The sequence below is a fragment of the Rhyacophila brunnea genome, unplaced genomic scaffold (genome assembly GCF_057557595.1).
Source record: "Rhyacophila brunnea isolate RB1 unplaced genomic scaffold, BYU_Rbru_1.0 scaffold_14, whole genome shotgun sequence".
NCBI classification, from domain to species: domain Eukaryota; kingdom Metazoa; phylum Arthropoda; class Insecta; order Trichoptera; family Rhyacophilidae; genus Rhyacophila; species Rhyacophila brunnea.
The window spans coordinates 32,147,566-32,724,281 of record NW_028232796.1 but is presented as its reverse complement, the minus strand read 5'-3'; the positions used below and the strand labels follow the sequence as shown (position 1 = coordinate 32,724,281).

Here is a 576,716-nt window from a genome sequence, read left to right as displayed (position 1 = left end):
TGTTTCTAGGTGTCTTTATTAGCTTTCAAATCTAGATTAGAAAGATGGTAGATTATATTATTACGTCATCATTTATGGCAATACATCCCTTGGTGGGTGTTGGCCTCTTTCAAAAATTTCACACATTCAAAACCCTGCGTCAAAATTTACTGTATTGGGATATAGCCTATCGGAATTCTATTTATTAAGTCTTTCAGTGCTAAAGACGCGCTAGGCGTGTAACCATTAGTTGGCCATTATATATAATTTGCATGATATTTAAATGTGGTAATTAATTAGTAATTATCTAGTTAGCAGTGAATGTTCTGTGGCGATGGCAGTCTGTTAAGAGTCCCCACTTTGCAACTGTGATTCAGATTATGGAGCACATCGTAGAGTCCTGCAATTTATACGCATACGCTTTCCCAGGAGAGGCTTTTTCATATACTAAACCAAACCGAAGGCTGTTGCAAGGTTTAATGTTTAATGCCAGTTCTGATGTGACTTTTTGTGTGATTTTGTTTTCTGGTGATCTCGGATATTTTTCTTTTCTACTTTGTATAATTACATACTATTGTGTCGCTATCGCCATAATATTAATATATACGTAAAGAATGGACTTGATCTACTTTAGATATCGACACCTCTGTTTATATAATATGTATTTATAATAAAAAAAAAACTAATATAATGTATACACAATGTTACCACGAGACAACCATAAATAATAGAGGAAACTTTTATTAGCATGGTATTATTATACGACACGCGTAGGTCTATTAATGATCCATTCGTCTAGATTTGTATAATAATTCTATATTATAATATCGGTGTCCAACTCGAGTGTCAACTATTTCTATAGAACGTTGTGCAATAATGTTCCATAACACCTTTTTAAGATGGTACGGTCACGTGAATATTAATTTAGTAGCCTGCCAAAATTATAATACAATAACAATAACATAATACCATTGTTAATGGTGAAGATTTTAAGAACTCTTTCTGTCAGAATTATTAACATAATATCATCACACATTATTAAAATGTTTGTCTCGTAAATTTAAAATATTACAAATAATTTATGGAAAATAAATTCGCATTTTTTTAAATCGTACGAAATACTACAAATATATTTTCTGGTGTAGGTATCATTTTGACATTAGGGCTGTCTCAATTTTAATATCGATATTGCTAAGTCAAAAGAACGTAAGAGATTTAGGCAAAAATTTGCAGAGCGTTGGAGCGGAGCTCGAAGCAGGAGCACGGAGCAATGGAGTAATGGGGTTTTATCCGGAGCACCAAAAATGTGTAGTGCTCCACTACCCCGGATGTTTTTTTCATTATTAAATTTTCGTCCTAAAATCGAATGAAAATATTATATTTGGCACTTTAACATTGGGATTATTTTAAATACGGCAACACTGCCGAATGATAAATAAAACCTCATTTTGACAGAAGAGGAAAATAACGAAAGATGATTCGTTGGCGGAAATTTTGTTTAATAGAATTAATAATGAAAATGACGGTTATTTTTAAATGTTTTACGAGGAGCGGAGCAGACCCTGGAGCGGAGCTGGAGCAAGTATCAGGTCCCGAAGCAAAGCAACTAAAAAAGGGTAAGTAAGATCAGCGCCTGCGCAGTAGAACGATAATGTCGAACCTGCCGGTAAAAAAACGAACTACTCATTTGAGGTTAACCAACGCCATCTTTAAATTAATAAAGCTTGAGCATATATTTTTGCACAAGCAACGAGTGGTCCACGGTTCAGCTGTCAAAATCAGATCCCAGATTGCTTGACATATAGATTCGCCCTTTCTCGTTTCAAATTTAATTATAAAAAATACTCAAATCAAATATATTATTAACTATCACTGTTATTTTTATAAATACTACACATTTCTGTTATTCATCAGTTGTCAAAGTCAGACTAGTCATTCACACAAAAACCGGTGGTAATATCGATTTTCAAAAAATATGTAGCATTGATCTATGCATCGCATATTGTATTATTTATCATGTCACTCATCTATCCAAATCAAACCATTCCATGTGTGAACACGACAGACGCGTCATTATGAGCACTCTATAGAACAATGACAGGTCATTTGTAGACTTCAACGGGAAGGGCGGAAAAGGTAAGACCACTCGTTGTGAATGTATCGGCTTTCTACTTGAGTCGGCAATGGGTTAATCGATTTTCAATATCTTGTCAAATAGTAGGTAGTATAAAATGACAACATCGCGTCTCGCTTACTCTTGAAGAATGATATTGGACAGACAGTCAGCACTTTTACGTGAAAACAGTTATTGTCATGAAGAAAGTTGAAAATAACGATTGCCGACAGTAATTCCATGCACGTGTACAGGCGCTATTAGGCTATGCGTACTGTGACACCCCCGTATGGTCCCCATTTGGGGATGTCTTTGTGTATCTGGAGACGCCCGAATCGGTATCAAAGCCAACAAATAATAAAGCGCTGATTACGAAAATAAATAATAATAAAAGAGCCCAGCCGGCAATGCCGTAAATTTTGTTAACCGTTGGAGATTTGCAACGTCGCTTTCTTTTCGACGACGGTTTCGTTGAAAAAAATGACAAGATGGCGCGGAGATCGCGACAAGCAGCAAAATCGCGAACGCGTACATTTCGCCCTCCGTAGAATTAAATTATTAAAAATGTAACCATATAGTATAATAAACGTAAATAAACTCGCCGCTTCCATCACAATTCCGGTGGCTTAATTATCCACCTTCATCCCAAATACAGACGATAAAAAAAGAAAACAAAACACAAAGTGACAGTTGAGAATTTCACATACCAAAATGGAGGGAAGTGATAGTACCTACTCATCAACTACATCTTCTTGGCTACGTGAAGGAAGGCGCTGTTGTCGACTAAATGTGAAGAGCTTGTTAGTTTATAATGGAAATGCGGTTAAAAATGGGAGGAGCATGTTAGTTCACAGTTTTAACACGTAGCCAAGAAGATGTTGTTGATGGGTACTTACGATCATTTCATTTTTATTTTGAGAAATTTTAAATAATAGAATAAACATATTGCCTAATAGAAACTGAAATATAATTATGAAACAATAGAATGTTGGGAACATTTTTAAAGGACCCTGTTTCGGTTTTTTCAAGATTCGGAATTATGGCTTCCGGTTCCGATTCTCGGGTTCGGTTTTTATTTCTAGCTTCGCACACAATTAATTACTTCAGCTATGAAGACGGCAGGAATGCAGGAATCGATGGAGAGATCCAACTAAGATAATTTAAACCGGGCTATGATCCTCAATAGTAAACATGAATAAATATACAAAATATTGTATATACCTGTTGGTTTAAAGATATTACACAATACAAGCCATAAAATGCATGTTCATAAATTAATTTGTAAGTGAATGAATACAATATATTTTTCACGCTTGATTAAAGAGTATTTAAAATTTACGTATTGCCAAAAGATAATCTACTCACAAAATTTTGTAAGCTTTTATATAATATATTATTAAAGCTTTTAAAAGTCAGGAGACATAACTCATGGGATTGCATTGACATGAAAAGTGTAATGTATTGAACGTCTCTAACAGTGGCGGCTCTGGCACTTTTCAGATGGTGGGGTCAGATCTAACAAGTGTTCCATACTACCAATAAATCCCTTGTTAAAAGTAAGTAATAAACTAAAATAATAACAAACTGAATTTGTACCTAATATTAGAAGACAGCTATGTATTATAATGTCATTGATAACATAAAATAATATGTAGGTATACACTTGGGTGCCACGGTTGCCGATGATGGTGGTATTTCTAGTGAGCATGGAATCCGCATGGGTATGGCGGGCTCTGCGTTCAACCAACTTGGAGTCGCATGGAGGTCAAGGCTGTATTCTGTGAGGACCAAATGTCGTTTGTTTAACGCGTGCGTGTTACCTGGGCTCCTGTATGGCTGTGAGACATGGCATCTTACTAAGCTTCAAGAGTCTCGGCTTTTGAGCTTTGAGAATCGATGTCTTCGCCGAATCTTAGGGGTACATTGGTACGACCGCGTTACAAACACCCGAGTTCGTGAGCAGACACAACAGCCTTCGGTGATTGAAGTTATCACAAAGAGACAATTTACGTGGCTGGGACACGTATTCCGGATGCCGCCAAAGAGTGCGGCACTTCGTACCCTTGTGGCACAGCCTGAAGGGTTCCGTCGTCGTGGCCGGCCCTCCCTCATCCTGCAGCGGTGCTAAAAAAGCGACCTACGTGCTGCAGGTCTGACATGGCGGGAGGCGCAGGAGTTGGCGATGGACCGAGGGAAGTGGCGCCAACTTGTGCTTGCCCTATGCCCCAATGTTGGGACGTGACAGGGTGGAAGAAGAAGAAGAATATACTATATAAATGCATTATTATAAAGAAACGCAATCCTTTAGGACACGTAGAATCGGCATTGATACATAAAAATGCCGACAATACTACTACCATGACTCAAACGATGATTTTTGATATCAACTATTATAGGTACATAATATAGCATTGTATAATAATAACACATTCAAACATTTATGCTCCAGATTCGTATGAGAAACGGATGGCTGGTAAAATCACCGCCTCTGACCGTTGATTGTACCTATTAGTAAGGCGCAAGTCCTCCCATCATATTATCATGGACCTTGAGAATCACATATTATTAAGAACCGTTCTAGAGTCAATCGCATATGTTCAGAAGAAGAACCTTTTCAGAGTTATATCAAACCTATTCCCGTATCATCAGCTAAATATAATGCTTCAGGTTCTAAAAAACATTGTGTGCAAGTTTCCCACATGCATCCAAATAAAAAACAATTTTATTTCTAAAAACACTATGTATAGATAGGTATACCATCATAAATCGTCCGGTGTTCACATTTAGAACTAAGCTCATCACACCATAAAAAGTATTGAATGATATCTCAAATGTTAACATAATAATATATGGCGCCTTCACTCAGCGGATAACTTATAATGGTGGATCTATTACCTATGTATTGTATTTTTGTCAATTGAGTAAAATTTTCAAATAAATTATATTTTTTTATAATAAATCATATTATTATGTTACCTAATAATTGATGAAGATTAATATATCATAATAATAATATTGTGTCTCAATAAAATATAATAATTTGAAATATAGGATTTTTTGACTAATGTGAACTTTTTTACTTTACATAATAAATAGATTTTTATGCATACCTATATATAGGTTCATAAATACAATTTTGGAATAAAATATATCTAGACAATATTATGATTGTCCATTATTTTGATATACAAAGTCTATAATTTATCTAAGAATTTATAATAATAAATTTACAATAGTGATCTGACCACAACAACAGCACATGGAATGTTTTTTTCCCACAAAAAATGACTTGACAGGAAAAAGATTTTTTTTCAGAAACAGGTACCTAATATAATATAATATTTTCAAGTGAACGTCCTATAAAAATCATTTTAAAATAATAGTGAAAGATTAATTGTAACAATCATTCAGGGTTTGAAACTTTAAAAATCGATTTACTCAAAATGATACAGATGTGACTTGTAATGTAAAATGATACAGATGTGAATGATATTTGCTTGTGGTCTTCGTTTGTAATACGAAATGTTTATTTTTTCATAATTTTAATTCAATTGTCACCGGGTATCATCCCCTTAAGCACATAAGGTAGAGGCGCCACTGGTTTCAAACATGCTCTTAAAATAATAAAGTAAATTGTGTAACTGTTTTATAATTACCATTGAAAAGGAGTTTGTGAAACTCCGTGAATAATATTTACTTGTGATAATAATTAACTAACATGTATATTGAGACAAAAACAACATACGAATCTGTAACCGAATTCGTAATCCACATGTCAAGTGGTCTTCTGTCGGAGTGGGGATTAATAAATTTAATCTTCTTTTACTCTTTGGTATATTAAATACGTTCTTTTTAGGATAACATAAACATATAACCTAATGACAAATAAGATTTATTCTGAACCATTTATGTTCATTCAAAAGGACGCAACTTCCCCACCCCTGTTTTGATGTAATAATATTTACATTATGTCAAAGATACTAATGATTACAGTATACAAATTAGTAAATGTGAAGCATAGTTTTTGCATAAGTGAAGTGGTCTTAATCACTGCAAAACTAATTTATTTTCTTTTTAATTCTTTAACACACATGCAATCAGTGTAGGAGAGTGTACTGATTGTGCTCTATTAAATTTAGATAAACATCAGTCATCAGAAGTATCACTTTATGTCTCGGCTGTCAAAAATAACACTAATTACCGTACAATTCGAAATAATATTTCATATTGCGTAAAGGCAACATCTTTGACAGGTCATCACTCATTTTCTTTCTCCACAAACGCCCGTCAGGCTGGGCTCACACTGTTTGATAAAATCAAAACAAAATTTTCAGAAAACGTTAATACAATTTTATTGTAACAATTTAAACCTTAACTTGCGCAGATGCGAGTTATTCTGGTGCGCAAGGCAAATTTATTATTGCTGCCGATACTATTTTTTACTGCTTTTACATGAAGCCTATTGCATCGCTTCCCCTCGCTCCAACTACGTTATACAATCCATCAAAACTATCTAAACTAATAGTCCTAGGCCACCGGCTTGGAAAAGCAAATGATTTTTTTGTTCAATTTTGTATAATAAAAGCATGAAGTTTGCCCCAGAATTGTTGAGGATAATCCATCTTCGTTTCCCTGGTTGACAAAAAAATTGAGACCCCTTTCACGTTGATTTTTTAATCCCAACTTCTATGTTTATTCCTCAATAGGTACCAATAATTCATTCTCTTTATAATAGTGTTCTTCTATTGAAATGTTCAATACCTTCATTCAGGCACTCAAACAGTGAAATAAATGATTTTTTTTACCTGGTGTTTGCATACTCAACTACTTTTCATAAGTTTATATGCTGCTTTTATGTTATTGTAAAAATATGCATGTACCGTTTATAAATTAATAATGTATAAACCAAGCGACAAAACACACTGCGTGTGGCCGTTCGATGTGCGCATGGCACGAGAGGCATAAAATGCACTCGCTTTGCGCACAGTACGCAAAGCAAATGCCATAGGCCCCCTATGTCGTGCGCGCATCACACGGATTCTTGCAGTGTGCTCCGCTACCATAGGTTATTTTTTAAGATATTGATCCACTATAGAATTTACGATACAACTGAATACGGACAGATTTCTGAACTGTCATGTGTTTCTTGTATTTACCAAATTGGAAAAGTCACATTTGATGGGAATAGGTGGAGAGTTGTTTAAAGATGCGAAGACTTGCCTCTGCTGGTCGCACTTCTGACGATAATCGTGATACTTTATACATTCATTATGTTATTTTTTTTCTCTTTTATTATTCACTAGTGTGTGCCTACCTTATGTATTATAATCCGTAACATAACACCTATCATTAAGCTAGCCAATTCAATTCATTGTTTCCTCGTATGGAAATATTATATTTTGCAAATCTCGACACTGGCACATTTCGCAAATATCCTGAGTGAGATTCTAACAATTTGTACATCTACGGGTCTTTTGTATAGAACTTCTTACAAATACAATATTGCCATTCAGATTACACCATCATATTTAGGAAAAAGTACATATATTTCTTTAATCTATTATTTGGTAACACAAGGCATACATACATCTGCAATATTCAAATGTTATTATTTACTATAAATAATAAACTATAAATTCTTTTCAGTCAATTTATTATATTTTTTTTCTAAAAGCTAAAAGCAAAGCTGGTAAGTCCACGGTAAGTTATGTTTATTCATGGAACCCCTATAATTTACCGTTGCATACATTATAACGTTAAACAACGATTTTAGTTAGCATTTCTCGCTCTTATTATGAACAACGATAAATATTTTTGTTTAGCATCACAGGGTTAGGACGTTAGAAACCGGAAAATCATAGTTAAATCGTATAAATCGGTTAACAAAATACGTGTGAACTGAAAAAATCTGTCTACGTAATTAAAATTAAGTGACTTGGTGTTAAGCTTGTATGAATAGATTAATGTTTTAAAGCTGACAATAAAAAAATATTATAATAGGTAAGTGGTGGTTTTATTCTTTTCGAAAGATGTTAAGAACGAATCCTTTGTGCCAGTTAAAAGTTCCTGTATTGTTATACTTACACGTATTCCTATCCATCATTGTGAAAAGCTAAAATGAATAAGTACAAAAAAAATATATTTTAAGGCGATTATTTTGAAGTGCCATGTTGTTATGTGTTACATAACAAACACCTTTGTGCTTCCAAACACCTGGACCTTTAGCACGCGCTCGTAAATAATCAATTAGGCATAACTTTTTTTTATGTATCATTTCACATTTTTTTTTACCGTATTCGCCAATCATCAAAGAGCGTAAACGATTTTCTATAATGCTTTTACATAACAAAGATCAGTATGTTAGTTTGAATAATGTATAATCGCAGTGGTTCTCGAACCGTTCATAATTAGAAACAATTTTCAGTATACACATGGATGATAGTCACAGGCGCTGATACCCAAGAATACGGTTGCCACGTACTAGATACTAGTATGCTTTGACTAGAGACTTTATAATTAAAGTGCTCACAGGAGAGAGGAGCATTCATAGCGAACTAACAAAAACAAATAATTCTAATGTTAATTAATATTATATAGTACAGAAAACACAATGGATATACAAAAATATATGAAGAGATCTTCACGCCGCAAATTTTTAAACGTGATAAAATTGGTCTTTGTGGTGACCAGGTCGGACGGCCCGATTTGCCCAACAGCTGGTACATTCTTGGACATTCCCAGAGGGTGTGGTTTGTATCCTGTGGAATTTTAACTCTACAATTTACTGCGAACAGATTACCGTATTAGGGGAGCAAGGGGATATTGGAGCCTACTAAGGAAATTGTTGAAAAAAAGTAACAAAATGTTCTAATCGTTTATTATTAGGACTTGAAATGAGTCCTTTGGTTACATAGTAATAATATTACTGCAATTTACACTCAAAAATTCTATAACTAAGGTACAAAAAAAACGTTTTCCCAAAAAACACATTTGGTTCCAATTACCGCACATGTAGAGTAATGAGAGCCAAAAATTTACCAAATATGTAACGGGAGCTTCATATTTTAATATGACATAGGTACATAGGTACATAGTACATAGGTACAATAAAATGTTAAATATTTACTAATGTAATTCAACAAAAATATGCTCTAGTACTAAAAATATCAAAAGAATCAACACGTCATGTTATGAAACTAAGCAAAAAACACAAATATAATCTTTCTGGTTTCGGAGGGCATTTTCCAACGAAGTCACAGTCCAACCAGTCTTAAAAGTCGTCAGCTTTCTATTTCTGGGCATCTGGAACAATTAAAATCTTTTCTACTAGTAAAAGAGGTGTGAAATTTATATAGGGGTAATGGGAGCCACCTAGGCTCCAATTACCCGAATGTCAACCACTTTGAAGGTTGATAAATAATGCAACCAAACCATTTTAAACCTTGATTCTGAAACTACTAAACAAAAATATATGTATCTGGCTATACAATGGACACAAAATATGATAAAATAAGTAAAATTTTAAGTACTTACGTTGATGTTTATGTATTGTAAATTGATATAAGCACCTAGCCCAAAACACACTTCCACTCGCCACGCGCGTGCACGTGCCACTAAGCAGCCGATAGCGATCGACGGGCTTAGCCGACGATTGACGAAGATGTTTTGGTTATTTCCGAGTCATTTTAGTGTTAGATGGTACCTGTTTTGCAGTCGCTCCCATTACCCCACGCTCCCCTACATTCGAAGATTTACATTTACATTTTGGTAGTATTGACTTGTGAGTCTGTGATAATTATCTTAGAAATTGGGGGCATCCGTTGCTTGTTCTTCCAAGGTGCAGAATTAACCTGCAATTAGTAATGCCAATTGGAAGGCCAATAACTATGTTTAATCAAATCGCTTCGGATATTGATATATTCCACTTACGTGAGTGTGAGTTTAGGTGGTGTTGTTTTATAGGTTTTTAAGATAGGGTCTATTTATCTGCGTGCTTTCATGTACTTTTCTTTTTATTATTTTATTATTTATTCGTATTACTCTGTATTTTAATTTCAATATTATTAACACTTTTATGTCATGTCATGAACGCTTTGAATTTATAATTTGTCTTGTTCATTAAAATGTAAAATAAATTTGATAATAACTAGCACTCCCATCGTAACTCGCTATTAAATGCCCCGGCGTGACTAAAGTTGGTTTTGGGCCACGAATGATGTATGTTATTTAATTAAAAGATTGACGGCCTCTGAATTAAAAAAAATCTTTTCACAATATTCTCAATTAACCAGTCAATCAATAAAAACATTGTTTCTTTCGATTTATTGTGCTTTGATCATTCGTGACCAGGAAATTTTTCGACAATAATAAAAGTATGTCTCAATATTTTGACAAACGTAATGTGTTCCTTCAAATAATCACAACAATGATGCTGTGATGTCGACGGAGCCGAACCTTTGACCCGCGACTTTCTTTTGCATCACTGTTGCCATTATTGCAAACCTTACTAAACGACGAAGGCTGAAGTCAAAAGATGTTTCTGCAAAAGATCTCGTCACCTCAGTTCCACCGTATCATCAACGACATCTTTATTAAAGCTGCCTATTAATTCCATGATTTTTTCTTCTGTTATAGCACGGTTTAACTAGGCTCAGTGACGTCCCGTCGGGGTAGGCAGATTGAGCATCGCTTCGGGGCGGCAGTTACTCGAAGGGCGGAAAATCGAAAAGAATCATTAGGTATATATATAAATAGGTACCTAAACTTAGTAATATCGGAAATATCTTTCCATTAAATAATTCACCTCACTTGGAAACAAAATGTATTAATTAATATAAAAGGTTTAAAAGGATTGTAATTTTCTGTCGTGTTTGCGATGTCTAGTTTACTTCCGTTGTCATTGGACGTAACGTCCTTGATGACCAGCAATGACACATGCAGAATTGCGAATTATATTTGAATTATAGGTAGATACATACTTACCTAATTAATTTATCCGAATATTTTTGCCAGTCACTCGCGAGTTTTGAAAGTTGTCAGGTGTATTTTTTAATGTATCTGAAACCGTGGACTCGTAATATTGTGTATTGAAGTAGAGATGGTATTTAAATTAGATTATTATTTCTTTTTCGACCATGTCCGATCTTAATAGGATCATATTATGGGCCTCCACAGAGTAGAGGTTTGTATTAACAGATTTTGTTTTTTACGAGAAATGGATGTCAGCCACTTGCTCAACCTATTAGGTACATACCCTGACTCACACACAAATTGAAATACAATATATGTACTTACCAGACCCAGGATTCGAACCTGAGACACACGGCATGATAGTCCAACGCTTAAGCCGCGCGTCCACCGTGGGTGTCTTATGTGGTGGGTTTTCGTTTGGTAGATTATTTATTGGTATACATTTTGTTAGTAATGTATCCACACAACACATTTCATAGATATTGGTGTCATGAAAGGATAATAAAAAATACTGTATAAAAAATAGGGTGGCATTTTGGCGCTGCCTAAGGGCGGCATTTTGTCTAATGACGTCACTGACCAGGCTGCTATAATTATCAAAATTAGTAATTAACGACTTTATCTTATGAAAATACTTTATTGGATTAAATTAATTGACAATTATAAAATCAGGTATTTAACATAATTTATCGGTATGACGTCTGAATCAAGAGTCTGCTATATTGGATACAATGCTAAATATATAGCTTGAATACTGAATATAGATTTATTGTATCTGCGATATCTTTCCATGGACATGGGTCAAGGTAAGAATATCTAGCAGTGGCGAAGGGTGGAGATAACCTGATAAGATCCGACGTAAATAGTGCACAATAAACTTTGTCAGTCATTCGTATTTGTTTTTATCGAACTATGACTACAATTTACAGCTGATGGTTTTGATTAGTTTTTAAAAGTCAATTAAACCTTGCCTAAGCCAAACTATTATAAGGTTTGGTATGTTATGGGAGATTCGACAAAACAGGGCATACTTTTACATTCATATGCACTTTTTTTTTTCGTTGAATTAAGAATACATATAACAGATAGTTATGGTTAGATTTTTATAAAATAATTAGGCCCTGCCTAAATCAAGCCATAGTAGATAAAACAAATTATTCTATTTATAAAATATCCAAAATTATGTGTGGTTTAATGGCATAATTTTAGATATTTTAGATAATTATATATATTTTTTGACTATTATCTTATGGCTTAGATTAGGCAGGGTTTAATTGAATTTAAAAACTAACAAACACTATGTACACATTGTAGTCTTCGTTCAATTAAACAAATACATTTGATTGACAAAGTTTAGTATGCACTGTTTATGTCAGATCTTAGAAGCCTACCACTACCCTTCGCCACTGCCTCCCATTGTGTCTTAACCGTAAAGTGTAAAGCGTAAACCAATGTGTTCTACAATCGTTCACGTATGCGTGTGAAACATGGACTCAAACATGGAGTAGCGCAACAATTATTTTTGACCATTCTCTATTATGGCTTGGTTTACGCAGTATTTAATTGAAATTTTAACCTAACCAACTCCATCTGTAAATTGTAGACTTGGCTAGTTCAATGTATAGTGTGCACTATTTATGTCAGATCTCAATTGCCTACCTCCACCCATCGCCACTGACATCTAGCAGTATATATGCAGTATATACAGCATATATTCCACAAAAACATCATAAACTATTGATTTTATGATGAGAACAGTATAGTAGTTCATGATACTATGCTCTACAATATTCTGGGAATACACATAAAATCTTAATCGAGTCTAATCAGTACTTAATCTAAAGGGGGCCTAAAAATTATTCAGTATCTCGAGCCTCTACTAGTACCTCAATCTTTGGCCCTATATTATATTAAATTTCCTGTTTTTATTCTTTTAGATTATTAAATTTTAAATGGCATGCCGTTCTTAAGATAACTGTCTCTTTAGAATAGCCTCTGCAACAAGCCCGAAAAATTGCAGAAAAAAGGAAGAAGAACACACAGTGAAAATCCCAAAATATATTAGAATAATAGGTAACTGTTTTAATACATTTTTCAGCTCTTAGATAGGTACGTTACATATTAATATTATGTAGTATTGTATCTACTACTTCTTGAGGTAAACGAAAAACAATATAAAAGTGACCGTTCGCGTTGTTATAGCATCGAAGCTTTAAAATATTTTTCACATAATGTAAAATGTAAAAGATGTATACATATTAATTTCTTACCTACCAGGGCTCGAAATGGACCGGAGCGCACCGGAGCGCCGTTCCGGTTTGTAAAATATCCAAAATTATCGCTCCGTCTCGTGGAAAAATTTATTTGACCTTTGGGCTACGTAGGCCCGCACGTAGAAAGTGAGCGTAGATGAGCCATATAACAAAAATCGAACACAACCTTTTTTGGAAAATACACATAAAATTAGATAACTATGTTAATATTTTCGTAAATTTATCGAGCGCTCCGGTTCGTACAATGTTCCATTTCGAGCGCTGTTACCTACCATCGATGAACTTTCTGAAATAAAGAAAGCATTGACATTGCAATAAAAAAAATGAAACATGCCGAGGTTGAGATTCGATCCATGTCCGGAATTATAATGGTAATATAATAGATTCATTTTTCTTTAATACAATGGCAATTCGTGATGCAGCACTTTTGTGATTTTTCCTGTTATAAATCCTGTTATATATTATTATGTTGTGTGAAATATTCAAAGATTATTTTTATTACTGTCAATCCTTGATAAAATGCCATATTTGATTTATAAAGAGAACTTTTCAAAATAAATTTTGTAAAGAGGAGAGATCCGGATGTCTTGGATAACGTAAAAACGATCATTGCTTAATTATGATAATGTCTGCAATAGTACAAGACATTGACCAGTTGAGTGTTAACTCTCGTTGATAATAATTAATATCCCAGCGCATATATTCTATACACAAGACACGCATGTTCAATCTTTATACGAAAACAAATAATACATAAGGGTTATTGCTTTGCTAGTATTAAATAAGTCATACGATATTAAAAATGAAGAAGGTTTTAATAACAGATTTTTCTTTCTTTTACTAGAATAGGATGTTAGCCACCCACATGCTCAACCATTACCCACTGAAGAAGCAAGCCGATACATTACACGACTGGTCCTACTTTTCGCCCCTCACGATGACTACGGATGACCTGTCATTGTCTATAGAGTGCTCATACTGACGCGTCTGTCGTGTTCACTTGTCGGAGTATTCTTAGTTTCAGATTTCTTTCAGATTATTTTAACGTATCTTGGAGACCTTGGAGTTCATCTGATTTAGTGGTTATGTGTTATTAATAATTGAAAGTGACGATCAAAGTAAGTAAACTTCTTCTGAGTATAATAATATAATAATACACTAGGACGTTTGTCAATGTGAGAGTCGATTCTAAACGACAATAACTAATAATTTATTTATACTCTTCAGTCTTCAGTCATTATAGAATACCAAACTCTGCCTGCAAGTACGTTATCAATAAATAGTATGGCAGTGGACCACTCGTTGCTTGTGCAAAAAGTTATGCTCAGGCTTTATTAATCTAAAGATGGCGGTGGCTCAACATATTTGGTCTATACTTTGGTACAAATACACATTAAAAAAGTACATGTAAATTTGTCAGACCCGAGATTCACGACATTATAAGCCGACGCGGACGTTTGTTAGCATATTATTTTTGTTTTATATAATTATTATAATATGTTAAAATAGTGAATAAAGTCAGACAGCCTTCACTATGTAGGTATACGTCAAATTTGCACTTTTTATATATGTGTATAAGTATATTATAAAATAAAACATGGTTAATTCAGATATTTTATATGTTTTTGGTAATCTACGACCCAACTGACAACGATCAGCGAGTGAGTGGGATGCTGCACGAGTTATTCTATTTCGGCCACGACACCAGGATGATCGTCACATTTTGTGTCAGACGGGCAGTGCAGAAAATCTGCCAGTGTAATTCGGGCTTAAGTTTTTGTTGATTTTAGAAGGAGGCTATATTTTTAGACGCTCTCTAAATTTGGCCGCCCTCAAGCAATGCAATTTGTATTTGTAGATGAGGTGGGCCTGCCGTTATAAGTTGTGATGACATGTTAGTGTTGTTTTCATTGATGTTGTGATTCTGTAATTTAAATCTTTTTCATTAATGATTTGAGTCGGTGTGAACAGAGTCAATAGATCAATAAATTCTAACCTCGACAGGCGAGAAATAGAGATAAGCTCAGCTTGCGAAAGACTCACTTCGCTAAAAGTTCAAAGATGTTCGTTCGTTCATTTACAAATTACTCTCTTGCAAAATGATGTGACCAACAAAAGAGGATTTAGCAGAAAAGAGAGCACTTAGTGCCGTCTTCTTCGATTGGTGCGAAGTCAATAAATAGAGCAAGACGGGACAAGTCAGTATTGCAAAATGAGTTTACGTACTCAGCCAACGATAGACAGGGTTACCAAAGTGTGTATATCGCAGTAGCAAATACTCCATACTAGGCGATTGCGATTATTGTTTGCAATCCTAACAAAAAAAAAGTACCTAAAGACATTTCAAATGTTCAAAAATACCAAAAAACAGACCCGTCTATCTTTAAGTTTTGAATTTAGCGTTAGCTTATATATAGTACATATATTAAAATATATCGAATCTTCTACTAACACAATATGCAAACAAAGGCTTGGGATAATCCACAAAAAAGTAAGTGAGTACTATATATTATGTTTTATTATATGAAACGACTCCTTCCAAAGACAACGCCTGTATCCCTTTGCACATATTATTGTGTAATAGGTCCAGCGGTCCATGAGAAATTACACGAACCTGGACGTTCAGTAATTTGTTGCAAATTATTAACATATTTATCAATTGTATGGAGGTATATTACATAGAAAAAGTATGTTAAGGCGAATTCTTTGCCTCAATTTACGATCAAATGTGACTTCAACGCCATCTAAAGGCATCTACAGGCATCTACCATGAATTTCTAAAAATGTGTTACTAAAAACTTTCGTCGATCGCAACCAGATGGCAATAAAATATAAAATAAAATATTGTGTGTCGCCACATATTAAAAATCATAAGCTTGATAAAAATGCATTTAAATTTATTATATATTTACTTACCTATGTAAAAATATTTACAATAAATATTTCTCCATAAAATATTTACAATTCTAACATGTCTATTTGATTTAAAGTGTTTATGATTTTTACATTTTGTTTACCGTAGTTTTTTTTACAGTGGCAATACAAGGGTATCCTGTCCAGTCAATGAACCAGATTTTTTTACGTTGTCAATACGAATTAATATAAATATTTTTCTACAGTAAAATTCATTTATAGTAGTAAATGAACATTTAAGTACGAATGTTTATAAGATTGAGTTTAATCTTGTACAATTGACAATTACATCGAATTTCTACTAGAGGTGGAATAAAAGAATGATATGAAATGAATAGCAAAACAAATGCCATTCGAATTATTATTAAACAAAATAAGGAATATACAGTTGTACTTGGTTATTACTAGGAAGGTTGGACCGGCTGAATGTGCTCGTTATAAGCGGTACTCGTTATATCAGAGAATAGGTATTTTTATTGTCGGCGAAAACAACAATTAGACACTTTAGTGTCATAAACGTAATCTGTCCCCGGCGGCATCCTGTCCGATCGGATTTTATTGCTTAGGGTCGAAATGTCTTTAAACGATCAACACATTACCAGTATTTTAGCTCGGTATATCCGATAAGTATCTCGTTATAACAGTGAATAAAAATGTACGGAGAAAATCATATACCAAATGTCAACGACTGTTTCCTCATTACATCCGAGATCTCGCTATGTCCAAGATTGTAATAACCGAGTTCGACTGTAGTTATAATTATGACAATGTCGATATTATATAGACATCCCAATTCATTTCGTTTCAACCATGTCCGATCCTAATGGGTTCATATGGGCCTCCACAGAGTGGACGGTTTGTATTAACTAACTAACTATATCTGAGATAAGAATAAAGTAAGACACGCAACGAATTGAATAAAAAAGAAGTTGGAGGTAAGAAAAAACGTAAATAAACATGCGAACAAATCTTGATAAGCAAACCCAAGGACAAAATAAGTGACAAATTAAAAAAAAAATTGTAAAACGTAAGAAAAAAATTTAGAATTTGAAGTAAGTGCACCACTGATTACATAATATTCTAAGAAAAAGACAGAACGTTATTTCTTTGAAAAAATCTAATGTCGATTTTAAATAACAGTGCAAGATAAAATAAAAGATAGTTTTATTTATTTTACCTATAAATGTGTAAGTGAAATGGATTTGGAGATATAAAAAGAAACCTTATTGGCCCAGTGGTTTCTAGGTGTGGACTTTTGTAATTCCCTGAAGATCTCGAATAAATAATTAAAAATTATCAACACCTATACCATATTCCTAGGTATCTACTATGATTGAAAAGTAGATCTTAATTTTTTGTATTTATGATTGCTTCATAAAAAAACAATATTTACGACTTTATGATGTAGCAGATAAATGAGCAACTAAATAGTGATCCAAATATTATGAAAAGTTCAACTATCAAAGCATCACGGCATAAAATTAGTAATACCACGGTTATACACAATTTATTGTACCTACCTATTGTTTTAATTTTCTTAGTTCATTTAATCGTTTTTAATTTAATTTATTTTCAAATTCACCTCTTATGTGTTCATTCACTGAATTGTTTACCCTATATTTTATGGAGACTAATAATAACTTCTATTTTCTACATACTAAATTATCAACCTCCACTTTTTGACAGGACGGCATACAGTTATATAGGCACGTAGATAATAATTTTAAGGCCGTAGACAGGAATGAACGTTTGATGGCCCAAATATAGTACAATAGTATGTATGTAATTAAAGTTAGGGTACAAGTCGGTTATCCTAGATACAGCGGCAAAGACATTTTGAAAATAGCCTATATACTGGATTATTTGTTAGGATTACCTAATCTAACTTAAACTAACCCAAACTAACAAATAATCCAGTATATCGGCTATTTTCAAAATGTGTTTGCCGCTGTATCCAGGATAAACATATAGAACAAAAGTTAGTGAAGTGGAAGTTTGTCGAGGCTGTTTTGATCGGGTTAATTTGTCTTTGAATAATATTGTGACTAGAAATTTTAACAATTCTTATTATTTTTAACATTCTATATTGTTCATAATTTTCGCGACTACCACGTGAATAGACGATTTTTTTTTTACTTATAACATTTTAAACACTTAACATAAATATGGATAAATTGTACAGTTACTAGACAAAGATTAAATTTGATGTGTGTCAGAAGTATCTTAGGCATTTTCGCTCGTATGCTTTCTTTATATTATTATGAAACTATATTTATTTTAAAATCGCTTTATAAAAGGTAGGTACGTCAAAACAGTAATAAATATCTGAAATAATTACACAACACTATTTCAGAAAGTGGAGGTTGATATATGTAGTCCATTGACATATGCTCCAATATCGCAAACAAAAATTATTGACAGCAGAATTAACACAGTTTTTGTCTTCGTACCTGGCGAACCTTTATTTTCAATGTATGTGTGTGTGTATGTATTTTTTAATCTATGCAAGTACTGTTTAAAAATAGTTCGATTTATTTCCGCGTTAGCAGCATATGTCGATAAAGTCTTGTCAAATATTCATTTTATTTACAATCGATTCGTTAATATACAAAAATACAAGATTAAATTTAAATAACTAGCCTAAAAATTATTAAATAATATTTTTAATAGAAACGCTAAGCGTTTTTTGCGATAAATTACGTCTGAACCGAGATGTTTCGATTTTAATTGCATGCTTTCTAACCTCTAAATCGATGTTTTTTAAATTTGAAAAAAAAGATATAAGGATATAATAAATTCCAATTAACGTTTAGCGTTTCCCTAGGTAATAGATTTACGTACATTTTTATCGTAATTTTGATAATAAATCTTATGTCATTCATTCTTACCACCCGATAGAAATGTACCGAATTTGACACGTATTTTTGGTATATAGAACTCCACGATACATCTTAATGTTTTATTTTATTTTTCTCATTACTTTTGAATATATATTTACCGATTAATAAACTTTTCTAGCTATTTTTCGATAACAACTTTACCTAGAGACATCACCAGCAGAGAACCTAGCGAGAAAATACGAAGCTTGCAATTTGAGAATTTTTTTTTTTTGATAATTTACAATTTCAACTGTATTAATTAATAAATATGTATCTGAAAACATTAAAAAGATTTTTAAATTTTTATTTTAATTTAAAAATAAACTTACAATAATTGTAAAAAAAATGTAATAAAATGTGAATTCGTTGCAGGGTCACATCTTATTATTTCATTATATTTTATGGTCATATTTATTATTAAAATTTAGTTTATTAAGTTTTCAATTTTTCATCTTTTAGATTTTTGACTAATTCATCGTTTTAATATTTTTATATTTATTTTAAAAAGCATCGATTTTTATAAAAATATAAATGTGTATAACTTGAAATCTTTTTTATTTATATCATAATATTATTCTGTTTTTTCATGGAACCAATATTATGTAGATGGTATTTTTATGGTGCTATTGATGGAAGAGTGAGGAGAGATATGGTTGCTTGACTCCAATGAATGAACATATTGGCGTGTGAAATAATATAATCCCCTGAATTTATTTATTCCCTTCTATTAAAATTGATTACAAATTTACAGGTACGTTTAGTATTTATGATTACTGATTCTAAATTATAATAATTGATAATTACGAAGATCGTGCCTTAGATAAATGACGGCTCGACGGACGTTATTGCGTTGCAAGAGATTTGAAATGACTGTATATTGGTAGGTAAAAGTACCTCCGTTTTATATTGTTTAAATATAATGGAAGGGCGCAAGATAAGGCTGAGGTCAGCGCTTTCTTGAACGTACTAGTTTAGCGGTCATTTCTCTCACATTTGCCTGCATATTTTCTTCCAAAGGAATTGCTTACAAATGTGAAATTTGATTTTTTCAGTATTATACATTGATACATTATAACAAGAATTCGCGAATTAAGCGACTTGATAAAAAATATGCAAGCTTGCGTCTGTAGCAAATGTCACTTTGTCTAGATAACGACAAATGTGACTTTTGGCGTATGTGTTAAAACATGATTTTGATAAAGGGTACATAAATGATATGGTTTACATTGTAAGTTCAACTTAATGCTAAGTAGGTAATTACATAAATAAATTAGGCATGTTTGAGATTTACGATGGGCAGCCACAGTGCTTATATTATGTTATTGACTGCATACAAGATCGTGAATAATTAATTGTCCTAATATTGTTAATATTGTAATCATGGCCCCCACATCCTGAACCAGGCCCCCATGCTGGGATCTTTTGCCGGCCCCCCTACCTATCTCTAAGGATAAAGGCAGTGTGATGCTTTACAGTAGGTTTTTCCAAATGGTGTACGCGGTAAAATTAATGTGTATATTTAGTGTTTTGTGTTGTATATTTTAATACATCTATGTGAATTTAGGAGTTGTCGAGTGTCGATACACAATTTCAAATTTTTATCGTACAACCATATAATTTTAAGTAATAGCATTATTGAAGGAAAATAGCGTCGCAGGCGACTTTTTTTTACTATTAAAGCAAATTTGTGTTGTATATTTATCTCACTTATCTGGTCGACTGGCCTCTCCGGGCCCCTCTTGAGCCCAGGCCCCCCGGCTAGATCCCTGTCAGCCCTTCCCCCCCCTTGTGGGGTCCATGCTTGTAATATTGTTATGAAAAATCATTTTAGACGTCTAAAAGCAAAACTGGGAAGTCCACGTTTTGACAAAATCGAAAAAAAATACACGAACACAATATTTAATACGTCTCGTTGGTCAGTGATTAATATTAAGTGGGCCACACCATGGCAATCGGAATAGTAACAACTGCCAGCCCTGGCAACCACTCGGCGTGTGGGCAATGCGAGACAATCAGGAAGATCTCAAGAGTAGTGAAATGACTCCATAACAGCACATTATTGTAATTCTTCGTGATCTGTTCTCCGCAGTGCAGCCAATAGACTCTTTTCATTATTCCAAATACAATCTACGATAATAATTAACACATCAAAAATTTGTATAAAGATAATGATTGATGATTTCTATGGTTTATTTCTTTTAAATAATCTAGGTCAGTAGAAATTTAGAAATTAATATCCAATATTATAAGTAATTAATTTTTCTTGTAACTAGACTTGTTGTGATCGTAAGTCTTTATGTTGGCAAGTACCTAGATTTTTATCAATTTATTATTGACTAGCTATAACAATAATTGACCGTGATATCGTTCTAGATACACACAACCAAAAAATCGAAAGACTAGATTTAAATGTAATTTATTCAGATATATTGACAATGGTTGGATCTAGGACCTTCTACCCGCACCTCACCTCATAATTCCGCCGCTGCTATCCGACCATTTTAGCCATGGCCCCTACAAAGGGGGGGCTGATAGGGCTCTAGCCTGGGGGCCCGGGCTCAGGAGGGGCCCGGCGAGGCGAATCGACCAGATAAGTGAGATAAACATACATCACAAATTTGCTTTAATAGTAAAAAAAAGTCAATTTTTTCAATAATATTATTCAAAGTTATGTGGCTGTACGATACAATTTTTAATTGTGTATCAATACTCGACATCTCCATAATTTGTATGGATGTATTAAAATATACAATAAAACCCTAAATATACAGATTATTTTTACCGCACACATACTGCCTTTATTCTTAGCGATAGGTAAGGGGCCGCCAAAGATCCTAGCCTGGGGGCCCGCTTCATGATGTGGGGCCGATGTGGGGCTATTCATGGCTTAATTGTATTGACGTCTACTCACACCTCACCTCATAACTCTCTTGTGCGTGTGAACGAAACTCTACGAAGTTGGTATTAACAATATAGTCTATAAGCTATGTACGTTTCATCAATATTGGTCGAATTGTTATTAAGTTATAACTGAACAAACAAACAGATAACAATTTAACAAAAAAATATAATATTTGACTGGGTGCCAGTACAACGTAGCGACGACACGCATATGAATGAAAAGCGCGAAGAAATTCGCGTACCCAAAATATGTATGATTAAAACCAATAAGTAAACAAATTCCTAAGTGTAGTATTAATAATAAAGTGAGGTTTCTGGTTATTAGAAAAAACTCGTGTTGATGGTGTGCTTTCACGTTAGCAATAGTACCACACAATCTCGTAATGTATATGTATTTTTTCGCACATTTCATTAATCTGTACGGCACCCAGATGTATGTTGTCCTGTTGGCGGTGCCAAATCTTCCTTGAGTATCCTATAGCCAATTAGCATCTTTCTTGCTGGATCTGACATTTTTTATTACAGGTACATCTAGCTTGCAAAATACGCATCTGGCATATGGTGTTAAATCTAGCGTTTTCGACATCACAAGCAGCTTAAATAAATATTATTTGCTTGAAAATCAACATGTTGGTGTCTTGTACCTTATAATGTCTTACCAATAAATTTAATGTAACGTACGATTTTTTTTAAACAGATGACCTATAAAAATGTTATTCTCGCAAAACATTGTTAAAAATTCCGACTTATTTTTTTAAATTGCAAGTTTTTAGACATTTTTTTATATTCAAATATTTTATTTTGCATATTATGTACAGTATCTCGCATATTATTATTGTCAATGATAGTTGGCAACACTGCCTAGAACTCTTACAAGATGTAGGTACTCAATATACTCAATACTTTCTTTTAATACCTATTTCGATTTGCTGTATGTATTATAATAATATATTATTTACAATACCTAGTTTAATTTATAGATATATACACGTCTCGTTTTTTTTTTTTTTAGAATTATTAATAACCATGTCCTTGCTTTTTCGTACAAGGTGGTTGTTAGTAATTTTGAACAATCACAAACACCCAGGCTTTGAGAAAAACACATAAATGTTTTTGTCATGACCGGGAATCGCACCCAGAACTCTCGGGTGGAAGGCCAGCGCCTTAGCCACTGCACCACAAGAGCCGCCTATACACGTCTCGTTAGGCGGCATAAAAAATAAATAGATTCATCATGCTTTGTCTATTTCAAATAAAGATGGTTGTATATTAATTATTATAAAAGCACAAAAAAGAAAACCATAAACATATACATTATATCAGTCTGTTTCTGCGAAATATGGCTATAAAGTTTTAACTGGACCATAGTCGTGATTAAAAAATCGTGACAGGCAATATAGAAGATATCATTTGCAAGATCGGAGAAAGAATGGAAGACAAACAACAACGTCGTAGCTATACCAATAATTTTGTACTCATCTTGATAAAGCAACATCAGTATACAATCAATCTCGTACTCTATCAACTATAAATAATAATCATGATCGTTTGTTTTATTGTTGTGGGTATTCTTTTTACAGTGCTGGAACAAGGGCACTGCTATTTTGGTATTTGCCGCGAGCGCTTTTCAATGGGGGGTGTCAATGCCAATGTACATTTACATAATCAGAGTTTTAGTAATGCGTCATTTTAGATGAAACATTTTATCGGGCGTGTATTAAGCAATAGATTAAAAATTTAAAGAAATGTGTTTATATAGGTATTATTTTTTTATAATAATAAGATATTGTTATTTTATTCACCGAAGGACTTTAATCAATCATATCTTTTTAAATATTGTTGTTGAAATGAGAATACAAGAAAAGATTAATGGAGGGGTGTCTAATTCGTTTGTTTTCTACCTCCTACTTAGTAATAAAACTTGATTTAAATCTTTACGACTGTCCAACAGTCGCGAAATAATCCGTACCTCCCCAGCGACGTAAATAAATGAATGTAAAAAACAAGATTTAATTAGATCACAGAGTTGTTTAGTCATGTTAATACCAGTTGAACATATTGAGAGACTAGAGATTTTTATTTTCTTTTGATTTCTATTTCATCCAGCCACCGGAATCGTGATCTTCCGACGCGTCATCGACAATGTTCCCCGTATGGTGTGCGAGCGCACACCTACCAAAATGTTTCCGCACGCATGTTTTCATCCCCTCACAGTCCTCACATAAAAAATATTGTAAAAGATGCCAGATTTTAGTCTTGCTCGAATGCACGAAACCATCACGTTATTCTTCGACTCATTTCTCTGAAGGTGAAGGTCAAGTGCGTCAAGTTTATTTACTTCAAAAGTTATCGTTGTTAGTGTTAATAAGTTTAGATAGGTTTTAATGAAAAATTGTATGTGTGTGTTTGTGGAGGGGGAGTGGTGTAAATTTACCGCACCGGGTGACGGCCCTTCACTGACGGGTGACACCAATCCTAGTTACACCACTGCTCAGATGCGTTGATGATCCGCACACACAATAGAAAAATTAGAGGTAACGTTTCAACGCCCCTCTGGATTTGTTGGTTTGACTCATTGCCCCCACAAGGGGGGGGGGCTGACAGGGCTCTAGCCTGGGGGCCCGAGTTCAGGAAGGGCCCGGCGTGGCGAGCCGACCAGATAAGTGAGATAAACACAGATCACAAATTAGCTGTAATAGTAAAAAAAATCAATAAAGAATCGCTAAAAATACACCATTTGGATAACGCTACTGCAGCGCGTCATACTGACTTTACCCTTAGCGATAGGTAGGGGGGCCGCCAAACATCCTTGCCTGGGGGCCCACTTCAGGATATGGGGGCCATGGTTTGACTGATATACTGTATATCTCCCAGTGGAGTATTTGTTTACCGAGCTTGTTGTAGCATATAGACGCCACACGGCTCCTCCAAGAATCTTTCCAGTAATTCCTGGTTAAAATTCTCTTGAGACATCCGCAATACGTGGTCGACCTAGGTCCAATGTCACCTCTTCACTTTCAGCGTGATGAGAGACTGCCCCAAAATGCTGTATATTCGACGCTTTCATTCTGACGGAGCTGCTTTACAGTAATCATCGCACTTTACGAAGACTTCGATCTTTGAGAACAGCTGGTGTCTGTGGCGAATACTGGATAGAAGTGGGGTATAACTTGATGGCTAACGAATAATTAAGAGATCGGACCAAGTTCACAGGTTGAGTGAAGCACGTGGTCCTTTTCACAGCTCTAACCTAACCTACTTAACATAATATTAAATAAAAGGTGCAAATTATTTAATTTATACCTACCAAATTATTTATAATAAAAAAAACTATAACTTGTGCAGTCTTTAATAAAATATTGTTAATCAATGATTCTAATAGTTAAATTAAATAAAACAATGTAGATATGTATAAGTATAATATTATATCTTGTAGGTATATGGTATTATATGGTATTGGTCTGGCAAGTACACATAATTATTGTTTTTCAATTTGTGTGTGAGTCAGGGTATGGACCTAATAGGTTGAGCAAGTGGCTGACATCAATTTCTCGTAAAAACAAAATCTGTTAACACAAACCTCAACTCTGTGGAGGCCCATAATAATAAAATATGATCATATTATTAGGATCGGACATGGTCGAAAAAAAATATATAATCCAATAATAATTATATACGTATCATCCAGGATCGGTTTAATTCACTCAGACAGTCTTGGTCGATATTAAATTACCTGGATTAATTATTACCACCTACTAAATTTGGATTTATATATTAACCTTTTCCACTCGAAATTTTTTTTATAGGTACATACCACCCACTCGAGACTTTTTTCCGTACAAAGCATAATTTCAATATAAAACATTTAATTGGTGAAAAAAGTGTAAAAAAAAAATTTTTTTTTTATTCTGTAAAATAGATTTATAATGAATATACTGTACTTATTTTTAGTTTATTTATAATTCTTCATTGTGTGGTATTTCACAAAGCAATCTCCAATATGTAATCCTGGCTTATCACAGAATCGTAATGAAATAGCGGTATGTAGAGAAGTGGCTATGAGTTATGACTGTAAATATGATACAAATGAATTGCCTTCAAATACACTTGTAATATAAGCGGCTGTCTCGTAAATTTCCTAAATTAGTTTCGGGCTCATAACAACTCATTCCCAGTGCGGTACACATTATCAAAAGATTTCTCAAAAAATAATAAATCGATACGTAATAATTTTCATTTGACTCATTAGAGTATTTCACATTATATAGATTCCGAATCGGCATAATATACTAGTAAGTATTGTCATCAAAAACAGTCTATTCAAATATAAAACTGTAAACTATACGAGACGCCCCTGCGCAAGCGATAACCAATAAAAAATATAAACACACTTCAAAATCATGCGTGACAAACACTTCTCTAGTCTGGGAACGTTCAATAAATAAAATTTATGTGACAAAAAAACATTTCTTGCAAGTGACGACCTACGAATAAAAAAAGAGAAGATTCCGATAAAAATACTATGTTAAAATTACGCACGCAGTATTCTTTTGCCGACTTCTTTCTCAGATAAATGTAATAACCTATTATTATTCATTCTAACTTGATTGAAATCGCATTATAAAAATTTCTGAAAATATTCCAAAAAATGACTTTATAGGCGTGCGAGCGGCACTCGAGTAATGCGGGAAACTTCTAATGCCGCCGATATGGCGGCACTCGAGTGTTAAGGGTTTTAATATATATGTTTTTTGTCAATAATTGATGGGTAGCATCATTCTAAAAAACTGTATAGAATCTTAATTTATGACCATCTTAAGGCGATATCTTCACCTACCAGAGGCACCTAGCGGAAAAAATACGAAGCTTGCAATTTGAAACATTTTTTTGATAATTTAAAATTTCAACTGTATTAAATAATAAATATGTATCTGAAAATATTAAAAAGAAAAATATTTTTTGTTTAAGTCAAAGATAAACAATAATTATTGTAAGCAAATGTGAATTTGTCAAAAGACCCCATCTTATTATTACATTTATTATATTTTATGGTCAATTTTATGTTATTATGTTGTACTAATTTTTAATTTTTATATGTATTATTTTTGTATAAAAAAAAAGTATAAATGTGTATAACTTGAAATCCTTTTAATTTATATGAAATCCCAATTAGGTATGGTCCCAATATTTAAGCTCAATAAAATAGCTATCACTTTATTTATGTGCTCCAAAAAATATCTGTTGACGATTTTATAGATACTCATGTTCCTATTTTTATAAATGTAGGTAAGTATATCCATTTTTTCTCGTGAATTCTGTAATAAATATTTTTAAAAAAATCCCATCTCAATTAATCATTTAATTAATTACTAATCGGCGTGAAAACTTATTTATTTATAATATTATTTAGATTTATATTGTGTCAAATATTGTTATAGTGGCATCTATTTAAATTTTATGTTAAACATTTCAATAATCGACTCTATAATATTATTATAATTAATTTCATTGTAGAAACCACACTTCCTGTACACTTGTACAGAATAACCACAGCTCTACTGATTGCAACACTAATCAATCTATCAACATTAACAATAATTCATAATAATAGTTCGGACACTCCTTTTTGATAAACGTACAAAATTAATTCCGTATGTGTTTTTACTATTTTTGATCAAGTGTATCCCGTACCTAATATATGACGTAGGTCGTAGACATTCGAATATTATATCGAGAGAAAATCGAATAATAATGTCAATTAACAATATCACAGGTGGTCTAACAAAGTTTTTTGATAAACAACGCGAAGAAGTAGCATCAGAGATCGGTTTACCAACAAATGTCGCCCACCACATACACGTCACGCAGAATAATGACACGGGAAAGCTGGAAGGACTCCCGAATTCCTGGCAACGGATTTTGGACACCACGGGGACTAATGAAGAATCAGAAAAGGACGAAACAGATTGCGGAAAGGTCGAAAAGAGTGAAGTGTTTGTGCCGCCGGTGATAGTAGTTGAAGAAATAAGGGACAGTTTTCTAGAAATCAAAGATGAACGGCAAACTCAAGATGGCGAATAATGAGCGAATGTCAATTTTTTAAATATGGACAGTTTAGGCAGGCACACGTTAATGTAATATAGTATTCAGATAATAATATAGGTATACATACATACTTCCACGTAACTGTCACAATACTCGAATCGCGAATTAATAATAATTAATATTAATAACAATTAATTGGTCAAAAACTGACAGTTACGTGATAATTATTGCAGTATTATTAAAAAATATTATTATATACTTACACACCTACTTAGATTTGAAATTTGATATTTAAATATTTACTTAATCAAAGAAAAGCCTTTTGGGAGATTTAATAGTGTGTTCATTTTTATTCTCTGACTTGTCATTTTGGATAAATATTTTTTTCCCGTGAGAAGGTTTAAAAATGGTGCTGGATAAAATAATTCTAAACATAAAAAAAACAAGTGAAGTGTAGGTACAGTAGGTTATATTCGGCAGTAGCGAAGGGTGGAGATAGACTGTTTAGATCCGACATACTAAATGATAGTGCACACTAAACTTTGTCGGTCAAACGTATTTTTTTTCATTGTAGGTACCTACTAATTCTACAATGTGTAGCTGATAGTGTTTGTTGGGTTTTAAACCCCGCCTAATCCACGCCATAGTAGATAATAGTAAAAAAAATATTCGTTTATCTATAAATTAATATCTAAAATTATGTAATTAAACAATACATCATTTTAGGTATTTTATAAATAGAAGATTTTTTTTGTCGATTATAGTTTGGTTTAGGCAGAGTTTAATGAATTTAAAATAAAACTAACAGTATGTACTAACACCATCAAAATTAAACGAAAACACATAAGTATGACTGAAAAAATGTGCACTATTTTTGTCAGATCGCCCATAAACTTTGTCAGTCAAACGTACGAACTAAGCTACAATGTGTACATGTGTTTGTTTGTTTTTAAAATTTAATTAAACCCTGCCTGATCCGAGCCTTAGTAGATAAGTCAAAATATGTTCGTTTATCTATAAAATATCTAAAATTATGCCATTGAACCAGCGCTCGAAATGGAAAAGTTTACGAACCGGAGCGCTTGACAAATTTTCTGAAGATATTTACATAATCATCAAATCGTATGTGTATTTTACGAAAATAAATGTGTCAGATTTTCTATTCTATGGCCTATCTAGCTCAGACGGTCAACATATTTTTTCCACGAGACGGAGAGATAATTTTACAAATTTCACGCTCCGGTGGGTTCCGTTCCATTTCGAGCCCTGCATTGAACCATATATAATTTTAGATATTTTATAGATAGGAGAATATTTTTTATCAATTCACTTACACATCGCCATCTATAAATAATAATATGTATTCTTAATTCAACAAAATCAAATATGTAGACTGAAAAATGTGCACAATTTTTGTCGAATTACCCATAGCATACCTAAACTATTATGGTTTTGTTTAGGCAAGGTTTAATTGTCTTTAAAAAAACTAAGCGGCACCATCTGCAAACTGTATTTTTAGTTTAATGAAACCAAATAAGTATGACTGACAAAGTTTGTTCACTATTTATGTCGAATCTTAACAGCCTACCTCCACTCTTCTCCGCTGGTGTTAGGTTGTACTTTGTATGTGTTAAAGATCATGATCAAAAAATATTTCTAGTAAACTGCATAAATATGTACCTCATTTTGTTTTAGAAGAAATGTTTCTTCCCCCCTATATTAAAATAAATAATTTTGGGCATATTTCTACCTAATAAAATAATACATATCTACAAATTCTATGTTGAAAAAGTTAAAATAAATTCATGTTATTATATTATTTGTCTTTAGATCTATCAATTGGGACAGCACAATATCAATATTATGTTTCGTTTTAAATTATAAAAACTTCTGTGTGCGCGCCCCTAAGTCGTTGATTATAGTTTATATCAAAGAAAAGTGATACATTAATATTTAAGGCCAAAATATGGGATTACCCAGTAAGTTTATCATAAAGATTAATACGTTCCTGAAAGAAAAGCTATAACCTACATGGGTACTTCATTTTGACTATAATTTAGATATTACTTATAAAGTTGAAGAATTAACTGATTCTGCAATAGTCATACTAATTAAGATAATTATTTTATTACATTAGTGGGTAACAGGACAAATGCCCCTAGACAAAATCCACGGATATAAACGCCTGTATATGATAAAAACTCTATAAATAAAATTTTCCTTGACAAAACAAACGGTGGATACAATTTTCATTTAACAAAATTAATATTTTTTAATAATAATTGTTTCTCATATTTTAAATGAATTTTCTCTTTGTTCATTTTTAAGTGTATGTGTATTAGGTTTTTGTACAATTTTATATAATATTATTGAATTTCATTTTATGTAGGTAAGTAGGTAGATGATAAATTTTTCTCCCTCTTCTATCCATATTTTTTGTAATTTTGTCAAATATAGTTTTGTATCAATTGTTTGTTTTGTCAACGAAATTTTATTTGAAGAGCTTTTATTTTTATACTGGGGGCTAATATCCAGGGTGTGTTTTACATTGGGGGGTTTTTAAAAAGGGGGTTAATATTTCCGGGTATTTTTTCCCAGGGAGTAATTATTCTGAAACCCATTAATGAAGAGTTTTTATTGTAAATTATATTTACTTTTATTATTATCAATATTCGTCATAGTTCTACACCGAAATAATATTTAACAAATTATAAGTTATTGATAAAGTAACCTAACAATATGTCAATGAACTAGGTGTACCTTACCTATAATATTACTACAAAATATTTTTGTTATCTGGTACTGTCGCTGTTATCACTATCAGAAGCCGGAAAATAAATTGGAAAAATTTACCTATATAAAGTACTTATTTCATGCTGATAATTATTAATTAATAAAATTATCCTGTTAAAATATTTAATTTGTACCGGAAGTTTAAAAATAAAAATTACCTACACTAAATTCCTAGACATATCAAAAGCATCGCTGATAAATAATGTAAAAATGCAATCAAATTATGCAATACAATATACACAAAAAGTACTGGGTGCGATGCGCAGAAAAATGTGCCATTGACACAAATTGTTTTGCGAAACTGATGTTTATGGGCGTTCAAGATGGCGCGTTTGATTATCAAATTTATTTCCCGCCTTTTTCTGACAGTTGACCCTTTGAAGGTTTACGATGTGTAAAAGTAATATGATAATATTCAATGAATAAAAATGATTCTTTCAACACACATGCGTTTTTCATTTCTTATTATTATAAAATGTCTTTATTATGCCTAGTCCAGACTGAGATACATCTGTCTGTAAACAAGCTGACACAAATATCCGTGCACAATCATTTGTTTGAAACTAATACCCCGTTTACACGATAGTTTAAAATAAGCACTATATTGTAAGTTATAAATTAATATTCTAATGTCGTATTCTTTCTATGTATGTATGTAGGTAGGTACTCGATATTCTAGTAATTAAAGTTTGACAAATAAAAATATTTGTCAAACTATTGTGAGAATATCATATTATTATCATTTGTTTTTTTAAACGAATCGATTAAAATAAACGATTCATTTATTTTCGTGTCGAATTTTTTTTCAAATTTAGAATTTGCATTTACGTGTATTATTTCCTTCACCTTATACCATTTTATACGTCTTTTCCCTGTCTCACTCTTTCCTACACATTTAGATATGTTTTCTCTCATGCGTTACAGATAAATCCAGATATATATTACGTTTGAATAAAGTAATTATGATACAATACTAAATAAGTACTAAATCCTCGAGATAAACATAATGGTATGTTGAAAATTAGTTAGTTTCTATATTCAAATTTAAGTCGTATGTAGGCAGTGACGTCCCTAGACAAAATGCCGTCCCTAGGCGCTCTAAAATGCCACCCCATTTTTTATACAGTATTTTTATTATCCTTTTATGACTCCAATAGGCATCTAAGAAATGTGTTGTATGGATACATTACTAACAAAATATATACCACTAAATCTAATTTAAATGCCATCTCTACTTCAATATACAATATTATTAGTCCGTAGTTTCAAATACAACCATTCAAAAATACACTGACAACTTTGAAAACTCGCGAATGACTGGCAACCTACCTATTATTCAAATATAATTCGCAAATCTGCACGTGTCATTGCTGGTCATCAAGAACATGACGTCTAAGGACAACGGAAGTAAACTTGACATCGCGAACCCGACAAAAAGGCTACAGTCCTGTTAAACCTCTTATGTTAATTAATACATTTTGTTTCCAACCAGTGAGCTGAATTTTTTAATGGAAAGAAATTTCCGTTACTACTAAGTTTAGGTACCTATTTCTATATATTATATATCTACCTAATAATTCTCCTCGTTTTTCCGCCCTTAGAGTAACTGCCGCCCCCAAGCGACGCTCAATCTGCCTACCTCCACGGGACGTCACTGTATGTAGGTATGATTGTAGGTTTTTTTTATCAAGTCGAAAAAAGTGAAATAGGTATCGAATAAAATTTGAATTATGTTGGTTACCATAACGGCATTTCTTTATCTGTCAGCCGATCGTAATTATTATTATTGTCACTTGGAACCTAGGTACTTACTAACTGGTAAGTGAGTGCAAAATGCTGTCGTCATTCTCAAGAAGACAGGGCACTTACAGAGTAATAGACTAATAATATAAATAAAGACGTACCTAGGTACCTGAGTTTTTTTAATATTAATAACCTACTACTCGGCAACAGCTGTAAAAAATAATCTATCAGTTGACATCACAAATTTGATTACGAGCATACCCGGAGTATTACAATATTTTGAGCGAATTTTATTATTGACTTCATACATAAATAATTTTAATACATGGTTTGATGATTTTGTATTAAATTTAATCCCTACCAAATAACTAACGAAATGCTTTGCCGACAATATTTTTATACAATCTTTTGAAATAATTAAATTAACATCAAATCATTCTATACTCAATAATTTTATATCATATTGATAATATGTTTTATTTATGTGGATATAGAAAATACAAAAATGCTTACCGGGCTTGTAAGATTATTAAAATTTTAAATATGAACAACCATTGTTGTCTATTTTTTAAAGTGGAATTAGGAAAACAAATTTATTCCTTGAATAAGGAAATTCTGAATTAATTTTGTGTTAACTCACGTACCTACTATTTTTTCATCAATGACATGTATATCCTCCAAAACTACATAGGTAATAAATTAGTTCTAACATATTATGTTTGCTTAAATTTAAAAAAAGCTGTGACTATTAAATAGTAATAAATTTTATCGTGTATTGAAAAAGGTTTCATGAGTAGGTAATTGTTATAATTATGAAATAAATATTGTTAGGTATATGTACTTAATCTGAAAACCAGCGCTCGAAATGGAAAATTTTACGAACCGGAGCGCTCGATAATTTTATTAAAATATTAACGTTGTTATCTAATTGTATATGTATTTTATAAAAATAAGTCTGTTAGATTTTTTATTAAATGACATATCTAGCTCATACGGTCAAATTAGTTTTTCCACGAGACGGAGCAACAATTTTGGAGATTTTATGAACCGGAACGGCGCTCCGGTGCGTTCCGGTCCATTTCGAGCCCTGCTGAAAACTGAGGTGTCTATATATAAAATAATAAATACGTTTGTATGGTTGGGAATAAACCCATTTTCTGTTTTCATTTTATTCCCAACTCAGCATAATATGTATAATATATAAATCGGGACCTATTTAAGTTGATGTTCATATTTTGACAGCACTACCCATCATTAATGGCTCTACCACAACAAATATACTAGATACCAGCTAGCGGTGCTACAATCGCAAATTTTTAAGACATTGTTGTTCAATATTATGTTAAAAGATTTAACTGAATTTTGATTTGTTCGGTTAGGTTATTTGATACTGGTCCTCAATGTCAAAAAACCTTTTTTCCAAAAGGTACCTACTGATAATTTTGCGGAACACCGTGTACAAGTGTTAAATAATTATATTTATGGACACACTTATTTAGCATCATTCTGACCTTTGAACCAAGGATCCAATCCATTGGAAGGTAGCATCGTTTTCATTACGCAATAAACTTTACTGTGCAACTTGTGTGGCCTGGATTATTCAATAACCAAAAAAGGACAAGATGTTTCAAGCAGGTAATTCTGAGATACATTTTATGATAATTTATTTTGGGTAACGGGAATCGCCTTCAGTTCCCACACACTATTATGTAACTTAGGTCTTCTAGACGCCTTTCATTAAGTATTTACATAATAGTATGTGTATCAATCTGCATAAAGCTGTGCTACCCATTGATATTTTACATCAATGGCTACCTAACTAGAATATTATTAATCCGCCACACATATATAAGTACGCTGAGTGAGGGCGCCTTATGCTAATATTTGACATATCATTCAATACGTTTTATACGGAGATGAGCTTAGTTCTAAATTCGAACACCTGACGATTTATGGTGGTAATATTTAAATCATCATCGAATTATATTTTCTATGTCGATTACGCAGGATTGTAGTACAAAATTAGCATCGATCGAATACATGAGACGCAATTTAATACAATACACTTAGGTAATACTCGTACCTACTGTTAATTTAGTATTAGGTACATTTTAAAGATGTGTTTTTAATCGGAAAGTAATAAAATTTTGTCAGTTAAACGTATTTGTTTTCATTGAGCTCTACTACAATTTGTAGATAGTGTTTGCCAGTTTATAAAATTCAATTAAACCCTGCCTAATCCAAGCCATTGTAGATGGTAATAAAAATATTTTCGTTTATCTATAAAATATCTACAATTATTATGTCATTTAACTCATACATAATTTAGGATATTTTATAGATAAGAATATTATCTATTATGGTTTGGTTACATTGGCAGACGCGCAGACCTAACCCGATCCAAAAACCGCCGTGGCCAACTATTTACAATTACACGCAACGATTACGCGTTGTCCTTGCTTTTGTTTGGTTTAAAATAAACATAGTGTTGTTATTATTAAAAATATAGGTTAACGAAAACTAGATATTTCTTAGATTGGTGGCTACACTAAACGCATTCCCGCGCAATTTTATGTCAAAAAAAAACTGAGCTGTTAAACCTAGCCAGCATTTTTGTTGAAATTTGTGCGGCCGTTTGACATTTATAGAAAGTTTTGTATACTTATTGTTAATTTACATCATGAATAACTGGGCTAGCTTGAATCTCCAAGCCAATCGATTAAGACTAATTGTAGCGAGTATGGCTATATTTCAACTGGCTCAGGCGGTCAGGACTCGCCGTAAACGAAAACACTGGGTCAAAAGTTGGCTAACTGAAGAACAGCGTGATCGCCATGGTTTTGCAAATAACCTTATTAAAGAATTAACACTAAATGATCCGGATAGCTATCGGAGGTACCTATATACACATCTTCCCAATGATTGAACATAAATATACGTAGATAAATTAAATGATATAGGTAGGTAGGTACCTACTGTCTTCATGTTGATGATAATATCTAATCATAATTTTTACTAATTTTAGATGTTTGCGAATGAATACCGAGTCATTTGAGGTGATTTTGAATATGGTGAAACCCAAGCTGCAAAAACAGAATACTGTTATGAGAGAAGCGCTTCTTCCTGAAACAATATTAGCAATTACCCTTAGATTCCTTGCAACCGGTGAAAGTCAGGCATCTTTAGCATTTGCCTTTCGGGTGAGCCAACCATCCATTTCCAAATTAATACCAATTGTGTGCGAGGCAATATTTGATGCGATGAAAAATAAATATATGAAAGTGCCTGACACTGAAGCTAAGTGGGTGGAAATAGCTGAAGAATATGAAAGAAAGTGGAATTATCCAAATCTGTTGGGAGCCTTGGATGGAAAACATGTGGTGATTGAACCACCTCTCAAGTCTGGTTCCACATTTTATAATTACAACAACTCATTTATTATAGTATTAATGGCACTCGTTGACGCCAACTACCGTTTCATCTATACAGATGTTAGCACCAATGGTGATGGTGGTGTGTGGGGGAAATGCACTCTAAAGAAAGCTCTGGACTGCAATGAATTAAACATTCCCAGGGCACGTTCGGTTTCCAACATTGAATTGTCATATGTAGGTAATAGTTGCAGATGACGCTTTTCCTTCAGTCACAAATCTCGTTAAGCCATACCCGAGAGCCGAATTAGTAAAGCGAAATAACAGAAGAATCTGTAACTATCGTATATCTCGTGCTAGAAACACGGTAGAAAATGCATTTGGTATTTTGGCGAATAGGTTTTTAATTTATAGGTCACAGATGCGTGCCGATCCTGTGAGAGCTACAAAATTGTTTATGCCACCATAACTGGCTACGTACATTATGTTTACAAGAAGAGTTTGACAGAGTAGTAGATGGTGTATCAACACGTAGATGGCATGGGGATCCAGATCCTTTAGCATTAGAACCGCTCTCCGCTCACTGGCTTGCTAGTAACCATTCTTCACGAGCAGCCCGTGAAGTAAGAAACCTCACTTGCTACTATTTTAATAATCAAGGAGCTGTGGATTGGCAATAGAGTTGCATTTAACAAAATCTATACACGTAATCAGAATTAAAGTATCTAGCCATGACCTCAGAGAAGGTATATAAGGCTAGTCTGTATTCTATAAACTGGCGTACACGTCACACGGAAAGCATTGTGCCATCGCGTTCAACTGTTGCAAGTTTTCAATGGGAGGGAACGAGATGGATGCTGAAGCGGGGGGAAACCGACACGCCAGCCTATAGAAGACAGACTCTAACTCAGTCTAACGTTTTTGCTTTCATTGAAGTATGAACAAAGTTTCTTCTTCTTATTTTGCCATCCCCTAGCAGAGGTCGGCCACCATCAAGGCGATCTTATCTTTGTCATCTGCTACCAGGAACCCTAATGCCCATTTCGTAAATTTTATTAAATATATCAACGAGAATTTCTAATTGACCTTCTAATATTTTTTTCATTAATTCGTTGTAAATATTATCAGGGCCGACAGCTTTACCATTTTTAGAATTTCGTATTGCGTTTATTATCTCTGCCCTATTTATGCATGGGGCTTGTTCACATTCATTAAACGTATAGCCAATTGGTCCCCTATCATCATTAAACAGATTTTCAATATATGTCTTCCAACGAATCAGTTTCTTTTCTATATCCAATATAATACGCCCATCTTCGTCTTTCAAGATAGTTGATGAGGTTCATTTCGTAATTCCCAATGTTTCCTTTATCTTCTTGTGCATATTAAAGGAATCGTATTTTCGTTGGAGATTTTCAATTTCTTTGCATTGGTCGGACATCCATTCTTCTTTAGGTATACGAATTTTTCTTTTTATGGTATTATGAATTCTACTATATTATTGAGCTTCATTTTTATTTTTCCATTTTCTTCTTTCGTCCATTAAAGATGAGATGTCAGTTCCTGGATAAGTTTTAGTAGATGTTACGCTATTTCTGTAACGATTGCGAATTAATATATAGTATATTTGATTTCTTACAATGTTATTGCCATCATCTTGTGGGGATTTCCATGTATACAATCGCCTTGCTGGAAGTCTGACTAATGCGTTACAAACAACCATACTCTGTTCCTGGAAAAATTGTAGTAATCTTTCTCCTCGATCATTTCTTTGTCCTAGACCAAATTCTCCTACTAATTCTCCACTTTTACCTTTACCAATCTTTGCGTTGAAATCTCCTGAACAAAGTTTAGTGTGTGCTATCTACGTCTAATCTTAACAGCCTACCACCACCCCTCTCCACTGATAAATTGGGCGATTTAGTTTCTTTCGCATTTTTCTAAATGATGTTCCTAGAATTGCCGATTTTATAGATACTCGTAATAGTAAAAAATAGTTAAAATTTACCTATGTGTTTTACTATTGATTTATTCCCATGGTTTCTCGTCCATTAATAAATACTTAACTGTTGTCTTGAGATGTGTTCAAAATATAAATTTCAACTGGGCCGCTCCGGGTTCGAACCCGCTGAGGCTACAATTTATTTTTCATAGTCCCAAAGCCTGGTAGTTTTGTGATTGTTTCTTTGCTATTATTAACTACACATTTTTTAAACTACCATATTTTCAATTGTCAGTTAGTGACTTTGAACCTTTTAAACGTAATAATTATAAAACTTAACGTTAGTTAATCTAAAAGCAGTGAAGTATATATTAAGTGTAACCATAAAAACCACATATTAATGGAAAATACAAATTAATGACACTGTAGAAAAACCAGGCCGAATAACCTCGTTTGACGGTACTCAACGGGAACCAATTTTTTATTGAGCCGTGAGTGAAAAGGGTTGAAAGGTGAGTGAAAGTGGTTTTTTCTATTTTATCCGTGACCGCTGTCCGATTCAAAGTGACATTTTTTAATCAGAGACAATCTGGAAGTTTAATTTGAGTTTTAGTGTCAGGGTAGGTATTAAAAAATAATACAAGTTATTAGACAATTTAAAATTTTTATATAAATAAACAAATAAAAGGCAGGTTGAATAAAACCAACCACACCATCTCTAATATTATGCATTCTTAAGGGGTTAAGGGGGATCATATATGCCTACAGAGAACCTAGCGGAAAAATACGAAGCTTGCAGTTTGAGAATTCTTTTTGATAATTTACAATTTCAACTGTATTAATTAATAAATAGGTATGTACTTATCTGAAAACATTAAAAAGATTTTTTTTAAGTCAAAGATAAACTTACAATTGAATCGTCTAGTTTCAAAAGCCCCTAAAACCACTTTTGACAGTTCTGAGAAAAATGAGAAAAAGTCATATCTATTGAATGCGGGAACTTTGTGTATTTATTATTTGATTTATACACTATAAAGAGTATAATATTTAGTATCCTTTACTCACTTTTTGCATATTTTACTGAAAGAATATATTAAAAATCAAATAATTTTCATTTTAGGGGACTTTGAAACTCAACTACCGTTTTAGGGGCTTTTAAAATTAACATCTATGATTTTAGGGGGTTATGAAACTTACATCATAGAAATGGCGCATGAGGAAATTGCAAAAGGCGTCCTGTGGTTATATTTTTTGGAGAAAAAATAAATATGTTTTGTACAAATTGAAAAAATATTTATTCGAAGTAGGTAACTAAAATTAACAATATAAATAAAATTATGTTAACGATATAGAATTTACTATTGTATACATACATATTATATAATTAAAAATATTACAAATAATAATGAAATAGAACAGTAGTCTATACTTATATATAAAAATGAATGTTTGTTTGTCCCGCATGCGTTCCTATACTATTCATCCGATTGCGATGAAACTTTTGTGAGTTATTATGTGCACACCCGCAAAAGTTTTTAAATTGGAAAAACTATATTTTTCTTCTTCTTCTTCATTCTATCTTATTTTATTCATATGATTACTATACCATTCATCCGATTGCGATGAAACTTTCGTCAGTTGTTGTGCACACACCCGCAAAGGTTTCTAAATTAGAACAATCATCATCATCTTCTTCTTCTTCATTCTATCTTCTCTTATTCGTGTGGTTCCTATACCATTCATCCGATTGCGATGAAACTTTTGTCGGTTATTGTGCGCATACTCACAAATGTGTTTTAATTAGAAAAACCACCTTCTTTTTCTATTCTATCTTCTTCTATTCGTATGCTTTCTTATACCGTTCATCCGATTGCGATGAAACTTTCGTCAGTTGCTGTGCGCACACCCGCGAAGGTTTCTGAATTAGTACAACCATCATCTTCTATTCTATCTTCTTGTATGCGTGTGCGTTCCTATATAACATTTATCCGATTGCGATGAAACTTTCGTCAGTTGCTGTGCGCACACCCGCGAAGGTTTCTAAATTAGTAAAACTATCTTCTTTTTTTTCTTCTTCTTTTATTCTATCTTCTTCTATATGTTAGCGTTCCTATACCATTCATCCGATTAAAGTGAAACTTTGGTGACTTGTTGTGCGGACGCCCGCAAAGGTTTCTGAATGAGTACAACCATCATTCAGAAACTGACGAAAGTTTCATCGCAATCGGATGAATGGTATAGCAATGCATACGAATAGAAGAAGAAGATGGTTGTACTAATTCAAAAATCTTTGCGGGTGTGCGCACTATAACTGACGAAAGTTTCATCGCAATCGGATGAATGGTATGGGAACCATACGAATAAAAGAAAATAGAATGAAGAAGGAGATTTTTCTAATTCAGAAACCTTGGTAGATGTGCACACAATAACTCACCAAAGTTTTATCGTAATCGGATGAATGGTATAGGTATAGTGTATATATAATTATTTATATTCTAGTTAGTGGCTGTCCCTACTTTATATTTTGTTATTATGCATTTTTAAATATTTGTATAGAAAATAATAAGTTGGTAAAACCGGTCCTGATAATTAATAAAATATGTGAAAAAAATATTAAGTCAATAGGTACATAATATTTAACGTTTTCAATGGTAAACTGTAATTATTTTAAATCAAGTAATTTTATAATCAACAATAGGGACAGTATGACGAGACACCACTGTATTATTGGACAAATAACACGCAGACATTGTCAATATTCACTTACCGTTTTTGGCGTTCGATATTGATTTCCCATATTTATTTTCTTTCTAAACGCTTTCTTGACTCATTGGGCTTACGTTTCGACACATTAATCAGTTCAATATTCATTATAAATAATATCGACAAATACTATTAACCTACAGAGCAATCAACACGAAGTCACTTTAATTTTTTTCAGGCAGACATATTATTGAAATACGTATCACATGACCATCAGAGCAGCCGCTGATTGGATTATTCATTTTAGGGGGATTTAAAATACACACGAAAACTGTTTTAGGGGGTTTTGAAATTAAGCCTAATTTTTGATAATAAATATTGACGGTTTTAGGCCTTTTTTGAAACTATAACTTTGTCCAACATATAGTGGACAAAAACATATCTCTAAATATATATTTAACTCAAAATTTTATGAAAACCGTTTTAGGGACTTTTGAAACTAGGGGTTTCAATTATTGTAAAAAAATGTGAATGTGTCACATATGTATTTGGTACATAGGTTACGTTAAAACAACAATACAATGCAGTTCCACCATGAACTGACAGTAAAGTTAACAAAATAAAAGGTTACGTTATTATTACTTTATTTTTATAGTTAGGTATATTTATTATTAAAATTTAGTTTGTTAAGTTTTCAAATTTTCGCCGTAAATTTTTGACTAATTCATAGTTTTAATCATAAAAGACTATATATACATCTAGACGCCACCCGTTGCATTGCTAAATGAAGCTGCGTGCCATGCGTTTGGTTTGTGGGCGAACGAACGCATTCGTCTACAAATGTTCGAGACCATAGACCATTTCGGTAGTGCTCGCCCAAAGTGCTCGCACTAGACGCTCAGAATTAAAATATAATTTTCTATTTTTTTACGTTATATAGTATTTTTAAGCGGTCAAAATGCAACCATTAGGTAAAAATATCCATAATTTTAAGTGATTTTAAAGAAACACTAGGTCACTGATATTAAAATATATAATAATATACAAATAAATTATCACGAACATGTATCAACTTACCTATGAAACGTAATACCATCTTCTTGCGTATCATTACGGCTACCATATTTTAATACAACACACAAAACTATCTTTCCTACTTAATTAACTAAAAATATTTACCACTGACTTTATGTTTAACACAAAAAATAGCAATTTAGCAACACGAGCTATGGCGCTACGTGAAGCGATTCACCACGATTTGTCGGCGATAGTTTTGGAAACTAACTTAAACATATGTAGACCTTTTATCTTACTCTAGCGCGTGTCGCAGAGATTAAAAGGGTGCCGAATACTTTCTCACTCGCACTCATGCATCGTTTTTGTTCAGGCCTTGGTTTTATTATTTTTATATCTATTTTAAAAAACATCGATTTTTATAAAAAATATAAATGTGTATAACTTGAAATCCTTTGTAATTATTCAAGGCTGCCCAAATATATTCAAATAATTGAATTGTATGATAATTACTACATTCAGTAGGTATTTGCATTTAATTGAGGACATGTTAAAAAAATATTTAGATGATTAAATGTTTAAGTATTCAGCATGCTTTTGTATCCCAAGCAAGTCTTAAACTTAAAATGTGATTATGCCTCAGATGCTATAAAAATATTGTGCAATCACACGCGATTGTCACTTGTCAGCTGTTTTCAAACATTTCGAACGATTCAAACTGACAGCACAGCCAGCTGAGTCAGCTAAGGAATTATTCTGAGTCAATGTGCCATGCTTCAATGTGTCATTGAATTGTGTTAGTGTATTTAATAACTAATATAATATCAGAGGAATACTACTAGTAATATCGATTGAATTTGTGTTACGAGTTGGCTGTCGATTTTCATGTAAGTATGTTAATTTTATTGTAAATATGTACAATATATTATCTATAATTGCATCCAGGGCGAAAGGCAGCAAGAACGTTTGACTATTGAAATTTGAATTCCTTACAGCTTGCCTGTTTTCGGAATACTTCCACTTGATAGATAAGACTACACTATGGCGGTTGATGGTGATATTATTGGGGATCACTTACATCTGGATGGAGTGGTTTTGAAATTACCTCCAGTTCCGTCTGAAGTATTGAACATAACCTATAACAACGAGAAAATTCCAGTAAGTTATGAAAGAAATAATGTGTATATACCTATTATAATATTGGTAAATTCATCATCATCACTAGCTTGAATCAACCCATTGCTGGATGAAGGCATCTCCAAACTGATTCCATTCCTCTTGGTATTGTGAATTTGTGTTCCCACATCCTTCCGCAGACCTTAACTAACTTGCTGATCCACCTTTTAGTCGTTTTCTATCTCTGGATGACCAGATTTGTTCTGCGATTGTCTTTTTTTCAGGCTGTGCCCGGCGATTTCCAATTTAGGTTTTTATTAAACTACCTAGGTTGTCTTAATTTTAAAAGTGACCTACCGTTTCGGGTCCATCTACATAAAAAGTAGGTTTTCTTCAACATCTTTGATTAGGTATTAATTCTGTTTTAATAACATATTTTTCATTTTAGGATGACATGATACGAGAGGTTCCAGAAAATTTGACATTGCCCTTTGCATCCAGCTTATTGAAGAATGTGCACATCGTAGATGCAAGATTATTAGCTTGCGATGATGATGTCAAAACAATAATTGAATTATCTTTGGATAACATGGTAAGTATGTACCTAGGGCTCTATGCACCAGTAACGAAGAATGCCTGTGGAAGGAAGGTAGGAGATTGCTGATTGAAAACAAGAGAGCTAGGAATGTCATATACTTACAGGATTTAAAGCTGAATTTTGGTTCATTTACTCAAAGATAACAATATTCTAAGTTAAATTTCTATCCATAGATGTGTGCCATTGATGAAAATATCTTTGCCAGTATTTTCACAGAGTTTAATTCTTGCCATTTTGGGCAAATATTATAATAAGTACATAATTTAACCAATATTCTCAATCACGATTAGTATCACGCAAACACTAGGCAACTTCTATTTTTATATTTTGGATAATGATGATTTTAGTTCCGAATTCGGCCAACAGTCAACTTCTTTTGTTCCATCTAAATCTTAATGGCATTATTGGGTGTGGACAAATTTACCGTGAAATGTATGATTGTAAGTAAACTTTATATTTTGGTTATTTCATAATAATAATATGTAAATAATCTGTTATTTCTAGGAGGCAAAATTTAATTTTAAAGTCGGAGATTCTATCGCAGTTCTCCCAGGGAATGATGATAGCGAGGTAGTCTTCATGCTGCACCGACTTAAACTGTCAGATAAATCCCACTATGGATGTGCGATATCACTGAGAGAACTCAATTCAAAACGAAATAGTACAATTCCAAAGCATCTACCACAGAATGAAAATCTTAAATATATATTAAAACATTGCATTGACATACGAAGTGTTCTGAAAAAGGTAAGAATTTTGATGTTGTCTATGTAACCCTAATACCTTGTTCCCATGTCGATTTTGTTACTCAACTTTATGTTGAATTATAGTAATGTTCCTACATAATATAGTTGAAACGATAGTCACAATCAAGATAGTATCAAGTGAATTCGTTGGTTCGTTAACATTTGTCTGACTACTTTAAAAGTTTTTTTAATGAAGACATATTTAATTAAGAAACTAAAACAACAGAATTCTCAAGGTTCAGCAGTGGCGCGTTTAGGGTGGTAGAGGCCCGATGCACTGATTGATTTTGAGGCCTCCACGATAAAAAGTAAAATGAATTCATAAATTCCAGTTTTTTAATTTTTTGCTTTATTTATTATTAGGCTATACATGTTTACATAATACGTTTTTTTACATCAATTGATTCTCTATGAAATTTTCAAATTTCTGTATATACCTAAATGCAAAGGATTATATTGAATTTAAGAAACAATTATTTTCATGTCACTTCGTATTCTAAGTGACATTATTTGCCATTGTATAGAATTTTTCATAAATTTGAAATTGGAAAAAATTCTCCAAAATTAATTGTAATTTGAAACACAAAGAATGTTTTTTTAATATTTCGATGTTACAGAACTAAAATCTAATTAAGCATAGGTTCGTTATTTCTAAATAGTACATTTAATACCCGCATTTACGTTTTTCTTTCCCGCGATTTACGTCGAAAATATTCAAAATATGCGAGTTACGCGCGCTTGACAATGGTTGGGTCGTGACACTCGAACGGCGTAAGGTGTTAGGAGGGAAAACTCCGTGTCTTTAGAACGGCGCACGGTGATTGGTCAGCAAGCGACGCTGTGATTGGCCCGAGTTCGGCGCATAACAAGGTGATTGGTCCATTGGTCGCCATTTTTTCTTTTGGCATCGTGTTTGTGTTTTATATACACTCCGTCTGTGTCCAACAAAAGAAGAAGCAATGAGGTTCATCGAGGGTTTAAAAACCTACTTTACAAGCTTTGCTGATATCCAAGATGACACTTTTAAATGTTTATATAGTCTTGAAAGAGAATTACATATCAAAAAAACAAAAATGCAACAAACTAATATAAGTACATGATTTTTTTAATAAAAAATAAAAAAAATTTCAATAAAAATTTAAATTGAATGTTGTTTTTTAATAAAACGTTATTTTTTTAGAAACATAAAATTTAAATGTTCTTTTTTCAATACCCTCCTTTTACATTTTCCTTCCAATTAGGTTTTTTTTTCCAGTCCCTTAAAAAACGTAAAATAGGGGTTATACTGTAGTTGATACATTTTTATTTGACTTAATAAAGTAGACACATTTAAGATTTTGGTATAATTTAATAATAATTTATTCTATGTAAAGCTGGCTACTCATTAGCGAGCCGTAACTATAACCGTTCCAGATACTGTAACCAACTTTAGATGCAATATAATTATTATTTATTAGTCTCGCAAACTAATTATTTGGCATCCATACCGGTTACTGTATCTGCAGCCGTCACAGTTATGGCGTTATATGAAACCCACCGCTGAGGTTCACGACACACCACAATACATACATACCAGTGTTTTATAAATTTTGTTCTTTCTGAGATTCATGGATCTCTCCATATCGTGGTAAAACTTACCTAAATAATTATGTATTTTTCAGATTCTCATTTGCGCTCTCAGTAAATATACTATAGACGAAAGTGAACGCAGGCGACTAGAAGAAATTTGCAGTCAGCAAGGCTCGTCGTTATACAATAAACATATCTTAGAAAAACGGGCATCCATTTTGGATTTACTGAGGCAATATCCGTCGTGCGACCCTCCTGTTACATTACTGATGCAGCATCTACCGAGACTTATGCCTAGACCGTACTCCATTTGCAACACCCAACTGGTCGACAAAAATAAAATTAAAATATGTTTTTCAGTTCTGGCGAATGTTAATGAAAGAAAAGGTGTTGCCACCGGATGGATGGAAATTCTAGCAAAAAAAATATTAGCATATAAAAATCAGCATATAAACGGTGATATATCTAATGAATTGGAATCTATAAATGAAAAATTAAATAATCTAGAAATTAATAATGAAATACCCAAAGAATGCGAAAGAAAAAAAAATATTATCCCTGTATACTTACGGAAATCGACAAACTTTACTTTACCTTTTGATTTAAGTCTTCCGATAATCATGATTGGTCCTGGAACCGGAGTTGCTCCGTTTATTGGTTTCTTGGAAGAGAGAAGACAGTTGAAAATTGATAATTCTGGCAAACAGCTAGGGCCAGCATGGTTGTATTTTGGGTGTCGTTACTATGAAAAAGACTTTATTTATAAAAAGGAATTGAATAACTTTATATCAGATGGCACATTAACGAAGTTAAAAGTTGCTCACTCAAGAGAGAAGGATTGTGAAATGAAGTATGTTCAGGTAAGATAACGTAACTGAGTTATAAGTATATATAAATATTCTAAAGCAGGCATATCCAACATCAGGTAGGCTCTGATCTCAGTGGCGAAGGGTGGAGGTAGGCTGTTAAGATCCGGGGTAAATATTGCACATTAAGCGTATAGTCATATGTATTTGTTTTATTGAACCAAAACTACAATCTGCAGATGGAGTTGATTTAAAAAATCAAATAAACCCTGCCTAATCAAACCTTAATAGTTTTGGTATACTTTGGGCGATCCGACAAAATTGTGCACACTTTATCATTCATACATCATTTGTTTTCGTTGAATTTATAATACATAATAATATTACACATGTTGTTGGTAAATTTTTTTTAAAATTCAATAAGCTCTGCTGTAACCAAGCTGACATATAAAAATTATGTGTGATTTAATATCATAATAATTATAGATATTTTTTTTTTTTTTTTATTTAGAGGAGTATTTTTTGACATATTATATTATGCTTAGTTTAAAAACTAACTAACGTCATGTGTAAATTTTTGTAGTCTTAGTTCAATGAAAATAAATATGTGTAACTGACAAAGTTTAGTAGGCACTATTTATATCACATCTTGACAGTCTACCTCCACTTTTCGCCACTATCTGATCTACATAGTTGATTGCCGACCTTTGATATAAGACAGCACCAAAAGAATAAGCGATCTACTATGTATGTATCCAGTATCAAAACCACACTCTCCTATTGTTACTCTTTAACATAAACAAAAACGTAGGACGCGTCTTTTACCATCACAAAGAAATACTCAATTACCCATTCTTCACAAAAAATGTTCATTGTTATACTATTCTCCTGTGCAAATAGTCTACTGCGTGATGGTAAGTGAAAACTTTTATTCAGTTTAAAGTGCGATGATTCATATATTCTCTTTCATACTCACTGCAGTAGGCAGGCGGTGAGTGTATGAACACGAATGGGTAATTTGAGAATGACTTTCATGTAAGTTGGTTAACGATATAAAAATAGGATTGGTCAATGCTTTCCCTTCAAAATCATAATGAAATCATAGTAGGTATATTATTACAACTGAATGTACCAACTTTTTACATTTCCATGACTCGATTCATATGGTGCGATCGCGTTGGACATGCTTGTCCTAAAGGACCTAAAGTAACAAGGACAATGTGTTTACATGAAAATTTTTCGATATCAATACTGATCTGTAATAATTTGTAACAAAAAGAGAATTAAGAAAAAGTTGAACGTTATCTATGTTAGAAGGATGTAATCTTCATCGGGACTAGTACCCAATGTGGGTAATAGCTGCTTTTTGAAAACATCTCCACTCACTTTTGTTTGCCGCAAACCTCCTTCGCGGCCTCAACTTCTGGAATGTTCTCTTTTTCTACTCAGTCCAACCACTCTCCCAACACTGCGATCCATGGCCTCAGTGAAGGGCTTCCCTTCAATTATGCAACCTTAGGTGCAATCGATGATGACATTGTAATAATTTCAATATTTTCTTGATAATGTATGATACTTCTGAAGTAAAAAAAGATCTCGATTTCCACGTTGGCCGCGTGGCTTAAGCGCCGGTCTATAGTGTCGTGGGTCCCAGGTTCGAATCCTGGGTCTGGCGAGTACACAAATTGTTTTTCAATTTGTGTATGAGTCAGAGTATGGACCTAATAGGTTGAGCAAGTGGCTGACATCCATTTCTCGTAAAAATAAAATCTGTTAATACAAACCTCAACTACTTGGAGGCCCATATGATCCTATTAGGATCGGACATGGTCGAAAGAAGATATATTTTTGGTGAACATAAAAATTGTCTAACTGATTCTTTCGATGCCATACATTTATTTCTTATTCCCCAGTATTGCTACAGCAGAATAGAAGCTTGTTTAAAATTTTGAAAAATTCTTTTCTTTCTCATATTAACCGTCAAGAAACTTTTTCACTTTTAACAAATCCTTCATCCGCTAGTAGCCAACAGATAAAACAATACTGTTGGTGTGGAAGTTTCCATCGGTGATAACAACAGCTGCTTTCAACCAAATTGCTTCATATATCAATATATTCCACTTATGTGTGTTAAATTGGATGTATATAATTTTAGTCCACTCATATTAGATCAAAATAATCCCTTATCTGAAAACAATAATGATGCGAATTGATGATAAATCGAGTAAATTTGTTTCACAGGATCACTTGGCTGCCGACGCAAAGGACCTTGTGGCGCTAATAACTGAGCAATCAGCTGTTATTTTTGTCTGCGGGGACTTAATCACGATGGGAAAACAAGTGGAGGAATGCTTCATCCGATGCTTTAAAACTGTCCAAGGAATCGACGAGACGGAAGCTAAAAGTATACTCGCAGAACTGAAGGGCAATCAAAGATACATTGAGGACATATGGACATAAATAAAACAATGTTGAAAATTGCAATTGTATATATTTTGTATCATAATATAGCAAATATAATAATGCACAAAAGCCTACTTTTTCTAGTTTAATATCTACAATTTGGTAATGATTGTAGTCATACAGTAATTTAATATTAAGAATCCTGACACTTCCTATTTATTTCACATATAAGGAATGTCAATTTTAGACACATAATTATAACGCATAGTAAACTCACATCAACGAATAAACCAATAAGATTAAACATAATAGAAATAAATTCTGTTAACGTTCTGTAGATAGTGAATGCATTGATTTAAGCTACTAATATTCGACTCGACGCCAACATAATCTCGACCAAATTGCATTCACTCCCGCCGCGTACACAGATGTCAAAATATTCAAGCCGAATAAATGTCATTAAACGTACAAAAAATATGCAGAAATATTGAGAACATTTACTAATTGAAAATATAACATGTAGTTTCAATAATTGAATTGTTGGAAGGATAATTACATAATTCTTATACTGAAATGACATAATTATTATAATTATCATTTTTGTATGTGATCTGCGTGGTCGTTGCAGCAGTCCCTTGAACTAATTTGAAAAGCGACTACTAAGCGCTGTGAATAGTATGGATTCTGTACACATGATGCCAGTGATTTTTTGAACTACACACTTCAGTGACAATTTGAGTGTTTCCTATGATGTGCATGAGCCAACAGATGTTTATTCCGACGAATTGCAACGTGGGAATATGGGAATAGCAACGATGCTTGACGGGATTTGAACCAATATATCCCCATTGGCATTGCGCCAATTTGCTTTAACCAATTAAGCTACGGGCCTCCTACTTAATTATGATAATTTAAACTAGTAGGTCCTACATGAAATGTGTATCAAATTGTGTTATTGTTAACAATCAGTTTTTGGAATGTTACATTCTCAAATCTTGTGAATTATTCGTTGAATAAAAGAAATTGTTTATTAAAAATATGCAAAAATCATGTCACAACAAAGCTGACGTGTTGCAGTTGTCGAGAATATATGTACGACCCACGTAATCGGTTGATACGACTTTAATTAGCAATATTAATTAATATGATAATGATTCTCATCACTAGAACATGATAAACCATCATTTTCTATACTAAATATGGAACAGGAATAATATTTAGTCAGCAGTAAATTGCGATCAATTTTTAAGTATAACTGATGACAGATTAAATTGGTAGATGTATTCTGAATAAGAAAAGAAACAAAATATTGTACGTACAATCATCCAATTGTCGTTTAGTCCACGCAGAATGGACGTGTTATTTTTACATTATACTCATCAAGGAAATACGCCTACATCTCAATGTATTTCATGTTTACACAAGGCGAGTGGCTTAAACTAGCTGCTAAATGTTACATACAATAAATACATATAGTCGACCCAAACTGACATCAATTAAATAAAACATATTATGTTTTATATATTATTAGCTACTAACACTAAGTCATCTGTAGTGGCTCAATCTACAAATTGTTGACCTAATTAGAACTGCCTCAGGATTGGAAAATGTATGTACTACAATTTAGTCACCCACCAAGGAAAGTACAGGAGTGAAAGAAGAATATCCTCATGGTAATCCAAATAAAATGGTGAAATGAAAACAAGTTTCCTATTCTGGATAGTAGTAATCGCCACGATGATCAACTCAGAGAAGTAGCACGTAAAGAATAATGCTTCAAATGCATTATGATGCACATCGCGTATTGTCATGCTGTCACTTTTGATGTGAGTCGAAAATGTGTAGGCATGTAGAAAATGATAAACAATGTTCATTGAGTCATGCGGGTGTCGATGCAGTGAGGTGACCTCGGCAGATTTTGCTAATTGACAAAGGTTCAAAATGTGTATGGGATGGCAGCATCAGTTTGATAACACCAAGAAAAATGACATTACACACTTTTTTCCCGTAGCGGCGGTTTACTGTGACAGTAATATATTTGAAGCTTCAGTGTCATTTAATTAAGTAGGAAACTGCATTACGTAATAATCTATACAATATATAAAATTATAGATTCAGTTTATATCTGGTGTTCTTTTGTTTGATTTTCACTGCTGTCAGAATTATTTTTATTTTGACATATTGTATACCTAGATTAAACAGTTACATTGATATTGTAGAAAGTAATTATTATTGTTTTGTTAAGTAAGACAAATGTATATCGATCAATAAAGCGACCTCCTGCGAAACCGGCATAAATTAAGCCAGTAGGTAAGTCATTTGAAACAAAATTTTAAAAAGATGCGAGCCACCATGCGTCAGATTATATTAGATTGATACACTGGCAAAAAACTGCGATGCTTTCACACGGCGGTGAACAATTTCTTTGTACAATTAACAACTAACATGTCCGCATTCGTTTTGTACATGCAATGAGCAAAAAAATGAATGGTCACAAATGCTAATCTAATATTTCTCCATATAAAAACCTTGTAAAATGCTTATAAAAATATTTCTAACTAACATTATTGAAGGTTTTTGTTACATACCGTTGAGCGTACATAATATATAGATTATAATATTGTCTGTCTCTTATCCAATAGACAGTAATTAAAATAGAGTCATTGTTATTTAATATTTACTTATGTAATATTTATAAGCAGTATATTATGGAACTAACTATGCATAAAAAAATAATTGGCTGATATGCAATACACATGGAATTAATATAATAATTACTGCCAACGACTTACTGTTCTTGGTGGAATTTTACAACACAACAATGAAAATACAATTTTGCACTCTTTCACTTACACGCATCGTCAGGCACTATTAAAATAGTTAAAAAAATGATATGAATTAAATACCTAGTTAACATGTAATTAAAACACAATTCGCAGGAATTTATTGTTCGCCTGGAACTGTTGTGCCTGGTTCAAATATAATACACAATACACGCTGGTTTGACAATAAAAAATCATAAATACATAACAATGTTTCAAACCATTACAGAGACTTTGTGCATTTCCATGTATATTGATTTTTGCGAACCGGGTTTCGCCTATTCAAACGTTAAGGTGATACATCAGTGAAACGGCAAATAACTTTCAACTATAGGCGCGACGAAATTTTGGACTCGCTGCCATTCGGAGAGAGAACGTCGAGCTGGAAACACTACAATTTGTTTCGTGATGGCAACGGGCGTATTAATTCTTAAATCGTGTAAAGATGACTAAAAACGTTACCCATTTACTTTAAAAAGAAAACATGTCAATGAATATATTATTATTGTTACTGATAGAACAATAAACAGAACATTAAACGGACACATGTTGGATTTATATGACAAATTATATTTCGTTTGACAAGCGTCATTTGCACCCGCGACCCGCAATCCGCGCATCGCCTAGCCACGATATTTTTAGACCGTAACTCAGCTGAGGTATAGCCTTAACACAACTGATGACAGTGGCGAAGGGTGGGGAATGCTGTTATGATCCTACATACAGTAAAACCTCGTTAATACGAATTCCGTGGGACCGAAAATCGAAAAAAAATTCGAATTACGAAATGTATGGGGGAAAAATTTTTTTTTTTTGATTTTCATTAATTTTGTTTCTGATCATAGATGTGCCTACCGAATTGGGTCATAAAATGTCAGGATTATTTTTATTACCATCATAAAATAAGTAATTTTTGATGTTTTAAGAAAAGTCTGTCACAATTTTCAATGACTGGCTCATGAAATAGTGTACTTTATTACGATTTATTGAATATTTTTATATGCCAGGGACTCGGAAATCATTTTGAATTACGAAATTCGAATTAAAGGTGTGGTTTTATATGAAAATAATGTTCAAGGGACTTTTTTTAGGGAAAATTTCGAATTACGGCAAATTTTGAATTATCAGTGTTCTCACTAACGAGGTTTTACTGTAGATAGTGCAAACTCAACTCTGTCTGTCAGTCATATGTGTTAGTTTAATTAAACCCTGCCTAACCAAACTATAATAGTTTTGGTATGCTATGGGCGATCGAAAAAAATAGTGCGCATCTTTTCAGTCATATATGTTTGTTTTCATTAAATTAAGAATACATTTTTAAATTCATTAAACCCTGCCTAACCAAACCAGAATAGATAAACAATATTCTTCAATCTATAAAATATCCAAAATCATATATGATTTAATGGCACAATATTAAATATTTTATAGATAGATGAATATTTTTGGACTATTATCTACTATGGCTTGGTTTACGCACGGTTTAATTTTATTGAAACTAACCAACACTATCCCCTCTTCGCCACTGATGTATACATATACAACCGACAAAAAAACTGATTTACAGTAAATCCCCGTTAATGCGAACATGGAAAATTCAAAATTCGCGGCAAATCGAAATTTTCACGAAAAATCATAAATTTATAGCGATTTCGAACAAATTTTCAAAATTGGAATAAAATAAACTTTTTTTTTGAAGTTACTTGTATTCCTAATTTTATTTTCGATTTTTTGTCCAGTCGACTTCGAAGTAACAGAGTTTTACTGTGTACATGGAAATGAACAATGTTTATATAAGTTTGAATGTAAATTAAATTTTGATCAAATTTGTCAATAATAGTGCATATTAATTTAAAAATAATATGAGTAATACAATATGGTATTTTGACAATTGGACCGCATAACACATACATCAAAGGATCAAGTGATGTTATCACAAAACAGAAGCGTGCCTAGAAAGCTTTGTCTTTTATAATAAATGCAATCAGTACAATAGCACGTTTTTCAACTCACTCTTAAAGGAATATCAATCTGAATTTTTGGCTTCCGAAATAACTATTATTTTATTTAATGATTATACTACAAGTTGGTATTTATAACCCAATTTTGTAGTTTGATTTATTGATACTTAAAAAGGTAAATAATATGTAACCTTTTCGTTCCTAAGTAAAGGTTAAATCAATACCCTTTTTTACAGGATAGTTTTATCCAGACATGCGAACTTGAACTTGCACCCACAGCGTCATTGTCAGGCATCCTGCAGCCACCTCTACTATATAATACCGTGGGAATCAAATCAATGCTTAGCGCGGTCCAATTGTCTAATACAGTAAATCAATCAAAATATAACACAAATTCACTGCACGTTTAAAAGCACCGAATACAAAAAAAAATATATATAAGTATCATAATATCTATCAAAATAACAGTTTGGACGATGATTATTTGAAATATTTGAATTATGTTGACCATAATGAATAATGGTCATAAATACAATGTATAAAACAGAATTTATCATAGGTATTCCAGTGAGTCATTATCCCCTAACTGCGAAAATTTACAACACATCATTTTTTTTTTTATTTAAAAACGAATTAGATATAAAAATTAATCTTTTAGTATGTGTTCTAATCAGAAAAAATATTATATAAACAAAAACATATAAACAAATGTTTAAACTGACATCACAAAAAACAAGGTTACATGTAATTTGTACGTATTATATTTCACCGTAGCACATGCCGTAGCCATGAGCTTTCTTATCGGAAAGAGACGATTGTATACTATGTATATGGTACGGTCACCTCTTTAACACTGCGATGAACAAAATTATGGGTTGTTCGTTGAACATTGCAGACAAAAATGTTCCAATTTTATTAGATTCATTATGAAAATTCAATTTTCATAGCCAATTTTAGGCAAAATTCATGAATTCAAGAATGAAAACCTAACCTAACAAATAATCGGCTATTTTCAAAATTTGTTTGCCGCTGGCTTCCTGTAAATCGACAAAAACCGTGTTTTATTTAAACATGAATTTTATCTCAGTACTATACATTATTTCCACCATATATCATCCCATATATTTCCGATACAACATTAAACTGTGAAGTGTGATACGGCATACGTACAAATTTCAAGACACGAAAAAACCAATACATATCTCAAAACATTTTTATATGTTAGGGCTCTGGAAACAAAAATGGCAGTCTCCATTCTCAGAGTCATTAAAATGTTTTACATCTTTCTTATAAGTATAATTTCTGAAAATAGTATTTTGTATATTATTAATATATAATAATATGTTACAATACTTTTTTCAGAATTTATACATATACGAAAGATGTTGGACATTTTTAATGACTCATTAACGTATTGCGAAAATGGAGATTGCCATTTTTGTTTCCAGAGCCCTCATTGTATATTTGGTGATGTTTACTGAGAAAGAATGAAATAAAATTGCTTTTATATTAAAAAAACATTGTGATGAGAATATGTCATGCAAGTAAGGTGATACATACAATAAATTTTGGTATATAAAAAAAAATCATTAATGTACATTATTTTACTTTCAATAATTAATTCATAAGTCATTCTTAGTCACCATTGTTACTTCTATTAAAATTCGACGGATTTTTGTTAAAATTTTAAGTTAAAAATGGAGACGAAATAAGTAATACATTTCAGAAATATTTCCAATGGCATAGGTTAAATTCTATTAAAAAAAAAAATCTAAAAATCTTAAAAACTAATAATCTACCCAAAGAATTTTGAATGATAATTGTCGATATTCGACAAATAAAAAGAGTTACCATTAAAAACAATAATATTGTCTTTGACAAAAATAATGTAAAATTAATGGATATTATTTAGCCATACGGCCACCAAAAGGGATTGGTGGGTATATTAATTATATGGCTGTTGACATTTTTGGTACAAAAAAATAATATATACACTAAAAGAAAACTACCGATATGGATGTTTACAAACAAATTCGATAATACGGGTTATTACTTATATAGGGGATAGTAAGTTTATTTAAAATTACTAGGATTATACTTATTGGCACTTCAAAATCACTCACAAACACAGCGTCGCTGACCAAGTCAGATAAAATGAAAACAATTAAAAAAATATTTTGCATTTTCCAAAAAATTGGTACAGCCTTACGAGTCTATCTTATTTTAATCCTACGGCAATTAATATTATTTAAAACAATGTCATAAATGCAGTCTTTGTCGTGAAAATTGCGTCAAAAATACGTATTCTCGAAAGCAAAGCAAATCAAAAAAAAATATTTTCGCACCATATTCGCATAGCGTACATAATTTCATTACCGATGACAAAATACATTTACAAATTGCCCTGTCAAAATTTATCAAAATATTTTAACAACCTCGACACCTGCAAACGTGAAACTTCACAGTCATAATCTCTAGCAATCAGCCGGTCATTAATAAATGCCAACTGACTGTCTTTAATTTAAATACTTTTTAAAATACTAAAGTACACTGTGACCATTCTTATAGTCCACTTTCCACCGCAATAGTCGTGGAATCAAAAATTCACTACAGCTTACACAGTGATGATCAGGTTTTTTACTTGTAGCACCGTTACCGGTTAAATCACTGTTAAGGTATATTCACCGACAAAACAGTTTATCTGCCTTCACCGACTGAGTGATCCATTCGTAGACTTGGAAGAATTTTACATTTATTTATCACTGATTAGTATTTACCGCATATAATAAAAATATACAATGCGTGTCATTCATATGGTGAGATTTATCAAATATGAATACCGAAATACATTATTAAAGTATAATATTATGTTGAATCTCTTCAAGAGATTTCAAGATGTATGTTGCTTGATACAACATCAAGTACTGAACTCTATAAGGACAATAATATGAATACGTGTATTAATTAAGGCGCTAAGTACCAAAAAAATAAAAACTGACATTTTTATAGAAAAATGTTCTACATACCAACGCCAATAACTTCAACTATGGTCTAAGTGCCTCAAGCAAGTCAAAAAAATACAGCAAAATATTTAAGCCTGTCGATGTTATAAGTCCGTTGGCGTGTTTTATTTATAATGGTGTAAGTACCACTGCAGTAGTCAATGGCATTCAATATAAAATGCCTGACAATGGTGTGTTGACACTTGCGAGTTCTTAATACCTAAAATTATAGAAGCTGCCGTGATTGCTTCACACTGTGAAACCACATTTTTCAAAAGGTCTGCTTCATGCAATTTTGCTGCAATGACTCGGTATTTTGTAACTACAGGCAATACTACTTTTTGGTACTTAGAGCCTTAATTAATACACGTATTCATATTGTCACTACATAAATATGGGGCATCCAATTCTGAAATCCACCTTATTCTCTTTTGCTCATTTTGAGAAAATCACAAAAACTATTTTTACTATTTTCTTTTACTGAAAGTATATTGTACTAGATCTGCTTATAAGGTTATGGGTCCCGGGTTCGAATTCCAGGTATGGAAAATTTACATATTGTTTTTCAGTGTGTTTGGACCCAGAATATGAACCTTGAGCATGTGGCTAACATCGGTTTCTCATTAAAAAAATCTGTTAATACATCCTCCATTCGTGGGGCCTGTATGATCTTCTTAGGATTGGACATAAAAAAATTTAACTAAACCCAAAAATTTCTAAATTTAAATAGTTAATCAAAATTAGGGTGTACTGTGATTATGATTTAAATTATGTCATCATGGAAATGACTAGTACCAGTTATCAGAAGCATTATGATGGCAAATTTGAAATAGGAAAAACAGTAATACAAATCAGTTTTAATCCGATCACTGTCAAAGCCGAGTTAAATTCGTTAAAGCGTTATATTATGTCATGTCAGGCCATGTACAAGTTAACTTGTGCATTCTTGTAAACGTCATAACATCTGAATAAAATGTATTTAGCATATTTTCTAAACAATATTTATCATTTAGTGTGAAAATATTCACGATGAACATTTTGATTTGGTAAGTGTTCAAAAATATTTATCATTCTGTGCCTATTTCATATTTTTAAGGGTTTATTTTATTCCAAAATTAGCTGGCCTACAAGTAGTGTCTACATAGTAAAAATATTTATAAAATTTAAATTTTATAAATGTTATTTTTTAAACAAAATCAAATTATATTAGTAGTATTATAATGACAGAGGGACCGGAAAGAAATCTATTATTTCTATGCGCTGCTGTTTGAGTTCAGTTGTGACCATAAACTGCAAAGTAAGGTTCTTTTTTTGGTTTATTTGTCATGCAAATTCACTTTGAAGTGCTACAGCTAGGTGAAATGATTAACAATTGGAGAGATTCAGCCAAAAGTCGACAGATAAACAGGATTGGGGTATTTATTTATTCAGCACAGAATCCACACTATCACACTGAGTAATCGGAAGGCAGACTTCAAAATAATTAATCGACTTATCTGGTGAATTTTATAAAAGATAAATATCATGTTATCATCAAATCTACTCTTATAAGATTTGGACTAATGACGTCAATATTGATTATTAATACTTTTTATTTGCTTTATCACCATGACTGTAAATTTTACAAGATCAATGTTAAAATTACAACTGTCAAAATATTATATTAAGTGTGTATCAAAATACTATACAAAAACTATTGCAGTCTCTTGAAGTCGTTTGCAGGTGGGGGGGGGGGTCATTTTAAAATCTTAATCATTGTATAAAGTTCAAAAACATCACAATATTTTAGCATGACAAAAAAATAATTGACACGTTATTCGTAGAATTTATTTCGCCGCTTATTCAAAATTTTTACGTAGAATGGTCTGCGCCGCTTTGATCAATGGCGTCAATGTCTGAAGGTCCATGGCGGTGTCCAAGAAGGGATGCGCGAGGAGCTCCATGGCGGACGACCTTTGAGCCACGTCCACCTGCAGACAGCAGTCCAAAAAGTTTTGAAGATTGGGCGACAGATCGTTCCACCGCGCTACCTTCGGCCGGCCGACTGCGGCTATCAGATACAGAGCTCGGAGAGGCGTCTCTTTCATGTACGGCGGTTCCCCATCGATCATTTCGATAGCCATTATACCCAATGACCAAACGTCGACTTTTTTACCGTACTGTTTCCTCGTGACGACTTCGGGCGCCATCCAATACGGAGTGCCGACCATGGTCTGCCTCTTTTCGTCGCCGATAATATTAGCACAGAAACCAAAATCGGTTACTTTTACTATGCCGGTCATGCCGAGTAAAACATTATCAGATTTGATGTCACGGTGTATGGTTCCTTTCGAGTGTAAGAATTCGATCGCTAGTAATGTCTCCCTGCAGACTGCAGCGATCTGGCCTTCTTTCATAACGACCTCAGTCACGACGTCAGTCAAAGAACCTCCGTCTAAGAGCTCCATTATAACCCACAGATGGTCGTAGCTCATGTAAGCATCGAGGAAGTTGACCAAGTTCTTGTGCTGGAACTCTTTCAGCACGTTTATCTCGTTCAATATTAATTCCTTTCTGGGTTGTTTTGTTAGATCGATATCCTTAATGGCCACTCTTGTGAATTGTTTAAGATCGTTTGCAATGAAAACGGTACCTGAAAAATACAATCAAATAGTCAGTATGTGCATAGAGGATAATATTAGACAACAGATAAGAAAAAACAAACAAATGAAAAATAAAATACATTGTTATATGAATAAGGAGCCTTCTAATTTTTATATTAAGCAATCAGTTGAGATAATCCAATAGATAATACATGATGGATATGTTTGTGGATACAAAAAACTAGTTTAGTTTGGTAATTTTAATTAGATATATATGGAATGAATTGTTATAGCTCTACTAAAAGACCATTAAAGCTTGAAATACATTATCATCACGTTATGTGCTGTTACATGCTGTCTTTTCGTCATTCCGCAGAATATTTTGAATGATCACTATCTCTATAAATTAAATGATGGAGAGTGCCAACTCTGATGTATTCTTATTTTGAATTATTATTCATGGTAATTTCAATTAATTTTAACAGTTTCTACGTGTGCGTACGTTAAAATAACTTGCGATATTGCATCCATAGGTAATATTTTGAACAGAAGCCAATCTACAGACCATAGATAATAGACGTAAACAGCAGACATAGATAATAATTTAATAGAAAATCCACAAAGAAAACCACTACAAACAAGGAACGACGCGAATCAAAAATGTATAGGCCGGCAGATAATAGAAAAATATGTTCACTGACTAGTGCGGTTCATGATGCGTCCGATTTTAGTAGATTTTGCTGCCAATATTCGTTTAAAGGTCCAAAGTGTGCTACAGGATAGGAGCATTAGTCTGATAACATTTTAAATACCAAGAAAACAACATTACAATTTTTTTTTCTGTAGCGGCAGTTTACTGTGACAGCACATAATGTGATGATAATATATTTGAAGCTTAACACTACGTCGGCAGAATACAGAACTATTCAAACTATTACTTAATTTATTTTACAAAAGAGGTTTTTTTATATAGACAATTCATCTATGCATCATATCATTTATCAATTAATGATTCTATAAAAATATGATACATCCATTTATCTATACAAATAATAAATAATTGAAGTTTTAAAAAACTCCCTTGTAAAATATTGCAAATGTGAGTTAGGATAGTTCTGCATTCAGCTGACTACTAGGGAAATAACAGCTGAGAGCCGTATGCAGAGATGTAAAGGCTATGTAAGGCTAACTAATTATGAATCTTATGCATAGTAACAGCTTAGCAAAACAGTAAAATGTGCTACAATTTTTTAAATTATGATTTTTCTTAAATTTTTACAACGGTAAAAGTGTAAAAATTTACACAGTATAATTTAACGATTGCTTCACCAATGGTTAATTTGAATAAATACACGTACTGCCGATACAGTATAGTCACTTATTAGCCCACTATCAACGTAAATATTACTAAGCATAGGACTCAAAGAAGTATGACCTGTGTCAGTGATTCTCAACCTCTTTTGTTTGGTGGAACGCTTCAACCATTTTGTAAAATCTCACTGAACCCCTGCCCAGCTGGCTCAGAGATGTTAGTAATTTACAAAATGTCAGTTATCTTAAACGGATACATGTAAAAAGACAATAATCTTTAAACAATTTTATATACACGTCGGCAAACATCAATAATATTTTAGCGCTGCAGATGAAAAATTTGTCATCTCCACTGAATCTACTTCAAAAACGGTAATGCAATGTATGAATGGAATGCACATTTAATTTTATTTATTAATTGCGCACCTGTAAAATAATTAACCAACAATTTTGAAAAAAGAATTTATTGCCAACACTACGCGAAATACGCATATTTCCAGATTGTAAAAAACCAATGGACAATGTAACGTACGATAGCAAATAGTACAGCAGTACATTAATACTGTGGTGTAACTGTAATGTTAGCAAACATATGTTAATCGCTTTCACAAAAAGGGACCAACAAAAGTTATTCTTTACACAAGAAGGCTATCGACGATAGTTTATTACATTTATGTACTGAGGTGCAAATTGTTACAATAAGTTAACTGTCTAAACCAGTAGTTCTCAAACTGAGAGGCCGTGGAGCTTCCTGCCAGGGAGTGATCACTGGACGATACCTGAGGCAAATCAGTCAAAACCATGAGGTCGAATTTTCAAACGATCAAAATACTTTATCCGATATGGATAAGAATAGTAGAACTTAGTAATGAACTTCGCCTCTTTCTTCCCACTTGAAAAACGGATGTGTTTTCCTTCATATTTGGCGGATTAGTAAGTGAATTGAATCTTTCTCTTCAGGGAAAATGATACACCCCTGTTACAGGCGGGCTTCTCCCGGTGTAAAATAATCATTTAGTAGTCATAAGTCGAAACGTAACCCTGACCTCTAGAAACGGCTTCATAAAACATCTAATCTGATTCCTTGCTCAACTACGTAAGTTTTTTTTTTTTATTCATGAGTAAAGGTCTTTGTCCGGTGCGTGAAAATCACTTACTGGACGGAGGTGTAATTAAGATAGATTTTAAAGTATAAATGATGATGGATGAAAGAGATAATTTTAAGACTAAATATAAGTATTCAAATATAATAAATTTTGCCGCACATGGCGGCAACGTTAAAATCTCCGCGCGCCTGCGCCGAGGTGGTCCTCGTGATTCGTCAAATGAAAAGGATAACGCGATAAAATTTGGCCAATCACGAGAGTCCTTTTTGCTGGTCGGCGTGGGTACGGGAAATTTAAAAAGAAAAAAAGAAAGTTAGTAAGCGTCCCTTTTCCAACATGTACGGACCTACGAAACTTATTGTAAAAACAAAATATATAAACCTGTAAAGAAAATTTAAAATATAAGATAATACCAAGTTACGCACGAGACAGACGTGGTTTCATTTAATTTCTCTTCAATTTAAAAAAATATCTTATTTTGTGAATCCGAGGTTCGATGGGCACCTGAGCTAGCCGCTGGAACCCCGGACATCTCAAAAAGATATCAACATTTTAATTCTGAATATCAATTTTCAAGCTTTTTAAAAAAACTTTCTTCGTGGTCAAAAAGTATTAATCTCAAGGATGCACTGATATGTTTTCATGCTTGAATGAGAGTGTCTTACCACCAATAAAATATCACTCTCGACTTCAATTAAAAGTGTTATACTTGATCACATTGTCGAATCACAACGATTTTTCAAGATATTATATTTCCCAAACTTAAATGAATACCAAAAGTAGAATTGCATAAGAACACTATTTGCTAAATCCTTAAAAGATTATCATATTATGTGGGCAGCTTACGAAGAATTGGTTGATATTAGATCAGATAATTCCCTTGAAGTTGAATTTAATGAAAAAAGTCCTGCAGAATTTTGAATAAGGTGACAGCAAGAATATCCGTCAATCGCAAAAGCAGCATTGTTAATCATAATTCCTTTTGCGACAACATGCCTACCTACGCGAAACAGCACTTTCATCATTAGTGGTAATAAAAAATTAACACAGGTCGTGTCTTTAAGCGGAGACTTTGGAGCAAACCCTGCGAATTAGCATTTCAAACATTGTACCGGATATTGATTTAATATTAAGTAAAAATATGCAATCACCCCCTCTCATTTAATTGTTTTTGTAGGCTAACTGTAATAAATTTAAGTTAATTTTTGCTTTAAAAACAAGTACTTAAATGAAATGTTCTATTATTTAAAAATAATGTAGGTACAAATAATAATAATTAATGTTAAATAAAGTACTATAATAGTACAACGCAGATGTGCACTTATGCTGACGACATAGTAATTACAAGCAGATCCAAACAGAGGATGATCGACTATGTTGGCAGTATGAAAATAAAAGCAGAAAACGCTGGGCTGTAAATAAACCAGTCAAAAACTAAGTATATGGTCAGCACACATGATTAGGTACCGCTGTAGAATATAGACATAGGACAGCATGCATATGAAGGGGTGGACAAGTTCACGTATCTCAGATCCAGCCTAATACCCAAAATAAGACAGCAGAGATAAAAATCCGCCTTATCTTCGACAATAAATGCTGGCATGCCTGCAAGCGACTGGTGGTCGAAAATTCTAGGCCAAAGAAGTAAACTTCTAATATATAAAACAATTATAAGGCCAGTGCTCACTTATGGCTGTGAGACTTGGTGTTTAACTCAAAACGAGGAAAATAAATTAGCTGTCTTCGAGTGCAAAATACTCCGAAAAATGTTTGGACCCACGTTGGAAAATGGGAACTACAGAATAAAAATGAACCATGAGTTGGAAGAGCTGATTGAACAAGAAACAATCATAAGATACTGTAAATCCCAAAGACTACGATGGGCGGACATGTGGAGAGAATGCCTGAAGTTAGAGCGCCAAGGATCATGACGAAGTGGCTACCCCAACAGAAGAGACCCAGAGGCCGACCAAGAAGGAGATGGACTGACGCCGTAGAAGAAGACTGGCTTCATATAGGAAGACCCGGTAACTGGAGAAGTGTGGTGAGAGACCGGAGTGAGTGGAGAGTGGTTGTGGAGGAGGCCAAATCCCACCCCGGGATGTAGCGCCGTGAAAGAAAAAGAAGTTAAATAAAGTAGTGTTGGTCACTAAAGATTAAAAATTTTGGGGGGGGAGCCTTGGATTTATTTTTTCTGATTTAGGGGGCCGTGGTTTGAAAAAGTTTGCGAAATACTGGTCTAAACTGTCAAAAAGTGCTATGATTTAAGAGCCCCTCTCTTGGCTGTGTTAACTTTTAGAGCAAAATAGACAGTTTTGACAGTTAACTTATTGTAAAAATTATACATATGTACATAATATTATGATGTATAATACATAAATATGATAAAGTGATGATATTTATCACTTTATCCGTTGATAGAAGCCTTGTGTATAGAAAGACCCACAGAGCCGTAGTAGGCGACGGTGTGCATTATTAACAATCTAGGTTTTTAATTTTAATATTACATTCTTCGCAGCTACAAAAATTCTCATCCCACGTAAAACTCTCGTTGTCAGGCTGAATTTAAAAAAATAGGGTACCATTACACCACAAGGTTTCAAGTTGTACTTTTTTCGGAACCTGAAATTGTCGCAGAACCCTTGTTGGAAATCACTGACCTATGGTAAAAAAAAATATTAACTTGGATATGTGCATGCAATTTAGGTACAAGTGAAATCCAGCATTACTTGTATTTTCAAAATTACTGATCACAACACTGATGAGAACACAAATTATTGATTGTCGCATTAAACCTTATGTAAAATCCCTTAAATGTTTTAGGTGGTAATTTTTTCAGAACCTTTTACGAATTTTCATGAAACGCTGGTTGGGAATCACTCAGCTAAGCAAAAAAAAATATTAGCTGGGATGGAAGCATGTACGCATACTTGTAATTTCAAAATTAGCTGATGACCACAAGATCATTGATTAAATGCATTATTAAAAACAAACAGCACACAGTTTTGAAATGCGGCCTATCTTGTAATGGTTGCCAGTGACGAAGGGTGGGGGTAGGCTGTTAAGATCCAACATAAATAGCGCACACTAAACTTTGTCAGTCGAACTTATTTGTTTTCATTGAACTAAAAATACAATTTGCAGATGGTGAGGGTTAGTTTTTAAAATTCAATTAAACAATGCCTAACCCAAACCATAATAGTTTAGGTATGCTATGGGTGATTCGACAAAAATAGTGCACATTTTTCAGTCTACATATTTATTTTTGTTGAATTAAGAATACATATTATTAAGTATTACAGATGGTTATGCGTTAGTGAATTGATAAAAAATATTCTCCTATCTATAAAATATCTAAAACTATGTATGGTTCAATGGCATAATTTTAGATATTTTATAGATAAACGAACATATTTTGACTTATCTACTAAGGCTCGGATTAGGCAGGGTTTAATTAAATTTTAAAAACAAACAAACACTATTTACACATTGTAGTCTTAGTTCAATGAAAACAAATACGTTTGACTGACAAAGTTTAGTGTGCACTATTTATGTCGGATCCTAACTGCCTACATCCACCCTTCGCCACCGGTGGTTACAAGTAGTAGAATACGATTTATTAAAAATGCGTTAAATGAATGTAAAATCGAACACGATACATATTATATACATTACGTACATACATTCATATTGATTTCTATCGCGTATAATTACATAATCGCTTGAGCGAACATCTTCTTCTGTCAGTTTGTTTTCCTTTGCAAATGACGTTGTTTTAATAGCATTAGGATGGTCATCACACCGGTAACACTTCAGTGTTTTCATATCTTCCAAAGGGAATAATAAACTAAGTTATTAAAAATAACTTGTACTTGATATGAAGTAAATAAAAAACAAACAAACAAACAAATATAGAATACTGAAATGTCATTTGACATTTCATTTTGATTTCCATAGTAACGCACGTATATATTAATAATTTAGTTGCTAGGACCACCCCCTCTTTCTTTAGTCTTTTACTTTTTACAGATTTTTCTGAAATAACTTTCCATACAAAACAGAATTAACTGAAAATGAATTCAATTCTGCTTAAAGATGGCTAAAATTGTTAAAAGAATGCATTGGCATCGTGTTCTGATATATTATAAAAGTTTCAAATGTCTAGCTAGTCGGGAAGTTAGTTAAAAATCGATTCCAAGATTTGTACTGGACAAACAATCACCGGACAAACAAGAATACGAGCTAATAAAAATAATGTAATAAATTGTAAGTGTAGAAGTGAAATTTCTTTAAAGGCGGTGACATATCTTTTCCTTGATTTTGATAAGTAGGAAAACTGCACAAGATAAATTTAATACAAACAATTCCGCTTAATCGGGCCACTGGTTAATTGGGCCAGCCGCTTATTTGGGCCAAATCTCAAGGAGTGGAAACCAAGCCAAGGAATCAACAGTAATTTAGATACAACATTCCTTTTAATTGGGACAGTAGATTTAAAATCTGTTATATAAGATTGTTTATTAAAAAATAGACCTAAACATATAAACACCTCCGATTTCAATATTTATTCGTAGTTCACAGAGATTGATCAACAATAAAAGAGAATACTTCCAAACGGTACACGGAAATAGATTAACAAGATAAGATGGCTCACTCGGCCCAATGAACAGATGAACTTGCCAAAGGATTAGTTTACTTCAGGTGTGTATCGCATTTGACAACTAGATAACTACACTTAGCACTAGAAATGGATCTCAATAGTGTAAGGACGTGTATAATCAAAAGAATGAAATTTCATTTCGAAACTTTAAATAATTTAATGGTTAAGTTATCAGTGATATTTGAATATAAAATTTTAAAAACAAAATAATAAGTACCAATTTTATTATATTGACGATTAATTGGTTTACGTCTACTAGTTGTGAAGGGTGGAGGTAGGCTGTTAAGATCCGACATAAATAGTGCACACTAAACTTTGTCAGTCATACGTATTTGTTTTCATTGAACTAAGACTACAAATTGGTTAGTTTTTAAAATTCAATTAAACCCTCCGTAAGCCAAGCCATAGTAGATAATATTTATCATAGGTTACTTTGGGCAGGGTTAAAGAATTAAAAAAAACTAACCAACACCGTTTATAATATGTATTCATAATTCAACGAAAACAAATAAGTATGATTGAAAAAGACGTCATCACTACTTTTGTCAGATCGCCCATAGTAAGTATACCTAAACTATCATTGTTTGGTTTAGGCAGAATTCAATTGAATTTTAAAAACTAACCAGCACCATCTGCAATTTGTATTATTAGTTCTATGAAAACAAATAAGTATGACAGAAAAAGTTTAGTGTGCACTGTTTATGTCAGAACAGACTACTTCCACCCCCCACCACTGGCGTTTACAATAATACTTCTTGGGGGTGGTCTGTAAATGAAGCACAAGATTTTCTGTATTTTTCACACTGTCAAATCAGTTTACCCTTCTGTCTAAATAATGACACCTTTCAATCGTCAATTTCAATTTAATGTTTATTTTTTGACGGAATATTTAATTCTCCGAGAAAAATGAGTTCACATTATCTTGGTTTTATGATGTCACATTATCAACAATTAATTAGTGAGGTCGGTGAGCTTGTTGTCCACCATGCTATTTCTCAAATCTTGGAATCAAACTTCACAGCTATTCTCATTCGCCGTTGAGTTTTAAGCAATATTTGTTCTTTATAACAGCCACAAGTTGTCACAAATGGATATGGATTTAAAGAACTTTAGCACTCAACAAAAAATATTCATCTTATATGTATCATATTTTTAAATTCTGTTTCTAGCACTGTTGTAAGACTTTAAGCCTGCTGATGTGAAGTTAGATGGTGATTGGGAACTGGATCCATCTGTACATCTCCATATTACCTTCTTGAAAGTATTTTTGAACTGAGATAGCTGATTTTAAAAATATTTTCATATATCTAGAGAAAAAATAATTTCATTGGAAGTCACAAACTGCTGCAATAAAGAGATACATTTTCTTCCGGCATTGTCATTCACTATGGAACGGCAGCGACTGCGCTGGATTGGCCACATGCATAGAATGTCAGAGGAGTTACAACCAAGGTGGGTAAGACCTCGAAGGCCGTAACTGAGATGGCTGGACTACACCACATGAGGTTTAAGAATGCTTGGCTAAAGCAACTGGAGAGTGTCGGTGATGGATGAAGTTTTTGAAGGAGGCCAAGACGCGCAAAGGGTTGTATTACTATAAATTAAACTTATACCCAAACTATGTTCTGCGAAATGTGAATTGGTATTCCGCAATTTTATCAGAAGAGTACCCCCCCAGTGTGTCAAAACAAGCTATTATTGTTTTACGTCCGTTTACTACAATATATTTATGCTAAGTATGATTTTCTTATTATGCTGCAGCAAAGTCCAAGTCCAGGAACAGGCTCGACGGCACACCAGATATAAGAATTTAACTTTCTAATATTGTGCCTGATATTAAGAGGATATGCAATTCAAGGACCCAGAATCATAGATGTCATTAAGAACTTAATTCACTTATATTTTTATGTGTTGTTTTCAAAATAATTATTGATTATGTATTATTTACCTATCCTATAAAATAAACAAGGTGTTCTGATAAAATTTCAGCATTTGCGAAGTGTTCCACCGCAGAAAAAGTTTGGTAAACCCTGCAGTGTTTGTCATTAATTTTTCTTTTCAATAGTAATATTATTCTTTTTTCACCAACTTCGAAATGTGAATGTTAGTCAAAGATTTCGCATGGTTTGTTCATGTCTTCAATAAGGAAGGAACAGTATGCTGCATTGAATTTGTTTAATGCCTGGAAGTAAACAGCCAGGTACCTACCAAAGAATACAGATTTATCACTGACTGTGTTGTCTTCGATAAGAAAGGAGCAGTATGCTGTATTGAATTTGTTTTAACGACTGATGAAACCAACTACCAAAGCCTACAGATTTTTCAGTGTGGCCGTGTATCTACTCAATGAATTGAAATGGAATAATTCAATTATCAAATTCTTTTGGAATTAGCTGTAGGGCACTGAGGTGTACACCTTGAAAACCTCTGTAATAATATAAGAGTAGTGGGTAATAATAGTGTAGTCATACTTAACAATCACATTAATAACAGTTATTTGATCACGGTTACATGGTAACTGGGGAAAAAAATGGCCCCTTTATCTTAACATAAGAGTGACAAAAATATATTTTATAGAATAATAAAAATAATATGTACCAAAGTATGTATAATATAATACCATGTTCAGAGTTTACTGTGTTTTCTTAATCTTCAGATTATAAAAAAATCATCGATATTACTTAAATAAGTATTTGTTAATTTTGATGTCATGTATACAGATGCTTGTGCAAACATTAGTGCTCTCCATATTATTATATGGTGTCGAGTCAAGGATGGACCCTGAAGGCAAGGGAGCAGAAGGCAATTGATGTCTTTGAGATATACCACTTATTCCGCCTTGAGAGAAGCAAAAGATTGATAGGGATGGAAAGTCTCAGTCACTCAAAGGATGACAATATTGAAAGGTGGTTACGATCCTCAACCATCAGGGTATGACTAAGAGGAGAGTATATACTTAGTGCAAATTTCGTCATAGCAGGAGATGATGGAGATGTTGCCAAACCCTACTTATCAGGAAGTAAGGCACGGGCAATTTTCGTGCCTACGTCGATTTAGCTTTGGCGACCACATTTCACCATCGCCTATACAAACTATGCCTCCAAACCTTATTTATCGGAAGTCAGTACATTGCAGTAGCCTTTGTAGCAAGTGTTATCACGTCCTAGGAGTATTATTTTATCATCAACAGGCCATTTATCAAGTTTTTTTTGACAATATGGAGTACCTACCTACTTTATATTTACAAAAGGTAAAAACCAGTATATATCATAACCCCACAATGAGTGAGTGGCTTACGCGTCGGCTTATAATGTTGTGGGTTCCAGTTCGAATTCTGAACATGGAAAATATGCATATTGTTTTCGGGGTCAGACAGAGTATGGGCCTAATAGGTTGAACAATGGCTAACATTCATTTTTCATAAAAACATAAATATGTTAATACAAACTTCCACACCGTGGACGTCCATATGTTCTATTAGGATCAGACATGGTCAAAAAAAAATGTTAGGTTGGTACTGCAAGTGTCAAGAAACCGGATTATGAAGTCGGTAAATGTGCCGCAGAGGTGGACATGAGATTTTACTACATTCTTTTTAGACCAAACCAAACCTAACCTAATCTAACCTACCCCAACCTATATTACCTCATATAATCTTAGTTTGTGATAATGGTGTATTTAATGTATGAAAATTTCAAATTTTCAATTAATGGTTATTGGATCGAAAAGCCGATGTGTCGACAGAAAAAGGTATTTATTATAATTGTCTACATGGAATAAACTGTTTTCGTAAAAAAAAATTATAAAAGCTAGTGTCCACCTCTGAGGCACAATTACCATGAAGTCATACATTGAATGTCTTTCTACAATCAATTGAACATATGTATTTATAACATTAAAAACTGAGGAAAATTGTTATACCTGAGGCTCCAGCGCCAACGTCCTTCACTCTTTCAAATCTGGAATGAGGATCATCTTTATTGCAGATCTTTCTCAACTCTGTGTAAATCTGATTATCATTAAGCGAGGAATTATAAATTTCCTTCTTCCTAAGAATAGGACTCTCCACCGGATCTACTCCGACCTGCGTCAAGTCTTCTACTACGGCGGCCTTGTCAACACTTGAAAGGAGAGGTGGTTTGATTGTAGGTTTCTTCGGAGGTTTCGCTGGCATGGTTTGTCTAACAGGTAAATCCGTCGCATGTTGAACATCTTCTTCACTACTTTGACTGATGGAAACATCAGAATCTTGACTTCGGTGCGACTTCTTGTTAAGTAGTTTGTCGATTTCTAACGACTCTTCAGTGATAGCTTCTTCCGTCAGTAAGGTTTTAAATGGTTCTATTTGTTCTTTTTTCTTAATGGAGTAATTGTAAAATTTGACAGCTTGATACGCCGCATTAGGGTTTTCATTTTGTTCAGCCTGCGTTATCTGCGTGTTCATCAGCCGTATCCAAGAAGACGGGAGGCCTTCCAGGTTTCCCGTAACCGTATTGTGGCTGACATGAATATGCTGCTGTACATTTGTCGGTAAGCCGATTTCTGAAGCTCTTTCATTTTTGTTGGGTCGTTTCGTGAACAGTTTGGAAAGACTGTGGGTTATTCCGTTTAAACTCATTTTCGGTCGAGTTTTTATCTCACAGCACGGTCATAACTATTTTTAATTATTCAAAGCACTACCCCGCACGTCAGGCACGCGAAAACTAACATAGAGACACTTAACACTATTGTGTTTATCAATAAGGAGTGGCCCCAAATCTGGATATTCGTCTGACAGCTAAATGATTGGGATTTGTCGTGATCCCGAAAATGCAGTTGCCTGCTACATCGATCATTTATTTAGATTTAGCATCACTATAAACAGATGGCATTACGTCAATTCTTTTGGTTTGAATCTGCACTAAAATATGCACGTGTGATATTTATTTTCCACAAAAGACACGAAAGTAGCAGCGAATTTATACAAACTATATTTCAAATATTTTAAAAATTCACAAATACGACGCAACACACTGCGTAAACTAAGAAAACCTGAAGAGAACCTCACCCGACTCGACTAGAATGTAAATAAAATTTCATTTCCAATGAGTAACATCGAGTGACTAATGTTTTCATGTTTTCCACGAAATGTAACATAGCTCACTATGAGGGCCCGCTGAGTATATTCTGGCGCCGAATCGTTTGATAGGTATGAAATGAATATAAAATGATGTCGACTGCATAAACAGATTTCACAATTTTATTATGATTGTATAACAATAAATTGAATTTCGGAATTTCTTGAAAAACGCAGTGACCTTCAGTCTACCTATTACATAATAATAACGATAGAATACGAAGCATTTAAAAACCCAGGAGGTACAACAATTATTATTGAAAATCCACGCCTTACAGTGTCCTGAGCAGGTGTTCGCCAAGGATGATTGCCGTTCGGGTGCCATTCAATAAATAGGTACTTACATATTATTTGCATAAAGTAAAATAATAAAAAAAAAAATTATTCTCATCTAAGTAAATACTTATTTATATTACTTATATGAAAATCATCTCGTATTTTTTTAAAAAGGTACTTACCTAATATTGTTTAATAGCATGAAGAAGAATTGCTATCGGGGGGGTCTATTTTGAAAAAAATATCCAAAATTATTGACAAAGAAGTAATAAGTATTCCATTTACCAAAATAATTTCTAGTTTTTTCGTTCCTGTTGATGGGGCCCGGACTCGAAGCCCAGGCTACTTTTTACTATACATGAAACGAATTCAAAAAAAAATATTCCTTACAAATTAATTTTATAGCTTCGGTATGTTTGTATACAACTGTATTGCATTTATTAGTTGTATATCAAACATTTTAATCTCATATCGGACTACAATAATTATATACTTACTCATTTAAAAATATATTATACTAGCTGAAGTACCCGGCTTCGCACGGGGTCGCTTCGTGGTTATATTTATCTTAGATATTTGAAAAATAATAAGAGGTAATTATTTCTTTAATATTAAAATATCTGTGTAATACAATATGGCAATATGAAAATAATTATAATAGGAGTAAAGGTCAAACATAAGAACACTAAATTAAAATCGAATCCAAAATATGAAAACGTTATTAATGTTATAAATATGTAGTAAAAAAAAAATCAAAATTGGATGGAACAAACAAACAACAAACTTTGTATGTTATATAATAATAATTTAGAAACCGCACACAACTGACAAAAGTTTCATCGCAATCGGATGAATGGTATAGGAACGCATACGAATAGTAGAAGAAGATGATTTTCTAATTCAGAAACCTTCGTGGGCATGCGCATGACAACTCACCAAAGTTTCATTGCAATCGGATTAATGGTATAGGAACGCATACGAATAGAAGAAGAAGAAGATGGTTGTACTAATTCAAAAACCTTCGCGGGCTTGCGCACAACAACTGGTCAAAATTTCATCACAATCGGATGAATGGCATAAGAACGCATACAAATAGAAGAAGAAAAAGATGATTGTAGTAATTCAGAAACCTTTGCGGGCAAGGGCACAACAACTCACCAAAGTTTCATTGCAATCGGATGAATGGTATAGGAACGCATACGAATAGAAGAAGAAGAAGATGGTTGTACTAATTCAGAACTCTTCGCGGGCGTGCTCACAACAACTGGTCAAAATTTCATCGCAATCGGATGAATGGTATAAGAACGCATACAAATAGAAGAAGATAGAATAGAAGAAAAAGAAAATAGTTGTAACAATTCAGAGACCTTTGCGGCGTGAGCACAACAGTTGATCAAAATTTCATTGCAATCAGATGAATGGTATAGGAACGCATACGAATAGAAGATAGAATAGAAGAAGAAGATGGTTGTACCAATTCAGAAACCTTCGCGGGTGTTGGCACAATTACTGACGAAAAATTTGTTGCAATCGGATGAATGGAATAGAAACGCATACGAATAGAAGAATATAGAATAGAAGAAGAAGAAGAAGAAGAAGATAGTTGTACTAATTCAAAAACCATTGCGGGTGTTACCACAACAACTGACGAAGGTTTCATCGCAATCGGATAAATGGTATAGGGACCATACGAATAAAAGAAGATAGAATGAAGAAGAAGAAGAAGATGGTTGTACTAATTCAGAAACCTTCGCGGGTGTAGGCACAATTACTAACGAAAATTTTATTGCAATCGGATGAATGGAATAGGAACGCATACGAATAGAAGAATATAGAATAGAAGAAGAAGAAGAAGAAGAAGAAGAAGAAGATGGTTGTACTAATTAAAAAACCATTGCGGGTGTTACCACAACAACTGATGAAGGTTTCATTGCAATCGGATGAATGGTATAGGGACCATACGAATAAAAGAAGATAGAATGAAGAAGAAGAAGAAGAAGATAGTTGTACTAATTCAAAAACCATTGCGGGTGTTACCACAACAACTGATGAATGTTTCATCGCAATCGGATAAATGGTATAGGGACCATACGAATAAAAGAAGATAGAATGAAGAAGAAGAAGAAGATGATGATTTTTTCTAATTTAGAAACCTTCATGGGTGCGCATACAACCACTTACCAAAATTTCATTGCGATCGGATGAATGGTATAGGAATCATACGAATAAAAGAAAATATAATGAAGAAGAAGAAGGAGATGATGATTTTTCTAATTCAGAAACCTTTATGGGTATGCATACAACCATTTACCAAAATTTCATTGCAATCGGATGAATGGTATAGGAACGCATACGGGACAGACACACAGACAGACAGACATACAGACAGACAGACATTCATTTTTATATATTACTCATATTAGTATAGCCTATACTCTTCCCGCAAGTGCAAGCAATAAGTTTACAAAGTTTTATCGCAATCGGATGAACGGTATGGCTGCGCATTAAATACGAACAAACAAACACACAAATATTAATTTTTATATATTAGAAGATATGTATATTGTCAATTCTTCGATATGGCACTCTTTTGTGATTGCCGCCTTTCGCAGGTATGCAACATAACATTATTATGACGTAGTACCTACTTCAAATATTTCAATGTATGATTCTGTTTTAGTAATTGAATGTAATATATAATATGTTACGCCGAATGTGCGAAATTGACTATTAGATGAAATGGGCAAAATTTTGCCTAAATCATGAAAAATGCAAGCCCATTGCCTTATTCATGAATTAGGCAAAATATCTGTCGAGTGCGTGAATTCGGCAGTATTTTTTCTGCCTAGTTCATGCATTGGGCAAATTAGATAGTAGCGCTACAGTGGTGTTTTTTGCAACTAAACAAAATGTGTCAAATCCTCATGCATTGGTAAAAATAGATGGTCGCGCTCCGGTGGTGTTTTTTGCAACTAATCAAACTAACCAAATGTGTCAAATGTCATTGATTATATAAAAATATACCAATCAATGACTACAATGACGTTCATGTCCTACTATGCCCAAAAAAATCAAGAACTATAATATGATAACGGAAGAATTTTATTAAAAGGTATTTTCGCGATTTGATTCGTGCTTGGGTATCAATCGTGCAATGGTCAATTGTTTGTTTGTGATAGTATGATTTGATAGGTTGTTGACACTTGTTAGCTAATCTCAAAATGGACATTCAGTTGAATTCAGAATTACAAAACCTAACCTAACCTCACCTAACCTAACCTAATAATAATATTATTATATTATGTCCAATTATAACTAATAAAACCATCCGTATTAAATTTACTTTTTCTACTGTCATGTTGATAGTTTAAGAATTCCATACCCTGGCGAATTCACGCACTCAGCAAATAATTTACCTAATTCATGAATTAGGAAAGGGGCTTGACTATTACATGAATTACGCAAAAATTTTCCCATTTTATATAATAGTCAATTTCGCACATTTGGCGTAACATATATATATATATTATATTTAATAATATTCATTATCAAAAAATGTTTTTCCGGGTGGTTCGCCGCCCTCTCAAACCCGCTGTCTAGGTGTTGTGAACCTCCAACACTCCCGCTTCTTACGGTCCTGGTCTTGAGTATTCCGACACATAACAGTTTGTAGATGGACTTAGGTAGGTACCCTTTAATCATTTTTTTCTATATTTTCTTAAAAATAATTATTAACACTATAATATTAATAATATAGTGTTCGAGAAAATATTGTAATGTAAAATAATATGTCACCAAAATATTATTTACTATATATTATTATTAAAATGCAAATGGTTGGCTAGGGCCTCAATGAAATGCACTAATGCCAATAGGTACATTTCTATAAAGTGTTGAGACGCTACTCTACAGATGGCCAACAAATCCTATCTCTAGCCTCCACGCGGCGTCCCCTGGGCAATGCAGATGTGGTGTGTCTTGTGACAGTATAACTCATCTGTCGCTAATAGAGAAGGGTGAAAGGCGAAACTATGGCGCCTTACAACGAGAGACCCCTTGGCTACGGGAAGGAAAACCCAGACAGAAAACCACACACCAACCCGTTTGGACAGCGTGGTGTGTTATGTCCAAATACCCCCATGGAACAAGAACAAAAATCTCGGCCCTTATTCTCCGGAGGCCAACCTAACACTGATCACGGCAGCAATCAGCAAGGGAAGGCAGATGGTGCTAAGAATCCCCGGAAAGACGGTAACGGCTGCCTACCGATGACCATTGCCACCTATAACGCGAGAACATTATCCAGCAACGCCAAACTTCTAGAGCTCGAAGAAGAACTCGAAAAAATTCATTGGGATGTTGTCGGGCTCAGCGAGGTAAGACGACAAGGAGACGATATCGTCAATCTCCATAGCGGACATGTACTCTGTTAGAATGGGACTAAGACCGGACGCACACGCGGTGTCGGATTTTTAATTCACAGACTCTGGAAAGATCGCATAGTTGAATTTGATTTCTCCTCAGATAGAGTAGCAAGCTTAACACTTCAGCTCAGCAAAAGATACCAGATTCTGCTTTTGCAAGTTTATGCGCCCACTCAAAACTCACCTGATGAAGAAGTGGAGGAGGTATATGAAGAAATCAGTACGTTGAAAAATAAACGGAAATGTCATTTCACTATCATCATGGGGGACTTTAATGCACGAATCGGATCTCAACACCAGGATGATGTAGCGGTCGGGCACTTCGGACATGGCACCAGGGATGGCCGAGGAGACATGTTAGTGGAGTTTGCGGAAAACCACAATCTCTACATTCTTCTCATTATTCACTACTCATTCTTCAAAAAGAAGCCTTCCCGAAAATGGACATGGCGAAGCCCAGCAAAACGAACCAGCGAAATCGACTACATCCTCACCGACAAGAAGGATATTTTCATATACATTATGAAAATATGGATAGGTCATTAACAGATTTAATACTGGCAGCGACCACCGAATGGTAAGGTGTAAAGTACGATTTAACATCAAACGTGAGAGATCCAAACTGATGCAGAAGCCCAGAGTCCGCAGAGGTTTGAGAAGCAGAGTCGAATTCCAACAAGAGCTGGAGAACAGGCTAGCGGCTTTCCAGGCTGAAAATGACCCCATCTCCCTACAAAACACCGAAGCAATAACAAAAATCATTATAGAATCTTCGGAAGAGACAGTTGCTGCTGTGGTTGAACGAGTAAGCAAACTTTTAAAGAAAACGTTGGATCTTATGAAGTTGCGTAGGAGTACGAAAAGCGAGCAACAAGTTGCAAATGATCTCGAGTACTCCACGCTGTGCAAAACTCTACGTAAAAACGTACGAGAAGATCTTCGTAAGTTCAATATGAACCTTGTAGAATCAATTGTTGCGTCAGGAAGGAGCTTACATAAGAACAAGCAGCATCTGTCAATAGGGAGACGGCAGATCACGACACTAAAAGCGCAAGATGGAAGTATCGTGCGTAACTGGGATCATCTACTGGACACTGTTGTAGAGTTTTACAGCGCTCTATACAAAGATGACACTGACATCAATTCAGATCTTCCGGTGAACGGAGAATATGGAGATCCTCTTCCCGAGGTTACTACCACAGAGGTGGAATATGCTATAATGTGCATGAAGAGTGGGAAAGCCCCGGGAGAAGATGGGCTGACTATCGATGTTCTCAAACTGGCCGGGAGGACGGTGAGCGAAGTGCTCGCACGTCTGTTCACGTCTTGTCTGCACGAAGAGAACATCCCAGAGTCATGGAAAAATGCCTCCATTATTATTCTCCATAAGAAAGGAGACACTGAAGATCTGAAAAACTATCGACCTATTAGTCTACTGCCAATTCTGTATAAGGTTTTCACGAAAATACTCTCAAACCGTCTCGAAACAATTCTAGACGAGAACCAACCAAGAGAGCAAGCCGGATTCAGAAGAGGCTACAGTACTATGGATCATATACAGGTTGTCAGGGAAATCATAGAGCGCTACCAGGAATACAAACTGCCATTATATCTTGGTTTTATAGACTATGAAAAGGCGTTTGATTCCATCAAAAAATTCTCAATTATAGACGCCCTTAGCAACTAAGGAATTTCCAGACGCTACATAAATATATTGAACAGTATATACAGTGATGTCACAGCATGCGTGAAACTCCACAAACGGTCGTGTAAATTCCCCATTAACAAAGGTGTCCGGCAAGGTGATACCATTTCACCTAAACTATTCACCGCTACTCTTGAGGACTTATTTAGGAAACTTGATTGGGAGGAAAAAGGTGTTCCAATTAACGGAGAGCACCTCAGTCACCTGCGCTTTGCAGATGATATTGTTATACTCTCACAAGACCCGAAAGACCTCCAAGGTAGAATGCAAGAACTCGCGGATGTCAGTCAAACGGTCGGTCTAAAGATAAATGTCTCAAAGACAAAAGTGATGAGGAACTGTTTTTCGGACCCTGCGATTATCTGTATTTCTGGCACCCAACTCGAGCAAGTCAGCAGCTACATCTATCTCGGACAGCAGGTGTCCATAGACGGAAGCATGCACGATGAAATTGCTCGAAGAACAAAGCTGGAATGGAGTGCTTTCGGATGTCTGAATAGTATCTTCAAGAGTGACCTACCATTATGTCTTAAGCGTAGGGTGTTCAACCAATGTGTGCTACCCGTGCTCACGTATGGCTGCGAGACGTGGACCCTCAACACGAGAGATGTCCAAAAGTTAAGAGTCACACAGCGAGGCATGGAGAGGTGCATGTTGGGCATCACGCGAAAGGACCGTAAGAGAAACGATTGGGTTAGGAAGCAGACAAGAGTACGCGATGTAATAGACGTTGCCAAACAGCTGAAATGGAGATGGGCGGGGCACATTGCTCGCCGAAAGGACGGCCGCTGGACAAATGCCGTCATCCAATGGTACCCAAGGGGTACGAAACGGCCACAGGGTCGCCCTAAAAGCCGCTGGATTGACGAACTGGTAAAGTTCGACGGAAATACGTGGCAGCGAACGACACAGGACCGAGAGAGTTGGAGAAAGCTTGGGGAGGCCTTCATCCAGCAGTGGATTGACCCCGGCTGATGATGATGATTATTATAACGACAAAGTACCTAAGTAATTAAATCTATATTTAATTAAATTATTGTATGTTACGGCACGAATTCACGAAATCATGATGTAGGTATGTAATATCACCCACATTTTACCTCGTCTACTAATCTTTATCAATACTCTATCTATATCAGTGTTTTTCAACCGGTGTACCGTGGCACATTAAGCCTAGTCGCACATTGAAAATCGTCTCGACTGGGATTATAGTGTTATAAGCAGAGGGTTGCAGCGGACCCTTTTTTTGAATTGCTCCGCTCCGGGACCGAATACTTGCTCCACCTCCGCTCCAGGGTCTGCTCCGCTCCAGTTAAAAAAGTTTTAATATGTATCATATTATTATGTATACAAATGTTAAAACATAAGTAGTTTTGAAATATGGTTTATTATTCGTCATTTTCATTATTAATTCTATTAAAAAAAATTGCCGGTAGCAAATCCGGGCAAAACCCCATTGCTCTACTGCTCCGTGGTCCTGCTCCGAGCTCCGCTCCAACGCTTTCCTTGTAGTTATAAGTCAAAACTGGATGCAATATTGCATCTTTACTCCGTGCGCATAGACGATGCCATCCCTGCTAACACGGCTTACCAAAATGAGTAACGAAGTGAGAAATTTTACTATTATACCTGTCACATACTATTTCGGATGAAATTTGTTGCCTGCGATACCAGCTGTTTTATTCATCTAAAATATCTCATTCGAGCCGTGTGCGAAGTCCAACAACTAAATAAACATGTACTCTTTTTTGTTACTATCTCGGGCGCTAAAACATCTTTCTACGCCCCTGGTCGAAGTAGATGGGTATTCATAGGCCTGTTCCAGCAGTTGCTTTAATAACCGATAAAGCAGAATTATTGACCACTTGCGTATGTGCAACATTGAGTAAGCAAGAATAATAATTAGCATACACCGTGACCGCTACAACAGTATTATCGAATTTAACCAAAGAGATTGGACTCCTCCCCAATCTCTTTGAATTTAACTAATATTTTAAAATATAATTCTCTATGACCATCATAAAATATGTAATAAGTATAAATTTTTATCAATCCATAGTTTAAAAGACCTGGTATTTTTTATACATTGATTGTATGTATCTAATAATGTATGCATTACCTGCTTTACCAATTTTATCACTTCTTATCATTGTTATTTTTTCACCTTATCATTATTATTATTACATACCAACCATGTTATCGTTGATATGACATACAAAATAAAAAGTACATAAATTATTATAATATGCCTATGATATAATAAAAAAAAATACGTCGGTATAATAGATAATAATGAATTTAGTAAGCATGCACCTAGAATCTTTACAAATAAAATACTATATATACCAATGTTTACTCAGAAAACGATATTCTAGGTACGTACTTACACGCTTTTTATCTTTTGATAAAATTGCAAAAAAATATTCGATATAATATTGTTGTATAGGTATTTACTCGTATGGTATTGACAAGTACTTTCAAAAATATATCTATTAAGTATGTACTTTTATATTATGTGTTTCAGTTTTTTTCCTCTATTTTTCTTATGATTACTACAAATAGTGGGTTTTCTTTTTTAACGATTTTCAATAACACTCCAATTTTATTCATTTCAGTTGTATCTAATATTTGATCTAATTTAATTTGATTTATTATGCTTTTTGTGTCCGCCTGTTATTGGGACCATCACATATTATTTTTCTTTAATATTATAATAATTATTATACTTAATTATACTCTGTGATTGATCATGTTGGTCGACCTAAATTAATAAAAAAAATGCTGCATTGGGGATATCTAGGCAGTGACGTGGAGGCCCGACGCACTGACTGATTTTGAGGCCCCCTACGATAAAAAATGAACAATTTAAATTTCCACATAAATCATTGCATTCAAACAATTTTATTTTATTATTTTTTCTGTTAATTGCTTAATATTTATAGGTGCATTCGTACCAAAATACATACAAGTTAATTGAAAAGAAATCGATATCAAAATCTACAAACTTACATATTGGTGCATTTTTTGTTTTGTTCACAGTTAGTACGAGTATCTACCTATTTATTTAATTAACCTATTTATCTTCTAATCAGGAGCTATTAAAAATTACAACCCCTAATTTTGTGCACGGATTTTGTTATGCTTTAGCCAGGGGTGCCCAACCCAAATCGTTTGATGGGTTAAAAAAAATATTACTGAGCATAGGCGGGCCACACAATAAAACATAAAACAAAGAAATTATTCAAAATATTTTATTACCTTATAATAAATAATTTGACACTCGTTTTTGTATATTGTTTGATATCTTTTTCATATTGACTGGTAATTTAGCCGACACGCATCGCAGTTGATTGGTCAGGTTTTCATCGCGCAACCTGCAGCGACACTTCGTGTTTACATTTAATTTCGAAAAGAATGATTCGCAGCGATATGTAGTCCAAATGCTGCTGTAATGCACATTGACAGTCGTTTTAATTTTGGAAATCTATCTTCGAGGATATACCTATTTCTGATAAAACTAAAGCTTATTCCCTTCGAACATGCACTTTAACTCTATGCTTGATTGCAGTTATATTAGCTCCATTTTTGTAAATTTTTAGGCGCTGATTATTTTGAAAATTTCCTCATATTTTTGCATAAATGCGAATCTCGTAAGTATCGAGTTATTTAATTAATTTTGTGACTTCATTAGAATATTTAAAAAAATCTTTACGTTCACTATTAAGTACGTAATGTGTGGAGCCGGTATAAACATAAAAACAGATACTAGCACGCAGCACGACAAGAAAGTTTTAATTTCACAAAATATAATAGGTATAAATGTGGTTAATTTATGAGATTTTTTTTATTGTATTAATACCTAAAATGCAAAATATAGAAATGTGAAAACTTCAATTGGGCCTTGGGCCGCAAAAAGTCATCATTTGGGCCGCGGGTTGGGCATGGTTGCTTTAGGCAATACCCATTTTCAACTCAGTTTGTGATAAATATGCATCTTTTTTTCAAATTTCAATTTAATTTAATAACTGTGTGGCAGGTTTTACCTCTTCGGAGGTCGCCTTTTAGTGTTTCTTGCGAATCAGTTGCGTCGTGTTGCGTTTGGGAAACGCGCGTCTGTACCTAGTGTAACCAATGAACCATGGTAAAATACCACCCGGTTAGCGGATTTCTTCGATTAATCTAACCGGTTGACCGGTTTAAACTACTTATCAGATTTTTTTTATATTTTGCAAGTTTAAATATATTTGATAGAAACAATACTTAACATCAAAAACATTCTATAAAAATATACTATCTGTATTGTAGGTACCTACTTAATACATCTAAATAATTGCGAGATTGCTCACAGAAACAAAGTGGCATATAACACATTTGGGTGATTTAATAGTATCTTCAAAAGTAACCTCCCATTGTGTCTTAGCCGGCTCTCACATCAAAACTCGTCTCACTTTAAACGCGTCGAATACGTCGATGTGACGTCATCGTTATTCACAAAACTCACATTGCCAATTGGAGCTCCGCAGATTGGTCGAATGCAACTGTTCCGTTTGAAAAAAACATCTGCTGTTGCAATCGACAAGTTGCATGCTTCTCGGGCTCCGAGTCGACGACGCCAAGTCACATACAAACATCTACGAATTGGTCATTCCTATACCAGCTCGCTGGTCGCTGCATTCAAATATCTATACGTTTCGAAGGCTACGCTCGACTGTCGATTGTGCGCGCTCTTCACAAGCAACACTGGATTGCCGTTCTCGGAATGTTTGATTTATTGTTGTGCGGCACACGAGTTTAGATGTGAGAGCCGATGTAAAGTGTTCACGGTTCAAGTGGCATGGAAAGGTGCATGTTATAGGATGGGATAACCACACAATAACCTAATTAATAAGGAGGCAAACAAATGTACGCGATGTGATAGAGTCGCTAAACAGGAGAAAATAACGATATGCTAGACATCTTGTTATGGACGTCTTAAATTTTGTAATTCGTCATGTTCGCTTAAAATTTAAATAAATAAATTTCAATTTGATTGAATTGAATCCAGTTTCTTCTTCTTTAATACTCTACCATAAGCCAAGTACCACAGTTACAGTACTGTAGTCATAGTAACGAAGCAATCACAGAAATACCCATGTTTGAGAAAAATACAAAATATATATTGTGACGTCACCGAGTGTCGTACCAAGAATTTAATTCAGTGCGCTAAGCGCTAAGCATCGAACTACAAACGTCATTGGTAATGCATTCAAATGTACTAAGTTTCGAAATAATTATTATTTAAAAATTGACGACATCACGGTATTATTAAATTTATTATATAATATTCAAGCTAATATTTTATATTATGTAGATAATAATAATATATTATATTAAGGGGGGACATGCTCGTCGAAGGTCAAAATTGAGTTTTTATTGTATTTTCAAACCATGATCCTGGACACTCCTTAAACGTTGTAGATAATCTAATTATATAATTTTGAAGCCTTATTATCCTTTATAGTTATTTTAAACATTTGATGACTGCATAAAGTATTTTTGTTACATAAAATAGTATTCTTTTAAACCTCTAGCTCTAATGTTTTAGAATATAGTCATATTTCGGTACATAACTGTGCAGTGGTGTTAAGATTTTTTACATTTATTAATTTTTAAACACATTTATAAAACCATTAATATAATTTATTATGAGATAATTTTTGTAAAATATTGACGATAAAAAATTATATTGATAATCTCTGTGATCCCAAATTTGACAAGAATTAGGTATTTTATTATTCAAAAAATCGGCAAGATTAACACATTCTAAGATGATTCTAAAGATATTTATTATAAGCTATGTCTTTGACCATTCAAGTGTGATAAACATCTTATGAATAATGATTGCTTTATAATAATTATTGACCAACTATAAATTAAATTGACAAACTATAATTAAAATAGGGAGTAAAATTATGTTAACGCGCGTGTTTGAACATGTACCTAACCGAATTTTTTTTTTTTTTAAACGGTACATGTTCAAACACGCGCGTCAATATCATTTTACTCGCTACTTCAATTATAGTTTGTCAATTTATGGCTACGGCCGTATGTTGTAGCTTAACCACTGGGGAATGACAAAAGAAATGGCGTATTTCAAAAAAACACTACCTTATTCTTAGGTCAATAATTATTATAAAGCAATCATTATTCATAAGATGTTTATCATACTTGAATGGTCAAAGACATAGATTATAATAAACATCTTTAGAATCATCTTTAAATGTGTTAATCTTGCCGATTTTTTGAATAATAAAATGCCTAATTCTTGTAAAATTTGGGATCACAGAGATTATCAATATAATTTTTTATCGTGAATATTTTACAAAAATTATCTCGTAATAAATTATGCTAATGGTTTTATAAATGCGTTTAAAAATTAATAAATGTAAAAAATCTTAACACCACTGCACAGTTATGTACCGAAATATGACTATATTCTAAAACATTAGAGCGAGAGGTTTAAAAGAATACTATTTTATGTAACAAAAATACTTTATGCAGTCATCAAATGTTTAAAATAACTATAAAGGATAATAAGGCTTCAAAATTATATAAATAGATTATCTACAACGTTTAAGGAGTGTCCAGGATCATGGTTTGAAAATACAATAAAAACTCAATTTTGACCTTCGACGAGCATGTCCCCCCTTAATACATTGTCATGTAATCGATTGCTACGATGACGCACAGAATTTACATATAATTAGACAGACTTATTATTGTTAGGAAACTATAAATAAATTACATAATATCGAATTATTATGAATCGATGCAGTCAGCCCAGCTCTTTTCCATTCGTTTCATAAATTCATCACAATGCATGCGTCGACTGCGCATTGTGTGCCTTAAACCGGTTTCAAAATGGTCGTTATTCGTGATGAAAGTGATAGCGCAGGCAGATTTAACACCCTTGGATTTCTGTAACTCTTCAGCAACTGAAAATACGACATGACAGTACTTACTAGGTTTAAGGAACAACAAAAAGTTAAGGAAACATAGCAGTATCAGTTACCACCATTGCAATTTGACAGTAGTCAGTAATATTATATTAAATTTAAATCGCTTTAGCTTAAGTTCATGTAATCAGTATAATATTATTAGTTGACGTTTACAGGGGTGAATCATACAAGAATATGTACCATCATTCATGTAATGCAAAGTACACATATGCTTCAAAATAATACGTTATGTGCTGTCACATGCTGTCGGAAAAATGTGTATGTACATAATGGCGTTTTTTTTTTTTTGATAATATTTAAAATGTTATCAGACTGATGCTCCCATCCCGTAGCACATTTTGAATCTTTAAACGAACATTGTCAGTCACGAAAATCTGCCGAAATTGATAGAGAAACAATAAGGCCACCTCACGCGTATCGCACATTATGAACCGCACTAGTCATTTTTTCTATTTTCTGCAGGCCTACACATTATCGACTCATGTCAAAATCGCGTGTTCTTTGTTTTTAGTGGTTTTCTATGTGGATTTTCTATTAAGTTATTATCTATGTCGGGTGTTTACGTCTATTATCTATGGTCTGCAGGTTGGGTTCTATTCAAAATATTATCCATGGATGCAATATCGATAGTAATTTTAACGTACGCATACATATAAACTCTATAACACATATAAAATTAATTGAAATTAACATGGATAATGAATAATAATTTAAAATACTAATACATTAAAGTTGGCACCCTCCATCATTAAATTTATAGAGATAGGATCATTCAAAATATTCTACGGAATGGCGAAACCATAGACTTCATTTTTCATCGTGTCAATATGTCACAGCACGTGACGTGATCATAATGTAATCGCTGCATTACTTGTATTATCTATGACTTGACCATAGACTAGACTTGACGAAAAGAAAACGTTGATGAACAGTATTGACAGCTGGACGAACGTCTCTGATTGCGGGATGCACAAAACTATTCTGTGTAAAACCAGAATTGAAAAGCTTAAGTGAAAGTGGATGATGAAGTGATTATAATATGTGGACTTTAAGTAAAGTATGCGCCAGTTCGCCCTGGAATTCAGTGACGTTCCGTGGGGATGGGCGTTGCATAGAGGCGGCACACAAAATATATCACAACTTTTAGGAGCAGTGGCGGTTTTCCACGAAGCAAACGACGCTGTTGAAATGGTGTATTTTGTATTATAATAGTGAATCTTATGCCGTATCCACACTGGCAACAGGTTGCCAGTGTGGACCCGGCATTACATTTCACAAATCTTCTATGTATTCAGTAGGTATTGAATAAAAATAAATAATGCTTACTTGATTTAATGAGAAATTATCACGTTTCGTTGAATGTCTTCATATTTTCTGACGTTTTGGTCATTTCAATTTTGACAATGTGCTTTTATATATTTTATATTAAGCTTTACTTTCATAATAATATTCATACTAGGCTCATTTTGTAGAAAAGGTTCTCCTCAAAGTCTTTGAAGGAGGTACTTAATATATGATATAAAACACAAAGTTTGTCCATAATTTTAAAGCAGGCGGGCTCTAGACTCCAGACTCTAGCTCATGGGTGGCCAACCTTTTCAGCAGCCGGGCCAGATTCTAAAAATGAGACTTCCTACCGGACCGCACAACCGATTTTTTTAATTATGCAAAACAAAAAAGAAATAAAACAAAAATGAGAATCCAACATATTTATTAGATAAGACTTTTTTTAAATACTAAAAAATAAACAAAATAATAAATTTTAGTGAGAAGTTTGATTTTGTGTGGCAGAACTAAGTGCATCAATATCTATATTGAGTGAGGTTATTCCTTCATGCAAACAGTTTTCCAAATACACGTCAGTGATTTGTCATCAGTGATCTCACTCGGGATTTGATATGCTTCATCCGAATAAAAAAGCTGTTCACACGTGTAAGTGTTTCCAAATAGCGAAGTCATCATTAGAGCATGTTTGTAAAATGCAGGATATTTCTCCTTGTCCAAATATGTTTTGTAAAACTCTTCCAAACCAACTTGATGAATATTCTCCTTCAATTGTTCATCGCAACATATTATGTCACAATGTTCCATTTGTAAATTTCCCGGTAATAAATTCACGTCTACGAAGAATGGCGTTGCAAATTCAGCAAAAAGCACAAGGTGCTTTTTAAAATATTGAGCCAATATCGAATCTCAATTTGCAAAATTAGCACATCTAGCGGCAGCATTTGATATTATTTTTATTTTCTCACAGCTCCGCGGGCCACAAGTGGACACCCAGTGGGCCGCGGGTTGGCCACCCATGCTCTAGCGAGACCGCTTAAATTTTTACTGAAGAATCCTTAGCTAAAATTTGTTTCAACGCATTTATTTTGAGGTTTTTTTGTGAGAGTGAGTCTATTGTTTGGGCACCGCATCAGTTGAAGACCTTAATATGGTCGAGAGGATTCAGAAGAAATTCTTGAGACTTTTTTACTTGAGGTTGTATGGATACTAACCGTGGTTTTATCCAACTGACTTTCTTTTTAGGTATACTGGAGTCTGCAATTTAGAAGAGATCTTTATTTAGCTACGAATTTTTTTCGACTTATACGAGGTATAAATGAGAACTCTACCATTCTGGGCAGTGTTGAACTGTGTGTCCCTGATAACTATCTTAGAAATGGAGAGCATCGGTTGTTTATTCTACCAAGGTGCAGAACCAACCTGCCACTGGTAATGCCAATTGGGAGGGCGATAACTATGTTCAACCAAATTGCTTCGGGTGTTGATTATATTCCACTTGCGTGAGGGTGAGTTTAGGTTGTCGCTATTTTACAAATTCTTAAAATAGGGTCTCCTTAGCAAACTCGGTGTACTTCTTTAAACTTCTATATATATGTATAATTGTATTTTCACTGCTTTTGTATGTTTATATTTTTTTTTTTTTGTTTTTTTTGTGATTTTACCGAGGCTTTGACTGCGACTCGCTGTCATATCGCCTCTTCTCTTCTAGAAGGGGATCCTTCGATCAGGTCCTCACTCCTATTCTGTTAAATGGCTTTATAATTATTTTGTCTAGCTCTTCCGTCTTCATTCTTTCTTCTTTAGACGCCAGTGTTTTATGCACCAGAATCGCTCTCCTCCGTATCCATCCCTTCTGTATTTTCGATACATCGTGTAATCATTGAATTTCAGATAGTCTAATTCAGACCTCAGCCAAGTCTCTGAGATTAATGCTATTGAAATTTTTTGTCTTATTAAGTGGAGTTCTATATCATCCTTTTTTTGCTTCATACTTCTGGCATTCCATTGTAAAATCCTAATTTGTTTTTTATTATCCATTTTGCTCCAGAACCTCCCCTAGAATTTCCTTTAAGTGTCCTTCTTTGAATTGTTTGCATACCCAGTCCACTGCTTTAATTATTAGTTGTTTAATGATCTGCTGCCAGTCTCCCCCTTTCAGCAAGACTTTCATAATTTCTCCCATCGCGTTAACCTCTGTCTTCCCCTTTGAATTTTTCTTATTTTTTGTAGGCTTTACGCTACTACCTGTAGATATTATTGTTGAGCCTGAAGCTTCTACCACCACTTCTTCTTTCTTTTTGTTTTCCTTAGTTTTTTGAATTGTTTCGCTTTCATCTCTTCCTACGATTTTTTTTTGTTTTAATATGTCAGCATAGCTATTATTTAACATATTTTTTTTTGCTTCCTTGAAAGGTATGTTCATTTTTTTCATTGCTTCTTTGCAATTCTTTTCCTCTTGCCACTTTGGGCATTTTTGGCTGTTTGCCGCGTGGTTACCTTTGCAATTGATGCACGTAATTTCCTCATTTTTTTCGCAGGTTTTGTGGTTTTCACCACACTTAGGGCACGTTTCTACTGTACGTCCGCAATTGTTCGCGATATGCCCATATCGCCAGCATTTGTAGCATTGCATAACCCTGAATACATACGGTTCTACAGCAAAAGAGACTCCATATATGTAAATTGTTCTCGGCAATATTTTCTCCCCAAATTTAATACTGACTGACGAGGTCTTTGTCAGCTCTCCTGTATCACCTTTTCTTGTCAACCTCTTAAGGTTGATTACTTTTGCATCACTTTTGATTTCCATTTGCAGTTCTTGGAGGTCCATATCAATATCGACTTTTCTTATTACTCCATAAGAGCAGGAGTCATTCTCTTTGGTCACAAAACCGAGATCTTTGAGTTCTCCAGCTTGTTTCACTTTATCTGCTTCTTTTTCGTCTTCTACTTGGATGTACGTCTTTAAATTTTTATTGTAAATTTTCTGTACTTTTACTCCTGCCTTATGCAGCATCTGCGCTATTTTCAATTTTAATGGAATTTTACTTCCCGTCGCTATCATGACGATGTTTTGGTTTCCCTTTGGAGTGACCCCAGAGTCTCTTCTGGGTTTTTTTCCAGAGGTCACCGTCTGCCATTCTTCTCCTTTTTCTCCAACCACTTCCTCTTCATCATCGTTTCTTTTCTTCTTCGTTTTTTTGGTTTCATTCACTTTCATCGTGGTGTTTTCCATTTTATTGCTTTTGACGTTCACGCGGTCTTGGAATTCGCGCAACAGTGTGAACAAAAAACAGTGTGGACAACCCCTCGCTTCACAGCGTTTGACGCACTCCCCGCACAAAGTGCACTATCCGTGCAACAATAAATATTTTTCACTTTTTCTCAAGCACTGGCACTGATTGTCAAAATCACATGGGACCACACATGTTGAGTTTATTGTCAAATTCATTTACAAACAATATTATTTTTGTTGTATCCCGTATTTATAACCATTCGCGAGTAACCAGGCGAATAGCGTCCCGAATACGCAAGCGAAGTTGTACAACCTCACTCCACCGCTGTTGGCTTCCGACTGCTGTTTATATTATTATGTTCTCTTTTTATATTTTCATTTTTATCGCTTTTATTATTTTTTTTCTTCTTCTTTATAATAATGTTTCATGTCATGTTGTGAACGTCTTAAACTTATAATTTGTTATCTTCACGATATGTTAAAAAATTAATTAAATATAATAATTGAATGTTTTCATGTTCATTTCAGTTGTCATCCGCGGCAATTTTCAATTTCAATTTCAATTTATTTATTTTTACATATTGTGGACATTACAAATTATAAGTTTAAGACGTTCACAACATGACATAAAAAAGAGATAGATAATATGTTATTAAACAGTAGAAATATGTACATACAAAAATATTAATTATATAGGTACATGGAAATACACCGGATGAGTTAAGCAGACCCTATTTTAAAAATTTATAAAATAACGTCCACCTATACTCATCCTCACGTAGGTGGAATATATCAACACCCGAAGCAATTTCGTTGAACATAGTTATCGCCCTCCCAATTGGCATTACCAGTGGCAGGTTGGTTCTGCACCTTGGGAGAATAAACAACTGATGTTCTCTATTTCTAAGATAGTTATCAGGGACACACAGGTCAACACTGCCCAGAATGGCAGAGTTCTCATTTATACCTCGTATAAGTCGAAAAAAATACATAGCTAAATAAAGATTTCTTCTAAATTGCAAACTGCAGTATGTAAGCATGCCTAAGAGAAAGTCAGTTGGATAAAGCCACGGATAGTATCCGTACAACCTCAAATAAAGGAGTCTCAAGAATTTCTTCTGAACCCTCTCCACCATAAGGCCATACTTCAACTGATGCGGTGCCCAAACAATAGACCCACTCTCAAGTCTGCTTCGAACTAAAGAATTAAATAAAAGTTTTAATACCGTAACATCCGAAAAGACCCGGGAAGTACGCATGACGAAGCCCAACATTTTAAGCGCCTTGTTACAAATGGTAACTATATGGCTAATAAATGTCAGTTTACTCTCAAACGTAATGCCAAGATCCCTTACAGATGATATTCGTGACAGAACTCTGCCATGCATCGAGTATTGGAAAAACAACACTTTTGAGGCTCTGGTAAACGACAAAAGATTGCATTTATCAATATTGAATTCTAGTTTGTTACGCCTGCCCCAATCTAATATATTATCTATATCAAGTTAGAGCTGACGACAATCGTCCAAGGTGACAACTTCCAAAAAGAGTTTCAAGTCATCAGCGAACAACAAAAACATAGCATTTTTTATTACCAATGCTATGTCATTTATAAAAATCGTGAACAGCAACGGCCCTAAGTTTGAGCCCTGAGGGACACCAGAAAATGTGTTAAAGGTCTGTGACTGATAAAGGCCGTACGATACGTATTGTTGACGGTTCCTAAAATAACTCCCGAATACCTTCAAAAATCGATCAGACAATCCAATAAGTTGGAGTTTTTCCATCAGGACATCATGATCGACTTTGTCAAATGCTTTCGAGAAGTCATTGTAAGAACAGTCAACCTGGTGACCTCTATCCAGGGCCGATGACACATAATTGGTAAATACCATCAGGTTAGTTTCCGTTGATCGGCCTGCTCTAAATCCATGCTGTTCATTTATTATAAATGACTCAATTTTTGGAGAAATCATGTTGTGCATGATCATCTCAAGAACTTTTGCTGGTGCAGAGAGAACAGCTACCGGCCTGTAATTTTCCACTGATGACTCTGTACCACTCTTATGGATTGGAGTAACCTTTGACATCTTCCACGTTTCCGGAAAGATACCTGTCTCCATTGTAAGATTATAAATATATGCAAGTGGGCCTTTGACAAAATCAACACACCCCTTTAAAAAAAATGTAGGGACGTTATCAGGTCCCAAAGAGTGAGTATTTTTTAGTTTTTTAATAAATTTTAACACATCACTCTCATCAACTGGAAAAATATCAATGGACTGGGCACCGCATGATGGCTGTCTTGACGCAGAGGCAACATCCAAATAAGGAATACTACTTGCGTAGACAGACCTGAAGTGACCAGCAAATGCTTCTGCCACTCCATGTCCGGTCACCTTTTCGCCTTTCCAACTCATCGAATCGGCATACCCGCCATCCCTTCTTAATGATTTAATATAATCCCAAAACGATTTGGGATTTTCACGAATGCAATCTTCTACCGATTCCATATATGTTCGATAGGCCACTCGAACAGCTTGCCTCACTCTCAAGCGATAAAGGCTAAACATTTCATAGTCGCGTTGACCATGCTCAGCCTTCCAAGCTTTGTGATAGCAATGCTTGATCTGAATGTCCCCAATAATCTCTCGAGAAAACCACCTCGGGTATCGCCTTCCACCACGACATGGCGACTTCCTTGAAAAACATTCATCAAACACATTATATACAGTATTATAAAAGAATTGTACCGCCTCATTTACATCACAAATCCCGAGCAACTCACTCCAATCTACTTCACTCATTAATGAGTAAAGTAACTCGAAGTTTCCACCTTCAAACTTCCATCCCCTGCACCGATCGGTTTCATGTGAGGGTATGTCAGTTCGCAGCGGGCGAATCGACCGAAACCTGAGCACAAAAACCAAAGTAGGATGATAGTCATCCTCCCGTACAAGAGGGGACATGCATCGGGAAACTGACAAATTGATGTTGCTGAATACCCTATCCAGAAGCCCATTACTAGAGTTAGAAATATCATTGTACTGAGAAAATCCAAAAACAGCGCACATAAATTCCAGGTCACTATTGACCCTTTCACCGTTGCGCGCTGAAGTTAAATTAAAGTCTCCCAACACAATAATACTTCTGTCTCCAATCAAGTTGACACTAGATAGCATATTCTCAACAAAACATTTATACACCTCCACGTCACTGGCTGGAGGAAAATATACAACACAAACGTAAATAGTATAGCACAGCCGCCATTGATCAGTAAATTAACAACTTTATATTATTTGATACTGGCTGTGAACGTATTGCACATACAATGAATAGAGATTAAAATAGGTAGGTAGGGACACAGGCGTAATACAATTGACACGTCAGTCTATAGCCGACTTGATCCACCCACTGGATTCTGTGGTCTGCTCAGCATCTATCTGTCAATATAATGTGTTTGCCGGGTGTTTACTAAACTCGCCGATATAAAGTGAGACTTATTTTATAATGGAAAGAAAAAGAAAATCTATTTTTACTCACGTTGTTATTGCTTCAAGCCTTGCATAGTTTTGATGGTAATTCGATACCCTATTTCAATAAGGAAACAACTTAAAAATTTCAAGGTTTTGATAATGCCATTCGATGTAAACAGTCTTCTCTTTCTGAGATTCAATAATTATATAGATACTGAAATGTCTGGGTTCATTCCTTATTAAACTGTAACATTTCATTGTGCATCGCTGAATTCCACTAAACTAATTTAAAAAAAACATAAATATCTTCTTCAAAATCAAGGTTTTAAAATTAAAATGAGAATTCCTGCAAAACATTCAAACGCCATTGTCTTGGAAAACGGTTTTTTGAGTTGTTTCCCTATTGAAATATAGTATCAAACGATGTAGGTACCTACTAAAAAAGCAAACAATCAATTATGATTATTATAAATAAAACACCCTTCAAAATGTTTAGTTATAATTTTATTAGTAGGTATTATATTATACCCAAAACCGATATAATCGTAACAGATATTACTAATTATTGAAAATCGTTATTGAGTGTACCTAATATCTGTACCTCAGAGGCAGACGGATGCAACTCCGTTTTTGGGGAAAATGAGTTTTTTTAAGAATCGTCATGCTAAAGGCTTTATCTATTAGTGGCAGAGAGATGAAAGTCCTAGTCCAAGATATGCATAGCATAAAGATGCAAATGCCATACCTACCTTAGAAGCAGAAGGATGCAAATCCAATAATCCACTAAGATAAAATTCTCTCAAACCGTCTGCAATAATATGTACTAGACGAGAACCAGCCAGGAGAACGAGCTTTAGAGGAGGATACAGCACTATGGACCATATTATCCAAATCATCAGAGAAATCACAGCGGTAACAGAAATACAAGCTGCCGCTATCCATGGGCTGGACTATGAAAAAGCGTTCGATTCCATAAAGAAATTTTCAATACTCGATGCACTCAGAAATCAAGGAATCCCCGGGCGCTATATAAATATTTTCAATAATATATACAGTAGCGCAACAACATCTCCATAAACCATCGCGCATGTCCTATCAGCAAAGGAGTCCGACAAGGTGATACAATCTCACATAAACTATTTACAGCTACATTTGAAGACTTATTTAGATAACTTGACTGGAATGACACGGGTCCCCATAAATGGAGAATACGTGAGTCATCTACGCTTTGCCGATAACAATAAATAGTAGTTTGCAAGACTCAGAAGGCCTCCAAAGCAGAATGCAGTAACTCACTGGAGTAAGCAACAAAGTAGGCTTGAAAATAAATGTATCAAAGAATAAAGTCATGTTCAACTGCTTTGCGGGCCAAAAAGAGATCCTCATCAATGGCATTCAGCTCGAACAGGTGAAAAACTACATCTATCTGGCACAATAAGTGTCTATAGATGGATGTATATTTGATGAAATTGTTCGCAGAGTAATGCTAGGCTGGAGTGCTTTTGGCCGCCTGAATAATTTCTTCGAAAATGCCTAAAGTGCAAAGTGTTCAACCAGTGTGTACTTCCCGTAACCACATGCGTGTGAAACATTGAGCCTAAGTAAAAGAGAGATCCAGAAACCTAGAGTAGCACAACGTGGTATGGAAAGGTGTATGCTGGGCATAACGCAAAAGGACAAAAAAGGAATGAGTGGATAAGGGAACAGACAAGGATTAATGATGTGATAGAGTTTGCTAAAAACCTCAAATGGAAATGGGCTGGAACATGGCTCGAAGAAAGGACAATCGTTGGACAAATTTAGTCATCCAGTGGTATCCAAGAAGTAAAAAACATCCGCAAGGTAGACCTAGAGGCCGCTGGATCGATGAAATGATAAAGTTCTGCGGAAAAACTTAGCATCGCAACGCACAGGAACGAGAGAAGTGGAATCAGCTTGGAGATTAGCGAGGCCTTCATCCAGCAGTGAATAGATTCAGGCTGGTGATGATGATGATGACATAATAAACATTTAAAAAAAAATGTGTTTTGCTTTGTTATATTTATACCTATATTTTTTTTAAATTTACAAATTGTTTTATTTTGGCTAGGTAAATAAGATACAAATCCACATTAACAAAATATCTTTAGAGGCAGAAGGATGCAAATCATTTTATTTTTTTTAGATATAAAATTGTATTATATTTATTCCTTTCTTACATATTCCAGAAGTAATTTAATTGAATTAGAATAAAAAAATAATGATCATTCTATGTATATTTTCTTAGAAGTTATGAGTATTCGTTTAAAATAAAAATTGTTTTTTGGCTCTCCTGAACAATTGGGTATTTGGATTTGCATCCGTCTGCCTCTGAGGTACAGATATATATATTAATAAAATTGTGGAATAAAATAAAATACGAATGAAATTAGGTATAGCTAAAAATTTTGAAGTGTTTTATTATTTCTAATAACATGTCGTTCCATTATGAATAATAATTAACAGTGAAAAATGGTATTTTACATACTTAAATTTTTTTTTATAATGAGAATATTAAACTTTCTATATTCTATCTATTCTAAATAGTTAACACGGCAACACGTTTCCGTTATTTTTGTTGCACCAAAATAGCACAGCAAATATTATATCACTCGGAGCAATTCCATAAATAGGGCGGTAATCTAGAGGCGGCAGGTTATATGAAAGTATGGTGAAGCAGGCAAGAATGGTGAAAAAGTACGGTGAGGCAGGCTGGTAATCAATTTGCGGAAATATGGGTACGTTATAATGACCAAAGTACCTAAATCCTCCGTGAAGCCCTGCATTTTTTATCGCGTCGCTATTTCTCGTAAGTTGTCGGCTATTGTTGGCCTGCTTCATTTAGTTGTATAAGAAAGCCGATTCCTTGCCCCTCTCTTATTTAATACCTCTATGGCGGTAATTTACAATAATTTTTAGCACAGTTAACACGTCTTAATCATGGCAGGCCGTGTCAAAAATTATCACGCCTGATAGTTAACTTTCCAGAATAATTAACTGTCTGAGTACGATAAATCATGTTCATAACTTTTTCGTGAATTTTGGAGTTAGTGATAACGTTAGAATAGCCCTGAGAGATTGTGCTGTATCTGAAATTTACTGATTTAATGGCGTTGATTCGACTCGTTCCATTTATCCGTGTATTATGGTGAACTATTCATATTTGTATCTCCGTTTTAATTATTATCCAACCTATTTTGCCAATAGATAAATAATAATATATCTATTCAGCTGATGAATATCGGCGAGCGGAAGGAGCTGGGCTTGATATTTAATTAAATTATGCAGTAGGTATATAAAGTATTTAAAAAACAAGAATCTTAAATATCTAAAGTAGTAAAAAAGACGACACCTAACCGATTTTGCAACTAATATCGTCATATTTTTACACCTAGAATAATATATTATGAGTATATTGTAGTTCTATTAAAATATACATTTCTTCGACTCTGTTCCAGTTAGTGATACAGGGGAAGATGGAGGGAAAATCAAAGAACAAAAAATAAGGGAAGTGGGTTATCTTCTGGTTGTGGCGTAAGGTTTTTCTTATTCTCTCTGACTTACGACCTAACCAAATACCACGGTTTTTTTTTCAGATTGCTATTCTCCCTCCGGGCTATGTGACCAAATAAATGGAGAGTCTATCTCGAATCTGGAGTTCACTGATTATGGAATCGACGATTCATTATTTACAGCACCACATTTCAATGCCTCTGCCTTTCCCTTACTGTCCAAGACTCAGAGGTATATAACATACGAACTGGGAAGACAAATAATCAATGATCATTCTAGATGCATTTTGGTATTTTGTAGTTGTTTAATTACTATATTAATAAAGTTTTGGATATGTGGATAAATAATAATTGATTAATAAACAGAACTGTATAGTGTTTATAATGGTTATTTTATTGCATGCGTACGCAGTTACATTTGGAGGATGTATAATATAATAGATAATTTTAATTTAGTTATCTATGTAAATTTAATATTTTTTATTAGTTTTATGTCATATTAGAACAAACAGAATATGAAAGGAATGACTAGTTAATTGAGTTTGAGCCTTGAAAGCCTTTGAACCTTGATTAAAAGGTTTGATATCGACTGATTAATATTCGAGTGACAAGTACTTAATTATCGTCTGAGATAGTTAGTTGAATTTTCTGTTGATATATGTAACTATAGTGTTCCTGGTCTTTCAAATTTGTTGAAACTTCGAGATAAGATTTTTTACCATTGATGATATTATCATTTTTTTACAGTTGTATTCCCCATACATACTTTGGAAATACCTCAGTATCCAATCTTGAAAAAACTATGGTAATGGACAGCACTCGAACCTATACCCATCGGATTCTGGCTAATGAGTTTTACCAATAATTTACCTGCATGTATTAAATTTATTTAAATTTAATATTGATATTTTTTCAAGATTTGTTTAAATACCTATGTTTCTTTAGTATTTTCGATGTATGTATGTTCAATAAAGAATGTTATTATTATTCGTTTGAATAAAAAAAATATTTCATTAAATTATTAGCAAGTGCAAGAACGTAATTACTGAAATTTCGAGAGATCCGGACGTTGGTCAGGAATTAAGGTAAGTACCTACCTATTATTGATACCTTATTGATTCAAACTACAAAAGTCAGTCGTTAATATTAGCGATATCTGAGAAACATGTTATGAAGTAGTCAAAACGCTGAACAAAACGAAAGTATTTCGACAATTTAATTATTAGTATAAATTGAAAATAATCGTATGGTAATGAATTGGCATATAGGTACTTATTTATATATAATAGAATAAATAAAGTTGGTATACGTTATTAAAAATATAATGTTTAATTGTTGATCATTGGTTATGTACATTTTTTGCATTCTTTTGATAGGTATATTATTATGATCCAAAACTGGTTTCAGTTGAAAAATGTCTTATTATTCAAAAACTGCATTATTGAATAAAAAAAAAACGTTTTAAAGGTTGCATCCAAACTTTTAATTACGTAACCGATTATTAATAAAAATTTAAAATGTCAAGATTAAAGGATACCGTTTTTGCATATAAGTTATCTATAAATAATTATACTTAATCCTTTTTTTAATAACTGCCTATCAAGATTGATGACTATCTATATTATAAATATCCATTTGCTTTTTTAGTATATTTTCCTTATAGGAGGATATCAATACATGTCTCGTTAGGTAATATTATTCTTTGGTGAGACAGAGGAGAATAAAATTTTAGTACCTATGCTTTATTTTCAGATTTTGCTGTAACAATAAAAAAATCTTCTCAAGTTGACTTGTTTATTCTGCGCGGTCCTACGATCTTTCTTCTTCACAAGTCGACCACTCCTGGTGATCGTAAGGCCCGTTTCAGACGGGACACCGGTGTCGCTCTCGATATAATATATGAGGCCATTGTGTTCGAATAAACGGGCCTTTGTATTATGTTTATGAACGTAACATAATTTCGCGTTATAAATTAGAACATAAAACTGGCTGCGGTTATAAAAAACAAGTGTATCGGCGGCTTGGGAATGTAGCGGCCGACGGAAAAGTGTACCGGACACGCGTTGACCTATTAGCTCTGGGGCATTCATAAACATAATACAAAGGCCTCTTTATTCGAATACAGAGACCTCCTTATTATATACGAGCGCGACACCGGTGTCCCGTCTGAAACGGGCCTAAGTGTATCTGTTGGCCGTCAAGCTATCGACCATGGTCTTCATTTTCTTTCTGGACCATAAAGGACTCCACAGACTAATCCGAAACATTCACAACGCAACCGTTACCGAAAATATTGTATTGCGCTTGAATTTGATGCGAATTCGTGTTTGGCATCATACCAATGCGTCAGTTTCGCAGCCCGACTAAATAGTCACATCGATTAGTGTATTTGGTTTTGAATTTTGAATAACGATTGTTCGAGCTTATAGTCAATTAAATCATCTCTACACTAATGTAGTTTTCTTTTTTTTACGATTTTTAAATAATGCCACAACCTTAAAGTTAAAAAAAAATAATAGAGAACCCTTAATTTTGAATGAAAATTGGCGGAAAATTTTTATGATCCTGGTGGTAAATTTAATGCAAAAGCGTTTATTATTGGCAAGATAAAAGTCAGTAACATCCATGGAGCATTTATTAATAATAATATATTATTTTTTTGACTTATAACAAAATATTGTTTTCTAATAATGAGAATATTTTATGTTATTCTATTTGTCATCTTTTTATACAAAAGAGCCAGAGCTGTTATAACTTCCATTATTTTTAAAGGTTCGGTACAGGTTCTGTTCCAGGTTCTGTTTCGGTGGAAGAATTCGCTTCCATCAACTGAAAAATTCCCGGTTTCAGGGTAAGATTGCTGTTTAAAAAAAAGTATATATTTTAATTTTATCCATTTATATCTACCGAACAATTACATAATACATATATTATTGATATATATTTTAATTTAAAAACTAAAATGCCTACTATTTTTTCAACAAATCTTTACCATTTAGTTAGAGTAGATGACGTACAACACAATTTATAAGTATTCATGCACATTAGTTAAAAACTGTACGTGAAAATACGCTTACAACATAATATGAATTAATATTGTTTATAATGAAGGTACAAGATTTAATTATATTTTAAAAGATTTCCGGTTCCAGTTCGAAGTTTTCAAAAAATGTTTCCGGGTACAACATAAGGGGTCTTTTAGTTTTCCAGGGTTCGGTTCCGGTTTTATATCTAGCTCTGATAAAATCCGGTTTTTTGTTGTAAATATCACAGAATAAATGTTTATGCGAATGGAAATGATTTTAGAACTAGTAACCTCGATGCAATGGAGTGTGATAGATGAATCATTTGTTGTGCGTTTACTATGATTATTATAAAAAATGATCACGTTGAAGTATCCACTAGAATCATTAATATTTTATAGTGATAGGTCAGAAAATTTATTGAAACTATGTTCCAATAGATATTAAATGTTTAAAATTGTCTTTTTATTTCATCAAAAACTGTTTACTTTTTTTAATAGTTTTTAGGAGTAATAATATGTAGTTGTTGTTTTAAATCTAGTCTCATTATTTGATGGACGCAATTGTGTTCTCTCGTGGGTAAATATAGACGCTGATCTAAAATTTGATCGTCGCGTATTTGCAAATGCCGATTCGACCACCAGTCTCAAATTGTCCTCTCCGCGCGGTCCACGCGTAGTTTTCATCATTACATTTAAGTTTTATTTATTTAAATTTTATTATTTGGCGTGCTTCGAAACGAAAAAGTGCGCCATTTTTTTTGTTTTAATTATCGAACGAAACGTAGCCATTGTTGTCGATTTGTGTGTTGTGTGTTCGATTATGCTACGGCTTGAAAACGACGCGTCTTGTGAAGCGATTCAACGAATTATTTTATGAGGATTTATTATTGCTCTCAGCTGTCAAACGCCCTGGAAAATATATAAGGGATACTAGAAAAACTTTTCGCGATTGTGAGCGAAATACGGGATTACCGGTACAGTGTTAAAAGGATATTATCCCGGCGAGCGCATATAAAGGTCAGTACCAATAAATCACATTATAATATTACCTATAGCACTCTAGCTAGATTAATGTATCCCCAAACATATTAAGTAGTCATCCGTTTTGAAGACAGATATTTTTCTTTGTTAATTCTTTTATCGAGGGTGTGTCCAGCCGAGTAATTAACGACCTTCATCAAGACATTGTTTTTTCTTTGATCAATGTCATTTTCTTTTATATCGTTTAACGTAATGATCAAACATATCGTATTTTTCCATGACATTTACCATTTTTTATTACTTATTATTTATATGTATTGTCATCTACTTCTGGTATGCTTATTATGATTTTTTTTGTTCATTGACTTCAAAATAATAATTATTTAAACGTAAAAAGAAGTCTAATGTATATTATTATTATTATATTTTATGGAACCTACTTGGAATAGCATTGTGTAGAGCAGAGTTTTTCAAAGTGTGTATGCGTACTCCCTGGGGTACGGGAAGAGTTTGGTGGGGGTACGCGCTGCACCGGGCTTTGGCTGCATCTGGTGCAACACGCATTTATACGACATCAATACAAAATCCATGCTAGAAGGTTTACCGCATGTGGAAGAAGAGCAATTGTTGGAATTAGCTTCAGACGGATTCTTGAAAAATACATATAAGGAGTATATTTTAACATCATTCTGGTTGCAAATGCAACATGTGTATCCAGTTTTAACAGAGAAAGTCCTGAAATACATCTTGCCTTTTCCAACTTCATATATATGTGAAGTTGCTTTTTCAGCATTTGTAAATATTAAGTCAAAAAAAGTAACAGGCTTTTGGATGTGGAACCGCATCTTAGATTAAAATTAACAACCAGGGAACCAAATTATGATGATGTGTCTCAATACTCTCAATATAAACAATTTTATCCTTCTCATTGGATTATAATGAATGTTATCTATAATATAACTTTTATTTATATTTTATTATGAATGGATTTTATTTTTCGTTTACTATTATTTTGTTTATATAGGTACTAAAAAAGGAAAACATAAATATATTTTGATTGTTGTACAACATATTGTGTGTGGTGTATCGATCAGTGGTGTACAACATATTTGAAAAAAGGGACAATAATTTATCCATTTTCCATGGGCCGTAGTGGTTCAAGATATTGAAAAATAATGATATATTATACTAGATGAGACAAACATTTTATTATTTTAAAATTAATAGTAGCACATCAGCTACTCCAATCACTCTCCACTTTGCATTACGTAATATTTATTTGCACAATATAACTTATTACCATAGGATATGGCATCTTGAAGCGGGCCTCCAGGCCAGGATCTTTGGCGGGCCCATCTACCTATCGCCAAAGTTAAGGGCAGTGTGGTGATCTACAGTAGTGTTTCCCAAATTCTACACGTAAATTATCGTTTAAGTATATCAATAACCAAATTGCAACGCACAGCCATATAATTAACTTTTTTACTGTTAGAGTAAATTTGTGATGAGTGTTAATCACGATGAGCTGGTCGACCCGCTACGCCGGGTCCCTCCTATGCCCAGGCCTCCAGACTTGAGCCCTTTCAACCCCCCTTGTTGTGGCCATGCGGCATAGGAACTTAAAATATTGTCGTATTCAATAAAAAAAAAATGTGATAAAGTAATTGTTATTTTGGGCCGCTGTTTACGCACCGCTGCTTTATAACGTAGCGTATATTTTATACCTAAGAGCTTAAAGTCTGGAAGTCACATATTCAATATTTTGTAGGAGAGCAGCTTTAACATAGTTAATATTGTAATCTAGTTAAAATACAAACTCGCGTTCAGACTAAAACTCTGTATGTTGCACTTTTGCAATTAATCTTTTTGCTATAGCTTAAAGTAAAAATTACTTAAATCGGACATCCACTCTTTCAGCTCTAAAGTATAATAATTGGACTACCGTCGTTTAAGAAGTAAGTATTTTGAGAATCATTATGACATTGGACTCCCAAATTTTCAGAGAACGTGAATACACATTTAATAGGCCATCCATGGACTGAAACCGTATGCGGTTTCGAACCGTGTGGTTCTGGTCATGGAAATATATTTCCACAAAGTATATTATAAGCATCTGATCGTATCCGTTTATACCATACACTTCCACTTACAAATTTTAGTTTAATGAACAAAAATCATAAGTTTAGTATGAAATGGTACACGGATCTAAGCCGCGCCGCATACGGTTTCAGTCCATGGATGACCTCTTAACCTGCATACTTAACTCAAAAATTTATTGTAATGATACAAAACCTTTCAACAGGTGGTTGACCAAATTCAAGTATAGGTACCACACGTTTGTCTGTATTAGGTAACATAAAGTGCTTACAGAACAAAATAAGGAAGTAAAGGATTCACATACAATTGTACAAAGAATTAAAATGAATATTGTTTTGTTGACGTTCGTTATTTCGATTGTCTGAAGTTGTCACGCTAAGCGAAACATACTTATTGAGGTGAATTGATACTGTCATATTTCTATTGATTAGGGTCAAGGTCTCTGATGATTGGAACGGTGATGATGCGTTTGAAACCTCAGCTACACAAATGTACTTAATCAATACTTAATAATGAGAAAATTTAGTTTAAATAGAATTGTTATTTTGACGCTGTTTTCATGAGTAATTATTATTTTATAAAAATATAAACTTTGAAAATGAAGTACGTCAGACCTATGTAGGGACAATAGTGTTTTGAATATACACTATATATTTAAAATAAAAAAAAATAGTAAATATATACAGATGTTTTTCAATCACCGTTATATTTTAATCAACCTTTCAACATTTTCGCATCTCTTTAGTTAAGTTACTAATTTAACTAAAGTAAAATCTTTTGATTAATTACATATTTTTTATTCGGTAAATAAAACACAAGATTTAATAATAACACTTTTTATTTAATTTATTTTATGGTGATAACTATCAATATTCATGGTGAAAATGCTCTACTGCGTAATGCGTGAAAATCTACTTGACAATGTCCCTCTGAGGCGGATTAAATCGGCCCAGCTATTATTTTATAACCGTGGGATAATATAACTTTCTTTATTGAAATGCCATAATTTAAAACCACATCAGAAATATATATTCGAAAAAAAGTCTAGAAAGCTATATCCGCTTGATATGCAATTATATTAGTAGTTTAATCGGCAAATCTCACAGCTCAGAATTCGATGGATATGGGTTTTGTTCCATTCGGTACATTTGTCTAATGATTTTTTTCTTATAAGTTATGTTTTTGAGGTTATTCCAAATTATATGCATAATAAAATCGTTCCATAATATTGAATACATAAAATACAATAGGCACTAAGTAATAAAAAGCTGAATCTGAGATAAAAAAGGTTTTAGTGAATAATTCGTTTATTTTTATAAACGCACTCTTTTATTAGCTTCTCAATAGTTTTAACATACAATCCTACAGTCCCTAGAAGAACAAAAATACAATTTATAACTTATTACACATTTTAAGAAAAACACGTTTGAACAACGATATTTTAGAAAAGCACTACGTCGCAACACTAATTTCTTTAAAAAGGCACTAAGTGCCACGTTTTATATCGAAAATGAAGAACTAAGTCTCATGACACATATTAAACAAACGGCACTTTGTGCCTATTTTAAAAATAATCACGCTGCCTTTTACACCCAAAGCCATCTTTGAATATACATAGAAGTTATAATAATATATTTTTTGGCACTTAGACATGTGTTTCGGATACTGGCAATGGCACATAATATCATTTCTGCATACTCACTTTTTTTGGATGTTCGGGCACTTAGTGACTATTTTATTTCGTGTATTTAATTATTGTCAAATTTAATTGTAGAAGTTCATAATATTAATTTCTCTTTCATAGTCCATACCATACTGTATGGTTATCTATTTCTTAATATAGATTACTAGTAACTAGCATGCATGAATGATGATCGAATGCACCTACCTACGTTTTTTATCTGCAATATTAAGAGTTGGCGTTTGATTGATGTTGCACTTTGCATTGATATTGCACTCGCCTACTTGAATTGCAATATTCATTACATCGTTATAATAATATATTTTGCATGGATTTTATGGCGGTTCAAGGGAAATCAAAATAAAGTTAATGTCTTGAGCGATTACTACATAATCTTATATGTTCACCGCAGTACTTCAAGGTGGGGAAAAGGATTATTAAATGCATAAGTACATTTATAAGTGCAATGGCAAAATAGCGATTGGTGGCAAGAAAACACATCATTAATCGTTGCTGGTGAAGAGAACTCACAGACCTGATATGCCGGGTAGAGGAAGAGAGTCGCAAATACAGCTTTCTTATTAATATTTATATAATAAATATAACCTTGCTATAAATAAAATATGCAATTCCAAATTATTATTACTTGAAACTAATTTAATCACCACCATTAAAAATTTAGTAACTTCTTCCAGATTCACTTTAATTATTAATATATTTAGATTATATATTTGACTTTGTTGCCAGAGACATAGGTTAAGTTAGGTCAGGTCTGTGCAAACTTTTTGGATAAAGGTCCACATTAGGAATATAAAATGAACGGCGGGCACTATTTTTAGACATATTATGTAGGTACATTATTTATTATTAGGTATAAAAAAGGAAATGATTATCTAATAGCCAGCAATTTAACTAGAAAAATGAAACTGTTTTACATTTTTCAACATTTGTTAATTTTCCGGTGATAATTTTGTAAGCAATTGAGATTCATAAAATTGCTTGTAAATGTTCATCGGTGATGCTTGGTCGTAAAGAGTTTTTATTGATTTTCATAATTGAAAATGTTTGTTGATCCAAAAAAAATTACAAGATAAAAAGAACTTTTTATATACAACGTTTTTAAATTCTGTTGAACCATTTATAAACTTGACTAGCTTAAACGATCAAAAAAATCTGTACTTGACATGTCATATTGATTTCCATGGTAACGCACGTATAATTTAATAATTTAGTTGCTAGGACACCAGAGCCCTAGCAACCAATAATGGTGTCGAAATAACTTTTCATACAAACCAGAATTAACTGAAAATGAATTCAACTCTACTTAAAGATGGCTAAAAGTATAAGAAAATGCATTGGCATCGTGTTCTGGTATATTCTAAAAATTTCAAATGTCTAGCTAGTCGGGAAGTTAATTAAAAATCGATTGCAAGATTTTTACCGGAAAAAGAACCACCGGACAAATAAGAATACGAGCTAAGAAAAACGTTGTAATCACCAACATTTTTCGAACAGAAGTTATTTGAATTTGTCCGAATTAAGAGTGTTATAAAATTTGCAGATTTATTTTTGACGGTGCAATTCGTGTATATTCAAATTTTATTTTTAAAAAGGCGTTAAAATGTAGAAACTTATTTTTTAACGTACTTTTTTCAGAAATACTTGGCGGGTCGTAGTTTTCCCAGGCCTGGGTTAGGTGAACATTGAACATTGAATACTCATATTGTTCGAAAGTGCATCAAAATAATTGTGTTCGAAAATATATTCTGTACATTAAATATTATATTCTGAAGCAAATGACTTTGAATTTTAGTTTACTGGCGCAGATGGGAACACTAAAATTAAATAGATACAGTTATGCTTGTTCTGGACTAGGCTTAGGGAATAATACTATGTACAATCTAGACGTAACAATAGTGTTTATTTTATCCAATACATTTGCGATTATGTTGCTCAGCAATTCCTGATTTCTCGAGTCAAATCATTGGAGCGGAAAGTAATTTTACAAGATTTTATTAACCACGCTGTGCCTACAACTGTACGAGAATAATTGTATTCCACGTTGCCTTGGTAACGATGACAGTCGAATTTCTAACAATTAAAAGAAAATACTGCGTCATGTGAAAATTGAGTAAATCTCAATTCGTAGAAGCTTTTCTATTTTTATGTCAACGTAATAATTTGATATTTTAGCGTAAAGTCTCGCATCATGATTTCAAAATATCTCGCCACCAACTGAAGCATTGATTCCACGCTGACGTGATAGACGCTCGTCATTGAAGTCGTTCAAATCACGTGGTACGTTCAAATGCAGCGTCATTCTGATTGATATTCTCTTGGATAAGGAGCTGGAGATTGCTATACTTTTGTCATGTTATAATGTGGCCGAAGTTTTCAAGTGTTATGGTTTTTATACTATACACAACCTCTCGGTTTTTCACATTCAGAAATTTTTCACTCAGTTCGTCCAAGATATTTTGAAGATATGTATATAGTCTAAACAGAAAGAGAATAATACAATTGGGGTCATTGATGTTCTTATTGTCATGACCTGAGATCCGATGTATATAAACCTTTTCAGTAGACGCTTGATAAATCTCGACTGCTTAATCCGCAAAACGGCTAACTTCACTTGCGCAAATTGTTCAGGAATGAGAAAAAACATAATTATTTAACTAGGTATCGAGCGGAAATAAGCAATTCCAAAAAGATTTATTTTTACAAAAAAGCTGCACTATGAATTAATACACTATTTTAGCTTCCCTTTTATATATAAAGTAAATTTATATAAAAAGCGGAGTTGTTCCATTTACGATATTGAACATTTGGCATCTGCAGTTGTCTGTCTTGTGTGAAGAATGATAACGCATTTATTTATAGGTTTAGGAGTTTGAAATTTTGTGTGAGCATAATATAAAACATGCTTTATAACAAAATTTTATTTTTGACCAAAAGTGCAGTTGTCTGGTTTGGAGATTAAGCAGTTAAATTCTGTTTTATAAAACCTACTTATTCGGATCATCATCATCAACTGGGGTCGATTTACTGTTGGGTGAAGGCCTCCTCCAGCTGGTTCTAATCTTCTCGATTCTTCGTTCTTTGTTGTTACGTATATTCACCGAACTTTATAAGTTTGTCTACCTAGCGGGATTTAGTCTCGCTTGGATGCTACTGTATTACGGAATTTATCTAGCGGCTGGCGACTCGCCGAGCTAGATATCCAGCTTAGTGATCTTTCCGAGTTATGCCAAAAATGCACCTTTCCATCCCACGTTGCGCTTCTCGTAATTTTTAGTTTTCTTTTACACTAAAGGTCTATTTCTAATATGTATACATGAGCACTGATTGATTAAAAACTTTACGTTTACGTTACAAAAGTGACATTTCACCTTCGAAGGCTCTATTCAGGCGTCCAAACGTAATCTATACTGGATTAGTTATGTGATCATGATCAATGTCATTATATATACTACCATTATTTGTTACCTAAGATAAACGTAGCTGTGAATCACTTGATTTAAGGGTACTTAAAGAGGATAGCCTTTGCTTCAACAAAGCAGTTTTTCAAATGAGTATTTTCCGACTAAATTTATTCAAAACATGCTCGCGTTTCATTATTTTGGAACTCGTATGTCACTTCTATTCTTAAAGCATTATTCCCTGCTCTCACGTGGTATAGTTTCCAATCCCGATATTTTGGAAATTTTAATTTTTTATGCACCCTTCAATTACATGCGTCGTCGCTGCATGACTATTTTGGGTGAAAGCTGTTTCCTCATGGCAGGCTCACCAGGCACCAATAACGAGTGCTGTGCGGCTGGTCAATGCACTCCCAAGAGATGTAGACATTTTTAGCTATGCATTATGTATTTTGTTTTTAAAATTCTATTTTATTGTTTATATTTTTGAATTATTGTTGTTTTTTTAATTTTATTTCTGTTCTAAAAAAATATTTTTTGCTTTGTTTTTTTCTCTACTAAGTTAATTTACCTGTACTTTTTATTCTATGCAATGTTGTGAACGTCTTGAATTAATAATTTGTTATGTGGTTAATGTGTCGTTTTTAAATAAATTAATAAAATAAATAACATTACTTTTATCGTCGAGATAATTATCTTTAAACATACTTTGCAGCTTTCATTTGCAAGCTCCTGTTATTATGAATATCTTCTGGAATTTACATGTCAGGATATAATTATAGTATGGTATATTATGGTGTTACGTATGCGATTTGACTTATACTGACGTGTCGTAGAAGCGTAGAGAGGCTACGGTCTACGCCACACGTTCTACATTTGAAAATGGAAATAATCACCTAACTACTTATAATCTATGTAGATAATTTGACAAATCGTTGAGTAATTTGTGGTTGACATCTAATACCGAAATTCGAATCGAAAGATACGATTATTACACACTTATACTAAAATTGACATATTGAATTTGACATGTCACATGTTTTTTGTACTATATTATGTTGAAACAGTCACCTGCTTACGATCTAAATGAAACACTTTTGTAATTTAATCAACCATAAATAAAATAGAATCGATATTATTCCGTGATCAATTTTTGAGTCACCTTTGCAAGAAACTCCTACTCAATAACGGAGTTTTTAAGTATATACAGAGTGTTGTGGTTCTGTCGCCCAAACAAAATGTGACACTGTAACGAAATGCTTAGTCATAACATAATATAATAAAACATAGACCATTAAAAAACAGTAATATAATACCTACGTTACTGTTTAATTTCAAAAGGTGTAGTGATTCTCAACCGGGGTTACCTCAAGCGGTATCCTGAGATTAGCGTTGCCAACTTAGGTATTTGGCTTATGGCGTTTTTGATATCATCAACAGCTGTTTTAAACGTGCTGAAAATAAGTTAGATATTTAGTTTATTTATTTTCTTGCACATCAAATTTCTGACCATCAGATAGGAATTTAATGAAAGGAGATCGGTTTATGAGAAATAAAACTACACAATGAAACAATAGGAGCATTCTTAGCGTTATAGTGATGTAATGATATCATATATTATAATTTAATGTGTGCTTAGGCATGTGGCATCGGATTGACGATTATCGGGGATTCCACTCTTTGGTATTACCCATCTAATTATTACTTTATCGTAGTCTGTTAGATATTTTTTTTTTCAATTTAGAAATGAGTTTCTGGGAAAATGTGATGTATACCGTTTTCTGTTCACTTTTTTCGATAGGGAAAAATTTTAGCTTGTTTTCGTACCCCGTCTAGCATATTTTTGTACACAACAGTTGGCAACACAGCCTGAGATTATAAGAAGTTAGCAAAGAAGGTGTTAGTTGAAACCAATAATTATTTAGCAAAATAGTGAATGGAAATTAAGAATATGAAAATAGCAAATGATTTAAAGTGACCTATTTTAAACAATGTAGTATCCATAGAGTTAGGCCCGTATATAATAGGGAGGCCTTTGTATTCGAATAAAGGGCCCTTTGTATTATGTTTATGAATGTTCAAGAGCTAATGAGTCAACGCGTGTCCGGTACACTTTTCCGTCAGCCGCTACATTCTCAAGCCGCCGATACACTTGTTTTTATTACCGCAGCCAATTTTATGTTCTAATTTATAACGCGAAATTATGCGTTGACTCATTAGCTCTAGGGCGTTCATAAACATAATACAAAGGCCCTTTTATTCGAATACAAAGGCTTCTTATATTATATCGAGCACGACACCGGTGTCCCGTCTGAAACGGGCCTTAGTTTAGTTAGATGTCGCATTATAAAGTACCGAAAGTTTGAATTGGAGTGGAAATAGGATTTTAGTAACAAGGACTGGAGGAATACAATAATTAATAAGTCGGTAATGAACGTTGCCACCAGCTGTAACGCACTGTTAGTTACTATGGATTGCTTTAGTTGTGTTTATTAGCCTGCCCAATGTACATGGGTACATTATTTCAAATTCTAAAACCTATGTGTTTGTGATTTCTCTTATATTAATAATTATAACACTACTGCCATTGCGCCCACGGTGGCCGCGCGGCTTAAGCGTTGGACTATCACGCCGTGGGTCCCAGGCTCGAATCCTGGGTCTGGAAAGTACACATATTGTTTTTCAATTTGTGTGTGAGTCAGGGTATGGACCTAATAGGTTGAGCAAGTGGCTGACATCCATTTCTCGTAAAAAAACAAAATCAGTTAATACAAACCTCTACTCTGTGGAGGCCCATATGATCCTATTAGGATCGGAAATGGTTGAAAAAAAACTGTCATTGGGCCTTATGGCCTGTTATAGTGTTAAAAAGATATGGATAAATATTTTTACCCAAGAAATTATTGATTGAAAACACATTACTTGGAATAGAAATATGAAAAATATACTGATTATCTTATATATTTATACTGGGATCAGAACCTTCCTCTATAAACCACGATCCACAGAACCTACGTGATTGGTAAAGCACTCACCCGGCATATAATAGTTGTGACTTCGAATTTCGCTCGGTTCACGGTCGATTCCACTATGAATGTTTCTGAAACTGTTTCAAATTATGTATATTTATTATATATCTACTTACTATTAAAAGAAGAGATTTATTTGTCTCGTTCTATTATTTGTCTAGTATTGAGTTAAAAAAATTATTCTCGATTGATATAATAATATTGTAATTATAATAATATGTTTTATTTGAATAACAATTCTCCACCAAGAATTGACAGGTATAAAACAGCTTCTGTTTTCAATCCGTGGATAATTTGGTATTGTCCCTACTAGCGTCCAGTTGAGTTCAATTTTAAAAGTTGGTAATTATTCTTTACCCACGATGGCCGCATGGCTAAGCGCAGGTCTATGGTGTCGAGAGTCCCAGGTTCGAATCCTGGGTCTGGCAAGAACACATGTTGTTTTTCAATTTTTGTATGTGTCAGAGTATGGACTTAATAGGTTGTGCAAGTGGCTGACATCCATTTCTCGTAAAAACAAACAAAATCTGTTAATACAAACCTCCACTTTGTGGAGGCCCATATGATCCTATTAAGATCAGACATGGTCGAAAGAAGAAAGAAGAAGAATTATTCATTTTACGCTTTAAATATGCTTAATAACTTATTAAGCTGACATTTTCATCCTAACATTAAAGAGACAATATATTATACAAGAGTCAAGTATTTAACGTTCAATTTTGTACTTAACTGGCTTTGTATTTATGCTCATAATATGAACTTTATTAATAGGTATGATTTCTTCTCCACGTGATAATACTATGTAGGCAAATACAGTAAACTCATTTTATAAGCAAATTTATGTGAATAAATTATTATCAATGATTTAATGCTAACCTTATTGCAAGTTGGGTACTTGTTCCATTTCACAACATGCAAATGAAAATTGCGGGGTTAGGTTGAAAGACCTTTTCGTAAAATCATAATCATGTTCAATTACGACAAATAATAGTATCTTGAAGATATTGAAACCATGCGTCGGAAATAACTTGAAAGGTATCCTGTTTATTTAATGAAAAAAGCATGTGCTCTTGCCAATTTCTCCATTCGGCTTAGAAAACATCTGTTAAATATAAAAAAAAAATATATACACATTAATTTGTGTGAAAGTATCTAAAATTACATTTATTTTGTAGCTTATAAAAATAAAACAATATTTAGATGTACAGGTAGTTATCACCATGACCATTCTTTGAATGTTCTTTTTGGTTCTTATTTTTTTGTAATCACGTATTTCTGAAGTCAATTATATATAACGTTTGTGGATACAGCAGGATTTAGGATAACCCTCAAGCATCCATTGGGTACCCACCACTGTATTTAACCAATCCATTTGTATACAGTGTCGGACAATGGCGAAGGCTCCATAGTAGGCGATTATTTAAAGCCTACCTACTAAGAAAAATAGATCTTCAAGCAAATAATTTAAATTTAAAAAAAAATACACTGAAAAATCCAAGATTTTTCCTTCTCCTTTCCTAGATCCTTTGATAGTCATCTATCGTCAAAATTCAGAAGTACATAGGTTTTTTTATAAATAAGTAAGGTTTATAACCATAACTACTGCCGCATGGATTCAACTATGTTATGAAATATTTGATGGGTATTTAGGATGTGGTTTGTATGCGTTTTTAGTCACGTGACGCCACTGACGCCAGTCTCTGTCTGGCTTTTTATTCCAAAATCATAGGCTGTTTAGTTAGCGCTTACATCCGCACATTTATTCAAAATAATTAATAAGAAGATAATTTAAAAAATAATTTCTATGGGATTCAATCACATATAAATATTGATTGTTGTTAAAAATATAAAATAATTTATCTCGCGATTTTTATTTATCAGTTATTTATACCTAAGTCTGTCTTTTAAATATAAAAGTATTTTAAAATGTCTAGCTTTACGGGTTAAATTATAAATTGTTATGGAACATATTATACACAACAACGGATATTTTCAAAGATGGTAGATAATATATTTTGTGCGTATGTTACGTTTATATATGTTTAAGAAAATATATAATTCAATCGAATTGATTATTTATAAACTAATTATATCAAACTAATTGAGATTTTGAAATTTCATAGATTTAGTGTACCTATTCATCAGTAGTAATATAGGGTTATCTTCTTATTTCCCGTAAATATATCTGATAAGCTTGGTTACTCCATAGCCTACCTATTTCCAAAAGTCACTATTCGCCACTGGTGTCGGGTTATGAACGTAGAGGCCAGAAAAATTTGACCGGCTGAGTTTTGACTCCCATTTCGATCCAATTATTTTTTTAATTGTGAATTACATCCTTTACCAAAATAATTACTATAAAGAATGACAGTGACGATACACATTAGTATATTATTAATGGTTTATTATGTATGTCGTACATATCTGTTATGGGCCCATTTTATGTTAGTCGCAGTGATTTTGTAATGCTTTGGGTAATATTTTATAAGTACCTACTCAATTTAGAAGAAATACCAACACATCTTTTAAGGTTTTGGTATAATTTGAACTGTTTCGAGGCCCCCTTTTAAATCTTCTAATGAATCGATTACGTCATCTGAATCAAAAAAAAAATCGCCTTGGTTTGTATAGGGGTTGTTCACGCGCCGAGCGACGTGTTCATATTATCATTACCGTTTCAGCATGTGGTTTTCAAATTCTAATTAATATATCACGTATTTATATGAAGTGAACAATGCATATTATTATAAATTGAAGACGTTCAACCCATGACATGAAAAAATAAAGAACAACTCTTAAAATCATCGTAAACCTCGAGAGACATAAAACCAACTTGTGGAATACATATGCTATTCTTTACTGATCATGTCCGATCCCAATAAAATCATATTATGGGCCCTCCACAGAGTGGAGGTTTGTATTAAGAGATTTATGTTTTTACGAGAAATGGATGTCACCCACTTGCTCAACCTATTAGGTCCATACTCTGAAACCAATACAAATTGAGGCGGTCAGAGCAGAAGTGACTTAACCCACAGAAATGTCTAAACGGATTAATCATTGGAAGAGGTTCCAGAGGCAATAGGGAACCTCTTCCAATGGATAACTCCGTTTACACATTTTTGTGGGTTACGCGACTTCTGCTCTGACCGCCTCAATTGGAAAACAATATGTATATTTGCCAGACCCAGGATTCGAACCTGGGACCCACTACGTTACGTGGGCGTTACTCTATTCTTTAATCAAATTGATCAAAAAGTTCTGACACTATTTATATTAAATTTTATTATATTTTCTAAAAATAGCTTTTACATTAATATCTACCTTCTGTCAATCAAATATTAATTAAGTTACTAGGTCATTGAGAGCTTTAGCCAACTGGACCATGAGACATGTTATCTTCTTAGAAAGCGGTGCATTATTTTTAAGAAATACTACGCACACGTAAACATTCTTTTGGCAAACCGTCAATATCCTGAGCCATTTTCATGCATCATCTAGTTATAGAAAAATCTTTTAGTAGACTCAGAAAGCCGCGAAACTTGACCGTGGTCCGTGGAACTGAATAATAAATTGGCATTTATCCAGAAAAGACAGACTTCGGATTGTGTTTGGGTTAACCGGAATGATGTGCCGGTTGATTTAATCTGAAAAAATAACATATTTATAACACATAACTACAATTTTGCGAAACATTTTTTTTTTTAAATCACGTCATGGTAATAGTAATATGATATATTACCATTTAGATACTTTTCGCAAAAGTATATTATACGTATATTATACTCGAATTCAATATGAGATATATTATAGAAAAAATAAATATATTTCCGCTCTAAGACGGAGCATAATATGTCATTCCAGCAAGTTAAGATCTGTCCTTTCACAGGAAGTTATTACAACATTATTTTTCTAGATGCCTTTATGGATACCTCGCATTTACTATCGAGGTTTATTTAAGGACTTTGGCACGTAAACTACTCTACTTGATGCTAGTCAAATGAAAATTGTGCCGGCTGAGAGAATATGCCTTATTGAAAACTATTCTTCTATCCGCATCGGGTATTGCTAATTTGAATTCGGCCAGGGCCTATGAAACCGCCTTGCAAAAACCTTTGAAAATTCTTTGTAGCGAAAGGCGATGGTGATTCTGATGAATATTTTGTCGTATTCATTGGGAACTGAGGACTGCGATTTGAAGTCGAGTTTTTCCCGTGGTAAAAGAAATGTCGCATAGGACTGTTATCACAACATTAATAATTATACAATAATGACGTGTATGATTTGGTTTTTGGTTTAAATAAATTAAGTATATGTATTTCAGTGGCGAATGGTGGAGGTAGGCTGTGGAGATTTGACATAAAGCCATAGTAGATAATAGTCAAAAAATATTCGTCTATCTATAAAATATCTAAAATTTTTATAATATTTAAAATATCTATATTTTAGATATTTTATAGATAGAAGAATATTTTTATCGATTATGGTTTGATATAGATAGGGATTAATGTATTTTAAAAAACAAACCAACACCACTTGTAATATGTATTCTTAATTCAACGAAAATAAAATAACTAAGTGTGACTGAAAAAATGTGCACTATTTTTGTTGGATCTCCCATAGCATACCTGAATTATTATGGTTTAGTTTAGGCAAGGTTTAATTTTATTGAATTTTAAAAATTGACCAGCACCATCTGCAAATTGTATTCTTAGTTCAATGAAAACAAGTAAGTTTGACTGACAAAGTTTCGTATGCCCTATTTATGTCAAATCTTAACAACCTACATCCAACCCTCACCACTGATGTATTTGGATGCATTTCTATGTAGAATATTTGGTGTGGTCTACCCTTTCATATACTACAATTCCATTATAATAGGTAACTTAGCTACATTGGCATACATAAATGGAATGTTTTAGTTCCGCTACAAGTCGAGCATATTTTATGATCGAAATAGCCAATGTTTGTAGTATTTTATCAATAAAACAATACGTACTATCTGAGTTTCGGTAACGATGCGGGTAGTATTAATTTAATGTTTACTTCACATAAATGTACAATGCGAAATGACTTAGCTAATTTAATTCTTAGTCTTTGTAGCCATTTTAAGTTTACTTTAATATATTTAGGGTCCATCTATACAGAGATTTCCGACGTTGGCCTCTAGTGCATATACTTTTTTTATAAATACGAAACCGTGGGTTGCAGGTTTGCACGATTTGTTTTTCAATTTGTATTATTTGAAACAGTGCAAGGACCCAATTGGTTGAACAAATGGTTAACAACTATTCATAAAATAGCTTTTAATACAACTTTAATGAAGACCTATATGATAAACTAATTTTTACTTTTTTATCATATCGACAAGGTGTTTTACAACGGGTATTTTGTTCCAACGTACTTTATACCGTGTTCCCATCTGTCAATGTTTGTCGATCAACTATAATGTTGAATGATAATTGAAACTAAATTATTAAAAAATTTAAAGTTAATCAACTTGTTAGTTAAATTGAATAAAATTGAGGTCATTTATGCCTTTAGTCGATTAAACTGTAAATCATCATTCAAATCAATAATCGGCGTGCGAAAACAATTTATTTCGATTTTATTCCAATTGGTTGGGTTACAGGTATCAGAGTACGAAATAATTTTAATCCTTTAATGGAAGACAGCACAACCGTTTGTGCCCTCATTATTTGGCCATTCAATATAATTAGCATGTTATTTAAATGCGGTTATTAAATAGTCATTAAATACTCCGCAGTCAATGAACTAACAAACGAGTAGGTTAAAAACAAAAGGGCTTCGCTTCATTTTTAAAATTCATTATAGTCACTCTCTGAAATATTCTAATAATAAAATATAATTATATAATATATATACTAATAATAAATTAATAACGAAGTTATTTTTAATTTTATCAATCATCGAAGTAGTTTCGTACACTATTTTGGTATAATATAATAGGACTTATAATGTAGCTAAGAACCTCTCAAAACTATCACATTATTTTTATTATGGGGAGAATTTTGCTTTTAACCTACTCAAATTCACTTGATGCCATCTTGATTACAACTATCTACTTAGTTTAAAATAATTTATGGGAATATTCCTACTAAGCATTTGAGACAAAGTTGAACAACAAAAATCAACATGTCGGAATGCGGCATTAGGAAAATCTACTAGCATTCCGAGTTATGATATTTTCCAAGTCGACCGCTGAGGAAAATATTCATAAACGTGACACAACAGATGTTTGAAATACTCCGTTCTGACGATTCAATTCAAAATACTCGTCTGCATAATTTTAACTATCTGTTACTTAATAAAATGACACACATTCATAATTTATAGTTCTGACAAAAGACATTAATTATAATTTTTGAAACGTTTTTTGGGAAGCTCTCAAAAATTAAATGACGACTGTCTGGCAGTTTTGTAGGACGATTTGATAATTATGTTTGTCAAATAGAAATTAATTCTTTACAAATACATACTTAAAGATTTTTTTGTACAGTGTCTACGAAATACTGAATACAAAAAGTCATTTTTAACTCAAATAATATATTTATCCCATTTCAAATGCATTGAAATAAGAATATTAAAAAAGTATTTGCTTTTTTCTTCTTTCACCCTGTCACGACTCAGCATTGGGGCATAGTGCAGGCACAAGTTCGCGCCACTTCCCTCGATCCATCGCTAACTCTTGCCTCCCGCCATCCCAGACCTGCAGCGCGTAGATCGCTTTTGTAGCACCGTTGCATGTTGAGGGAGGGCCGGCCACGACGACGGAACCCTTGAGGCTGTGCCACAAGTGCCTTTGGCCGCATCCGGAACACATGTCCCAGCCACGTAAAACGTCTCTTCGTGATTACTTCAATCACCGAAGGCTGCTGTGTCTGCTCACGAACTCGGGTGTTTGTAACGCGGTCGTACCAATGTACCCCTAAGATTCGGCGGATACATCGATTCTCAAACCTCAAAAGCTGAGACTCTTGAAGCTTAGTAAGATGCCATGTCTCACAGCCATACAGGAGCACAGGTAGCAAGCACGCGTTGAACAAATGAAATATGGTCCTCACAGAATACAGCCTTGACCTCCATGCGACTCCAAGTTGGCTGAATTAATATAATACCTACCTACATAAAAATTGTATGGTGGCATAGGTAAAATTATTCAATATTGGGAGGGGGCTGACAATGCCCTAGCTTGGGCTTCCGGACTCAAGACTCGGTTGCTCCGATGGATGGAGGAGCGAGTTTTATTTGAAGAGTAAACAGTGGGTACAAGAGTATGTTACAGTTGTTATGTCAAAATACTTATGATACTGTTTCGAGGTCCGATCTCGGTAGAATGAGATGTTGTGCGGAGCGATTCCGAGACTGAGATACTAACAGACCGGAAACTTATATTCGAGTGACATATCTAATGAATTATGATCCGCTATTTATTGATGTACTCACAATCAAAATAATATCTTGAAATGAATATTTAAGAAATAATTATAATAATAATTGTCTGCTATTATAATATGGAGTTTGCGTCATCGGATACAGCTGATGATGTGGAAAAATGGATATCGTGGAAACAATCTGCAGTTAGCTATTTACTGAGTTTACAATAATTGGACACTCCGGGAAATGGATATTATTAGAGAATTTGTAATTTCGGTAATATATTTAATATCGCGCATCAATATGGTGACACGGATTGAGGTGTTTATCACCATATATGTATGGCAGTCAGACAAATTGCTTTCTTTATATTGTAACCTTTACAGCAAGTATAGTTAATTAAAATGCATTTCATTTTTGTAGTAAAGAGTATAAAAATAATACACTAATATATAGATACATATTGTACGTTCTTACTTATTAATACAAACTTATCACTGTAATTCTGCATTGATGAAGTGCGAGGTATCATTTTGCATAAATAAAATGAAATTATGAATACATAATAATATCTTAAAGATATCGAAGGAAACATTCTCTTATTAAGATGATGAATAAATAACTACAAGATAAAAAGAACTTTTTAAATTTTCTGTTGAATCATATAAACTTGACTTGACTAGCTTAAGGGGGGACATGCTCAGCATAGGTCAAAATGTAGCTTTTGTTATATTTTCAAAGCATGATCCTGGACATACCTTAAACGTTGTAGACAATCTATTTATATAATTTTGAAGCCTTATTATCCTTTGTATTTATTTTAAACATTTGATGACTGCATAAAGTATTTTTGTTACATAAAATAGTATTCTTTTAAACCTCTCGCTCTAATGTTTTAGAATATAGTCATATTTCGGTACATAACTGCGCAGTGGTGTTAAAATTTTTTACATTTATTAATTTTTAAACGCATTTATAAAACCATTAGTATAATTTATTACGAGATAATTTTTGTAAAATATTCACGATAAAAAATTATATTGATAATCTCTGTGATCCCAAATTTGACAAGAATTAGGCATTTTATTATTCAAAAATTGGGCAAGATTAACACATTTGAAGATAATTCTAAAGATACTTATTATAAGCTATGTCTTTGAGCATTCGAGTGTGATAAACATCCTACCAATAATGATTGCTTTATAATAATTATTGACCTAAGAATAAGGTAGTGTTTTTTTGAAATACGCCATTTCTTTTAGCATTCCCCAGTGGTTAAGCTACAACATACGGCCGTAACATCATTTTACTCCCTACTTCAACGAGTAAAAAAATAAATATGTACCTACGTGGCCAAATATTGAGATCTTCTAGCATTTAAACTACAGTATGTAAGCATACCTAAGAGAAAGTCAGTTGGATAAAGCCACGGATAGTATCCATATAACCTCAAATAAAGGAGTCTCAATTTTTTTATTGTAGGGTGGGCTTAAAATAAGTAAGTGCCTCTTGCATCTACGTCCTTAAGCCTGCCACTACATTTTTTTATATTAAAATAATAAATATGTACGGAAGAATTGTATGGTCTGACATAGTGATAAAAATTCACGTTTTATTTAGTCAAAAATGTAATATTTTTCATTTTATTATTAGAATTCATTAACAAGGTATTGTATTTCGTCATAAAACTTTGCAATAAACATTCAATACGTTTCGAATAAACTTCACGTATTTCTTTGGAGTTTTGAACATTATTTTGCCGGAATGGTGGGTGATGTCCCAAAAATGAAAATGAATAATTTGCCATGTTGGAACGGGCGTGTGGGAGTGACTGGCATATAATTGGGATTTTTTAATGTCGACGTTACGCGGATCGGCCCACGGTATATCTGCTTTGAGGCCAACGGCGCTCTCGATCAATTAGACTGCCATTATAAATGATAAAAATTGGTTAAGTACACTTAAAATCACATTTTTTCAAAAAATAATAATTTGTCAAGATACACAAGAATGTACCCACGTTATAACATGTTTTTTTTTAGGTTTCATACATTAGATTTACTAGTGTGGACACTAAACCATGAACATACAACGGAATAAAGAGTTAATGCTTTCGAGATATGGTAGTATAGTGTAGAGGTTTTGTATATAGCCCTACAGCTGTAATGTTGTTGTCTAATGTCTCTGATAGACCATAGACAATAACGCAAATGGAAATAAAACCGTTGTCTTTCGACCTTCCTATAATGTAGTCGACACGCGCCACTCTTTCGTGTCTCATACCATACCAAAATTCCAAATTAATTTAAACCTTTCAACTCAAACTAAAATCAATGTGATAGTTATTTTTAGTGCCGTGTTAATCCGAAATTTATTACTATAAAATAAAATACCAACTCGTATATTATTCATCGCTGCCCGAACATACTTTGTCACACACACCTCAAGCAACCTTCTAAACTTTAAACAGTTTGTAAGAAAACATCATCGTCATCCCTCGATAATAGCTTTAAATTTAAATATTTATACGCATCGCAAATTAGAAAGGAACAACTGTGTAACATCAAAAATGGAAAACTACACTACATCGATCACTTTATGAGAGGATAAAAATACAGCATTTCCTAGTCATTGTTGTGGAAGAAGGCACTACATTTACTGGATTAAAAAAAAATCGTGATTGTCCTACGAGTGCAGCTTCACGGAATTGTTCTGTGTGGTAGAACATCATCTTGGGGGTGGCCGACGTCGACTTCCAATAAGGGATGGCATAATAATAAGGGTATACTTATATTCATTCCAAGATGCCTCATTCATGCGTGAGAAAATGTGTATTTCATAGTAGAGACATAATTTAGTTAGAGGGTGGCCAAAAATATTTTCGGTTTTCTTTTCATTTCATGCCAAGTATACAGTACTTCTACAGTACCATAACATCATCAATAATATTTTGAAAACAAGTATATTTCGTCCATATATAGAGGTTATGCTCGATAAATATCATAACGTTGGAGCGGACCCTTTTTGAGTTGCTCCGCTCCGGGACCTAATACTTCCTCCGTCTCCGATCCGGGTAAAAAGTTTTAATGAGTATTATATGTTTACAAAATAAATGTTAAAAAAAATAAGTAGTTTTAAAATAATCGTCATTTTCATTATCATAATTCTATTACAAAATTTACCAACAGCAAATCGTCTCTCATTATTTGTCTCTTCTGTCAAAAAAGTGAGGTTATTTATCACTCGGCAGTGTTGTCATATTTCAAATAATTCCAGTGTTGCAAAGTGTCAAAATATACTCTTTTTATTGGATTTTTGGGCCAAAATTTAATAATAAAAAAACATCCGCAGCAGTGGAGTACTACAAATTTTTGGTGCTCTGGCTAAAATTCCATTGCCCCAGTGCTCCCTGCTCCTGCTCCAACGCTCTGATAAATATTATCGTTTCGAGATTTTTCTATAAATCATCTTAAAACTTATATTCCCTTTTCTAAAGATTTTTTAAAGGATATTTCAAAATTCTCATTTCTCCTGCACATAAAACAAAAAAATATATACAACATTAATAAAATTATAAGAGGACAGTTAAACAAACGAGAGCGGTGGCATTAAGAACTAATCAACGTTTACAACAATCTGTGATCACATACGACGCAAATCATTTAGAATTCGTTATTTTTTTTGAGCATTTCCATTTGGCTTTTTGGCTTTTTGGATTTCACACAGGGTTGGCCGAGTCTGTTTGGTTGGGCCTGTTACTGTTAAAGCAGATTATTCGGTTTAATTTATGAAAAAAACCCAGATAAAATAATAAAAATCTTTCTCGTATTTGGACATTAATGGTTTTTACACTGCACATTTCAATTAATGTACTATCTAGAAATTGAACGTTTTCTATGAATTTTAACAAAGTGCCAGCAAATCCAACACGACAGTTTCAAGTTCTAAATGTTGTTTATTGGATTTCGTATTGAGTCCAAATATTTCTCGGTGGTCCACTGGTAGGCACCAGATTCACCTCGATTTTATTGTTATCAATGTTATCATGTATACGGTTTCTTTTGTATCAAATTAAGTAAATCAAATTGATTTATAAAAGTGCTAGTTTCACTTCTGTACATTCATGGTCTTAATTTAATAGTGAACCTATTATTTATTGTTATGACTCTAAATTTGGGTATCTGGGTAAGGAAAGATTTGAGTAATTCGGGAAAGCGTGAGAAATAAAGAATAATGAAAAATGGTAGTTAGTAGAGTTGGAAGCCAAATCCTGTCCTAAGATATAATTGGGCAATAGAACAAGAAATAATTTATTCCATAACTCTTGTAATTGTATTATAGATAATATTATTTGCAATACGAACCAGTTAATATATTATAGTCTACAGATAATATTCTACCTACATAATTACTTAATCTAGCACTTCAGACTATTCATTTCTGTATAACAATCATCCAGAATTGAGCTCTCTCTCTCTTTTCACTCGTTCACATTCAGCTTCTCTGCGCCCCTGTTGAGGTTATCCACCTATCTTCTCCCGGGGAGGTCCAGGGCTGAGTGCCTCCAGAGGTTCCTTCGTAAACTTCATATCTATTGACTATATTGGGCTTAAATTATTCGCATAGCTCAACATTTGCATGAATGTGCTACCGTTGTTTGACAAAAAATGGCTATTCAACCGATGGAAGGTAAAATGGAGCATTTCCTTATTTTACGTTAATCTCACATGCAACAAAAAGAAGTTAAACCTAGATTACAATGATATGCTGCCAAGAATTTTAATTGCTTAAAGTTTAAGCAATTAAAATTCTTTTAAACTACTTATTTCAATATATAAAATGTTGACGGGTGCCAAAGCAGGTATCCGCAAACTGTCGTTTGAACATATTATCTGAACCTACTGAAACATTTTACAGATTATAATATAAAAATAATTTTCAGTTTTGTTGACTATTTTTGGTTTCATAATTTAATACTTATCCAATTATGATGTGTTTATCAATATTTAAAAAATATAATATTACTTCAAATTGGCAATAAAAACAATTAGTCACGTAAATATTTGGAAATCTGTCATGCTGATTTCGCCAAACAATAGGGAAATAATATTTCGTTCGTTAGCAGGTGCGAATCAAATATGGGGGAAAGCAAATATGGAAACGCTAAATTGTTTGGTTTGAGTCCATGACTGTGCGTAGGCTTATTGAAGATGGAGAATATGATATTATTTAACTACCTGTATCTATTAAAATCCCTAAAAGTATGTGAGATGAATCCTGATAATATAATAATATATGTTAATTATATTGACGAAAAGTGAGTCGTAAAGTTTTAAAATATGTTAACTCACAATTTTTAATAGTTTCGAGGAACAGGGAGAAAACAGGCGTTCTTCTTCCTTCAGCTCTATTAAACAATAGTAAGTAAACACTAAATGGTAGGTACTAGTCGGCAGTGGCGCACCCAGGGGGGGGGGGCAAGGGGCTTTGCCCCCCCCCAAAAACATTGAAATTGAAAGCTAATAGATTAGACAAATAAAAACACTGGCAAAAAATGATTTGAAATTCTCCAGCACCCTCTAGAAAAATTTCTTAGATTTTAATTTCTAACACAAAAATTTCAAAACACTAATGTCGGGTTTTTTTGGAAACTCAATCTCTAATGGAAATGACAAAAAATTCTCGGTGTCCACCCGAATTCCCGAGTGGTGTACACCGAGTGCAATAGACATAAGTCCGATAAACGAGAAATTAGGCTGTGTTCTGTTGGGTAGGTTTGTGTACCTATAAGTTAAATGCAATAATACTTTTTTTTTCCCATTTTCAATTAATATTTTGGAACTTCACTATTAAAAAACCCAAAATCAACGATAAAATTTCGGCGAAAAGTACGACTACACCCACCACCATGGGCTGACAGGGCTACAGCCTGGGAGCCCGGGCTTAAGAGGGCCCGGCGTGGCGGCTCGTCTAATTGTGAGATAATGATAGGTAAGGGGGCCCGCCAAACATTCATGATGTGGGGGCCATGCCCACCACAGTCGGTGGTGGCGTAAATTAAAAAAAAAAACATTTTTATCGGTGGAATTCAGCATACATATTGTGGCTCTAGACCAGTGGTTCTTAACCGGTGCACCGCTGGCTTGTTGCAAGTGCACCGCGAAAATAATGATAAAAGCAGAAAAATCCGCGAAATAGCGAAAACCGAAAAAGTCCTTCGTGAAATTATGAAAGCCGATGAAAGATCTAATGTGATTTCGATGTTGCCGAATCGATCGCACGCGTCTACCGTTGGTCTCACAGGTTTTCGTTTCATAAATGAAAACAAAATAGTGGATCAATATCTATGCTGCAAAGAGCTCACCGAGCGTACGACATGACAAGATGTTTTTGATTCTATTTCTTCATATTTAGAACAATCTAAAATATCATGGAGGAATTTGTATGGATGGTGCTCCGTCAATGTTAGGCTCATTTAAAGGATTTGTTACCCTCGCAAAGACAAGAAACCCCAACATTATATCTACGCACTGTTTTATTTACACGGGGAATCTATAGTTTCGAAAACATTACCGCAGTGCTAAAACCTGTACTAGACGAATATGGTAAATTTCATCAAATCCAGACCTTTAAAAACAAGCATTTTTTAAAAAAACTTTGCATTTATTTTCTATGGAAGCTAAGTACGAATGTTTGCTTTTTCACACTGAAGTGAGGTGGTTACAGTGGCGCACCCAGGGGGGAGGGGGTAAGGGGCCCTGACACCCCCCAAACATGAAAATTATCAGAATGATTTTAACCATTGAAATTGGAAGCCAATAAACCTTTGGGCTTAGACAAATAAAAACACTGGCAAAAAATGATTTGTAATTCTCCAGCACCCTTTTTAGAACAATTTCTTAGATTTTATTTTCTAACACAAAAATTTCGAAACACTAATGTCAGGTTTTTTAGAAACCCAATCCCTAATGGAACTATCAAAAAATCCTCAGTGTCCACCCGAATTCCGGAGTGGTGTAGGTCATGGCTGGGGAGGGCTGACAGGGCTCTAGCCTGGGGTCCCGGGATGTGGGGGGCCCGGCGTGTCGGGTTATTGAGATAAGTGAGATAAACACACATCATAAATTAGCTTTAATAGTAAAAAAAGTCGCCTGCGGCGCTATTATGCAGTTCAATTCAATTACTTATATAATTGTGCAATATATTTTTTGATTATTATGTGTCGATACTCGACAGCTCCATTATTAAAGTGGATGTATTGAAAATCGCCAATAATTCACTGTGTAAGTACCCTTAATTTGAACTAAAACACAATTTGAAAAACGTTAATGTATTGTTTCACACTGCCTTTAATCTTAGCAGTAGGTAGAGGGCCCGCCAAATATCCTAGCCTGAGGGCCCGTTTCAGGATGTGGGGACCATGGTGCAGGTACACCGAGTGCAATAGACAACGAGAAATTAGGCCGTGAAGAAGAAAAAGAGCCTATGGGACTAATTTACATTATCCTCCTTGGGCCCCCCCAAATATTAAATCCTGGGTGCGCCACTGCTAGTCGGTTATCCTGGATACAGCGGCAAACACATTTTGAAAATAGCCGATAAACTGGATTATTTGTTAGGATAACCTAACTTAACTTAACCCAACCTAACGTAATTTAACCCAACCTAAACTAACCCAAACTAACAAATAATCCAGTATATCGGCTATTTTCAAAATGTGTTTGCCGCTGTATCCAGGATAAACGTATAGAACCTACTAAATTATTGTCCAACTTCAAGTAAGCTGTGATCTAGTCTGCAATAGCAAATCTGGCAGTGATTTGTCAGGGTGTTTCCCAACCTTTTTACTGATACGGACCTATAAATCGCAGATCGCTAACTGAGAAATAAACATTATTTAAATTGTATAGACATAATAAAATGTCTGAATCCGAATTCCAAAAAACATTATAATATGAATAGAGTCCCTATAAGTAAATAAATTGTTAATAATATATCTTATGGAATTTTGAAAAAACTAATGTATAGGTAAATCGTTTTACAGTGGCACCATGGGTACGGCAAATGCGGCTTGCAGTTGTAGTGATATTGTTTGCTAGCATTGAAACAGGCATTGTCGCAAGCAATTCAATACACGCGCGAATCGCCTATGGTGCCACTGTAGAATGATTTACCTATACCTACCTACAGTTTTTAAAAGAATACTGTGAAATTTGTAGCTGTATATTTCCTCGAATAGTTGGTAACCGTGGCTTCAGTATTGTTTCGAAAAGACTAAGTGCTGCATTTACATCTATCTGGTTTTTCTGTTTCATTTTTATGACAGACTAGAAAAAAAAATTGAATGGGTGCTTAATTTTTTTGAATGACAATTTGCTTGGAATTTTGCTATTATTTGCAGGACGGTGGTTGGGAAAGATTCTATCACATCTATCAATAATTGGTCTTCTTTTGGGCACTAATTTCACTCATTGTCAAATACTCTCCTACGTTGCAAAGAGAACTACGCCTCAGTTTAAAGCACGAGGATTCACATCTTTTCTCTCTCACACACACACTCATGCAGTAGGCCGTGAGTGATGCAATATGAATCAGGTAATGCGGCAAGGTCACGCAGACTTTATCATACATAGCTATATTGAAAACAATTTATATGAAAGCTGATTAGGAAAATAAAAATATGCATGGTTATTGCTCTCCTATCAAAATTTTAATGAAATTATACTATAAAATAACTTAATGTACATGCGTTTTACATGTTCATGACTCAATCGTCAATCATCGCATTCCCCAATCGAATCGTTGCACATGCCTGTTGTGATTGAAAAGCAGCTATTACAAATGTCATCTAAGAGTATTGTAATACCGTTCGCATGCTACTTACTTCTCGCGAGTTACATCACCGTACCCTGTTGCTTTCACAGACACCTGTCCGGCAACCTGTTGCACCCACAAATGTGCGGTGTACGCGGCAGCGATTTTGTCTGCGCGAATTGTTATTTTAGTTTATTTGTAAGTCATTGTTGCGAAAAAATAAAAAAATATCGAATACAAGTTTCAATGATAAAGAGCAGCTATAAAATTCTTTCCGCTGTGTTTGAAAAATTAGCTTCAATTTAATTGTATGTGTGTCCGTGTGAGTGGTGTTAATTAAAGGAAATTAGCAACATTCTGCCGCGCATATGATAGATAACTAGGCATATCCTAATGTATGCGGTTATGACTCAACACCAATAGATGGTATCACCATAATAAAAAATATAATAAACGTGGTAAAATAAATTAAATAACCATAATATTATATTATATATTTTGTAAGGGCTACTTTCCGATATGTTTATATCTTTATAATAATATTATTATGCAACCATTCCAAATTCAAAACGTATTATTTTAATATCCACTCATCTATGCAAAATTAAAAAAAAAGACAAAATAATTACAAGATAAAAAGATTTTTTTATATACAACGTTTTTAAATTTTCTGTTAAATTATATGCTCAAACTTGTACTTGATATGTATATAAAAAATAAACAAAAAATAGAGAATACTGAAATGTCATTTTGAAATTTCATTTTGATTTCCATAAACGCACGCATATATTATTAATAATTTAGTTGCTAGGACCACCCCTTAGCAAACAATAATAGTCTTTTACTTTTTACGGATTTTTCTGCAATAACTTTCCATACAAAACAAAATTAACTGAAAATGAATTCAATTCTGCTTAAAGATGGCTAAAAAGCACTAATTTTATTGAGACTCATAAAAATACAACGTTTAATATCTTACAACGTTTTTAAATTTTCTGTTGAATCATATAAACTTGACTTGACTAGCTTAAACGATCAAACAAATTTGTATTTGATAGAAATAATACTGAAATGTCATTTTCACATGTCATATTGATTTCCATAGTAACGCACGTATATATTAATAATTTAGTTACTGGGACCCCAGACCCCTAGCAACCAATAATGGTGTCGAAATAACTTTTCATACAAAACAGAATTAACTGAAAATGAATTCAATTCTACTTAAAGATGGCTAAAAGTATTAAAAAAATGCATTGGCATCGTGTTCTGATATATTCTAAAAGTTTCAAATGTCTAACTAGTCGCAAAGTTAGTTAAAAATCGATTGCAATATTTGTACCGGACAAAGAACCACCGGACAAACAAGAATACGAGCTAATAAAAACGTTGTCAAAAGTGATAAATACTGTCACTTGCCTACTATTCACCGTGGCTCCCACAGGGGGGGCTGATTGGGCTCTAGCCGGGGGGCCTGGAATCTGGGGGGGGGGGGGGGCGGCGTGACGGGTCGGCCTGATAAGTGAGATAAACATTCATCACAATTTTTTTTATAATGAGAAATAAGTCGCTTACTTGACCAGTTGGTATTAACATTTAAAAATATCTCGTACTGTGATACATTTTTTTATTATTGAATGATGATAATTGACAACTCCATAATTCAAGTGAATTTATTCAACAATTCAAAATAATAGCTAAAAATACACAGAATACCCTTAATTTGACCTGAAACACCATTAGGAAAACGCTTATGTAGAGCACCCCACGGTCTTTAGGCCTAGCGATGGGTAGGGCGGCTCGTCAAAGAACCTGGTCTGGCGGCCCGCTTCGGGATGTGGGGACCATGCTATTCACACATTTTATAGAAGATTAAAAAAAACAAACGAATATTTATTCCATCTTTTGTCGCTTGCAGACAAACTATGTTTATATTATGACAATGTTATTATCTAATGTTAAAAAGTGTCAAAAAAAGGTCAAAGTGAATATTTTAAAATGTATTTCCACAGCTGTTTATGATAAATTTTTATTCATTTTTTTTCGGAGCTTAGTTAGTTAATGTTTAACAGATACCTATATTATATTATTCTGCTTTTATATATCTAATAATAAAACAAAAATTTAAAATTTCCACTGTACCAATTTTATTTCTCACTACCGAATAGTAAATCTCACACCACACCACACTTGCTCCCACGGGAGTATTACCGGTCAACTAGTAATATTATTATTTTGATAAGAGCATTACAAACATAATCGAAAACACTTACTTGAAGTATAATAATTACGACAACATGAATATGATTGTCTATATCTATTATATTATTATGTAGTATTACAAATTTAAATTTCGAATACTTACCTAAGAATATTGTTAGGTAGGTAGGTATGTGTGACAGACAATTTTATATTATTATGTATACAAGACTATTTTGCATTCTAGAAACACTCGCTATTTTTTTTTGGTGTCATCTCAAAACACATTACTCATATTATTATGAATGGCAGTACTGTCTGGTTTTGAAAATGGAAGATGATTCAATCTATGAGAATAGAATTTGGCGTGCATTTATGAATTAATTGTTTAATTAACAAGTTACTTTTATTAGACTAACAGCTGCTTGGTACAGCTACCTATGTGAGCAAATGCGGTGTGGTGTGGGATTTGCTATTTGGTAGGTAGTGAATTACTTATGTAAAAGTGGAATATTATATCACCATCAATAGGTAGGTACTTTTCACAACACATGCAAGCAATAGCCACCTAATAGCAAATTCTACATTCATTTGTTTTAAAAATCGTATGTCATTAAGTATTCAATAGAACTAAGTATTTCAGAATTTGAATTTGACTTTGTATTGTATTTGAATTTGTATTTATTGTATGACCTATTTCAGTGAAAAACATTGAAATGTCTTTAACGATGTGACTATATTTAGTTTCAACCCTAATATATATATATATTTTTTTACTGTATTAGCTAGCTGCTAGATAATAATTATAATGCAGAGAATGTACATATTATATAAACACCCAATTACCACGAACATGAAAAATAAACTATTTAAGTCAGAAATTGACATTTATTTTCAGTGCCTATTGTTTGGCAAATCATCATGGAAAGATACGCAGTTATAAAAATTGTTAAAATTTATTACAACGACAATGAATCTATTTAAGCTAACTTTCGGGCATTACGTGAAATTTGTGGTCAAAATAATCGACCTACAGAGCTTACTATTCGTAATTTAATTGGAAAATTCGAAACTTCGAATGTCGAATCGTTGTTTGTGATGTTAAAAATGCAACCAGTCAAAAACGTAAACATACTGCTGAAAGTGTCGATGTTGTGAATCAAAGTGTAGATGAAAACCCATTGCAATCAATAACACGTCGTTCTCAAGTACTTGGACTTTCTTATGGCACTAAATGTAATATTCTTCATAAATATTTGCATTTGAAGGCGTATAAATTACACTTAATACAAGAACTTAAAGCAAATAACCATTTGCTACGTCAAAATTTTGCTGATTGGGTTTTAGAGCAACTTGAAACAGACCCATTATTTCATGAAAAAATCATCTTCAGCGATGAAGTTCATTTTTGTTTAAATGGCTTGGTAAATAAGCACAATTGTCGCATTTGGAGTAATGAAAATCCACATGCTATTCTTTAAACATAAAAATTACCAGTTTGTTGTGGTTTATGGTCTAGAGTTGTAATCTATGGAAAATGCTACATATTCATGGTTACTGATGTTTTTTGACATGAATGATTGGATTTGGATGATTTTGATTGCGACGATAAGTGGTTCCAATAAGATAGTGCAGCATGCTATATACAGTGCATGACACAATCAATTTATTGAGAAAAGTTCTGTATATCTCTTATTTAATAACACTATATCGATTAAATTTTCTAAAATTGGTTTGATGCCAAAGGAAATAAAGTTTCACATCAAAATAAATTGAATAAAATTAATGTGTTATTGAAAGTTAAAGCTAACATTGTACATATTTTAAAAGCTTCTCATATGTTTAGTCTGGATTTTATTTATCCGAAATGTATTTATATTATCAAAGATATAAGTATTAAAAAATCTGACTCATGATACATTTATGCTGAAAAATAAATATTAAAGATATGACTGAAATTTATTAGAGAAACCATTTTAAAAGGCGATTATTTTTGTTTGAAGTTATTTTAACATGCGCCGTCAAATTTATAGTTTCGTGTTGTACCTACATAAGTATTTATTCTACATAGATAATAAATTATTTTTATAATCATCCTTGTTCAGGTATCTTTATTCAGATTTTTACAAAGTTGAGTCGCAGATATAAATTGTGGCCGGAGTTGTCGTCAACATTCTAATGTAACCAATCTTTACTTACACTAAAATTCTCCGCATAAGTAACTCATCGGTTAGTTATATAGCTAAGTAGTTTTCGTAATAAATTTGTGTACGTCCAACACAATATAGCCAAAGTAAGTAATATTATGTACCTATAATATGGCTTGAATTTGTTCCTTCAAATGCATGACATAGCTAGTAAATTTAAGTGTCCATCGAGGATAATTTCTGTATTGTTATTGTTGAAACGCAGTTGGTCGGTCGACTCCAAATCAAAGCAATCTAACTTATTCATTTTATCAAATAGTTGCATGTGCTTTTATTTAAAAAATGGCGATCTCAAATAACGGTCAAAAATATGTGTAGAGGTTTTACTCAAATCTGCAACTGGCACGATATTATCTATGCTCATGTTTAGAGCATGGACAATGGCGAGTCGGAAATGACAGTTTCCGACTCGCCGACCTAGAGACCTTGAATCTATATTATATAGGTTACCAGGGCGCTCAGCCCTTTTCCAATTTATCAAGTTTAAAGAATCATGTTAAAACTGTACACGTAAAACACAGTTTAATATAACTTCATGCTATCTGCCGTGTAATAACCACTAATGTATTTGTGCATTATAAACGATACAAATACCAACTCGTGTTTTCCTTCAACTCTGCTCATACAATATCACATGTCACAACAAAAGCAACCATCTTAATATAAAATAATAAAGGGGGTAGTTAAAACGATAATATTAACGAAATTAATAACAACTACACCCCTTATTGTATGAAATTTATGCAATACATAAATTAAAAATAAAGATTTTTCTCTCTACTTGAATTGTGTTATTATAAGTTTTTGACGATTCTATTTTTTATTTTATTTATTTTACATCATCTCATGGATAAGTAGTCGACTGTCTGTTTTCTGTAGCCGTGGTTCGTCGTTTCAAATCCCGCATCTGACAAATTCACATGTTGTTTTCTAATGTGTAATTAAATTCACAGATCGTGCCAAATTGTAAGACTATTGTAACCTGTAAAATAAAACGGTTAAAGAATTTCTTCAACAGGCAACACAGATCCATTACGGATTGTAGAGATAGTGAATTTTTTTATATCCTATCGAACATTACCCAACCAAAATAAATATGACCTGTAATAATTAATAGTTATAAATAGTAAATGTAACCTTTAATAATATCGGTACAAACGCCAGAATACGTTGTTTGAAGACTAATATTTTCAGGGGTCGGGAAAATAAATTTATTCATATTTAAAAATAAAGTAATCATTAAATTCCTTGATAACATACACAAACCTTTTTTTTTATAATGCACGGTGTCAGTCTACTGCCACTTGACGAATGTCTGTACTCAGTATGTTCTTCCGGAAGCTGTTAATCACATCCAATCAGCATGTCGGCACCATATCGAAGCTATAAACGGCATATATATTTATACAATTTTACGTGTTGGATGTTTAATTCATCCAGTTCACAGTATGATTGATTATACACAATCATAGTTTATACCCGCTTTTAAAATCTATAAGGTGTGGCAATGAATCGGGCGGTCAAAATCGATTATAATGTTAATTACATGTTATATATCATTATGCTCTTGAACCATCTGCAATGGTTTGAAGATCAATGAATGAAAAAGTAAGTACTTTAATGCCCCTTTTGGTTAAACAAGCAAATAATCTCACATATCTCCGAATCTACGGCTACTTCTTTGAGTGTGTATCTTGATTTCCTGGTAAGCAACCAACAAAAGTGTAATTATTTGTGAACAAATAAAACAGAGTACCATAGCAGAAAATGAGTGCTATAGTGCGAAAACATCTTCTTTTCTACGCGTTAAAACTGTGAACTAACATGCTCCGCCCATTTTTAACCGCACATCCATTATAAACTAACAAGCTTCTACCATTTAGTCGCCAACAGCGCTTCTTTAAGTAGCCAAGAAGATGTTTTCGCACAGTAATTTGGTTCATAAAATTCTTGCCTGATATACAATACTTTGGTCTGATATATATATTCCATATTGAAGTATTGAATGGGGTGAGGTGGTGCGTAGAATATATTATGGCCCTATATTAGAAGGGAATGAATACCATATAGGCGTATACGATATCATCTGGAGCTATCTATAATCTCTTCTAAGAAGAGCCCATATGCCCAGCGTAGGTCAAAATGAATTTTTTATGGTATTTTCAGAGCATATCCCTGGACATTCCTTAAGCGTTGTAGATAATCTATTTATATAATTTTGAAGCCTTATTATCCTTTATATTTATTTTAAACACTTGATGACTGCATAAAGTATTTTTATTACATAACGTAGTATTCTTTTAAACCTCTCGATCTAATGTTTTAGAATATTCACTAGTTTATTTACTTGTATCATTATCATAAGTTATGTATGTATGGGTTACCTACCCCACGTTTATATCAATTGTACCAATTGCGGAGTTTTAATATTGATTTAAATATAAATTTTATCAACATTTTATTAAATAACTTTTATTCTTATTATTTGGTGCGAAATAAATTTTCATATCCCTTAATCCACTGTAAAAAAATTGAATCGTGAGAATTAGCAGATTTCTCTGCATATTATGTTTCTGTGTTATAGCTATGTTTAATTAATTGTATGTTATTTTTGATTTGTTACAGAGCTGCCGACACTGAAAAATAGGAAAATCGGACAAAACCACTTGCGAGTGGTGAAATTAAATAAAAATCGATCGATTCGATTCGAAAAATTGTTAATTATCAGCAGTGAGAAGCAAGTATTTCTGTATTATAGCGTCGAAAAGTAGACCATTGACCGCGGACCATTGAGACTGAAATTATACCATCAAACGAAATAAATAGTTATGGAGATGGCTGCGGCCAACGTAACGACCTCCAACAATGAAGTGCAGACAGAAGTCATCGATCCAGAGGGATCTAGACCCGCGTCGCCAAAAGCTCCCGTACGAAAACATAGAGCTAAACTTGAATGTGTTGAGTTAGCAAAAAAAAGTGACGTGTCTCCAAATAAAAGTGACAATTTACAAACGGTGATTATAATTTCGCGAGTGATTACTGATAACTCCAGAGTAACTGCTGAAATGTCAACAGTAAAACCTGAAAGCTCTCCAGAAACTGCAGAAGCTCCTAAAGTAGAAACACACGCCGCTGTGATTCAAGAGTCTACGCCAGTTATTATTATTGAAGATTTCTCAGTTAATACTGACCAAAAACAAGCAGAGCCAGATGACGACAGAGGCAAAGAAGACACTAAGGAAATTATACCAGTAAAAGTTGATGAAATAAAAACTACATCTCCAAAACTACCACAAAAAACTAAAACTATCCAACCAGATGAAGTTAAAATCACGCCACCAAAAGTAAAAGATGGAAAGAGTCAGGTGAAGGTAATTAATGCTGCAGTTAAAGTATTTAATAAATTAATGCCATCTAAAAAGTCAACTAAGATTAAGCCACATGCAAGTAATGAAAATATAGCTGATACTAAAATTAGTGATGATAAAGAAGTTAATTTAAATGATGAAAAAATAAATGAAGAAATTAAAGCAGATAAAGCAAAGCAAATTGGTTCTGATGAAGTAATCAAAGTTAATGGAGATGTTATATCAGAAGAGTTAAATGGAATTAGTTATTCTGAAGAAATCAAATCTATCGAAGAAATTAAAACTATTGAGCCAACTCAAATTAATTCCGACATAGTTGGTGAAGTACGTGAAGAAATAAAAATACAAGATTTAAGTCAAATAAGTTCTGATGCAAATATTAAAGTCAATGACGAAATTAAAGTAAATGAATCAACGCCGGTTATTAATTCTCAAACAGAAATCAAAATAAATGGAGAAATTAAAGAAAGTACAGAAGTTAATGCTCACGATTTAACCATAATTTGTTCTGATATAGAAATAAAAGTTACAGAAGAAAATAAGACACAGGATTCAATTACAATTAGTCCTGAAACAGAAATTAAAAAAATCGAAGCTAATAACTCAAACCAAATAAGTTGTGAATCGGAAATTACAACAAATGAAGAAATCAAAGCTGAAGCTTCAATAAGTTCTGATATAGAAATCAAAGCAGTTGTAGAAAAGATTAATAATGAAAAAGAAAATGAACAGAATAAAGCTGACGAACTAAATTGTAATAAAGATGTTAAACTTAAAAATGAAACTCTTCAGACTAAAATTCCTCAAGTTAAATCAAAAATAAGTCAACAGGTAAAAACCAATGACACTAAAGTTGAATCAAAAGATATAAGCACCTCCAAAAAAGGACCATCAGTATTTAATCGTTTGGCAAAAGTAGTAGATGATGTAAAAAAACAATATACAAAAGAAGATACTCAGCCATCAAAAATAGCTTCATTAAGTCAAAAGAAGAAATCAGTTGAAGAAAGTAAATCACAGCAAGTGGTGGTAAAAGATGACAAAGTGGCAACTGGGGCTAACAAAATTAATCACCCAAAGGTGGAAAGTGATGCTACACTTGTAAAGAAGTTAAGAATATCAACAGAACAGTTGAACCAGGAGAATGCGTCGCTGAAGAAGGTCCTAGAAAGTGAGCGGAGCGCTTTCAGGGAGCATAAGGCACTGCACGAGGCGGAGATGCGCAAGGAGAGGGCCGAGGCAAAACGGCGGGAAGGTGCCCTCGAGGGACAGTTGAGGTCTGCCTTAAAAGGTTTGCCTCCGCCGTCCCATGGTGATGGATCAGCGCAAGCTGACGCCGCCAAGCTTGTTTCAGCTTTGCAAGCCGTCAAATCTGCGAACAAAAATCTACAAGATAAATTGCAGGTGAGGTTTTTATTGATATACTATACATTATTGTACTCGTAGTTAAACTGGAAAAATATGAGACACCCCTAGAGAACGTACAAGTTAATTAATTTCAGTTATGGATATAGTAGCTTAATCGACAAGATAGTTAAGTAAGTGAGATCAAAACCCAATCGGTATACTTATCTTTTTCTGTGTATGTTTCTATTAAGGCTATACTTCAGCTGAGGCATGGTCTAAAAAGATCGTGACTAGGCGATGCGCGGATTGTGCAAATGACGCGAGCCGAACGAAATATAATTTGTCATAAAAATTCAACATGCATCCATTTAATGCTATGTTTATTATTATATTCGTAATAATAATAGTATATTCATTGACATGTTTTCTTTTTCAAGTACATGCGGAACGTTTTTAGTAATCTTTACACGATTTAAGAATATATTCCTCCGACGCCATCACAAAACAAATTGACATGCGAACAGGTCGACTATCGCTCTCTGACTGGCGACGACTGCGAAATTTCGTTCCACATGCTGTTGAAAATTATTTCCCGTTTCACTTATGTACGCTCTTAACTGTGGGTATTGATAGATATTGAATATTATATTCACCGAATGGCAACACCCGAAATGCCAAAGCCAATCAATAATATTGATTGCGTATTCATTGTATACAATGTATTGAATCTAATAATAATTAAATCTTGTCTTGCCGACCGTCTGGCCTGATTGTCGGCTTCATAAAAATGACAAATGTCAGACAGACTGACGCGAAATAGATAAGTAATATTATTCTTGCCCGACCCGTCTTGATGATTATAGTCAATGACTACCGTAAAAGTGTCACTGTTATCGTATATCACACTGTCTTTGACGTTTGCATTTAATAGTACAGACTTACAAACTTATCTGAAGAATGGGATGGGGGAGCCACTTTTGAAAACTACCCAATCAAGATTCGTAACTGGACAAAATCTGACATTTTCAAAATGGCGTCGTATGGTAGTTCGTAGTTCTATTTTTGGCCATTCTATAGATAAGTTTGTAGGTCTGTAGCTCTAGCGATGTTCTTTATTTGAATAAATAAAACAATCGAAAACAATAATTTACTCCTAATTATTAAACTAATATTTATTTTATTCCACGAATACACAATAAATGTAATAATTACAAGATAAAAAGAACTTTTTATATACCTACCACGTTTTTAAATTTTCTGTTCAATCATATAAACTTGACAATTCTGTGTATTAATAATTTAGGACAAATAAGGCAATTATTGTCAACAAATCATTTTTTTGCTATTTTGCAACAAAAAAACAAATATAGAATACTGAAATGGCATTTTGATTTCCATAATAACGCATGTACATATTAATAATTTAGTTGCTAGGACCACCCCCTTAGCAACCAATAATAGTGGATTAGATTACGGATTTCTTCCGAAATAACTTTTCATACAAAAACAGAATTAACTGAAAATGAATTCAATTCTACTTAAAGATGGCTAAGAGTATTAAAAGAATGCATTGGCATCGTGTTCTGACATATTCTAAAAGTTTCAAATGTCTAACTAGTCGGGAAGTTAGTAAAAAATCGATTGCAAGATTTGTACTGGACAAACAACCACCGGACAAACAAGAATACGAGCTAATAAAAACGTTGTAAAATGTCACATTCGTTCTTGATCATACATACTCGTACTTTGAACTCAGAGTAAAAAGTATTACTTATCTCAAATTCTGTTGATATTTATTTTTATTTTATTTATTTAAAAAGACACATTGAGCACATAACAAATTATTAAATCAAGACGTTAAGTATCTTTTGTGATTTCGAATCGAAGCATATTGACTCCTAAACGGCGTCAGTGTCATTCTAAATTTAACTGCGAGTGCGAAAGCATTCGGCATGTGCGAAAGATTTGTTAGAGTACGATTAAAAGTTAGGTTAGATTAGGTTAGGTTAGTTGTGAAGTTACTAATCGATGTTTGGCTTACCCGTGATAAGCTAAATGGTGCGGTGTGTTTTGATTAGATGATTAACCATGCGCCCTTTTATAAATACGGTTCTGTATTGAAAATAATATTAGTAACCGATCTGAAAAAAAGCCGGAATAATGCTTTAAAGCATGGGTGGCCAACCTTTTCAGCAGCCGGGCCAGATTCTAAATATGAGATTTCTTACCGGGCCGCACAACCGATTTTTTATTATACGAAACAAAAAAGAAATATATTTTATATATATATTAATAAAATAAAACAAAAATGACAATCAAACATATTTATTAGATTAGACTTTTTTAATTTAAAAAAATAAACAAAACAATATAAAAATAATGAATTTTAGTGAGAAGTTTGATTTTGTGTGGCAGAACTAAGTGCATCGATATCGAGTGAGGTTGTTCATACACACAAACAGTTTTCCAAATGCACATCAGTGATTCGTGTTCTCACTCGGGATTTGATATGCTTCATCTGACTAAACAGCTGTTCACACGTGTAAGTGTTTCCAAATCGCGAAGTCATCATTAGAGCATGTTTGTAAACTTAATAAACTAAATTTTAATAATAAATATGACCATAAAATATAATGTAATATCAACGTAAATGTTGACATAAATATGTAACAAATTAACACTTTTTTTTACAATTTTAAGTTTATCTTTGACTTTATTGCTAGGTACCTCGGGTGGCATAAGCATCGCCCTTAAAAACGCTCCGTGAAAATCTATTTAAATGTGACTGTCATGCATGTACAACTAGAACAACTGATGCTTGGCGTGAAAGCAGCTGCTTTCTCTTTTATCCTGATTTTTTTCTGGATTTCTCAGATTATTTAAAATCACTTTAAATTCATGCATTTATTTATCGTTTTATGACATTGACAGAATATAAGAGATCGGATGACTTGACTGGCAAACGCACCCAAAAACATAAATAAATTATTTGTGACAAACCATTTAAACCAAATGCTTGTCCATATTATTACAATGACCATGTGGCCGACTCAAGTACAATATTGTGCAATGAAGAATAGCCAATATTCTCTTGTAAAAAACGCAAATTTATTATATAAAATTGATTTCATTCTTTCGCGTGCAAGCAGAATTACCGTAGGTTTGCCACCACTGTTAGACAATAATTATTTTGATATAGACAACTCATAGTCATTAATAAACAGAATTCCGATAGGCTATACCAAAATATACTACCCTTTGACGCAGGGGTTTGAATGAGTGAGTGTCCTACGAAAATGAACCATTCATTATATACGTGCAATAATGTGAGTTGCAATATTCAAATATACCAATATCGAATGAGCGTCAGTGCATAAACTGAGAGCAGTTGTCAGAACTCTTGACACGTGTTTAAGTTTATTCCATATTCTTCCACACTAGAGATCGGTTGCCTGTTACTCCACACCCGTTAGATATTTCACTTCCCATTTTTTTTGAGTTCCCTGCAGTGCTCGAATTAGGCAATTTTACGAACCGGAGCGCTCGATAATTTTTCGAAAATATTAACACTTACTTAATCTACTTATCTAATTTTATGTATATTTTACAAACAATAAGTGTGTTAGATTTTGGTTATTAAATTATTTGTCAGATGTTCAAATTATTTTTTCCCACGGGACGGAGCGATAATTTTGAGGATTCCACGAACCGGAACGGCGCTCCGGTGCGCTCCTGTTAATTTCGAACCCTTTTTCCCTGAGACAACTGTTCAGCCATTTTACATAATTTCTTTTGCATATATTTTCGTAACGGCATTCTGATATAATTATAAAATACTTCAATAGTGAAAACAATTAAACTTATCAGTAGACCAGCCGACCACATAACAAACACTGAAGTCAAATCAGACATTCCGAATGGTGCGTTGTTTTTCTTCATCTTGGCAATGTAGAATGTTTTCTTCTTCTTCCAAATTAGAATGAACGATATCATTTCCTTCCAATATGATGGAAAACCTGCTTCCCAATACCGAATCCTTGTACGGTCTAACCGTTTAAGATACGGCGAACCAAACGCTACTGTCAAAACAGAAAAGCAAGGAACCGGACAGTCAAGACCAGTGTGGTAAAATGGTCTTTTGTTTTTGAATAAGACGGGTATTCTTGTGATGAACTTCGAGTCTTCCTGTCTCAGCAGATATGCGTATGTAGTGTGTTGTTCGAAAATCTCATCCACTATTGCGTCGGTTCTCCTGGTTAGTATCCTTCCTGATAGTTTTTGACGGATTTCAGGGTCTAGATTCGTGTAGAATATGTCATAGTTTCTGGGCTCCAAGAGGATTTTTTCGTCACCGTCGGCCACGTCGCCTACTCCGTCAATTTCTGGCAAGTATCGGGTTGTTAGCATTGAGCTCGTGAAACCAGCCTGTGGAGAATGAGACCAAACATATTTTTTTAGTACTCCACTAAATACACTACTTATTAAAAAAAAACAGCAGTTTATTTAATTGAACATACCGATGCTCTAATGTCAATACCCCGTATCTGAGCTATATAATGAAAATGACTATTTGATTTTCCTACTACAAACAACAAAAATACTCCCCATGGACTGCGAAATTTCCATATCTGTAGTTATTTTAACAAAAATGGTACAGCCATTTTAGTAATTTCCCGTATCTTGCATAACTAAACCTGTAATAACCCGTAACATGCTTCTAAGCTGTCAAGCGTGTTGCATGACTTGTGCTGAATTCAGCTTCAAAATGTCACCTTGGAATTGTGTAAAAGGTAAAACAGTAAGTAATAATTATAACAAATTTGAATATTTATCTTTATATAATATGTTACATTTTATTGGATGTTATCATTACATATTATATTAGGCGTTATTGTGCTTTACTTTACCACTTTTTACGTTACGCGTTATATTGGCATGCTATGTAGTTACAACATGTGTGAACTATTAACAGTCAGATACGGGATATTAAATATTTAGTTTTTTTAGCTTCCTGAACAATTTGTAAAAAATCACTTACGGCATATTAATATTAGGCCATCGATACACAATTAAAAAACATCTCATGCATATTATACCCACTAGAAAAATATCAATTTTGAACCAATAACCGCTGGATTCGCGTCAGTGTGCTTTTCCAATTAAGCTACGAGTATCCTACTTAATTACGACAATTTTAACTATAGCTAAACAAATTAAGCATGGACTTGTGCAAAAGCACACTTACATTCGTGCGTATATAGTAGCTGTGTTTGTGTGTGAAAAGTCTGTTTTACACGATATAATAGTATATTATTACATTACAATTTACAGTTTTATAATGAATACCCCATCTCGATATCTCTCGGGGTATAACAAAAAACCTTTACAAAGACAAGCACGAAATATTATTGATTTTAGTGTGACCGAATATTTAAAACTGATGAAAAACAGTACAATTTAAAATATAATGTTGTTAAATCGGCAAACGAAGTAACTGGCGTACCTACTAGCACCATTCAGCGAGTAATGCGGGAAGGCGGGAAGGAATCGATGGATATGACGTAACATATAAAAATCGCGAGCACGATATAAAAATTGAAGAGTCTTACAGGGCGAGTGATTTAGGAAAAGACATACATATGGAAAACTCGATAATAAACATTTTTGCAGAGTCGGACGACAGCGATAATTATTATTTTAAGAAGAAACAGTGAATCAGATGAGATGTCGTAGTAATGAGCAATTTTTAAAGTAATTTTAACGATTTTCCACGTGTAATACGGGCTGCCGTTTTCATAACTAACCGAAAACTTTCAAACCCATCCGAACTCCAAAAACGTCATGCTTATGTAAAGTTGTCTAGTTATAGTAGTTCTTATATGAAATGTTTATCAAACTGCGTTAAATAATGCTGGCTGTCGGTTTTGGTATAATATATTAAAATTAATTAAACTCTATTTACATATTATTATAATAAACAAATATGTGTAAATATTAATGCTTTACATTCGTTTTTAAATTTAATACAAATTAATTAGAAAGTTATTGGCAATGTTATTAATTTATCAAATTGCTGTATTTATTATTAAATCTAGATAGGTACAGCGCTCGAAATGGACCGGAACGCACCGGAGCGCAGCTCCTGTTCGTGTATTCCTCGAGATTATCGCTCCGTCTCGTGGAAAAATGAAAAATTGCATCATTTACATATTTAAATATAATTTTTAAAGTTTATACGAAACTGAAAACTTAACTCAATTTTCACCTACCTTTCCGACAACATTATGCCCAAATATTGCATGCCACAAAGTCCCATCAAACCGTCTAATCTTGGAAGGTATATAACAAAAAATTTACTAAGTACATACAATCTTTTTAAATAATCTTACATAAATATTTTAATATTTTCGGAAAATTATCGAGCGCTTCGGATCGTAAAATTGCCCATTTCGAACGCTGGATAGGTAATAAGTATTTTATGGGGTTTGATTACTTTATTGTGTTTATAACTGCAGTCAATTGCGAAGGCGAAAAAAATCTATTGAGTTTAGAAAATGCCTACCATTAGAATCTTTTACAAGCACTTTAGATTCATTTTACTAATTATTTTACACATTTTACATTCCATTAATTATTCACGATTTTACGTTCATTAAAATTTAATTGTAAATATTTTCAATACAGATATAGGGAGATATCTATATATAAATCATTGATGATTTATCGTAATTTCTATGAATTTGTTTGTCGAGATTCGAGAATCTAGATCTGATTTAAGACAGTGCTCGAAATGGACTAGAACTCACCGGATCACAGCTCCGGTTCGTAAAATCCTCGAAACTACCGCACCGTCTCGTGGATGGCGCTCCAGTTTGGAAATTATTACAATGACATTATTATTAATTATCATTGCAATAATTTACATTTTTAATAAAGTTTAATAAGAAATATGGCATTTCCTATACACATATTTTTACAAACAACAATAAGATTTTGTGTTGTTTTGTTAAAAAGTTTTTATGCAATCTTAAATGTTTCTTCTTGAGTTTTGTACCATTCCATAGGATTTTGGGTTTAGTATTCCAGGATTCGTCTTCCGACACCTCCAATATCTGTAGATATTGTATGATATTACTAATTATTTAACATATTAAATGATACAATATTAAGAACAAAGCAGTGAAGTCTCGCAGCGGTAAACAAGCCATGCATTGCTTATGCGGCAGATAAAGTAACGAAAAATAATAATACCATTCTTGACAGCATATTTCATAAAAAAAAGTTTCTGCCCAAATCGTAGTGTGTATTAAGGTATCTAAAGACTGTTATTTCATTTTTCCGTCTATGGTAATTAAGTTGGTATAATATAACAAAATAACTGGCACACTAATACTCTCTTTAAAATTATCGAGCGCTCCGGTTCATAAACTTTTCTATCACGAGCTCTGATTTAGATGTTCAGGTCTCGATACTTTTAAAAACACACACAAGTATGTTATAATAATATATAATGGGTTGGTACTTAGTGGCAACGTTTTATTTTAAAACGATTCAAATGGAATATTAATTATAAGACTTAAATCAATTGAAAGATAAAAGTTGTAAGTATTAAAATATATTTACATCTAATACTCCGTTGACGACAAGCATGTAGAGAAGCACCGTTGCCATAAAACACCTCCATGCACTCCCACCCGAGACATGAAGCGGCTGCCTTATACTATTGGCATAAACCTCCATAAATATGATCGAAAAACTTTTCATCTCTGTGGACTTGTCTTCAGGAAACATTTTGAATTCAGCTTTATGTATACAATACGACACACTCGTCATAAAAAATATTCCGAAAACCATGAAATAAACTAGCGTTGGATCCATCGACGACATAAATGTTGCCAGTTCTATGTCTCTTTTCGCCTTTGGCACCATAAAACATAGATCGTTTCTATTAAGCGGATATCCGGTTTCTAGATAATTCTCGAAGTTTCCCGTCAATATTCTAGAATTGAATGCAATATCTGCTTGTCCGAATGCGATCTTTGCTATATCGCCTGTCAGTGTACCGTTGTTGTAGATTTTACTATTCATATCATCCGTGTTTGTGACGACGTCAAGGGTTGCGTTTATTGTTTTTGCAAATTGCTTTGCGAATATTACATCCAATACGTCAACATTTGTCTCGTTTAATCGAGTGGATAATAGTGATGATATCAGATCAAAATGCAATGTTGCCTTCAAGCTGTGTCCATATAAATTAGCTGTCTTATCATAAAACACTTTCTTCGGATCATATCTTAATAAATCTTGAGTATAATCTCCTAGAAATGGATTAAATGTATACACAGATAAATGTTTATCCCAAAACATTATTATTACATTCAACATTCCATCTTTCCATAACATTTTAAAACATTCTTCGATAGTTTTAATCGCAAGCTGCGTATTCAATACTAATTTTTTCACGATAATTACTACTTTCATGCTTCGTTTCCAGTGTTTTATATTATTTTTCGTGTTTATAAATTCATTCATAGCTTCTTTTGATATTATAGGAATTAAAACTATATAAGAAAGAGATCCACTACGGCTCATATACCGATTAATTTCATGCGCAGATGTTCTTAAGTTAAAGAAAATCACAGCATAAGGCTCATTCTTAACGCTCAACATTTTAACTATATCGTTATCAAATCTATCCGGCTCTGTTGATATAATATACCAATAATTACTGCTCAATCCTTTTTGTATTTTATTTAAATACTTTACAAAACTGTCTATAGTTCTGTGATACACTTCTCTGGATATGATTATGTTAGGATAATCACACATGGCAAACGTTAAAAGTAAAGTCAAACTTATAGAAATATTAAAACGAATGTTGGCCATGTTTCACACTACACAGTTGTTAGCCTACTGAACTAAATAATTTATTTATACAGAAGTCAATGCAAAGCCTTCGTTACAACTAAAGCAATTAATTTTATCGATGGATAAACACAGCAGTCAATTAAAAGAAAATATATAAAAAACAACAAAGTTTAGTTCAGCTACGAGTGCTTTAAAAAAATATAATTATCAACAACAGATTGAGACGTGATTTTCTGTCAATTTGTCAAAAAGTTCTTTTGATTGACGGGGAAAACAATAGAAGTGAAAAACGTACATATAGATAAAAAATGCCAGAAGCAATTTTATACGTGACGATAAAAATGTCAATGTTGTTTATTAAAAATGAAATTTTTATTTGCCCTTTTCAGTGTTAATTTTTTTATTGTTTAGAAAATATTATTTCTTCTTCTATTTATTTTGCAATAAAGAAAGTGACACGAAGTTTCAACATTAAAATCATTATTGACAACGAACGCTTGATGGGATTTTTATTGTCTACTTTTAAAAACTACTTAGAAAAATAATGTTAAGTAAATAATTTTTATCACATGTTTTGTAAAATATAATAAGTATGTATGCTTATATGGATGAATATCTACCTGATATACCTACATAAAGTATCAGTGGCGCGTTTAACGTAGATGCTCGACGCACTGACTGATCAGTGATCAGATAATAAAATATATGATTGTGGTATAATTTAATAATTGTATGACTGGTTTGAACTGTTTCGAGACCCCTTTTTAAATTTTTGACGAATTAATCGCCACTGTAAATTACTAAGTGTCAAAAAATCTAATCGCTATTTTCTTGAATTATTCTACCCATAATGGTTATCCACTCTCGTCCGTGAATAATAATGGAACAAGTGCGCACCACACAGAAAAATGGTTTGGGTGCTCCATTTCGATAAAACCTCCATAATAATTTATTATTGATTTTTTAGGGTGGTGGGAGGGGGCAGGGTGAACGAAATCTAGCCGGAGCCACTTGCGTCCATATTTACCTTCTTCTTCTTATTGTGCCACCCCCTAGCGGAGGTCGGCCACCGTCAAGGCAATCTTATCTTTTTCGTTTGCTACCCGGAACAGTTCAGTGGAGCTGCACTTGTACCGATCACGGAGATTCTTAAGCCACAAAATGCGGCGCCGTCCTCTGCTACGTTTACCGTTGATCTTTCCTTGAATGACAAGTTGGGGAACGCTGTACTTTTGTCCTCTCATAATGTGGCCGAGGTACTAACTGTAGTTTCCTGGTTTTGATACTACGTAGAACTTCTCGGTCCTTCCCCATTCGATTGAGAACTTCAACATTTGTCACCCGGCCAGTCTAAGGAATTTTGAGGATGCGTCTATACAGCCACATCTCGAAAGCTTCAAGTCTCCGTGACATCTCTTGGTTTAGCGTCCATACTTCCATACCATAGAAAAGAATAATTGAGAGAACATAACAACGTACCATACGCAGCCTCAGACCTAGGTAAAGGTCTCGATTGCTAAGGAGGCGTTTCATTTTGAGAAAGGCGCTCCTTGCGATCTCAATTCTAGTTTTTATTTCCTGAGACTGGTACAATTTCTCATTGACCCATGTACATAAATATTTATAATGGGTCACACGTTCGATTGGTTCGCTGTTAATGATAAAATTTGTGTTGGTGTCTGATGTCGCTATTTTTGATACTAGTAATAGTTTTGTTTTCTTTGAGGTTCATTTTTAAACCATAAGAATTACTGACCTCATTAACCTTTTCTACCAGTTGATGTAAACTTTTTAAACTATCAGTAATCAGCACAGTATCATCGGCATATCGTATATTGTTAATATGTTTCCCATTAACCAAAATACCCACCGATTCACCTTGTAAGGCTTCCTTGAAAATAGCTTCTGAGTTACTTACCTTACATACCTATTATTTGTGGCTTTTCCTTGCTTCCACCGCATTCTCCATTTAAGACACTGTTGAGCTTAGCAATAAACACCTGCACACCTCTAAGTTATTGCAACCTGTCACATCCTCAAATGGTTATCGAATGCGCGTGGCCGAATGGTCATAATTATTATTTGGATCGTCAGTGTCCATTTGTGTCGTCCGTATTGTCTGAATATTAAAACAAACATTGGATGCCACAGGTGATTGCACCAATTATTCATGAACGCCATGGGTTTTCCAAATAGCCACAGGCCTTGCGTGACATAGAACATTCGTGCACATTTACTTGAATAATTTGTATATTTTCTGTTCTGGGGGGCCCCAATGTAAATTACATCTCCCGTTCCCCGCCCTTTATTTGCGCGCCTGTAATGAAATTATCATAATAACCAACCAACGTAGTAAAAAAAGTTTTAAAAAAGTCGGGTAAATATGCAGTAGGTAGGTAACTACTTTTTTTTTTTTTTCGACCATGTCCGATCCTGATACGATCATATGGGCCTCCACAGAGTGGAGGTTTGTATTGACAGAATTTTGTTTTTTACGAGAAATGGATGTCAGCCACTTGCTCAACCTATTAGGTCCATACCCTGACACACACAAATTGACAAACAATATTATATATGTGTACTTGCCAGATCCAGGATTCGAACCTGGGACCCACGGCTTTATATTCCAACGCTTATGCCGCGCGGCCACCGTGGGAATGGTATCTACTTACTCCATATTAAAAAAAAAGCTTTTAAAACGAAGACAAATTAATTTAATTGGAGCATATGGATACTACATGGCGCCTCCAAGAATCCATGTCGAACGTCAGTCTTCTTGCATAATCCTAAGTATCTTGCAGCATTTCTATACAGTCTGTGGATGGTATTTAGCGGTCTTCCAGGACGTTGGAATCCGGTTGTCGAATTCAAACCAGCACCAACGTCGCCTCTTCACTATTCACAACTCGATAAGAGGCTGCTTGGTCCGCTCAATTATCTTTTCGTCACTCCTAAAACCGTACATCCCTTAACCGTATCTATAGTCTAAGGTACATCCTGTATCCGCTCTTGAAGTTCCGTACACGGTTGTTCTGAGTTTTTGATACCTTGACTCGCTACCGTAAAGCATCAACCATCGGAACGCAAGCAATAGAAATTTTGGCATTTGATTTTTAAAGATCAACATGAAATACAAATAACATATTGATATATTTTAATTATATACCTACATTGCATAAATTGGTTTGACATTATTTCTATATTTAAAAATGTAATTTTTGGGTTGTTTTTTTACTGTCTCTTTACCCACTATTTTATGAGAGACTGACTGTTATTTTGTTTAAACATAAAATTTTACGAATAAATTTATTTCAATCATGTAGACAGGACTTGAAATGATTGGAGCGTACTGGATCCATTAAATCCCGAAGATTATCGCTCCGCCTCGTGGAAAACTTAATTTGACCGTCTGCGTAAAGTAGGCAATATGATAAAAAATCTAACGTACGAGAGTCAACAAAGTTAACAAAGAGTGCCATAAACCAATTTCATTTCATTTTGGATAGTTTCCACACTTTTTCCCTATTTTGTGAGGAATTTGATTACTACACGGAGCATAAATATTTGACATTTTTAAAATTATCATAGACTAGCGATTTAATAGAACAATCGAGTATATCTAAAAAGGATTACCTAACAATAAAAAAATAATGTTAGCCCCAATACTTGCTACTTTCCGCTAACTTATGGAACTTTCCTCGTAGGTAGGTACTTAATAGTTAAATTATATAGTTATTAAAAAATAGAAAAATATGTTAATATTTTCGGGAAATTATTAAGCGCTCTGGTTGTAAAATTTTCCATTTCAAGCGCTGCGTGTAGGTAAATATCGGTCACACTCCTTCGTAAAATAATATTAAAATTATGTACTTACATAATTAAAAAACCAATTAGCGTAATAATATATAAGTTAAAACACCTATATAGTAGCTTTTTCTTACCTAACAATTCTTTGAGAGTGTGAAAATCTCTGGAAAAATCTGCAAACGTAACATACCATTATAATAACATGGTGTTGATTTACCATCCTGTTTTGATAATAATAGATGTTTATTTTTAAAACATGACTACCTATATATTTATACGTGGAAATTGAACTGACATACGGCGAACATTATTTATGATTTTTATGAATCATCTTTATAATAAAAATAATTTATGTGTAACCTTTAAAAACGGAATCGATTAATTATGTCTATACCGATTGGCGAAAATAAATAATCCTCTATGATCAATCACTCGTTCTAATTTTAAATCGACAACATTTCGTTATAATTTTTTTAATAAAAAGTTTTCGATTTTGTCCGACAGGTGGTGACCGAAGCTGACAAGCGGAAAGTGAGCGAAATTCGCGCCCAGCACGACGCTCATGCGACGCAACTACTACAGATGGAGCGCGAAGCTCGTGCGCAAACCGTCAAATTGGTTAGTATTATAACAATCATTTTATTACTATCACAAAAATATTTTAACATTATCAATAAAATAAATTATTATCCTATCGTTTTGCTTCCTATATGACATGTAAACAATTAATCAAAGGAAGTAAACCAATAGAAAAAATGCATCCACGTATTATTTATTACAAATATTTTATTCTTGGTTTATTTATATCAATTTCAATATTATTTGTGTTTTTCTTATGATTACTACTTATATGTTTCTCTTTTTTAACCATTTTCAATAACTCTCCAACATAATATTCTTTATAACTGCATCCTGTATCTAATATTTAATTAAATTTGATTTAATGTTATGCTTTTTGTGTCCACCTGTTATTGGAACCATATATTATATAATATAATATCTTTATTCTATATTCTTTATTATACGTATTCTCTGTGATTGACCTAAATAAATAGATAGTTTTTAAAAAAAATCATTCAATATATCTTTTCTTGACATCGTGGGGTTAGGCAGGTCGAACGTTGCTTAAGGGCACCAATTGAAGTAAAAAATGCGATCATTACAACGTATGAAAATTAATAATGGTGGTGTTCCATGAAGGGAACGAGCAAAAGTACCGATATTTTAGGCCTCCAAACTTGTCAATGCCTCACTAAATGATACGAATGTATTTACTTGAATTTATCTTTGTAATATAATAAAATGGATACTTTTTTTACTCATATTTATCTAATTTTATTTAAATATTGTTAACACATACTTATTATCATTTAATTTCTTTTATTATGAACTATTCATGATGGAAATGCGTTTTATTCTATAAATATTACCCTTTGTTTTTTATGCTTTGAATTTATAATTTGTCATAATAATGCTTTAATGTAAAATAAATTAATATTCAATTTGAACATGATCGCATTGTATCATCGCTCAAGTGAAGTCACTGCTATTTAAATGTAGGTACACACTAATTCAGTTACGAAAATCGCTTAGGTAAAATCTTAGACTATAGATACATCTAGACGCCACCCGTAGCATTGCTAAATGAAGCCGCGTGCCTTGCGTTTGGTTTGTGGGCGAGCGAACGCATTCGTCTACAAATGTTCGAGACCATAGACCATTTCGCTAGTGCTCGCCCAAAGTGCTCGCACTAGACGCTTAGAATTAAAATATAATTTTCTATTTTTTTACGTTATATAGTATTTTTAAGCGGTCAAAATGCAACCATTAGATAAAGATATCCATAATTTAAGTAATTTTAAAGAAACACTAGGTCACTGATATTAAAATATATAATAAAATACAAATAAATTATCACGAATATGTATCAACTTACCTATGAAACGTAATACCATCTTCTTGCTTATCAGTACGGCTACCACGTTTTAAGACAACACACAGAACCATCTTTTCTACTTAATTATCTAAAAATATTTACACTGACTTTATGTTTAAAACAAAAAATATCAATTTTAGCAACACGAGCTCGCAAGTTATCGACGCTATGTGAAGCGTTTCGCCCCGATTTGATGGCGATACTTTTGGAAACTAGCTCACACATATGCAGACCTTTTATCTTACTCTAGCGCGTGTCGCAGAGATTGTAAGGGTGCCGAATACTTTCTCACTCGCACTCATGCATCATTTTTGTTCAGGCCTTAAATCATCACTTTAGGTCTTAAAGCCTTTTGCCTTAGTACTAATTTCAGGAATATTGACACAATAGAAAAATAATAATATATATATCTATTCAACAATAAAACATTTTATTCAGTGCAAAAATGTATATATTTTATTATCTTTTTACCTTGTGAATAGACTAAACATAGGTTTATAGGTATATATCTGATAGTTAAACATGATCATTTTCAACATAACTATAGTCGATTGTAATACTTATATTATTATTTATACTTACGTATTTAACGTGACAAATATTTTTATAAATTATTTATCTGGTTTCATAACTGTTGTTATAAGTGTAAATATTTGATATGCACTTTTGATAATCTGCAAAAAAAAGTTTTTAATTTAGTGTCAAATAAATTATTATTGAATGTAGGTATATATCGATTTGACGTACACTTCATTAAAAACAATAGTAAATTTAATAATATAGTGATTTTCTCGGTTCTAAGTGAACTTTAATATGGGCGTCCATTTGGCAGGCGCGCAGTCAGAAAAATGGTTTAGGGAGTTTATACTTTTGTACTATTCTATTTTAGTCGTTTTTTGCGACCCGTGTTTCGCCTTTCTGCATCTTCAGGCACTATACTCACCAAAAGGCAAATATACACTAATAATATAATTAGAATATCTACAATTAACTACAACTTATATAACAAATCAATACAATAAAGTAGGTAAAAAATTTATCACCTACCTATTAAGTCAAGGATCACTATAAAAATATATATATAACAAACAAATTGTGAATAGTTGAAGTGTTTGTAAAAGAACCCCTACCTTATCAATAATAATACACTTGATAAGCGTATATAATCGTCAAAACCTAATAATAGATCATTAGTAATTATAAACAATAATAATTACAAGATAAAAAGAACTTTTTATATACAACGTTTTAAAATTTTCTGTTCAATTATTATGCTCAATATGCTCAAACTTGTACTTGATATGAAGTAAATAAAAAACAAACAAATATAGAATACTGAAGTGTCATTTTGATTTCCATAGTAACGCACGTATATATTAGTATATATTAATAATTAAGTTGCTAGGACCACCCACTTAGCAACCAATAATAGTGGATTGGATTACGGATTTCTTCCGAAATAACTTTTCATACAAAAACAGAATTAACTGAAAATGAATTCAATTCTACTTAAAGATGGCTAAGAGTATTAAAAGATTGCATCCGCATCGTGTTCTGATATATTCTAAAAGTTTAAAATTTCTAGCTAATCGGGAAGTTAGTTAAAAATCGATTGCAAGATTTACACTGGATAAACAACCACCGGACAAATAAGAATACGAGCTAATAAAAATGTTGTAAAAATACTACACTCAAGAGGTGTAAAATCGTCCATTCTGGGGTCAATGGTAACGTATTGGGAATTAATAATTGATTTTTTATATGAGTTAGAGTTAATTGTGTTGTTATAAATATACGTTGTCATTGTATATTTGCCCTTTGATGAGTGTACATAGTGCCTAAAATAAATATGCAGAAAGGCGAAACCCGGGTCGCAAAAGACGGTTCAAATGGAATATTTAGTACAAAACTTAAATCCATTAGAATTTAAATTCAAATTCCATCGAGTACCATCGGTTCATAATATTAATAATATAAACAATTTTTTTACGACTAATGGTTATTAGTCATTTCCCGAACCAAACGGGTCCTTGCATTCGATCAAATACATATTGGAGAGGTGTTTATTTAATATAAATGTATACTAACCGAAACAAAAAGCGCATTTGACATAGGGGCGAAGTTACCGGCTGTTAGGTAAAGATTACGTTGAGCTTTCTGTAGGAGGACCGCCAAAAGCCTGGAACAACGACGCGAACCGTAATACCAACGGCAGCTATAGGCGCTAATTGATACCTTTTCAGCCTGAAAATTTGTAAAAAACATCAACATTTAATATTTTAAAACTTATTTCAATGCAAAATTATATTTTTAATTCAATAAGCAATAACTTTTAAATACATGATACATATGTAATATTTAAGTTTAAAGTTATTCATATTCATTAATTAAGTTAGCATTTACTTGGTAGATTTCCATTTTACAAGAAATGAAAATATAATTAATATTAAATTCTACAGGTTTTTAAAAAGGTTTCGTCGATAGCTATTTCGGTCGTAACACCATTAGACCAGATAGTCTTGATAATGGTGTTATGACCGAAGTAGCTATCGACAAAACCTTTTTAAAAACCTGTAGAATTTAATATTAATTATATTTTCATTTCTTATTAATATTCATTTGTACACTACAAAACAAAGATACTATTAAATAATATAGAAATACGTACAGTGACGTCCCGTGGGGGTGGGTAGGTCATGCATTGCATAGGACACATTATAATGGGCGGCGAATGAAGGAACGAATACAAATATTATAACTTTTGAGAGCAGTAACTTGTTTTCAATGAAGCAGATGATGTGGTCGCTTCTTTAGAAAGTAGATTAGATCTTAGATTAAAAAAATTCGAATCATAAAACATCCTAACAACACAACTACTGTTACATTGTAATGGCGGTTTAATTCACAGGTAACGTTTTTACAAGGGTGTCTCTGAGCCAGCGCCACAGATCTCCACAGTTTTGTGTAAATGCTCTAATTTTTGGTGTGTATGTCAATTCAATTTAAAGATTTTTGGTGTATTTGTCAGTTTAATATAGCCGAAAATAAATAATAAACTAGGTAATTAGGTAATAGGTTTGCGAATCAGACAATTTTAAACTAGACATGAAAGCGGATGGCATTCTAAGCCTGCTTGAGGGCGAAACTTTGTATAGGGACGTCACTGAATACGTATTTTTATTCTACGAGTATTAATTTGTTGTTCATTTTTTAAAGCAGTCTTTAATTATATAAGCAGTTATATTTCGATTAACAAGGTCCTATTAACAGCGATAAAAAAATTGTAGTTATCGAGATATCAATGGATATTTTTCAACAAAATAAGCTATACCTACCAAGCCATAGAAAAATCAAAAGAATTGGATAGATAATTTAAACGTTGTATAGAATGATAATAAGAACTATCCACTATTGGATTTGTAAGTATAAATACAAAATGTATATTTAAATAAAATATTGGTATAAAAAGTATTAAATACTGTAAACATACAAGATCATCATTAGTGCACCGTAACAAATGGATAGTTATACTTATATTATAATTATAAAATACATATAAAACACATACCTCTATTGTTATCTCATTGGCACTGTATGTCTGAATGAATAGTTGCCACAGAATAGACATTAGAAAGCCAACGGTATTGAAAAAACGTAGACTGTATATATTTGATACGTCCTGAAAATAAATACTTATTAATTTATTTATAATATGTACATCAATTAAAATGACCCCCAAAGTAGGGTCCGCGTACCTCTTATCGACACATAGACGGTGAGTAAATAATATAATTAATATTCAACTTAGATTAAAAATAATTATTGACAATCCGAGGATTAAAATGAAATCAGTGAATAATGTGTAATTGTAAAAAAAATGTTTAATGTACAATTTTATTATTCTCAAATAATACAGTAAATATTAGTATTTCAATAAAATATATTGATACTCGTATTAGTTTCTGTTTATTAATAAATATTTAGTGTTTGAAACAGGATAAAATATTTAAATTTCGTTGCTATAAATATTTTATAAACATGAGTTCATGGAGTGTAATCAAATTTTAGAAATAAAATGGTTATATTTTATAACTTTTCATACAGAGTATTTACGTGTTCTAATCATATTTTTTCATGTAGGTATAATCGTGGGTTTGCTGCGAAAAGTTGTTTAGTTGATAATTTAGATATTGAGGGTTGTATAAATGTGTATTCTAGAACAAAACTCAAGGTCATCGGATACATTATAGAACATGCACACAAAGCACAAAGAAATTTGTATTAGGTATGTCCGATTTTAGAGGTCATGTCAAACTTCTTGATTTAAAAGAAGACTTTTCTTTATAAGAAAAATAATCACACCGTGAGTGTAAAACTAAGGCATCTATAAAAGACATATTTTGGATATATTAGGGTTTGAAGTCTTCGCTTTGTTAGGAGAAATAGAGTTTCTAAAGAAAATACATAATATTTGGTTTATATCTACATTATATTGCATGTTCTTTCAGTTAATTCACTTTTACATTATCAAGTTCACGAATTTTGCAGTTATTTTGCATTTAATCTTTAATCTCGAAATCACGATGCGAATATGTGTTATGATTGATTACCTGAGCAGTTTGAACCAATATAAGTCCGATCACATAAAAGCTCGAAAGTGTTTGACATAAAAAGGCCTGGTTATAAGCTGTTTGAAGATCATTCGTTATCCTGAAATTGAAAGATAACATAATTATATGTATTTTAAATACCTACTAATAGTAATAAGCTCGTAGACCATATTTACATAATATGTGTCTAAAGGGTAAAAAAGGAATAAGTCAGTAAAATTGAAAAAAATATAAATAGTTTCGCTGAGCTTTTAAAACCTCAGATGTGACAATTTTGTCAAAATGTTTTTTTTTTATCTAATTATTAAGCCTCAATATTGTATAATATAAATCATCAAAACTATAGAAGTCGCCGATGAATCATGTCTCATTTTAATAACTCCAATATACGTATTATATCGAAGCTATTAAAAAAAATCGATGATAACAAGCTCCGATTACGTGTCATTGAAATAAATAAATTTATTTTGAAACTTATTTTTAGGCTTATGACTTTGTGAGACAGTTTTTCTATAAAATTTAAATTTTGTCTCATCGGTGAATTTAATAACTCACTGAAGATATTGTAAATTAATCATACATACCTACATATTTTATTATATGCCAAAATGTTACTAGTAAATTTTACACAGATCATGTAAAGTTGGTCAAAACTCAACACTTAATCCCTTTGCTCTTTATTTTGAATACATATAATGTAAGAATTGAAATCGAAATGAAACCTTACAAATTTGTTAACAACAATTAAATCTATAACCCGTGGAAGTTTTATTAATATTGTGTTAGGTATTATGGTAATAGTCAAAACGCTGATAAAAAGGTAAATAGTTAGAATCCACAGATATACACTTCAATTTATTGTACTAATAATACACACATAATATATATAAACCTAACCTATATATCATCAATTATCATATAAATAACCTGGTATGTCAATAATATGTATAGTGTGTTGTTATTATAGTATAAAATGTCACAACTGTGGGTAAATAACTTCCTAAAGCATTCTTGACAAATGATAACTTTGAGAGAAATTGCTTGTAACACAAATACTTAATAAATGATTTCTTGCATTTTAAGTGTGGGTCTAACAGTTAGTTATAAACAATCACCTGGCGCCTTAATGCAGCGATTTGGCTTAACGTAGGTGGCTAAAAGTATTAATATATTCAAGGTTAGGTGTCAATTTGTTTTAAATCAAACGTAAACAACACAAAGTTACGAAACAACGGAAAGATTATAATATCATTACGTATCGATTCAGTTAGATATGCATCGGTGCATTCTATAATTACTATGGCGTTATGCAGAAAGAAACCATCCCACACCAGCAAAATATTAAGTAGTGTTAACACGCTATAAAGTTTAGCAGAGGCGTATATTATAATCAAACACTAACATTAGGTGGGTAAGGGTTAACATATTAAAATAGCAACTTCGATGGCGAAATCACAATTCGAGGGTTTATTTCTATTGATGATGAAAATCATATTTTTTGAAAAATAACCACTGACTTGGCCATAGTAAAACCATAATTTATTTAAAGTTGATTTTATTATTTATATTTTGTCCTAATTCGATATTTAAATATATTATAGGTATTAAATAATGCTGTTGGTTCTAACGGATGAAAGTTTTGTACTATTCCATTAGAATTTAAATTCAAATTCCACCAAGCACTCTCGGTCGATAATATTTTGATATTTAAAATTTCTTATTGTAATAAATCAATATGACTATGACACAATCATCTTAGTTCGGTGAGGATTTATTTTATTTGACGCAGATGATGCAATTAGTTCGTCATAATAATTAAATGGGGCCTCGAAACAGTTCAAACCAGTCATACAAGTATTAATTATTACGAAATTCTTCAAAAGTATCTTCAAGAGTATTTTTCACGAATAGAGAGAAATATATTATATATATATATATATATCGTCACCTCAATACTACAACTAGATAAGTCTGATTTGGTCATTGTTGGGAAAATAAAATTTAAACTTTACTTGATTAACATAAATCTAGGCTATAATTATTATTTAAAATAAAAATGGAAAATTGTGCTTGTCTAATTGGGAACAATTAAATAATGTTCAACTGTATGAAAAAAAAATGTCGATAGGTATATTATTTTATTTATGTAATGGAAGTATGGTTTTAAAGGTATCTAATATTTTCAAACACAAAATTAATACAGTTCCCATTAACTTCTGACCTTCCTAGTTTTATCATTTTGTAGAGAAAGAAATGTAGAATCATATTCAATAGCTATCTCAAAAACAGTGAAAATCGAGTTATCTAGTTGGAGTATTGAGGAGACGATAATATATATTTTAACCATGTCCGATCCTAAAAAGATCATGTAGGCTTGTGATCAGAAGGTCGTATTAACAGATTTTTCGGTACTGTTCGGTTATGAGGAATACAGCGGAAAACACATTTTGAAAATACCCGATATACTGGATTATTTGTTAGTTTGGGTTAGTTTAGTTTAGGTTAGGTTGGGTTAGGTTAGGTTAGATTAGGTTAGGTTTGGTTAGGGTAAACTAACAAATAGTCCAGTATACCGGCTATTTTAAAAATGTGTTTTCCGCTGTATTCCTTATAACCGAACGGTACCGATTTTTCTGTATGCACCTACATTTAACTCATTCCATGGCAAACTGTGGGTTGGTTACTTTTTGAATAACATGCACACAATTAATAGCATAAGTATTTCGTGTGTGTAACGGGGCATACGTATTAACAGCGTGTTATAATAATTACAGGCTTCGTTTTACAAAAAAAACTTGCATTGTTACGATATCTTCTAAAAATTATCGATGATGCAATTAATATGTCTCTACTTTCTGTATCGAAGAAAACAATGGGTGTCATAACAAAACTCGATTTAATATTACATTATTGACGCTTCTAGCCACCGACACGTTAGCAATGGTTGATCATGTAATGTATTGCACAATATGACAGAACTTTAGAGTCACTTGCCCACATCAAATAGTAAATTAATTATATGGTAATATTCTGATTCTACTTCCTGGCAGTAAAGTAGATGAAATTTTGAATAATACGAATAAAATAAGATCTAGCAGCCTACAACATAAGAAGATTCTTTTCATAAACTCCCTATAGTGAAAATATTAAGTAATAATAATTTTAATTTAAAAAAAATGACACCCTTAGAGATCTATCGACATAGTTATAATTTCACTAAAACATTACCTACAGTATTTCTCAACCGTCGGGTACTGAATATGTTAGGGGAGTAGTAAACTCTGGGAGGGGGTAAAGTCCGAATACAATATTACAATAAATTATGTAATAACCTATTAAAACGATTAAAATAAGACAAAATAAAAACTTGCTAGACTACATCAGTCACAATAATCACACTTCATATTAAATGAAACACCAATATTTACTTCAATTAAAAAAATAATATAACTAAGTACTACCTACATATTCATAAAAAAATATTTTAATTATTTTTATTAAAAATCCGTTTTATAATTTTAAAATTAATGATAATTTTTAGTGTTTTTTTTTAATTCCATTAAGAAACTTTTACGGGGGTGTAGCCACAGAAATTAAAATTAGACTCGAAAGAGGGTTACATGCTAAAAAAAGTTTCAGAAAGATTGAGTCGTAGGACATATTATTATTATTATGAAGATCATTAATTTACTGATATATTATGATGTCAGTTCTGGCACTTATATTTCTAACTTTAGGTGTAATATGGGCGGCTCTCGTGGTGCAGTGCTTAAGGCGCTGACCTTTCATCTTGAAGCTCCGGGTTCGATCCCGGTGTGGACACACTATATTTATGTGATTGTGATCATACGTGCACATTATAGTCATTTGCTGCCTCTGTGTGACAAAGCCGACTACTTATTTTTATATTTAAAAAAATCACATGTATGAAGACCTAAACCCAGAGTATAGACCTAAAATAGTTAACATCCATTTCTCGCAAAAATAAAAATCTGTTTCTACAGCCTCCACTCTGTGGAGATCCATATGATCTTAGGATAGGACTGTTATGTATCCATAACTCCCCTATCTGTCCCCAGTGATAATAAATTGTCTTGTTTAATTCACCAACACCCCAAATAACTAATTATGTACCTAAATAATTATGTATTATGCGGCTCTCGTGGTGTAGTGTGTAAGGCGCACAGTTTCATCCGGGGCTCCAGGTTCGATCACACAATATATTATGTGATTTTCTCAAAGCTTGGATGTTTGTGATTGTTTCACTTGTATTACTAAATACACTACTGTTTAACCACAGTTATGTCTGTCATCGGGCCTCTAGGCATGCTGTAGTCTTAAAAAGAATATATATTAAAATCTGTAAAGAATATATAAAACAATATACTTACTCTATTATGAGCTGATGGTATTCAATCGCTTCTTTCATGCATTCGGTAATGGCAATGTCAAAATCATTATCAGTAAAATAAAACATCAAGCGATCTTTTCTCACTTGGTATTCGTCCTTTTCAATAATCAAATACTCATTTTCCTTGAGAATAAACGATACCTTTTGGCAGCTTCTTTTAATTCGAAGCTTATTCAAATGCAAACTTCTTAGTTTATTTGCGGTAAGCTTTTGCGTTAGAATATCCAAAGCTCTATCGCCGACAGTTTCAACAACCTTTTGCACCATTCGGAATTGACCACTGATATGCGTCATTATCGAAGCAACCATTGTGTCACATATAATGAGTGTAGTGCCAACCCAGAACATTCCTCCGACACAGAAAATAAACCCAGCAACGTACGGCCAATCTTCATCAGTGTTCCAAGGAACATATGCAGTAAACGGAGTATCTCTTCGAAGATGTAAAGTATAATTAGAAAGTCGTATTAAACGTTTTCTTTCAAAATCCACAGTTATACTATGAATTGCCATGCATAGAATGGTTATCTCTCCCATCACTACAAAAAATCCTGTTACTATTTTAGTAAACTTCATAGATTGTGCTAGTATTTTTGGATCACCGTTAAATCTTGCTGAATCTACTTCAAGAACTCTTACAATTTTTTGTATAATTTTATTGTTTTTAATAAGAATTAGTATTTTTATTGACGCAAAAATATGAACGCCAACTAGTGTGAACGCGAAAAATTGTAAGCTAGATTCGCGTTTGTCTATCCATACTTTTATAGCAAACGCCGTTTCAGAACATGTATATCCAATTAGAATTATCACAGTGCATATGAAAGCGTAAGTCATATATTTGGCTGTAGGGTAATTGTCAAAGTTATTCTCATCAGCATAGTGAAATTTTCCAATACCCAAGAGACGTAGAGCTTTATAGTGGAAACCGAAATGTCGAGTCACAGTAATTTTCCCGTTCGTCATTGCGTCACGTTACACTACATGTGATATCTTTCCGAATTGATGTCCAGCTTTTATTTGATAGTAAACCTGTGTTGTTTTGATCTCCGATGCATAATTTATAGAATATTGTACCGCGCCGTGGGAATAACTCATTTTGTCTGACATGTGTGGGCTCGCAGCGTTGGCTTTAAAATATTCATGCCCGGTAATTACGCGGCAAAATTTCGGTTAAATATTTAGAAATCACGGATGAATCGTAAAGTAATCACTGTGGAAGGTGTTATTACTGATGGGGCAGAAAGGATAAACTTTTGCTGGTATTAAAACTTAATGCAGTTGCGAATTCGATTCGATAGGAAGTTTGCAAGAATTGTTCTGCAAAATTATAATTCATAACAGGGCTCAAAATAGACCGGAACGCACCGGAGCGCCGTTCCTGTTCGTGAAATTCTAAAAGATACCGTTCCGGCTCGTGGCTTCTTTGAAAATTGCGTTCCGTTTCATGTTATTGAGATAATATTGCATGTAGGTATGTAGTTTTTAAAGTTGTAAGAACTGATTCGTGGGAAAAAAAATCGTTGACAAAATGTGTATAATATTATTTATTAATGATTAGTCCTGCAAGGTCTATAATATAATATAGGCTGTTCAGACTTCAGATGTGTTTACAAAAAGGGCTAAAGGGGTTACAGGTCCAGGACCTTAAATTAGTAGGTCTCCGGAACCTGAAAAATAATTTGAAATCACAAAAGAACCTTGCAGCGAAAGAATATATAAATGTACGAGCTTCTAGAATTTTGAAGATAAGAACCCAATTCTAAGAAAATTGACAAAAAATAAGTGATTTTGCAGAAATGAGTAGGTACCAATTAAAAAAAAACTACATTTCAATGTTGTATTGGGGGGGGGGGGGTAATGTGTATTAGCGCAGAGCCCTTTCAAGTATAAATGAAACCCTGATTATTAGGCATATCGCCCTTATGATATCCGAAAAATATTTAACATAATTTGATATTTTTGAATGATTATTCAGCGCTCCGGTTCGTAAGATTTTATATTTCGAGCACTGATTCATAATATATCCTACAGTGTGGGTCGGCCACTTGGGGTATTTTTTCGTGTCTGGAAACTTGTATATATGCGAAATGTTGTATCGGAAATATATAGCAGTATATTAAAGACCGTCCAACCTTTTTGGGTCGTATAGTACTGACTAAAATTTATGTCTAAATAAAACACGATTCTTGTCGGTTTACACTTTACAGGAAGCCAGCAGCAAACAAATTTTAAAAATAGCCGATAGTAATACCTACTGGATTATTTGTAGGTTAGGTTAGGTTATGAATTCACGAATTTTAATAAATTTATGAAAATTGAATTAATGTTCATAATGAATTTAATAAAATTGAAGAACGTATAATATACGGTCATCTCTTTCTGGTAAGAAAGCTCACGGTGAACTTATGCTACGGTGAAATGTTTTACGTACAATTTACATGTAACGGATGATTTTATTTATAAAATGTCCCGAAGTTTTGACTGCGAATCGCTATCATATCGCCGTTTCTCGTCTGGTTGAGGTTACATGGTACATCTCTCCTTGCACTTTTGAATGAAGAATTTTACAATTCAACTTATTTTTTCACCGGTCCCAGAGTATATTAAATTTCTATATTCGTGCCTATACTTATAAATAATTCAATGTTAAAATTATATTTTAATATAATATTGGAGTTTTCAATTGACTTGTAATTTTAGAGAAACTGAAATAATTTGCGGCATGTAACTAAGTATTATCAAAACCAGGAAACTGCAGTATCTCGGCCACATTATGAGAGGACAAAAGTACAGCGTTCCCCAACTTGTCATTCAAGGAAAGATAAACGGTAAGCGTAGCAGAGGACGGCGTCGCATTTCGTGGCTTAAGAACCTCCGTGATTGATACGAGTGCAGATCCACTGAACTGTTCCAGGTAGCAGACGACAAAAATAAGATCGCCTTGACGGTAGCCGACCTCCACTAGGGAATGGTACAATAAGAAGATGAACTATTTGTTAGATGCTGACTGCAGTGATACACCTCCTTGCCTGATTACCTCGCATAAAATTAGATCAATTTATGATATTCACTTGTATTAATAAAAGTAGTAATAAATAAATAAATATAATTATAATATATTATGTCTAATGATATGTATATAATATTTTACGCCCACAGTGGCCGCGCGGCTTAAGCGTTGGACTATCAGTTGGGTCCCAGGTTCAAATCCTGGGTCTGGCAAGTACATTTGTTTTTCAATTTGTGTGTGAGTCAGGGTATGGACCTGATAGGTTGAGCAAGTGGCTGACATCCATTTCTCGTAAAAAAACAAAATCTGTTAATACAAACCTCTACGCTGTGGAGGCCCATATGATCCTACTAGGATCAGACATGGTCGAAGAGAAGAGAAGATATTATGTAAAAAAAATATTTTTATCCTAGAGCCGGAGTGCAAAGTTATGAAGCGCATACTCCAACCTTTTTCAAATATTATTACATTCATTTGTGTAAATCCAGATGTCTACAAGTAGGATTGTTCACGAATGTAGTTATTTTGTATTTATGAGTACCTAGCTGAATAAGAATTTTAACATAATTCTTTTTTTAAATCCATTAAATTCATAAAAACAAAAAAACTTATTCATTTACATAACAATTATCATAATGTACGAGATATTTCTGTTTTATAAATAGAAAATTTAACTTTGTTCTGAACAAAGGCTTTGCGACAATGTATGTAGGAACATATTTAATATATTCATACATATAATAGATACGTGCATTTAATGTCAGAGTTAAACTAATAAACAGGTGTGTCAAAAATAAGAAAAAGTTAATAAACACCTGCGGGTGACAACTTCTGAATGCCAAAGAAAATGTAGTTACAACAGGTAGTGAAAGCGATATTCCGGTATTTAAAAATGTTGTGGGTGTAACTTTTGTCACTTACAAGACGTAAGAGAATTACTAAATTTTATATGAATGTCATAAAACTACGCTACGGTGAAATTTGTGATTAATATATTATTATTATAAATAAAAAAGTTGTATGGAAAATTATTCCTAATGTATATACTTACAGATTTAATTATGAATTTTAGAAGACCTTTTAATCACATTGCGTGCGGATGGATATAGTCATAGTTGGTAGAACGAGAAACCTTTTCCATCGCATGCCCATTTATAAATATTTAAGTAATTATCCCTTTTTAACTCTTTCTATACTGTGTCCTTTTTGTGGATGGAATATAATATCTGTAGACAATATGCAGTATAATATCGTATGTCCAGCAATAAGACATTCGGAAAAGTGCAATTAAAAACATTGACGGGTTTGCGGTAAAATGGGTTTGGAAATTTTAGTTTTCTTCATATGAATTGACACAAAAATTGAATAAGCACCGAAAGATATGTTATTCTAGGTACAATTTTTTTACTTATTTAAAATACAGGGGATGTAGTTTAGTTTTAGTTGACTATATAAGGGGATGATTTGGATGCTGGGGGGAGGGGGCGTTGTACGAGGATTAAGGACTATTTTTTTTCCCACCAACACCTATGTACAGCCGTGGATTTGCACGGCCGCCTTCCATGACGCTATAAACGTATCTGATAAAAGTGATTTTAAGTGCTCATTCCGTCCCGAAACGGAACTACACGGGACTGATGCTACAACCATGTACCGTAGTGCTTAAAGAAGGAAGTTAAGGAAGAAAACAAATCTTGTTGGACTGGCTCTGCTGTCCGCTGACGTTAAGTGCCATGTACCTAATATACCTATTTTTTGTATATATATTTATTGTATGGGATATTTTCCTGATTTCAGTTGGAGGAATTAAAGACGAAGGAGAGGCAACTCGAACAGGTGAAGAGGGGGGCAAGAGGGGTTCCTCCCGGTGGAGGACTTCCAAAACTTCCTGTCAAGGTAAGACAATCATTTATTTAATTCTTCAAAATAATATTATAATTAGGATAATTTTCTCGAACGGGTACCTACTTCATAATAAATAGCACAATATCTTAGCAGCGATGCCAGAACTAGTAATTTTCACAAGCGACCTAAAAACGTTGGTTTTTCACGCCGGCCAAGCGATGTGTTTTACGCATGATCTTAAATAAATGATTGTCGAAACAAAACAACAATGGGAAGTGCGTTCGTTACCTTCTGGGTGCAGTTGTAGTGTGGAGAAATATGTAATAAACTATAAAGCTATGTATTTCTCACGTTTCAAAGCCTTGGTATAAGATGGCGACTGGCTTTTGCATTTCCATTTCAATAATATAATATTCTCTTTTCCCCACAAAAACGTTCCCCATTTCAGATTTTTTAACCGATGATTTTTATTCAGAAGAGTTTGTATAAAACGTTTACATACTAATTTCGTGATAATATTTTTTGCGGTAGATGAGGTGGAGGAGATAAATGGTCGTTGTTGCTTTGGATGTTATGAAGGAAGAGTTTACATATCGATACAAGAATAAAGATGACACCGTGATGTTATTAATCGCGGATACTGATGTATTGATGAGATCGATGTGATCGAGAGATTGATTATATTGATAAACTAACAGACTGGACTCGAGTGGAATGACAGTTGCCTATGTCGCGTGAAGGACTCGTGATGATAGTAGTGGATCGCGTGATGGATTCGATGAGTGAGTGAGGATTCATGGATTGTCCTTTTTATTTATACACAAATGCAGTCCATATATTACAAGAGATATTGTCGCAATTAACAAATCATGACAGACCCTACTAATCTAGTTATGATTGAGGAAATGCTGAAATTCATTTTCGCTCCATTGTTTTGTTTTGACAACAAAACATACATAATAAAGTGTATCACACATACAATGCTGACTGGTATGATTGCTGCATATTGTTTTTGGAATGCAAAATTACGTAGGATCTAAAGTCGTAAGTTTGCAACATTCGATCTTCGGTACTGAAAGGGTGACATTTCAAAAATCAAAAGCGTTTTTCAGAATAATTTCCCTGTGTTGAAAATATTACAGTGAACATCATTGTTCTAAGTTTTATTGTACCAAAACTATATTTTATTATCTATCAGTCCTAAAACTAAAATATTCCAGTCTTGCGGTATTATACTATAATATAGACACAATGGATACTAAAACAAGAGATTTCACGGAGAGTTGAAGCTTTCCAGATGTGGCTGTATAGACGCATCCTCAAAATTCCTTGGATTGAACGGGTGACAAATGTTGAAATTCTCAATATAATGGGATAGGACCGAGTAATTCTGCGTAGTATCAAAACCAGGAAACAACAGTACTTCGGCCACAATATTATGAGATAACAAAAGTACAGCATTCCCCAACTTGTCATTCAAGGAAAGATCAAGAGTAAGCGTAACAGAGGACGACGCCGCATTTCGTGGCTTAAGAACCTCCGCGGAGAAGCTCCACTGAACTGTAGCAGATGACAAAGCTAAGATCGCCTTGATGGTGGCCGACCTCCGCTAGGGGATGGCACAATAAGAAGATATACATAATTTTTTTACATTGTTAAATGACCACAATTCCGTATGTATCTAATATTGTAAATGGTGTTCTGTCCAATATATTGTACAATACGAAGAGGAATCCTTATATATTTATCGAATTACATCACTTGTTGGAGATTCTGCAATATTTTTTAGTGATGTTGAATTGGTAGCCACAGATTTTTTCAAATATCGTGGTCCCATTGAAATTTAAGCTTGGTGCCATTTTTGGTGGCTATTTTGACGTAGGTATGTATAATTATATAATATTTTATCGATGTTCGACGTTTATTATGAATGACATATATATTTATTGTGTGTTCATCTAATTATTTTAAATAATAATAATTCTGGTAATTTAGCTGCCTAAAATATAAATACGTAAAATAATTGACACGATCTGTTCTTTCACAGTGGGTAGTTAAGCAGTTTCGGTATAACCTAACAATGTTTCATATTCGAAATATAGAATATTAATAATATCTGTACATTTAATAATATATGTATAGAATTGCTTAGTTAATCTAAAATTTTATTAAAATACTTTTTTGACAGATGCGAGTGATACCTAATATTGTTTGGTTTGCCACAAACGAATCTTCAATGCAAATTGACTTCAACTCCATTAGTCATTGTTTTCAGTTTCATTTTCATCCGCAAACACCAGTGACATATAAAGTGAATAAAAATCGATTTCTAGGTAAGTATGCCAATCGATTGACGAAATCTATACCTACGTAATGAATCACTGAGATTTTTAAAAAAAATTTGTAATACCCCATTTAAAAGTAAAAAAAACCAATGTTGCATTTATTATAAAAATATCCTGTCACTTCAAAGCAACGGTGCGATAACTGAAATAGCCCACCGTTAATAATAATAGACATCAATTATTAATCTTACATACCATTATCATTTATTAATAATTATAAACTGCAGAAAAAAAATAAAATAAACATAATATAGTTAACGATTTTGTATGGCATAAGCATTAAAGTTCAATTATCTCAAAACTAGATTTTTTACTTATCCCACTGTCGTTTTCAGGGAGCTATATATAGTTTCCGTTTTCTAGAAAAGGTTTTATCAAACGTGATAATATATAAATCTGTAGGTATTCTACTTCGGCGGTGGACAGGTGTTGCAGATGAAAGAAGGTTGTAGTTCTTCGTGATGATGGAGGAGGCGAGAATTAATTTACTGTTTCAATAATTACAAGGTACACTCGATACAATAATATAAATATAATGACAATTATTCGGTGCGATGTGTTTTTAACGGGGACCTATAATCGAGTGACATGTCCAATCAATTATGACCCGCTCTTTATTGATCGGCGCACTATGGAATAATATGTTGAAATGATTATACAATAAATTGTGGATCCGCTATCTCACAATATTACGAAATTATATTATATATACTGACTGATTCTTAGTGAAAATGAATATTTAGTCAAGACTATACTTCAGTTGAGGCATTGTCTAAAAAGATCGTGGCTAGGCTATGCGCGGATTGTGCAAATGACGCGTGCCGAACTAAATATAATTTGTCATATAAATCCAACATGCGTACGACCATTTAATGTTCTGTTTGACCTCAGTGCGTTTCTCCGAAAGGGTCACGTATCTGGGACTAATTCTTGATGACAAGCTGTCTTTCGTTCACCACGCCAAGACGGCCGTCTCTAAGGCCAATTAGGCCTATCAGAGAATGGCCTGAATGGCGGGCAGCAATTGGAGACTTAAGCCTAGAGCCCTTAAGGTTGCATACGGCGCAATTTTCATGGGAATTACCGGTTACGCCTCCAGCATTTGGCATTCCCGAGTAAACTCCTTAACTCTCGTGAGACGCGCACTACTAAGCGGGCAGCGACTTGCGCTGATCTCGCTTACCAAAGCCTACCGCACAACTTCTACTGACGCGCTTCCCGTACTCGCGGGGGTGCTACCCCTCGATCTGCAAGTCCAAGTCAGAGGATCGATCAACCTCTTCTTGAGGGGGATCAGCACAATACTTGCCGGTGTCCATCTGACACCACCGCAGAGATCCGAGGACGTTTCTTACAAGAAGACTGTAAGTGACATTGTGTACAAGACCGCATTTGCGGCATGGAAGGCGAGGTGGACCGCCTCCCCCAAGGGGCGGCACACTTACCGTTTTTTTCCAGACGTATTCTGCAGGCACCAAACTAGAAGACTCCAACCTTCACACTGGATTAGCCAGTTCCTCACCGGCCATGGCAACTTCGCCGCCAGACTCCACGAGTTTGGCTTGATAGTAAATGGGCCGGGTTGTACCTGCGGGCATGACCACCAAGATGTTGTGAACACATCCTCTGGGATTGCCCGCTTATGGAATTCAAACGAGCTGAGCTGTTTGCCAGGGTCCGTCCTCACACGGGCCCAATTGGTCATGGAGATCTGGTAGCAACCGAAGCCAACTTTGCTGCATTTGAGAAATTTGCAGCGTCGTATGGGGAGCGGGATAGTCCCGACTCTTCTGTAGACTCATCTATTTCAATTCGTGACACTCAGTATGCGGGTACACAAAGCGCTTAACGTCAGCGGACAGCAGAGCCAGTCCAAAAAACAAAAATTTTCTTTCTTAACTTTCTTCTTTAAGCACTACGGTGCATGGTTGCAGCATCAGTCCTGTGCGGCTCCGTCTCGGGGCGGAATGAGCACTTAAAATCACTTCTTTCAGACACGTTTAAAGCGTCATAGAAAGCGGCCGTGCATATCCACGGTTGTGCATATATGACGGGTGGTGGTGGGCACTTTAACGTATGTTTTATTAGTAACAATAATAATATATTCATTGACATGTTTTCTTTTTCAAGTAAATTGGCAACGTTTTATAGTTATCTTTACACGATTTAAGAATTAATACCCCCGTCGCCATCACGAAACAAATTGACGTGTTCACAGCTCGACGTTCGCTCTCCGATTGCCAGCGAGTCTAAAATTTCGTCGCACCTATAGTTGAAAATTATTTGCCGTTTCACTGAAGTACCGTCGTAATAATATTATATTTGAGATTTTGGTCACAGATAGCCATCCACATCCTTGTATATATAAAAATGGATCGTAAATGAAAATGAAGCTCATTATATCATGATTACTTAGACTAATGTATATATAATCTTATTGGTCCTTTTTCATATAATATTTAAGTGTAATCTCCATTAAAGCAGGATTTCTTCAACATCTTTGACTTGATACATTTAAGAAAAAAAATAACTAAATGTATTAAATCATTATATATTTTATAGAATACAACGTGAGAATTTTTCTTCTCCTACAACTAACTGATCAAAACCGATAGTAAAACAATTCATTGTTCTTGGACTCTTGGCATTTGATAGAAAGAATTTTAATTTATTGGGTTATAATTAAATACTTTAAATTGGAAATAAAATATTTTAGTGATTGTTATTGGTGCCAGAATGAAGGTCTATTTCTTAAGATGAATATGACTCTAATAAATAACTACGAGGTCAGTAATTAATCTAGTGGGTTCTCTGTTCAGTTGCATTATTATTATTGTTATATTAAGAATAATGAAAATAGGTATCCGGAATTACATAATACTAAACAGAGTAATTTATAAACCACATAAATTAATTGTCTTTTTTTAAATGTTCAGGGGGCAGGAAAGACAATAAATAGTTATTTATACGGAGAGTTGTAGAGACAAGACATAGACGATTTTTGTGTTATTATAATATTTTATTAAAATGTTTATGATGTATTTATTATATACCAGGAGAATAATGGTTATTATAGAATGAAAAAAAAATATTTGGCCGCGTTAATTAATGTTGATTGAACTTATTCTAAGATCATAATCGTACCTGATTCATCATCATCAGCCGGGGTCAATCCACTGCTGGATGAAGGCCTCCCCAAGCTTTCTCCAACTCTCTCGGTCCTGTTTCGTTCGCTGCCACGTATTTCCGCCGAACTTTACCAGTTCATCAATCCAGCGGCTTTTAGGGCGACCCTGTGGCCGTTTTGTACCCCTTGGGTACCATTAGATGACGGCATTTGTCCAGCGGCCGTCCTTTCGGCGAGCAATGTGCCCCGCCCATCTCCATTTCAGCTGTTTGGCAACGTCCTGATTAAATCAGTTAAAATACATCTAAAATATACTGTTCTTTTTTTCATTTATAAAATATATTCATAAAATATGTGTTTTGATTTTTTTTAAATAGTTATATGAATACCTACATGATAGTTTAACGAGGAAAAGAGAGAACTACAGAAAGTAAAAGTATCTACAAAATAAATTGTTTTAAAAATGATAAAAGATTACAAAGAAGGTTCTCAGAAATCATTTTGATCAACGTGTGATAGAAGTGCTCTTATGAACCTTTTCAATGGCATTTATTCGCCTCACGTATTTATTGTGTATAGGCAGTGTAAAGCTAAAATAATTTATAGTAGGCATACAGTCTTTCTCAAAGTGGGCAATAACGCACCTTTGTGGGCGCTGGAGGCTTTCAGGGGGCCAGTAGAAGGCTCAAAGAAAATTAAAAGGCATTAAGGAAATCTAGAAGGGCGACGGTAGATAAATTCTATCTATAAAAATCCGACGGAATCTAGACACGACACCACTTTAGATGCGATTTACTACTCGAATGCTTGGAGTCGATCCCATCCCTAACCGAAATTCTTGAGATGCGTTGTTTAATGATGTGAATCTCCAGCTTCAAGGCGACGACTTAAACTTAATTACAACAAAAAATATCGTTGCTGATTTCATAGCCAAACTGCTACTGTTCAAAAGGAATATAGGCAGACGTGAATTTAATAAGTTACGATGTCTTGCTTATTTACTGTCAGCACTTGAAGAACCTCTACGATGATTTTAAGGAACGATTCCAGAACATACCAGACTAGGTGTTGGATCCTTTTTCAAATGTCAATAGTACTGACAGCAAACGAAGAATTAAAAATTAAATTCAAGAATGGCTACCTACCATGAATTTTAGCTGAAGAAGCGAATCTCTCAACTATACTCTGGGTTATGGTCGGTTGTTCAACGATTTATCATAGCATTTCCATCGTCGTATTTGTGTAAACGTGGATTTAGTGCTGTAGCAACTCTGATAACTAAAAAGAGAAATCGGCTGCTTTTAAGTGAATTCGAGCCTGATATTCACAAACTCGTCGAATTGCATCAGATTCATCCTTCACATTAGATAAGTTTTAAATTCAAAGCCTTCTTTTAATGTTAATAAAAAATACTTCTTACTTAAATATGAGTTTTATTTCCTCTCATTGAAATATTCTTTGATCTCTTTGATATGGGTCACACCCTATCTATCCTATCCATATAATAATGCATGTTCAAAAATTATATTTGCAAAAACTGTTTTTAAGATACGCAACAGATGGTAATGTAAAAAGGTAAGTTAAAAATATGGGGGGCACTAGATTTTTTTTTAAATCTCAAAGTGGGCGGTAGTCGAAATAAGTTTAAGAACCTGTGCTCTAGACGGTGATGTTAATGCCACCAAAATACCCTATTAGTCCGTACAATTTAAGATAATTGTAACATTAAATTTCTCTGCAATTATCTGACCCATTTCCATTTCATCTGCTTAGTGACTTCTATCACATCGAGTACTATTGTATGCCTCCTTATTCATTGGTTTATTTTGTGATCTTTACGGGATATGTCCAATACGCACCTTTCCATGCCACGTGAAATAGGAGTATAGTTTTAGAAGTAAAACAAAAACTAACACCCATGCTTTGAGAAAATCATATTTTTATAATTATTTTAACATACATAATATATTGTAACCTCATCGAGCATTGAACTCGGAGTCCCGGATGAAAGGCGAACACCTTTCGACACCCCATTAGATATATGGAGAAGACTAGTCACAATACTAGTCATTTGCGTCGAAATCCGTGCTAATATGAGTTCGAAAAAATAAAATTAATACAATAAATTATGATGGTTTAAAAATATAGAAAAAATTGCAACATAGAAGCAAGAAGAATTGTCTTGTGATTGAGAAATTTTGCAAGTTTTTGAAGACTGTATATTTTCTACCTACTTATAATTCATTGCAACGTTTTGTGGAAGCTGATAAAGACGTATACAGAGAATATCGTTTATCTAAAGAAGTTTGATTTTCCCACCGATAGCACGGGACAGAAAGATGTACTGTATTTTGGGAGCCAACCTTCGATAAAAACCGAAACCTTAAAAAAAAGGTAAAAAATGAGGAAAATGCACTCTTGAATACTAAAATATAAATGTGCCTCACGTGGAAGACATGCTAATATGTGTTACTCTTAAGTCACGACTCGCCGTGACTCAATGCATTGTCTTAAATCTAGGAATTTTAATTCGTAGTATAAAACATGCCGGAATCGTAACTTGTTTTTTTTTTTTTGATAATATCAAAAACACGTAAGTATGCACGATGCCATAAAATAACATGAACTATATAGTTACGGTGTTGGTACTGTCGAAAGGAAATGGTCTATAAATATTTTGTAATAATAGGTTGGTATACACCACTATTACTACTTATTATACAATATAATATCAACATCCTGTATATTAATATTGTGTAAAGAAAGCTTTATGTAATGATAAGACCGACGAAATATATCGATTTATTAGGATGTCAGGCATATCATTAATGTAGTACGAATATTTACTGAAAAGTATGAAAGAAAGGGAGACCGATGTACTAGCTATAAGTTTTAAATTAATTTGGTATTCAATTAAATGCAGTCTCCTATAAATGGGTAAATTACTAACTTAATGGTTTTTTTTCGACCATATCCGATCCTAATAAGATCATATTATATGGGCCTGAACAGATGAAGGTTTGTATTAACAGATTTTTTGTTTTTATGAAAAATGGATATCAGCCACTTGCTCAACCTATTAGGTTCATACTCTGACTCATACACAAATTGAAAAGCAATATGTGAACTCATCAATATCAGACCCCGGATTCAAACCTGGGTAAGGATTAGAGCTTATGATTTCTCGACTTTTTTATTTCTTGAGATTCGAGAATATTTGTTTTCTCGAGAATTCGTGGTTGGTTGTATGATTTTTCAAGAATTCTTGACATTCTCGAGAAATTTTGCAAATTCTGTTCGCCATATGAACTGCTATATTAGTATGTATTATTATATATTATATTATAATATAATACTTAGTGGTCATTCCTTTCTTCACCAAAACTATATCTTCAATCAAAACTATTAATAGGCACTTAATTAACGTCTTGCCAGCGGATGTTTTTATGTTTTGATAATATTTTTATAGCGGAATAAATTATTCAAATTCTACAAGAGAACAAGTCATAGTTTAACAGGTAGACGTTCTTATTGTCTCACCGCAGGTTCGTAACTTCAAAAAATAGCTCTACAGTCTCAGGGCCAACACATTGACCGGCTGAATTGACTGGCTAAAATCATAGAAGCGGGAAATTTGTATTTTGCAATAAGTTTAGTTCATTTTTTCATATATTTTTTTTATCATTTATTAAGCTACGAAGTCTCAACTGAGTCTTATTTAGCTGTACATTTATACACTGTTATCACATTTATATAAGATTAATGATTATAATATAAACAAAAAAAAAATATGTTATTAATGGGAAGGTACCTACATACCACATAATATTACATGTTAGCTTCAACCGTGTGGTATTATACTTTATACTTGCAGGTTAAATTCTCTCAGATATATGTGGATATACAAAACGCTTTGATGTTTGACTGAGCTATACACATCTCAAGATTAGGTGGTAATTATTAATTTTGAAGGAGCATTCGCCTTTTACCATCATAAAAAGGACAACGTGATTTATATCTTCATTGTCGTTTCCGCATTAACATTTAGGATCATTTATTATACCTAAACGAGTTAGGAATGATATAAGATTGTAGTGATCAGCTCCGCAGCGATTAGTTAATACAACATTGTTGCCAAATGTTTTTATTGTAGACAAAGTTTTGGGTAAGAAACCCTAAAATATAATATTTACTTCATAATATTATGCTCATCATCACCAACGATTTTTTTCGGTTTCGTGCGTTTTCTTCAAGACTTTATAATAAATCTTATGTCCTGACTCCTGAGAGTAGGAGATAGGACCAGATTTAGTTATCAAAAAGGCCTGGCTTTAGGAGGCCGAAAAATATCTTATTATCATGTGCTTGTTCATTTTTATTAATACTTTTTGGTTTTTGCTCACAAACGCATTTATTTTCATAGAACTAAATTTTTAACTCTATTGGCATTAATTCGTGTGAATTTAATCGATTATGGTCAATGCTGTTGCAAACATAATTTTTAATTCATGACAATGTGCAAAATGAGTATTCGCCTTGGCAATTAGTTAAAGTCATTTTGAGAAAAATTCTCAAAGCGAATCGAAAATTTGGACAGGTACAATGAATGAATGACACTCTCATTTTCTGGAAATTCATACATTTATGCATTTTGAGATTTCGACGTGCTTTCGAATGAACTCCTAAAATTGTACATTTTACACACTTTATTCACTGTGTTTTTCAAACATATTGTTTTGCGGCACCCGCAAAAGATAAAGGTTCTTTGATAGCTGTCTATTGAAATTAAATACTTTAAAAATACATTGGACACTTCTTGTGCTTAGAATTTTAGATCAAATTAAGCTTTTCTCTTATTCATCTTTCATAAAAACTTATCGACTTCCCCTAAAATATTATTCAAATATTACAAATTCATTTATTTTATTTACAATTTTTTAGCTTTAGCCCAATGGGTAATCAAACCCTGAATAAAAACAATTATACTACCAATATACGTATTATACATCTGTCCGTAAACAAATAATAAATAAGAACTGTTATATAGAAATTATTTGTTTGCATTTAATTTGTAATATTAATTATGTAACATTTAAAATACACATGATTTTTTGTTAACATAGTAATTTGTATAACATGCAATTATTGTGGTAGTGCTTGTCGGAATTTATTGACTAAACCATCAGAAGTAGCGATGCGTGGTCTCGTAGAATGTATTTTTGATTAAACCGCGCCAATTTGTAATTAATGGCGATGTTTACAGATGTGAACATGCACTGAGTTGCATAAAAATGTTTGTGCTCGTGCATTTTATCCTAACGGAGGGTGGCCACCATTGGCCGGTGATTTTTGCTTTATCATTTACTACCCGGAACAGTTCCGTGGAGACTCGTATCAATCATGGAGATTCTTAAGCTATCTAAGAAACACGCAGTACTCTGCAACACTTACCGTTGATCTTTCTTTGGATGACAAATTCGGGATTATTTTGTTCTCTCATAATGTCCCCGAGCTACTGTAATTTTCTGATTTTAATACCATGCAAAACTTCTCGGTCCTGTATCATTCGGTTGAGAATGTCATAGGTGTCACTGAGTCAGTTCACGGAATTTTAAGGATGCGTCTATAAAGCCATATCTCGAATGCCTCAATTATCCGTGACTTCTCTTGAATTAGCGTTCATACCTCTACACCAGTGGCAAAGGGTGAAGGTAGGCTGTTAAGATTCGACATAAATAATAGTGTATACTATATCTTGTCAGTCGTATTTATTTGTTTTCGTTGAACTAAAAATACAATTTGCAGATGGTGCTGGTTAGTTTTTAAAATTCAATTAAACCCTGCCTAAACAAAACCATAATAGTTTAGGTATGCTATGGAAGATCCGATATAAATAGTACACACCTTTTCAGTCGTACTTATTTATTTCCGTTGAATTAAGAATACATATTATTTCAGATGGGGTTGGTTAGTTTTTTTTAATCTATTAAGCCCTCTAACCAAACCATAATAGATAAAAAATATTATTCTATCTACAAAATATTTAAAGTTACTATAGTTAGGATTAGGCAGGGTTTAACTGAATTTTAAAAACTGACAAACACTCTCTACAAATTGTAGTTCAATGAAAACAAATACGTTTGACTGAGATAGTTTATGTAATGCCAATTGGGAGGTCAATAACTATGTTTAATGAAATCGCTTCGGAAATTGATATATTCCACTTACGTAAGGGTAAATTTATGTGGACGCTGTTTTATAAGCATTAAGATAGGGTCTATCAAAGTTCACTCTGTGTGCTTCCATCTACTTTTATTTTGGTTATTTTATTTCTTATTTTATTATTTATTGTATTATTAACTCACATTTCTCTGTAAAAATTGTTAACACTTATTTTATGTCATGTCGTGAACGCTTTAAATTTATATATTGTAATGTTCATTATATGTAAAATAAATAAATAAATTTGATTTGATTTGATTTGATGTCGGAGCGTAACAGCCTACCTCCACCCTTCGCCACTGCTCTACACAATTGAAAAGATTGAGAGAACATAACATTGAACCATACGCAGACTCGATCGCTTGACATTACATCCTGGCTATTCCGTCCATCTGACCATCGCAGCTGAGTCTGCGGACATGGCAAACTTTAAACACGAAAGACCGCTGAACGCGTCAAAAATGAAAACATAACCCGCAGGAAGTGGGTTACGGACGTCGAATGGTTGTATCTCGGACGGAATGGTAGTAATATAATTTATAAGTAGGCATCTTCCACTGGTACCACGAGTAAAGTAAAGTTGTTATCGTTCGGTTAACGGTGATGAATCGCTTCAGGCGACCGCAACATCTCGAGGTGCGCGTAAATAAACTTAGTTACCTGCATAGGACAACATTGACTCACTGGATGAGTCAATGATTAACAATCAGTGCTGTTGTTGTTTAGATGAAGATTTCATGATTTAAGTATTAAAAATCTGTTTCCGTATAAAAATAATTTCTTACGGAAATAGATACCAGTGGCGAAGGCTCCATAGTAGGCGATTATTTGAAGCCTACCTTCTAAGAAAAATAGATAGAAAGTATTAATTCATAATAATCAATAAATTTTAATACTTAGATAAAAAAAATGTGCGGGAACCAATTAAATATATCGTCAGATTAATAATTAATATTAAAAAAAATAAAAATGAGAGCCACTGTCGTCAGAAAATGAAGAATAAATAAATAATAAGTGACAAACCAGCGCCTCTAGCGAGTATTGGATTAATAAATCGATTCACTCGACAATAATTTTCTGAGCTTATCGTATGAACTGCGTTCCAAGGGCACCGGAGCAGTCTGCTTTTATTCATACGAATATAATATAGGCTTATAATGCAAAGCTTATATATTTAGTGTCGAGGACTGTCGCATTGGCGCTTTATTCAAATAGTAATTAAACAAAATAATTTCTATTTGTTCAAACGTCGTGTAAAGATAGAATACTTTTAAAAATAATTAATAATTTTATCTCGTGATTATTATTTATCATTTAATAATTAATAATTTTATTCATTTATTCGTTTAACATTTAATAATTAATAATTAAACAAAATAATTTCTATTTGTTCAAACGTCGCGTAAAGATAGAATACTTTTAAAAATAGTTAATAATTTTATCTCTTGATTATTATTTTTATCATTTAATTCATTCATAGAACATAAATAAGTAAGTATATTATTTTTTTGTTTAGTTGTTTGTCATATTTGGCTGTTGATAATATTTACCGATGATATATTTTTAGGCGTATGTTACGTGTAGGTATAGGAAAATACATAATTTATATTCATTGCTGAATTATATCATCAATGAGCTATTGAAATTTCATCGATTTAGTGTGACGTTGACATTAGTGTGTACATATTTATCAGTAGTAATATCGTATTATCGTCTTATTTCCCGTGAGTATACCTGGCAAGTGTGCTCTTTTTCTTTGATCTCCACAGCCTACCATTTTCCAAAAGTCACCCTTCGCCACTGATAGATACACAATAAAATTGACAAAGATATTTTAGATTTTTTTATGGAAAGATGCTATGGTTTACTAATTAGGTTAGCTGCGAGTGACTTCCATACTTACTAAAGTATTAAAAGAATAACATTCATCGCCTGCGTTAGGTAATAGACAATGTCAAAGTCCAGTATGTAAGGCACTGGCCTTTTATCCGGGGGCTCTGAATTCGATTATCGGTGAGGTCACAATATATTTATGTGATTTTCAAAAAGCCTTAGTGTTTGTGGTTGATTTACCTACATATATTATTATACTACTATTTCACTACACTACTGAGTAGCGCAACGTGGCATAAAAAGATGCACGTTGGGCATAAAGCGTAAAGATCAAAAAAGAAACCAATTTATAAAAAAGAAGACAAGAGTACTCGAAGTTAGGGATTCTAATCCCGGGATCCCAGGATCCCGAGCTATTTTGGATGCCTATGAATCCCGGGATTGATTTTTTTTGGAAAATAGAATAAAAACTAAAATATAACAGAAAAAATACTTTTAATAACAAGTAACTACATTAGAAATAAACTGAGTTTGAAATAAGTTTGATTTATACCCATGTGTAAGTTACCGATTCATTTTATTTTTTTTACATAAATTAATAAAAATGAGAAATATTGGAAACAAGCAATGCTTCGCAAGTAATTCCACCATGATCTCATACGTTTACGGCAATTTAATATTTGGCTGACTTATTAGATTTATGAAGCGGAAAGGCCATGCATAAGTACACCATGATTTGCTTTACTATTTTAAATCTCGCTAACCCATTCATTAAGTCTTTACTATCAAAAACAGCAATCTCACATTAAATTCACATTATTATTTATATTAAAATATTATTTACTCCATTAAACTTATGTATTTCCAAGATTCAACGTATACAAAATTAACAATAAATGTCTTAAATAGTATAAATTATACTAGATTTATTTTTGACCGATTTTATCAATGTTATTTGTAAATATAAAAATTTTATATTAATGGAAAAAATGCCTAACCCGGGATTGTCAAAATAAATTGTTATCCTGAAATCCCGGGATCAGAATTTTGGCTCGGGATTGGATTCCCTTCTCGAAGTGATAGAGGTCGCTAAGGTGATTGTTTCTCTTCTAATAATACATACACCATACACCACTGTTTCAATATTCTACTCTTATTGGGCCTCATGGCCTGTTGTAGTGTTGAAAATAAGAAGAAATGGCATTATATACGTCCTATTTACTAAATTAAACATGCTTTATTCGTTTTGTGCATGCGTTTAAATGTCATAATAGAAATAGTATATAAGACTTAATCTAGATTGTTATTCAAACTAATTAAGGTGGTTCCAGGGGTTGGTTCCGATTCTATTTTCAGCTCTACTGGCTAGTAACAGCATTGTCGTTGACAGCAGATAATACTATTAATATATAAAAAAAACTATACTGTTGTAAAATGTTATTTCAAAAAAACAATGAATTATATGGAGAAGAAATGCTTGAACCAGTAATGTATCTCGAACATAATTCAACTCCAGTAATTGGCTAATAGCACAGCAACTTTCAACAAGATTACAACTACAATCAAAAGACTAACCTGCCGCTAACTGTTTGGGCACATTCATGGTCTTCCTTTCGCCTGAATTGGAGCTAGGGCTACCAGCTGATGATGATTTGTCGGTTGAATATTGATTCGGTCCACTTAACCTATTTCGCTGCAGGGTTGGGCCATATTACACTGAAAGACGTAGGTGACAATAGTTTCTAGTTGTCAAAAATAACAAAGAATACGTAACAACATAGGGTTGATTTTATATTATAGTACTATGAATAGATCAGAATACATATTAATAAAAAAATATTTTATGTCTTCCGCAAAAACATATTATAACTATATTTAACAATAAATAATTACACTTTCTTTTATATAAATCGTGACTTAGAACTTTTCAATTTCAATTTCAATTTATTTATTTTACATATTGTGGACATTACAAATTATAAGTTTAAGACGTTCACAACATGACATTTAGAAACAAAGAAATATTATTAAAACAGTTTTATGTACATAACACAAGAGATAGATCAGTATTAAGTTATTCTACAGTATAAATGTGTAAATACAAAAAAATATTAAGTATATAGGTACAAGGAAGTAGGCACCGGATGAATTAAGCAGATCCTATTTTAAGAATTTAAAAAACAACGTCCACCTAAATTCACCCTCACGTAAATGGAATATATCAATATCCGAAGCGATTTCATTAAACATGGTTATTGCCCTCCCAATTGGCATTACTAATGGCAGGTTAGTTCTGCACCGTGGGAGAACAAACAACGGATGCCCTCGATTCCTAAGGTAATTATCAGAGACACACAAGCCAACACCACCAAGAATGGCAGAGTTCACATTTACGCCACGTATAAGTCTGAAACTATCTCATAGTATCTCATATTTGCACTATTTAACTTCGGTAGACGATTCAAAACTATCATAATTATTCAAATTAAAATTCAATTATTTACATATAAGTAATGAACTTTACAAATTAAAAATTTAAGACGTCGATTGAAATAAATATACCCTATTATAAAAATTTATTACACAACACCCACATATACTCTGCTCACGTAAGTGGGATATATCAACATCCAAAGGGATCGAAACTATCAGGTCCTAAAGTATTTTTTAGTTTTTTTTAACGTACCTAGACACATCGCCTGCATCAATCGGAAGAGCATCAATCGGAAGGACATCAATAGATTCGGCACCTCGTGAAGGGTTTCTTCGCATTGAGGTAACATCCGCCACTTCTGCCACTCACCACTACACCCATCATCCTTTCTTAAAGATTTATCTTACTTCCAACACGATTATAATATCTATGTCTATCATCATCAAGTCGGGTTTTATTAAATAAAATCTTCCGATGTAATATGTACATTTTATTGCATGCTGGGTTCTTGTCATAAACAGTAATTAGTTGACCACGCGCGTTACTATTTACCATTAAGTTCAATAAAAAAATTACCTTTACAGGTGAGGTTTTAATAATTATTGTTGAAAAAATATTTGATTACGGATGAATTTCTAGTCATTTTTTTTGTGATGCGTACATAGACGCGAGTAACTAATTTAGAAATAATTATAGGCGATGAGATACGCGGAAAAATCGTCTATGAATGTTTATTATATTTTTTTGTTTTGTTTCACTAATGAAATAATAAAGGAATTTTATTTAACGGTGATTGATGTTATTAACGCTTCATGCGCCGTGTAATCAATTATTTTACTGTTTAAAATATACGCAAAAAATACATACATCAGTATAAAAAGTTACTTAATTGTAAGACGTAGAGAAAAAGAAAACATTATACCTACTCACTTAAACCTTTTCTAAATCATTAACCTCTAAAATGTAGTGACGTATAAAAAGTAAACTTATAACAATAATTATTGTATGTATGTATTGTTTATAGTAATCACTAATCAGTGGCGGGTTTACTGACATAGAAGCCCGCCGTACCCAATTAATTAAAAACCATAAATCACATCATTTTATTAAACAAATAATATTGAGCAGTTGCTGAAGGGTTGAGGTAGGCTGTGGAGATCCGACATAACTAGTGTACGCTAAACTTTTTCAGTCATTCTTATTCGCTTTCATTGAACTAAAAATACAAATTTTAGGTGGTATTGATTAGGTTTGAAAAATCAATTAAACATTAAATAGACGAAAATAGATAAAATATATTTTCTATAAAATATCTAAAATTTTGTCATTAAATTATACTTATATAATTTTAGATATTTTATAAATAGTAGAAATTTTTTTATCTATTATGCAGGGTATGCAATTTGTATTTCAGAATTTTGAATATTAGTTTAAGTATCAAAATTCTACGAAGGTTACATGAAATCTGCCCCAGCGACGACTCCAGGTACAAGATAAATCCATGGATGGGCGGTAGGGGGCGATGATTGCATATTTGCGTAATTTACCGTTTACCCGAGAGTCGCAGGTAACGTGTCACTTGGCTACCATTTGGTTTGCAGACCGGCTACATTTTTATATACATTAATTACTTTTATTCATAAGTATTGTACTTATATCGTTTCTTCGTGCCACCTTCCAGTTTTGACAAGGTAATAGAAATAAGTTTGGGATTCAAATGTAGAATCTTCACATAGCAGTTTGATGCTCCACCGTCGTCATAACAGCAATCTATATCCCTTTACCCTTCTATTATTTCAAAGTCATAACTTTTTTCTGAATAATAATACTATTAAAAAACGACCATAAATTAATTATTACGACTCAAAATTGTAGGCATGCATCTTCTCGTAAGCCCATATTACAACGTTATTTTTATTACTCGACTGGACGAGATTGACCTCTTTGTTCGAAGATTATCATAGATAACCTCGATTCATAGCACATTTACGGATTTACGTGGGAACTTATTCATTACTATCCAACTATTGATATCGTTTTGTGACCATAAAGGAATCTTCTATTTTTTATTCTAAAATTTTAACACCCACTTACACTTGTGTAAAAATGTAAAACATAATAATTTACTACACGTGTCTTTTTTGTTTGGTTACTTTGTATTGGATACAAAGTTTTATTTCATTTAAAAACATGAGCTTATATTGTTATTACGGATTACATATTATTTAAGACATTCTTAAGATGACATCAAACACAGTTATTTAAAAAAAACAATGTTAAGTATAAAAATAGTACGAAATCAAGAATATTAGTTTTCTTGAGAGTTCGAGATTTCTGGGGAAAACTCGAGAACTCGACATAATTATGAATGGAATATATATTCAGAATCGTCTAGAACTTTTGTAAAATTCTGGTTGTTGTTTTTTCGATTTATCGATATTCTCATTAATTCGAGAACGAGAAATAAGAATTCTCGAAATTTAGAAAAATTTCTCTAGATTCGAGATTGATATTTTTTGATTATTTCTCGAGAATTCCCGATATGATAAATCTCGGTCACAATCTATATCTGACAATGTTAACGAGATTACATAAAGTATGTCTAAAAAGAACATTTTCGGTAAATCGCATTTTAAGAACATTTATTGTGTTATACCTACCCTTAATATTAATGTACATATTTATCTATAATGTAACCCTTAGATTTACGAGTTACGTTCTGCAGGTCAGCCATAATAGCATGAGATGGGATTTCTATTTTAGGTTGAATGGGGTTAAAAAAATACCTAAAACAAAACAATCAAAAAGACGATTTTCAGTTGGTTAATAATACATAGAATTAGAAGAGCTAAGGAGCAAGGTTCAAGAAAAAGGAAAGGGGGCCTCGAAACAGTTCAAACTGGTCATACAATAAAATGAATAAATTGTACTAAGATATTCAACAGGTTCTTCGATTGTGTATAAAAATATTACCCAAAGCTTAAGGCCATGCATTAGTTGAGGCACGGTCTAAAAAGATCGTTGCTAGGCGATGCGCGGATTGCGGGTCGCGGGTACAAATGACGCCTGTCAAACGAAATATTATTTGTCATATAAATCCAACATACGACCATTTTATGTTCTGTTTATTGTTCTATTAGTAACAATAATAATATATTCATTGACATGTTTTCTTTTTAAAGTAAATGGGTAACGTTTTTAGTCATCTTTACACGATTTTAGAATTAATTGACCCGTCGCCATCACGCAGCAAAGTGACGTGTTTCTGGCTCGACATTCTCTCACTGAATGGCAGCAAGTCCAAAATTTCGTCGCGCGTACAGTTGAAAATTATTTGGCGTTTCACTGATGCGTCACCTTAAGAAAATCACTGCAACTAACATCAATAGGGCCTAAGTAGTAGGTATTAAGACAACCACTCAAACGGATACGTACTTTTACACAAAAAATAAACCGCGAATATTTGTGCGTATCCGTGTTGCGTGCGAATCCGTGTTGGATGTCATCGTCACTGTATTTTGTATGGACGATACAATTAAACTTAATCAAGAAAACACCGATCACACTTTAGGTTTATTTTTAATATTTTGACAATCTTGATTTATAAATGCCTTAACGAGTTATACTATAACTCCTGTCAAGTTGTTATTAGTTATTACATTGTCTAAAGGCGAAGCCTAAAACCTTAGCGCATAATATTATTGTCTATGACTGCAACTTTGTCTAAAATAATTTTTAAAAAAAGCATGCCACTTGCCGAAAGGAATGTTATATTATCTCTCGTTTACGATGAGAGTATTAAATTTATAAATAATAAAATACTATATATGCTTTCAAATAATATTATAGTATCCTATTTTTAACACTCATACAATATTAAGTCAAACAATCCATGGAAGTGACAATAACTTGTATTAGCGAAGTGACAAGCTATATTGTGGGTATGTCAGCGCTCAAATTGGAAGATTTTACAAACCGGAGTGATTGATAATTTTCCGAAAATATTTATGTAATAGTTGTATGTATGGGGATGTGAATAAGGAAGAGGCAGCGCTCGAAATGGAAAAGTTTACGAACCGGAGCGCTCGACAGTTTTCTAAAGATATTTACTTAGTTATCAAATTTTATGTGTATTTCTTAAAAATAAGTGTGTTAGATTTTGTATTATATGGCCTATCTAGCTCAGACAGTCAAATTATTTTATCCACGAGACGGAGCGACAATTTTACCGATATCACGAACAGGAACGGCGCTCCGGTGCGCTCCGGTCCATTTCGAGCCCTGGGAAGAGGGTAGGTAAGGTTGCAATGATAAGACTTAGATAGGATATAGGATTTTGAAATTCAATTTACATGAAAAAATGACTTTTTTTTATAATATTATGATATTGCGTTATTACATTATAGTTTATGAGTAATGGTTTTACGCTAGTAGTGGTGATCGGTAGGATATTCACCTTTCACACCGGTTTACAATGCATAAAAAGTTGGTGGTTTACATTTTAAATTTAAATACTTAAGTAAGTTATACTAGAACTAGATGGTAGGGTATCCAACCCCTACATATTATATAATATATGGAAGGGGTTCGTGTGGTCAAAATAAATGGTAACTGTTTTTGTGGCATACAAGTTAAGTGTTTAATGTTGTCAGCGCCGCATACGAAAATTGAGGTTTTCGTCACGTCATATTTCGTTTAAACTTTTAAAAAAATACGTAAAGTAAATTGATTTTATTACTTTTTAATATTTCACGAACTGGAATGCATTTGTATTTTTTTCACGGGACAGGGAGATAATCTCGAAGGTTTTACGAACAGGAGTTGCGCTCCGGTGCGTTCCGATCCACTTCGAGTGCTGGTACTTTAATATATATTACGTACATAATGGTTTTTTTATACAATGCCCATTCAGTCATTATCAGTGATATTGTATAACTTTGGATAAGTATTCATATTTGAAAGCACTTCTTTATGTTAACAAATAATGTTAAAATTACTGAAAAATTCATATTCAGAGAAGATTTTGGAATGATACAAAATTAGCCTAAATTAGATAAAAATGTACACCGTCCTTCAATTAATAGTTTTTTTTGTATCTTCGACGATCAAAAACAACAACAATTTTGGAATTCATCGTTGAATTTTGCGAACTGGTTGATTTCCTTTTGCTAACTACGCCTTCCGTAAAAGACCTTACACAGAATTCATATATTTCATTCGTATAATTATCAATTAATCTACATTAAAAATTACCAATTCAAATACCTACCAACCAAACCAGTCCAATCAAAAAATCTATAACATATCCTTGTGGTAAACGTTTATTTGCATTTATATAAAATAAAGATTTTTATATGGCTAAGTTAGCTTTTAAGTCAAATTGAATTTCAATGTCAAATACGTGATTTTATAGACAAACCAGATAAAACTCAATCTGATAGAAGATTCAACACATTTGGTTCTCTTTCTTTGTCGTTCCCTAATGGCTGTGGATAGTGACCGCCTTGAAATTCTGTCATTTTTTGAGTGACCAAAACTCTTTACCGCTTTCGGTCATCTGCTTTTCTTAAGGTAGAGTGAAGGTTATCGCCAGTAAGCTACTTCATTTAATTGATCCAGCGCTCTTCCTTTACTTCGCCTTCCATGGAGGCTACCCAAAATTACCACTCCCTCCAAGTTATCCGGTCCACCTGTGCATCTCAGATACACTGTCGAGAGCTGTTCCTTTATCTGCAGTCTTAGGATGGTTGGCTGGTTCATCCTGAGCTCTGTCCAATAAATAAGAAACATTCGGCAACAACACCACATTTTGAAGGCATCATTTACCTTTCACTCCCTTGTCTTCAAGGTCCATGGCTAAAATATAGAGAACATTAATATTAATGTTTGCATAAGTACCATTTTCGCGGCAATTAAAATCCCCCTATCCTTTCCTTTGGTAGTAAGACGTGTCATAATATAATTTTTGGCAATCTGTGTGCGCTTACTTATTTTTGCTTCACATCTGCCTTATCCACTAATGATCGATCCCGGTTATACAAAACCGTTCACTGTTTCTAAGTTTTGGAGTATACTGGCTGCTAGAAGAAGGTTAGCTCGATCGACAACTATTAACTTAGTCTTATTCCTATAATTAAGTAGGCTGTATTTGTGACACTACTCCTCTAGCAAATAATGTAAGTTCTCTTTCATTAGCAGCGATTAGTGTGGTATCATCTGCGAATCTTAAGTTGTTTATTTTCTGGCCACCAATTGTGTTTCCACCTTGCGAATGTTCTAGGACATTTGGTTAATTGCATATATACCTAATTGCGACATTGCAGAGGAATTGATGATTTTTCAAAGGTCGGATTAGATCATGGGTGGCCAACCCGCGGCCCACTGGGTGTCAACTTGTGGCCCGTGGAGCAGTGAGAAAATAAAAATAATATCAAATGCTGCCGCTAGATGTGCTAATTTCGCAAATTAAGATTCGATATTAGCTCAAGATTTTAAAAAGCACCGTGTGCTTTTTGCTGCATTTGCAATGCCATTCTCCGAAGACGTAAATTTACTACCGGGAAATTTACAAATGGAACATAGTGAAATATGTTGCGATGAACAGTTAAAGGAGAAATTCCATCAGGTTGGTTTGGAAGAGTTTTACAAAACATATTTGGATAAGGAGAAATTTCCTGCATTTTACAAACATGTTCTAATGATGGATGACTTCGCTATTTGGAAACACTTACACGTGTGAACAGCTTTTTAGTCGGATGAAGCATATCAAATCCCGAGTGAGAACACGAATCACTGATGTGCATTTGGAAAACTGTTTGCGTGTAGGAACAACCTCACTCGATATCGATATTGATGCACTTAGTTCTGCCACTCAAAATCAAACTTCTCATTGAAATTTATTATTTTTATGTTATTTTGTTTATTTTTTATTATTTAAAAAAAGTCTAATCTAATAAATAATATGTTTTATTTTCATTTTTGTTTTATTTTATTAATACATAACATATATTTCTTTATTGTTTCGCATAATAAAAAAAATCGGTTGTGCGGCCCGGTAGGAAATCTCATTTCTAGAATCTGGCCCGGCTGCTGAAAAGGTTTGCTACCCATGGCTTGGATCCTGGTAACCAGCTCTGTGTTGCATTTTTTCATTTGTTTGAAATTTTTTAGCATTAAAACAAAAAAATAACAAAAGGAAACTTCATTTTTTTTGTTTAGAACTTGTATATATGTTACACCGAATGTGCGAAATTGACTATTACATGAAATGGCCAAAATTTTGGCTAATTCATGTAATAGTCAAGCCTGTTGCCTTATTCATGAATCAGGTAAATTTTCTGCTGAGTACATGAATTTGGCAGGGTATGGATGTCAACATGACAGAAGAAAAAGTAAATTTAATACGGATGGTTTTATTAGTTATAATTGGACATAATATAATATTATTATTATTAGGTTAGGTTTTGTAATTCTAAATTAAATTATTAAACTGAATGTCCATTTCGAGGTTAGCTATCAAGTGTCAACAAACTATTACAAACATTCAATCGACCATTGCACGATTGATACTTTGAAAATACTTTTCAATAAAATTCTTCCGTTATCATATTATAGGTCTAGATTTTTTTTGCCCATAGTAAATGGATATGAACGTCATTGTAGTTATCGATTGGTATATGGTATATTTTTATATTATAATCAATGACATTTGACATATTTGTTTAGTTTGATTAGTTGCAAAAAACACCACCAGAGCGCGATCATCTATTTTGACCATAGATAATATATGTACATTTTGACAAATGCATGAGCATTTGATACATTTAGTTTAGTTGCAAAAAATACCACCGTAGCGCTACTATCTAATTTGTCCAATACATGAACTAGGCAGAAAAATTACTGCCGAATTCACGCACTCTTCAGATATTTTGTCTAATTCATGAATAAGGCAACGGGCTTGCATTTTTCATGATTTAGGCAAAATTTTGCCCATTTCATGTAATATTCAATTTCGCACATTCGGCGTAACATATACATTATTTGTATTTTACACATCATGTTATTATAACAAGAAGTTTGTTGTTCCAATCTCACGCAACGTATGTCTATATAATATAGTATAATATTATACATTGGCATACGATTTAAAATCTTTTCTCAAGTGTATGAAAGTTTTAAAAGCTACGCATGTTGTACATAAGTGTTAAATTTTTAAAGTAACAAAATATCAAATTTGAATTTTAGCGGTAAACTATATTACACAGATTAACGCAAAAGATTATCTGATGGTCGTTAATTTGTCGATGTAAAATATATATCGATTAGTTTGTTAGTATTTATATAAAATGTAACGGTAAAATTTTAATGAAATAGGAAATACCTCAATGGATTTATGATAAATGAAACGTCAAAAATTGGCATGTCACAAAACGATAAAAATCCAAAAAAAACTCGACCCGTAAAAAACTTGTTTTCAAATCATAAAATTAAAAAAAAAAACGCTAAAATTCAAAAAAAAATACTGATCAAGCATTTTTATTGCGTATAGTGTCGATAGCCACTAATATTCAAAAATAGTAACGAGTTATTACATATATATATATATATATATAAACGCCCACGGTGGCCGCGCGGCTTAAGCGTTGGACTATAACGCCGTGGGTCCCAGGTTCGATTCCTGGGTCTGGCAAGTATACATATTGTTTTTCAATTTGTGTGTGAGTCAGGGTATGGACCTAATAGGTTGAGCAAGTGGCTGACATCTATTTCTCGTAAAAACAAAATCTGTCAATACAAACCTCCATTCAATGGAGGCCCATATGATTAGGATCGGACATGGTCGGAGATATATATATATATATATATATATATATATATATATATATGTATTATATGTAAAATATACCTATGCTTAAGTTCAAAATATTAATTTACGGAAACACGACAATGAAAATTGTTAACAATAAAATATTGATAGCTACGTAAACATAAATCCATTGGGTCTTTGGCGAAGCCCACTATAGTCAGGCCATGACACGAAATTGTACACTGCGATAGTAGTGCTAGTTATTATTCATACTTTGAATGTCATATTATGGTAAACTGTTTGTACAAAACGATGCAGGTACGCTGCATGTCGAAATACATGGTAATAATTTGAATGACATATACAATCTAGATAATTGAAACCATGTTTAATTGTTTATTATGAATTAATAGCCGTGTCCTTTAAAATACGGTGGTTAAAGTTGTGATTATATTGAGATGCACGTCGCTTACCGACACGCGACGTCACAGTAAGTTGCCGCTATGGGAAAAATAGTAGCCGCGTTGAACCTTTAAACGAACACTGTCAGTTGTTTTTTGTTTTTAGCGGTTGTGCACTATGTATTTTCTATTAGGATGTTGTCTATTATTTATGGTCTGCAGGTTGGGTTCTGTTCAAAATATTATCTATGGTTATAATATCGCAAGTACAGACCTACAAACTTATCTAAAGAATGGATGGGGGAGACACTGTCGAAAACTATCCAATCAAGACTCACAACTGCACAGAATCAGACATTCGAATGAAGTTTTCAAAATGGCGTCCATATGATAGTTCGTAGTTCCATTTTTGACCATTCTTTAGATAAGTTTGTAAGACTGTAATTTTAATGTACGCACACGTAGAAACTGTTAAAATAATTAAAATTAGCATGAATAATGAATAATATTTTAAAATACTAATACATTAGAGGTGGCACTCACCACCATTGAATTTACAGAAGTGGTGATCGTTCAAAATATTCTACAAAATGACCAATAGACTAAATTTGTCGCCGCGAGAGCGTGATAGTACGCGACGTGCATCTCAATAAAATCACAATTTTAGAATAACAAAAAAAAAAAAAAAACGATATTTTACATCCAGCTAATTCACATTTTGCACACATAGGAAGAGCAAAGTAGTTTTGGTGAGGCAAGCAAAAAAATCCATAATGTTTAGTCAATATGCGGCAATTTTATAATATTATTATGTACCATTGTGTTACAGTTAGTAGATACTTGATTGGGAATAAAAAGCATACTTTGTAAATACATACGTTCTGTATCATTGTAATATCAGTTACAATGCTATTAATAATAAAGTAAACTATGCCAAAACCCAAGTTGTGATAATCCATCAGACGCAGTCAGGATGCGTCGCTTGCGTGCAGTTCGAGTTCCTCTATGGCTAGAGTGACTTACAAGAGTACAATATTATATTCTTTGAAAGCCTTATTTGGAATTCAGCGCTCGTCTCGGCGGCTTCCGGAGCAACTGGACGCGCCCTTACACTTCGAACATGCTTTATTCGAACAATAAATCGTTGAAGAGATTCTCAGAAAACCTCAGTTATTGATTATTGAAAACCCTGCATACTAATCTTCAATAAAAGACCAAGCACAAAGTTTTATAAAATTGCTACTTTTCCATGTTTTATAAAATTGCTACTTTTTTCATATTAGATAACTAAATTATAAAACATTTTTTATTTAAAAAGTTTCATAAACAGTATTATTCTTTGTCATTTCAATTTTTTTTTGACATATTGTGGAAATTACAAATTATAAGTTTAAGACGTTCACAACATGACATGAAACATTATTATAAAGAAGAAAAAAAAGTAATAAAAGCGATAAAAATAAAAATATAAAAAAGAGAACATCATATAAACATACAATAGCAGTGATAATACAATTATACATAATAAATAATAGTAGTTCAAAGAAGTACACCGAGTTTGCTAAGGAGACCGTAAGAATTTATAAAATAGCGTCCACCTAACTCACTCACGCAAGTGGAATAATATATCAACACCCGAAACAATTTGGTTGAACATAGTTATTACCAGTGGCAGGTTGGTTGGTTGCACCTTGGGAGAATAAACAACTGAAGACTCTTGATTTCGAGAATTCTCAGCGATCGAGAAGTGAAAAAAGTTTATATTATATTGGTGACAATAGAGAATGAAATAAACAAAACATTAACGTACACTCAAATGTCGAATTACAAAAACCGATGTATTCTCTAACATTATATAACAAAGATTTTACGAGTCTCAATATTAGTGCTTTACTTAAGTTATGTAAAATGATTTAAAAGTAATTAAAAAAAATGTGATAAATAATTATTTAATTTTATACATAATTTGAAAACATCTAAGTTATATATATCTATATATATATATACACACACACACATACATACCAGTGGGTTGTGGTAACTTTAACTTGAAAGGATGCTCTTGAAATATATTGTTTTCCAATTTGTGTTTGGAGTCAGATTATGTACATAATAGGTTAAGCAAGTGGCTAACATCCATTTCTCGTAAAAACAAAAATACAAACCTCCACTCTGTGGGGACCCATATGATCTTCTTAGGATTGGACATGGTCCAAAAAAAAAATATTTAACCTATTAATAACTAAATAATTCACAAGATAGAGAATGTAACATTTATTCCGCAATTTTTCTTAGTGTGACCAGTAATAGTTCTGGTTTCTAGTAGATAGGAAGAATACGGCTAAATGTATACTAATGAGATCAAAATTTAATAAAGTACATAAACATCGAAAGTTAAAGAAAAATTTAAAATTTCGTTCATTGAAATCGTACACGTTTTAATTTAAGTGGCACTTGCTTAATTTAAAAATAACATATAATACGAATGGGCAAAGATTGGATAGTAATGCAGTAGAGGCGGTCTTTTCGCCAATTAAACGGTGCTTAATTGCTATATTAACTACCGATTATATCCATCCAGTTATCTCGGCTAATAATTATTGTGTAGAATCACGCATCCAGACCCAGCGACTGATTAACGTTTGAGATTGAGGTGTGGTTGGCACAGTCAGTGTTGGAAATGTACTTATTACATTTTAACACATCTACATAACGTGTAATGTACCTAACATTTGAAATTTCCACGTTGGTATTTTCTTTCGTTTCTAAAATTTAACAATATAGTACAAGGCTACAAGAAAATAGAGATAAAATAATATTGGTCTACACGAGTGACGCACACACCGTTGCCCAAAATAACAAGAATACAAAAAAAAAACTAATTTCGTATAGGTATATGAAGGCCTCCGACTTCCTGACTAGCTCAGGCACTTGGAAGTGGAGGTTCATTAATGTGGAGGAACAGGCAGGAACCTCATGGACGTGGAGTAACCAAGAAGTCACGGAGCACAAAGTCAATTAAACACCAGATGAAATCTTCAGAACTCGTATTTTATTGTTATTAGAATATGTTTGGCCTTATGGCATTCCTTCATCAAGGATTATAGTCCAAAGGTATCATTCACATTGGTATCGAAAGTCCCAAAGTTTATAATAATTAAAAGAAACTCGATTTATTGTTATTATCCATACACCACAATTAGTAAGGGGAAAAAAAAGTCAAATCAATTAATATTCGAAGTTCACAGTTCGAAGTCTCAATAAACAAGAGTCAACTAATATCCGAAGTCACAAAAATAACCACATTTATTACTGATTAATTAAAAATTAATTCAAATATTATTATTTAATTATTTTAAAATTAACTTGATTATTATTAACTAATTATTTAACATTAACTTAATTATTTCTAATTAGTTATGCAGACGAGATCGTGAGGGTCCCGGGGATACAAGCCGTCGCAGAAGCGACTCCCGGAACCCACAAGTGACAAAACAGACTGCCTTTGGATTTAATAATCTTGCCTTTTTATCTGTTAGGGGTGGTCGTATTTCTTACCAATTCACCGATCACCGATACCGCCATATGCTACACATTTATATAAGGTTGACGGATGTCAGTCTATCAACCAAACATATAGCGATATCGATGTACATAATATGATTAATATTAATATTACTTTAATTACATTAATTCCTTAATTACTATATACCACTAACGCCCATCCATAAGTCCCCCTTTATTACCTCGTTAACCCTTGCATTACATATTAATTTACAATTTACAATACATATTATAATTACAAATGAAATTTTATATTACATCTAATCTAACTTAATTAACCCCTTTATCCAATATATATTTAATTCAAATTTAATCCTATAACCTTATTACCTTATTACCTGGTCTGCGACCGACTTATTCATCCACAGTTCACCCTGAGAAGTCGTGGGACCTGCCAGAGCAAACTGCGGGACTTGTACATATCTAACATATCGTTTGTTTTTGTTCGGCCTTGTCGAGGGTCATCATCATTCCACCGGTGGCACATTGACTACCAGGGTCAGACCGAGCGGCTGGGGGCACTACTCCTTATGGGAGCGCCCCCCACAGGGGCGGAAAAATCAGTGCGTGACATATACCTACTAAGTTCTATCGTGCAAATACATATTATATGCACGTAATGCGGAGTGTGGAGAGTGATTGGAGTAGCTGATATCTTCTTCCACGGCGCTACATCCCGGGGTGGGATTTAGCCTCCTCCACAACCGCTCTCCACTCACTCCGGTCTCTCGCCACACTTCTCCAGTTACCGGGTCTTCCTATATGAAGCCAGTCCACTTCTACAGCGTCAGCCTATCTCCTTCTTGGACGGCTTCTGGGTCTCTTCCGTTGGGGTAGCCACTTCGTCATGATCCTTGGCGCTCTAACTTCAGGCATTCTCTCCACATGTCCCGCCCATCGTAGTCTTTGGGACTTACAGTACCTTATGATTGTTTGCTGTTCAATCAGCTCTTCCAACTCGTAGGAGTAGCTGATATTATGTAACTATTAAATTTAAAATAATAAAATGTATGTCTCGTCTAGTACCTAATATCAACACTTTTACCCACTGTGACCCGTAAAAAAATAGCAAATGGATAAATATGCCCTTCTTTCAAATAGTTTGTGCACCACTGGTTTACACCCTATCACTGATGTTTATTGTCACTCATAAAAACTGCAACTTGAAATCTTTTTCAATCGAATATGTGTAGGTCTTAAATGTATATGTATATACAATGTATAAGTACATACTTTTTAATAGAATATAAAATACATACATATCATATTCTCCATTAGCAATGTTAAGTGGGAGAGAAATAATTATGTTGAATCGAATCGCTTCGGATATTGATATATTCCATTTAAGTGAGGGTGAGTTTACGTGTACGTTGTTTTATAATATAATATAGGGTGGCATTTTTTGTTAACGGAAGTGTGATAATTTCCCATGTATCTTAGTATATTTGTTAATTAATTTCATGCAGATATAAGTTCTTGGAGATTTTACAAAATATTGTAAGGATTCCGCTATGCAGGGTTGGGAATCACTGGTCAACCGTAAAATAAATGAGAATAGATGATTGAATATAAAACGTATAAGGATCTGCACCCACAGCAATTCAATGTGCCAGCTATAGCTTGTAACTGACACTATGCAAGAACTTACCGCTTTCTGACATAGTGTACTGTAAACCACTGGTTTACACGTATTGGTGCTGACTGTCCCGCCAATCTCATTCTTCAAGAGTAACCGAAATGCGATGTTATCATTGTTTGATACTATTTGTGAAAATATGTTAACCTCAAAATGAATCTGCGTGGTGTAGTTCGTTCTTTTACCGGCAGGTTCGCTACTATCGTTTTACTGTGCACGCGCAGATATTACATGGTCCAATTTTTGCGTAATATACGCACAATAGGCTTATTCGATAGTGTGTTGGCGACCCACATATGGTTATTTACTAGTAGGTACTTTACTATAACATTGAATGGAATTTATGACATCTAATTCAAATAATCCTAATTTACGCACTGTGAACTATTTTCGGGAAACCATGGTTGCTAGTGACCAGAAAATGTGGCTGGTTGCCACAACCATGTGCGTGCATTCTGATTTCCTTTATTCTGCCTCGTGGCTGCTGTCATCTTGGTTGCCAAGAAACTAGTCGACGTCAAAGAGAGTTTGATACATAATTATCATGATTTTTTGATGCCTTGAGCAAAAAGATATCTATCTTATAATCAAGAATCACAACATGTAATATGTAAAAGGGTTCAGTTACTTCTAAGTAAGTGCTCTCAATTTCATTTTAATATTGTAACTGCTTTTACCAATTGACTGATATCTTTATTATGATAAATAATATAGATTATAAGTGAAAGATATTGATGTATCATCTATAAAAACACTTTCATATTATTATTATGCAACATTTACTTTAAAAACCACTTAGCTACCTGCTGATAATAGCATTATTTTGTAATTGTTATACTGACTTTTAAATTTAATGTTTTAACAATGATTAATATTTGTACAAAAATAGTTTCTATCTTCAATCTACTCAGTGTATTAATAAAATAACAATATTAATTCTCTTGTTACGGACTGTTCACTTTGAATATACATAAATTATGATGCAAATAATATTTTAAATTATAAAGAAAGTAAGTGAGTGATAAATCACAGTATGCGTTATGTTAATATGGGAATTAGTTAATGTCGTTAAACTTTCATAATTGCTGGATTATATGATGTAAACATTGCATAACTGTAATAACAACATGTTATAATCAGTAGCAGTGGCGCACCCAGGGAGGGGAGGGCAAGGGGCCCTGGCACCCCCCAAACATGAAAATTGTCAGAGTGATTTTAAACATTGAAATTGAAAGCCAATAAACTATACCTTGGGCTTAGACAAAAAAAAACACGGAAAAAAATGATTTTAATTTCTAACACAAAAATTTCGAAACACTAATGTCGGGTTTTTTTGGAAACCCAAGGCCTAATGGAACTGTCAAAAAATTCTCGGTGTCCACCCGAATTCCGGAGTGGTGTAGGTCATGGCTGGGGAGGGCTGACAGGGCTCTAGCCTGGGGGCCCGGGCTGTAGGGGGCCCAGCGTGTCGGGTTGACTAGATAAGTGAGATAAACACAGATCATAAATTAGCTTTAATAGCAAAAAAGTCGCCTGCGGCGCTATTATACTTTATGGCCATGAACATTTTAGATTATATAATTGTGCAATATATTTTCTGATTATTATGTGTCGATAGTTGAGACCTCCATTATTAAAGTAGATGTATTAAAAATCGCCAATAATTCACTGTGTAAGTACCCTTAATTTGAATTAAAACACAATTTGAAAAACGTTAATGTAGTATTTCACACTGCCTTTAATCTTAGCGGTATGTAGGGGGGCCGCCAAATATCCTAGCCTGAGGGCCCGTTTCAGGATGTGGGGGGCATAGTATAGGTACACTGAGTGCAATAGACAAAAGACCGATACACGAGAAATTAGGTTGTGTTGTGTTGAGTTGGTTTGTGTATAAATTAAATGCACTAATACTTTTTTGTCCATTTTCAATTAATATTTTGGAACCTTAATGACTATTTTTTTTACATTCTCCTCCTTGGGCCCCCCAATATTAAATCCTGGGTGCGCCACTGATCAGTAGTGACCAACGCGAATTCTTTAATTAACATTTTAATATGCTATTCTTGCACTGATCAACACACAAATAGTATCTATAGATATTAAAATATTCCTGAATGTGCTCACAGACCACTTACGTTTTAATACAGCCCTGTTTGGAGGTATTTTTTTTTATTTTAACGTTTTAATAATAATTTACCAACGCGGGAGCGCAATATTTATGTAAACGCATAATGTGGGCATGCACGTACCTGAATTTTGTAGCTCATTATTATTTTCCCAATTTTTAGATCGTTTCATTCTGTACAAGAACAGTAAATAATTGAACATTTTATGCGAAAGTTATTATAATAGCTATCTACATACCTACTCATTTTAACCAATTTATAATCTGAAGATTGCATATAATTTTGGCTTTTTTATACAATACGACAATATTTTAAGCATTGGATTTGTGAGAGAAATTACTTTCTTACTGCATTATATTATTACGCAGTTGAATCGGAGCAGGTGCGGCTCTACCTAGGTCCGTAGTGATCATCCCCACATCCATCATGTCAAAAATACACGTCAGATATTTTTATTATTTGACATAATATACCTACTTCATTACATGATTTAACTACCTATTTAATTATTTATTTTGTCCATCTGAACCTGTCGCTATTTTATAGAGATATTTATTATTATTATACAAATAAATAAAGCCATGATTGTAAATTGTGTATTAACATAATGATGATTACGTTTACGTTACGTTAAAATAATTAATTAAATTAAATACGTTCTATTTCACGGCGACACATATGGACAAATTAAGAGAGCTATGGCGTCTATTTTTCGCTGACCGGGGGATAACTCGGATATTATAATTCTTACACATACGACCTACAAATATAACTACTTAAAAATACATAAAATGACACACGCAGGAGAAAAAAACAATTAAATTCGATGTTAGTTATTTTCTTATACAGACATCGCATAACTCTCGAGTTTTCCAGCGTATCCTCAGGTGGGCAATATCCCCTACATTGGCAACCATCTGTCTCGTACTGTACATAATAATAGTATACAGTGGGCAGTGAATAGTAAAAATATTTATAATGTGTTCACGCATATCCAATAAAAAAAATATACATAAAACTTAAATTAATAATTCTTATAAACTTTCATATTATATTAGGTATTATGTATTTACAATAACAAAAAAAACTCATCTGCCGTGAATAAATTAGACTTTCGTTAGTTTAAATAATTAGACCTAATAGCTTTTTGCAGAGTAGACTGAGCCCAGTTTTGCCTGTAGCGATTTCTCACGAATTAACGTTGTATTTTAGAAAATCGTCGATGTAAATATAACTTATTGATGTGTCGGACAGTAAAATTGATTGGACGCAGACATAAAGTATTGTCATGCTGCGGAAATTTTCGAGTAAACATTTAATAGTAAAATAATGCTTTATTGTCTTCGGCTATAGTCATATGACCACTCTATACAATGCGCTATCTCTGATAAACCAGTGGCGTAGCTAAAGATATATAAATATCATTTAATTAATTATTAATATATCACGAAATATCTATATTATTCTTTTATTAATACGAGATGTCATAATTGCTTCACGATCTCCTCCCAATTTGTATATACATGATTAAACATAGATCTCATTTATTAGGTACTTATATTAGTTGAAAATAACGTACGTACATACATTAAATCACAAAATTTTAAACACCTTCTTTCTAGTACTGCAAAATACAGTAGGTAACCTGCTATTTTTATGACATTTTTTCCTATTTATTTTTAAAATATTATACTGGTGTTATATAATATGGTATCTTTTACAAACAATAGAATATTGTGGAAAAAGAGTATAATTTATTAAATACAAACATCAGATTAAAATTTACGGGCCCTTTTGCAGTTTCAGTGCTTAACATATTCTTGTTATTATGCCAAATTATAATATAATCACTTGTTGCACATAATCGAATCTAAAGTTTGCGATCTTTCAACTTTTTTCTTTTTTTCGAAATTCGAGAATTAATTAATTGAAGGTCTTACGCGAGGAAAATATTTGTATTTCCGTTCAGAATAAGTCAGGTCTTTTTCTATATTTTTCAGTACAGTATGTTAGTTTTTTTTCGAAGTTTTCTTTTCATTTTTTTATAACGGGAAGTCGATTGAAAATGTTGTAACTGTTTCCACTGAATAGCAGAGTCATATAATAAAGTTCCTAATGTAAAAGCCTATTCGTAAATAGTAAATCGTTGTGTTTCTGTAGAGAAACACTCCATCTTATTTAACGTAATCTGGGTATTACGTATTTATATTTTATACGTCTCATATATTGATTATTTATTGTGCACATCGAGTGAAAATTTTTAAATAATTTTCTCGGGAAATAAGAATATTGAAATTTCATAAAAAAATTGGAGAAACGCGAATCAACTTACGTTTTTATACCTTGATCATAATTAATGCTTCATCTGAAGATTATTCGTCTCCGTTCTGGCAGAACACACTAACTGGAGAATACTAGTTTTGAGTAATTTGACTTTGAAGTTGTTAAAATGTTTGAAATAATGGTCTATCATGTGAGTTTATTAAGTAATCATAAAAAGGATGACTTTAAAATAAAGACTGTTTATTTATTAAGAAGGTTTCCAGACAGTAAAGTTTGAAATAAGGAACATTTTGGTATAACTAACTCAATATGTCATTTTTTCGAATTAGTGTCTTCTGCCAGAACAGTGACGAATATGAGATTTACTCAGTCACGGGATGCCATAAGAAAATATCATGTATTATTATCTTTTCTTTATGTCTAGATAATTTTGTATTTTTTTGTTTCTGATGTCTAAATACTGTCCATGGAGTATTTGCTGCAAACCTATAGGATGCTGGCAGTAGATGGTATTCATATGCATTACTTAAAAAGCTACCATGGTCAAAGAAGAATATATTCTTTGTCTTATCATGCCATTCCCTAACGGCTTAACCCAACGGAGGTAGTCCACCATCTACTACCCAAACAATTCTACATTTGGACCAATCACAGACGTCATTTAGCTACAAATTTCAGAATTATCTTTTGCTTCGTTTACCATTAATCCTTCCTTGGATACCAAGTTGGTAATGCCGTAATAGTAGGAATGCCGTAATTTCCTCTTATAATATGACCGAGGTACTGTAGTTTTCTGGTTTTGATTATACACAGAACTTCTCGGTCCTTTCTCATTCAACTGAGAACGTCAACATTGTTTGTCACCTGGTCAGATCAAGAAATTTTGAGGATGAGAATAAATATTATTAATTAATTTATACAGGTACTTGCATAACTTTATTTTCAACGCTCGTAGGTAGTTAAGTAGCTAAAATGCAGATCCACGTAATAATATATTGTTTTTTTTAATAGAATACCTACCTATCTTCTTTTGTATAATTAACAACAATCAAAATACTGCTACTTATTTATAATCTTACTTTAATAGACCTATTCGCATACAAGGCTGTGTCTAATAATAGCTAAGTGTTGTAAAAATTACATTGCTGAAAAAATTACTTCATTATTTACCTGCTAACGGCATTGATAATGTTAAGCATAATGATGCGGTATTATTTTATAAAAGCGGTGGGAATTTGCGATTCGCGTGCTGGTTTATAGTGTGAAACATTCTTAAAAAATTTACTGTCGTCTTCAAAAATATGCCGAATGGGGCTAGAACGCAGCTATTACCTACTACTATTAAATAATATGTAAGTTAAAGGCAGCACCAAACGACACCAGCGCATCTACTATATACACAAGACTGTTATCGGCCGCTATCGGCTATTAGCGAGGGTAGTAAGTTTACCATATATTATGAGGTATTAGAATTGTTACAATTTGTTAGCCGTATAAACAGTCAAAACTGTATATCTCACTCTAACAGCCGTATTTATACAGTTTTAAAGCGCGCTCAACGCAGTCAGTGGTTTATCGGCCGAATAAGAAAGGTATACAAAATGAGATGCGCACAGGAATGCGCACGGAAATGAAACATGGCGGCCGTCCACCTCCAGCCTCCTGTCAGTTTGACACATGACGGAGCATACTTATATACATACGTAAAGAGTCGGTAAAAATGAATTCATTACAAGTTTTTCTTGGTTAGAACTGTCATTATACTACAATATATGTAATACATATAATTATAATTGAGAACCCATCAATTTTGTAGATTCGGTAGAGCACATGCAAACTTTAAACAGTGGTAATTGTGCCGTTTAAAAAACGCATCATGAATTTTAATCCATAGTCTAGATACAATGCTCCTGTGGTTCGATTACTCACTAAAGACGTCATAAAAAATGCAGTATTTCCCATGGATAAGATGGATTTACGTAACATTACGATAAAATAGGTACTACATAATAATATGAGCCTACTAGGTAGTTACTGCTTTATTTAAGATATTATATATGCAATTGGAAGCAGTCTGCATTGTTTCAAAATATCACCTAAACTGTAATAAACAAGATTAAAATCTCAAACACACTGGTAAGACTGTCATAGGCTGATTGGTATATGATAATAATTAGATTTTTTTTCATTTTCTGTATGTTACATTAGGACGGATTCTCGCAGTCAATAAATGTCATCTCATAACATAAATGAAGTTAGCTGCGAGACAAAAGTGTGGCCATTCGATTCCTAAATAAATATTTATATTGTTAGAAATATAAAATAAATATGATGTCATAGCTAATAAATTATTTAAAGTACATGATAATTATTCATTTATAATTATTAAATTTATATGGTACCGTTTGCACATTTTTACACCAATTCACATTTCAATATTTTAAATTAATTATCGGGGTATCAAAATTTAAAAATTGGTAACATTATTCTCGGCATGACGCGTATTACGTCAGATATGTGACGTCACTATTCAACAGTCTGTTTAGGTTTATGCATGCAAATTTGCATTAAATAGCTTGAATGTAGTTTGCTGTTCTATGCATACGCCAGTAAAAGTTAGCACAGTCAAGTGAGATAGATGCTGTTAAAATATAGCACGTATTGTAACAATGACAACTAACTTGCTATAAAAATTATAATACTTCAATAGAAAAATATGAAAAACTACTCTCGATAGCCGGCGATGCGCAGCAGGCCTATTAAAACATATTATCACTTAACATTCAAAGAGAGCTAATAATTGTGATAAATATCTATATCATATTTATCAGTTTACGTATTCAGGCGGTCAATTATGTAAATAAGTTAACCGTCTGAATTGTCAAAAAGTGCTATATTTTAACAGCGAGCCGTCAAATATCGAGTGGCTAGTATAATATAGTAGCTAGTAGTAACATAATATTTGTTTTACTGCAGATACATTTTGTGCTGCAATCTCAATGGCGTGACTAATAAAATTGGAGGCTATGTTGATATGTCTAACGTGTCAATACAAAATTCTTGTGTTAGGGCGTATCGGGTTCGGGCGTAACCGCCAGCACAAACACACCTGAATTTGACCGACATGTCTACCAACCAAAATTTTTGCCGTATTACGAATTTACCAATTATTGTAGACAGCTGTCGATAAGATAACCGTCTTGTATATGGAATGCCTTCCGCGTTAATTTGGACCAATGGAAATAACGGAAACGTGGTAAAGTGATAACTGTTAAGAATAGACCGGCAGCTCTTAATTATGTATTTCACGGGACCCTACGTTTGGTTGCATCAGTATTTTTTATAACTGGGAATGTTTCAGGAGCAGTTACTAAAAACTGCCACCCATCACGCTCTCAAGTATGATTTTTCTTCATATACTTTTCCTTGTTACTGAGAATGGCAATCAGTGAATTTACAAGCATATAATATCAGCGCTGATCTTGCTACTTCCGTTATTGTTGATTCTATTGCTTTTTTGGTAGTGTCACTCCATTTAGAGAATGCATGCCCTCGCGACCTCCTACATTCGACGCTACCAGAGATCACACTTCTATCCAGGCTGCTTGGATATTTTCTCATTTCTAGAGCATAGCCAAGAACGCAACGGAAATGACACAGTTGTTATAGAGCGCTCCCAAAATGTCGTCGACACGAGCAGCTTGTCCGTTCCCTTTAATATATATTCCAAAAGTATTATTATAAAACTTAAATACATACTGTCTTTTCATAGCGCCGTGTAATAACAACTAATCTATTGGTAACATAATATAAACGATACAAATACACATGAGACATACACAAGCAACCTTCTGATACGAAATAAAATATATAATAATAACGAGGGTAGGTACATAGTTGAACGAAGCAATTAACAACTACACCCCTAGACGAGAGTTTGATGGCAAACTCTTTCAGTATGCTCTAACTCAGTTTAAAAGATAGTATGCTGCAAATTTTATAAATGCAGTCACACATCACGTTGCCGATCTCTGTAAACGGTCAAATGAATCGTGTGTTGGTAGTAGGTCATCTTTATTAAGAATAGGAACGAATATGTACGACAAAGTATAATAATGAAACTAAAACTTCACTGTTTACAACACGCCTACATACTTACTAACTTTATTATTTTATTTACCAAAAAATACAATTTAATTTTAAAAGTCATAAGAACTAAGTATCTGCCATAACCATTTTATTTTAAATTGTAATAGTGGCCTCAATTCAGTTAGAATTAGTGTAATAAGAGTGAGACAATAATATTATACTTCTGTACCTACTTTACAACTATACCTATCTTCAATTCAATATATTCAGCATGTACCTCAACATTCATGGCGCTATAACCCTTGTGCGTGTCTTGGCCACCTTAAGAGCATACATCAGTGAAACGGCAAATAATTTTCAACAATAGGTGGGACGTAATTTCGCACTCGTTATCAATCGGAGAGCAATAGTCGAGCTGTGAGCACGTCAATTTCTTTTGTGATGGCGTCGGAGGAATATATTCTTAAATCATGTAAAGATGGCACACGTTACGCATTTACTCGAAAAAGAAACATGTCAATGAATATATTATTACTAATATAACAATAAAAATAACATTAAATGGACGCATGTTAAATTTTTATGAAAAATTATGTTGTGTTCGTCGCGCGTCGCATAGTTACGATGTTTTTAGATCATGCCTCAGCTGAAATATAGCCTTAATAAACTTCCTTCATCCTGAACGACCCAGTGTCGAAACTTTCCAGTTGCTTTGACCGAGCGTTCTTACATCTCCTGTGGCCATCCTTACATCTACTGTGCAGTCCAGCTGCCCAGGTCTTGGCTCTTGTCCTCAGAGGTTGCGTACATAGCTCGCCTTGCTGGTAGCTGCTCCGGCAGTATATGCATCGCAGTTGCAGTCTCTGCATTTTCATATGTCAAGTGATCTTTTCACTACCATAAAGTGTGTACAGTTCCTCATTATATCTTGATCTCCAAACGCCATTTTCTTGAATAGCCCCAAAGATTCTTCTCAAAACTCTGCTCTCAAAGATATCCATATTTCTCTTATCCTATTTGCTGAGTACCCATCAGTCTGATCAATAAGTTAATATTGGGCGCAGAAGAGTTTTAAATAAGGTTGTTTTGGTTTTACTTGCGAGTACCTCGTTCTTCAGAAGTCTTTGGAGACCAAAATAGCACCTGTTGGCGAGGGTGTTCCGGCAATTTATTTCGTGTTTGTGACAAGGCCCCTGCATAAACAAATGAACCCCTACATATTTTCATAATATATATCTACCTAATTTCTTGTGTATTGTACTCCGGTGGTTTTATTACATATTTTTTAATTTTTCAATTATACATGAATTTGACTTTGGTTCTGATACAACAGCGCACGGTGAACTGTATTATAGGTATACCTACCGTATATGTACAATTTTTAGAGACAGCGTCATATTATATAATTACGACGAAATTAGCTATAACCTATTCATGTATCTGAAGCGCCTAATATTTTTGTTAATTTTCAATCTCAGTGACAATCGGCTCGTGGTTTGAATCAAGGTACCAATAATGAGTAGGTAGTTACTTTGATTGCTAGCCGACATCAGGATCTCTACACATTCTAGCTTTAACGTACTTGCTAATAATTTAATAAAAATATTTTATGGAAACATGATTTGTTTAGTAGAGAATGTTAAGGGATGATTGGATGAACGTATTAATTATGTATGTATGGAGTAACTAGATTATTCAAAATAAAACACAATGTATAGTTTTGAGATATCAACGTTTGAAGTTACAAATCATTTATATCTGTAATATTGCGGTACCTAAGTTTAAGAACTTGGTATGAGCTTAATATTTTAGTATATCAAATCAAAATAATACACTAATGCACCAACATATGCATCCCATTGATGCATTACCATAGTATATCTTAATAATATAGTAAACCAGTCAACTTCTTAAAATATTTTCAAAATACTTAAGTGAATAATTAACTCAATTACAACGCATTTCATATGTTGTTTGTGTTACTACGTTACAGCAATAAATAAAGCAAAAAATTCCGAATAAAACTGCATTATTAACTACAAAATAATATTTTTTGACTTAATACACTAAAGTACTCATGGTGCGAAGGTACAGTACATTTGAGTTCATGGCTGAATGTGCCGACCTCCAGTTTCTCTATCCCGAATCCACTCTCTCCAGGTTACAATCAGTCATGATTGCCGTAAACTACTGCAATGCAATGCACCAAAATTTAATGAATATTTCTTTTCGTATAGCATAGCTGCAGGGTGCAGAATATCACAAGTCAAACACGCATAGAAACAAAACCACAAATTCCAACACAAAATCACGCTGTCGCTTGATGCGTTTGTAGTTATTACCAGTCAATTTCTATTTTATTTTATGTTATTACGGTTTCATTGTTTATTATTGGCATTTTTTCCCCAAAACCGGGGGATTAATTTATTGTTCAAAATAATTGTTGGCGGGCATTAGTTTAATACTTAACAATCATTCATACATTGATAATGGTGCAATGATATTTACACTTTCTACATAATATTACATAAATCCCAGAAACAAAACACTGTGGACAAAATATGAAAGTATTACAAGAGGGTTGTTTGTTGATAATTGGTTTTATCCATATCAAAAGGGTCGGAGGGTTAATAACGGGAAGAAAAATATTATAAATTAATATCTTTAATCTATCATTGTGCAGTGGTGGTTTTTTTTAATGCAAATAATACAATTGATTCGTTATTAAAATATGGATTTTATGTAATAATTTGGTATAGGGATAAGCTTTTGCTATTAAATATTGTGGTTAACTACACTATGTTAAAACCTTAGATTATAGGTTAAAACTTATGTGTAGGAGTATGATAGAAAAGTATTAAATAAAAACAAAACTGCCAAAAACGTAAAGTTTTAACTATTTAAGAGCATACATAAGTGAAACGGCAAATAATTTTCAACAGTAGGTGGGACGAAATTTTGCAGTCGTCGCCAATCGGAGACCGACAGTCGAGGTGCGAGCACGTAAATTTGTTTTGTGATGGCGTCGGAGGAATATATTCTTAAATCGTGTAAAGATGACTGAAAAACGACTTATGCGTATACTTGAAAAAGAAAACGTGTCAATATACTATTATTATTATATTACTAATATAACAATAAACATAACATAAAATGGACGCATGTTGAATTTTTATGACAAATTATATTTTGTTCGGCAAACGTAATTTGCACAATCCGCGCATCGCCTAGTCACGATCGTTTTAGTTAGGCCATGCCTGAAGTATATCCTTAACTGTTTTATATTCTAGCTTCATTAGAAATTTTTAATAGAATCAGTTTACCATTAAAAGAGATTCAGATAAGTAACTATGTATATTAAATATCTGTATATATTGACTGTTTCTGCAAACCAAGATCACAAGTTTAGTCTCAATTGTTTAAAACACGATGTCTTTTTGATTTGGTAAATGTTTTACTGTTCAAATCCACGCATCAGCGCTTTCTCATGCCCTGATATTGAAAGTCAATTAATTAATCTTGTCTTTACTAACTTTTTCAACTAATATCACACGAACTCACCAGATACTAACAGGCCACGGAGCGGTGCGAGCTTATCTAAAAAGATTTAAATTGAGGGATGATGACTGTTGTCCATGTGACGGCAACACATCTCAAACTGTGTGGCATATCATCAACGACTGCCTTATACTAGAAAGGGAGCGATGGACTCTCAGAACTCGATGTAGACAGCATAATCATGAAATTGACCTCCAAAAGCCTCACGAAATACTAAGCAATAGAAAGATATAAATGGATGAACCTAATTAGCCCCACATCAATGCAACTAACCCACCCAACCACCTTGTACGAAAAAGCAAGGGCATGGTTATTAATATTAAAAAAAAAAAACTAATATACATTGCTACCTATTTTATTAATGTAGGTACCTTATCCTTTATTGATTTCAATATCTTAATTTACTTTAATTTTATTTCCATACCAATTATCTCCCTTTTTTAATAAACTATTTCTTTTATTCAACGAATAAGACACAAGATTTCAAAATGTGACATTCTGTATTCTGAATATACATAATTTGAAAACATCTCATGTATATACATACTAGAAAACATCGTTTTTGTAGAAAAAAAATACGACACTGAATTCGCGCCAGTATATTTTAACAATAATTAAACTACGGGCGCCATAAATAATTACGACGATTTTAACTAGTAGTTGTTACATGAAATGCGTGTTGGTGTCGTATTTTTTTCTACAAAAACATTTTTTTCTAGTGTGTATATACATGAGATGTTTTCAAATTATATGTATATTCAATTTTCTCTCTCCTTACAACACAGGGAAAATTATAAAACATCTTATCATTATTATAATGCGTGTGTTTATAAGGACTTTCGTGATACCCACCATGGGATTTGTAAATGCCTCAGGATCCTTAATATTTGGACACGGTCCTTAAAATTCCAAGCCATTTTATCATTCACCCTAATGACCTAATTGCCATGCGAACGTGTCTCGTGTAAAGGAAGGGCCCGCGTATTAAAATATTTTATCCATCTAAAAAAATGAACATGCAAAAATTCTTCAAAAAACTCGAAGATGAGTCAAAACCACTTGCAGTGTGATACAGAAACTACTTATCTCATATTACAGGGAAAAACGTAACGAAAAAAATATATTTTAACATAGGTACGTGTGTCTTGATTTGAGAGTTTGTATTGATATATGGGTGGCTCACAATAATTATAGATGAAGTCCAATTTTCATAAAATTCGATTTTTTTGTTTGAGTGGCTAGATTGAACAGATTTGAATAATATTGTGAGTTAATATCACAATCGTAGCTCTACAATTTTCCGCATAAATGACAATACTAGTATTGATAAGACATCAAATTGAATGTGAATCATGTCCATTTGACAGTTCCTTCAGCAGTATAAAGAGGTATTTGTTAATAATAATAACGCCTGAATATACTTTATGTTTTGACTATTTATTTAAATTGATCCATGTACTATCAAAATATGGTAAGTATATACAGTGAAAACATTCCTGAATTTTACAAAATGAGTTTTAACTTTAGGTCCAAATATCTCAAGATCCATTTTGATGGACTTGATCCATAATTATTGCAACAAGTATGTCTAATTTTAAATAGGCTGAGATCTATTGTCCAGTATTAAAAAGGGTATTAATCTACCATATTTTTCCATTGTCACATATCAACGTAAAAATGTTGTTTTGGTCTTATTTTGGGCACTCATCGTCAAATTATTATCCTACTGTAGGTGCAAAAAGCCTACTGTGTGACGGAAAGACTCAGCTTAAAGCTCGCGGATTCACACATTTTCTCTCACTTACTCCTGCAGCAGGCCGTGGGTGATGCGATACGAGTCAATTGGCACAACGAGGTCACGCGGACATCATCATTGGTTGATAATTTGAAAACGACTTGCGCGTATAGTTAATGAAATAAAAATAGGAATGATTAATGCTTTCCATGAAAAACCCAATGAAATCGCATTATAATATTAATATAACAACAAAATGTACATGCTTTTTATTTTTTTACGACTCAGTTCCTATGGGCATAGTGTGAGTTAACATTGATTGATATAATACTACGATACTCATTCAAACACATCAATTTAATATTTAAGTGAACACGTTAGCAAAATAAGTCAAAATGTGAAAGAATTCCTGCAATGACTACACTTATTGAAATATAGGTTAATTTACGTAACTAGTGTTTATTTTCAATATGTATCATAATAATATTATGTATTTTTTAGATGAACTTGAATTACAGCCGATGTGCTTTATCAATAATTATTAAGCCACCTGACACTTACATAATTACTAATAAATTAACTAATAGTCATGCAATTGAAGCACTTTATAAATTTCGTTAATATTGGTCGGAATCCGATGAATGGAGAATCGAGTCCTATCTGGCAATTTTCTAATAGGTATACTTCTGAGGTGTTTCCAAATTATGTATGCTCAATAAAGGATGTTACATTCTCAAACCTTGTGAATTAATCGTCTCCCCACCCCTTCCCGTCTAGTATGTCTACTTATGCATCGTCCTAGGTATCGAAAATTTCCCTTATTTACCTTATAATTATGTGTTTTTTTAGCGACCTTAGTGGATACTACGAAAAAGGTGTACGCTGCATAACTTTGCACTCCGGCTCTAGGATGAAAATTATGTAATTTATATTCTAAAAATATTTTGTTTATGTACCTACATATATTATCTATTTATTTATTTATTACTATATATATTAAGACAAGTGAATATTATTTGATCTAATTTTATGCGAGGTAATCAAGCAAAGAGACGTACCAGTGTAGTAAAAAGTGCAATAAAAGTGCAATAAAAGTGCAAAGTTATAAAACGTAATGTACTCTATTACTGCAATTGAATCACTTTCCAAATTTTGTAAATATTGGACGGCATCCGAAAGATGCAGATTCGAGTCCTGTCAGGCAATTTTCTGATGTGTTTCCAAATTATTTCATTCTCAAATCTTGTGAATTATTTATCTTCCTCCCTTCTTTTGCCTTGCATTTCAAAAATGCAATTTTCAATAGGTTTATTTTTGTGTTAAGCATGCTCATTGATTACTGATCTGTGATCAGTGATTACTAATGACGTCTGCCGACCGCTCGATCAGAAGTCACGAATCTTTTCAACGATCAAACTTGACTTTCACTTCGCAGATCGAGTAACTAAATACGTCACGATTTAAATTGTATTTATTTATAGCCGGTAAAGTAAGATGGAACTCATTATACTCAATTGTGTTCCGTAAATACGAAAAACGGACCTTGTATTAGGTAGCTAATGATTTTTTTTAAATGTTTGTGAACGATTTTTTATAATAGTGTGCATCAGTTAGCAGACAGCTGTTAATTGCCATATTAAAATAATCTTGAAAGGACGAACTTAGTGGTAAAAGTACATCGCACAAGACCCCGAATTTTGAAAGGAAGGGAGGCATATACATACATTTTATATAGGTAGGTACATAAATATACGTACTTAATGTTTTTTTATATAAAAAATAATCTACAATTTTTACACCTTATGTATGTATATTCAGTATTGAATAAAATCATTATTTATAAGTAGGTACCTACAATAACGTTTATATTGAAAATGTAGCTAGCTCTAGTGACGTCTATCACTAGTAATAACATTACTTTAATTGATCACAAAGAAGATTGCCTTCTGATTGATATCGTTCAGTTAAAACGTAGATATAAGAAATAATTCGAATGGATCGTAGACGGATCGATAGCATAAAGCACTCACCCGAAAAGTGATTGATGTGAGTACAACTTTTTTTTCAAAATTTATGTTACAATCGTAATATGATTACAGTTTCTTGAAACATGTATTGAGATCAGTGTTGCCAACTGTCGTTGACAAAAAAATGCGAGACGCTGAAACAAGCTATTTATTTGGCAGTAAAAAACGCTAGATTTTGTGAAAATAAAATTTCAATACTTAACATTTTTTGCCTGTCGAAAAAATTGTAAAAAAAATCACACGTCATTTTAATTAACTAATCTAACAACCTACGGTATGTAATTATTAGACAATACCAGAGAGTGGAATCCTCGATAATAGTCAATCCGATGGCACATGGCTAAGCATACATTGAATTATAATATCTGATACCATTATATCACTATAACGCCAAGAATGCTCCTATTGTTTCATTGTGTTGTTTTAATTCTCATGTACCGATCTACCCTGCCCTCATAAGGAAGAAGGCAGCTTTTCGACAAAAATAACAAATTGAGTTAGTGTACAGATAATGCTCTACGTGAAATTTTGAACCATTTGACATAAAGTCAAGAGCGGTATAAAATTTATTTCAATATAATAATGGACATATTATTTTTGGTTTTTTTTCACAAAAACGGTAGTTATTCTAAACAAAAATACATAATAACGAGTTTTATAAGCAAAAACACAGCATCGATTAAAAATATACTGGTTTTTGTTTATACCATAATATATCAAATGATTCATACAAATTATATAAAAATTTATTAAGAAAAGTTGAAAAAATGGTAATGTCTCATTATCTCAAAATGTGACTTTGGCGAAAAGCTGCCTTTTTGCTTATAGGGCAGTACCTTCATTAACTCATTCGCTGCTGACTAGATAATGCTTTTTAATAACCACCTTTAAATGCACGTTAATTACATCGATCGGCCGCCTGGTCATTACGCGCCAGGTGCGTCTTCAGCGTCCAAAGTATTAAATATCTGAATAAATAAACTAAATATCTAGCTTATTTTAATCACATTTAAAGCTGTTGAAGGCTATCAAAAAACGTTAATTAAAACGCCATAAGCTAGATGCCTATCGAAAAATGCTAGATCTGGCAAGAAAAACACTAAGCTGGATTCATGTCCCATTCGGTATAGTTTGCTTTCCTAAATTTATTTCTGGTAAATATTGTATTGCAGAGATTATTTCAAATTATATACCTACCTATGTTCTTTTCACATAATTATTATAACGAATAGGAAGACGTTGTATGTAACCTTTACTGGACTTTTCATCCGTTGAAAATATAATAATCTTCATCCTTACAATAATTATTGCACCATGTGACCTTTATTTACCTGAAAAATATTCGACGTAAAAATACGCACTATAAAAAAATGATAAAATAATATTAGCTGTCAATTATTGTTGCTAGGATACCAAATATACATAAACTGAGTACCTACCTGGCTATTCACAAAGAAGACACGGAAGAAATAATTCAAAATATTCTTAGAATTTGATACCTATTAAATTATATATAGGTAATATTTTATATATATGTCATATACCGTTTAAAAAAATCGGTTAGGTACATGTTCAAACACGCGCGTTAACATTATTTTACTCCTTAATTCAATTATAGTTTGTCAATTTATGGCTACGGTCGTATGTTGTAGCTTAACTACTGGGGAACGCCAAAAGAAATGGCGTATTTCAAAAAAAAAATACCTTATTCTTAGGTCAATCATTATTATAAAGCAATCATTATTCGTAGGATGTTTATCACACTCAAATGGTCAAAGACATAGCTTATAATTAGTATCTTTAGAATTATCTTCAAATGTGTTAATCTTGCCCATTTTTTTAATAAGAAAATGCCTAATTCTTGTCAAATTTGGGATCACAGAGATTATCAATATAATTTTTTATCGTAAATATTTAACTATAATAATGTCAACATAAATTATACTGATGGTTTTATTAATGCGTTTAAAATTTAATAAATGTAAAAAATCTTAACACCACTGCACATTTATGTACTGAAATATGACTATATCCTAAAACATTAGAGCGAGTGGTTTAAAAGAATACTATTTTATGTAATAAAAATACTTTATGCAGTCATCAAATGTTTAAAATAAATATTAAAGATAATAAGGCTTCAAAATTATATAAATAGATTATCTACAACGTTTAAGGTATGTCCAGGATCATGGTTTGAAAATAGAACAAAAGCTCCATTTTGACCCACACTGAGCACGTCCGCCCTTAAATTACGATTTATATATTATATCAACATCATTATCAACCGGTATCAATCTACTGCTGAATGAAAAGCCTTCCCTCGCTGCCACGTACATCCACCAAACTTTATGAGTCCCTACACGCTAAATATATCTATATATTTGAGGCTATTAGTTTCAAAATCCCCCATTTTTAAATATTTTTTTTTCTTGGTTCTGGTTTTCTAAAGATTTTTCCTTTGTATTTATCGATCGGATGTACGATGGGTGTGAGTAAACATAATTTGAGGGAAGAAGTTTATTTTATAATTCATCTACCTAAGACGATATTATACACGACAAGTCATGATGTCAGACTCGGAAGTGGTCGTGATTTTGTACTTCAAGGGCACCGCGTGCACGCCTCGATTTCGTATGGGTAATAATATGAGAGACACATTTTCTTTTGTAATTCGTCTACCTGAGATGATATTATACACGACAAGTTATAGTATCAGCCCTGGAAGTGGTCATGGATCCCATTCCTCACTCTTCCAACTTGGTATTTAATAGGCACAGCATGTCTCCTCACTTCCATACTCGTAATATTATGATGTAAATACGTTGACTTTTGTTATGTGCTAAGTAGACACCTATTATTTTATAACATTATTCTTCTTCGTGACTAACGATCATGACCTGGATAATTTTGTCATCGGACCACAGCCTTATCCGCGGCTCGGTTTTAACCCCTTGATATTCAGAACCTGTGTCAGTGGCAAACCCGCGTGGCACTTTTGATTAATTTGATTCATTCATCTGGCTCTTAATCGTTTTCTTCCACGTCAACCTGATCAAAGTATCATAAGTTTTCCCAGGCTGTTATTCGTCCTGCGTGATATGTGACCAAAAACTCGAGAGTCCAGTGCAGTAACAATGTAGGCACATATTTTTAATTTTGTACAATAGGTAAATATTCATGAGTTTACATCTTACTGATTATTATGGTTATGGTTATTTAAAATATAAAAAAATTAATATACCTGGCTAATATAGTAATTTTTCAATTAATATAAATAACTGTCGAGTAAAAAAATGAGATTCGCCGTCGTATTTAATTGAAATTAATTAGCGGATGCTTTTAAAAAAATGTTTATTTAATGAATCATAAATCATAATAAATGTTGTGTTTGCGATAAAAAATATTGATGCATTTGACAATTGCGCTACTGTTTTTAATACAATTATTATCGTGAGCGCAAAATTCGTTTTTGCTTATCAAACCGATTTTTATCATTCAATATGAAATCAACCAAGCCACAATCACAGTAATTATGTTAGGTAATAATAATAACCTTTACATATTATCATTGGGACTAGGGATTCCAATCCCGGGATCCCGATACCTATGAATCCGGGGATTGATAAACATAATCCCGGGATTACGGGATTGATTTTTTATCAATTTGTATGGAAAATAAAATAAAAGCGAAAATATAACTATCTATAAAAGAAAAAAATACTTTTAGTAAAAAATAACTACATTAGAAATAAACTGAGTTTGAATGAAGTTTGATTTATACCCATGTGTAGGTTGCCGATTCATTTTATTTTTTCACATAAATTATTAAAAATGAGAAAGATTGGAAAAAAACAATGCTTCGCACTATTAACAAAGTAATTCCACCATGATATCATACGTTTTACGGCAGTTTCATATTTGGCTGACTAATTAGATTTATGAAGCGGAAAGGCCATAAGTATGCCATGATTATTTGCTTTACTATTTTAAATCTCGTTAATCCATTTATTATGTCTTTACTATCAGAATATATCTCATATTAAATTCACATTATTATTTATATTACAATATTATTTACTCCATTCAACCTGTGTATGTCCAAGATTGAACGTATACAATATTCACAATAGATGTCTTAAATAGTATAAATTATACTTGATTTATTTTTGACCGATTTTATCAATGTTATTTGTAAATATAATTTTTTTATATTAACAATGGAAAAAAATGCCAATCCCGGGACCAGTCCCGGGATCCCGGGATTGTCAAATTGTAATCCCGAAATCCCGGGATCATAATTTTGGCTCGGGATTGGATTCCCTAATTGGGACAATTATAGATAATAACATTTTTGTGTCTTGGCAGTTTTTCATGATTTTTTAGGATACATATAAGTTGTACGTATGCAGTTCATCGTGGGGCACTTATTTGTGCATTGCAGTACGTGAAACATGAGTTTGTATAACATTTTATCAAATGACGAGTTCTTCGTTGAACATTTCACCGTGGAATTCATTTGTACGTATCTTACAAAATGCAGCGATAATTTGCAAATAGTACTGTTCCAATTAGATTAACCCTAACCTAACCTGACCTAGTAAAGACATATCCACATGTTGTAGCATACGTACAAATATACTCTACGGTGAAATGTTCAACGAAGAACTCGTCATTTGATTAAATGTTACACGAACTCATGTTTCACGTACTGCGGCGCACGAATAAGTGTCCGGCGGTGAACTGCTTACGTACAAATTTCCGGATACGGAATTTTTAAAGATTTTAGATTCAAATTATTTATTTACATAATATATTGTATTTTACAAAGTACAAATTCAAGGTGTTCAAAATATGACATAATATTAATACCTACACAAAGAAATAGAAGCAGTTTAGTACATAAGCAGTAAGTATATAAAAAGTAAATATTAAAAAATATAAATTACGTATATGAAAGTACGATGCATGAGCTATGTAGACCCTATTATAAGAATTCTGTGGTTTCAGGGTAAAAGTGATTAAGTCAGTTTGGTTTCAGCTGAGATAATCAGTTTTGAAATAAATCACAGTTTTCTAAATACTCTTACTTAAAAGTTATTTGGTGTAGGTATATATTTTTATTTCTTTTACATTATTTATGTATAATTAAATGTTTGATATCGTGTTATATTAGAAGTTATTTTACTTTATCGTTAAGAAATGATTTTCTCAATTTAAGCTATTTCTACAAATTAATATATCTATTTATTTTGCGTACATGTGACAAAATTTATGAAACATAAAAAAGAGCACAATCCTGTACACACATTGGCATTAAAATATCAATTTCGTATAAACGCGACCTTGCAACCACAGAATTTATAAAACAACGTTGACTCAAACTAAACTTTTTATAATGTTGGTCCATCGCAAAGGAAAAATAATATTTAATACACCTACTCTAAAACAATTTGATTCTGTAATTAATAAGAAAGACGAGATTGAAATAATTCTTATGTTGTACCTACCTTTTTGCAGGTAGGTACTTAGTAATTATATTTTTGCGACATCGAACATAAAAAAATGTGAGACGTAATTTTATAAAATAATACATGCTAATTATTATTAAGGACAAGGTTATTTTTATTGCAATTAATGTAAAATTCAATAATAATTATTATTATAAATTTTATGAATAAGTGAAAAAATGGATCTGTATACAAAAATAATAATATTGCAAATTTTACATAGTTTTCACTTTATATTCGATGAATACAAAGTAACATAATGAGTAAAAGATTAACACAGTGTGATACAATCTTAATATACCACAGTCGACGGAAGTAGTTATGATGTGTTGAATTTATGTAAGAACTTATTATTTTATCTTGTCAAATAATCGCCCTTTTTAATAACAATCTTTGAATCTCACAGTAATTATTATGAAGTAATGAAGAATAGGTACCTAAGTAGTGCTATAATTATCTATTCTAACATTAAGTGTACACAGGTACGGATTTGCAGAAGTAGGGAAGAAATACAAATCAAAAAATTTATTGCGTAAACAGTTAACACATACTGAAGCAAGGCTCCTTATGTAGGGTCTTCATACGTTAACATTGGTTATGAAATTGGAATAAATAAAGGAATTAATTGAGTCAACAATGGAGCTATTTTGTCATTTGCCTAATATTGATGAGACGGATAAAAATGACAGCATTAAAAATTGGTTGGTTTCTAATCAGAAGATAACAATATAGGTATATCACGTCGACTAAAAAGAAATGTTACCTTTTTATAACATTATTATAATGAATTGCGAATACTCGCACCATTTTCTTATTGTTAAATTTTGTTTGTTTTCCGATCCTAAGAAGATCATAATAATGACCCATAATAATGAGGCTGTAGAAACAGATTTTTATTTTTACGGGGAATAGATTTGATGTTAGATACTTGCTCAACATAATAAGTCCAAACACACATTGACCCATGAATAAAACATGTGAATTTTTATTATATATTATATATTTTGGAACCCGGAAACCAAGAGATTATATGCTCACACGTTACCGCTCAGCCACCGTGGATGTATGGTGGTCCCCAATTATTGGGGTTGAGAGTAGGGGCCCGAAAGTTTAAATTCCTTCATGAGTGTATTGTTATTTATTTCCTTATATTTTTGCTACACTCCGCTATTGACTTTTTGACTTTTCAATAGATATTGCATGTTAAGAAATTAGCTGTTCATAGACATCTCCTCGTCCAAAAGTGCAATCAGATAGATGCTGTGCGGGAGGATGGCTAAACGACATTTAACTTATTTAATGACAGATCAATATTTTGTCATCGGAATATAAAAACATATTCTTTATAAGATCTGGGTCGACTTTGTCGCACGGGGACAGTAAATGACCATAATGTGTTCGTATAACCTTCACATAGTCAGCCACTACACGCAGTTGTATTTTATTAATTATCACTGCTTATAATAATGACTATTGTTTTTTTTCCGTGTAGTTACACCTTTACCTACTTGCTAATTTTCTGTTTCTTTTTTACAGGTAAGACAATTGAGCAACTCAACTTCACTTACCATTTAGAATCCTGGAAATAGTGTAAGTAATAATTGAAATATAATATATCATGCAGTAACTTATATTTAAATAAATATGCATATTGGAAATCCGCAATTTTAGACTTTACAAGTAGTCTGTTATGCTACTCTAATAATATTAACATCTTCACATTTATAATATTAATACTTTCGACCGAAGGTACTTGATGGAATTTGAATTTAAATTCTAATGGATTTAAGCTCTGTACTATTCCATTTAAGTCGTTTTTTGCGACCCGGGTTTCGCCTTTCGGCATCTTCAGGCGTCGTGTACACTCACCAAAGGCAAATACACACTGACAACGAACACCCTTAACTCTACCTTATATAGTAAATCGATACAATAAAGTAGGTAAAAACTCCATTACCTACCTATTTAGTCAGAAATTACAACAAAAATACAATAAACAAATTATGAATAGCTGAAGCAAAAAACCTAATTAGTAAAAACCCTCTCTTATTAATAACAATACACTGGACAGCATATTATTATAATAAATCGTCAAACCTAATAATAGGTCAAAATTCTTTATAACAATAAAAATACTACACTCAAGAGGTGTAAATCGTCAATTCTAAGAAAAAATAATTAATCGAGTTAACTATGAGATATTAGTCTTTAATAATACTCTTACAAGGTACCTACTTTTAAAACATTATTTTTTAACAAAAACAAAATTATACATATAAACTCGCTTAATATAATATATAACTCACCTAATATAATATATATATATATATATTATAATTATACACATATTCATACCTAAATTCTCATCCATAGACTCTCATACAAACATATATAAATTTTGTGTCAATACAATTGACCATATAGTCTCATATGTAATACATCATATAGGATATAACAAAGGGCTACTAGGAAAGCTAAGTTGATCGTTCAGTATAGGTAAGCTTTGCAACTGTGCTCTATTTATTTCTAATATTTCTTGGTAGAATAATTTATAATCACCCGTATGACTGTGAAGTAGTTTTGCACCCTTTTCAATGTCAAACGTGTGTTTTTCATTTAATAAGTGGTTAGCAAACGTTGTAGTATCCTTATCCAATCTTTGGGCTGCTAAATGTTCTGAAATTCTAATATTTAGGCTCCTCGTAGTTTTACCAATGTAAAATTTAGGACAGTTGTTACAGTCTAATTTGTAAATACCGGATTTATTTTTAATCTCTATGGAGTCCTTATTATTTATTAATAATCTACCAACTGTGTTATTTGGAATAGTACAGAGCTTGAATCCATTAGAATTTTAATGTTCACATTTGTATTCGCTTTATAAAATGCCATAATACATTACGTGTAGGTAAATGTTGCCGATTTGATAATGTCTTAATTGGGTGGGGGGGAGTTCGGGTCCAAATTAAATGCATTTAATTCCATTGTGCATTGTCATTATTTATTAAATTTTATTATATTGAAGTTAGCGATCCTTAAAATAGTAACTGACAGAATGCATTAAGTCAGCATTTATATTATAATTACATTTTTTTTAATATAAGAGTACATACAACTTATTGACATCGAACCTTATGTTTTGTATACCTAAAAGGTTATTCTTTAACTTATTATTATCGTTTCTTTTATTTTGTTAACTGTCAATTCATGGTGGAACTGTATTGTATTGTTGTTTTTATTTAATAAAACGCAATTTTTTTTTATAGTACTTATTCCACTTTAATAAAGTGGAATAAGTACTATAAAAAAAATTGCGTTTTATTAAATAAAAACAACAATATTATTATTGTTATTCGTAGAAAAAATATTTTTAAATAATAAAAAAATGTACGTGGGAGAACGCTTTAAAGTCTTTTTTGCGATTATCTCAGATTTTTTTTAATGAATTAGTGATTTCTGTCAGTATACCCTCGAACGTAGAATTAACTGTATTCATTGTTAGTGTGTATTTACCATTGGTGAGTGCGCGTGAGCCTGAAGATGTCGAAATACCAAACCCGGGTCGCAAACAACAACTCAAATGGAATAGTACAAAACGTAAATCAATTAGAATTTAAATTCAAATTCCATCAAGTACCTTCGTTGATAGTATTAATTTTACATAATATTATACCAGTTCAAAAACTAAAAATGATATCAAGCAATTTCAATATGTAATCTAAAAATAATCATCTCATTTGTCAATAAGACCACATTTACAGAATGTTACAATTATGTACAATCTATTATCATATACTTACCTACATATTTGTCGTTTTACTGAATTTGATTATATTATCAATATGGGTACTTTGTTTATTTAATTTTTTATCGCCTTATTACTTAATTACAAACTGAAAGTAAACTTATAATAGTTATAATAATCAGATAAGTAGATATTTATTTTAAAGCTATATAATTCTAAATCACCATGTTTTATAATATTATTAGTTGAGTCATATATACGAGGGGCTTTCCAATTTAAAAATATTTGGCAATTCGGTCAGGAGGTCAGAATAGCATAAATTACCAATATGATAATAAATACTAAAATAAATATCAACATGAATGCATTTATTGCCGGACAAACCATTTAGCATAATATAGGATATTATTAATGGAGACCCCTCCTCTTTTTATATTATGTTTCCTCAATATCTATTAATGACTAATATGTAAACAAAAAGCTAGTCACATAATCAAAATATTGGCGTAATATATTATATTATTATGCTATGAATAGTCAAACTGGTGTATTTAAATATGCCAAATATATACGAGTATATTGGAAACAAAGCATTATTAATCCAAATAAGGCGATGTGTTTAGGACTTGAAAATGTTGACAAAATTTGTCGTCTAGGGTAGAGAATACATTTCACAATTCTCTAGGCGCCGGCTCTAGTATGAAAATGATGTAATATAATTATTACAAAATAAATATTTTTACATATGAACATCATCTATTTATTTATTACAACGTTTTTATTAGGTCGTATTCTTGTTTGTCCGGTGGTTGTTTATCCAGTACAAATCTTGCAATCGATTTTTAACTAACTTCCTGACTAGCTAGACATTTGAAACTTTTAGAATATATCAGAACACGATGCCAATGCATTCTTTTAATACTTTTTGCCATCTTTAAGTAGAATTGAATTCATTTTCAGTTAATTCTGTTTTGTATGAAAAGTTATTTCGGAAGAAATCCGTGTTATTGGTTGCTAGGGTCTGGGGTCCTAGCAACTAAATTATTAATATATACGTGCGTTACTATGGAAATCAATATGAAATGTCAAAATGACATTTCAGTATTCTATATTTATTCAGTATTTCTATCAAGTACACATTTTTTGATCGTTTAAGCTAGTCAAGTCAAATTTATATGATTCAACAGAAAATTTAAAAACGTTGTTTATAAAAAGTTCTTTTTATCTTGTAATTATTTATTAGGTACTACATTATATTAATACAAGTGAATATCATCTAATTTTATGCGAGGAAATCAGGCAAAGAGGTGTATCAGTGAGATCGACGTATTCGACACGTTGCAGACGGACGAGTTTTGATGTGAGAGCCGACTAAGAGTTTCATAGTCCTGACTAAATTCGGATGTGCAATTTTCTTTAGATAATACAATATTTTGTACAATCGAGACTAAGTCTGGATTATGCTATTACTCTTATCAGAATTTTCAAAAGTATTATCTTTTCTTTGAATTGGCTTAAATCATCAGGTAAACATTAGTAGCATTTATATAGGTATATAAACATTCAATCTATATATTTAATGACACAAAAATGTTGGTCAGTCATATGCGTTTGCTCTTACGCAATATTATGATTGATGGCCGATTCCTCAGGTGCAAGTTCAGATCATAAGCCGTTCCATCGATTGCAGAATAGACTAAACAGCAGTTGTCAAATAAATCAAAATGTGCGTGTATCAGACCAATTTTTAAAATTGCTGCGCACGAGGACTATCCATCAAGTCGATGGCCTGTCGCCATTTATACAGTGTTCTGTCGTGACTTGACATACCGTCGCTATAGGATTTGTTTCCCGAATAGACCAAATGTCAATTTTTCAGGAGACGAAAAACAAATTTCATTGTCGTATATTGAAATATCAGTAGATGTATCAATCATTCTTTCTACACTGTATGATTGCAACATTATCTAAGAATAGATTCCAAGAATAATATACTGGTATAAATCAGTAAATGCACAGAAAATGCGTTTTATTTACAAGTACTCGTTGTGGATATTCGGGAAATTTTTAGCGCTCTCTCAGAATAATGGATATTCGGGACAAAACATGGACGTTCGGGACTTAAGACCGTAGCGTATTGCTGCACGGCCCACGGATTACTGAGTGGTTAAAAAGTACGCACCTCAAATGTTATATTTATTTACACGATAATTGGTAATGATTACTTTTACTATTTAAATACCTAATGATCGTAATAACCCAAGTTCGTAGGTAATAATAACATGCGGCATTCGCTTTTTTCGGTTTTTTTCGTAATAAGTAATAAAATAGTTTTTAATAATCTTTTTTTTTATTCAACCAATAATTCACAAGATTTAAGAATGTACCATTCTAATTATTGAACATACATAATTTTGAAAATCACTTCTGAGAAAATATATTAAAACCAATAGAAAAAATCTTTTTGAAAAAAGTAAGACACCCGGCAGGAATCGTCCCTGCATCTCCTGGGTTTACGACCAAGTCCACGAATTATCCACTATGCTACGAGGTGACATACTTATGACGACAAACTTTAACTATTGGCCTGTTAATACCTGCTCATCAGTATTCTTCAAAATCATGCGACTATTGGCGATCGGTTTTTGTTTATTAAATAAAAGTAGGTATCTACTACTTCAATTACTAACCGACGTCACGGATTTCTCCAATATTTTATGATGGTACTTACTCGTACTTGCTAACAATTTTATATTAATTCTTTTTCAAAAAAAAAAAAAACTATGTATATATATCTGTATATTATTAAACCTATATATTTCTATAATTAACAATTAAACTTATTACAAACCACCAAATAAATATTATATATTTACTATTGGAATGACAACACAAAATAATAGCATCTATAAATTAATTACCATTGGCTGCTAATATTAGGTAGGTACCAATATCCTAAGTATATAATATTCACCAAATAAATAGTTACTAACATACATATTAAATTAAATTAACTATCAGCGCATTCAAAAATAAATCATAGCATCGCCTTTATTTTCATAGAAATACCTAGATTAAAAGTAAAATAAAGACAAACAATGTTTGATTAATAATAATTTGAAATAATAATTATTTTTTACGTCATAGTAGTTGCCGGGTCATACTGTAGAATTCATATAACCGTTGGGATTTTGTGTCATTTATCAAAACAAAATGCAGTTATTTAGGTTAAAATACTCACTTCCATAACTTTACTATAAGTTCAGGGCAAACTGGTGATGTATCAGCTATAAACGATCTCTTCAAATTAGATGAATTCACTATTAAAACAATAGTAACTTTAAAAACAATATCAATAAGACGAAATTTGAAAGAGGATTCCAGACGGCCGAAAAATATGAAAGTGGGCGTGATTGTTTTAGAGCTAGACAGCGTGAATGTGGGAGCGAGATGCACGGCGTCAGCGCGGTTTGATTGGCTAAAAGTCATATTCGGGAAATAAAAACTCAGCCAGAGATTTATTTCGACCGAAATTAACTTGGATATTCAGGTACGAATAGTTGGACATTCAGGAGAACAACACGGAGTAATTGTAACTTAACATGGCGTATTCGGGTTTTTCAAAAAAATATCTCTGTTCCTAGATAAAAAAATATTTTTTTTATAAATGATTTCGGTAGAGTTCGATAAAAGAAATTGAACTGCATTAAAATGTCGATTTCGACAAAAATGGATATTCGGGAAACAAATCCTATAGCGACGATACACAGAGCAGAGAAAAATTGGTTTTGTCACGAAGGAAAAATCTGCAAATAATAAAATCACTCGTTAGGTACATATTATTATTATTCAATCATTTTTTTTTTGGACATTCATATTGTAGGCATTCTCTCAACTCTTACACGATTATTATGAATGGTTTTGGTCGTATTATTGGATGCTGGATGAACGCCAACCCTTTCTACTGTTAATTCTCAGTCAGTATTAATACTATCAGCCAAGAGGATTTGATGGAATTTAAATTTAAATTCTAATGTATTTAAGCTTTGTACTATTACATTTGAGTCGTTTTTGCGACCCGGGTTTCGTCTTTCGGCATCTTCAGGCACTACGTGCATTCACCAAAAGGTAAATACACACTGACAACGAATACAGTTAATTCTTCTCAGCCAATAGTTATTCCGCTGAGTTCGTCGATCCAGCGGACTTAATTTCATTCCTACGACCATCTAGTATCCCTTGAGTACCACTAAATTACAGTATTTACTCGGCGGTTTTCTACTCGTCACTGTCCCAGTGACATGTCATGCCCGTAGAAATTTCAAAACCTTGGCGATTTATATCATTTTGTGTGCCTACTCTTGTCTGCCTCATTATGCATTGTTTTTTTTTTGTATTCCTGCGTATGCATATTTCAATATAAATTTATTTATAATCGTATTATAGTCAAAATATTAATTCATTTCCAAAAAACATACAAAAGTTATGTTTTGCTGTGAATTCTACACCGATCTATTGATAATGTTCTTCTTATTTTTCTTGATACTAGTGAAGGCACCATCAAGACAATAATTTTCGTTTTATTGACTCTTATCCGGAATAGTAAAAATATAATTTGGAAAAAATAATATGCATTTGTCACTTCTGCAAAGTTAAGTAAAATAAGATAATGTGCAATGTTTTTTTTTAACCTTTCTATGCCACAATTAGTTAATTGGTAGTAATTAACGTAAGAATTTGTGTAATTACGGCGAATAAGTTCGCTTTCGGCAGTTAACCGTGTTTTATTAACCAGGCCCTTTCTTTTTCATACGAGGTATTTATTATATTAAGCGATGTTATAAATTATGTATGAGTGTTATTTATCATTGATTAGTCTTATTTATTTAATGTTTTTTTTATCTATGCAATGAATTATTATATGAACAAGTGTGTAGAAAATAAAATAAATACAAAATTTGAGTATGCCAGAATTATTCTATATTTTTTTTTGTAATAAACAGATAAATACAGCTGATGAATTTGATGGAAAACTGATCTCTACATGTATTGTAATAACGGTACAATTTCCAAATTGTGTTTATCCTTATACGTCAATAATTAATTATTGTATTGTTACATTAATTTAATTTAGTTTTAATCTATAGGTATGATATTTTATATAAATTGTTATATACCTACGTACATATTGCATGTACTTAAAACTACACTCTGCTTACATTGCAATAACGGTGATTGTTATAAATTTTTGTGGGATGTCAATAACCTTGTTTGTACCTATTTTTCTATAAGATATTGTATGGAATGGTGTATCCTGTTGACAAAAGAAATAACCGCGGAAGAAAAGCACAGTTTTTATTTATTTGTTTACTTCATGGTTGCTGCATTATTCAAGGGCCGATTAAAACAAAAATTCACAGTAAACTCAGTTTATTAAAGACACTCCAAATCGTATGATTAAACGTAATTCGTTGTGAAATAAAGAACTATTACTTTGTAATGTTGTAAAGATTGTTAATTTTCTAAAACAATTTATTGACAATTTTTTGCAAAAGCTAGTGAATCTGCCATCGACTGCACACGTTTGGGCCCTGGTTGTTTTATATAACATTTTTTTTTTTAATTAATTTCTTAAAATAGATATCGTGGGAGAGAGGCTTGAGACATAGTGGCCCACAGTTGCGTTGCGAACAAAACGGTCTCCGGCGATTCTATATTACCCGATAGCGGGACTACAAAAAAGCACCTCGAGTACCTACCTGCAGTTCCACCTCCCCACGCCGCGGAAGCCTGCGGTCGTCTGACAAACTAAAAACTTGCATTGCACGGCCGGCCGTCGAATGTGTACAACGCGCGCATGCGTCGGTTGAAATTTTCTATTTCACTTTTTTGAAAATCGAACGAACTTTTCGAATTTTCCCCCCAGTCGGTCAGTTGTGCGTGTGAACCGTTTTAGCGTACGCATCCCAAATAATACGGGTGCAGCTTTTCTGTCAATAAACCAGCGTGAGTGGACAAGCGAACGAAGTTGTTTTGTTAACGGACATCCGTTCTGTTTTATATTTTGAATTTGGAAAACTGAATTATTTGTTTACATACATAAATAAACTTGTGAAGCGTAGTAGTGTTAGTGTTTTGTGTTCTGTTCTCGTTCTGTATGGATTTCAAAGGCTAACAGGTAAATATTATTGTAACTGTTATTTTAAATATAAATATTTTAACTGTCTTTTCTGATATTATCTTACCATACTGAGTTAGGTTACTATGAAGTTAATGTCAACATAATACACAAATTTAATATGAATTACTTTTATCTTGTTCTTTCCTTCATGGTTGAGGATCGTAACTACTCTTACATCAATCTTTCATCAATCAATAAGTAATATTATGTGTCATGAAATCTTTCTAGCAAACTTAAAAAAATGTATTTTTATAGATTTATAAAATATAATTCAAATTTAGATACACATTTTAAGATGCTATAAATCTTACATAATTCGCGATAAAAATTCATTAATTTTCAATAATTATTTATTGATTATAAATTTTATTTTACGAGGACTGGTTGTTAGCTATTTGCACAACCCTTGCTATATTGTATCTAACATATCTATTGTAAAAAATATCATGCATTTTTTTATATAGCCGAATGATATAAACTGAAATTAAGTTAGGTAAATGGCAATTTTATATATTTCCATGTCATATTACAAAATAAACACATATTATAGTATCTACATACGTAGACACTGACTGTAAGCACAAGAAAACACTATAGGTACTTATGATCTTTAAATTATGTACCTAACTAAACATATTTTATTTCTCTATGTTTGATACTTATGAAACATGTATAAAAATATTACCATGAACAATCAGAAGTAGAGAATTGATAGCTGTTGTATTTTTCTTTGTAAGACGTGTGAAGTCGGTTATTTATGCAGCGATACATGAAGGGGCGGTGTTATACATACGTCCATTATCGGTGGCGGGTTTAGCGACGTGGAGACCAGACGAACTGGCTGGTTTTGAGCCCCCCCCCACGATAACAGCGATGACACAAATAATTTTAGTGGTTTATTTTTTGTGTAGAATGTATCCGTTTGAATTAGGTTTGATTTTATTATGCTTTGGGTACCTAACATTTTAAATTCAATTTTTGAAAAATGTGCATAGGTATTTTAAGAATTTTAAGGTTTGAACTGTTTCGAGGCCTCCTTTTATTCTGAAAAATCGTATGCGTCATCTGCGTCAAAAAAAAAAATAACCACTGTTTCCTTATGACAATGATAATAAAATGAATTTCCCGACTCGTTTTCTTCTGGGTATGCTATCAATGCAATCCCTGTCCATCCGAAGAGTGATTGCTCTTTTAAAGCATTTCTTTTTACTTCTTCGTGGGTTCATTTACAATCCGTATATACTGGCAAATATTTATTTTCATGTTTCCACCAATATCACTCGTAACTCTACGGTCCTCAAAATACCTTGTCGCAGGACAGATGTTATGTTTCATGATGTTGTGTATCGTGCAATTAACTTATTTGATGGCACCATAAAGGTTGATTTGTTTTTTATTAACTATATAATGTTTGTGGATATGTTAAATAGGTTAAATTTTATATATTATCATGTTTCTTTACTGTTTACATAAACACATGCTGTCTTTTCTACTTTCTTGTTATATTAGTTGTTATTTGTAATTCAGATATTTTTTATAACTTTGTATTTATTATGTATTATGGTGCATTGGCCAATCGCTGTCATGCCGTAATACTTTTTTTCTAAATAAATAAATTATTATTATCTATGGTGAATTTGAAAGTGTTTTGAGATACCTATATCTACAATTCTACATCTACCGTTGTTTTTACGATGCATGTTTGATAGTAATATAATAATTAAGATAAGAATATCGTCAAATAGCTTCACAACCACACCCAAAGTAAAGTAAAGAATACATATTTTCTTACTAAAAATAACAGCTATAGAAATTATATTTGTTGTAAGATAAAGCAGATTTTATCTATCTATTATGTGATATAATTATTATCTAAGTTAATTATTATAAAATAATAAAAACAAATAATAGATGACAAATTACTAGTTATGAATGTATAGAGTAGGAAAAGTATCATTTATTTACGACATAATACCAAATATTAGGTACTCCTTGTCAGTATTGCCAACTGTCCTTCAGAAAAATATGGAAAATAGACTTAAAAACTAGGGAATAGGACAACTGGACGCCAGAAAAATTGGGCGCCCCACTGTCGAATAAAATAAATAGATGTTCGTTATGATTTTATATAGAAAGTAGACGAGGAATTTTAATCAGTGTCTGTCTATTACTTAGTAGTTTTAATTAATTTTGTTCTTAACATAATGCTTTTTATTGCAGATTGAGAATTATCATGTTTGAGGCTTTATATAAAAATAAAAGAACTCTCTTCTTGTTGGAACTTAAGCATATTATTCACAATTAAATCATTATTTACGTGTGCATATTTAAATTCTTACAAAGTATTAAATAATAATTTAAATATGAATAATAATATTAAATATATATTTTCAAAGTACCGATTATTCACGAACCTCTATTTATTTTAGAATTTCATTGGATTGTGTGGCGCCCGAATCGTCCTAGACCCAAAAAATATGTTAGATGGCAGAATAAAATAAAATACTAGATTTTTTCAAAATTGGAAAAGTGTCTAGAAACTAGCTTCACAAAAAAAACAAGAACAAAGATCGAAAAAGAATTTAGTATTTTAAACACATACCTACCTAGTCACAAAATTTTAAATGAATGCATGTAAGAAATTTGGTCAACATTTATATGTAAGATTTAGTGTAAATAATTATAAGATGTAGTTAGGTTTATCTGTTCGTCACGCAGCGCAAGACACACACACGTGCACACACATGCTCTATATATCATACAGTGCATCGATAGGAATGTTGACAGGTGGTACTGCGACTTGGTATTTTTTCTTAGTAAGATGTAAGTACGTAAGACCAGTATGTTAATTTTCAAGCAGATCTGATGTAATATTCTATCTTTATTACGAGAAGTTTTAGGCTGTTTGTAGCGTCGATAAACACCAGTTGGAAAATTTTCAAGCAAGTAGTCTATTCAAAAATTATAGATCTGGAAAGAAAACGCTGTTTGGCATCGTTGCTCCTTGCAGATTTCGACCGCCCTAGGGAAAGGTTTAGCCGCGTGCATAATGTATTAGGTCCGTGCTCTAAACACGCATTTAAAAACAACGTAAGAATTTTGAAAGCCCTGTGATTCGAACCCGACATCCCTGATGTGTTACTATACGGATATCGCGGACAATATTTATAATTCATAACAAAATAATAGTAATTATGAAATAACTTTCAAACTGCAGTTTTTTGCAATAATTATTGCATATAATTCGTTTTGTGTTGCACTCTAGAATAATATTGACGAAATTTTCAGTATACACCTAATATATTATTGAAAACAAAGTGTTCTAATTTTTACTGTGTAACGAAATATTTAATTTAGAAACAGAACAATAATAATTGTATTGAAATGTTTTTACGTTGTTCTAACGGCACATATCTAGTACGTATAAATAATGTAGATATTTTAGTTATATTACCTTACCAACTTGTGTGGAGAAAAATGTATATATATATGTAGTTAGGTCTATACATGGTTTAAATTTGTCACCATTGTTACACGCTGTCTTATTATGACGTTATTATTTTAAATATGTATAAATAATAAAAACAACTCATTCTTTTTAAAAACAAATTAATTGCCATACAAATAAATTAGAACTTATATTAGGTACATACCTATCTATAGTTTGTAAAATATTTTTATATTCTACAGTTATTAATTATTTATTTATAATAGCAATATACTTTTTTGCATGAAATTCGTAAATAAAAGTAAATTGATTTGATTTTTCAAAATATCATTGAGAATATTGAGATATAAAGTAGTTGAATCTAAGCATGCAGCTGTTCTACCTCACCTCACCACTCCATCACTGCTATTTGACTAATTTACGCACTCGTGATGAAATGTTGCTAGTGTTACTTCTCGTTGAAACTTAAACATAATATGCACAGTTAATTATTCATTATTTACGTGTGCATATTTAAACTCTCATCAAGTATTAAATAATAATTACTTTTAACTATAATAATTTAAATATGAATAATAACATTTAATGTATATTTCACGAGTATCTATTTATTTTCGGATTTCATTCGATTGCGTGGCGTCCAGTTGTCCCGGCGTCGAATCGTCTTTGACCAGTATTATTCTAATTTTGGAACCTTTTGGGATATCGAAATGAAATTCTAATAAATTGGTATTTTATAATTTGTGCAAGTTTCATCAATATTTATTTGTTTAGTAGTTTTGAGTTATATCGGAACAAATACATGAATAATTTTATTATCACTATAGATTTAATTGAAAAGCTGTTCTAAATCGAGTTGGAGTGGTTTCATAAATTGCATTTCAAAATAACAGTACTACGAATACCTTGCATTGCAGATATCAAATTTACTCAATATGCCTATCAAATATCATGTGCAATATTATTTATTATTAAAAAAGTGAAGTAAACAAAAGGGAAATCTAAAAAAATATCACAAATACCGAGTGGAATCATAACACAAGGTAGGTATGTATTATTTTTAGAAAATTTTAATTTCCATCTATATTTTTCAGTTATAGATACATGGTCAAACTTATAAATCAATCTAAACTCGTCTCAATTGCAACACATCGAATATGTCGACTTGTATTCACAAAATACATCAATACCCTAGTTATATAGGGAAACTTCAAGATTTAAAGGTTTTGAGTTAATAATGCACAGTAAAAAATAATCAAAATTTTCTTAAACGGGTCATAAAATCGAATAACCCTTTCTAGGATTAATCAATAATTCATTAATAAACAGAAATATCTGAGTTGACTATTTATTAAACTGTAAAATTGTATTGTACATTGCTAAGTTCATTTTTGAACTAAATAAAAGATGCACACATTTACTTCAAATATCAAGGCTTTAACATTGAAATGAGAATTTGTGCAAAATATTAGAACAAGGTATTTTGAGTTGTTTCCCTATAGAACTAAGGTATCGAAATGTACTTTTATGTACATCCAAACAGCTCGAATGCGACATTTTAAATGAAAAAAAAGCTGATGTCGCAAGAAACAAATTTCAATGCGACATAGTGCGCAGTATAATACCAAAATGTTACATCGACACATGTGTTGAAGCTGGTTTTTCATTCATGTCGGCTAGCCACGTGACGTCACTGTTTCGGCATATTATTGCTTGTGCGCACGGAAGACAGTTGCAACATTGCAAAATTGCACTCAATTTTGATTATTTATGATCATATCCCAATCGAGACGATTTTCAATGTACGACCAGGCTAAGGGTGAGGTCTTTTAACATAGATTTGCGACTAAATTTCATTGCATCCCTTGCTCTAAGTATCCCCAATGTTGAACTAATTTTTCATGCAGTATCGCCAAGACAATCTCTACCAATATCAGTCAACAAAATTCAAACGGAAACAGTATTTAAGTGTCTTATCGAATTTTTAATTAAAACATGATTACAATGGCACCTTCAGATAATATAAAGATAATACTTACCTGTTTATCAATATTTGATATAAATCATTGGAAATATTCATTTTATAAATTTAATATTTCAGACATTTTTTATCAGCCTATCATATTCATCAGTATGAATATTGCAATTATTTTGCATTCAGATATTGCGATAAGACGTGTGTTGTCATAATCTCATAAGATAATACTATTTACAGTTACACCGATAATAAAATTGAGACACTAAGTAATTAATAACAATTGTTAAGTTATGCTAATATAATAATATGTAATATTTTCATAATGATTGTTGATTTCAACTATAAATATAAATTATACCACACATTAAACAGTATCTATACAATAATAATGTATGCATTGTAATATTATAATAGGTATGTATCGAATATTAAAATATGTTTCCATATTTAAATAATATGACCTGATTATTTAGTGTTGTTATATGCATGAAAAATAGTTGTATGTTTCATTAGAAGTATATGATATTATATTCATACAAGATAAGCAAGCTTAGTGAACCTAATTCACAATTTGAAGAAGATAGTAGGTTTATACTTATAAATGAATGATGTATGGAAAAGTACGATTGAAGGTTGAAACTATAATTGAAGTAGAAAGTAAAATGATTATAGTTTGTCAATTTATGGCTACGGCCGTATGTTGTAGCTTAACCATTGGGGAATGACAAAAGAAATGGCGTATTTCAAAAAAACACTACCTTATTCTTAGGTCAATAATTATTATAAAGCAATCATTATTCATAAGATGTTTATCACACTTGAATGGTCAAAGACATAGCTTATAATAAATATCTTTAGAATCATCTTCAAATGTGTTAATCTTGCCGATTTTTTGAATAATAAAATGCCTAATTCTTGTCAAATTTGGGATCACAGAGATTATCAATTTAATTTTTTATCGTGAATGTTTTACAAAAATTATCTCGTAATAAATTATACTAATGGTTTCATAAATGCGTTTAAAAATTAATAAACGTAAAAAATCTTAACACTACTGCACAGTTATGTACCGAAATATGACTATATTCTAAAACATTAGAGCGAGAGGTTTAAAAGAATACTATTTTATGTAACAAAAATACTTTATGCAGTCATCAAATGTTTAAAATAACTATAAAGGATAATAAGGCTTCAAAATTATATAAATAGATTATCTACAACGTTTAAGGAGTGTCCAGGATCATGGTTTGAAAATACAATAAAAACTCAATTTTGACCTTCGACGAGCATGTCCCCCCTTAATATAAATTTTGAGTAATTATAATAAATATAGGTAGGTACTAAAAAGTTGTATCAAATAAGCATAAGATAGACATTTCTTACTAAATTTATGGCTTACGTGCAATTTTCTGACCTGCATAGTCGTAAGAGGTCATATGAAATATTATGCAATAATTTAATTGCAAGAAATTTCCAAAATATTTTAATAAAGACCGATCAAGGCTCATTAATAAAAATATTCGGAAATGCATTTTACATTCATACATTTTTTTTCTGCTGTCGAATGATTTTAAAACAATAACTGTAACACAGCAACAGCATTCATGGTCAGAAAATTTATAGTAAACCGATCCGATAATGGAAAAACAAAACAATGGCGTAGTGAAACCGAGATAGAGAGCGGCATATTCATTGAAATTCAAATAAGGACGGCCTTCTCGAGTATTATTTTCCATAAAATTAACCACAATTTTGATTTAATAACCGAAAGTCACGTGGGATTCTATATACGTATGCATTATGACTATTACAGAATATGTCAAACCACAGTGTGCATGAACACATGACCAGGATGCAATGGGTATTTATTCGGATAAACACTTACATATTTTTTTCCGATTTATGCGTGGTATAAATAATAAACAGCAGCACAAAATATTAGCTGGCTTAACCTACAGATATCGAGTCTGGAGTAATATGGTATATATTTAAACACATATTAAAGAATATTTTATTTTCAATAGTTATGTCTGTCCGTATTATTTAGCTTGTTTTTGTAATATATTTTTAATTAAATTACTTATCTTTTATGTTAGTTCTCCGTACTTTTCACTCCTATGACACATTTTATTAACCCAAGTCAACTCAAATATTGGTAATATTTGAGAACATTCTGGCAGACTTTGTATTTATTGAGTTTAATGGTCCGATCGTCTGGATATTATGGAAAGTATGGGGACAGGTTTTTGTATTTCTATAAGTATTATTAAACTGTTATGTGGTTGCAAATGTCCGGAAATGGCATTCTTCAGGATTTTTTGTCCGGGCTTTTAAAGATTCTCGAATCCGGGATCTAGGGTTTTAGAAGCTGAAGTTCTACCTACTACTCCACCGAAAGAGTTTATTATTTGACAATAATTTTAAATCTGTTATACTATTGGGAATAAAACCTGCAACTATCCTGTTATATTAGCGAATTATTCCTTACACTCATCGCAATAATATTATGTAAATTTAATAAAATTGATCAACGTTTGATCTAATTCTAATCTAAAATAATCTAAATATATTTACATCAATTATTGATCTATTCTGTGTTCAATATTTGAATTGAGTCTACTTTGTGTTCAACGCTAATTGACATTAAAAATAATCAGTAAGGGCGAAGACACACGGTACTCCGAATAGACGCAGACTGCGGTGCCAAACCGCAGGTCTTACTTGATAAAAAAATGGATACAATAATTGGAACAAGCAATATCAACTACATTTTGCATAAGTTTTCTACAAATTATATTTATTAAAAAAATCCATGCAAGGTAATGCTGTTTTGCACTATAATATATTATAGTATTTTTCCGCAGCTACATGTGGAATGTCTGAATTGCCAAATTGAAATCGAATTTAATTACCCACCATCCAATATTATGAATTTATGTTTGCAAGACTTGTTTAGGCAACATCTGCACATATAATCGTGTGTGTAATTAATTAATTGCGTGAATCTGAAAATATAGTAGATTGCATTAGCAAAGGGCAGAGGTAGGCTGTTAAGATGCGATATAAATAGTGCACACTAAACTTTGTCAGTCAAACATATTTTTGTTTTCATTGAACTAAGACTACAATGTGTAGATAGTGTTTGTTAATTTTTACAATTCAATTAAACCTTGCCTAATCCAAGCCATACAGTGACGCCCCTAGACAAAATGCTGCCCCTGGGCAGCGTCAAAATGCCACTCCATTTATTATACACTATTTTTTATCATCTGTGTGCGTGTCATTTCTGGTCACCAAGGACGTCGAAGGGCAACAGAAGTAAACTAGACATCCCAAACCCGACAAAAAATACATGCCTGTTTAACCTTTTATGTTAATTAATACATTTTGTTACAAAAAAAATATTCATTTATCCATAAAATATCTAAAATTAACCCATTAAATCATATATAATTTGAGATACTTTGTAGATGAAAGAATATTTTTTATCTATTATGGTGTGCTTTAGGCAGGGTTTGATTGGATTTTCAAAACCATCTGCAAATTGTATTCTTAGTTCAATGAAAACAAATAAGTATGACTGTCAATGTTTATTATGCATAATTTATATCAGATCTCAGCAGTTTACCTTTCGCCACTGGTGGAATGTCTTAGTAGAAGTGTGAAGTTACCTTCAAGTAAACCTGCAATGCCGTCACTTGTAGCTAACTTAATCAGTAGACCAGAGGTCCTTTTCTTTGCTTCGACTTCATTAATTTTGGCTACATCTCTATAGTAGAAGACTTATTTCAACACACTCACAAAGTCTTTCATCTAGTCTTCTTGATATATTTGTATACGTGGACGACGTGGATTAACAGGAATGTTAAGGCTTTAACTTCAGTTGTGGCGTGGTCTAAATCTAAAAAGATTGTAACTAGGCGATGCGCGGATTGTGCAAATGATGCGAGCCGAACAAAATATAATTAGTCATAAAAATTCAACATGCGTCGTTTTGATGTTATGTTTATTATTATATTCGCAAAAATAATAGTAGATATATTCATTGACACGTTTTCTTTTTCAAGTACATGCGGAACGTTTTTTAGTCATATTTACACGATTTAAGGATATATTCCTCCGACGCCATCACAAAACAAATTGACATGCTCACACCCCGACTATTAGTCTCCGATTGGCGACGACCTATTGAAAATTATTTGCCGTTTCACTTATGTTTGCCGTTAACTGTATCGAACATTGTCTCATTCATACAGTTTAGTAGTGTAAGGTGGTTTATGTCTGGTCGTGGCCTAAGGATCTTTAATTTTAAATTATGATCACCTGCTGTCTAATACTCAGCAACTATAATTCTGAGGTTAATAATTTGAAATACCTAGTCTAGTTAACCTTTATTTTGAAATAGAGAAAGAGGTTAAAATATAGGGAGGTTTGCCAAATTTCAAGACACGTACTTTTTTATGAATATGTTAACTATTACACACCTGACCTTTTGACAGCCGATCTGGGAATTAGACCCATGACATTTGAAGTTAATTTGATCCTTTATAAACCTCGCCAAAGCTACATTAACAATATAAAATTATTTTTTTATATTATTAACCAATTAATTATTATTTCAATGTATTATAATATATTCAATGCCTTCGTGCTTGTAAGTTTTTCTTTGTATCATTATCTTAGAACTTTTAAAACACGATACCTAGTTTCTCGTTGATATAACAATGAAAGGTCTCTCCATGCAAATTATATATCTAAGTACAAATATTTCATGTAATATAACATTATTGAATACGTATTTGATTAAATGTAAATTCGTATCCATTTTTCTGCAATCAACTTCGAATATTTCGCCTACCGTTATTCATTGTGTTATGCACGTTTGTCTATGAATATTTTTTTTCGTATTCGCGACATAATAGTGAGAAAGAAATACAATATTATACAAGATCTATCGGCTGACATTTTGTTTCTCAATTCATCCGTGCAAAAATAAATATATTAAACATCTCGAAACGAATTGGTAGTATTGTATGACATAGACAAAAAAAAATATTGACTTTTTTATTAATCAGTGTTACCACTGTTACCAGCTAAGAATTTTTAACTCAGTAAGAACGTTCAAGAGTGAGAATTATTTGTTATCATGAAAGTAAAGGAATACTATTCGAAGTGTGTGTAAAAAAATCAACAAAAATACATAGCAGAAATAAAATAGGAATGAAAGAGGATGCTGTTACGTATTCAAGAAGTTTTATAATAAAACCTAACGGTTTGTAAAATAAGCCTAGACATTTTAATGATAAAAAAAATGTTGCCATTGTGAAGACATGTCAATGTATCCACCGATGTGGAAAATAATTTTGAAATACTTATTCACTATCAACACTGAAGTAGGTACATGATATAACTTCAATTCCTGCTACAAATCACAAACTGACTTGATGGTTTTTATTGTATGCGCATTTGCGATTCTAGACAGTAATCAGACATTTTAAGAGTTTGTAAATTCAATTAATAATAGTTATGTAATGACTCATGTTTATTTAAGTAGATGGGTTATAAAAAAAAAATTGAGTAAGTATGTGTACCAAACAAAGTAGAATTATTTATTTAACACTTGCTATCTTAGTACACCGTTATATATTACGTTATTTTATTGAGATGCAGTGTCCCTTGAACACAAGATAATTTAGAATTTAGATGATGCTTGTTGAATGAAGTATTTAATATAATATTATTTAACAGTCTTAACAATACCACCGGCTCTACGACGGCTGAATGATCAAGGAAGATTTCGAGATCGATTCAGTGAGAATTTTTGAATCATGTAATTAATACAATAAAGCATACCGCTTTACCCACCAAATTATTTTAAGATCTATTATTAACATACATATATTTTAAATATGTAAAATTATGCAAATTTCATTGATGATTTGATTGATATATTCAGATGTGTATAATATTTACATAAGTATATGTATATTAGGTACATTACATTTATAACTGACTATACAGATTAATACTTGGGATATTTCACAATATGTGAATGATAATATTCGTCGAGTATCCAGAAAAAGGTCTATCTACACATTATACACTTTACGATACAATATAATGGCGGGTACACACTGGCAACATATCGCGCGACAACCTCGTTAAATTTTACGATAATTATCATAATTGCTTAAGAAATTTTACGATAATTATCATACTTATCGTAAAATTTAATGAGGTTGTCGCGCGACATGTTGCCAGTGTAGACCCGGCATAACGCACTGATGGTCAACAAATTTGGCGCTAAAAGTCAGGTACTTTGATTAAATCATATTTAAATCATTTCTTTCAATATAACCCTATTTATAAAATAAAAAATAATAACCGTTGGATCACTGTGGTAGAATAGTTATATATGTATTATATTCTATATTAATCAACACTGAACAAAATTGCACCGCAGGCGATATTTTAAGTATGTATGAAATGTTAACATTATGATAAAATAATACGTCTTTCTGATTGTGAGAGGAAATTGGATAAAATTCTAATATATACGATATATTGGCACTGGTTGAAAGCGCAGATAAGTTTTCAGGAATACACCTATAACTAAACTTATTAATATCTTACAAAGGCTGCTAGACGGTAAAATCATCCCAACAAAAAATATTCCATTCACCTAATAATTCATTCATCCGAGGACCCCCCGCTTTTATGAACGCACCTGAACAATAGAAAACCGTTGAATATACAAAGATGAGTGGTTTTGTATTAAATAATTACATGATATAGAATACTAGCTGAAGTACCAGGACTCAAACATGGTCGCTTCATATCGAAATACATTATTTTATCTTAATTAACACAACAATAATAATTACATTCTTAAATATTCGAATATCTGAATATCAGTATCTAGGCATACAACATTTTTTGTCAAAATTAGTAAGTATACTAATTCTGACTTCAAATAAAAGAACATCAAATTAAAATCGAATCCAAAATATGTAAATTTTATCTGTCGTGAAAATTCAAAATTAGAATTGGCAGTAAAGGTAATATTTTGAATAAATAAATTTTGGGTCTAGGACGATTCGGCGCCGAGACAACTGGGCGCCCGCAATCGAATAGAATTCGAAAATAAAAAGACGTTCTTGAATAATAATTATATAAACTTTAGAAATATATATTATAATTTATCTAATTGTGCATATTATGTTTAAATTCCAACGAGAAGAGAGCTCTTTTATTTGTATATAAAGCTTCCGATATGACAATTCTCAATCCGCTATAAAAAAACATTATGTTTAGAGCAAAATGAATTAAAAATAATAAGTAGAAGATAGAAATTGATTGAAATTCTTCATCTACTCTCTGTATAAAATCGTAACAAACGTTTATTTGGTCATTTGACAGTGCAGCGCTCATTATTGTCCTAGCGCCTAATTGTCCCATTCCCCAAATTTTGTATTATTTATAAATGTATAAAACTATACATGTCACATATGGTCAAATAGAAAAAGATAATCAAACAAACATATTTTGACTTTTATACCTACTGTAATAAATAATATCTCTTTTGCCATTTTTTTTCGAAATTGATATCAAGTCAATATTGTCAATAACAATACAAGTGATCTGAATTTAATAAGCAATTATTTATCATTATGCTCTATCATTTACTCGCTCGAACAATATTATACTTACTTTTGATTCATTAAGTTTACCTATCTATATTTTCAGAAGCTTTTGAATAGTCATGCACTTAATATACTTCAGTTAATAATAATATACTAAAAGCTCCCAAGTAATCTGCATTCCCATACATCACCTTGCAGGTTTCAAGGGATGGGCATAAACCGCCTGTAAAATCCAGAATTAAGTGGCCTTATGGGCTTGTCATGTCTCATGTTAAATGCAACATGATTTACGACCTGGCCACATCCATAAAGCATGTCTGGGACGTTTTTATTATTTAAAAGTTCCACCTATTACCATAATATTATTATTCTTATAATTTCGTGTTATTGGGCGCGGAACTGCAGTGTCAAAGACTCGAATAACCACGCCATGTAAAGTTTACTAACAATTCGTAGTGTTTACTATGAAATTCGTCTGTTTGAATTGTTTATTTGGTTAGATTGCCTACTTAATTATGTGTCACAGGTGTTTGTATTTTGTCGAATGTGTGTCGTCAAAATAATAGTATAAATAATTACTATACGAGTACAAAAAATACCAGGCTGCAGTGCCACCTATCAACATTCCAAGTCATCTGTCAGACTATTAATAGAGGATCAGCTATCATTTGTTTTTTTCACGACCTGATTAATATAAAAGATTCCGTTATTTGCATGTCAGTTTAATTTTAAAATTTAGAATTTTCATTACACGTGTATGTTTAATCTCACTCCTACCACTTTTAATGTATCGTTTCGCCATCTCGGTCTCCATTTAGATAAAAAAAAATAAGAATATCTTATCGTATAGTTAATATTATATTTATATAGAAATCTGCATGATTCCAAAGTGAGTGCACGTAAAATGCTTCAAGAAGAAAACGTAATTTTTAAAAAATCTCATTGCTATACGCCCATCTCTTTCCGATACAACAGCTCACAATTAATTATACTGTTCGGGGCCATATATTTTATCATTGGAAAATGAGATTTATCTGACGATAATTTCACATTCAACCAAGATGGCCGAGCGGCTTAAGGTTCGAATCCTGGATCTGGCAAATACACATAATGTTTTTCAATTTGTGCTTGGAGTCAGAGTATGGATTGTATTGGTTTAGGTTGAGCAAGTAGCTCATATGCATTTCTCGTAAAAACAAAATTTGTTAATACAACGTCCACTATGTGGCTGTGAAACATATTCTGGCTTGCGACGTGATCATATTTACTTAAGAGCATACGTAAGTGAAACGGAAAATAATTTTCAACAGTAGGTGGGAAGAAATTTCGCACTCGTCGCCAATCGGAGACCGAGAGTAGAGGTGTGAGCATGTCAATTTGTTTTGTGATGGCGTCGGAGGAATATATTCTTAAATCGCGTAAAGATGACTAAAAAACGTTACCCATGTACTTGAAAAAGAAAACATGCCAATGAATATACTAGTATTATTACTAATATAATAATAAACATAACATTAAATGGACGCATGATGAATTTTTATGACAAATTATATATCGTTCGGCTCGCGTCATTTATCGATCATAAATGCGCATCTCCTAGTCACGATCTTTGTAGACCATGCCTCAGCTGAAGTATAGCCTTAATAACTTTATGACATTAGTGATAATTTATTATTATTAAGCTTTGTTTACATTAATTTACCATAATTAAAGCTATTAAACATTCACATCACACAATAATTTTATTACTAGGTACCTATTGTATATTATTAAACGAACTTGTACACGTCAGCCTACTTTTCCCCGTGAGAAAGCAAGTGCAAGCAGCTACTTAACTTTGTACTTGGTACATACTTTGTTGCTTTGTAGAAAACTGGGTTGCACAAATTCACTTGTTGTCGATTCTTTGACGTAGGTACCTGCAGCGGCAGTTTCTCCTTTTCTGAATTATTCAAAGGTTTGCGAGCAGTAATTTTATTGTTTTCCACCTCCCCAATGTAATCATTCGCATATTACTTTGTAATTCTGTAGTAAAATTATAATAAAAGGGAAACGGTTTATACGCCCTGGTATGTAGGTACTAAGAACTTTTACTTTACGCAAATTTTATACATTTACCTTGAGATAAACAGATATTTACTCAGTATTAAATTTCTATACTGAAATTACATATAAAATATCAAATGTGTATCTATTTATTATTGTATTGGTGTATGTTTAAAGATTATTTAGATATACTCGTACATTGTGTAGCAGTGGCGAAGACTCCATACAGGAAATTATTTAAAGCCTATTTAAATTTCATATTGACATCATCATCATCGTCAGGGGCGCGTCAACCCAGTGTGGATCTTGGCCTCCTCCAACAGCTTCCCCCAGCTGTCACTATCCAGTGTGGCCGCTTTCCAATTCGGTATCCCCAGAATACGGCAGTCTTTGGCCTGCCTCTTCTTCTACGCCCTATTGGATTACTGGACATCACTCTCTTTGCCGGTTCATTGTCATTCATACGGTGAACATGACCTAACCATCGCAGACTCCCAATCTTAATCGATTGAACTGCGCTGCAATCTTCGTACAGCCCGTAGAGCTCAGCATTATATCTTCTCCTCCAATTGGTGCCGTCCCTTATCAGTCCATATATACAGCGGAGAAATTTTCTTTCAAAAATGTTCAGGGCTCGTTAATTTCGCAGAGTTAATGTCCAGGGTTCCGATGCGTAGATGAGCACTGGCTTTACAAGTGTCTTGTAAAGAGTGCTTTTCATATTGACGTATTTATAATAATCACATAAATATTATATAAAAATACTTTATTCAATTTTCTAACGATATCTATCGTATAAATATGTAGGAATATACATACATATATAATAAGTACCATTTATGTCGAAATTCAAAAAAATACGCCACATCGCGTCTCTTCAACATTGTATTGTATGGATTATTTTCTGGAGAATCCATGCGTTTTTTTTTTTGTATAGAGTTAATGTCACGTGAGCTCAGGGTGTCTGTTTCAGTTCATGCAAATCAATAGGCTGCTAAAGCTACGCCAAATACATTTGCCCATAATTTGATTATATATGTCTGCACGTTTGTTCAAAATAATAATAAATAATAAGATAATTTTATAGTTTTCAAAAAACACAACTTTATATTTGTATTATTTTTTTGGAACGAAAAAAATGAGCATGATACTCATTATAAAAATATATTTAGATCCAGTTCTACAATAACATGAAAGTGGACCAAACGTAAATATAATATTATCACAGATCTCGTAAACGCTTGCGTACATATTATATTTAACGAAAATTGAGATGAGATTTTCTCTTTTTAATTGTATATATTTTCACTAACACTCTACTTTGGTTAAAATAAGTGCAAAATCACCAACAATTACAAAAATTAACTGTAATTTTAAACACTTATCACGACCTCCGAGTGATATCTTTTCATGCCGAGATTACTGTTAAAATGCTTTCATTTATAACATATCTAATTAAAAGAAGACCTGTTTATCATTTAGTGCAAAACGTGAGCTACATTAAAACCGTGTTTGTGACACATCAGACGAGCTTTGAGTGGAAACTAAATATTCGATTTTAATCAGAGCTGTTTTATTCTTATAATTACATTATTAAAGGTTTAGTGTCAAATTCAATATTGCGAAATTAAAACTTGAAACCTTGCTTCAAAATTTAAAAAATATACGATTGAAGAAATTTGAAAATAACTTCAAAATAAACCAATAATGCGCATTTAGTGTGGGAAAGATTTGTCAGACTTTGCATCAGTGGCGAAAAGTGGAGATAGGCTGTTAATATCCGACATAAATAGTGCACACTAAACCTTTCCAGTCAAACGTATTAATTTTTATTGAACTAAGCCTACAATGTGTAGATAGTGTTCATTAGTTTTTAAAGTTCGATTAAACTATTCATTTATCTATAAAATATCAATTATAATTATGCCATTAAATCATACACAATTTTAATCATTTTATAGATAGAAAAATATTTTTTATCTGTTATGGTTTATAATGAATTTAAAACAAATAACCAACACCACCTATAAGTAATACGTATTCTTAATTCAGCGAAAACAAATAATTATAACTGAAAAAGTATGCACTATTTTTGTTGGATCGATCATAGCATACCTAAACTATCACGGCTTGGTTTAGGCATAATTTAGTTGATTTTTTAAAACTAATTAGCACGATCTGTAAATATCACGATATCTGTAAATAGCACGATCTGTAAAACACAAATAAATATGACTGGCAAATCTTAGCATGCACTATTTATGTCGAATCTTAACAGCCTACCTCTACCCTTCACCATTGCTCTGCATACTAAAGTAGGTATAGTGATACTGCACATACACATATTTACAGGAAGCGGCCTTCAAAGTTTTTCCTTGGACATAGGACTCAGAAAGAACTTCCGAATATTTTGTCAATGACGTGTCTTAGAGTTTAAACAAGAAGAGCTTTTAACTTTATCGTATGACGTGGCACACTAATTAATGACACTACAGACAATGACAGGTGTGCAAAGACCATTCTTATCCGTGCTTTAGAATTAATAAGAACAAATTAAATTCGTCTAATTGTGATAATTCATCTGGTTGTCTCGCTAAGCTCCCTTCCATATCTTTATTATTATTCATTAGAACTATTGAAATTTATTCACAATATAGAAAATTAAATTAAAAAAATAAATAAATAAGTACCTTATTTTTGGATAAACAATAATAGTTTTTTTTATTATTGATTGATTTACAAAATTCAGGACAAGGGTTCCAGTTTTTAGTTCATACAAAATAATTTAAGGTTCTCGGAATTATAGGGTTCGGTTCCGGTTCGGTTCCCAGCTCTGGTAATAAATACTATTTTGACAAATTTCTATTCATTTGAAAAGAAAACGAGAGAAGAATAAAACTGACAGGTGGTCATGTCATTCAGTCATTATATTGTATAGAATTCTGCATTGGTCAGTCATGAACTGTTAGATTAATTATTATCAGTGGTCAATGGTAAAAAAATGTTATATATTATTATGTACGAACAAGTAGGTACCTAATTCAATATATAGTATATAATATTATTATATTATTTTTTTTTAACCATTGATAAAAAATATTTTGCAATTTTATACTTACCGTTAAATACGATTGAAGATTCTGTTATAATTTGAACGCAATAAAAAATAGTAGGTATCTACATACATTTAAACATATAATATATTTAATTAGTTATATTGTTTAGAAGGGAGTACAAAATTAATGGGAAATAGCCATACGCATATAAATGATTTAAGTATGTGAATAGAATAAAACTTCTTCTACTTCATCAAAATCTCATGACTAAAAAAACTCTAAAATCCTTCCCCATTTCTCTCAGCCGTGTCAGTGGAAGACCTGTGACCAGACAACTCAGAAATAATGGGAACTGAAATACCTAACGGGTAAGAAGAAACAGGCAACCGATCTCGAGTAAGGAAGAATACGGGATAAATTTAAACACGTGTCAAGAATACGTCATACGTCGAATACTGACAACTGCTCTCGGTTTATGCATTGACGCTCATTTAATATTGATGTATTACACACACTATTGCACGTCTATAATGCGTGGTTTATTTTCGTATCACACATTCAAAACCCTGCGTCAAAACTTACTGCATTGGCATATAGCCTAACGGAATTCTATTTATTATCTGTTCTGTGCCTGTGACATTCATGAATTGTGCAGCCAGTGCAGACATATTATACTCCGCATAGGAGGAAAAAATCGAAGTTCGCGTTAAAAGATAGGACCCGCCCTGGATTTTTAGGCAACCTACGATAAATTAATTGCATTCATATTAGTAACCAACGCATACTAGGGGGTGTTTTCGGATTCGGGTCAACCACAAGAATGAAATAAATACAATTTTTATACTTAGGTGCATAGAATATTATTTCTTCTTCTTGAGGACTGATTGTAATGACCTAGATGATTTCTCTATCGAATTGCATTCTTAACTGGTTGGCCATTCTGCTCTCAGCATTCTACGACACACAAGGCTTTTGGCCACTACCAGTGGCATCCAATGTTTGCTTTAATATTCTGACGCAGCATGTCTAAAAGACAAGACAGCGCGGATGACATAAACGGACACTCACGATAATAAGGATTATAACTGTCAGGTAACGCAAATTCGATAACCACAACGCATAGTTTTTTTTTATCTCAATGCTATTCGGCAGTGGCGAGGTGTGGAGGTAGGCTGGTAAGATTCGACATAAATAGTGCACACTAAATTTCATTATTTGTGTCGGATCTAAACAGCATACCTCCTCTCCACCTTTCGCCACTGCTATACAGACATATCTTTCCAGTAAGATAGCTTACCTTGAAGTGTGCGAAATTAATACGTACAATTTACATGTAACCCCTTAAACTGGTTCAAGTTAATGTACTTTGAAAATAACATGTTTTTTTGTACCCAACGTACAACGACGCAATTATAAAAGTATACTATTGTATTGCTATAATATTTGCTGATTTTATTGATTCGCGCTAACGTTATCTACAACAGTGTTTAAATTAATAAATAATAAAATGACAGACATTTTATATTAACGTTAAGAGGTTAAAATTCAGTCAACTTGTCACTTGACTTATTTATTGTCAACACTTGCTGTTACCCGGATGCATGTTGTTAAAGTAGGTAGGTAGTTAACACATTTAGTTTTTTTTGACAAAAAATATAAGAATAAAACACGCTTCTGTGAAGTGTTGAGTATTTATACAAGATGATTATGTGACTATAAACGGGGCCACAACATTTTAGTCTCATACACCTATGAAGATTTATTTTTAATTTTTTAAATATACTTATTTTTCACACATATTTTAATTGATAATTCTGAAAAAAATATAGTTACTTATTGGAAAAAATTTAGACAACAATATAGGCCGAGCGGGACTCGAATCTACTGGATTCCGAAAAAAGGGTTCTACCAATTTAGACACCTGCACCTAGAGTTGCGTTTCGGGAATTTCCCGACGGTAATTCTCGATTTTTTTTTTTAGATCAATCCCGAATCTCGAGAATTGAAATTTTTAACATTTCGGGAAATCCCGGATCTCAAGAATCTTTTCTCGGTATTAGGGATTATTTTATTATCAAATATTATTTGAAAAAACGATTTTCTATATGAAAACAAAACGTTCAAAGACTGATCGGGGCATTTAACACAATTAAGGCAAAGTCGACTCAAAGTGAGCGCAATTTTTGCAACATCGGGGAATTTTGTGTCTCAAAAGCGTACGCGATTGTCATACGCAGCGATTGAACGTCTGTGTTTTTTGAAATTCCATTTTAATAAGTAAAGTTTTGAATTATTTTTGTTTTCCTACTTCTATTTTGTTTGACTTACATAAATAAAAAAAAATATATATTTTCGGGATTTTTCTGTTTTAACACTGATTTTAAGATTTTTACAGGTTTTTTTTTAAATTTCCCGAAATCTCAGGAATTCTCGAGAGTTCTTTTCTGGAAATCCCGAATCTCGAGATTGAGATTTTCTCGGAAAATACCCAATTCTACCTGAACCACATCTATTTACGATGAAATTAACTAGTAACCTAGTACAAATTTCAATGTATATCTCTCTCTTAGAGTCACACCGTTTAACTAAAAATAATTACTTACCTATTATTGAAGATGACAATGTTGGTACATAATAAAATAAGTGACTTATTTTATAATACTACGTATCTGTATGTTACTGGCCCTTTGATGTTAGTTATGATTTAGGCTGGACACATAGCTCGAAAAAGGGACAATCGTTGGACAAATTTAGTCATGCAGGTATCCTAGAGGTACAAAAGTCCGCAAGGTAGACATAGAGGCCGCTGGATCAATGAAATAATAAAGTTCTGCTGAAGTACGTGGCAACGCAACGCACAGGATCGAGAGAAATGGAATCAGCTTGGAAAGGCTTTCATCCAGCAGTGGATAGATTCAGGCTGATAATTTGGGTAATATTTTATACTTATACTTAAGGCTATACCTCAGCTGGGGGACGGTCTAAAACGATCGTGACTACGCGACGCGAAGATTGTGCAAACGACGCCTGCAGAACAAAACATAATTTGTCATAAAAATTCAACATGCGTCCATTTAATATTCTGTTTATTGTTCTATTAGTAACAATAACAATATATTCATTGACATGTTTTCTTTTTCAGGTAAATGGGTAACGTTTTTTTGTCATCTTTACACGATTTAAGAATTAATACCCTCGTCGCCATCACGAAACAAATTGACGTGTTCACAGCTCAACTTTTGCTCTCCAATTGCCAGCGAGTCCGAAATTTCGTCGCACCTATGGTTGAAAATTATTTGCCGATTCACTGAAATAAGCTCTTCATCAAATTTTGAGAAATACGCATTTTTTAAATTTAATAATAATTGTATGACTGGTTTGAACTATTTCATGGCCTCTTTTACATCTTCTGACGAATCATTTGCGTCATCTGCGTCGTAAATCGACGGTCATCAAGTTAGTCGCGAGAGGAGACATTCATACATTAGTGGATCGACATTAATTGGTTTTTTAATTCAATCAAATTATAATTTCATTCAAATAAACTCATTCCGTTAATTTAAACAAAATGGCGATTTTTGCATATGCAATACCGCTAATCGCAGTTGAATGAACGGATTATCAATAAAAAGTGAATATACCTACAAGTGCAACGAAATGCCACTTAGCACGCTGCAGTTGAGTTGTGTAATACATTTTATATATCTCACGGAAAAATGCAATAAGTGAGTCATTTTGATGTTTTAAATACCTACGCTCACTGATCGAATACCGTGACATAGTGCGTGCAATTATATTAAAACTAAACCAACCAGTTCATAGATAACTTTTCTAAAAATATTATACTGAAAATACAAAGTAAATTGAATATCAGGAGCAGTGACGTACCTAAGCAAAGTGCCCGCACTTATAAACATAATTAAAATGCTGTCCCCAGGGAACACAGAATAATTGGGAACTGAAATACATAACGGTTGTGTACTCAACCACCGTTTTGCACTACAAAGAATTTTCCAGGGTTTTTGCAAGGGGTCTAGGACGATTTGGCACCGGACAACTGGACGCAACGGAATTCGAAAATAAATAGACGTTAGGTACTTATAGGTACTTTAAAAAAATATTCAATATTATTTAAATGATTATATTATGATGTAATAGTTGGTGAGAATGTAAATATGCAGACGTAAACAATGATTTAATCGTGCATATGTTTAAGTTCCAACGAAAAAAGAGTTTTTTTATTCTATATAAAGCCTTAGGTATGGTAATTCTTAATCCGCGATAAAGAATACATTATGTTAAGAGTAAAATGAATTCAAACTACTAAGTAGTAGATAGAGACTGATTAAAATACCACGTATACGTTCTGTATACGTGTCTACGACAGTGCGGCGTCCAATTTTCCGGAGGCCAGTCGTCCCATTCCCTTTTGCAAGGCGGTTTCATAGGCCCTGGCCGAATTCAAATTCTTCAATTTCAATTCAATTCGAAGCAATTAATACCCGATGCGGGTAGACGAATGGTTTTCAATAAGGCATAATTCTCAGTCGGCATAATTTTCATTTGACTAGCATCAAGTAGTGTATTTTGCGTGCCAAAGTCGTTGAAGAAACCTCAATAGTAAATGCGAGGTATCTCGAAAAAGCATATATAGAAAATGTGTCAAGAATACGTCATTCATTCGTTCTGACAACTGCTCTCGATGCATGCACTGACGCTCATTCAATACTGGTATATTTGAAGGTTTCAACATAAACTATTGCGCGTCTATAATGTGTGGTTCATTTTTGTAGGACACTTAACACATTCAAAACCCTGCTTCAAATGTAGTGTATGGGGTTATAGCCTATCTGAATTATATTTATTAATATGTTCTGTGGCCGTCCCCATATATTTTTAATTTCAAATTATCTGTAAATTTGTCAGGTACCTACTTACCCATTTTCGGCTTTAAATAGATAGATACACAAAAAATCTTTAATTTAACATACGTCACACCGAGAATTTACACATACCTACTCTCATACAGTGTTGACGTTAGGTTCGTAGAAATATGTGGCGCTGACACATTGTCGAGGCACCCTTGTGAAAATGTTGCCTGTGCGATAAACTGCCATTAAAATATTATGTACCTATTACAATGGGTAATACAATACGTCAATAGTTATATTTTCAGGATTTTTAATGCTTTTTATTTCATCTGCTTCATTAAAAACCGCCACTGCTCTCAAAAGTTCTAATATTTGTATTCGTTCCTTCATTCGCCTCCCTTATGCAAAACATGACCTACGTACATTGTCACTGGGGACCAGTGTCGAAGGGTGGTGGTAGGGTGCTAAGATCCTCTATAAATAGTGCATTTGAGTCGCTTAGAATCATAACTCACATATTGCAATTTTGTCGTTTTTTAGTTAAATATGCCAAGTGATTCTAAATGAATTAATCTATATACCGAAAAATAGTTGAGTATTAAAAGTCAATTTAAACCATGTGAAAATCGTTGACAAAGTTCATTGTTGGTGTAATATGTCGTATATTTCAAAGAATAGAGTTTTGTCACCAACGCCTTCCTAACCAATCGGGGAGCTCTATTTCTCATAGTATGCTGTATGTCTGCAACGTTAGGAGTATTAGGTATATATATTAAAAAAAAAAGTTATTCGACTCTCTCACTCATTAATATTCTAGGGAGTTCAATACTGTTCTTCTAATTACAAAAAATAGTGCTCTGTTGGTTTTTAGCGATTATCTCAAAACTTGATTTTTGGAATATGTGAGTTATGATTCTAAGCGACTCATTTGTTTTTATTGAAATAAGTCATTTTACAGGTGGTGTTGGGAAGTTTTTATCAAATTTAATATATGGTTGTATATTAAAGATTATCTGACCTCTTTGGGTCGTATAGTACTGAGATAAAATTCAAGTCTAAATAAAACACGGTTCTTGTCGGTTTACAGGAGAGTGTGGCAAACAAATTTTGAAATAGCCGATATACTGGATTATTTGTTAGGTAAGGTTAGGTTAGGATCTAAGATAATTGGAACATTATTTTCTGCAATGCTCCACGAACAACGCGTATTTTTTCATCTCAGTGCTATAGAGATGACCGTATAGTATACGGTTATCTCTTTCCGATAGAAAGCTCATGGCGAGCTGTGGACTATCGGACACTGTACTTACTACCCCAGCATGGGTCAACAAATGCTAGAATACATTCCAGTTAAATTTGTCTAGAATGCTTGAGTATAGGTATTATGATATGGTGAAATGATTTATGCTGGCGTAGTTATTTTTCGCAAAACTTTCCCAACTGATTACCATAAACATCTTTCTGTTATCGTACATGTTTTACATTATTTGCGTTATGTAATTGCCAAAATAATAAATAACTAACCCAGTTTCAAAATAGCGCACGCGATAATTAAAACACACGCAGTGTTAGATGGAAATTAAATTATAATTTAACTTCTCAGTAAGAGGGTTAACAACCGCTAAATTGCGTTTCGCTATTTTCTTCTAGATGTACGTTTACATTTTTTTTAAAAGTAGATAAATTATTACCATGACCTATTAGTACGTTTTAATAGTAAAACTTCTTTAGGCGTAGTTCCGTAAAATCAACGTAAAGAAAATAAATATGAAACCAAAAATCTATACAAGATCTTATGAAAAACTAACGGGGTAGCCTAGCATAGTAATAATAATATGTGTTCAATTCGATTCAATTCGAATATAGCAAGTCTAACATACTGGGCATGTCACCCGCCCCTACCTATGGGGGCGTAATGTGTATTGCTCGAGGGCGGCCAAAAAATATTTTTTTCCATTTTATATTTAAACAATGATTAGTGAGTGACCCAGGGAACTAAAAAATAATAGAAACTGAAATAGCTAACGGGTGTGGAGAACAGATAACCAATTTCGAGTGTGAAATAATATGGGATAAGCTTAAACACGTGTAAAGAATATGCTTGTCTTTCGTTCTGACAACTGCTCCGGTTTATACGCTGATTCTCATTCAATATTGGTGTATTTTAAGTTTGCAACACACACTATTGGACATCTATATTGTGTGGTTCATTTTGGTAGGATACTCACACATTCAAAAACCTGCGTCAAAATGTAGTGTATTGGGGAATAGCTTATTGGAATTCTATTTATTAATCTGTTTTGTAGTGCCATCCTTTACACAATATATATTTTCCTAGTATAGTAAAAATTAACAAAAACTGTTATTTAATCTGTAAGTGAAAGTAATGCGCTAAATAGTTTATTCATTTACCCCGGTCCGGTCGCACATACATAAAATCTGCAGGCAATGTTGCATCTCTCTTTCGCGCACACATACGGGCCCATGCTTGCCGACACGAATTAAAAATAACATAATATTATGCACATGCACCGGTGCAATATTTTGCTATTCTACCTGCGACCCTTGTCAAATGAAATTTATTACACGCGACAAGCAGATGATTTTTTTCTACCTTATGTGCGCGACTGCCACAGTATTTCCTTGGTCGCAATTCATTATATTTTCAAATTAGGTAGGCACCCACCTACTTTGAAGTCGCCACTCTTGGAATTTCTCAAAATTAACACGACACCTTTCATTTACTTGTAGTTAGGTATAATGTAGACAACTTATCCATCCGGATCTTAAAAAAAGCGCCAAATATAAATTTCAATACGTATTATACCTAAGCTAAATAATAAAAAAATACTCACGAGGTATACCTACCTTGACCTGCTAATGAATATCACGACATATACCTACACAAATACATCAAAGTAATAATTACTTTGTCAGTAACTGAGACGCTTTTTTCTACTATAAAAATTTGATACGTTTGGCCTTTTCCATTTTACGCATTAAATTTATAGGTCATACTGTACTCTTTTCGATGTATATAGATTTACCTACAATAATATAAAAATATGTTATGGTTAGAGTATGTAATATAAATAGATTTATCGCATGGAAAACTCTGTACTATCGACTAATATTTATTTGTATATGATAATGACACTAATTAATATGATAATTAGCTTATTTTACGGTACATAAATTTTGTTAAACACATTAGAAATATATTATATGCGTACGTATTAGAAAAAACATTTTTGAAATGTATGTGAAGGTACCTACCGAGCAGTGTGTCCGGAAGTTTGTACGTATGCAGTTGGCCGTATAACACTGTGGGTTATTATATTGAAAATCGATGGCAGTATAGAATTGAGATCAAATTATTGTCTAAACTCTAAATTAATGTAATACAAACCACTGAAATACAAGGAAAAGACAGAAGAAAATGGGTTGGTAAGTAAATTAGAAATACAATCATATATTATTTATATAACATTTTGAATGATTCAAAAGTGGGTTAGCAAGACGTAGCTGCTCGTCAATATAAGTGGTACCTATATGATAATAATGACAGCATCATTATTAGATATTTCATACGAATCAATATTAAATTAATATTCTTATATTGATTCTAATAAAACTGAGACATTACTCTCTGCAATGCTCTGCCAATACGACAGCTTATGGTGAACTATGATACTGCGAAACGTAATAAAATTTACATATAACCATCAAACAGGGATCGAACCTGCAATCATCGGATTCCGGCTAATACGGTTTACCAATAGTTAAGCCATCTGCAAGTAGGTAGGTACCTACGTTAAAAACTAATATTTGGAGATATCCTGATGTTACCGAAAATTCAGGTAAATACTGTTAAATCAATATTAATGGAGTTAATCGCGAACGCATAGTTATTAGTAAATTTTAGCATAATTTGTATTATTTGACAATGTTTCTACAGTGATATTATAATATTATCATAATATAATATAATAAGTAATTGTTTTCACGGAGTCACGGAGAGTTGAAGCTTGTGGTGAAGATGTGGCTGTATAGACGCAACCTCAAAGTTCATCGGACTGACCGGGTGACAAATGTTGAAGTTCTCAATCGAATGGGAAAGGACCTGCGTAGTATCAAACCCAGAAAACTACAGTACTTTGGCCACATTATGAGAGGACAAAAGTACAGCATTCCCCAACTTGTCATTCAAGGAAAGATAAACGGTAAACGTAGTATATAGGACGACATCGCATTTCGTGGCTTAATAACCTACGTGATTAGTACGAGTATAGCTCCACTGAACTGTTCCGGGTAGCAGATGACAAAGCTAAGATCGATGGTGGCCGACCTCTGGTAGGAGATGGCGCAATAAGAATAAGATAATTATTTTAAATGTAAACCTAAGTTACCTAGTGTAGTAAAACTTAGTATTTTAAATAAAAATCGGAAATTCTAAATACAAAAATTAACCGCTTAAAAAGTCTTGTCAGTGGTGACTCGTGATACGCAGCTATCATTAATGTAAGCAAGTATTATTTATTGTATACATATTCGTTCTTACACTATAAATTCATATTATAATAGGGAGCGGTAAGGTACTCACACCTCTATCGACTAAACTCGTAAAGTTACTTTGGCCACCTGTGAGAGACCCGCGACGTCGCCTTGCCTGACGCCGAACTGTCAGTGGCGTGCGATAGCGAATTAGTTAGCCAGTTTACTTTTATAATTGGTTTAGTTTTAATGTTTCCTGGGCACAGCTGGTAACCATTACGCTAGGGAAAAGCGAAAATACTTTGTGATAGGCAAGGAAATTAAATGACGGAAGGTCGATAGTTTCGCGTTAGATAATGTGTGTGAAACATTTTTTTATAATAAATCATGTAGATACGTTAAGAATATCATAAAAACAGCTTTTGATATTATAATAGTCGTACTTATAACTAAAATGTGGTCTAATTATTGCTAGTTTCAAAAAGGATTTATTATCAAAAACATCTGAACAGAAATGATTGAAACTGAGATTAAACTAAAATATGGGTACAAGAGTTTATAATTAGCAGCTTTACAATGAATGTCATGTTATATAATATACATATAAAAATATAAGTATAATAACTCTGTAGAGTAAAATTGTGAGTTTCAGGTGTCTTTGGGAACGTCGAGGAACTTAAATGTGCCTTAGCTTTGGAATGGCGAAAGAGCTCTGTACAATAAATGTATTATATGGAAGGCCTGATCATTAGATCCTCTCTCAGATGAGAAGAGGCAGGAAACACAGAATTAATGCGAATTGAAATACCTGATAGGTGTGGAGTAATAGGCAACCGATCTCGAATGTGGAAGAATATGGGATATACTTAAAAACGTGTCAATAATACGTCATTCTAAGGTTTTCCTTCTTTCTAACAACTGCTCTCGGCTTATGCACTGACGCTCATTCAATTTTGGTGTATTTGGAGGTTGCAACACACACTATTGCAAGTCTATATTGTGTGTTTCATTTTCGTAGGACACTCACATATTCAAAACCCTGCTTCAAAATGTAGTGTATTGTGGTATAGCCTATCTGAATTCTATTTATTAATATGAGTAGATGTAACATGGGGTGATTCCTATAAATAGATTGTTGAATAATTTTAGTTTATAGCGAATATGAGGGTCGATAGTGTTATAGATGAAAGACGATCGTGGTTATTCGTGATGATGGAGATGTGAGAGTTTATTTATGGTTAAATAAGTTCAAGGGTACAATCAGTACAATAATATTAATAAATCGACAGTAGGTACACTGAGATAGTAACGGACCAGGTACTTAGATTCGAGTAACTTTTTCGATGAATTATTATTCGCTATTTATACAATTAAAAAATATTATTTTAATTGACATAATATGTCAATATAATCGAGTCAGATTGATTGCAATTGAGGTCAACCACTTACCGAGTTTTCTATAATTTGACACTACACTACACAAATAGATATTTAATTTGTAATTCTATATCTCTATATCTTTTTAAATATTCCTTAATAATTCAGAAACCATAAAATAAACAGAAATTTTAAAAAATATAAGATATTTCAGCATGAATTCTTGCCATGTTTTTTAGGATTTTTATTATCGTCTTACGAAAAGTAATCTCATTATTTCGATACAATTTGTTTCATAATTATTTCTCGTACTGACGGCGACATAGAACGCCAATGGCTATTGTATTGTACTCTACAAGCAGCTCTGGTATCTGCGGAGGACAATGAATGAACGGCCAAGCCAAAGGTGTCTGGTCGCGATCGTGGGAACAAATCCCCAAGACAGAATTATTAGTTGTCGCAATAGATCTCCCCTGCGCCCCCTCGTTTCACGCACCGCCATTGAATATTAATCCAATCACAGCGGACAATAGACATTGTTACTTTGTAGTTTTATGAATCCATAAATAATAATATGTATGCATCTTATATCTATTCTATATTATAATTATTATTACGAATCTAGTTTTACGAACATTTTCTCTTACTACATAGAATAAATATTATTATTACATCAAATGTATTACAAAACAATAATTTATTGTTTTAAAATTCATGGCTTATCAGATCTGCCATCTACGACACTGCGCTTGAAATCCATGTTCTATTTTCAAAAACAAAACATTTGTATGTTAATTAGTTGGTTGAATATAAAACATGATTTTGTTGACTCAGCAGAAATCGTAAACTAGAATTTTTATTCACTCTACTAGCGGAATGCTAGAATAAATTTATAAATTCCAAAAAATATCATAACAGCTGATATAACGAGCAAATAGATAAGCCTCATCAGCAACGATGAAGCAGTGTCGTAAACTTTTATAATTTTAGTTAATATTCAAAAATAATTTAGTTGCTAAGAAAATACTTGTACGAAGGAAAATTGTCCGAAACCATAAGGACGATTCACAAAAGGCAAAAAAATATTCAAACCGAATATAATTTTTTTCAAACAACTTTTTACCAACAAGATAATTTGTATAAACATGATATGACATTAATTATTTGAAAACATTAATAGTTGGAAACAAATATTTAATAGTACTTATTTCCATATATTTTATAGTAGAATAACACTTAACCTTGAAATTACGCACGAATTACATGCTTGCATGTCAATTGTACGTATTATATTTCACCGTAGCACAGTTCGCCGTGAGCTTTCTTACCGAAAAGAGATGACCGTATACTATAACGATCTCCAATTTTAGTAGATACAATATGAACATTAATTCAATTTTCAAAGCCGGTTTTGGCAAAATTCATGAATTCAAGAATGAAAACTTAACCTAACCTAATCTAACAAATAATCCAGTATATCGGCTATTTTCAAAATTTGTTTACCGCTGGCTTCCTGTAAACCGGCAAGAGCCATGTTTTATTTAGACCTAAATTTTATCCCAGTACTATACGACTAGAGTTGGGTTTCGGGAATTTCCCGACGGGAATTCTCGAGAAATTTTAGAGATTTTCCATCCCGAATCTCGAGAATTGAAATTTTTAATAATTCTGGAAATCCCGGATCTCGAGAACTTTTTCTTGGGATTCGGGATTTCTTTGTTCTCAAATATTAATTGAAAAAACGATTATCTATATGAAAAAAGTGGACAGAAAACACAAAACGTTATAGGACTGATCGTGGCATTTAACACAATTAAACTAACGTCGACTCAAAATGAGCACAATTTTTGCAACATCAGAAAATTTTGTGTCTCAAAAGCGTACGCGTTTGTCAGACGTAGCGATTGATTGACAGTCTGTGTTTTTTGAAATTCCATTTTAATAAGTAATGTTTTGAATTATTTTTGTTTTCCTACTTTTATTTTGTCTGTCGTTTTACATAAATAAAAAAATCATATCTTTTTGGAATATGTCTGTTTTCACACTGATTTTAAGATTTTTAAAGGTTATTTCAATATCCCGATTTCTCGAAAACTCTCAAGAATTCTTTTCTGAAATCCCGAATCTCGAGCCTGAGATTTTCTCGGGAAATACCCAACTCTATAATACGACCCAAAGAGGTTGGACGGCGAACTGCATACGTACAAATTTCCAGACACGGAATTACACTGTGTAATTTTAATTATTGTTTCCGAAATTATTTCCGGATTACTCTTACATTAAGTCTATTTCTTCGCTTTTTCTAAATCGGCATCACTCTATCTACTTAATATTTTCCTCCAAAACTATCGAAGATGATCTATCTAGATGATGAAGAGATCTATCCAGAATATTTGCGGTATAATGTGTTTATGAGTAATCGAACAATTATTGTAAAGTAATGTAATTGTAATATTAGTAGATAAGTAAAAATCCTCAAATATTTTTAAAATTCGTATAAATTACCGCGTCGATAAAAAGATTTTCTGCGTTTTGCGAATCTGCATTTTCATTAATGCAAATAGTGTGTTTGTACAAATTACCGGAATATTACACAGTCAGCGGAATTCGAACGCGCTAACTTCTGCTTCACGACAAGCAAAATAATTATTGCCATTGTGCTAAAATTATATACTTAACATGATATCTCATTTTTTTTTGTTGCCATTATTTATATTCGATAAGTTTATTATACTTTTAGATTCGTGAATCAAATTGTATATTATAAAAATCCAATGGAATATGTCAAATTTGTTTCTGATGTCATTAAAAAGTATACTAAATGTCACCGGCTAATAGTCAACCTTGATAATAATACAAAATCGTGATTACATTCTTATGAAATAGGTATACTTAATAACAATAATAACAGACCTGGTCATTGAAATTCTTTCGATTCTTTGCTATTGGATTGAATGTGGATCGTGAATATGTTTCTAAAAGACTGTAGTAATATGATTACACAACTACTCTATCAAACACAATTACTATGTAGGTATGTTTAATTTAATATTTCTAAAAACATAATCCGGAAATGTGCACGGATCTTCCAAATTTAATACAATATAATTTTGAAATCGATGATAGCTGAACAGAACAAATGAAAATAGCAGATAACAGATTAATAAATAGAATTGAGATAGGCTATACAATAACACATTACATTTTGAAGGAGGGTTTTGAATATGTGAGTAACCTACGAAAACGAACCACACATTATAGACGTGCAATTAATAGTTGTGTTGCAACCTTAAAATACATCAATATTGAATGAGCGTCAGTGCATAATCGAAAACAGTTGTTTGAGCGAATGAATGACGTATTCTTGACAGGTGTTTAAGTTTATCCATATTCTTCCACACTCGAGATCGATTGCCTGTTACTCTACATCCCTTAGGAATATCATTCCCATTAATTCTGTGTTCTCTGGAAAATAGCCTCACTGTTATTTGCCTTACACACACAAAATTATTTATTAATAGGTATTTGTTTTGATTTATCTGTCTGTCTGTAACGCTCAACTTGTCTTTCTCTGACGAATGTAAATTTACATGCAAAAGAGTTTGCGTCGTTGTTGCACGTATACAACTATACCACATACCTAATATAACATATAAAACTGTGGTATCTGATATAATATATAAGTATCAAGTCACGCCTATCATATGAAGCGCCTAGTTTCAAACGCCCCTAAAACGATTTTAGGTAGTTCTGAGAAAAATGAGAAAAACTATTTTAGGTAGTTTTGAGAAAAATGAGAGAAAATCATATCTATTAAGTCTGTGAACTTTATATATTTATTTTTAAGGAGTATTTTGGCTTTCCATTTTAGGGGTATTGGAAAAGCACACCCAACCATTTTAGCAGGTTTTGAAATTTACCCTAATTTTTGATCATACGTATTGACGGTTTTTGACGTTTCTTAAAGTTCAATCTTTGGCCATCATATAGGTAACAAAAATATCCATCTAAATGCATATATAGCTCAAAATTTTTCAATAATCGTTTTAGGGGTTTTTGAAACTAGGCGCTTCATATATTAAATTAATATTGTTCTTATTGAATCTAATAACATTGAAAGATTACTATCTGCAATTATCCATGAATAACTAATTTTTTCATTTCAATGGTATACGGTCATCAGTTTTCGGTAAGCCAGCTCACCGTGAGCTATTTGGCAAGATGTAATACGTATAGTTTACATGTAACCTATATTTTGACATTTTTTGATGGGTGAGAAGATATTCTAAAAGAATTTTATAGATAATGATAATTTACTATGTATATTAATGATAATAGTATTTTTGTATGCGAATAACGAACATACTACTAGAATAAGGAAAAAAAACAATTTTCTACAATCTATTTCGGATGGCTATATTTTTTTATAAACGACAAAATGCCTATGTCTATTGTTAAAAGTTTATGTCAGACAGACTGCTGAGTGTAGGATTTGACAAAGTATGGCGACCATTTTTTTTATTTATTATTATTTTCATCTCGGCAAGTTGAAAAGAATATTATAACATATTCTAGAATGTTATTTCTTTATTTTATAATAAAATAGGCAATAAAAAAATATTATAAATATTATTCAAGTTTTTTAACCTAGTATGCTTTCTGGGTTACATGTAAGTTGTTTGTATTACATTTCGCCGTAGCATAGTTGACCGTGAGCTATTGTACCGGATAGGGATGGCCATATAGCATTGAGATACAAAATGATACGTTGTTAATGGAGCATTGTACAACAGTAATATTTCAATTGTTTTAGTTTCAATAAGAACATTTATCTAAGCTACTTTTGAATGATTCAGAATTTTATATTATAATATTATTCACAGTATTTTGTCAATGGAGCCTCCAAACCTGTCAGTGCCTCAGGCTGCTACTGCTATTTGTTATATAATATGTTATTTGACCGAAGTTCTTTCTCCTTTACGTATCTCTACTTTAAGGTATTGACGCATTATATTATGTCTGCCACTTTTGTTTGATCCATTACCCATTTATTTATTTTTCAATCCCTGTGCCTTATTCCCAACATGCACCTATCCATACCGCGCTGTATTACGCATGATTTTAGAACCTCTTCAAACCTCACTATAATATTATGTACATTTACGTCCCTAGGTAAAGTGCCGCCCTTTGGCATACTTAGAATGCCATCGCCTTTCATTTTTGGTCTGAAATAGTATGAAAATTTATTGGGGACCTACCGACCTATTTTATTAGTAATTATTTATTGAGGATTAAGCATTTCAACGAAACATATTCTCAAACAGAGGTGATTTAAGGAACGTCTGAGGCACTGACAGGTTAGGAGGCCCCATGGTATTACAATACAACATATGAAAAATAGGATACGTTACCTGGATTTTTATTGCTTACATTATTTTTTAAATGAAGATGTCGGCACTTTATAATGAATCGACCGCATCGTATTCTTCATCAAAAAACGTCATGGTTTTCAAAAGTTGTAATATTCGTCTTCGTTCCCTCATTTGCTGCCGTTTTATATGTGCCGCCCTTAAACAACGAATGACTTGCTTATCCACCACGGGACGTCACTGATTATGTAGTTACTAGCTATACTTAGTATTATTTTAAATTATTATACCTACACCAATAAAAGCTTTCTACACTTTTCATTAAATTATTATATTTGAATTTCGAATTTCCAACAGTGACTACTAAAAATAATTTATTAAGCCGTATTACATTTTGTAAGGATGTCTTCAAATAGATGACGATATAATTATTTTTTATTGCGCAAAAAAACACGTAACGACGATAAAAAATATGCATTTAAATAAATCACGGCGGCAATCATAATCTCTTGATCTCATTTTAGTAGCGAACTGCGCTGACTCAGTTTTTGATTACCTGAGTTTGAGTTTGTTTACCACCCACGCCCATCTCGAAGGCGTGTTCGTGTTTGAATGAATGGGTTAAGTTTCGTAAAGTGAGGCCGGCCAATTTGGCACCATATTGCGATGGATTATCGTGCAATATTAGTATAAAACTTATTTGAAAATCATTTTATAATAAAACCATAAATAACAAGTTATTTTATTTAGATATACGTTATATAATATTATATTGGTATATTCTTCTTCTTCTTCTTCTTTCACCCTGTCACGTCCCAACGTTGGGGCATAGGGCAAGCACAAGTTGGCGCCACTTCCCTCGGTCCATCGCCAACTCCTGTGCCTCCCGCCATGTCAGACCTGCAGCACGTAGGTCGCTTTTGTAGCATCGCTGCAGGGTGAGGGAGGGCCGGCCACGGCGACGGAACCCTTGAGGCTGTGCCACAAGGGTACGAAGTGCCGCACTCTTTGGCGGCATCCGGAATACATGTCCCAGCCACGTGAATCGTCTCTTCGTGACAACTTCAATCACCGAAGGCTGTTGTGTCTGCTCATATTAGTAGGTACTATTGATTTTTTAAACGTCATAGCAGTCATTTTTTTCTGATTCCCACTAATATTGACATTTGTGTGTACTAAATTATTACGGATAAATACACAGTTATACAGTGTTTACAAATTGTTAAAATGTACACATAGAACACATAGGAATAATGAATCTATTCGGGCTGTGTTTCTGGCATTACGAAAAATTTATGACGAAAATAATCGATTTACAGAGCTTAATACTCGAGTCAAATGATAATGATTGTGATGTTATGAATCCAACCCATCAAAAACGTAAACGCACTGCTCAAAATATCGATGTTGTGAATCAAAGTGTAGATGAAAATCCAGAACAATCAATTACATGTCATTCTCAAGAACTTGCACTCTCTTATGACACTACATGGTATATTCTTCACAAAAAATACCTCATTGTCACTAATTTTTATACAAAATTTGACAAGTCAATCTGGAATAATTCAGCGATTTATATAAGGAAACCACAGAAGTTTCAATATGGGAAAAAAACGTATTAAGTAATTGTTTCATACCACAATAAGACAATTAACGTATAAGTCGACGAATGCGGGAATAAAATTGTGAACGAAAACAATAAAAAGATTTCCATTACATATTTTACATTTATAAAAAAATTGCGATTTCGAAAAATACTTCTTGGGTCCAAATTATTTATTATACGACCCTTTATCTGTATACGTAACCAATAAGTACATGTACGTATTCAAATAGTAATAAGGGTGTCTTTACAAGTAATAAATTAAAGCAATATGCGTGCATTTGGACTCGATATAACTTCTAAAGAATCAGGTTTTCGTAATATTATTTAAGGAATGAACCAATTTGCTGCACATGCGTGGAATGTGCGAGGCATAATATATTACCTATATACCTATATATATGTAGGTAACATAATGGACTTGCCGCAGCCAGGAAAATGCATTCTTATTCGTTTTTGTCGGCCTATTGTTCTTTGAGATTTACCTTTCAAACCGAACCGGAATATTGTGAATATTTAATTCTAGCTAAGCTTATGCTATGGTTTTAGATGGCAGATAATAATATCTTGATTTTTCTCTGTGTTGTTTTTAGTTTTTCACCATATTCATCTAGCTCTTTTTGTGGCTGATAAGGATCAATATTATTTTTTTGAAAATGTTGGCTTTTCGCTTTACATAATATTATTACATACCTTCTTGGCAGTAACGTCCCGTGTGGGTAGATAGCTTAAATACGTTTCTTATTGGCGGCAAATTCTGTCGTATCATTATGAATAAGATGAAGATGAAAATATTCTGCCTGCGTCGCTGGCACTCAAATCTTTAGTGGATACGTAGATTGCACCTATTTTAGATAGACACGAACAAAAATATTAAAATGCAGTACATACATACACATTTAGACAATATAAGCTTGGCGATGCCTGTTTGAGTCTGCATAAGAGCGATACTTTGCCTTGTAACATTCCTGCTGCATGAAAATCACACAAGCATCTGAATAATATATTTCTTCCTCTCGATCATGGAATCTATCTTATTTTTCTACATTATTCTTAATTATCTTAATTTATCAACATAAATTGCACATACACAAAGCATTAGTGGTTATATTAAAATCGTTATTAGGTATTAGCTTATCTAACTGCGTTCAGTAAGGCTAGGTATTCTTAATAGTTAACACGGTAACACGTTTCCGTTATTTTTATACACAAAAGTAACATAAATAACACTCGGAGCAATTCCATAAACAAGGCGGCTATTTACAATAATTAACACATCGCTCTTTGGCTTACTTGATTCCAAATGCATCAGATTGGAATCAAGTATGATGTGTTAAAAATATTTTTCAGTACTATTCACGAACATTAAATTTGACAGCTGTTTTAAAACAACACGTCTGGCAGTTAACTTCCAGGGATAATTTAACTACCTATATATTAAGAGATTATGTCAAAACAATCCAATATTTTTACATAATATAAGAGAAAAGGTACCTAGTTTAAAACTGGGGTTCTAACTTCACTAAAACAAAAAACACTGTCTTTTTACTTAGCTGGGCTGTATAATAGCGTCTTTAGTGTAATGTTGACAACAAATCCTGTCTAAATTAAACAATGTGTCGTTTTGTTGCATGCTCTGAATATATAATAAAGATTTAAGAATGTAACATTCTTTTATCGAACATACATACTTTATTATATGATTTATAATTTATATTCCATCACTTGAACCTTGGATTCATGCCCATGTGCACTGCCCACTAAGCTATACGTGTACAATCTAATTTTGACGAAGTTAACTAATGGTTTTTACAATAATCACTGAAACACTTTCTAAAATACTGATTAGAAATCGGATTTTAAATTTTACATCAAAGTATTGAATTACCTTAATTACAAATCGGTGTCAGGATCATTCTAAATGTTTGTTATTATAACGTACTTGCACTTGCTAATAATCTATTCAGAGAATTGACATAATGAATTGAGCGAAAGGCCGACAATTAATAATCCTTGTTAAAAAAGTGTTAAGATCATCACACAAAAGACGGCGAAAGTCCACAATAGATTATAAAGACAATTAAAAAAATGCAATCGATATATTGACTCGCATTATCTATTTTGAATGATGGATTGTCTACCTTAATCGATATAAAATATTTCTCTCATGCTGGATAGAAACGTATTATTTCTTTTATATGCAGATACGCCATTAGCGATAAGCAAAAAAAAAAATAGAAAGCGAATCATATGAACGTATTAATAAGGCATAAACAATACTAGATTTCGACTAAGCCGATAGCTTCATACATATTATGTACTTATCCGCATTGGAAATGAATTAAAAGAAAAAACACGGGTGAGAGCTGGTATTGAACCAGAATCTAATAGCATTTACATTACTAAGTCAAGATCGTTGCCAACTATAGAATAAATTGTGGACCAATGACTTTCACAAACATTTTCACAGAGTATCTACAACTAAGTACAAATATTGTTTCTTATTTTGCTATCGACGTCAATGTGACACAATTTGTAAACTTTCGATAAAGTATTGCAAAGAAAATGATTTTAGCTTTATTGATGCTTTTTTAATTGTGTTTAACAAAGATATTCCCTATTTCTATGAATTCCACTTTCGTGAAGATGTTTAGGTAGACTTTTATGAATTCTTATAATAATTTAAGCATCAGATTTAGCTCATTCGGTGTACTTTATGATTTTTGTAATAAATACTCTTTTTCCCCATGTCATTTTGTGAACGTCTTGAATTTCCGATTTGTAAAGTTCAATATAATGTGAAATAAATAAAATACAATTTATAATTAGATTTTCAATAGATTAGTTAGTGTAATGAAAGTGAAGCTGAAAAAAGATTGCCAAGGCTTATGATTAAATAAACTGCAAGTCATTTCACATTGCAGATAAATTTACAGCAGCCATTGCTTCTTTGTGATTTATTTACTAGGTCTCCTATGCTGGGAGAAAAACGGTTGGTGTCTTCATTCCGTTATAAACATTTTAATGTGATCAATTTACACCAAACTACCTAATCAATTCTTAGATGCAGGGTCCGGCTTGTTAATTTCTTAGATGGCATTATTTTTCTGCCACGATTACACTTTCGTAGAGCTATGGGGCAAACTGTTCCCGTTTCATATTAAGTACGTATAGGTAAATCATTCTACAGTGGCACCATAAGTGATTCGCGCATGTATTGAATTGCTTGCGACAATACCTGTTTCAATGCTAGCAAACAATACCACTACAACTGCAAACCGCATTCGCCGTACCCATGGTGCCACTGTAAAACGATTTACCTTTACCTACTTTTATTTGCTCCTTTACCCATTGGACTTCTTTGTGATTCATTCATGCTAAACCCACACCGTATTGTGTTATATTATAAAACTTTTCTTCTAGGTACCTATTTGTAATAAAATTTATACAATATATACTATTATATTCCCTAAGTTTTCCCTTTCAGCATATTATTAGCTTTATGGTAGCACCTATACATAATTTATAAAATAAGTTTTTCACTTAGGCATTATTCAGCACATATAAAAATTGCTTAACGGCAAATGTATCGCTTACATGGTGAGCTTTATCAAGTACCAATGAGTACGGAAATTGACGTTTGAGTTATGAAATGCTATAATTTTTATTAAAACCTACTGCAGGATGGGAATAAAAAAGGAACAATGGAATTTTAGTAAAGAATAGTTTATTAAATTTACTTTATTTGTTCGATTAATGATTTTGAAATTTCTTTGAAAGTTATTAGGTAGGTATATGGTAAATATCAAGTGAGTAATTCACTCATTTTATAAAATATCATGTATTATTACTAGGTAAAAAGGTACTAAGTAAATGCCGGATCACCTAAAAATAAGTATAATTAATTTATTAATATTCCATCAAGTATCCTCAATCGATAGTATTAATTTATTAAGAATAATTAAGTATATTATTTTATTGTCTAAATTCTATATTATTAAAAGTTTAGGTATATTAGAAAATAAGTATTTAAATGCAAATAATTGTGAAAAACCAATAAATTTCTCATTTTATTAACAAAAATAACGCGAATATTTAAGTTATGATTATTATTATTTTGAATTGTATTTATCCTTAATCTGACGATATGTCCTACAGTTATTATGATTGTTGCAGTGTTTTATCGGGAAAATAGCAACAATGCACCAATTAACAATTCATTACATGCACAATAGCATGGAACCTTTAAATTTTCGCTGAATACATTACTATCGACAATATCCTCTGTATTATACAAAATTCCAAGAAAGACGAGACATCTGAGCACTTCTTTAATATTCAGAATGACCGATGACGACGTATCGGTCGATTGTGATGTTATTATGGTACTGGCTCGTGTGAAAAGCTCGTGAGAGCATCGACCCAGCATACGAGTCGTGATTGTTTTTAGTGAGATTTCCCAACCTGGTTCCTAGGCGCACTGAGCACGATGGTGTGATCGCTGGTCAGCCAGAATTTTGATTTCGGCTTACCTTAATCACGTACAAGAAATTACGTCAGAAACAAATTTTGCTTCAAAATTATATAATAAGTACGCACCTATGTATGTGTCTTTCATTTGCCTTGAGTAGATGGATGGTACCCGCAATCTATTAGTAGTCAAGTGTCGTTTACGAAAGTCCGCTGGTTAATTATTCACATGTGTGTTTACATCTAATACGAGTACATGAACCATGGCCCCCACATCCTGAAGCGGGCACCAAGGCTAAGATCTTTGTCGGGCCCCCTTACCTATCGCTAAGGATACCGGCAGTGTGACGCTCCACAGTAGCATTTTCCAAATAGCGTTCACGGTAAAATTAAGGGTACCTTTAAGTGTATTTTTAATGCTTACATGCACTTGAATTATGAAGTTATCACGTAACGACGCAATTAAAAATTACATCGTACAACCACATATTTCAAAATATAACCATTAACAATGGAAAATAGCGCCGCAGGCGACTTCTTTAACTGTATTAGAGCGAATTTGTGATGTGTGTTTATCTCACTTATTTGGTCGACTCGCCACGCCGGGCCCCCCATGAGCAAGGGCCCCCAGGCTAGAGCCCTGTCAGCCCCCCCCTTGTAAGGGTCATGACATGGACCTAATAGGATGAACTGGTGACCACTCATTTAACGTAAAGAAAACTCTTAATGAGGCAGCTAAGATTCACACCAAATTGGTCAGATGAAAATAAATAAAGATAGAAAATATCTACGTATTGTAAATGATTGAATCCTAAAATTTTGATATATTTTTTATATAATTTTTGACAAAAAAATATTTTCCTTGTAAGTTAAGAAAAATAGTATAGTTCCTAGTAATATTGCGTATCAACAAAATGTATAAATGAACTCAATTATTCTTCTCGATTCTTGGTAGTTGCCTCGTGGCTGAGGAACGTTAGGTACTACTCTTAAATTCAGTCATCTCCAGAAAAACCATGATCCTCCATCCCTCATTTCCTACATGGTAGAGTGATGACTGCCACCATAAAGCACATTTACTTTGTCAAACCAACAGTCTTTCAGTGGCGAAGACACCATACTAAGCGATTATTTAAAGCCTACCTTCGTAAGAAAAATAATTTTTATTTTCATATTGACGTATTTATATAATCACAAATAATAATATATTCAATATGCCCAAAGACATATATATTATAATTGTCCTAATTTTACAATATTTTCCCATATTTCAATAAGCATCATCTATGGCATCTCCCAAAATTTAAAAAAATAAAACACCGCGTTTCGCTTCGCATATTGTATAGGATTATTTTGGCGTGAATCGTCAGGTTTTTCAATATGAAGTTTTTTTCTCATAATTTAAAAATGTCTGGCGTCCCTCACACAAATCTACAAGTTGTTTCGTTAGCGCTTACATCGCTAGAGCACATTTATTCAAAATAATTAATAAGAATATAATTTAAAAAATAATTTCTATGGGATTCAATCACATAAATATGTATTGATTGTTGTTAAAAATATAAAATAATTTATCTCTTTTTTATTTATCTATTAGTTCACTCATTAGATATTTTAAAATCTGATATTGTGCCTACATAAGTCTGTGTTTTAAATATAGAAGTATTTTAAAATGTCTAGTTTTACGGGTTAAATTATGTTTATTTATCTTTTATGGAACATAATATATACACAACAACGGATTCAAAGATGATAGGTATTATATTTTGAGCGTATGTTACGTTTATAAATGTTTAAGAAAATACATAAGTAATTCAAACCAATTGCTTATTTTTATAAACTAATTATAACAAACCAATTAAGCTTTTCAAATTTTATCGATTTAGCGTACTTATTCATCAGTAATATTGGGTTATATTCTTATTTCCCGTAAATATATCTGACAAACATGGTTACTCCCATAGCCTACCTGTTTCAAAAAGTCACCCTTCGCCACTGCAGTCTCTTCAGGTTACCCGGTCCGCGGCGGATGGTATTTTAAAAGAACTGCAGAACCACAAACTTGCCAATTCCCAAGAACTCCACGTACCAAAAACTATCGACGCGTGTAAGAGTACCTAGGTTTCCTAATCCTCAGTAAATAATGTGTGTTTTTTTAGGATGTTTCTTGTATTTGCCTGTGTAATATAGCCGAAAATAAAAAGCTTCTAAGATCGATAGGAACGTAGGTATTCAACAAATTTATTTACAGTTAGATACTAAAAATGAATGAAGATGACATTGTAAGTCTGCTTAAAGGCAGCACTTTGCTTACGGGCGCAGTGTTGCCAACCGTAGTACAATTATAGTGCAATACTATAATTTTGAATCCCCAAAAAATGTAAAATATTATAATTTTACGCAAATATCACAAAAATACTATATTTAAAGGATTCGAGACGAAAAATGTTCCGGTACTATAGTTTTTTTTTTCTGAAATACTAATTTTTACCCTTTTGTACTATAATCAGCATAGAAAAAGATGGCAGCACTGTAGGGCCGTCTCTTTTTTCTCATCTCCTTTCAATGTACCTTGTACCATTTATTTTCAGTATAAATATAACAAATTATTATATCTATAACAAAACAAACTAAACAAGAAAATTACTGAGTAAATTTAACTGTGTTAAGTTAGTAGTAGTAGACATTACTATTATATTACTTAATAAAAATATTTCATTTTATAATACGTTCGTGAGTTCATGAGTGGATTGCAATTTTGAACACACCTAGCGACCTACTTACACTTACAAAATATAATTTTATTTCAAGCATGTTAACAAAAACTAGACGGTAAATTTTAGTACTCATTGTGACATTAACACCTCTATAAATATTTAGGCAGTTTATTTTTTTAAGTAGTTCTCACGAGGATGAACAAATCGAGTTCGCGGGTTTCGTTTTTGTTTGCGTTTCACACGGGCGCGTTGAGGTCTTCAAAAGGTAAGTTACTGAACGCGTTGACTGCATAATATCGAACTACTTAACGAGGTAAATAATCTATGCACTCAAACGAATCGTAAAAGGACAATAAAACCTGAGATTTGTGTGTCGTTATATTACGGATCAAAATTTGACGAAATCAGTTTATACGTGATTATTGGTTTGTTAATATGATGGTATAATGGTATATTTTCATCATACTATTATTAATTAAACGAAAAAAAAATATATGATCTCAGATAAAAGGTTAAGTTAATTTAAGAAAAACCAGTTTTTAAACTATTTCCATGTAGTGATCCATATAACCATGAATTAAATATTGTAGACCCGCCATTTAAAAAAAAATGTATTTGTTTCAATGTATAGTTTCTGTATTATTCAGGAATGAATCAAAGTAAAATCATTGGTATAACTCATACAATTGGTTACTATAAACATACCACACTAGCGTGAAGTTCGGTACTTTTGACAGAAAATAAGCCATAGTCCAATCGAGAGAAAACGATTTAATGGGTTAGACGTAGGTGGGGTCGGAAAGAGAAACCGTAACAATAAACAATTTCACCTTGTGTAATTCATGTCCACTCGAAAAAATTGCATCTGCATAGATTCAAGGTTAAATTATTTCATCATAACTCTAATTATTTAAGATTTTACAAGAGTCAATAATGTCGAAAGAACAATAAAAAAAATCTAATGGAGTTTGATTAAGTTTGTTAGACTGTCCAGGCGCGTACAATTGGATATTTCCCGAGAAAATCTCAATCTTGAGATTCGGAATTTCCCGAAATGATGAAATTTGAATTCTCGAGATTCGGGATTACCAGAAAAGAATTTTCGAGAATTCTCGAGATATCCAGACCAGTGTAAAAACAGACAAATTCCGAAGAAAACAAACAAAATAGAAGTAGAAAAACTTAAATAATTCAAAACATTACTTATTAAAATGGAATTTCAAAAAACACAAACTGTCAATCGCTGCGTCTGACAATAACGTACGCTTTTGAGACACAAAATCCCCTGATGTTGCAAAAATTGCTCTCATTTTGAGTCAACGTTGGCTTAAATAAGCTAAATGCCCCGATCAGTCTTCGAACGTTTTGTGTTTTCTGTCCACTTTTTTCATATAGAAAATCGTTTTTTTATTTAATATTTGATAATACAGAAATCCCGAATCCCGAGAAAAGATTCTCGAGATCCGGGATTTCCCGAATTGTTAAAAATTTCAATTCTCGAGATTCTGGATGGAAAATCTCGAAAATTTCTCGAAAATCCCCGTCGGGAAATTCCCAAAACCCAACTCTACACCCACGCAATTATTCGGATAGCTTCTGAGAGAGAAAAAAAGCTTGCAACAAAGTACAATTTTTCATGTTTTTCCGAAGTGAATAGGTTGAACGTTAAATTTAATAAACCTACTAAGTTTTTCGTCTTTTTAATAAAATAACAACTGTAGCTACAAATAAAAAAAAAAACATTTATAATATTAGCAAAAAATTGTGACAAAATACAAACACATTGTTTCTTTGTAATCAATAAGCTATACGCAAAATATTTTAAGACCAATCAAACTTAATATAATAATACATTTAGATTACTTTAGATTGGTTGATTAAAATCTATTAATAAAAAATGGATAATATAATACTTAAATTTAAAACAAGAAAATGTGTTGGTTATTCAATAAAAAAATAATTTAATTAGCATGTAAATACCACAATTTATTTTCTCGTTATGGTTTAATTTTTTGAAAATGTGAATCTAGCACATATTATACTATAATTTAAACTCCAAACTGTATAATGTTGAACTTTCGGTCTTACCTGTGCTTTCTTATCTCGAGTCAACTTTCAAAGTTCATCTCCCGCACGTCTCCTTTGCATGGCTATATTTAGACTCGAACGTGATTGTCTTGAGAATTACGCGATCCTCGCAAGTATAAAGTAATAAAATACAATTATTTACCTCTCCACACCCACTGCAATAAAAAAAAACGAATCGAGGAGTGTAGCCTCAATGGTTTAATAATTTTGTTCTTCTGCACACGTGATTTGATTCTGAATGCGTGACTTTTAAGGATGAAAGTGATCGGATTTATTTCTCTATACAAGTGAAATGTTCGCGCATGATATTTACATTAATTCCTATATGTTTCCGTAACCGATTTGGAACACTCTCCAATGTTCCAATAGTCTACTTTGTAATCTTAATTATGTATCAACACGTTAAAAAATATCAATATTCTATACTAATAACATATCGTCACTGTTCTGGCAGAAGACACTAATTCGAAAAAAATTACATATTGAGTTAGTTATACCAAAATGTTCCTTATTTCAAACTTTACCGTCTGGAAACCTTCTTAGTAAATAAACAGTCTTTATTTTAAAGTCATCCTTTTTACGATTACTTAATAAACTCTCATGATAGACCATTTGAAACATTTTAACAACTTCAAAGTCAAATTACTCAAAACTAGTATTCTTCAGTTAGTGTGTTCTGCCAGAACAGAGACGATATTATGTGTATAATAAACTATTTTTTTATTCAAGGAATAATTCACAAGATTTTGAGAATGAGACATTCCATATATTGAACATACATAACTTGAAAACACCTCAGAATCATATTTGAAAAAATACGAACCTCAACGGGATTTTAACCATTCCTGTCGCGCCAATCTGTGCATTAACCAATTATGCTACGAGACTCCTGTCTAATTACGATAATTTAAACTAGTAAGTCATAAATGAAATGCTTATAAATTGTGATATTATTGACTATCGGTTTTTTTGTGTTAAATCAAGGAATATTACTTACTAACCAATAATCAATTACCAGTAATAAGTAAATAATAACGCAATATAATAAGGATTTCATGTATGACCTAATAGTTTAAATTTTAAATTATCGTAATTAGATAGGAGTCTCGTAGCATAATTGGTTATTGCACAGATTGGCGCGACACCAATGGTTATACGGTTTCAAATCCCGTCGAGGTTTGTATTTTTTGTCAAATATGTTTTTTTCTAGTGAGCAGGTACATAATATCTGAGGTGTTTTCAGGTTATGTATATAATATTTATGATTTAAAAAAATATTTACATTTCGTTCAGCCTTATCCCTGAGCATTATTTCTTAATTTTATTTATTTAACTGTCTGTTCTATTATAATAGGCGAGCACACAAGATAGGGTTTTCCCTTTCCATCCCCCAAGATCGAAAAAAGTGGCTACAGCATATTTATGTGAATGGAATATTACTTACTTCATTTTCTTCTTCTTTGTCAGGACGTTATGACCGAGGACAGCCTTCATAATGCGTTGCCCCCATTTCTCTTGGCATTCAGACATCGCGGACGATACAAACGAACACTAAGCCTTTTTCGTGAATCGCGATCTTGTGAAAAAACTGTAATAAAATGAGTATCACGGTAACATTATTTTGCGTTACACTCAAATTTGGTACACAGAATTTTATTTTTATGTCACGGCGAGCGGTAAAACATATACATGTTATAAAAAATACTGATTGGCACGTCAATCGGGTAGTACCTAGCTTGATTTAATTGCATGATATTAAATATATGTGTATTCACAATAGGAAATGAACAAAATTATTACAACTCATCGTATATGTAGAGCATAAACCAGGGGAGGGCAAACTGCGGCCCGCGGGCCGCATGTGGCCCGCCGGGTATTTTTTTGCGGCCCGCCATCATTAATTGTACTTCTGATTACGAATAACTTTTTTTATAATGTTTTAAAAAATATTGACAATAGATTAAAATTTGAAGAATTTGTTGTTTCGTAAATGTATTATCTCAGTACGTCTTCCTTGCGTCTCGTCTCACACTATGTAACCACTATTTTCTACGTTGAACATCGATTTCAATAGATATTGATAGTGTACCGACAAAGCTACAACTTGAGATTATTGATCTGCAGTTTGACACTGATTTAAGAGAATTGCATCGTCGTGAAGCAATCTCCAAATTTTGCAATGCCCTTAATTCAGGCAAATTCGACCAACTTAAAGATTATGCAAGAAAAATGTTCGTTATTTTTGGATCAATTTATATATGTGAACAAACATTTTCGATCATGAACCTCAATAAAAATTCTTTACGATCAAATACCTCCGATGCCCATTTACAAGCAGTTTTGAGAATATCAACCACAAAATTAACACCTGAATTTAAAACAGTTTCATTCTTCTCATATTTTTTTTTGAAATGTTTATTTTTCGTGATAATAAATAGTGTATATCTAAAAATGGTATTTTACTTGCGGCCCGCCGCTCATTTTGAATTCTTGAATTTGGCCCTCCATCCAAAAAGTTTGCCCTCCCCTGGCATAAACCATCTTAAGTCAGTAATTAGCTACTTACATGAAATCTTTATAAATAAATTATTGTAGCGAGAACATATTTTTCGTAGTTTTACGACTGTTAGATTTTGCAAGAACCATTAAATGGTTTGAAAGAATGCTATTGCAATATTGCGGACTATTTTACATTCAAACAGCAATACTAATTACTTACGTACAATATTCAATCAATTGCTAGGTAAATCAATTACTGATGCAACATTTTTATGTACCTATAAGAGCAAAATCGCAAAGTAATAAATAAAATGCCAACAGACAATTTAAATATTGTTTTATCGTTTCTAAAGTTCAATAATATAAAGTGATATAATTATCGAAGTACAAAAATCTTTCAGATTAGTTTAGTACAGTGGTATTCAAAGTATTCCAAAATGCCTCGGGCAGTGCTGCCCTTCAGCAGACTTACAATGTCGTCCTCTTTTATGTTTAGTTTCAAATTGTCAGCAAATTGGTTAAATACGTACTTACCTATGTTCGGTTATCTTAAACCTATATTGAAATTATTAAACTGGCGTATACTACTGATAATTAAAGAATATTCACGAAACCTACTCTCAAACAGTCGTGATTTTAGATATGCGGAAAACTGTGGCTTATCACAAGGCATCCTTGTGATAATCCACATATTACAATGCATATTATTAGAGAATAGAGTTCCTATGTTGTCAGGACTTTTTATGTTTTGATTATTAATTATAAAACTAAGATGTCGGTATTTTCTAACGAAGCGATCGCATCGTTTGCTCCTTGAAGCACTGTTGTAATATTTTGTATTGGTTTCTTCATTCGTCGCTCTTTATTATGTGCCATCCCTGTGCAACGTATGCCCTGCAAACCCCTACAAACCCCTACATGATGTCACTGCAAGCAACTCTTGTATAATGTTCGAAAAAAATCTAGAAAATCATTGAGGTGATAGTCCAAACAATGATAAATTCTTATAGTTACATGCTTGCTGTCTTCAGTTTATTGATTTACCCAATTTATAAAGAACAGTAGGTACATGAATTATCTTTCGGTTTCAAGTTAGTGATAAGTTTCTCACTAATAAGCCTACTTTCACTAATACAAATCAGAATTTTGTTTATGACTTAATAACCGTATTGCTAACATTTTTAAATGCGTTAAGTTGGCTTGAATAATCGTGATATTTATATGAAATCATACACAAGTTATTAAAAGTATATTATTTTTTTTTAGGAATTAAATTTTAAAAAACTATTTTAATAATTTGTTTACAAGTCAAAATAAACTTTAAATGATAAATAATCATTTTTGCTATCGAGTCTCTATTACTGGTATGTTTAATATAATCGCTAAATTTTATTAATATATTAATACAAAGTCTTCACCACTGATAACTCTTAGTACCTATATAGTAGCATGATAGAAAATCCTTTGTGTTGTTTCTATGATTGGTAAGTAGTTTGTTGTTTTGCATAGTTTACATTTGTTTTAATTGATTATTGCCACAATTACTATATTTTTGAATATCATCTATGATTTTAAATCAATAGGTCAGGGTTATTTTTCATACTTATCTATATACTCGTATCTGTTTGGAAGAAGCGTTTGGTGATTTACTGAATCTTTCTGAACTTGTAAAGTAAACAAAAAAATAAGGCAAGACGTGACTAAGCCAACTTGTTTTGAAAAAGAAACTTTGTTGTATTGTCTAAATAAGTAAGTCAGAGTCAGTTTCATTCTGTAAAGTGGAAGAGGCAACTTGATACTTGAGTGCATCGAGGAGATCGTAGATCAGTATACTCGTCTCCGGAGAATAAATTGGTAAATTTGATTATTAATTTTACTATGTCGAAAAGTAGTTTTACTATATATACATAGAAACCAAATACAAACAATACAACTCATTGGTATTTTACATTATTTCGTCGCTGTAGATTGGTTTGTCGAATAGACCAAATTTAATGTCAAATGTTCAGGAGACGAAAACAAATTTCACTATCCTATATTTAATTACATGGATGTATTTAAATTGTTATTTTAATAGCATATGAATGCTGCATTTATTACAAAGTAATTTAAAGAAAAGGATGGTTTTGGTCCACTTCGATATAAAAAATCATTCTGCATTCAAAGGTCGATTTCAAAAATAACGGACATTCGACAAACCAATCATATAGCGACGATTTATCTTTTTAAGTATTTTAACTAATCACGCATATATCTAAAAACAAACAAAAATAGAAATTATTATTTATTTTATTCAAAGATGAACTCACCATAAAAAATGGTATAAGTCGGTTTACGGGAAGCCAGGCAGGAACCGCGCTAATTATCTTCGCGAATTTTGACAAAATTCATGAATTCATGAATGAAAACCTAGTGTTTTCAGAATTATGTATTTTCAATATTTATAATAGTACATTCTTCTTTGATTCTTATTATTGACAATACATCATTTTGAAAAACCTCGGAAATATACCTATTACATACTAAAAGTCGTAGAAAAAAGTTAGAATGATTGGGATTCAAACACACATTATTCACTGTCAGAATTAGTATTCTTATCATTTTAGGCTAAATAGTAATCTATCAAATTAAATGTTTTATATAATTTTAAAATAAGAGTGACAGCTATAAATAAAAACGATTTCTATTTTGTAAGTATACTTTTCCCACTACAGGTAACTGTAAGTTTTTAAATAAAGTTTTATTCACACAAAATTGTGGTTTGATGAGCAACGCCATATTGCTTTTATGGTCAAATTCTTATAAGTAGGTTAATGAGATTAAATGTATTTTTATTTTGTATCAAATTCAGGTACATTGGGTTATTAATATAAAATAAAAAATATATTTTATAATTTAAATCTTACTAATGAGCCGATTACGAACCGTTAGCGATTCTGCGAAATGATATTTCTGACTCCGGTGCATTGATGCATTCTCAACAAGCCACCACAACTGCAGCGAACATTTTTTTTTACAAAAAAACTGCTCATCCGTTGTTTTTCAATCCCACGGTCTCAGGTTAGAGTTCCATGCAACACAAATATTTACCGCAGGAGTAAGGAATAGTTTGGTTTTGAATGACATCATAGGGAGATTAGATAATAGTATAATAAATTGCAGATAATATAAATAAATAAAATATTATATTATAACATTCCTAAATTTTTTAATGATTTCCTTATGGTAGGTACAAATAAAACTTTTTATTGGGTATGTTTTGAGGTAGGTTTTATTTCCTTCTATATGATTTATGGGTTCTATAAGAGCTATATACGCTATATAAATATTACATTAATGTCATTGAAATATTATAAATAAAACATACATAATTTTGAAAAACACTTTCTGAGAAAATATATTATACTTAACCAATAGAAAAAATATTTGTTGAAAAAAGTAAGCCACCCGGGCAGGGAATCGAACCTTGCATATCCCGGGCTTACGCCCCATCCGCGCATTACCTCTATGCTACGCGGTGACATACTAATTGCGACAAATTTTAACTATTGGCCACTTTTAATACTCACTCATCAGCGCTCTTCTAAATCAAGCTACTTTGGCAATCGATTTTAGTTTATTTAATCCAAGTAGAATAGAGGTAATGCGCGGATGGGGGGTAAACCCGGGATATGCAAGGTTTGATTCCCTGCCGGGGTGGGGTGGCTTACTTTTTTCAAAAAAAATTCTATTGGTTATAATATTATGTTCTCAGAAAGTGTTTTTCAAAATTATGTATGTTCAATAATTAGAATGCTACATTCTTAAATCTTGTGAATTATTCGTTGAATAAAAGAAATAGTTAATTATTATAATATAAGATTTAATCACGCGAAGATTTGGACGATTCTGAATCATTACAATCATAAATACATAATATATCATGGCATATAAAATACTGGAATGAAGCAATTTATCCAAAATTACGTGACAACTGAAAACTCCAATAGAATGTTTTACCGAATATTTTATAAGTATGTATTAATATTAAGTTAATTAAAAATATAATGGGAGCGTTTTCAACAGAATTGTTTATTTTAACAAACTACGGATAACGCTACTATAACGACGGAAATCTTATGATACGTTTCAATGAAGACATATGAATTATTTAATCTTATATTTTTAGCTTCGATTAAGCTAGCTCGATCAATAAAATTGGACGTAGTAACGCATCTGTTCATCCTTACCTCACCTCACCACTCCTCCGCTATTATCTGACCACTTTACCCCCTCGTGATATATTGTTATATTATGTGCGTTATTTTCGAGAAATTTTATCTTGCAGGTAACTGAGAAACCTTTTAAGCTATCGAGACTAATAATGAACTCTGCTGTTGTTGCTTATTGTCAGTTATAATGGAACAAAAAGAATAGACAGACATAAAAAAATCTAAAAACTTATAAATATTTCTTAATAATTTATATATACAATACTATAAATAATCTCTACTTGATTTATTTGATTTGGAAATATCACTCATTTATTTTATAACAGTATCATTTGCAGGCGTATATGGCTCGCGAACCGTTGTGTGATCGTCCTAAATAGTTGAATGAATCTTCAAACACTATCTCTCGTATATCACCGGTTTGCATCCTGTCAAAACAGGTCCGTAGTACGAAAAAATAAAATACGATTTCATTTAAAATTAATGATTAAATATTATCAATAATATTTTAGATTTCTTCAGGCTTAGTTTACTCTCAGATACTTGCTTCGAGGATCTTAATTCAACAGCACCCCTCATCATTGTCATCCCTGTAGTGATATTTGCATGCTATCGTCCGCATATCGATTGAATATATTATTTTGTACATGTTTATTTGCCAATAAAAGAGTACACATTTCAATATGATAGATAATTATGACAAAATCGTTTTTACATACATGGAACGTATGAAATGAAATGGTAAGCCCATCTTAGTTTATAGTATCCAGAGCTGGATACGAAACAAAAAATCCTGAAACTCCCTAAATTATTTTCAAACCCCGGGACCGGAATTCTTGAATTTCATTATATACCGAACTGGAATGCCCTAATAACATTACATTGTTTTCATCGTTCACTCCTTTTGGGCCAGTTACTTAAAAAAAACAACTAAATAATATTATATTATACTTAAGCGTAATATGACAATGTAATATTTTACTAATGTAGTGAAATACTTACCTAGAAATTGTGGTGACCATAATAAAATTGGTCCACCTGTTATGAATATCGTAAAAAAATAGTATCTACAAGTCATAGGTACCTACTTTTTGACTTTTTTTGAACAGTTCTAAAATATTAATGAAGGATACACATTGATATAATAATAATCCTTTATTGTATACATGTTCAATGATAAGCTTTATTAAATTAAGCAAAAAAAAAAAATAACAAGAAAACGGCATGGAGGTAGACACTAGTATGCTTTATTAATTTAATAATATGATCGTAGTATGCCATTAATGTTAAGCTTTGGCTAGTATTAATACATTATTTTTCAAGTAAGTTGATGAAAATGTATTATGCATATTAGTTCGATTTAAAAATAAATAAACAAACCTTTATAATATGTCCTTAGTGCGGTCCAGTAAACAAGAACCATCTGGAACAATCCGGACGTGTTGGTAACTCAATAGATCTTCGCTTTTTATTTCTTTTCACTCACTACGCACAAAACTAAAACCGCTTTTTAAAGATACTTACATTAGATTTATAAAGCACGAAATTGCGTAAAGTGAACATCGGATGTGAGTATTACTTATTATTAACTAGCTACAAAAAATAAGGGTTAAGGTTATTTCCTGTGATAACTTAATCTGACACTTACGAGTTCACATTTATTAGGAAAATAACTGGCAAATTCTATCTACATATTTATATACTTAATACATAATACAGTAATACCTCGATTTACGCGAACTCTTGAGTTACGCGGTTGAAGTGTCTGACACTTCATACCCAGTTCCACCAGAAAAGCACATGACAATTATTGCATGCTTGACAGAAGGTCTCAGTTCAATTGAAAAGGGTTTAAAAATTTAAGAAAACAGACTCCAAAGAAGAATGCGTTATAACTACAAAGTAAGGAATAAAAATATATTAGCTCGCTACGAAAAAATTCTGCGTGTTTTCGAAATCGATTTTTTTTTTACGTACTTAACTTTTTTATTGATATTTTGCACATATTAACCTTTTCCACTCGAAATTTTTTTTATAGGTACATACCACCCACTCGAGACTTTTTCCCGCACAAAGCATAATTTCAATATAAAACATTTGATTGGTGAAAAAAATGTAAAAAAAATTTTTTTTTTTTTATTCTGTAAAATAAATTTATAATGAATATACTGTACTTATTTTTAGTTTATTTATAATTCTTCATTGTGTGGTATTTCACAAAGCAATCTCCAATATGTAATCCTGGCTTATCACAGAATCGTAATGAAATAGCGGTATGTAGAGAACTGGCTATAAAGTGTAAATCGTCCATTATGACTGTAAATATGATACAAATGAATTGCCTTCAAATACACTTGTAATATAAGCGGCTGTCTCGTAAATTTCCTAAATTAGTTTCGGGCTCATAACAACTCATTCCCAGTGCGGTACACATTATCAAAAGATTTCTCAAAAAATAATAAATCGATACGTAATAATTTTCATTTGACTCATTAGAGTATTTCACATTATATAGGTTCCGAATCGGCATAATATACTAGTAAGTATTGTCATCAAAAACAGTATTCAAATATAAAACTGTAAACTATACGAGACGCCCCTGCGCAAGCGAGAACCAATAAAAAATATAAACACACTTCAAAATCATGCGTGACAAACACTTCACTCTAGTCTGGGAACGTTCAATAAATAAAATTTATGTGACAAAAAAACATTGCTTGCAAGCGACGACCTACGAATAAAAAAAGAGAAGATTCCGATAAAAATACTATGTTGAAATTATTCTTTTGCCGACTTCTTTCTCAGATAAATGTAATAACCTATTATTATTCATTCTAACTTGATTGAAATCGCATTATAAAAATTTCTGAAAATATTACAAAAAATGACTTTATGGGCGGTGCCGCCGCTACGGCGGCACTCGAGTAATACGGGAAACTTCTAATGCCGCCGATATGGCGGCACTCGAGTGTTAAGGGTTAATAATATGCACAAAGAACTAATATTTTTCTTCTAAACTAGTGTTTTTGTTAGTCCTCGGTCACAAACAAAATTTATTATAAAGTTTTACTCTGACTTACGCGAATTTGACTTAAGCAATTTTCGTTAGACCCTATCGCGTAACTTCAGGATTATACACATATTACAATGAAATTATCAAGCTATAACGCATATTGTAAATTAATGGAGTATTGTTATAACAAGAATCTTTGAAATTGTGCGTTGATGCAGGAGTAAATATTAAAGTTAATCATTTATAACACAAAATAATTAAAACATAGTTATTCATTTGATAAAGTGTGATACCTATCTCAGTTATTTTCTCGACTGCAAGTTTATATTTTATTATTTAAATATGTAAGAATGCATATTATAGTTAATTAAATTCCAAAGTCGTAAATATTATACGATTTATTCTCAATCCATACATAATGTCCGATAATTATGATTATTTATTAAAATTATGCAATGATATTATTATAATAATATGTGATCGTAATTTTAATACGGTCATTGAACGCAAAGTGTTTCATGATTCATATAATATATAACTTCTAAGATAATAATTTATGAATTTAATGATGTTAAATTAAAACAGATCGTACCTATTACAATATCATTACAATATACTTATTAAACACTCTGCAACGCTCTCTTTGTTAAGCTAGCTACATTGTTAATAATGATACACAGACCAAACTCTTAAGGTGAGTACACACAAAATCGACGCGATGTCGAAATCAGAAAACCAACAAAATTGCTATCCCGATCTCGCACATAGGTGTAAATTGTTACATTTTTTTTGGTTCCACGAATAAACAGAACATGATATAACACAACACGAAGAAAGAGAACGGCGACACAATGAGATTTCGGGAAAAATGTAATATTTAATATTGAAATTATCTCTATATTATTATATTGTATAGATTTTCTAATCGCTGAAAAGCCTAAATTAAACGGGACTCAACTCGGTGTTGCCGGCAAGCTAATATGTTAAAAATGCTTGGGTGACTAGGTACAACAAAATAATGAGTTATAATTCTGTAGAGCTGTGCATGATTATCAAAATTAAGCAGATAAATTAAAGGTTTTACGCCGAATGGCCAACATACACTGATTTTATAATATATTAACTTACGTTTTATAAGTATCTAAGTATTGAATTAATTACGGCCAATGGGTCTTTCATGTAACACGATGTGTGGGTTTGTTACACTTGCCCTTTTCGTGGGTATTCTTTATTTTATTTCCCATTTGACGACACCACCAAGTTATCGGTTTTATTATGTGATCCCCAAGAGGGTTTACTGCTATACACAGGGAAAACAACAATAATAGAAAAAGGGTTGTCTTCTGGTTGAAGCTTTAACAAGGCTTAACATCTTGACTGTGGAGATATATGAGATAAATTTAAACACGATGTGTTAAAAATATGTTATTTTCATAATAATTAAGCATCATTTACTATAACATCATTGGTATGCATTACAAGCCAACATTATCATCACGTAAAATCACAAAATAGTGGGTAAGATCAAAGCCAAACGTCAACACCAGATAGACATTTTGATTTAGATAAGAGTTACCAAACTTAGAGAATATTAACTTTTTTATTAACCAATATTAGTGATATTGTATGAAAGTAGTCTTGGTATATAATAAAATGTGGAAAAGTGCTACAAATACAAACATTTAATAAATATGAATATTATAAAGTGTGTTATTGTTAATTTTATACGCCGTTCTATCAATAACAGTAAACAATAATTACAAGATAAAAGGAACTTTTTATATACTTACAACGTTTTTAAATTTTATGTTGAATCATATAAACTTGACTTGACTAGCTTAAACGATCAAAAAAAAAATGTACTTGATAGAAATAATACTGAAATGTCATCTTGACATGTCATAATGATTTTCATAGTAACGCACGTATATATTAATAATTTAGTTGCTAGGACTACAGACCCCTAGAAACCAATAATGGTGTCGAAATAACTTTTCATACAAAACAGAATTAACTGAAAATGAATTCAATTCTACTAAAAGATGGCTAAAAGTATTAAAAAAATGCATTGGCATCGTGTTCTGATATATTCTAAAAGTTTGAAATGTACGAAAATTAGTCCCAAAGTTAGTTAAAAATCGATTGCAAGATTTGTACCGGACAAAGAACCACCGGACAAATAAGAATACGAGCTTAGAAAAACGTTGTAAAATATATTATTATTATTTTAATTACCACCATACCAAAATAAAATTATTCTTGAATTTATTACTATCAAACGTTGTAATAAAAAAAACATATGCATCCTTCGTTCAGTTTTACAGTACAAACCAAAAACCAATTGAACTGATAAATTGTACCTATTTTGAATTTAGAATCATCAGAATTACTTTTTATCGTCAGTGTTTTCTGTGTTGCCATAATAATGTTGCAAAAAACCTTTTAAGGATTATTTTAAATAGCAAAACTTTTACATTACATCGCTTAATCTCGTTTATGTGTAGACTTACCTACTTAAATATTTTCAAACATAGCACTTACATAAACATAGAGTAGGTAATCTTTATGGTTACTTTTATAACAGATTTTTATAGGCAATACAAATTGACTATGCGATAATCGTGCACTGAATGCACTCAAGATTGCTCTTGCCGCTTACGATAAGACGTTGTTTATGGTATTTACTGGCCACTTTAAGATACTTTTGTTATTGATGCGTGTATTAACATTATTTTAATGTGTAGCTAATGATTCACGGCCATACAAAATACTGTAATATGATAATAATCGTGAGACCAGAGTGTAATAAATTTCGCAATAGAAAATAATATGTTACGTTTTGAATTTAATTTAATAATAAAACTACGTAGTTAAGATTTAGACAACATTATTATGTTTCTATTCTTACAACGTATCTTTTGAATTATCAATATACCTAAAACTCTCCGCCCAAGATAGAAGAAGAAGACACGACTGGTTGCCAATAGTGGTTGGTGATTGAATTCACAAACTAGTCAGTAACTGATGTTTCGTGCATAGCATTAGTTTTTATTGATTGAAATCATAAACTGTCAAACCGGAACATTCTGCGTGAATTTTATATTTTACAATAAATTATTCACTGATATTAACATTTAAATGGCGTTAAGTTCAGTGTTGCAATGACAAAAATGTTTCAATTATTAGTAGCTGAAGTGTGAATACAGTGACGTTCCTAGACAAGGCGCCACCCATACGCAGACTTAGGAGGACCGCCCTCTTTTATTTTCAGTTTTAAAGTATCTGTAAGTTTGTTAGATGATATATACTTACCTATCTTATTATGTATTTTCGGCTATATTAAAGAGACGAATATACCAAAAAAACTTAATTTTAATACACACCATCTACCGAGAACAATTATTAACACAGGGAGAAACCTACTTTTAAACAGCGGTGAATAATTTAGGTATGTGGATGTCTGTAGCACTGACAGGTTTGGATGCACCCTTGTGAAAATTTTGTTTGTGCGATAAACTTCTAAAGCAATATGTGTAATATTTGTATTCCAATACAGCAATAATTATGCTGTCAGGATTTTTATGCTTCAATTATTTTTTAATCTAATATGTCAATATTTCTAATGAAGCAAGCTCATTATCTGCGTCATGGAAAATCCCCACAAGTCTCAAAAAATTGTAATATTTGTATTCGTTCCTTTATTACGTACCGCTCCTACGCAACGCATGACATGCTTACCCCCACGGGACATCACTGTGTGAATGCGACTACGTTTCGTCTCTAGTGACAAATTGTTACTATTTGGAAACCAGTCTAAATACCGACGTCCGATAATGAATAATGGACAGAAAGTAGAAGTTTTGCATGATAGTATGTCAAATTGTAATAATCTTAAAAAAAAAATAGGGAATATTACTATACGATGATGGCAACACTAAGCATAGTTTTTTGTTAGTTCAAATATGTACAATAATCTCGGGCATTATCATTCGAAATTTGAAATAGAAAATAATGTCTGCCATTCGAAAATATAGCACAAAATGAGTAACACTGAAATAATGTATAACCTTCTTAAAATAATAACAGTGATTGACCTCGTTACCTCAGGAGTATTCCATAAATGCATAATATTCTTTTTTTGATCGTAACTCTGCCAGTAGGTAACCCAACTAGATTTGATCGACTTTCGGACGATTTCGTTACAGCCAAGTTATTCGGAATTATTTCTTACATAACGAGTTATTCAAAACAATCGACACGAGAGGTATTGTAGATAGTTACAAAATCGAATTTATTGTTTCAATTTGGTTTACTCAATGCAATGGCATTTCGAGTTACTATCTGACTTTTACGTTGCAAGTACATAATAAAACATTGTATGTATTCGATTTGTAGTATGATAATTGGTAATAATATTTTTTATTGTTTTATTCGAAGTAAGAAATAAAATGCATTCATGAAATTTCTTGTTAGTCATATTAATACACTACGAATATTATTGATAACAGCATTATAAAAATAGCCAATTACCTACCTATATTGATAAATAAATTAATTTATATAGAATTTTATTTGTTGTATTAAATAATTAAATATTTGAGAAAATCTACATATAAGGGCTTTGGAAACAAAAACGGTAAGTAGTCTCTATTTCTGCAATATGTTGTCGAGTCATTAAAAAATGTCTTACATCTTTCTTATATGTATAATTTTTGAAAGTATAATAAACCACATAGTATAATAAATACATATGCAGAGTAAAGACTTATTTTTAGATGAATAAATACATTCATTGAAGTTTAAAAAAAATATAAACAAAAAATTAACGAAATATTGATTTCCATCCGTAATATTTATTTGTGTAAATTATATTCTTGTACCAATTGACAATGTTCATTTGACCGTACAAAACCGGTACTGATCTTTTTAGCGATAAAAACAACGTCTTTTAATTTAATTACAATACTGACTTTATTTGCATAATGGTTTAGAAATGACACATAGCGCACCATTTGTCTTAACGTATTTATCGGAATATTTACCGAGGAATTCTGATGTTTTTTTTTTGTATGGACTTTGTTATGTTAAATCACCCCAGGATCGCGATGTATGCAATATGTTAGGCTTTGATGGTGAAGCCTAAAATCTTTGCGTGTAATAATATGACTGCAGCTTTGTCCAAAATAAGTAATAATTAGATAATTTAAAAAAATAATTTATATGGCATTCAATCACATATAACACACAACACCCACGGTGGCCGCGCGGCTTAAGCGTTGGACTATAACGCCGTGGGTCCCATTTTCGAATCCTGGGTCTGGAAAGTACACATATTGATTTTCAATTTGTGTCTATCAGGGTATGGACCTTATGGAGTGATCAAGATCTCGTAAAAAAACAAAATCTGTTAATACAAACCTCTACTCTCTGGAGGCCCATATGATCCTATTAGGATCGGACATAATCGAAAGAAAGAATCTATGTACATTGTTTTTAAAAATAAAAAATAATTTTATCTAATGATTTTTGATGTTTACGAAAATACATAATTTAAACTCATTGCTCAATTTTATGTCGTCAGTGAGCTATTGAAATTCCATCGAATTAGTCAAATTAGTGTGTAGGTACTTAACTTATCCATCAGGAGTAATATCGTATTATTTTCATATTTACTGTAAGTATACCTGACAGGTCTTTTTCTATAATCTCCATAACTTACCTCTTTCGAAAAGTCACCCTTCGCCACTGTTATATAGGTATGTGAAATAAGCTATGATCTAAGACATTATTTAATTTGTATGGAAAATAGATAAGTATTAAATTTTTTAAGATTAAAAAAATATATTTTGAGAAAATCATTGTTTTTACTCATTAAAAGTACCTAACCAAAAAGTGCATTATATAAAATATTGAGCTACGTTTGATTACCCCTATTGTATTGAATTCAATTGTACCAAGTAGAGGTCTATTGTTCAAATTCTTTTGGTTGAAAAAATAAACGATTTTTGTAGGTACTATTTAAAAACCTATTTCATATATGTATCTCTCATTTACGTGGCTGGGACATGTATTCCGGATGCCGCCAAATAGTGCGGCACTTCGTACCCTTGTGGCACATACACAAGGGTTCCGTCGCCGTGGCCGGCCCTCCCTCACCCTGCAGCGATGCTACGTGCTGAAGGTCTGACATGGCGGGAGGCGCAGGAGTTGGCAATGGACCGAGGGAAGTGGCGCCAACTTGTGCTTGCCCTATGCCCCAATATTGGGACGTGACAGGGTAGAAGAAGAAGAAGAAGATCTCTCATTTTCATTTCCCTTAAATATTATTATTAAACTGACCGGTCTTCATAAAAAATAATGCTTTTATATTTTTACATTATTCTCTGTTTGGAGTGGAAATGGTGACACAAATCTTGAAGAGTTTACAATACGGTGTCACATAAACATACATTTTGGTAACAATGCAGTCTAATATTTATCCATCATTAATCATCATAAAATAATCTAGAATATGTATGTAGGTACACCGCAAAGTCATGCTTAATGATTCACACCTCAGAATAAACGTATACTGTTAACCGTGCTTAACCGAGTTTTCTTCAGAGAGGTATTGCAGTGCTTCCCAACCTTTCCAGGTCACGCACAATTATTCAAATTATAAAAAAATTGGCCCTATACTGAAGTATACTTATATACCTATCTTACTATTAGGTACTTCTCTGTGTGAATTAATTCTCGATTATTATTGTATAAAACATTACCCAATAAAATGTTTAGATAAATACGTATTGTTTATTAATATATTGTATTAAATTGCATGTAATTTTTAATTCAGTGGATTTTTATTGGACTACTCATACATTAATAATAATGTTAAATTATAATAATATGCAATCATTACGTCCACTTATGAATACAACCGTTTTATGTTTGGGTCGATGCTTAAAAGAGCTAACCATATTTTATAGTCAAAAATTTTTGAAAAATATTATTATCTTGTTGACTTATTTACAATGACTATCGGCGATAATAATGATTCATATGTATATTATTGAAAATAAAATGGAAAAAAGAGTATTTTTTCAGGAACGAAATTACTACAAGGTTAAATGAGCTATAGGCTCAAGTATATAGCCCCCGAATTTATAGTACCTACTGGAGCCTTGAAAATAAAATTTTAAAAATCCATAAAAAAACTTTGAGTACATACCATACAAAAAGACGTTTTGATCTGTTGTGTTTTTGGGTCCCCGATGCTTTTTAGCACAGGGCCTTCAAGTGCATAAGTATCTCATATTTATCTAAATAATTTAATCTCATTTTGCAGTTAATTAAACATTATGCGATTAAATAATTTGGAGGGTTCAATCATTCCACATATCTAGAATCTCTTCTATTTCAATGATAAAAAGATTTACAAGTATATTGTGGCCTCAATCGCTCGCAATCAATTAATTGGGAAGCTCTGACATATTATAAAGTAGACACTACTTATTTTACTACCAACGGGTATTGTTGCCATATAAAGAAATCTAAACAATGGAATGCCGAATACTACTCATCAAAACAATAAATAAATTATACAACGGCTATATAAATCAGAAGGAGCCTCAATTTGTATGCATGCCCATGAGAACTGCCTAAACTGAAACAAAAAATGAGGACAGTGGCCTTTTCAGACGCTCAATGATTATTATTATATTGTTATTATTGAATGGGAAATTATTATTGACGAATGGCAATACTGTCTATTTTAATACAACTTAATTTTGAATTTTGAACGTGATTGGCATTAATTTGACAACTTCGAGGCTTAAAAAATAAAGAACACTAAGCAATGTATTGTCTATATATCTAAAGAAAGTAAAAATAGGTACACTAATATTCACGCGGAATAATGTAACAATAAACTATCTAGATTCTAGACCTAGAAAGAAACTTCTTAATATATGCTACCAACTTTAAATGTACAAAGAAGTTAGTTGCATTCTTAGTAGCTAAAAGGTTTTTTTATAAATTTAATTTTGATATGTATACAATTCTCATATGTTTTACAATAACATAAATGAAATTTGAATTATGGATTTTTGTTGGAGTTGAAAACAAACTGCTTCAGTTTTTGTATTAAATGAGTAAATTTTGACTATCGTCTGAGGTTACTTGATGGAAATTGAATCTTCTAACTATTTCATAAAAAACCGGGTTTCGACTTTTGACAACATCAGTATATTATATTGATCTGTCTATGCTATGAATACGTTAATAAGTATAGTATACGCTTCATAACTTTGCACACTGGCTTTAGGGTGATAATGATGTAATATATTCTAAATATTTTTTTTCATATATTATATATTTATTTTATTATTACTCAGTACATATTATATTAATACAAGTGAATATCATTTGAAGGGGCGAATCAATGTAGTCAAAAGTACAAAAAAAAGTGCAAAGTTATAAAACGTAAGGTCTAGGCAAGGATGTCCGTAACAAAATCAAATTCACTATGAATAGTGCGCACTAGAGTTTCAATTAATTGTTCTAAAATAATGAACTCGTTAATTTTTAACACAAACAGTAATAACATTTTGTTTTGCTCAGATATTTATAGGTAGGTATATATGTATATATGTTACGAGTACTAAAATCGTTTTCTCATTAACAGTACAACAATCTCATTAGATATATACCTAATTATAATTTTATTACATAATTATATTATATTCACTGAAACATGAAAATAAATAACTATATTGTGACGTATTTGCTTTTCAACTCCACCGTCTACAATAAATTATTATCTTTTCAATGAAAACGTTGATAAACTATATTATATTATGTGTACGTCGTTATATAGTTACGATATGAATTTTAATATGCGACAAATCTATATTCAGAGTAATTTAGTCGTTAGAATTTCAAAACGTAAAAGTGTGACACATTTGATTATAGTGCTCCTTAAAAATAATTCAAAAACTTTCTAGAACTACAATAATCATTACAATCGGTCACAGTCCTTTTAAAAACGAAATCGTAACGCGTGATGTCCTCTTTATATAAAAAAATTGGAGTAGGTACACCATGTCTAAAAAGAAACACCAATATTGCGCCACGTCGCCGGAAGATAATAAATATGGAAGCGCGACAATTAATAATTGGGTGAAATTCTTAACAAAAATGGCCGTGGAATTTGAGCGTTGCATTGTCTCTTCTTTTTTGACTTTCGTCACAGACATTATGGCATTTCACAGTAATAACTTCGAACAATTTAGGTTTGACAATATCAACATCACGTTTTATATAACGCTAATATTATTGTTTTACTAGAACGCGAAAAGTTTAACTTGCGCTCGTGTTTTTATCGAAGTATTTTAAGAGTATCGCCAGGATTTGGAGATATTATTTCCCACCTCCTTGAACTTATTTTCCCTAAAAGAGGTCAGCCACTGTCAAAGAGATCTTTGATCTATTATCTGATACCCGGAACAGTTGCACTTATTCTAATCACAAAGGTTCTTAAGCCACGTCTACACGCTTACCGTTGATCTTTTCATCGGTGACAAGTTGGGGGATTCTATACTTATGTCCTCTCATAAAGTAGTTTAGGTGGTTTTTATATTTCGTAGAACTTCTCGGTTCTTTCCCTTTAGATTGAGAATATTTATTTTGTCATCCGGTCAGTTCAAGGATATTTGAGGCTGCGTTTATACAGCCACATCTCGAACGCCTCAACTGTCCGTAACATTTCCTGGTTTAGCGTCCATAACTCCCCTCCATACAATAGAAAACAAACAAAAAAATATAATGGGAGTATGCTTACATACTGTAGTTTAAGTGCTAGAAGATATCAATATTTGGACATGTATTTTTTTCGACTTAAACGTGGTGTGGGTAAGAACTCTGCCATTCTTGGTAGTATTGACTTGTGTACCCCTGATAACTATCTTAGAAATTAGGAGCATCAGTTGTTTGTTCTCCCGAGGAGCAGAACTAACCTGCCATTGGTGATGCCAATTGGGAGGGCAATAACTCTGTTCAACCAAATCGCTTCGGATGTTGATATATTCCATCTACGTGAGGATGAGTATAGGTGGACGTTATTTTATAAATTCTTAAAATAGGGTCTGCTTAACTCATCCGGTGTACTTCCTTGTACCTATATAATTTTTTGTATTTACACATTTATACTGTAGAATCTATGTCTTTTATTATGTACCTAATATTGTTTTGATAATATTTCGTTGTTTCTAAATGTCATGTTGTGAACGTCTTAAACTTATAATTTGTAAGGTCCACAATATGTAAAATAAATGAATTGAATTGAATTGAACTCCATTAAGTGGGGGTATTTTAATTACATCATATATTGTTGGTTGCTTATATAATAAAGACTTTGACGTTAACCATAAAATAGCACATACACTTATTAATAACGTTTTTCTTTTTTTTCACAGGTAAGACTTTCATCTTTTAATGAAACATCCAGAAAATACCGTGAGTAGTCACACCTGCATGTTATCCTCGGTAATATTTTGCATTTTACATAAAACGTCATTATAATTGATTATACATTGATTATCTGTTGAAAATATCCCCCCGTGGCGGATGAAATCGGTTCAGTTATTTGATAAAAATGGAATCAGTACGATAAAATTTCCGATTTTATTAAAATTGACAAAAAAGAGATTATCAAGCATTATATTTTTTCCTTCGCTCTATCAAACATCACACTTTGCTCACTAGATTTGCTTCCACTTTTAAATGAGAAATTTTTACATTGGATTTCATTGTAGGTAGGTACTTCGCTTTAATTTAAAAATTATTGGTACATGTTGAGTGTATTTAATATTGGAATCGGTACGACTTTTATATTATTATATGGAAAAGAACATCAATCAGATCCTTTCGTAAACGTAAATAAAACAGTACATTTTTAACTTATTAATGTAGTATTTATAAATGTGTGCAATAAAAATGTCTTTTTAATTGTTTTTAAAATTCGAACGCATCTTTACACGGTCACTGCTCAAGATAATCGCATGCTTATTTTATTACAATAACCTCGTATGACTTCAATATCCAAAATTCTTCAAAATGCTTACGGTTTTGTCACGGCCTGCTGATTGGCTAATTGACCTGTCGCTCCTGCTAAGGTAGCAGCACTAAAGTCAGGTTATTAGGCCCCCATAGACGGACAGTTCTCGTAGCAGTTTGAACATGGCACAGACAATAACTGTTCAATAACTGTACGTTAGTGGACACACCACAGATCAGTTTAACTACCCCATTTAAAATCTGTCGAACTGTCAACAGACGTGCCCATATACGTACAGTTATTGTCTGTGGCAGATCAAGTGTCAAAAACTATGGAGGTTATGTTCGCCGAGATCATACACAGGGGTGCCATGTGTTAAATTAGTTTTAAGTAGGGTATACTTGAACGAACGATTGATCTACGAATATTTTTACTTTGTTAGATTTATTATGATTACAATTTATTGTTTGTGTAAATATATGTCCAGATTCTTTTATTTTGAATAAATTATTCATAGTATACTTATTGTTGTTTTAATAAAATTTAATTAAGATAAAATACATACGTATTGTTTTATTTAAATCAGGGTTATATACATTAAATTTGTGTAATATGTTTTATTCAATCACCAAAACAATTTACTTATTGGTTTTGAATAATATCTATTAATTTGGTACATATTATAACATTAACTTAATACTAAATTTACGTAAGTACATATTTCTTTTGTCTAGATTTATTTTACATCAAGTTTACATTTTATTTTTTTATTTACATTTAAGTAGTGGAAAATATTGTTTGCGGTACCTAGTTGACACCACAATATTCGTAATTATATAATATGAGTATCTCGCAAAAGAACTAACACGCAACAAAAATAATATACTTCTTACGAACGAACTATGACAGAACTGTCAAAATTTGCCGCCAAATCGCGCCAGCTACTCCTACTTTACGTTACCAGCATCTAACGTCAAACGAGAACTTTCGGCTAGTTGAAATTCCAACAGTTTTACAAAAACACGGGAGTGGGGGGTCGCTGGCAGTTTGAACATGGCACATATCTGAAAGGTCGAAAAGTGTCCGTCTATGGGCGCCGCAGATTATCTACCAAAGATAACTGTATAGTTATTAACTGGCATGTTCAACCTGTTACGAGAACTGTCCGTCTGTGGCCGGCAATTGGAGCAGCAACTTTTTCGTTTAGCAGTCAACAATGGCGTCAATCGAAATAACTTCCGAAACAGATAAAACGTATTGTATCAACTGCACGTGGTGAGAAGTTTAATCGGTTTTATTTGAATTAACGAAGCCATCGAATTAAACAAATATTTACCTGATATTACTTATCAGGGTTGAACTATTAAAGACCGACCATTTATGACACCTTAGATCGCGAGTTCGATCCCACGACTGAGTAAAACATATCTTAATATGTATAATCTGTGAACCAGAATATGAGTAATAAATAACCATGTAAGGAGGGAATCCAATCCCGAGCCAAAAATCTGATCCCGGGATATCGGGATTACAATTTGACAATCCCGGGATCACGGAACTGGTCCCGGGATTGGCATATTTTTCCATTGTTAAAATATTTTTTTTATATTTACAAATAACATTGATAAAATCGGTCAAAAATAAATCTAGTATAATTTCGAGTGCTTAAAGTCAGACAACGTTATCTACAAAAAAGTGTTTTTTTTTTTTTGAGATAAGGTTATTTTACATTTACGGCTACATGATAGTCAAACAACGTTATGTCAATCTTTTTTAATTTATTATTAAATCGTCAGTAAAGTTTAACGCTAACTACATAAGTTACCCTTGTTTTCATATTTTTTTAAAACTATCCCTATAAATTTTAACATCATCATAAGCAAGATAAATGTACAATACACAATAAATTATAAAATATTAACATTAGGTTTTAAATAAACATTTCCCTTGTTGAGTTACAAGAATCTAAAATAACGATTTTTGGCTCTCCTGTAAAGTTGCACTTTTGTAGATAGTGTTGTTTGACACTAAGCCCTCGATTTATACTATTTAAGACATTTATTTTTAATATTGTATACGTTCAATCTGGAAATACATACGTTTAATAGAGTAAATAATATTGTTATATAAATAATAATATGAATTTAATATGAGATTGCTGTTTCTGATAGTAAAGCAAATCATAGTGTACTTATGGCCTTTCCGCTTCATAAATCTAATAGTCATCCAAATATGAAATTGCCGTAAAACGTATGAGATCATGGTGGAATTACTTTGTCAACCGTGTGAAGCATTGTTTTTTTTTCAATCTTTCTCATTTTTATTAATTTATGTGAAAAAATAAAATGAATCGGCAACTTACATGTGGGTATAAATCAAACTTCATTCAAACTCAGTTTATTTCTAATGTAGTTATTTGTTACTAAAAGTATTTTTTCTGTTATGTTTTCGTATTTATTTTATTTTTTATAAAAATTGATAAAAAAAATCAATCCCGAAAGTTTCGGGATTATGTTTATCAATCCCGGGATTCATAGGTATCGAAAATAGCTCGGGATTGGAATCCCTACATGTAAGTATATTAAAATTTTCCGTTAATTTAACCTCAACCATGTAGTCTATAGTATATTATGCTCCTCTATTGAGCGAAAATGATTATGTATTTTTTTAACTTTTAAAGTAGATAAGCCTCATTATGGTGTAGTTGGTAGGGGTGGATATGCCTGCGGGTATAGGATAGCCGTTGGTGTGGGACCAATTCCGTGGCTAACAACAGCGGCATCCTGATTTTGTTCCAATGATTATGCGTATCAAATATCTGAAAATATATCTTACATTTTTCATTTAGTAATGAAAATTGTAATTTATCTTTTTTTAGATATATCGTTAGTACCTTGAGTGTACTTTTTTTCGGTTTCGAAATTTAAACGGAAAACTATGGAAATCAATAATCGAATAATATGGCAGAATTTACATAAACCAAATACTGTCATTTTATTTTATAAACTCAATTTATTCTTCTCGTCTAAATTATTTTTTTTAATCCTAATATCTCTAAAAACGTTCTACTACTTACAACATTTTACATTGAAAAGATATAACTGTATAGAGTCATATGTAACCACGTAGAAAGACGTAAGACGTAAATACTTGAAAAAGTAAAGAAAAAAATGTTGTACTTAACTGAAATTTCATAAAAAAGGAAATAATACGATTATATTTGAAAGAAAAAATGTTTTATAGGCATAATTAAAACAATTCCCGCTTTAAAATAACGCTGTGGTATTAATCGTAACATTAAAATGATTTTACTGAAAAGTTACAATTTTGCAGTTGCGACCTTATACGTGGGAGTTGCCGAAATTTAAATCTAGTTACTTCCACTCCACGTAGTTGGTACTAAACTTCCATTCTTGTTTTCATTTAAACCCTTTTAGATATACCGTTAAAAGTGAAATTAGTTTGAATTTGATTAATCATGAAATCATTATCAGTTAATGGTGTCGTATTTTTTAGATTTTTCTTAAGAGAAATGTGTGTCGATGAGTCACTCGTTCATTCGATTACTTGCGTCCAAATCGAAAGTGCGTGGACAAACAATACGACGACAAAAAATCATTCATTTGTCCAATCTTACGCTCTTAGTAAAATGAATTATTCTTTGTCCGTTGGAATCCACCGTGTAAATTACGTATGTAAAATTTCTAAGAAAAATCGGACACACTGGTGCCGTATTTTAATCTTAGTTAAGCCCATAAGGTACTATGTGAATTCATCATAATAATTATTATTTAAATTCCTCTTTTATGTTTCGTAAATTTAATGACGTATTATATAGACAACTTTCACAACTAAAGTATGTGGTGTAAATAAAAGCAGCCACCTGCGATTCGTAGAAATACATTTTCCTTGTTTGAACTGATTATATATGATTTATCATATAAACAAAGTAGAAAGCTAACATTATGTATAGGAATCTGGAACATGGTAAAGTTGTTAATTTTTTTCTGTATCTGGATTCAGTGACGTCCCGTGGGGGTAGGCAGATTGAGCGTCGCTTGGGGGCGGCAGTTACTCGAAGGGCGGCAAATCGAGGACAATCGATAGGTTTATAATATAGAAATAGCTAATTAAACTTAGTAATAACGGAAATATCCTTTAATTAAAAAATCAGCTCACTGGTTGGAGACAAAATGTATTAATTAGCATACATGATTTAACAGGACTGTATTTTTTTGTTGGGTTCGCGATGTCTAGTTTACTTCCGTTGTCCTTGGAAGTCACGTCCTTGATGACTAGTAATGACACGTGGAGATTTTTGAATTATAGGTAGGTACACACTTGCCTAATTTATATCCAAATATTTTTGCCAGTCACTCGCGAATTTTTGAAGTTGTCAGGTGTATTTTTTAATGTATTTGAAACCGTAGACTCACAATATTTCTATTGGAGCAGAGATGGCATTTAAATTTGATTTAGTAGGTACCTAATTATTTTGTCGGTAATGTATATATACAACACATGTCTTAGATATTTTAGTCATGAAAGGATAATGAAAAATGCTGTATAAAAAATGGGTCGGCATTTTGGCGCTGCCTAGGGGCGGCATTTTGCCTAGGGACGTCACTGTCTGGATTTATAATAATAAGTATTGTTTTATTTGCATTAAAAGTAGTAATATATCAGAGAAATACAAGATACATTTAAATTAAGTGTTACGATGTGTTATTTTAAATATTGACGTCTGTATTACAATACGTACTTAAGTTTGTCACGTAAACGAAACGCGCATTTAATATTAGTAGGTCATCTGTTAAATTATTATGAGAATATCAAATCATTTGTTTTCTTTCACGACCCGTTAAAAAAATAAAGATTCCTCTATTTGTATGTCAGTTTATTTTGAAATTTCTCTCTTACTTTAACCCTTTTAGTATACTATATATTCCCTTTCCTGTCTTTTCTTTTGCGTTACAGATAAATCAAGACAATATTATAACATTTGACGAAATGCACGTGTTTTTTTTTTTTGATTCCTTGCCTTTAATGTCCTGACAGTCATTAAGTCATAAACCAAAACTGCCTTCAAACTAGTGATTGGTGACGACTGGATTTCAAATTTCTATCTTATTAATATGTCCTGTGTACCAACAGTTGGTACACCGCCCGTTTCTCAAGTCATGAATGCAATTAGTTCGATTGATCATCTGGTAAAAAGAATAAGTTGCTTTTTAACGAGCGTTTGATTCACAGTATGAACTATTAAACGTAAGAAAATGTCTTTTAATACAGCCTCCATTTTCTGATTATAATAATAATAATTTAAAAAGCCCTTAAACCATATGTTAATAACCTCATTATGAGTAGTATATATTTGTGTGAATTGTATGGTTTGGAATACAATGTGTAGAAATAATATATATTATTTATATAATATGTAGGTATCATGTTTACCTGAGAAAACAAAGCTTGACTGAGTCTTGAATCGATGGAAAATTAATTTACATTATAATATTATTATATTACATAAAATAGTGTAGAAAATAATGTTGATACAATTAATATTGTATAGCCATTTTCAAATAAACGTGCGTACTATAAATTTTAATAACGATCGTATGGTAAATAAAGCTCAATTATCAGAGAGATGATCCATCAATCCATATTAAAATAAACTATTACCATCTGAAAAGTGAAAGGCGACGTCGACATTTATCATTTACAAATTTAATATGATTGTTATTAGTCCAACACCTTCAGATAAATTCTTGGGATTATTCACATTAGCACGATCGACGGAATAATATTATCGATTAAAAAAATGTATTTCCCATCGCAAAGTCGTGAGAATAAAGTATTCAGCAAAAAATATAATAAGTACTTACCTGTTAAATAGTCATAATCAGGTGTTTTCCTCGAAGAACCTATTAAAGACTAGTAAAAAACTGTAATCGATTTCAAATTTATATCAAAATTTAATAGTTACTTAGTCCTACTATATAATATTATACGTGTAAGGTGTATTTTCCGATATTTATATGCAACCACTTCCGTTTCCGTCATTCCAAATTTAAAATTCATTATTCCAAAATTCTCATTTTATGCAAGCTTAAAAAACAATAGAATGTTCCAACTAATGTCAGTTGTATGCAATCAAATGAGACAATTTATTCCTTAATGACAGAAAGTGTCATTATTAAAAAGTATTTTTGTTAATTGATTGCTACAAATTTTAAAACCTGTCGAACCTACCTGCAAAACCAAAAATTCTACTAGTAGTATTTTGCATTAGACGCCGGTTTTTATGAATATCTCGAAATAAACGCTTATGAATGGATAACTAAACGTTTCATTTTAACAACGTTTTTCTTAGCTCGTATTCTTACTTTTCCGGTGGTTGTTTGTCCGGTACAAATCTTGCAATCGATTTTTAACTAACTTCCCGACTAGCTAGACATTTGAATTTTTTAGAATATATCAGAACACGATGCCAATGCATTTATTATTAAATAATAATCTTTAAGTACTCGTAGAATTGATTTCATTTTCAAGTAATTCTGTTTTGTATGAAAAGTTATTTCGGAAGAAATCTGTAAAAAATAAAACTATTATTGGTTGCTAAGTGGGTCCCAGCAAATAAATTATTAATATTAATTTATACCTGTATTACTATGGAAATCAATATGACATTTCAGTATTATTTCTATCAAGTACAATTTCTTTGATCGTTTAAGCTAGTCAAGTCAAGTTTATATGATACAACAGAAAATTTAAAAACGTTGTATATTGTATATAACGTTCAGGATACCTCGTCGCACGACAGATTTATGTTTCATGATGCTGTGTATCGTGCAATTAGCTTATTTGATGGCACCATAAAGGTTGATTTATTTTTTATTAACTATACAATGTTTGTGGACGTATTAAATAGGCTAAATTTATAATTGTATAAATTATCATTTTTCATTAATATTTACACATGCTGTCTTTTTATTGTTATTTGTAATTAAGATATTTTTATACATTTGTATTTATTAAGTATTATGGCGCATTGGCCAATAGCTGTAATGCCGTAATACTCTTTTTATAAATAAATAAATATATAAATAAATATATATAAAAAGTTATTTTTATCTTGTAATTATTTATCATTGAATTGACTTCATTTAAAAAGTCTATCAATAAAGTTTCAATAAACAGCGTTTATGAAAATGTCATTATAATATGTTATTTCATCGCTTAAGCTTTATACTTACTTCAATATTATGTACTAAATATTATTATTTCAATTTTTTTGGGTTCAATAAAATTATTTTTACCAGTTTTTTTTTTAAGTAGGTTTATCTACGAATCGGTGGCAAGCTCAGTGGTATAGAAGCCTGACATATGGACAGATAACATTTTAGATTTTGGTATAATTTAATCAATGTATGACCGATTTGAACTGTTTAGGGGGCCCTTTTAAATCTTTTGACGAATCCATTGCGTCATCTATGTCAAATAAAACTGCCACCGTTGCTAAAGTGCTAAAATATCTTCTTGACTACGTATTAAAACTGTGAACTAACATGCTCCGCCCATTTTTAACCGCACTTCATTATAAACTAACAAGCCTCCCATTTAGTAGACGATGGCGCCTAGAAGCGTAGCCAACAAGATGTTTTCGCACAGTAATGGATTATATATTATTTGTTATGAATGTTATGATATTGTTTGAATTATTATAGATTATTAATCTTATTTTTGGCTTAAAAATTTAATATTATTATTCTTATCTATATCTACAATGTACAGTAAGTTAATATGTATTTAAAAGTGTATGATTAAAAAAATAAAATCAATATGCATTCTTTATTTCCATATCAGTCCTAGATATTGTTATTTCAATTTAATTCTCGGCATTTTAGTAAGTAGGTATTAAATGAATTAATTTTATTTAAGTATTTATACCGGAATTTCTTAAAATCTAGATTAAATGAAAGAGAGAGTGCACTGATGGAATAGTATTGATAATATGAATAAACAAAAAAAATATTCGTAATAAAATAATTCAATCACATGGTTTTAAATCATGGCTTTTACTATTTTCACAGATATTATCTTTACTAAGTAATTTCTAATGTTAAAAGAAATTTTCATAACATTTTCACATAATATAATATATAGTATAAAATTGATGATTATTAATATTGTTTTATTTGACTATTAAATTATGAACAGAAGATTCGTTATTTTGATAAAGAATGTTCAACATGAAAACAAAATTTAAAAATCCGTGTTTTAAGATAATGGTGTTTGATTTTTTTTACAAAAAAATCATTGTAATTTAAAAATGTGAATTTTTTTTATACAACCCAATACATTGTCTTATGTATTGCATTTTTAGAATCTAGCAATGAATAAACGCAATATACATTTCCGCATACAATTAATATAATGATTAACCCCAACAAAGATTATTTCAACTTATTACACAAATAATTTTTTGACTTATTTCTTTACTGAATTATATAGCTTATCAATATGGAACAGCATCAATTAAATCTTATAATATTGTCTATTTTTAAATAAAAACACCTCCGGTTTTAATAATAATTATTCAGAGCTCACAGAGATTGATCAACAATAAAAGAGAATACTTCAAACTGTAAACGGAAAAGAATTAACAAGATAAGATCACTCGCTCGACCCAATGAGCAGATGAACTTGGCAAATGATGAATTCATTCACTTTAGGTTTGTATCGCTTTTGACAACTAAATAACCACACTCAGCACTAAAAATGGAACTCAATAGCGTAAGATGTTTAGTAAAAACAGACGACATGTATGATCAAAACAGTCAGAGCTAATTAGATTAAGCTGAAGCTGAGAAATTATGAGTGAAGATTACAAAGTGAACATAGGGTTAAATTCTATTCTGTCTGCATAACGCTTGCAATTTCCAGGCAAGTGGGTAGTGTCATATGTGGGTCTCTTTTTGAAGTCATGGCCGCTAAAACCTTGAATTTTTAAGCTGTTTCCGAATCTAGGCAATTTATTCATACGTCAAGTAAAATAAAATAAAACACATTATTTATTTAATATGTAGTATTTATCCCACATTGTTTAATTATCATCAGGATATGTTTAGTCTTCTTCAACGGGTCATCGTCAATCGAAATCAAAATTGAATATACTTAGAAACGCTCAGTTATTTATACAAACACTACAACTTACTACATAAGATGTATTGTTTTTTGTTTTAATCACTTGTCTTATTAACATATTTTTTCACCAAGAATTGAAAGAATACCATTAAAAGACTCATACCTGCATAACTTATTCAAAGTTTATTTGAAATTTAATTTACCTTTGTTATATTATAATGTATATTGAAAATATATAATTTTGAAAAACACTTTCTGAGAGAATATATTATTATAACCAATAGAAAAAATCTTTTTTTGAAAAAAGTAAGCCACCCCGGCGGGGAATCGAACCCTGCATCTCCCTGGTTTACGCCCCATCCATGCATTACCACTTACTCACCTACTCATCAGCGATCTTCCAAATCAAGCTGGAGAAATCCACGACATTGGTTAGTAATCGAAGTAATATGTTTCTACTTTGATTTAAGAAACAAAAATCGATTGCCATAGTAGCTTGATTTGGAAGAGCGCTGATGAGTGGGTATTAAAATTGACCAATAGTTAAAATCTGTCACAATTAGTATGTCACTGCGTAGCATAGTGGTAATGCACGGATGGGGCGTAAGCCCGGGAGATGCAGGGTTCGATACCCCGCCGGGGCGGCTTACTTTTTTCAAAAAAAGTTTTTTTCTATTGTTTATAATATATTCTCTGAGAAAGTGTTTTTCAAAATTATGTATTTTCAATAATTAGAATGATACATTCTTAAATCTTGTGAATTATTCGTTGAATAAAAGAAATAGTTAATTATGTAATGTATATTATTATCGATTACTATTTAAATTATAACACATTTATTAGGATATTAAAGCTTTTCACTTGTCAACATATATACAATATATTTAATAAGTAAATAATTATCATTTTTAATGATTGTATATTTCGAATTACGTAAAGGAGAAATTGAATAAAACAAATAAATAGAGGTTTTGAAAGTTTTCTATTCAATCATTCATCCGTGCGGCAATATATTTTTTAACTATGAATGAGTCACTAATGGTGTGTTCACAAAAGCGGTGACATTTTACGATACAATTATCAGGTAACCGCTAAAACACTGCTTTGAATAATATCAAAGTGATTTTGTGGTCAAAAGCTTTTATCGTTATCTGCAACAGGTACTACAAAATGGCTACCGATCAATAGAAATCACCTGTAAAATTCCATGTCTGAAATTTTTAAGATTCTTCAATAGAGACCGACGACATTGATTGGTTTCGTCAATTACTAAGTTATTTCCTATTGAAAGAAGGAAACTTTGTCCTCTTGTTTGATTAGACTTCAAATGCAATAATGAATCTAAAATAGCGTAACGTGGCACAGGAAAAAAACCAGTCAAATAAGAGCACACGATGTGATAGATCTCACCAAATTGATAACATGATAATAAGATGGACAGAAAGTGGTAGAAAAATTCAATCGTACACCGGTACTCAAAGAGCACTAAACAATGAGAGGGCTGTTCTAAATCCTCTCTGAATCCAACGAAAACTAGAGTTAGACGTGGCAGTGTGTAAATACAATTCAAAGTATTCAAATAATATGAAAATAGTGTTGTTTAGAAAGAATCAATAGAACCAAACAGTTCCATTTGATAAATATGATGGTTCATGGTGAAGATGATTGGTTTTGTTTTGAATGTGTAGTAGTGAAAAAATGTATCGTCGGGTATCTAGGTTGTAGGTACGTACGTTAACCTATATTTTAGACTATAATTGTGGCTATTTAATTAATCTATGTAAGTGATAGTTATAAATTCATTATTACTAATAATTAATAATACTTAGTTATTTCTATTTATAATTGTTAGTTTTCAATTGTCTTCGAGTCACTTTTCTTACGTGAAATAAAAAGTATGATTCATAACTGTTTTTTTAGATACTGGTCGGTATAAGATGATGGAATGATGTATAGAATTAAGCACGAAAGCATGTTGATTATTTTGCATAGTTTTAGTAGGCATGGTTATAATAGGATTACTTTCACCTGCCGATTAGAAGTGCCTATCAAAGTGAAAATTTATTAACTGGGGTCATCTAATCATCATTAGCAGGCGCTACGTTATATTAAGTGCATTCATTTTAGACAGGTGTAAGATGGATCTCTGCCAATCACATAGCTATGGCATTATAACTTTTTTTTTTTAGAGAGTATGTATATTTTATTATAAATTAGGTATATATTATATTATATCGTCACCACAATACTACAACTAGATAACTTGATTTTCACTGTTTTTAAGATAGCTATTAAATTTATGATTCTACATTTTACTCTATACAAAATGGTAAAGCTAGGTAAGTCAGAAGTTAATGTGAACTGTATTAATTTTGTGTTTGAAAATATTAGATAACTTAAAAACCATTGATGGATTAAATAAATAAAATAATATATCTACAATATTTTTTCATACAATTGAACATTATTTAATTGTTCCCTATAATTATAAATTACAGGGAACCCACGGTGGCCGCGCGGCTTAAGTGTTGGACTATCACGCCGTGGGTCCCAGGTTCAAATACTGGGTCTGGCAAGTACACATATTGTTTTTCAATTCGTGTGTGAGTCAGGGTATAGACCTAATAGGTTGAGAAAGTGGCTTACATCCATTTCTCGTAAAAAAAAATCAAAATCTGTGAATACAAACCTCTACTCCTAAGTCGGAAAAATAATTAGATAATCACATTTTACCATTTTTATTTTAAATAATAATTATAGCCTAGATTTATGTTAATCAAGTAAAGCTTAAATTTAATTATCCCAACAATGACCAAATAAGAATTATCTAGTTGTAGTATTAATTGAGGTGTAGATATAATATTGAAAGTACAAAAGTAATATAGAAATCTCTTTTTTCTTGTCGATAATTTCTTCATGACAAAAAGAAAACATCCGTTTCCACTCCACATAATCCTCTCATTGTTTTTAGTGTAGTATAAATTCTATATCATGTCCTCAGTAGGCTTCTTCACTTGATCTCACTTCCTCTACTTGTAAGTGTATCCAAAATCACCAATTACTCCAGTTAACAGCGAGTGTTAATTTTTGAATCTATCTGAGACTGAGAATCTATCAGGACACATCCGATTTCAATCGAGAGATTGTTTGGTATTTATGTAGGACCTGTTAGTTACCTGCTGTCAATCAGCCGCTAAGCTATTAAAATGTCGTTTTGTGTTGTGCAAATACGCAAAAAATAATTGTACCCATAATTGTAAAAAAGGACATAGGATTAGTTACCATGTGAGAGTGCGATACAGACAATATTAATTATTCTATATTTAATTAGATACATAATTCTCTTTTTATGATTTGAAATTTGTCACGAGCCAAGCCCTCCTTTAAATTAAGCTATGATTGGCTAATATTATGAACTGGGCGCATAAACATTTAAATGATGAAGGCTGCGGAATAGCACAGCATCAAGGCAAAAATGAAGGCGGCATCGTATTGTTTCCTGTTCCAATACATGCATTCAGTCCATCTTTATTATATTTAGTCTATGATTGTCGATTACCGTTATTTTATTTTGACTCTCCTCATGATTGATTGATTTATTCTATGCTCTGGCCGAAGAATTATACATACTGAATATACATAATAAAATAATAATCAAGCTTTAAAAATGTGTTAGAATGTGGACCAAATGATGTATATGGAAAATTATATATTTCGAAGGCTTTTCAAAATGATATGTTAAATAAAAATAATGCTTTAGTCTTGAAATTAATTAAGTAGTGTTGAAACATCTCTTTAAAAACTAGAGGTACATAAATTTTATTATAATTTATACAGATAAAAGTAGTTGATTATATATTGTTTTCAAAATGAATGGTTTCGTTAGTTAGAAGCTATTTATAAGTTATGTTACAACCACTTGTGAATTGTGAGTACATCCACGTTCTGCGCACTTCTGAACACTAATAATTATTAATGACAGTCTTTATAGCTTCTAATTCTCAAATGAATGCCTCCTTCCCTTATATGGGCTTGCATAAATTTCAAACAATGCTACAAATTAATTATTATTGTAGTGGTATATTCAACCGTGTCCAATATTTATGTTTTGTAGACCTGAATCATAGACGTGCATTATAAAAATAAATATATTATAATATTATTCTCTGTATTTAAATTAGAATCATCAATACAACTACACAATACCCATCATACTTTAAAAAAAGGTGTTTGATTTATATATATAGATAATTATTTGGAGTAAGAACATAGATTTTGTGAATATAACCCTTTACTTAATCTCTACATACCTACTCTCTGAGAAGAGCTACATACTAAATGTACTAACAAATGAGGCATCTAATTACAAAAACCGTTAATTTCATCTTTATACTTTAGTGGTAAATAACGTTTTTGTACGTCAAACGTACTAAATAATGTAGAACACATGGCCTGAACAAAAACGAACCATAAATGCGAGTGAGTAGGCATTCAGCGCGCTTATATATCCGCAATATGCGTTAGAGCAAGATATAATTTCTATGGCTGAATTAAATATTTTTTGTAAACGTCGCCGGTAAATATGGATTTGACTGATTACATTCATTTAATAACTGCGAGCACGTGTTACTTAAATTTATTGTTTTTGTGTTAAATATAAAGTTAGTGGTAAATATTTTTAGTTATTTTAGTAGATTATATGGCCAGCTATGTTGTGTTTAAATTGGGTAGCCATACTGAGAAGTAAAACGAAGGTATAACGTTTCATATTTAAGTTGATAATGATAAAATCGAGGTTTTACTGTGCGTTATACGCAAGAAACATGGCTTCATTTTTCCGAACAATAGGCGCTCTCTATTTATCATTACTCTGAGTATAGAACCTATTTTTTGTTATTATAATATTATATTTAAATAATTACAAGACAAAAAGAACTTTTTATATACAAGGTTTTTAAATTTTCTGTTGAATCATATAAACTTGACTTGACTAGCTTAAACGATCAAAAAAAAATTACTTGATAGAAATAATACTGAAATGTCGTTTTGATTGATTGAATTTTTATGAATTTGAATGATTTTCATAGTAACGCACGTATATGTTAATAATTTAGTTGCTAGGCCCTAGCAACCAATAATGGTGTCGAAATAACTTTTATACAAAACAGAATTAACTGAAAATGAATTCAATTATACTTAAAAATGGCTAAAAGTATTAAAAAATGCATTGGCATCGTGTTCTGATTTATTCTAAAAGTTTCAAATGTCTAGCTAGTTGGGAAGTTAGTTAAAAATCGATTGCAAGATTTGTACCGGACAAAGAACCACCGGACAAATAAGAATACGAGTTAAGAAAAACGTCTTGAAAGTGACAATGATATTCTAGCTAGGCCGGGGGGATTAAAGCTAATAATTCCATTTTTGGAATAAACATAATATAAAAAATAAAATTAGACATATCAATGTGAGTATTTATCAAACCTCGATGGAGTGACTGATTTTGTCATACCCACGTAATACATATTAATATTATTATTATTATAATCATTGTCATCAGTCAAAATCGATCTATTGCATATGCCTCGTTCTCACGTGACGATTTCAACTCTCTCTCAAATGTTAAATTTTGAACAAGAAATCGAAATCAATGTCTCTATTAATTTAAGTTGAACCGATGTGACCTCCATAACATCTGATATTTAAAGTAACGAACTAAAGAAAATAGTATTGAAAACGCATTAAAAATGTCGTTTATAAACTAAAAAAGTGTCAAAGAATGTGTGCAAACCGTGAGAAATTTGAAGTACCGATGCGAGATTGTTTTTACACTGGTTACATGCCTTGGCAACCAATCAACCATAAGTTTGAACAAATAAAAGTAGGAGGGACCTAAAGCGCAAACCAAATTAAGGTGCATGTCGCGGACTATCACGTGACGTCACATTAAGCTGCCGCTATGGGGAAAAAGTGTGTTAGTATTTAAAATGTTATCAGACTGATGCTCCCATCCCGTAGCACATTTTAAACCTTTGAACGAACATTGTCAGTTGGCAAAATCTGCCAAAATCACCAAAACAACAATGAGGTCACCTGACGTTGAACCGCATTGCATCGACACCTGCATGACGTTTTGAACGATTTTATCATTTTATAGATTTCTACATCTTTTCGAATCATGTCAAAATCACGTTATTGTTTTTTGTGGTTGGAACTATGTATATTCTATAAGAATATTGTCTATTATCTATGGTCTGCAGGTTGGATTCTGTTCAAAATATTATCTATGCATATAATATTGCAAGTAACTTTAACGTACGCATACGTAGAAGCTGAAAATAATTGAAATTAGCATGGATAATGAATATTAATTCAAAATACTAATACATTAGAGTTGACACTCTCTATAATTGAATTTAGAGAGGTAGTGATCGTTCAAAATATTCTGCAAACTAACGAAACCATAGACTAAATTTGTCGCCGTGACAGCGTGACTGTGATGTGATATGCATCTCAATTTCTGTCATGAAAGTCTCCTGTTTATTATATATTATATATTATGTACCGTCACCTCAATACTACAACTAGATAACTTGATTTTCACTGTTTTTGAGTTAGCTATTGAATAATATGATTCTTTCTTTCTCTACAATATGATGAACTAGGTAAGTCAGAAGTTAATTTAATTTTGTGTTAGATACTTTGAAAACTATAAATGCATTAAACAAATAAAATAACGTATCTACATTATTTTTTCATACAATTGAACATTATTTAATTGTTCCCAATTAGACAATCACAATTTTCCATTTTTATTTTAAATCATAATTATAGCCTAGATTTATGTTAATCAAATCAGAGTTATTTAGTTGCAGTATTGAGGTGACAATATTTAGATCCTTTGCTACATAATATTATACATGTAAAATTATTATTTCATCAATAAGGTGTGATCTAGTTATTAATTAATATTTGATTTATACAAATCGTTAAGTAAAATCAACAGTACGCTAATGCAATAAGAAGCTTTTGTTATTAACATCTTTTGTATTGAGACGAAAAAGAAAAAATAATCACGAATTTATCTTGATTCCGCATACAAGTTTCCATATGAGGCGAATCCGAATTGTATTATACAATAAACCTAAAAGGCAACCTGCCTGAATAGAAGTAATGGCCTAACGTTCATCGCATTAGCTTTGTGGTAAGAACCAAAAATTACTAGTACCTACCTACATATTATTGTATAAATTTACTAAGTTAATATTAGATAATAAATTCGAAATATTTTGTTTAATTTACTTATCTTTCATCGATTTCAGTGCTACATCCCAGGGTATGATTTGACTTCATCCACTGAAGTCTGTCTCTTACCAAACATTTACAATTCCACAATAAATGAAAATATAATTAATATTAAATTCGACAGGTTTTTAAAAAGGGTTGTCGATAGTTATTTCGGTTGTAACACCATTAGTAAGACTAGTCTTGACTAGACTTTTTTTTAAAACCTGTAGAATTTAATATTAGTTATATTTTCATTTCTTGTAAAATGGAATTCTACCAAATAAATGCTTGGAACGAAATGAACGAAATGAATGAAATGAACGAAATTATTTTTTTTAAATTAATGGCATATTAGTTCTTCCTCTTCTTCGGGATGTCATGACTGAGGATCTCGGCCCGGATGATTAGGGCATAGGCCTAACAGCATAAAAATTACGTTTAGATCGTTAAAATTTGTTAAATTGTACTTTCAACCAGGGTCAATAAAACTATCAATACATTATAATATTATTTCCTATCGCAACTTAGTGGAGAATCAAATTTCCGTTGCTTTTCTCATAAAATTAACTGATAATACCTGAAATGTCGCCTGCGGCGCAATTTGGTGCAATGTATAAACACACGTATTGTAAAAAACACATACTATATAATACAAACGAATGTCATACTATTTTAAGCCTAATGGGCCCTCCGGTCCAGACGATAATTTTTTTGTGAAAACATACATCCATTTCGGCGCGCCAGCTCGATACCGAAACATTCTCCGTGTCCGAAAACTTGTACGTATGCAGTTCGCCGTATCAGACTTCACCGTAAAATGTTGTATCGGAAATATATGGCCGTACATTAAAGACCGTCTAACCTCTTTGAGTCGTATTATAGTACTGACGTAAAATGCATGTCTAAATAAAACACGGTTCTTGTCGGTTTACACTTTACAGAAAGCCAGCAGCAAACAATTTTTAAAAATTGCCAGTAGAATAAATTTTGGATTATATGTTAGGTTAGGTTAGGTTTTCATTCTTGAATTTTGCCAAAATCATATAATGTATATGATTAATGTTCATATAGCATCTAATAAAATTGGAGACCGTATAGTATCATAGGTCATCTCTTTCCAATAAGAAAGCTCACAGCGAACTGTTCCGCGGTGAAATGTTTTACGTACAATAATTTACATGTCACCAACATAATCGCGGTTTAAACGCCCACCTGCGTCAATAGCATAATTTTCTAACCCGAGTTCGAACGCGGTTGAGTATTACTTTTTTTTTTAAATATTTATTTTATTGCCTGTTATTTTTTTATAAAAAATATTGAATGTTAGATGAAAAAGATTTAAATTCAACTAGGTTTTATAGAATGATATGGCTGTCCTAGGATTTTTCTTTCAGTTATCCACCACAGCCAACCTAACTTCAAAAGATAACCATCGTTCACTAATAAATTTTATAATAATATGAAGTAGATTAATTGTTACTCGTAGTGTATGTGTATTTGTTATAGAAAAGTAAGACACGCTGTTAATAAGGTCTTCTTTTTTTGAAGTCAAGCAGAAAAATAAATATTAGTTTACATAGTAAATAATAATAATCAAAAAGTTTAATATTAATGAGTGTTTAATTGTTTAATACATCGCTCATGTATTGGAAGTTAAGGTTTTATTTTAAAAAGATGTTTATTACAATTAAATTTACCATTTAATAATTGGATAATAGGATTAATAATTGACGTAACGTGGGACTTATGACAATTTTATAGTAATTGCATATTAGATTCATGAATAAATGTTAATCTGACTTATTTGAATTCTGTTCTGATTTTGAAAGTGAATAATAAATAATATTTACTAAGTAATTATATTATATTAATTTACAAGGCTGGAAGAAACTGGTTAACGAAGACAGCCAAGTGTCAGTTGCATTGTTAATTTAATTTTTAGTAACATTTATATGGAACCACATTTTACGCATACATGGAAAACATCAGTATGTATGTATAAAAGTTGAAAAGAAAATACTCATATAAATTATCTAGGTACCTACAACTTAATAATATTTATATAAACTAGGAGCTTGGCTTGTATTGTAACCAGAGCTGGAAATTAATCTGGAAATAAACCCCGGAATTTTGAGAAATATTTAAATATTAAACCGTCACCAGAACCCTGCATTCCAAATCTTGAGTACATCGATCCAAAACCCATTTAAAAACAGGGTTTCGAATGTTCTATTATTATTAATTGTATAATATTTTGTAAATATTCCATTGTTTTTGATCAATAACATTATTATTATTACTTAATTAAATGAAGTGAATTGTATTGGATTTAAGTTTTATACTATTCTTTTTCTTTTTAAGAAATATCTATAAATTTTAATGAAAATTCCCAATACGTTACCATTGTTCCCAGAATGGACGATTTTACACCTCTTGGGTGTAGTATTTTTATTGTTTATAATTACTAATGATCTATTTTTAGGTTTCGATGATTTATACGCTTATCGAGTGTATAATTAAGGTGTAATAATGTAGAGGCTTTTTACAAACATTTTCATAATTTGTTTGTTATATTTTTTATTGTGATCCTTGACTTAATAGTTTTTACCTACTTTATTGTATTAATTTGTTATATAAATTAGAGTTAACTGTGCTCGTTGTCAGTGTGTATTTGCATATTGGTGAGTGCACATAGTACCTGAAGATGCCGAAAGGCAAAACCCGGGTCACAAAAAATGACTCAAATAGAATGGTAAAAAATATAAATATATTGGAATTTAAATTCAAATTCCATCAAGTACCTTCGGTCGATAGTATTAATAATATCTATATAATTTGACACAGCTGTATAATAAGGTTCATCACCCCTGGCATATTGCAATGTAGATATTATTACGTACGAATATATTGTTTGTTACAGACGTTAAATACAAATTGTACATAGTAATTACTAATTACGGTATTTTTAAATAACCAAAGAGTGATTGATTAGATTTTAAGTTATGTACTCCTTTGTTTGACCACACTAATTTGTCTACGTCGACTATTAATAATAAATTAAACTCAGATAATTTATCGTAGGTATGTATGATGGTTACATTCCGTAGCCCCAAAAATTCCTCAAGGCTTTTAACCATTGTTTTGGATATCAGAAACTAAATGTACGTACAGTTTACACCTAGTTAGTTGTTGATTGTTTCACGCCGCATAAAAATTATGCAAAAATATTACATTATCATTATGTACAGTGTTGTACACGTTCTACGATATTGTATTTTCATTTATTTGAATAGGTAACACCGAAATTTTCATATTCATTTTCAGAACATCTACCTAAGTATATTATCAATTATTAAAATAAAACCTTTTTGGCTTAGTGCAAATATATTATTTGTCCAGTTTTTTTCGAAATTAAGTTCACATACAAAAAACATTCATCTGCATCATACCTTTATATTATTGTAAAAATATTGAACGTCTAAATATGATATTTGAGAAGATATTGTATCATTCAAAATTCCATAATAGTATGTTCATTTCTCATGCGTCTCAAATCTTAAAATTTGATTTTCTCAAAACACACAATATCTTTGTACTAAACTAAACCATCGAAAAACACTGTACTTTTACATAAATTGACAGTTTACCAATCACCATATTAAACCAAATAATACCTATGTATATCTTACCTAGAAATAGATAAAAATATTAGACTACGGAGCACTAAACGCCCAAAGGGACGCCCTAAAACCCGATGGATAAACGAAATCGTGAAGTTCGGTAGATTTACATGGCAGCAAAGAACTAGGGATCGAGAAGAGCGAAGGAAGCTAAAGGAGGCGTTCATCCTGTAGTGAATTGATCCCGGCAGATGATGATGCTTATGACAAGAATATACATATAATATTACTAGCAAGATTTTTGTAAATCTAGTAATATTCGAAGCTAATATTTATTGGGTACCTACTGTGATTTTTTTATTAAAACATCCTTCTAGTAGATTACATTAAAAGAAATACTATTGTTATGTACTAATAATATAAAATGGAAGGTAGTAGGTACCGTAATCATTTTTAAATATGTATTTATAATAAACATTGAATTTTATATAATATATTATGTAAGTTCGTATATCACCTAATTAGTATCACCTTGTCTAAGTACTGATCGATGAAAATTCCAGTCGCCTTGAATGCTTTTCTACCATTTGTATTTAGGCAATGCTCCTTCGTACAAGTTGATGTTTTCTTACGAATTACCGGACACGAGATTATTTACTACACCGGTTCGTAAAACGTAAGTGTCAGAAGAAGCAATGTTAATGAGATAATACACGTTCCTTATTAGTATTCAGGATATGTTAATAATGTACTAGACGCAGTATGTATTAATCGTATATATTCATTGTTTCCAAAGTGCATTGTGATGGCAATCGAAGAGTCAAGGCAACGTCTAGACGTATTAGGAAACTGTCAGAATATTGTTAACAGGTTAAAAGAGGGGTATTTTCTGATATAGGTACGTATTTTTATTATATTACGTAACCATTCCAAATTCAAAATGCTTTACTCTTATATTCACTCATTTCATACAATATTAAAACAAACAAAAGAATGACGCAAATACTGTCACTTAGGTACATACTATCAACTTTTTTTATAGAAAATTAAAAAAACAAATACCTATTTGATTTTTTTATTATATTACTGTTATTAAAACGTATTTATTTATTTATCTACATAAAACCACTAATATAAGGTTTTACACTGTCATTTTTAAACCACAGAAACAAATCATGGTGACCAACATTAATTAATTGTTAAAAACTGATATAAACAATAATATACGAAAAATACGATAAGACTAAACTATTTTTGTTTACAAATATTATGATGATAATAGTATATTTTCCTGCTGTCTCGTGATTTTTTTTACATGTAGGTACAGGATTTGCGCGTTATAAAGTCACGCGACAAAATGATGTAAGTAATTAATATTTATTGTGCAACATTTTATTAAAAAGTAGACATCATTGTCAATTTATTTAAAGCGATCTAGTTATTCATAGTTATTCCTGATCCTAGAAATCCAAGATTATCTTAAACAATATTTTTCATGCTATCATAAAAAATGTCCTTAAATTATGTCATTAATACCATAGATTTTTTTAATGTTTGTATTTTAACTAGAATGCTTTATAAATGGCGAAAGATAAGTACGTACCTACCTAGTATGTTTTACCTACTTAACCCTTTTCCAGAAGTTTAAAAACAATCTTCAAACCACAATCCGTATTATTTTAATATATATTTACTATTTGCTACTATTATATTATTTCTTTTTATTCAACGAATAAGACACAAGATTATATGTTAAGATATTACATATATTTAACACCCACGGTGGCCGCGCGGCTTAAGCGTTGGACTGTGACGCCGTGGGTCCCAGGTTCAAATTCTGGGTCTGACAAGTTCACATATGTATTGTTTTTCTATTTGTGTATGAGTCAGAGTATGGATCTAATAGGTTGAGTAAGTGGTTGACATCCATTTCTCGTAAAAACCAAAATCTGTTAACACAAACCTCTACTCTATGGAGGCCCATATGATCCTTGAGAATCGGACATGGTCGAATAATAATAAATAATAATATTATATCCAATATATAGAATGTTACATTCTAAAATCTTGTGTCTTATTAGTTGAATAAAAATAGTTTATTAAATTATTAGCCAGTCTAATTACGGTATAAAAACTAAATAATGGAGTAATCCGCGACGTCGGTTAGTAATTAAGGAATTAATTGATATCTACCTTAATTTGATATATTAAAACTGATAGCCAACATTATAACGCAATTCGATAAGCATTTCATCTAACAACTACTAGTTTAAATCGTTGTAATTGAATACGATGCCCGTAGCTTAATTACTGGCAAAGCATACTGGCACGAATTCAGCAAATATAGGTTCACGTCTCGTCAGGTGTCGTATTTTTTTCTACATTATTTCTAGTGTGTATATGCATGAGATGTTTTCAAATTATATATATTCAATTCCTATCATTATTAAAATAAATCTCTACTAATTTTTAAGTGTACCTAATATAAAGAAAAAAACATTTTGTGAATTGAAATGAAAAAAAATTTGTGATTGCAAATTCTCTTATATAAATTATTTACGCATTTAACGCAATTAATAACATTTCAATCAAACGTCAAACGTTAATACTATAACGCTGATTGCAAATAAATAACTTCCTGTTTATTTCAGTAGATTCATCACTGTATTGTTAGGTAAATTTTCCTGTATATAATAGGTGCTTTTATCATACTTCATAGGAAGGATATTACAATATCGAAGACTCAATACTAGGCTATTATTTAAAGCCTACCTTCTTAAGAAACATATTTTTTAATTATCAATTAATGTATTTTAATAATAACTTCATTTTTAATTTATATTCTAGAAAAATAATTTAATTTGTCAACAACGTCTGTCTGTAAATATGTATTATACATTTTATTGATTGTCCATTACTATAGCACTAATCCAATCAAAGAAAGGCTTGAAATATTTCACTCATACAATACATACATACACGTATTGTAGAAAAACATAGACATAATGTCAAAATTTGTGACATAGTATCGCGTGCCCTGAGGCTGTAGGTATTATAACCTGGCGTGCATACATTGATGTGTTTATACATTAATTTACGCACAGTGGATTGGATGCTAAATAGTCCCTTTGTCAAGACAATTTACTATCGCGACAGTAGAATTATCTAATTAACTAAACGGTTCATAGTACCTGTATTTTTTCGTGAAATACCTATCTATGATAAAAAAGGTAAAATCTACTATTTTTTGTCTAGTAAAATACTGAAGATAAAAAAAATCAAATTCAAGTCTTGTAGATATGGCTGTTCTAGACTTTTTCAGTTATCTACCTAAAACAGCTTCCTACAACATACACCCTTTAAACTGGGATATTGCATACTGCTATGAAATTACAAATAGCAAGAGTTTTAGTAGGTTACGATAATAATTATTATATTATGTAAACTGGGTTATAATTATATTTTGATACAGCATAAATTATTCATAATAACAGCATATCATGTGTGCAACTTTTTGAAACTATGTCGTTGTATTATAAGGTAAATATTTTTATTGTTAATGGCGATACTATTGGTCTGTAAGCTAAACAGATGAAATTATTACACTGTGGAGAACATGTAGCTCGCCGAGTGGATAACCGCTAGACAATTGCCATCACACATTGGTACTCAATGTGCCATATGGACGCCTTAAATCCCGCTGGATAGACGAACTTGTAAAGTTTGATGCATGTAAATGGCAGCAAAGAGCTAGGAAACGAGAAGAGTGGAGGGAGCTAGACCTTCATCCAGCAGTGGATCGACCCTGGCTAATAATCATGATATTAAGTACAAATATTAATAAAAGGATACGCTAAAATTTGCATCCTTTTTCTAATGAGGTTTTACTCTCGCAAAATTTTTGACTGGATACTTTTCATATTATGACCAGAGTGTACTTTGTGTCTTACGTACTATGTAATGGCTGTATGCATAAATTTAGTTTAATAAACCAATGATTATATCGGTTAATAACTCAGTTTGAACATCCGTGAAATCTGTCATCATTTCGTTACCTACATTCCGAATAATCACATAATTACACTGTATGTAAATAAGATCTTGCCAATATTAAAATGCTGGGCGCCTCCTAATAGCTGTGTATGCCCACAAAATGTACACGGCATAGATGCTATTATTCTACGGTGACTGAGATTTCCAAATTAGATAATTCCACGTTCAATAAGTTGTATCTGCTTCGCATGAACGCCAGCTGGATGATCAACTTAATTATGTACCTCAATACCGGTGATTTTTTACCGTCATTTTATTGCGTAAGATAGATTTGAAAAATTGTAACAAACGCAGGGTCTAACTAAAACAATATGATATAATATAACATCAAGGCGTCATCTTCCTTTTATAAGTTGTTTCTCAATGTGCTGTAGTGGGTTTAGGGACGTGAAGGTTCGAAGCATTGAATGCTTTTGAGGCCCACAACGATAAAAAACAATCAAATATATAATTGCTAATTGCATTATTACATATAATTTTATCTTATTGCAATTCTTTTTCGTAAATACGCTACGTGACAATGATGATGACGTATAATAATATTAGTGGTATATTTTTTGGCTTACGCGTCGGGTTATAATGACGTGGCTCCCAGGCTCGAATCTTAGGCGTAAAACCTACTTAACGGAGCGAGTGGGGCTCTTGCACAAAAAAAGTGGCGTGTAAATCATCGAAAATACAACGTAATCAAATACGCCAGCGCACACTGGATTTGACGACGCATTGTGCCCGCCTGCCCCATGAGTCACCGTTGTGTGGCTTTTCAACCGGAAGAATTAACGAAAATACAATGTAGTACATTCATTGAACACGGCAAGCAAAATCACGCTCCTCGAAGCGTCGTCGATAGACGGGCGAGAAGCCATTATTTAAGAACAGTGAACTCTTTGTTTAGTTATTGCGTGTCCGATATTAATTACAAGGCCCGAGAAATTTAATAATATTTTTATTGCTTTGTTATGAGAGACGCTGATAATAATAATTATTTTGTGCTCCTTGAACCCCTTATTATATAAGTGAAGGCTAATGCGCGGGTCGGAGGGGGCCTACTCAGTAGTGAGCGCACCGAACGCTTTTTTGGTGGGCTTTATGCCTGGTCTGGCAAAAATACACATATTATTTTTCAATTTATGTTTGGAGTCAGAGTATGGACCTAATAGATTGAGCAAGTGGCTAACATCCATTTCTCGTAAAATCTGTTAATACTCGTATAAACCTCCAGTCTATGGAGGCCCATATTGATCTTATTAGGATCGGACATGGTCAAAAGAAGAAAAGATTTTTTATGTATCTATTTGAATACATGTATTATGGGATGCATTTGATGCTAGTTGCAGGGATTTTGTTATGCTCTGGGTAATTTGTGAGAAATATGTACCCTTTTAAGAATTTTGTGTAATTAATTAAAAATTATATGACTGGTTTAGACTGTTTTAAGGTTCCTATAAACTATTCCGATGAATTGATTGCATTGTTTGCGTTAAAGAAAATTGTCGCTGTAGATGCGCCATCACAAAAGATGTTACTTTGTTACATATTAATTTTTAAACCACACCAAAAGAAATGTTTCGAATTAATCACCATAAAGTGTTATAAGTTATGTTATAAGTTGTAATAATATAACATGTTCATATTACTAACCCCTCGTTTAGTTATATTCCAAACCTTTCCTTAGAATTATTGACATCTAAAAAAATCAATGGTATTATTTTTTGCCAGCATATTGATAACTTCTGCCAATTATATTCATTGATGAATACGATCTTATTCGGCTGTAACTCATTTTTGTCATTGAGAACTTAATACGTTGTTACTTAACTGTCAAATAGTTATTATTTATTGCCATGTATTGGATTCTGTTGTGTCTTCACCCACGCAACGATTGTATTCGAGCCTGGGACCGTGCCCAAACTGAGCAAGACTTATAATATGTAGATTTGCCTAGTATCATAGTCATGCAATTATTGTAGGCAATGGTATTATTATTTGGAGGGCTAGCCTTAATTATAGTCAAAGGTTTGCTACAATGATTAGAAATATCAATACACAAAAGTTGTTTTAATAGGTACTATGACAGTAATATATACGATCCGATGAATTATTATGATTAGAATTTCATTTGACAAAAAATTTTTAAATTCACATTTTGCGCCATTTTGGACAACATTAGTAAAATACTCGGGCAATTGAGGAAATAACATGATCGAAGGTTTCGAAAACAATTAAGGCTACTTAATTCTTGAGAGAGGTAACAAGGATCACAATAGTAGTATGTATTGACGTGTTTTAGAATAATATTATATATGTATAAGAAGTTTTTTTCAGGGAATATGAGTGATAGACAATATTTCTAACCCGCACTCTGTAATTAAAAAAAAAAGTTTTATATTATATTTCTGTTCAAAATCAAAATTTCTGTCACAATAAATTAATACGTTCAGTAGGTTAGCCTGCCGACCATGCAAATTTTTCACACTTGTCTTATCCCCAAAATTGAAATCTCGCTTTGTGGCTTTCTGTCTATTGGAACACTAAAACATAAATTTATAGTATTTTCTAGGTACATCATGTGAACAAAATCAAACTTATACAATAAGTTTCCGCATAATAGCTGCAAACAAATACATTCGCATTTATCAGTTAACAATTTGTATAATAACGCACATTTGAGCTCAATCTCTCGTTAGTAAAATAGTTATTTGATTGTATATATATATAGTAATTGCGTTTGCAAATATCATTATCAATGAAGGATAGTTCTACATATTGGGAGAGCAAACAATTACTTTTGCTCCCGATTTCTAAGATAATAATCAGAGACAGACGGTTACCTAATAACTAGACAGAATTGTAGAATAGACTGCGAATAACTTGGGAAAAATATATAAGCGTACATATGAAAAAAAAACAGTTAGATAAAGCCATGGATTGTATCAAGTATATATATCAAGTATATATTTTTATTAAATGGAACGATTTTGATGGACAGAAATAAGTGTAGAAAATATTCGCTGATAAAAATTAGGTGGATTAAATTTTGACAGGTATTTTGTATCTATAGCGCAGTGTCTTTCAATTTTATCCTCTTGCCATTTACATTATTATTATATCGACTGACCTAGAAATTCGTGTCTACAAACTAACGATTAAATTAATATTATAATTTCTCGAAGCGATCATCATGGAAAAACCACACGTTTACAAAGTAAATATTACACCGCGCGGTCCATCCGTGAGTCGCCCCCAGCTATTTTTTAAACGCACTAGATCTTCCGGGCGCACCCTAGTTTTAAATTTAATAATATCAGTTTCACTATTTATTTCTCCACAATGGTAGGTTAATAAACGATCCTTCCTACGACTGGAATTATTTTGAAACAAGGTGTGGTTACACAGTGACACAAAGCCCACGCGTTTAAGGTATTTTTAACTGTTTGTATAATACAATTACTAAATAAAGCTTTGAATACATTATTTTAAAAACACTGTTTGAAACACTGAGAGTCCACATCAAATTTATGCATATGGTAATGTAAAACTATAAGACTTATAAGTAGGATTTTATAGTATAAAACTCGACTCGTTATTAAATTTGCCAAATTGCTGAATTGATATAATTTCAGGGTTTGCATTATAAATGTTCAACACTTATAATAGTTAGACAACTATAAATCTAGTTTTAAGGCTGGTGGTGGTTAGTCCAATATATAAGATCTTAGGTGGATAATGGTTTATATTTTACAAATATGCAGATTACAGTTGTAACATATTCAAGTAGATTAATTTAACTAGGAAAGCATTAACATTTTAGTCCAACACCTCCCCGTGTTAGCGACAAGTGACAATATCACTTATTTTCACTCCTTAGCCCTCATCGACAACTTTTTCCTTTACCTAAAGCTGTTTGGAACGGTTCACTGGGAGAAAATTTTGTCTCAGCAGTTAATTAATTAAAATTAAATAAAACTATTGTGAAACTAGAGTGAAGGCTGTCCCTAGTACCTAAGTGGTTACATGTATATTGTACGTATTACATTAATTCACCGTAGCACAGTTCACCGTGAGCTTTCTTATCGGAAAGAGAAGAAAGAGAAAAAATTACGCGTTGTTCTCTATTTTTAATTTAATTACATACATATTTTCTACTGTCTTTCCCTTGTATTTTGGTAGTTTTTATTACGTATTTTGTAAGTGTTTTTAGGTATAAGTCAGTTTACAGGAAGCCAGGCGGGAACCGCGCCAATTTTTATTGTCGATTTTGGCAAAAATTTATGAATTCAAAAATGAAAACCTAACCTAACCTAAAATAACTTAACCTAACCTAATAAATAATCTAGTATATCGAGTATTTTCAAAATTGTTTGCCACTAATTTCATATAAACCGATAAGAACTGTGCTTTATTTAGACATAATGTTTACCTCAGTTCTATACGACCCAAAGAGGTTTGACGGTTTTATTATACGACCATAATTATTATATTTCCGATACAACATTTCACGGGAATGTGTGATACGGCAAACTGCAAACGTGCAAATTTCTGAACATGATGTACGTACCCATGAATGGGGATGTGGTATTAAGATTCAGGTATAATGAGTTGTTCCGTATCTATGTACAAGGATTTTAACCTCGAATAACTGTAGGAAATTCGCTGGGAGGCTCGTCTCGAAATCGTTCGTTTTTTATGATTCACTGATGTTTGCGTTAATGTAAAATGCCAATAATTAAAAACGATTAAAATATAAATTAATTAACTTAGTGTACCAATTAAAAGTAAATGCATTTATATTACCGTTTCAGTATTTGCAAAAAGCACATCGTTTTTTTTATCTTGATAATTAATTTATAAGTCAAGCGTTCAATGATAATAAAAAACATGTTTTAATAATAGGTATAACGTGTTAATTGATTACTTCATCTAGAAATTGAATATTTTTTTATCGTTCTAAATGAGGTTACGAACTGAGCTTTTTTTAATGCATGAAATTAGTAAGTATTATGCAGAAGGTAATGAAAAACACACTAAGTAGAGCACTATTTTTGCAATTCATTTATAAACTCTAAAAACACGTAGCAAAAAGCTGTCCAGTGGAAAACTTTTTATAACAGAATTGATAATATATTAATTACAAGTAAAATACCATTTTTTATTGAATGTAGGTACAATCCAAATCTTGGCTGCTTGGAGGTGTATTGGCAAGTTTTTTTTATGAAAAATTGATGTTAACATTGTCTGGATTCAAATATATATATATGGATAATCAACATATTGTGAATTTGTCAGACCCGAGATTTGAGCCCGGGACTCATGGCATTATAATCGCACATGACTCAATTTAAGTTTCTTTTTGCTGAATGTTTCATCCATCCTGTGTACAAGGCCCAGACGTCTAAGGTAACCCAATTAGATGGAATGTAATAATAAAATGATGTTACCGCATAAGATGTTAATGAGAACCTTCTGCAATAAAGATGAAGCTTAAATGTATGAATGCAAAGGTAATAAGGGTCCTTGGCTTATTCATTTTCACACACACACTGCTAAAAGCTTTTATAATTACTTGTAGTATTTTTTTAGGAGTAATAATATAGAGATAGACTATAGAGTAGCCATATTTGGAGCTTTGAAAATATATGCTTTTCAGGGGATACTGGGTGTAGGCCAATGTAGGGTGGATTTGACTTTAAAAGTAACAATAAGGTAAAAAGCGCACCATGCAGCTTTTTGTCATATCAAAGGTAAAGGTGTAACGATAGGCCTGCAATGCATACATTTTTAACTGATGTCTCAAGCGAGTATCAACCTCGTATGCATTTTTTCTTTGCTAACCGCCAACATGCCAACTGCATTGGGTGTATAGGTACTGTGCAGATACGGGATACTGGCATGGTGCGGTGAGCGACAGGTATTGGAGACACCCCACGTACTATCCACATTCTCTACTTAAAAGGCGGACATATAGAAATAATAATAAGATAGTTATTGATTCCAATCGAGGTAATAAATTACTAAATATACCATACAAAATCTGTTATCAACAGAATTAGGGGAAGAAATATTTAACTGGCGATAGAACGACGCGAAGAATTTTGAAATAATGGAAGAAGTACATTAAGTTACATCTATCCTCGTGTGGCTTAAAGAAAAATATAAACAGTCAGCAACCATCCCTTGATTGCATAGGTGCACCCGAACCAAATACGCACCACCATAGTAAATTTTAATAAAAATAATTAAACCCCATCGAAAGTCAGTGCGTAAAGTACATACATAAATTATGTTTCGCCCCTAAAAGCAAAATACCTATGACAAATATTCACCTAGTATGCTTTTGTTCCTTCCATAAATACCTATATATTTTAATATTTTTTTTTATTAAACGAATAATTAGCAAGATTTTGAGAATGTAACATTCCATATATTGATCATACATAACTTAAAAACACCTCAGGTATATACCCACTAGAAAAAATCATATTTGAAAAAAATACGATGCTCGACGGGATTTGAACCTGAATAACCACTGGTATTGCGCCAACTGTGCATTGACCAATTATGCTATATGCCTCCTATCTAATTGCGACAATTTAAAATAGTAGATACGTAACGCAATAATTTGATAAACATTTCGTGTACGACCTACTAGTTTAAATTGTCGTAATTAGATAAGAGGGTCGTATCATAATTGGCAAATGCACAGTTCGCGCGATACCAGTGGTTAAACGGGTTCAAATCCCGTCGAGCATTGTATTTTTTTTTCAAATATGTTTTTTTCTAGTGGGTATAATATTATATCTGATGTGTTTTCAAGTTATGTATGGTCAGTACCTATATAATATGTTTAATATATTGTGTGAAAAGTAAAATATAACTAATATTCAATTGCCTTGAATCCTTGGTTTAAATTATTAACGACAAAATAAACCGTCTGACAAATACATCCATATCAGTATGTATACATATTAAACAAAAAAAAAACAATGAAAATCTGATCCGAAGTGAATAAAACGTGTTTACGATTGATCTTAATAAGCCGTTAAAATTGCGCATAATGTTGAGGCAAGTTCATGAACAACATTTTAGAAGAATTAGGACAAAGTTCGAAAACAACAATAATTAAAACACAAATCGTGTGAATTTTAGTTTAATGATGTGAATTCAATCCATTTTCGGAGCAAAGTTAGATGTTACCTTGTTGTATTACCACAATAGTCAAATAACCGTTAACCGGCGTTCAATGGCAGTTTTTTCCGCGTTGATTAGCAAGAATGTGCTGTAAAATATTTACCATAGATTTAGTTTATATTATGGTTAATTAATTCGTTCATTCAAAAAAATTTCACACACACTGTGTTAACCTATGATTGTGAATTACATATTATGGCAGAATAGAATATAATGGCGTAATGTAAATATTGTAAAAGGAATAGGATGCCAATCGAATTCAATACCACGAGTTGTTATAGATTTTCACCCTCTCTGAAGAATATTTCACTAAAATATTGGAGGAAAAACAGTGTAGTAAAAATAGTATTTAATTTTACAAAATATGAAAAATAAAATTGGAATCAAAGAAAATTCATTTTATTTTCACATAAAAGTGAAATAATATATACCTAGGTATATGTTAAAAAATATTTTCTTAATAAGTTAACACAATCATTGCTAACCTTTTAATTACCACATTTAAATAACACGTTAATTACATCCAATGGCCAACTGCTCCAAACGCGCCTGTGGCGGTGTTAGCACTAAATGAGTTAATGACGTTTTGCTTGCCCACTTAACAAGCATTTTTGTTTGATGGCATTAGTTAGATCCTCACCGGCCAAACAACTGAATATATATTTATCATAAGTCAACAAAGAAAATACAGTTAAAAATTTCTGAAGGCACCCAAGCTATTTTGCTGAACCAATAATACCATCACGTGCATTCATATTTGAATTTTGAAGTAGTTTGTTTACCTTGCCCACGCTATGCAATTTTGTTATATAAGCAATAATAATTATTAGATCTAACTGAGCTCGAGAAAAACTGAATTTTTAAAAAAATTAGGGTAGGACCCAAGTTTAAAATTCGTAGCGATCAATAAATATCTTTTAAAAATGACACTTTCTGACATTAGAAAATAATTAGTTGTCATAATATACACATGTTTGTATACAAGTGATAGTAGATGAAATAGGTTTATCGTATTCTTTTGTTTTTTTATATAAATCTTCTATAAAACGAGTGACACTGTTTGCGACCTTCTTTAGTCTTTTGTTTAATTATATATAAAATTACTGGTTATCAAAATAATGCATTTTGAATTTGGAATGGGGAAATTCGGAAAAAAATCCATACAAAATATCATAAGATTCATATATAATACAGAACACGTCTTAATTGGTACTGTAAATCTGAATTTGCCAATTATTATTGTAACATTGGACTAGATACTATTCATTCTTAGAGTTATAAAAACAGATATCCTCTTCTTAATAAACTATGGATAATGAATCGATTAAAAATAGGTCGGATATAAATAGTTTTTCTGTTTGTGATTGTGATCATGATAAACCTACTTAAAGCCAACTTAAGTATTTTGCAGTTTAAGTGGCAATAGATTTTTATTGATGGTAATAACTCTAATAATAGTCGCTTGGAAAGAAAGTGCTGAGACAGTTTATAGGTTATGAAATAATACAATGATATATACTTACAAAAAAAAAGTTCATAAAATTCATATGACCTATAAAGAGGCCGTGTTTTGGACCAGGGGTCAGAAACGTTTCTGACTAATAAAAAAACTTTTGATATTATCTTTCAACCTCAATTCTTTTCATGACTAGATTTCATATAAAAAATATTAGCGATATTTTTTAACTCATTAAAAATAATAGGTATATAATAGTAAAATATTGTGACTTTTCCTCAGCGTTACAACCTCGTAAATAAAATACATAAAGAACTGTTTTGAATTTATTTAACAAAAGTTGTAGTTGTGAAATCATCTATATTAATATAAAACAACTGTATATTACCAAGTTTTTTTAAATGACGTTATTTTATAACGTAAAATTATCATGGAACTTGTTCCCAATGTACTTTCATCACATCAATTATTATTAAACTATTCATAATATCATGTATGGAGTGAATATTTTGATAAGTCTAAAAATATTAATTGTCAAGGTAGCTATTTGTAAGGTTGGTTTTATATGATAAATCAAAAACATTTTTAAATTTTAGTTTGTTGAGAGTTTAAAAATATTTTACTTAAATTTAAAAACTTCCAAAAACATATCTAAATCTGATTTAGCACAGAAAGCCAAACGTATAAAATAGCTGCCATGAAAATTGATTTATCAACATATTCACACCATGATACGGAATGAATTTAATTCATGGACATGGTTACCCAACAGATTTTCTGCTTTGTGAATAATAAATCTATTTAAATATTTTGTTCTGGTTCAACGGTAATTATTAGTAATCGCTATTAAAAATTCATAGTGTAATTGCTGTAATTGATGTAAGAATTGTACTTTTCCATTTAAGATGTTTTTTTATGATCCGGGTTTCGTCTTTAGTCATCTTTAGGCACTGTGCAAATTCACCAATAAAAAATATACAACCGACACAAAATATAATAATTACTAACGTTTTCTGTTAAAACACTAAATTAACGTAAGTAAATAACGTCTACGATGGCTGAGCCGACAGTTGAAAATGTCTAGGGTCTCGGGCTTAAGTCCCGGTTCTGGCATAATTCTCCAATTGTTTATCAATTTGTGTTAAGGCACAGAGTTTGGCGCTAATAAGTTGAGCAGTGGCAAATATTCATTTCTCCTGAATACACAAATTTATTGATACAACCTTCACTCTGTGGTGGTTCAAATTATGATATTCTTATGATCGAACATTATGTAAAATAAAAAAGTTCATATATGAATACATTTTCAATTGGTAGATTGCAGTGTTTAAAGATATCGAACCTGGGTCGCAAAATACGATTCAAAAGGAGAATTAGTATAAAAATTATATAAAATAATATTTTATTTCAAACTTCATAATATAATGATTTATTCTTAGAAATCTTGGCTTTATAATATATTAAAGAGACATAATTTTATGATATTAAACTTAAAGAAATGAAATAATAATGTATTTTGTTGTGTGACTCAATAAGCTTGTAAGAAAATAATAATCTTCAAGTGCTCACTTTCTATTTCAAATTGAATTAACTTTTATTAACACAAAGTAATAAAACAGTAATAACACGATGCGTAGGTGTAGGATAGATCTTTTGAAATTGAAATTGAAATAACCTTCTTCAATAGCTATAAAAGCCACGTAGTTTATTACAGAGAGTTAAACGAAAAAAAATGATCCAGCTGATCGTAAAACGTAATGACTTGTCATCAATTTTACTTTCATACAACTGTTGAATCTTTTAACTATATACTTACCAATGTATCAGAAGATAAACTTTATAATATTGTAGTTTCATTTAATTGCTTTCATTATGTAACAGTTTTTTTTATTTATTTTAAAAGCATATTTTCAAAATATATATTTATAACAAACATAATTTTGAAAACACTTCTGAGAAAATATATTAGATATAACCAATAGAAAATTCTTTTTAAAAAAAGTAAGACACTACATGAATCGAGCTTGCATCTCTCGGGTATCACGCTCAAGCACATAAAACCATTATGCTAAAGGAGTCATACTTAATTATGACAAATTTTAACTGATGGCTTTTAATAATCACTGAAGTGCTTTCCAAATTGAGCTACTATTGGCGATCTGTTTTTGTATTTTAAATCAAAGTAGTTAATACTTTAATTACAAACCGACGTCACGGATCACTCCAAGATTTTTTATTGTAACCTACCAAAACTTGCTTATATTTTTTAATGAACTATTTTTTGCATTCAACGAATAATTCACAAGATTTAAGAATGTAAACATTCTAATTATTGAACATACATTATTTTGAAAACACAACATATTATAACTAATAGCATAGTGATTCTATGTGCATGGGCGTGATACCCGAGAGATGCAGGTTCGATCCTGCGGGGTGTCTTACTTTTTTCAAAAAGATTTTTTCAATTGGTAAATTTTCCCAGAAGTGTTTTCAAAATTATGTATTTTCAATAATTAGAATGTTACATTCTTAAATCTTGTGAATTATTCGTTGAATAATAAAAATAGTTAATTAATATAAATATTAATTATATATCACTGTCCCGGAACCAGATCGTAGTATCACAAAACTATGTAGTTTTGAGTCAACTATATAACTATTTAATCCTTTACTAATACAGTCTACACAATGTTAAAACTGTCTTATCTAAATTCATTTTTATTCTGGAGTTACACCTATTTACTAAAATACAATATTCTTATTGCTAATGAAATTATGCGTAATGACTGGAGTAGACTGTAGTATAATACAAACTTACTACAGGATATCCGGGGCTCAAAACTTATCACCTGTTGTATTGAACATAAAAATTTGAAAATACTTCATATTATATAACCACTAGATATTTTTTTTAATGCATCGCCTGACCGGATTCGAACCTAAACCCCTCAGAATTCAAATAATATGTGTCTCACAAGTGTTTTCAAATTATGGATGTTCAATAAAATAATATTACTAGGTATTTAATAAATTATTAGCAAGTGCAAGTGCGTTATAACAAAATTTGGAGTGAACTTGACACCGGTTAGTAATTAAAGTAATTATGATACTTTTATTTATAATATAAGAGTAGAGTATTGTAAAAACCTTAGGACACGTAGAGCTTTGTGTAGCGTCCGTATTATTTTCCATTTATGTGAAAAGCTTCTTCCTTCCATTATTAGATTTACAAGGTATTTATATTTAATACCGACCCGATACTATCACTCCATCCCGCAGAAGGTTGGCCTTGACAATTCTTTGTTTGTCTATTCAACATCTACTATCTTACATTTGAATTTTTTAGGAGAGAGTTCTTTAAACCAACTTGCTGAAAATATTAATTATTTTTATGGATAAACATATGCATCATATTTTAGTAAGGTTATTGATGAATAAAATGGTGCATAACTTTATCTATTTAAATAGTAAGTAACTGAAGTAAACTGTTTCAAAAAACTCGCTTGAAAATATTTCAAATGTGAGTTAGAATAGTTCTGCATTCAGCTGACGAAAATATACCACTTGTAATTTTTAGATCAGTACGTGTTGTACTTAACAGTCGTATTAAGTAATCATAATATGATTGAATAATACATGTACTACAAAACAATTTCATGAGATTCATAAAACATAATTTTCAGTCAGTCATTTGAATTAGTTGCTTATATTGTCTTATATAATCAAACGTGTAGGTAATTATTACGTTAGAATTCTCTTATTTAAGGATTTTCTTAAATACATTACTATTCTAGTGTCAATCTTATCTCAAATTCATCACACGAATCAAAGTTAACAGTACCCACATAATATAACAGTCATAACATAATATAACAGTCATAACATAATATAACGAAATATTAAGCAACAAAAAGTGTGCTTACTTAAAAGAAAGAATTCACTTTAAACTAGATAACAATCTGAATCGCTATGCTTGGCAATAAATGATACTGTTTTTGAAATATCACATAGCCATAATAACAGTTTTTATTAGCATAAAAATTCTTTGATGTTGTAATATTAATTTCGACGAATGCTCATTAACAGTTTTCTTTTAATTAAAGTAATTGGGTGAACAGTATGCTACAGTTTCCCACGTTCTTTTGAATTTTGATGTATTATATTTGTATTCCATTTTACCCTAAAATTGTCTAAAAAACTGGCAGTACGATGTTATGATAACAAGTGTTTTTAATCGTTTGGAATAATATGAAAAGAACATAATCATTAATTTTGATACAATTAATTTATTTGATGGGAATGAGTTAATAATTATGCATGACATGGGAATTGTAGGACGGTAGTCATGTGTTTATATTATACTTTGTTGTTGTACAAAATTATAATACTTTGATGGTTTAATTCATTCCTACTTAAAATAACCGTTTTCATATCACGTAGTAAGTTCACCAATTCACCAAGACAGTGATTTATTTAACATTAAAGAAACGCAACGTTTACTTTAAGATATAGATTAATAATTTAAACATCTACTTTCATATTACAATAATAATGTTATTTTTACCCTGGTAGTTAAATTTAAGTTACACTGGTCCGATCGTCCCAATATAGATACCAGTGGCGAATGGTGGAGGTAGGCTGTTAAGATCCACTATAAATAGTGCAGACTAAATTTTGTCAATCATACGTATTTGTTTTCATTGAACTAAGACTACAATAATTTACTGATAGTATTGATTAGTTTTTAAAATTCAATTGAACCCTGCGAAACCCAAGCCATAATAGATACTAGTCAAAAAATACTCATCTATCTATAAAATATCTAAAATTATGTCATTAAATCATACATAATTTTGCATATTTTATAGATAGAATAATATTTTTTATTTATTATAGTTTGGTTTAGGCAGGGCTTAATGAATTTAAAAAACGAACCAACAATGTGTGTAATACTTAATATGTATTCTTAATGTACTAACCTATGAATGAAAAGGTATCCACAATTTTCTCGTATCGTCCAAAGGATACCAAAACTTTTATGGTTTGGTTTAGGCAGGGCTTAATTAATTTTTTAAAATCTAACTAACGCCATCTGTAAATTGTAGTCTTAGTTCAATAAAAATAAATACGTATGACTAACAAAATTTCATGTGCACTATTTTTATGTCTGATCTTAACAGCCTACCTCCACCCTTCGCTACTTATAGATACCTATTAAACTTTTCATCTGCTAAAGTCTAAAGCTCAACTTTACTCAATAAGTCACATTTTTTTCTTTCATATTAAAACACAGAATAATGCACACATTTACTGGATTTGAAATACTAATACAGAAATTCTTTATTCAAAAATTCTTCCCGGTATTGTAATCTATAAGTATAATATGCATAAAAACGATAGTTTAAACTAACTACCAGGGAACTCAGGTGCTAACTACACTCTGATTTCATTCAATTATATTATTTGTAGATTCGAAAGTGTTTTCATATGCGTTTTAGATTTCTTTTTTATTATTTTGGTTTGCGACACTTGCTGTAGGCAAGTACATGCTACTTAAATAGGTACGTACGCCTTGTTGCCAATTATATTAAAAATATTATGAACTTATTAACTTTCAATAAAAACGTGGGTTAATTATTTATGACTTCGAATAATTTGATTTTTTTTGATAATAATTATTCAAGCTTAACTACTCTACAGCGTATCAGGATATTATGTCAATCTGTATTACAAATTAAAAAAAAACCGAAGCAATACTTTGCCATTTCTTGCAACACCAACACCAACTAGAAAATATTATATCACGTTACTTATAGAATAATGCATATTATAAACATGTAAGTAGGTATATCAGAGAGCCATATTAATTGAATAATTACTTCATGGGCTGGCTTGTCCAACGAAGAGACTTGGCTCGACCAGCTAGGAAGGTTTTTGATACGAAGCCATGTGGTCACGTTACGATTACGTCGTCCAGCAGGCTTATTCTAACGGATCACTTATCATAAAAAAAGAGCTAATTGTGATAAATATATCACATTTATCACTTTACGTATTTCGGCGGTTAATTATGTCTAACTTTCAAAATATGATATCTTTTAACTGCGCCTCTGCTAACGTGAGAACGAGACAGAGTACATCAATTTATACACTGAAAATTGAAATGCAAGATGTTTTGAAAACAAATTAAGTCAACTCTCCGTGTTCGGCTGACATGACTAGCAAAATTGTAGGTTATGTTGACTGTTTTAATGTCTATTGGAAAAACTTCGCCCATTTCGACGTTCGGAAACCAAACCCACAATATGACATGACTAATAAAATTGTAGGTTATGTTGATATGTCAATACAAAATTCTTGTGTTCGGCGCATTACCGATTAGATGGCGCTAGTCCGGCTTTATCCGCTCGTGTTCTGTCGTATCCGGTTGGGTTCAGCCGCACGAACATATCCGAATTTGACCGACATGTCTTCCAACCAATGAGAATAACGAAAAAGTGCTAAAGTGATAACTTACTACTGTTAAGAATAGACCTGCGTGAGCAATCGGTATATTGCATTAGATCAGGATAGCGAAAGATAAACCAGAATGCGTAAGATGACTGGTTGAAGTCAGCTTCTTGTGGGTCCTGACTAGAGAATCCAATCCCGAGCCAAAATTCTGATCCCGGGATTTCGGGATTACAATTTGACAATCCCGGGATCCCGGGACTGGTCCCGAGATTGGCATTATTTTTCATTGTTAATATAAATTTTTTATATTTACAAATAACATTGATAAAAATGGTCAAAAATAAATCTAGTATAATTTATACTATTTAAGACATTTATTGTTAATATTGTATATCTACGTTCGATCTTGGAAATACATCAGTTTAATGAAGTAAATAATATTGTAATATAAATAATAATGTGAATTTAATATGAGATTACTATTTCTGTTAGTAAAGACCTAATGAATGGATTAGCGAGATTTAAAATAGTAAAGCAAATAATCATGGTGTACTTATGGCCTTTCCGCTTCATAAATCTAATTAGTCAGCCAAATATGAAACTGCCGTATAACGTATGAGATCATGGTGGAATTAAAGTGCGAAGCATTGTTTTTTTCCAATCTTTCTCATTTTTATTAATTTATGTGAAAAAATAAAATGAATCGGCAACTTACATATATGGATATAAATCAAATTTCATTCAAACTCAGTTTATTTCTAATGTAGTTATTTGTTATTAAAAGTATTTCTTCTGTTATATTTTCGTTTTTATTTTATTTTCCATAAAAATTGATAAAAAAATCAATCCCGAAAGCTTCGGGATTAGTTTATTAATCCCGGGATTCATAGGTATTGAAAATAGCTCGGGATCCCGGGATTGGAATCCCTAGTCCTGACCATATATAACATACGTCCTGACGTAACCTGAATATGACGCTACAAGTGATATGTGTGTAAACTACTTTATGAATATTATAATATACCAACGTTTATTTTATTTATTTTGCTCAGATTATAGTATATTAATGTATTTTTTTCTCTTTTTGTTACAGGTATGTTACTGAGTTTCATTTACTACATACTACATCTATCTCCAGAAGGAATTTGGTATGGTAAACCTTAATAAATAAATTTTTGTTCAACACGATTTTATAAATAAAAAATATTTACTCAGTTTTAGGTGACAATAAGCAGCTTATATCATACAATATTTCCAATCGTTAGTTCGAGGTTGACTTGATTTTTATCATGAAAATTATTTGTAAAGATAATATTATTAATAATAAGAACATTTCGATATAATGTAATAATTTATTAGACCCAGTTCGTAAATTAACAAATGTATCAAATAATTAATAGATAACTTTAGTAAACTCAAATTTACTATCTTTAAAATAAATGAATAATGTAACTGGGTATTCAATGGCTACAAACTGTCGTTCCAGAATTTGGTAAAGATAATACAATTTTCCTCAGCTTGCTTGGCCTAGAATCTTAGTGAACATGCCTTGCATTAAATTAAATGGTATGTTTCGTGTTACATGCAAACTTTATCATCACTCATCAGAGATCTCTTATTTTATCTCAATTTTCGCCCTACGATTCTCAATCCATGAAGGGATTTCCATGTTCGGTATTTAAGATTGGCCCCGTAAAGGAGAAACTCTGCTGGCTTTAACAATTCTTCAAAATCATCAGATGCTAAATCCGCTTCACATGCGTTACTTAACTTAACTAGTTAATTACTTAGCTTCGCAAAACGACAGTGTACGACATTGTAAATCAAATTACCCATTTTACATAAACGTAATTTTAAGATATCAATTACTTGTAAGTAAACAAATATATAATATAATGTTATTAATAGATAACAAAAAAGAACAGCTATTTATTTAACTATTTATAACAAACTCTTTCGGTTTTTGACATGATTTAAATTAAAATGACTTGAATGATGCATCACAAGTCAATATAGTAAATTTATTATATCAAACAGTTAGATATGTGGACACTGCTATATATTACGTATAATATTCAGTATCGTGCTGTTTTTCACACGTTTCCTGCGAATATAACTGAGTAATTAGTGTCCAAAAATAGTAACAAAATAAATTATTATTCACGCTTAAACTAATTTATGGTCAGATAACTTAAGTATAACATATTATGTTACAGTACATTTATAACGCTTGACCGTATATAAAATTAACAGATAGCAGATAACCCAAATATATGAAAATAATTCTATGTGCTTAAAAATCGTGCAACTGATACTCACACAATAACGTACCTGATGTTATTTTAGATAATAATATAAAATAACACATAGTTAATTTTAACAGTCACTAATATTCTGTAAGTGAAAGGTGAGTTATTATTATTTTTTTACTTACTTAATTCACAAGATTTAAGAATGGATATATGAATTCAATATTCTTTACTGAACATGCACACTTCAGAAGTACCTTAGACATAAATCGTTTAGAAAATATCTTTAAAAAATTTGGTGCCAGATGGGATTCGAACCCACGTACATCGGTCAGTCTTATGTATTTGTTTTCATTGAACTAATAATACATATTGCAGATAGTATTTATTCATTTTTAAAGTTCAATTAAACCCTGCCTAAACTAAACCATACTGGTTTAGGTATACTATGGGCGATTCGACAAAAATACTGCACACCTTTTCAGTACTTATTTGTTTACGTTAAATTCAGAATACATAATATTCCAGACGGTATTGGTAAGTTTTTTTTTATTCATTAAACCCTGCATAAACCAAACCAAAATAGATACAAAAATTATTCTATCTATTAACTATTCAAAATTATGTATGATTAAAAAGCATAATTTTAGATATTTTATAGATTGACGAATATTTTTTTGACCTTTATCTATTATGACTTGATTTACATAGGATTTAATTATTGTAAAAACTAACCAACACTATCTACAAAATATTGTAGTCTTGGTTTAATTACAATAAATACGTATGACTGGCAGTTTAGTGTGTACTATTTATCTCGGATCCTAACAGCTTACTTCAACCCTTCGCCACTCTCGTAAAGCAGCACCGTCAGAACGCAAGCGTCGAATGGTGTAGTAGAGACAAACGATTATTTTTTTCGTTTCTTGACTGTGTATTTTAATGACAGTATTGTCGCTCATCCTTCGTGGGTACATCTACATTTAGGCGATTCTAATCGAAACAATAAATTAGCGAATAAAATTATAACATACTGGCAAACGGCAGGCGTAACCGCAACTCGTATGTTTTAAATACTTAGCTACAAAGCGGTCCAGATTGTTTATTAGCTTTTTTCTACACATATGCAAATAGGCTTTAGGGGGACTTTTACTTTTAATAAACATTGACCGAAATAATAATATTGACAATACGTCTCTTTCGAAATATCGATCACAAAACTAGGTCCTGCTAATAATATCATATTTTTATTTGCAATTGAACTGCAAAGTGTACCAATTTGAGATATTACCAAATGCAAGTTATCAAACTGCCCATGGGAAAGAAATATTGATGCAATGTATCATAGGATTGGTTTAATAGGTCAAATAATTTTATATTGTCGTATTAGTTTGGTGTTTTTTACTTTTTCTACAATTATTAGTATCAAAAATAGCGACAAAAAACACCAACAAAAGTTTTAACAAACCAATTAAATATGTGACCCGTTATAAATATGTAGGTACATGGGTCAATGAGAAATGGGACCAATCTCAGGAAATAGAAACTAGAATACAGATCAATATGAGACGTCGCCTTAGCAATTGAGACCTTAACCTAGGTCTGAGACTGCGTATCATACGCTATTATGTTATCTTAATTCTTTTCTATGGTATGGAAGTATGGATGTTAAACCAAGATATGTCACGGAGAATTAAAGCTTTCGAGATGTGGCTGTATAGATGCATCCCCAAAATTCCTTGTAGTCACCTGGTGACAAATAACATTGAAGTTCTCAAATGAATGGAAAATCACTGAGAAGTTCTGCGTTGTATCAACATCAGAAAAATATAGTCCTCATATTATAAGAGGACAAAAGTACTGTATTCCCAACTTGTCATCCAAGGTAAAAAAGGTCGAGCATAGGACGACGTCGCATTTCGTGGGCCTACGTGATTAATACCGTGTCCGAATTTTTTTACGTATGCAGTTTGCCGTGAGATGTTGTATCGGAAATATATCGTCATATATTTAAGACCGTCCAACCTCTTTGGGTCGTATTATAGTACTAATATAAAATTCATGTCTAAAAAATAGCCGATATACTGAATTATTTTTTAGGTTATGTTAGGTTAAGTTAGGTTTTCATTCTTGAAAGAACATTATTATATGCAATCCTCCACGAACAACGCGTAATTTTTTCATCTCGGTGCTATAAAGATTACCGTATAATGATACGGTCATCTATTCTCTTTCCGACCAAAAAGCTCACGGCGAACTGTGCTACGGTGATACGTAATACGTGCAATTTACATGTAACTAATTAACACTAGTGCAGCTTCACCGAACTCTTTTGGGTAGCCGATGATAAGGTAAATATTATCGCCCTGACAGTGGCAGATCGCCGCTAGGGGGAGGCAAGATGAGAAAAAGATTTAAATTACTGAAAGCATTGCAATACACAACTGACATCAAATGAGCCTACCTATAATATTACATAACTACTCAAATATATTATGAGTACCACAAATAAACAACTAATTTATCAGAGTGTAGCTCTACTGAACTGTTCCGGGTAGCAGACGGCAAAGTTAAATCGCCTTGATAGTGGCCGACCTCCGCTAGGGGATGGCAAAATTATAAGACGAATCATTATAAAACAAATAATGACTATTGAATCTTTCCACCACGTTCGCTGTCGCTAGTCGCGAGTCGCTGTTTTGTGCACTCGCCAGTTGGGAGACTTTGAACAATATTGACATTAAAACAGTGCGAAGGAGATAGCACTTGAATATAGGTATATTTTAATTTATTAGTCTATTGCATTCGAATGTATGAATAATAGATCATACATTTTGTGTCGCAGCACAGTGGTGAGATGACGCACAGGCTTAGGCTTGTTATATGACCGCTCAAAACATGTTTAAAATTTAAAAAAAAATCACTGTTATTCATTTTTGTTAACAAGAATGTTGTAACCTAACAGAAAAACAACTCATAAATTTAAGGTATGTTAAAAATTTTATAATAAATGTGACTTTTTGACAAGCGGAGCTGAGCGTATTTTTAGCGATTCTATTGAAGCCGATACACAGTCTAAGTTAATTGAGCCGATACGTATTTCAAATACTAATATGGAGTTGGTTTTAGTTTCAGTTGAGTATGAAACTTTTGTCGCATACACACGCCAAACGCTCTATATCTATATAGTATTCCAAATACTAGTAAGTATTTTGGAACAAGTTTCTATACTAAGTATTTTTTTATACTGGTAGTAAGTATACTTGGTCTTCAAAATCGACCAGTTTCTCCATCTCTACTGGTGACGCATAATTTTGGTTATTATTATGTATTTTTTGAAAGTTACGTAGGTATTATTATTAGTCGTTAACGCCTCTCTATGACTAAATCATACTTACCCTTTTACACACGTTATAGCTTGCTGTATTAATATATGTATTTAGTAAGCGTTATTTAATAATCAGAACTTTTCTATTATCAGTCAATTTAATATCAGCTGTAATAGAAACCATGTGGTATGATAAAAAACACGATTTGCCAGTTAATATTTGTTAAGTCAGTGGTCTGCAATATTCTGCGACACTAATTATTTCAGACCCAATTTTCCTTATAAGTAAAACCATGCTATTGGAAACTCAAATGATATATATTTCGAAACAATATCACTCCGGTTTATACAGTATGTTTACTTATTCAATATACCAGTATGATTTTTCAATGCTTAATAAAGTAAAATAGACAGGTGAAAATCGTGATGGAAAAATAATTCGAGTCGACAACACAGACAAATAAAAATAAAAGATTGGAAGTACGACGTCGTTATAATATAATTAAATCAAGCCAACTTTTGAAACATGCACAAAGTACCTATGTACCTACACAGTAATTGTAAAACTTTTTCCATTACAAAAGTGCACAAACACAAAAAAATCTGCTTTTTCGTTACGGTATTCAAGATTAATAATGTTCAATAACGAATCCGAATAAGGAAATTATATGGTGGTATTAAGGCTATACTTACTTCAGTTGAGGCATGGTCTAAAAAGATCGTGACTAGGCGATGCGCGGATTGTGCAAATGACGCAAGCCGAACAAAATATAATTTGTCATAAAAATTCAACACGCATCCATTTAATGTTATGTTATTATTATATTAGTAATAATAATAGTATATTCATTGATTTATGTTTTCTTTTTAAAGTAAATTGGTAACGTTTTTTAAGTCATTTTTACACGATTTAAGAATATATTACTCCGACGCCATCACAAAACAAATTGACGTGCTTGCATCTCGACTGTCGGTCTCCGATTGGCGACGAGTGAAAAATTTCGTCCCACCTACTGTTGAAAATTATTTGCCGTTTCACTTACGTATGCTCTTAACAGATTTTGTTTTTACGAGAAATAATAATTGATGTTAGCCACAAGTCCAACCTATGTTCCTATGACCTAAGTCCATGTTCCTAGTCCTAACATACATCGAAAGACAACATGTGAATCTGTTCTGGGATTCGAACATTATAAACCGACACGTTACCACTAAGGCCTTGTCCAGATGGCGCGATTTGACTCGCGCGTATTCCAGGTAAATGTGACTTCATTGACCCATCCACATGTAATCCCCGTGTGTCACTTCGCGCGCGCAATCAAGGTACAGATGACCTCATTGAGCCGTCCACATGCACTCGCGACGTATCGCGGCGAGACACGCGTCATCTGGACAAGCTCTATGCCATCGTTGGTGATATTATGTCACTTTTATTGCGTTGATTTAACACACGTGTATATTATCTTTTATTTAATATTTTCTTTTAATCTATACCTACTGATACTGTACTTCAGTTTTATATTAAACTGTCATAGGTAGGTAAAAATAATATATTCAAAAGTAACATACCTCACCTCACTATTCCACCGCTGTTATCTTACCACTTAACCTATTCATGTTGAATTATTTTAATAGCTTTATTTTGTAAAAGTTTTATGTCGCAGAAACTTTTGAGGTACATATCTATCAAAATGAAACTCAAATAAATTTGTATAATCAATACTATTGGCTATAAGCTGTAAGTCAGTTTCATCGATATTGATCCATTTGCTATTAAGACTTAAATAAAAAAAACTGTTTGTTATGCTTAAGTATCATGTAAATTAGTCGGAACAGTGATCGAAACGAAAATATTCAGAAACTACAAAAATAATTATTTCTATTTTATTGTAAGTATAGATTATACATTCATACCTAACTTCAAACATTAATTTTTGCCAGTGTTAATACGCCAATCTGCCATGTCAGTATCCATGTAAAATACCTTCTCATATTATTATATTCACCTGTAGAAAGTCCCCATTGATACCGTTGATAATTGACAGTCAATTCACAGAAACGTATAAATAGCGAACGCAAATCGCATTTGTAAAATTTGCATTGAATGAGTTTTAAGCCGATTTCATCGATACAGCATTAGTTTTATGTATTCAAAACACAACGACAATTCAGAAACAGTGAAGCTTTTAGTGAGAGAAAGTGATTTATTTACTTGGTGGGCACAGGATTCTATACCTACATGTGCCATGCATCATTAAATCGACATTTTTAACACAATCCTCATTCTGACAAGTCTCATTCGGGACAGTCTCAGGCGACTCTGACAAGGTGGTCTGATAGAAATCTCAAGTATCGGATAGGTTAGATTATATATTATTATGATTTGTTTTAAACCAAAGTTAAAATCGATTTAGAATTTATAAAACATCAAAACCAAGCCGATATCTTTATTGAGATCTTGAAATGTCTGAATCTTTATAAATCCCGATTACGACTCGTGATGTCATAATCACCAAACCCGTAAAAGTATACATAGAAGAAAGTCATATCTCTTAATAATCCTAAGTTAATCACCAATCTACTCACCGTCTTCATCCGAAACCACAATAACAAATAGGTAATAATTATTGGATATTGGAGAACGTATAAATCGTTACAACACCAATGAGGAGAAAGGAAGCCGTTGTATTGTATTCGAATAGTTTTGCTTGAAGTTCTAATTATCGTAGTAATATCTATAAATTTACTAATAAATTTACTGATGGGTACACTAAAGCTCTCTCCTTTAATGTTCAGAGAAAGCTTTTCATTTTCATAATACTGTTGTTTTGCTGCAGTAGCATTATGTAACTTATTGTAGCAAGTAAATAATAATTGTAAAAATTCGGTACGAAAATTTTCAATAAGTGTTTAAAAACTGTTTTTTTTTATTCCGCAACTGAGATGGTAAATAATTACAAGATAAAAAGAACTATTTGTATACCACGGTTTTAAATTTTCTGTTGAATCATATAAACTTGACAATTCTATGTATTTTAGGACAAATAAGCCAATTGTCAACAAAACATTTTTTTTGCTATTTTGCAACAAACAAACAAATATAGAATACTGAAATGTCATTTTGATTTCCATAGTAACGCACGTATATATTAATAATTAAGTTGCTAGGATCACCCCCGTAGCAACCAATAATAGTGGATTGGATTACGAATGTCTTCCGAAATAACTTTTCATACAAAACAGAATTAACTGAAAATGGATTCAATTCTAATTTAATTAATACTAAAAGTATTAAAAGAATGCATTGGCATCATTTTCTGATATATTCTAAAAGTTTCAAATATCTAGCTAGTCGGGAAGTTAGTTAAAAGTCGGTTGCAAGATTTGTACTGGATAAAAAACCACTGGACAAACAAGAAAACGAGGTAAGAAAAACGTGGTAAAATCAATTATCACGCATTAAAAACGTTTTTTTTTGGAGTGCATAATACTTTAATTAATTCTGTTAATCAAAAATTATGATCGAGAAAAAATCTCTTGCAAACATTATAACGAAGACTTTACTACCTCTTAATACCATAAAAACTTTTGCGCATCTATTCTATACACAAAACTGCTATCGGCGGCTATCGAATAAATTTGTTGTAATTGTTACAATAAGTGCTATGTTTTAACAGCTCCTTTCTCGGTTGTGTTAACTTTTAGAGCGAGATAGACGGTTTCGACTGTTTAAAGACGGCTAACTCATTGTAATAATTATTATTATAATACCTCAATATCAACATATGATAATCTTCTCTCGATAACCGCCGATCTAGGCCGATAGCAGTGTTGTGTATAGAATAGATGCACTAAATACAAAAACAGGCCAAGCCACATATGATTTTTTGGCGTCAAACTGCGGCTCGTTGCCAAAATCCCAATTCAAATTTTTACAAAAACTTTTGGAAAATTCACATTTATTTTTTGTCGTTGATTTGTACACTTGTTGTGTTATTATATTATAATGACATTATCGCGAGCCTAATTTTTTTTCCGTGATGTTGATGCAAAAAAGTATGAAAAAATTTTAAAAAGAGTAAATTTTCTCCATTTGATATCGACACGAGCACTTTTGAAATACAATTTTATTGGTAGATTTAACAAGCAGAGAGTTATGGAGCTCCAAATTTGTAGGTCTTGCCACCAGAACTGAGGATTTATAGAGAGAAAAATTAAATTTAAATTTCACAACACAAGTGGAGCGCTCTAAAAGATCTACATAAGATAGATACTTACTACGATTTTTAATACATGGAATAGCTTTCCGAACTCATATTCGAGTCTACATAATATGTATGTGAACAATCATTTCCAAACATGAACAATATAAATAGCATTTAGAGAAGCCAAATAATCGATGAGAATTTGGAGTCGCGCCTGAAATTAAAAACTGCAAGTTACATACCAAACATACAGAAACTCTCCAAAGAAATGAAAAGAAGTTCATTGTTCACATTAGTTTTAAGGAATGCGTGAAAATTGTATCTTATTCATATTCTGTAAAAATTATATTTATAATTTTAACAATAAAAGCATATATTTACGATAGTTTTCGGGAAATCTTCTTCACTTAATAAATAAACAATTATAAAATGTAATTAATTCATTTAAATAAATCATATTTATAAAAATGTGCGTATGGCTTTCGATTTTTTTTAACCGCTGTGCCACTCGTATTTGGCTCCTTTGGTCCAAGAGTTTGCCGACTCCTGGTCTAGTACAATTATAATTTTAAGTATGATTTAAATAATATTTTTAGACATACTTTTAAAATGATTTTATCAAAATTTTATCTTAACTAACAACCCTCGAGGAATACATTTGGAACGTTTTTCTACTAAATCACTCGTTATATTGCGATGAAATATTAGTACAATATATTATAGAGTATATAATATATATAGTTTTTGTAGTGTATGTTTTAATCTAATCAGTAATCAGTGACAAAGTGGCTAACATCTATTCTTTGTCAAAAAATCTACCAAAATAAAAAATTCGTAAGGCGCCGTTGAATAAAATATTGCAATCAATAACTATTTTATCTCACTAAGTTTATTATCATATAAATGTACGCCACTGTGTGTACCATTAAAATAAATTTTATCATTGTAAAGTTTGACAGTAATTTGCATAAAAATCAATCAGAGGAAAGGCTTACACAATAATTTCTACTTACAACTTCCTATTTCACTTAAGTGTTTTTATTATTATGAAAGTTATGTGACGTTTTATAGATCTGATGCAATATAATGGACCATTTAAAATAATAGTCATATTAAAATAAAATATAATAATAACGTATTTGTAATATTTAAGACTCTGTTTTTACTTATGATAATATATATTTAATAAAAACTACTATATATGCGGATTAATATATCAAATTAATAAAGTGACATTTTTGCTCATACTATATATTTGAATACGTTCTTAGAATTACTTAGTTCAAAATTAACACACGTTTTAAATATAAAACGATACATAGATCGTTAATAAAACACCGTTATATTATTATTATTATAATATCGGTTAATTATGAAATACAGTTTTACATACTCTCAATTCTGAATTTATCGTCATCATGTTTTATAGCCCCACAGTTTTGCGCATGCTTTGTATTAATTTTACCATTTTTTTCTTAAATTAATACCAAGTATTAATAAGCAGCATAATTAACATCTGGTAATGCATTTGATAAGGGTTGTTTTATCACTTATTGTTGCACGCATATTTTTATAGTATTATTTGAGTCTGCTTTTCTTATCAAACTAAACGTCTGAGAATGCAATGCATTGATAAAGTTTGTTTTATATAGATTCGTAGCAGCTTCAAATTACTAACAGCTCAATCTTAAAGAAGGAAGCATCAATTGTATTAATAACTGTATCAAATAAGTCTATTAACAAGTTATTCTCTAACACATAATCTAATATATATTATATTACATTCTAATAAAGCCAATTTAAATATACAATATAAAGTTGATCCCCTGTTCCATAGCAATTACGGGAGAAGACTAAATTAATAGGAACTGGCCACTAGGTGTAGTATAACAAGCTACGGATATCGAATGTTGAAAATAATGGGATCAACTTAAACACATGTTAGAACACGAAAATGTAATGTAACTCTAATTTCTTTTATTTTGTTAACTGTCAATTCATGGTGGAACTGCATTGTATTGTTGTTTTTATTTAATAAAACGCAATTTTTTTATAGTACTTATTCCACTTTTAATTAATATATTAGGGCCGGTTTCGTCCGCCTCAGTGGGACTATCAACTATATTTTTCAACTATATTATTTATAATATATATATTCGACTATAAAAAAAATGCGTTTTATTAAATAAAAACAACCATGTAATGTAACTCAATCAATGTTAAAATCAATGTTAAAAAATCAATGTTGAGGATATTGCAATACCGAATGAAAATGTCAATACCGGTTTTACAGTATTTCTTATTGAATACCGGTATTAATATCGGTATTTCTTAAACATTAAAAAAACAGAAGTAGGTGCTTATCAATAAATATAGATATGAAAATCTTTTTAAAATATTATTTTATAGCAAAAACCTACATACCTACATTTATTATGTGGACATTTAAAAATGTGTATTGATGATAATTGTAGAACTAGTGATTTTTTACAAATATATTGATAATTTTAACTAAAGCCCCCAAAAGTTCATCAAGTGCAAATAAAGCAGGAAAAGCTTCTTAAATTCAACGCTTGTGCAGTCATCAATAATAATTATAGAATAATTGAACATTTTTGTCACGGATGTTTTCTATTTCGAAATAATATTATGATAATTCATCACGACTAGGGAATCCAATCCCGAGCCAAAATTCTGATCCCGGGATTTCGGGATTACAATTTGATAATCCCGGGATCCCGGGACTGGTCCCGAGATTGGTATTTTTTCCATAGTTAATACATTTTTTTTATATTTACAAATAACATTAATAAAATCGGTCAAAAATAAATCTAGTATAATTTATACTATTTAAGACATTTTTATACAACGTTTTCATTAGCTCGTATTCTTATTTGTCCGGTGGTTGTTTGTCCGGTATAAATCTTGCAATCGAGTTTTAACTAACTTCCCGGCTAGTTAGACATTTCAAACTTTTAGAATATATCAGAACACGATGCCAATGCATTTTTTTAATACTTTTAGCCATCTTTAAGCAGAATCGAATTCATTTTCAATTAATTCTGTTTTGTATAGAAAGTTATTTCAGAAAAATCCGTAAAAAATTAAAGACTATTATTGGTTACTAAGGCGGTGGTCCTAGCAACTAAATTAATAATATATACGTGCGTTACTATGGAAATCAAAATGAAATGTCAAAATGACATTTCAATATTTTATATTTGCTTGTTTTTTTGTTTTTTATTTAATTCATATCAAGTACAAGTTTGAGCATATTTAGTATAATAATTCAACAGAAAATTTAAAAACGTTGTATATAAAAAGTTATTTTTATCTTGTAATTGTTATTGTTAATTATGTTAATTGTTCAATCTTGAAAATACATAAGTTTAATGGAGTAAATAATATTGTTATATAAATAAAAATGTGAATTTAATATGAAATTGCTGTTTCTGGTAGTAAAGACTTAATGAATGTGTTAGCTAGATTTAAAATAGTAAAGCAAATCGTGGTGTATGGCCTTTCCGCTTCATAAATCTAATTAATCAACCAAATATGAAACTGCCGTAAAACTTATCAGATCATGGTGGAATTACTTTGTTAAAAGTGCGAAGAATTGTTTTTTTCCAATCTTTCTCATTTTTATTGATTTATGTGAAAAAAAATGAATCGGCAACTTACATATGGGTATAAATCAAACTTCATTCAAACTTAGTTTATTTCTAATTTAGTTATTTGTTATTAAAAGTATTTTTTCTGTTATATTTTCGTTTTGATTTTATTTTCCATAAAAATTGATAAAAAAATCAATCCCGAAATCCCGGGATTATGTTTACCAATCCCGGGATTCATATGTATCGAAAATAGCTCGGGATCCCGGGATTGGAATCCCTAATCACGACAATTACTTATATAAATATATTTGATAAAGTTTGTTTTATTATTTTTTCACCTCTATTGGATTCACTCAATATATTTGCATTTTAGCAGCACATAACTTATAATTAATTTTCAAAAACGTAAACAAGTGTGCTTTCTTAATACCGAAAATTCCGGTATTTTGGATTTTTTATTTATTGATAAATACTGGAATACCAGTTTTGAAATACCGGTATTGCAATCCCTAGGTATAGGTACTTGGGTTTTATGGCCTGGCCTGCTTCAAAAGCTTGGTTTATGGCGATTGGTTTTAAATTTATAATAATTAATCTGTTATGGCTATAGTCTTCACCGTAGATGAGAGATAATCATTCAATATTCTATTTAAGAGGCCTTCCATAGACTGAAACCGTATGCGGTTTAAAACCGTGTGTGATACCTACTAAATTTATGATTTCTGTTCATGAAAATATATGTGTGGCTAATTATAATTACTTATTTTAATGACTATGGTTAATAATAATCATTTAAAATGCATTAATTATCACAAAGACATACTTTTATTAAAGTAGTATATAATTATCATTGATTGATATTTCTTACTGACTTGACTGATTATTATCCCACGCAAACCACACACATTTTACAGTTTAAATATCTAGATTAGACATTTTAATAGTAGAAAATGGTAAGATTGTTAACTAATATTTAAAAAATATCTTCTGATGAAGGAAAGTGATATTACAAATTTAATTAACACTGTCGAATATACAATATATTTTAAAGCATAAGTGAAATTATTTAAATTTTAATTGAATCTAACAAAAGATCTAAGCCATCATCATATTATAAGTACATTGTTTTAATTTTTAATTACTTATAGACAACCGTATAATTCTGATTGCTTTCACACTCTTGTCAATCAAGGTGTAAAGATAATAAAACGTACGTTCATTTATCATTATCATGTCTTAAACGTCGAAATTTCCAGATCTAATTGTAAGATTTTTTTAGATAATTATACAGTGCGAAAAAACGTCACTCAATTTTTCACCTTTCCTTTTTTTCTATTTAGCATATTTTTTTTACTATTATCCATTAAATGCCATCAATCTTGCGCGTCGACGTGTCAGGCTAATGTGTTGGTGAAATGGCCAGTGGTTTAAACAGTAATAAGGTTTTACCGTAATCGAATCTTGGCTATAATAGGTCTTTCGAGTTCAATGCTTAATTAATAAATAGGTGTACGTTGTATGTATGTAACACGTACGGCTGACATAGCATTTTACTTTTATATAGTCGACCAGAGAAATATTTATGTATGTATGCGAACGCTTTGACAATATTTAATAAACCATTTCTTTTATTCAATGAAGTATAAGATTTTGAGGGCCGTATGTATGAGATTCCCAAATTCTTTATAAGTTATTTAACCGATTTTCCACCATATAGCGTATAGCACTGTTTGTAACGTAGGCAATCTGATGTCAAACTTTCAAATGCCATTTTAATAATGCATTCATTACAACAAACATTTGCTTGAGGCCCTCGTTTATTTTATAGTTTATTTGCGAACTTTAAAAACAGTTCCTAGTCGTGCTGTTTACAAAATACGTATAATTTTGATCCATTATCAATAATCGAGATAGTAGGATGGTAGATAAATAGATAGTAGGGTAAGACGGATTTACGTAAGAATACGATAAAATACCTCCGCTAAACGACCGCAAAGATTCAATTCAATTCAATATAAATTTATTTTACATATTGTGGACATTACAAATTATAAGTTTAAGACCTTCACAACATGACATTTAGAAACAAATAAATATTATTAAAATAGTATTATATAAGATGTATAATACTGGTATAGTATGTATAAGATAAGTACCTACTGCTGTATCTGTATAATATTATACAGAGATCATTGCATTACATTCTAAACTAAATCCATTTTCAGCTCTGTCATTTCTTATTCCGCTTTGACATCTCATAATATTATAAGTGATTAAAGTAAAGTTAGTCATAATATAAATATGTATTGCCATCAAATGGAAATGCTTACTGGAAATACTTTATCCTTTCGTACAGTAGAATTATAAAATAAATGTGATAAAAATAATTACTGTTCAATTATTTAAAGTTCATAATAATTATTCATTAATGATTATTAAATATATATGGTACCGTTCGCACACTTTCAGACAAATTTACAATTTCAAAATTTTAAATTAATGACCGGGGAATGAAATTTTATAAGTTTGCCATTATACGGACGCCATTACACATTATGACGTCACATCGTGGCGTCGCTAACCAACAGAATACATTTGCACTCATGCATACAAATGAGCAGTATTTAGCCTATAAAGTATTTGGGAATCTCATGCATACGACCCGAGAGTGTAACATTCCATAATACCGTCGCCGTCCCGTCAAATCCCGTCGAGCATCGTATTTTTTTTTCAAATATGATTTTTTCTAGTGGGTATTATATCTGAGGTGTTTTCAAGTTATGTATGTTCAATATTATGGAATGTTATATTTTCAAAAAATTATGAATTATTCGTTGAATGAAAGAAATGGCTAATTATAAATTGTAAGCAAGTTTAAGTAGACGTTATAACTAAAATATTTGGCGAGAGCCGGGCGTCGGTTAGTAAAATTAAGGTAATTAGTATTCCTTGATTTAATACACAAAAACCGATAGTCAATAAAAACGCAATTTGATAAGCATTTTATGTATGACCTACTAGTTTAAATTGTCGCAATTAGATAGGAGGATCATAGCATAATTGGTTAATGCACAGTTGGCGGGATACCAGTGTTTATACTGGTTCAAACCCGTCCATCGTATTTTTTTTCAAATATGATTTTTTCTAGTGGGTATATGTCTGAGGTGTTTTCAAGTTAGGTATATTCAATACTTAGACAATATATACCGCGTGGATAAGTCAGTGTTATTTGGGTGTAACTACGTCATATGAAAATTTTATTTTCTAATGACAGTACATTTAAAAAATAAGGTTTTTTTTATGTAACTGTTGTTACTGTTACAATTATACCAGTGGTAAAGACTGGAGGTAGGCTGTTAAGACCCGACACAAATAGTACACACTAAGCCATGGCAGTGATACTCATTTGTTTTTATTGAACTAAGAATAAGCTAAAAAAACCAATCTATTATAGATAATAATCAAAAAATACTCGTCTATTTATAAAATATCTAAAATTATGCAATTTTATAGATTTAGATATTTTATAATTATATAAAATAATATTTTTTTCTATTATAGTTTGGTTTAGGTAAGGCTTAGTGAATTAAAAAAATGAACTAACAATATGTGTATTAGGTATTCTTAATCCAACGAAATCAAATAAGTATAAATGAAAAAGTATGCACAGTTTTGTAACTAACCAACACCATCTGTAAAAATTGTAGTCTTAGTTCAATAAAAACAAATACGTATGACTAACAAAGTTTAATGTGTACTATTTATGGTGGATCTTAACAGCCCATCTCCACCCTTCGCTACTGATAGTATGTATACCTATATACCAAATGTAGTTAGGTAAATGATACAAGTAATAAATATACACATATAAATAGAAGATGCTGAAAAGACCCATTAGAAGTCTTATAGGATTAAATACATGGGACTTAGTTATCTTTGCTTCCAATAGTTTCAAATGTACGGAATTGTACAACATTTTTATCAGCTAGAATTTAAAACCAATTTCCATTACGTAGGTACCTTCAATCGAAAGTAATGATTTAATAGTTATTTGTTTTATAGTGAAAAGCAAAAAGGATTGTTTGTTTAATAGGCATCTCTAAATTAATAGCATACACTTAACCGTTAAATACAGCACATTTGCATTATTTAGAGAGTGAATTAAATGCATTAAAGTTAACACTGGACATGTATTATAGTTACACACCTCAAAACTTACATAGTATTAGCAAAATTGTAGGTACACGATGCATACTAATCAATGAGCACTTAACCACACATTACCTGAAACTGTGATGCATATCTAATCTGGAGTTAATCGAAAACCGCAATAATTATTGGAAACCGACAAGTGTTTAACAGCGGCCGGGTTCTCTTCAAAGGAAATCGATGGGGATAGTAAACACATGTTGAACTAATTGATTAATGATATTAACCTGATGCCACCAATGTTAGAATGTAAACTATATTTTACGTTTGCATCTTTGTCGAATGAAATAAATAGTTTCATCTATTACTTAGTAGCTTAAATTCATTTTGTTCTTAACGTAGGCAATGTTTTTTTATTGTGGATTGAGAATTATCCTCTGGCTTTATACAAAAATAAAGAACTCTCTTCTCGTTGGAACTAACTCATTCACTGCTGACTAGATAATAATTTTTTAAACCACCTTTAATACTTTGGACGCGGAAGACGCACACGGTGCGTAATGACCAGGCGGCCGATCGATGTAATTAACGTGCATTTTAAAGGGGGCAATTAAAATCTCATTATCTCTTCAGCAGCGAAAGCGTTAAAATGCACGTTAATTACATCGATCGGCCGCCTGGTCATTACGCGCCAGGTGCGTCTTCAGCGTCCAAAGTATTACATATGCACAATGAAATCATTATCTACGTGTGCATATTTAAATTCTCGCCAATTATTAAATAATAATATAATAATTTTATTAAATATATTGTATTTTAAAAGTATGTAAGTACCAATAATTCATGAACGTCTATTTATTTTCGAATTTCATTCGATTGCGCGGCGCCCAGTTGTCCCGGCGCCGAATCGTTCTAGCCCCAATTTGAATGTATAATATGAATAAAACATTCGTCCGTTTGGCCATTCACGAGACTCTCAACATATGCTTTCGGCACCACATTTCAAAAAATCTTTTCTCGGTCGTTCAAGTCTCCATAGAAATTGGCATACATAGAAATTTAACATTCAGTTTTTATAATCGCGTTTTTGTTGCCTTGGTGATGTTTTTTTCGAAATATTCGAATATTTTTTATGATTTGTTTAAAGTTATTAAATTTTAACTGACACGTTATAATGTTAATTATGTAATATGCAATAGTAAATCTATATTATTAAATATTGCACATTATTCATCTAATAAAATAGTTTTATAAAAAATGATTAGCAAAAACAAGATACGTTAAAACTAAAATTTGGAACGATAAATATTTTTTTTTATTAAGAGATAAAATTAGAAATGAAATATTGTAGGTCTAACTATGCCAGTAGAAGGGATGCATAGTAGGAAAGCAAGTTTCTTGAATATAAGCCTGGAACGGCTCATCAAAGTATTGGAAGATATCCTACACTACGTGGTCGGATAATCCCATTGCAGGTCGGATATTATGACGTTTCATGATGCTGTATATCGTGCGATTAACCTATTTGACGGCATCATGAAGATTTATAAATTTTTCTTGAATTATTTAGAAATGTTAAATTTGTGTTAAAATTGTGTTTATTAATTTAATTTTCTATTAGGAACTACATAAGAACTTTTTTTTTGTATAATAATATATTTGTGTTGTAATCGGTAATCAATTGAATATTTTTATATTAAGTTCTTCATGTTTATTTTTCATGTATTAAGGCATATTGGGTAATAATAACTGTAATGCCGTAATGCTAAATATAAAATAAATAAATAACTTTAGAAGACTCGCCGGATTGCATTGAAAGCGGAAGTCATGGAACCTGACGCAATGAAGATACATCGTTGAGGCTTTGACCAGCAGTCAGTAGTATCTGCAGGCAGATGAAGACAACAATAATTAATCACAATTTTTTTTATTCATTGGCTTTACAATTCGTTGTGGATCTTGCCCACTTTACCAAAGGTTTCTTTTTTTTTATCTTGCATATCTAAATAATAAAGAATGTCTGTACTATTTTCAATTAAATAAAGGTCACATAAACAGCGTGTTTTAAAAATGGAACAAAGCACTGAGGTCAGATATTTACTGTTCCATCAAAAGGTTGAATAACTGTGCAGTTGAAACGTTCCGCGTCGATAATGACCTTATAGGCAATTTTATCGAACAATGCAATTTGCAACCAAGTTAACATATAGGTCAATTTTAATTATTTTGTATTTAGAAACGCTTGTTGTTAATCTATCGGCTTTAACAATCGATTAGAAATGTAATTTTCATATGTAATTGGCTTAATCGGTGTAATAAGCAAAATGTATGTAAGCATACGTTTCATGATTATTCACGTATTAGGCAGGTACTAACTATATTTTTTTTCATACTATCAATATCCATAGGTAACTCATTCAGTAGAGCATTCAATAATCAAAATGTGTATCAGTAATTAAAATAAACATCGCATTATTTTTGTAACATATTTTAGGGTTATCGTCGTGTGTTGTTTATCATTCTTTCCTTGACGTTTCGTTACACAAATATATTATGTCAAATGGTTCTAGATTCAGGCCCAGTCTCAGAAAGTGCGAGGCCCGATTGGTATACTTGCATGTGACCCATAAATATGATAAATTCGTCGAAATTTAAATCTGGTATACAGAAGACAGATCATCTAGCGTCCATAGAATGTACCTCTCCTAAGCAGTATGCAACCTGCTGCAGGGTGCTAACTACCTTCAGAACTACTTCTTACTTTACATTCACACCGAATATGAGGAAAATTCATTTTATAACATCTTATATTTTTATTTTTCGGTCATTGATGGTTATCCACAACAGCAAAATATGACCGTTTTCATTGTCCTGAAAATACTACTATTTTTTTAACAACGGTGTCAATTTTTTTCCAGATTTTTTATTGTAGGTGCTGTTAGGTAGGTATTTCGCATTCAGATATTATATGATTTACATAAAAACCCAATTCTAACTTCTAACTTCGATCTTATATTTTAATTAATTTGGGTTTTGTACGTACTATTACATTTGAGTCATTTTTTACAACTCAGGTTTCGCCTTTCGGCATCGTCAGGTAATATATACCTACACCCGCTAATGGCAAATACATATCGACAACGAATATATTAAATTCGTATTTATATACAAATTTAATACAATAAAAGAAGGATATTACCTAAGTAAATGATCAGGTCACAAAAATGACTCAAATGAAATAGTAAAAAGCTCAATAAAATTATAATTTAAATTCAAATTCCATCAAGTAGTCGATAGTACCTATTAATTTTTCTATTTTATAGTTTCATTATATTTGTTTTTTCCTATAATTCCTGAATTCACTGGAGGGGCGAAGCCCCTTAGAGCACGACGATGGTTTAGGATGATTTATAATATTCGTCTTTCACTAAACGTAATTATTATCATTCGATCAAACAGTAAAAAAATATATAGAAAGGCCTTTTAAATTACCTATCTGCTGATTAAAGCCGTTAAATGTATTATTAATTACAATATAATCCACATAATGTGTGTACGGAATCTGAGCTACTTCTTTTCACACTGTACATAATATTATTAATCGCAGTATCAGGTAATGTGAAATCAATTTTGTTTATTTTGAAAATACAGCTCTTTCCCGCGGTAATTAAAATCGACTCACTACTCTGGCAACACTTGCATTTTAGACGCCGGATGTTTACAGTATGCCGTATATTAGATCGGCGCTCACCAGATGTCATAAATGTTGGTACCTAGTCGATTACCGATTATTTCCCGTTACGTGTGCAGTGAGAACGATAATTAATGAACCACAGTAAATAATAATATGTATGGATTGCTTTTATAACTTAGTATTTTTTTAATATTAGAATAAGAAGTAGAAAATACTTAAATATCGACGTTGGTCGATCGCAAATTGGTTAAGTTAAAGTGATATTATATAAATGTTTGAGTCTTTCACGGTTATTTTTTGTCGTTATAGATTTTTGGGGTTTCACCACGTGTTTTTTCTCCTTCATTGCTCGACGTTTGAGGCTCATTGCAAAGGTCGTTTTTTGAGAATGGCATCTGCAAGGATCCCGAAACGCCGAGGAAAGAAAGAGGAAGAACACGATCTGAAAACCCAAAAAATATATTATTATGATGTTTTATAAATATGTGGGGTTCGATTTGAGTTACCATTGTGGTCGACGTGTCATAGGTCATGGTGTTGATTATGATGATAAAGAAGTCGAAGATGGATGCAGGAGCGAGTTTTATTTGTCGGCGTAACGGTCGGCACAATAGTATGTTACAGTAGTTATGTTACTATACTAAACTTATGATACGGCTCCGAGGTCCGCATCTCGGTACAATGAGATATTGTGCGGGACGATACGGAGATTGAGATATTAACGGACCAGGTACTTATATTCGAGTGACCTTTCCGATGAATTATTTTTCGCTATTTATACAATCAAAATAATCTGGCGTTTGCTTCAGTTGATGACCGACTAAGTGAAAAACGGATATGCAGAATATATTATTGCGGTCAGCTCCTTACCGAGTTTTCTATAATATGACACTACGGAAAATCGATATTTAATTTGTAATTATATATTTCTATAAATATATCAATGATACTGAAGATATGCATAATATGTAATCCGTTTCTCCAAACCAAAATTCTCAAGAATTTGATTATCGTAGTAAGACACGAGGTTCACTACCGCTGCACTAGACCTACATTATAAAATCTTTTCAAAATATTTCCAAGTTTTTTTGTATAAATTATTTTCAATCTTGTTATGTAATATAATCGTATAATCCTTTTAATATTGTAGTATCTAAATCCAGATACTACGGTTATATAACGACTGTTTAGATAACTGTTAATATTAATGGCATTTTTTATATGAAATAAAATTCTTAAAACTAAGATTCTGTTAAAAAAAAAATAAGTGTCATATATTTTCTTAGCCAATTAGCACCGGACAAAAAGCGGCATGTGTGGCCACCTATTAAAAATGGCAACATAATATAATTTAACGGTAAAACATTTATATAAGAATAAAATATCCTTTATTTCATCTCGGCCACTCTCGGTCTACTACTACACAAAAGTTTCTCCTTGCTGTTTCCACTTTTCTCTGTGGTTAGTCTTTCGTTGCCAAGTACCTACTTTCGATGAACTTGTACATCTCATTGATCCAACGGGTAATCTATTGGATAGGTACCACTGGGTGATGACTTTGATGATACATCGAATGCCTATCTGCACTTTGAGGTATTTATGATTTTTGTGTATTAAATCAAGGTGGGTAGCAATTAAATGAGTTGATTACTAACCTGTGTTATTAGTCATAACACTCATAATGTACTCATAATTGCTAATAATTTAATAAACTTTTTTTTTCAACCAATAATTAAACGAATATTATAGATGTTATATAGAAGTTTATGAAATCGTGTTATGGAGTAATTGAAATTTGAAGTTTGGCATGCCCTCTAAAATCAGACATCTTCTTCTTCTTCTTTGCCCATATCCGCCCCTTAACTGGAGCATATGGACACCACGCGGCGCCTCCAAGAATCCCTGTCGCTCGCCAGTCTTCTTGCTTCGTTCCAGGTCAAACCAGCATCCCGTAGCTCCGCCGTATACACTCTGTAGATTGTATTTAGCGGCCTTCCAGGACGCCGGAATCCGGTCGGCTTGAAGAACAGGCAAGCCAGGTTAAAGTTCTCTTCTGGCATCCGCAGCACGTGGCCGAGCCAGGTCCAACGTCGCCTCTTCACTTTCAGCGTGATGAGAGGCTGCTTGGTACGTTCTCTTATCTCCTCGTTGCTCCTAAAGTCATACCACCGCACACCCAGTATTCGTCGCAAACATCTATTTTCGAAGCTCAGTATACGGTTGCTCTGAGCCTTCGTAAGGTGCCATGATTCGCTACCGTAAAGCAGCACCGTCAGAATGCAAGCGTCGAATAGGCGGCATTTGGTTTTGACCGAGTACAATCGTGAGTCCCAGACATTTCGCATCGAGTTGAATGTTGCTCCAGCCATTCCCATTCGGATAGCGAGCTCTTTCTGCAAAATGCCATCTCCCGTGATGTGTACCCCCAGGTACTTGAAGCTGTCGACGCTCTCGATGCTCTGTCCATCGCTAATCAGAGGGAAATCTGGATCAGGACAGGTGCTATTGCACAAGACGTTGGTTTTCTTCGCGTTGATTTTCAAACCAACGCGAGAGGAGTTGTTATGCAACCTGTCGATTGTCTCTTGAATGCCCTCGATTGAGTTGTCGAATAGGACAGCATCATCGGCGTATTCCAGGTCGCATAGCTTCACCGTGGGGGTAACAGGTATGCCTCGGTCGGGTGGTATTGACTTCCGTAGTATGAAGTCAAAGAGAATGATAAAGAGAAACGGTGCAAGGACACAACCCTGTCTGACTCCGGTCGTGACCCCGAACCATTCCGTGACAGTGTCTCCAATTCTGACACAGCATTCGCTATTCTCGTGCAGGCTTTTGATTATGGCAATGATCTTGGGAGGGATCCCGTATGCTCCCAGTATCATCCAGAGGGAGGGGCGGTGTGGACTGTCGAAAGCCTTCTCATAATCCACAAAACAGCAGGCCATCGGACTGTTCAACTCATGGCTCTGCTGGAGAAGACATCGAAGGTTGTGGATTTGGTCTGCACACGCTCGACCAGGTAGAAACCCGGCTTGGTTTTTCCTGAGGACGTGCATTATTGGGTCCCTTATTCTCATCAAAATGATGTTTGCCAAAATCTTTCCCGGAACACTGAGTAGCGTAATGCCTCGGTAATTGTCGCAGCTTAGAGGGTCACCTTTTTTAAGAAGTGTGATGATTTCACCGTTCACCCAGTCCCTTGGGCAGCGCTCTTCTTCCCACACCTTTGTCATCAGATGAAACATAGGGTGCAGGATTGCGCTCAAGCTGTACTTGAGGAATTCAGGATGAATCCCGTCTCCCCCCGGTGCCTTTCCGTTCTTGAGCCTTTTCACAGCCGATTTTATCTCGGTGTGCGTGGGCGGGCAATCGGAAATGTCGGTCGCTCGGGGAATGTCCAAAAGTAAAGCTTCCGCAGATATGTCAAAGGGATCCAAGGGGGGTGGGCGGTTCAGCACTCCGCAGAAATGATTCTTCCAAATCTTCTTGACGCATTCTGCGTCAGACTCTATTGCTCCACTGGGACCACGAATGGCTCCGGGAGTCGGTGGTCGCCTGCCGCAGACTTCACGGGTGATTCGGAAGAGTTTCCTGGTGTCATTTCTGCTTGCTGCCTCCTCTGCCGCTTCAATTTGCCGGTTCATAAAATTGCGCTTGTCCAACCGCACGGATCGTTTGACTACCCTGTCTTGGGTCTGGTAGTCAGTCCGGCGGTCCTCGGTTCGGTCGGGGTCTCTCTCCTCGTCTCTCAGGGCTTTCAGCCTGGCTCGTTCACCAATTTCAACCCACGTTTCGTCAGACATCCACTTTGGCTGCTCACTCCTTCTGGTACCAAGGACGGTACGAGCCGACGACACAATCGCACTCTTTATGAGGCTCCAGTCCGCCTCAATGAGGTCAGATTCAGATTTGTGCCGCTCGTAGATACAATCTACACTATCTCGTACAGCAGTTTCGAAGTCGGTCCGAATTCTTCGGCGTCGGAGCTTCTCAACGTCAATTCGTTCGCACTTTGGAGGCCTCGCCTGGCGACTGAGTTTTACTCGGATGTTTCCAATAAGTAACTCATGATCGCTATGGATATCGGCGCCTCTGTAAGTACGCACGTCGAGAAGTTCCTTTCGGTGCTTCAAGCTGTATAAGAAGTGGTCAATCTGCGTCCTCGTGCGTCCATCAGGAGACGTCCACGTATATTTGTGAATGTCTTTGTGGGGAAAAACAGTGCCTCCGATTGCAAGCTCGTTCAGAGTGGCGAATTCTACGAGCCGCTCACCATTATCGTTGGGGTCACCGAGGCCGTGTCGTCCCATCACCGTGGGGCCAAGCACCGGGTCTGCTCCTACTCTCGCATTATAATCCCCCATTACAATCACGCGGTCTCTACGGGGGATGGCGGAGACTGCCGCGTGGAGAGAATCGTAAAAAGCATCCTTTGTCTGCGCGTCGGCATCCTCAGTGGGGGCGTAGCACTGAAAGACGGTCAATGAGCTACCAGGCGTCTTGAAGGAGGCACGTATCAGTCTCTCTGAGATTGGTTCCCATTTCACGAGGCAACGGGCCGCTCTCTTTGACATCAACACTGCCACTCCCTGGCGATGGTATTGCTCCTGACCTGAGTAGACAATAGAGTAACCCTCAATCAACTTTCTCCCGGCTCCTTTCCAGCGCACTTCGCTCAGCCCTAGGATGTCCACACCATAGGTGTGCATGATGCGTGTGGCGTGCAGGTCCTTTCCGGGGGTACGCAGGGTGCGAACATTATATGTCCCAATGCGCATACTCGAGTTGTTAGAGAGGATTACTCTACCTGTTTCATTGTCCATTTCCATGCAAGGTCGTCGTTTTACAGAGCCGGTTGTCGTCCGAGGCTGCTGTGTAGGTGTTATGTTAATCTGTTTCGTTTAAGGAGGCAAGGTGATTAGCTCAGCGCTCCCGAGGCCTGAGCCACGAGGGCCCTGAAGGTCGGCTCGACCAGGTTTTTCTGTCGGGGATTTCCTTCCCTTAGCCAGAAGGCCAGTTTTATGGCGCCGGTCACTCGCCCTTCGCCCCCTGCTGTTAGCTACAGCATACGCTGCATTGCCCGGAGGTCGCCACGGGGAGGCCAGCAGATGGGACTTGCTGGCAGTTTGGCATTTCCCAACTTTTGCTATGAACACATCTACTGGCGTCAATGTGTCCACTTGGGGCCGACCAGCCGTTGACCACCAATCAGACATAGGTAATGTTAATTTTTTGTGTTTTATATGCATGTTCTATAACAGGGGTGGTGAAGTGGCGAACCTATGGCACCCGTGCCACCAGTGGTACGCGAGATGATTTTGCATGGCACGCGTTTGAAGAGAAAAAATACCTATAATAATAAAAAATACAGATTGCATTGTGTACAAAATAGCAGGCAAATACTCTTCAGCAATAAGGATTACGTTTAATGTATAATTGCATAGGTCTGTCCTTACACTTTGTGCGTCACATATAATATTATCACACTAACCTTATCAGGCGGCGGAGGATGCCGCTAATTTTGACCGATTTACGATGCTTGAGACTACTGTAGCGAAAGAATGCCTCATCTGATCGGAGCAATGCTCATGTCAATTTGTTTGATAATAACCAAACTAATTAATACATTAACTCGCGTTATACTATTAACGCGTTTGAGTTACCTGGCCAATCGATATAATTAACGTGTTATTTAAATATGCTAATTAAAAATGAATTAAGAGCTCAATGAATGTATTAACAGACAATTTCATTTCTACCCACAAAAATGACTGCACCAAATAAGAAACAAAAACCTGGTGAAGCTAGTAGTAGTAGTTCTGGCAGACAGTTTCAAAATTGGTGGAACGAAATGTATGGCGTAATTGAAAAAAATGATAAAGCTATACGTGTGGTAGGTATTTTCTATGAGTGGTATCTAGAATTCCATCATTTTTCTAATAGGATTTTTAAAAACTATTTTTTCCTCATGAAAAACTGTTCGGCACGTTAGACAGTTGAAAAATAATATTTAGGAAATTTTGGCACGCGTACATAAAAAGGTTCGCCAACCCTATTCTATAATATATCGGATGACTGATTATTTTTTCTAGCATGTATATGTAGACACATAATCCGTTGTTAACTCTAAATACTTAAACTATCGACATACCAACTTTTAGCAACGATATTGAACATACATAATTTGAAAACATTTGTGACGATTAATGATAAGGAGATAGGATCATTTTCTTCCTGGAAAGTTATAAATCTCTTTTCCAGATCAGTTTCAAATTAATCTCTGTCATAGGTTAGTGCATTTATATTAACATAGGTACCTACTATCACTCCAAGCTTTTTAACAACGTGTATCTGCCGAGAAAAATATTATTGAATCATACCTTACACTAATCCAATCTACGTAATTTAAAATTTTTTGAGACTGAGCTTTATTTTAAAGGCTATATTTGTCATCTGCAAAGTTGCCGATTTTTAAAAACTGTTTATAAAAATGAAAAATGCGTAAAAAAAATTGATACAGTTTATTGAACACGCAGCGTGTCATTTTATTACGATCTAACGCTAACGCTAGCGTTATACTTTTCTGCCGTGGGAACGAATTCTATTTATTTATATAACAATATTATACAACTCACAGATAGAGATTGGTATAATAGATAAAGAAAATAATACTTAATATTTTTATTCCGTTCCATTACTTTTGCGATTTTGTTTGATTTAAAAATGCATTTTATTCTAGAATAATAGCCACCTACCTACATAAAATATTTATTACGTGCTTATAATTATATTATTACTATACACAATATAAGTAGACATGGCCCCCACATCCTGAAGCGGGCCCCCAGGATAGGATCTTTGGTGGGGCCCCCTACCTATCGCATAGGATAAAGGCAGTGTGATGCTCTACAGTAGCGTTTTCCAAATTGTGTAGGTATGCGGTAAAATTAATGTGTACCTACAAGTAGGATTTAGTGTTTTTTAATACTATAAGTACCTATATATATAAGTACCTATATTTTAATACATCCGTTTGAATTAGGTATGAAGTTGTCGAATATTGATACACAATTAAAAATTGTATTGTACAACCACATAATTTTAAATAATAATAGGTATTTAGTATTGAATGAAAATAGCACCATAATATGTGACTTTTTTTTACTAGTGAAGCAAATTTGTGATGCGTGTCTCAGTTATCCGGTCAACTCGGCTTACCGGGCCTCTCCTGAGCCCGGGCCCCCAGGCCAGGGCCCTGTCACCCCCCCCCCTCCTTGTAGGGACCATGGGAGTAGAGTGTTTTTTCGTTTCCTACGTTAATTTTGAATTATTTTTTTTCTGTAAAATAATACAGTTGTGATGAGATTATTGATTTATCAAGTGGTGGAATGTACGGTAGAAAAAAAATCTTATTAATTATTAGAAACTTCATGCTGACATCTATATTTTAGGAACAAGTCTTATGTAAAATAACAGAAAAAGATTGTCTAAAGCTTGAACATAAACTTGGTAAATAATTCCACCATCTTTATTTTTACCATGGCCAAGGAAAATATTTTGCATACCTATATAAAGGTATTATTTGTTTTCTACAATTAATAATTAATTAAGTTTATATAATTATTATAAAGTAAACGGCGCATGGACATAAGAATGGCATTTATAAAGATTAAGATATAAATAAGAATGTTGTATTATATAAACTCAAAAAAAAAAAACAATATTAAAATAATACACTAACCATAATAATAAGAAAATAATGCGATTAGGTGAAATATAAATTATATGTACACCTTTATACCTTAATAAAATACAAGTTATCTTTTGAAATAAAATAATTACAAGATAAAAAGAACTTTTTATATAAGTACTTACAACGTTTTTCAAATTTTCTGTTGAATCATATAAACTTGACTAGCTTAAACGATAAAAAAAATTTGTACTTGATAGAAATAATACTGAAATGTCAGTTTGACATGTCATATTGATTTCCATAGTAACGCACGTATATATTAATAATTTAGTTGCTTGGACCCCAGACCCCTAGCAACCATTAATGGTGTCGAAATAACTAAAACAAGAATAAATAAAACAGAATTTACTGAAAATGAATTCAATTCTACTTAAAGATGGCTAAAAGTATTAAAAAAATGCATTGGCATTGTGTTCTGATATATTCTAAAAGTTTCAAATGTCTAGCTAGTCGGGAAGTTAGTAAAAAATCGATTGCAAGATTTGTACCAGACAAAGAACCACCGGACAAATAAGAATACGAGCTAAGAAAAACGTTGTAAAATCTATAAAATATAAAAAAGAAGTAGAGTGCATAATAAAAAAGTTCATGGATGTATTGAATATTATGTAAATTTTTTCATACAATGTTTTTCTCCAAAATTAGAATTAAAAAAAAATACAAGAAGAGTTTGACGGATAATTAATAAATTATAACATATTATCAACGGACTGTAATAAATAAATTAGTATTTAAATAATATTAATTACATTATAATGAACCATGACTTTTAATAATATTTTTTTAATTAATCATCAGATTCATCATATAATTATTAATTAATAATTACTTTTATTAATTATTTTTTCTACCTTTGTCGGACTCTTGTTTATATTCTTTAAACTGAATTAAAAACTTATTGCTTTGGCGATATAAGCCTTTTTTATATTACCCACCATTATTTAGATACACAACCACCTAACCTAACCTAAGTAATTGGTAAATCAAAGGTGGTCGACATTTTTTAAAATTTACTAAGAAAGAACAATCTATTGCATAGGTCGATCGATAGGAATTGAGTAGTAAAAATTTCAGAAATAAACATTCAGCTGTAATATAAAATGATTTTGTTACGAACTCGAAGGGGAGAATTATTTTTGTTTCCTTAGCAAGTAACGTGGAATGTAGGTACTATAAGAAAACCCTAATAGACTTCATCGTATCGTCGGACTGCCACAGGATTGAGATAATTGAGAATTCCCAAGCTTTAAAGTGACTTTACTGTCGCATAGTAGGTTTTGTGGTTACATGTAAGTTGTACGTATGCAGTTCATCGTGGGACACTTATTCGTGCGCCGCAGTACGTGAAACATGAGTTCGTATAACATTTTATCAAATGACGAGTTCTTCGTTGAACATTTCACCGTGGAATACATTTGTACGTATCTTACAAAATGCGGCAATAGTTGCAAATAGTACTGTTTCAATTAGATTAACCCTAGCATAACCTAACCTAACCTAACCTAGTAAAGACATCTCCACATGTTGTAGCATACGTACAATTAATATACTCCACGGTGAAATGTTCAACGAAGAACTCGTCATTTGATTAAATGTTACACGAACTCATGTTTCACATACTACGGCGCACGAATAAGTGTCCTGCGGTGAAATGTTTACGTAAAAATTTCCGGATACGAGGTTTTGTACGGTAGAACAGTTAAGTAGTTTAACGACGAATGCAATAATTGCATTCAAAATATATATATTATCTTTCTCTCGATGAATGGAAAATCGAGTATTTCTTTGTAATGGTAAAATATAGGTGTTGTGTCCTATTAGATCACTGACAGTTTTAATACTGGGTAGAAAATAACACTCTACGTAAAGTTGGAATAAGTATATTTTATGTTAAGAGAGTATTAGATAAATCTCTTAAAAATAAACAAAGCATTACAACCAATTATCTTACTTTCGTGGAAGCGTTGTTTTATACATAATGCAGTCCAATTATTATTTTAGAGAGTTAAACTTTTTATTTAGTAAAGTTATTATAATCTTCTTTTTAACATAACTGGCTAGCCATTTTAACTTTCTGCAAACGCATCAATCTCTATTATAATACCTACTAATCCAATTATTAGTATCTTCTTACATACACTGTCGATTTGATTTGCTACAGTAACATATATTATTATATTTATATTTTATACTGTTGCGTGATCACAGCTCATCAAACATGATTTAATTCAAACTTAATCCAACCTTGTAAACTGTGATCGTACAACGTGAAGTTTGCCCTCATAACGCTTGGCTAATTTTGACAAGATTTCTTTCGTTTACCCATTAAATAAATTATAAATCAAAGATTATCTTCTGAGAAAAGTAAGGATACCAACATTGGTGAAACGGGAACCCAAGTTTTAAACTACATTTCCTCTTATAGTATGTAAAATTATTGGATTGTTTTGACATAATCTATAAATAGACACTTTAAAACTTGGGTTCTCATTTCACGAAACCCAAACACACTGTCTTTTAGTTAGCAGGGCAGTATACTCTATTCTTTCAAGCAATATAATAAATTGCATAATATTATGTAGACATATAATTGGTTATCAACCTACATATGTTTAGCAACATAATAATACATTACAACGATTTGTATTTAGGATTGTTTTGTCAAAACATATTGGTTATTAAATTTCTTCATTTGTATTTCGCGCCATTTCCTATCACCCGATGAACAGTGCAAAATATTGAACTCCGAAATGGGGCACTTGAGCGAGCAATGTGACACCGTTTTTTAATGACAACTGAACGACTACCGCCATGAATAACTTATATTATAAATTATAATAGTTACACAATATATACAATAATAATATAATCATATATTCACATATCAATCAGTGATCCACCTACATACTGTCAGAAATACAAGAAAACGTTGACAAGGACATACGTGATGCGATGTAGTATATATTATGATTAATTTTGCCAGAATACGCTTGTTTATTTTATTTTTTACATTAACAATATGTTTATCATGTAGGAATATGATAAACAGAAAAAATAACTCCTAAAAGTGGCATACGAGCGAGAAACGTGAAGCATTTTTTTCTGAAAGCAACTGAAAGAATACTGTTACGTTTGTAAAAAGTATAACTTTTAAAGTATAAACAGCGCCATTTTTCTTTCTGGGGTAAGGGAGAACATGATGTTGTACGCATTTTGACGTAATTTCACATTTTAAAATCAATGTGGGTATAACTGTGTAACATCTAAAAAATTTAAATGTGCATTGTTGCAATAACGTGGTCAGTTTCGAACTACCAACCTTTCAGTTGACAAACAAGTACGTCGCCAATTACAATAACATTTTGAAAAAACTTAGTAGACAATTTTATTTTCAATAACAACAAAACAAAAATCACGTAATTTTGTGAGTATGCGGATAATTCTAGTGTAAGTTATGATAGGGTGTATAACAGTAGGTACATTACATTACAAGAATTCCATGCTCCAATCAAATTTGCCATACATTGACAACTGTGTTGAAAATATGAAAAAGAAAGGTTGCACTACCGTTATAAAATATACTAAATTTTTAAATGATGAAATTGATGTTCTTTTGTCGCATGCCCATTATGTTTCATTTGTTTCATCTTTCATTTGTTCCATATTTCATTTGTTCAAAATTAAATCTTTTGTTCTGGACTTGCCATTTGAATTTGCAATCGAAAGTGTCTCCGATATTCAATACGGCCATTAAATCTATAATACAGAGAGAACTTATACTCTTTTTAAAGCAATTCTCACGATAATATCCACACCAATAACGTAGCAGAACGAAACAATGAAAATGCATTCAATTCAATTTCTAACACAACGCGGAATACAATGAAATATTTCCTTATTCTGTTTGATACAATTAATATTGTTTTCACGTTTTTTTGTGTCTATATGTGGATTTATCGTTTGGAATAATATACTCAGTATATTAAGTAAGTAGTGAATACTTTCTAGAATAATGATTAATGATGGCAACACTTTGAAACAATGCCTTAACATAACGAAAGAGTGTTAAAAGTAAACTGTTTGTCACGGTGTTTTACGCTAATTAAGCAAATACATTGGGATATTAATATATAACAGGTACCTAGGTGTTTCTACATTTTTTTTTCTGAATGATATTTTCCACGAGATAAGTTACATTTATTACCAAATAATTCACATACACAGACATTATTATAATATATTATTTGGCTACCTATTTATTTTATTACTTCTTATGTGGGTGTCTTTTTATATAAGATGGACAACTAAACTGCAATACATCGTCATATTGTATTGAAAATGTCATATCAGATCATCAATGGCTGCAACATCATTATCGTATTAAAAATCTTCTTGAAAGGTTAAAGTTAATGGTGAAAGCACATTACAATAATATAAGACCCCGCATTGTTGAAGGGAGAAAGAAGGACGCACAAGGATCCTTTTTAAATATATATATAAATAATCGTATCTAAATATGTACTTACTTATTACATTTTAATTTTTTATGTATTTACATAAATTTGCGTGATTTTCAGTGTCATGTTTCATTTAAAATATGTGTTTTTTTAATAAAGAGTTTAATATTCTTAAAACTAATGAATATTCAGTATTTCATCATTATCAGCCTGAATCTATCCACTGCTGGATGAAGCCCTCTCCAATCTGATTCCACTTTTCTCAGTCCTGCGCGTTGCGTTCCCACATACTTCCGCAGAACTTAACATTTTGATCGATCCAGCGGCCTCTAGATCTACTTTATGAATATTTTGTACCTCGTGGGTATCACTGGGCGACAAGATATGTTCAGCAATTGTCCCTTCTTCGAGCTATATATATATGTTCAGCCAATTTCCATTTGAGATTTTAGCGAACTCTATGACACCGCAAACTCAGTATTTAACAAAAATATATTATTCATAAAATTTGGAAAGCGCCGGAAGTATGTTACGATTAAGTTAGTAATCTCATTACCTTAATTGATCACAAAGCAGATTGCTTCCCGATTTGTGTAATTTGAAGCACCTTAATGAAAACGTAGTTATAAGTGGAGGCGGGATTATATGTAACATAAAAAGCTTGCAATATGCATGAAAAATGTTTTTAATATGCATGAAAAGTGTCAAAATATGCAACATTAAATAATAAAAAATAGTAATTTTTAGTTTTAGTTTTTTTATTTCAATTAGTAAGTATCGACGATAATAAATTAACAATTATTTAACATTTTGTTACTCTTGTAAACGTTTAATAATTAGGTACTTGTTCCAAATATTCAGTTGTAATATTGTGGAAAAGGACCGTTCCACAGACACTGAGGTAACTGGGCAGTATTTGAATACTCGCGAAAATAAATGCTAATCACAGCTATGTTTTTTTATACTAGAATATTTAAATGCTTCCTTTGACTGACAAACTGCCATATTTTATCATATATAGCGAAAATATGCATCAACACTAGATTTTAGGTAAAATATGCAATAACCGATGAGAATAGTCTAAATATGAAAATGCATATAATCCGGTCTCTAGTAAGAACGACATTTATCGTATAATTGTTATAATAATTTTACGATCTTTTCCACTATTTCAATAAGCACCATTTATGGCATGTCTCGAAGTTTTAAAAAAATAAGCGACATCTCGTTTCGCTTTACATATTGTATGGATTACGTTCGCGTGAATCGAAAACTTTTTTTATATGAAGTTTATTTCTCATAATTTCAAGACGTCTGCGGCGGCCCATATAAATTGATAAGCTACGAGGGTGGGTCAATAAGTCCTTAGAAAAGCCGACAGGTGGCGCGACTAGTACTGTAAGCGGTTTGTTTTCATGCAGCGGCACTACCGATTCAGTATGCTGCGAAGTTTCAATCAGATTGGTCGGGTTGTTGTGTGTTTCTCGTACATTTAAAAAAAAAATTTGCTTGTGGAAAATGGAAAAATGGAAAATGGAGAAAATTGAGTTTAGAGCTGTTATTAAACATTTTAATATAAAAGGGTTAACAGCAAAGGAAATAAAAAATGAGTTGGATTTAGTTCACGGCATATCTGCTCCTTCACTTGCAACTATTTATAACTGGTTAAATGAATTTAAACGTGGTCGTACATCAACAAAGGATGAACCACGCTCAGGACGTCCTGTAGAGGTGACTACACCAGAAATGATCAATAAAATCCACGATATGGTGTTAAGTGACCGAAGATAAAAGTTGAGTGAGACAATTGAGGTTACAGGGATCTCAAAAGGTAGCGTCATTTCTATTTTACATGACAAATTGGGCATGAAAAATATTTCTGCAAGATGGGTGCCGCGTTTGCTCACAGTCGACAATAAACGCAATAGGGTGGTGGCCTCTAAAGCCCTGTTGTCGCTCATGCAACGCAATCCGGATGAATTTTTTCGTCGCTTTGTGACTGTAGATGAAACATGGATACACCACTATACTCCCGAGACGAAAGAACAGTCAAAACAGTGGATTGCGAAGGCAAACCATGTCCAAAGAAGGCGAAAACCGTAAAATCAGCTGGTAAGGTTATGGCTACTGTATTTTGGGATGCACGTGAAATTATTTTCGTTGACTATTTGGAAAAAGGAAAAAAAATAACAGGGGATTATTATGCATCTTTATTGGACCAGCTAAAAAACAAAATTGAAGAAAAACGGCCTCATTTAAACAGGAAAAAAATCCTCTTTCATCAGGACAATGCCCGTGTTCACACATGTTTACGATCAATGGCTAAAATTGAAGAATTGAAGTTCGAATTGGTCGACCACCCACCGTATTCGCCAGATTTAGCCCCCAGTGACTTTTTCCTTTTCCCAAACTTAAAAAAATGGCTAAGTGGACAACGTTTTTTTTCAAATGAAGAAGTCATCGATCGGACAAATGCTTATTTTGAGGACCTTCCGAAAACTTATTTTTCTGACGGTTTAAAAAATATTGAGAAACTTTTAACCAAGTGTATTGAGCTCCAAGGAGATTATGTTGAGAAATAAAAAAAAAATACAAAAATAAAAACTGTTTTAATGCTTTTTTCTAAGGAATTATTGACCCACCCTCGTATTTAAGGAGCGCTTACGCTTACATGTTACGTAAGTGCACATTTATTCAAAATAATTTATAAGATTTGAAATCTGATATTGTATCTAAGTCTGTGTTTTAAATATAGAAGTATTTTAAAATGTCTATATACGGGTTTAATTATAAATTGTTATGGAACAGATTCACAACAACGGATATTTTCAATATATTTTGAGCGTATCTTGCGTTTATATTTAAGAAAATACATAATTCAAATTAATTGATTATTTTTATACCATCAGTGAGCTTTTGAAATTTCATCGGTTTTTGTGTACCTACCTATTCATCAGTAGTTATATCAAAGTATCTTCTTATTTCCTATAAATACATCAAACAAGTGTGCTTTCCCCATAGCTTACCTGTTTCCAAAAGTCACCCTTCGCTACTGATGTTTATGTATGTTAATTTAATATGAATTTTTATCGGGACAATAAACGCACACACGTATTAGGCTAATATTATTTAGTTTTTTTTCCTTTCACGTTAATATAACACTCATCATTGTAACTATTAAGTATTACATGTCAAAGTAAACTGTCAAAATTACATAGTAGCAAGCAGTGGTTTGCAAAAATGGCCTACGGGTTTTCTCGGAGCACTGTGTCACCGGAACAGCTAACGGGGTATTCCGCACTTGTCCATGGACCATAATACTCGCGCGAGTTGCTCGCGATTATTGGCAAAGGAATGCCAAACGATTGGCTCAGATAATATAATCACTTGGGTCTTTTTAGTTATTCTTTTATTAATAATCGTATACTCGTACACTTAAAAAAGAAGTCCTAAGTATTAATATCGTATTACAATACTATTCTGTAAAGCGGTTTCATTAGCATACTTAATAAATTACAATTTGCTTATGATTGGTAATGTATTGATTACTAAATTTTACATTGGAATTTGTCGTTATAATTTTTATGAAACGTACATAAATATATCTCCACATACCCATTCTAAAGAAAATAAATGCCTTCGTGCGAAATTTCAAAAAACCTTCCTACATCTTTAAAAATCATTTTTAATTGCCATATAAAACAAACCATTATCTATGAAGGTAAACTATCCATATCAGTGGATACCAGAAAACCTGGACTGGAATGAGGCTATAAAGAAAATGGGCCAAAGTATGTGGATAGATTTTCACCATAGGGCATCATTAAAAAAGGGGAAATGGAGTAAGTCTATTCTACCATCACCACGAGAGATGGTTTGTAGAGTCTTCTTTGACGAGGAATGAGCTTAAGTTAATACTGAGGCTAAGAACAGGGCACACAATGGGCAAAAAAATTTATGTCCTCATGGGTAGAAGCGAATCGCAACTCTGCAATGAATGTCATGTTTTAGAGGACATTGTACATATAGCACTACATTGCCCTAAATATGAACTTCACAGAGTACAGCTGCAAATTGCGGATATCTATGAGAATGTCGACGAATTGAAGGGTGTCCTGGCTGGCGGTGGGTAAGATGGAAGAGCTAGGCAAAATTGTAAAGTTATTTAACAGAATAGGAGTGAGGACCTGATCGACGGATCCCTTTCTAGAAGAGAAGAGGCGATATGACAGCGAGTCGCAGTCAAAGCCTCGTTAAAATCACTAAAAAAAGATAAACTATAAAAACACTGGTTTGTATATATATATTATATAAAATACCAATCGCTCTGTATGTGTGTGAAACCTGGAAAGTAACAGTGAAACAAGAGAAGGTAATCTATGTATAACGATTGTCTTCCACTTATTTTAGTACTCTGCAGTTCTAAGGTCCACGAAAGAATAGAATATTATGCATATAGGGGGGATAGCAGGCAGATAACACTTAGCCAATCAATAACCACTACGCGTTGATACACCACGAGTTATATGTATTTCTTAAATTTAGTATCCACCAATGTTAATCAATTGATTTTAAGAAATTTGAAAAAATAATAACATTTTTTATAGACACCACAAACTCACTGTATAACCTATATAACAATATTCATTATATACACCAGTCTTATAATTGTCTTCAAATATTAGACAATCTTCTATTTTTTGTACGGCTGCATGACACAGATAGACAAAGGACGTATTATTAAAATGTATATTTATTAATACACTGTATGTTTTAAACAATAACCTGTTTTTATTGGCTATTGTACTTAAATAGAGAAAAACCACATTCGTTGCAAGATTATTGATACTTAAGTAGATAGGTGCATTTAAAATCGTGTTTCGATATTTTCAATGTAGGTATGCTTAGATATTTACTTTACCAAGGATTTCAAAACCAGTTACACGTATTATCATGTTATTATTAGCGCAGTGAAATTCATGTAACGTATTTTTTGCGCAGGTGAAATAATCTGTGTCACAACAGGTAGGTACCAACTTACCTGTTATAATATGTAGGTACTGGAACCAGCAAAAAAGCTCTTATAGAGTGCCAAGTCAACTCGAGAGATGCGCAAAGTCCGCGCGCATCTCCGGAGGCTGTGGGTCAACATCCCGCGGATGTACTTTCAACGCATGGACAGACGTAAAACCTGTGCAAACCTATATCAATTAATATTAATACTTAATTCCAGCTTAAAAAGTTAGAGCAGGTGAGAGATTAAAATGATATAGTGTTAGATTGATTAACTTAATTAACCTAAATAAAACTATCGTTTGTCATCGATTTAGTTATAATAATATGTACATATTATTTAAATCCCAGATAAGAAGCGTGAAGAGATCTTTATTTATATTATATTTGTATAATGATCGATTATTAACAATTCACTTAACATAGATCTTAATACACATTTTATTTAAATGAAAACAAAAATTCAAACTCGAGACCCATTGCTTAAGATGTGAACTTTCTAATCCTTGCTGTATGGCAGACTTAATAGTATGACTAAAGAAACTAAACACATAATTATACTAAACGTGCAAGGGGTATTTTCCGATATTAATATGTAACCACTTCCGCTTTCATTATTCCAATTTTAAAAATTATTATTCCGAAAATCGAATACCCACTCATTTTATACAAGCTTTAAAAAACAATAGAACGTTCCACTAATCACTGTCTAACATCTAATTTTATGTTGCAATAATATATTCTCTAATGTTAGAATACGTCATTTTTAAAACGCATTTTATTTATTGATTGCTACGAATTTTACAACCTATCGGACCTACCAGCAGGCATGTGATGGTATTGTAAAATCAACAGAATAATTTTTCTCCATCAGTAAATTTAAAATGTACTTATTTTTATCTTTTCTGTCGATTAATGATAAATAAATTAATAATTGCCAATCCAAAAATAGGCGAGGAGTGGGCAAGGAAAAAAATATTAAATTAATTATTTTATATAAGTAGGTAAGTACCTATTATTAAAATTAAAATTTTAAATTTTCACAATACCAATTTTATTTTTCACTACCAAATAGCAAACCTTCTATCATATTTTCTCGTATAGGGAGTTTTTCGGATAACTACATAGTATGAAGATTATATTATTATTAAGGTTTTTAATCTTTGCAGTTTTTTCTCAGACTCCATCCATTAGTGAGTCAATGGACCAATGGTATACAGTATGTACGGTCGAAGATTGTTTTCCTGTCGGACGTAAAGTGGCAGACACATTGAGACGGTGCGGTTTGTCCATTCACCAAATAATACCAAACAGGTTTAGCCACATCCAATCACCATGAAGTCATACATGAAAGGATTATCGATTCGTTGTGTGCGTATCCACTCAAATGGTGAACAATTTATTTTCCACATGACGTACTATTATGTTATATTTTTACTGCAATTAATTTAAAATCTTTAGTGAAAGGTGCGTATTTAACATCAACAACACACAAACAAACACAACACACACACAAACACAACACACACACAAACAAACCAAACACAATCTTCGATTCGCCCAGTGTACCTTATTAAAAATATTAGCGAAATCAAAAATAATATTATTTTGAACATACATAATTTTGAAAACACTTCTGAGAAAATATATTATAACCAATAGAAAAAATCTTTTATGAAAAAATTAAGACACCCCGCAGGAATGGAACACACATCTCTCATCATAATTATTAGAATGTTACATTCTTAAATCTTGTGAATTATTCGTTGAATAAAAAAAATAGTTCATTACAAATTAATAATATAATGTATTATTTTATTATATTATATTGCATAAGTATACTATCTTTATTATAATTACACTGAATTTCTTGGATAAGACACTAGATTTTAACACTAAACTTTCACTTCGTTTGAGCCACTCCCGTAATCTATTCAATTTGAATCGAGTATATTCCTATAGGAATCGACATTTTCAGAGATATAATATCATTTTGAAAATTGTATTTTCTATCCAACACCATAATATTATCCTTTTTTTTTCGTCAATCTGTCACAAACTAATTTCAATGTCGTTTAATACTTTTTATATACTCGATGTGCTAAAAATAACCGCACTGTAAACATAATATATGTCAAAATACTATTAGAGTATTGTTTATTTTCTTGTGGCACAGCCTCAAGGGTTTCGTCGTCGTGCCTGCAGCGGTGCTACAAAAGCGATGTTCGCACTGCAGGTCTGGAATGGTGGGAGGTGCAAGAGTTGGCGATGGATCGTGGGAAGTGGCGTGAACTTATGCTTGGCCTATGCCCCAATGCTGGATCGTGACAGGGTGAAAGAAAAAGAAGAATTATTTATTTTCTTTCACGACCCGATTAAAATAAATGATTTCACCAATTTTTCAAATTCAGAATTTGCGTTTATACGTTTAATACGTCTTCTCCCTGCCTTGCTCTCTTATACATTTTCATATGTTTTCTCTAATGCGATTTTTCAAGACACATACTATATGGTAATTACGAACAGGCTCAGTTATATAATATTATATTTGAACCATTTAAGAGTGTCGTAGGAAGTGTCTTATAACGTTTCAACGCAAATTTAAATTGTGCGTTTCCGTTTCCTTTGATATGTCACAGAAAAACCATTGAGATGTACCTAACAGGTGACGGATAAAAACAATAATTCTGTTAAACCTTTACATGAATGTTAAAATCCGGTTATGTATACCCGAGATAATATTTTGGCGTTCATTAACATCGCCCGTAGAGTTCATTATCAGAGAATACATTTCGTTTCATTATCAGTTAGTCAGTTGGTCGGCCAAAGTGTTTGTTGTCGGCTTATTGCTATTACAAGATCTCGCACATTTTATACAAATCATACATCGTGATTGAATGGACGCCCTGCGGACAAACACTGATTACTAATTATAATATACTGTAGCCAAGGACTTCAAGTCAACTTATTAAAACATAGCATATAATCAAACGAGATTTCTTCAAGAGGGTAGGATTGATGTATTCAAAAAGTGCATTTACCACGTGGACGCATTTTCAGTTTCGGTCAGTTTACATTTAGGTACAATATTAAACTCGGATATTTATATAATTTGTCACAACGGGCGAATTTGGGCGACGAGGATATTGCCGCTCGGTAGCAAATATTATTCTATTAAGGCACACTGGTTTTGACAAGGCGCTGTGCCCGCCCGCCCCATGGTTCACGCGTTGTTTGGTTTCTCAGCGGGACGAATTAACGAAAATACTACGTTGTCAAATCCCATTGAACACGGCAAGCAAAGGGGGCACGCGCTATTTTATTTTATCCGCTTCTGGACGCGTTGTCGATAGACGGGCGCCTTGGCATTATTTTAATAACAATGCATAGTCATTGTTTAGTAATTTTAGTTGTTGGGTGTGCGATATTTCGCTGTAAGAATTATGTCACCGTGAATATGAATTACAAGCCGCCGAGAAATAAAATATTTTTTTTTTGCTTTGTTATGTTATGAGAGACGCTGATAATAATAATTATTTTGTGCTTCTCGTGCCCCTTATTACATAGGTGAAGGGTAATGCGCGGGTGGGAGGGGGCCTACTTCATAGTAAGCGCCCTGACCCGCCGCTTTTGGTGGGCTTCGTCACTAAGGCTACACCTCAGTTAAGGCATGGTCTAAAAAGATCGTGACTAGGCGATGTGCAGATTGTGCAAGTGACGCGTGCCGAACGAAATATAATTTGTCATATAAATCCAAAATGCATCCATTTAATGTTCTGTTTATTGTTCTATTAGTAACAATAATAATATATTCATTGACATGCTTTCTTTTTCAAGTAAATGGGTAACGTTTTTAGTCATCTTTACACGATTTAAGAATTAATACCCCCGTCGCCATCACGAAACAAATTGACGTATTCACACCTCCATGTTTGCTCTCCGAATGCCAGCGAGTCCAAAACTTAGTTGAAAATTATTTGCCGTTACGCTGAAGTATCGTCTTAATAATAAAATGGCGTGTTCCCGCCCGGTCCCTTCCCGACGCCTCTGTTGGTATGTTTTTGGTTTTTGTCCAGAAAACGCGGGATTTTTGAAATAACCTTAATGTTCAGCTACGGTGAAACAGTTATTTAACCAGTAATGATCAATATAACAGAATATCACAATGGAAACTATACATATTCACATGTTGTATGATTCTATAAATATTCAAATAACGTCCTTAAGCAGGCATTAAATTAAAATGCGGCCCCCTAACAAATGTTTATTAACATGAAACTTTAGCAACTTTTCTTCGCCTACTTTACATGTCGTAGACGCAATCACAATATATTAAATTAAATAAATCACAATATTATATTAGTACTTACTCCACATAACAATCAAGACCGGTTCTTTTCACTTCAATGGGATGATGACAACAATTACAAAATATAAGGTTTTGGAAACAAATTGGCAGTTTCCATTTCTTAAAATATTGGTAAGTCAAAAAAAATATTTAATTTATTTGTTATAAATATAAGTTTAAAACATATTCTAAAACTCTAACGCAATAGAGAAATAAAACAGCTTTATAACAATATCAACATTTAACGAGAATGAAAACTGCCGTTTTTGTTTTCAGAGCCCTCATATTAAATAATATTATAGTTTATTGATTATTTATACTACAGTGTCTTTCCATTAAAAAATGGCAGTTAAAATCATTAATAAAACGACTGCCAAGTACTCAAAATTTGTCATTCTAATACAATGTTCCATAAATATAACAAAAATAACTTATTAAATTAAAAATTGCCAACCTTACATATTCACGCTAAGGTGTGTATGATGAATGTATTTGTTGATTGTTTTACATTTAAAATTGTCGTTGGACCGTAAAATTGGGAAAAAACTTAAAGTATTGGGAGGTCTTCGGGAAAGACAAAATAGAGGAAGAACTTCGACGCGCTGGATTGACTGAGGGAAGGAAAATACTGGAAAAAGCTTTTTCTTTAATTTGAAATAAACAGTAAAGTAAGAGAGTAAAGGGTCATGGTTGCTAAAAAGAGTATTGCATTTCTGAATGGTTATGAGCATCGATCATTTATTAGGCGATGACTGAACTGAGAGAATTATTACCAGTTTCTTTAGTTATTGTGTATCTCTATTGATGAGTCTTGTATTTAAAATCTTGCGTGATGTCTGTGGAGGGTGAAATGATTTTCATTAATAAGTATGTCACGTTGTCAAATATGGTTTTAAAAGAGACGATATTCACAGCATTACTAATAAATATGTATATTTGAATATGTTTTATAACAAGAATGGTTGAGCCGCTAAACTTCTAAACACATTCATGCTTTTACTTAATAAATTGTGTAACGGAAATGGTTATTTTTTATGTCGTTTTAAAAAAAGCTTTCACACTGATAATGTAAAAAGTCAGTATGTGATTTTTTACGGTTGATAGTACAAGCCGAAAAACAGCTATTCATTCAATATGTTATCGGTTTGTTTATTTTTATCAGAAGCGATTTCTATCGTTGAACTTTTCCTTTATTTTCTTCTAACTAAGTTCTAAAAAATCGATAGTCAGCTAGACCTGTATATTCAAAAAGATACTTACCCACAAAATAGGCTGACTAACACAAATTAATATACCTACTCGTATATCTAAAAAAATATCTAAAATTATGCAATTAATTCATTCATAACTTTGGATATTTTATTGATAGAATAATATACTATTATGGTTTGGTTTAGGCAGAGCTTAATAAATTTTAAAAAATAACAACAATATGTGCAATGCGTATTCTTAATCCAATGAAAACAAATAAGTATGAATGAAAAAGTGTGCACAATTTTATAATATTATACAATCACTATTATGGTTTGATTAGGCATAGTTTAATTGATTTTTAAAAAACTAACCAACACTATCTGTAAATTGTAGTATCAGTTAAATAAAAACAAATACGTATGACTAACAAAGTTTAATGTGTACTATTTGTGTCGGATCTTAACAGCCTACCTCCATCCTTCGCCACCGTATGACACCATACCATACTGATCGGTTTCAATAATGATTTTCCATGTTTTTTTTTTACAATCGTTTGCTGTTACTTAAACGAAAATAAGTGTGGGTTGGTAGCTTGCTGCATAAATAGATCTCGTTTTGTATGAGTATTCTTGCGAACGAGTCGATATTAAATTTTCTTTGTAGCCCAAAAAATCAAGTGCGGTTTCGACTGGTCACTAGTGGCAATGAACTGAGTGCATTGGACTTTGGGTGAAAGTTTTTACCGTAGATCTATAAGTGAATCATATAATGAGTGGTAAAATAAATCAGAGTACCTTTACCTGTCGTATCGCATGATTTATAATATTTGACTGTACGTCAGTTTAAGCACTAGCTACAAGCTGTCTGATTTAAATTTTATCAGGTTATAATTAATAGACTAATAATGATGGATTATTTATTACATTTATCTTATTGACAGGTAACTGTCAGTGGGTCAGGTGCATACAAATACTATTTTTTATTATTATTGAAACAATAGCACAATCTTTACTTCTTCTTCTTCTTCTTTTGCCATATCCACCCCTTAACTAGAGCATATGGACACCACGTGGCACCTCCAAGAATCCCTGTCGCTCGCCAGTCTTCTTGCTTCGTTCCAGGTCAAACCACCATCCTGAAGCTCCGCCGTATACACTCTGTAGATTGTATTTAGCGGCCTTCCAGGACGCCGAAATCCAGTCGGCTTGAAGAACAGGCAAGCCAGGATGAAGTTTTCTTCTGGCATCCGCAGCACGTGGCCGAGCCAGGTCCAACGTCGCCTCTTCACTTTCAGCGTAATGAGAGGCTGCTTGGTGCGTTCTCTTATATTCGTCGCAAACATCTGTTTTCGAAGCTCAGCATACGGTTGCTCTGAGCCTTCGTAAGGTGCCATGATTCACTACCGTAAAACAGCACCGTAATAATGCAAGCGTCGAATAGGCGGCATTTGGTTTTGACCGAGTACAATCGTGAGTCCCAGACATTCCGCATCGAGTTGAATGTTGCTCCAGCCATTCCCATTCGGATAGCGAGCTCTTTCTGCAAAATGCCATCTCCCGTGATGTGTACCCCTGGTACTTGAAGCTGTCTACGCTCTCGATGTTTTGTCCGTCGCTAATCAGAGGGACAGGTGCTATTACACAAGACGTTGGTTTTCTTCGCGTTGATTTTCAAACCAACGCGAGAGGAGTTGTTATGCAACCTGTCGATTGTCTCTTGAATGCCCTCGATTGAGTTGTCGAATAGGACAGCGTCATCGGCATATTCCAGATCGCATAGATTCACTGTGGGGGTAACAGGTATGCCTCGGTCGGGTGGTATTGACTTTCGTAGTATGAAGTCAAAGAGAATGATGAAGAGAAGCGGTGAAATCTTTACTTAGAATAATCTTAATAATTTTGTAAATTAATATTTTTTAGAAATGCTATTGTAAAATAAAATTATGTAATCATGCATTCAGTGTTTACTTAGTGGTAATTCATCGTAGCAGTAACACAATAATTAATAAAACTTTAAATTGCTTTCCATGCCATACGATTTTCTCATTTAAAATTTTCACTCCCTTCACTCAATTATGATTTGGAATTATACCAAATATCACTTTAATAAAAAAAACATTACATCTCTTTATACACAGTGTTTACAATAAATAATAAGTAAATAATTACAAGATAAAAAGAACTTTTTAAATACCACGTTTTTAAATTTTCTGTTAAATCGTATAAACTTGACAAGTCTATGTATTAATAAAAACTTTTTATTGTACTTGATAGAAATACTGAATAAATATAGAATACAGAAATGTCATTTTGACATTTCATATAGATTTCCATAGTAACGCATGTATATATTATTAACAATTTAGTTGCTAGGACCTCCTTAGCAACCAACAATAATAACTTTCCATACAAAACAGAATTAACTGAAAATGAATTCAATTCTGCTTAAAAATGGCTTAGGTATTAAAAGAATGCATTGTCGTCGTGTTCTGGTATATTATAAAAGTTTCTAATGTCTAGCTAGTCGGTCGGTGAAGCAACTGAAGAACTTCAGCTCGCTGGAACAGCCGTGCGAAGTTTGCGAGGTCGCGAGATCTGGACGCCCAGAAAAGTGAGACTAACAAAAGCTTAATAAATGAGCGAAATACGTATCGTAGAAACCATATTTACTTATCCCATTATATAAATAAAGATAATGTGGTTTTTAATCAATTTATAATATGTGCAAAACATATTATGTAAAAGAATTTGATCCTTTAATTTATCCCTATATACTAGAGAATGAAAATCTAATAATAAATATATAAGTTAAATTAATAATTAAATACTAGGTATTACTACCTAATTAGTATTTCAATATTTTAGATTGATCAACCGAATGAAAGAGCTCACAAAACTAAATAAAACTTTATACCTCTCTCAAAATTACCATTTTTTTGCATTTATCAAGATCATAGTCTATCATAAAGTCTACTAGCACAAATTATAACAAACACAATTATAATATCAATATTACTTAATATTTTCTAGTATATAACTACAAATTACAAAGAGAGACATTACAAGTAATTAATCTAAAAACATGTTTTCATTCGCTCAACTGAATATTTTATTTTACATCAATTATTTTATGTAGCATTTTGTTTGAAGTTCAGAATGCATATTCATTATCAATGATAAAATCAAACAAAGAATTGAAGTTGTTTATATTTAATATTTAAAACTAATTTAATTTCATGTATCTAGTCAAAAATTTAATATAACTATTTTAATGGAATTTCTTTTATATTCACGGAGTCTCATTATTTTAATACAAATCTATAAATCTTCGACAGTTATTTTTTAATAAAAAATAGTTCGTGTCGGATATCCGTCACAGTCAAGCAGTTGCCTCTTAAAATTGTTATATTACGTAAAAAAGGAAACCATTTAAATGTTTAGTATTCTTCATAATACACTACTGCATTTTTTAAATCTAAAGTGGTTTCGTGTCGTTTAAAAAACGGACAGTTTCTACAAATTGTTACTTTGCTCACTTTAAATGTTGTGTCATATTTTATCCGGCCAATAACAAAATGTTAATAGATCAGAATAACAAATCGGGTATGTGACAGTTTAGAGCAAAAACAAAATGCTAATATCCAACTTTAATAGTGTTAACTGTCAATTCTTTGTGGGAAGACATCCTTCTTAGTCGTAACTTTGTTTTGCCAATGATCGAGATATTTATATGACTGGTTCATATTAAATTTAGCTAAATGGATACAGATTGTTAGAGTATACGTTTTATAACTTTGCACTTTTTTTACACTTTTTACTACACTGATATGCCACTTTGCCTGATTACCTCGCATAAAACTAAATCAAATAATATTGACTTGTATTAATATATAATATGTTACGCCGAATGTGTGAAATTGCGTGTTACATAAAATCGGCAAAATTTTGTATATTTTATGAAAAATGCAAGCCCGTTGCCTTATTCATGAATTAGGCAAAATATCTGCCGAGTGCATGAATTCGGCAGTAGTTTTTCTGCCTAGTTCATGCATTAGGCAAATTAGATAGTAGCGCTACGGTGGTGTTTTTTGCAACTAAACCAAATGTGTCAAATGCTCATGCATTGGTCAAAATAGATAGTCGCGCTCCGGTGGTGTTTTTTGCAACTAATCAAACTAACCAAATGTGTCAAACGTCATTGATTATATAAAAATATACCAATCAATAACTATAATGACGTTCATATCCATTTACTATGCCAAAAAAAAATCTATAACTATAATATGATAACGAAATAATTTTATTAAAAGGTATTTTCGCGATTTGATTCGTGCTTGGGTATCAATCGTGCAATGGTCGATCGTTTGTTTATGATAGTATGATTTGATAGTTTGTTGACACTGGTTAGCTAACCTCAAAATTGACATTCAGTTGAATTCAGAATTAAAAAAACTAACCTAACATAACCCAATAATAATAATATTATATTATGTCCATTATAACTAATAAAACCATCCGTATTAAATTTAATTTTTCTACTGTCATGTTGATAGTTTAAGAATTCCATACCCTGCTAAATTCACGCACTCGGCAAATAAATTGTCTAATTCATGAATAATGCAAGCCCGTTGCCTTATTCATGAATTAGGCAAAATATTGGCGATTTAGTGTAATACGCAATTTCACACATTCGGTGTAACATATATAAGAAAAATATTTTTAGAATATATTACGTCATTTTCATCATAGAGCCGGAGTCCAAAGTTATGAACCAATAATAATCTACCAATGAAGATATTATTGTATTATTGCATTCTTGATTTGATTAGTCCAATATCTTTATTTTCTTCTTTTACCATTTTTGCTGTCAATCATAACTATCATCAAGAAACTGTCACCTCAATTTCTCCCCCTTTGAGTCTGTATATGTGTTTTTATTTAATACTAAATATCTCATGTATATTCTATATCATGGGAATGTTGCTAAAAGTTGGTAAGTCAATAATTTAGGTAGAGTTAACAAAGCATTATGTGTCTATATATCGTTATTAGAAATATGTATGCTAGAAAAAAAATCAAGCTCAAGCGATATACAATATGCACATAAAGCACAAATAAATTAGCATTATGCATAATTTTAGAGGGCATATCAAACTTCAAATTGAAATTACTCCATAACATGATTTCGAAATACTACAACAGGCCATGACACCTAGGCTTTGAGAAAAAAATCATAAATATGAACTCATTGGGAATAAACCCGGAATCCATCGGATGAGAAGTCGGTGCCTTACACACTGGACTACGAGGGCTGCTGTTATAAGGGTGAACTTGTTCATAGGGAATTTTACCTGTGCACATTTGACATAATAATATGAAAAATCTACTCAGTCAGCGCCATCTTTAGATTAATAAAGCCTGAGCATATCTTTTTGCACAAGCAATGAGTGGTCCACTGTTCAGCTGTCAAAATCAGATCCCAGATTGGTCGACATATTGATTCGCCCTTTCTCGTTTAAAATTGAATTATAAAAAAATCTCAAATCAAATAAATAAACAGCTATCAGTGTTATTTATACTTAAATAATATATATTCCTGTTATTCATCAGCTGTCAAAGTCAGACTAGTCCTTCACATAAAAACCGGTGGTAATATCTATTTCCAAAAAATATGTAGCATTGATCTATGCATTACATTATTGTAGAAGGTGTATTAATGCTAGTGTATTATTTATCATGTAACTCATCTATCCAAATCAAACTATTCCCTGTGTGAACACGACAGACGCGTCAGTATGAGCACTCTATAGATTTATATAATAATGACAGGTCATCCATAGACAACAACGGGAGAGGCGGAAAAAGTAGGACCAGTCGTTGTGAATGTATCGGCTTTCTACTTGACTCGGAATTGACTCAGTTCAAAACTATATAAACATGCATTTGAAGGAAAGTAAATAATATGACATTACAAGTTCGATAAAGCTTACCTACACTTTTGCTTGTAAATCAATTTTTTAAGGTCATTTCACTTATCTTTCAAAAAAATAAGCTTTATTCAGAATAAAAAAAATACTATATCATTTTATAACGCCATGTTTCGCCGTAACTAGATAAATATATTTTAAGAAAAGACCAGTAGCTTCCTTTGTTGAGATAAAATAATTTCTCAGTAAACACACGTCGTTAAAACCATCAAAACAATATTAATATCAGGTACCAACTTACACGATAATATTAACACTATCATGTATTAAAAAAAATGATTTATTATTTTTAAAATCTCCAAAATATTTGAGTTTTAAATGAGCAAAGGAATAAGTCATCATTTTTACTCCAGGCATTTTAATAACTAGCTTAAGGTGGCCACCTTTATGTTAAAATGTTCTGTGTTTTTTTTAATAAATCATTAAGTTTTATAGGAACATGAAGATTTATGTTTCATTCTGGGAGTATAAATAAATGCGATTAATTATCCCACGGCGATACATGTTGAGAGTGACAGGTTTATCGGGGTCAAACTGTGGTGTTTTATTATTTATTTATTTTTTGAGAAAATAGTTAAAAATTCCAATCAAAATTTGCATTTTAAAACATTAACAGTTTTACTATTTGCACGATAAATATATTTTTTCGACATATTTACATTCTGATGAATCGTTTACGACTGTGATTTTTATGATTCTAGATTGTAAGACATGATCCTAATGTCAAAATGTGATATGTATAGGGATAGAATTTTATAAATTACATATTCAACGTCTGTGTATACGTTATACTATACCGTATTTACATCAATTTTTATGTAAAACCGTGTACTTATATAATATATTATAATGGTTTTAATCCGTATTATAATACAAAAAAGGTACTGTTCGGTTATACGGAATACAGCGGAAAACACATTTTGAAAATACCCGATGTACTGGATTATTTGTTAGTTTGGGTTAGTTTAGGTTAGGTTAGGTTAGGTTAGGTTTGGTTTGGTTAGGTAAACCTAACAAATAATCCAGTTTATCGGCTATTTTCAAAATGTGTTTTCCGCTGTATTCCGTATAACCGAACAGTACCCAAAAAATAGTATTAAATCACGTGAATATATAAAATTGTGTCGTTATTATTTATAATTAATTTGAGAAACAAATAATAGAACTAAAATACGTACATTCATACCCAATAAACTGGGTACGAAAATGCATAAAAATCGATTAATCAATCTATATCCGAAGTGATTGAACAAATTACCATGTTTGATCTTAAGAGAATCATATGGGCCTACACAGAGTGGGGGTTATATAAATCGATTTTTGTTTTTACGAGAAATGGATACTCCAAATATAGTCCATACTTCCAAATGCATCTTGAAAAATAGCATGTGATTTTGTCAGGCCCGCGATTCGAACATTCGACATTATAAGCGGACACGTTACCGCTCCGCCATCGTGGGCATAGGGCGTAGGGCGTCGGCATCCGAGTTGATTATGAGAAAATAATTATAGTCTTTGTTACTTCAAGTGCTTTACCTAATTTGGTAATTCACACCAATCTTAATGTTGATATACTGACCACGGGGCTAACTTCTGATAAACTTTATTCTAAAAAAAAAAAAAATGACGAAGCGATACCAAAATTATTCTTGTATTTAATCAAACTTCTGGAACATTTTGTAATGAACCAACAAGATTTGTATACGTATTAAATTGTTTTTAAAGTTACACGTCATTATCATATCGACTTTAGAAAGGAAAAAGGGCGTAATCCTCAGTTTTTTCAAAATAGGTTTACTGCATAACAACATTGAAGACAACTAAATACACGTTGTATCCAAAGGATGCAAATGCCAATTTATTATTTTCTTTTATTATGTTAACTGTCAATTCATGATGGAACTGCATTGTATTGTTGTTTTTATTTAATAAAACGCATTTTTGTAGTACTTATTCCACTTTTAATCAATAGATTAGGACCGGTTTCGTCTGCCTTTTCAACTCTGGAAATGTCCCTCTGAGGCTGACGAAACCGGTCCTAATCTATTGATTAAAAGTGGAATAAGTACTACAAAAAAATTGCGTTTTATTAAATAAAAACAATAAACCAATTTATTATCTAACTTCAGTTTTTAGGAGAAGAAGGAAGTGATGTGGGAAAAACGACTGAACCATAATTTTTGTAGATTTTTATTTTTAATTAATCCAATAATTAATAACAGATTAGGGATATAAAAACCAAATTATTAATTATTAAGTACTTTAGGATATGAGTATTTTGTATTTTAACTTTGACCGAAAACCATAACAAAACTTTTTTGTGCCTTTTTGATTATGATTTGTGTGGATTACGCCCATTTTCCTTTCCATAGTTGATATAGACGTTCCTTTTTTTCTATTGTGTCAAAATTCAAATTTAAATAGATGTGTCAGAAAATTAAAAAATATTCCAAATTTAAATGCTTTATTACAAACAAATAATTACGTATTTTATTTAATAAATTACAGCGGAAAATTTCTCCGGTTCAGAAGACAATATACGCCAATTCGCTACCAATAATAACGATTATTGATGTTTGCAAGAGAATAATTGTATCGACGTGGGCCGTTGCACTCACCCGAGATTAATGCTGTGTTTTTTTCTCTCTGTCCTACAGTAATAATAAATTTCAGATCGCCAAATAAATATGAACAAGAAAGTTAGTCGCTCCGGCCGAACCACCTGTGACCGAAGCATACTTTCATTTTTTAACGAATGGGCGCGTCACTCACGACCGCTTAACGACGATTAAAGAGGCACACGCGATGTTTCTTTAATACCTACCATTAAAGATTTGAAGTGAAGCTTAACTTGACATTGTTTTTTTATTTTACACGCAGAATATTTTGGCTACATGTAAATTGTATGTAAAGCATTTCACCGCGGCACAGTTCGCCGTTAGCTTTTTATCGGAAAGAGACGACCGTATACCAGTGGCGAAGGGTGGAGGTAGGCTGTTGTGGTATATTAGACATACAAATAATATGTATTTGTTTTCATTTAACTACGAATACAATTTGCAGATGGTGCTGGTTCGTTTTTAAAATTCAATTAAACCCTGCTTAAACCAAACCATAAAACTTTAGGTATGCTAAGAGCGATCCGACAAAAACAATGCACACTTTTTCAGGTAATACTTATTTGTTTTTGAATAATATAATTTGTTTAAAAATACATATTACAGATGGTGTTGGTTAGTTTTTCAAAATTCATTAAGCCCTGCCGAAGCCAAACCATAATCGATAAAAAAATTCTTCTATCTATAAAATATTTAAAATTATGTATAGTTTAACGGCAAACTTTTAGATATTTTCTAGATAAACGAGTATCTTTTTACTATAATACGATAAGAATATAAGACGATAATAATTATCCATCTGCTTATATTAAGCCAGGGTTTAATTGAATTTTAAAACTTATCAAAAACTATCTACACATTGCAGTCTTGGTTCAATGAACATACGTTTGACTGTGCACTATTTATGTTGGATCTTAACAACCTACCTCCACCCTTCGCCACTGTAATGATTTCATCTTATATAGACGCCGTATTTTATATTATTTTATTTAAAAAAAACCTGATTTAGATTACTAAAACCGTTTTCGAAATGAAACAATATTATGATCTTATACCTAAGTAATATTGCATGGCCGGGAAAAAAAATGATCTCCACTCTGCAGTTTCCTTCTTATAAATAATGTATGCCCGATTGATATAGTATTATATTATAATAATAGTAGGATATACCCGAAGCAAAACAGCTTATTGCTTTTTGATTGAAATACTGTATCTATTAAGTATTGAATGTTACTTACATATCGGTAAACATATTAGAAAATACAACAGGTACAAATCTGATTCGTGTAGTCATTATTTTCACATAATAACCCCTGCCGACTTTCCATCTGGTTAACTAGTCAGTTAGTCAGTAAATCATACGTTTGTTTACAGGTAATGCTGTGATTACACTTAGGGATATCATAAAATGGGTATATTTGATCGGATTTAAACTGATATCGTGACAGAAAATATTCAGATATAAATCACTGGTGAATGTCTAATCTAATACAGTTGTTTATCACTTCAATTAAACTACCAGTATCTAACAATATCGTACAAATCTTATAATTGGAGAAAATGCTGTTACATTAAGATTTACTTCGCTAAAACAACGGAAGTGTACCATTAAAATTAAACGTACATTTTTTATACAAAATTCGGAATACCTCAAAAACGTCTATTGGAAAAAATATTTTCAAAAACTACTTATGCCGGTCGGGACTCTAATGCTAGACACACATTACCATAACGACACTAAGCTCGCGCAATGGAAGAAAAGTGTGTGGAAAGTGTTACTTGGCAGGAATTTAAAGTATTGTCAGACATATCAGAATGACAAGTGTACCATTCAAATTAAACGTACATTTTTTATACAAAATTTGGAATACCTCAAAAACATTTATTGGAAAAAATATTTTCAAAAAATACTTTGCCGGCCGGGACTCTAATGCTAGCTATACACACATTACAATAACGTCACATGGGCTCACAGTAAGCTCGCGCAATGGAAGAGAAGTGTGTGAAAAGTGTTACTTGGCAGGAATTGAAAGTGTTGTCAGACAGATCAGAATGACAAAATAAAAATAGGTAGATAAAGTAAATTAGAAATACAATAATATAATATATATAATTCTGGTAAGTATGTAAGTATCAAATATCTGATAATAATGTCATTTTGTTTGATCTCAATGTTATACGGCTATTTTTTTCCGGTAAGATAACTCACGGTAAACTATGGTACGATTTAATGTAATACCTACGTATAATTTAAACGTAAGCATTAAACAGAATGATACTCCTCAGACGTATACTATGTCAGTTGACAAAATCTGCAAAAATCTATCAGAACCACATTAAGGTCACCTCACGCGCATGACGCCACACTATAATTATGATGCGTGATAGATTTGTAAATTGACACATGTTCATGTCTCGTGATCTCATGTGTTTTTCACATCTTTGATCTTATCTCATCTTTGATATCAGTGGTTTGAAATTTAATGACAAAATTGAACAATGTTTTTGTATAGTAATATATTCTTGGGTTCCCACCGCGTGTACTTCTTCCTTCTTTCCTCGACGTTTCGATCTCATTGCACAGGCCATTAGAGAATGGTAAATGAGGCCATCGAAATCCATAGAAACCCTGAAAATATTAATAGGGATGATAAGTTACGATGTTCTATGGATTCAAGAATCTATTACGATAAAAAAACAACCGTTAAAGTCTCAAACATTATAACATTATGTTTTTGTAGGTTGTCATTTTTTGTTTATTTAAAGTTTTGATGGTTCTATCATAATATGAGTTCACGTGACGTGATGGTAGGCAATACCTTGAGTGTCTTCAAACGAATTCAATTCGTATGGCGTAATATTTTTAATTAAGTTAATTAATTAACAGTAAATACTTCGCTGTTAATTGAATTATTATCATTAGAGCAATCGGTAAGCGTTCATTTACTTAAACTGCTCTGAAGGTTAACTTGTGCAAGCATATTTTTTTGTTACTTTTAGAAAATACTCTTTCTCAATGTTGTTAGTAAATACTTGGCATGCGTATCAAATCGATGCTCTTTGGCATAAGCTCAATCAATATTGTAAAATAAATTGATTACCTCACTAAGCGGCGCTAATTGTTAACAATTATTACTCAAATCATTTCATTTCAGTTCTGTCTGCACTTTTTTATTTAATTAAAGTAGTTTTGGGGTGGGGACGATTTCGAAAAAATATCCATAATATTTTTAATTGATTTTTAAGATGGTGTGAGGGAGCGAGGTTAAGAAAATCTAACAGTTCCTACTTCCTAATTTACCCTGCCCACTAGCAGAATACGGCACCGTATTTCGTGGCTTAAGAACCTCCGTGATTGGTACGAGTGCAGCTCTTCTGAACTGTTCGGGTAGCAGATGACAAATCTAAGATCGCCTTGATGGTGGCCGACCTCCGCTTGGGAGATTACACTACGTATAGTTTCTCGTCGCTTCAACCGTAGAATACCGCACTCTGAGCACACTAGAACTCCGCACTTTGAGTCCAGATATAAACACCTGGTCTGCAGGTATAATTCATTTAAGAGTTATTGTGAGCTATTGTATCCACAAGTGGTTTTCGAATGCGTGTGGCTTAGGCCCGTTTCAGACGGGACACCGGTGTCGCGCTCGTATATAATAAGGAGGCCTTTGTATTCGAATAAAGGGGCCATTGTATTATGTTTATGATCGCCCTAGAGCTAATGAGTCAACGCGTGTCCGGTACACTTTTCCGCCGGCCGCTACATACTCAAGCCGCCGATACACTTGTTTTTATTACCGCAGCCAGTTTTATGTTCTAATTTATAACGCGAAATTATGCGTTGACTCATTAGCTCTGGAGCGTTCATAAACATAATACAAAGATCTCCTATATTACATCGAGCGCGACACCGGTGTCGCGATCGTATATAATAAGGAGGCCTTTGTATTCGAATAAAGGGCTTTTGTATTATGTTTATGAACGCCCCAGAGCTAATGAGTCAAATCGTGTCCGGTACACTTTTCCATCGGCCGCTACATTCTCAAGCCGCCGATACACTTGTTTTTATTACCGCAGCCAGTTTTATGTTCTAAATTATAACGCGAAATTATGCGTTGACTCATCAGCTCTGGGGCGTTCATAAACATAATACAAAGCCCTCCTATATCTGTATACCAGAGGTAAACTATTGTAACTCCAAAAATCGTGAAATGGAGTTATTGTTATATTGTTACTTCATTACTTATCCTGCATACGTGGTAAACAGCTGTAACTCATATTACTCTTATTATAAAAGTTAAAAATTAAAAATGTCATTGTAACTCCATAACTATTAGAGGTAAACAACAGTAAGAAAACATACAATTCTTTTGATGAAGCTTATAATCGAACTACAGCGGTAAAAAAACAAGAAGGTTTTGATAAATAAATAAATTTTATCTTTTTCCATTCACGAATGCCACAAGCTGAAATTTCCAAAAATCACAAATTCGTCTCTCCTGTGAAGTTGTCATTTTGGATTTACCGTAGTTTACCTCTGGTATACAGATATTATATCGAGCGCAACACTGGTATCCCGTCTGAAACGGGCCTTAGAATAGTTAGTGTCCGTGTTGTCATATCTTTTTAGACATGCCGCATCTGAATATTAATACAAACATCGGATGCCCCGGACAATTGTACCAATTTATTAGTAGTATGGGTCTCCTAGTGACCACGGACCTTGCGTGTCGTAGAATACCAAGAAGAGTGTTCTACTATATGTAAATACATCTGTAAGTATAATTTTATTATCATTTAAAATATGCTTTGTAGAATGTATAAATTAAAACTGAAATAAATCCGACCGTAAACGAAGTGCCTGTTCGTTGCCCTCGTTCATAGACTGTCTAGTTTTCTGTCATTACCCGCAAATAGCCTAAGTCGTATTATTATCACAGTGATAACGAAATTTTGTATGATTAAAATGCAAAGTCAAAAATATAAACGTCAAATTCCATTTATCTAACTGCAATATGAAACATTTGCCGTTCAGCTATCATTAATCATTTAAGGGAGGTACTGAAAAAAAATGCTTAAAATTACGACGAGTGTTGTAATCAATTAAATATTTTAGTAAGTGATTAAAAAATCTAACGTATTTATTTACACATAACAATAGTTTAAATTCACGAGCAAAAAGTATTTTCGCATCTCATAATTTTCCGTTTGGCAACATTTTTTTTCAAATGAAGAGTACGTGGTGATGCAATTACTTATGTAGTTAAAAATGGGCATGTCATTCGCACAGCGGATTTCTTTTTCGTAAAATAGACTTTGATTAATTAGTGTAAAACATTTTTACGCATTTGTTATGAATGGCAAAAAAAAACTGACACGGCATGAAACACAACTTTGTAACAAAGATTTTTAAGTTGTGTTACTCGATTATGATTCAAGAATAATAGTATTGATAAAAAATAAACAACTAATCATTATTATAGATAATATATAAACATAGACATATAATAAAATTGTATTTACGTATGTGCATATTCATAATTATATTGTAAGTATTTCTATAGTATAATATACAGAAAGAAATAACCCAAATATACATATATGCCCACACTCGACTTATTGATTGCTGAATGCGTATAAGTGAAAAGAATACCCATGTGAATTAAGATATATGCACCAAAATCATCTTCTTCGGCCCTATATTCGCCTGTCACTCACCAGTCTTCTTGCGTTATTCCATGTCATGGTACTCAGGGGCGGGTCTACTTTAAGGGTTCGTACGGATCATCCCCACATCCATATCATGTCAAAAATATGCAAGAAATATTTTTATAATTAGACAAAATATACCTACCTACATTATTACATAGTTAAATGAACTACTTATTTTATCCATCTAAATCCGTTATTTTATAGAGATATGTATTGTTATTATACAAATAAATAAAGCAATGATTGTAAATTATGTAATAACGTAATGATGATTACGCGGTATTATAATAAGATAACTAATTTAATTAATTACGCTCTATTTCACGGTGAAACCTATGGACAAATTAAGAAAGCTATGGCGTCTATTTTTCGCTGACTGGGGTGACTTGGTCTTATCCCGTCGCCGCCGTACAAATCTCGTTCCACAAATGATGTGAATACATTCGCGTTAATAGACGCATACTGGGGAGCGATTCAAATAACCCCTAGGCGAGTAAAGAAAGCTCGCTGTATGTCTTTCTTCAAAACCGATAATGGTTAGTCTATACTAATTATTATTATTAAAACACGTTTTTTAGATGTGTTTAAGTAATGTCTCAGATAATCATATTATTTATTCTAAAATCATACTCATTTCCCCTTAATAAAGTCATATTATTATAAGTAGCTTTATACATCATGTATAATATGAGAAAGTTGATAGGTATGTATATTCAATAATTAATGATTAGGTTTAGACCCCACCACATAGAAAGACGTCGAGCCGCCACTGCACGGTACCATTCCGTAGCTTCACCATATACACTCTATAGAATAAAGATAGTTTTTAACGGCTTTCAAGGGTGCCAAAATCTAGTTGGTTTGAAGAACAAGCAAGCCAGGTTGGAGTTCTCTTCAGGCAGCCCTAGCGCGCCTTTTCACTCTCCTTGGTTCGTCCCCTTATTTTTTCGTTAGTCCTAAAGTCATACCACCCACACCAAGCATTATTTATCGTCTCAAAGCTCAGTATACAATTGTTCTATTTGTTTGCTGAAAACAACCCTCACTGCCTTCGCCATAATAATATTATGTCTAATTTAACACAGCCCAATAACCTCAGTATATTTTTTCCCGATCCTGTGTTTCTCGCAATAATTTCCTAATGACAAAGAATGTGATGTGTATTATTGATTGCAGAACGTGTTTTCAATCAATAATATTAGTTATGCTTATAATCGTAGGAGTAAAATATGAAATCTGTTACACAAAAAAAATGCCTTATGTAATAAAACATGCATTGTATTATCAATTTATTAACTCCGAAATATTTCCTTAGGCATAATATTTCTTTTTAAAAAAAATAATAATTATTATTTATGTTGGTAAAATGTTTGACATGATAACATTTGATGATAAAATAAATGTTTTTAGAATGTTGTATGAGTGAAATGTGAAGGCTGGTTTATGTGAGAGAAAGAAACTTTGAAATACTTAGTGATTTAGTAGGATATGTTGTTATTATAACTGACAGAATTCACCTTGTTAAAAAAATATTTGAAAAAGACTTTTGAAATTAAAATAATAATGTAATAAGCATCGTGTTATTGATTATAGGGATTATAAAAATTATTAAAAAAAGATGTACATGTTTGTATTAGTTTTAATTGATTGCATGTTATAAAATTTATATTAATATAATTCATTGATAATCTCAAGCGGATATGCATAAGATATATTATGTTATTCAATGTGTAAGGTTAAGTGCATAATATATTATGAATATATTCGTATATATGAATACGTAATGCTAGCTGTATTTAGAGAAAGGATGTCCAATACAATTATGCAAAACCCCAAGGTAATAAAAATATTTTGGAAGTAATTGTAAGCACCCACGAAGCGCCTTTGGTTTGTCTGGAAATTGTACATCTGTTTTCTAACTAGTACTTTCTTCAGCAATTTTATAATAAATCCACTAAGGGCTCCGTCTTTATTATATGAGTGACCCTAGAAAGCTTTAGTGTGTACTATGTTTGTTTTAATTATCGTGGAAAATCGTTTTACGCTGCATATCCATATATTATATATGTTTACTAATTATATCTCGTAAAAATAATAGGTTATAATACTCAAATCCATTATGTGTAAGCTCAAACCTACTTACAGATTTAGCAATAATTTACGTAGATATACTCAATCTCAAGCAAAAATAAAGATTAATTTTAAAATGTCCTTGCGTTTATTTAATATACAGTTTATGATTTCTACAATATGTTAATATCAAATTGCTAATTGTAATATAATATATTATGAGGGGCTTCGAAACAAAAACGGCAGTTTCTATTTTCGTAAAATATTGGCGACTCATTAAAAATATCACATATCTTTCTTATAGATACAATTTATGAAAATAGTATTTTATAAATATTACTTATATACTAATAATAATATATAACATTTTATAACACATTTTTTAGAAATTATAACTATAAAAGAGATACTTATAAGACATTTTTATTGATTTGCCAACATTATTAAAAAATAAGAACTTACGCTTTTGTTTCTAGAGCCCTTATATTGTATATTATAATTGATTTAAGTCTTTTACTAATAAAATTAGCACAATAGATTCATATTACTATATAGACAAGAATTAACTGGAGGTATTTGTCGTCAGTGTGCATAAACGCCCGCGGTGGCCGCGCGGCTTAAGCGCTGGACTATCATGCCGTGTTGTTTACATATTGTTTTTCAATTTGTGTATGAGTCAGGGTATGGACCTAATAGATTGAGCAAGTGGCTGACATCCATTTCTCGTAAAAAACAAAAATCTGTTAATACAAACCTCTACTCTGTGGAGGCCCATATGATTCTATTAGAATCGGACATTGTACATATGTATATATATCTATGTGCATAAACCATTGTTGAAGATGCCGAAAGGCGAAGCATGTGTCGCAAAAAACGTCTCAAATGGAATAGCATACATTTTAAATCAATTAAAATTAAAATTTAAGTTCCATCAAGTACCCTCGTCAATAGTTTATGAAAATTAAACCAGGTATGACGTTTATTCAATTTTGTGGATAAATATAGAACATTTTTACTGTTATTATCTCGAATATTTGATTTATCGTTATTTTAAGTCACAATAAATATTGCAGAACCGTTTATTTATAAACAACCATTATGTTATTGACAGGTGTGAAATGATTGTCAGTCAAATTCCAATCAAAGTTGACAATATATTTAAATGTCTACTGACCCCTATTTTATTCCATCAGGGATGCGAAACCGTCGTTTCTTATCGCAGTATCTTATTAAATAGCATTATTTAAGAATAAGATGTTTATGTGGAAAATATTATTATATTATAATGCGTTGTTGCACTTTTTTACCAATGTTGTCTACTTTCTCGTATATTAACTTTATGCTTGATATATATTTCCATATATTCACTTATTTTTTTGGATATATCCAGAGGCACATTTAAACGTGGCTTAAATATGTAAATATAACGACAATGTGTTACATATATATGGGGAAACCAGATAACAGGGTTCTATTTTTTATTAATGATGATATTTATGTCGTTTTTTGTTATTGGTTCTATAATCCGGTATGTATCTTGGCCGCCTCATATAGAGGTATCTCACAAACACATATTAAAAAAATCACATGTGAATTTTTGCGATACCCTAGATTCGTGCCCGAGACCCTCGACTTACCAAGCTGATTCGTTACCGCTCGGCTACCGCGGTCCCTTGAAAGATTAATGATGGGTTTAATATTGTTTTACATTTTAATATATAGTCTACTGTTGACAGTGGTGAATGGTGAAGGTAGGCTGTTAAGATCCGACATAAATAATGCACACTAAACTTTGTTAGTCATACGTATTGAACTAATCTTACCATATGTAGATAATGTTTGTAAGTTTTATTTTAAATTCAATTAAACCCTGGATTAAATCAAGTAGATAATAGTCAAAAAATAATCCACCATCTGTAAATTGTAGTCTTAGTTCACTAAAAGCAAATACGTATGACTCACATAGTTTAATGTGCACTATTTATGTCGGAACATAACAGCCTACCTCCACCCATTACCACTATCTGATGTATGGTTTAACTCTCTCACATCATCGTACCCATTGACACAAAGAGAAAAGATGTCTCTTAGATAATGTTTCATAGGTGTTAAAAAAAACTTTCTGGTTTTTCGTTCAAAACATTCTTCTTAGCTTCTAGGTAACTTTATGAACTTTCTTCGCCTTAATATAAGTTTTTTTATTTATTTGTTTATTTATTCATTTTAATTAATTATTTTTTTTATTTATTTATTTATTTAAAGAAAATAAAGTCTATATCAGCTCTAGTCTACTACTAGATCAGTAGAGTCTGTTATGATTTGTCTCTTGTAATATATGTACTGCATTTGTATAAATTAGAAGGATAATATATGAATCCTCACTCACTCATCGAGTCTGTCACGCGACGCACTACTATTGTCACGAGTTCTTCACTCGACATAGCCAACCGAACTTTTTTTACAAATATATAAATTAGTCTTTTCATTGTTTTGTTAAATTGGTATTACTCATTAGTTACAATATTATGATATAATCCGATGATTTTAATTTGTTTGTAGCAGAGGTGTCCGACGACTGATACTTATTTTCCTATTACAACGAACACTTTTCTGTTCATTGGAATAATAAAAAAAAAAGTCTCAGGTGCCAATCTAAAGTTTGAATTTTTTGCCGCCATAAGTTCACTAACCTCTGTGTATTCGTGTTTTTGACCACAATAGTACATATTAAAGTGACTTAATTTATTAAAGATGAGCTATGTTTTTTTTTATATTATTAATATAATTCAATAAAATTGATAGAATGATAAAATAACTCAATTAAAATACTTCAATTTCGGATCTATAGTGCATGGTTTTTTTTTTACATTGCTATTTAATATGAAATATTAGCCTAAAAATAAAAGTACGTTCCACTCCCTATATACGGCTTAAATGATAATTAATTATATTTTGTAATAAAACAGCTTCTAAGGTTGTGCATTTCCATCGCTAGATGTCAACTAATACTTTTACTATTTATTAATTTCCATCTGTTATAGGTACCTAACTCATATCTAGGAAAAATTCTGATATTTTATTTAGCTTAAAGAATGGGACAAGAATGAAAAATATACTTTTGGTGGAGAGAGTATATGAAAAATATTGCTCTAGAGATAACAATTATTGTAACCTCTGGTTGGCACACATAATTACGGCGTCCGCCCTCTGCAATGTCTAGTTTGATTCAATCCAATTCATTTTTTTTAAACATTTTGTGGACATTACAAATTATAAGTTGAAGACGTTCACAACATGACATGAAACATTATTATAAAGAAAAAAGTAATAAAAACGATAAAAATAAAAATATTAAAAGAGAACATAATTTAAACATACTTGATACCGCCACACTTCCCCCGTAGGAAGTATATCAACTAACCGGTGGAGACGCAACGTATTATGGTCATTTCGGCGCGCAACTTTAATATTATATTTCTATATTCCTATTCAACGATAATTTTTTTAAATGACTAATTGAATAATATTTATAATGATATTCGAATTACTTTAAAAAAACTGGTGACCTGGGTGATTTGGCTGTCAACCAGTCTTCTACGTGGCTTGGCTACGCTACGACCCTCTCTGTCATTCAGCAACATATTGGACTTATTTTTCCGGATAACCTCCGGTACTCTTGATTTGGCCCCTCCATATGGTGAAAGCTTGTCTTGGTCATCTCCAATATTTGAATTGACAAAATACCACCCCCATAATTATTATCATCTTCCCTGCAAACTATGTGGGCTAAAATTCAAGAGTACAGTGCAGGAATACCGAGGAAAGTCCGTGTCTATCCATACATTTACTGTACTAATTTTTCAAAGGCATACATATACCTATATAAAATAGGAATATCAAGGAACATACTAGATTCATTAATTTCGTTAGTTTCGGTTATTCAATATAATATAGGCTATCTTTGATGGATTGTACTAAGTAATGCAATTCTTTTCCAATAGGTATCTCGATTACATTAAATTTGACGGTGGCCAAATAATTAGGAAGCAATAATTCGCATTCGATTTATTTAAAATATTGCCGTTAGTCGATCTCTTTTTATATTCTTATGAATAGGTACTTACGTATATTATATTATATTCTGTAGCTATATAACAAAATAATATAACACATCTATCAGTGTGCAAATCCTATACATATGTCCAGTTGTTACTGAAATTGAGATAATATACACAATTGTACATCGAAATAAATGCTATTTGCGTATATATTATTATTGTGTCATTCAAACACACCGATCTATATCTTTTGAATTCGATTATCTCAAAAGATAAAACATCTGTGACTAACGTAACGAAATATTCATTCAGAGAGGTTAGTGTTTATGAATAAAACATATTATTATGTGCTACATTTAGTTTCCAAAAATGTTTGTTTTTATGTCATTAATAAAATTAATTAAGCATCTAATACTGAACGAACGCGGTAGTAAAAAAAAATAGCATAAACATCTGTCACATCTGAAATATTGAATGAAAATACTTTTTTGCTATGTACGAGTAATAAAATGATCTAGATTTTTGATGAACCTACTTAACAAATTTAACAGGTAAGAAATATTACTAAAAAATGGTGTTAAATACTTTACTGATATTGCAACTAATACCTTTATATTATAGTAATTTATTATTATTCTGCTGATTGTGCTTTTATATAAAAGCTTCTACGAAATAATTCAAGTAATTAAATAGAATTTGTTATGTATCGCTGAAGCTTTTAATTAAATATCAAAGAAATATTTTAAAGTATTCGCAACTGTCTATCAAATAGTTTGTTGAATTGTATATGGTATTACGAATAATCTAAATTGATTTTTTGTGTTCATTTTGAGTTTTTTATAGAACCCAATCATATACAAATTACATCAGAAAATGATTCAGGACAATTCGTAAAACGCTATTTTTTAAATTAATGATATTAATTATAATATACACAATAGTATGTTCATATCGTAGTAAAAATATAGTATACGACAAAATATATACTTGGTAATTTATTCTCGTAAAAAATCTCACCCACTCATCAGGAAAACCTTTGATTTATGACAAATTAGGTGTGCTGTAATTGTGGTGTTTACCTTTTTTTCATTGCCAAAAGTATAGGTACATTTCTGAATCATCTTTAATATAATATATGATAGTATATATACCTAACTTAATTTATCAGATACTTACTATTATTTCAATTAAATATTTTCATAATTTTATGGATTCGGATAATAGCACTCATGCTAATTATTAACAATAAAATATATACTAAGTATCTGAAATTTCTCAAAGAAATAATAACCAATTTTACGAATCATGTTTAGGGATAGCTTTTTGAAAAATAATTACTAACCTGGACCTTGTAATGTTTTTGTTGCGATTTTTTAAGATCTGTATTCACGAGACAAGAGTATCATATGTCCAAAAATAACACTATCAGAAAATACAATTTAATAATTTTCACGGGCTTAATGTTAATGGACTTACGGGTTTATGGTTTTAGCGATTTCGAAGTTATATTGAATATACTACCGAATGGGCTTAATGTTTTATGATTTTAGAAATTTCGGGTTTTAATTATAGACTTACGACATTATGGTTTTAGTAATACAATATTTCTCATGAGTGTTAATAGACTTACGGCGTTATGGTTTTAGTAATTCAATGTTTCTGTTATGAATCAACAGTGTTACTGGACTTAACACTTTATGGTTTTGGAAATTTTACGTTTTTAAAATCGGACATAAGACACACTGGCTACGAGGTTAAGTACAGTAAAAGATTTAATAAGCACTATTTCAATTCTTAATCATTATTGCATAGTCAATAATTCCAATAGCGATTTTTGGCGAAGTATAATTACAATTACTAAGAGAGGTTCTCACCGATCGCATCTCTCGTCACACCTATCAATCAATATCGAAATAATAAAACGGTTCAAAAGATCGACCCATTGGTACGCCCTCAATACGCAAATAATGTATGTAATTATACAGTGTATACCCATATAGTGTGGCAATACCGGCCATTTGAATAGATTTAAACTGGACATTATAAATAAGAGTGTAACGTAATGGACAGTGTGGTGTAACTGCTTTGCTATAATAACAATGATGAGTATATTGATTCTCATTCATAACATATTATATACACCTAGTCGCCCAGTGATACCCAAGATGTAGAAAATTTTCGAAAAGTAGGTAGTTCTAAAGCTTGCTGAATTGACATGAGAATTAATTTCTGAGTATGAGGTACGTGCCAAAACAACGCACAAAACCGAGGTGGATAGATACTGTTTGGAGGGATCTTAATTCAGCAGTGGATTGGTATTTGATACATATTTATGATGGTGTCTTTAAGTTATAAATATAATGCATAGATACAGGCGTATGTAATATTATCTAGGCCAGATGTAGAAATTGTTATCATGTCACTTGAGATCATATCTAAATGTGTGCTAGAGCCAATAAACGATTTAATGATAAAACTAACTACTGTTTTAATTATATTTCATTTGTAGATTCCAAGCTTTCTAGAAAATATTATGTAATATGTTGATAATCAGGCGATGTATATTATTTTTGACTTTTTAATTAAGCTCTCATTTTTTCATAATAATATAATGAACTAAACTATTATAGACTCATAATAAACCACTTGAAACGGCGTGCGGTGACTTCATATGGTTTTGATATATTCAAATACTAAGTAAAATTCACACCTTGAACTGAATTTTAACTGAAAAATGAAAAAAAAAATATAATCTCTAATAATGGTTTCCAGCCCATGGGTCACGTGATTTCTATAGGGTCGTCAGCTACTATGATGAAAAGTTACATTTTCATACACTTCTAATATAGGTATTCAAAAAATCGTAAAACAGTACTATCTTATTTCACGTATATTAACTATACTGTATATGGGATTCTTCGATGTTTTAATTATGTTATAGTGGCGGCTCTCGTGATGCAGTGCGTAAGGCACTTGACTTCCACCCGAGAGTTCCTGGGTTTGATTTCCGGTCAGGACACACAATATTTATGTGTTTTTTTCTCAAGACCTGGGTACTACCTTGTACGAAAAAGCAAGGACATGGTTATTAATAATTCTAAAAAAATATATATATATATATTATAGTCACCGAGGCTTCGCGGGATATCGGGTGGAAAACTCTATTGTAGAACATCACACTGACCTTAGAAATTCGTTGACGGGGTGCTTACGATCATGTCAGGATATGGAGACAAATGGTCTTGAAAAAGCTAACGACTGACAAAGTAAATTAGTTGATGTTACCACGTTTTTCTTAGCTCGTATTCTTATTTGTCCGGTGGTTGTTTATCCAGTACAAATCTTGCAATCGATTTTTAACTAACTTCCCGACAAGCTAGACATTTAAAACTTTTAGAATATATCAGAACATGGTGCCAATGCATTATTTTAATACTTTTAGCCATCTTTAAGTAGAATTGATTTAATTTTCAGTTAATTCTGTTTTGTATGAAAAGTTATTTCGGAAGAAATTCGTAATCCAATCCACTATTATTGGTTGCTAAGGAGGTGGTCCTAGCAACTAAATTATTAATATATACGTGCGTTACTATGGAAATCAAAATGACATTTCAGTATTCTAGGTTTATTTTTTTGTTTGTTGCAAAATAGAAAAAAAATGATTTGTTGACAATTGCCTTATTTGTCCTAAATTATTAATACATTGAATGGTCAAGTTTATATGATTCAAAAAAAAAATTATAAACGTGGTATACAAAAAGTTATTTTTATCTTGTAATTATTATTATTATCAACATATTACCAAGTATTGTTGTCTCTAGTTCAAATAATAAAATAATATATAAAATAACTTTAAATAGCAATTAAGGGCCATAAACTATTATACGTACGCATGTATTTTTATCGAACCGTTTATTACAGAATGTAGCTACTTGTATACGATTTTATGGTCGTTAATAAGTGGTATGAGTATTAATTTCAATATGGGACCAACTTTCATTTGCATTACAGAAGTAAGTGCTTATAATTTCTAAGTATCTACTTACACTTCCTATTATGTAATAATTGAAGTTTCAAATAAGCAATAATACTACGCGAACATCACTTAAAAAAACAACAAAGATTCCTCTATGGTATGTAATCAATTTTCTTCGCTTTTATAGCTGATAGAAATAACGCAACAGTCATTATGGACGTATTATAAGATAATTCATTTATTTTTGAGTATCATAACGTGGGTATCAATTATTTATGGTTTTTATTTCAATTTCCGTCCGATTGCTTCCACATGGTGTTTTTTTATTATTAATTTACACGACTGATTTGATATATATAATATTTTATTTCCTGCGGTTGGTCCGTGTGCGGTCGAAACAAATTTAACCAAGGAAGAGTTTTGTCCTCTATATAAATTATGATATAATATTACCTTAAATTATTGTAAGCCTCATAATTATTAATATCACATAAGAAAAACATATCGAAAGTAAAAAGCTACTTCCTTAATATGTTATTATGGTTTGTTGACTCGTGAAACCTACTCGAAAGGGTGGGTTTTCTTTGTCCATAAAATTTACACGAAATCAAGCTTTGTACCATGTCAGTCGTAATGATTCAAAGTATGCAGAAAACTCTCTCCAAAATTTTGTATAATAATTGACATTAAATGAACTTTAATTAATGTATGTTTTTTTTCCCTTTTTTATTATTCTCTTTTTTTATTCCATCTTAAATTACTCAAAATATATTTAAATTTCAATAATTTTTAACACACAATATATCTTCTTCATCATCATCAGCCGTGGTCAATCCACTGCTGGATGAAGGCCTCCCCAAGCTTCTTCCAACTCTCTCGGTCCTGTGTCATTCGCTGCCACGTATTTCCGCCGAACTTTACCAGTTCGTCAATCCAGCGGCTTTTAGGGCGACCCTGTGGCCGTTTCGTGCCCCTTGGATACCACTGGATGACGGCATTTATCCAGCGGCCGTCCTTTCGGCGAGCAATGTGCCCCGCCCATACCCATTTCAGCTGTTTGGCAACATCTATTGCATTTACTTATACTTATATATTAAAAAAAAAATGTTTTTTGTCTTTGTTTGTCTGTCTATACTTATTCAATATTCTTTCTCACATTTTATGTAATTTCTTTATTTTCTATGTTTTATCTACTCTCTTACTTTCTATCTTGTTATGCTTAACTATATTATTGTAATTTATATATGGAAACTTTGCTGGTTGCAATATATTTTTTCTATTCTATTTTTATACATATTTGTAATCTATGTAACTGTTTGTTTTCCTTAATAAATAAAAATAAAAATAAATTATTGTCATTTTCTTATCAAGTAAATACGAACTGAGTACGAACTTTCGTCTTTTTGGTTTATAATAGATAACGAATATACACAAAATATTTACTATCTTTGAAATCTCGTATGTAATACTTTATACCCTGTTTACACGTGCATGGATTTACTGCTGACATTGCGTATTATCGCTGCCATAACAAAAAAATGCACGTGTAAACACGTATTATCTTGCAAGTTGATTCGAAAAGTTCAGAAGCTTCTGAATTTTCACGTGGCAATTGTTCTATACAATGTTTGCGCCTGCACGGTAGATTGATTTGAGGTTAACCTATTTTCATGACTTGTCAAATAGTACCAAAAAATGATAACATCGCTTCTCCCTTACTCTTGAAGACTGAGATTGGCGAAACAGTCAGCACTTTTACGTGTTAACAATTACATATTATCGCGATAGTTTAAAATACACACTGTTGATGCAAGTAAATCCATAGATGTATACAGGCGCTAGTATTAGCTACAATTCCACAAAATCGTATTAAACTACACACGTAGGTATTCTGAGGTGCAGAATTATTATATTTTATAAGAAATATCAAAAAATTCTTTTAAATATATTGCTACAATATATTATTCATGTACCGAACCTGAAATCCCTCTTGTATATGTGCCTGCTTTGAATTGTCATCTACACTGTGTTATACGTTAATATATCATGATCCAGATTTCCCTCTGATGATTAGCGACGGACAAAACATCGAGAGCGTCGACAGCTTCAAGTACCTGGGGGTACACATCACGGGAGATGGCATTTTGCAGAAAGAGCTCGCTATCCGAATGGGAATGGCTGGAGCAACACTCAACTCGATGCGGAATGTCTGGGACTCACGATTGTACTCGGTCAAAACCAAATGCCGCCTATTCGACGCTTGCATTCTGACGGTGCTGCTTTACGGTAGCGAATCATGGCACCTTACGAAGGCTCAGAGCAACCGTATACTGAGCTTCGAAAACAGATATTTCGTCGTGTGATGATGTGATGTCGGCCACGTGCTGCGGATGCCAGAAGAGAACTTCAACCTGGCTTGCCTGTTCTTCAAGCCGACCGGATTCTGGCGTCCTGGAAGGCCGCTAAATACAATCTACTGAGTGTATATGGCGGAGCTACGGGATGCTGGTTTCACCTGGAACGAAGCAAGAAAACTGGCGAGCGACAGGGATTCTTGGAGGCGCCGCGTGGTGTTCATATGCTCCAGTTAAGGGGCGGATATGGCAAAAGAAGAAGAAGAATATCAAGCAATATAATTATAAAAAATACTGCATGTGAAATCCTCAACTTTTAAGATTTGTATTTAATAATTTATTGCATTATAACTAACCACAGAACTACAATAGGTACCTAATTATTGTGAATGCAACTCTCGTTTTACTGTAGTATCCGATCAATCTTCCACGTATCCAGTAATTTGTACAAATTACCTTTCATCTCGGAGATCGAACTGTTTTACTGTGACTTTCATTTATAATAATAATCTTTGTGAAATAATACTTTCCACCATATTGCGCTTAGACATTCAATTAATTTAAATCATTAATCACAGGTGTCTTCTATATAGAAACAGATTACTTTTGAGTTATGACGTTTAAATGAAGTAGTCGTAAATTACATCAATTACGTAACATATTAGTAATGCTACGGATACTAGAAAAAAATAAACTTCTTTTTGACTTAGAGGAAATAAAATTCTTATATGTACATTGGTTAAAGTTAATGGACTCACCAAACCACACCTGCCCCGCACCATACCTCGCCGTAATCTGGCGTATCACGGAACCCTACGTTTGATGTGAAGCATCATTTAAATTTTTATAACTGGAAATGTCTCAGGAGCAGTTACCCAAGACTAAGGTCGCCATGCACCAAATATGCCTTGACTGAATTTACATGACTTTAAGTTAAGGTACCCATGAGAGAGATGAGCACGTAGACGCAATATTAAAAATTGTAGTAAGTAACAAATTAATGCGTATACAAAACTGCCGAACATCTTATAATAATATGTATATAAAGAGATGACCGTATACTATACTGTCTCCAATTTTATTAGATTCAATATGGACATTAATTCAATGTTCATAGCTGATTTTTGGCAAAATTCATGAATTCAAGAATGAAAACCTAACCTAACCTCATAAATAGTCCAGTATATCGGCTATTTTCAAAAAATATTTGCTGCTGGCTTCTTGTAAAGTGTAAATCGACAAGAACTGCGTTTTATTTAGGCGTGAATTTTATAACAGTATTATACGACACAAAGAAATTGGACGGTCCTTAATATACGGCCATATATTTCCGATACAATATTTCACGATGAAATGTGATACGGCGAACTGCATACGTAAAAGTTTCCGGACACGGTATTATTTACCTAGCCTCAGCGCTCGAAATGGAAAATTTTACGAACCGGAGCGCTTGACGAAAATATTATAGTTATTTAATTTTATATGTATTTTATAATATAAAAACTGTGTTATTTTTTTATATGGCTTATCTAGCTCAAATGGTCGAATAAATTTTTCTACGAGAAGGAGCGATAGTTTTGGAGATTTTATGAACCGGAACGGCGCTCCAGTGCGTTCCGCTCCATTTCGAGCCCTGCCTAGCCTACAAAATAAACAAGGTGTTCCGTTAAAATTTCAGGATTTGCGAAGTGTCTTAAGAAAAGTTTGGAAAATCCTGAAGTAGTCTTGATTATGGTGTAGTAGTACAACCGAAACTGCTGTTGTCTATTACTAAACCATTAAAGTTAAAAAGGAGCTTTTAAATTTAGACTAGTATTCTTGTGTTGACTGAAGTTTTGAGAGTGTCTTATGCTTTATACTTTTCTGTAAAACTGACTAAACAAATCATTATAAAATGTTTTCCTTACGAATTTAGTCTATTTCCGTCAATTTAAGCGAGTAACATCCGGAAAATTACACCACACGCTCAGAACGTACCTACGTTAGTAAATTCTTGCAATGCTACACAATAATCGTGCACAGTTTTACCAACAAATATTTTGAACAATACTAATTATATTAATTAAAAAATATTTTAAATAAATGTCCACATTGTTTTGCGGAGCACGCGTTATTTTTTAAAACAATGCGACGAAAAATGCTCTAGGTAGTAGGTAGAGTATTTGTACTATTTTAATTAATCAATAGATCAAGTTGCATAGTAAAGTAATGCTCATAATTATATCGGTATTGTAAAACTAACTTCAAAGAATAGTTTCACTAATTAGGCAGGAGTTTATAGTATGACAATGCTGACATGACATGTTTAGCTTTAATTTATTGTGATTTCATGTTTTCCGGATATCTCCACGATTTATGTAACACATTACATTACCTGCAGGCCTATTCTGACATATCACTTTACATAAAAAAAGAGCTAATTGTGATCAATATTTTATCACTTTACGTATTCTGGCGGTAAATTATGTAAAAAAGTAAACCATCTGAACTGTCAAAAGGTGACATCTTTTAACAGCCCCTCGTTAAGCCGTGCTAACTTTGAGAACGAGACAGAGTATGTCAATTTTAGATATTAAGAATTGAGACGCAAGATCCGACTGTTTTACTGCAATCGCAATGACATAACTAATAAAAGTGTTGGTTTAATATATTGATATGTTTGACGTGTCAATACAAAATTCTTGTGTTCGGCTCATTACCGACTAGATAGCGCTGGTTCTGCTTTATCAGCTTGTGTTTGGTCTTATCTGCTTGGGTTCAGCAGTACAAACATATCCAAATTTGACCGACATGTCTACCAACCTAAATTTTTGCCGTATTATGAATTAAAGATAGCGGCCGATAACGTTTATAGAATGCTTTCCGTGCTAATTTTGACAAATAAACATAACGGCAACGTGCTAAAGTGATAAACGTTTAGAATATACCTACTGAGATATTTTGAAACATAATGATAATTTATTATTCTATTTACTACTACACCTTATTATTATTTGACCATGTCCGCCCCTTGGTCGGAACATATTATTATACACACCACATGGTGCCTCTAATAAGAATCCCTATCGCTTACCAGTCGTCCTGTATAGGTATTATAATTTACCTAAATCCTATAAAAAAAGGTAAACCAGGTGGCGTGTTGCCAAATTCTATTTACAGTATAATGCTGTAACTAGGCTGCTTTATCGTATAACTAACAATATAAATATTACAAGGGTGGGTGGAAGGTTTCGGATCCGTAAAAATAAAATCACTTATTTTGATTTCGTGATATATTAATTGAGTCATAAATGCTAAATCAGTTTGTAATACAAATTTTATACTACCTCTATTGAGTTAAATTGTTTTTACACATAAATTAAGGTACTATACGTCGCGAGTATTTAAAACAAAATACCACGTTCTGGGTAGTTTTCGACAGAGCAGCTTCATCCATGTAGGGCTTGGCAAGACGAAACGGATGGGTCTTAAACTCACACTTTTTTTTACTTTCCGGGATTGCAAAGTCAATGATTGAAAGATTAGAAATAATTATCATGAATAATAGACGGAAAAGGCTAGACCACTTACCCGGAAAATAAAATAATAATAGTTAGAATTTTTCTAATCAGTATATTTCAGTGTTTTTTTTTTTAAATTAATTTACCCAAACATGTCAGAAAGTGATACTATATATTTTTTTAATAGAAATCAACTAAGTAATTGTATTTCTTTTATACACCTACATAACTAGATAAATTATGTTGTCACTGTCGAATAAGTAAATAACTTAACTTAATACCTTCTTACTCCCAATATCAACATAATATTACCCAATAGCTCGACTAATTCATTTAAATTTATGTGTAAAAGACGTTTTAGAAAGTGTAATAAAATCACAGATTCACATAATATATAAGCTGCAATAAAATTTGTGCCATAGATGTCACTAAGTCTGCATTTATGAAAATTATCATAAGAGTGTTTTTAATATTAGAAGCAGTCGTAAACATGTACGCTAAGCTTAAAACCTTACGTAATGTCTAAATTATGTATCTACTGTATACTTATTTATATTACAATATACCTACTGTATTTTTCCGTATAACCACGCAGTTGTATATACATGTTATTAATAATTTTCTAGTATTATTATCTATTCAGACTAGTCTATTCATCTACTCAGAGCCAGTGTGTCAAAACTTAAAAAATATCCCTTTAATTTCGTTCTGAAAATCCTCTCTCTTTAAAGCTCTACCACTACATTATCATAATATTGTAGGCACATCCAAAGCATTAATCGAGGGATGGATTTTAGTCGATCGTACTAATAGGATAGGAATTGAGTCGTGAAAATTGAATGAGCGTGTACACTCAGTTGTAATATAATATGATTTCATTGAAATTTTGAAGGGAAAGAATTAACCATTACTATTTAAATTCTATTTACTCAACCAGCATTCGTGGAAGTTCGTGTAAATGGATGGTATCATTTTGATTTGTATTGCAACACCCATTGTCAACCGCAGCAGTGAAAGAAATAAAGGTGTAAACCAAGGCCTGAACAAAAACGATGCATGAGTGCGAGTGAGAAAGTATTCGGCACCCTTACAATCTCTGCGACACGCGCTAGAGTAAGATAAAAGGTCTACTAGCTACAAGCCAGTTTCCAAAAGTATCGCCATCAAATCAGGGCGAAACGCTTCACATAGCGTCGATAACTTGCGAGCTCGTGTTGCTAAAATTGATATTTTTTGTGTTAAACATAAAGTCAGTGGTAAATATTTTTGGTTAATTAAGTTAATTAAGTGGTTCTGTGTGTTGTCTTAAAATGTGGTAGCCGTACTGATAAGCAAGAAGATGGTATTACGTTTCATAAGTAAGTTGATACATGTTCGTGATAATTTATTTGTATTTTATTATATATTTTAATATCAGTGACCTAGTGTTTATTTAAAATAACTTAAATTATGGATATCTTTATCTAATGGTTGCATTTTGACCGCTTAAAATACTATATAACGTAAAAAAAAAAGAAAATTATATTTTAATTCTGAGCGTCTAGTGCGAGCACTTTGGGCGAGCACTAGCAAAATGGTCTATGGTCTCGAACATTTGTAGACGAATGCGTTCGCTCGCTCACAAACCAAACGTAAGGCACGCGGCTTCATTTAGCAATGCAACGGGTGGCGTCTAGATGTATCTATAGTCTAAGGTGTAAACCATCCGCTTTAAACAGAGGCGGATAGACCAACTTTTATACCAAGTCTACGTCATAGTGCTGTTACTTCACTGACACTTTTACGTCACGTGCTATTTGTGTATTTACGTCTTTTCATTGCATATACTATATCTCTGGCACTATTGGGATGAATTAAAAGCTTTCTTTTGTGTTTCTCCTCCTCGTAATACTTCTACATTCGAAAAGGTTTAGGCATTTTAATGTTAATAAAATTCCATGCGATATCGAACACACACTGAATTACGGGCGCGGAGAATGTAGTAGCGATACAAGTAAATGTAGGCGGAGCGTTTTAGTTCCAGAAACGACCGTGGTGACGTAGAAGACTCGATATGAAAGTCGCACTGTAGTTTCATTTACCGACGTCTTTACAGAATATGATACTACTAGTTTGACGATTACTGTAATGACAGTGTTATCATTTCGGTAAAAGACAAGTTTAGTGTTGAGTGTCAGTCAAATATAAAACGTTTATTTGAGTAAGTTGAAGAATGACTATGGGAGAATGCGGTAAATCACTGCCGATTTTGACACTGGATGATAGATCTTAGCCTTGTTGAAGATTTACATGCCTAGTACAATGTATTTATTTTTTATTTTTATGAATCACCTTCAGACAAAATTATTGCTTTCTGGTGTATTGTATTATGATTACACCAGTGACACATTTTCTTCTTTCGACCATGTCCGATTCTAATAGGATCATATTATGGTCTCCACAGAGTGGAAGTTTGTATTAACAGATTTTTATTTTTACGAGAAATGGATGTCAGCCACTTGCCCAACCTATTAGGTCCATACTCTGACTCATACACAAATTGAAAAACAATATGTGTACTTGCCAGACCCAGGATTCGAACCTGGGACCCTCGACACGAGAGGCAGGCGCTCAGGCCACGCGGCCATCGACACATAATTCATTTAAATTAGAGGAGATATTATCATGGGTTGCAACCAATATTTGGGTTGTCGATAATTTAGGTATTTAGAGTTACCAACGGATCGTGTCTATAATTATAAATGTGTATGCTAGAAAAAAAAATAAGGTCGTCCAATATATTATATAACATTCATATTATAAAGCACAACGAAATTAGCATTTTACTTGATTTTAGAGGGCAAGTCAAACTTTCAAATTGCAATTACTACATAACATGATTTCGAGACTTACCAACTTTTAGCAGTAACCCCACGAATATAGGTAAGAATAGTAGTACATGATATTATAATATAACAAAAAATATGGCGTCTATATATCATTATTAAACACGCACAATATAAACATAATATACTTTTTATCGCTTATATGAAACTACCGCGAAATAGTTCAAGGCCTCTCACCATATAATATAAATACGCAATTAGGTAGGTACTAGATATGACGATAACTTCCTAGAAACTATGAGACCAACCCTATGAAAATATATAAATTAAATTGCCACTCCTATATGAAAATGTATGGCACCAATTACCAGTAATTTTCTACAGAATATATTTTACTAGAGTTTTTAAGCATAGATTAGCGACACGCTAACTATTAACATACAATGATTATTCAAAAAATATTTTTTTAAAGTAAGTATATCTTTGTGCAATTTATTCCAGACATGTCGTCACCTCGACTCAAAAATTTTACGTCAGTCTTGAGTTAATTTGAATTAAATCAATAAATATTTAGGCAAAGCCAAATTCTTTGTATCAAAAACTTAAGCTGATTGATTATTAATTAATATGTAAATGATAAAAAATCCTCTTACATCAAACTAAAAATGGGGTGATGTTAATATTATTATTCGATACTAACCTGAGAGCTAGTGTATTTTACGTTCAAAAAGGACGAAAGAAGAGGAAGAAAAAACTGACTTATAATAATATATAATTCAAATACATTTATATTTTACACATATAATGATATTTTGATAATTTCGTAAACCTAAAGATACATCATCAGCAAATAAATATAGGTATTTAATAGTCCACGCCTACAACGGTAACACATTTTTTTATTATGTTGATGTTAATAATAATTTAATAAAGTATTTTTTATTCAAAAAATAATTCACAAAATTTTCAAATATAACAAAGGTACCTACTACAAAGAAACTTTGAAATAATTACAAGATAAAAAGAACTTTTTATATACTTACGTATTTAAAGTATCTGTTGAATCATATAAACTTGACTTGACTAGCTTAAGCGATCAAAAAAAAATTGTACTTGATAGTAATAATACAGAAATGTCATTTTGACATGTCATATTGATTTCCATAGTAACGCACGTATATATTAATAATTTAGTTGCTAGGACCCCAGACATCTGGCAACCAATAATGGTGTCGAAATAACTTTTCATACAAAACAGAATTAACTGAAAATGAATTGAATTCTACTTAAAGATGGCTAAAAGTATTAAACAATGCAGCATCGTATTCTGATATATTCTAAAAGTTTCAAATGTCTAGCTAGTCGAATGTTAGTTAAAAATCGATTGCAAGATTTGTACCGGACAAAGAAACACCGGACGACTAAGAATACGAGCTAAGAAAAACGTTGTAAAATATGACGCCCTAATGCAATTTGTTGCACTTCAAGATGTAAATACTACCAATTAATTTCGTAGTAATTAATTACGTAGCTGATTAGATAGGACTCACTTGGCTCAATTGACAAAGCAAAGGTTCGAGTGCCGCTGGGCTAGTAGGTTTTATATCTGAGGTATTTTCAAATTATATATTATGTTGATACTAATATGAAGGGGTTATTGGAAGACAATGATATGCCACAGAAACATAGTTTGGAGATAATATTATATTGATTGGTTGACTTATCTTATGGTTGTAATAGTTTGTCATTTACTGGTTTTATAAATTATTGATTGCCGTCATATTGTCTGTGAAATAAATTTATTTGTATATTCTTCGAATTGTTTTTTTATTTGTTTTGTTTTCTTGTCTTTTTTAGATGGCAGTAGCCGACCAGCTTCTGGCCATGGAAGACCAGATTTCTCGACTGGAAAATGAGTTAATGCGGAGGGATGACATCATCAGAAGTTTAAGAAACTCTAGGGTAAGCTTATTAACAAATTTAATAGTTTAATGTGGTCATGTACCAGATAAACAAATAGTATTGCAACATCGTACTTATTCAGCAAAATAAATGTGAAAATAAAGACGTTGACACAGGTCTATAGGTTTTTATCATAAATTACTATCATTTATCTATCTATAATAGCGTCTCTACACATGCATGGATTTACTGGCACCAAAAGTGCGTATTTTAAACTATCGCGTTAATAACTGTTTACACATGAAAGTGCTGACTGTCTCGCCAATCTCATTCTTCAAGCGTAAGCGAGATGCGATGTTGTCATTGTATGGTGCCATTTGACCGGTTGTTAGAATTGGTAGACGTCAAAAATGTTTTTTGCGGTGTAGTTGGACGCGATCAAAACCTGAACAAAAACAAACCATAAGTGCGAGTGAGAAAACATTCAACACGTTTAGGTATATCGCAATATGCGTTATAGTAATATAGAATTTCTACGGCTGAATTAAATATTGTTTGTCAACGTCGCCGGTGAATATTAATTTGAATGACTATATTCATTTAAAAACTACGAGCACGTGTTGGTGAAATTTATTGTTCTTGTGTTAAATATAAAGTTAGTGATAATTATTTTTAGTTGATTTAGTGGAAAATATGTTTAACTATGTTGTGTTTAAATTTGGTAGCCGTACTCAGAAGCAACGTAATGGTACATAGTTAAGTTAATAATAATACAATTGAGCCTCTACTATTGTGTGTTTATACACAAGAAACACGGATTAATTTTGCCGAAAAATAGCCACTCTCTTTATATTACTATCAGCAGTAAATCCATGCACGGTAAACGGGATATTATTGAATATGTATATCAAAACCTGCATCAAAAATAAATATCTAAAATACTACCACACCTGCATAATATTCATTAAATTATGCCACAGTTCTTCTTTTGTATGTGTCATATCCGTAAACGGACGATTTTGACTTTATTTCCCCTATTAGTCACTGCTTTAAACAGGGATGGACTACTGACCTCAAACCAGTCTCTTAGATTCTTAACCCAGTATATGAATTCTTCTTCCAAGGCCTCATTTACCGAAATTCTTCCCTTCGATGATAATATGCAGTTGATATCTCTAGGGATGCCGCACGATGAGACCAAAGAACGCAAGTTTTAACATTTTTAATTATTTTATTATTTCTCTGGTATTTACCATCCTCGACATTCATAATTTTGTATTTTCTAGCTGATATGGAGCATTATTATGTACATCTATATTTCGAAAGATTCAAGTGTTCTGAGCATTGTTTCTGTAAGTATTAATGCCTGAATTCGGTATTACTTACTTACTTCACCCTGTCACGCTGCTATGTTGGGGGCATGGGGCAAGCACAAGATCGCACAATTTCCCTATGTCCATCACCTCGTCTCGCGCCTTCCACCATGTAAGACATGCAGCGCGTAGTTCGCTTTGTAGCACCACTGTTTGGTGAGAGAGGTTAGGCCACGGTGACGGAACCCTTGAGGTTGTTCCACAGGGGTATGGAGTGTCGCACTCGCTGGCAACATCTGGAACACATTATTACAACCACGTGCAGCATATCTCTGTGATTACTTCAATCACCGAGGACTGCCGTATTCGCTCACGAACTCAAGTGTTTGTAACGCGGTCGTACAAGACCTTTGAAGCTTTATAAGTTGCCTTGTCTCACAGTCATACAAAAGCACAGTAGCATACACGCGTTGAATAGATTCTGTATAGTAGGACAGAAAAGACATGGTTTTAGGTTGTGCCCACAAAGTATTTTTTTAGTCGTATAAAAACCACCCTGGCTTATTCCAGCTTTACCTGAAAGGGTACAATAAACAATAGTAAATATTCCATTATTATTTCAATACGGAAAAGTGGCAGTTTTGTCTTTAGTTTCGTTCACTTTGTCCTAATACTAATAGCATCTTCAATTAATTAGCTAGTTCATTGAATCGCAGGATGCCCAACTAGAATATCCACTGCGACTTTCCCTACACGACAGGTCAATGGAAGAGCTTCACAAGTCAATCCAGCGGTCTCATTTTGAGCCGGTCAGCCATTTTCTATGTGTATTGTTTCAAAAGAGAAGGTCTCTTAACTATTAGACTTGCGCATAATAGAATTACGTCATAATAATATATATCACGCATGTTTAAGTACACGCCAACAAATGATTTGAGAAGATTCTTTCTGGAATATACCTGTCACAACTATAAAAATGGTATAACTATATCAGTTCTAAAGAGAATCAGACAGAAACTTTTTTGTTTCATAACATTTGATTTTAGAACGATGTTAATGTCGTGACTTTATAACAATTTATATTCTAGACATTTACAGCATTTTTTGTAGTAAAATATTAAAATATCATGGCAGCCTGTTTTGGCGTTTTGCTTTGGTTAATTACTTTCGTACTATATTACTTGAGACTTTCACGGTTAGTTATTGAATGTATTTAGTTTTTCGGCTATAGTCTCTGCAACGAGCCCTACACATATAAGAAATAAAGAAGAAAAACACTAGGTATATATCAATCCCTAAACCAAATACAATAGATTTTTTAATTTTAATAATAATGTATCAAAACCTCTATCATGCCGCGTTTTTACTTGGCGATTTTTGAGGTTCAACTCTCTATTAAAATAAATGTTGAACAAGTAATCGAAAGGAATATTCCCACGTATAGATTTTGACAGTCATAATCAAAATGGTGTTAAGTAAAATAAACAAACTTGTCGTGACGGCGTGTTATCAGTGTTGGTTACGTGTAAATTGCTAGATGACTAGTTGACTCGAACGATGATTCACTGCTGAATTGACGAACGTAAAAAAGACCTTAACTTAATTCAAATAAACTTACAAGTTGATCAACTTAGTTGAAATATGCTTCTAACTTATTAATTGATTTTCAACTATCATTCAATATTAATGCTTCGCTGAATAACTGTCATGTTTTACATCGTGTCTGGAAACTTGTACGTATGCAGTTTGCCGTATCACACTTCACCGTGAAATATTGTATCGGAAATATATGGTCGTATATAAAAGACTGTCCAACCTCTTTGGGTCGTATAATACTGACATAAAATTCATATCTAAATAAACACGGCTCTTTTCGGTTTACACTTTACAGGAAGCCAGCAGCAAACAAATTTTGAAAATAGCCAATATACTGGAATTTTGTTAGGTTAGGTTTTCATTCTTGAATTCATGAATTTTGCCAAAATCAGCTATGAAAATTGAATTGATGTCATTGAATCTAATAAAATTGGAGACCGTATAAAGGTGAACTGTGCCACAGTGAAATTATTGTTTTACATACAATTTACATGTAGCCGTTTTACATCCGCTATTTTTGCTATAAATAAATCTGTATTGCAATATAATTTGTAGCTAATTTCACAATAATTAGCCTTCTATCTCCCATATTAAAATGTTCGTAATAAGTTTTTTTTTGATTTTTGGGAGTACCCCACCTTCGGCATCATAATAACATGCACCTATCCAATTTTTTAAATCGCTAATCATTCATAAAAAATATACATAACAATAATAAGATTTGGAGAGTTTTTTTGACAGTGAAAGTAAAACTAATTTGATTATTTAATTACCTAACGAAAGCTTACTGTCAAAAAAAGTATTATGAAACTTTCTTGCCAACAATATTTAATTACACTGGTAACATTATAACATGGGTTAATAATACGTCGCAAAGCGTATTATTATTTATCGATAGAAAGCATCTTTCTATTAGGCGAATATTGCCAATTAGTGTTTTTTCCGTCAATAATAATTGAATTATTGATCTTACATAAAATGTGAAAATTCAAGTATGTATTGAGAAGCAGGAAATGGACTGCAGAAACGTCTTCTTCTTCTTCTTCTTCTTTGCCCATATCCGCCCCTTAACTGGAGCATATGGACACCACGCGGCGCCTCCAAGAATCCCTGTCGCTCGCCAGTCTTCTTGCTTCGTTCCAGGTCAAACCAGCATCCCGTAGCTCCGCCGTATACACTCTGTAGATTGTATTTAGCGGCCTTCCAGGACGCCGGAATCCGGTCGGCTTGAAGAACAGGCAAGCCAGGTTAAAGTTCTCTTCTGGCAACCGCAGCACGTGGCCGAGCCAGGTCCAACGTCGCCTCTTCACTTTCAGCGTGATGAGAGGCTGCTTGGTACGTTCTCTTATCTCCTCGTTGCTCCTAAAGTCATACCACCGCACACCCAGTATTCGTCGCAAACATCTGTTTTCGAAGCTCAGTATACGGTTGCTCTGAGCCTTCGTAAGGTGCCATGATTCGCTACCGTAAAGCAGCACCGTCAGAATGCAAGCGTCGAATAGGCGGCATTTGGTTTTGACCGAGTACAATCGTGAGTCCCAGACATTTCGCATCGAGTTGAATGTTGCTCCAGCCATTCCCATTCGGATAGCGAGCTCTTTCTGCAAAATGCCATCTCCCGTGATGTGTACCCCCAGGTACTTGAAGCTGTCGACGCTCTCGATGCTCTGTCCATCGCTAATCAGAGGGAAATCTGGATCAGGACAGGTGCTATTGCACAAGACGTTGGTTTTCTTCGCGTTGATTTTCAAACCAACGCGAGAGGAGTTGTTATGCAACCTGTCGATTGTCTCTTGAATGCCCTCGATTGAGTTGTCGAATAGGACAGCATCATCGGCGTATTCCAGGTCGCATAGCTTCACCGTGGGGGTAACAGGTATGCCTCGGTCGGGTGGTATTGACTTCCGTAGTATGAAGTCAAAGAGAATGATAAAGAGAAACGGTGCAAGGACAGAAACGTATTGATCTTTAACTTGTGCATTATAAATGTCATTAGTAACAGTGGCATATGTGAGGTTAATAACCTGTAAAGTATTCATGTAATAATTACGTGTTATAATTAACACTTTTAAAGAAGCAAGAAAGTTTTCCTAGGGTCACGTATTTTGGTCAAATTGTTAGCCTTAAGAGGAGTGTATTACTGCTCTGCTAAGTAAAAGATGGTTTGATGATTGGTTTAAGTAAAATGAGAACTCAAGCTTTAAATTACCCTTTCTCTTATATTATGTAAACACATACTGTCTATTTAAAGGTTATGTTAAAATTTCAGACTAATAATATAAAGAGAGTGGGAATTGTTCGGTAAAATGAAGCCGTGTTTCTTGCGTATAACGCACAGTAGAACCTCAATTTTATTATTATTAACTTAATTGTGAAACGTTATACCCAGGGCTCTAAATGGACCGGAGCGCCGTTCCTGTTCGTAAAATCGGTAAATTTATCGCTCCGTCTCGTGGAAAAAATAATTTGACCGTCTGAGCTAGATAGGCCATATAATAGAAAAACGAACACACTTTTTTTTATAAAATACACATAAAATTTGATAAATAAACTAAATATCTTCAGAAAACTGTCGAGCGCTCCGGTTCGTGAACTTTTCCATTTCGAGCGCTGGTTATACCATCTTGTTGCTTCTCAGTACGGCTACCAAATTTAAACACAACATAGTTAACCATATTTTATACTAAATTAACTAAAAATAATTACCAATAACTTTAAATTTAACACAAAAACAATCAATTTCAGGTAACACCTGTTTGCAGTTTTAAATGAATGTAGTCATTCAAAAACATATTTAATTCAGTCGTAGAAATTCTATAGAATCCAATAATTTTACATAGGTATTATAAGAGAAAGGGTAGTTTAAGTCCTGGGTTCTCATTCCACTAAATTAAAAACACTGTCATTTTACTTAGCAGGGCAGAATACTATTACCAATATCTGGCAATAGAATATTATGAAGCATGCAATTTAATACCATATTATTAACGGCAACATTGCACGGGCAACAGTATAGCATTCCCCAACTTATCTTTCAAGGAAAAGATCAATGGTAAAATTGGCAGAGGATGATGCCGCATTTCGTTTCTTAAAACACAATGGGAGGCAGTGGCGAAGGGTGGAGGTAGGCTGCTAAGATCTGACATAAACAGTCCATACTAAACTTTGTCAATCAAATGTAATTGTTTTCATTGAACTAAGACTACGATGTATACATAGTGTTTGTTAGTTTTTAAAATTCAATTATACCCTGCCTAATCCAAGCCATAAGATAATAGTCAAAAAATATTCAATTATCTATAAAGTATCTAAAATTATAATATATTAGAGTTTAATGGTATAATTTTATATAGTTTATAGATAGAAGAATATGTATGTGTTCTTAATTATTCAACGAAGATAATTAGTAAGTATGACAGAAAAATTGTGTACGATTTTTATTGGATCACCCATACCATACATAAACTATTATGGTTTGGTTAGGTAGGGCTTAATTCAATTTTAGAAACAAAATCACACCATCTGCAAATTGTATTCTGTTCAATGAGAACAAAATAATAAGTATGACTGACAAAGTTTAATATGCAATATTTATATAGAAATAGTCTACCTCCACCCCTGGCCACTGATGGGAGGTCACTTTTAAAGATACTATTTTATTACTCATATCACTTATTGTCACTGTCAGTATTAATCACTTGGATTTCCCTGTGCTTTTTCTCTGAAAATAATCGCATGTGTTTTGCAGCCACGCCACTGAACTACAGTGATTAGGTATGACGTTAGGCATAAATGTCAATGTCCGGGTAATTTGATATTACAATATGGAAGCAAATGACTTCGTCAAAGAAGATTATTTTGTCACTAACTTGTGAACTATTCTGTTCTATTCAATGCACTTTGGTTTCCTTAACAAGATAATAATATTCTTATGGAACTTAATTCCTTCCGTAACGTGGGAGCTCTTGCGATAAAAGGCATAGTGTAACCAGTAAGTAACTTCACTATTATTCAAAGAAAACTATCTCTAAATAATATTGACAGAAAATGCTTACAACTATCATGAATTTCTTTCACAGTTTATAAACTTGATTTCACTTTCGTAAACTTATATTGTATTTATTATGTAAAATTTTGGAGACTTAAGTGAAATACATCTCCCTATTATGAGCTTGTCATAACAGCTTACCATGTTGTTTATTTAATTTATTGCACACATGTATGACGGCAGGATGTCGGTGACAGCATTGAGATAAACATTAACAGAGTGCAAAGGTAGGGTGTTGAGATTCGACATAAATAGTGCACACTAAACTTTGTCAGCCATACTTGTCTTATTTGTTTACATTAAACTAAAAATGCAATTTTCAGATTTCTAAGATTGCTTAAGTCAAACCATAATAGTTTTGGTTTGCTATGGGCGATCGGATAAAAATATTGTACACTTTTTCAGTCGTACTTATTTGTTTTCGTTGAATTGGGAATATACCTATATAACAGATGGTGTTGGTTAGTTTGTTAAAATTGCATAAACCAAACCATAATCGATGAAAAATATTCTTCGATCTATAAAATATCTAAAAGTATGTATGGTATAATGGCATAATTTTAGGTATTTTATACTAAGATAAATGAATATTTGTTGACTATTAATTATCTACTATGGCTTGAATTAGGCAGGGTTTAATTGAATTTTAAAAACTAACAAACACTATTTACAGTCTACACATTGTAGTCTTAGTTCAATGTATACAAAATAAATACACTTGACTGACACAGTTAAGTTGGATCTTAACAGCCTACCTCCACCCTTCGCCATTGAGTAACAGTAACATCAAATCACATTAGCAACAGTAACATAGAGGCACCAATAAAGCGTCAATCTATGCCAGCACGCTTGTCAGCATGTCAGAAACTTTTCTGGAGAAGGTATACAGGGCACAGATCTCATCAATATGCTTAGCTGTTTGGATTTCTCCGCACTCACAGAAAAGAGAGCGTTTTAATATGCACTATTAATTCCCAAGTTATTTTTTTTTTACTAATATCATGTATAAATGGTTATTTATTTAAATAATGCTTAGGTAGTGTTTATTATATCCTGTGAAATAAATATAAAGCTAATTTATTATGTGGAATTTACGCCGCCGACATATTTAATATCATCAGAAAATTCTTCATATTAATTTATGTCGTATAATTTTAGTAATAGCTACTTTTTAAACAGGGCAATAATTTGCATAATTTAACATAATTAAAACAAACATAGATATCTTAATTAATTCATTAATAGTGTTTCGGTGAATATTTATTAAAATATTAATTCATCTGTCATGTTTTTAACGTTAACAATAAACGAATTCATCCAAAATATCGACATTCATTTATTTTCATAATATCTGTCATTTTATTAGATTTGTTCGAAATTCAAAACCATTTTCAAACCACGGTGTATTCAGTTATGCTGCGCAGCCTTTAAAGTGTATGGTAGATAATTCGCACTTGTTCGTTGACAGTGAAAGTGATAATAATAATACTTCGCAAATGGTTATCTCATGTTTAAATGTCAAAGGTAGATCATATTATTATCTATCATACACTCGATACAGAATAATTATTACTTCCACCGATAGAAATCAAATGATAGCCATGTCTTTTAGCACGCAAGGCGTTGTTTGAATTCGTAATGAAAGTGAGATTACTATGAACACTGTAAGAAGTTATCAGAGCAAGGACGTCTTCTTTGATATAATAACAGCGTGGGAGGTGTAGGTATTTAACAACAGTTAAGATGGTCTGATTCATTGAAAGTGGTTTTAGTTCAAAATGTAATACTCACAAATAACTTTAAAATATTATTTTTTTGCTGTTTTTGACGTTTTAAAATTATATAATATAAAAGTAGTAGACAACCGTCTCTATCCCGAGCTCTCTCTCGTCAGTCGGTCTCTCTGCGTCCCTCTTGACGTTATCTGCACATCTCCTCCGGGGGCAGCCCAGGGGCTAAAAACGATTTTTTTTCCGGTTCGGTACATGTTCAAACACGCGCGTTAACATGATCTTACTCCCTACTTCAGTTCTAGTTTGTCCATTTATGGCTACGGCCGTATGTTGTAGCCTAACCACTGAGAAATGTCAATAGAAATGGCGTATTTAAAAAAAAAACCATATTTTTAGGTCAATAATTATTATAAAATAATCATTATTCGTAGGACGTTTTATCATATTTGAATGGTCAAAGACATAGCTTATAATTAGTATCTTTAGAATTATCTTCAAATGTGGTAATTTTGCCCATTTTTCGAATAATATTTTTTTTTATCGTAAATATTTCACTGTACTAATGTCAACATACATTTTACTAATGGTTTTATAAATGCGTTTAAAAAATAATAAATCTAAAAAATCTTAACACCACTGCACATGGATGTACTGAAATATGACTATATTCTAAAACATTAGATCGAGAGGTTTAAAAGAATACTATTTTATGCAATAAAAATAATTTATGCAGCCATCAAATGTTTAAAATAAATATAAAGTGTAATAAGGCTTCAAAATTTTATAAATAGATTAATTGCAACGGTTAAGGAATATTCAGGCTAATGCTTTGAAATACCATAAAATCTCTATTTTGACCTTCGTTGGGCATGTGGGCCGTTAACTAAGATGCCCGAAGCTTAATTGGAAAAGCATAGGTACTCGTACTGGCGCGAATTCAGCAGATAGGTACAGATTCATGTCCCGTCGGGTGTCGTGTGTTTTTTCTACACAATGATTTTTCCTAGTGTGTATATATAATATGCATGGGATGTTTTCAAATTATGTATACCTATTCAATATATTTCAATGTTACATTCTCAAATCTTGTGTCTTATCCGTTGAATAAAAAAAACAGTTTATTATATAGCAGGATGTTGCTTATTCTTCTTCTTCGATGGCGTTACAGCTCAAGTCGAGCCCTGGCCTCCTCCACCGCCGTCCTCCAACCAGAACGGTCCTCCGCACGTCTTTTCCAGTCCACGATTTTTAGCAGCTGGTTGGCGTCTTTTGTAATGTTGTCGAATTTTGCGAACTGTGAAGAGCTGATCCGTTGTAGCCCTTCCTGTCCTGAAGCCAGCTTGGTATTCACTGACTATGTTTTCCGCGTAACCTTCCAGTTTTGTCTTTAGGATCATTGTGAATACCTTATAACTTGTGCTCAGGAGTGATATCCCTCTGAAATTTTCACATCGCAGTCTGTCTGCTTTTTTAGATATTGGACAAATAACGCTGATCTGCCAATCCGCTGGAATGCTTTCGGACTCCCAAATTTTAAGCATTAACTCATGCACTGCTGCTATTAATCGGTGTCCACCATACTTTAGAAGTTCTGCAGGGATGTTATCGGCTCCTGGTGCTTTATGATTCTTTAGTGTCATAATAGCTCTTTCGGTTTCACTACGCGTGGGTGGAGAGATGCATGGTTCGTCGCACTGGTGCTGTAGTCGCGGATCCGGTGGGGTATTTTCATCCTGTAAGTTAGGGTTCAGGAGTTTTTTGAAGAATTCTATCCATCTTTGTTTAATTCCTTCTTCGTCACCTATAATCTCTCCTGTTTTCGTCCAGCATAGGCTGGTGGTGGGTATAAATCACCTAATGATGTTGCTTATAGAAGAAGGTTTTTTTCAACATCATACTAGTAATACAATTAATTATCAGTGCCTACTATTACTATATATTATTTTAATGAGCTTATTGTACTGCGTCTAGCAATTAATGAAATTGTTGTATGTCTACATAGGTACTAAATTTAGTGTGAGAATTGAAATATTATTTTAACTGGTTATTTAATGTGTGATTGCCAAGTGATTTACTGAATAATGGCTGGCTGTTTAAATTAAATATATGCATCCATAAAATGCAATAAAGCCTTTTGTCGAATAAATACTTCAGGTAAAATGCACAAGAATTATAATATAGCAATTTAATTTATTAACAGACTATCCCAAATAAATTCCGAAGAACGGCATTGTATTTTTTCATATTGCAACACTGAGTCAAGTATCTCTATAAGACGAATGATAATAATATAACTTTAATACTAGTATACATTAGTATTGTTACATCATAAGAATCATATATATTATTCTATTTAGTTTTAAAGAAGGTAGACACGGTTTTTGCTAAATCAAATGAGACGTGGAGGAAGGTCATATTCTTCTGGTATTGCAGCCACGATGAAATCACTTTGGAACGGTGTTAGTGTCATTTGAAAAACACGTTACCAACAACTAAATGAGTCGCCAGCACTGCAACAAGAATCTGATGCCATTCTACCCGATATTTAATTTGGTTTAATATTGTTTTTTTTTCGCTGCGCCTATGGACACGCCCTTTCGAGCAAAAACCATATAGTTACTTTCTGGTTTGACTCAGCTAAGCGATATTATCAATAGCGACACCTTATTGGCCGCATGCTACACAATATCTATCAATATGTCAACCAATGAATGGCTCTAAATGTCTTGTGAAATATCATAAACTATGTACGCGTCAAATATATGCTACTTTAGCTAAAAGTCTATACTATACGGTACATCAATTTACGTATAAATATTGTGTGCAGGTAGGTACATGCCTTTAGTATTATAATAATATAGTATACCAGTAGTTCCTTGAAGTGGTGCTACATTAAACGTATGCATGTCACTAATAGGCCATCCATGGACTGAAACGGTATGCGGTTTAGATCCGTGTGCCATACTAAACTTACGATTCATTTTCATTTAGTTCATTTACAATCCGTATATACCTACTGGCAAATATTAATTTTCATGTTCCCACCAATATCACTCGTAACTCTACGGTCTTCAAGATACCTCGTCGCAGGACAGATGTTATGTTTCATGATGCTGTGTATCGTGCGATTAACTTATTTGATGGCACTGTTATAATAAGGCATCACATCTATTTAATTTACAATACTATTTGATTATAGGATAATAAACAACATAATATAATTTAAACATTTATGTACCTACTCGACTGTGTCAAATTAAGAAATGTTCAAAAGGATCTCACAGTATTCAGTTCACAATCTAAAAGCAGTAAATTAACTAAAATAACGTCTTGAACCAAATGCACACCTGCAGTAATAAATAAGATGATATATGTATTTTTTATACATCCATACTGATTTGAACAGATGCATATTCTCACCCTCTTTTAAAATACTGACATGAGTCAAGAAATGCACTTATTGTATTATGGCGCATTGGCCAATCGCTGTAATACTCTTTTCCTAAATAAATAAATAAAAATTATTTTTGTTCATGAAAATATAATATTTTCACTAAATTTGTAAGTGTAAGTGTATGGTATAAACGGATACGATCAGATGCTTATAATATAGTATGTGAAAATATATTTCCATGAACAGAAAAGATAAACTTAGTATCGCACATGGCCTATAAAGTTCATGTAACTGCTGAAGCACCTTCCCTACCCGACACCAAACTGAGAAGACTGATTTGCAACACGACATACATGTGTGCCAAATTTGCAAAACATGGCTTATATCCGGGATATGTAGGTATTATGCATTTATGATAACAACGTAAGTAATACTCATAATGCGAATGTTACATTATGATAGCTTGAATTATTAATTATAAGCTCCCACATGGACTATATTTTGTCATACAGTTGCATCTTGGTGAACTGTGATTATCATGTTGCTTCCCCATAAGAATGACCGCAATTAATGCGACTGTGGTTAATGATACCGTATAAAGCTGTCCGTGTGAGACGCTTTTTTGACTCGTGCAGTCACCGTTATAATATACGTATTAAAAAAGCTACTATAGAAAAGCGTTTTCCAAATTTGAATCTAACGAAACATTTTAAACCAAATAGTTATCAATCATTTTAGAATTACCTATTACGTAAACTTTATTGGTGACATTACAACGTATTATTTTATTTTACTCTGATCATCCATCAAGACAGTGTGCCAGTTCAAAAAATATAATTCTATATAAATGTGTCGACTGCTTACTGACATAATTTTAAATAAATTATTTATTATAAATAATAACCGTCCTCTTATCGTCGATCTTTACTCGTTATTTTTGTTATGGGACTGTATTATTTCGACGATCAATGTTTTTTTAAACCATAGAAAGTATTTTAATAAAAAAAAAAGTTACTGGCCATGACATAATAATGATATTCTATTAATAAGTGAATAATAAATTGAAATTAAAAGATCTATTTATAGTTAAGACGCACAGTCAGATACAGAAAAATGAATTAGATATAATATTATATTACAGATATATAATATACATTTAAGTTTTAGATAATATATAGGTAGTCGGTTTCTATAGTATTATCTTATTTATCTAAAAAATACAAAAAATATAAGTAGGTAAACTTTATAATAGTAGACACGGTTGAAAAAACGTTTTCTTATATAGTTGCAGTAGGTACTCTAATAGTGCAATACATTCAATTTTTTAAATAATCATAAATCGACTACCCGCTGATTTTCTTGTGCTAAACTCAACTAAAGGTTGTGATCACTGAACAGATTAATACATACAGATTAATTCAGATAGGCTATACCCCCAGAAAAGAAATGCCACGCAGAAAATAAATTTTAATGCATGTTACGATATTGACATAAATATTCAAAATAACAATAAGAATATGCTTACTTGTGAAATGTAATGTAATTTTTCATATTTGTATCATTACCACATCTTTTTACTGAGCAGATTGCTATTTTCAATTTTTACTGAACATAAAACCGAGAGCAGTTGTCAGGGCGACGCACAAGTTTAGAATAACGTTTTATTAACACGCGTTTAAGTTTACCTTACTCGAGATCGGTTGCCTGCATAGTCTTACCAGTTGGCTATTATAGTTTCTATTATATTAATACCCCTATTATAGCTATACCCCAATACGCAGGGTCTCGAAGGTGTGGGTGTCCTACCAAAATGAAACAAACATTATAACGTGTAATAGTATGTAGTATTTAACTTTCAAATCCAGCATTATTGAATGTGCATCAGTGCATAACCCGAAAGCAGTTGTCATAATGAAGGACAATATGTTTAGAATTACGTATTCTTGATATATGACAAGTTTACTCCACACCCGTTAGGTATTTCAGTTCCCATTAATTATGTGTTCTCTGGTTGTGGATCGAGAATTCTCGATTACGAGATTACGAGAACCAGAAATTAATTTTCCAAAATTCTCTTTTCTGGAGAGATCATCAATGATATTATCGAGAAATCGTCACTAAACTAAATTGTCAACCTCGACCGACTTTTAATTATTAAAAAGGGGCATCCACTTTGATTCTGAACGGAATCTCTTAAATTTGTCGGTAAACCGGTAAGAGCAAAAAAAATCAAAAAGAGGTAATTTCGTAATAATGTCGATTTTCTGAAAAATCATAAAAGCAATCTCAAATTCTCGAGAAAACATTCATTGTTGATTTGAGAAATGAAAAAGTCGAAAAATTAAGAGCTCTAAATCTCAACTACAAGCTTCAAAAAAGTAAATATTATTATCCTGTTGACGATAATTTATGCATCTATCCATTTTTTTCTTGTGTGTGATACTATTTCAGCAGACTGTACGTTCACTTTCAAGCCATGCCGCTAATAATATTAAAAATCGTGATAAAATAAAAATTGAAATCAGAGGAACGCCGAAAGCATTCATTATTTGATATTATGCAACCAATGATTAATGAACCAACTCCGATCACAATGGGTGTTATAAGTTATAATATAATAGGTACTTTGGAAAAATAAACTTTCAATACATCACCTGTGGATAATAATGTGAATGCGTTTCACTCAAGTGTTCATTGACATACTGAGAAAATATTATCGTAAAACCAACAATAAGATGTAAATGAATGGTATTTTTAAGCATATCATTCAAATAAATGAAACAGACATAAATTTAAAATTCTATTTTGGTGCCTACTTTTTTTTTTAAATATTGCGACATATCAACATATTCGTATAATTAATCTTTTGAGTTGTAATGTTAAGTTCTATTAATCTGTACTGTCGTATTTTGGTGGATTATTGTATGTAACTTTACTGTATGTTTGAGTTGCATAAGCTATTCGTGGAAGCTCCTTGGTTCCACGTTCCTCTTTCTCTAGATTACGGTTTAGTTTGGATTTTTACTCGTTCTATTGATCCTGATATCTCGGGATTAGGTATGTCTTAATTACTTTTAACATGACTTTTATTTGGAATCACATGTAAAATAACTAAAATTGGTGGTGTTTGTAAATATATATGAGTAATATCATGTAGGCCCACGGTGACTGAGCAGTTACGCGTCAGGCTTATGATGTCATGGGTCCCAGGTTTGAATCCTGGGTCTGGCAAAAATGTACAATATGTTGTTTTTAACTGTGTATTTGAACCCAAAGTATGGACCTTATAAGTTAAGTAAGTGGCTAACATCCATTTTACGTAAAAACAAAAATTTGTTAATACAACCTCCACTCTGTGGAGGCCCATACGATCATCTTAGTATCAAACATAGTAAAATTATTTACTAATATAAATATACACAAAAAATATTGTTCGTTGGTAGGTAGTAAATTTTGATATTCGTGAACCTTTCGATATTGCTAGACCGAAAGAAAAATATATTTCAGGCTAAATTCCATTTGCCTTTACTCTTCACCAATCCCGGGATTCAAAATTGTGTTTATGATTGTAATTCCTACTCTGAATCAAACACACATTGAATAAACAATCTTGCAATTATTGCCAGACACTGAATAATTCAAGACCGCGTCCACAGTTACTCTGGCACTACTCAACTTTGGAGTAACTTATCTTTGACGATCTTCTTTGACGCAGATGGCAATCAATCGATTCGTCAATTAATATTTTTTTAAACCAGCATTGCATACAATTAATAAATTATATCAAAATCTTAAAAATATGCATATTTCTCACAAACTGAATAAAAATCAATACCGATCAGGAACGCGTCAAGGGTCGCTGCCTCCCGAGTGCCAATCCGAAATTTTATTGCAGTTTCCCAAAAATGAAAAGTTGAAACAATTATTTTATTATCATCAAAATAGTTAACAAAAATTATGACATGTTTACGTATTAAATAATAAATGTAAAATTTTGCCATTAAATTTTGCATTTTTTAATATATAATAAATTAAACAGTCGATACCTACTTAAAGGTTTAAAAGACTTCAGTAGAGACGTAAAAAATCCCTGGTATTAAAATGAAAAGATTATAAACAGAATGGCGTTACAGAAAAGGGAGTTTTATGGTTTCCTTCGCCGTAGGTATTATAAAATAAAATAGTGTTTGAGCCACTTTATACTCTGAATATTGTAAGTATGGTATTATTAAAAGTATGCGGATTATAAGCAAGAGGTAGGTAATGTTTGCACTTTGCAAGTAACTAATTATTTTACCTAGTAGGAATATATTATTATAATATATTATCTAATCTAATGCCCGCCCTAAATGAATTCGGATGTCGTAATGAAATATAAAAAAATAAACGATAGATTATAATTATCCGATTTTGAATATCGAACTTTTTAAAGCTCGTCATCGAACAGTTGATAAATAAAAGCAGACGTTGTCCAACCACAAGGATGTAAAAAGTAACAAAAATTATTTCTTTATATTATTATTAAATTAGTGTTAAAAATGTATTATATCTCGTAATGTAGTCTACAACAGCAAGTGAACAATAAATTTAACATGAACAGATAAGTATGTGGCCATCCAAAATAGCTGTTGTGTGAAGTAACTTAAAAATTAAATTAAATCATAAACAACAAATTAATAATGGTGACCGCGACATGAAACTACATCAACTATAAAACATTCGAATTGCCGTGCCCCTGTGGTAGAATCATAAAATAATTCTCCGATAATTCTAATAAAACTATTTAGGAACTAAATTGAACAAAAAAGTTTATTTTATGGTGTTAACTGTCATTTTTACAACGTTTTTCTTAGCTCGTATTCTTATTTGTCCGGTACAAATCTTGCAATCGATTTTTAACTAACTTCCCGGCTAGCCAGACATTTGAAACTTTTAGAATATATCAGAACACGATGCCAATGCATTTTTTAAAACTTTTAGCCATATTTAAGTAGAATTGAATTCATTTTCAGTTAATTCTGTTTTGTATGAAAAGTTATTTCGACACCATTATTGGTTGCTAGGAATCTGGGGTCCTCGCAACTAAATTATTAATATATACGTGCGTTATTATGGAAATCAATATGACATATCAAGTACAATTTTTTTTTGATCGTTTAAGCTAGTCGAGTCAAGTTTATATGGTTCAACAGAAAATTTAAAAACGTTGTATATAAAAATTTCTTTTTATCTTGTAATAATTCTTGATACAAATACATTGTATTAATTAAATAAAAACATAATATTTAGTTCAAGTTACAATAATTAGTTTAATAATAGTTAACAGTGACGTAACAAGGGTTGTGTGGGTTAATTCAGCCGCCCTGGGTGCAGCTTTTGATAGGGTGCAGAAGTGGAGTTGGCATTGTTTAAAATGGTGCTTACGCAATACTATATTACATTTTCGATTATCATTTGAATACGTGTATTAATTAAGGCGCTAAGTACCAAAAACATAAAAACTGACATTTTTATAGAAAAATGTTCTACATACCAACGCCAATAACTTCAACTATAGTCTAAGTGCCTCAAGCAAGTCAAAAAAATACAGCAAAATAATTAAACCTGTCGATGTTGTAAGTCCGTTGGCGTGTTTTATTTATAATGGTGTAAGTAGCACTGTAGTGGTCAACGGCATTCAATATAAAATAACTGACGATGGTGTGTTGACACTTGCGAGTTCTTATTACCTAAAATTATAGAAGCTGCCTTGATTGATTCACACTGTAAAACTACATTTTTCAAAATGTCTGCATCATGAAATTTTACTGCAATGACTCGGTATTTTGTAACTACAGGCAATACTACTTTTTGGTACTTAGAGCCTTATTTAATACACGTATTCATTATCAATTTTATTGTTTAGCATTTTTGAATGATTAATTATATTCAATGTTAAAAATTCAATGTTTTTCCATCATTTATAATTTGTACCTATACTAACAAAAAACAGGTATCTCGATTTTTCAATTTAAGGGGTCGTAGATTTTGAAAATAATCATATTAGATATTTTATCCGTATTATTTTAGTCTGTTAATAATACCCGAGCACAGTTGAACTTAGTATGTATATGTTGGTAGTAAGTGTGCATAGGTACGAATTTTTTGTTTCTGTCTCAGACTTTAAAGCATCTTGTTACACCTCTGATAATTAGGACCAGTTTCGTTCGCTTTAAAGAGACATTGTCTAATGCTAAAGAATATTAACTCACGTTTAACTAACAAATTTTAAAACGAGAAAATATTTATTGACGATTCATACAATAATAAATAAAATTCTAATAAATTCTCTGTTCAAAAATAAATCAATTAAATTTGCATAGCTTTTCAGAAAACATCAGTGTAATCGTATTTAGGTGGTTAAGCTGCATAAAGTGAATATTATCATTTTAATAATGGATAGTTACTAGGGATTCAGTAAATTGCTTGATTTAATTGATTTGAAATTCATTAAATTATATTAGTGACAAAATAATGAATTAAGGCGGCACCTTTTTATTACTCTTGGCAAGTCATACGACAAAATAATAAACAGCTGTTCGAAGGTATCAATAATGCTTCCCTTTGGTCAAGTCTTGTTTCGTTGACTCTTTATAGCTCAACTTTCTTTTAAGTGAAGCAGAGTCTAATTAGGGAAATATAATACCATAAAAATTCGATAATGTTTAATATTACTTCCGGGTGGATACATTTTGACGGAAAATATATTTCACATACATAATTCAAGGAGTGGTTAGTCTCTGGCGTAGAACTACTATAACTACCTAGTTAAATAAAACTTATCTAGTTAGTTGCCTTCCAAAATAAATTAACAAGTATAGTTACTCAAAACGTTCGTAGGATTTCCTTTCCTATATTACTTATTTAAATTTATTTTATATATATATATATATATATCAACTTATTATTTTTTGGGATTGATGAACAAATTTATATTTATAAATACCGTCTTCACAATCATCAGTAATCATATAAATTACACAAGTGGCAAGCGCTTATGTAGGGCGTTCATTATATTTTCAATATGAAAGAAAATAATGAAGGCTTTGCAATAAATTTGTACAGAGTAGAGCTTGTAATGAGGTAATGCATGCAAAGTTTCAGCTTAGGCCTCAGTGTGATTTTGACATTCAAATTAAGGGGGGACATGCTCGTCGAAGGTCAAAATTGAGTTTTTATTGTATTTTCAAACCATGATCCTGGACACTCCTTAAACGTTGTAGATAATCTATTTATATAATTTTGAAGCCTTATTATTCTTTATAGTTATTTTTAACATTTGATGACTGCATAAAGTATTTTTGTTAGATTAAAGAGTATTCTTTTAAACCTCTCGCTCTAATGTTTTAGAATATAGTCATATTTCGGTACATAACTGTGCAGTGGTGTTAAGATTTTTTACATTTATTAATTTTTAAACGCATTTATAAAACCATGAGCATAATTTATTACGAGATAATTTTTGTAAAATATTCACGATAAAAAATTATATTGATAATCTCTGTGATCCCAAATTTGACAAGAATTAGGCATTTTAATATTCAAAAAATCGGCAAGATTAACACATTTGAAGATGATTCTAAAGATATTTATTATAAGCTATGTCTTTGACCATTCAAGTGTGGTAAACATCTTATGAATAATGATTGCTTTATAATAATTATTGACCTAAGAATAAGGTAGTGTTTTTTTGAAATACGCCATTTCTTTTGTCATTTCCCAGTGGTTAAGCTACAACCTACGGCCGTAGCCATAAATTGACAAACTATATTTGAAGTAGGGAGTAAAATAATATTAACGTGCGTGTTTGAACATGTACCGTTTAAAAAAGTTTTAAAAAAAAATCGGTTAGGTACATGTTCAAACACGCGCGTTAACATAATTTTACTTCCTACTTTAATTATAGTTTGTAAATTTATGGCTACGGCCGTATGTTGTAGCTTAACCACTAGGGAATGACAAAAGAAATGGCATATTTCAAAAAAACATTACCTTATTCTTAGGTCAATAATTATTATAAAGCAATCATTATTCATAAGATGTTTATCACACTTGAATGATCAAAGACATAGCTTATAATAAGTATCTTTAGAATTATCTTTAAATGTGTTAATCTTGCCGATTTTTTGAATAATAAAATGCCTAATTCTTGTCAAATTTGGGATCACAGAGATTATTAATATAATTTTTTATCGTGAATATTTTACAAAAATTATCTCGTAATAAATTAAGCTAATGGTTTTATAAATGCGTTTAAAAATTAATAAATGTAAAAAATCTTAACACCACTGCACAGTTATGTACCGAAATATGACTATATTCCAAAACATTAGAGCGAGAGGTTTAAAAGAATACTATTTAATGTAACAAAAATACTTTATGCAGTCATCAAATGTTAAAAATAACTATAAAGGATAATAAGGCTTCAAAATTATATAAATAGATTATCTACAACGTTTAAGGAGTGTCCAGGATCATGGTTTGAAAATACAATAAAAACTCAATTTTGACCTTCGACGAGCATGTCCCCCCTTAAGAACATTTCAAGCTGTTCTCTGTATGAACTTACCAACTAAGAAATTGGTTGATTTGTAATACCGTTCAATCTTTAAATGTTTTATCGAGGAATAGAATAGTCTACTATTTCAAACTATCAAGTAAAATTTAACAATTTGTAAAAAGCAGTATACGTAATAAGGCTGGGGAGTTTATTAAAGACAACCCTCACACTGAACGACTTGTAGGTGCAGCAAACTATTGGTTCAATTTAAGTACACATACAATCTTGACCCCTACAGGGGGGGGGGCTGACAGGGCTCCGGCCTAGGGGCCCGGGCTTAGGAAGGGTTCGGCATGCTGGGTCGACCAGATAAGTGAGATAAACGCACATTAAAAATTCTAAAATTAGTTAGTTAGTTAGCATAACTAGTTATGCGATATAATTTTTGGTAATTGTGTGTCAATACTCGACATCTCCATAATTCAAGTAGGTAGGTAAGGTGTTTTCAAAAATACAAAAATCGCTATCTAATAATTTTTCCTCGAACACCATTTGGAAAATGCTTGTATAGTGTCACATTGCCTTTAACCTTAGCGATAGGTAGGGGGGCCGCCAATGATTTCAGCCTGGGGCCCGTTCCAGGATGTGGGGGCCATGCATACGATTGAAGGGTATTTAAGAAGTTTGTAAAATATTGGACATTTCCAAGGCTCCACGAATGGTGAAAGCATTTCCGAAGGACACTAGATGTGAAGCTGCTTAGTGAAGATCCATTATTTGTTATCAATTCGTCACTGAAAATGAATTAATACAGCATTTAGTCAATTTAGTGTATTATTTGCACTCATCTTGGATCCAGCTATTTCATTTTAGCCGTAAAGTATGGATATAGGTATTATGTTCAGTGATTTCCTCATTTTTTCAAATACAATACGAAATTATAATATATTATATGGAGTCCATATAGAGGGTGACACGTCATATATTTATTTCCATCCTTAGTGCGGCCCTGTCAGCATTCACAATAATAAATAAGCGCTACGTGTTTCATCAGCTTCGCATTAAATTCAATAAAAAAAGATTTCTTTTTTATATTTCTCCGACTGAGCTGTCAAAAAATGCATTTTTTTATTATCAATGTTACCGTAAGTTGTACCTACATACGATACCGCGTCGTAATAATTCGTCAAGATGCTTTTCGGTGAAACCGAAATTGAATACCTACCCATAAACAACTTTCTTATGAAAGAGTTATTAATGATAAACATTTAATATCAGATTACGATAAACAAGTTTTAGCTTTTAACTTGTACTTACCTATCGATCATTTTTTACATCTGCCATTTTACTTGTAAGGCGATGTCGAAGCTTGCAATTTGAGATATTTTTTTGATAATTTATAATTTCAACTGTGTAGAACTTGAAATCCTTTTTATTTATATCAAATTTTATTTAGGTATGGTCCTAATGTTGAAGATTGATTTGATATAAATAAAAATCAATGGTTTTAAAATAGATAAGTACCTATAAAAAATATTAAAAATATGAATTAGTCTAAAATCTCTTAGGCGATGCTTAGAAAACTTAATAAACTAAATTTTAATAATAAATATGACCATAAAATATATGTAATAAGTTGGGGTCCAATTCAATAAATTCACATACATTTTTTACAATTATCTTATTTACTTATCTTTGACTTAAAATAAAAAATATTTTTCTTTTTAATATTTTCAGATACATATTTATTAATTAACACAGTTGTAAATAATCAAAAAAATGTCTCAAATTGCAAGCTTCGTATTTTTCCGCTAGGTGCCTCTGATAGGTAAATACATCGCTTTAAGTACATTAAGTTAACACCGATGGCGCCACTATCAACCAACTATTTATATGAGGGATACATATTATATTATTAAATTTCGCCATATCACAATTAACCGTACGCTGTCGTACTGGAAAGAGATGGCCGTATGGAATTGAGATAAAAAAATGACACGTTATTCATGGAGCATTGCAGACAATTTTTTTTAGATTCAATAAGAATATTGATTCGATATTGATTGGTATAACGCTGTCGTTATTAAATTATCAGATATTTGATAGATTACTTGCTAACGTTACCACTTCTGAATCATTCAGAATTTTATATAAATATAGATACATATACAATATGATTATTTCTAATTTACTTACCTACCTATTTTATTGTCTTTTCCTTGTAATTCGATGGTTTTATACGTGTTTTATTTAGACATGAATTTGATCTCAATGCTATACAGACATCGATATCCGATACAACAGCTCATGGTGAACCGTGATATGGTCAACTGCATACGTACAATTTTCCGGATACGCTATAATAATGAGGTATTTTTAGTTCTGGCCATTTCATACTTCAGTGTGTGTGCCATGACACATAAATCGAGACAAATATAATATAATGTAATAATGTATATTTGAAAATAAATTTAAGCCATATTTTTCCACATTCGATATCTATAACCTATTTATTATACCACAATCGGTAAGGTTCACATTAATTTTGTGTTCCTGTGGGTCTATTCCATACACAAGGCGGCTATCGACAGTAGTTTATCATATTATTTATGTATTGAGGTATTATAATAATTGTTACGATAAGTTAGCCGTCTAAACTGTGAAAACTGTCTAAAAGTTAACACAGCCAAGAAACGGGCAGTTAAAACATAGCACTTTTTGACAGTTTAGACCAGGGTTGGCGTGCCAAAATTTCCCAAATATTATTTTTTGACTGCCTCACATGCCGAGCAGTTTTTTGAGTAGTTTGATCAGGAAAACAATGAAAAAATAATTATAAGAATTCTATTAAAAAAGTTCAAAATTTGTAATTAATTGAGTTCTTGAGTTTTTCTATAATACCTACTTAGTTTACTCACAAATTGACGCCAAAATTGCTCGGATCAGATTTGACATCCTCTCCGCGACGCAGCTTCCTCCGCCGCCTTATTAGGTCAGTGCTATATTATTATTATGCATAACACATAAAGCCTAAAGGCCGATCCATGCAATTATGCAATTTAAATTAATTATAATGCTTATTCTTGAAGAGTATCTGCCTGTTATTTTTTATACAATGCGATCAGTCATTTATGCACAAATTTCGTCGTTTCCGTTTGCGCATCGATTGATAAATATTATTGGTAAAAATAATATTAAAAACCGAAGAAAATACGCATTTTTCATAATCATCTCGCATGCCATAGGTTCGCCATCCCAGGTTTAGACGGTTAATTTGTTGTAACAATTAACCGCGTCAATATATAAATATGATAAACTGCCGTCGATAGACGCTGATAGCCGCCTTATGTAAGAATATAACTACTGGCATGTGAACAAAGTTGAACATACGCCTGTTAACCTTTTGACATTGCTTAATATTATGAGACTTTATTGAAAATGTATTTTTCTTTTGTTTTTCAGGGAAAACGACTGCCAATTTCCCGCCGAGCAAGTAAAGAAAATTTGTTGAAGGTAATTATCGTTATATTATTTTCTATATCTTTAGGGGTGAAGGCTTAGAGATGAAAGTCTGATTGGGGTGGCTCAAATGAATCGAGGAGAGAGTTTATTTACTGACAAATAAATAAATACAATGACAAAGTTATGATGGAGTGTACTGGCATAATGATAAAACTGACTATGTTAAAGGGCTGAGATTACTGGACGGACTGAGATAACCCATCAATCATGACTCGTTATTTATATACTTACATGAATATTCAATAAATTGCGAGAGGCATTGTTGATGTAGTTTCCAATTGTGAAATCTGCTGTCTGCCGCATCGTTGCAACTTCGAGGCGTTTTGATGACAAAGCCTGATTGTGCGATAGTTGAATGTATTGCTGATTTTTGTGTTGTCATAATAACGCTGACAAGGCCCGAGGTTGTTGTTCGCTACATACCCTAACTTATTTTCATATTATGTACCTACACACTTTATTTTGACATAGCTTAGTTTTAAGACTTAGTTTTAGTTTATTTCTTACTCAACATTTGTATGGATGTGTTAACAAGAGTTGAGGCCAAGTAATACACAGACGCATTATTTACAAAAAGGATAATTCAACGACATCAACGTATACACATGTTGTCCTCTTTTCGCTATAAGCGCAATAAGTAGGCGTAAGCAAGACAAACGGCTGTTTCTCGTAGACGTTGTGCAATGCCCGTTGCCTCAAAAATGCATTAATACACACAATTTTTCATATCTGTGTTAGCACCTTAGCTGAGAGACCTTATACCTCTAAACATGAATTGTTAAGTTTTAAAATAAATTTGGCATAATATGAGTTTTGACTAAATCGAAAGTCAGGTGTGAATGTTTGCTGTTTTAAAAAAATACAAATGTTATGAATTATAAACGTTTCAGTTAATATTACTTTTACTTAGAAGATACTGACATGTTTTTGTCCGGAGCGTACAAATAGGATGGATCCTTCTGATCATCCACCAAATTATTAAAGATTAACTGTGAATAAAATCTTTACATGTAAATTGTACGTATTACATTTAGCAGTAGCACAGGTCACCGTGAACTATCTTAGCAAAAAGAGATGGCTGTATAGCATTGAGATAAAAAAAAAATCGCGACATTCATCATCACAATGGAGACAGTAATGTTCTAATTTTATTAGATTCAATAATCACAATAATTTTATATTGATTGGTATTAAATTCCTGATTATGGTATTATTGGTATTAAATTCCTGAATGGTGTTATTACACTATTTGATACTTTCTTCACGTTTCTATGATGCAAATGACACAACTGATTCGTCAAAAATTTTAAAAGTCACAAAGTTATTAAATTATATTTAATTTTTAAAAAAGATGTGCATTTGTCACAAACTGAGTTTAAAATATTACCCAAACATTGAAAACTAACTAACTGAAATTGAAAATAGATTGTCATTTTTTATCGTATGTAGCTTCTAAATCAGTCAGTCCATCAGGCTTCTATGTCACTAAATACGCCACTGTGTACCATAATTTTATATAAATATAAATTCGAAATTATTGTATAAGTATCTTATTTATTTAAGTGCTTACGATGAACTGCGATACTGAAAACTGCATACTTACATTCAAATTTCCGGATGGAATAAAATATTTAATAAATTTATTATTTCACATTAGATTATAGTTCACTTTAATATCATTAATATTATTGTAGACGAAATTAATTATTATGGGTTTAGTAATTGCTGTACCTAAATAAAATTAAATATTTTATATATGTATTAAACTTACGAATGCGTAAGTAAATTAAACTAGATTGGAAAAGAATTTATTTTAAACTATTTCATAAGCGTATAATCAAAATAGGTAATTTAATGTATTTTTTTTTCAATTTCCAGGACACAATTTCTGATGTTGACTCGGCCGTGTCATCCGCTCCAAATTCCCTCTCGCCCCAACCTTCACCTGATTTATGGGTTAGTATTGTTACTATAGATATACCATCATAAATCGTCCGGTGTTAGAATTTAGAACTAAGCTCATCACAGTATGAAAAGTATTGAATGATAACATGTAAAATTGTTAGCATGTGGCGCCGTCACTCAACGGATAACTTATACTGGTGATCTGTAAATAATAAACCGCTACTAAGGCCCTATGCGGCTTACTTGGAATGGGAATTATTATGGAATGTTACTGTAACACGTGTTCCAAATCCAAAACGCTATTTTACATGCGGTGACTTTATATCGTGCGATTATATTTTCTGCGTATGAAACATAGGATATTCATAACGCATAAGCCTTATTCTATATCATATAAGTCAGTATCATAGATTATTGTAAAAGATTACTAAAAGTAGTTGTACTTTGTTTCAGTTTCATTCGCAAGAAGCAGCACGAAAAGAAGTGGATGAAAGCCTGTTAGATGTCCAAAGGAGACAGATACACGAATTGGAAAAAGCTTTAAATCTAGTAAGTTTCTCTACTCATTGAGATACTAACCTTTAAATTTTCGTACGCAAATTGAAATGATTCTGGTTGGATCCGACTTTGTTGATTCACTTTGGCCCCAAACAACCATGGATAGTGCGCAAAAGAGATAAGGAGGTATGAAGAGGTGAAAGCACTTGTAATAGACCCCATAATATGCGTCTCCCCTGGGTTATTGGGCAATGACTTGACTCACCACTGTTTTCTGCAAAAAAACAAACATTACATGCTGAAAATTATTTTTAATATCTTTGATTTTAAATAACTAGTTGCTTTTACTAGCATCAACAAACTATTGACAGAACGAAATTGAAATCTTGTATAATATACTGTTTCCCTATAGCAAAAGGTTAAAATAATTTATTTATGAAAGAGCTATGATTTGATTATGTATCATAATATGTCATATCCCTTCAACTATTATGAAGAAAAATGAATTTTTTACAATATTACAAAATTTTATCTTCTAAATTTGAAATAACTACAGCTTAAAAAATAATAATGTTGTCATATAAATAATATTTTTTTCCTTATTAATTATTTATTATTATTAATAATTATTGTTTTCCTATTTTTGATTCAATGTAATCGGATTCGAGAGATCAGAAGTATCTTTTTTTTGTTTAGACACAATCATGCCATTTATACCAAATTGATTAGGGACCTTTTACGGTTTGAGTAAAATAACGATTAATTTCAGTCATCGGTTGGTCAGCGAACGGCTCAACTCCGAGCCACTCAACTGGAGGAACAGCTCCAAGACCTGCGAGAGCATGCCGATCTGCTGGAGTTCCGGTGCCTTGAGCTCGAAGACACGAGTGAAAAGGTAAACATGGCTATGAAGTGCTTGATAGTGACTGAGTTGTAAAGACATTCTTATTCATTAATGCATTTAAGTACCTACTTACCTAACTAGTGTAATAATTGCCTGACATATTTTTTATAAGAAATGATAATAGTTTATTTTCAAAAATAATATAATAGGTACCTAATTCATTTTTGTTTGTAGTGTCCATAAAATATTTACAAAAAAATACATCAAAACAAGTTCCTTAAATCAAGTTCTAGCTAGATTACATTTCTGTTTCAAACAGATTCAAACGCTCATTTCATAAAAATATTACCATTTTTTATTAGGTTAGGTTATTATTTATAATTTTTATAATCTCTAATAATAGAAATTTGTGAAGGTTTGTGTAGTAACATTTATTATGTCACACACAACTGTTTTTAGGTTAGGAAATTTGAATGATCTTCAAAGTTAATAATTTTTTGCTTTTATAATAAAATAAAGACATTGCTAAATTATTAATCATTTGAGATAGGTAAAAAACACGAATAAATGTAACAAAGATCATTTTGATCACAATAATAATATTATTAATGATATATAGATCAGTATAGGATCAGTATTGGATCAGTAGTGGAGCAGTATAGTGTAATTAATATACGATTACATTTTTAGGGATTATATTGTAATATTGAATAATCATTCTACTAGTGCATGTATTAATTAGTGGATAGTGATTAACATTTTACTGTTTTGATAATGATATTATTCATAATAGATTTTTTTTATGTGTAGGATCATACTAATTAGTTTTGAAAATTATAAATATTTTGTAATATTTAATCTTTACATTTACCATATGGTATCATGGGACCATTGTATTATCAAAATTTATTCATGTTTAATAAAAGCCGTACTGCGGCAATGAATCGGAATTTTGCATGGTGTAAATTTAATGATTATACAACCCTTCTTGCTATAAAACCCTGTTTACACGTGCATGGATTTACTGACAGCAGTATGTATAGTATGTATTGTCGCGACCATAACGATAAAATGAAAATATAAAAGCGAATAAAATTATCATCCATGTTGTAAGACTGCGTGCAAAGATCGAAAAAGTTTAGCGGCTTCTGATTTTTCACACGATAGAGTTGCAACTTGCATGACGTATGGTCTCGAACCTGCCAGAAAAAATATGAACTACACCACGCAGAGTATTTCGTCATTTTCACAACCTGTCAAATACCACCATACGATGACAACGCTTACGATTGAAAAATGAGATTGGCAAGACAGTCAGTACTTTTGCGTGTAAATAATTAATAAAATAATACACACTATTGGTCCCAGTAAATCCATGCACGTGTACAGGCGCTATTAAATGATATCATCTCTAAAAACCATAGACAAACTTTCTGAATTTCCTAGGTATACATGGAAATACCAACCCAAAACTAAATTTTGAGCTTATTTATAATATCTAAGAATTCTGCTATACTAATGTATGTGTGATAAGAATCTAAGACAAATATTCATCTAAACGTGATAGAATCGTTGATTACAATGGTAAAAAACTGTGGTAGTCTTATAATACATGTCATGATTCAGTCATTCAAATTTTACTGAAAACAAAACATTAAATGTCATTTGCAATGGCTATTAATATTGTAAAATGTAAACAAATTCTTTACATTTAACAATCAACTTTGCACTATTGGTACAACTTCTTCAGCACAAAGTTACCCCTATATTTAAAAAAAATGATTTATAATCCAGTGATTGAAATGAAATTGTCAATTCGGTTTTTAGAGGTGAGCTTATTGAATTGTGTGGACACGCTTTTATAAAGTTTTTTTTTACTTTTGCACGAAATATTACGCTTGTTTTCCTTTCAATAATATTGAATATTGTTTCTGATATCTATTGGGGTGAAGGACAAAGTAAATAAGGCAATGGGAAACTTTTTAAGAATAAGTAAAGATGGGGAAAAGGACAACGGGTAATGGTTATGAAATAAATTATTATTGAAAGGAATTCATCGAGGCTTTCCAGCATGATTTTATTGCTATCTTATTTTATTACGGTAAGTAAATATAGATATATGTTTTAAGACCATTTAAATATATTGTAACACGACGACACAGAATACAATATTATCCTACACATGTAGAAATTCAAAGCATGTTAACGCATGGTATGTATTAATTAAGTTGAATGAATAAGCGCACATGACAGCTACTAGTAAATCCTTCAAGGAAATTGAAACAGGACTGTTGGGAGAGTTTGAATTAAGTACCATTGTATATAAGTCTTTACTTTATCAACATGTTTGATGACGCAGGCGTATCAAAACTTATGCCAAGATCTAAGTTTGAATAATTTTCTTGTGTGTATGTTTTGCGTACACATCTGTCAAACACAGCGATATTTAAACTTTTGCAGACTGATGCTCGTACTCGCATACTGATAGAGATGCTTTCAAAAAAACGAGCGGATTACAAAGGTTCATTTTGGCTACTCGATAAGCGTATCTAGATCGTTTGTTTTCACAATTTTCACTCCAAATGAAACATATTAGTGAGAAAGGGTACACAGATTTTTACCATAATTTGTTGTTAACCATTAAATGGTTGGAATAAATTTTATTCCAACTGCTTTTCTGTGCCTCATGATATTACTATGGCAGTATCTGACAGGCCGCAGATTTTTAATGACACACATTGAATGTAGAGCGAAGTTCTTAACTACAATCGCTGTAATACCGATAATTTGTGGTTCAGTATTTTATAATTATTCAAACAGATGTCAATGTGTTTAATTTTTTAGATTATGCAAAACAACCGACAGTGGCTAGTAATTTGCGCTTAAAATCGGACGAGATAACTCACGAAGTTTTTATTTGCGGCCTGTAGATCATGGCCTAATAGTGAGATAACTCGCTGAAGGCATTGCACCGGTTAAGGGACAGGGAGAGGGATGAAGGAAGGGTGAACATTACAGATATTCACGCGTTTCTACATGTGTATTTCACCTGTCTAATAAGGAATCCTGTAATACCAAACACTTCCATTAGGTTTAGTCAATTATCACTGATTATGGCTAATAACTCATTGTACGTTCATAATACGGAACATTTTTAAGCATGGGATTGACCAGTTTCACAATTAAATAATTTTGTAGGTACCTACCAATGAGCTGGAAAAAAAAGACTTTAATTCAAAATCAGTATGAAGGTAGAGCTCAATTAAGTACCACATTACATAAATAAACCATAATACATTTGTACAGTTTTATACAAGCACAAAGAATTTTTTTTTTGGTCATGGGTTTACATTGGAATTATGATTTTGCTTATTTCTTCCCTATATACCTATTAAAATAGTAGGTGGAAGCTTTTCATAATTTGCATGTAGGTATAAAATAAAATTATTATATATCACAATATTAATTTATTTCTGCATGTTTATCCCATAATTTTAGATAGAAATCTGGTTTCTGAATACAATATTATATGACTTGTATGATTAATTAATATGAATAAGTCAAAATACAAACCAATTTGCCATTCATACCTGGCCATTTTGATTATTGCAGCGAAACTCTCTGGAAGAGTTGACAGATTCCGACTCAGGATGTACTTCACCGGAAGACCGTTTGAAGAATTCGGTGTCGCCACAGCTGCGGCGTTCCGATTCTGGATACAAATCACCGACGCACCAACCTACTTCGCCCAGTTTAAAAAACCGAAGGATCCTTTCCACTCCTATCGCCAGCTTGTCAGAGAGCGAATCCGCACCGTATACTGGGAAAACGCATTTACAGGTTAACGAACATAACCAGGAAAGTGGACAGCAAAGCGATGACATTCGTGATAGGCTGGAGAGGATGCTTGCGAAGACTCATACTGAAACAGACAGAAACTGCTTAGAGCAAGTTTTACAATTGTTGTGGAATTTACAAGCCCTGAGTAGTAATCTGTCTGATGAAGATTATTCTATGGTAAGACAAATAACTTTAAAATGGGTATAATACATTCAAGTTAATTCACAATATTTATCAAGTTGGTAAACTCCTCAATAGAATTGCCGTAAGCATTGTATTTTCAAGAAAAATAATTGTCCTGAATAAATGAAGCTTTATTTTACGCGCTTGTCAGAAACTTTGTGTAAATGATTTTTTTTATTTTGACATAATTCACGATAAATAATGTCAACTTCAGGCAAACATATCAAAAATATCTTGCCAATAGTATGCACGGAAAGCAGTTTTCAGGTGAAAAACTAGATTGTAACTAATCACATCACAGTTGATTTATAAAGGACAAGTTCAGGGACAAAAACCCCCTGGGCACTAACCCCCCCCCCCCATATCAAAATAAACACTTTTTAAATAAAACTTCATTGAGACATATAATAGTAGATAAAATATTTAATGTTTAAAAAAGAATTTGACATCGTAAAAATTTATTTAACAGGGAAATATATAGATTAAAAATAATTCACATCACTACACTTTTTTTGTTGTAATATGCACATTTTGGAGATAGAGAGAAAATTAATTACTAAAATTTTGAAATTTTTGACAGAAGATGTACTTGTTGGTTTAATAATATTATTTAAAATTATGCTCAGTCAGAAAACATATTTATGAAGAACCTTATTCCCCAGCAGTACTAAAGTACTTGTACCTGTACTGTATAAATACAGTACAGAATTGTATAAACTTAATCGTCTGACTTTTTATATGAGGGATTATTTACATGGGGTGGTTATTTACACGGGGGGTTATTGTAAAGGGGGTAATTGTCCTGTGACCTTGAAAATATATAAATTTGATTTATTATGAACTCTAAAATTATTACAGACGAAGAATAAAAAAACAATAGACAACGATACTGTTAAAAACGATTTTGAACAAACGAAAACAAGCAAAATTATTGCAACTATATCGCCATACTCTCAAACATCCCACCACAAGATTGCAGATGTCACAAAATCTGTTTCGGTTGATGAACCGGATCTGTTAAACATCTTAATCAAGGAGGAATCAAAAAAATTGCTATACGGACTCCAGGAGAGCGGTATATTCGACGAGACAGACTGGGATAATAAAAGCACCCAGACTGACTGGTGCGACTGTGTTTACACCGAGCCCCAAAGCGATCTGGCGACAGAAGTCCAGCGGCTCAATCAGATAAGAGAGCAGCTGGAAAAATCCGGCGCAATACGGAGCAAAAGCTTCAATCATAAAAAGTTAGATGGCGAAATTTTCATGGAATGCAATCAACCAGATTCCAAACAGCACAGAAAGCTGATAGACTTTTATGAAAAACGTAATTCTATATTAGAAAGTAAAATTTCTATTTACGAAAGTTCGGAGGAGGTGAAGGAAAAGAAGCTGGCACAGAGACTTCAAATGGAAATTGATTTACAAGCAAAAGTGGAGGTAAGCTTTATCATACTTGTAACATTATTTACTTTCCTTCAAATTTATGTGTATATAGCTTAGAATTGAGTAGCTTTTTCATATAATTATGTCAAATGTGCACAGTTGTTCAAAGTCCCAATTAACAATTTATTTTCACCCTTATAACAGCAGCCTTTGTAGTCCAGTGTGTAAGGCACTGACTTCTCACCTAATGGGCTCCGGGTTCGATTCCCGATGAAGTCACAATATATTTATGATTTTTTTCTCAAAGCCTGGCTACATATTATTTTCAGCTGTTTATGACTTTACAACAATGTGTATTAATATTTACTATTTTTTTTGTAGTTATTGGAGTCAGATTTGGATGAATTACAAAGGAAATATGTTATATTAGAAGAAGAACGCTGTGAAATTGAAGAGGAAGAAAATGATACCAGATTACACTGTCAAGAGTAAGTACATATTATGTCATTTAGTTCAATGTTCTTCAACCTTTCAACACCTGCGGCTCGGCGAACATACGATAAATATTTCGCGGACCGGTAGATTTCTTAGATCAGTATATTGGCAAAAATATCAGTAGATCTACTGAAATTTCAGTAGACATATCAACGCTGATTCAGCGGCTAGCATTTCATCTAGTGGGAATTCCCCGAATCGTGTAGCGGTGTAGTTAGTTTAAAGCATGACGAAAGCTTTCGCGGACCGGCAATAAATTCTTGCAGACCGGCGGTTGAAGAACACTGATTTAGTTTATTGGGAAAATATATTGGTAAAGCATATTGAATGCACTGTCGAGTAACACTGCTCAGTAACACAAGTTTTCAAAAATAATATTTCAAGTAGAATGACATCTTTGTATTATTCTGTAAGATAGAGGCCAGTCTAAAAAAACTGTATTCAAATAGCTTATAACTTTTGAAGAAAAAATCCATATTATGGTTATACCACTGTGTAAAGGAGTCCTCTGTTGGTAGATATCAAACTTAAACTGGTTAGACCCTCAAGGTCGGCGAGGCAGGTGGGGGGAAAACAAGCCTCGATAATTGCATTCCTGCAGCCGTTTTATTAATATTATACTTTCTTAACCATTCATTCAATTTTTGTACAAAACAAATTCAAAAAACATTTGCCCAAAACCGCTTGTCACTGATAAAATAATGTAGTTCCACAACCATCTCTCCAGATCACTTCTCTAATGATCCAATGAAACTTTTATAATAGGTATGTTTCTGAGGCATTCCAAATTATGTATGAAAAAATATATATTTTGACACCTTGTACTGGTAATATTATTCGATATTGACAATATTTTCTTTTTTTTCACCATGTCCGATCCTAAGAAAATCATGTGGGCTTCCGCATAGTGGAGGTTTGTATTAATAGATTTTTTTAAGGAGAAATGGGTGTTAGCTACTTGCTCAACCTATCATGTCTATACTCTGATTCCAAACACACATTGAAAAATAATATGTGTATTTGCCTGATCCAGGTTTCTAACCTGCGACCTACGACATTATTAGCTGTTGTGTAAGTAGCTGTTGTGCCACTGTAGGCGTATTATATTATACAGCTTATTAAAAATATCGGCCATTCTTAGGACATTGGATCGGTGTGTAGGTAAATTCATTTTGAATGCTTATTAAAAATTCAATGATTAATGAATAATTTCTTAATTGTCAGGTTAGAGGCGGAATTTGAATTACTGTCAGCAAAATTACGAGATATGGATGAGCAGAGGACATGCGCAAAGAACGAGGCTGAATGCTATCGAGAATTGGTTCAGGAGTACGAAGACAAGTCCATATGTATGATGGAGCAGGAAAAAGACTTAAGGGAGAGGCTGCAGATTATGGAGAAGACAGTGCCCGCCCTCATCTTCTGGAATATTTGCAAACTCATTGACCAATATCCAGAGTTTGATTTTAAGGTACATATTTATTTAATTTATACTAAGTATCTTCTTTCATCTTCTACAGTTTACTTGTAACATTAACAACAGTGAATTGATGAACATTGAAAAAGTTTAAATTTTTTTGAAGACAACTTTGTTCTATAAAGATAGCCCAAATAAATGAATTCAACCACATTAAAATTGTTAAGGTTCAAATACATTATGATGCATGTCACGTACTGTCATGCTGTCACGGTGACAAATTTAGTTTATCGTTTCGTCATTCCACAGAAATTTTTTTAACGATCACTATCTCTATAAATTCAATGATGGAGAGTGCCAACTCTAATGTATTAGTATTTTTAATTATTATTCATGCTGATTAAAATTTTTGTTAACAGTTTCGACATGTACGTACGTTAAAATTAGTTGCAATATTGCATCCATAGATAATATTTTGAACAGAACCCAACTTGCAGACCATAGATAATTTAGACAACATTATTATAGAAAATACATAGTGCTAACCTTTAAAATTAAAAAAACGCGATTTTGACGTGAGGTGACCTCATTGTTGTTCTGGTGATTTCAGCAGATTTTGCCAACTGACAAGGTTCATTTAAAGGTTCAAAATGTGCTATGGGATGAGAGCATCAGGCTGATAACATTTTAAACACCAAGAAAAACAATATAACACACTTTTTTCACATAGCGGCAGCTTACCGTGACATCAGGAGATAGCACATAACATGATCATAACATATTTGAATCATTATGGAATCATCATCAATTTTATTTTATTAATATTGTTGTAATATAAAATTCAAGTGAATCCCTTTAGTTATATTCCAAACATTTGAGTCATATAATATTTTATTTGTCTTTTATTATCTGTCGCAGGCCGCTTATCAGGCAAGATTTGGCAAGATGCTGTTAATGAGATGCGAAGGAGGATCAGATAAGAGTCAAGACTCAAAATCTTCACGAATGATCGTCTCTTCAGAACGCAAAGATAAAGACAGCGGATGTGATCCCCTCGCCTGCATCGAGACACAGTTGCAACTGTAAAATATTGATCAATTATATATTTTTCTTTATATTTAGTTACCTATATCTTCTATTGTCAGAATAGATGGCAACCAATTAAATGTAACTGTCAGCAATTTCATTCTGTGCTTCTCAGCCATTGGTATGGATACCACACGGTGGAGTGTGGATAATTCATGCAATTTGTAAATATTAACATTTATATTAATATTTTAAATAGTTTTACATATAAATATCCATAATTAGCTGTAAGGTGTGTAACAAACATTTTACTTTGCCCCATTTTCCAAGAAATCAAGGCACGGATAACGCCCTACACCAGGAATTATTATAGATAGCGCATTCAGACCTTGCCTCTTCCTGCAGTGAGTTGCTTGATTTTAATTCAATAACCGAGATTTTTAATAATGTTTTCAGTATGGACGGTGAGAAGAAGGTAATGCAAAAACGTTGCAAAGAACAAGAAGACATTTTACGTAAACGGATGGCCAAATTGGAACGGATCATCGTAGAAAGCAAAGAAACATGCAAGATACAGGAAGAAGAGGCAAACAATAGAATAAAGTCGTTGGAACGGGAACTCTCCATCGTTAGGGAGAAATCTTCAACTAGCCGCGAAAGAAATGATACTCAAGTAAGTACTGTTTAGTTAGTGTTATCAAAAGTTTTTATAGGAAGGCATGTTATAATTAGAACTTGAACTCGTGTCCAAAACAATCCAGTCACATCAGATCATACTTTCATTTCAAGGCCTGCACGTCTGACGCTGAATGCACGAAAAAATTACAAGCACTGATCGCAAAAGAGAGAGAGCTGAAATATCAGATCGAAGAGCTGCAGAAAAAAGAGGCTGCATACATCAACACGCTTAATCAGGGAGACGAGATGTGGGCCGAGATAGAACAGCACAACAAGTTGAAGATGAAAGAGTACGAAGACAACGAGGCAACTCTCAAGGACAAAATACACAAGTGCGAGAGTGACAGAAACAGGTGGAAGGGAATTTGCGAACTGCTTGAACAAAAGGTAGTTAAAAAAATTTATTAGAAATATGTTTCTTGATAAGAAAATAGTGAATGAATGTGTCATAACTGGTATTGACTTAATAAAGAAGTATGCACACGTAATCAGAGAGTGAGATTTCAATAAATTGAACTCAATGCCAAACAACTAATTTTTCATATGAGGCGTTTAATAACAAAAATCGATAAATCCACAATTTAATATTAATGGAAAATTACATTTTTGTGCGTCAGGCGTTACTAGTTGGTTTAATGTCAGTTTTTTTTTCTATATTATTTTATTTACAAATTAAAACAATATATATACACATTTCTATTAGATTTGCAATACATTCATGAAAAGTAAAATCGGACATGTCAACATCTATATTATATTACTTAATCATCATCATCAGTCTGAATCTATCCACTGCTGGATGAAGGCCTCTCCATGCTCTCGGTCCTGTATGTTGTGTTGCCACGTACTTCCGCAGAACTTAATCATTTCATCGATCCAGCTTTATTACTAAATAGCCGTTTTTTGTGTGATTTTGGGATAGTTTTAGAAGTCATAGACAATTACAATATTAATATTATGTGAAATTGCATTATAGAATATGAACATATCTTTTGTTAGATTTTGACCATATTATGTGTACCTAGGGGCGGTTATATGAAAGTATGGTGAGGCAGGCTGGTAAACAATTTGCGTCAAAATTTCCACGTTGATACACACCATTTCCACATAATGACCAAAGTAAATCCTCCGTGATGCCCTGCATTTTTTTTATCGCGTCGCTATTTCTCGTAAGTTGTCGGCTATTGTTGGCCTGCTTCATTCAGTTGTATGAGAAAGCATATTCCTTGCCCCTCTTTTTATTTAATACTTCTATGATGTGGACTTTTCGGTTTTTGTTATTATGTAGATGCCTCATATAATATCACAGTAACTATGACTTGAATTATTGAAAAGAAATAATTTTATATGTTCAATTATGTTTTGATTTATACAATCCTACAGTATGGTCACAGTCATAATAATGCATCCATTTGATATTATGATTGGATTTATTAATATTAGTAAGGTGATCATTAATTTTTTGTAATATTAATAGTTTCTATTTATTGACTCATTCTGCTTACTTAAAAAAATGATCTGGTTGGTTATGAATTTGTGACTCATAAAGTGAAAAAATAAATAGTCAGGTTAGATTGAGTTCGGATTAATGACCGTGATGACAATAATTACAATTATTTCAAATAATAATAGACTTAAGTTAACAGGACGCCACAGTGGCGAATGGATGTTGGCCATTCACCTGACACATTGTTTCCTTCCACTGAATCAAACACAATATTGTATATTTTTGACAATCATGGGATGGATCCCGCGACCCATGGCTTCAGAAATTAGGTCACTGTAGGTACATAAACAAACATCCAAACTTTATTTAATCCACTATCCAACATGACGTGACTAAAATACTATACTCAATTATTTTAAATGTATTGATTCATCAACATCATCAGCATCAGCCTGAATCTATCCACTGCTGGATGAAGGCCTCTCCAAGCTGATTCCACTTCTCTCGGTCCTGTGCGTTGTGTTGCCACGTACTTCCGTAGAACTTTATAATTTCATCGATCCACTGGTCTCTAGGTCTACCTTGCGGATGTTTTGTACCTCGTGGATACCACTGGATGACTAAATTTGTCCTTTCTTCGTGCTATGTGTCCGGTCCATTTTCATTTGAGGTTTTTAGCAAACTCTATTACATCGAAAACCCTTGTCTGTTCCCTTATCCACTCATTCCTCTTTTTGTTCTTATGCCTTATGCCCAGCATGTACCTCTCCATACCATGTTGTGCTATGTATTGATTATTGAACGTTTAATAATTTATTAATTCACCAGGTGCGGGAATTGGAAGAATCGGAGACGGATCTCGAATCAGGAATTAAAAAACTGCAAGATGAATCTCAAAGCTTGATTACGTTGAATGCGGAACTCTCCAAACATGCGGAGAATCTTAAACTGCAACTGAACCAGTCTAAGGCACAGAGCAAATTCGATTTGGAAGCTCTAAAGGTATGAAGAATGATAATTTATTATTAGTTAGCATATTTTCCCTCTTCTTCTTTCTTTTGCCATATCCGCCCCTTAACTGGAGCATATGGACACCACGCGGCGCCTCCAAGAATCCCTGTCGCTCGCCAGTCTTCTTGCTTCGTTCCAAGTCAAACCAGCATCCCGTAGCTCCGCCGTATACACTCTGTAGATTGTATTTAGCGGCCTTCCAGGACGCCGGAATGTGGTCGGCTTGAAGAACAGGCAAGCCAGGTTGAAGTTCTCTTCTGGCATCCGCAGCACGTGGCCGAGCCAGGTCCAACGTCGCCTCTTCACTTTCAGCGTGATGAGAGGCTGCTTGGTGCGTTCTCTTATCTCCTCGTTGCTCCTAAAGTCATACTACCGCACACCCAGTATTCGTCGCAAACATCTGTTTTTGAAGCTCAGTATACGGTTGCTCTGAGCCTTTGTAAGGTGCCATGATTCGCTACCGTAAAGCAGCACCGTCAGAATGCAAGCGTCGAATAGGCGGCATTTGGTTTTGACCGAGTACAATCGTGAGTCCCAGACATTCCGCATCGAGTTGAATGTTGCTCCAGCCATTCCCATTCGGATAGCGAGCTCTTTCTGCAAAATGCCATCTCCCGTGATGTGTACCCCCAGGTACTTGAAGCTGTCGACGCTCTCGATGTTTTGTCCGTCGCTAATCAGAGGGAAATCTGGATCAGGACAGGTGCTATTACACAAGACATTGGTTTTCTTCGCATTGATTTTCAAACCAACGCGAGAGGAGTTGTTATGCAACCTGTCGATTGTCTCTTGAATGCCCTCGATTGAGTTGTCGAATAGGACAGCGTCATCGGCGTATTCTAGGTCGCATAGCTTCACCGTGGGGGTAACAGGTATGCCTCGGTCGGGTGGTATTGACTTCCGTAGTATGAAGTCAAAGAGAATGATGAAGAGAAACGGTGCAAGGACACAACCCTGTCTGACTCCGGTCGTGACCCCGAACCATTCCGTGACAGTGTCTCCAATTCTGACACAGCATTCGCTATTCTCGTGCAGGCTTTTGATGATGGCAATGATCTTGGGAGGGATCCCGTATGCTCCCAGTATCGTCCAGAGGGAGGGGCGGTGCGGACTGTCGAAAGCCTTCTCATAATCCACAAAGCAGCAGGCCATCGGACTGTTCAGCTCATGGCTCTGCTGGAGAAGACATCGAAGGTTGTGGATTTGGTCTGCACACGCTCGACCAGGTAGAAACCCGGCTTGGTTTTTCCTGAGGACGTGCATTATTGGGTCCCTTATTCTCATCAAGAGGATGTTTGCCAAAATCTTTCCCGGAACACTGAGTAGCGTAATGCCTCGGTAATTGCCGCAGCTTAGAGGGTCACCTTTTTTGTGAAGTGTGATGATTTCACCGTTCACTCAGTCCCTTGGACAGCGCTCTTCTTCCCACACCTTTGTCATCAAATGAAACATAGGGTGCAGGATTACGCTCAGGCTGTACTTGAGGAATTCAGGATGAATCCCGTCTCCCCCCGGTGCCTTTCCGTTCTTGAGCCTTTTCACAGCCGATTTTATCTCGGTGTGCGTGGGCGGGCAATCGGAAATGTCGGTCGCTCGAGGAATGTCCAAAAGTAAAGCTTCCGCAGATATGTCAAAGGGATCCAAAGGGGGTGGGCGGTTCAGCACTCCGCAGAAATGATTCTTCCAAATCTTCTTGACACATTCTGCGTCAGACTCTATTGCTCCACTGGGACCACGAATGGCTCCGGGAGTCGGTGGTCGCCTGCCACAGACTTCACGGGTGATTCGGAAGAGTTTCCTGGTGTCATTTCTGCTTGCTGCCTCCTCTGCGGCTTCAATTTGCCGGTTCATAAAATTGCGCTTGTCCAACCGCACGGATCGTTTGACTACCCTGTCTTGGGTTTGGTAGTCAGTCCGGCGGTCCTCGGTTCGGTCGGGGTCTGTCTCCTCGTCTCTCAGGGCTTTCAGCCTGGCTCGTTTTCCAATTTCAGCCCACGTTTCGTCAGACATCCACTTTGGCTGCTCACACCTTCTGGTACCAAGGACGGTACGGGCGGACGACACAATCGCACTCTTTATGAGGCTCCAGTCCGCCTCAATGAGGTCGGATTCAGATGTGTGCCGCTCGTAGATACGATCTACACTATCTCGTACAGCAGTTTCGAAGTCGATCCGAATTCTGCGGCGTCGGAGCTTCTCAATGTCAATTTGTTCGCGTTTTGGAGGCCTCGCCTGGCGACTGAGTTTTACTCGGATGTTTCCAATGAGTAACTCATGATCGCTATGGATATCGGCGCCTCTGTAAGTACGCACGTCGAGAAGTTCCTTTCGGTGCTTCAAGCTGTACAAGAAGTGGTCAATCTGCGTCCTAGTGCGTCCATCAGGAGACGTCCACGTATATTTGTGAATATCTTTGTGGGGGAAAACAGTGCCTCCGATGGCGAGCTCGTTTAGAGTGGCAAACTCTACGAGCCTCTCACCATTATCGTTGGGGTCACCGAGGCCATGTCGTCCCATCACCGTAGGGCCAAGCACCGGGTCTTCTCCTACTCTCGCATTATAATCCCCCATTACAAGCACGCGGTCTCTTCGGGGGATGGCGGAGACTGCCGCGTGGAGAGAATCGTAGAAGGCATATTTTCCCTACATTAATGAAAATAAATATAATACAGAATTGAACAGGCTACATTTTGCATCGAAACGTGAATGTTTTGGTTCCAGTAAACATCATTGTTTTGTGTTCAAAATTATGTATGTAGAAATTAATCAAACAATAACACGCATTAGTAACATACACAAGTTTCAGGATTTATCTAGTAATACAATAAAACCCCGTTAATTCGAAATCCATAGGACAGGAAATCGAAAAAAATTCGAATTACAAAATACAAAATGTATACTAAAAAAACAATAAATATGTGACAATTTATGGCTCATTCATTGTTTTAGTGTAAATTGCTATAAATGAATCGCTACAATTAAGATTTCAATTTATGGGAAATTTCGTATTTATAGGGTTTTACTGTATTGCACAAAAAATTGTTGATGGAATTGACTGTTTGAGTGAATTAAAATTTATGTTAAAATGCTTGAGGTTTTTGACAATTGTGCTAGTGATAATAATATGAAGTTTCCTACAAATTAATCTGCAATGCGAAATGACTTGCAACTGATTGATGAATACCAGTCCATGGGTGCTTTTTTCGGCTTTATTTACATAATATATTTAGAGTCTATCTGTAGTGGAACAACTTTCGCAGATTCCAATTTTTTCGACTGCGCACGAATTACATTGGGTAATTTTAATTACTATTTCACCATGTTCGATCCTTGGAGGATCATATGGGCCTCCACAGAGTGGAGGTTGTATTAACAGATTTTGTTTTTACGAGAAATGGATGTTAGCCACTTGCTCAACGTATTACGTCCATACTCTGACTCCAAACACAAATTGTAAAACAATATGTGTATTTATCAGAACCAGGTTTCGAACCTGGGACCCACGATATTATAAGCCGACGCTTAAGCCGCTCAGCCATCGTGGGAATTATTGTTATCGTTATTATTTTCAACTACCCTTACATGAAACCTATTGCATTGTTTACTCTCGTTCGGTGTCGCTCTAACTATGTCATATTTTCTGTCAAAACTGTCGGACTTCGCTCTTATGCGGTCTGTTTATAGTAGAGAAGGATTTCTTCAATATTTTTGATTATCAGGAATAGGACATAGTCATTTTACATACCTACTGTACTAGAAATATTATATGACGTATAAGATTTCTCTACCTTAATTGGGTTATAAACTGTTTTTCACAGAGCGAATTGTCAATTGCTAAAAAGTTGTCAGAGGACGTTCAAACGGAGTTAAAAGTCCAAAGAAGTATTCAAGTTGACATGGAAAGCAGTCACAGTGCTCGAATAATCCAAATGAGGAAAGAGATATCGAAGTCGTCTAAGGATCTGCTCGATCTCGATGTTACCAACGGAGAACTAAAAGAAGAGGTAAGTACTCACAAACAAAAACAGACTAAACAAAGCACAAAATATAATAATAATATGATACATAAACTACAATATCGATCAGAGTTATAAAATTAAATTCTTTCTAAATATTTTTTTTCTACCTTGGTGTGAATTATTTCCATGCAATTGCTTGCGGTTTGTGTTTTAATATATCGATTATAAATTATTGTATTATTAATAATATTGTACATTTTGTAAAATTTCTGTTTTAATTTGTTCTAACACCAACATCCTGCTTCTATTAAGTTGTCATTAATTTTTCCAACGGTGTAATTGTTTGTGAATTTTACGAAGTATAGAATGAATATTTAAATTTGAATGATTATTTAACCTGAATATTTTTCTCAATTACAATATTATATAATACCTAGTTGTCTGGTAACAAACATTAAATTTAGGAGTGCAGGCATAGAATAATCCATATTAGAAAGTATATACCTACTGCTAAAATTTTATCCACCCTCGCTTTACTTTCCCATAACATCTCACAACATCTGCGCATCTATTCTATACACATGACTACTTTCAGCCGCTAGGGCAGCTATCTAGGGTAGGTTTGTATCAAAGTGTTAGCACTTATTGTAACAATTACGATAAGTTAGCCGTCTAAACAGTCAAAACTGTCTATCTCGCTCTAAAATTTAGCTTAGACAAGAGAGGTGCTGTTAAAACATAGCACTTATTGTAAAAATTACCACTAACTTACTGTAATTGTTACAATAAGTGGTAATACTATGATACAAACCTACCCTAGATAGCTGCTGTAGCGGTCGAAAGCAGTCTTGTGTATAGAATAGATGTGCTGATCTGGATCACATAACAAGATTTGAGTACATGAGTATCAAAGAGGGTCATAGCCATTTACAAAAATTTACAGGGAGGTGATTTCTCAGTTCATATAAAATATAAATAATAAACCAAAACATACAAACAGCTACCCTGAGAATTGTGTTTTTCGACTTATGAATATGTTCACGCCACACACGGATATTATACATGAAAAAAAAACTTGAATAATGTTTGGAGGTACATAATCACATTAAGTAAATATGTTAAATCCAAGATATCAATTTTGTAAATATCAGATATGTTTTTTTCTTTTGACCATGTCCGATCTTAATAGGATCATAATATGGGCCTCTACAGAGAGGACGTTGCATTAACAGATTTTGGTTTTTTACAAGAAATGGATGTTAGCCACTTGCTCTATATAGTTCCATACTCTGACTCCAAACACAAATTGAAAAACAATTGTGTATTTGCTAGATCCCGGATTCGAACCTGGGACTCAAGATTTGATAAGCCGACGCGTAAATTGAATCGTTCAAAAATACTTATGTCTGCTTTTGTTAGAACCTTTGGCATTTGTCCGTTTATGATATGAACAGGTCTGTAAGTGTTCACTGTGTTGGATACTCGTGTTCAAACATTACTTGAGTCCATTTCAGTTAAATAAAAATAATACTTTTCTCTCAAAACAATTAGAAAATAACTTCATTTTGAAAAAAACTGATGGAGATTGTCTATTTTAGAATGCCACAAGGCTGTCAGCCATGATATTTTAAGTAAATTATAGCTCAGTGATTGGTCAACATGCACTTTTCCACTGCCTTCATGAATATGGGTATCAAGTGTCCATTAATAAAGTATGTATGAAAACGATTGTTTTTGATACTTTTGGTTAATTTTTTAAAAAGAGTATTATACTGGTAGTGCAAGTGCAATTGAAAGATAAATTTAGTGGGAGTGGCTTTTGTCTGATTTTGATACCAAGCTACTCATGTATCTCCTATATTCCATCCATATAATCATCCTTCATTCATCAAATACCATGCCAAGCATTTGAAATAAACTAAAAATAACATTCATTGTAAACCGGTAAATGAAAATATCAAAAAATATTTGTCAGGTGGACACTCTTGAAAATCAAGTGACACAGCTATCAGACGAGCTCACCAAACAAAGAAAGGAAACTGAAGAAAAAATCAAATCTCTCCTCGGAGAACTCTCCAATAAGTCAAAGGAAGTGGACGAACTGGAGAGAGAAATAGCCGATTATCAACACCTTCCATCCGCCCATGAAGAACTTCAGCAATTCGACAAATCAACATCCTTCGAAAGCGGCTTCAACCATACAATGTGCACCTGCAAAAGCCTCTCTAAGCAGCAGATAAATGAAATAATTATTGAAGATGACTTGTGTGACCATCTGTGCCGTTGTCATTCAGAAAAGCTGTCTGTACAAAAATCTGATAAATCAGTTATGACTGATGCTACAGTAGAAACGGCTGACAGAAGATCGCTGAGTAAAAACGATGCTAGTATACCAAAAACCTCGATTCAATCGGCACAGTCCAGCGAAGGGCAGAGCAGACAGAAACCGGAACTGCCAAAGCGAAAACCAAAAGTGACCCCGAAACCGCACCCGTCTCTCAGAAATGAGGAGCATAAGAAGAACTCGCTTCAGAGGACTTCCAATAAGGTCACAAAGCCATCTAAAGAGTCTGTGAAAATACTCTCCAAAGAATTGACCGGTAGTTTGTTGAACGTGATCGATTTAAAAGAAAATAATGATTTAGAAACGAGTATTTTCAAAACTATTCACGACTCGTTGGATGTTTATCTGGACAATTCTACCCAACCTTCATCTCAAGAGGTAAGTGTTATCAAATTTATGGTTTACAATTAATTATTAACAGTAATAGCTGAATAATTACTAATGTAATTGGTTTGTGATGAAAATAAATCAATAAACATCTTATTCTGAATTTTAAAGCCATCCACAAAAATTTAGAATACTTTACTGCAGATTATAATAACCTAATGTGTAACAATTATTATTGCACTAATTATACTAACTGTTGTATATTGATAATCCCAACATAATTAATACTAATTGTTTTCTTTTCTTGAAGCCAGTTTATATATTATTTGCTAACCATATTATATTATGCTATCATGTTTGCAAAATTTGTTCTTCTGCTCATATTACTTGCATAATATTATTATGATAACTAATGCTTTTTAACTGTTGCATGTAAAATACAAAATAGTCAATGATAAGAGATACAGACAAGACGATAGCGTATCTTAAAAAAATTAGTGAATGGAACAAGCATGCAAAAAATACTCAAAGAAAACATCAAAACCATTTTATATGACAATAAACGCCATCTTGAAAATTTAATTATTGTATAATTTTACACACTATTGTTTATTACGATTAAACGAGGGTGCATGTTGGAATTTTTTTTTAATCTCATTTTTTAATATTATAATATATCTACTTATGTTACATATGTGAAGCGGTGTCCACATTGGCAATAAGTTGCTGGCAACCTCATTAAATTTCGATTAAAATAATAATTTATGGTCATATAAATTATGATAATTATTGTGAAATTTAATGAGGTTGCCAGCAACTTGTTGCCAATGTGGACATGGCATAATATTACTATTTTCAATTAAGTATTCCAAATATATAGGTATGCAGAGGTATGAATTCTGTTTAAGCCATATTATACTCACTAGGGGATAAAATGTCCCTCAACATGACACGCAACATAGTGCGGCATTTCTATGTGACGCAGGACACGTTGTATGTTCTCGCACCGCGAACGAGAGCATGGGCTGTCTGTCAGTCCCGCGTTCAATGTTGACAATTTAGTATTAACGGATGTGCAATATGTCGCTCAATATGACTCAACAAAATGATCCATCATACATTTGAAGATCACTCGAATCTCCGCTTTATTTTCTTTTGTAGTAAAGTAGTTCCGCACCCATCAATTTCGATAAACTACTCGTTATAATAAATAATATGTACGCAGCACTGAACCAACATAACCTCCTCGGGCGACATTTATGCTACAACTGATGTGAGTCCTTGTGTGTATGTTGATGTTGAGCGTCGTGTCCCGTGACATGTTGCTCCATTTGTCCCCTAGTGAATACATGGCTTTAAGATAAGATAGTTGGTAATAATTTTTTAAATATATTTTCATTGTAAATTGAAATTAACATTGAAATAAGGATGGCTCATAATGTTTTTATCTGTTAATTTTATGATTATTATTATTGCAGTCAAGCTACTTTGTGAATTTCTCATGTTGTCAAAAATTTAAATAAAAGTGAAACCCAAATTTTCAGCAGATATATTTTATCAACAGCGTTTTACGGATTTTTTGATCTCAGTTGGTATTCTCATTTCCATGTGTATTTATTTTTTGATAATATTTCGATTAGTAATTATTTTTTCATGTCTTACAGGAGGACCCTAATGTCAGCAGTGAAAGTGACAAAAATATGCATTTGAGAAAAACAAACACTTCAGAGGAAACTTTGGTAATTACCTATTTATCTCAATATTATCAACAAATTAATTGCCTTACATATTATATACCTATATACAGTTGAACTTGGTTATTACGAGGAAGATGGGACCGACTAAATTAGCTCGTTATATAATATTTTTCGCGCCACATTCTATTTAAGCATAGAACATAAAAAATCTGAAAACCATCGTAAAAATCCCCGAAACAAGCATGGCATTCATAAACTACAAAAGAAGTACTGACTACAAAAGAAATACTGACTTCACAAAGTTTGGATTTTTTACATGCAATTTCAACCATATGCGTGGATACTTTTTCAATGTTGTCGGCGAAAACACCAATAAGGTACTTAGACACTTAACTAGTGTCATAAACGTAATCCGATCCCGGCGGCATCGGTCTAGTTAACTGGTCGGTTGGATTTTATTGCTTTGGGTCGAAAATGTTGTTTTTAAACGATCGACACACTAACAGGTTTGCTCGGTATACCTGAAAAGTAGCTCGTTATAAAAGTGAATAAATGTATGGAGAAAATCATAAACTAAAATGTAAACGAATGTTTCCTCGTTACATCCAAGATCTCGCTATTTTCGTGATCGTAATAACCAAGTTTTGACTGTATTATATTGTGTTGAATTATCTGTAACGCATTAGAGAAAACGTGTAAGGGAGAGTGAGATAGGGAAAAGACATTAAACATACACATGAAGAGTACAGGTAAAGAACATGTCACATTTTTTTAAATGACAATGCAGTCTCGTAGACCGAACCGAGTACTACAAGATTGTATTTTAATTTCGGTATTTTAACAGTAATAGTCAAAGCATTATAGAGCATTGAAAATTATCATACATGCTAAAAACAAGAATATATTATAACCATTTCATTCAGGGTATAAACTTGTATTGTCTATGGTCTACATTCACTTTAGACTTGACACTCTTGATAGTGCATAAGAATCATATACTAAAAGTATCCCTCTGTGAAACGCCAGATGAATGGATGAGCGCTATAAGCAACGTCAGACAATAACTGACGCCCTTAAGGCTGCAGACACACGGCATTGCAGTAGACATGCGTGGACGCAGGTCTTATTTGATTCCAATTGCATCCGATTAGAATTACCGGTTAGATTTGTTGTATCTAATTGGTGATTCTAATCGGATGTAATTGGAATCAAATAAGACCTGCGTCGACGCACGTCAACGGCAATGCCGTGTGTCTGTAGCCTTAGAGTCATTGACTTTAAAGTCTAATTAACGATATCTCACTTTGTCATAACACGTTCTTCTCCTGTACCCTTCACATGAAAATGCAAATTCTGAATTTGAAAAATCAGAGGAATCGTTTATTTTAATCGGGTCGTGAAAGAAGACAAATGATACTCTCGCTAAAAAAGCAACTCGGTACCATTTTTACCGATGTTGAAATGAAACGTTTTTTCAGAGATTTTTGGGTTGTCACTGTGTATTTTTTCTCCTTCTTTTTTCATCGTTTCGGGCTTGTTGCAGAGGGCCATTCTTAAGAGATAATGTATTGAAGTGTATGTTCTGTTAGGTGTATGAATGTGAGGAAAAATCTATTATAATAACAAATAACTATAAAAGTTTCAAACATTTTGTCAAATAAGGTTTTTTCAAGTTTAATAATGTGTAAAATTATTCAAGCGATTAAATCCTCATCTTTATTATTTTACTTTCAGAGTCCGCACGTTCAGGAGTCTGTTAAACTGTTTGAGAGAGCATGCGACAATCCCAATGTAAGTTGACCATTGATTTACAATCTCTATAATATTATGTAAATATATTAATAATTAACAATACTAACATTATCTCTTTACTAACACACGCAACCCTTCCTTTCCTCAGATCGCTCAAAAAAGAAATTTTGATGAAAAATTTATCAAAGAAACGAACTACGAAACCCTTCTGTGCAAGAAGGACACATCGGAAACGTTTAAAGATAGAAGTAGCCTAACCATAAAACCCAATCTGAAAAAATCTGAAAAAAGCTTGGCAATGCCATCTATAACCAATTCTCAAAAGCTTGTTAGTAAACCATCAACAGTTATAAATAACAACCAATCAAAAAAGTGTACAATTCCACCCAAAATCAGTTCTCGAAAGCTTCTTACGTCGCAAAAGAATAGTGAAAAACTTACCAAAGGGTGCAGACCGTGCAACTCACAGGATAGTAAGAAAAACGTAGGCCCTGTCAAATGTTGTCTATCAAAATGCCGATCCGTGATTGACCACGCGGGAAAGTGTCCTCCGTATAAACCACAGCGTTCAAAGCATTTCAACCCTTCGGCAGTTTCTAAAGTTACTCAATGCGATAAGGCGAAGGTTGAAATAGAAATTAGTCACCAAGCTCTTATTGCAGATGACAGTGTAAATAATTTGCAAGAAACCAATACCAACTCATTAAATGAGGAGATAGCAGGAGATTACCAATCATCTGAAATTATCAAAGTCAACATTTTGACACCTGATAAAGACGGTGCTCAGGAAATAAGTGTAATGCCATCAGACAAGGAGTCTAGTCAGTCGGAATCGTCTGAGAATTTACATTTGTTTAAAAAGTCCAGTGCAATCATTGTCGCAGAAGAAAGAGAAAATGATTCTGATACCAATACGGTAGGTTCGGTGATAATAATTAATAAAAAGCCTTTGGCGAAGGTCTCTTTGAATATAAGCATAAAAATGTCTGTCAATGAAGATGGTACCTGTTCTTGCATTACGGAAGTGGAAAGTCTTGTAATGGTCGAAGTTGTAGAAAAAAGTGACAAATCTTCACAAAACCTCTCTACAAATAGCGAAGAATTATTACAGCATGCAGATATTATTAGTTCTACTTCAGACCCAAGGGAGGGTATTCAGATTGAGTCACAAATTTTGGAAAATGGTAAAATTGAAATATCTGAATGTATTATTGCTGATGCATTACATGAATGCATACTGACTACAGAATCTTCAATCGGTAGAGTTGCTGATCAAATCAATGACATTATTGCAGTTTCGAGTTCAGAAAAAATAGATAGGTACTGTAGAAGACAATCTAACCAAACAGGAGGAAGCTCAAATGAATATTGATGATGAAGTTGTCATTGTAATAATTATTAATCACAAAATGAAATTATCACCCTTGTCGATGCCTCGGACGAATATTGATGATACAAAATTAAATCAGGTTAAAAAGGTTTATCGTTCTATAAAAAGGAAACGAATACAAAAACCATTGTAAACCATAAATGTTCTGGTAAAATCCAATGAGCTTTCAAACACGTTACTGTTCAAAGAGCCTATTTAAATTGATTTGAAAAAATCAAATGATGGCACTGTGAAAGTATCAATTGAAATGCTAGAATAATCCGTAAAATCAAAATAACGATTTTTTTACATCAGAGAAAAGGGATGAGTATATTATATTGGAAGATATTGTTAACCGGTTCTATGTCTTTAGCGAGTTATCTTGTTCGATATGACAGTGACATCTGTTTGAATAATTATGAAATATTAAGGCCACAAATTATCGGTATTACAGCGATTTTAGTAAGAACTTCGCTCTACATTCAACGTGTGCCGTTGAAAATCTGTGGCCTGTCAGATACTGCCATAGTAATATCGTGAAGCGGTTAGTAGTGCAAGTTTTAGCTGAAGACATTCCAATTACATCATTGCCCATAGAAAATGCTTCAATGCTATCATCACAACAGATGAATCAATATTTGAAACCATCGAAACTATAGAGTTCTGTTGTATGGGAGAAAAGGAGTGAATCTATAGTTTTTGTTGGAATTGTAAGCAGTGTAACATTGGTTGAAGACACTTCAGATTATTGTATTAGTCATAACGATTCCTAAAGAAGGTACTTTAATAATATTACAAAAGGATGACGAAGAGAGTATTGAACTATTAAATTAATTAATTAAATAATTAAATAAAAGTTCTTAGATGTTAATGAAAAAGGTTTCTAAGAATACATTAGTTGAAGATACTTCAAATGTATCAGTCATCATATCAGTTCCTAAGGAAGATATTTCAATAAAATAATCAAAATCAGAATTGACAAGAACAGTATGGCACTATCAAATGAATCTGTAGTAACTAAAGAAAGTTCTACAATGTTGAAGAAAAAAATTTCTAGCTAAACATGAATTATAAAATTGAAGATACTCAAAATGTTTCTAAATAGTTCTTAAGGAAGATACGTCAATATGTAATAACATCATAGCAAGATGACAGGAAAGTATTGACAAGTTCTATAATGTCAGAGAAAAATCTTTAGAAGCAACTACTTTTGGTATGTTGCCAAAGACCAATGTCCAAAGGCCGTGAAATTTCTTCTAATAATGTCGTACCAACTTAGAAGACCATTACAAACATTACATGTCAAACGAGCTGTAATAAAATGGAAACAGCAAAAGAATTGGAAGCTACGCAATTGATTTCTGATATTTCACGAACAATTTATTTTAAAGAAAAGCCTCAAATAAATATGTCGCACAAATTTAGGCTAAGCGTATACTGGCACGCAGACGACGCAGTCAGAGCAGTGCAAATAAAAATAACTTGTTCAAATGTGCACGCGCCACGCAGCAATCTGTAGAGGCAGTACAATGAGCTGCCATGCGCTGCGCGGACTGCATTGTCTGCGCGCCAGCATATGCTTAGTCTTTAATGAGTGACAAAATAAGTGTTTGATCAGCTGAAACGTTGCAAAGACAGATTTCGTTTTCATGCGAAAGTGAGCTGGGAAAGATGATTTTTAGTGATATATCACAAGCCATGATGGGTGAAGATGTGCATTAAAAGTATCAACTGTTTTTCTGCTACTGATAAATCCAAGTCTGCGGTGAAAAATCAATCCTGTGGCAAAAAGAATACTAATGCATTGTGTGCTGAGAAAAAATGTCTTCAGAAATCTATGAGGGTGTTGAGCCCTGATGGAAGCAGGGATTCGAAAGGGTGTATCACACATATTTGGGAGCAAGACATGTCGGTTCACACAGCACACATCTTCGTCCAATGCAATGGGAACACTGAACTGAACCAAATGGAACAATTGAGATGCTGCTATGTATGAATAGGCAGGTGAACACTCTATCGATGAGATTGAAATCTACATCATCTAATGACAAAATATAGACCACATCAATAAGTACATCTATTAATGTAATGTCTGTCAAGGTATTAATATCATTTTATTCTACTTGTAATAGATTATTTAAATTTAATATACCTGGTGAACAATAATTATTATTTGTGGATGAGTGTTTTCTTAAGCCGTGTTTCCACATGTCAATTTTTGTTGCTCAACTTTATGTAGAATGTTGAAAAAGGATTTGATACGAATGTTCCCACGTCATATCGATTTAAGTTGAATCGATAGTCGTCATAAAAATGGCGTCAAGTGAATTTATTTTCATCTGACCACTTCAAACATATTTTGGACAAAGATGCCATACTTATAATCAGTTACTAAAAAAATAACACCTGTGACTTACTTCGATTAACTAATCGCATGCAAGTTGAAACAAGTTTCACGCGTCGATGCGAATTGGTTATTCTAGGCAACTCTGGTGATTCTCAGTTGAATCGACTAAAAGTAAAAAGGACCTCAACTTCATTCAGTTCAACTTACAAGTATATTGGATAATAAATGCTACCCTTTCGATTGACTTTCAACTGTTTTTAACGTTTTAGTGGAATAAAAAAAAATTACACGTGGGAATGTGAAATTAGATGCTTTTCTACACAATTTTATGATTTTTTTAAAATAATTCTTGCTAACACTCACTAACCTTAGTAGCGGAAAAATAAAAATTGATGTATGTCCGGTGAACTCTTGATTATTCAGACTAATGATGGCTAGAAGAGGTACAGATAATCGGAACACATAGATTATCCGAAATATCAATTTTTACTTTGTTTTATAATAATGTAACATAATATTATCATTTTCTATTATTATTTTAATATCTTTGATTAATGAAGGAAATCTGTGATTTTTGTTCCTTCTAACAATATTTATTTGGTACGAAACCTTGTTCATTTCGTGCACAGGTAATTAATCATATAAATGATACATTAGACATATACAAACAAAGATTATAAATATCATTTTAAAAACTTTTGGAAGGTTTTCAAAGTAAGAGCTTTAAGAAGCTCTCTATTTTTTTTTCTTCAATTGTGAAACAAAACTATTACCCTAATCTGGGTCGCGGCTCAAAAAGATTAAGAAACCCTGATATAATGAGTTGAACACTGTAAGCAACATAACATTTTGAGAGAATATATAGATCGATAACTATAACTTGAGGCCTTCACCTTGGCGCTAGTGTCTCGATGTGAGTATATCAAGCTATTAGTCCTCGAAACTGCTGCAACTCAAGATATAGTTGTCAATCTCTAGTGCTTAATTTTTTTTCATTATTTATACTCGTTATAATAGAGCTTTTCAACAATTATTCAATGTTTATCTACAGCTTTGTGTGTTTGTCCCATTCACGCCAGATTTCTATAACAAATTAATTCAATATTTTTATTAGTTAATTATTGAATGTAGGTTGTAGCTTTGTGTATTCAGTTGGTAAAAAGGAATGTCTTCTTATTTTGCAAATAGCTGAGCTTTACGCATTACAATGATTATTTTGTGATTTCAGAAACCTGGTCGTCTCGGTACACCCCCACTTCAATCGAACAATCATGATGATGCCGAAGTACAAAAAAAATCACCAGACAGCCCCGTACTGATGTCCAATAACAATAGTTTTTCATACAAAATAAAAATCCCGATTTCAGAAATCAATTTCGAACCTCAGTTAGCGGAAAAGCATGAAATACTACATCACAGCAGCTCATCCGCAAAAGATTTGATCTCCAATTTCAACAGCATTAATACAAATTCAAAACCAAACGGTCTTGCAGCCGAACCGATGAGATATTTCGTACAAAACCCCGCAAAGCCGTTGGGGGGCCTAGTTTTTGATAGGGTTGCAAAACTGACAAGCGGTTTAATTAATTCAAATTCCTCAGTGGGCCTCAAGAGATCCGTCTCGATGACGGATAGCAAGACCCTGCCGGCAAAGAGCCTTTATATTTATACAGATTGTTAGATTATTACGATACCGCCCGCCCACCTTTGTAAATGTTTTGTAAATTAATTATCTTTGGAGTGTTCAGTGCCAATTAGATTACGAAGTTAGAATAATAAAAATGTTATATTGATGCTATACTAGTGTCAACTAAGTATCTAATGAATTTATTACAAGTGTTATAGTGTATGTAATGTCGACTTGTATGTTATGTACCTAATGTATTTTTTGAATAATTGTAATCATTGCATATATTAAAAATAATATTGATTCGATTACAAATGTCTTTTATTACCAATCGTATTGTTTTCTAAAATTTATTGTTGCACTTTCAAAATCGACCATTTCACTTGCAAGGTTTTTACAGGAAAAAAATCAATTCAGATACATTTGCCCCTCGTACAAAGTTTTGCAAACAACCATAGCCAATTTTGAAAGCGCAACAGTAATCTATAATAAACCTATCATTCATAATAAGATTTTGTTTATATGGAAAGCTATTGACAAATAATTCTGGGTATGGAAAAATTAATAAATTTTTTGGGTTTATAATAGAAACCTTTTACGAATTTTACGAATTTGACACCCATGGTGGCCGCGTGGCTTATGCGTTGGACTATCACGCCGTGGGTCCCAGGTTCGAATCTTGGGTCTGGCAAGTACACATACCTATTTTTTTTCAATTTGTGTGTGAGTCAGGGTATGGACCTAATAGGTTGAGCAAGTGGCTGACATCCATTTCTCGTAAAAAACAAAATCTGTTAATACAAACCTATACTCTGTGGAGGCCCATATGATCCTATTAGGATCGGACATGGTTGGATAATAATAGAAAATTCTATACTACATAACTGCCTACAAAAGACGTGGTGAAAATACATGAAAGTGAAGCTGAAAAAACTATTAACTAAATTAACTATTATGCTGCGATTACATTATGATCACATCACGTGCAGTCACATGCTGGCACGGCGACAAATTTAGTCTATGGTTTCGTCATTCCGCAGAATATTTTGAATAAGAACTATCTCTATAAATTCTATTAGGTAAAGTGCCAACTTTAATGTATTAGTATTTTGAATTATTATTCATTATCCTTGCTAACTTCAATTATTTTAACAGGTTCATGCTTGCGTATGTTAAAATTACTTGCGATATTGTATCCATAAATATTATTTTGAACAGAATCTAACCTGCAGACCATATATAATAGACGTACACAACAACAAGTTTAACAGAAAATTTACAGAGAAAACCACTAAAAACAAAAAAATGCAATTTTGATGCTGCGAGTCGAAAATGTGTAAGCCTGCAGAAAAAAACAAAAAAACATTCACTAACTAGTGCGGTTCATGATGTAGCGCGATATGCGTGAGGTGACCTCATTGTTGTTCTGGCAATTTAGGCAGATTTTTCTAACTGACAGTGGTCGTTTAAAAATTCAAAAAGTGCTACGGGATGGGAGCATCAGTTTGACAACATTTTAAATACCAAGAAAAACGACATTATACATTTTTTTTCCATAGTGGCAGCTTCCTGTGACAGTACGTAATGTGATGATAATATATTTGAACCATTAGTCATTTCAAATTGCAGTTATTCGAAGCAAACTTCATACTATTATTGCTTGCGTCTGCCAAAAAACATTAAACATAATTTTAGATTCACTCATATAGAAATTGTTAAATGCTCATATTAAACTATTTGACAGGCAGGCGTAACCATCTGGACTTCAATATTGATAAATGCAATATTTTATCGTTTACTAAAGCCTCACGAGTATTATTTTTTCAATATTTGATGCATGTCAGAGTTCTTTTGCGAATACCATCTGTAAGGCATCTCAGCATTGTGTCTGATAGTAAGATAGTAAGCTGACATTTTAGTGATAATATGGCTGTCAATAATTGTAAAAAGGCACTACAAATGTTAGGCTTCGTCTTGCTTACTTCCCGGGTATTTTCGGATGTTACGGTATTAGAAATTCTCTACAACTCCTTAGATAGAAGCCGGCTTGAGAGTGGATCGATTGTTTCGGCCCCGCATCAGTTGAAATACGATCTTATAGTGGAGCGAGTTCAAAAGAAATTTTTGAGACTCCTTTACTTGAGGTTGTATGGATGCTGTCCGTGGCTTTATCCAACTGGCTTCCTCTTTAGTATGCTTACATACTATAGTTTAAACACTAGACAATATTTATTTTTGGCCATGTATTTTTTCTGACTTATACGCTGTGAAAATGAAAATTCTGCCATTCTTGGTGGTATTGACATGTGTGTCCCTGATAACTATCTTAGAAATCAGGAGTATCAGTTTTTTGTTCTCCCAAAGTGCAGAACTAACCTGCCGTTTTGTAATGCCAATTGGGAGAGCAATAACCCTGTTCAACCAAATCACTTCATATATTGACATATTCCACCTACGTGAGGATGAGTATAGGTGGATATTGTTTTATAAATTCTTAAAATAGGGTCTGCTTAACTCATTCGATGTAGGTACTTCCTTGTATCTAATTTATAATTATGTTATTTACATTTTTCTAATGTTTAAGTTTTAATAATATTTCTTTGTTTCTAAATGTCATATTGTGAACAACTTAAATTAATAATTTGTAATGTTCACTAACTATAATATTAAAAATAAATATGTAATATAAATTTTAAATTGACATAAAAATAAAATTTGAAATAATATATTATTTTTAGTCTATTTATAGCTGGGCCTTGTTCACGCACATCAAAGGTGTAGCCAATAGATCCTCTATCGTCATCAAATAGTTTTTCAAATTAATCTTTCCAATGCCAGTTACAATAAAAATGCAATGAACCAAAGAAAAAATACATGAAAAGCCAAAAAATAAAAAGAAATAAGTATTATTAATTATTCAAACATATTTTCAAAAATAGAACCAACAATCAGTTAGTTTTTGCTAAACAACTAACATAAGGAGACAAATGAAAGTTTGAATAATGGCTTAGTTGAAAATTCTTGTGACATATGTTTGAAAATATTATAAATTTGTTATCTTGCAATTTAGAAATTAAAACTAGTTTTCAAAATATAAATTATCCACATCTCCACCTATTTGATCGGCAAAATAGTGAATTTGTTACAGAGCATTTTTGAAACAGACGATTCTTTCAAATTTTATTGTGGAGTTCGTTTTTTTCGAGACAGGTTATTGAAGGAAATCATACAAAGTGCAAACAAATACTCGGAAACTATTAGAAGCTCATAAAATTATACAAGGGAACGTGTAGAAAATGTAATATCTTATCGAAGCAGAAATAAAACGAATAGAAAATATATAATAAAATATTTGAACAAGTAAGTCATTTAAAACAACATTACAGATTGAAGTCTGTGTTTCAGTATGTGGCACCTAATATCGAGTACCCAGACTTGATAAAAGAAATGTTTCATTTTTAAAAACATGCTTGTCATTTCAATTATGATTTTTATCTCATGGTCTTGGCTCCAGTCTTCTTGTAGACGGCAACCAATATATTTCACATTTATCGGCTTGCCCTCAACGTACAGGTGGACATTTTCGATCTTTTGTTTACTTACGAACATAAAGATGATTTTTTGTAAGACGTGGAGCCAATATGTTTGACTTATATTACTCACTCCCGTCAGTGAACCTTGAAGGTCTTCGGCATTATACGCCGGTAGCACTGTATCATCTGCATATAGAGGATTATTGATCCATCTATCATTAATCTTTATACCTTTCTGGACGATGCTGTGTACCCTCAGTCGATATTATTAATTTTTTTAAATAGTATTGCAAATAATTTGCAGGTATGGAAGATAAAAAAAGTAAAATGAGCAGAATTGATAAAAAAGATAGCCAAGACACGCAACATGCGGTATCTACCAAGAGTTCTAGAAGTCATCCGATTGACATTTCCCATCGCACAAGCCTCATTGATAATAATAGTCGGCAAGATGCAAGTGAGAGTGGAAGCTTGCAAATGAGCGCTCAGCATTCCATAGTTATCAAAATATCAAGTAGAGCTATTGACGATGACTATGAGGACAAGGAAGAAACGAATATGAAACCTTCAAGCGTTAATTCAAAATTAGGAATGTCAAATAATCCCAGCGAACAGATTTCTCGAGTTCAATGTATCCTGTCACGATCCGATGTGAGATCACAGAAAAAATCTCTATCAAAGGTGGCATCACAGAAGAGCTCACTTCCAGATGACACGTCAGAGCACATGTCTCTTCCGGACGACAGATCTCTTTTGAAAGTGACATCTCACAAAAAATCTCTATCAAAGATGGCATCACACAAGAGCTCACATCCAGATGACACGTCAGAGCACATGTCTCTTCTGGAAGACAGATATCTATCAAAGGTGGCATCACAGAAGAGTTCACTTCCAGATGACACGTCAGAGCACGTGTCTCTTCCGGAAGACAGATCTCTTTCGAAAGTGACATCACACAAAAAATCTCTGTCAAAGATGGCATCACAAAAGAGCTCACATCCAGATGACACGTCAGAGCGCATGTCTCTTCCGGAAGACGGATCTCTATCAAAAGTGGCATCACAGAAGAGTTCACTTCCAGATGACACGTCAGAGCATCTGCCTCTTCCAGAAGACAGATCTCTTTCGAAAGTGACATCACACAAAAAATCTCTATCTAAGATGGCATCACAAAAGAGCTCACATCCAGATGACACGTCAGAGCGCATGTCTCTTTCGGAAGACGGATCTCTTTCGAAAGTGACATCATACAAAAAATCTCTATCTAAGATGGCATCACAGAAGAGCTCACACCCAGGTGACACATCAGAGCACATGTCTCTTCCGGAAGACGGATCTCTATCAAAAGTGGCATCACAGAAGAGTTCACTTCCAGATGACACGTCAGAGCATGTGCCTCTTCCGGAAGACAGATCTCTTTCGAAAGTGACATCACACAAAAAATCTCTATCTAAGATGGCATCACAAAAGAGCTCACATCCAGATGACACGTCAGAGCGCATGTCTCTTCCGGAAGACGGAGATCTTTCGAAAGTGACATCACACAAATCTTCTTATTCAAGAGTCGCTTCACAAAAAACTTCTCTCACAGCGTCACAGGGTGAATCCCCTCCGAAATCGGAATCAGAATCAGAAACTGGGTTTCTAGCGAACGATGCATCGCACGAATCGTCACTTTCTAAATTCACATCCCAAAAAAGTATGTTATCTTCAGTCAAGGGATCAAGACGATCACTTCCAGAAGAAACATTGAATGAAATGACATCGCTTGGACAATCCCTTCACAAAGCAACATCGCAAAAAAGTTCGCGGAAGTCGCCCGATAGGTCACAAGAAGGATCGCTACTTCGAGAAATGTCAGAACGGGTCTCTCTTTCGAAACACAGAATCGATCAAAGATCATGTTCGCGGACTGGAACGGGATGTGAGGGATCAGATGAAGAATTGGCAAAGGATTCAAAAAGGAATAGAGATATTGAGAAGTGCTTTATTTGTCAAGCTCCGAATGCTTGCCATCCCGTAGTTGTCTGCAATCCGTGCTTCGGTAACGATCTGGCTGATGTTGAGCCTGAATGCGTCGAAGAAACATCAGAGCCATTCGTTGAGGTATCGTCGGTTAAGGGTTCAAAAATAAGTACAAATATATCTTCACCTCCGCAATCTGTAGAAGAGATTGTTGAATGTGTCGAAGAAACACCCAAGAGTAGTGCTCATGATATAGCATCAGAGCAATCTCCTGAGTTATTATCGGTTGAGTGTTCAAAAATAAGTAAAAATACATTATTACCTCCGCAATCTGAAGAAGAGATGGTTGAATGTGTCGAAGAAACACCCAACATTAGTGCTCACGATTTAGCTGAAAAGGATAGTGTTAAAAGTACTGTAACAAGTGAAAGTTCGTCGGCGATTGTGGAGCCTGATGAAGAAGAGGCTGAGTGTCCGCGAATCATTGCCGAACCGTCAACCGACAAATGCGAGTCTTATATACGCTGCTACGCCTGTAACATTGACCTCGAAACTGATGAGGACGAATGTAAGTGTATAGAACGTCCGCCCTCACCCGCCCCTGAGAAATGTCCTGCAGAGGATATTGAAGAGATAGAAAGCCCAGAAAGTCTACGCACTACTGAGAGTGTTGAAAAATCTGAAGGTGTACGTTCAACTGAGAGTGTTGAAAAATCTGAATGTGTATGCTCAACCGAGAGTGGTGACATACTAGAAATTGTATGCTCAACTGGAAGTGTTCAAAAAACTGAAAGTGCATGCTCAACTGAGAGCGTTGAAAAATCTGAATGTGTGTGCTCAACTGAGAATGTTGAAAAATCTGAAAGTGCTTGCTCAACTAAGAGTATTGAAAAATCTGAAAGTGCATGCTCAACTAAGAGTGTTGAAAAATCTGAAAGTGCATGCTCAACTAAGAGTGTTGAAAAATCTGAAAGTGCATGCTCAACTAAGAGTACTGAAAATTCTGAAAGCGTATGCTCAACTAAGAGTATTGAAAAATATGAGAGCATCCAGTCACAAGAGGACGAGCCGGAACCCGATGACAAGTCTGTTTCTGAAAAATCTTCCCACCCCGAAAGCAAATCGATACCAAAAACAGAAAGCATTCCTTCGAAGACCGAGAGCCGAGTGAGTATACTGTGCGAGTGCAGCACAAGTGGGCCACTCATAATACTGGAATGTGAAGAATCGGGCAGCATTGAACAGTGCATGTGTTCACATTCCGATGTGGCCGATAATGAACCGAGTTCGGAAGGCGTCAGAACTCCATCAGAAGCTTCCGAAGAGGTCAGGGAGGCCAGCCGCAAAGTATCTTCGGAGATTGTCGAAAGGGTCAGCGAAGTCAGCTCGAAAGCGCCCTCGGAGATTGTAGATAAGGTCAGCGAGATCAGCTCTAAATCGCCCTCGGAAATTCTCGAAAAGGTCAGCGAGGTCAGCTCCAAACCGCCCTCAGAAATCATGGAACTAGACGAGGACAAGGAATGCAAACATTGCGATGCTAAAATAGCTTCAGATAACTGTAATATTTGCGATAAATGCTTGCGAGTTGAAAGTAACACTGACAAGCTCGAGGTATTAAAAACTCCATCGCAAAAGGAATCCGTTGTCTCCTCTAACAGTCATTGCATACATACAAACATATTGATAGATATTATCAACGTAAATCAGGCACTCTGCAGCAAAAAACATCCCATGACAAAAATGCACAAGCACATAATGCATTCTGAAAACATTCAATTCTGCAACCGTTGCGAATCGGAGTCAGACACGTCTGCGGCTACTGTGGACAGTTGTGAGTGGCGATCCTCTGCTGACGCAGCGAGGTGTCCGGAATTGCCCCAGGGAAGTTGCGATTTTTGCGAGCAACTCCAAGGGACTCAGGGTTTCGTTGTAAAAAAGCGGAAAAACGAAATACGAATAAAAATACCCACGCTGAGATGTGTCGAATGCATTGCGGAAAAGGACCAGCCGGGAACTGACGCCAGAACCGTCTGTTTCGATAAGCAATTAGAAAGATTGCATCAGACCCACGCCATCCAGCTGTGCACGTCTTGTGAAAACACTTTTATTATAAAAAAAGGCGACAGGTCCGGTGTCAATTGCGAATTACTGTCCGAATCGACCGATGATGTGAAGGAAGTGTTTGACAAGATTGAAAAGACCCTGCCGGATTGTGGATGCGGTCCGGGCTGCCATCATGAGAGGGATCCAGGCTTAGGTTGGTTTTCTTCACCACAAATACTATTTTAAATATCTCAGATAGCATAGTCACTAGCATCTGCAATTATTCGCAAGGATAGGTACGATGTATGAGAAGCATTACCCGGAAAATGAAAGATGTGAATCCCCCCTTGGGCCAAATATTATTCAAGGATATAGACATGTTGAGGTTTTTTTAAATTACGTAACTTTTCTTTCAGTAAATGCAATAATATCTAGAATCTGTTCTGTTATGTACCATTCATAATTAGTAGATACTTATCTATAATAAATTATTTTATACCTTTTAAAAGCTTTCACTAAAATATCTATTGTTATTCTTTTCCACCAGTACTGTCACCGAGTTCTTCAAATACTGAACACAAGCAGGTTCGAACACATTTATCTTATATTATAGTACTATTAACACTTATTAGTTTCGGAACAGCCGTTTTTACATGCTTAAACAATCATATTACCATCTTTCTACAGCCCTATGTAATATGCATAATGGATATAATAGTATCATATGGGTGACATATGGAAAATACGAAATTGAAGAAAACGGTTCCAATAAAAAATAAATCAAAAAGATTTTGCATGAAAGACCGATTCAAAAACATTAAAGATAACAGGTTTTCAAGTGAATCTTTAAAATGCGGCTTTTTCCACAATCATTTAGTTTCGAAGACCCAGCTCTTGACGGAGCTCAGCTTTGGGGTCATGTGACTAACAATTTAGTGGTTGTCATTTGGTTGCATACTTCCATAGGTGGATTAATCTAAATTGCTAAGTTGCAGAAACAGTTCAATCCAATTTTCACTTTGAAACCTAGTTTGACACAAACATTAAATGTAAATAGATTTTTTATTAACATTGAAATGAATAAGTTTCCATTTGTTTTTTATTTTAAATACCTATACCATACTATAAAAGAACTAAGAAATCAAACAAGTCTTTTATTAGCCTGTAAGCGTCGTGGGTCCCAGGTTTGAATCCTGGGTCTGGCAAGTACACAAATTGTTTTTCAATTTGTGTATGAGTCAGAGAATGGACCTAAAAGATTGAGCAAGTGGCTGACAAAAAAAATAAATCTGCTAATACAAACCTCCACTCTGTGGAGGCCCATTTGATCTTATTAAGATTGGACATAGTCGAAAAAAAAAAAAGAGTTCACAATGATTGAGTGGTAAAGCGTCTGCTTATAAAGTCTTGAGCCGTAGATTTGAATCAGCATCTGGTGATTTCAATGTGTATAATATAGAGATTGCACAGAATAGGATGAGCCAGTGAACATTTCTTCTAAAAAAATCTGTTAAGAAATCTCTTCGCAAGGCAGCCGAGATCCGAATTGTATTATAGCGCTGTGCCATTGAAAAAATTAATCAATAGATATGATTATGATCAGAATAATTTCAATCAAGATTATGATACATTTTAGATGTGAAACAATGATAGACACATCATAACTAGGTTATAAATATGGATTTTTCATCGCTCATAGAAATAAATACATATATTATTAAAAGGTTGTGGCAATTATATCCAATTCAGGACTTGCCTGCCATCTAGAGAATAACTTCGGTATAATAGACGATGAATAATTTATGATTTTTCTCATTGTAATCATTTTTAATAACATTGAAATCAGATATTTGAGATTGTCGTACAGGAGTGATTGATCGAAAATATTTGTTGTCACTTATATTATAATCTAAGAAACGAGAATGAGAGGACAGAAGTATAGATAATAACCCCCTCCCCCCGTTAATTGTGGGGGATATTAAAAAAAAACAATTTAATATAATTATGAATACACTTTATTAACAAACTGAATAACAAAATAAATGTCACAATTACATAAAATAAAAGTTACAATATAACCTTGTTTCCATTATAAATTGAAAAAATAAAATGAGCTTTGTTCCACGTTGCTCAAGCATTGTGTTAGTATATTTCGACTTACTTTCATTTCACTCGCGCTCATAGCTTTAAGTATTATATGTGTGAGAGTGAGAAAAATTGTGTCCGTGATTCTATTTAATATGACTATTCCTGGCACGTGTCATATATCAAAACACATGCAGGACATAAATCAATATTATTAAAAAACGATATAACGAATTTACACTCGCCAGATGTACAGCATTCCTCAACTTGTTATCCAAGAAAAGGTCAATGTTAAACATAACAGAGGATGACACCGCATTTCATGGCTTAAGAATCTCCAGTGCAGCTCCACTAAACTGCTCTGGGTAGCAGACAATAGAGCAAAGATCGCCCTGATGTTGGCCAACCTCTGTTAGGGAATGAAACAATAAGAAGAAACCGGTACATAAATGATGTTATTTTGTAATTTTTACAGATGGAATCGCATGATAGGGTATCACTTTCCAGTAAATGTGATGGAATAACTCAAGGCCTACTCATTGTGCAGTACGTTACGGACACGTCGATAATGTTTAAGTGGGATGTTCCAGAAATTCAGGGAATTTCCGGATATGAGGTAAATATTATTCATAATTTAAGATTTGCTGTATTTTCATAATGGGTGTTTTTTGCCTTGATATAACTTGTTAAGGGTTATAACAGGTTAATTGCCAAACTGAGCAGTGATACTGCACCCACTTTTTGACATTTATGACGAGTATAATCCAGGAAATCATCGTGAAAAGTCACACTTGAACAATGCTACCAAATCATCCAGATTTACTTTCAAAATATGGACGTTTATGGACAGGATGGCGCTACATGCCATAGACTTATTTAAATCAAAATTTGGTCATACGTTGATTTGGAGAAATTATTTTTTCTTGTTATTTTTTACAATTACAAGTTATATCAGGCTTATAAAACATCCTTTAGTTTTAATTAATAAGAATTTATAATATACGAAATTTAATATTACCATTGGAAAACTATGAATACTGCAGTTGACTCTCGATTTACTGGGATCATGTAAACCGGGCAGTAGATTAAATGTGACAAAAATACATCTAACCATTATCATAACAATTTGTATTCACACTTTGCCCCATGAACTATACAGTGGGTAAAATACTTTTTATACAGTTGAATTGCATTTTAGGTTTGAAGTGTATTTACAGATGACTCATTTCGTGCCGTAAACGTTCAACATATTAATGTGCAGTTTTGAATATTTTCATTGATGTTTTTTGACTGATCAAGAAGTCAACTATCCCTATAATTGTTCATTAGTCCTAGTAAATCAAGTCAACTGTAATTAGAATATATATATTACTAACTGACCCGGCAAACTTCGTACCGCCTCAGAATCAATAATCTTGTGTTAACTTATTAGCTGAATTAAATTCAGTTTTTTATTAAGTTAAAATGAATACTCAAAATGAAGAAGTTCAATAAATGTGCAAAAATCAAATCAAAATGAAAAGTATTTTAATTATATTGAACTGTACACACACAATGACCACGTGGATTAAGCGCCGGTCTATAGTGTCGAGGGTCCCATGTTCGAATCCTGGGTCTGGTAAGTTCACATATTGTAATTCAATTTCAATTCAATGATGACTACCGAGCCAACCTTCAATCGTAAATTGTGCGGTGGCAAGCCAGGCAGATCCAATGAGTTTAAAAATTCAGTTGGATAGTTGGTTGCTTCGTCTTCGTTTGTTACACAGTCGATAGATTTGAAGGACTGCAGTGGACCAACGATTTGATTTTGAATTGTGAAGTTTAAGTGATCCACATCTTTGTTCTTTACCGCAAGAATGCTCGTTCACTCAACCAATTGTCATGTTTGTGATTAGCAATGATGTTCGGTAACACTTTGTTGATGAGTTCGTCCTTAGTTGAGACGAAATTGGAAAAATTCAGCGGAAACGAAATTAATCCGCTCGATTCATCGACAGGAACACGGCCGTTACCGATAATCAGTAATTGCTTGGAGAAATCTTCGGCAGATGGATCATTTAGCAATGCAACTCGCATGTTTGTCGTCAGCTGAAGTGTCTTCACATAGTACGACAGAGTCGATGATTTGAGGCAAGCATTTATTTCATCAGCAGCGGTCGATCTTGGAATGACTGGTAGTGTTTGGCGAAAATCGCCAGATAGTAGAATCATTGCGCCTCCAAAACTTCTTGAGTCATTGCGCAGATCTTTCATAGTTCGATTGAGTGCTTTCAATGCGCGTTTGTGCGCCATTGTGCATCCATCCCAGGTGATGATTTTACTTGCTAACAAAACTTTGGCCATTGCTGAGTATTTCGCAATGTTGTATGTCGGTTTTTCAGTCGGCAATTTCAACGTTGAATGAGGCGTTCGGCATCCTTCTAACAACGTGGCCGCTATCCCAGAAGAAGCAACTGCTACAGCATTTTCGGATCTCACACGAACAGTAGCCAAAATCAATGACATGAGGAATGTCTCCCAGTTCCATCGGGCGCGTCGAGGAAAAATAAGCCACCATTTCCATCATCAATTGCCTTCATTAACGTATCGTACACTTCCTTCTGTTGAGGGTTCAACAGTGGTACATTCGTTCGAACTGATTGGTTCAATGCAGCTCGATCATATTCACGATCACGTTACAATTCTCGATTGAAAGCGTCGTTCATTCCACGATGTGGCGTTGGCATTCCTAACGTGACTAAAAAACTGCCGCACATGAGGTAACACATGTATTTGATCAAAAGCAAAGCCTGGTATTGTATCTCCTCATTCACCTCGAGATCGGGATTCCCTGAACTGACACAAATTCGATGTAAAATGTCTTCTGACATATCATCCTTTCACTTGTTCCACAGTTCAGGTGGATTCGATGGGAAGCATGTCGAAATAATGATATCAAATAATGTGCGTATCTGACTTGGAGATGCAGAAACAATTGCTTCAGCGATTGTCATATCCCAATGAGTATTGTTTTCAAGCAAATTGAGCTGTTGACATGAAGCACGAAATGTTGGGCACACTACACCATTGACAGTTAGACATTTCGACTATCATTCTTTCTTTTGTTTGTTTGTTTATTCTTTATTGTTTCTGTCATGTATCAGAGATGGCGTTGTATACGGATTAAAATTTTTTGTGATTTTCTTTTATTTTCGAATGCGCGAGGTTTTCATCGTTCAAATTCATCGATGTCAGTCAAAAGCCTTTCCATACAAGATGTATGAGAAAATTAATCTTCATAATTTATTTTTTCCGTGATTTATCCAATGTTTTAATAGTTATTCTGCTATTCGGGGCGGAGACAAATCCAACAAATCAAAGATCATAAAAATCAGTCCAGCCGTTCTTGAGTTATAAATGGTGTAACCAACCCGACGTTGTTTTATATATATAGATTATGCTATGGTATATTGTGCTAAATTATTTTCTATTTTCAGTTACGCATAAATGGGGTGTTAATGCATGTCATAAAGTGTCCATCTAGAAGCTGCATCATCCTCCGAGAGATACCATCAACTAGTAATGTCATTCATGTCAAGTGCATTCTGGATTCTGACCAAGAATAAAATATTAACCTGCTGAAGATTCAGGAATGAAAAAAAATATGTTTAACTCGAGAAATTTTATTTTACTATTTAAAATTATGTGTAACAGCAATGTGAGTGCATTTGTTTATTATTTTAGAGTACCTACAATGATGTATCTACTACTAAAGAAAATCGATCACAGTATAAAATATTTTATTTGTTAAAAAAATGCATAATTATAGCAACAAATAAAACATTAAATGTATTTGCGCTTCCCAAAAACATTGTTTTATGACAAAATTCCAAAATATTCATTTGCTTCACACATAGTGAGATGAGAAATTTCAAGTGATTGAAGGCTCTATACATTTTCAGAACTATTAACCTCGTTTGGTATAGATTACTGATTGATTATACATCTATGTAGATATAATCTGAGCCCTGTTTTTTGTACAAGCAATTCTTTAAAATAGCACAACACACATTTGATAGAATCAGTATTTATCGCAAGGCGTATCATACAGTTGGTTAAAAAAGCATGATGTTTTGCCTAGCTTTGAATGAAATTGTATGTAAATAGGAAAGTTGAAAGAAGAAAATGTCACTTTATCCTAAATCTACATGCATGTTATGTGAAACTAGAAAAAAACTAACGGAATACCTGTTGAGATTTTTAACAGAGACCTTCTGATTAATGACAAGAGTATAAGACATACAGTAGGACTGAGATCACCATTAAGGTTAGCGTGTGGCAGTGCCGAGGTCCATAAAAAAAAAATAAGTGTAATAAAGAAAGTTTTTTTTGTTAAATGAAAGATGGTTGAATAGATTAAAGCAAATAAATGGTTTATTTATTACAAAATATAGGTAGGTACAATAAATAGTATTCACAAGTATATTCAATTTGATGAAGTTTCAAAATCAAACAACTAAAAAATCACAAATGTAACAGTGGGTTTCTAACGAACACTTCTCTGCGCAACCCTGCAATCATATTATTAGTAGACTCCTGAAGTGTTTTACAACACCTTGCTCTGGCTACTCGCTGGATCCACAATAAATGGGAATTGAGAGTAATTCCCAGAACGCTTGGACCGGAATGAGTCCATAAAGAAAATGTGTCAAAGCATGTGGATAGATTTCCGCTGCTTCAGTTTGTCAATTCGCCACTGAGCAGAATTTAGCTCAAGCTGATTATTGAGACTAAGATTATGCCAAACAATGGGTGAAAGATTTGAAGTTGCACAGGTGGAAGCTCTGCGATGAGTGTGATGTTCAGGACATTGCACAGAGTAATCCTCACTCAGAGTAGAAGAGGCTATACGACAACGAGGCGCACTCAAACCCTAGATAAAATTATATATGTATTTGAAATAAAAAAAAATGGTTGATTGTAGGTAGGTACACTTCACAATTGAAAACATTAAAAAAATGTATCCTTATTAATAAAATTTAAACATCACAAGTATTTGCGGTGGTATCATTTTTGGGGGTTCTGCTGCGGCGTTTGAAGGTTCTAGAATTGCCCGACCTGTCGTAACCGGGAAGGAATCTTTCAGACATGTACTTCCAATATCTCGATCTAATGGTATCGTGCGTTTGCTCCAGTGAAGTGCACAATTCGATGCCCCTCTTCGCATTGTACAATGGATCATCCTTATCCTTCGCAATTGCGTCATCGCAAATATCTACAAGCAACGCCAGCAGGTGATGCGATCTATTAGAGCTTGCAAACAATTCTTCGCAGAAAGATGAAACGGTGGTGTTTCCGCTCAAGCCGTTTTTATCATAGAAAAGTACACCTCTCAGGTAATTCCAAGCACTTTCATTACTTTTTATCAATTTAATCTTGCTTATTGTAAATTGTGCTTCTCTCTCTACAACTTCATCAGTAAAACCGGTCGTATTAGATATAACAAAGTATCGTTGATTCCAGGCGGAATTATTTCTTACGTCTTGGGAAAGCAGCGATTCGACAAAGTCCAGTTCTTCATCGTACAATCTGAAATGCATAACAAAAATTTATTATAATTAAATTGATAGATTTTTATTGAGGGGCCGTTTACACATCACAAACAACTTAGCAATTTTCTTGCCAGATCTAGCGTTATTGAGTAGGCATCTATATTATTAAAAATACATCTAGCTTATGACGTTAGAGCTAGCATTTTCTGACACAACAGCTTTAAAACTCGGGTCAAATTTACATACTAGGATAATATATATAAGAGCCCGCCTTTCAAATATAATTCAGTATAAAAAGGACCTCAGTTGTAACTATGTTAATTTAAATCGATCTTTTCGCAAAAATCACTAATCATTGGAGATTTTATTTCAAGAAATATTATTATTATTACTGATAATTTCTGCCGCAGAGAATTATTATTATTTTATGAACACCTGCGAGATGAAGCCGATCAGAAAACAGGGCTGTCAAAATAATATTAAGCATTCATATTTTTTAAATGTTAATTTCATCATGGTTTTTAATCAAACCTGTGCAAGTACGTACTGGTAACTTGGGTGGATTTTGTAGCAAACATACTATTGATATATATACGGGTATATTATTATTATAACCCAATTCAAATTGAACATAGGTTGATACTCAAATACTATTATAGTATGTTTATGATTTCGAGAAAATAATACGATGGTATAATTAATCCATATCAATTATTTGAAAACATTACATTCGCACTTTGCACAAAATTACAAACACATTCGAAGTTTGCCGCACACGTACAGACCACGTGATATTTGTTTACGCAAAATCGTCGCTTTTCAAAATGGCGAATTTGATTACCAGATTTTACTGCGATGAATCAGTATGTTCCTTTATGTCTTTTTTTATTCGTAGGTTTGTTTACTATGTACACCGAGAAATTTCCATTTATAAACTCGGAAACGATTTTTACAGAAGAGTTTTGGAATATAATGCAACCAAAACTGGAAAAAATTCTATCATGGGTGTTGACTTCCTGAATTAGCTAACCCCAGGTCCATGCCACTACGTGAACCACAGTGGATATTAAGCCATTTCCACACTGGCAACAAGTTGCTGGCAACCTCATTAAATTTTACGATACTTACCATAATTGCTTAAGAAATTTTACAATAATTATCGTAAAATCTAACGAGGTTGCCAGCAAATTAACTTGTTGCCAGTGTGGACCCGGCATTAGATGCACAAAACTTAAATAATATATATTATAAATAAAAATTTAAAATTATAAATATATATTATGATTTATGTCTTCGACAGCCCTGATGAAATAAATGTGAAATATGAGTTGGATCAGTCACAGAGCAAATTTATTAACACAAACAACTTTGACAAGACCTTTTTATATTAACTAGTAGACCAGATATTATGGACCACATGTTAAAAAATCATATTTTCAATTCTCAAGGCCATTTCTGTAGAACGTCCTCTTAATAGAAAGCAGAAACTAAAACAATCACGAAATCAAAACTAAATAATAATTTTTAATCTAATGTCTTTTTTGGGTGGACAATAAAGAAATCATAATATCTTCTAATGATCGTGTAAGCCCTATTTCATTAGTGGAATTATTTGTGGCTATGAACAAAATTAACATACTTTCAATCGAAAATCGTGACAAATATTTGTAATTAGTTTGTAACTATTAAATAACTACATCCAAGAAGTGTTGAATCTGAGAAGGCCTTTTCTGCAGCCGACTTGCCTGTACAAAGATAAGATCAATACTCTTTTTGGCATATTTTAATTTAAATTAGCATTTCTACTCTAAAGAGTATCAGCATTCATTATGAAATACCAGTATGTATGAATATTTTCATTCCGTATTGCAATTTGTATTTATTTCATTCTGTATTGCAAATTTAATTTGGGATATGTCAACTCAACATACTTTGCAGGCGAGCCTTAACTTTTTCGATTGATAGGAAGAATAAAATTGAAAGTGATTAAAATATAATTACTCAAAAGTTTTGATGACCCATTGGCGGTGTTGCCAGGCATGATAGTTTTTGGGATCCTGGGCAAGAATTTTAGCAGTCAGTTGAAGCTCCAACGAAGTATCTTTCATCCACTCCACTAGCACTCGACGGTGATGCCACACCTAAAAGTAAAGATTTTTAGTTTCTAATGAACACCCATCATCACACTGACTGCAAGTCAACTCTAGCTCCTCACATAAGCTTTCAAAATCAAAACATGACGCAATAACGATTTGTATGAAATTACGATTACAGAACAGCCATTAAATTTATGAAAATTTTCAAACGAGACAATAAAAATATTTTTAGGTACTATTTATTTTTGCATTTGCATGATTCATTCGAATATGGTTCTTCCGCACTCTTTTTATGAGATCATAATCGAAATATAGGATATCATAGTGGCACAATTTTTGAACTACATATTTAACTAATATCCCCCATTAAATTGATGGTTACATGTAAATTATACATATTACATTCCACCATAGCACAATTCACCGTGAGCTTTATTATCGGAAAGAGATGACCGTATACTATATAGAGATGAAAAAAATACACGTTGTTCGTGGAGCATTGCAGACAATAATCTACCTAAACTAACAAATAATCCAGTATATTAGCTATTTTCAAAATTTGTTTGCCGCTGGCTTCCTGTAAACTGACAAGAACCGTGTTTTATTTAGACATGAATTTTATCTCAGTACTATACGACCCTAAGAGGTTGAACGGTCATTGATATACTAATATAAAACCATGTATTTATGAAGTGTGATACGGCGAACTGCATACGTACAAATTTCCGGACACGTAAATCGATATGTTATTTTATACATAAATATTTATGTAGCAAGTATGGAGACATGAAGCTTCAGTATTTTAAAACAACAAAATTTGATTTTGTTACCTCATTTACGAACTATACTCCTCACACGTATTTGCCTTGACACTGTTACATTATATTTTAGCAGAACTTAAGTTAGTATTAAGAACATTAAGGGTGAGGCATTTTGGAGACCTACTAACTGGCAATACTCCGACAGTACTCATATCGAGATACTAGTTATACTCGTCGGTCCATACCTATACTTATCCTTATAAGATGTGAGGCTAGTAAAATAAATCAAAATACCTAATTTAAAATACAGTATAACCCCTATTTTACGGGGGATTTAGGGACTATTTTAGGGACTGAAGAAAAAAAACCTAATTGGAGGGAAAATGTATGGGGGTATTGAAAAAAAGAACATTTAAATTTTATGTTTCTAAAAAAATATAGTTTTATTAAAAAACAACATTCAATTAAAATTTTTATTGAAATTTTTTTATTTTTTATTAAAAAAATCATGTATATTAGTTTCTTGCATTTTTGTTATGTAATTCTCACCTTACGCCGTTCGAATGTCACGACCCAATCATTGTTAAGCGCGCGTACCTCGCATATTTTGAATATTTCCGACGTAAATCGCGGGAAAGAAAAACGTAAATTCGGGTATTAAATGTACTGAAATACATTGGGACTGAAAAAATTACACGCAATTGCCGGGAAAACGTGAATTCCGGGCACGTAAAAACGAGGTTATACTGTATTATAAAAATAGTTTGCACTTACTTGATAGTTTTTAGGATTTGATTCTATGACTGATTGGACATATTTAAGTTCATCGGAAAGGTCTGAGTTCAAGCTTTGCAGAATGTCTCGTCTGTAAATATAAAATAATGAACAAATAAATACATGTTACAAATCGATTCAATGAAAATGCACATGGGTACAACTAATAACTCAGAATGCTCACTTCACTGCAACGGCTGTGCATATGATCTGCTAACAGAGCTATGTTACGTGAGTGGCAACGGTCCCTTTCCCATAAGAGACCTCTATTTTATCATTTAATATATTGTTACTATTCACAACATTGAAACTATAGGATACACCCTCTAATTTTAACGCTTAATTGGAAGCACAATTTGTCTTGCGTCAGTTTACAAATCAATGTGAAAAAAATTTACATTTTGTGCAATATCACCTGTTCTGAATCAGAATTCACCTTGATTAGCGATGAGCAAAACATTGAGTTTCTTAAACATAGATTAAATATCTGGGAGTGCACATCACCGGAGATGGCTTTTTGCATAGAAAGCTCACTATCTGAATAGGAATGTCTGGGACTCACGACTCACTCACGGAATAGCAATTCACAAGTCACTTGCCAAAAAATAGATCCCGCTCGGAATCCACGCGGCTGTTTCTATGAAATGCCTATAGTTCAGTTGAGACATGGAAACCGCGCGGTCCGGACGTGTTGTGATAATGGAGCGCTTGGACACAGAATAATTTATTGTTTATTGATGAAGTGGAGAAAAGAAGAGTTTAGATTATTCCAATAAAATAATAAAAAGGAATTTTGGTTAAAATTTTGTAAATTTGGGATATAAAACTCTAAAGTGGCCATGTGTTAATCTATCTCTAATATCAGATGCACCAAAAAACATATTGCTTCTTTGACTTCCATGATAACACTGAAGCTTCGAGCTCGGTTTACGCGCGCATTGTCTACAGTCGACTAAAAAGTTTAATTGTCTATGCTGCTATCAAAAAGTAGAAGTTTTTTAATGGCAAGGAACCGGGTACTATGACTAGTCCATAGTATAGATACGCAGTCAAAATATTTGGACGAACAGTTCACTCTTCACTCTGAAGCTTCTTTTTAGAGCAGGGTGCTTTTGACTGGTCCTCCGCAGTCTTTATCTGTCAGTCGCCATTTTAGAATTAAGCTATCTTTTTGTCATCGAATTATAGTACGCAGTCCAAGAAATGATAGTATTTCGGCAAAAATTATAGGACGTGTTGAAAATGTAAGTTTTTTGTTTGTCACATAAAGATAACGGAGAATTCGAGAAATTCCGATGCCCTGCTTTATTTAAACACCTCTTACGACCGAAAAATGCTAATCGGTGAATTCAATTAATTGCATTTTTCCATTTAACCTAACCTAACCTAACCCAACCCAATATAAACCGGCGAATTCAATTAATTCCATTTTTCAAAATTGTGGTATTTTTGACGTACTATACTTTTTTAATAGTACGCGGACCAAAATGTACTATAATAATTATAGTTCGGTTGGCATCACTGCGGTCACTGACAGATGGCAGCGAACGACGGCGGAGAACCAGTCAAAAGACCCTAGAGTAGAAATGAAATGTTACAACATTATAAATAAATAAGTAGGTATGCATGTTAACAAGAATTTATGGTGATATTAGTTTTGAGGTTATACTTAATACATTTGTAGTTTATAACTGCTTTCTTAATACACAACAACAGCATATTGATTCATGTATTTTCCTGCTATTTCTGTAATATGAGTACAATTAAATAATGTTGAATGTCATTTGCGCATAGTTATATTTATCAATGTATTCGGTTTGTTCAATAATATAATATCAATGAAGTATTGCTTACCTATACTGCCATACAGTGTAATTAGCAGAATTGAGATGTAACGCGTCTTTTGTTAAGTCCAGTGCCCTTGCAGATTTCTCATTATTTCGTAAAATTGCTCTGAAGTAATTATATACATCTTTGACTGAAAAAATAAGAATAGGGTACACAACATACTATTTACCATAGTAATGCAGTAACTAAGCATGGGATTTTACAGCGTACATTAAGGGGTTGTTTCGTTTAAATTAACTACGTACATTTGTCGGAATATGCTATCGCAACGACTGGATCGGGTCCGTCGTCTTGCGGAATAGGAGTTACATCTCGCCATTCGGGCCGAGCTGCGTACAGCACCCACCCAGCGTCGTTTCTCTCATCGCTGTCAGACATACTTTACTTGGCACACGTTTTCAAACTCAAGATTTTATTTAAAAGATTATCTTTAATCAATATTTTGAATAATAAAATTAAATTCACTAAGCACTACCGAAATCTGGTGCCATAGACTACTAAAAATTCTTGTGCATTTGACAGATTGGAACAATCTCAACAATCATAGATAACTTATAACGACGGAATCAGTGTTACCTACAGCGTATTAATATTTGAGACGTCGATAATATTGGTATACTTGGTTCGTGTTTAGAATAATTATTAATAATTTTACGTGTTATTGTTCAAACTTAACAATTAATAAAATAAAATCCCTACATGGTCAATTTTTATTTTATGCAAAAGTTTTAAGCATAATACCGATTTTATATAATTATAAAAAAAACATTTAGTTCGGCATTTTAATTGCTTATGTTTTTCATAGATGTCTCAATTGTTTGATGTGATAATAATAAATTTTAATCCGTTTTAATTCAATATCTAATTATTATTAGTGGCATTTAGCGCAGAAAAATGATCAGTTTTAATAAAAAATAATAAACATTAGGTATGCTTCTAAAAAACCATTACCTACGTTGTTAAGAGCTAGAGGGATTTGGTTATAGCATGTTTGGTACCCACCTATTATTATTAATTTAGGTACCATGGAAATTGGACCAAGTTCAGCAAGTTGTGGATACAATTTTCGAGCCGATGCCGGCGTGAATGATAGTATTCAAAAATCATTATTTATGTATGTGTCAAATATATTGATCAAGTCAGTAGTCAACATTTAATTATTATTATCGTTTACCACTATACCATGTAGGTCAGTGTTTTTCAACCGGTATGCCGCTCAGCGCTCGGAATGGAGCGGAACGCCCCGGAGCGCCGTTCCTGTTTGTGGGATTTCCGAGGATGGCGTTCCTGTTCGTTAAAAATTCGAAAATGGCGTACCGGTTCGTAAAATATCCGACGGACAGCGAGTCGTCTAGTAAAATCCTCAAGCGTAGATTTAAAATTGACGAAAATTAATTTTTATTAAAAAATAATTTTACTGGTTTACAACCACTGAATTTTCTATGACCCGTACATATTACGTACTCAAGAATGTCCGAAATTGTTTTAAACGGTGGGTAAAGAACAAAATATTATTTTTTCGAGACAATATGAAACTGGGCTTCAAAAAAGATTGTTTAAAAACACGAGCATATGTACTGGAGAGAATTGTATAATTTCTCTCAATTGTTTCCATTTATAGTCACAGAAAAAACATTGCATTTTTTAAAAGAATTTGGTACGCACCGAAATATTAAGAGCGTGCGTGTTAAAAAAACAAATGCATGTCATAAATTTTGTGTTCACCTTCTACGTATTCTTCCGGGCGACCGGGCGAAATGCATTGTCTAAAGACACTAAAGCTGTAAAGTGTAAACTAAATAAATATTGCATACATGAAAAAACCTAACTAGGTAGTTAGACCTTCGCAGATGAGTTCGATAAATTATTTTATTACCGACAAAATGTGTGCCCTGAAAAAAGCCTTTGTAGTAAATAGTAAAAAGTTTTCCCTAAATAACCTACATGTTTTAAAGGGGTTGAAATATTTCAAATTAAATATGTAATTGTTAATAAAGTTTTGTTTTTCCCTTTGGCGAGTTCATACCACTTTTAATAATTCACCAATTAATAAATTTCCAGACAAAAACATTAATTTTATTTTATAATTTAAATTATTCATTGCGGTTATAGGTAATACCTATATTTAAGTGTTGTGTCGTGTGATTATCTATTAAATTATATACCATATGTTATGTTATACCTTTTTTGTATGTATTTTGTATAGGTACTTGCATACCTACTTCAATTTAACTAAAAGTAGGTCATTTTATTTGATTGTTTATAAGTTTATAATAATTATTTTTATGCTGACGTCACTACATTCTGGTAAGTTTTGTGTTTCAATTTAAAATGTTAACTGTTTTACATATATGTAAGTTACATTTTAAAGAAAATGGGTTCTCTTAAAAATTTGATTAAAAATCCCAGCAGGCAATAACATTACACAAGAAACTAATATATCTGCACATAAAAAAAAATTAGATGATCGAAAAGTTCCAACCGAAACTATTGAAAAATATTCCCAAGAGACAAGCGGCCAATTCACTAGAAACCCAGTTATTAAAAATTGGAAGAGTTTTATCAGTGCGGTGGGTGGTTTCAAGTATGCTTACAGTAAATGCCGTTATTAATAATTATTCGGCACTATACGATCATTTTAATAAAACATCCGAAGATAATACTAGGGATGAATCAGAACGATGCAAATATAGTGGCCTTGGAAAAATGTTAACAGGTGTGGAATTTGTTCGAAATTTAAATACAATGTCAGATGCACTAGATGAATTAGGTTTCTTATCGAATTATCTTCAAAGGCGTAATATTACACTAGTTGATGCTGATAAAGCGATTAAAACCACCATTCGTGTCCTTGATTCGATGGCAAATGATCCCGGTCTAAAATTATTAGACGCTCTTAGAGCCATAGATGAAAAGATATACAAAGGACTAATTATTCAGGAAGGTAAGGTTAAAGCCATTAATGTTTCTCAATTATATAGAAGTCTAGCCAATAACTTAAGAAATCGAATGATTACAAGTTCATCGCATGTCAGTCGAAACGCAAACATTCACCAAGAAAACATTAATCTATATAACAATTTATTAGAGAGTATACAAGTACTGGACCGTAATAATTATCGCAAATCAGATGATGACGGCGTGGACATACGATATGGAGAGGATAACATTATCAGATTATGCCATCAATTTCATTTAAATGAATTAGATATTAAACGCGGTTTTAGGTTTTTTTTTAAATGTGTGATGATTCTAATAAAACTCCAGAAGATTTGAAACCTCTCCTTAAAGCTATAGCGACGATCCCAATATCAACAGCTGAATGCGAAAGAAATTTTAGCGCTTTAAATGAGATAATGACACCACCAAGATCATGTCTTAATATTAAAACGTGTGCTACGTTGTTATTTATAAATAGTGTAAGTCCGCCATTGAGGCAATTTAATCCTAAAAAATATGTTCGGTTATGGTTAGCTAAAGGTCGGCATTCAGCGGATGACACGGCAAGTCGAAAAAGAGAATTGAAAGATGACAAAACGTACGACCTCCTGTGGAAATTATTGTAAAAATTAAACAAACCAATGCGGATATGCATTTCTTATTTTTCCTAATGATTGTTTATCAACGTGTCAATACGTAAACCTTGTAGTAAATATATAAATGTATACATACTATCTATCTATATATAAATATGTATAATAATTATGAATGCACACACATAATAATATGTAATTGTAATAATTAATAATGTATTGCTTGGATCCCTCCTCTCTCCACTAACGCCCTTATCCTACAGTATTCCTTTCCTGGTAAGGATATGCTTACACCTCCACGTGGTCAATCTGGACAGTATTGTTCATTTTTTATTGAAAACATTTAGTCTATAACTCGGCTCAAAATCTCGGTTTCATTGCATTGTGTAAATTCAATAAAGCCAAGATTTTAAAATATGTGTATTATTTACAAAATACAGTACAACAGTTAATACAACAGGTAATGTTAAGTTGTGAATTAATTTGTTTGTTGTTCAAGAATAATCCAATATAAAAATATACTGTATGAATGACGTTCCAACGTATTAAAATTTATAATACCTTGAAATTCGGGAACAAATATGTTCAATTACAATAACAATTGACAATATTGACAAAGAGAAGCTTTCTTGCATGTTACACTGGTTACAAATGTATTTATGTATAATGATTATTAATTTTAAATATATGATACTTTTAGTAAGTGTATTTTTAGGAGAGAATTTACTTAATATCTTTTATATCATATTTACAAAATCTTAAATATACAACACCCACGATGGTCGCGCGGCTTAAGTGTCGGCCTATAGTGTCGTTGGTCCCAGGTTCGAATCCTGGGTCTGGCAAGTACACATATTGTGTATCAGAGTATGTACCTAATAGGTAGGGCAAGTGGTTAAGATCCATTTCTCGTAAAAACAAAAAAAATCTGTTAATACAAACCTCTACTCTGTGGAGGCCCATATGATCTTATTAGGATCGGACATGGTCGATAAAAAAGAATTTATCTATGGTCTTGTAATTTCTTTACCCATAAAACGGTTAAGTTAGATATTTAAATTAATATGGTATAACAAAATTTCAGGACTTGTGATGCCATACGTATGATAAAAAAGTATGCAGATAATGGCACTGTTCAATAGTGCCATTTTATTAAGGGGCGGAAAATAAATGGTGTAAATAGATACAATTATCAAAGTTACCACGTGGAAAAAATTTAAGTATTCATACTCATAACTTGATTATAATGCTGTGAATGTCAAAAGTTCAAAGATTGTTTTTATTTCTTTCATCGGTTTAAGATTGCAACAAAAAATCGAACACTCTTTGATATTTTTTTTAAGGTTATGCAGCGCTCCGGTTCGTAGAATTGTCCATTTCGAGCACTGATGCCGCTGCCTCCTAATGTATCGCAAAATATTAGGTTTACATAAAGCAAAAATATAACGTACCTAATTATTATATTAAAACCTTTAAACAATTATTATAATCCATGACAACAACTAACGAGTTATCATCGTTTGGCAGATCATTTAATTATGTAGGTACCAATGACATTAATATGGACGAAGCATCTGGAAAAAAATGACACTCACGTTTTTGTCGGGTCTGCCGAATGGCATAATCTATTCTAACGCCATTACAATAAAGGTGATATTGCTATAAATTCTCGATGCTTCTTGTCGGGTCTGCAGAATGGTTCGGTTCGAACGGGTTCGCTCAAACGAACATTGATACTAGAAACACTGTTCTAACGCCATTACAATAAAGGTGATATTGCTATAAATTCCCGATGCGTGATATCGCATAATGGATATTGCGTGACGTCTACCTATGCACGTGCAAATGTTACGTTTGAATTTACTTGCTAGCTACTGTACTGAGTGAGTCGTCCATTAATAATGTCATTGGTAGGTACCTACCTACCGAAAAATTGGAAGAGAGTCAAGAATGCTACTATAGCATAAACGGTTGAGAAACATCGATGTAGCTAATAATAGATAGCTACCACTATATAGCTAAATTTTGATTGTAGGAATGTAGATACTGTTTTGGGGATAGAGTCTAACAATAAGTAGGTATTATTTGACTCATATTGATGTAAAATTTATTTTCTTGTCAGTTATTATTAAATTCCAGAAAAATAATCATTATAATAAAATTTATAAATTATGCGAAACGTGGAACTATAACATGAATTCCTCTACCGCTAAAGCAATGTGCGATGAACGTTCTGCTATTAATATTGTGGATAGGTCTTCGCCTGGTTACTCGTGATGGGACGTAACAGCGCTTTTATTCCATTGTACCCACCGCGAGTGGAAAGTACAACAACGAGATTCTTGAGTTGTTGTTAGCTTGTATACTCTATAAAACCAAGAACCTAGAGTAACCAAGGTAATACTAATAACAACTCAATAATCCCGGCGCGATACTTTCCATTCATGCTGGACACAATGGCATAGTATTTTCAAAACTGACAATCCGAGGCGGCTGGTAGGGTGAAATAGGTACCAAAATAACATAATAATAATATGTAATTATTAGAACCTACCTTTTTATATTAAACTTAGTAAAGTTGTATATTTTTGCAAACATCCTCTTGATGAGAATAAGGGACCGAGTAATGCACGTCCTCAGGAAAAACCAGGTCGGGTGTCTGCCTGGACGAGCGTGTGCAGACCAAATCCACAACTTTCGATGTCTTCTCCAGCAGACAGTCCGCACCACCCTTCCCTCTGGAGGATACTGGGAGCACACGGGATCCCCCCCAAGATCATTGCAATAATCGAAATGCCTGCACGAGAATAGTGAATGCTATGAATATGGCCGAATATATCAGAATTGGTGAATATGGCCGAAGAAGAAGTATATTTTTGCCCCCGATACGTCGACCGCGTGTGTTGGACAATGTATTAGAAATTAATTATGTATCTTCTGGGTTATAATACCTACAGTGTATATGATAATTATAGTATAATATTATGCAGTATAAAAACAATGTCTTTTTACTTAGTACCTAATATGGTAGTATATTCTTCTTCTTATTGTACCATCCCCTAGCGGACGTCGGCCACCATCAATGCGATCTTATCTTTGTCGTCTGCTACCCGGAACAGTTCAGTGGAGCTGCACTCGTACCAATCACGGAGGTTCTTAAGCCACGAAATGCGGCGCCGTCCTCTGCTACGCTTCCCATTGATCTTTCCTTGAATAACAAGTTGGGGAATGCTGTATTTTTGTCCTCTCATAATGTGGCCGAGGTACTGTAGTTTCCTGGTTTTGATACTACGTAGAACTTCTCGGTCCTTCCCCATTCGATTGACAACTACAACATTTGTCACCCGGTCAGTCCAAGGAATTTTGAGGATGCGCCTATACAGTCGCATCTCGAAAGCTTCAAGTCTCCGTGACATCTCTTGGTTTAGCGTCCATAAGTAGGTCCGGTAGTATATTATGATACCTCAATTTATTATTAATTTGATAAGGTTTCTTACCTACTTATTCGGATAGAAGATTGAAAAGTTGTTAACTGATTTGTGGCCTATTTCCATTATATTATTATTATTGTTGTAGTGATTTCGCAATAAAACTTATATCTACTTATCGGACAAGGATCGATTGTTGCGATTGCATTATTATATTGTTATTATCGGAGATGTAGATCATTCTCCATGTCCCACGCGAAAGAATAATTAATTTTATAACACTTACCCAGCCACATAAATGTCTGCTTTTATTTATAACAATAGAGAACAACGTCATACAGAAAAAAATAGTACTTACCTAATCATTTATTGTAAAATAAAAATAAGTAGGTACTTAAGTATAATTACTTATTATATTTTGGATATTTATTATTTAAAAATAACCTTCCTTAAGGCACTAGATTGGATCATTTAATGTCATTTGATTATTATCGATAGATGTCTTATTAAGATCATCACTACCAACAATAAGACATTCGACTAATGTGACTTAGGTCTTTCGCTCATGGGGAAACTAAAATCCGACGAACTGGTTGATGATGGAACTCACAAACTGGCCAATGACTAATGCTTCGCAGACGGCTCTACTGAAACCCACTTGAAATAATAATTTCATAACCTCAAACTGTCAAATCCATTGTCTTTCCTACTTCATTTCAAGCTTTTCCCGTGATATCTTTACGGGAATATTCTGGCAGCCTGTAATTATACAGGCGGGGGTATTTCTCAACTTCAGCCACAAAATTTAAATTAAAAATCGGTTCGCCCATTTTAAAGCCTTTCGCTTACGAGAATACTCAAAAGAGACGACGCTGAAACTAAAATTCCAGCCAGTATCTAGCCAATGTACTTCAAAGTATGGTGAAGCAGGCTAGTATGGCGAAAAAGTATGGTGGGGCGGGCTGGTAATCAATTTGTGGCAAAATTTGAACGTTTACATTGTATTATATGGGTACTTTATAATGACCAAAGTAAATCCTCTTGATGCCCTGATTTTTTTTTATCGCGTCGCTATTTCTCGTAAGTTATCGGCTATTGTTGGCCTGCTTCATTCAGCTGTATGAGAAAGCCGATTACTTGCCACTCTTTAATTTAATACCTCCATGGGTGACTCGCTCACGGCAAGACTGGAATCTCTCAGTTTCGAAACGTTCGAAGACACGCGACATGCTAGTCTCCCCGTCTCTCAGTAGTTTATATCAATACCCATAAAACAGTGCTGCCAATATCAGAACAGTCGATGAAAAATCATATTTTATTACCAAAATTGGTAGCGCTGAACTGAACTGTGGGTCTATTCTATACTTATCGACCGCTAAAGTGATAAAGTGATAAATATTATCAAACTTAGGGTAGGTTTGTATCAAAATATTAGCACTTATTGTAACAATTACACGAAGCTGGTTTTTATTGTTGCAATAAGTGCTATATTTTAACAGCACCTATCTTGCTGCTGTTAAAATATCGCACTTATTGCAACAATAAAAACCAGCTTCGTGTAATTGTTACAATAAGTGCTAATATTTTGATACAAACCTACCCTAAGTTTGATACTATTTATTACTTTAGTGTTCGATAAGTATAGAATAGACCCACTGAACAAGTAATAACAAGTCACAAGTAGGTACCTAAGGCCTTCCCTTCGGTACCTACCTACTTGTGACCAATAAACTAACGCATCAGTAAGGGATGTAATATGATGTTTTATTATCGGTGGAAAATATTAATTTGACATAACGTTTCATAAAATCCTGATAATTATATAGTTCAAAAACCAAATTTTATTACACTGCCAGATTTTCACGCCGATCGTATGTCATGATCGATATCTTAATTGTTTACGCCGACCATCCCCGATCTTGATATTATGTCACTTTGGTTAAACAACAATTAATTAAGTAGGTACCGTGTTTTGTCACTTGTCGGTAATCGTCGACCCAACTATAATCGATCTTCCATTGAGTCGTTTGCAAAAAATAAGAATTATTCTATTTTGGTCACGACTCCGGTGAACGATTCAAATTGACATTAATATTCATGATCGGAACAACAGGATGATCATGGCCAACGATCGGCGTGAGATTTTGCTGATGTAATTTGAGTAGGTAGGTACACCCGTTGTCTGTGTTTAATAACTTAACTTAAAACCCGTGTAGAAAGTTGTTTTATTTGTCAAGAAAGTATATTTTTTATATATAATAAATCGTCTACGTGATATTGTGTCTCAAGTAGTAATCAGCATCTGGATGTATGCTTAGTGGAACGAAACTGGATGGAGGAGACGAGAGGAGAGGTTTCGGTAGGTTTGGAAAGTTTCAGATAAAAAATTAAATGGGCAATCGACTGAAAAATCATTATTACAACAAAATGATCCTACCAGCAAACAAGTGGGTAATATAAAAAGTAGTATCATAAAAATGAATAAACTCTATTGTGGAATATTCAGCCCCTAATAACATTAACACAACACAACAATAAACTTGGAATTATTGAATTATTGCGTACGATATGTTTCATCTTAAACATTGCATATCTAAGGGTTCATGATTTTAATTTCCCCATCTCCACCCGCCATGTATAATATGCAGCCGCGGTTTGTGCACGGCCGCCTTCTATGACGCTATAAACGTGTCATAATGAAAAGATTTTAGTACCACACTTCCTTGTCCCGAAGCGATACTGCACGGGACTGATCATTTAGTGCTTAAAGAAAGAGTTTTAGAAAATAAAAAGATTCTTGACTTGCTCTGCCGTCATTTATCTTTGATGACATGAAAAGTATCTTCTGTACCCGTGTACGGAAACTCATTTGAAAAACTAGTGTAACCAGGGGGGGGGGGGGTGACAGGGCTTTGGCATGGCTAATCGACCAGCTAAGTGAGATTTAAACACAACACAAATTTGCTGTTTTCTACTCTATTAAAAATGGATGTGTATCCAATGTGGCGAAGGGTCGCATGTTACTTGTCTACCACAAAAGGAGGTCGCTATCAGTGGGTACTACATATTATGATGCCTAGTGCCGACAACCCAATAATTCAAATAGATTTATTTACAAATACAATGAACCACTAAAAATACATTTAATTTTACCTCGCGAAACTATTGGGTTCTGCAGAATACCATTTGGGATCGTGTCCGGAAACTTGTACGTATGCATTTCGCCGTATCGCAGTTCATCGTGAAATGTTATATCCGAAATATGTGGCCGTATATTAAAGATCGTCCAACCTCTTTAGGTCGTATAATACTGACATAAAATTAATGTCTAAATAAAACACGGTTCTTGTCGGTTTACAGGAAACGGCAGTAAACAAATTTTGAAAATAGCCGATATACTGGATTATTTGTTAGGTTAGGTCTTCATTCTTGAATTTTGCCAAAATCAGATATGAACATTGAATTAATGTTCATATTTTTAATCTAATAAAATTGGAGACCGTATAGCATACGATCATCTCTTTCCGATAAGAAAGCTCACGGCGAACTGTGCTACGGAGAAATGTTTTACGTACAATTTACATGACGTAACCATTTAGGATACGCTGCTGTAGAGAGCATCACACTGCCCTTAACCATAGCGATATTATGTAGGGGATCCCGCCAAAGATCGTCGCCTGGGGCCCCGCTTCAGGATGTGGGGGCTGTTGTGTAACAAGCTAAAGCTATCGGCAATAATTCGCATCAATTATTGTATACTTCGGCATCGTTGTCTAAAAATAATCTGGTTACCCACTTAATTATTCCAATTTTTTTAAGGGTGGAAAGTCTAAATAAATACATATCTACAAACCACAACATATAACCGTGCCGCTCAAAAATTTGAAATAATATTTTAATATTTTATGTCTGTAGTTTTTTTATTCTCTTGTATCAATTAATTCGATTACCAGTGGACAAAACGTGTAACATTGCCGCGGGCATACAGATACATCAACGAATACTTTGCCACTCCACCAGGTGTATTCAATTAACTGGTCATTAATAAAATACATTACCTGATGTAATACACACAACCACAGGCTGAAAAAGGGTCAGTAAATTTAAACTGAGGCGGTTTGACTAAGCCCTAGGGACTAGGATGGTATCGGCGCATTTGACTGGGCACTGTTACAATCAACTGGGCGTCGTATAGAAAAATGACATGAATGAAGAAATACACGTAGATTGTAATTTGATTGTTATAAAGACTCAATTATTGACTGGTCATGATTGATTCGCTGTCAGGTTCTATGAGCTTGGTTTTGTTACCCTTCAACGTGTCCATGTGGCGGAGAAATACATGATGCAAACTATATCATGTACAGAAAGGGAAGAGCTGCTCAAGTTGGTGCAACCAGCTGTTGTACCCATCGGACCATCCGACCTGGTCGCCACAAATAACAATTTTGTTGCATTTAGAAAATTTGCGGTGTCATACTGCCAACGTGAAAATCTCTCCACTTAGAATGTTCGGTAGTTTTGTATTAGCTTTTGGTATGTACTTACTACTATTTTTAATTACAGCCATGTAAATTAAGTAAAAGCATATTTTTGAGTACATGGCTACCCCAGTCTTGGGTAACTGGTCCTGAGACATTCCCAGTCACAAAAAACGTAGAGTCCCGTGATACGCCCGATTAAGACCGATATATTGAGGGTGGGTGTGGTTTGGTGGCGGTAATAACTTCAGTGTTACAAAGACTTGTATTTATGATGTGGTTTCACATTACAATATTCCGCAATTGTTGCTAGAAACGAAGTTTTGAATCACATCGCAACCTCGGTATCTGCTGAAGTGGTTCCAATTAATATTCTTAGGTTAACAGTATCATGAAGAATGAAATTAAATTGATAAATTATATTATATTATACTATCGTAATATAACCTTTCTTTGATATGCGAAGAAATGTTATGGTTATTCAATAACACTAGATTATTTAGTTATATAAATTATTTAGGCGAACACGGGGCATAACGGTATACCCACTCAAGATAAATAAGGTGTGAAAGTCTGATTTAACAATAAAAAACCAATATTTTGTTTTACATGTTACATTAAATACTTACAATATAACAAGGTAGTTATTTTTAAATTTCACAGATACTAACACGCCATGAAGCTTTGAGATTCAAACTGAGGGACAATGATTACTGTACATGTGACAGTCACACTTCTCAAATAGTTTGACATGTCATTAACGACTGCCCATCACCAGAAAAGGATCGATGGGCTACTACGTGGTCAGCCGAAACGAATGAAAAATCAGTTTCTGCACATCGATGCGGCATTTTGCATGTGACACATGCGACAAGCAGATTTTTTATACCAAACATATCGCAATGTCGCTATCCGTGGCAGTACATTGTTACATGTGTTTTGTGAATGACAACAGAATCACATCGACAAATTCGACGTGTAGTCGCATATTCGACCGGAATAATGAAATACATTACTGTGGATATGTTGTATAATCAATGTGCGCCGGCGGGTCTCGTGGTGCAGTGGGTAAGGTGCTTTCCTTCCACCCGAGAGTTCTGGGTTCGATTCCCGGTCATGACAAAAACGTTTATGTGTTTTTCTCAAAGCTTGGGTGTTTTGTGATTGTTCAAAATTACTAACAACCACCTTGTACGAAAAAGCAAGGACATGGTTATTAATAATTCTAAAAAAAAGAAAATCACAGTGCGCCTTTTGCATACTTACATACTCACTCAAAGATCCGATATACCTTTTGTTCCCTTATATAAGCATATTAATAATGGGTAAATTTGAAATAAGGAACATTAAATAAAATTAGTAAGGGTCATAACTTCGTCATATTATTATGGGCTCCTAAAATAATATGCGGACCCTTGCTTTAAAACATCATAAAACCTGAATTATATAACTTTCACGTGAGTAATCATATGATTGACAGCGGTGCATAACCGTCGGGCATGGCATTGAATTTATTAGGGCCAAATGCAATCTGTGCGGTGTAATTTTTTTTATCGAATCGAGCCGTATTACGCAATATACCGGGTAATTAATTATCTTTCTGGTCGTTAAACGTTAGATTTGGGATTAGTAGGTACGTACGTACGAAATTAATGTGGTACAACCACGAACACAAATTAAATTGTAATCAACAAAAATTTAAGTAAAAAAAATAAAGATAGACAATAGCTTTATTATGAATTTATTTAGACATTTAAGACAATTAGTTACAAAATTCGTGTATCAAATTCAATAATTATTATGTAGCTACCTACTTCTTCTCAAAGACAATAATATAATACTGGCTTTCAAATTTCAAATTTCAGAATTCGTAATGGAAAAACGATAAAACCCAACCGCCAGGTATTGTTTAGTAAATATGTTATTAGGAATCAATAGTTTGTTTTATATTATTTTTTTATTATTTTATTATTCATGTCCGAACCTAATAGGATCATATGGGCCTCCACAGAGTGGAGGTTTGTATTAACAGATTTTATTTTTACGAAAAATGGATGTCAGCCACTTGCTCAACCTATTAGGTCCATACTCTGGCTCATACACAAGTTAAAAAACAATATGTGTACTTACCAGACCCAGGATTCGAACCTGGGACCCTCGACAATATAGACCGGCGCTTAAGAGCATACTTCAGTGAAACGGCAAATAGTTTGTAGCAATAGGTGGGACGTAATTTTGCATGCGTTGCCAGTCGGAGAGCGATTGTCGACCTGTTCGCACGTCAATTTGTTTTGTGATGGCGTCAGCGGAATTAATTCTTAAATCGTGTAAAGATGACTAAAAAACGTTACCCATTGTAACGTAGTAGAAGGGGGATGTGTAAGGTGTGGGTAGGATTGTATGAAAGAAGTATGGGAATTATGAAGAAAGGAAGGTGCGCCGGGGTATGGGGAAAGTGGATTTTGGATAAAGGATGGATATATAATAGGTTGAGCAAGTGGCTAACATCCATTTCTTGTATGGTTTTTTGTAGGTCCATAATGATCATATTAGGATCAGACTTGGTCAAAATAAAGGAAATATTTTCACACTACAAAAACACACACCATAGTTTACTATAGACCGAACGCAAAGACTCAATCAGTTAACACTAAGATAGACTGTAGCTCATTGTGGATATACATGCTTTTTTTTAAACAGTGTCCCTATAAGCGAAAGTCATCGCACGCCATTGATATATACCCATATTACATTTATAATTAAGCTACCCTTCATGAAGCCTTAAAAGGCCCTGATTGTAAACCTTGGACGTACGAGTCACAGTTGTAACTGCACAAATGTTGCAGAAATCGGCACAATGCCGTATTATTACAATAAGTAGATAGCACTTCTGGGCAGTAAATGGGAGCAACTTTTCCTTTCTTTTGAATACTATAAATTGTTTTCGTGCACATTAAACACATGTAATACGACATTCCTCATCTTTATTGTGCAGTAATATTTTTAATACAGAGAACTTCAATTATTTTAATTATGCTGTAAGCTTGTTTATAATAAATTAAACCAATACTATCAACCGAGGGTAGGACTTTGTGGAATTCGAATACGAATTTAAATTCAAATTGTTTTAAGTTTTGTACTATTCCATTTTAGTCGTTTTTTTGTGACCCGGGTTTCCGGCACATACACATTAAATACGAATACAATTAATTCTTGCGTATACAATCAATTAAAACAAAAAAATAATGTAAAAAAACTTATTTCTACTAAGTTAAGTATAAAAACAAGTTTTGACAATTATATAAAAAAGAATATATATTAAATATATGTATTTACTGAATAATGTTATCGGTATTTAAAATTATAATATTTTAATTAGATGTAATATTGATGATTCAAGTAATAGTTGAAATATGAAGATGGCTGTGTAATCTAAGGTCACATTAGAGTAAATATAGTATTGAACAGATGCATGAAAATCTTATGTGTACATTCACTAACTAACACTAAATAATGTCATATTATTATTATCTACTTCACGGAATCTACTCTTAAAAGTTCATAATATAATAAATGGTAAGGTACTTATTTTTTTGCACTAGCATTTGGATGGATCTTGAAGTGATAACTTCACAAACCATCATAACAATGTCATCGCAAACATTTCTCAAAATTTACGAGTCAACTGCAAAGTCAGATGGACAGTTCGTTAATTGAGTCGTATAGTATCAAAAGTAGATCTGTGCGTTATTCATCATTTCGAGAAAACGACGAAAAACGTTTTGTTGGGGTTTTTATTGTTATAATAGCATGAAATATGTTTTTACATATAGAAATTCAATTCAAATTCAACAGTTCTACTTTAGTTTCCAAAGTATTGAACAGTTCTAATTCTGATACCAAGCCCTATTTTCCATCACAATTTATACCATATAGATATGATTTTGGTTCGAATATTATATTGCTAGTCGTACATTATGGTCAGAAGAATAATTTGGCATTCTTAGTTAAATTTCGATATATTTGCGACAGTTCTACTTTTGATACTATATGACTCAATTAATAAAATTAAACGTTTAATGCACGTATTGAAATTGTTTGCAGAGTGCTTTTGGCGGCCTGAATAATGTTTTGCCTAAAGCGCAAAGTGTTCAACCAGTGTATGCTTCCCGTAATCACATAATATGCGTGTGAAACATGGACCCTACGTAAAAGAGAGATCCAGAAATAGCACAACGTGGTATGGAGAGGTGCATGCTGGGCATAACGCGAAATGACAAAATGAGGAATGAGTGGATAAGGAAACAGACAAGGGTCTGCAATGTAATAGATTTCGCTAAATATCTCAAATAGAAATGGGCTGGACAGATAGCTCGAGGAAGGGACAATCATTTGACAAATCTGGTCATCCAGTGGTACCCAAGAGGTACAAAACGTCCGTAAGATAGACGTAGAGGCCGCTGGATCGATGAAATGATTAAGTTCTGCGGAAGTACGTGGCAACGCAACGCATAGGATCGAGAGAAGTGGAATCAACTTGGAGAGGGCTTCATCTAGCAGTGGATAAATTTAGACTGATGATGATTGAAAAAATGATAATTAAAAAAAAAATGTACTAGGTATATCTTTCCATCTGTACAAACAATTCTCAACGACAACGTTTACAATAATACCCTTTCATATATCTTATATGATCGTGACGTCATGTTAATTTCTAGGACGTAAAAAATAGAGTGTCTATAATACTAGGGAATCCAATCCCGAGCCAAAATTCTGATCCCGGGATTTCGGGATTACAATTTGACAATCCCAGGATCCCGGGACTGGTCCCGGGATTGGCATTTTTTTCCATTGTTAATATAAAAAATGTATATTTACAAATAACATTGATACAATCGGTCAAAGATAAATCTAGTATAATTTATACTATTTAAGAAATTTATTGTTAATAATGTATACGTTCAATCTTGGAAATACATAAGTTTAATGAAGTAAATAATATTGTAATATAAATAATAATGTGAATTTAATATGAGATTGCTGTTTCTGAAAGTACCTAAAGACTTGTTGAATGGGTTAGCGAGATTTAAAATAGTGAAGCAAATCATAGTGTACTTATGGCCTTTCCGCTTCATAAATCTAATTAGTCAGCCAAATATGAAACTGCCGTAAAACGTATGAAATCATGGTGGAATTACTCTGTTAATAGTGCTAAGCATTGTTTTTTTTCCAATCTTTCTCTTTTTTATTAATTTATGTGAAAAAATAAAATGAATTGGCAACTTACACATTGGTATAAATCAAACTTCATTCAAACTCAGTTTATTTCTAATGTAGTTATTTGTTATTAAAAGTATTTTTTCTATTATATTTTCGTTTTTATTTTATTTTCCATAAAAATTGATAAAAAAATCAATCCCGAAAGTTTCGGGATTATGTTTATCAATCCCAGGATTCATAGGTATCGAAAATAGCTCAGGATCCCGGGATTCGGGATCTCGGGATTGGAATCCCTAGTCTATACTAATAGGATATAAGTACGTCATTTTTCCCATAAAGTCAACAGATTGTTATAAAAGATACCCCTAAAGCCTCAATTACATTGAGCTTCTTTACGAGCTGTTTATTGGCGAATTTAAAAGCGGGCGATCAGCCACTGCGATTTGATGATTACACACAAAACTTTCCATTCGCTGAGAAGCCACAAGCCAGCGACTATTTTGACGGAACGTAGTTCGTTTTTTACCGGGAGGTTGGTACTGCGCTCTACTGCGCAGACGCAGTAGGCCCACACGCCAGCGTGTAGCGTGTAAAGTTGACCGGCTTTCAACTTTTCTCGGTAGAGTGTTTACAACCTGCTTATTAGCTTATTCGATGATTACACTGGGCGACTTCACAGGCAGATTGTAAATTCGCCAATAAACAGCTCGTAAAGAAGCTCAATGTAATTGAGGCTTAACACCCTAATAAGCCCTAAAAGATTACTTAATCATATTTGGAGTTACTTACATAAATTGTCACATACAAGTTGAGCTACGCTACACCGTGTCCGGAAAAAAGTCGCCTGCAGCTCTATTTTACTTAAAAGATATTAAAATTTTAAAATATGTGGTTATGCGATACAATACAATTTTTGATTATTGTGTGTCAATACTAGACAACTCCATAACTCATAATTTTTAGGTAGGAGGGCCCGCCAAAGATTCTAGCCAGGGGGGCCGTTTCAGGATGTGTGGGCCGTGGTCGTACAGTACTGAGATAAAATTCATGTCTAAATAAAATACGGTTCTTATCGGTTTACAGGAAGCCAGCGGCAAAAAAAATGGAAATAGCCGATATACTGGTTTATTTATTAGGTTGGGTTAGGTTTTCATTCTTGAATTCATGAATTTTGTGAAAATCGGCTATTAAAACTGAATTAATGATTCTGATAAAATTGGAGACCGTATAGTATACAGTCATCCCTTTCCGATAGAAAGCTCACGGCGAACTGTGCTACGGAGAAATGTTTTACGTACAATTGACATGTTACCATGCTACACAGTTTAGAAGACGCGGGTCGTAAAATCTTTTTGTAGTAGATATTGGTTGAGTTTTCTATACGAGATGGATAAACTTTTCTTCTAAGCTCTGATGTAATTACCTTCATCAGAATAGGATTAAAGCAATTTGTCATTATCATACGTATTATTTTAGAATACATATTAAAGCTTAATAGACCATTTTTTTTATTCAACGAATAATTCACCAGGTTAAAAATTCACAGGTTCATTACGTTACGTTACATTCAAAATTATTAGCAAGTTCAAGTAAGTTACAACAAAAAATCTTGGAGTGATCCGTGACGTCAGTTAGTAATTAAAGTAATACATACCTGCTTTGATTTAAAATACAAAAGCCGATCGCCAATGTAATAGCTCAATTTGGAAAGCGCTTCAGAGAGTATCAAAAGCCATTACTTAAAATTTGTTTAAATTAAGTAAGACGCCTTTAGCACAGCGGTATATGTGCATGTGCGCGATAGCCGAGAGATTCAGGTTCGATTCCTGCGGGGTGTCTTAATTTTTTCAAAAAGATTTTTTCTATTGATTTTAATAACTATATTTTCTCAAGTGTTTTCAATATTATTTATGTTTACATATTAAAGCTATTGGCAATTAATTTTGCGATACTTAAGCTTTGAAATAAAATAATGCATACATCTGATATGCACGGCGTACCTACCTATTATGCAAGAAGGCGTTTCTTAAACGTTCATAGACCTCTTGATTTACAGTGACCAAATTTGGTACTGGTTTGAAATTTAAAAAATATATAATAAGTATGTACAATTACTTATTAAAATGCACTTTAAATAATACGCACCAATGCAGCCAAAGAAATTATTTATTGTAGCTAAAAAAACAGCTGAAAAAATGAGTGGGTAGATACACCCAGTATGTTGGTATGCATGATGATAAAAAAACAAAGCTCTTGTTTTAAAGTTGGTATTACATCAATGTCGTAACAATATGAATAAATAAATATATATTAAATTAAACTGAAATAAGTTATTTAATTTCAATACAGGTGTGTTAAACTAATAATAATTATTGTAATGTAATTTGTATAGAATATAAATAGTGTGGAAAAATTGGAACACGCTCTTCGAATTATTCAAAATGTCATGTTTATAAATTTAAGTAAGTACCTATCTACTAATACTTTTTAGTTGCATATTATTTATTTTAATTGACGTTTTGTTTAGTGTTTACATAGATAATCGGTACTCAATACAATTTTGATAAATCTGAAATCGTAAACAACATTAAAATACTGTACACATATTTAATTGACATTTTTTGTGTACAATACGTCAAATTGACAGCTGCGCACTTATTAAAAGTTTTCAAAAAATATGAAATACTCTAACAATAATTGTATATTGCCACTAGCTGTCAATATTAACGTGAACTTATACTTTTAATAAATATTATGTAAGTATACTGTATTAGTTTGTGTCCATAATAATAGTTTTCTCTATGTGTCACTCTTATTATGGCTGAACCAAGGAACTGAAATACCTAATGGGTAAGGAGTAGCAGGTAACCAATCTCGAGTGCGGAAGAATACGGGATAAACTTAAACACGTTTCAAGAATACTTTATACGTCGAAGACTGACAACTGCTCTCGGATTATGCATTGACGCTTATTTAATATTTAGTATTGGTCTATTTAGTATTAACTATTGTACGTCCATAATGTATCGTTTATTTTCGTAGGACACTCACACAATCACAAAACCCTGCGTCAAAATGTAGTGTATTGAATATAGCCTATCGGAATTATATTTATCAATGTGTTCTGTAGGCTGAACTACCGCAACGGTCACGCGGGCGCTTGCTAATATTAAAGTCTCGAGTGAAATACCACCAGTTGTCTTTGATTTATTTCGTTTCTCAAGTAAATCATGACGGTTTTCGTCACAGATCAGCAAGGCTCACTTAACTGTTCATTTTCATATTCCCCGCGTAAAAAACATCATTTAAAAAGAAAGGCAATATTATTCAACCTTTACAACACCAATGCCAATAATTCGAGAGTCCTCGAGAAGTAGAATATCATTATAATTATCTGGGGTAAGAATTCAAAATAATATATGGAGATAACCATTCGTTAAGAAAAATGACAACCGTATCAGCTTAGTCGGGTTAATGCAGTAAACTGAACAATAAAAATAAATGAGCTACGCTCTAATGCAATTCCTCAAAACAATGGTCTTCGATCAGTGTGTGACACTGGCGATGACATATTACGAGTATATGGAATGGAGCCTGGCAGTGTATATACGTCTGTTATCTATGGTAGTGACATTAATTGGCGAAAATAATAAATGAAAGCTCGAGCGGTAGGTAATGCAGTTTACTGCATTTTCATTAGTTTTAAAAACAAATGAGTAATGTTTTCACTTTTCATTAGTCTTGAAACAAATGAGTAACTTTTTCACTTGTTCCTTTTGAAAAAATAGTTCTGTGTTTTTATTATTTGCGAATATTCTTCCATACAATAAAAGTTTTTAACTAATACAGGCTTTGAGCTGAAAACCGAAGTATTTGAAACCTCCCTAGCATAGCTGAATAATTTAAGCAAGGACTTGCATAGTAGCACACCTCCTTTCGTGCACATGAACTAGGTGAGAATAATTAAAAATTAATACATCCCTGACCTCTGTTGGTGCGTTTCCGTAAAAAAAAGTGGTTTATACGATACAATAGTATTTTTACAGTATTACAATGAAAACCCTATTTCGATAGAAGTATTACAAAAAACCTTTGCAAGGACAAGCGCGAGAAATTGTTTTTAATGTGACTAATGTGATGAAAAAATAATATTTACAATTTGAAGTATAATGTCGTTAAATCGGCAAACGAAGCAACTGGCGTACCTATTAGCACCATTCAGAGAGTAATGCTGGAAGGGAAAGAATCGATAGAAGCACGAATAATATCAGAATGTGACAGGACACAATGGAGAGAAGTTGATAAGGTCTATGTCTTAAATAATAATATGCAGACTGACGAAGATTAGTTGTAAAAATAAATTGCATGCATAAAACACGCTAGGCTCATCAAAAAGCTTATGCTGCCCTTCCAAGGAGAAGGCAAAATTAGTGAAATTGAGTTATGAATGCCATCCATTAAGTAATTTTGAAATCTATATAATATTCTGTTTACTTTAAAATCGGTATTACCACTAAAAAACCGTTAAAATCCTTCTATCAGACATCTACTAAAATGATAGGTATACATTTATTAGCAAAAAAGGCAGTTATTATTGCAGTTACTGCTTGTTTATTATTACTTTGTTTGTATTTTAACATCCTACTAATAAAAATATCACCGTTTTTTTTTTATTAATAATTCACAGTTCAAAAATTTGAAAAACACATTATGTCATTTATCTTGGAAGTGTGTGAGAGTCAGTTACTGCCTTCTTCCTTGGAAGGGCAGTATAGGGTTCATAACAATTTCACGTACAATAACCATTAGTACCTACTAAAATACGTGGTCAAAGTCTCTCGTAAGTTAATACATTTTTTTCTGTTAGTCAGAATGATTTCAAGAGGTCCTCAAGTTTGTTAAATTTCATTGTAACGACTCTGCAATAAAATGGACATTATATTAAAATTTACTAGTACTAATAATCTGTGTATGACATAATATATTATATTGAAATAATAAAAATGGTTGCGCATTGCCAACATGTTAGTGGGTAATATAATTAAATTCAGGTACACGATTGGTGCCAACGACTATTCATGACCTCTGGCGAAAACTTCATTGGATTTTAAACATATTTTTTTCATTATTTCGGTACCTTTATATATAATATATATAAATTCTACATTGTGACGTCATCATTTTTTTCACAGCTGTACATTTTTTGCAGAAAAGAAATATGAAATAATACCTAACGATCAGAAAAAACATGAATGGGTTGTAAGTTGTGATTATTATTAGTACGTAAGTACATACCTAGTAGTAATTTGTAATATTAGATTATTACAAATCAATTTGACCATTTTGTTTTATTATTATTGTTTATTTTAATGGATTACAATTAACAAAAACAATAAATTCTAATTGTAAATAACAATTTAATCTGGTGGATATTGTGCAAGAGAACAAGACTCAAGAATTTATTATAATTTTATAATAATATAATATCTCCATTTTGGATCTGTTTATGTTTATAATTTTATAATGGAACTTTTAGCTTGTTCTTTTAGCTTGTTGTAAATAGCCCAATCTAAGGGGTATTATAGTCCCGCAAACTTATCTGAAGAAGGGTCAAAAATGGAACTACTATGAACCCATAATATGGATGCCATGCCATATTGAATACGCCAATCCAATTTCTGATTCTGTCCAGTTGCGAGTCTTGGTTGGGTAGTTTTCGACGATGGCTCCCCCATCAATTCTTCAGATAGGTTTGTAGCACTTTATATTGGTTTTGCCCGATCGTTTAACCTTTATTTTTTTCGTACTACATTGTTTTTTTGCACATAATATATCTGTACCTCAGAGGCAGACGGATGCAAATCCAAATACCCAATTGTTCAGGAGAGCCAAAAAACAATTTCATTACTTTTACATTTACTTACTTACATTTACTCATAACTTCTAAGAAAATATACATAGAATAATCATTATTTTTTTTATTCTAATTCAATTAAAGTACTTCTGGAATATGTAAGAAAGGAATAAATTTAATACAATTTTATATCTAAAAAAAATAAAATAAAAATCGTAGTGTGGATTTGCATCCTTCTGCCTCTAAAGATATTTTGTTAATGTGGATTTGTATCTTATTTACCTAGCCAAAATAAAACAATTTATAAGTTAAAAAAATTTATAGGTATAAATATAACAAAGCAAAACACATTTTTTTAAAAATTTTATTATGCCATCATCATCATCACCAGCCTGAATCTATTCACTGCTGGATGAAGGCCTCGCTCATCTCCAAGCCGATTCCACTTCTCTCGTTCCTGTGCGTTGTGTTGCCAAGTTTTTCGCATCATTTCATCGATCCAGCGGCCTCTAGGTCTACCTTGCGGATGTTTTTTACCTCTTGGATACCACTGGATGACTAAATTTGTCCAACGACTATCCTTTCTTCGAGCCATGTTCCAGCCCATTTCCATTTGAGGTTTTTAGCAAACTCTATCACATCATTAATCCTTGTCTGTTCCCTTATCCACTCATTCCTTTTTTTGTCCTTTTGCGTTATGCCCAGCATGCACCCTTCCATACCACGTTATGCTACTCTAAGTTTCTGGATCTCTCTTTTACTTAGGCTCAATGTTTCACACGCATGTGGTTACGGGAAGTACACACTGTTTGAACACTTTGCACTTTAGACATTTTCGAAGAAATTATTCAGGTGGTCAAAAGCACTCCAGCCTAGCTTTACTCTGCGAACAATTTCATCAAATATACATCCATCTATAGACACTTATTGTGCCAGATAGATGTAGTTTTTCACCTGTTCGAGCTGAATGCCATTGATGAGGATCTCTTTTTGGCCCGCAAAGCAGTTGAACATGACTTTATTCTTAAATACATTTATTTTCAAGCCTACTTTGTTGCTTACTCCAGCGAGTTACTGCATTCTGCTTTGGAGGCCTTCTGAGTCTTGCAAACTACTATTTATTGTTATCGGCAAAGCGTAGATGACTCACGTATTCTCCATTTATGGGGACCTGTGTCAATCCAGTCAAGTTGTCTAAATAAGTCTTCAAATGTAGCTGTAAATAGTTTAGGTGAGATTGTATCACCTTGTCGGACTCCTTTGCTGATAGGAAATGCGCGATGGTTTATGGAGATGTTGTTGCGCTACTGTATATATTATTGAAAATATTTATATAGCGCCCGGGGATTCCTTGATTTCTGAGTGCATCGAGTATTGAAAATTTCTTTATGGAATCGAACGCTTTCTCATAGTCTATAAAACCCATGGATAGCGGCAGCTTGTATTCCTGTTTCCGCTCTGATTTCTCTGATGACTTGGATAATATGGTCCATAGTGCTGTATCCTCCTCTAAAGCTCGTTCTCCTGGCTGGTTCTCGTCTAGTACATATTGCAGACGGTTTGAGAGAATTTTATCTTAGTGGATTTGCATCCTTCTGCTTCTAAGGTAGGTATGGCATTTGCATCTTTATGCTACGCATATCTTGGACTAGGATTTTCATCTCTCTGCCACTAATAGATAAAGCCTTTAGCATGACGATTCTTAAAAAAAATCATTTTCCCCAAAAACGGAGTTGCATCCGTCTGCCTCTGAGGTACAGATATTAGATCCCAGATCTTTCATTCAAGCCATCATACACCGAAACAGGTTCAGTTGTTTTCGTATAATTTTGAGTATGATACAATTCACGCACACAGTCACAGATATTTTCGAATAACCCTGGACAGGGGCGTGGAGGGGGCAAAGCAAGCGCGAGAAAAATTCGTCACCTTTTCAGGGACAAACACTTGCAATATCTCTATCTAAATTTTTCTATAATCTAAGGGTATATATAATTTTATATATATATCAGTTGAGAAGGGTGACTTTTGGAAAGATGTAGGCTGTGGAGAAAGCACACATGTCAGATATATTTACGGGAAATAAGAAGATAATCCGACACTACTACTGATGAATAGGTAGGTATACAAAAATCGATGAAATTTCAAAAGCTCACTGATGGTATAAAATTAAGGAATTAATTTGAATTGTGTATTTTCCTAAACATTTATAAACGCAAGATACGCTCGAAATATATTGTCATTTTTGAAAATATCCATTGTTGTGAATCTGTTCCATAACAATTTATAATTTAACCAGTAAAACTAGACATTTTAAAATACTTCTATATTAATTTTAAAACACAGACTTATGTACAATATCAACTGACATAACTGACTGAATAAATTGACTTAGTCTACGAATAAACAAACTGATAAAATAAAAATTATGAGATAAATTATTTAATATTTTTAACAATAACAAATATTTATATGTGATTGAATCCCATAGATTTTTTTTTAAATATGGCATTTAAAGCTTGGCCCCTGCGCAACGATGATACGAAAAATATTGAAGCGTTCCACATTTTTTCAACAGGATTCGGTTGCGTGTATTTAGTGTCATAGTACACTGCTTTTCCGATTCCGGCAGAATTTTCGGTAGCTCGCGTAGGATATTTTATTATATTTATGTGAATCAACGTTTTCCACTATGAAGGTGGTTAAAGGTAAATATAAAAACATACTCATAGATGTAGTACATACTGTCATCTTGATAATTGCATTTGGATGGGAGTGATAAGGTATTCACCGAAAATTGAAAAAATTGTCGAGAAAAGTGAATGATATTCTTTTCACTATTATTTTTTATTACTCACACTTATTTAAAGATATTTTTTCAATTATTATTTAGTTTATAAATAAATAATTCAAGTACGCAATTTATGTTTTATTGGAAGTCCGATGTCCTTATTTATTTCAAGTAATATAATAATATTATGCTTGGTACGATAAAGGACGATGTAAAAAAAATATAAAGAAGGAATATGTATAAGTAGCCCACCAGACAATTTCAATTTCTGAAAGTAGCTCACCAGACCAAGGTACATCAATACACAAATAAAAATTGTATAAAAACTGTTTATATACATTTATATTAGAACTTTTAAAATGTTCTGGTATTAATTATTATCATGTTTATTTTTTTATATTCCGCTGAGGATGGAAAATAGTATTCAAATGGTTAGGCGTAGCTTGTACTAGGAATAATTCGATGTAGTTATTACATTCGTGCATAGGACACATTCGATAAAACAACATAATATGGTTTTGACATATAATATAACAAGCTCTAGAAGCTCTAGTTAGGTATGTCTTCAACCCGAGATAAGTATTATATAATATTAAACACACATAATTTGAAAACATCTCATGCATTATTATATACACTAGAAAAATCTTTTCATAGAAAAAATACGACACCCGACGGGACTTGAACCTGGTTCCGCTGGATTCGCGCCAGTGTTATTTTCCAGTTAAGCTACGGGCATCCTACTTATTTACGAGGATTTTAACCAGTAGTTGTTAGATGAAATGCTTATCGAATTGCGTTATAATGTTGGCTATCGGTTTTAGTATATTAAATTAAGGTAGGTCCCAATTAATTCCTTAATTACTAACCGACGTCGTGGATCATTCCAGGATGCGTTAGATGCCCGTAGCTTAATATTATATAATATGTATGTTCAATATAATAGAATGTTACATTCTCAAATCTTGTGTCTTATTCGTTGAATAAAAGAAATAGTTTATTATATTATATATTAGAGTTATGATGATACCTATATATAATATAATAAACTATATAAGTAATATAAATTTAATTTTTATATTATATAGTTTATTATATTATATTTAACTTATAATAAAAATTATAAATATAATAAACTAAACTATACGTAGGTACGTACTATTTAGATTTTCAAGATTTATAATTGCCAATTATTTTGGTACGTGTAAAATTTGATAGATTAATAATACTATGTGCTATGATTTAAATTGATTATAGTTGTTCAAACACAGACTAAGATAATGATAATTTGACCTACGTTACAATGCGCATTTTATAATAATTTAATTACTATTTTTAGCTATGGTATTACAGTACTTTTTATCGGTCCTTAATACAACCAATGGCTAATTGTTATTGTCATTTTTTCAAGCATATGCAATATAATATTGTTAGGTCAATCAGTTGCACATGTTACTGGCAATATGAATAATTTAAAAATTTATACAACGCCTAGTTAATATAAATTTGTGCAGATTACGTCAAATGAACTGCATCTATATAATATCAATCATTTTAAATTCTTTTAGTTTATTGTTTCTTTTCTAATAAATCATTTTTAGAATTTAACAAATAATCCACAAAATTTTAAAACGTAATATTATATAATGAATATTAATATAATTTGGAAACGCATCAGATATATTATAGATACCCTGTTTCTATAAGAAAACAGCTCAAAATTTAAGGTTTTTTTTTCCACTGAGTTGATAATGTCGTTATATGTATAAATGTATTATGTTTATGTTTCAGTTAAAACATTATGTAAGTCAAAAAATCTTCAATTCGTAATAAAATTGAATAACACTTTCTGGGATTAATCATAAATTGATTCTTCAAAAAAATATTTTTTTTTGTGGGTTGCTTTCTTTAGAATATATATAAAAAAACTCACTTTCTTCTAAAACCAAGGCTATAAAATTAAAATTAGAGTTAGTGCAATAATTTCAAACGCCATTACCTCAGAACAAGCTTTTTTGAGTTGTTTCCCTAAAGTATCGATATAATTATTATGTTTAAAAAAATATTCATAAAAATATAGCATAAGATTTATAACATTCAAGGCGGTGTGTTTTATCAATTTATCCACTTCCGCCTTACCATATTACGACATGATTAACTATAAGTCATGCAACTGCAAAGTGTTTCTCAAATTTCTTTAAAATTTAAACCGGATTTTATGGATAAAATCGTTACAAATAAAATATTTTTTCCTAAAAATTTTGTTCTGGGGTATTTTTAAGTGATACATGTTTCTTTGTTTATATCCCTAAGTAACTTTCACAACAAATGATGCAGTTTTGATAACATTTTAAAATTACTTTTCACAACCCTCCGACGACTCCTTAGAACGATTCTCCAAATCATCACATTAAAGTACACATAGCTTTTTTTCGCCACCGTATATATTTTAATATAAGGAGTGAATCACCCATCGTTCTTCTTCGTCGTGTCGGGTCTTCAATTACTACAATGTGCCGCTCCAGAAGTTGGCGAAGGCAACACTATTTTCCTCGGCTTGTAGGATCTCGTCGAAATTGCAGCTTACTGGGAAAGCCTTGCATGAAAACAGGTGCTCCATGCTCTGCATTTCACCGCACTTGCAGGCTTGGTCATCGGAGATCCCCCAATTTATCACGTTATCTCGGTTGCACCCCACCATGGTTCTCAGTCTGAAGAACCTTCTCGCTGGTGCCCCTTGGAAACGATGACAACTACTAATACCGGCCAATCTTTACCATACCGGAACTTCAAAAACATGCCCATCGTTAATAAGCACCGACTTGTCACTTATATGTTTTAATAAATGCAAAAAAATAATGTATTTTTTTCTTGCACTCTAGACATTTCACTAAAAAATATTCTTACAAACATCACTGCAACAAAAAATACAATATTAAATATGAATGTGCTCAAATAAAAAAATAACATTTTTGAATATCGAATTCGCTTTCGGCAAAACGGGTCTTGTGATATTATTATCAAGATCGTTAAAGCGCGCGAAACTAGTTCAAGCCATGGCAAATATTTTTTTGGCCAATGTGGCGACAGTCCTGCCACGTGTGGCCATCACCTTGACGAAGGAGCCTCGCAGACATTTTGTTGGTCTCCATCTGGGGGTAAGAAAGCTCGTCGCCGGTATAAAATGGCCAGGCGGAGTAATCAGAGTATCAAAACATTTTTTGTTGATCCATTGACAACACTTACCTAAAAATGGCATTCAAAGTGAGTAACTTGCTAACTAATAACTATTTTTTAAATTTATTTATTAAAACAAAATTTAACTAAAACTCAATCTAGAGAAAAGTGATCTTGAAATCTGAGTTTTTTTTATTTTAACGATTAGTTTTTTATACGAGTTTATCGTCATTAATCTGTTAAACCCACTAATGTGATCATTTTGTCAAAATGTTTTTTTATATAATATCCTTTATATTAATAATTAGACCAAATGATTTAGTAAAACTCCCAAAATTTAAAATTAAACTTAATTAATAAGTTAATAACACCATCCCTCATTTTAATAAAACAAAGTGTACAGATTTTTTTTTTTTTTTTATTATTTTAAACATTGTTTTATTATTGCCACGATGATTATAACGGCTTGCAATGTCGTGGATTCCGGCTTAGAAACCCAGGTCTGGCAAATTCATACGTTGTTTATCAATGTGTGTTTGGTCCCAGAGTATAGACGTGGCTTATGTAATTTTCTCGTAAATAAGTAACCAAGTCGATCCTTTTATAATCGAACATGGTAATGTTAATGTATGTATATTATAATACGTAGTTATTATATCTGAATTATTGAAAACACTCGATGATGACGAGCTCCCTTACTACCTGTTATTTAGATAAATCGGTACGTTATTAAGATACTTACTGAAACGTTCATTGTTTTACCTCTTTTAAAAAAATAAATATCTGAGGTATATATAAATCAATGACAATATTATGTTAAAAAATAGTTTTTGTTTTATATAAAACATTTTATAATTAATTATTAAGTATTTATAATATTATTGTATAATCAGTTATAATCAATTAAATAATATATGTACACACATATAAAATTACACTTGTTGGGTCAATAGTGTGGTGTTCGATGTGTAGGTAGAGGATAATGATTTATTAGCAGCGTATCGGTACAATAGTATATTATACAATGATAGTTACGAGCTAAGTACTTGGATTCGATTGACATTTAGATAAATTATTCTTCGTTATTTATACAATAAAAAGTAATACATTAACATTAAATTCTGGTACATAATCATATTGGACTAATTATAGAGTCAGCGTTTTAAATCGAGTAGTTTGTGAAATTTTATTTATTATTACCGTCGTAAGAAAATATGATACCATGAAAAATGATTATTCGGCTAATACACCGTAATAATATAATGTGCGGTGATATGATGTAGTAATATACCGTATCTAATATCGCCAATCAACTTGCTGATCTAGCTAAGATTTGTTTACTGGAAATTGATTCGCTGGGAATATATTATTGCAGAATAATTTGATACATTAAACAATATATATTTGATCGCTACTATACTACAGCTACACACTAAAGATAAGTATCTTACTGAATTCGCTGCTTAGTTAAATTACGATCTGTGATATGCATTGATAGGATTGACATTGTAAATAAACTCAAGATTCTGTTTATGTCGATTAAATGAACATGTCCATAAAGGCAGACAAAGTTGGCCATTATTAAATTGAATGGGTATGTTTTCATGTATTGTTTAAATAATTTTAATTTTAAATCATGTATGTGATGTATTCATGTATTTTAAGAGTTGCCACAAGACTATTGAATAGATATTAAAAAAAAGAGTAAAAATAATAAGCTCATACCAATCACGTGTAGAATAATATTATTCTTTCTCTATTTTTAATGTTAACCGTACATCTATAATTTAAAGTAAATAACATACATATTTTTAGATCGTAGTCCTGTGTTCCATGCTGGCTCTTGCCAACGCTGGATACGAAATCACCAGCGGAGAGCAGAACATCCACCGCAGCTACGGAAACCTCGGCCAGGTCGCCACCTTCTCCAAGACCATCGACACACCTTTTTCCAGTGTCAGCAAGCACGACGTGAGAGTTAGCAACCCAGGAGTAGCAGTACACGCCGCTCCATTGGCTTACTCCCACGGACCAGCTTATGCCCCAGCGGCTTATTCTCATGGAGCATCTTACGCTCCAGCAGCCTATGCTCATGGACCAGCATATGCCCCAGCTCAAGTAGCTTATGCCTCTGCCCCAGTTCACGCTCCCCTTGCTTATTCCGCCCCAGTAGCCAGCTATGCTGCTCCTTTGTCCTATGCCGCCCCAGTGGCTAAGTACGCCGCCCCTCTGTCTTACGCTTCTCCAGCTGTGTCATATGGCGCACCAATTGCCAAGGTCGGCGCCGGTCATGCTCTCCTCGGAGTCGCTTACTCAGCCGCCCCCGCCGTCTCCCACATGACCTACTCCAACGGTGTTGGACTCGCCTACTCCTGGTAAACAATGTCCTTGCTAATTATTACCTCCATTGAATCATCTTTTGCAATCTCTTTTATTCTAAATCTCTCACTTTTTCTTCCGAATCTAATTTATATCTGTTGAATATGTATTTATTTATTTTTGTATTTTTATTATTGTAATTATTTATTTATTAATAAATCTAAGCAGTTAAATCTACATCGTTATTTTATTTCAAATACAAAATTATTAATTGAAAAATAACAATAAATAAATAAAATCTCTACTAAAAAATAAATATTTAAAATTTAAGAAAAGATTGTAACGTTCCATTTTCAAAAGGCGAATGTACGCGTTCGCCATTATGGATTGAGTGATATTCGCATTGTATGGCCCTTGGTCGGTAAATGCTCGCTGTACTTCGACTGGTTAATCTGCAAACTGCAATTTTGACCAAAAATTATATTTTGATGCCATTTTGTTATTAAGCATGCTTTCAAACTCCTAAACCTATAAATAAATGCTTTATCGTTCTTCACACAAAACAGCCAAGTGCAGGTGCCAAAGTTCATATATAGTAAATGTAACAACTTCGTTATTTATGTAAATTGTCTTTATATTATATAACAAGGAAGTTTAAATAGTGTATTAATTCATAGTGCAGGTTATTTGTAAAAAAATCAAAGTGTACTTTTGGAATTGGTAAATTCCGCTGGAATTATTCTATCTATGCTTTTTCCTTCCTCAACAATGGAAAAATTGCTAGGCGTAATAATTGGATATTTTGAATCAGTTGACAATGTACCTACCATTGAAGAGGACGAAGCAGGTCCTGATTATTATTAAACAATGTGGAATAAGTACTACATTTTATGTTGTAGGTACCTTTACACTTGGTATTAAAAACTGGATAATTAAAAGCTCAAGATATATAGGCCTGGAGGCATGCGCTGGAGGCTGCTAAGGCCCACACAGTATTTTAGAGTATTTAAGTAGATAATAATACACCTAGCATGTTAATTATGTTAATATTGAAATTGTAAGTAGGTTAAGTAGGTACCTACTTTAGTTTAATGATTTAAATCAAAACAAAAACATTCGACGTCATAATATTTTACAAGTAAATTCTGTTTTTAAATATAGTACCAACAGAGGTACCTTCAAAATATTGTAATCCATTTTATCATAAAAATAAAAATGAATCATGCCTGTGATATTATGAAAGAAACTCCGCATTGAGATTTATCATAACATTTTGGTAAACAGAAAATAGCAGGGATTCCATTTTCAATTTTCTTTGAGAAGAATTTAAAATTTTGGAATAAAGTGCTAGGTGTATTATGATCTTATTAAAATAATGACTGATATTAAATTTGTCCTTTTACGTATTCTAAAGCAAATGAAATACTACATTTTTACTGAAGTTGTTTGAAATTATGAATGAAGCACTGTCAAAAATATTTTATGATAATAAGGAATTCCTGAGATCTTTTAAAAAAAAGACGCGAACATAAATTATAATATATTAAAACATAAGTGTGAATTTAAATTCCTTGTTGGAATATAAAATAAATTTTGAAGCTGTTATGGAAGATTCTAAAAGATTTGATGAAACGGGAAATGAATAAAAATGCCACAATTTTAAACTTAGGTACAACCTGTGTTCATATTACGTACCTATGCAGCAAAATCAAAAAATTAATTATCACACACGATGATAAACAAAACATGATAATATGTCTTATAACAGAAGATGAATACGAAGAAACAGAACGTTGACAAAACAGAACACCTATAAATAAACTATGACATTTCAGGAAAAATATAACATTTAATATTGAAATTGTCGTACCTATCTCTAATATGTTGTATAGAATTTTATTAAGTTTATATTTATTAGGCCAAAGGATGAAATCTTTTTATATTTAGACGCCAAAAAACATTTTTTTTTTTTAACTTTAATCGACTTTTTTTGTTAATTTTTCAAATTTTACCGCCAAGTCAAGAGCTCTTTTTATCTCTTCTTTTCAAAATATTTCAATCATTACTGCCACTTTAACCAAGTGTTATGTAGATTAGGACATTTTGCGAGCCAGTGGTTGAGGCTTAACAATATGATTCCTCGATTATTTACGTGCCAAACGTGACACGCTTATTGTAAATTAGCCACTGCTGAATATTATCATATAATATACTGACCAATTAATAGGCTTATATCTTTGTTATCAAATTTTTACTCTACCTTATCGAACATAATATTTGGATTCGATATTCAAACCAAATAAATTACCCTCTAGGAGCGCGATGCTCAATTCGTACTTACCATAAAATAACAGTAAAAATTGTAAGTGGCCGAAATCCATCTGTTAACTATTTATAGATTATAGAAATAAGGAATCCTTAACCATATACTACTTTTGTTATGAACTCGCTCCCTTGCCCCTCTTCCGTATTGCCATTTACCACTGACAGCTGCTGTCAAAATAAATTGACGTGTCTTTAAAACGGCCAATACACTCAAATTCATTTAACAAATGATCTCAATATGGGTATTGAACAACTATTAAATATCCGTGACATTTAATACGAAATATTTTCCTTTACTTTCTTGATTCTGTACATGTCTTAATTTGGTAAAACCGATTATCGAATTGAAATGTCAGTATCAATGAATTATGAATTAACTTTTCTTATTCAGATTTAGATATTTATGTAATATTAAACCAATAGATAGGTAGTTGAAATATATAAGTACTTAGTTACCTACACACCAACATGGTAATATTAGTTTTAATCACTCTATATAATTATTCACATCATGGCATATATTTGTAATAATTGTAAATGACAAAATCTGACATTTCAACGGCAAGTGTTACCGTATCGGGAAAAACATGGTCAAAAAATAACTTATATTATTCACTAATTGCGGAGACATTTAATCATTTTTATTAAATATTATTTGTGTATTTATAGTTATTGAATTTATTTTGTATATTTTTCATATTTTTGTCATCGTTTAACAATTACAAAATAATTTACCTAAATTATGAAAAAGAGAATTTTTATATATGGTTATATTTTCAATAGAAAAACAGAACGACGCTATTGCAGATTTGGTGGACCATAGACAACTCGATAATAACTATGAAAAGCTTTCTGGATAGTGTTTTGTTGTTATTTTGTTGTGCATAGGGCTCGGTTGATGTTATTTTTATAACAAAATATTTTTTATTACTTAACTATTTTTTATTCAACGAATAATTTACAAGATTTAAGAATGTAGCATTCTTTTTTATTGAATTTCTTTTATTGTGTTAACCGTCAATTCGTGGTGGAAATGCACAGTATTATTAATTTAATTTAATACAACGCAAATTTTCATAGTAAATTTTCCACTTTTATTAATTATATCTGGACCGGTTTCATCCGCTTCAGATGAACAATTTTAACTGAAATATAATTTGACTGTAACGTCGATTAGTAATTAAGGTAATTATTACATACTTTGATTTAAAATACAAAAGCCAATTATCAATAGTACCTAACTCAGTATCTAAGAGTATCGTAAGAGACATTAGTTAAAATTCGTCGTAGTTAGATAATATGCCTATAGCATCGTGGTCAATGAACGTGGTCGCGAATCCCGATAACCGCAGGTTCGATCCTGATGGATGTCGTATTTTTTTCTATTGTTTATATTTATCTTTCTCAGAAGTGTTTTCAAACTGTGTATGTTCAATGTATTTTCATAATATAACGACTATTAATTAGAAGGCTTTAATAAACATAGGGATAATATTAATTTACATATTCATTGAAGCCTTATATTATTATTACCGAAGCAGAAGATAAAACACAAATTTAATGAATAAATAAATATTTTAACTCTTATTGTATCGGAGCTCTTGAATCATGCATGAGAGTGTTATGTTATGATTTTGTTAAATATTTATATTTAATATTAATTATTCATTATTTTATCTGAAAGAGTTACTTTTACTAAAAATTGGTCCGTATCTAATATTTTTGACGTATTTTTTATCAATAATAATAATTATTTTGTTTACGTTAACTATTTTTTATTCAATTTTTTATTTAACAGATACAACATACGATTTAAAAATGGAATGTTCGTTCTTTAATATATTATAATATATTCTGGGTAGCTTTAAGTTAAATTTAAAAGTTAAATTTATTAAGCCCTGCCTTACCAAACCATAATCAATATTCTTCCATCTGTAAAATATCTAAAATGATGTATGGTTTACTGGCATAATTTTAGATACGAGTATTTACAGGTAAATGAACATTGTTTGACTATTATTATCTACTATGGCTTCGATTAGACAAAGTTTAATTGAATTTAAAAAAAACTAACAAATACTATTTACACATTGCAGTCTTAGCACGATGAAAACAAATAAACAAAGTTTAGTGAGCACTATTTATATCGGATCATAACAGCCTACCTCTACCCTTTGCCATTGGTACCTATTGTTACCTATTTTATACATATATTCACAATTGCGAAAAATGGTCGACACAATAAACCATATTTGACGCATAGTTTTTGGTTAATTTAGGCGTGATTTGGTACGGTGGAAGTTGTTTAATAATTGGTAAAATACATTTGCTGGAATCTGATGGATGTTGGATCGTCTCCCGCTGGGACTCGATATTATTTTCAACATACTTTTTCTAAGTATTTTTCTAGGTATTCCGAATTATTTGTTTTTTAAAAATAATTAATGACTATACAGATGATCTTGTATATTTATATAAAGAAGAAAGTTTTAAATTAAATGAAAGACAAACATAGATTAATCTTTTACGCTTTATTAGAAAATAAATAAATAATTACAATAGAATAATAAATAACTTAAAAAGATAAAGGCAAGATTATAGTGAGAAAGAACATAGGAACTGTATAGATATATAATATAAGGGTGAAGATTATGCAATTGAAGATATTGATTGAAGACAGTGGTGAGAAGATCAGCGAGGATATTGTTTACCAAGAGTACGCGAGTCCAACACCGTTGGAGTAGGTCATGTGGGAGACGGCAGGAGCGGCGGAGTAAGCGACTCCGAGGAGAGCAGGGCCGGCGGCAACCTTAGCAATTGGTGCGCCATATGACACAGCTGGAGAAGCGTAAGACAGAGGGGCGGCGTACTTAGCCACTGGGGCGGCATAAGCCAGAGGAGCGGCGTACTTGGCAACAGGAGCGGAATAAGCCAAAGGAGCAGCATAGCTGGCTACTGGGGCGGAATAAGCGAGGGGAGCGTGAACTGGGGCGGAGGCATAAGCAACTGGAGCTTGAGCATATGCTGGTCCATGGGCATAAGCCGCTGGTGCGTAGGCTGGTCCGTGGGAGTAAGCCAATGGAGCGGCGTGTACGGCGACTCCTGGGTTGCTCACTCTCACGTCGTGTTTGCTAACGCTGGAGAAGGGTGTATCGATGGTCTTGGAGTAGGTGGAGATCTGACCAAGGTTTCCGTAGCTGCGGTGGATGTTCATGTCTCCGCTGGTGATTTCGTATCCAGCGTTGGCAAGAGCCAGCATGGAGCACAGGACTACGATCTGTAGAAGATTGAAAAAATGACAATCAGTATTTTCTTTAAGTTTGGTAATGACTTATAAGAAGTCGTATATATATTGTGTTGTCACGTTCTAATAGAGAGGGTGTCTAATATAATGAGATGTTTCTTAACGACGAAGATTGGATAAGGGTCTTGTAATATAAATGTGACAACACAATATTAGAAAGCTGGAATGTCTAACAAATCGGTATGTGCAAAAGCTGGAATGAAGTATAGGTAAATCGTTTTACAGAGGCACCATGGGTACGGCAAATACGGCTTGCAGTTGCAGTGGTATTGTTTGCTAGCATTGAAACAGGCATTGTCGCAAGCAATTCAATACACGTGCGAATCGCCTATGGTGTCACTGTAGAATGATTTACCTATACCTCTGTATGAAAGTATAAAATCGAAATATATTGTTTTTTTCGCCGCCTGAATGAAAAGGTAATTTATTTTGTGCAGTTTTTTGCTAAGTATTTGTCTCCTTAGAATTGATTAAATAGTGACCTTTGAAAGGATTATTCAGCTTCAATATTAATTTTAGATTAAAAAAATAGTAAATTTAATATATACATCGGTACTATGTATTACGCATTGCAACCATTCTATGAAGACGAAAAGGAACAGAGAAAAGAGTAAACAAATTCTTATTTATGCCAGAGAATATTCGAGTGCTTAAAGTCAGACAACGTTATCTACAAAAAATGGTTTTTTTTTTTTTTGAGATAACGTTATTTTACATTTACGGCTACATGATAGTCAAACAACATTATGTCAATTTTTTCTAATTTTTTATTAAATCGTCAGTAAAGTTTAACGCTAACTACATAAGTAACCCTTGTTTTCATATTTTTTAAAAACTATCCCTATAAATTTTAACATCATCATAAGCAAGATAAATGTACAATACACAATAAATTATAAAATATTAACATTAAGTTTTAAATAAACATTTCCCTTGTTGAGTAACAAGAATCTAAAATAACGATTTTTGGCTCTCCTGTAAAGTTGCACTTTTGTAGATAGTGTTGTTTGACACTAAGCCCTCGATTATGATATGTACACCCCAATTCTGGACACTCTTAATATATTATAATACATTGATACATGCCCAGACACTTGTACGTATGCAGTTCGCCGTTACTATACCGTGAAAGTTGTATCGTAAATATATGGCCGTATAGTAAAGACCGTCCAACCTCTTTGGGTCGTATTATAGTACTGACATAAAATTCATGTCCAAATAAAATACGGTTCTTTTCGGTTTACACTTTACAGGAAGCCAGTAGCAAACGAATTTTGAAAATAACCGATATACAGGATTATTTGTCAGGTTAGATTAGGTTACGTTAGGTAAGGTCAGGTTTTCATTATTGAATTTATGAATTTTGCCAAAATCAGCTATGAAAATTGGATTAATGCTCATATTGAATCTAATAAAATTGGAGACCGTATAGTAGACACTCATCACTTTCGATAAGAAAGCTCACGGCAAACTGTACTACGGAGAAATGTAATACGTATAATTTACATGTAACCATTATATCCACACCCCAATTCTGGACACTCTTTATATATTATGATACATTGATAGTCATACGGTGTCCAATTAAATGATATACAACTATACTAAAATGCACAATTACTTTAATTATTTTTCTCTTGATTTCATAGACAGAGGCGGTTTACCTTGCTTCTTTTGTACTGGTTGGTTGAACTTGTCAATTATGACTTGACTTTTAAAATATTTTGATCAGTATCTTGCTCAATTAAAGATGAAATATGCGTTTATTTTACGACCGATTAGTATGGGCGAAATGAAACACATGAAAACGTTACTAGGACACGTAATTACGTAATCGTATGGTATTTTGTATCAGATTAATAAAAGGTCTCAGTTGGCAATTACTTTGTTAAAAATTATCAAAAAGTTGTGGGTATACGTGACTTAAAAATTATACATCGAATTATATTATAATATAAAATCACAAAGAAGTATGGCACCTACGCCACCTACTTATTTAATACATTTAACAAACATAATTTTGAAAACACTTTTGAGAAAATATTTATTATAACCGGTCGAAAAAATCATTTTTGAAAAAAGCAAGCCACCCAGCAGGAATTGCACTTGCATCTCTCGGGTTTCGCGCCCATGCACATAGACCACTATGCTATAGGCGCCTTACTTAATTGCGAGAAATTTAGCTAATGGCTTTTAATACTCTCTGAAGCGCTTTCCTAATTGAGTTAATATTGGCTATCGGCTTTTGTATTTTAAATCAAAGTAGGTATTACTTTAATTACTAACCGAAGTCACGGATCACTCAAAGATTTTTGTTGTTACTTACTTGAACTTGTTAATAATTTTTAATTAACTATTTTTTTATTCAAAGAATAATTCACATCTGAGAAAATATATTATAACCAATAGAAAAAAGCTTTTTTGAAAAGAGTAAGACACCCAGCAGGAATCGATACATTTAAGAAAAGCGATAAATTAATTGAATAATAAGGTTAGAATTTTTTTTTGATCTACAATTCAGTGTGAATTTTGGCCGTCTAATAAAAGTTTTACGAGAAAAACTATTAAGCCCATACACGTCATGTACATACATTTTAGGAAGCGGACATTTTAGTACTCAACTATATCTGGCGAAGATGGCATTGTTAATCAAATATATATAATATATTATAACGTCAAAACAATTAATTCAAATCTAATGTTTCTAAGTGACAAGATTGACAAGTTCACGCGTAAGATCAATTGGTACGAATAGTAGTCAGAATGAATGAATTGAATTATGATTATGACAAATTTATAATGTAATCTTTATATCACCATGTTCAATCCTAAGAAGATTGCATGGATCTTCACCGTGTGAAAGTCGTATTAACAGATTTCAGTCACTTGCTCAAACTATTAGGTCCATATTCTAGATTGGAAAATAGCATGTAAATTTGCGAGATTTGGGATTCAAATCGGAGACCCGCGACAATATAAGCCGACACATTACTGCTTTGCAATCGAGGGCGTATCCTTTATTAACGCATTATAAATATTTTATCAAGTGTCTGCATTGAAGTAGGTACTAAGAACATGTTCGTTTATGTAGCACTTCAAATTCACACATTTTCCAAGTGTGTTTGCACCGAAAGTCGTAGATAGTCGATATACGATAGTCGTAGATTATGAGTGTAGCTATGCGGTATTAAATTAAAAAAATATGTTAGATAAAACATAATGTGTAACTACCGAATTGTACATCGTAGAGTACGCGACAAAGTCATTAAGTAAAGTATAATATTTATAATCTAAAGTTACCATAAAGAAGGATAACAGACAAACTCAAGGACTCAAAATGTTTATTATAACAATACAAAACTTTGAAAAGTTTATAGAAAAATAAACTTTGCAATGGAATGTTATTCATAAAAGCTCTTTACTTGAGGTTTTAAACATTAAATCACAGAGAGTATTAAATTAAGTAGGCAACTAGAAGTAATTACTGGGAAATTGTACTATGATTATTGTTATAAATCAGAGAATATATTAAAGTATTTCGGTGTCGGTTGTATAAATATGAATAAAGTTTTACACAAAAGTGATAAACGAAAGATGTGGCAGACAGTCCGTCGCCATATTATCATAATATCATCAATCATCATGATATGTGATTATAATATAACGTATCCACGTTTTTAACATATTAAAATAATACTAGTTGATTATTTATTAAATAGTGAAAGTTATTATTTAATTTTGTTTTACTGCAATTTCTTGGTAGAAAAATACAGCATATTAATGGAATACTAGACACTTGTTTTGTTACCTAGTATTTTTTTTAATTTATAGTAAATACTATTTTTTACGATTGGGTTTTAATATTACTCCAAGATGATTATGCGTACTTCATAATTAGACATGCAATTTGTAAAAAAACTTACAGAAATTATTATTTGTTATTTTTAATATTACTAAATTTGACAACGCAAGTTTTGTTGTGTGCTTATACGACATTAAAACGTTAATAAAACATAATATACTTATAGTATTTAGTCAAGATAAATAAATTTACTTACCCAGTGCTAAAAAATTACGTTTTATTAGTTTTGAGATATTTTTATTGTTTTTAACACTACAAGTTCATGAGCCTTTATCACAGTAGTGTAGTGAAACAGTAATTTAGTAGTTTAAGTGAAACAATCAAACATCTATACTTTGTAAAAATGAGATACTAAAATGTATTGTTACCTCATCGGAAATCAAACCCAGAGCTCTCGCATTGGACTACGAAGAAAATAGAATTCTGGATAGCTACGTTTTAAGCGGATTGATAAACTATGCTATTGTTTACTGAAGGGATGCCAAAACTACACATATTTTCTATAACCAAATGGCAATTAGAATTAATAAACATAACTTTGTTATAATACCATTATAATTGATTTCTACCACATGAAAGCCAGATCCATTTATTAATTTTACAGTTATTTTTCTTTTACGTCATATTAGAAATGGGGTGACAATTTTGACTTCAAATTACAAATTGACAAATAAAAAATGGCCCAGATCATTAAATTATGTTGATATAATTAACATAAAACACAATATTATATAATACTCATTCCGATAATGATCAAGACCTCTTGATGATACCCTGTTGAAATGGATGAAAGTTTTGATGGCTATTAAATCACGTGGAATAAATTATAATAATATTTTATATTTTTTATTTAAAACAGTGTCTTGTCATCAAAAATAAATTTTAATTTGACGTCATTGATTTTATTTCGTAAATTTAATGTATGCTAATTCTTTTCACAGAAGTATAGGACAATTAATATTGTACTTATAATAAAAATAAAAATATGTTTAAAAAGTATCAATATTTCCTTTGAGTTGAGTCACATTAAAACTCTTGTTGGCTGACTTATAATAAATTTTATATATAGGTAATTAACATATATTGTGAACTGTTACTCACTTTGAATGCCATTTTAGGGGATTGTATCAGTTTGTTGATTGCAAACGAAATGATAAAGTTGATTCGCGAATTCGCCTTTTTATACTTGAGGCGACTGTTGGTCGACTTTTGTCTTGAGATCGACATCGCTAGCGGGTCAAAGAAAACCCGCCGATTCGTGGTTGACGATGTCCTTGACAAAGTTAACATCGGCGGAGAAAACTGTCGCAATTAATAATATATTGTGCGCTTTCGTGTCCAGTAATTTGTATACGAAAGTCAACATGCCAAAAATATCATGCCGATTTTCAAAAAGCAGAAAATCTTTTAAACTATATTGAATTATCATCGATTATTACTTTGGTGATTTTTAAAAAGATAGAATATAAATTTTACCGTTAAAGAACACTTTTTAAAAATAGAAATACTTTGGGCCTACATTGGTCACCAGTAAGGATTCCAATCTTGAGATACCGAACTATTTTCGATACCGATGAATCCCGATATTGGTAAACATGATCCCAAAACTTTCGGGATTGATTTTTTATCAGTTTTTATGGAGAATAAAATAAAAACGAACTAGATTAGAAATAAACTGAGTTTGAATGAAGATTGAGTTATTACCCATATGTTTCCTATCCATTTTATTATAACAAAGTTTTTATTATCTCGTATTCTTGTTTGTCCGGTGCTCTTTTGTCCAGTACAAATCTTGCAATCGATTTTTAACTAACTTCCCGACTAGCTAGACATTTGAAATTTTTAGAATATATCAGAACACGATGCCTATGCATTCTTTAAAGCCTGCATAGCCTTTTAGCCATCTTTAAGTATAATTGAATTCATTTTCAGTTAATTCTGTTTTGTATGAAAAGTTATTTCGGAAGAAATCTGTAATCCAATCCACTATTATTGGTTGCTAAGTGGTCGGTCCTAGCAACTCAATTATTAATATATACGTGCGTTACTATGGAAATCAAAATGACAATTTAGCCATCTTTAAGCAGAATTGAATTCATGTTCAGTTAATTCTATTTTGTATGGAAAGTTATTTCAGAAAAATCCGTAAAAAGTAAAAGACTATTATTAGTTGCTAAGGGGGTGGTCTTAGCAACAAAATTATTAATATATACGTGCGTTACTATGGAAATCAAAATGAAATGTCAAAATGAAATTTCAGTATTCTATATTATTGTTTGTTTGTTTTTTATTTACTTCATATCAAGTACAAGTTTGAGCATATTGAGCATAATAATTCAATAGAAAATTTAAAAACGTTGTTTATAAAAAGTTATTTTTATCTTGTAATTATTTTTCATATAAATTAATAAAAAATGAGTGGAAAAAAATACAATGATTCCCTCTTTTAACAAAGATCTCAAATGTTTTACGACAGTTTCAATTTTAGCCCACTAATTAGATTTGTGAAGCAGAAAGGCCATAAACCATAATTTATTTTACAATATCTCTTGTAATATATTATGTAATGCATGTATATAAATTAGAAGGACAATGCATGAATCCTCACTCACTCACTGATCGAGTCCTTGACGAGACGTACTACTATTGTCACGAGTTCTATAGTTAACCATAACTTCACTCGAATCAAGACGTCTCTCAGTTTATTAAAATAATCAATCTCTTGATCACATCTATCTCACAAGTACACCATTACTCGCGATTATAATCTCACGTCATCATTATATATTATATTGTATTCATCTTCCGTCTAAAGTCTATTCATTTCTATGCTATTATATAAAAAAATTAAAGGTATACAACGAGATCAAACGCTCTGTAGGTGTGTGTATCTTGGAGCCTAATGGAGAAATAAGAGAAGGCTGTACAAGTATTAGAAAACTAAATTCTCCAAAGAATACTAATAATTGGACTTATTAAAGAAAACCAAAGGTGGCGCTTCCATGCGAATGCTAAGCCTTGCAAACAATTTAAGCAAAATATAGTCAATGTTTGGAGGGCATTAAGACTCAGATGGGTAGTTTAATTTGTTAAATTAATGCGATGGATCTAGAACTCTCTTTAAAGTTTATGAAGGAACCTCTGGGCAGATGGATGAGATGGATGGAGTGCAATGAGGCTGTAGTTCTGGAGTCAGCCATGAACAACTTAAGTAAGTCAGTAAGTAAAGACATAATATACCTATATCTTTTCGGTGAAACCTATTTGGGCAAAGCTCGAACATTATTATATTTTAATACTATAAAATAAACTATGTACCTAAGTAGATACATAATGATATTATGTATGCCATTTTGACCAGCCTTTGAATTTGGTTACATGTAAATCGTCCGTAAAACATTTCACCGTGGCACAGTTCGCCGTGAGCTTTCTTATCGGAAAGAGATGATCGTGTACTATACAGCCTCCGATTTTATTAGATTCAATATGACATTAATTCAATTTTCATAGCTGATTTTGGCAAAATTCATGAATTCAAGAATAAAAACCGAATCTAACCTAACCTGACAAATAATCCAGTATATCGGCTATTTTTAAATTTATCTGCTGCTGGTTTCCTGTAAAGTGTAAACCGACAAGTGCTATACGACCCAAAGAGGTTGGACGGTCATTAATATACGGCCACATATTTTCGATACAACATTTCATGATTAAGTGTGATACTGCGAACTGTATACGTACAGTTTTCGGACACGCTCGAATTTTGGGCAGTTGAACCAGTTTTTCGGCCAGTTAAATACAAAACAATCAAAGATACCGCCAACATAATATTTTGATTGACAACACACAACTCACTGACCTAACCCTGAATACTTTCTTATAATAATATTAATGATCTTGACTGATTCACGAAACGGTTTTGAACCAAACTGTTTTAAAATAGTATTGCGTGACCGTAATATTTCATATTTTTTACAAAGCATTTTTTACCAAACACCTATTGTCGATATTCAATGATTATAAATAATATTGTATCAATGAATGCACTTACTGCCCAATAGATTTGATTGAGTATTGTGTTGAGTTATTTTGAAAACTTAATTATAATATTTTTTGTATATCTTACCTTATTAGTATATATAATAATACATATTATATTCTAAATACACCACGCTGTATTAGTTTTGCATGGTCCAATAATTTATTATTTAACACACACTACTATTTGTTTCTTGTATAAACGGGCAAAGTAATCATAAACACAGATGGCTGATATACATAGTTATGAATTGTAAATCATGGATAACAAATTGTTACCGGGAATTCGTCATTGGTATTCCGAATTCAAATTCTAGCATCCCGGTATTGGTGAAATAATTCTATGATATTTTGCTAATGAAAAAATATCCATAATATTATTAAATCGACAATTTTTACTAGAATTTGACAGGAGAAATGAATAATATCAATGATACTTTTAAAAGTTATATTCATATTATTATAACAAAAGAAAATAATATGTAAATTATTTAAAATAAATACACAATGTCATTATTTATAAAATGCCTTTTAATATATATATTTTTTTCCAGCAATAATCGGAAAATTGATATAACTACATAGAATACGTAAGATATAGTTAATAGGGTAGATATAATTATAATATACGTATTGACTAATTTGTTAAAAAACTTGCTATTTTACTAATATTTCTTTAAGAGAAGATAAAAGTAGATCGATTTTCGGACAACTGAAGCCTCCCCCTCAATAATGATATGTAACAATGATCTACATCACATTGCCTCTGTTTTGGCATATTTTTTTTATCTAGCAACATTAAGTTACTTATTTTTGATCCGTTATGGAGGATCAAAATGGAGGATGACACGAGAGTTTTTTTTAACTCCCGGATGCAAAAAGGCTCCACAGTAAAAAAAATTACATGGAAAATTGGAAGAGGAATAAAAATAAGTGATCAAGGAAATCAGGAGAGACATTTTGATTATAAATGATTTCTTCTCCACAAAATAGTTTTATTTGATTATCTCAAAATGTCCAAATGTAACATAGATCATCATTGAAGCGGAGGCTTCAACTGCGCATACGAAATTTTATTTGTCTTTATATTACGTTGATTCAAGTAGTATTTTTTTTATAATTTATGTATAAATGCAATATGGTTTATTTAGAATAAAATATTCAACTCATTTTTCATTTTTAAAGATTTATTGTCCATTTCCTTATGTACATGCATATATTTCTGATGCTTATGTATAAACTATCAAAAATCATCTAATTATGTCTGATCATTAGCTTAGAAAATAATATTTACATTTATAGAACAAGCAAGGTTATCAATAGTGTAAAACTACTTTTCATTCATTGTACATATAAAAGTTGTACTAAAAAGCAGTTACATTGTAATCAAGTGACATTTTGATTAGTTATTCATATTATGAGATAGTGAACTCGCAAACAAACTGGTCTAGTCTTCGTCCGAGGTATTATTTACGTATCATTTTCTGAGAACCGTAACATAAGAAGGACGAACATGTTTTTGTTTAAGGATTTAAACAAAATGACCTGACAGTATGTTGAAAGTATAACACAGGAAGCCTGTTTTGAAAGTTTACGAATGTGGGTCATAATTTTAACGCGCAAAAGGGTTTGCAAAACGTCACGTTTTTTATTTACTAGAAAATTCATATATATTACAATATTATATCCGCATACAAATGATTGCATAATAATATATGACGTGAAGCATTAATACAAATACAAATTCAAATATATTGTATAAAATCACACAGTAAAATAGAGATAAAACAAAACAATGGTGGATTATTCTACAGTAAAGACAGTCTTTTGGGGGTAACACAAAATAATAGTAATAAATGGGTAGTGTTCAATGAAAATAAATTGCTTATAATTAAAGTGTATCATGCATGTTTTAATTTAAGAATAACCTGCAGAGTATTTATTTTCATTCATGATATTCTTATACTTATTATAATATTAAAAAAACATAACGTAACCTAACCGTACACTCGACGATTACTTCTAATTTTGTGTTGTATGTAGGTATGAGCAATAAAACTGTATTGACACCGTAAAATGATCTTGTGTGAAAATGTACAGACATTCCTACTATAAATACACCGACAATAATTGAGATGACATAGAGCTTCTAGGATACACGAAAGCTTTCTAAGGGCAGACATTTTATACAAATTATCAGAGGTTTATACTGATAAAATATTTGAACGAACGTATTTAAACTCTCAGTGGATTGGGCCATTTTCGGTAATATATTTCTCACGTACGCTCCCTTAAAAGTTTGTGTGCATTCACAGGCGTACAACTTAGAGTAAAAATTTCTTCTTTTTGGCACTACAACCCTATATAGATCTTGGTGTTCTCCAGCATCTGACTCCATCCAGGTATATTTCCCCCAGTTTAGGATTCCCAAAGCTTTAATCCAAATTGACAATACCCCTCCACCTTACAGGAGGTCGTCATAAGTCTTCACTGACTTTCGGATTCCCAAATTTCAGCTTATTTGTCATGCGTGACATGTTCATCATGTGTACATATCCCAGTTATCTAAAATAGCCTAATGTGATGGACTATACGATATACGGGTTACCTTGCAAAGCGTATAGTTTCTAGTTGTACTCGTATCTTCGTCTCTACCACAATTGTGTCATTGATGTGTCCGAAGATACCATGCAGCACAGCCGCTCTACTGAGCTTATTCCATGTGTTTACTCCGAGCCATACGTCATGACAACTGGTCTTATTAGTGTGTTGTAAAGGGAAACAATATACAAACTTTACCTTAGCATCTAATAGGGCCCGTAGAGTTGAAAGCAAATAAATCAAAAATTATTATTATGGGACCTCAAAATGAGCTTGAATTGCAGACCTCCATGTTTCGTAAACATCCACAATCTTATATGGAAATTTAACGTCATATGCTAAAGAAATTGTCAGATAAAAATGTTACCGAAGGCCAAAGTAGTTATCCATAGTATGATGTCACCGAAAGTTGTAAAAATGAAGAAGAATTTCCGAAAATGGGAATATTTTACAAGATTTCTTATCTTAGTTGAATATTTTTTAAGCCTTGTTCGTATTCGGAATATGAAGAAAAAAAAGGGGGGAAAATATAACTCTAGCTTATATGTTATGAATATAAGTTTAAAATAAACATATAACCCACATGAAATTTTATTTTTAGAAAAGTATTATTTGTATGGTAGCAAGAACTGTTATAAGTATTATAACGTAGTATTACAATTTACAATGTAATATTATATTAGTAATTAAATTATGAAAAAAATATTGAACGCCAAACAAATTGACAAGCGTATGTATTGACTTCCGATCTGATAAAAAATAATATTAAAGATTTACTCAAGGGCGTGGTCAGACGGAGTTGATGCTATAAATAGTATGTAGATAATATGTAATTCAAGGTTGTCTGAGATGTTTTTAACAGTATATTATAAGGTTATTAATTAGGCATTTAAAGCCTACCTAATATAGTTTTTAATGTTAAGAGAATGATTATGACGCTATATTTTCTTAACACTAATTCATGATTTTACGGTAGGTACTTAAAGTTGTGTTGTATAATCATTTTTTTTTGTATTGTAGTGACGAAATACCAATCGCAATTCATCTTATTATAGTTATCTAATATTAAATCCAAAATGGTGCTTGAAACAAAGTAGAAAATTGTCTTTAGATTTTTAGAAATAAATTGAGAGTTAGGTGGGTGGGTAGTTAACACTCATTTGTAGTGGCGAAGGATGGAGGTAGGCTGTTAAGATCATATATCAATAATGCACAATAAACTTTGTCAGTCAAATGAATTTTTGTTTTCATTGAACTAAGACTACAGTGTGTAGATAGTGTTTGTTAGATTTAAAAATTCAACTAAACCCTGCCGAATCCAAACCATAGTTGATAATAGTAAAAAATATTCGTTTATCTATAATATATCTAAAACTATGCCATTAAACCATACATAATTTTAGATATTTTATAGATAGAAGAATATTTTTCATCGATTATGGCTTGGTATAGGCTGGGGTTAATGAAATTTAAAGAAAACTAACGAATATCAGCTGTAGTAAGTAGTATTCTAATTTAACGAAATAAAAAAATGTGCATTATCTTTGTTGGATCACCCATAGTATACTTAAATAGGCAAGATTTAATTGAATTTTAAAAACTAACCAGCACCATCTGTAGATTGTATTCTTAGTTGAATGAAAACAAAAAAAGTATGATTGACAAAGTTTAGTGTGCATTATTTATTTCGAATCTTAACAGCCTGCCCCCACCCCTCACCACTAGACTCATGTGCATTCGTGTTAGGTATATTAATTTCGTACTTGATTTTTAAACATATAATAATGAATTAATGGTAAAAACACAAATGCAAGAAAAACTAAAAGATCGATATCACCTAAAAATAAGTACGTAAATAATTATTGTCGTGTGTAAATCAATAAGACATCAACGGTTGGTCAAGCAAGAAAACTGCATGTACATAATAAATTATTTTTAATGCAATTATATAATATATAGGTACTAGTATATATTATTATCTTTATTTTCGAAAAGTATATGACGTATTTACGTCAGATACTGCATACTGGAGATAACAAGGCATCTTGTTTTCGTCTAACGACAGGGTGCTGAATGTAAACCAAAAAATTATACCCCAGTCACCAATTTACACGCGGAAATTATGTCCTAACTGTTGGTATTAGTGACGTCTCAAGGCAAAGTGCTACCCTTAGGCAGACTTAGAATTTCATCCCCTTTCATTCTTAGTTTAAATTTTATGAAAAATTGTTAGGTAGGCTATCTATGTATTTGTTAATTATTTTTCACTAGGTATTTATGTATATGTGTATTTAGTATAAAGTGACTGCATATTTATATTCGTTCCTATATTTTCCGTCATTTATAATATATGCTGCCCCTATGCAGCGAATGACCTGCCTTGCGTCTCGGGACGACACTGGTTGTTATTATTAGTAATGTCACTTTTACTGGATACAAGACTGACTTCAGACGATTAAGATCCCATGATTTCATCGCCCACCATCAATACCATGTGGCCCAGTAGCGAAAAGTGGAAGTAGGCTGTTAAGATCCGATATAAATTTAATTAATAATACGAATTAAATTAAATTAATACTACAATGCACAATAAGAGAAAGAAATAAAATATTGATTATTTTTAAATAAAGACTTATTTAAGGGTTTATTAAGGGTTATTCAGATTATTATTTCGTCTTAATAAGTGAGCCAGTACGTTCAAATATTTTTCTCAATGAAAATGTCCTATGAATATTTTATTGATCGCAGTAATAATTTGTAATAACATGAAAATTGTAATGAAATCATCGTAAACATGACTCATAAATATTTATGAATGATAATAGATTGTAAACATGCTACGAGGGTGGGTCAATAATTCCTTAGAAAAAAGCAGTAAAACAGTTTTTATTTTTGTATTTTTTTTTTTATTTCTCAACATAATCTCCTTGGAGCTCAATACACTTGGTTAGACGTTTCTCAATTTTTTTTAAACCGTCAGAAAAATAAGTTTTCGGAAGGTCCTCAAAATAAGCATTTGTCCGATCGATGACTTCTTCATTTGAAAAAAAAACGTTGTCCACTTAGCCATTTTTTTAAGTTTGGGAAAAGGAAAAAGTCACTGGGGGCTAAATCTGGCGAATACGGTGGGTGGTCGACCAATTCGAACTTCAATTCTTCAATTTTAGCCATTGATCGTAAACATGTGTGAACACGGGCATTGTCCTGATGAAAGAGGATTTTTTTCCTGTTTAAATGAGGCCGTTTTTCTTCAATTTTGTTTTTTAGCTGGTCCAATAAAGATGCATAATAATCCCCTGTTATTGTTTTTCCTTTTTCCAAATAGTCAACGAAAATAATTTCACGTGCATCCCAAAATACAGTAGCCATAACCTTACCAGCTGATTTTACGGTTTTCGCCTTCTTTGGACATGGTTTGCCTTCGCAATCCACTGCTTTGACTGTTCTTTCGTCTCGGGAGTATAGTGGTGTATCCATGTTTCATCTACAGTCACAAAGCGACGAAAAAATTCATCCGGATTGCGTTGCATGAGCGACAACAGGGCTTTAGAGGCCACCACCCTATTGCGTTTATTGTCGACTGTGAGCAAACGCGGCACCCATCTTGCAGAAATATTTTTCATGCCCAATTTGTCATGTAAAATAGAAATGACGCTACCTTTTGAGATCCCTGTAACCTCAATTATCTCACTCAACTTTAATCTTCGGTCACTTAACACTATATCGTGGATTTTATTGATCATTTCTGGTGTAGTCACCTCTACAGGACGTCCTGAGCGTGGTTCATCCTTTGTTGATGTACGATCACGTTTAAATTCATTTAACCAGTTATAAATAGTTGCAAGTGAAGGAGCAGATATGCCGTGAACTAAATCCAACTCATTTTTTATTTCCTTTGCTGTTAACCCTTTTATATTAAAATGTTTAATAACAGCTCTAAACTCAATTTTCTCCATTTTCCACAAGCAATTTTTTTTTTGAATGTACGAGAAACACACAACAACCCGACCAATCTGATTGAAACTTCGCAGCATACTGAATCGGTAGTGCCGCTGCATGAAAACAAACCGCTTACAGTACTAGTCGCGCCACCTGTCGGCTTTTCTAAGGACTTATTGACCCACCCTCGTATTATTATGAATTGTTTCAATTATTGAATAAATAAATACTTGCATGTTCTATTAATTGTGAAAAGTTAGACAGTGATCAATTATAAAGGTTTATTAAAAATATATGGGACCGTTTATATCACAGATGTCCTTCCACACTAAGTGATTTCGATAACGTTTTCAGCCTGTACAATACCACGCGTTTTCACAACAATTACATTGATTAATAATTTAATGTAAATGAACTTTTTTTGTTATTATAATCGTCGGTTTTTATATTCACGAGTTTTCCCTTGTGTCATCTTCAGTTTTAATGTAAGTATATAATTTGTAGGGCCGGTATACTAAGGTCATTTGATTCAATGTAGTAAGTTTTAATCTGACATATAATGAGGTACAATAAGTAGTGGGATGTATAAATACGCATTGTTTTAAGTCTGCGAATGCCTTGGAAACAATTAGGTACTAAAGATTTATGTTACCACACATGTTTATACTGACTAGGTATATTATAAAAATGCTATAGGAGAAGAGGAGAAAGAAAAAGAGAATTGAAGAAAATTAAAAAGCTGGCAGAGTTGACCATTGTTCAGAGCCATGTCCCACGTATCTTGCCATAGTAAATATGCAACGCGTAGATAGTTCTTATAGCAACAATTGGCGAAGAACTATTAATATTGTATTTTTATTTAATACACATTTACTGTTGGCACGCGTGTAATTATAAACGATGACCACGTGAAGTGATAATAGGTAAAAATTGTATTGTTATAATTAAGTTGTTTCAATATTTCCAGTGATGTGACGAGGAAAGGATTTTATCATTGTGTCGCTAGATTTCAAAATCAGCCAAGTCCATAATAGATGCATAGGAGAAAAACAGCTTTTTGTTTTCTCAAGTACACAGTCACAAGAGTGAAAGTCTATATTATTTCAAGTATAGAATATTTAAAATTAATAAGTTCCACATTTCGATAATGCAGAAATGTTAGAAAGTAGTAGTTCTTCAGGAATACCTAAATGTGGACTTGGCTGATTTTGAAATCTAGCGACATCCTGTTTGCATATCGACAGTTAATCTATTAGTAGTAGATCTGTGTCTATAGAAAGTGGGTACACATTCAGTCAACAAGGTCAAGCCATTTTAGTCGTCAATCAAAACGTCCCATACAGGGTCATTGTTAGGGGTACGGTCTCATATTGTGTGCATAAAATAAATGTCGCCCTAAGTTAGACAAATTGTACTAGAGGTTGCGTAGAACACCAAAACAATTCGGCTAACTGCTAATTGCAGCCATCCTTTAATAGGTAAATATCAGGAATACAGGTTGTCTCTGCAATCTTAATAGAATATCGAATAGTGCAATGCCACCACAAACAGTGTATCTTTCTTACATAGTAGTATAATGATAGTAAATTACCTAACATTAACATCGTGAATTTTAATAATTAAAATTTTATTTATATTCAGACTGGCATCATATATGTATAATTATCAAGTAAATATTGTTTAACGAAATCAAATCCACTAAAATAACAACGAGAATTAGGTCTTAACTTGACAAGCGTTAGGTGATTTGGTGAAAGATAATAAGTATTGTCTTAAGAACAAAATGTTATAAATATTAATATTTAGTATTCACATATTTTGTAGGTATACTATATGACATTAGCGAAAGGTGGTAGGCTGTTAATATCCCACATAAATAGTGTACTTAAATCTGTCATACTTATTTGGTTTCATTGAACTAAGTATACAAAATTCAGATGGTGCTGGGTAGTGTTTAAAATTCAATTAAACCCTGCCTACCCAAGCCATAATAAATAATAACCAAAAACTATAATATAGCTGACAACGTTTAGTGTGTACTATTTATATCGGATCACAACAGTCTACCTCCACCCTTCGTCACTATCATAATATTATTGTGATAGTAAAAAATTACTTAGTAAAACAATAATTTTCCAAAACGAAAAAGGTATTTATTAGGTAACAAAATCATAATCAAAACCACAGAACCAGTCATAATACAATAGATCGCCGTGGAATCGGCAAGGCATTAATACACGCAATAGCTTTTGGTTTGGTTTAGTATGTGGCTGAACTCCAGGAGGCATACATGTTGCATGCATGCATACTAATAGTAGTAGTAATAAAACTTTTATTAATTATTGATTATAAAATGAATCAGTCATTAAGACCGTTAAATCAAAAAGTAGCTGGTGCAGGGGGGTAAATGAAAAAATATACCGTGGCCATCCCTTGGTCACACGCCTTCTGCTATGCCACATTTGAAACATGTAGATTGCGTTTGTAGCGTACGGGGTGTGAAGCAGTCGCCCAAATCATTCACTGGAACAAAATATTTCCAAGCCAATATACATAAAAATGTAGTAGGTAGGTAAGTAATACATATCAATTTAAAAAAATCTAAAATGACAATAAATTTAAATTTATAATATTTCCTTATGCATGATATAAATGTTATCAATAAACTATTATTTAAGGTTAACGGTCGATTACTAAGTTTAATAATATATCTATGTGAGTGTATTGCAGGATATATTATAGTATAGAATAATCAATCAAGAACTATAATTTCAGTATGACATAATTGTAAGCAGTTTTTCACGTTTGATATAATTGTACAGAGGTAATGATAAATTCTATTACCATACCATCATAAAACAGGGATTGAAAACATTTTGATAATAAAATATTTTTTTAAAGTAGGTAGATACTTACTGTATGGTATATTCTCATTTATTTAGTAATTAGTTTTAGGTCATAATAGATGTCAATAAAGAGTAGTTTAGATAATATTATATTGATGGTGATGATTGTACTTCTTTAGTTGACTTGGGGTGGTATCATGTAATAAATAATTGTTACGTATATGATAATATTCTTCTTCTTATTCTTTAACCCTGTCACGACCCAGCGTTGGGGCATTGAGCAAGCACAAGTTCGCACGACTTCCCTCGATCAATCGCCTACTCTTGCGTCTCCCGCCATTCCAGACCTGCAGCGCGTAGATCATTTTTGTAGCACCGCTGCAGAGTGAGGGAGGACTGGCCACGATAACGGAACCCTTGAGGCTGTGCCACAAGGATACGAAGTGTCGCACTCTTTGGCGGTATACAGAACACATGTCCCAGCCACGTAAAACGTCTATTCGTGATTACGTGAATCACCAAAGGCTGCTGATGATAATATTATTTAAGAATCAATATAAAATTCATTTCAAAACGATTATCTAATATCGATTCAATTAGCTGAGATTTTTCTTAGACTATAAATACACAGCCGATTATCCGGGCCAATGATGTGGAGAGGCGGCACGGATAAAAAAAAACATGGGATTATCCAACTATGGTTTTTTTTTCTTTTTAAAATACCACATAATGTTATACATTTCTAAATCAGACAATTATTTTAACATGTTTAATACTCATTATACATTAAGAAAATCTGCGATTGGTTTGTTTGCAGGAATCTTTTAATGATTTTCCTATGACCTATTATATTGTTGTATACATCGTATCGTGCACGGATAATCCGCACACGGATAATCGGGAGTTTATTGTACTCAAATATTACATCCTGGGCCGTTTAAATGGATTCCTTTTACCAACTTTACAGATAGTGTGTTAAAAATCTTGAACTAGAATTTAAATTCAAATTTATTTTAGTTCACACAGTCAAAATTAATCGAGGTAATTATAAGCTAATAATATTGGTGTCATTTTTTCAAAGTGAAAGTTTTATAATATATTCAAACGGGTTACATAGACAAAAGATATATTATATGGGTTTTAAATCGTTTTCGGTTATTGACATATTCAAATAGCTATAATTACTGCCAATATCAAGAGCCTATTTTTTTGATATTTAGGACATACAAAATAAATGTTCATACTATCGTATAATATGTTTGATAGAAGTGCATAAATATTTATAGTAATATTATTTTGCTAAAACCATACCTACCCTGAATTATGAGAGACATTCAATTTATTACGTTATTAAGTCATATTAATTTATTACTAACGAAAGCTTTTTCATTTTTTTATAAATCCCATTTTTTGTATTAATTATTTTTTAGGAAAGAAAACCTTTACAATATCATAGAGAACATACAATTAATACACATTTATCAACATATATGTGTACATTGAGTCTAAATTATAGTTATTAGAAAGTCCACCAAGTGAGATAACCATAGAATATTTTAAGAATTCACATAACAAAAATAATAACCTAACATAACTATATAACACCCACGATGGCCGCGTGGCTTAAACAACGGCCTATTGAGTCGAGGGTCCCAGGTTCGAATCCTGGGTCTGGAAAGTACACATATTGTTTTTCAATTTGCGTATGAGTTAGAGTATGGACCTAATAGGTAGAGCAAGTGGCTGACATCCATTTTTCGTAAAAATAAAATCTGTTAATACAAACCTCCACTCTGTGGAGGCCCATATGATCCTATTAAGATTAGACATGATCAAAGAAAAATTATATGAGTTATTCTATATTCAGCGGGTTTTAGGGCATCCGTTTAGTCATTTGGTGGCCCTTGGTTACTACTGTATGACGGCATTTATCCAGCAGTTGTCCACTTGCCGAGAAACGTCATGTTCATTGCATTTTATCTGCTTAGCGATCTCTTCTACTTCGCGTACTCTTTTCTTGTTCTTTGAATCGATTTAGTTGAACATAAACATAATATAACCCATACTAAAAACAGTGTTTTAATAACAAAGATGAACGCTGAAATGGATAACACAGTCGAATAGCAAATCATTGGTAGATTCTGTAAATCGTAACAACCACGATGGGTGGGATATTAAAAGAACGATATACATAATATACAACATAATACTATTGATATTGACTAGATGTCTTGGTGCAGTAGGGCCAGTGTGCTCCAGCACTTATATACAAAAACTTAATACGATTCACGTAAATATATAAAATGATGTCATTGTTATTTTTATTTGTATCAAAAATCGATATTATACATGATTTGAGTAGTCGAGTCACAAGCCCGTTCTGGAAACTAATTCTATTTAAAAAAAAAATCACAAAAAACGGTTTTTTATTCATAATATTATAACGTATTAACTGATAAAAATGATGTCGACAAGTACCTACCCCAATTTGTAAGGAAATGCTATGCAATTTATAAAAGTTTTACAAATATCCAAAGCGGGTTTTGAATTTTTTTCAGTCGAGTTTTACAATTCGACTACTCATAATAGGTATTCCGATACAGTAAACTAGACATCAGAAGACGAAGGCAGTGATTAGTCAATTCAATTCCGATGTGGTGTAAAATGTATTTCTTGATTTATAGTTTAGCGTAGTGAAATTCGATATTTAGTATTCTGTCACTTTGTTTTTCTAATTTTCTGTCTATTAATGATCGTTGTTATTCATGTTAAGAAATTTTCAGGAGTAGGATTTTCAGACCTATCCGTCAAAATATTGAAAAATGTGCTTGTCGAAAATTGCGATAAATGAGTCTCATTGACTGTGAAGGAAAACTGTGACAATATATGAAACTGGAGAGTACTAGTACAGTAAGTACACTCGTAGAGGAGGCGTAATCTTGGTCTGGGATGTAATTCTGAGAAAGAAGAAGGTTGAGAAATTTCTATTCATAAGCAGATAGGTTATGTGTGATGAGAATTAAAAAGGTTTTACCCAACTCTACAACTGACACGTTATTGTTTATACTCATGTTTAGAGAATAGACAATGGCGAGTCGGAAATGACAGTTGTCTAGAGACCTTCAATATGTGTAGAGGTTACAAGGGCAATCCACCATTTTCCAAAATATCCAAATTTCAAAATTTCAAATTAGCAAGTTAAAAGAATCAGGATAAACCTTTATTCTCAAAAACATACTCTAATATAACTTCATGCTCTTTGACGTGTAATACTACTAATGTATTTGTGCCATATACACTATATAAAATACCAACGCGTGTTTTCCTTCAACACTGCCCATATAACATCACATGTCACATACAAAAGCAACCGTCTGAAAATAAAATAAGAATGGGGGTTGTTGACTAAACAGATAACAACTACTACCCTTATAGAATGCTTTGAAAATAACGAACTGTGTGGAGAGTATTCCGAATAATAAATATGTAATATTAAATTTGAAATATTCATATAAGTTGATTATGAATTTAATGACTTGCACAAAAGATTTACAATGTATGAACAATATTGATATAGCAGTGATTAGATATGTATAAAAAGTATGTTATGATAAGTTGTTTGGCTCACATTGGCCGAATGCATGCGTTAGTAATGAGTGAATGACACATCAGGATAGGTGTAACAAGTGAGGTGAAGGAAAGAGATACATAGATAAGATTCATAAATCATTTTTATCAAATAACACGAATGTTTTACGTTTACGCTACATAAGCCTGACTTACACTGAATAATATAAAATAATCTAAAGTATGTTTATATTTATTACAAAATTATAATACCTAAATTAAATTCTATATGTTATTTAATAAGTTGATAGTCATTTAGTTTGTAACACCATTATAAACACTACAAACATACACAATAAGTTTTTTTTTTTTTTATTCAACGAATAATAAATCACAAGATTAAAGAATGAAACAATCTAACTATTGTACATACATAATTTTGAAAACACTTCTGAGAAAATGTTATATTATAACCAATAAAAAAATCTTTTATGAAAAAAGTAACACCCCGCGGGAATCGAACCTGCATATCTCGGGTATCGCGCCCGTGCATTATAATATCACTATGATAAAAGCTTACGCTTAATTGCGACAAATTTTAACTAATGGGTGTTAATATTTTTTTACCAGACGCGAGATTCAAACCCTTGATTCAATGGTTTAAGGGCAGACACTCTGCCACTACTCCACTGATTGCACTGTTAAACTAAAATTAACTTTAACAAACTTCTAATTTAAACATTGATATAAAAGTCTTGGCCTGTACTATACAGCTTTTAAAATATTTTTGTTGAGCTTCTAACAAATTGTATAATATAATATTATGTTCAATAAAGAAGGTTGAATTAAATCTTGTGAATAAATCATTAAATAAAAATATTATACATAATGTATTTTCGATATACTACTGTATTGTCATGTAAATGTCACTGTAATGTCATTAACAGCGAACTAATCGAACGTGTGACCCATTATAAATATTTAGGTACATGGGTCAATGAGAAATGGGACCAGTATCAGGAAATAAAAACTAGAATTGAGATCGTAAGGAGCGCCTTTCTCAAAAGGAGACGCCTCTTTAGCAATCGAGATCTTAACCTAGGTCTGAGACTGCGTATGGTACGTTGTTATGTGCTCGCAATTCTTTTTTATGGTATGGAAGTATGGACGCTAAACCAAGAGATGTCACGGAGACTTGAAGCTTTCGAGATGTGACTGTATAGACGCGTCCTCAAAATTCCTTGGACTGACCGGGTGACAAATGTTGAAGTTCTCAATCGAATGGGGAAGGACCGAGAAGTTCTACGTAGTATCAAAAAGGAAACTACAATACCTCGGCCACATTATGAGAGGACAAAAATACAGCATTCCCCAACTTGTCATTCAAGGAAAGATCAGAAGCGTAGCAGAGGACGGTGCCGCATTTCGTGGCTTAAGAACCTCCGTGATTGGTACGAGTACAGCTCCACTGAACTGTTCCGGGTAGCAGACGACAAAGATAAGATCCCCTTGATGGTGGCCGACATCCGCTAGGAGATGGCACAATAAGAAGAACTGTATTGTAGTTGCGTTTGTAGCTGCATTTAAAATACTATTTTAAACATTACTTTTGTTTTGACGTTTTCATTTCTTAAAAACAACATAATTTACTATTATAAGCTTTTGCTTCAATAATGTATAAAAACGTATATAGTATAAGTTAAGGTTAACATTATATTCTGACCTGTATACCACATTAAAATAAAATAATAAAATTACACATGACACACACTTGCCTCTGGCGGTGTTCCAGTTTCTCGGGCGAGTCGCAAGCCGATTACGAGATACCGCACAACGAGGAGAGCATTACTAGAAATAGAGGCACCCAACATTTGTGATAATATGTATATATTATATAAAAGTATTCTTAATATTATTTACATTACTTTGATTTTAGCGTAACGCTGACCTATTGTGTATTTATTATAATCGTCGTGCAGCTTCAAACCGTCCGATTTGACTTCTTTGCATAACAAAATCGTAGTTAAGGTTTTAAAAAATTTAGATGTGATAATTTTGTCAGAATGGTTTTTTTATCCTCTGTTTATTTTATTATTTAAATTGTAACTAATTTTTACTGAGTATCCACTTTAAGTACTTTAACCCTAATAATTAAATTTGGCTAGCGCCGGACGTATGTTGCGATTAATTTCTAGTTATTGGTGTATAAATTACGTCCTTTTTCCTAGTTATGTTAAAAAAAATATCGCATGAATCATAATATATGGATTAGAGGTGAATTATTCAACTGGGAAGTGAAAGACGTGAGTTCGAGTCCAACTCAGTTCAACCCTTTTTTTCTGTTTTTCAATATGTATGTTTGTATTTCTTTTTAATATCATAATCATTATTTATTGGCTAATAATGAAAGTGGGATGGAAAAAGTGGCACGTCACGTACCATAAATACCAGGGTTTGCTCATACACAATTTCACTCTTTCGTAAAATAAATATACTTAGAACAATATACAATTATTGAAAATCTTCGTCACATCGTCGTTGGTCTATTGTCGTACATATACGTATGTATAAAGTCAATGGCGCCAGTGGGTTTCGGTCGAAATCCCGAAGGCCGAAATCCCGAAAACCTAAATCCCAAGGGCCGAAATCGAAGGGCAAAATTCCGAATACCGAAATCCCGAACGCTGAAATCCGAAATGGCCGAAACCCCGAATGGCTGGAATCCCGAAGGCTGAAATCCCGAAAAATAAAAAAATACAAACAGTAATAATTGCGCAATTTTAACACTTATACTTGAATTGCGCCAATTTTACAAAAGAGACAAAAAAACATTTTTTTGTGGAAATTATTTTGAAAGTTATTTTTCGAGATTTCGGCGTTCGGGATTCCGGCCATTCGGTATTTCGGCCGTTCGGGATTTCAGCATTCGGGATTTCGGCATTTGGTATTTCGGCCTTCGGGATTTAGGCTTTCGGGATTTATACTTTCAGGATTTCGGCTATTCGGGATTTCAGCATTCGAGATTTCGTCCGACACCCGGCGCCAGTATACTTAAGATGAAAATGTATAATATATGTACCTATAACTTCATCATTTTCATTAGGTCAAAATTATGTATACAAATGATTTCCACATACCTCCATTTCCATTATCCATTCATAATTAAATATATTTAATGGTATTTATCTATAAGGCCGGTACATCTTAAGGAAAGTGGTTTTGAATCCTATATAATCAAAACCTAATACACTTTATTAAGTGGGTTCATATTATTCAAAGGGTACTTACTGATGTTAAATATTAGATTGCTTTTAGGCCAAATCTGCTTATGTCGAGTGTGGCGTAAGCCTAATAAATTTAAGAAAAATAATTAAGTGCAAAAGTTTTGCATCTCTGAATAACTCTGGCATGCAATCGATGACGACCGGTTGGTGTACGACCATTGTCTAGAGAATTTGCAGCCCAATTTACTGTCTTATTCAATATTATTTGCCCTTACAAGATAAAGTTCGCGAACATTCCTATGAGTACAAAAATGTAAGTATAAAATGTAGCATTTACGATCCAAGGCTAAGCATATGGGATATTGCTACAGAGTGTGGGTTTTTTTAGACTTTCTTTTACGCTGAATGATTGTCATTGATTCACTCGATAACTTTAGTGCTGATTGCTGGTTTTAGATGAAGCAGCTGAAGTAGTCTTTTCGTTAAAGGCATGGAAATCTTTAAAAAATGGATATTTTTCACGTGACCGTAAAATATATGACAATATTAATATTAATGGTTTTGAAACAAAGTTATTTTTGTTAATTCTACTTTATTGAGTTATTTACGTTGTCAGTTGTTTTGAGATATAAACCCATCATCAGAACGGTCGACTATAACTGAAGTTAAAGATTCGGATAACCTGTTGCCACTCCCGAGCTACTCTGATGGAGCAAAAGGGTGTATAATAGGTCAATATCTTAATATCTGTTTCATAACTTTTTTTGTTAATGACATTGGGGTCACATCCTATATCTTATTTGAGTATTAAAATTTAATTTTTTTTTTTAATTTTTGTTTAGTTAATCAATAAAGTAGAATTAAAAAAATTGTTTCAAAACCATTCAAATGGTGTTCGACATTATAAACATTAATATTGTTGTGCCTATTAAAAACATTTAATGGTCGTATAAGGATTACGAGATACTCAAGTTAAAAATGACGGATCTACCGACAGTGTCCGAATAAAAATGTCGGTTCTTACCAACTGACATTGTTGGCTGGGCGCGGGTGAGCAAGATGCGTTGGATCTGACAGTTGCTGCTATGTTCACCGGACATACAGATATTTTTATAAAAGTTTAGAAAAGTTTCTATAATCTGTATTTTTATTCATCATGGCAAGCAATAGGTCACAAAGGATATTAAAGAATGCTTTAGGCTCAAAGTATAGTGACAAATTCCCGGAGAAAAAGAAAGAAATGAACACTGAAAATTCAAATCTCAACGGTAATTCTGACAGGAAAGGTAGGTTAAGTAAAATATTACTAAAATATTATTTTTAACTGGCATTCTTATAAAATTAAATAAGTGGATATTTTATTATTGTCATATTTTTACATTTACTAAAAATAGTTCACAACTAGGTGTTTCCAAGTAATAATGTCGGTTGTGGAAGATATGACTATTTTAACCTACATTTTAATAAGATCTCTGTCAGATGTGGGACATCCGACGTTTTTAATTGGACAAAACTTTATGCCTAATGTCATAAGTGGTACAACCAACTATTTTCACTGTACATGAACAATTCTGTTTTGTGTTAAGTGGTAGAACCGACAGTTTTAATGGGACTGGTGTTTTAAAATTATTGTAGTTCCGACAATGTTCCTTGATTAAATTATTTTTTTATTAAAATGTTTGAACTAACTTTTGAGGGTTATGGGCAATATCTATAAAATAGCTAATTTAAATACTATTCTTCATTATATTATTTATTATATCGTTAAGAATGACTATTTTTATTTTTCAGCTAGTGAAAAATGTTTGAAGAATCTATGCCAAAATGCCGACTGAAGTGCTATATTTTTTTTTCTGAAGAGCAACGCTCACACATTTTTTCACAAATTTTGGTCTCTAGTCGTAAAATATACCGAGAAAATTCTGAAGCGTCGTCAAACAACTGAAGTCACCAAGCATGATCGTCGAAATACATTTGTTTATTATCTGCCTATTGAGGATAAGAAAAAGAAATATTTTGTAAGACTATGTAAGACTATGTTTCTGAATACTATTTCATCTGAAAAACGTACAATTATAAGCACTGCTTGGAAGAAATATGATGGAGATAATAATATTGAGCCCGATCAACGTGGTAAATACGACCACAAAAAACCGTCATAGATAACGAGATGGTGAAAAGCATATGCGATCACGTAAACTGTTTTCCTCTGGTAGAATCGCACTATATTCGAAAAGATTCTGAAAAACTGTAAACTAAGTGACTCTTGAAAGTTCACTTTATATCGCGAGTGGTTTGATCTGAATAAATATTCTAACAAGTCACTAACCAAAGGGTAATAGAGAGATATTGTAAATGAATAGTTCAATATAGCATTTCACCGGCCAAAAAAATATTGCTTTTGTTATGCATTTTCGGTCAAGACCGGTCGAACAGATGAAGACAAAAAAAGACAGGGGAAACATTTAGCCCTTAGGAAGGCACATCGCACACTTAAAAATAAAGATAAAAACAAAGGTTTACAGAGTAAAAGTATTGTAATTGTTATATTTCGACTTTCAAAAAGTACTAACGACTCTTCACGGAGAAGTATGACGTATTTTTTATTATAAACGAAAATTACCAACTTTGAATGTTACTGTGTATAATATGGCAATGAAAATCGGAACTTTTTATAATATGTGGAACGAAGGAATTGCAAAACGGGGAGCAAATGAGGTTTCTAGTAAGTTGCCTGTACAATTTTACAAAAGAGCCGCATTATTTATCGGTGTAAAAGAATTAAGATTTTGGTCCGACAATAATTGTGGTGGTCAGAATAGAAACCGCATCGTATTTATCCATTATATGCTTGCAGCCAAGGAGTTCAATGTCACCATTACTCATAAATTTATGGAAAAGGACCACACTCAGAATGAGAATGACAGCGTCCACTCAACTATTGAAAGAGCTAGTGATCGCAAAATGTTTGTATGTTCCTGAGAAGTGGTAGGTATTGCTTAATCCGTTGGGCAAAAGCTGAAGGTGACCCATGCATAGTAAAGAAAGTCTTTACAGTGATGTACCTATAGGATTTTAAATCATTACTAGCAAACAAAAATTTTTACAAAAAATACTTCGTGAATTTATGTAATTGACTCGTGTAACAGAACTAAAGGTAAATGCACAACAATGCGACACGATTGAGTATAAATATGATTTAAGTGAACCTGTAAAAGCTATAGTTGTGCTAAGATGTGCAAAACGAAACACTTTCAGATCTTCAAGAGAATTTGATCTAAAGGAAGCTTATGATGGCTCACTTCCTGTCAGTTACTATCAGTATAAAGATTTGTAAGATATGTGTAAGAGTAATCTTATTCCAGAAAATATCACAACTTTTACATGGAGCTCGCCCATATTGAAAGATTCTAAAAAATACAAGCTGAGGATATCATTGATAGTAATAGTGATAAAAAAACAAAGTTAACTATTACTAACTATAGTTTTTGGGGATTTTTAAGTTAAAAAAATACTTAAATATATAGGAATTTAATTAAGCTACAACAATGTCCAGTTTTTATGATTATAAGGTATATTTTTTATGTTTACAATGTAAATTTTATGATTATGTTTTCTTTTTTGTAAGTAGCTACTTTTATATCTATCTGTGATTTCGATTTTATACATACATTCTTTAAATTAAGTAGTTGTAATTGCTTTATTCGACAGATCCGACATCAAATTTTCATCAAATTTCAGTTAAAATAGTCGGAACTGACACATTCGACATACTAATTTTAACGTAGTCCCATTAAAATTGTCATAACTGACACTTTTGACAAAATTACTTAATTTATTCCAGTTAAAAATGTCGCATGTGACTTTTCTCGAGTTTTTATAAGTAATTCTCAAAAATTGTAATATATATATATTTGAACCATCTAAAAATAAGTGTTTTTGCCAAATTTGGTAACAATATTTCATTAATTAACGATTTCATGGATAAAAACATCTTTGATTGCTCGTACTGAAAAGTAGTATTTTGCAGATCCGACTTTTTTAATTGGGACCGACGACATATTCCACTGTTGCGTTGTTTCCTTATTTTAAGTCAAAATATTTCCTGTTTTTAGTCTTTACTGTAGAGTGCCGTGGCCTCCGATGACCGGAACAGCTCCATTTCCCTCGTTGAAACTGTGCACACTGCTTTCTACAATCGGCAACTTGCCCGAGGTCCATGACGTACTACTTCACCTGGTCACTCAATTGAGTAGGGATCTTTGGCATTAATAATTACGAGTCCTGCCAGATTATAGGCACTTCTTCGGGCAATATAGCCAAATAAAAAGAGTATGCCCCCAGCACCATATTTTTATTTACTTAGAAAAAAGAGTATTATGGAATTACAGCGATTGGCCGATGCGCCATAATACATAGTAAATACAAATTATAAAAATGACTTAATTACAAATAATAACCTAACAAGAAAGTTGAAAGAAAGTATGTGCTTAAGTAAATACTAAAGTAAAATGGTAAACAAAATTATTAATTACAAATAATATTTAACACGTTCACAAACATGAAAAAATAAATCAACTTTTACGGTGCCATCAAATAAGTTAATCACACGATACACAGCATCATAAAACATCACATTCGTCCTGCGGGGGTCGGGGGACGAAGACTACTACTGTAGAGTTACAAGTGATATTGGTGGGAACATGAAAATTATTTGCCAGTATATATGGATCGTAAATGAACCCACGAAGAATTAAAAAGAAATTCTTTAAAAGCACAATCACTCTTCGGATGGATAGGGATTATGTTGATAGCATACCCAGAAGAAAACGAGTTGGAAAATTCATTTTATTATCATTATCATAAGGAAAGAATCCGTATGTCTTTTAAGTAGAGAAATCTAAGAAATCTATTGTGGACTCGATCCAACTTAATTGTGTGGACGGACTCAAAAATGTTCAGTATTTGTAACCATTTTACCTTTAGTGTTGTATTTACAAGTCATGAAGGCATATGAAGAACACTGATTCTATTAGATGTCCTATAAATGTCAAATTACTAGTTCTGTCTAGTTCTAATATAAATAATTATGTCTAGCGTAGTCGTGATAGCTTTGCCATCCCTGCTAGTCGAATGCCTTCAGATGCACAACTCCTTCTTTGGGTAGACATATTATTACAATGAGATAAATACAATATTGGAAGACTTTCAGATCGTTTGCTGTCATATTCGATCGGTATATTATGATCAGTAGTTTGGTAATTGACTTGTTGAGCTTTCTCAAGACTCAACACACTACTTTGTTGAGGATTTCTTGGACTTGGCAATAATTAAAGTAGTATTTACTAAAAATACTAATCCTTTATTCCAACTGTCATTATAATATTATTATATGCTCACCACATGCTGTGTGAAACATTGACCTTAAGTAAAAGAGAGATCCAGAAACTTAGAATAGCACAACGTAGTATGGAGAGGTGCATGCTGGGCGAAAAGAGGAATGGGTGGATAAGGAAGCAGACAAGGGTTTGCGATGTAATAGAGTTTATTAAAAGCCTTAAATGGAGATGGGCTAGACACATAGCACGAAGAATAGACAATCGTTGGACAAATATAGTCATCCGGTGGTATCCAAGAAGTACAAAACGTCCGCAAGGTAGACCTAGAGGCCGCTGGATTGATGAAATGATAAAGTTCCGCGGAAGTACGCGGCAACGCAATGCACAGGACCGAGAGAAGTGGAAGCAGCTTGAAGAGGACTTTGATTCAGGCTGATGATGATGATGATATGCTCACAATAGGATAGGCAGACAAAATTCACCCTTGTCTGACACCAATTTCTACTTTAATCCTTTCTAAAGTCACATCATAGGTATATTGACTGTGAATGGAAAAAAATGCATTAAATTAACCGGATGATTGCGGGATTGGGTTTTGGTCGATCACGTGAGTCGTGAAAATAAAAAAAGCGTGTACATTTAGTTGTAAAATAGCAAGATTTCATTGAGATTTTGAATGGGAAGGATTAACTATTCCTATTTTTATTTCCTTAACCAGATTACGTAAAAGTCCTTTTCAGATTAACTTCAAGAAAACCTGTTTGGCTTCGTTGTATCACTTGATTCGTATTCGCACGGCCTGCCGCAGAAGAGGGAGAAAAAGAAGATGTGCACCCTCATGCATTAAATTGAGGCGAAGTTTCCTCTTACCATTACGTAGTAGGTTTTTTTCACAGTGGAAAAACAGGTTGATAATAAGTGCAATGAGAGACTAAAACTTATCATTTTGACGACGAATGTGAAATTGAATATTTCTTTGTGATAGTAAAAGACTATAATTAGTGTTAGTATAATACCTACTTCAGTATCCTCGGCCAAATATTATACGTTTGTTTAAGTTGAATAATGATGATGAGCTTTTGTGGTAGATCACTCCCTACTTAAAATTGAACATACCTAATTAATTAAATGAATATAAATCAATCCAATTACAAATTTTCTTAAGATACCTCTGTGCTGTGAAAATCTATAATATGCTAAGTCATAGTAGAAAAATATGAAAATCTGAAATCAGTTAAAATTTAAAAAGAATAATCTAGTTGACATATTATAATATACACTGGAAATCAGTTAAAATAATACGCGATAAAGTTATGCAACTACAGCTGGTGGATTAATTTATAAAATCAAATGTTATTATTTATAATATTTACTATATACTTATGTATGCTAATAACACTACTAAATCGTGAAGAGTTTATGCACATAATCTGCATAATGACAGCAAGCGAAAGTTTGCGTAGGTTCTCCAAAAAAAATACGGTGCCTTCAATTATGTAAATTATTTACGTAGGTAACTCTGACATTGCCTGCCACTTAAAAAAATAATGCTGTAAATATTTTTATATTTCTTAAAAATATAAAGGGTACAGACGAAGAAAGACGGATGTCAGTTTTGTTAAAATGTTCAGGAGATGAAATTTACGATTGCAATTTATCTTATATTGACCTCTTTTCTAGCATTTTTTTATGTATTGGCGTATGTTCATTTATGTGTATATCTAATAATGCCAAAATGATGGAAATCTTTTACTTTTGAAGATACAAAAAAAATCAGATTAACTCTTAAATTTATAATGCGAAAATGAAGGAACTCGATGATTTTGCTCTTTTTATTATCACAAGATGAGGGCAATAAAAGTAATAAAAGTTTTTTGTAAATAAATTATTTATTTAAGTACCATTGTGAAGGACGTGTAAAATAATGTCAAACTTACTTAGAATAATAATGATAATCTGTTAAAGTAAGGTACAGTAAAGTTACAGAAAAAGTTGTAAAGTTTAACAACCACCCTTTTTAGTCTATGTGTAAAAATTTTAAACTAAAATATCTTATGATACAAAGTTCTTTTGCTCTATAAATAGTGTTGCGAGATTTTAAAGCACATACAAATTACCACTGGTGACATTTAAATCTCCATTCTGCAAATTTATTGACAAACGCCCTTTTCCCTTGTACCTACCCTTCAAACTATATAAAATAATTTGAGGCGTTTAATAACAAATCCTAAAAAGTCATACATATTATGTCATTTCACACAATATAATGAAGCATTGATCTATAATTACTTCTAAAATGCGCAAAATTATAAAATATGTGTAATTTTATTATTCATTTCAAAAAGGGGCTAATTAGCATTAGCTTATTTATTTTTATTAAAAAATAGGTAATTAATTTATTATTCTAATTTGCGAATAACATACAATATACACCGACACTATCGTTAAAACCAACCATTTACAATTGCCTACGCAGATTAAAATACAATAATTTTTGTTATATTTTGCATAAATTCCTTATTTATTTTAAATCCATTATTTTATTGAGTAAACATAATATTCTATTTCGACTAAATTCATAAATAATAATTCGACTTTAAAAAGGAAAAGACCGTAAGCCTCAGGTTTTTGAAAATAGGTATTATTGCATAATAATGTTGTACACGACTAATTAATATACATTGTGTCCAAAGGATGTAAGCTGTAAATGCCGATTTATTATCTAAATTTGGCTATAAATAAAAAAAAGGATGTGACGTGGGAAAAACGTCTTAATCATCATTTCGTTAATTTTTCTTTAATTAACTCAATAATTGATATCAGTTTAGGAATGCAAAATCCATAATTATTATTTATTATGCACTTCAAGGTTAAGTCTATTTCGTATTTTAACTTTGACCGAAAACCATAACAAAAATGCATTTATGCCTCTTGTAAAATTTGATTTGTGTGGATTACGCCCTTTTTCCGTTCCACAATCGATATGCGATATGTTATAGATACCCCCGTTATATGTTTAAAGTTAAAACAATAATATTAAGATAATGACAGAAATAATGTTTTTTTTAAGATTAAGTAGAAAAATCGTGGAGCACACTCGGCAGCCCTGGGTGATTGAAGTTATCATGAAGAGACGGTTTACGTGGTTGGGACATATTGTGTCGTGGCGCCAGAGAGTGCGACACTCTGTACCCTCGTGGCACAACCTCGAGGGTTCCGTTACCGTGGCCAACTTTCCCTTACCCTGCAGCGGTGCTACAAAGTCGATCTACGCGCCGCAGGTTTCATGTGGCAATGGAGCGAAAAAAGTGGCGCGACCTTATGCTTGCCCTGTGCCCCAATACTGGGGCGTAACAGGCTGAAGGAAGGATGTAAATAGTAAGTTTTTTTAATCGTTCTCGGAAAATATTATTTATTATTTTAAAATTGAATTACCAAATTTTCTCTTTTTTCAATATTTTAGCTGTTTAAGTGTCTGAAATTTAAGGCTTGGTTAAACGATCACTTTTTTTTAAATAACGATAAAATATTATAAAACCTAGAAAAAAATGATTAATGGCACATAATCTAGTCCCTATTGAATAAGAAAAATTAAGTTTAAAATATTCTTCTGTTTCCAAAAACAATGAATACGAATAAGATAATTTCATTTTAAAAATCTCATTACCCATTTTAAGAATATTTTCGCCATTAAACTTGTGTTGGTGACATGATAAATGGTTTGTAGGAGTAGTGATACTCTTGCATTATCTCACAATTTTATAGCTCAACAACCTTCCAAGAATTCTGTATATAATAATAATAACATTGATGTACCTATTATACATACTTAATATTATTTCAACAAATGCATTGATATTAATTTTGCAGTGACAATCTATCGTTAATATTCAATATTTTCAGAATATTATATTATGATTTGAACATTATATTATAATGTGGATTATTCCTTTTCTATTAGTAAATTTACTACTTTTTCACTATACTTGAAATGTTGAAGTATTAAAAGTAATGTATCCTTTTATTTGATAGATTCTTAGATATTTATATAGATCGCCTTTAGCGAATAAATTATTTTTTTGTTTTAAATCGAACGTTTTATCCGTCAGTTTTATAGTTTTATTTGAGAGTTTTGTCTTGGAATTTTGTCTGACAGTTTTGTATGTCAGTTTCAAAATTATGAAATTCGCACAAAATAAATAATAATACTCGTATCATAAGATTTGAAGCAGTATAATAAAGCAGCATGATAATAAGAAAGTACATAATATTTATTATTATCATAATATTGCTATAAAAGAAGATAATAATAGTACCATAATAATGGATACCCACAACTCAACATACCTAATTGTAAGAATTTTAATAATTCATATCATAATTTTTGTTACATATTTATTTTTAGAATGATGTAGAGATATGCATGAAAATATATAATTTACATAATAAAAACAATGTGAGAGTAAAGTCTAAATGTGTTTTTAAAGTGTAAAATATGATTAGGTATTTTCTAATGCATAACAGGTAAATCGTAGCCAATGATGTTGACAGCTGGTGGCAGTCACTACCACCTGGTAATTTGCTGGCATATATTATTGTTATTATTTGATGTAATTACAGTTAAGTATTTTACTAAGACAATGAATATTATTATATCCAGATAAATTGTTTTTTACTTAATTTATCAGTTTACATCCTCTAATTCTTGTTAAAAAAAATCAGTATGAGCTGTTATAATATATTATATTACACGGAATAAACAAATTTATAAAACAATATATTATTGTCATAAAATTCGTTGTAATCTTCCCATTTAATTTTCATTTGACTTATTGCATGGACTCCGAAGAACATGATGTAATCATTTATAAACTTGTTGAAAAATTAAAATAATATCAAACTGAAGCACATTGTCGAATAAAAAAAAAACTTCAACGAACTCAAATAAAAAAGGTTTCACTTTCGCATAAATTTAAAACTTTTATAAGTCAAAAGGAAAACTTAACGACGTGAAATGAGACTTTGGAAACTTGGAATAAAAATCAAGTGTTTGGGGGAAATTTTACTGAAAAAGTGCAATCAGGAATATATTAATACAATGTAAAGACGTAGAAAAATTAAATTTTGTAATACAAATTTTCTCGATAATCACTTACGTAATGAAATGAGACTTTGTACAATGTTAAATGATATTGCTTTTTGATTTTTTAAAAGATTTTATTCGAGTCAAAAATAAATGCCAAATATATGTAAGAAAATTCTTTGATTACGTACTACATTTAGATATTATTATATCATGTCGTTTTCTTTATAAAGCAGAAATAATTTTGTATAAAATTTCAATTTTAATAAATAATAATAAATATAATATATCAAGAAGTAGTATTGGATTAATGTATTTTATTTTATTACATTTATTAGATATCTACCATGGTGGTTCGTATATATATAACAGCCAGAGGAGATCAATTTGAATTGGAATAAAATGAAATTTACCGAACTGAGCTCGGACGATGGATATTTCCATCCGGAAACCGGAAATAGGTACGTGACAAACACATGACCACTACGTTCGACTTCTGAAAATGCAGTAACCATAGACCAATCAGTATTGCCATATTTTTCTATGGAGCTAATAATATAACGGTCTAAAAATATAGAATTTAAAAATATAGTGCACGATTTTCATTTTGAATCCTTCAAAACTATAGGATTTTTAATATTACAATTATTAATAATATAGATTATTTTTTAAATTATAACTATGCCCTTGCTTTTTCGTACAAGATGGTTGAGAGGTTAATGACGTTAATAATTGCTGTTAATAATATTCCCGCATTTATGTCTTTAGTTTTCTTAATGGCCAGAATTAAATATTTTGTGTTTCTTGTGTTATTTTGTTGTTTAGTATTTTGTGAGGTGTTTGGAAGTCAATTTCATGATTATAATATTATTGTCTATACATAGTTCTGAGAGTCCATCGCGCATTTTATAATATTGGGCAGTCGTTGATGATATGCCACACAGTTTCAGACGTGTAGACGCCACATGGACAGCAATCATCGTCCCTCACTTTAAATCTTTTTAAATAGGCTCGCAGTGCTCTGTGGCCTGTTAGTATCTGTGTGAGTTCGTGTGATGTTTTTATGTTTCTGGCAAGTATAGCATACCTACTATGTTATATTTTACACGTCATGAATCGTTCGTCAATATCTTATATTTATATACGTTTTATTATAAATTAATATAAATACACGTTAAATGTTATAATTCGTCATAGAAAAAGCATAATTGTGTTTTCGATGCCGGCCGATTCGGACCGATCAAGCAAAATTATCGGAAGCCTGATTGACGGTTCTCTGAAATATTTTAAAAGCTACCACATCGGATCGTCATCTCAGATTACAGATTCGAAAGATCGGATCGGACAGTGGAAAAACGCCTTCAATGGTAATGTGTGAAATGTGGGAAGTGGGTTTTTTTTTTTTTTTTAGAATTATTAATAACCATGTCCTTGCTTTTTCGTACAAGGTGGTTGTTAGTAATTTAGAACAATCACAAACACTAAGGCTTTGAGAAAGACACATAAATATCGTGTCCTCACCGGGATCGAACACGTAACTCTTGGGTGGAAGGCCAGCGCCTTACCCACTGCACCACGAGAGCCACCAGGGGAAGTGGGTTATGAAATAAAAAGTGGGTTATGAAATAAAATATGAAAAAGCTGAGAACTATGAATATTACTCAACAATCTCTGCAATTATGAAGTATATCAGAGACAATTTTTTTTATAAAGAAACGTGATGAATTAACATTTTCTGAAAATTGTAAGTTTATTTTAATGTTTTAAGATACGTAGGTATTTAATAATTACACCTAAAAATGTAAATTATCAACAAAAAAAATGTTTCAAATTGCAAGCTTCATATTTTTCCGCTAGGTGTGTTTGGTGAGTTATGTATTCACCCATTGCTGACTCAAGTAGAAAGCCGATACATTCACAACGATTGGTCGTACCTTTTCCGCCCCTCCCGCTGTTGTCAATGGATGACTCATACTGACGCGTCTGTCGTGTTCACACATGGAATGGTTTTGTTTGGATAGATGAGTTACATGCTAAATAATACACTCGCATTAACACAATATATTCTACAAATGTAATGCATAGATAGATCAATGCTACCCACACATATTTTTTGGAAATCGATATTACCACCAGTTTTTGTGTGAAGGAATAGTCTGACTTTGACAGCTGATGAATAACAAGAATGTATGTTATTTATAAATAACTTTTATAATTCAATTTGAAACGAGAAAGGGCGAATCAATATGTTAAGAAATCTGGGATCTGATTTTGACAGTTGGAACAGTGGACTACTCGTTGCTTGTGGAAAAAGATATGCTCAGGCTTTATTAATCTAAAGATGGCGCTTATTCACCTCAATGACATTGTTGTGACTGCTTTTTTAAAAATAAATAAATTAGTGTTTCGTTTAAAGATAAAAATACATATAATACAAGACGACACAAAAGCATCTCAATAAAAACAAGGGTAGGTACTCGTTCTGCAAAATTTTCAATCATTCATAAGGCTGCACTAAAGGCATCCAAGGTTATAGATTCCCACACTTGGCCTACACCCTGCTGCTACAACGAATATTTAAAATTCACTGAAAAAAAACCAAACATTATTTTTGTCAGTATGTTCTTTAATATTTAATCTAAAATCTCGATACTTACAAAAAAATAATAGGTATGCGGTATGCTTTACATACAAAATAAAATTATTATTTTGATTTTAAAATCTTTATTCTACTTACTTTGGGTGGATTAACCCGGGTATTTGAATATTTATTATGTGATTATAATACTATTTATAATATTCTACTTCCCGCAAATGCCATAGGATAGGAACAGATTAGTAAAATGTTGCTTTAACCAAAGCCGACCCTGATTAAATTTATGAGGACACTAAGGGTTTAACAAATCTATGAAAATCGCAAAACAAAGCTCCAAAACTAACTTATGAATAATAATTTTAAAAATAATATAGTTATGTTTTTTTTCAAATTGTTTAGCAATATTTGATTTTACGAATACGTCATCTTTATATTATAATAACAGAGCAATATGTAATAATAAGTTCTAAATTAAAAAATCTTTTTTGTATCACATTTAAGTGGTACCTACCACGTGTAAATGCGCACACAATAGAAAAATATCACTTATATTCAGAGATTTTTTGGCGAAAGAATTAATTAAATTAATAGTTATATTAGCATTCTAAAATATTATAATAGTATTTAGAATCATCTAGATTCTTGACACAGAATTACGGGAAAAATAATATAATCAACTACAATATTGACTGAAAAGCAACATTTGGCAGACATAATATAAATATGTATTTGTTAGTAATTACTAGAAAGAATCTTTTGAAACAAATATTACGCCCAGTGGGACTCGAACTCGCATTCAATGGATACGCACCAACGTGTTTTACCAATTAACGCAATTTGTGAAGCGCTTCAAAAATGTAACAACTACGAGTTAATCTCGTCGTAATTAGATACGACGGACATCCGACACATGACTTAAGTAATAATTGGTTAACACAAAAAATTGATTTTGTGGGGGAGGGGGTCCATTTGATTTTTAAAACGGGAATGGGCTTAAGAAAATCTAGCAGGTTCTGACTTTCGAATTTATATTATTCATACCCAGACACTCCGTTTTTTTATTTTAGCGATAAATACCGGGCCAGCAGTTATAACTATATGTAGGAATAATAGCGATCTGTCGTGTCCACAAGTGATTATAGAATTCGCATGACCTAATGGTAATACCTACGTATTCTGCTTATTGGTGTCCGTTTGTACCGTCCGCGCTGTCTTGTCATTTAGACATGCTGCATCAGAATAATATTAAAGCATACATAATTACTTAACTCAGTTTGCATAAATTCATCGGTTTTACTGATACAGGCCTTGTGTCGTAGAATATCGAGAGGAGTAAACCAGTTGAGTTTGTTGTTCGACAGTCAAATAATCATCCAGGTGACGATCCTTAGTCATTGGGACTTGGGTGCTCGAAATGGAAAATTTCACGAAACGGTGCGGTTGATAATTTTCCAAAAATATGAACATATTCATGTAATTGTCTAAATTAGATATTATATAATATTAAGTAAGTATATAAAAAAAAAGTGTAATATATTATTTTGGTACCTATATACCTGCCAAAGTCATGCAAGATTATGGCATATTATCGGTGCCGAAGACGTAAATCGAGGTTTAGGTACGTCACGTGATACGAGTTCTTTAAACTATATTACCGATATGTTTCGTATGAATTAAAAAAATGTGTAAAATAGACTTATTTATTATATTCACGAACCGGAGCGATAATTCGAAGATTTCATAAAAATAAGAGAAGACGTTGTATTCCATTCAATTAAATTCACTTAAATAATAATTTTTATTTCAAAAACTCACTCTTGTGTACTTGCCTGTCTCTATGCAAGGCGTCAGAAACATTTCAGTGGTCGAATAAAATATATTTTATAAAAATATGGTTAGTCATTACTAAATATCTGAAAACTTTTGAATAAGTTAAAAGCTATTGTAATAATATAATGCTCACTGAGATTATTACTTATTTATTTAAAGTATCAACTAAGCGTGGGTTTTCAACTAACTGTTTCCTAATGATAAAGGTCAAATAATATAAAAGGGTCTTTGTAATCTACCAAAGAACCAGTTCATCAAATTATTTTCCAACTTTTGAAAATTATATATTATTATTCATTTATTTAACCATAAATAATTGTATATTTCGTATACATATATGATTTGTTTCATTGTACATCTCAATAGCTGTGTAATCAGCTCAACATATGATCTAAATTATAATATAGATTTAATTTCGTAACGAAATATTTGTTTTTCCCTGATATAATTTTTATTAAATATATATTTTATCATTTCAAACAAACAATTACATAATATTATATTACATTGAGAATTATGTAGAGAAACAATAATAATGATAAAAGAGTAAAACAAAATAAGTGACAAAAAGTTAAAGTACATAATTTTATTATATAAATCAATAAAATAATAACTAATTATAAAACTGTTGATAGGTATACTAGGTTTGCCCAAGTATATATCGTCGGTGTTTTGTAAAAAGGGCGAATCAACCATTTTGACGAAATCGAGTTTTTAATGAAAATACAATATGTACCCCACCAGCTTTGTTGTGTAAAAACGGCGAATTTTTATCTCCACAGAAAAGTACTTAAAAACGATAATCGACTAAAATTAAATTAATTAAAATTACAAAATAAAAAGCAAATGTGACATATTAGGCCTTTTAAAATATAATATAATAATACCTATTATAATGACAGTATTCTTTTTAAGCTTTATTATAAACTTGTTAGATATTTATAATCATCTACAGGTAAAAAACAAATAAATGTCAAAAGTTAAAAATCCTCCTCCTGTATAGTAGCATTTTGGTTGATTCGCCCTTTTTACAAAACACCGACGATATAATACATCATCCAGTCCCCGGACACATCACGAGTAGCAAAAACAGTGACTGCATTACCTTTTTGGATTTCTATACTTGTTCGCTATCTCAGGTACTCAGTTGAATGGTACTCACCTGTTTTATCAGTAAAGCGACGACCTATCTCAGTCACCGTCTTTAAAGCAGACAGTCCAGGGTCTGTATAAATATATCTAAACCCAAGGGACAGGAAATATAATTAGGTGACAGATAGTCGTATGGCTTTGTTAGACTCAGCCAAAAGGGCTGCTGAACCCGACGATTGTAGGTGAGATTCCGCGAGTGTGTCCATCACAGTGGCATCCCAAACTATACATTTTCCTTCTCTACATGAAATAATCAGGTTGCTTGCCATCTTGTTAACAGACACCAAGATGCTCCCATCCTGATGGAACTCCCGACGAAACCAAGGATCGACAGATCAACTCATTGATGACAGAATTATAACTATATCTACCGGAACTCTTCTGACATTTCAATACATGTCAATCCATACGGTCAACTGGTCTTCCGCGATTACATTGGTAATTAAATTTAATTATGTTTATTTATTTCCACGAACTACTACTGATAAAATAATAATATTGACATTTTACCGACATCTGTTGTATTTCATTGCAATATAGTGTTATTGTTAATTTAAAAATAATCGAGAGATGTCAGTAAATGTAAGTATTTGATTACTATAGTTTTTTTTGTACAAGTATTTCAGTAGAATCTAGGTACTTGATATAGATTTAACTTATTTTTACGATATCAGAAAAAATTAAATTGTTAATTAATTAATAATATTATTCAACGATTCGTGCGGATTCCATTATTTACCTAATCAACATTATTTACTCTTTTAGATGAATATTGGTAAATCAATTCGTAATTATACCATCATTAATTATGACACGACAACCATTGACGGGTCTTGGCCTTCTTCAATCCTCCCCTATTTTGGACGATCCAGCGCCGACACTTTTCCGGCCGTCCTGATCTTCTCTTACCATTGAGGGATGCATATTACATAGCCCGCCTATCCCCTGGCATTCAATGAAACGCAGTCTCTGAATTTTCATAATTATGCCACGTGATATTTTCACCTATATATAGTGTATACAGCTCCTTATTATTATACCTTAATACGTAAAATTATCATCTTCCTGAACAGCCCCAAAGATTATTTTCAATACTCTCCTATATTTAAATCATTCGCTGCTGACTATATAATGATTTTTTAATTACCACCTTTAAAATGCACGTTAATTACATCGATCGGCCGCCTGGTCATTACGCGCCAGGTGCGTCTTCAGCGTCCAAAGTATTAAATATTAATTAACAGTTCAGCAGTGATTGTGCTAATAAGTTGAATTTACTTCTTAGCTACAGAGTAGTATTAATAATATAATATATTAATATACTATATATTTTTTACTCAGCATACACAGGTAGGTATATAAATATTCCGTTTACATGATAATATATGTAATCAAATCAAGTACCATATTTCTTTATCTAATAATAATCTTTATGATTAATGGAAACCTAGTCGAAGTCAGTAGGTATAGGTATTTTATCGTAAAATACAATATCTCTGTTAATAATTATTATAAGAGTAATATGGTACTTCAGTAAAATCATCCAAACTGACAAATTTCACGATTTCAATTGTCTCTTTTTAGACATCTATTATGGCGTTATAGTATAATGCTCGTATACTTACAGTTAGTATTATATAATTTAATACAAACGAAACCCGTTTTCTTGGTAGGTAGAATTAGCTCCAAAAGCCGATTGGGAAAACTTTAACAAAGGGAAAATCTCTTCCGCTCAAAAGGTGCTGTCATCAGCAACTGTTTTCCACTCTTGTCTACCCTCTTGTAGTGAATTTTCCTCCCTTGTTAAGTTTTTACAGCGTCAACCGAAATTTCCTAGAAGAAAAGGGCCTTCGTGCAGAAATCTTCTTCAAATAATATGGAAATATATTTTTTAATAAAGGGGACAATTAAACATTTCTATTTTAGAGAAACGGATTTTGAATAGGATATATTTTATTACATAATTTTCACTCGAGGGAGAAAATACTGACAGCAGAATGCTGAGATCGTTTTAGCAGACACAATGTGATTTGAAAATTGTTTACAAAATTCTTTGTCACTATAATCGTCATCATTAGACTGAACCAATTTACCGCTGGATGTAGGTATCTCCCAGTTGATTCCATTTTCTCTTAATCATGTGCATTATAATATTATTACTATCTACTACTAGGTACTTGATGGAATTTTAATTTAAATTCTAATGAATATAAATTTTATACTATTCCATTTGAGTCGTTTTTTGCGACCCGAGTTTTGCCTTTCGGTATCTTCAGGCACTATGTGCACTCACCAAAAGGTAATTACACACTGACAACGAATACGATTAATTTTTAAAAATATAATAAATAAGTACAATAAAGTAGGTAAAAACTTTATCACCCACCTATTAAGCAAAAAAAATATGAATATTTGAATTTATAAATGTTTTTAAAAACCCCTATCACTAATAATTCAATCAATAGGCATATACATCATCAAAAGCCTAATAATGGTTCAATAAGAATAAATACTATATTCAAGAAGACTTAAATCGTCAATTTTCCATAACATGTATTATACCTACTCCCAAATATCTAACTATCTTTACAATTCAGCGGCCTTTACCGTTCTGTTATGTCACTTAGGGAAGAAGGCAAAGGAATTTTTATGACTTGTGTTGAAAGGAACCTGAGGTGGTATGGTTCTCCTTTCTTTGTCTCCTTACTAAAGACTAGATTTTTATGTGACTCCTGAGTAGTATTCACAGTTATTTCGTTTTAACACATATTTTTACAATTTTCTAAACATATATTTATGCCTGGTAAATAAATACAGACATTGAAGTTAAGCGCCCTCCACCGAAACCCGCCCCGCACCACACTCGGTCTTAATCGAGCGTATCTACCATGTCCTGGGAGAAGATGCCCAAGACTTAAGTTGCTACGCCCAAAGTGAGGTCTGACTGAGTTCAATGAGTGTACTTAAATGCAAAGTGTCATGAAGAGGAAAGTACGTGGGAATTACTAAAATGGAATGAAGTTACGTTGTGTATACAGCAAAGAAAACGAAGCTAGTTATACGGATAGCAAAAATTATGTGAAGTCTGAAGTAAGACGCCGCAATTTTTTTAAAAGCAAGATAATAATTGGCATTAGTAGCAACCAAGTCGGACGGGCCGATGGGCCCAACAGCTGGTTGGACCGACTTAGACAACGAAAAACCGATTGGTGGATACTTCATATCAATATTATCACTAACAAATAAGAATTTATTGCGACCACAATTCATTACCATCAGCTGTGTACCGATGTGAAGTCTCTGGGTACTCGATTCACAGGAGAAACACAAAAGAGCCGTTGGCAATTTAAACATAGACTCATACATTAAATAATATATTCTATTCTGTCTTTGTCCTATGAAAAATTATATTAAATTACTTTTGTGAAATTGAATTCTATTTCAATAATAATTAATCTATTCAACATTATAATTTTATTATTATGTTTAGATATTAAGCCATCATTATCTTCTTTAGTTCCATAATGAGGAAAATTATAAGCCTATAAACCATACAACCGACGTCAAAATAATGTATTATTGTAACGTTAAATGAATTCAATAAATGTCATTAAATACATTAAGGGGGGACATGCTCGTCGAAGGTCAAAATTGAGTTTTTATTGTATTTTCAAACCATGATCCTGGACACTCCTTAAACGTTGTAGATAATCTATTTATATAATTTTGAAGCCTTATTATCCTTTATAGTTATTTTAAACATTTGATGACTGCATAAAGTATTTTTGTTACATAAAATAGTATTCTTTTAAACCTCTCGCTCTAATGTTTTAGAATATAGTCATATTTCGGTACAGAACTGTGCAGTGGTGTTAAGATTTTTTACATTTATTAATTTTTAAACGCATTTATAAAACCATTAGTATAATTTATTACGAGATAATTTTTGTAAAATATTCACGATAAAAAATTATTTTGATAATCTCTGTGATCCCAAATTTGACAAGAATTAGGCATTATATTATTCAAAAAATCGGCAAGATTTACACATTTGAAGATGATTCTAAAGATATTTATTATAAGCTATGTCTTTGACCATTCAAGTGTGATAAAAATCTTATGAATAATGATTGCTTTATAATAATTATTGACCTAAGAATAAGGTAGTGTTTTTTTGAAATACGCCATTTCTTTTGTCATTCCCTAGTGTTTAAGCTACAACATACGGCCGTAGCCATAAAATGACAAACTATAATTAAAGTAGGGAGTAAAATTATGTTAACGCGCGTGTTTGAACATCCTCTAAAAATTAATAAATGTAAAAAATCTTAACACCACTGCACAGTTCTGTACCGAAATATGACTATATTCTAAAACATTAGAGCGAGAGGTTTAAAAGAATACTATTTTATGTAACAAAAATACTTCATGCAGTCATCAAATGTTTAAAATAACTATAAAGGATAATAAGGCTTCAAAAGTATATAAATAGATCATCTACAACGTTTAAGGAGTGTCCAGGATCATGGTTTGAATATACAATAAAAACTCAATTTTGACCTTCGACGAGCATGTCCCCCCTTAAACGAATTATTGTTTTTACGTATCTAAATTTAATGTAGCAATGGAGTTAGTCTCCGGAATTATTTCGGAGAATTCACGTTTATTTAGACTAGGAAGCAGAGTATGTTAATTATAAATGATTTTATGAGTCCCTGAGGCGGGATCGTAATAAATATAACATACAAAATTATAATATTAATTATTTTTTGGAATATACTTTCAGAAGTGCGGCATTTGAGGTGTAAATTTAATCTATTAACTGTTTTAATATAATGAGGCCATACTGACGCCTCCGTTTAATTGTAAAATAATAATTTTACTCGAGAGTTAGTATGTATTATATTTAGTTGTATAGTATGTTTTATTTATTAAATAGAAACACTTCCGGTTTTAATATTTATTCAGAGTACACAAAGAATACTTCAAACGGTGCACAAAAACAGATTAACAAGATAAGATGACTCGCTCGACCAAATAACCAGATGAACTTACCAAAGAATTTGTTCAGTTTAGGTATGTATCAAATTTGACAACTAGAAACCACACTACACCACACAAATAGAGGACCTGTATTATCAAAAGTGTCAGAGCTACTCAGACTACGCTGACTGGCTCTAAGACTATGAGAAATAACAATTACGGAGTTAACATAGGGTTAAATACTCTACATACCTACCGTCTACATAGCGCTTACAGCGTCCAGTCAATGGGCAGCGACATAATATATGGGTCTCTTTTCGAAGTCATGCCGCTATAGTTTTAGAATTTAACGCTGGAATCCAGTTGGCTTGAAGAACGTTGAAATGCTCTTTTGCTATCAGGAAATACACATTATTATAAAATAAAAATCTAAACGTGAATTTAATTATGTCAATCATATCTCATTAAAGCATATATTTTTAAATGTTAATATTTTTAACTAAAATCGCAACGCAGGCGACTGTTTTTACTACTAAGGCAAACTTTTTGGTGTTTGTTTATCTCGCTTAATTGGTCGAACTCCCACGCCGGGCCCCCCTTGTGGGGGTCATGCTGGTATGACCTAGAAAGACTGGCGAGCTACAGGGATTTTTGGAGGTGCCGTGTGGTGTCCATATGCTCCAGCTAAGGACTGCGGTGATGGCCAAATATATTTAGTTTTTTGGTTGTCATTGTGCTTCTTCTTCTTCCTAATTTCGTCAACGTTTCAGAATCGTTGCCGATGCCATTCTCAATTGAGCAACCAATCACTCAGAAGAGACATGATTCAGTTCATTCAGAAAAATCTAATATAATTTCTCTGTACATTTGTATGCAAAGTACCTATATAGTAATTTATTATCCGCTTTGAAGCAGCGCCTAATACATTTCCTCATAATATTATTATTTATGGTTGCATTTTTTATTCAAAATAATCAATAATAAGATAATTTAAAAAAATAATTTCTTTGGGATTTAATTAAATAATCTAATATATAAAAATCAATATAATATGTTTGTTTGTTTGTTCGCACACTTTTGTACTTTTGCACAGTTTGTACACGACGCGACCCTATGCGAAGCCGGGTACTTCAGCTTGTATTATTATAAATATTAATTGTTTTTAAAAATAAAAAATAATTTATATTGTGATTTTTATTTATTGGTCATAGATATTGGTCATAGTCATAGACTAAGGTAATTTACTCAGTCAGTTATATCAGTTGATATCTGATATTGTACATAAGTCTGTGTTTTAAATAATATAGAAGCATTTGAAAATGTCTAATTTTATGGGTTAAATTATAAATTGTTATGGAGCAGATACACAACAACGGATTTTTTCAAAGATGACAATATATTTTGAGCGTATGTTGTTACGTTTATAAATATTTAGGAAAGTACATAACTCAAACTTGTTGCTTAATTTTGGTGACCGGACAAAGCAGAACATGACAAAACAGAACAAGACAAAACAGAAAACGACAAAACAGAACAGCCAGGGGAAAAAATAAACATTAATTTTTGTGGAATCTATTTATTAATTAAATTTTAAACGAAATACATAATATACTTATATATAAATATTTAATATTTAAAAAAAAATCAATTTTTAAGTGAAATCATCAAAGTATAATAATATGTACTTTCATTTTTTTTACAATACCGTTATTTTGAAGATAATGCATTTTTTATATAAAGAGTATATAAAATTGTATAATGTAATCATTGCATGTTGGCCATTTGGCTTACATACCTCAATTTATCTGTTTGATTTTGATAATCATGCACAACTATTGACACTCGATTACTAAGTGTCTCATACTTTTTCTTTATAACTTCAAGGCGACCTGTATGAGCACTAGCTAATAATAATCGGGGAGACGAAATCAAAAATCATGAATAAAAATGGTTTTTTGTCTCTCCTATAAAAAAATTGCGCAATCGTAACACTTTTTTTGAATTGCGCATATTTTACAAGAGAGACAAAAAACTCATACATTTTGTAAAATTTGCACAATTCAAGATAAGTGTTACGATCGCGCAATTTTTTACAGGAGAGACAAAAAAGCATTTTTTTTATCTCTCTTAATTATTTTTCGGGATTTCGGCCTTCGGGATTTCGACTCAAACCCATCCTAAGCTTGTCGGCAACACCGAGTTAAGTTTATTTGAGGCTTTCTAGCGATTAGTAATGCAGAAATTAGGTATATAATTTATTTGATTTATTATGGCGTATTGAAAATCTCTGCTATTAAAAATCTATCAACATAATAGAGATAGGACAATTTCAATATTAAATTTATATTTTTCCTGAAAGGTCATAGTTATATTTATCGTTGTTCTGTTTTGTCACTGTTCTGTTTTGTCGTGTTCTGTTTTGTCTTGTTCTCATTTGTCATGGAATCCTTAATTTTATATGTTCAGTGAACTTTTGAAATTTCATCGATTTAGTGTATTGTTGTCATTAGTGTGTACCTATTCATCAGTAGTAATATCGGATTATCTTCTTATTTCCCGTAAGTATATCTGACAAGCTTAGTGTGCTTTCTCCAAAGCCTATCTCTTTCCAAAAGTCACCCTTCGCTACTAATAGTGGCCAATGTTTTTACACAAACAATAATTTTGTCAAAAAATGGCAGGTAGTGACAATGAATTGGGGGAGTTTTAACAATAAATTACCGAAAAAACAAAACATACGTGATATTTTTAGATAGATCCGATGAATGTCTCCTTTTTTATTAATATACCTTGTACAGTACTACAATAATTTATAATAAATTACACATATTAAAATAAAGTACTATTTTACGCTTGAAAGGTTTTCATGTGATATCAGTCCCACACGTTTCAGCTGTAAAAAATACAATTCCATAGCAAAACTGTATCGCAATGTGTTATGTAACTTGTCACATTTAAACAAACAACCTTATAGCCATAAATTAATTTGAATAATATCGCGGGGATTATTTATTCCTAACTGGCAACATTTATTGTTGTGTTTCGAGGAAATTCGCTAAAGTTTATGCCGCAAATTTTTTCACCAAAAATTTCCCGAATAGCATTAATCATAGAGTGTTACCTGTGGTATAATAATAAAGTGATTTGTGGTTCATAATTAATATGCACGAGATGCGACGTTTAACACACATTTTAACGTCGTTCTGGAGCGCAATGGGGAATTTTTACGTCCAATTACAAACTTTGAATGGGTTATTACGCGGAATAATGAAGAAATTTGCATATTGATTAAAAATCTCAGTTGACTGGTAGGTGGTGTGTTTAATTACTAAACGATACAAGAGATCTAATATATTAATATACTGAGCTTTATTTATCAATTGAAAAAGCTAAGCGCTTTTGACATTGATAAAAAAATCAATTATAACTTTTTTCACATGTGTTATATGACAATTTTATATTTTTAACCTTTATTCTTCACAATAATAATTGCAAGATAAAAAGAACTTTTTATATATCCACAACGTTTTTAAATTTTCTGTTGAATTATTATGCTCAATATGCTCAAACTTGTACTTGATATGAAGTAAATAAAAAACAAACAAAATATAGAATACTGAAATGTCATTTTGACATTTCATTTTGATTTCCATAGTAACGCACGTTTATATTAATAACTTAGTTGCTAGGACCACCCCTTTAGCAACCAATAATAGTCTTTTACTTTTTACGGATTTTTCTGAAATAACTTTCCATACAAAACAGAATTAACTGAAAATGAATTCAATTCTGTTTAAAGATGGCTACAAGTATTAAAAGAATGCATTGGCATTGTGTTCTGATATATTCTAAAAGTTTCAAAATGTCTATCTAGTCGGGAAGTTAGTTTAAAATCGATTGCAAGATTTGTACTGGACAATCAACCACCGGACAAACAAGAACACGAGTTAATAAAAACGTTGTAAAAAATGTATTTATTGCAGATTCGTGGAATAATATTATTCATATTGGCATCCATAATTATATCCAGGCGAAGTGTTTTTATGAAGAGCTTAACTTAACATATTTTACTTTGGATTAACCACACAATAGAAAGACATACATTATAATTGGTTTAGTTTTGTACTTTTAATATTGAGCAATTTTTACGACCCGACTTTTGCCTTTCGGTATCGTAGGGCACTATGCGCACTTATCAATAGCAAATACATACTTACAACGACTACAGATGATAATATTAAAGGATCATGTATAAAAACATTTTTTGTTTACAAAAATTCGTAGTCACATACTAGTAATACATTCAGCAGGTAAGCGCATTAAAACGTCATTAGTCGTAAACAATGGAACTTGGTAACGTGTTCGAAATTTAAATAAAATTAGAAATATTAAATAAAAAACAATGTTGAGGTATAGTCCATAATCAGCTAACCGAAAGCTTTAACCACGTCACCGTAATGTCAGGTTCTAAGAAGGTAGTACCTAGGTATATCATGGCCCCCACATCTTGAAGCGGGCCCACAGGCCAGTATCTTTGGTGGCCCCCTACCCATCACTAGGGTTAAAGGCAGTAGTACGCTCTACATAAGCATTTTGTAAATGGTGCTTAGGTAAAATTAAGTGTATAATTTGGCGTATTTTAACGATTTTTTTGTATTGTTGAATAAGTCCACTTGAATTATGGAGTTGCGAATACACACAATAATCAAAAATTGCATCACACAACTAGACATTTCGTTGGTTTTGTGTTTTTTCTAATATATATTATTATATATTATATATACATAAAATTGAAGGCGTCCCTAGAACAGGGGTTTATAATGCAAAAACAAAATTGATCAGGAGAGGAAAAAAATGTTTTATTCGACCATGCGAACTTTTGGAGTATATCTGTGATAATAATTATTATGTTCATTAAAACACTCTTTTTAATCGACAATTTTTATTTATTTTTTTAATTTTGATAATAAAATAATCATATAGACCCCTTTCTACGGTAAGCACTTAAGTGTTGCTAATATCTCAAAAAGTGTGGCAGTTAACATAAAAAAACAATCTAATATCGTGAGCAATGCTATAATATAGACCAGTGTTAGTCAATAAAATCACTTTTTGACATATTATATTATATAGACCCCTTTTCCGGGGACGCCCTTATTAAATAATTATAGTTTCATACTCTCAAATTGAATAAAGTAATGAGCTATTAAATAACATATTATTATATTTTCCAGGTTCGGAATTCAAACAAGAAACTCACGTCTTTACCTACAGGCGAACACGGCGGTACAATATTTTTATGTCACCTACCATATTATTGAATAATTTTATTTTGGAATAATTAAATATATTTACAAAAATAGGTCATACTTTTAGTGTAAATTGTACATTAATAATTCATTATAGTTGTAATAATTTCAGTATATCAGTAAACATATACGAATAATCCATCAAAAATGATAATTTTCCAGAAAAAATTTGAGAACAATGTTATAAGTTATATAACATATGAAAGTTTGAACGAAGATAACAGAAGAAAAACTTTCCAGCAAGCTGTTACGTTCTACTTACTTTGTTAAACAAATCTAATCAATCATTTATTTTTCCGAGCTCAAAATTTTCTTATAGATTATTTACTATTACTCTGTAGACAGTAGATTATTACCATAAACTTTTCTAAGAATTAATTACGTCTATTATGAGAAAGAAAATTGTGAAAAATATTTTTTCCAAGAACTATTTCATTTGAGAGTAATTTTAATAAAAAAACCCGTTGCTAGGCACTTTATTGCAAAATCTTGAATAATAATAAAAAGAAAATGCTAAAAATTTGGATTTATTTTAGCTTTAAATATGTGATTCAAATATTATAAAATTCGATTTTGTTGTATTAGCACCAATGACATTAATATGGACGAAGCACCTGGAAAATAAAATGACACTCACTTATTTGTCGGGTCTGCCGAATGGCATAATCTGTTCTAACGCCATTACAATAAAAGTGATATTGCTATAAATTCCCGATGCTTTTTGTCGGGTCTGCCGAATGGTTCGTTTCGAACGGGTTCGCTCAAATGCTCATTACAATAAAGGTCATATTGCTATAAATTCTTGATGCGTGATATTGCATAATGGAAATTGCGTGCCGTCTATGTGCGAATGTCGCTATGCGCGAATTGACTTGCTAGCTACTGTATTGAGTGCGTTGTCCATAATAATGTCATTGATTAGCACTAAATAACATTGAACGTATATAGAATTTTGGAGGACCTACCAATGAAACAGACTACATGCACATCCCTTAAGGGCAATACAAAACATAGAGGGTCGAAACTGAGATAGTTAAAATGCACTACGGGGATTTGAAGATGCTCGGCCAAAGCAGTTGTAAGCTGTATCTAGGGCCAGTGTGTCGTATAATATATAGTTTTGCGGAAATAATACGTTAATTACAGAGAAAATAATAACCTTTTGATATATTGATAACTTCCTTATCCACTCGAGTGGATAAGGAAGCAGACAAGGGTTTGCGATATAATAGAGTTTATTAAAAGCCTTAAATGGAGATGGGCTGGACACATAGCTCGAAGAAGAGACAATCGTTGGACAAATCTAGTCATCCAGTGGTATCCAAGAAGTACAAAACGTCCACAAGGTAGACCTAGAGGCCGCTGGATCGATGAAATGATAAAGTTCTGCGGAAGTACGTGGCAACGCAATGCACAGGACCGAGAGAAGTGGAAGCAACTTGAAGAGGCCTTCATCCAGCAGTGGATAGATTCAGGCTGATGATGATGATGATGATGATATTGATAACATCGATTTTAAACTTCTAAAACTATAAAACAGTAAGTTAAGTTTTTGAATTTAGTTTAACCCAAAATTGTTATAGAATTATTTAGACATATTAAATGATACACAAGGTCTCATTATACATATAATAATATATTGACAAAAAATGAGCAAACGTGTTCTTATGGAACTGGAAATTCAAAAAACAAATTTGAATTAGAAAAGGATTAGAAAATGAAAGTAAATTACGATTTAATATGTAATACAAATGTATGTGATGTTGGTATGTATGAAAATGTAGAATACAATTTATTTAGAATGGATTACTGTATTATATTAGAAGTATGTTGAGAAAGAAAATGTTAAATCATAGTGTAATCATTAGTGTAGAAATTTGTCGAAATGTATATGACGTAAAAATGTCTTCAGCACATAGAGATAGGTTTATTGCAAGGCTAAGGGTCTGAAGGGTGCAAATGACCTCTATATTAAGCATGAGTTAGGTCCAGTTTTCACATGACATACCAATTCGCACAAAAAAAGATTTTCATCTGAAAATGATTTGTATGGAATCATAGGATGAGAAATATAAATTTGAAAGTTTTGAGTCCATATTTCTATATAGTCCTCGACTTATGCGATTAATTTGTTTCGAAGATTTTCGTGTAGGTCAAAAACACTTAAAATCATGGATTTTTTAAAAAAATAATATGTAACTACAATATATAATATATGTAAATATGTGTTAGTTTCAAAGGATAAGTGAAAATAAAATGGACCTACATAGTACATACATTTAAGAAAATATTATTGATTGATAAAGTGGTTTGATTTTGTAATTCCCAGCAGCATATCCACCAAGTAAAAGGGTAAGCCTATCTTCAGACGCCTTGACACCTGGCATAGATTTTTCTATTTCGGATATAATATGAGGCGTGTATTTTTGAAGTAAGTATTAATAGACAATTTTGAAAAGTTTTTAAATTTCAAGTGTCAGAATTTTTAATCATTGGTAAGTTTTTATTTCGAAGTGTCAGAATAAGGACGCCAGTTTTAATGTGGAGGGTAAAATAATGTTTAAGCAAGTAATAATATTAAAATATCGGTTGTAAAACTAAATAATCATTATTTAAATTACGCGTGTCAGTAGATAAAACATATATTCATTATTATTATGATAATTTGACAAGTAAACAATTTTATATGGAACGCATAGCAATTTAGGGTTACCATCCTCGCACGTAAAGGATATTTGCTATGCTCGCACGCCAAATTCATGAATATTCGGAACAAATAACCATTATTGTGATTATTAAAAGAACACCAACTAAGAAGTAATCGAAGGTGCTACAAAAAGTGCTATAATTATATGAGCACATCACACATAAAGGACATAAGATAACCTCAATTCTGATAACTTTAAACCCAAAATATAATAATTTAGTGATGTTTGACGGTTTATAAATATTATGAAAATTAAAAATATACCTATTAAACTATTATTATCTAATTGAAATAACCTGTTTCATAAACTAATTCTATTAAAACGATTATGAATAATTTGTCTTCAGTTGAAATTACGTGCAAAATAACTAATTAGGTAGCTTAAAGTTAAGTGCTAGTTAATGGACTATTTTAACCTATATCAATATAAGTACTTACTTTTATATTTTTTAAAGAAAGTAATAATGAAAAAAATACCTCATTTTAGGGTTAACTTTGATTAAAAATGTTATACGGTGAAATATTCGTGGGTCGGGATGTGTAGTCAGGTAAGTCACAAAACAGCCAAAATGAGATATGAATGCCAATATACTAAAAAAAATACTCTTTTGTAGTGTGTAGTCAGGTAAGCCGTACGTCTCACCATTGGCGAGATGCATTTTCAGTCAAAACATATTCTTTATTTTACGGGGTGTGTACACAGTTAAGTCACATGAGTAGTCAGATAAGTCAACATTTTGTGTGACTTACCTTACTACTCATAGTCGGCTTACCTTCAAACATCATACCTACTCAGTGTTGATTTTGGTGAATCAAACGTATTTTTTAGGATATTTTGAGAAATTTTGAAAAAAATAACAACAGAACGTAAGTAAAATAGTCATATTATAATTATTATGGCTTACATAATATTTGTAAATTATACAAAATTTACCAAATTTATCGAATTTGATTTATTTAAATCTAAAAACAAGTACACAATATCTAAACAAATAATCTTGTTTTTAGGTTCAACCATATATTCCAATAACATGTACGTTGAGGATTCAGATGACAGCATAAAAGATCCTGATTTTAATATTCAAGAATTATTACAGTCTAATTTACCATCTGATGTCAGTGACATTGAAGAACCACCCTTTCGGGCTCAAATAATGCTTCCACGATTAAAAATCGCAACGATATTTTAACCTGTAACCCTCATTTTAGATTCAGAAGAAATAATCACCAAAAACGTAACTTAAAGGATAAAACAAAAGCCTTCAGAAATGATAAAGAAGTTGCACGAAATACTGGCAAAAGTTACACAACAAGTATAATGGAAGTTATGAATACGAAAAATAGTCGTATAAGATAAAGCAAACCAGGAAAACAACATTTTTTCCAAGTAACAGTTCAATATTACTTGACTGTTGAACTTTTATGGAAACCAATTTGTAAAGGTTGTACACTAAAAACATTAAGTGATAGTCACAATTTTTTTGAAAATGTTTTTAAAAAAAAAAGTGCGACTACTTCCGGTATACTTATTCATGAAGATGATGAGGAAAAAATATCCCTAAAAATAAACAGCGAAGAAGATAGCCAAATACCAAAGACACATACTCTCAATCCCATCACAATATGAGAGTCATTACTCTAGAAGGGACTCTGTCAGTGTCAGAAAATACTTAGGTACCGCCACATCTGACAATAACTGAGATATTATATTCTCAATATTTGAAGAGTATTTATTAGCTCTCATCCCACCAATATTCATTTATACGCAGAAATATTCCATGGCACGAACTTAACATTCAAACGGCCAAATTAAGATACTTACCAAAAATGCACTAAACTTTAATATACAAATTAAAAATTCCACCGACGATGAGGAAAGAAATAAAAATCGTGAGGAATTGAAAGAGCATCATGACGAAGCTGGCTTTGCATATTCAGCTAAGAGTTGTGATTGTTAGTACAGCTTGTAAGACCCCTCTTGCCAAATTGTAACATTTGATATGCAGCAATGTCTGCCCCCACCAGTTGCTGAAAGTTCCCTGGCCTTTTACAAACAACAGCTATGGATGTTAAATTTGACAGTGCATGATTGTGATAATA

General features: G+C 32.6%; 10 protein-coding genes across 12 annotated transcripts; 5 read left to right on the top strand and 5 right to left on the bottom strand.

Annotated features, from left to right (window-relative positions):
- Positions 1-42,375: 42,375 nt before the first annotated feature.
- LOC147075876 (methionine synthase reductase) lies at positions 42,376-49,011 on the top strand. The gene is made up of 6 exons (XM_085942202.1): positions 42,376-42,526; positions 42,635-42,797; positions 43,204-43,347; positions 43,858-44,100; positions 45,761-46,528; positions 48,716-49,011. The coding sequence occupies exons 2-6, from the start codon at positions 42,681-42,683 to the stop codon at positions 48,932-48,934; spliced, it is 1,491 nt and encodes a 496-aa protein (XP_085798328.1). The 5' UTR covers positions 42,376-42,526; positions 42,635-42,680; the 3' UTR covers positions 48,935-49,011.
- Positions 49,012-57,850: 8,839 nt separating this feature from the next.
- Pak3 (p21 (RAC1) activated kinase 3) lies at positions 57,851-71,398 on the bottom strand. The gene is made up of 2 exons (XM_085942203.1): positions 70,243-71,398; positions 57,851-59,294 (listed from the first exon to the last, which is right to left on the bottom strand). Exons 1-2 carry the CDS (start codon positions 70,937-70,939, stop codon positions 58,501-58,503), a joined length of 1,491 nt encoding a protein of 496 aa, XP_085798329.1. The 5' UTR covers positions 70,940-71,398; the 3' UTR covers positions 57,851-58,500.
- A 4,454-nt stretch (positions 71,399-75,852) lies between these two features.
- On the top strand, positions 75,853-76,683 carry LOC147075874 (protein CFDP2-like). The gene is made up of 2 exons (XM_085942385.1): positions 75,853-76,141; positions 76,238-76,683. The coding sequence occupies exons 1-2, from the start codon at positions 75,853-75,855 to the stop codon at positions 76,681-76,683; spliced, it is 735 nt and encodes a 244-aa protein (XP_085798511.1).
- A 23,350-nt stretch (positions 76,684-100,033) lies between these two features.
- Positions 100,034-464,784, top strand: LOC147075871 (uncharacterized). Of its 3 annotated transcripts, XM_085942198.1 has the most exons (22): positions 100,034-100,410; positions 133,844-135,990; positions 149,113-149,226; positions 164,376-164,474; positions 410,128-410,232; positions 434,258-434,308; positions 436,196-436,273; positions 436,676-436,771; positions 437,490-437,615; positions 441,177-441,581; positions 442,446-443,027; positions 443,355-443,461; positions 444,693-444,939; positions 445,804-445,967; positions 446,368-446,584; positions 446,701-446,976; positions 448,865-449,038; positions 452,866-453,051; positions 454,982-455,728; positions 457,342-457,416; positions 459,109-459,165; positions 464,071-464,784. In XM_085942198.1, the coding sequence occupies exons 2-22, from the start codon at positions 134,047-134,049 to the stop codon at positions 464,521-464,523; spliced, it is 6,303 nt and encodes a 2,100-aa protein (XP_085798324.1). In that variant the 5' UTR covers positions 100,034-100,410; positions 133,844-134,046; the 3' UTR covers positions 464,524-464,784. The 3 variants fall into 3 exon arrangements, with proteins under 3 accessions (XP_085798324.1, XP_085798325.1, XP_085798326.1); XM_085942199.1 differs by lacking the exon at positions 452,866-453,051; XM_085942200.1 differs by lacking the exon at positions 454,982-455,728.
- On the bottom strand, positions 139,669-143,724 carry LOC147075873 (uncharacterized). The gene is made up of 2 exons (XM_085942338.1): positions 143,557-143,724; positions 139,669-140,358 (listed from the first exon to the last, which is right to left on the bottom strand). Exons 1-2 carry the CDS (start codon positions 143,722-143,724, stop codon positions 139,669-139,671), a joined length of 858 nt encoding a protein of 285 aa, XP_085798464.1.
- On the bottom strand, positions 151,156-160,531 carry LOC147075872 (odorant receptor coreceptor-like). The gene is made up of 5 exons (XM_085942201.1): positions 159,546-160,531; positions 155,155-155,254; positions 154,113-154,223; positions 152,633-152,788; positions 151,156-151,218 (listed from the first exon to the last, which is right to left on the bottom strand). Exons 1-5 carry the CDS (start codon positions 160,529-160,531, stop codon positions 151,156-151,158), a joined length of 1,416 nt encoding a protein of 471 aa, XP_085798327.1.
- Positions 464,785-468,312: 3,528 nt separating the features above from the next.
- On the top strand, positions 468,313-477,943 carry LOC147075870 (uncharacterized). The gene is made up of 4 exons (XM_085942195.1): positions 468,313-472,224; positions 472,558-472,595; positions 474,571-474,711; positions 477,575-477,943. The coding sequence occupies exons 1-4, from the start codon at positions 468,330-468,332 to the stop codon at positions 477,701-477,703; spliced, it is 4,203 nt and encodes a 1,400-aa protein (XP_085798321.1). The 5' UTR covers positions 468,313-468,329; the 3' UTR covers positions 477,704-477,943.
- A 546-nt stretch (positions 477,944-478,489) lies between these two features.
- Positions 478,490-485,621, bottom strand: Fnta (farnesyl transferase alpha). The gene is made up of 5 exons (XM_085942197.1): positions 485,354-485,621; positions 485,115-485,238; positions 483,261-483,351; positions 481,631-481,770; positions 478,490-479,666 (listed from the first exon to the last, which is right to left on the bottom strand). Exons 1-5 carry the CDS (start codon positions 485,484-485,486, stop codon positions 479,117-479,119), a joined length of 1,038 nt encoding a protein of 345 aa, XP_085798323.1. The 5' UTR covers positions 485,487-485,621; the 3' UTR covers positions 478,490-479,116.
- Positions 485,622-513,667: 28,046 nt separating this feature from the next.
- Positions 513,668-515,971, top strand: LOC147075868 (uncharacterized). The gene is made up of 2 exons (XM_085941852.1): positions 513,668-513,679; positions 515,408-515,971. The coding sequence occupies exons 1-2, from the start codon at positions 513,668-513,670 to the stop codon at positions 515,969-515,971; spliced, it is 576 nt and encodes a 191-aa protein (XP_085797978.1).
- A 4,972-nt stretch (positions 515,972-520,943) lies between these two features.
- Positions 520,944-526,515, bottom strand: LOC147075867 (uncharacterized). Its single transcript, XM_085941812.1, has 2 exons — positions 526,504-526,515; positions 520,944-521,513 (listed from the first exon to the last, which is right to left on the bottom strand). The coding sequence occupies exons 1-2, from the start codon at positions 526,513-526,515 to the stop codon at positions 520,944-520,946; spliced, it is 582 nt and encodes a 193-aa protein (XP_085797938.1).
- Positions 526,516-576,716: the final 50,201 nt, after the last annotated feature.

Coding starts and splice junctions, on each gene's coding strand:
- LOC147075876 (XM_085942202.1), top strand. CDS start 42,681: ATGGCGGTTGATGGTGATATTATTGGGGATCACTTACATCTGGATGGA. Junction 42,798..43,203: donor ATAACAACGAGAAAATTCCA/GTAAGTTATGAA, acceptor TTTTCATTTTAG/GATGACATGATACGAGAGGT. Junction 46,529..48,715: donor GTGAAATGAAGTATGTTCAG/GTAAGATAACGT, acceptor TTTGTTTCACAG/GATCACTTGGCTGCCGACGC.
- Pak3 (XM_085942203.1), bottom strand. CDS start 70,939: ATGAGTTTAAACGGAATAACCCACAGTCTTTCCAAACTGTTCACGAAA. Junction 59,295..70,242: donor CGTTGGCGCTGGAGCCTCAG/GTATAACAATTT, acceptor TGTATTTTTCAG/GTACCGTTTTCATTGCAAAC.
- LOC147075874 (XM_085942385.1), top strand. CDS start 75,853: ATGGAACAAGAACAAAAATCTCGGCCCTTATTCTCCGGAGGCCAACCT. Junction 76,142..76,237: donor CCATAGCGGACATGTACTCT/GTTAGAATGGGA, acceptor ATTTCTCCTCAG/ATAGAGTAGCAAGCTTAACA.
- LOC147075871 (XM_085942198.1), top strand. CDS start 134,047: ATGGAGATGGCTGCGGCCAACGTAACGACCTCCAACAATGAAGTGCAG. Junction 135,991..149,112: donor ATCTACAAGATAAATTGCAG/GTGAGGTTTTTA, acceptor TTTGTCCGACAG/GTGGTGACCGAAGCTGACAA. Junction 455,729..457,341: donor CCCAACCTTCATCTCAAGAG/GTAAGTGTTATC, acceptor CATGTCTTACAG/GAGGACCCTAATGTCAGCAG.
- LOC147075873 (XM_085942338.1), bottom strand. CDS start 143,724: ATGTTTCCTGAAGACAAGTCCACAGAGATGAAAAGTTTTTCGATCATA. Junction 140,359..143,556: donor TCGTCAACGGAGTATTAGAT/GTAAATATATTT, acceptor CATTCTCCACAG/GCTGGTTTCACGAGCTCAAT.
- LOC147075872 (XM_085942201.1), bottom strand. CDS start 160,531: ATGACGAACGGGAAAATTACTGTGACTCGACATTTCGGTTTCCACTAT. Junction 152,789..154,112: donor CCAATGAGATAACAATAGAG/GTATGTGTTTTA, acceptor ACAAATTTTCAG/GCTGAAAAGGTATCAATTAG. Junction 151,219..152,632: donor CAAATGCGCTTTTTGTTTCG/GTTAGTATACAT, acceptor TTTTTTTTGCAG/ATTATCAAAAGTGCATATCA.
- LOC147075870 (XM_085942195.1), top strand. CDS start 468,330: ATGAGCAGAATTGATAAAAAAGATAGCCAAGACACGCAACATGCGGTA. Junction 472,225..472,557: donor TGAGAGGGATCCAGGCTTAG/GTTGGTTTTCTT, acceptor CTTTTCCACCAG/TACTGTCACCGAGTTCTTCA. Junction 474,712..477,574: donor AGGGAATTTCCGGATATGAG/GTAAATATTATT, acceptor TTCTATTTTCAG/TTACGCATAAATGGGGTGTT.
- Fnta (XM_085942197.1), bottom strand. CDS start 485,486: ATGTCTGACAGCGATGAGAGAAACGACGCTGGGTGGGTGCTGTACGCA. Junction 483,352..485,114: donor TACACTGTATGGCAGTATAG/GTAAGCAATACT, acceptor TTATATTTACAG/ACGAGACATTCTGCAAAGCT. Junction 479,667..481,630: donor TGGGTCATCAAAACTTTTGA/GTAATTATATTT, acceptor TATGCATTTCAG/ATTGTACGATGAAGAACTGG.